This window comes from Triticum urartu, chromosome 7 (assembly GCF_003073215.2).
Source record: "Triticum urartu cultivar G1812 chromosome 7, Tu2.1, whole genome shotgun sequence".
In the NCBI taxonomy this organism is placed as follows: domain Eukaryota; kingdom Viridiplantae; phylum Streptophyta; class Magnoliopsida; order Poales; family Poaceae; genus Triticum; species Triticum urartu.
The window spans coordinates 202,353,821-202,930,536 of NC_053028.1; the positions used below are offsets into that span (position 1 = coordinate 202,353,821).

Here is a 576,716-nt window from a genome sequence, read left to right on the forward strand (position 1 = left end):
TCGGTCCATTTAAACCGAGGGAATTCACGTGGTGATTCTCTTTATAACATTATACTCCTAATATTTAGGGAGCTATTATAAATATTCCATTAATTTGGATTTACCGCAAACACACTTGCAAAATATCCCAATGCCTTTGTCCCATGCATCATCTCCTTCTCTTTTCCTTCTAGTTCCTTTCTTTTGCAAGTGCCACTTTCCCCTTCTCTATTAATGTTCATTCTTTTCCTATAAATTCTCGACCATGCCTTTAACCTCTCTGTCAAATTTCAGATCCTTTGGAGTTGTTTTGGTTAGGTTCAAAAATGCCTCAAGTTTGAATCATATTTAAACTTGTTTTATTTTTCTACCTCTAAAAATATCCAAGGCAATTTTATCAAATAGAGTATAGTTCCAAGAGATTGAGGATATTTTTATATCTGAAAAACTTCTCTTCTAGCTCCCTGACCTTTTTCTTTTATTGAAACTGTTTATTTATATAAACAGAGAGTAATGAAAAAGAAAAAGGTTTTCCCTGGACTGGGCCTCCCTAGGCCAACTTCCGCGCCGGCCCACCTAAGGCCATCCCGCCCCGCAGGCCGGCCCATCCTTCCCCTACAGCCCACCTAACAAGCTCTAAACCCTAGCCTCCCTGTTTCCTTCCCCTCGCTCCCTCCTCATCCCGCAGCGCCGCCAGAGGAGAACAGAACACACGCGCGGCACCCAATCTCTCCCTCGCGGCATCGACCCTCTCCGTCGATGCCCATTCAGCGCCATCTCCCTCGCAGCCCGATCCCCGATCGCCTCTGCTCAGCCTCCCTCCTCCTTCGATCCAGGGATCCAGGCCGGAGCCCTGTCAGCCTCCTCGCCGCCGTCGCACCCACGGTGGCCACCAGCTTGCCCTGCTCGGCCTCCCGCTCTGCTCCCTCAGCCATGATGCTCCGCCGCCCCTTGCCTCGTCCATGCCTGCGAACAGCAGCAGGTTGCTGCTCCGCGCCGCCCCATCTTCTAGGAGCGCCGCCGCCTCTCTTCGTCGCCACCAACAGGAGCTCCATGCTCTCCCTGAGCGCCGTGGTCTTCCCGAGCCCCGCCACGCCGTTCATCGCTTTCACTAGCGGATCCAAGTCCCGCGCTGGCCTCGCTGTTCGGATCGCGCCAAGCTCCAACAACCTCTGCACCCGGGCACTCATCCCCGTCTTCCCGGCCCCCTCTGCGTCCCCTGGATGCCTCTGTCTACATCGAGCAGCAGCAGCTCATCGCTCAGCGCCTCGGCGCCCCTGCAACCCAAGCCCATCGCCACCGCCCCGAGTCTTTTGCCTTGCTTCGTTTTGGATTGAGGACCGAGACGAGACCGCCAAGATGCATCCTGATGTCGCCGAAGACACATGAACATCTACATGACGATCACCGAACCGGAAATAACGCCAAGTACTAGGTCAACGGGAACCGCCAAGTTCGTCTTCCGCCGTCTCCGAAATCGCCAAGTACCACGACGAACCGAGAACAACTACCGTCGACGTGCATTTTTCCAAGTACCACTACCGCCGTCGCAAGAACGGGATCGACAAGTCCGAAGACCCAAGTACCATGACGCCAAGTACCCCTTCGGATCACCAAGGTGGATCGCGAATGTTGACGAGGTTCTGATAAGACCGTTGACGTGTACGACCTACTCCGTGAATGTGTACCACTACCGTCGCCTTGGAGATGTTGGGTTCATCAAGTTCCTCTTCGGAAAAGTACCACTACTTCCCTCGACGACCCGTGAACGACTACTTCCTCTACTTCCCTCGACGAACTCGAACCGTCCCGTTTGCACGCTTCGAAGGTATAACCTTGAGACGACGTCCGTGAACGAATGCTTGCGATGTTTGAGATGCTCATGTTTGCACTGTGTCCATTTTGTCACTCGTTTCCTTGTCGCCAACTCGTGGGACACCCGGTATCCGGGAGCACCCCATCTTCTTGCATGACATGCTCCCGTCGCTTTTCCTTTTGCATCGATATCTCAATCGAGTTACCGAGAACCGATATGTTGCCGTGGCACCATTTTCGGATTCGTTGCCGTGGCACCCCTTTCGTTTCCATCACGATGACTAATGCTTCATAATGCTCTTGTCAACTTTTAATAAAAAATTGCATAAACTTGTTCATGATAACAACAATTAAAATGTTTAATTTGTTGTTTGCATTAATTTGCTAAATGCATATGAGGTTTTACCAGAATTGTTGTTTGTTGTTCCGACCTCATTTTAACTTGCCTAAATGTTTAGTTTACTCATGCCTCACCTCTTGCCATGTTAACCAACATTTATTGGTGAGTACCTAACCGAGAGAGAACTAAATAATTGATGTGGTGTTTCGTCAATATGCAACTTGTTGCATATTGAGCTCCACTTAATTTGTAGGGTTGCTTGTGCTCTTTGCCATGCCATGCCTCTTTAATCCAGACATGCATCATACTTGGTTGTGCATCATGCCATGTTTATGTGTTGGTTGTTTACTATGTTGTGTGCTTCTTTCCGGTGTTTTCTTCTTCGGGTTGGTTCTGGTAACGTCACGTTTGTGAGGACCGTTCATCTACGTCCGTTTGTCTTCTTCATGGACTCGTTCTGCTTCCTTGCGGGATTTCAGGCAAGATGACCATACCCTCGAAATCACTTCTATCTTTGCTTGCTAGTTGCTCGCTCTTTTGCTATGCCTATGCTGCGATACCGACCACTTGCTTATCATGCCTCCCAGATTGTTAAACCAAGCCTCTAACCCACCTTGTCCTAGCAAACCATTGTTTGGCTATGTTACCGCTTTGCTCAGCCCCTCTTATAGCGTTGTTAGTTGCAAGTGAAGATTGAAGCTTGTTTCATGTTTGGAACATGGATATTTTGTTGGGATATCACAATATCTCTTATTTAATTAATGCATCTATATACTTGGTAAAGGGTGGAAGGCTCGGCCTTATGCCTGGTGTTTTGTTCCATTCTTGCCGCCCTAGTTTCCGTCATATCGGTGTTATGTTCCCGGATTTTGCGTTCCTTACGCGGTTGGGTTATAATGGGAACCCCTTGATAGTTCGCTTTGAATAAAACTCCTCCAGCAAGGCCCAACCTTGGTTTTACCATTCGCCTCCTAGCCTCTTTTTCCCTTGGGTTAGGCCAACCCAAGGGTCATCTTTTTTTTAACCCCCCCGGGCCAGTGCTTGTCTAAGTGTTGGTCCGAACTGAGTAGACTGCGGGGCCACCTCGGGGAAACTTGAGGGCTGGTTTTACTCGTAGGATGTCTCATCCGGTGTTGCCCTGAGAACGAGATATGTGCAGCTCCCATCAGGATGTCGGCGCATCGGGCGGCTTTGCTGGAATTGTTTTACCATTGTCAAGGATGTCTTGTAGAACCGGGATACCGAGTCTGATCGAAATGTCTCGGGAGGAGGTCTATTCCTTCGTTGACCGTGAGAGCTTGTCATGGGCTAAGTTGGGACACCCCTGCAGGGATTTGAACTTTCGAAAGCCGTGCCCGCGGTTATGGGCAGATGGGAATTTGTTAACGTCCGGTTGTAGAAAACCTGAAGTCGTCCTTAATTAAAAATGCATCAACCGCGTGTGTAACCGTGATGGTCTCTTTCCGGCGGAGTCCGGGAAGTGAACACGGTTGTTGGAGTTATGTTTGACGTAGGTTGTTTTAGGATCACTTCTTGATCATATTTTATCGACCGTGCTTTGCCTTCTCTTCTCGCTCTCATTTGCGTATGTTAGCCACCATATATGCTAGTCGCTTGCTGCAGCTCCACCTCATACCTTTACCTTTCCCATAAGCTTAAATAGTCTTGATCAAGAGGGTGTGAGATTGCTGAGTCCCCATGACTCACAGATACTTCCAAAACCAGTTTGCAGGTGCCGATGAGACCGTGCAGATGATGCAACCAAGCTCAGGAGGAGCTCGATGAAGATCTTGTACTTTGTGTTGTTTCGTTCTAGTCGATCAGTAGTGGATCCCAGTTGGGGTCGATCGGGGACCTTTGTCGCATTTGGGGTTCTTCTTTTATTTTGGTTCCGTAGTCGGACCTTGATTGTATTTGGTTGATGTAATGCTTTATTCTTGTAATTGTGTGAAGTGGCGATTGTAAGCCAACTATGTATCTCTTTTCTCTTATCTATTACATGGGTTGTGTGAAGATTACCTCACTTGCGACATTGCTTTCAATGCGGTTATTCCTCTAAGTCGTGCTTCGACACGTGGGAGATATAGCCGCATCGAGGGCATTACAAATAAGAAGGTTGTGTAGTAGACATCAAGCTCTTTTCTGGCGTCGTTGCCGGGGAGGTTAGCGCTTGAAGGTATATCTTTAGATCTTGCAATCGCATCTTTTAGTTTATTGTTTTATCACTAGTTTAGTCTATAAAACAAAACTACAAAAAATGGAATTAAGGTTGCCTCATATGCTTCATCTTTTTAATGTCTTTCGTGAAAATAAGGATTCCGATAATTATGCCAAAGTGTTAGAAGAAGAATGTATTAAAATGTTTGGCAGTAAATCTTTGGATGATGAGCATAATTGCAATGTTGTTAGTACGAATTCTTTGAACATCCATGATGCTAATTATATGCAAAGCCACAAGCTTGGGGATACTATGTTTGATGAAGATGATATTTTTTGTCCCCCAAGCTTTGATGAGCAAATTTATTATGATGAAAGCATCCCTCCTATCTATGATGATAATTGTGATGACATGTACGCTATTAAGAATAATGATATCCATGAAACTTGTCATCACGATTTTAACTTTCAATTGGAGTATGCCTCACATGATAGTTATTTTGTTGAGTTTACTCCCACTCTCCGAATGAGAAGAATTTTGCTTATGTGGAGAGTAATAAAAATTCTATGCTTGTGGCTCATGAAAAGAATGCTTTATGTGTTAGTTATATTGTCGAATTCATTCATGATGCTACTGAAAATTATTATGAGAGAGGAACATATGCTTTTACATATTGCAATAATATCAAGTTTCCTCTCTATGTGTTGAAAATCTTGAAGTTTTGCTTGCTTTACCTTCCTATGCAAGTTGATTCTTGTTTCCACAAGTTGTTTGCTCACAAAATCCCTATGCATAGGAAGTGGGTTAGACTTAAATGTGCTAGTCATATTCTTCATGATGCTCTCTTTATGTTTCAATTCTTATCTTTTATGTGAGCATCATTGAAATCATCATGCCTAGCTAGGGGCGTTAAACGATAGCGCTTGTTGGGAGGCAACCCAATTTTATTTTTGTCCTTTACTTTTTTTTCCTGGTTAGTAATAAATAATTCATCTATCTTCTGTTATGATTGTGTTTTTATGTTTTAGTTAGTGTTTGTGCCAATTAAGCCTTTAGGATCTTCTTGGGTGATTGTTGTTTGATCTTGCTGATAAAAACAGAAACTATGCGCTCACGAAGATAATTTTAATTTTTTACCAGAGAGCGATAAAATACCAATTCCAACTACAGTAGGTCAATATACAAATTGTCCTGGTCGTCCTAATTGTTCGGAATTTTTGGAGTTACAGAACCTCCAAATTGCTACAAATTGTTCTGTTTTTGACAGATTCTGTTTTCCATGTGTTGTTTGCTTATTTTGATGAATCTATGAGTAGTATCAGAGGGTATGAACCATAGATAAGTTGAATACAGTAGATACTACACCAATATAAATAAATAATGTGTTCACAACAGTACCAAAAGTGGTGATTTTACTTTCTTATACTAACGGAGCTTACGAGTTTTCTGTTGAGTTTTGTGTTGTGAAGTTTTCAAGTTTTGGGTAAAGATTCGATGGACTATGGAATAAGGAGTGGCGAGAGCCTAAGCTTGGGGATGCCCAAGGCACCCCAAGGTAATATTCAAGGACAGCCAAGAGCCTAAGCTTGGGGATGCCCCAGATGGCATCCCCTCTTTCGTCTTCGTTCATCGGTAACTTTACTTGGAGCTATATTTTTATTCACCACATGATATGTGTTTTGCTTGGAGCGTCAATTTATTTTATTAGGATTTTCTTTCTATTTGAATAAAGTACTTAAGATCTGAAATTTTATTTACGAGAAGGAGTCTTCACATAGTTACATAATTATTCGACTACTCATTGATCTTCACTTATATCTTTTGGAGTAGTTTGTCATTTGCTCTAGTGCTTCACTTATATCTTTTTAGAGCATGGCAGTGGTTTTATTTTGAAGAAATAGATGAGCTCTCATGCTTCACTTATATTATTTTGAGAGTCCTAAACAGCATGGTAATTTGCTTTGGTTATGAAATTAGTCCTAATTAATATGATAGGCATTCAAGATGGGTATAATAAAAACTTTCATATAGAGTGCATTGAATACTATGAGAAGTTTGATACTTGATAATTGTTTTGAGATATGAAGATGGTGATATTAGAGTCATGCTAGTTGAGTAATTGTGAAACTGAGAAATACTTGTGTTGAGGTTTGCAAGTCCCGTAGCATGCACGTGTGGTAACCGTTGTGTGACAAATTTGAAGCATGCGATGTTCTTTGATTGCCTTCCTTATGAGTGGCGGTCGGGGACGAGCGATGGTCTTTTCCTACCAATCTATCCCCCTAGGAGCATGCGCGCAGTGCTTGGTTTTGATGACTTGTAGATTTTTGCAATAAGTATGTGCGTTCTTTATGACTAATGTTGAGTCCATGGATTATACGCACTTTCACCCTTCCATCATTGCTAGCCTCTTCGGTACCGTGCATTGCCCTTTCTCACCTCAAGAGTTGGTGCAAACTTCGCCGGTGCATCCAAACCCCGTGATATGATACACTATTTCACACATAAACCTCCTTATATCTTCCTCAAAACAGCCACCATACCTACCTATTATGGCATTTCCATAGTCATTCCGAGATATATTGCCATGCAACTTTCCACCATTCTGTTTATTATGACACGCTCCATCATTGTCATATTTCCTTGCATGATCATGTAGTTGACATCGTATTTGTGGCAAGGCCACCATTCAATTTTCATACATGTCACTCTTGATTCACTGCATATCCCGGTACACCGCCGGAGGCATTCACATAGAGTCATATTTTGTTCTAAGTATCGAGTTGTAATTCTTGAGTTGTAAGTAAATAAAAGTGTGATGATCTTCATTATTAGAGCATTGTCCCATGTGAGGAAAGGATGATGGAGACTATGATTCCCCCATAAGTCGGGATGAGATTCTGGATGAAAAATAAAAAATAATATAAAAGAGGCCAAAGAACCCCAAATAAAAAAAAGAGGCCATAAAAAAGAGAAAAGGCCCAAATAAAAAAATGAGAGAAAAAGAGAGAAGGGGCAATGTTACTATCCTTTTTCCACACTCGTGCTTCAAAGTAGCTCCATGATCTTCATGATAGAGAGTCTCTTATTTTGTCACTTTCATATACTAGTGGGAATTTTTCATTATTGAACTTGGCTTGTATATTCCAATGATGGGCTTCCTCAAAATGCCCTAGGTCTTCATGAGCAAGCAAGTTGGATGCACACCCACTTAGTTTCTTTAGTTGAGCTTTCATATATTTATAGCTCTAGTGCATCTATTGCATGGCAATCCCTACTCCTTGCATTGACATCAATTGATGGGCATCTCCATAGCCCGTTGATTAGCTGCGTCGATGTGAGACTTTCTCCTTTTTGTCTTCTCCACACAACCTCCATCATCATATTCTATTCCACCCATAGTGCTATGTCCATGGCTCGTGCTCATATATTGCGTGGAAGTTGAAAAGGTTTGAGAATACTAAAGTATGAAACAATTGCTTGGCTTGTCATCAGGGTTGTGCATGGTGGGAGCATTTTGTGTGACAAAAATGAAGCATGGCCAAACTATATGATTTTGTAGGGATGAGCTTTCTTTGGCTATGTTATTTTGAGAGGACATAATTGCTTGGTTAGTGAAGGAAATATGACCTAGAGGCAATAATAAAGTTGTTATTTATATTTCCTTATATCATGATAAATGTTTATTATTCATGCTAGAATTGTATTAACCGGAAACTTAGTACATGTGTGAATACATAGACAAACAGAGTGTCACTAGTTTGCCTCTACTTGACTAGCTCGTTGAATCAATGATGGTTATGTTTCCTAACCATAGACATGAGTTGTCATGTGATTAACGAGATCACATCATTAGAGAATGATGTGATTGACTTGACCCATCCGTTAGCTTAGCACGATGATCGTTTAGTTTGTTGCTATTTCTTTCTCCATAACTTATACATGTTCCTATGACTATGAGATCATGCAATTCCCGAATACCGGAGGAACACTTTGTGTGCTACCAAACGTCATAACATAATTGGGTGATTATAAAGGTGCTCTACAGGTGTCTCCTATGGTGTTTGTTGAGTTGGCCTAGATCGAGATTAGGATTTGTCACTTCGATTGTCTGAGAGGTATCTCTGGGCCCTCTCGGTAATGTACATCACTATAAGCCTTGCAAGCGATGCAGCTAATGAGTTAGTTACATGATGTAGCATTACAGAACGAGTAAAGAGAATTGTCGGTAACGAGATTGAACTAGGTATAGAGATACCGACGATCAAATCTCGGGCAAGTAACATATCGATGACAAAGGGAACAACGTATATCATTATGCGGTTTGACTGATAAAGATGTTCATAGAATATGTAGGAACCAATATGAGCATCCAGGTTCCGCTATTGGTTATTGACCGGAGACGTGTCTCGGTCATGTCTACATAGTTCTCGAACCCATAGGGTCCGCACGCTTAACGTTTGGTGACGATCGTATTATGAGTTTATGTGTTTTGATGTAACGAAGGTAGTTCGAAGTCCCGCATTTGACCACGGACATGACGAGGAGTCTCGAAATGGTCGAGACATAAAGATCGATATATTGGACGACTATATTTGGACATCAGAATGGTTCTGGGTGAGATCGGGCATTTACCGATGTACCGGGAGGTTACTCGAACCCCCGGGAAGTATATGGGCCTTATTGGGCCATAGTGGGAGAGAGGAGAAGGGAGCAAAGGAGGGGGCGCCCACCAAGCCCAATCCGAATTAGGAGGGGGTCCGGCCCCCCTTTCCGTCCTCCTTCCTCCCCCTTCCTTCTCTCCTAATCCAACTAGGGAAAGGGGGGAATCCTACTCCCGGTGGGAGTAGGAATCCCCTTGGGGCGCACCTAGGAGGCCGCCCCTCCCCCTCCTCCACTCCTTTATATACGGGGGAGGGGGGGAACCCCATAGACACACAAGTTGATCATTGATCTTTTAGCCGTGTGCGGTGGCCCCCTCCACCATAATCCATCTCGGTCATATCGTCGTAGTGCTTAGGCGAAGCCCTGCGCCGGTAGCTTCATCATCACCTTCATCACACCGTCGTGATGACAAAGCTCTTCCCTGACACTGTACTGGATCGTGAGTTCGTGGGACATCACCAGCCGAACGTGTGCAGATCGCAGAGGTGTCGTATCTTCGGTACTAGGATTGGTCGATAGTGAAGACGTACAACTACATTAACCGTGTTGTCATAACGCTTCCGCTTATGGTCTACGAGGGTACATGGACAATACTCTCCCCTCTCGTTGCTATGCATCACCATGATCTTGCGTGTGCGTAGGAAATTTTTGAAATTACTGCGTTCCACGACAGTGGAATTCGAGCCAGGTTTATGCATAGATGGTATATGCACGAGTAGAACTCAAAGGAGTTGTGGGCATGGGTATATACATATTGCTTGCCTTCACTAGTTGATTCTTGATTCGCTGGTATTGTTGGATGAAGCGGCCCAGACGGACATTACGCGTACGCTTACGCGAGACCGGTTCTACCGACGTGCTTCACACACAGGTGGCTGGTGGATGTTAGTTTCTCCAACTTTAGTTGAATCGGATTCAATGAACAAGGTTCTTTCTGAAGATCAAAAGGCAATCAATATACGGCGTTGTGGTTTTGGATGCGTTGGTAAGAACGGTTCTTGCTCAGCCCGTAGCAGCCACATAAAACTTGCAACAACAAAGTAGAAGACGTCTAACTTGTTTTTGCAGGGCATGTTGTGATATGATATGGTCAACACATGATGCTAAATTTTATTGTATGAGATGATCATGTTTTGTAACACAGTTATCGGCAACTGGTAGGAGCCATATGGTTGTCGCTTTATTGTATGAAATGCAATCGCCATGTAATTGCTTTACTTTATCACTAAGCGGTAGCGATAGTCGTAGAAGCAATAGTTGGCGAGACGAGAACGATGCTTCGATGGAGATCAAGGTGTCAAGCTGGTGACAATGGTCATCATGACGGTGCTTTGGAGATGGAGATCAAGGCACAAGATGATGATGGCCATATCATATCACTTATATTGATTGCATGTGATGTTTATCCTTTATGCATCTTATTTTGCTTAGTTTGACGGTAGCATTATAAGATGATCTCTCACTAAATTTCAAGGTATAAGTGTTCTCCCTGAGTATGCACCATTGCTATAGTTCGTCGTGCCGAGACACCACGTGATGATCGGGTGTGATAAGCTCTACGTTCACATACACTGGGTGCAAGCCAGTTTTGCACATGCAGAATACTCGGGTTAAACTTGACGAGCCTAGCATATGCAGATACGACCTCAGAACACTGAGACTGAAAGGTCGAGCATGAATCATATAGTAGATATGATCAACATAGTGATGTTCACCATTGAAAACTACTCCATCTCACGTGATGATCGGACATGGTTTAGTTGATATGGATCACGTGATCACTTAGATGATTAGAGAGATGTCTATCTAAGTGGGAATTCTTAAGTAATTTGATTAATTGAACTTTAATTTATCATGAAATTAGTACCTGATAGTATTTTGCATGTCTATGTTGTTGTAGATAGATGGCCCGTGCTGTTGTTCCGTTGAATTTTAATGCGTTCCTAGAGAAAGCTAAGTTGAAAGATGATGGTGGCAACTACACAGACCGGGTCCGTAACTTGAGGATTATCCTCATTGCTTCATAGAAGAATTATGTCCTGGAAGCACCGCTAGGTGACAAACCCGCTGTAGGAGCAACGGCAGATGTTGTGAACATGTGGCAGAGCAAAGCTGATGACTACTCGATAGTTCAGTGTGCCATGCTTTACGGCTTAGAACCGGGACTTCAACGATGTTTTGAACGCCATGGAGCATATGAGATATTTCAGGAGTTGAAGTTAATATTTCAAGCAAATGCCCGGATTGAGAGATATGAAGTCTCCAGTAAGTTCTACAGCTGCAAGATGGAGGAGAATAGTTCTGTCAGTGAATATATACTCAGAATGTCTGGGTACCACAATCACTTGACTCAACTGGGAGTTAATCTTCCTGATGATAGTGTCATTGACAGAGTTCTTCAATCACTGCCACGAAGCTACAAAAGCTTCCTGATGAACTATAATATGCAAGGGGTGGATAAGATGATTCACGAGCTCTTCGCAATGCTAAAGGCTGCGGAGGTAGAAATCAAGAAGGAGCATCAAGTGTTGATGGTCAACAAGACCACCAGTTTCAAGAAAAAGGGTAAAGGGAAGAAGGGGAACTTCAAGAAGAACAACAAGCCAGTTGCTACTCAAGTGAAGAAACCCAAGCCTGGACCTAAGCCTGAGGCTGAGTGCTTCTACTGCAAAGGAACTGGTCACTGGAAGCGGAACTACCCCAAGTATTTGGCGGAGAAGAAGGATGGAAAAGTGAAAGGTATATTTGATATACATGTTATTGATGTGTACCTTACTAATGCTCGAAGTAGTGCCTGGGTATTTGATACCGGTTCAGTTGCTAACATTTGCAACTCGAAACAGGGGCTACGGATTAAGCGAAGATTGGCTAAGGACAAGGTGATGATGCGGATGGGAAATGGTTCCGAAGTCGATGTGATCGCCGTCAGCATGCTACCTCTACATCTACCTTCGAGATTAGTTTTAGACCTAGATAATTGTTATTTGGTGCCAGCGTTAAGCATGAAAATTATATCTGGATCTTGTTTAATGTGAGACGATTATTCATTTAAATCAGAGAATAATGCCTGTTCTATTTATATGAGTAATATCTTTTATGGTCATGCACCCTTGATGAGTGGTGTATTTTTCCTAAATCTTGATAGTAGTGATACACATGTTCATAGTATTGAAGCCAAAAGATGTAGAGGTTATAATGATAGTGCAACTTGTGGCACTGCCGTTTAGGTCATATTGGTGTAAAGTGCATGAAGAAGCTCCATTCTGATGGACTTCTAGAATCATTTGATTATATATCACTTGGTACTTGTGAACCATGCCTCATGGGCAAGATGACTAAAACTCCATTCTCCGGAACAATGGAGCAAGCAACAGAGTTATTGGAAATCATACATACTGATGTATGTGTTCCAATGAACATTGAAGCACGTGGCGGATATCGTTATTTTCTCACCTTCACAGATGATTTGAGCAGATATGGGTATATCTACTTAATGAAACATAAGTCCGAAACATTTGAAAAGTTCAAAGAATTTCGGATGAAGTGGAAAATCATCGTAACAAGAAAATCAAGATTCTATGATCTGATCATGGAGGTGAATATTTGAGTTATGAGTTTGGACTTCATTTGAAATAATGCGGAATAGTTTCGCAACTCACGCCACCTTGAACACCACAATGCAATGGTGTGTCCGAATGTCGTAACCGCACTTTATTAGATATGGTGCAATATATGATGTCTCTCACTGATTTACAGCTATCGTTTTGGGGTTATGCTTTAGAGACGGCTGCATTCACGTTAAATAGGGCGCCATCTAAATCCGTTGAGATGACACCTTATGAACTGTGGTTTGGTAAGAAACCCAAGTTATCATTTCTTAAAGTTTGGGGTTGCGATGCTTATGTGAAAAAGCTTCAAACTGATAAGCTCAAACCCAAATCGAAGAAATGTGTCTTCATAGGATACCCAAAGGAGACTGTTGGGTACACCTTCTATCACAGATCCGGAGGAAAGATATTCGTTGCTAAGAATGGATCCTTTCTAGAGAAGGAGTTTCTCTCAAAAGAAGTGAGTGGGAGGAAAGTAGAACTTGACGAGGTAATTGTACCTTCTCCCTTATTGGAAAGTAGTTCATCACTGAAATCAGTTCCAGTGATTCCTACACCAGTAAGTGAGGAAGCTAATGATGATGATCATAAAACTTCTGATCAAGTTACTACTGAACCTCGTAGGTCAACCAGAGTAAGATCTGCACCAGAGTGGTACAGTAATCTTGTTCTAGAAGTCATGTTACTTGACCATGATGAACCTACGAACTATGATGAAGCGACGATGAGCCCAGATTCCGCAAAATGGCTTGAGGCCATGAAATCTGAGATGGGGTCCATGTATGAGAACAAAGTATGGATTTTGGTTGACTTGCCCGATGATCGGCAGGCCATAGAGAATAAATGGATCTTCAAGAAGAAGACTGACGTTCACGGTAATATTACTGTCTACAAAGCTCGACTTGTTGCAAAAGGTTTTTGACCAGTTCAAGGAGTTGACTACGATGAGACTTTCTCACCCGTAGCGATGCTTAAGTCCATCCGAATCATGTTAACAATTGCCGCATTTTTTATGATTATGAAATTTGGCAAATGGATGTCAAAACTGCATTCCTTAATGGATATCTTAAAGAAGAGTTGTATATGATGCAACCAGAAAGTTTTGTCGATCCAAAAGGTACTAACAAAGTGTGCATGCTCCAGCGATCCATTTATGGACTGGTGCAAGCCTCTCGGAGTTGGAATATACGCTTTGATAGTGTGATCAAATCATATGGTTTTATAAAGACTTTTGGAGAAGCCTGTATCCACAAGAAAGTGAGTGGGAGCTCCGTATTATTTCTGATATTATATGTAGATAACATATTGTTGATCAGAAATGATACTGAATTTCTGAATAGCATAAAAGGATACTTGAATCAGAACTTTTCAAAGAAAGACCTTGGTGAAGCTGCTTATATATTTGGCATCAAGATCTATAGAGATAGACCAAGACGCTTAATTGGACTTTCACAAAGCGCATACCTTGATAAAGTTTTGAAGAAGTTCAAAATGGATCAGGCAAAGAAAGGGTTCTTGCCTGTATTACAAGGTGTGAAGTTGAGTTAGACTCAATGCCCGACCACTGCAGAAGATAGAGAGAAAATGAAAGGTGTTCCCTATGCTTCAGCCATAGGCTCTATCATGTATGCAATGTTGTGTACCAGACCTGATGTGTGCCTTGCTATCAGTTTAGTAGGGAGGTACCAAAGTAATCCATGAGTGGATCACTGGACAAGGGTCAAGAATATCCTGAAATACCTGAGAAGGACTAAGGATATGTGTCAGTGTCAAAACCGGCGGATCTCGGGTAGGGGGTCCCGAACTGTGCGTCAAGGCCGGATGGTAACAGGAGACAAGGGACAAGATGTTTTTTACCCAGGTTCGGGCCCTCTCGATGGAGGTAATACCCTACTCCTGCTTGATTAATATTGATGATATGGGTAGTACAAGAGTAGATCTACCACGAGATCAAGGAGGCTAAACCCTAGAAGCTAGCCTATGGTATGATTGTTGTGTATGGAGTTGATTGCCTACGGACTACAACCCTCCGGTTTATATAGACATCGGATAGGGTTAGTGTTACATAAAGTCGGTTACAATGGTAGGAGATCTTGAATATCCGCATCGCCAAGCTTGCCTTCCACGCCAAGGAAAGTCCCATCCGGACACGGGACGAAGTCTTCAATCGTGTATCTTCATAGTCCAGGAGTCCGGCTGAAGGTATAGTCCGGCTACCCGAACACCCCCTAATCCAGGACTCCCTCAATATGTTTCTCGTATATGGAGGTGACAAAGAGCTCATCGTAAATGGTTACGTCGATGCAAGCTTTGACACTGATCCGGATGATTCTAAGTCACAAACCGGATACGTGTTTTTATTAAATGGTGGAGCTATCAGTTGGTGCAGTTCCAAGCAGAGCGTCGTGGCGGGATGTACGTGTGAAGCGGAATACATAGCTTCTTCGGAAGCAACAAATGAAGGAGTCTAGATGAAGGAGTTCATATCCGATCTAGGTGTCAATACTGGAGCAATTGCCTTGGCAAAGGAATCCAGATTTCATAAGAGAACCAAGCACATCAGAGACGCTTCAATTCCATCTGCGATCAAGTGAAGGAGGGAGACATAGAGATTTGCAAGATACATATGAATCTGAATGTTCCAGACCCATTGACTAAGCCTCTCTCACGAGCAAAACATGATCAGCACCAAGACTCCATGGGTGTTAGAATCATTACATTGTAATCTAGATTATTAACTCTAGTGCAAGTGGGAGACTAAAGGAAATATGCCCTGGAGGCAATAATAAAGTTTTTATTTATATTTCCTTATATCATGATAAATGTTTATTATTCATGCTAGAATTGTGTTAACTGGAAACTTAGTACATGTGTGAATACATAGACAAACAGAGTGTCACTAGTTTGCCTCTACTTGACTAGCTCGTTGAATCAATGATGGTTATGTTTCCTAACCATAGACATGAGTTGTCATTTGATTAAAGGGATCACATCATTAGAGAATGATGTGATTGACTTGACCCATCTGTTATCTTAGCACGATGATCGTTTAGTTTGTTGCTATTGCTTTCTCCATAACTTATACATGTTCCTATGACTATGAGATCATGCAACTCCTGAATACCAGAGGAACACTTTGTGTGCTACCAAACGTCACAATGTAACTGGGTGATTATAAAGGGATGTAGCATTACTGAACGAGTAAAGAGACTTGCCAGTAATGAGATTGAACTAGGTATAGAGATACCGACAATCAAATCTCAGGCAAGTAACATACCGATGACAAAGGGAACAACGTATATCGTTATGTGGTTTGACCGATAAAGATGTTCGTAGAATATGTAGGAACCAATATGAGCATCCAGGTTCCGCTATTGGTTATTGACCGGAGACGTGTCTCGGTCATGTCTAAATAGTTCTCGAACCTGTAGGGTCCACACGCTTAACGTTTGGTGATGATCGTATTATGAGTTTATGTGTTTTGATTTACCAAAGGTAGTTCGGAGTCCCGGATATGATCACGGACATGACGAGGAGTCTCTAAATGGTTGAGACATAAAGATCGATATATTGGACGACTATATTTGGACATCGGAATGGTTCCGGGTGAGATCGGGCATTTACCGATGTACTGGGAGGTTACTGGACCCCCCCGGGAGCTATATGGGCCTTATTGGGCCATAGTGGGAGAGAGGAGAAGGTATCAAAGGAGGGGGCGCCCCCCAAGCCCAATCCGAAGTGGGAGGGGGGCCCCTCTTTCCTTCCTCCTTCCTCCCCCTTCCTTCTCTCCTAATCCAACTAGGGAAAGGGGGGGGATCCTACTCCCGTTGGGAGTAGGACTCCCCTTGGGGCGCACCTAGGACTCCCCCTCCCCCTCCTCCACTCCTTTATATACGGGGGAGGGGGGCACCCCATAGACGCACAAGTTGACCATTGATCTTTTAGCCGTGTGCGGTGCCCCCCTCCACCATAATCCACCTCGGTCATATCGTCGTAGTGCTTAGGCGAAGCCCTACGCCGGTAGCTTCATCATCACCGTCATCACACTGTCATGCTGACAAAGCTCTTCCCCGACACTCTACTTGATCGTGAGTTCGTGGGACGTCACCGAGACGAAGGTGTGTAGATCGCGGACGTGCCGTATCTTTGGTACTAGGATCGGTCGATCGTGAAGACGTACGACTACATCAACCGTGTTGTCATAACACTTCCGCTTATGGTCTATGAGGGTACGTGGACAATACTCTTCCCTCTCGTTGCTATGCATCACCATGATCTTGCGTGTGCGTAGGAAATTTTTGAAATTATTGCGTTCCACAACAGTTAGTATGCTTGAAGTATTATTGTTTTTATGTCAATATTAAACTTTTGTCTTGAATCTTATGGATCTGAATATTCATGCCACAATAAAGAAAATTACATTGAAAAATATGTTAGGTAGCATTCCACATCAAAAATTCTATTTTTATCATTTACCTACTCGAGGACGAGAAAGAATTAAGCTTGGGGATGCTTGATACGTCTCCAATGTATTTATAATTTTTGATTGTTCCATGCTATTATATTATCCATCTAGGATGTTTTATATGCTATTTTATTTGACTTTTGGGACTAACCTATTAACCTAGAGCCCAGTGCCAGTTTCTGTCTTTTTCCTTGTTTTTGAGTATCACACAAAAGCAATATCAAATGGAGTCCAATTGACGTGCCAATTTTTGATGATTTTTTATGGACCAAAAGAAGCCCCCGGAGTAAAAGAGTTGGGCCAGAAGAGTCCCGGGCCGTCCACGAGGGTGGGGGGCGCGCCCTACCCCCCGAGTGCGCCGCCCTATCTCATGGATGATTCGGGGACCCCCTTGACTTGTCCCCGATGCCAAAAATTCCTATAAATACAAAAACCTCTAGAAAATAACTTAGATTGGGAGTTCCGCCGCCGCAAGCCTCCGTAGCCACCGGAAACCAATCTAGACCCGTTCCGGCACCCTGCCGGAGGGGGGAATCCCTCTCTGGTGGACATCTTCATCATCCCGGCGCTCTCCATGACGGGGAGGGAGTAGTTCACCTTTGGGGTTGAGGGTATGTACCAATAGCTATGTGTTTGATCTCTCTCTCTCTCTCTCGTGTTCTTGATTTGGCACGATCTTGATGTATCACGAGCTTTGCTATTATAGTTGGATCTTATGATGTTTCTCCCCCTCTACTCTCTTGTAATGGATTGAGTTTTTCCCTTTGAAGTTATCTTATCGGATTGAGTCTTTAAGGATTTGAGAACACTTGATGTATGTCTTGCATGTGCTTATCTGTGGTGACAATGGGATATTCACGTGATCCACTTGATGTATGTTTTGGTGATCAACTTGCGAGTTCCGTGACCTCGTGAACTTATGCATAGGGGTTAGCACATGTTTTCGTCTTGACTCTCCGGTAGAAACTTAGGGGCACTCTTTGAAGTTCTTTGTGTTGGTTGAATAGATGAATATGAGATTGTGTGATGCATATCGTATAATTATACCCACAGATACTTGAGGTGACATTGGAGTATCTAGGTGACATTAGGGTTTTGGTTGATTGGTGTCTTAAGGTGTTATTCTAGTACGAAATCTAGGATAGATTGAACGGAAAGAATAGCTTCATGATATTTTACTATGGTCTCTTGAATAGATTGATCAGAAAGGATAACTTTGAGGTGGTTTCGTACCCTACAATAATCTCTTTGTTTGTTCTCCGCTATTAGTGACTTTGGAGTGACTCTTTGTTGTATGTTGAGGGATAGTTATATGATCCAACTATGTTATTATTGTTGAGAGAACTTGCACTAGTGAAACTATGAACCCTAGGCCTTGTTTCGAAGCATTGCAATACCATTTTCGCTCACTTTTATCATTAGTTACCTTGCTGTTTTTATATTTTTCAGATTACAAAAACCTATATCTACCATCCATATTGCACTTGTATCACCATCTCTTCACCGAACTAGTGCACCTATACAATTTACCATTGTATTGGGTGTGTTGGGGACACAAGAGACTCTTTGCTATTTGGTTGCAGGGTTGTTTGAGATAGACCATCTTCATCCTACGCCTCCCACGGATTGATAAATCTTAGGCCAGCCACTTGAGGGAAATTTGCTACTGTCCTACAAACCTCTACACTTGGAGGCCCAAAAACGCCTACAAGAAGAAGGTTGTGTAGTAGATATCAACGCCGCGCGGAGCGAGCGGACAGGCATCGGCAGTAGGCACTGGCCATATTGCAGTGCGATATCGTTGAAGCAGGTGGGGAGTCGTTGTTTGAGGATGACGATCCTCGTTGGGAGGACATTTGACTCGATACCTCGGACAACACCAGCGAGGATGATGATGAGGAGGACTACTCGAAGTAGGTTGTAGTTGCACCATAGTTTTTATCTAGTTGCACCGTAGTTTTTATTATGTAGTTGCACTATAGTTTTTTATGTAGTTGCACCGTAGTTTTATCTATCTATGCTATGAACTATGTAAAATATCTATGTATCGTTTTATCTATGCTATGATGAACTATGTATCATTTATTTTATATCTAAACAATATCTATGCAACCTAGTCCAAAGTGTTCGTGCGAGAGCGCGCGCTCTGCATTTTAGCGTGCCTGCTGGAGCTACATGCGCGCTAAATCTACCATGGCCGCTTGAGCCATTGCTCCCCGTCGTGCCAAAGCAGGCGATCGGCGTGCTGCAAACTCATTTTTTGCGTGCTGGGCGGCTGTTGGAGATGCTCTTACATAAATTAAATCAAACCATAATAAAACGTAGAAGATTGGATACATATCTCTATTTCTAATGCAGCAGTTGGTAGTCTTCGTTTCGGGTTTTTTCGTCCAACCTTTCACTTTTGTCTAGTTTTTTATCTCCCCTCCCACCACCCTTTCTTACTGGTTTATTTTCGCTTGACCTCCCACACAATAAAAAAAATCTAAATGGATAAGAACTTTCCATGTGGGCGCAAGTTATTTAGTAATGTATTTATGTGAAACAATTAATCACGGCCAATCTCTAAAGATCAAATATAAATTAATTAACATTACCATAAATCGCTCAATCACATTTCACATTAGTAATAAATAACAAGGGTGTGTCTACAACTCAGTCGGCTAAGACTTAATGATGCCTCAGTCGAGTGACGTTAGCATTTTTTGGTACAAGCGGCACGTCTGGATGCTACAAATGGTGATGAAAAATGTTGCGACGGCATTGCAAGCAACAACAATAAATGCTACAACCGTCAATGAAGGATGTTGCAACCGGTGAGATGACGTGCTACAACCGACGAGGGACGACATGCTACAACCAGCAAGACTGATGTTGCAACCGGTAGAAAAAATGTTATAAACGATGGCATAAAATGTTGCATGGTCGACTGAGACTTGGTTAAATCTCAGTCGACTGATTTTTAGAAGGCCCTTTATGTCTAATCCTTGATATTTATCTTATGACGATGATCATATGTCTTGGATCTATACTTGTACCCTTGCATGTTATCTAAACCTTGTAGGTACTTGGATGAGCCCAAATCTATGAGATTGCAAGTCACTCACATCTTGAGAAATCTCTACATCACCAAGTTCCTACTATATGGTTTTTCTGTTGTCATTTTGAATACAAGGAAGTATGAACCCACTCAACATATCCTTTGACAATTTCTATATATATATAGATTTTAATTTGGTATTAAGTCTCATGATTGTCATTTTGGATACACAAGTGCTTTTCCTTGCAAGACTAACCCATGTAGGAAGATGAACTCAAACTACAAGTGGTGCTCCCAACTCTTGATGGACTACATCAACCTTGAGCATCCAACACAAGTTTGACTACATGATCAAGATCAACACCATAACCCAAGGTATGATAGGCCATCTTAGAGAAGCTTTGCTCCAAGACATGAGACAAAGCAACTCAACAAGATGTGAACACATCAAAATACTTAAACGAAAAATGGTAACCCCATTTTGAGCTTAAACGATGAGTATGACCTACGATCAAGTGCCATCACTTGACTCCTCAGTAAATATACTCTAACATAGGTGACTTTGTCACCAATCCCTTCTAGATGAAGTTCTCTAGTGTTTCTTCGTGTTCTTTCATATATTTCTTGCTATCTTGTAAAAAAATCTTATGTATGTTTTTCACTGTTACTTTAGTGTATAATTCATTGCAAATATTTGAGTTAATTCCTTGAAAATCCTTGTGAGATTTAATTTTCCAAGTGAGCTGAGTTGACAAAACTTTTCCTCTGCATTGAGCTCGGACTCGCCAATCCAAGCCTATCGGCTAGACCGAACTATAAGGATATCTTGTAGACTGTTCATCTGTACAATCGACATGGACTAACCCGGTCTAACCGATATGCATCATCCATGACACGGCCAATTTGGTGTCACCGATGGAAACAGATTAGCATTAATTACCGATTTCATTGATGAGAATTTTTTTACCATTGGATTCTGCATATTTAATTTCTTCTCCAACTCCACTCAATGATTCTTATTCCTCTACTCGCATCATAAACTACATGCTGCTTTGTAGTGTATCTCAAGGACCAAACCTATTTGACTCATCCTCCAGAAGTACCCTTCTTGGAAATTGATGTCAAAGGGGGAGAGAGAGTGATAACCCACAAGTATAGGGGATCGCAACAGTTTTTGAGGGTAGAGTATTCAACCCAAATTTATTGATTCGACACAAGGGGAGCCAAAGAATATTCTCAAGTATTAGCAGCTGAGTTGTCAATTCAACCACACCTGGAAACTTAATATCTGCAGAAAAGTGTTTAGTAGCAAAGTAATATGATAGTGGTGATAACTGTAGCAAAAGGTAACAGTAGTAAAAGTAATTTTTTTGGTATTTTGTAGTGATGATAGCAATAGCAACGGAAAAGTAAATAAGCGAAGAACAATATATGGAAATGTAACACCCTCGATGCGACTATAGCTCCCACGTGTCGAGGCACGACTTAGAGACATAATCGCATTGAAGGCATATGTCGCAAGTTAGGCAATCTTCACAACATCCCAAGTAATATAAATAATAAAGGGGAGATAACATAGTTGGCTTACACTCGCCACGTCAATCAAGTACATAAATAGCATTACATCATCCAAACACTCAAGGCCCAACTACGGCGCCAAAATAAAAGATAACCCAACATGCGACATGGTCCCGATCACCCCAACTGGGCACCACTACTGATCATCAGGAAAAGAAACATAGTATCGTTGAGAGTCCTCGTCGAACTCCCACTTGAGCTCAAGCGCGTCACTGGAGCGGAATCATCAGGCCCTGCATCTGGTGTAATAGTAATCTGTCAGCCACAGGGACTCGGCAATCTCGCACCCTCGCAATCAAGACTATTTAAGCTTATAGGTAAGGCAAGGTAAAAATATATGTGGAGCTGCAGCAAGCGACTAGCATATATGGTGGCGATCCTGTTCGCAAAAGAGAGCGAGAAGAGAAGGCAAAGTGCGGTCGAATAACTAAAGGGCAATCCTGCGGCAAGCATTACTCCAACATCGTGTTCACTTCCCGGACTCCGCCGAGAAGAGACCATCACAGTAACTCACACTGTTGATTCATTTTAATCAAGTTAAGGTTCAAGTTATCTACAACCGGACATTAACAAATTCCCATCTGCCCATAACCGTGGGCACGGCTTTCGAAAGTTCAAATCCCTACAGGGGAGTCCCAACTTAGCCCATGACAAGCTCTCACGGTCAACGAAGGAATAGACCTCCTCCCGAGATGTTTCGATCAGACTCGGTATCTCGGTTCTTCAAGACACTTCGACAGGTTAAAACTAATCCAGCAACACCGCCCGAATGTACCGACTAATCCCGATAGGAGCTGCACATATCTCGTTCTCAGGGCACACTCAGATGAGCTCTCCATATAGCTAAAACCAAACCTCGAGTTTCCCCGAGGGGGCGCTGCACAGGACTCTAGTTCGGACCAACACTCAGAGGAGCACTGGCCTGGGGGGGCTAAAATAAGATGACCCTCGGGCTCCAGAAACCCAAGGGAAAAGAGGCTAGGTGGAAAATGGTAAAACCAAGGTTGGGCATTGCTGGAAAAGCTTTAATCAAGGCGAACTATCAAGGGTTTCCCATTATAACCCAACTGCGTAAGGAACGCAAAAATCCGGGAACATAACACCGATATGACGGAAACTAGGGTGGCAAGAGTGGAACAAAACACTATGGCGAGAGGTCGAGCCTTCCACCCTTTACCAAGTATATAGATGCATTAAGATAACAATATAATATAATGATATCCCAACAAGTAAATAATGTTCCAACAAGGAACGGTCTCCAATCTTCACCTGCAACTAGCAACGCTATAAGAGGGGCTGAGCAAAGCGGTAACATAGCCAATCAACGGTTTGCTAGGACATGGTGGGTTAGAGGTTTGACATGGCAATTTGGGAGGCTTGAAAGTAAGTGGTAGGCATCGTAGCATTGGCATAGAAAAAGAGCGAGCATCTAGCATAGTAAAGATAGTAGTGATTTCGAGGGTATGATCATCTTGCCTGCAAAGTTGTCAGAGTTGCCTGTATCCTCGAAAACAAACTCAACGGGCTCCTCGTTAGCGAACTCGTCTCTCGGCTCTACCCGAACAAGACAAACAAGCAAACAGAACACAATCAACCACGTGCAAAGCTCAAACAATATGATGCAAAGATGGTATGCTATGCGGGATGCGATGCGGGATGCATATGCAAGATGTGACAGGGAATGCATGAACCTGGCCTCAACTTGGAAATCCAAGTGTGCCACTGGAAATATGAGATGAAATCGTTTGAAAATGATATAAAGAACGCCGGAATCGGAGTTACGGTTTGGGAATGTCAAGCAATTCAAATATGACCACGTTCTGCGATTTACACCAAGTAGCCATCTAAATGCAACAAGATGAACATGCTACAGCACCCAAACATGGCATAAAAATACATGGCAGGGATGCATTCATGATGCTTAACAAAAGGCTAGCACTGAGCTACGGCCAATTCATCCATTAACAGGTTCAAACAAGCATGGCAAAAATGCATATGACAAACAGATCTCAGACTTTGTGAAATTAGCACTTGTCTGGAATTTCAGATTAGGTAGCACTCTTCGGAGCAACAAAACTAGCTGCTACAGGACCTGAACATTGCAAAGTAAAGCATGGCATGGAGCTACTCAAAGAGGTTAACAAAAGTCCCTTAGTGACCTTGAGCCAAAAGGGATCATAAAATACATTTGCAAGCATGTGAACATGGGGAAAACATAATCAGATCACAGACTTAGTGAAAACTGGAAAATGCTGAAAACAGATATCAAGTAGGCATGTTTACGAGCTCGATGCACTCACTACGGAGCAAGTCATGGCAAACTAAGCCTACACCCATCAAGAATACACAAAATGCAAGCTAGACATGGCAAGAACAATAGCATAGCATGCACGGATCAACTACAACATCCCCGGCAAAATCACTAACAAGTAGACAATCTGCCCAGATTCACGAAATAGCAAAAGTAGAGCTCGATTGACTCAAGCTAGGGTGCTCCATAATTGCAAACAAAGACATGGATGGATAGAGCACTACAAGATTAACAAAACATCCTTACTGATCAACTCAAAAGAGGCACGGATCACTAGGAAACAACATGAACATATGGCCATATGGGATAAACAGCTCAAGGACTTAGTGGAAATGCTAAGTCCCTGAAATCATCATTACCAAGTGCCTCACTTGGCAAGCTTGTGCTAGTCACCACATACATCACAAAAATACATGGGTTGCACCTATGGAAAGATGGAAAAACCCTTAACAAAACATATGTAGAACTCATGGGCATATCATGCACACAATAATCATGGCAAAAAAGACAAATACCTAAATGGAGCAGCAGATCTGACAATTATCTCAAGTAGCACTCTTCTAACAGAATTTAGGGAATCAAGATGAACTCAAATGAAAATGATGCAATGAGATGAAATGATGTACTCTCTGAGGCGAACATTTTGATATGCTATATGCCCAAAACGGAGCTACGTATGCAAAGATACGGCACGATGAACAGGGCAACATGAGCTAGGGTTTCAGGAGAAAGTCAACCGTGCAAGTTTTAGATCTGGATCCGCACGCGGTTCGAGGTCTCGCTGGAGATCACTGTTTGCCGGAGGGCTCGGGTCGGTGCCGGACTTGCCGGGGCGGCACGGACGCCGAGGAGGGAGGAGGAGGCCGGGGCGGAGACGGCGGTGGTCGGGCGCGGCGAGGGGCGGCGAGGGGCGGCCCTGTGGCGGTGCGGCTACCGGCGGGCGTCGACGGTGACCGGATGCGGTGGCTCGCCGGCGTCGAGGCGGAGGAAGGCGGCGGCGCGGCGTACGATGGCGCGGGGGCCGGCTCGGGTCGCCCGCGGTAGTGGAGAGGCGCGGCCGGGCCGGGGAGGGCCCCACGCGGGCTAAGCGGGCCGGCGGCGGCGATGTGGGCAGGCCCCCACATGGCGCGACAGGAGTGGGCGGCGGCGATGTCCGGCGCGCGGACGGACGTGTCCGGCGCGCAGATGAGGAGCGGGGCTAGGTTTAGGGTGGTTTGGATCCGGAATTTCGGGGAGGGATATTTATAGAGGTAGGAGGAGCTAGGAAGCTCCAAATGAGGTGCGGTTTTCGGCCACGCGATCGTGATCGAACGCTCTAGATGATGGAGCAGGTTTTGGTGGGTTTTGGGCCAAATTGGAGGGGTGTTGGGCTGCAACACACATGAGACCTTTTCGTCCCTCGGTTAACCGTTGGAGTATCAAACGAAGTCCAAATGATACAAAACTTGACAGGCGGTCTACCGGTAGTAAACCAAGGCCACTTGGCAAGTCTCGGTCCAATCCGGAAATGTTTAATCCCCACACATGAAAGAAAGGTAGAAATGACCACCAGAGGAGAACGGAGCGCCGGAATTTAAAACGGACAACGGGGAAAATGCTCGAATGCATGAGATGAACACGTATGCAAATGCAATGCACATGATGACATGATATGAGATGCATGACAACAAAAACAACACACGGAGACAAAAACCCGAACCCGAGAAAATAAGATAACTTAAGGCCGGAAACGGCAAGAGTTGGAGTACAAATTGGGTAAATCATATCCGGGGTGTTACAACACTCCACCACTACGAAAGGATCTCGTCCCGAGATCTAGGACTGAAAGAACGCCGGGTACTCAGAATGGAGGTGATCCTCGTGTTCCCAGGTAGCTTCACGGTCGGAATGGTGTAACCACTTGACTTTGAGGAATTTGATTGACTTGTTGCGAGTCTTATGTTCAGTCTCTTCGAGAATAGCAATGGGGTGCTCACGATAGGAGAGATCTTCTTGGAGCTCAATGTCCTCGAAGTTGACGGTGCGGTCAGGAGTCTTGAAGCACATTCGGAGCTAAGAGACATGGAACACATCATGAACATTTGCAAAGTTTGAAGGAAGCTCGAGTTGATAGGCGAGATCATCTCTCTTGCTGACAATCTTGAAAGGTCCCACGTATCTAGGGGCAAGCTTCCCTTTGATACCGAAGCGACGAGTACCTTTCATAGGAGAGACGCGGAGGTAAACAGGATCTGCGATCTCGAAAGCCAAATCACGGTGCTTACTGTCATAGTAGCTCTTCTGGCGGGATTGGGCTGCTTTGAGGTTATCTCGAATGACTTTGCACATTTCCTCTGCCTCTGTGATTAAGTCATTACCCAAAAGCTGACGTTCACCAGTTTCAGACCAGTTGAGAGGGGTATGGCACTTCCTGCCATACAGAATTTCAAATGGGGCCTTGCCCGAACTTGCTTGAAAACTGTTGTTGTAGGAGAATTTAGCATATGGAAGACAATCCTCCCACTTTATGCCGAAGGAGATCACACAAGCCCTGAGCATATCTTCAAGAATCTGGTTGACACGCTCGACTTGACTGCTAGTTTGAGGATGGAAAGCTGTACTGAAGCGGATGTTGGTGCCCATGGCCTTCTGAAAAGAATCCCAAAACTTGGAGGTAAAGATGCTTCCACGGTCTGAAAAGATCACTTGTGGAATACCGTGCAGGGAGACAATCCGAGAGGTATAGAGTTCCGCCAATTGAGCTGCGGTGATTGACTCTTGATAGGCAGAAAGTGAGCCACTTTAGTGAGTTTGTCGATGACAACGAATATAGCATCATTGCCACGCTTGGACTTTGGAAACCCAGTCACGAAGTCCATCTCAATGTGGTCAAACTTCCATTCTGGAATGGCAAGAGGTTGGAGGAGACCAGCTGGCCTTTGGTGTTCTGCCTTCACTCTTCTGCAGACATCACATTCATTCATGAATTGAGCAATCTCGCGCTTCATTCGAGTCCACCAATAAGCCTGCTTGAGGTCCTGATACATCTTCGTTCTCCCAGGGTGGATGGAGAGGAGAGAACTGTGAGCCTCGTTCATGATCACTTTACGAAGTTCACCTTTGGGCACAACAATACGATCCCCGAAGAAGAGAGTATCCTTGTCATCAAGGCGGTAGCACTTGTACTTGGGTTGGCTCTTGGCAATCCCAATCTTCACCTTTTTCACCATAGCATCAAGAAGCTGAGCTTGGCGAATCTGGTCTTCCAAGGCAGGAGAGACTTGAAGGTTGGCGAGGAAACCTTGGGGAACAACTTGCAGATTAAGTTTGCGGAAAGCTTCACAAAGCTCGGGTTGATAAGGCTTGAGAATCAGACTGTTGCAATAAGCCTTTCTGCTCAATGCGTCAGCAATCACATTGGCCTTGCCTGGAGTATACTCGATACTCGGATTATACTCTTGAATCATTTCGACCCATCGAGTCTGCCTGAGGTTGAGACTAGGCTGAGTGAAGATGTACTTGAGACTCTTGTGGTCAGTGAAGATGTCCACTTTTCTTCCCAATAAGAGATGTCTCCAAGTCAAAAGAGCATGCACAACTGCCGCCAACTCAAGATCATGAGTGGGGTAGTTCTTCTCGTTGGGCTTCAACTGGCGAGAGGTATAAGCAACAACTTTCTTCTCTTGCATCAACACTGCACCAAGACCTTGGAGAGAGGCATCACAAAAGACCTCGTACGACTTGGATTCATCAGGCGGAGTCAGAACTAGAGCAATGATCAATTTCTCTTTCAAAGTGTTGAAAGCAATGTCACACTCCGGAGACCAAACATACTTGACGTGCTTCTGGAGAAGATTTGAGAGAGGCTTCATGATCTTAGAAAAGTTTTCAACGAATCTTCGAGAATAGCTTGCGAGACCGAGGAAGCTACGGAGTTGCTTCGCGTTCTGAGGAGGTTCCCAATTCATAATTGCAGACACCTTCTCAGGATTCACCGCAATGCCCTTGGCAGAGATGATATGACCAAGATAAAGAACCTCATCGAGCCAAAATTCGCACTTGGAGATCTTGGCGTAGAAATGGTGTTGCCTCAGCTTATTGAGTACCAAACGCAAGTGCTTGGCATGATCTTCCTTGTTCTTCGAGAAAACCAGTATGTCATCGAGATAGACCAAAACGAAGTCATTGGTGTAGGCGTTGAAGATGAAGTTCATCATGCGAGAGGAAGTCGGAGGAGCGTTGACGAGGCCAAAAGACATGACGGTGTATTCATATGAACCATAGCTTGTCCTGAAAGCCGTCTTGGGAATATCTTGCTCACGGATTCGAATCTGATGATAACCCATACGGAGATCAAGCTTGGAGAATACTTGGGCACCTTTGAGTTGTTCGAACAGCTCATTGATGTTGGGAAGTGGGTATTTGTTCTTGATGGTCTTCTTGTTCAATGGACGGTAATCAACACAAAGTCGGTCCGTTCCATCCTTCTTCTTCACAAAAAGAACACCACAACCCCACGGAGAAGAACTAGGCCGGATGAGACCCATTCTCTCTTGAATATCGAGTTGCTTCCTCAGCTCCTTCAACTCTTCAGGTCCAAGCTTGTAAGGATGCTTGCACACAGGTTCCGTACCGGGCTCAAGATCAATGACGAATTCAACTGGCCGATGCGGAGGCATTCCTGGAAGCTCTTCTGGAAAGACGTCTTGATATTCGCAAACGACTGGAATTTGCGAGATAGCATCCAGTTGACCCTTCTCATTGAGAGAAAACAGACGATGGTATCATCACGAGCGGCAAAGACAATTACATCCTCAGACGAATGAGTCAATAGAATCTGCCTGGCAGCACAATCAAGATGCGCCTTGTGCTTAGAAAGCCAATCCATCCCGAGATTAAGATCAATATCCGAGTTACCAAGAACCACCGGAGAAGAGAGAAACTTGTAATCGCCCAACGTGATAGTAACATCCGGGGCCATAGCGCTTGCATTCATGAATTTACCCGGAGAAACAACAGATAACTGTCTAGGCAAATCTTGTAAAGTCAACTCATGCTTAGAAACAAATGGTCTCGAGATGAAACAATAGGATGCACCAGTGTCAAACAGAACTTTGGCAGGAATATCGTTAACAGGAAGGTTACCCGTAATGACGTCTGACGAGTCCTCTGCCTGAGCTGCATTTATCAAGTTGACCTTGGCGGACTTGGTGTTATGATTGACGATAGCTGTACTTGCCGATCTGACAGGAGGAGGAGGAAGATCCACTGCCACCTTTGCTCTTCTGCTGATACGGCTGACGGAATGGAGGAGGAGGAAGCCAATACTTCTGCTGCTTGGCCACTTGAGTAGAGGAAGAAGGAGTAGCATCTCTGACTCGCTTCTTGGAAGCATCACACCTCAGTTGAGCGGCCTCTTGCTTCAATGCCATGTTGTAGAACTCATCGTACCTCAAGGGCTCAAAGAGAACAAGAGCTAGCTGAATTTCTTCTCTGAGACCAACTCTGAACTGGTATATCATGCTCTTCTCATCAGGAACGTCCTGCTTGGCAAAGCGGGCGAGCTTCTGAAACAACTTGTTATAGTCATAGACAGACAAAGAGCCTTGCTTCAGGTTGCGGAATTCCTCACGCTTGCTTTCAACCACGCTCTGAGGGATGCGGTAAGCTTTGAAATCTTGATGGAATTCATCCAAAGTAATTGCACGTCCACCTCTGGAGTCCTTGTACTGCTGAAACCATTCTGCAGCTTGATCTTTGAGTTGGAAGGAAGCAAACTTGACGAAGTCCTCAGGCCTGACGTTACTGCACTCGAAATGCTTGCACAGATCCACGAGCCAATCGTCAGCATCGGTTGCCTCAACACAATTGCTGAAAGTCTTTGGCCCGTTAGCAAGGAACTGGTTGAGTGTATCGAAGTGATTCTGATTGTTGCCTTGATTCCCTTGGCTGCCTTGATTGCGCTCTTGGAGAATTTGCATGATCAACTGTGTGTTTGCATTGGTTGGGGCCATCACAGCTTGCCATGCCTCCGGAGGAGGTGGAGGTGGTGGCGGATCTTGATTCTAATTCTGATTGGTGCTCTTAGCGGGAGCCATCCTGAAGAGGTTGACCACCGTTAGCACATAGACAGATAAATTGAAGCTGAATCCAACGGAATGAAAATTGCAACATATAGTCTTCACATCCGAACAAAATGAACGAATGCATTCCTCTTGAAATGGTCACATATCCATAAATTGAGAAGCCACTTAGAATTTAGGTAGAGAAATAAATCAACAAGGTACGGATCAAGAACGAATAATCGGTAAGAAATCCCAATCTCAAACCAACTATCCGTGGAAGAAGAACTAGATCTACTAGAATTCCCACCTATGAAACTCCCGAACCTTTCCGATTATGCAATCAGGTGTTGGGGATACAGGGGAAGCATAATATCTCACCCAAATCTAGCAAATCCTACATCCAGCTGTATCCATCCTTCAACACATAACCGAGAAAAACTTTGGAAACCATCTACCTCAACCTTCGAAAAGCATCCGTTATACAAGTTATGGCGATACTCCCGAACTCCCGCCCCAGTACTGGGTGGCGTCGAGGTTATCTCACCAACGAACTGCATAAAAGAGATTTTTGATGTCGGTGTACTAAACTCAGGTATTCCAGAACTGCAATGATAAAATTATGACAACAACACCTCAGAGCTCAACTCCCCGAGACACTTCCACAAAACCCCTGACAGGAGGCACCAAGACAATGTTCTCGTCATAAAACCATCGGAACGATTCCAAGATACCCGCGTGATCCTAATTTTTTTTTTGTGAAATTTGAGAAGAGAAGAGTCAAAACTCTACATCAGGATGCCTTACCAGAGCGATGAGGAGACTGGGGAGTAAAAAGAATTTCTAAACTCTCCGATATATAATTCCTAAATGACTCAAAACATTTTTCTAGACACAACTCGGCCGCTAAAAACGATCAAGCAATGGGGCTCCTAAGGTCGGGGAAGGCTCTGATTACCAACTTGTAACACCCTCGATGCGACTATAGCTCCCACGTGTCGAGGCACGACTTAGAGACATAATCGCATTGAAGGCATATGTCGCAATTTAGGCAATCTTCACAACATCCCAAGTAATATAAATAATAAAGGGGAGATAACATAGTTGGCTTACACTCGCCACGTCAATCAAGTACATAAATAGAATTACATCATCCAAACACTCAAGGCCCGACTACGGCGCCAAAATAAAAGATAACCCAACATGCGACATGGTCCCGATCACCCCAACTGGGCACCACTACTGATCATCACGAAAAGAAACATAGTATCGTTGAGAGTCCTCATCGAACTCCCACTTGAGCTCAAGCGCGTCACCTGGAGCGGAATCATCAGGCCCTGCATCTGGTGTAATAGTAATCTGTGAGCCATAGGGACTCAGCAATCTGGCACCCTCACGATCAAGACTATTTAAGCTTATAGGTAAGGCACGGTAAAAATATATGTGGAGCTGCAGCAAGCGACTAACATATATGGTGGCTATCCTGTTCGCAAAAGAGAGCGAGAAGAGAAGGCAAAGCACGGTCAAATAACTAAAGGGAAATCCTGCGGCAAGCATTACTCCAACACCGTGTTCACTTCCCGGACTCCGCCGAGAAGAGACCATCATGGTAACTCACACTGTTGATTCATTTTAATTAAGTTAAGGTTCAAGTTATCTACAACCGGACATTAACAAATTCCCATCTGCCCATAACCGCGGGCACGGCTTTCGAAAGTTCAAATCCCTGCAGGGGAGTCCCAACTTAGCCCATGACAAGCTCTCACGGTCAACGAAGGAATAGACCTCCTCCCGAGACGTTCCGATTAGACTCGGTATCTCGGTTCTTCAAGACACTTCGACGGGTTAAAACTAATCCAGCAACACCGCCCGAATGTGCCGACAAATCCCGATATGAGCTGCACATATCTCGTTCTCAGGGCACACTCAGATGAGCTCTCCATACAACTAAAACCAAACCTCGAGTTTCCCCGAGGGGGCGCTGCACAGGACTCTAGTTCGGACCAACACTCAGAGGAGCTCTGGCCCGAGGGGGCTAAAATAAGATGACCCTCGGGCTTCGGAAACCCAAGGGAAAAGAGGCTAGGTGGCAAATGGTAAAACCAAGTTTGGGCATTGCTGGGAAAGCTTTAATCAAGGCGAACTATCAAGGGGTTCCCATTATAACCCAACCGCGTAAGGAACGCAAAAATTCGGGAACATAACACCGATATGACGGAAACTAGGGTTGCAAGAGTGGTACAAATCCCTATGGCGAGAGGCCGAGCCTTCCACCCTTTACCAAGTATATAGATGCATTAAGATAACAAGATAATATAATGATATCCCAACAAGTAAATAATGTTCCAACAAGGAACGGTCTCCAATCTTCACCTGCAACTAGCAACGCTATAAGAGGGGCTGAGCAAAGCGGTAACATAGCCAATCAATAGTTTGCTAGGACATGGTGGGTTAGAGGTTTGACATGGCAATTTGGTAGGCTTGAAAGCAAGTGGTAGGCATCGTAGCATTGGCGTAGCAAAAGAGCGAGCATCTAGCATAGCAAAGATAGTAGTGATTTCGAGGGTATGATCATCTTGCCTGCAAAGTTGTCAGAGTTGCCTGGATCGTCGAAAACAAACTCAACGGGCTCCTCGTTAGTGAACTCGTCTCCCGGCTCTACCCAAACAAGACAAACAAGCAAACGAAACACAATCAACCACGTGCAAAGCTCAAACAATATGATGCAAAGATGGCATTCTATGCGGGATGCATATGCAAGATGTGACAGGGAATGCATGACCCTGGCCTCAACTTGAAAATCCAAGTGTGTCACTGGAAAGATGAGATGAAATTTCTTGAAAATGATATAAAGAACGCCGGAATCGGAGTTACGGTTTGGGAATGGCAAGAAATTCAAATATGACCACGTTCTGCGATTTACAGCAAGTAGCCATCTAAATGTAACAATATGAACATGCTACAGCACCCAAACATGGCATAAAATACATGGCAGGGATGCATTCATGATGCTTAACAAAAGGCTAGCACTGAGCTACGGCCAATTCATCCATTAACAGGTTCAAACAAGCACGGCAAAAATGCATATGACAAACAGATCTCAAACTTTGTGAAATTAACACTTGTCTGGAATTTCAGATCAGGTAGCACTCTTCGAAGCAACAAAACTATCTGCTACAGGACCTGAACATTGCAAAGTAAAGCATGGCATGGAGCTACTAAAGGAGGTTAACAAAAGTCCCTTAGTGACCTTGAGCCAAAAGGGATCAGAAAATACATTTGCAAGCATGTGAACCTGGCAAAAACATAATCAGATCATAGACTTAGTGAAAACTGGAACATGCTGAAAACAAATATCAAGTAGGCATGTTTACGAGCTCGATGCACTCACTATAGAGCAAGTCATGGCAAACTAAGCCTACACCCATCAAGAATACACAAAATGCAAGCTAGACATGGCAAGAACAATAGCATAGCATGCACGGATCAACTACAACATCCCCGGCAAAATCGCTAACAAGTAGACAATCTGCCCAGATTCACGAAATAGCAAAAGTAGAGCTTGATTGACTCAAGCTAGGGTGCTCCATAATTGCAAACAAAGACATGGATGGATAGAGCACTACAAAATTAACAAAATATCCTTAATGATCATCCTCAAAAGAGGCACGGATCACTAGGAAACAACATGAACATATGGCCATATGAGATAAACAGCTCAAGGACTTAGTGGAAATGCTAAGTCCCTGAAATCATCATTACCAAGTTCCTCACTTGGCAAGCTTGTGCTAGTCACCACACACATCACAAAAATACATGGGTTGCACCTCTGGAAAGATGGCAAAAGCCTTAACAAAACATATGTAGAACTCATGGGCATATCATGCACACAATAATCATGGCAAAAAAGACAAATACCTAAATGGAGCAGCAGATCTGACAATTATCTCAAGTAGCACTCTTCTAAAAGCATTTAGGGCATCAAGATGATCTCAAATGAAATTGATGCAATGAGATTAAATGATGTACTCTCTGAGGCGAACATTTTGATATGCTATATGCCCAAAACGGAGCTACGGATGCAAAGATGCGGCACGATGAACAGGGTAACATGAGCTAGGGTTTCGGGAGAAAGTCAACCATGCAAGTTTTAGATCTGGATCCGCACGCGGTTCGAGGTCTCGCCGGAGATCACTGTTCGCCGGAGGGCTCGGGTCGGCGCCGGACTTGCCGGGGCGGCACGGACGCCGAGGAGGGAGGAGGAGGCCGGGGCGGAGACGGCGGTGGTCGGGCGCGGCGAGGGACGGCTCGGTGGTGGTGCGGCGATCGGCGGGCGTCGACGGCGACCGGATGCGGCGGCTCGCCGGCGTCGAGGCGGAGGAAGGCGGTGGCGCGGGGGCCGGCTCGGGTCGCCCGTGGCAGTGGAGAGGCGCGGCCGGGCCGGGGAGGGCCCCGCGCGGGCTAAGCGAGCCGGCGGCGGCGATGTGGGCACGCCCGCCACGTGGTGCGACGGGAGTGGGCGGCGGCGATGTCCGGCGCGCGGACGGACGTGTCCGGTGCGCAGATGAGGAGCGGGGCTAGGTTTAGGGTGGTTTGGATCCGGAATTTCGGGGAGGGGATATTTATAGAGGTAGGAGGAGCTAGGAAGCTCCAAATGGGGTGTGGTTTTTGGCCACGCGATCGTGATCGAACGCTCTAGATGATGGAGAAGGTTTTGGTGGGTTTTGGGCCAAATTGGAGGGGTGTTGGGCTGCAACACACACGAGGCCTTTTCGTCCCTCGGTTAACCGTTGAGTATCAAACGAAGTCCAAATGATACGAAACTTGACAGGCGGTCTACCGGTAGTAAACCAAGGCCGCTTGGCAAGTCTCGGTCCAATCTGGAAATGTTTAATCCCCACACACAAAAGAAAGGTAGAAATGACCACCAGAGGAGAACGGAGCGCCGGAATGCAAAACGGACAACGGGGAAATGCTTGAATGCATGAGATGAACACGTATGCAAATGCAATGCACATGATGACATGATATGAGATGCATGACAACGAAAACAACACACGGAGACAAAAACCCGAACCCGAGAAAATAAGATAACTTAAGGCCGGAAACGGCAAGAGTTGGAGTACAAATTGGGTAAATCATATCCGGGGTGTTACAGGAAAGCTCGTAGGCAATGGATCGGTGATAGAGAATTATGCTGGATGCGGTTCATCATGTAACAGTCATAACCTAGGGTGAAACAGAACTAGCTCCAGTTCATTGATATAATGTAGGCATGTATTCCGAACATAGTCATACGTGCTTATGGAAAAGAACTTGCATGACATCTTTTGTCCTACCCTCCCGTGGCAGCGGGGTCCTTATGGAAACTAAGGGATATTAAGGCCTGCTTTTGATAGAGAACCGGAACAAAGCATTAACACATGGTGAATATGTGAACTCCTAAAACTACGGTCATCACCGGTAAGTATCCCGATTGTTGTCACTTCAGGGTTAACAGATCATAACACATAATAGGTGACTATAGACTTGCAAGATAGGATCAAGAACACTCCTATATTGATGAAAACATAATAGGTTCAGATCTGAAATCATGGCACTCGGGCCCTAGTGACAAGCATTAAGCATAGCAAAGTCATAGCAACATCAATCTCAGAACATAGTGGACACTAGGGATCAAACCCTAACAAAACTAACTCGATTACATGATAGATCCCATCCAACCCATCACCGTCCAGCAAGCCTATGATGGAATTACTAACGCACGGCGGTGAGCATCATGAAATTGGTGATGGAGGATGGTTGATGATGACGATGGCGACGGATTCCCCTCTCCGGAGCCCCGAACGGACTCCAGATCAGCCCCCCCGAGATGTTTTAGGGCTTGGCGGCGGCTCCGTATCGTAAAACGCGATGATTACTTCTCTCTGATTTTTTTCTCATCGAAACTCAATATATGGAGGTGGAGTTGGAGTCGGAGAGGCAACAGGGGGCCCACGAGGTAGGGGGCGTGCCCTAGGGGGGCAGGCGCGCCCCCACCCTCGTGGCAAGGTGGTGGGCTCCCTGGGCTTCATCTTTGGCAGGTATTTTTCTTATTTTCTGAAAAGTGTCTCCGTGAAGTTTCAGGTCATTCCAAGAACGTTTGCTCCTGCACATAAATAACACCATGGTAGTTCTACTGAAAACAACGTCAGTTCGGGTTAGTTCCATTCAAATCATGCAAGTTAGAGTCCAAAACAAGGGCAAAAGTGTTTGGAAAAGTAGATACGTTGGAGACGTATCAACTCCCCCAAGCTTAAACCTTTGCTTGTCCTCAAGCAATTCAGTTGACAAACTGAAAGTGATAAAGAAAAACTTTTACAAACTCTGTTTGCTCTTGTTGTTGTAAATATGTAAAGCCAGCATTCAAGTTTTCAGCAAAGATTATAACTAACCACATTTGCAATAACACATAGGTCTCAAGTTTACTCATATCAATAGCATAATCAACTAGCGAGCCATAATAATAAAACTCGGATGACAACACTTTCTGAAAACAGTCATAATATGATATAACAAGGTGGTATCTCACTAGCCCTTTCTGAGACCGCAAAACATAAATGTAGAGCACCTTTAAAGACCAAGGACTGACTAGACATTGTAATTCATGGTAAAAGAGATCCATCAAATCATACTCAATGCAAAATAACAATAATGAATGCAAATGACAACAGTGCCCTCCAACTGGTGCTTTTTAATAAGAGGATGATGACTCAGCATAAAAGTAAATAGATAGGCCCTTCGCAGAGGGAAGCAGGGATTTGTAGAGGTGCCAGAGCTCGGTTTTGAAATAGAGGTGAATAATATTTTGAGCGGTATACTTTCATTGTCAACATAACAACCAAGAGATGGCGATATCTTCCATGCTACACACATTATAGGCGGTTCCTAAATAGAATGGTAAAGTTTATGCTCCCCCTTCCAGCACAAGCATCAATCCATGGCTTGCTCGAAACAACGAGTGCCTCAAACTAACAAGAGTCCCAGGGGGAGTTTTGTTTGCAATTATTTTGATTTAGTTTGCATAAAGCATGGGACTGGGCATCCCGGTGACCAGCCATTTATCTCGTGAGTGAGGAGCGGAATCCACTCCTCTTGAGAATAACCCGCCTAACATGGAAGATACGGACAGCCCTAGTTGATACATGAGCTATTCGAGCATACAAAACAGGATGTTTATTCGAAGGTTTAGAGTTTGGCACATACAAATTTACTTGGAACGGCAGGTAGATACCGTATATAGGTAGGTATGGTGGACTCATGTGGAATAACTTTGGGGTTTAAGGAGTTTGGATTCACAAGCAGTATTCCCGCTTAGTACAGGTGAAGGCTAGCAAAAGACTGGGAAGCGACCAGCTAGAGAGCGACAACAGTCATGAACATGCATTAAAATTAATCAACATCGAATGCAAGCATGAGTAGGATATAATCCACCATGAACATAAATATCGTGAAGGCTATGTTGATTTTGTTTCAACTACATGCGTGAACATGTGCCAAGTCAAGTCACTTAAATCATTCAGAGGAGGATACCACCCTATCATACCACATCAGAACCATTTTAATAGCGTGTTGGAACGCAAGGTGAACCATTATAACTCATAGCTAATCAAGCATGGCACAAGAAACTATGATCTCTAGTTGTCATTGCAAACATGTTTATTCATAATAGGCCGAATCAAGAACGATGAACTAATCATATTTACAAAAACAAAAGAGGTCAAGTTCATACCGGCTTTTCTCATCTCAGCCAGTCCATCATATATCATCATAATTGCCCTTCACTTGCATGACCGAATGATGTGAATAATAATAATAGTGCACGTGCATTGGACTAAGCTGGAATCTGCAGGCATTCAATAAACAGGAGAAGACAAGGCAATATGGGCTCTTTTGTCAGATCAACAATAATGCATATAAGAGGTTCTTTAACAATTTAATCATGGTCTTCTCCTATCGACCCCCAAAGAAAAGAAAAGAAATAAAATTATTTACATGGGAAAGCTCCCAACAAGCAAAAGAAGAACATGAAATCTTTTTGGGTTTTCTTTTTAATTACTACTACAAGCATGGAAAGTAAACTAATTAAAAGCTACAACTATTTTTTTTGGTTTTTCTTAAGGTTTATTAAACACACAAGAAGAAAGCATAAAAAGGAAAATAAACTAGCATGGATGATACAATGAAAAAGTATGAGCACCGACATCTAGCAATGAGTGTGTGAGCATAAATGTAATGTCGGTGAGAAATACATACTCCCCCATGCTTAGGCTTTTGGCCTAAGTTGGTCTATGGCCACGGCTGGCCTGGCTGATATCCATAATAGTAGCTGGGGTCGTACTGTGATGCAGTAGCTATCGCCTACTGAGCTGCAGCGTGGCGACGAGCAGCCTCCTCTCTCCTCTCGTACTCATCTGCCTCCTCTCTGGTAATAGTATATCCTCCTCTTGCCTGATAATCAAAGAAAGCAGGAGCAGGGAGAGTAATACGGACAGCACGGCGTCTATCAAAGATTAGTCGATACTGGAGAGGCGATTCATTCCTCTCGATAAACTGGTGGTGAACCATAGCATTAAAATCTAGATAGGCAGGAGGTAATTCAATATCATCTTCGCGCACATCTATACCAAGAAAATTCGCTACACGGGTTGCATAAATTCCACCAAAGAAATCTCCATTACGTCTATTAAGATGCAACCTACGTGCAACAATGGCTCCCAAATTATATGATTTGTCTCCTAACACAGCACTCCTAAGAATACTAAGATCGGGGACACACATGTGACATGCCTCATCTTTACCATTTATGCATCTACCTATGAAGAGAGCAAAATAATGTATAGCAGGAAAGTGAATGCTCCCTATGGTAGCTTGTGTAATATCTCTAGATTCTCCCACAGTTATATTAGCAAGAAAATCTCTAAATTCAGATTTACGAGGATCCCTTATACTACCCCATTGTGGAAATTTGCATGCAGTGGTAAAATACTCTAAGTCCATGGTATAAGATTTATCATAAAGATCAAAAAGGACAGTTGGAGAATTATGTGAAGTTGAAAATTCAAACCTCCTCACAAAGGAGCTAGTGAGCTCATGATACTGACTGCACTTCTCTTCCTCGAAGCTCACGAGATCAGCGTTACGCAAATATGCGTTGAATTCTTCTTTTATTCCCGCTTGATCCATAAAATTTTCAGAAGGCCACTCACAAGGACGCACTGGAGCGTCTCTTGGTGGCTCTTCGTCAGCATCACACATTGCAAGCCTGGGTCCTTGCTTCTTTGAAGAACCACCTTGGAACATTTTCCTAAGCATTTTTCTTCCTCTGAAAAATTCTGAATTTTTTTAGTAACTTCAAAATAAAAGTAAACCAAACTCAATAATATTGATAGCAACTACTCCTACAAGTGCCTAGGGCCTATATCATGCATCAAAACTACTTTTGACCGTATAAATTTGACATGCAAGCTCAAGAACAGGGTCACCTAAGCAGCAAAAATTTGGAATGAATAAAGCACTAGAACAAAAACTAATTGGACCAATGGAGGAGTCACATACCAAGGAACAATCTCCCCAAGCAGTTTTGTGACAGGTGCTTTGAGCAAGGAGATCGAAAATGGCAGCAAAAGAGCTTGGACTCGGGTTTGAGCTGGTTTTTCGTGTTTGGGGGATGAAGATGAAGTGTGTTGGTGCAGGAATAAGTGGAGGGGGGCCACCATGGGCCCACGAGGCAGGGGGCGCGCCCTAGAGGGGTGGGCGCACCTTCCACCCTCGTGGCAAGGTGGTTGGCCCCCTGGTGTGTTCTTAGTTCCATAAATCCTCAAATATTCTAGAAAAAATCATATTTAATTTTCAGGGCATTTGGAGAACTTTTATTTTCGAGGTATTTTTATATTGCACGGATAATCAGATAACAGACAGACAAATTTTTATTTTAATTTTATTTAATATAAATAAAAGAAAGTAAAAGTGGGGTACAGAAGGTTGTGCCTTCTAGTTTCATCCATCTCATGATCATCAAAAGGAATCCACTAACAAGGTTGATCAAGTCTTGTTAACGAAATCATTCCGAATAACATGGAACCGGAGAAATTTTGAATAACACTATGTTACCTCAACGGGGATATGCACATCCCCAATAATAAGAATATCATATTTCTTCTTGACAGTAGGAAGAGGAAATTCAAAACCTCCAAATATAATCGATGGAATTTTTCCAATAGAGTTGATACTATGAACTTGAGGTTGTTTCCTCGGAAAGTGTACCATTAACATGAAAAGTGACATTGCCTTTAGTGGAATCAATAACAGCCCCTGCATTATTCAAAAAGGGTCTTCCAAGAATAATAGACATACTATCGTCCTCGGGAATATCAAGAATAACAAAGTCCGTTAAAATAGTAACGTTTGCAACTACGACAGGCACATCCTCACAAATACCGACAGGTATAGCAGTTGATTTATCAGCCATTTGCAAAGATATTTTAGTAGGTTTCAACTTATTCAAATCAAGTCTATGATATAAAGAGAGAGGCATAACACTAACACCGGCTCCAAGATCACATAAAGCAGTTTTAACATAGTTTCTTTTAATGGAGCATGGTATAGTGGGTAGTCCTAGATCTCCAAGTTTATTTGGTATTCCACCCTTAAAAGTATAATTAGCAAGCATGGTTGAAATTTCAGCTTCCTGTATCTTTCTCTTATTTGTAATAATATCTTTCATGTACTTAGCATAAGGATTGGTTTTGAGCATATCAGTTAATCGCATACGTAAAAAGATAGGTCTAATCATTTCAGCAAAGCGCTCAAAATCCTCATCATCCTTTTTCTTGGATGGTTTGGGAGGAAAAGGCATGTGTTTCTGAACCCATGGCTCTCTTTCTTTACCTGTTTCCTAGCAACAAAATCTTTCTTATCATAACGTTGATTCTTTGATTGTGGGTTATCAAGATCAACAACAGGTTCAATTTCTATATCATTATCATTACTAGGTTGAGCATCATTATGAACATTATCATTAACATTATCACTAGTTTCAGGTTCATTACCAGATCGAGTTTCAGCATCAGAAATAGAAATATCATTTGGGTTCTCAGGTGTTTCAACAATAGGATCACTAGAAGCATGCAAAGCCCTATCATTTTTCTTTTTCTTCTTTTTAGAAGAACTAGGTGCATCTAAATTATTTCTCTGAGAATCTTGCTCAATTCTTTTAGGATGGCCTTTAGGATACAAAGGTTCCTGAGTCATTCTACCACCTCTAGTCATAACTCTAACATCATTATCATTATTCTTACTGTTCAATTCATTGAGCAAATCATTCTGAGCTTTAAGTACTTATTCTACTTGAGTGGTAACCATAGAAGCATGTTTACTAATAAGTTTAAGTTCACCTTTAACATTAGCCATATAATCACCCAAGTGTCCAAGCATATTTGAATTGTATTTTAATTGTCTACCAAAATAAGCATTAAAATCTTCTTGCTTAGCCATAAATTTATCAAACTCATCTAAGCATGGGCTAGCAAATTTAGTAAATGGGATTACAACTTTATCATATCTATAGAGAGAATTTACCTTTACTACCTATGTCGGGTTATCAAGACCATGAGTTTCTTCAATAGGTAAAGGATTTGGATTATATGTTTCTTCAAAAGGCGGTAAATTAATACCATGTATTTCTTCAATAGGAGGTAAATTCTTAACATCTTCAGCTTTAATACCTTTTTCTTTCATAGATTTCTTTGCCTCTTGCATATCTTCAGGACTGAGAAATAGAATACCTCTCTTCTTCGGAGTTGGTTTAGGAATAGGCTCAGGAATTGGCTCCGGAGGTGTCCAATTATTTTCATTTGTCAACATATTATTCAATAGAATTTCAGCTTCATCTGGTGTTCTTTCCCTGAAAACAGAACCAGCACAACTATCCAGGTAATCTCTGGAGGCATCGGTTAGTCCATTATAAAAGATATCAAGTATTTCATTTTTCTTAAGAGGATGATCAGGCAAAGCATTAAGTAATTGGAGAAGCCTCCCCCAAGCTTGTGGGAGACTCTCTTCTTCAATTTGCACAAAATTATATATATCCCTTAAAGCAGCTTGTTTCTTATGAGCAGGGAAATATTTAGCAGAGAAGTAATAAATCATATCCTGGGGACTACGCACACAACCAGGATCAAGAGAATTAAACCATATCTTAGCATCACCCTTTAATGAGAACGGAAATATTTCAAGGATGTAAAAGTAGCAAGTTCTCTCATCTTTAGTGAACAAGGTGGCTATATCATTTAATTTAGTAAGATGTGCCACAACAGTTTCAGATTCATAACCATGAAAAGGATCAGATTCAACCAAAGTAATTATATCAGGATCAACAGAGAATTCATAATCCTTATCAGTAACAAAGATAGGTGAAGTAGCAAAAGCAGGGTCAGGTTTCATTCTAGCATTTAAGGATTGCTTACTCCATTTAGCCAATAATCTTTTAAGTTCAGTTCTATTTCTGCAAGCTAAAATAGCTAAAGAAGCATCTTGATCAAAAACATAACCCTTAGGAATGGCAAGTGGTTCTTCATCATCACTTTCATCAGTATCATCAGATTCAATATTTTCAATATCTCTAGCCCTAGCAAGTTGTTCATCAAGAAAAGCACTAAGTGGCAGAGTAGTATCAGGCATAGAGGTAGTTTCATCATAAGTATCATGCATAGCATAAGTGGCATCATCAATAACATGTGACATATCAGAACGAATAGTAGAAGAAGGTGTAGGTGTCGCAAGCTTACTCAAAACAGAATGTGAATCAAGTGCAGAGCTAGATGGCAGTTCCTTACCTCCCCTCGTAGTTGAGGGACAGATGTTGGTTTTTGGATCTCTCAAGTTCTTCATAATGATAAGCAGATATATATATCCCAAGTGACTCAAAGAATAGAGCTATGCTCCCCGGCAACGACGCCAGAAAATGGTCTTGATAACCCACAAGTATAGGGGATCGCAACAGTTTTCGAGGCTAGAGTATTCAACCCAAATTTATTGATTCGCACAAGGGGAGCCAAAGAATATTCTCAAGTATTAGCAGCTGAGTTGTCAATTCAACCACACCTGGAAACTTAATATCTGTAGCAAAGTGTTTAGTAGAAAAGTAATATGATAGTGGTGATAACGGTAGCAAAAGGTAACAATAGTAAAAGTAATGTTTTTGGTATTTTGTAGTGATGATAGCAATAGCAACGGAAAAGTAAATAAGCGAAGAACAATATATGGAAAGCTCGTAGGCAATGGATCGGTGATAGAGAATTATGCCGGATGCGGTTCATCATGTAACAGTCATAACCTAGGGTGACACAGAACTAGCTCCAGTTCATTGATATAATGTAGGCATGTATTCCGAACATAGTCATACGTGCTTATGGAAAAGAACTTGCATGACATCTTTTGTCCTACCCTCCCGTGGCAGCGGGGTCCTTATGGAAACTAAGGGATATTAAGGCCTGCTTTTGATAGAGAACCGGAACAAAGCATTAACACATGGTGAATATGTGAACTCCTAAAACTACGGTCATCACCGGTAAGTATCCTGATTGTTGTCACTTCAGGGTTAACAGATCATAACACATAATAGGTGACTATAGACTTGCAAGATAGGATCAAGAACACTCCTATATTGATGAAAACATAATAGGTTCAGATCTGAAATCATGGCACTCGGGCCCTAGTGACAAGCATTAAGCATAGCAAAGTCATAGCAACATCAATCTCAGAACATAGTGGACACTAGGGATCAAACCCTAACAAAACTAACTCGATTACATGATAGATCCCATCCAACCCATCACCGTCCAGCAAGCCTATGATGGAATTACTAACGCACGGCGGTGAGCATCATGAAATTGGTGATGGAGGATGGTTGATGATGACGATGGCGACGGATTCCCCTCTCCGAAGCCCCAAACGGACTCCAGATCAGCCCTCCCGAGAGGTTTTAGGGCTTGGCGGCAGCTCCGTATCGTAAAACGCGATGATTTCTTCTCTCTGATATTTTTATCATCAAAACTCAATATATGGAGGTGGAGTTGGAGTCGTGGAGGCAACAGGGGGCCCACGAGGTAGGGGGGCGCGCCCCCACCCTCGTGGCAAGGTGGTGGGCCCCCTGGCCTTCATCTTTGGCAGGTATTTTTCTTATTTTCTGAAAAGTGTCTCCGTGAAGTTTCAGGTCATTCCGAGAACGTTTGCTCCTGCACATAAATAACACCATGGTAGTTCTGCTGAAAACAGCATCGGTCCGGGTTAGTTCCATTCCATGCAAGTTAGAGTCCAAAACAAGGGCAAAAGTGTTTGGAAAAGTAGATACGTTGGAGACGTATCAGAGAGCACATCAAAGCTTATCATATGAGCACATCTAAGCTCTTCCAGATGCTAGTAAAACAAATAGGAGAGAAGTCACATGTCTTTTATAGGGAAAATACATGGCAATATGATTAATCTTAGGAATTGTTATGGCATATCCTTATTGATCTACCTTTGGTTCTCTACACCATTTCTTTCTTTGATTTTCTCTTACCGTACCTTCTCCCATTATCCAATATTGGATTCTGGGGGAGAAAGATTCCATATCTAGGGGAAAAAATCTTTTGGAATTCATTGCATATCTTTAAAATCTTTGGGGACATGTCAGTATCTAAATAGAGTACCTAGTACTCACCCATTACATGTCATCCCAGTCTTGGTACTCTTGTGGTTTCCTGAAGTTGCTTTAATTAGAGTGGTCTTGTGTTATCTAACCTTGTTTTCTAGAGTTCACCTCTTCCAAAGCCATCTCAAGACCACAAGGTAAGTATCTGCATCACACTCATGTGCATGATGATCTCTTGTTAATGTACATATTGTTTGTAAGAAGGATTCATGAACATGAAGGTACACTTCCTATACACATCATTTGCTCTGATGCATATAGCCAAGATGCATCTAACTCATTGCTTGCTCTGCCATGCTTATGCATTCACATGTTCTTAATTATATTCTATCTTACATGATTGCATACATGTAGGGGGAGCCTATGCATGTTACATGTCTTTCCAAAGCTTTAAGTGTTACTCTTCATATCTTTATCTAAAGCTTTGGTGTATGTTGTCATCAATTACCAAAAAGGGGGAGATTGAAAGCACAAGTGCTCCCTGGGTGATTTTTGTAATTAATGTTAACATATCTCTTGTTGGACTAATACCTTTACCTAGTGTATTTTAGATAAGTTTAACAATGGCATGACAAGGACAAGAGGATGTGGAACTCCTTCAAAATGCCAAGGACACATATTGGCAAAAGCTCAAGACTCTTCATTTCTATTTTAGTGATCCAAGATCACATTGAGTCCATAGGAAATCCAATACTATTAAAAGGGGATGAGGTGTTGCTTAATGGTCTACTTGCTCAAAGTGCTTAGTGATATTGCTCCAAAAACCCTCAGCCACTTTCTCTTCAAAATATGTCCAAAACTCAAAGTCAAACTCCGCCCCACCGAAAGGACCTATCCGGCGCCACCGAGTTCATTTGACCTAGCCACTTCCAGAAACCCTAGACAAGTCGGCTACATTGATACGGATCTCGGACTCACCGAGATGGCCCTGCAAACTCTCTGTTGCCTGTTGCAGTTATTTCGGTCTCACTGAAATGTGCAATCGGTCCCACCGAATTTGCTTGACCAACTCTCTGTTTGCTCTTCGCTAAAATCGGTCTCACCGAGTTCAAGCAAGTGGGTCTCACCGAGGTGAGGTTTTTCCCTAGCCCTAGCACATCGGTCCCACCGAGTTGTTCTAGTCAGTCCCACCGAGATTCCTAACGTTCACATTTTGAACTGAATCGGTATCACCGAATTTTTCTATTCGGTCTGACCGAGTTGGGTCAAATGTTTATAATGGTTGGATTTTGTGTGGAGGCTATATATACCCCTCCACCCCCTTCTCCATTAGTGAGAGAGCCATTAGAACGTGCCTACACTTCCACTACTCATTTTCTGATAGAGAACCACATACTCGTGTGTTGAGACCAACACATTCCAATCCAACCACAAGAATCTTGATCTCTAGCCTTCCCCAAGTTTCTTTTGTTGGGGAACGTAGTAATTCAAAAAAATTCCTAGGATCACGCAAGATCTATCTAGGATAAGCATATCAATGAGACGTGAGAGTGTATCCATGTACCCTCGTAGACCGAAAGCGGAAGTGTTTAGTAACACGGTTGATGTAGTCGAACGTCTTCACAATCCAACCGATCCAAGTACCGAACGTACGACACCTCCATGTTCAGCACATGTTCAACACGATGATGTCCCTCGAGCTCTTGATCCAGTAGAGGGTCGAGGGAGAGTTCCTTTAGCACAACAGCGTGGCGACAGTGTTGGTGATGTGATACGTGCAGGGCTTCGCCTAAGCACTACAACAATATGACCGAGGTGGTAAACTATGGAGGGGGGCACCGCACACAACTGAGGAATAATTGATGTGCCTCTGGGGTGACCCTACCCCCGTATATAAAGGAGGAGGGGAGGAGGCCACCCCCTAGGGGCGCACCAAGTGTGGGGAGTCCTACTAGAACTCCCAAGTCCTAGTAGGATTCCCCTTTCCTTTTCCGGAGGGGGAAAGAGGGAAAGGGAGAGGGAGTAGGAAAGGGCAAGGGGGGCGCCGTCCCCTCGCCTAGTCCAATTCGGACTCCATGGGGGGGCCTCCTCCCTTGGCCTGCCTCCTCTTCTCCCTTATGGCCCAATAAGGCCCACTTACTTCCCCGAGGGGTTCCGGTGACCCCTCGGTACTCCGGTAAAATACCCGAATCACTCGGAACCATTTCGATGTCCGAATACAACCTTACAATATATGAATCTTTACCTCTCGACCATTTCGAGACTCCTCATCATGTACGTGATCTCATCCGGGAATCCGAACAAACTTCGGTTACCAAAACACATAACTCAATACAAATCGTCTTCGAACGTTAAGCGTGCGGACCCTACGGGTTCGAGAACTATGTATACATGACCGAGACACATCTCTGATCAATAACCAATAGCGGAACCTAGATGCTCATATTGGCTTCTACATATTCTACTAAGATCTTTATTGGTCAAACCGCATAACAACATACGTTATTCCCTTTGTCATCGGTTTTTACTTGCCCGAGATTCGGTCGTCGGTATCATTATACCTAGTTCAATATCGTTACCGGCAAGTCTCTTTACTCGTTCCGTAATGCATCATCCCGTAACTAACTCATTAGTCACATTGCTTGCAAGGCTTATAGTGATGTGCATTATCGAGAGGGCCCAGAGATACCTCTCCGTTACACGGAGTGACAAATCCTAATCTCGATCTATGCCAACTCAACAAACACCATCGGAGACACATGTATAGCATCTTTATAATCACCCAGTTACATTGTGACGTTTGATAGCACACAAGGTGTTCCTCCGGTATTCGGGAGTTGCATAATCTCATAGTCAGAGGAATATGTATAAGTCATGAAGAAAGCAATAGCAATAAATCTAAATGATCATTATGCTAAGCTAATGGACGGGTCTTGTCCATCACATAATTCTCTGATGATGTGATCCCATTCATCAAATGACAACACATGTCTATGGTTAGGAAACTTAACCATCTTTGAATGACGAGCTAGTCAAGTAGAGGCATACTAGGGACACTCTGTTTGTCAATGTATTCACACATGTACTAAGTTTCCGGTTAATACAATTCTAGCATGAATAATAAACATTTTTCATGATATATAACAACTTTATTATTGCCTCTAGGACATATTTCCTTCAGTCTCCCACTTGCACTAGAGTCAATAATCTAGATTACATAGTAATGATTCTAACACCCATGGAGTCTTGGTGCTGATCATGTTTTGCTCGTGAGAGAGGCTTAGTCAACGGGTCTGCAACATTCAGATCCGTATGTATTTTGCAAATCTCTATGTCTCCCTCCTTGACTTGATCGTGAATGGAATTGAAGCGTCTCTTGATGTGATTGGTTCTCTTGTGAAATCTGGATTCCTTCGCCAAGGCTATTGCTCTAGTATTGTCACAAAAGATTTTCATTGGACCCGATGCACTAGGTCTTACTCCTAGATCGGATATGAACACCTTCATTTGCTGCTTCCGAAGCAACTTTGTACTCCGCTTCACACATAGATCCCGCCACGATGCTCTGCTTGGAACTGCACCAACTTACAGCTCCACCATTCAATATAAACATGTATTCGGTTTGTGACTTAGAGTCATCCGGATCAGTGTCAAAGCTTGCATCGACGTAACCATTTACGACAAGCTCTTTGTCACCTCCATAAGCGAGAAACATATCCTTAGTCCTTTCAGGTATTTCAGGATGTTCTTGACCGTTGTCAAGTGATCCACTCTAGGATTACTTTGGTACCTCCCTGCTATACTTATAGCAAGGCACACATCAGGTCTGGTACACAACATTACATACATGATAGAACCTATGGCTGGGGCATAAGAAATGACCTTCATTTTCTCTCTATCTTCTGAAGTGGTCGGGCATTGAGTCTGACTCAACTTCACACCTTGTAATATAGGCAAGAACACTTTCTTTGACTGATCCATTTTGAACTTCTTCAAAACTTTATCAAGGTATGTGCTTTGTGAAAGTCCAATTAAGCGTCTTGATCTATCTGTATAGATCTTGATGCCCAATATATAAGTAGCTTCACCGAGGTCTTTCATTGAAAAATTCTTATTCAAGTAACCTTTTATGCAATCCAGAAATTATGTATTATTTCCAATCAATAATATGTCATCCACATATTATATTAGAAATGCTACAGAGCTCCCACTCACTTTCTTGTAAATACAGGCTTCTCCAAAAGTCTGTATAAAACCATATGCTTTGATCACACTATCAAACTGTATATTCCAACTCCGAGAGGCTTGCACCAGTCCATAAATGGATCACTGGAGCTTGCACACTTTGTTAGCACCTTTAGGATCGAAAAACCTTCTGGTTGCATCATATACAACTCTTCTTTAAGATATCCATTATGGAATGCAGATTTGACATCCATTTGCCAAATTTCATAATCATAAAATGCGGCAATTGATAACATGATTCGGACAGACTTAAGCATCGCTATGGGTGAGAAGGTCTCATCATAGTCAACTCCTTGAACTTGTCGAAAACCTTTCGCAACATGTTGAGCTTTGTAGACAATAACATTACCGCCAGCGTGAGTCTTCTTCTTGAAGATCCATTTATTCTCTATGGCTTGCCGATCATCGGGCAAGTCAACCAAAGTCCACACTTTGTTCTCATACATGGATCTTGAGGGAGTCCTGGATTAGGGGGTTTCTGGACAGCCGGACTTTCTCCATTGGCCGGACTATTAGACTATGAAGATACAAGATTGAAGACTTCGTCTCGTGTCCGGATGGGACTCTACTTGGTGTGGAAGGCAAGCTAGGCAATACGTATATGGATATCTCCTCCTTTGTAACCGACCTTGTGAAACCCTAACCCTCTCCGGTGTCTATATAAACCGAAGGGTTTTAGTCCGTAGGACAACAATCACAACATACAATCATACCATAGGCTAGCTTCTAGGGTTTAGCCTCTCTGATCTCGTGGTAGATCTACTCTTGTAACACCCATATCATCAATATTAATCAAGCAGTATGTAGGGTTTTAGCTCCATCAAGAGGGCCCAAACCTAGGTAAAACTTCGTGTCCCCTGCCTCCTGTTACCATCTGGCCTAGACGCACAGTTCGGGACCACCTACCCGAGATCCGCCAGTTTTGACAACGACATTGGTGCTTTCATTGAGAGTTCCTCTGTGTCGTCGCCGTTAGGCTTGATAGCTCCTATTATCATCGATAGCGATGCGGTCCAGGGTGAGACTTTTCTTCCCGGACAGATCTTCGTATTCGGCGGCTTTGCACTGCGGGCTAATTCCCTTGGCCATCTGGAGCAGATTGAAAGCTACGCCCCTGGCCATCAGGTCAGATATGGAAGTTTGAACTACATGGCTGACATCCGCGAGACTTCATCTTCGACGGATTCGAGCCACAGCCGGGCGCGCTGCACTGTCGCGATGGGTATGACCTAGCTCTGCCCCAAACAGTACCCCGGAAGCCACACCCGCATCAGCTCCGACCCTTAGTTTGGAGCCAACTGCGCCAATTGAGGACGGGTGGTTAGACACCGCCTCAGGGGCTACAGTCTCAACAACGATCGAGCTGAACACCAGCATAATACTCTGCGCAGCCCGTGACTCCAAGGTGCCGGACTCTTTTTCTAACTCCAAACCGCCCGCGCCCCCACCAATCGAATCCAATTGGGCGCCGATCATGGAATTCACCGACGCAGATATCTTTCAGCACTTGCCCTTTGGCGACATTCTGAATTCACTAAGGTCTCTCTCTTTGTCAGGAGAACCCTGGCCGGATTATGGCCAACAGGATTGGGATGCGAACGACGAAGATTCGACGCCCACCCACCACCCACCTAATAGCCACTATCGATGACTCAACCGACATGATCGACTTCGACTCCGCAGACATCGACGGTATGGATGACGATGCGGGAGGCGAAGAGGAACCACCGCCCACAGGGTGCTGGACGTCCACTTCATCACATGACGTATACATGGTGGACACACCAAAAGAAGACGACGACGAGGAACGGAAGGACGCACCGTAGGCTTGTTCCCTCGAGAAGCAGTCAAAGTGGTGGCGCAAGCGCCGCCCCAAATCCTGCCTCGGCAGAAATAACAATCACACAGACCCAACGTTGGAGCAGGGAGAACCACTGCTGGACCACGGCAATCCGGGGAATCAAACCGAACAAACCAATTCTGTCAAAGATAATAGTCCGGACGACATAACACCGGACAGGCAACCAGAGCAACAGAATGCCCGTCAAAGGCTTGTTGCCACTGCGAGGAGTCTGAAAAAGCAGAAGCAAAGGCTCAAGGCTGCGCAAGACACACTCCAAATCAGATGGAGTAAAGTACTCAACATAGCAGCGAGGTACGGCGACAATCGCCCCACCAAGAGCTACCCAAAGCGGAAGTTGCTACCTGAATTCGATGAGGAGGCCTCAGACCCCCCACAACCAAATATCAAAGCAGCCACCTGGCCGGATAGACGACCTCACAGCCAACATCGAGCAGCAAACAATGCCACTCACAAGCCAATATGTGATCCACGCGAGGGCTCGCAACAAAATGACGACGCCACCAGATCCATCTATGGACCACGCAAGCGCGCCCCAGCATACAATGTAACACAACAAATATTCGAACAACGCGGTACACCCAGATACAGGGGTGCCGCACACCCCCTATGTTTCACCGATGAGGTGCTGGACCATGAATTTCCAGAGGGATTCAAACCTGTAAACATAGAGGCATACGACGGAACAACAGACCCTGGGGTCTGGATTGAGGATTATATCCTCCATATCCATATGGCTCGAGGAGATGATCTCCACGCCATCAAGTACTTACCCCTCAAGCTCAAAAGGCCAGCTCGTCACTGGCTTAAAGGCCTCCCCGAAAACTCCATTGGAAGCTGGGAAGAGCTTGAAGACGCTTTTCAGGCAAATTTTCAAGGGACTTATGTCCGACCTTCGGACGCGGACGATTTGAGTCATATAACTCAACAGCCCGGAGAGTCAGCCCGAAAACATTGGAACAGGTTTCTTACTAAAAAGAACCAAATCGTCGATTGTCTGGAAGCCAAAGCCTTGGCAGCTTTTAAGCATAGCGTCCGTGACGAATGGCTCGCCAGACACCTCGGCCAAGAAAAGCCGAGAACGATGGCAGCATTAACAAGCCTCATGACCCACTTTTGCGCGGGTGAGGACAGCTGGCTAGCCAGATGCAGCATCAGCGACCCCAGTACATCTGAAGTTAGAGATAGAAACGGGAAATCACGGCGCAACAGCAGTAACAAACGCCGGAATAAAGAAGACAGCACGAAGAGCACGGCAGTAAACGCCAGATTCAAAAGCTCTCGGCCAGGTCAACAAAAGCCGCCCTCTAAAGGCGCCAGAGACGAACTGTCCAGCCTAAACAAAATTTTGGATCAAATATGTCAGATCCATAGCACCCCTGGTAAACCTGCTAATCATACCCACAGAGAATGTTGGGTCCTCAAGCAGTCCGGTAAGCTCAACGCCGTACACAAGGGGGAGGATACACCAAGTGAAGACGAGGATGAGCCTCTCAAGCAAGACACTGGGGAACAAAAGAAATTTCCACCAGAAGTCAAAACAGTAAACGTGTTACACGTGATCAAGGGAAGAAACAAAACGACACTCCCAGGAAAAAAATGCCCAAGGGCCTATCACCGCGGAGTCCTGCCACTGGTCGTCTCAACCGATCACTTTCAACCATCATGATTACTCAGTAAGTATCTGGCGAGCAGGATGGGCCGCCCTGGTATTAGACCCAATAATTGACGAATATCACTTCACACGAGTTCTGATGGACGGTGGCAGCAGTCTAAACCTGATATATTAGGATACAATCCGCGAAATGGGGATAGACCCAACAAAAATTTGCCATAGCAATACTACCTTTAAAGGAGTAACGCCAGGCCCAGGGGATCATTGCACGGGCTCCCTGCTACTAAAAGTTATATTCGGCTCCCCCGATAACTTCCGTAGCGAACATTTAACCTTCCACATCGCTCCGTTCCAAAGTGGCTATCAAGCACTACTCGGACGCGGAGCTTTCGCTCGCTTTAATGCAATACCGCACTATGCTTCCCTCACACTCAAGATGCCCGGTCCACGTGGCATCATTATAGTAAACGGAAGTATTAAGCGATCTTTGCGCGCCAAAGAGAGTGCGGCTGCCTTGGCAGCCGCACACTAAAAACGGCCTCACCAACTAAAGCATTTAACAGGTCGTCAAGACCTCAGACACGGTTAGACGAGTCCGGCACAGCTATATGTAATTCATACCGGATCAATGGTAACACCCCTATACAAGGGGCTCAACACGCGCAGACAAGTGGCAATTTTTACTCATCTTGAATTATGCTTGGTTCCCTTAAAAACTATCCTTTTGCACGACAACTTTTTCACCTAAGTTCCTCTCTTTTACAGACGATCATCGTGCTACACCCGTCCAGGATACGACACAACGGAGACACAGGCGCAGACGTGCAGCAGGGACCCGCTCCAAGGATTCTTTTTAGATTAAGACCCTGCGTAAACCTTTTTTACTGTCTCTTGTTGATAAATATCCACCGAATTCTCAGCACAATTGAGAAGGATGCTGACGTCTTGGCATGTGGCCACGTCAGAATAATGCACGTACCTGGACACAAGGGGCTTCTTACGAAGGGCACTATGTAGGCCCGGTTTATACCATAAAGTCCGAATACCTTAGGGAGTGTTCGGCGTCGCGAGTTTGGCCTTATATGCATCAGCTCTGAATCATTGTCTTTGGTCAAATGTTGGGTTTGCCCGGCTCCTGTGTTTTGGTGCCTTACGTTCCGCTTTACCGGCTAAGGTAGCACCAGGAGAACTATTGCGATTGTGCCCTGGTTCATCCGGACGAGCACCTCAGTAGAGAAAGCCGAAAACTGATTGTCATGATATAGCGTGAGACTGGTCAACCACTCGGTGACCTATCGGAATGTTAGAATTCCTCTGCCTTAACGAAGGGCCGTTTTCCGGCCAGGCATGTACGCACCCCGCGATCGGGAGAGTGCGGAGCCACCAGGGGCTATCTAGTAGCCCCACCGTCAAACTCCTATGGCTAAGTGAAAGTGTTAAAGCATTATAGTCCAGTTGCCTCGCTCGCTATGCTATCACCTCCTTAATAGGACCAGGACGTTGGGTTAAGTGTGAACACGCGTTTTTTGCAAGCACCTCCGCATTATATGCGTGGGGGTTGAAGCCGACAGCTGCAATCTTTCAGGTTATACACATGTATACATAAACGGCCGCACAGGAGGCATCATACTACTTTCAGGCAAAAGTATGAACATAACCTTATAAAAAATTCTTAGAAGCATTGTGCTTACAATGAGAATACATATCACTCAAACATAATATTTTTCGAGCACTGGGCCTCTATCAAACGAGCACCCTCGAGAACCTCCTCGAAATAGTGCTCGGCAGCCACCCGGCCTATGGCCGAACCCTGCGCCGCAACAGTGGTAGCGTCCATCTCCGCCCAGTATGCTTTAACACGGGCAAGGGCCATCCACGGGCCTTCTATGCACGCCGACCTCTTCATCGCATTAATGCGCGGCACCACATCAAGGAACTGCTGCACTAAGCTGAAATAGCTGTTCGGCTTTGGCCTTTCCGTCCATAGCTGATCCACAACAGACCTCATGGCGAGTCCGGACAACCTATTCAGTTCGGCCCATTCGGCTAGCTGGTCAGTCAATGAAAGCGGACCTTGGAAGTACTTGGCCGCATCCAGAACGTGGAATTGCATCCAGAACAGCTTGTCCACTTCACGATCTGTCTGACCTTGGAAGTACTTGGCCGCATCGGCAGCACTCGCCACCAAATCCATATACGCATCTACCGAACTCCACAGCCGATCCAGAGGGGCATACCGTGGATCCCCGAACTTCCTCCGTAACATGAAGGGTTTCCCAGCCGCAATATCCCTGGCTTCCCACAGCTCCTCCTTCTTCGCTCTTATAGCAGAACGGGTGTCTTTGTCCGCCGCCGGGGCCTTCTCAAGGTCCGTTGCCTTCGCTCGGTTTTCTTTCTCAAGGACCCGGCAACGGTCATCAGTGTCTTTTAATTCTACGGCTATCTTGGCCATATTCTCCCGGCTCTCGCAATGTGCGGCCTTCTCGGCTTTCAACTCTTCGGCCGCCTTCAACGCAGCCGCATTACTAATCCTTGCTTGTTCCTTGGCTCGGGCAAGTTCTGCCCGCAAGGCTTCCACGGTGGCAGCTCCATCTGCAGTCACAACATATTAAAGATACTGGCATTATGCTGCTCTTACTATGTGGCGTTCACCGGATAATAACACTTACCCTGTGCCTCGTCAAGCCTCTTGTTAACAAGCTCGATGTCGGCGTTTACCGCATCCAGTTGCCGTTTTAATCTGGCAAACTCACTAGTCCGGCTAGCCACCGGAGCTTCCACCACCTGCACATCGGGGCAGTCTGGTTATTGCCTGGGAGTATGATCCTCTGTTCGCCGCCGTTCTCGACGAGAACCAGAGTCTCAGGGGCTACTATCTACACAGGGCACACCTAACATGTGCAGTACTATCACATATTATCTCACGTACCTCAACGCCCATTAGTAGACTCATAAAGGCTTCCTATAATCCGCTTTCGGTGGACGAGATTCTCTCCATTACCGTACCCGTCAGCATATGGTGTTCTTCTGAGATGGCCGCTCGCCCCACCAACTCCCTCAGAACGTCCGACCGCACACCGGACGGTGCCGGACTCTTTTGTATGCTCTCTTCAGGAGCCGGACACTGGGGACTTCGGGGATCTACGGGATTATCTTCTGGCCTCACCGGATCCGGAGAGGCCCTCCGTGACGACACTTTGGGGTCGCCCGCTTCTGGAGCGGAGGAGTCCGGGGGAGGCGTTTCGCTCTCCATAATCTCTGGAAGAAGATCCCCCGAAGACGAGCTCATTTGAGAGGGGCTAAGGCCCGAACTGCAAGATATATGCGATGGTTATTTTCTCAGAGGAAAAAGATAGCATACCTTTACTATTAAAGTATTTTGGATCACTTACGACTCGTTGGAGGGCTGACCCCCCGCGGACTTTGTGCGGCAAAAGCACCCCCCGAGGTAGGACCCTCTATGGGAGACTTCTTCTCCCGTTTGGAGGCTTCGGCTTCCGGATCCTCGGAAGCAGTCCTTTTCCTCCCCCGGTCGTCCTCCTTCGTGGAGACGCTCATTCCCTCGGTTGGAACAGGCGGCGATGGGGGCCCGCGTCCGCCTGTATTATCCCCCCCGGTATCTTCCTTCAAGGGCTCTAGGCAAGGTGCGACCTCGAGCATCTTTTCCAATACCGGATTTTCCAAACCCTCAGGGAGAGGGGCCAAATACCGAATCATCTTCGCCTTCATTAGCCAGTCCTAGTCAAAAAGCAAATTCTCAGAAATAACTTCGAATAAGAGAAAGTGTGTTCGGCTAGAGGGTTTCTTACTTGTTCGGCGGCGCAGTTACTACTCAGGCCCGCGTCCTCGGTAGTATCCGGACATTCTGCTTGAGGTCCGAAGAATGACTTGTACATCTCCTCGTGCGTCAAGCCGAGCAAACTTTGAATGGCGCGTGGTCCCTCTGGGTTGAACTCCCACAAGCGAAGGGGCCGGCGTTTGCAAGGCTGGAGTTGACGATCCAGCATAACTTGTGTTACCACAACCAAATTAAAATCTCCCTCGAAGAGATCTCGGATGCGGCTTTGCAGTATAGGCACGTCCTTGGCTGGACCCCAGCTTAGACCCCTACTAATCCATGACATCAGTTGTGGTGGGGGGCCCGAGCGGAAAGCGGGGGCAGCCGCCCACTTGGCACTTCTGGGAGCCGTGACGTAAAACCACTCCCGTTGCCATAATTCGGACACCTCTGGAAAGGAACCTTTCGGCCATGGAGCTCCTGCCATCTTGCCTATTGATGCACCTCCGCATGCTGCATATTGCCCCTCGATCATCTTCGGCTTTACTTTGAAGGTCTTGAGCCACAGGCCGAAGTGAGGGGTAACGCGGAGGAAGGCCTCACACACGACAATAATTGTCATGATGTGGAGAAAGGAGTCCGGAGCTAGATCGTGGAAATCTAGCCCGTAATAGAACATCAAGCCCCTAACGAAAGATCCAGAGTGAGGCCTAGACCTTCGAGGAAGTGGGAGACGAACACAACGTTCTCGTTGGGTTCGGGAGTAGGGACGATCTGCCCTCGAGCAGGCAGCCGATGCGAAACCTCGACGGTCAGATATCTGGCCTCCCTTAGCTTCTTAATGTCCTCCTCCGTAACAGAGGAGGGCGTCCATCGGCCTTGAAGGCTGGATCCGGACATGGTTGAAGATCTGGAGCACCTAACCTGGGCTTTGGGTGTTAGAACTCGAGGTGGGGGAAGGGTTCGTTTGAGCACGAGAGGGAAAAAGCGAAAACCTTGTCCCCTTATAAAGAGGGAGAATATCAAGCGTCCTCTCCGTAGCCGTTTGGGACTTGCCTATAATCTAGGAGTCCTAGACACGGTTGGGTTACCCACGACCGCATTAATGAGGATCCCGTAATTAGGGGAACACGATCTCTGCTTCGGCAAGACATGTCAAGAAACCGCCTTGCATTATGTGTGGAGCTGGTTAAAAGAAACGGTTCAAATAATCACCAGGCCATGACATAACGTCACGCTACCAAAACGATCCAGCAAATTAGATCTACGGAAAAATTATTCTCTCTACGGTGGAATGTGGAACTTATTTTGCAGGGTCGGACACTATCCTCGTATTCAAATTCTTCTGTGATGTATTCGGATAAGGAACCCGCCTGGCAATGCCGAAGACAACTGCGCGCCGGACTCATCGTCATTGAAGCCTGGTTCAGGGGCTACCGAGGGAGTCCTAGATTAGGGGGTCTCTGGACAGCTGGACTATCTCCATTGGCCGGACTATTAGACTATGAAGATACAAGATTGAAGACTTCGTCTCGTGTCCGGATGGGACTCTACTTGGCGTGGAAGGCAAGCTAGGCAATACGTATATGGATATCTCCTCCTTTGTAACCGACCTCGTGTAACCCTAACCCTCTCCGGTGTCTATATAAACCGAAGGGTTTTAGTCCATAGGACAACAATCACAACATACAATCATACCATAGGCTAGCTTCTAGGGTTTAGCCTCTCTGATCTCGTGGTAGATCTACTCTTGTAACACCCATATCATCAATATTAATCAAGCAGGACGTAGGGTTTTACCTCCATCAAGAGGGCTCAAACCTGGGTAAAACTTCGTGTCCCCTGCCTCCTGTTACCATCCGGCCTAGACGCATAGTTCGGGACCCCCTACCCGAGATCCGCCGGTTTTGACACCGACAGATCCCATCTCAGATTTCATGGCCTCAAGCCATTTTGCTGAATCTGGGCTCATCATCGCTTCCTCATAGTTCGTAGGTTCATCATGGTAAAGTAACATGACTTCCAGAATAGTATTATCGTACCACTCTGGTGCAGCTCGTACTCTAGTTGACCTACGAGGTTCGGTAGTAACTTGATCTAAAATTTCATGATCATCATCATTAGCTTCCTCACTAATTGGTGTAGGAATCACTGGAACTAATTTCTGTGATGAACTACTTTCCAATTAGGGAGAAGGTACAATTACCTCATCAAGTTCTATTTTCCTCCCACTCACTTCTTTCGAGAGAAACTCCTTCTCTAGAAAGGATCCATTCTTAGCAACGAATATCTTGCCTTCGGATCTGTGATAGAAGGTGTACCCAACAGTCTCCTTTGGGTATCCTATGAAGACAATTTTCTCCAATTTGGGTTCGAGCTTATCAGGTTGAAGCTTTTTCACATAAGAATCGTAGCCCCAAACTTTAAGAAATGACAACTTAGGTTTCTTGCTAAACCACAGTTCATATGGTGTCGTCTCAACGGATTTAGATTGAGCCCTATTTAACGTGAATGCAGCCGTCTCTAAAGCATAACCCCAAAACGGTAGCGGTAAATCGGTAGGAGACATCATAGATTGCACCATATCGAATAAAGTACGGTTACGACGTTCGGACACACCATTACGCTATGGTGTTCCAGGTGCCGTGAGTTGTGAGACTATCCCACATTGTTTCAAATGAAGACCAAACTCATAACACAAATATGCACCTCCACAATCAGTTCATAGAAACTTTATTTTCTTCTTACGATGATTTTCCACTTCACTCTGAAATTCTTTGAACTTTTCAAATGTTTCGGACTTATGTTTCATTAAGTAGATATACCCATGTTTGCTCAAATCATCTATGAAGGTTAAAAAATAATGATACCCGACGCGAGCCTCAACACTCATCAGACCGCATACATCAGTATGTATTATTTCCAATAAGTCAGTAGCTCGCTCCATTGTTCTAGAGAACAGAGTCTTAGTCATCTTGCCCTTGAGGCATGGTTCGCAAGCATCAAGTGATTCATAATCAAGTGATTTCAAAAGCCCATCAGCATGGAGTTTCTTCATGCGCTTTACACCAATCTGACCTAAACGGCAATGCCACAAATAAGTTGCACTATCATTATTAATTTTGCATCGTTTGGCTTCAATATTATGAATATGCGTATCACTGCAATCGAGATTCAACAAAAATAGACCACTCATCAAGGGTGCATGACCATAAAAGATATTACTCATATAAATAGAACAACCATTATTCTTCGATTTAAATGAATAACCGTCTCGCATCAAACAAGATCCATATATAATGTTCATGCTCAACGCTGGAACCAAATAAAAATTATTTGGGTCTAAAACTAATCCTGACTGTTGGGGATATAACTATTGGGTATGACCCACCCAGGAGGGGCCGGGTCATACCGCTAGCAGATCATAAAATACAAATCCCATGAAGATGCTAAAGATGGCGGTTCACGAAGCAGGCTTACTAAAGGCCCAAAGCCCAAAGGCGACTTAAAGCCCACATGTGTAAACCGCCATATATGTATAACTTGTGTTGTAAGGCATGCATAATTAGTCACCGGGCCGGACATGCTTTGTATGAGCCACCCGAGACTCCGTGACCCGCTGGGCGTCAACATGTGTATATAAAGGGATGACCCGGTGGCGGTTTAGGGCAAGAGACAAAAGATCGAAAGCTAGGTCAAGCGTATTCGCTCCCTAGTAATTGAAACTCAAGCAATACCACCTCGAACTGGAGTAGGACTTTACCTTCACCGCAAGGGGCCGAACCAGTATAAAATCCCTGTGTCCTTTGTCCCATTTAACCCATTTAAGCTAACCTAGTTGCGATGGCTCCACAACTAAGTCCTTCTGCTAGGACATCTGCCGTGACAATTCCACGACAGTTGGCAGTCACCGTGGGGCCTGCGCATGGTGGTTTCGAGTTCTTACAGGGCAACTTTGAAGGGATCAAGGGATATGTTGTGGGCCGGATGACCAAGAGTCATCGCGGCAAGCTCTGCATCGACGATGCAGGATGTGGTCCTGAGGCCGGCTCAATCGAGTACGGGTACCGGGTCCCCTTCGGCGGAATCCACATTTTCATTGGCAAGATCGGCGAATCGGGCCCTGAGCCGGACATCTGCACCGACATCGACGAGATGGCTCAGCGTGCACGACCCGCCCAGGTTCAGCCCACCATGAAATGCGCCTTTGTTGGGTTTATCCATGTGGCAGAATTTGAGGACGGATCTATGTTTGGCGGTGAGACGACCATCTATTATGATGGTGAGTCATCCACGGGCGAGACCAATTCATTGTATCAACTGCAAGACGGCCGACCTGGGGGCTATTCCGACGGTGACAGTATTCCGGACAGGGTTGCAATCTTCATGGCTGGTACACAACCGGCGCTTGGTTCAACAACCGCCGCGGCTATGACCTCCAGTTCGATGGTTGCGGTGGCGAGTGGTGCTAGCGCCTCCGCGCGCCCGCCGGCTCAAGTTCTCACCGAATTCTTGGAGGCTCTGGCGACTCTAATGGGGGTGGAGGTAACCTCAGACAACCAGGAATAGCACAAGGTGGATGTGGCTAAGCTGCGAGATGAGATAGCTCAAGCCAAGGAAGAGCTGGCGGCTGAGAACACTAGGATGGCTGCAGAACGGGCTGTTTTGGATGCTCAGGCACAGCGGATCCAAGAGGATTCCTTCCGGCTCACATTGGATCAGAACGCTTCAAATGAGGTCTTGAGGAGGAGGCACCAGAGTCATCTGCCCCCGGCTTATGAGCCAAGGAACCTCTTCAACACGCCCGGAGCAGGAACCAGTGACCCGCCAGTGGTAAATCAGACGGTTGAAGTGCCTGGGGCAGGAGCACCGGTTCATCCACGCATGATGGGCTCTCCACATGTGAATAATACCCCACCTCAGCATGTTTCAACGCCACCGGGTGATTACTCTAATCCTTTGGACAATATGATCGCTGTGACATCGCGATTGGCGGCTCAACCAGTTGAAGGCGAGTCTCCAACAGCGATCGAGACATGGCGTGCGAGGGAACTCCTTTAGATAGCTGTGGCTCAGCAGGCGGCTTATTCTTATAGTCGCGAGCGGATTCAGTCAACCCCTCGTCCAAGCCGGAGTTATAGCAGGCACATTGAATCACCAGCGGTTTCAAGCAGTGAGCGTCGCCGTAACCAGCCTCGTGGACATGACCCGACGCGCGGTGGTGCTAATGCTCAAACTCTGGTGGATCAGGGCAGAATGCATTGGGAGGCCGAGCTGGCGGCTCAGCAAATGGCTCATCAGTATTCTCTGGCTTATTCAACAGCTTCGGTGGAGGCAGGCGTGACCTCTAGAACCTTGGGCGTGCCATGTTTAGTGCCGGCTCTGTGTAACGAGCGTTTGCCCAAGGATTTCAAGGGTCCTCGTAAGGTGCCTAACTACACGGCGGATCAACCCCCTGAAGCTTGGTTTGAAAGTTATGAGATGGCAATGGAGCTGCTGGATGTTGGAGATGTTGCATGTGCTAAGTACTTCACGATGATGTTGGATGGGACGACCCATACTTGGTTGAAAGGGCTGCCTGCCAACTCCATTGGATCATGGGCCGAGTTAAAAGCTCGGTTTATCCAGAATTTTAAGGACACGTGCAAGCAGCCTATGTCAATTGTGGATTTGGACTCTTGTGTCCAAGAAGAGGGAGAGTCAACAACCCATTGGGTGTGCCGGGTCTCAGCCATCCTTCACTCATCGGATCGTATCAATGCCGGCCCAGCAGTTCTAATGTTGGAGAAAAACTGCCATTTTATGCCTCTTAAGCAGAAGCTGAGGCGGCTCAAACGGGACTGCAGTGACATGGGGGGAACTAATGGAGGCTCTGGTCAAGTATGCCGACTCTGACAGTACCAAGGACCCCGAGTCTGATGAGGAAAGGCCTAGTAAGGGAAAGAAGAGTAGCAACACCAAAGGGCAGCAGCATAACCCGGCGAATCAGGGGGGCAATGGTAAGCGCAAAGCTGATGGTAGTTTGGATTTTGTGGCTAACACCAATACGTAGAGTAATGGTCAGCGTCGTAAGCGAATGCCAAACCCTCGGTTGGAGGACAAAATTTCAATAAGGAAGAGATCATGAATCAGCCCCGCCCGAAGCATGGTACACGGGAAAAGCCGTCCGCTCACCTCTGGAAGGATTGCTTCATTATGAGAGAGTACAGAAATTCAAAATTCTTTCAGAATAATCATGGTCCAGACGGCGTCTCAGGACCTAGCTCTCATGGTCCGGGTTACGGTGGTGGCGGTTCTAGTTCCAGTTTTCAGGGCCAAGGCAATCACGATGGTTTTAATGAACATTCTGGTCAAGGGAATCAGCAACAGTCTGGTTATCAGAGTAATCCGAAGCAGTTGAATAGTGGACAGTACCATGTTTTCACCACAAGTCTGTGTAAGCGGGATCAAAAGCTCCATAAAGGGCAGTAAACGCGGTTGAGCCAGCAATCCCCCGTTACTTGCGATGCTCTGAACACCCAATTCTTTGGAGCCGTGAAGATAACCCGCCCTGGGTGGACAACCCGGGTCACTTGGCTTTGGTGGTGGCGCCTCAGGTTGGAGGATACAAATTCACTAAGGTGCTCATGGATGGAGGCAGTATCATCAATATCCTTTATTATGACACTTTCCGTCGCATGCGATTAACTGATAAAAATCTTAAGCCGTCGAACACTATTTTTCACGGTGTGGTGCCTGGTAAGTCGGCATATCCAGTGGAAAAATATCTTTGGAGGTTGCCTCTAGAGATGAATATGATTCCAGATCGGAGGCATTGACCTTGGAAGTGGTTAAAATCAAGAGCCCTTAGCATGCCCTGTTTGGGCGGTCGGCTTACCCTAAATTCATGGCAAGGCCTTGTTATGTTTACTTACAGCTTAAGATGCCGGGTCACAAGGGAACCATCATAGTGCATGGAAGTCGTGAAGTAGCCTTGAAGTGTGAGGAAGGCGACGCAGCTTACGCTGAGTCTGTTTGTGCAACAGAGGAATTAAATTTTACAAGGATAATGTAGACCCGGCGGATATGACGTCTTTGAAGAGGCCAACCACAGAGCACGACCCCCTGTTGAAATTTAAGTCGGTAGATGACACCAAGCTAGTTGACTTCGTTCCTGGTGATTCATCCAAGTAGTTCAGCATCAGTGCTAATCTGGATCCGAAATAGGAAAGCGCGCTCATCGGATTCATCCGTGAGAACCGGAACATCTTTGCATGGAAGCCTTCAGACATGCCACGTGTATCGAGGGAACTCGCTGAGCACACTCTCAATATTGATCCGAAGTTTAGACCGGTCAAGCAATTCCTTCGCCGTTTCAATGAGGAGAGGCGCAAGGCTATTGGTGAAGAAGTGGCCCGGCTCTTGGAGGCTGGGTTTATCATTGAAGTTTTTCATCCTGAGTGGTTGGCTAACCCGGTGCTGGTGCTTAAGAAGAACGGCACTTGGCAAATGTGTGTGGATTATACGGATTTAACAAGGCTTGTCCGGCTGATCCCTTTGCTCTCCCCCGTATTGATCGGATTGTTGACGCTACGGCGGGTCGTGAGCGTTTGAGCTTTTTGGATGCTTATTCTAGTTATCATCAGATCAAGATGGCAGTTAAGGACTAGGAGAAGACAACTTTTATTACTCCCTTTGGAGCCTTCTGTTACGTGTCTATGCCTTTTGGGCTCAAGACTGCCCAGGCGACTTACCAGCGGTGTGTGCAAAATTGCCTTCATGATTAAATTGGACGCAATGTTCATGCTTATGTGGATGATATTATGGTGAAGTCTAGGAAGAAGGAAACCCTGATAGATGATTTGAAGGAGGCCTTTAACAATCTCTGGGTCTACAGGATGATGCTTAATCCGGCCAAGTGTGTTTTTGGTGTGCCAGCAGGCAAGCTCTTGGGCCTTCTAGTTTCGGAATGGGGTATTGAAGCTAACCCGGAGAAAATAAAGGCTATCACCTCTCTGGCTAAACCGGTGTGTATCAATGATGTTCAGCGTTTGGCGGGTAATATTGTGGCCTTAAGCCAATTCATAAGCCAGTTGGGTGAGAAGGCTATCCCTCTGTACGAGATGATGAAGGAGACATATCACTTTGTCTAGAGTGATGGTGCTGTCCAAGCATTTGAGGCTTTGAAGAAACAATTGGTTGAGCCGCCGGTTCTTGCTGCTCCCATTGATAAAGAGCCTTTGTTGTTATATGTGGCTGCCAATAGCCGAGCTGTTAGTGTAGCCATTGTGGTGGAAAGGAAGGAATCAGGCAAGGAGCATTCGGTTCAGTGGCCGGTTTACTACATCAGTGATGTGCTTATTGAGTCCAAGCAGAGGTATCCGCATTGGCAGAAGCTTGTATATGGGGTGTTCATGGCTAGTAGAAAGCTCAAGCAATATTTTCTGGGTCATCCCATCACTATGGTTAGTTCTGCTCCTTTAGGGGATATTATTCAAAACAGAGAAGCCACAGGTCGGGTAGCCAAGTGGGCCATTGAGCTTGGTCCTCATGGATTAAAGTATATGCCTCAAACAACCATCAAGTCTCAAGAACTTGTGGATTTCATAAATGATTGGACAGAGCTGCAGATACCTGAGGAGAAGCCGGATAACACATATTGGACTATTCACTTTGATGGATCCAGGCAGTTGGAGGGCTCGGGGGCTGGAGTTGTCTTGACTTCCCCACGAGGTGATAAATTTTCTTACGTCCTCCGGTTGATGTTTCCTTGTACTAACAATGCAGATGAGTATGTGGCCTTACTCCATGGTCTTCGAATGGCCAAGGAGATGAAATTAAGCCGGGTGAGGTGTTTCGGCGACTCAGACCTGGTAGCTCAGCAAGTTTCTGGCACTTGGGATTCTAAGGATCCACTCATGGCGGCTTATCGCCGAGAGGTTGACGCTATTGCTGGTCACTTTAAAGGCTATCAAGTTGAACATGTTAACCGCAGAAAAAATGAGGCAGCTGATGCTTTGAGCCGGTTAGGGTCCCAGCATAAGCCGGTGCCACCTAACACTTTCCTAGATATTATGCATAACCCTTCAGTCAAACTGCCTACGAAGGAAGATCTAGCTATTCCTAACCCGGAAGCGCGATTGGTGGCAGCTCTTCATGTTATCCCTAATTGGAAAGTCCCATATTTGGTTTATATGACCTGGGGCAAGTTACCTGAGGATGAAACTTTGGCCAGGCAAATAACCCGGCGGTCTAAGTCAGTGACTATTGTCAATGGAGAGTTGCATCATCGCAGTGCTATAGGGGCGTTTCAACATTGTGTTTCTCCTGAGGAAGGTTAAGAGATTCTACGAGAGATTCATGAAGGAGATTGTGGTCATCATGTTGGCTCTAAGTCTCTTGTAGCCAAGGCTTTTCGTCATGGGTTTTATTGGCTGACGGCTCATGCTGATGCAAAGGATTTGGTCAGTAAATGTGATGATTATCAGAAATTTTCACGGCAAGCTCATGTGCCGGCTCAAGAATTGAGGATGATCCCAATTGCTTGGCCATTTGTAGTATGGGGGCTTGATATGGTTGGGCCTTTCAAAAGGTCCAAGGATAAAAAGACCCACCTTTTGGTGGCAGTTGACAAATTTACAAAGTGGGTTGAAGCGGAGCCAGTTAGTAAGTGTGACGCGAACGGCGGTTCAATTCATCAAAAAGGTGATTCTACGTTTTGGCTTTCCTAGAGCATTATAACTGATAATGGCACTAATTTGTCCAAAGGTGCTATGAAAGAGTTTTGTCAACGAGAGCATATTCGACTTGATGTATCATCAGTGGCTCACCCCAATCCAATGGTCAGGCTGAGAGAGCCAATCAAGAGATTTTGCGAGGCATCAAGCCCCAGCTTATGGTCCCTTTGCAAAGGATGCCGGGTTGTTGGGTGGAGGAGTTACCCTCAGTGTTATGGAGTATCAATAGTACCCCAACAGATCTATGGGTTACACGCCTTTCTTCATGGTTTACGGAGCAGAGGCGGTTCTCCCTAGTTACATCCGTCATGATTCACACCGTGTGGTGTCTTATGTTGAAGTTGATAATAAGCACGTCAGGATGCACTTGACCTGTTGGATGAGGAGCGTGACTGTCGGTGTCAAAACCGGCGGATCTCGGGTAGGGGGTCCCGAACTATGCGTCAAGGCCGGATGGTAACAGGAGACAAGGGACAAGATGTTTTTACCCAGGTTCGGGCCCTCTCGATGGAGGTAATACCCTACTCCTGCTTGATTAATATTGATGATATGGGTAGTACAAGAGTAGATCTACCACGAGATCAAGGAGGCTAAACCCTAGAAGCTAGCCTATGGTATGATTGTTGTGTATGGAGTTGATTGCCTACGGACTACAACCCTCCGGTTTATATAGACACCGCATAGGGTTAGGGTTACATAAAGTCGGATACAATGGTAGGAGATCTTGAATATCCGCATCGCCAAGCTTGCCTTCCACGCCAAGGAAAGTCCCATCCGGACATGGGACGAAGTCTTCAATCTTGTATCTTCATAGTCCAGGAGTCCGGCTGAAGGTGTAGTCCGGCTACCCGAACACCCCCTAATCCAGGACTCCCTCAGTATCCCCTGAACCAGGCTTCAATGACGACGAGTCCGACGTGCAAATTGTCTTCGGCATTGCAAGGCGGGTTCCTCCTCCAAGTCCTTTGTAGAAGATTGTAAACACCAAGAGTAGTGTCCGGCTCTGCAAAATAAGTTTCCACATATTGCCATAGAGAGAATAATATTGACACAAATCAAATCTGCCGATGTATTCCGCAGTGCGTCATCACACTACGGCCAAGTCCGTTACTCGAATCGTTTTTACTTTTCCACCTCAGCATGTTTTGCGAGGCGGTTTCCTTGGCACGTCTTGTCAAACCAGAGATCGTGTACCCCCTTTACGGGATTCTCATCAATACGGACGTGGGTAACCTAACCGCGCCATTTATCATGGCGCTTGGGAGGCAAGCGAGTTTTACTAGGCTGGTGGGGACGCACAACCGCATCCGCCCATATAAGGGGATAAGGATCCACCCTTTTACCTACGCCTTCTTCCTCTTTTGCCTATCCATCTCCTGCGCACTCGAGCTCCAGCGCCCAAGCCCGCACTTCCCACCTCAACCTTCTCCAGCAATGTCCGGAGCGGGAGGCAAGTGGATGGTCTCCTCCGTCACGGAGGGCCATGTCAAAAAGCTAAGGAAGGCCGGATACTTGTCCAAAGACATCGCGCACCGGCTTCCCGAGGAGGGGCAGCTTGTCCCCACCCCAAGGCCCCATGAGAGGGTAGTATTCCTTCCCCACTTCCTCTGCGGACTGGGTTTTCCACTCCACCCATTTGTCCGGGGGCTCATGTTTTACTATGGCCTGGATTTCCATGATCTGGCCCTGAACTTCGTCCTCAACATCTCGGCGTTTATCGTCGTGTGCGAGGCCTTCCTCCGCATCCACCCCCATTTCGGCCTCTGGCTCAAGACCTTCAACGTCAAGCCTAAGGTGGTGCGCGATAGCCAGGCGGAATGCAGAGGCGCCATGGCGGGCAAGATGGCCAACGTCCTAAGGCTCGAGGGCTCCTTCGTGGAGACCCTGAAGGGGTGGCAATCGTGGTGGTTTTACATCACCGAGCCGCACGATCCGAAATGGATCGCAACCCCCGAGTTCCGATCCGGACCCCCCACGCGGCTTATGTCCTGGAAAGAGACGGGCCTGTCGTGGGGCAACGAAAAAGAGGTGACCGGACTGCAAACATGCATCCAGTCCCTGGTGAGCAAGCCGATCAAGCTCGTCAATGTAGTCCAGGTTATGCTCGTCCGCCGGATCCTCCCGTGTCAACAACGGGGCTTTAATCTGTGGGAGTTCAACCCGGCGCAGCACCAAACCCTTAACAGGCTCTTCGACACGACGTTTGAAGATGTCTGGAAGGTTCTAACCAAAGGCGCCGAGGCTCCCACATCCGCTTCCGAGGACCACGGATACAGCTCGTAGCGTCAGCTAGCGAGGTAAGCTATTTTCACCTTTTATAGGATGTTAAGTTTTTTCATAGTTTGACTCTATGCGGGATCTAAGGTCCCTTACCTTTGACAGGCTTGGCGCGTGAAGTCCGGATCGATTAACTGTCTGGCTCCCTTGCTCGAAGACCCAGCCCCCGCTCTACTAGCGAAGCTCCTGGTTCCGGCACCTTATGTGGTGCCGGAGAAGAAGGCCAAGAAGAAGAAGGCCACGGGGACTCGAAAGAGTTCCCGGCATATGGTGGTGTCGGACTCGTCTTCCGACGAGTCCGAGACGCACTCCCCCCGTGAAGACGAGGAGAAGGAAGACGAAACCTCTCCCCCCCAGCGGGGGGAGGAGAGAAGAGGAAGGCCGCCCCAACGGGGGAGGCCGAGGGGTCTAGGAAAAGGAAGACCCCTCCGCCGGACTACGCCCCCAACGCCGAAGAGGGCAAAGAGGAGTGGCCAAACAGGGCCAAGCGTCCGGCGAAATCGTAAGTTCGAATATCAGAATAACTCATGATGTTCCTTTGTTGCACAGCTTTCCCTAATGTCGAACATAATTATGTAGCCTGCCCTGGGCCAAACTCAACGAGTCGTCGAGCGGCTCCCTGGATTCATCGGACGTTGTCGTGGTTCTAACTCTGACAGTGATGTAGGGGGGTATGTATGGAGAGGCTAGATCTCAGCTATTGGGAAGTTGTAAACACACCAAGATGTACGAGTTCAGGCCCTTCGCGGAGGAAGTACCAGCCCTACGTCTCGGTGCCCGGAGGCGGTCGACTGGATTACTGGCGTGTGAATAACAGGGGTGCGAACCCTTCATACCGAGGAGGGGGGTTACTTATATAGAGTTCGCCGGCCCTCTCCTGCCCTCAGTAATGCAGGGTTTAAGGTACATTTAAGGTCGGGCGTTACTGGTAACGCTCCTAATAAAGTGCTATAATGACCATAAAGACTACTTAACAGTTGACCGTTTGCCTGCGGAGTGATTACAGGTCTCCTGGTGGTCGAGTGGTTGGCTTCATGGTCGAGTGATAGCTTTCTGGTCGAGTGTCTTGAATCCGTCGAGTGGGATACCTTCAAGTCGATTGAAAGGCGACTTATCCTAGGGATGTCCTAGGGTAGGGCTCCTTGGACAGGTCCGTGCCCCTACCCTAGGTACATGGCTTCATGAGACGTGAACTCAGTTCCGCCCGCTGTCTCCCCCCGCACTGCGGACGACGCCGAAGTGGCGTCGCAACAAGCTCCGGGGCAGGAGGAGGTGGTCCTGGAGGAGCCGCAGGGTGACCTCCCGGACCCCAAGAGTAAAGGGGACAAGACCCCCCAGGGCTCCAAGTCCGGCTTTGTGCCGGACACCGCGCCGGAATCTTCAACTGTTCCGAACCACGGTAGGCGAACTCCTTCCAAGAGGAGCAAGCCTTCTGAGCCAGCGGCCTCCGTCCAACCGGTGGTGCCGGACAATCTGCTCGAGGTGCTTGACGGCGCCTCCATCGACGAGGAGCACCGTACTATTATGAGTACGGTGATCCAGAAGGTTCAGTCCGCTCTTGGCGGACTGAGTGAAGCTTGCGCTAGCCTCCTAACAGGCTTCGAGGTAAGTAAAAATATGTAAAAATATAACCACATAGATAGTAGCCCCTGATGCTCTGTTTGGCGTTCGGAAAGAAAAGCCGAATAGAGGATCTAGTAAATTTCGCAGGAGTCTAATAATAAAGAGTCAATATGCGTGTGCAGGCTTCGCTGCTATCCACCGCTGCACTGACTGCAGAGGTGGGTGTCCTGAAACAGGACCTCAAGCGGACCGAGCAAGAGCTCGGCCTTGCCAACCGGCAGCTCGAGGAAAAAGAAGGTAGGAAATACCTTACAGAAAAAGTGCCTATAGAGAGGCGTGATTGCAAAAAATAACAGGATTGCACTGCTTATTATAGGGGCCACGACTGAGGTGGCGACCCTCAAGCAGGCGCTGTCCGAGGCCGAAAAGAAAACGGCCACGGAGCGCACCGAGCGAGAGAAACTTGGGGCTCAGGCCGGCGAGGTGCAGCAAGAGCTTCAGGCTCTCATGAAAAAACATGAGAGTTTGGAGCTTGAGTGAAAGACCCAAGCATCCGAGCTCGCGGCGGCCCTTGAGACTGCCAAGTCTGCCAAGGCCAAAGCCCAAAAGGCCCTCCAAGAGTTGGAGGAGATTAAGAAGATAGCAGCGGGTAAGGCATTCTTTATGCAAAGCAGAAATATAAAAGTAAACTACTTGTTACTTACCCGAATCCGGAGTTCTCCAGGGGCATTCGCAGATCTTCCCCGCAGCGTATCTGACGCCGCCGCATTCTACCGAGCTGAAGAGGGCAGCTCGACGGAGAAGGTGTTCTGGTCTCAGTATGCTGAGGCCGGACACCCTGTGCCCTTGAGCGACCAGCTGAAACAGCTGGTCGAGCTCCACAAGGCGGCCGAACAGGCCATGAAGGACTTCATAGTTCGGCTGTGGCCCAGAGAGGGCCCTGCCTGGGAGCTACTTCGGGCTGGTGCGGCGGCTGGTGGAGGCCTGTCCAAGGCTCGAGGTCATCAAGCGCTCCGTCTGCATCGAAGGTGCCCGTCGGGCCCTTGCCCGTGCAAAGGTGCACTGGGGTAAGCTGGACGGTGAGAAGCTTGTGAAGGACGGGCCGCCGCCGGGGAAGGAGCATAGCAAGCCCGAGAACTATTACAAGGATGTTCTTGCTGGTGCCCGCCTTGTGGCAGATGAATGTACCAAGGATGTAATTTTTGAATAAACTCGCTCGTTTTTATCCCGTGCGCTGAAAACTTGTTCATAGGCGCATAAGCAATGCTTGTTGAATTTAGAATATTATTTTCTGTGCGGCCGTTTATCAAAAAATTGAGAGATGGCCAGTCGCCGGCTTCTGCCCCCATGCCACTAGTGCTGGGGTGTTCGGGATAAACCTGAGCGCTCTTTTTCCCATAGTTGGGTCCTTCGAGGGAGGCGCTCAGCACAACGAACCAGGCAATCGGACTATAATGCTTGAACACTCTCACTTAGCCATAGAACTTTATAATTTTAAATTTCGGCGAAGCCCCTAGTTCGGAAGACCGAGTTCGGGGCGCTATCCACGCCTTGGCCGGACAAATCCGGCTCGTCGCTCGAAGCGGCATAAGTCTTTAGGGACTCGAAAAAACCTCTCGAACAGCGACCGGTCTCTCGCCTCATCATGACAGTTAGTTTTAGCTTTCTCCACTGAGGTGCTTAACCCAGCTCAATCGGGGCACAATCGCAGTGGTTCTCCTAGTGCTACCTTAGCCGATATAGCGGAACGTAAGGCACCAAAACATACGAGCCGGGCAAACCCAACTATTGACCCAAATCAGGATTCGGAGCTGATGCATATAGTGCTATAAGTTCGGGGTGCCGCACTTGTGAAAGTGTACGGACTTCTCACACCATATTAAAGGGTACTGAAGCCCCTGGCGTACTTGCCGTACCACAGTGTACGGGTGCAACATGTCATTAATGAACATATATAAAAGAGAGTAATGCAGAAAATAGACAAAAGCTATGCATTGTTTATATAAAGGCTATTTATCAAAGCCGAACGATACAAATAGTGCGGTAAGCAAAAGATATTGAACTATTCAGTATGTCCTGACCGGGGGCAGGCCGCGGAATTGTATTTAAAACATGTATACCGCTCGTAACAGAGACCACCTGGGAGTTCCATAGTGCGGCATGGCTTGTCTGCCTCCCTGGATCTTGCATCGTTTGTGCGGCAGTCGAATTGCCGAACAGGTTGTCCGAAGTATGGAGTCCTGAAGGTAAGAAAAAAAATTAAAAAGAGAATCCGGCAGCCCGTAGTATGTTTTAAGACGTATTCTGGGCGTGCCGTTATTGTGCCCCTTCCCCTGTGCCCATGGTATTTCAAGGGCGTAGTTATGTACGCGAGGTACTGGTTTCGCTATGTCGCGACAGCTGGGGTTGGGGCCGCATTGCTACGCTTGCTCAGAGTGTGCCAGGCGGTCCTGCTGTGGGTTACTCCGGGCGCGCTTGGCAGTGTCTGGCTTTCTAATGGCCGGACTGGAGAATTGCCTGAGAAGGCTACTTCGTACCTCCGCTGCGAGAGCCGCCGTATGCTCCTCCGTACAGAGGGAGCGTTCGGTGTTTCCGTTGACCGTAATTACTCCTCGAGGGCCTGGCATCTTGAGCTTGAGATATGCGTAGTGCGGCACCACACTGAACTTTGCAAATGCGGTTCGTCCGAGCAGGGCGTGATAGCCACTGCGAAACGGGACTATATCGAAGATTAACTCTTCGCTTCGGAAATTGTCCGAGGATCCGAAGACCACGTCAAGTGTTACTGAGCCTGTACAGTTGGCTTCTACACCTGGTATAACGCCTTTAATGGTCGTTCTTGTGGGCTTAATCCTTGAGGGATCTATGCCCATTTTCTGCACTGTATCCTGATAAAGCAGGTTCAGGCTACTGCCGCCGTCCATGAGGACTCTTGTGAGATGAAATCCGTCGATGATTGGGTCGAGAACCAATGCGGCGAAGCCGCCATGACGGATGCTAGTGGGATGGTCCCTTCGATCAAAAGTGATCGGGCAGGAGGACCATGGGTTGAACTTTGGGGCGACTGGCTCTATCGCGTATATGTCCCGTAGCGCACGCTTCCGCTCCCTCTTGGGAATGTGGGTTGCGTATATCATGTTCACCGTCCGCACTTGTGGGGGAAAGCCCTTCTGTCCATTGTTGTTCGGCGGCTTGGGCTCCTCCTCGTTGCTGTGCAGCCCCTTGTCTCTGTTTTCGGCCCTTAACTTGCCTGCCTGCTTGAACACCCAACAATCCCTGTTAGTGTGATTGGCTGGCCTTTCGGGGGTGCCATGTATCTGGCACAAGCGATCGAGTATTCGGTCCAAACTGGACGGGCCCTAAGTATTCTTTTTGAATGGCTTTTTCCGCTGACCAGATTTATAGCCTTTCAATCCGGCATTGACTGCCGTGTCTTCATTGCTGTCGCTGTTAACGCGGCGTTTTTGCTTATTCCGACATGTCCTGCCACTTTTGTCCTTGGTATCCAAATTACCAGGGTTCTTTGATAAGTTGTTACTGCGAGCTAGCCAGCTGTCTTCTCCCGCGCAAAAGCGGGCCATGAGTGTGGTGAGGGCTGCCATGGATTTCGGCTTTTCCTGTCCCAGGTGCCGGGAAAGCCACTCGTCGCGGATGTTATGCTTGCAGGCTGCTAGGGCCTATGCGTCCGGACAGTCGACTATTTGGTTTTTCTTTGTTAGGAACCGTGTCCAGAATTGTCTGGCCGATTCCTCTGGCTGCTGAATTATGTGGCTTAAGTCGTCGGCATCCGGCGGTCGCACGTAAGTTCCCTAGAAGTTGTCGAGGAATGCGGCTTCCAGGTCCTCCCAAGAACCGATTGAGTCCGCTGGCAAGCTGTTAAGCCAATGCCGGGCCGGTCCTTTAAGTTTGAGCGGGAGGTATTTGATGGCGTGTAGATCATCGCCGCGTGCCATGTGGATGTGAAGGAGATAATCCTCGATCCATACCGCCGAGTCTGTTGTGCCATCGTATGATTCTATGTTTACGGGTTTGAAACCCTCTAGGATTTTATGATCCATTACTTCATTCGTGAAGCATAGCGGGTGTGCGGTGCCTCTGTACTGGGCTATATCACGACGTAGCTCGGAAGCGCTATGTCTGTTGTGTTCGGCCCGGCCGGATTTGTTGTATCCGGAGTGAAGATCATTGTCACATGCCGTAGGGCGCCTGCGCAATCCGTAGATCGATCTTGTTTGTCTTTCCTTATCCTCCAGTATGTCTCGCAGGTCGGGCGCATTTTCCCGTGCCTTAGTTGAGCGGCGTCGGGGCATGGCTTGGGTGGAGGGCCGAGAGGCCTCTCTATCGCGGCCGCGAGGTGGCCGGTCTGCCATGTCATGCGCTGGTGATGTAGGTGCTTCCTCCTCTGATCGAGGTAGCGGCCTGCACTTCGGGTAACTCTTGGAGGGGCGTTCGAGTTCATACTCTTCGGCCGTAAGGACTTCAGTCCATCTGTCAGCTAGCAAATCTTGGGCAGCTTTAAGCTGTTGCTGCTTTTTCTTGAGGCTGCTTGCCGTGGCTAAAAGCCTGCGTTTAAAACGCTCTTGTTTGGCGGGGTCTGATGGTATGACGAATTCGTCGTCATCGAGGCTTGCCTCGTCTTTGGAGGGAGGCGTATAGTTATCATCCTCGACCTCTCGGTCTGCCGCTCTCTCATGAGGGTTGGCTTCTCCATCTTCCTGTGCCGAATCTTGCTGAGGTGGGTGTTCTTCGGCGTTATCCGGGGTAGTACTATCTCCCGTGCCGGAATCACCATTTTTGCTTTGGCGGGATTTAGAGCGGCGCCGCTGACGCCGGCGCTTCGGCTGTTTCTTGGGGGCGTCATCCCCCATTGTTCCATCGCCATCTCCATCTTTTGGAGTATCCACCATATATATGTCATATGACGAGGTGGCCTTCCAGTGCCCTACAGGTGCTGGTTCCTGTTCGTCTCCTACATCGTCGTCCATGCCGTCGATGTCTTCGGAGCTGAAGTCAAGCATGTCGGTTAGATCGTCGATAGTGGCTACAAAGTGGGTGGTGGGTGGGCTTTGAATTTCCTTATCGTCCGTATCCCACCCTCGCTGACCGTAGTCCGGCCAGCGCTCTCCTGATAAAGAGAGAGACTTAAGAGAGTTCAGGATGTCGCCAAAAGGCGAATGCTGAAAGATGTCTACGGCGGTGAACTCCATTATCGGCGCCCAATCAGATTCGATTGGCAGGGGCGCGGGGGGTTCGGAGTCCGGGGAGGAGTCCGGATCCTCGGAGTCACGGGCCATGCGGAGTGCGGGGCTGGAGTTCGGCTCGATCGCCTCTGAGATCGCAGCCCCTGAGGCAGTGTCTAACCGCTGATCCTCGATCGGCGCAGTATGCTCCGAATCAATGGTCGAAACCGATGCGTATGCGGCCTCCAAGGCGCTGTTTGGCGGCAGAGCTATATCATGCCCATCGAGACAGTGCGGCGCGCTTGGCTGTGGCTCGAATCCATCGAAGATCAAGTCCCCGTGGATGTCAGCCGTGTAGTTTAGGCTTCCAAACCTGACCTGATGGCCAGGGGCATAGCTTTTGATCTGCTCCAGGTGGCTGAATGAATTGGCCCGCAGAGCGAAGCCGCCCACGACGAAGATCTGTCCAGGGAGAAAAGTTTCACCTTGGACCGTATCATTGTTGATGATCAAAGGAGCCATCGGGCCTAAAGGCGACGACACAAAGGAACTCTCAATGAAAGCACCAATGTCGGTGTCAAAACCGGCGGATCTCGGGTAGGGGGTCCCGAACTGTGCGTCAAGGCCGGATGGTAACAGGAGACAAGGGACAAGATGTTTTTTACCCAGGTTCGGGCCCTCTCGATGGAGGTAATACCCTACTCCTGCTTGATTAATATTGATGATATGGGTAGTACAAGAGTAGATCTACCACGAGATCAAGGAGGCTGAACCCTAGAAGCTAGCCTATGGTATGATTGTTGTGTATGGAGTTGATTGCCTACGGACTACAACCCTCCGGTTTATATAGACATCGGATAGGGTTAGGGTTACATAAAGTCGGTTACAATGGTAGGAGATCTTGAATATCCGCATCGCCAAGATTGCCTTCCACGCCAAGGAAAGTCCCATCCGGACACGGGATGAAGTCTTCAATCTTATATCTTCATAGTCCAGGAGTCCGGCTGAAGGTATAGTCCGGCTACCCGAACACCCCCTAATCCAGGACTCCCTCAGTGACCTTGCGGCGGCTCGTTCGGCGATTTACCAGCAAGATTTACGCCGTTATCACAGCCGCCGGGTTAAAACTAGAACCTTTCAAGAAGGCGACTTGGTGCTCCGGCTTATCGAGAATCAGACTGATATGCATAAACTATCCCCACCTTGGGAAGGGCCCTTTGTGGTCAGCAAAAATCTGAACAATGGGTCATACTACCTTATCGATGTTCGAGACCACAAGGACTCATGTACGTCGGAGGAGGAGACCCGCCGGCCATGGAATATTGCTCATCTTCGGCCTTATTACACCTGAGCCACTGGCTCTTGTGATGTACATATCTTGACAATGTATATATTATGATGAATATAATAAAGCAAGCATCCTTGATAATTCAGGGCCTCTGTCGTTTCACTTTGAGAATGATGAGTCTTTATTGCCACTTCATATGGTCACTTGGGGGCTTCCTGCTCATTGAGCATAGCTATGTGTACCCTTTTGATACGGCTTGTACGCCATGATTACTAAATACTCGGGGGCTTCCTGCTCCTTGAGCATAGCTGTGATTACCCTATTATTCCATCTTATATGCCTGGAATAACATATTACTTGGGGGCTCTTTGTTCAACGAACAAGAGTTTTTATGACCCTTGTAATAGCTTGGAAGCCAGGTGTATTCACCTAAAAACCCGGGTTATCCTGCCTTTTAAGTCTGCCACTCCGCCCAGATTGACTGGAATGACTCGCCGTACTTTTGACAAGTCAATCTTATACATACCCTGAACTTGTCAAATTTGAAACAACGATTGGTCATGTGAGGCCCGACTTATAAGGTTGAGTGAAGGTTTAACTCAGCGGCTGTTCGGCTCTTTGAAAGCACTTGATTTAAAGGTTTGGCAGCCTGTGAAAGCCTTGTTTTTGTCTTTTGATTTATGTTTGATTTGAATATTTTTGAGGTTCATCTTTTGTGACATGTTAATACATGGTTGAATACCAATGAGGCCTATGATGCCTTATGGTTCACATATGGATCTATCTGGAGTTTATTAACCCGACCTGGCTTTGGACTAGAAGTCACCAGTGTATGATGATCTTATGGACTTGTAAGCGCAGTGCTCTAAGTTCTGGGATATTATCCCTTGCTGCATACGGCGTTGTAAGCCGGCGGTATATGTCAATGGAAAAGGGCATTGTGTACTCCATCCTTTGGGTTGTAACCCTTCCTGCACAGGTATGGTAAACCGGCAGTGTGAGCAAATATCATAGGTATGATATTTTGTTATGTCTATATAAGGTTATGATTGAACCGGCCCTGGTTATGGACTGCTTTTAGTCACCAGTGGTTTTTATACAACATTATGACCCGCCCTGGGGTAAACCGCCAGGGTACTTGTGATCTGTTTGTGTGCAGGTAAAATAATAAATATGGTCCGCATAGTTGATGCAATCATGAGCACAAGTGGCAGCTCCTCAATTGGCAGATCAACAGTGTCATGCAAAACAAAATGTGCATGATGGCACAACAAATCAAATGTTTAACTAGCCTATTACAAGGCATATAATGGCCCAAGAAGGATAAGTGTTTTCACGATGCAAGTATTAAAGCTTTATGGTGCATAAGCCGGTTCATGATTCCTGACGGGTTGAAGCTTCCGGGTCATCTTGTGTTTCTTCTTCTTCTTCTTCAGCTCCTTGATTATCCATCATCTGGAAGTCAGGCATAGCCCAGTTGATACCGGTCAACATTCTAAACACAGCTTCGTCATCAATAAGGTTTGATGGATCAATGTCGGGAGCGAAGGTATGCTTACGAATTGGCAGGAGATCTGTCTCTTGATAAATCGGTGCCTTCACCTTCTTATTATCAGCATCATAAGCCACCTGATACTGTGATAGCTTGGTATCTTCAGCCATCCGGGTTGCCAACGGACGCATTAATCTTACTATATCTACAAAATCATCTGCATTGAAGGGTGTCCCATCTTCCTTTACACTTGGGCAACCGTTGGCCAGATCCTCCGGGTCAAGATCTGCTTGCCATGCTTTAGCCCGCCTTAGGGTAGTTAAAGCGCTGGCTCTGGCAGAGGCTCGTTTCAGCTCTTTAATCCTCTTGGGCACTACTGGCAACCTTTCCAATGTCTCCTTGATAAGAGTAGGCGGCCGTTTTTGTGTGCAGAGCGGCATCAATGGTCCATTGAGCACCAGTATATAATTGTTCAACAAGATTGTAGACTGCCTTCAACCGGACACGCATGTCTGAGCCCAAATTAACGCTTCGAGAGCCTGTATCAGTTCATTTATTAATAAGCCGGCACAGTTTATAGAAGATTCATTGGGATGAATGGAATCGGGATTAATTCTTACTAAAGATAGCCAATGACATGTTATTGATTTGCTGCTTTAAGCTGGACAGTTCATGAGTCACCGGCTTAAGCTAGACAGCATGGACAGATATCATGAGTATGATTATTTATTGAAGTCTCAAGCACAATACAAGTATTTTCCTTGGCACTTGGGGGCTAATGTATATTTCTCTTAAGAATTTTTTGAAGTCCCAAGCACAATACAAGTATTATACTTGGCACTTGGGGGCTAATGCATATTTCTCTTTACTAAAGACAGAATAATTGACTGACCCGGACAAATGATCTAATCCGGTTTATAAAGACTACAAAATTGGATTGATGACTTCAAACAGGATGATTAGTCCCGACTTATTCATCACTGATTAAGCCAGCCCTTGGGGACTACTAAGGCAAAGTTGATTTTTGTTATTTTAAGTCTCAGCTCAACATGCTAGTTAAACTGACCCTTGGGGGTTACTAGTGATGATGCGCGATTCTTTATGGCAACTAGAAAATCTACATCATATAATTTTTTATCATATCTTATAGACTTGGTGGCTGATGGACAGATAATTATGAAAGAGAATGGTGATTGAATTACCTCATAGCGTTCCTTCATCAAATTAACCAAGCCCACTTCAAAGTCATGGCTGGTGTACAGATGGTTCAAATAACCAGAGTGGATGTCTTGGGCGTTGAATTGAGCGTAGCTCTTTAAGTCTACCTTCCACTTGCCTTTATCTTCAGCAGAAATTTCATCTTTGGCGCTATGCTTAGACAAGACAGTGGAGTGACCTGGTGCTGTGAAACCAAACCCGGTGATGACTACATCGTCAGTTTTTTCCTCAGAAGGCTTAACTGGGCTTGGCGACTTAGAGATGGCCAACTCAACATCCATAGGGTCTGTGGAGACTTCATGGTCTTGATGTGGCGGATCATCAATAATATCTTCAGCAATTGGGTGAGAGAGTTCTGGTTGTTGTTGCTCCGGCTCAGACGGATTGACATCGTCGACCGACTTATTCAGCTTTGCCTTTTTGCTGGGTTTGGCCCGGCCCCTGAAAATAAGAAGTATAAAGAGGTCAGTGTAATAATCAGGCATAAGGTTTCAATGATTGAATATACTCTTACCCAGGTACAGTCTTGAAAGCTGGGATTTGAGTTCCTGTCAACTCGCCAGAAGAGGAATGATAAGTCCCCTGATAGTTTGAATCAGACGGGTTAAGAGGTTGTCGGAAATAACCCGCCTTGGTATAGAGTATATCAAAAATATGTAAGACCTCCGGGCGGTGTTTGCGAACCGATGTGTTTGGTAAGCCAGAGGAAGTAATCACACCACCACTATGCCGGGTGGTGCGGCGAGCTTCGTGTTGCTGTTTCTTCAAAAGAAAGTTGGGATCCAAGTGAGCTAGTGGGTGAGAAAAGCTTACATTCCGGCTTGCTTGTCGGGTTTTCTGTGTTGGCAGAGGTTTTGAGCCGGAGGAAAGAAATAATTACCTCAGCGTCGCCTGCACGGTTGGCTTCTGCGTCGTCGTGATAACAATCATTGTCAATGAGATGTATAAAATATGAGCCAAGTGAGTCAAGTTCTACCTTTGACTCATCATCATCACCGTCATCTTCAATGTTTAAGCCGGCGGGCTCAGTGGTCTTCTTCTCGGGAGGCCTTTGGGTGACCTTGGTTTTGGTACGAGCCGGTTTGGCCGGCTTATCTTGTGGCTTCTTCTTCCAAAATGGAGAATCGGCCTATGGAGGTCAAAAAGATTATAAGTAGGCATAACCGTTGCAGATATGGTTGAGCGGAAGGTGTGTAATACTTACGGCTGGCGGCTTATTGAAGGTGCAGAAAGGACTAAGTCCTGTTTTACTTCATTCCTTTGCAGGTTCGTTCAACAATTTCTTAGTGGCTTCTGTAATTTCTACGTCAGTCAGTTGAATGTCGCAGTGGCGTTGAGGATCTTTTAAGTCGCCAGTGTATTCACACATTAAGCCAGGGCGACGGCTTAATGGCAAGATGCTCCATGACACCCAGCACCGAACAAAGTCAACGCCGGTTAGGACATTAGCAATAAAGGCTCAAAGCTTTGAAAAGGCGGATGCATATTTGGCCTGCTCCTTTGCGTTCATCCGTGGGGGAAGCGGATGTGTGTTGCTAAGCCGGTGGTCACGGTAACCCGGCAGAGAATTCTCGTCTGATGGAGAAGTGTCTTGATAATAGAACCAAGTTTGGTTCCAATCTTTGGGGTGACTCAGTGGCTTAGCTTAGGGAAAGTTGACTTCTTTCCTCTTCTGAATGGAAATCCCACCAAGTTCCAAGCTGGGCCCGTCAGTGAACTCTGTCTGACGGTTTAGGTAGTAAAATTCTCTAAACACTTCAATTGTGGGCTCTTCTTGAAGATAGGCTTCACAGAAGACTTGAAATTGCAAATATTGGATGTAGAGTTGGGACCAATATCTTGAGGGTGAAGTTGGAAGAAATGAAGCACGTCGTGGAAAAACTTTGAGCCGGGCGGGCTGACCCCCCGGCTCAGGTGGCCAGTGAAGACAATTACTTCTCCGTCCTTTGGTATAGGAGGGTTTTCTTCACCAGGGACCCCCAGTGGATATCTTATTTATTGGCTAGAGCGCCAGTTGCAACAAAATTGTTCAGGTCTTCTTCAGTGACCTAGGGATTGGACCCAGTTGCATGAGGTATATGTCTTAGCCATTTTTTCGATGATCTGAAAGGAAGATTATGCCGGTCTAAGATTATATGGTCAAGCCGGCTGATTGGCTTAAAGGCAAAAAATATTGAAGCATGCATAGATGTTAAACTAGAGGATGGCATTGAAGTTATATAGATAATCCATTGGCGGATTAAGAGGGGACTAATGGTACCTGGCGGGTTACAGTTTCTGAGTTAAGCCGCCCGCACAAATATTGATTTCACAGATATGAGAATGGGAAAATTGCTAAGTGTTGGAAAAACATATTTCACAGATTGATGTTACAATTTTGGATCTATGACACTTCAGAGAATGGAAAATATTTAGACCTAAGTTGCAGTACGTGAGCAGTTCATGTGTCCAGATTGGTTTTCTTATGCAAGGGAGATGATCTAATAACAAAAATGAGTACCACGACTACCGCCGCGCAGGAGAGGTACTAAGTTTGAATCAAAAGTTACAAGCTACAGCGAAGAACGAGGATGAACTCCGACGAACTCGTGGAAACCCTAATGGGATCTAGAGGAAACGGAAGGAGGATAACTCACCAGAGTTGTTGAACAATGGAGGCGCGCGAACGAACTCTGGTCAAATCAGGTTGATGCAGCGGCCGTTGTCGAGGCGGTGGCGAGAGTCAATGGCGGCGGCAGAGCTCGGGTGCTGAAGTAATGCGAGGAAGAAGACGGAGACGAGAAGGCAAGGGAGGAAAGTGAAAGGGACCCCTGGCCCTATTTATAACGACGAAAGGATAAGTGACATGCACGGGAATCGAGGAGGCCAAAAAATGGATATGCAACAGCATAGACGCCTCGATTTTCAAGAACTTATTAAAAAAGAGGATATACATATATTGAGATTTGGGCTTTGCGTAATATTAATGACAGATGACATCACGGCGGGTTATTGCAATCCTAGGAGATGACGTCATGGCAGGTTACAAGATCTTGCAGGAGCAGACGAAGAAGGATGTTTTCTAAGTGTTGAAAGATTGATATGAACAAGTTCACATTAACCTGGGGCCTAATGTTGGGGATATAACTATTGGGTATGACCCGCCGAGGAGGGGCCGGGTCATACCGCTAGTGGATCATAAAATACAAAGCCCATGAAGAGGCTGAAGATGGCTGTTTGTGAAGCAGGCTTACTGAAGGCCCAAAGCCCAAAAGCGACTTAAAGCCCACATGTGTAAACCGCCATATATGTATAACTTGTGTTGTAAGGCATGCGTAGTTAGTCACCGGGCCGGACACGCTTTGTATGAGCCGGCCGGGACTCCGTGAGCCACTGGGCATGAACCTGTGTATATAAAGGGACAACCCGGCGGTGGTTTAGGGCAAGAGACAAGAGATCGAAAGATAGGTCAAGCGTATTCGCTCCCTGGTAATCGAAACCCAAGAAATACCACCTCAAACTGGAGTAGGCCTTTACCTTCACCGCAAGGGGCCGAACTAGTATAAACTCCCTGTGTCCTTTGTCCTGTTTAACCCCTTTAAGCTAACCTAGTTGCGATGGCTCCACGACTAAGTCCTTCTGCTAGGACATCTGCCGTGACAATTCCACGACACCAATGGTAGATGTAGAGGTAGCATGCTGACGGCGATCACATCGACTTTGGAACCATTTCCCACGCGCATCGTCACCTCGTCCTTAGCCAATCTTTGTTTAATCCGTAGCCCCTGTTTCGAGTTGCAAATATGAGCAACAGAACCAGTATCAAATACCAAGCGCTACTACAAGCATTAATAAGGTATGCATCAATAACATGTATATCAAATATACCTTTCACTTTGCCATCCTTCTTATCCGCCAAATACTTGGGGCAGTTCCGCTTCTAGTGACCAGTCCCTTTGCAGTAGAAGCACTTAGTTTCAGGCTTAGGTCCAGACTTGGGCTTCTTCCCTTGAGCAGCAACTAGCTTGTTGTTCTTGTTGAAGTACACCTTCTTCCCTTTGCCCTTTTTCTTGAAACTAGTGGTCTTGCTCACCATCAACACTTGGTGCTCCTTCTTGATTTCTACCTCCACAGCCTTTAGCATTGCGAAGAGCTCGGGAATTGTCTTCTCCATCCCTTGCATATTATAGTTCATTACGAAGCCTTTATGGCTTGGTGGCAGTGATTGAAGAACTCTGTCAATGACACTATCATCAGGAAGATTAACTCCCAGCTGAGTCAAGTTGTTATGGTACCCAGACATTCTGAGTATGTGTTCATTGACAGAACTATTCTCCGCCATTTTGCAGCTATAGAACTTGTTGTAAACTTCACATCTCACAACTCAGGCATTTGCTTGAAATATTAACTTCAACTCTTGGAACATCTCATATGCTCCATGACGTTCAAAACGTCTTTGAAGTCCCGATTCTAAGCCGTAAAGCATGGCACACTGAACTATCGAGTAGTCATTAGCTTTGCTCTGCCAGACGTTCATAACATCTGGAGTTGCTCCTACAGCGGGTCTTGCACCTAGTGGTGCTTCCAAGACGTAATTCTTCTGTGCAGCAATGAGGATAATCCTCAAGTTACGGACCCAGTCCGTGTAGTTGCTACCATCATATTTCAACTTAGCTTTCTCTAGGAACGCATTAAAATTCAAGGGAACAGTAGCACGGGCCATTGATCTACAACAACATAGATATGCAAAAACTATCAGGTACTTAGTTCATGATAAATTTAAAGTTCAATTAATCTTATTACTTAAGAACTCCCACTTAGATAGACATCTCTCTAGTCCTCTAAATGATTACATGATCCATATCAACTAAATCATGTCCGATCATCACGTGAGATGGAGTAGTTTTCAATGGTGAACATCACTATTTTGATCATATCTACTATATGATTCACGTTCGACATTTTGGTCTTAGTGCTCTGAGGCCATATCTGCATATGCTAGGCTCGTCAAGTTTAACCCGAGTATTCTGCGCATGCAAAATTGGCTTGCACCCATTGTATGTGAACGTAGAGCTTATCACACCCGATCATCACGTGGTGTCTCGACACGACGAACTGTAGCAACGGTGCATACTCAGGGAGAACACTTATACCTTAAAATTTAGTGAGGAATCATTGACGGTGTCCTGGACTAGGGGTATTCATCACGTCGTCTCCCGATCAGTTGGATTGGGCCGAGGACCCCCATGGCCGTATACTCATGGGCCAGTTCGGACAGCTGCCGCATACAAGGAAGATTCCACAAGACTTGGCGATCAAGACAAGGACTTCTCCCCACCGGCGTATTCAGCTAGGACTCTTGTTATCCTAGGCCTCTGGTGCATTATATAAGCTGAAGCCAGACTAGTCATACCATAGGCTAGCTTCTAGGGTTTAGCCTCTACGATCTCGTGGTAGATCAACTCTTGTAATACTCATATCATCAATATCAATCAAGCAGGACATAGGGTTTTACCTCCATCAAGAGGGCCCGAACCTGGGTAAAACATCGTGTCCCCTGCCTCCTGTTACCATCCGCCTTAGATGCACAGTTCGGGACCCCCTACCCGAGATCCACCGGTGTTGACACCGACATTGGTGCTTTCATTGAGAGTTCCACTCTGTGTTCGGCAAAAGGTTGATGGCTCGCCTGCAGATCAACTGCGACTTCGGCATCTTCGTCATCAGCTCGACTGGTCACCTTGGTTTGACCAAGGACTGCGCCCTACCTCCGATCGTCATGTTCGGATGAGAGCCTTCATAAACATCAACTCTGATCTCTATCAAGATCATGGAGGAATCATCCAGGGAGCCCGGGGGCTCAACGTCAACATTGCCCTCGGGCGACCGTGCTGTTTTTCTGGACAGCAAACTTGTGTCCACCGCCACTGCCTCCTCAAGTGTCATTTTAACGATCGCTTTGGTGGAATTGTGTGGAATTGAGTCTACAACAACCCTGGAAAATTTCATCGAGTTCCGATGGAGGAATCTCTGGCAATCCACGATATACCGGAGCCTTGTCAAATCTGGACGGGAATCTGGATAAGTTTAGGGCGTGGTGTCCAGCTTCTATCTCGGACGTCCTTTGGAAGATCCAACCGTTGATCGGCTGCGGAATTCCTATATATACCGCCTCTCAAAATTTCAGCTCGATCCGACCGTCCAAACTCCGGGAACCTTCCGATTAGTGCATTAATTTTCGGATATGTTTTCTGTACGAAAACGAATCCGACCCGAGTTCGTCTTTTTTATGAACGGGATTTCAGACATCCCTTTTGAAGGAAGTTTTGTATGGGGTATTGTGTTTTGTTCCCGAACACATCCCATTAACTTTAAGATCTTTTGAACATGATCTTCAACATCATGCTGGTGTCAAACCAGTCCGGCAATATTGCTCCACGGCTGCCGACCTGCGCTATACACGTCGTCACTTTGTTGAGCCGAGCTCAACTTCTTCGGATCATCATCTCGGCAAGCTGAACAAGAGTCCGGCATCGCGAAAGGTAAATCATCACCAACATCACCACCCCACGGATTACACGGAGCGGGCATACCAGCATCGCCACACGGTCGCTTCATCAAGACGACATCGACCACGTCACGACCTGCATCGGCAGGGCCGCACTATTGCTTCTTCAAGCTGGTGTCCATCACGCCGACCTACTTCGACTCATCGGCTGACATCGAGGCTTCGACATCTCGGCTAGACCGCGGGCTTCGCCATCTCTTCATCAACCTACTCCGGACACTTCGGCGTCACTAGCCGACCAGCTCCGTCACGTTAGCTGGACCGAGGCTGTGCCTCGGTGAGCCAACCTTTGCCAGCATTGCCATGCCGTCGTTTTATCGCCCATCAGGCAATGGGTGTGCAGATCGGGTCCCAATTTTGGGAATCACCTTCCTTTGGATTGCTACAAAAGTAAATCAGGTGCTATTAATCCCAATATTTTTTGCTTGTTTGGGTTCATTTTTCCCAAGGAATTATTACTCTGGTTTGTCCATCATATCTACACAGATCTATCAAATGGTGGCCGCATCAACGACAGTCGCATGGTGGTTCGGTCAGTTTCCGTACATAGTCCGGCGAACGCCGCATCCGGAGCTCGGACCGACCTGCGAATTCAGGCTTTGCCACGCCTTTACCGCATCACGCCGACGCCCTGCATCAACATTGACTTCGGCGCCAGGCCATATTTCTTTTATTACTCACTTTGCATAAGTTATTTATTATGCAACGATTTTTTTATTTATCATTATTACTGTTATCTCCGGTTTGCACTATTTTTCGTGCACAGGAAAATGATCCAGGGACTTCGGCGTCACTCTGTCAGTCTGCATTGACCGTGCTATGTCACCACTTCGGCGTGTCGAGCTCTCCGCTCCGCCACCTCGGGACCAGCTTGGGGGATGGAACCTCGCTCCGCATCAAGCTCGGACCGCGTCATCAATATCGAACACATTAACTAGCTAAGTCGCTTTCATGCTCAAAGTTTTAATTTCTAACTTGTGTTCGGTTCGACCAAGCATTATACTTTTTTGGAAAAAGTTGCTTGTAAAAATTTCCTTGTCCAAACTTTGTTTGTGATGCATAAATTCAAATACCCAATTCATTTGGGGGCTTCCTTCATGAAGCTTTTCCTCTTGCATATGATTATACTTGTACGGCTTCGTTCCTTGTTCGTGTATTACGCAACAATATGCACCATATTGACTTAAGCAATTTGCAAGCTGGGTTGCCTCGCTCCTGTGTTTACCCCTATGTTCCTGATTGTTTGGCTAGGTAGTAAAGGGAGCACCTCTGCGATTGTCACGATTGGTCATCCGAGCCGGACCTTAGATTGGGTGAAGCCGAAAGCTAGCGCTCTTATAGTTTTCAATAATGGTCGGCACACAATGGAACTCATGAGTACAAAAAATCTATTGCACAAGTCTCATAATAACAATGAGCACCGAAGAAAGGTATCGGTGGGGGTACTATTTTCTTCGAAGATGCTTCTTACACTTCGCAGTAATATATCATAAGTTCCCTGAGCGCGCTTTGTCTGTTACAGCCTTATGGCTTGATTGCCTGGTTATTGGAAACACCATCGATATTCTGGATAGATGGAGTACATAACACTTTTCGGTCCTTGAACGAAGAGGGAGAAGCTGACGGTCGGTTAAGACACATTTAAAGTTCGGTTGAACATAGATATGATATAAGTACTTCGGTACATGCAATCATTCTTTTACCCAAGTCACTTGGGGGCTCTTAAATTTATATGAGCCATTTTATGATAAGTGTTCTTCTTCTTAGTCGTTGCAAAGTTTTATTATTATTATCATTAATTATCATTCCTTTTTTCGACACAAGTATGTGGTCGCTAGCTGAGGAGCCTAATTTCTCTCTCGAAACCGCTAGAGTTTAGTTTGCTAAACTGGCCTAATGAGAAGTACTCTGCCTTCGGGATAGGAGGTTGAAGCCGTAGGCTGACCCGCTTGAAGTCTTGAGATAGGATGTGTCATGTTAAAGCATGGCAGAAGCACTTTTTTTTCAAGTCCAATTTTTGGATTGGCACCGAACACTTGATCTAGTTCGGACATTAAACTTTTGAATTAGTTTTTTGGCTTTTCGAGCCTATGGCACTTTTAAACTATTTGTGCTTTTCCAGCATTAGTCTCGCAGTGCAACGCTGGACACCTTTAGGGATTCGGCAAAAACATTCTCGGATATTGCTATATATGCATCGGTTTCGAATTGTGTCTTCGGTCAATAGTTGGGTTGCCCGGCTCCTGTGCTTTCCTCCTACGTTCCGCTTTGTTCGGCTAGGTGTGCAAAGGGAGAACCACTGCGATTGTGCTTCCACCTCGCATGGTCAAGCACCTCAGTGGAGAAAGCCGAAAACTGACTGTCACAATAGGCGTAAACTGGTCAGCGATCCGATGACTATGTTAAATGACGGGACGTTCATAACATTGGCCGAAGTGTTTACGGCTTGACCTCGACTGTCGCCGAACACTACCGGGGGATATTAACTGGCCTCCTAAACTAAATCCTCGATATTTTGCTCTTATATTCGAGCTGAAGTTTCATGATCATGCTTAGCATGACAACCCAAAGAAAGGAACCAATAGCGGGACTATTTTCTTTGGAAGACATTTCTTCTGTTAAACAGTAATATAACATATCTCTCTGCGTACCTTTGTTTATAAAATCGTGTGGCCAGATTGCCTTGTTTGTTGTAAATCTTTGCCCTCATAAAGGCTTTATAAAGTAGGACAAACACTCCTCGGCTACTGGCCGAGGAGGTGGAAGCCGATGATCGGTCAACAAAGTTTTGTACAATGCGGATCCGAGCATTAATGACGTCAAGTACTTGGATACATAGAGTCATTACACATAATTTGTGATTTTACTATGGATATCGATCCTTAATTCGGCCACCCGTGCCCGCATTAAGGCTCGGGGGCTACTAGGCTTCGGGCTTATTATTTACAAATATTAAAGGGGCACATCGATCCCCTGATCTGGTGTTGCCACCCGACCAGTGTCTCGGGGGCTACTGCATTGCTTGTCCAATGCGAAAAAAATTAAGTGTAATACAGTTTCCGAGGAGATTTTGATCCTCAGGTTGGTCGGCCGCACCCAACCTGAGTCTCGAGGACTGAGCATGCCGCTTTTTGTGTCCCTAAGTATTCTGTCGAGCTAGGACTTGATCCTCAGACCGATTTTGCAAATCAACCTGAGTCTCAGCAGCTACTAGGATAAGCGGTCTTATGTCATCCTTCATGTGCATCTCGGGTTTTAGACTGATACCCACCTTGAGGGCTACTGGCCATATATCTCGGCAGAGAATAAATTGCACCAATCAAAAATATTGAAAAAAATCGGCCCACATTCGGGGTGGTGCACCACCTCAGAAGCAGTCCAGCATAAAGCTCGGGCGCTAGTGGCTGGCTCCATAGAGGGCATTTCCTGCATTAAGCTCGGCTAAACTCCTTCAAACTTCTTTGAACCAAGGTGATTTACGACACCTCGGATACAATCCGGCATTGGAGCTCGGATATAGTCCGGCGTTGGAGCTCGGAAGCGGTCCGGCATTGGTGCTCGGCTACAAAAGATACCTCGAATGCAGTCCGGCGTTGGAGCTCGGACGCGAGAGGACGCTGCCGCCCAGGAACAACTTCAAACCCGAGGTGTGGCATAAAAATAACAAGGCATTGATAAAGGCCGGAAACTTAAAGGGGCTCCTCGGATACCCGACGTATAAACTCGTCGAATGCATTTCGGCGATCCTCAAGATCAAAGATGAGAAGATTTGTTGAACCAGTTTTCAAGGACGACGACCGAAGATGAAGAACAGTTCGGAAGAATCGAGGAGCGTCCCTAACTTTAAGACCGGTTCAGGGGGCTAATGACGGTGTCCTGGACTAGGGGGTATTCATCACGTCGTCTCCCGATCAGTTGGATTGGGCCGAGGACCCCCATGGCCGTATACTCATGGGCCAGTTCGGACAGTTGCCGCATACAAGGAAGATTCCACAAGACTTGGCGGTCAAGACAAGGACTTCTCCCCACCGGCGTATTCGGCTAGGACTCTTGTTATCCTTGGCCTCTGGTGCATTATATAAACCGAGGCCAGGCTAGTCGATAGAGTATATACATACAATCATACCATAGGCTAGCTAGGGTTTAGCCTCTACGATCTCGTGGTAGATCAACTCTTGTAATACTCATATCATCAATATCAATCAAGCAGGACGTTGGGTTTTACCTCCATCAAGAGGGCCCGAACCTGGGTAAAACATCGTGTCCCCTGCCTCCTGTTACCATCCGCCTTAGATGCACAGTTTGGGACCCCCTACCCGTGATCCGCCGGTTTTGACACCAACAATCATCTTATAATGCTACCACCGTACTAAGCAAAATAAGATGCATAAAAGATAAACATCACATGCAATCAAAATATGTGACATTATATGGCCATCATCATCTTGTGCCTTTGATCTCCATCTCCAAAGCACCGTCATGATCTCCATCTTCACCGGCTTGACACCTTGATCTCCATCTTAGCATCATTGTCGTCTCGCCAACTATTGCTTCTATGACTATCGCTACTTCTTAGTGATAAAGTAAAGCAATTACATGGCGATTGCATTTCATACAATAAAGCGACAACCATAAGGCTCCCGCCAGTTGCCGATAACTTTTACAAAACATGATCATCTCATACAACAATTTATATCTCATCACGTCTTGACCATATCACATCACAACATGCCCTGCAAAAACAAGTTAGACATCCTCTACTTTGTTGTTGCAAGTTTTATCTGGCTGTTACGGGCTTCTAGCAAGAATCGTTCTTACCTACGCATCAAAACCACAACGATTTTTCATCAAGTGTGCTGTTTTAACCTTCAACAAGGACCGGCCGTAGTCAAAATCGATTCAACTAAAGTTGGAGAAACAGACACCTGGTAGCCACCTGTGTGCGAAGCACATCGGTGTAACCAGTCTCATGAACGCGGTCATGTAATGTCAGTCCGGGCTGCTTCATCCAACAATACCGCCGAATCAAAGTAAGATGTTGGTGGTAAGCAGTATGACTATTATTGCCCACAACTCATTGTGTTCTACTCGTGCATATATCATCTACGCATAGACCTAGCTTGGATGCCACTGTTGGGGAACATAGTAATTCAAAAAAATTCCTACGATCATGCAAGATCTATCTAGGAGAATCATAGCAATGATACAGGAGACTGTGTCCATGTACCCTCGTAGACCGAAAGCGGAAGCATTTAGTAACGTGGTTGACATAGTCGAACGTCTTCACGATCCAACCGATCCAAGTACCGGACGTATGACACCTCCATGTTCAGCACACGTTCAGCACGATGACGTCCCGCGAGCTCTTGATCCAGTAGAGGGTCGAGGGAGAGTTCCATCAGCACGACGGCGTGGCAACGGTGTTGGTGATGTGATCCACGCAGGGCTTCGCCTAAGCACTACGAGAATATTACCGAGGTGGTAAACTATGGAGGGGGCACCGAGCACGGCTGAGGAATAATTGATGTGCCTCTGGGGTGCCCCTGCCCTCGTGTATAAATGAGGAGGGGAGGAGGCCGCCCCCCTAGGGGTGCGCCAAGTGTGGGGAGTCCTACTAGGACTCCCAAGTCCTAGTAGGATTCCCCTTTGCTTTTCCGGAGGGGGGAAGAGGGAAAGGGATAGGGAGTAGGAAAGGGAAAGGGGCGCGCCGCCCCCTCCCCTAGTCCAATTCGGACTCCATGGGGGGGAGCCTCCTCCCTTGGCCTGCCTCCTCTTCTCCCTTATGGCCCAATAAGGCCCCATTACTTCCCTGGGGGGTTCCGGTAACCCCTCGGTACTCCGGTAAAATACCCGAATCACTCAAAACCATTCCGATGTCCGAATACAACCTTCCAATATATGAATCTTTACCTCTCGACCATTTAGAGAATCCTCATCACATCCGTGATCTCATCCAGGACTCCGAACAAACTTCGGTTACCAAAACACATAACTTGTAATACAAATCATCATCGAACGCTAAGAGTGCGGACCCTACGGGTTCGAGAACTATGTAGACATGACCGAGACACATCTCTGGTCAATAATAGCAGAACCTGGATGCTCATATTGGGTCCTACATATTCTATGAAGATCTTTATCGGTCAAACCGCATAACAACATACGTCATTCCCTTTGTCATCGGTATGTTACTTGCCCAAGATTTGATCATCGGTATCCTCATACCTAGTTCAATCTCGTTACCGGCAAGTCTCTTTACTTGTTCTGTAATGCATCATCCCGTAACTAACTCATTAGTCACATTGCTTGCAAGGCTTATAGTGATGTGCATTACCGAGAGGGCCGAGAGATACCTCTCCGATACACGGGGTGACAAATCCTAATCTTGATCTATGCCAACTCAACAAGCACCATCGGAGAAACCTGTAGAGCATCTTTATAATCACCCAGTTACGTTGTGACGTTTGATGGCACACAAGGTGTTTCTCCGGTATTCGGGAGTTGCATAATCTCATAGTCAAAGGAATATGTATAAGTCATGAAGAAAGCAATAGCAATAAAACTAAACGATCATTATGCTAAGCTAAAGGATGGGTCTTGTCCATCACATCATTCTCTAATGATGTGATCCCATTCATCAAATGACAACACATGTCTATGGTCAGGAAACTTAACCATCTTTGATTAATGAGCTAGTCAAGTAGAGGCATACTAGGGACACTCTGTTTGTCTTTGTATTCACACATGTACTAAGTTTCCAGTTAATACAATTCTAGCATGAATAATAAACATTTGTCATGATATAAGGAAGTATAAATAACAACTTTATTATTGCCTCTAGGGCATATTGTTGGAGATATGCCCTAGAGGCAATCATGTATGATGATATTTCCTATGTGTTTATGAATAAAGATAGTCCTTGGACATTATCAATGATGTGTATCAGCAAGTACATGACTTGTTTGTGGGACTATGCATTGTATGATGATTGTCCTAAAAGGTCCCTAGTCGTAAGGGCTGTGTGGACGCGCAGCCGACTAGACTAGCATATGACACGGTCGATGGCTTGGTATCACTAGCCATGGAGCATTGGATGCTAACCGGATAATATGGACTCAGAAGGATCTGGCCGGATTCGACATTGTCGGATCCGAGTTGAGATAAGGTCCGAGTCGGACATACCCAACTATGAGACACATCGATATGTCATCTATGAGTCTCTAGTATAACATACGTTCGATGTCCTAAGACCTAAGCTGGCGCATGTACTCGGGATGTTGACAGACTTGCTTTGGGCCAACTAAACGCTACTCCATGACTGGGTAGTTATAAAGGTTGGTTTCGGGCTTGTCTAGACCCATGCTGCGAGACATGGTCGAGCAAGATGGGATTTGCCCCTGCGATCAGGAGAGATATACTTTGGGCCCCTCGTGTGATCCGACCAGGATAAGCATGGCAATGCGACAATGATTATGAGATAATCTGGTTTGTGGTCGGCATCATTGGAACAAGAAAGAGGTCGGGCTAGCACAAGGATGACAGACTCACCTTGAGCCCGACAACATATATCGTGTGGCAAAAGGAATGGAAGTATGATGTACATGTTTGCCTAACCAGCTTCATAGTCTGCTTGGTGTTCGACATGCCTTGCTAGGGGCCGCTACCAACCGTGCAGTTCGGAGGTGATCCGAACTACGACCAAGCCGGCTTGAACCTAAGGGGTCGCACGTTTAAGGGAAGGAACCTACGAGGTCGGATCCGAGGACACTGGTCGGATGTGATCTGAGCTGTGTTCGGATTCTGGCTGAGTAGACTTATGGGCTTTAGGGTCCGTGCGAGGCCCAAGTGTTGAGCCCTCGATAGACGCCTATATAAAGTGGGGGTGGGGCACACTTAGGTGATTGATCGCTTCGGCGCTGTCACTAGGGTTTGCATGTGTTGCGAATAAACATGTCCACTCACCACCGGTTGTGCGATCGGACCTAGCAGTCCACCGCACGACGTTCCTCCTGCACGCGCGGATACCGTTAGAGGCGGTGCACTTGTGCTGCTCTGGAAAATCTGTACGTGGGAACCGACGACCAGCTGTTTGAGGGAGATTGGACATGGAGGATACGATCCACGCGGATGCGCTGCCTCAACTCTTCTTCCGCTGCACGACACTGCGCGTCTAGTGGTAACGATCTGTGATCCATCTCCCATAGCATGTTCTTGGTTGTTTTGCGCGTAGGAAAATTTTAATTTGCAGTTGACGCACCCGTAGAACCCAACACATATTTCCTGTAGCTTTCCACTCAAATAATCTTTCCACGATAGCCAAATCTGTGTGAGAGTTGAGTGTTGGGGAGACTATCATTTGAAGCACAAGAGCAAGGAGTTCATCATCAACACACCATCTATTACCTTTTGGAGAGTGGTGTCTCCTAGATTTGTTAGGTGTCGCCTAGGAGCCTCCAACAAGTTGTGGAGTTGAAACAATAAGTTTGTAAGGGCAAGGAGATCGCCTACTTCATGAAGATCTACCCGAGTGAGGCAAGTCCTTCATGGGCAATGGCCATGGTGGGATAGACAAGGTTGCTTCTTTGTGGACCCTTCGTGGGTGGCGCCCTCTGTGGACTCGCGCAACCGTTACCCTTCGTGGGTTGAAGTCTCCATCAATGTGGACGTATGATAGCACCACCTATCAAAACCACGCCAAATATCTCCGTGTCTTCATTGCGTTTGCACACTCCAATCCCATCCCTTTACTTTCCTGCAACTAGCATGCTTTACTCTTTCCGCTGCTCATACTCTTGCCATAGTTGCTTGAAATGTATTGTGAATGCTTAATCTTGTGCTAAAACTCCACCTCAACTTGAAGAACTTAAAAACTGTCACTTTTGCTTGTAGAGGATCTAATCACCCTCCTCTAGACCCCTCTTATCGATCCTTTCAACATGCTATCTAGTTTACAAGGCCATTGTGATGCTATCTATATTTTTGTAGTGATTGGCATTAGATCACTTGCCATACTTTGACATGTGTGTTTGGTTCTTGTCATAATAACATATACTTGTTATTATTTTGAAGTTCTAGCCATGACTAGCTGGAACAGCCACTACCAGTCCTCGTGCAACTTCGCGTCCTATGATGAAGTTGACAAAGGCGAAATGAGCACCAACCAGGTAAGATTACAAAAACATCCATGAGCATTACAAACACATGCATATATACATATATCATCTAACCATTCATTATTGATGATTTCAAATATTTTACTTGCAGGCGTATGTACGAGACCCATCTCCAGAACCGGTCCAGCAGCAACTACCGGTATGTGACGTGGACATGCTCAACCGTGAGCTTGTCGAGTCAAAGGAGAGTACAATGAAGGCACTTAAGGAGTTGAATGACTCCCTAAATAATGAGAAGGAAGAGATGATCAACGAGAACTCTGATCTCTACGATAATAAATTGAAGCTCATCGACTAGAAGGACAAACTGGTCACCGAGATCGAGTCTAGGAAGAAGGAGATATGACTCCTGAAGTCCGAGAGGGCGGAATTGAAGACCCACAATGTTTATTTTAGAAAGGAGGGACAGAGCAACAGGAACAAGTTGCATGAGATGAGGATCATTCTTCATCGTCGTAGCTAGCTAGCGGATAACAAGTTGTGTGAGATGAGGATAACTTTTGCTTGTAGCTAGCTAGCGGATAACTTTTGCTTGTATGTAGCAAGCTAGTTGATCACTAATGTTTGTGGATTTGAAGTTACCACTAGAAGTTTAAATGGATGCACATATACTAATAGTTGGGTATATATTTTTATTACTAAAAAATACAAATTGCTGGTGTTGTCTCATAATAAACTCCATAGCTAAAACAATATATTGCTGGTGTTAGATAGGTGGCACGCCATTAGTGCTAAAATACTGCCGACGTGTCTGCCAACTCCACCACAAACTTGTTTTCACTGGCGCTATATTGGTGGCGTTGGGTGTCTACACCAGCAAGGCACTTTTTGCCACGCCATAGCTAGGCTTTTTCCACTAGTGCATAGGCATTGCAATGCACATACTCATTGAATTTCTGCAAGGAGTGGTTGCATTTTTTACCAGAGCTTATACAATCGGTTTCTCTCTTGTTAGCCACACCGCGGTTACTTCAAACTTTGAATAACTTGCTATACAGTCTGCTTGACTAAAAGATTTCCTTTTTCCTAACTAAACATAGGTTAATACTCACTATTGTTAAGCAAGTAAATGCTCCTTTGTTGTTATATAATCCTGCACGAGTCATTTAAAGCTCGAACCAATGCAGTCTCTAAATTATTTTGTGCAAATAAAAGAAACATATCTGAATATGCATATATCAAGCCAACTAATCAAAAAATTTACTCAAGAATTGGAAAATACACACATGTAATTCGGGTGGCACAAAAATTATTTTGGTGACCAATCCCATAGTATTTACTAAACAAATTGATAAAGAGGGCATACAATTAGACATGTCCTTAGATAACCCGATTGATTCATTTACTTGCATTTTGTTTATGGCAACACACGAACATATGTCTGAGTTCCTATTTAGTTTGACATTTTTAGTAGAAGGTTTAGTAACAATGTAAAACAAAATCTTATTTGAAACTACTGGTGCTATTGATTTGCTAGGACTAATTAAGTTGTGTGCACACCTAAATCCTCTCTTGATGCTTTTCACTATTGAGAATAGGCTTTTAGAAGACATGTTTTTCACTGGCGAGATTATGCTTTTGGCTTGGGGGGGGTCAAGTGCGGCACATGCCTCCCTCCTTTGATGGTTGTAGTGGATCGGCACGAACATGAGGGGAAGGGATCAGGGCGGTTGACGGGGTACTCCTCCTTGCCGGTTCGTAGGGAAGTATGATATAAACAAGAGAGGGTTCCATGGCAAAGGTGAGGTGGACGTCATTTGGTATTAAAAGAGAGGACTCTAGCGAGAAATGTCCCTCTACGTCGGGAAACCGAGGGGGTGGAGGGGTGGAGGGTCCGACAGGAAAAGGGAAGGGTGTCAGTATCAAAATCTGCCGATCTCGGGTAGGGGGTCCCGAACTGTGCGTCTGAGGATCGAAGGTAACAGGAGACAAAGGGGACACGTTATTTACCCAGGTTCGGGCCCTCTTAATGGAGGTAATACCCTACTGCCTGCTTGATTGATCTTGATGAGTATAGGTGTACAAGAGTTGATCTACCTCGAGATCGTAATGGCTAAACCCTAGATGTCTAGGTTGTATGAATTCTGATAGCCTCTACGGACTAACCCCTCCAATTTGTATAGACACTAGAGGGGCCTACGGTTGTATTGGGTCGGTTTATAGAGAAAGGAAAGTACACACCCGGACGCCAATCGTGCCATCCATGCAAATGAGAGTCCCATCCGGACACAGGGAAGGCCCTCTATACCTTGTATCTTCACGGCCCATCAGTTCGGCCCATGTCGCATAGCACGAACACCCGAGGACCCCATAATCCAGGACTCCCTTAGTAGCCCCTGAATCTGTCTTTCGATGACGATGTGCTCGACACACAGATTGTCTTTGACATTGCAAGGCCGGTTCCTCCTCTAAATACTTCAAAGCGGTCATCTGAATGGGAGATCTGTATCTGGCTCTGTATAACAGCCACAACCCTCAACCATGAAGGCAATATACTTAATCAAAATAAGATCCGTCAACTGACAACTTTTTTGACGAAACGTTACGTCCACCCTCTTTATCATTTCGAATCATTTTTAGCCTCCCGCTTTGCATTTTGAGGCGCATCCTCTATTGACACGTCTTGTCAAACCAGAGATTGTGTCCCCTTATTGCAGGATTCTCATCAATACGGTTTTGGGCAATCCAACCATGCCATTATTACGACCCCTTGGGAACGGGCGAATTTTAAGGCTTGAGGGGGGCGTTTGATATTCACTGCCTATATAAGCGGGTAAAGTCCCCTTCTGTTTGTCTCACACCCTCTTCCTCCCTCTGCCTTCCCAGTGAAGGAAATATGCCCTAGAGGCAATAATAAAGTTGTTATTTATATTTCCTTATATCATGATAAATGTTTATTATTCATGCTAGAATTGTATTAACCGGAAACTTAGTACATGTGTGAATACATAGACAAACAGAGTGTCACTAGTTTGCCTCTAGACTAGCTCGTTGAATCAATGATGGTTATGTTTCCTAACCATAGACATGAGTTGTCATTTGATTAACGGGATCACATCATTAGAGAATGATGTGATTGACTTGACCCCATCCGTTAGCTTAGCACAATGATCGTTTAGTTTGTTGCTATGGATTTCTCCATAACTTATACATGTTCCTATGACTATGAGATCATGCAACTCCCGAATACCAGAGGAACACTTTGTGTAATACCAAGCGTCACAACGTAACTGGGTGATTATAAAGGTGCTCTACAGGTGTCTCCGATGGTGTTTGTTGAGTTGCAATAGATCGAGATTAGGATTTGTCACTCTGATTGTCGGAGAGGTATCTCTGGGCCCTCTCGGTAATGCACATCATTATAAGCCTTGCAAGAAATGTGACTAATGAGTTAGTTGCGGGATGATGCATTACGGAACAAGTAAAGAGACTTTCCGGTAACGAGATTGAACTAGGTATTGAGATACCGACGATCGAATCTCGGGCAAGTAACATACCGATGACAAAGGAAACACGTTATGTTGTTATGCGGTTTGACCGATGAAGATCTTCATAGAATATGTGGGAGCCAATATGAACATCCAGGTTCTGCTATTGGTTATTGACCGGAGACGTGTCTCGGTCATGTCTACATAGTTCTCGAACCCGTAGGGTCCACATTCTTAACGTTCGGTGATGATCGGTATTATGAGTTTATGTGTTTTGATGTACCAAAGGTAGTTCAGAGTCCCGGATATGATCACAAACATGATGAAGAGTCTTGAAATGGTCGAGACATAAAGATTGATATATTGGATGACTATATTTGGATGTCGGAATGGTTCTGGGTGAGTTCGGGCATATACTAGAGCACCGGGAGGATACCGGAACCCCTCGGGAGGTATATGGGCCTTATTGGGCCATAGTGGGAGAGAAGAGAGGGAGGCCTAGGAGGGGGCGCGCCCCCCTCAAGCCCAATCCGAATTGGGTGGGAGGGCAGCCCCCCTTTCCTTCCCCCTCTCTCCCCCTTCCTTCCACTCCTAGTCCAACTAGGGAAGGGGGGGATCCTACTCCCGGTGGGAGTAGGACTCCCCATGGGGTGCGCCATAGGAGGGCCGGCCCTCCCCCTCCTCCACTCCTTTATATACGAGGGAGGGGGCACCCCGTAGACACACAAGTTGATTATTGATCTCTTAGCCGTGTGCGGTGCCCCCCTCCACCATAATCCACCTCGGTCATATCGTAGCAGTGCTTAGGTGAAGCCCTGTTTCGGTAGCATCATCATCACCGTCATCACGTCGTCGTGCTGACGAGGCTCTCCCTCGACACTCTACTGGATCGTGAGTTCATGGGACGTCACCGAGCCGAACGTGTGCAGATCGCGGAGGTGCCGTACCTTCGGTGCTAGCATCGGTCAATCGTGAAGACTGTCAGGGGTTGGGTGCGACATATGCCAAAGGATGGCTTATCATGGTGGGGGCGAGTAGAACGTCGCTGGTGCCTGGAAACGGGATGAGGCGTAGACATGCACGCCGACGAATCTTACCCGGCTTCAGGGCTCTCCGGGGAGATAATACCCCTACTGCTGCTCTACGGGGTCTCCGCATGATCACTAAGGCAAAGTGTTTACACGATAGCTCCTTGAGCTGTTTCCTGGAGGTAGGAGAGGGCGAGGCCAGCTCTCTCCCTCCTATATGATCTGGTCTAGAGCTAATAGATTCCAACCCTTTGCATGGGTGCCCTGGGAGGTTTATATAGGCCTACCCCCCAGGGGTACAATGGTAATCCGGCTGGACGCGGGCCCAGCCGTTAGTGCCTCCGGCCTCTGTCTTCTCCGCCGACTGGTGGGGCCCGCTGACTGGCTAGGTACGGAGCCGACAGGCCGCGTCCGCCGCGGGCGGGTCTTGCCGGCTACTGATTACTGTAGCCGTGCTTCTAATGACGCGGGCTTCGTCATGGAGTCGTGGCAACAGCCCGCCGCCTGGTGGGTGATCACTATTGCCACTCTCCGTCACATCTGGTTAATGGCGCGTGGGCCCCGGGGGAGGAGCTGGCCGACTCCCGAGGGCCGACTCCCAATGAGTCCGACTGGTGGCGCACTTGCCGTCTTCTGGGGTCCCGCTGGCTGATGGGACCCGTTGCCCCAAGGCCGTACGGACAAACCATCATGGGCGCAGGATTCGGTCCACCGGTGCTGATGGCAGGGCTGGCATGGCAACAGTGCCACGCCGCATGGAGATCTCCGCGAGTACGGCGTACTGTAGCCATGCGTGCCTCTGGAAAGGGGTGGGAGCAGTCTTCACTGTAGCCACACCCCTGTCCTGTCCCTCTTGATGAGGACATGGGGTTTTGCTAGAGTCGTGGGCCGACTCCCCAAGGCCGGCTTCTCCGGAAGTCGCCAGTCAGGAGTCGGCTTACCCTGAAGTCGTCCTCGGGACTCAGCCGTGAGTGGGCAGTCGGTCGCCTTTCCGCCGACTTCTCAGAAGGCGGCTCTTCACCCTAGGGTCTTAAGGGGCGCAGCCTGCCCCGATGTCTTGAAAGGTTCTGGGGCTCGGGTTAGCCTACCCGTGGCCCATTACTCCGATAGTAGTCCCCGAAGCTGGTGAGGCGCCGCGGACGATCAGTTGTGAAGCCTCAGCAGTTTCTCTTTCCGGGTACTCGAGACATGGTTCTTGGTTGACTTCTGCCGGGCCGGCTAGAAGGAGTCGGACTCGCCCAACTCTGACTCGCACAATATTTCAAACGTCGCGGCGGGATCCAAGTAGCGTGCTGGCTAAGCCTCCAGGCCGCCGCCCGTTTCAGGCCTGTCATGTGATAACACGTGGCCGGGCCATTCTGCCAGCCTACGCGCGCGACGGGACAGTCTCATAGGCGGGGCCCGCCACTACCATGCCTCGGCGCCCGAGCGGATCCGCTGTGGCCCAGGCGGACGGTTGGGATTCCCGTGGAGTTACTGCACGCAGTAACTTTGTCGTGGAAACATGGGGGCCGTGGGGCCGTGGGCGCAGTAAATCCCACGACCGCCCCCTCGGCTTCGCAGCCCATGAGGCTATAAGTAGGGGGAGGAGGGGGTGCGGCAGAGCACGCGCACCCCTCCTTCCCACTACTCCTTGCTCTCCTCCTCCTTCTTCTTCCTCACCCCGCCATGCGCCCAAGCTCTGACGAACACCGCGGCGATCATCTCACAATGAGTTCTTTTTCTGCCGCCGCGCCTCCCTCGGTGCGTTCCGGCACCTGGGATGGCTCAGAAGTTCACGACGACCATATCGAGTTCCTTCGCAAGACTCGTCGGCTCCCCGGTGAAGACTACGTGCGGGTGCGTCTTGCGCCGAGGGAGGAGATTTCCCCAGCGCCGGAGGAGGGTGAGCGGGTCATCTTCCGCTCGCACTGCCTGCACGGATTGGGGCTGCCAGTGAGCAGCCTCTTCCGCTCTTTCCTGGAGTTCTACGGCCTCCAGCTGCACCACCTCACGCCCAACACGGTGGTGCTGCTGTCCGCCTCCGTGGCCTTGTGCGAAGGCTTCCTCGGAGTCCTCCCCACCCTCGAGCTCTGGGGGGAGTTCTTCTACTACAAGCTCGGCACCCAGGCTACAGGTGTGCCGGCTCAATGCGGCGTGTTCATCGCCGGGTGGAGATCGGGAGCCGACACCCTCTTCCCCACCATCAAGCTGATAAAGTCGGTGAAGATGTGGCAGCGATCGTACTTCTACGTGAAGAGCGTCTTCGCGGGGGGCGATTGGGTCAACCTGTCGGCTTTCGAAGCCGGCCCGCCGGTTGGGAGACTGCCCAACTGGTTGTACCGGGCCAAGTCGCTGACACTTGCGGGAGCCGGCATCGTCACACGACCCCGAGTGCTGAGTTCTCCTGCTCCAAAGCCGCCACCACATGATATGCCAAATGAGTGGGCATCGTGACCCGAGTCAGATGTGCACCAAGGACATGCCTCACGAGGAGGTGGCCTACATGGTGAACTACCTCTCAGACAGCAAGCTGCTGGAGGACTGGCGGTTCGGCAAGGAACCGTACTCCCGCGCCAACCCCCCACCTATAGTGAGTTGCCCTTTCTTTCTTTCTTCGATTTGTCTTCTTTCTTGCCGAGTCTGTTTTGTGCGACCTGGCCAGTCGGCCTTGGTCAGAATCCCCTCCTCCATCCACCAGCCGGCACCTCGAGGCCGGCCCGCGAGTTCCTTGCCGACCGGGCGGAGAGCGACGTCGACGACCCCGATCTGGGGGCGGCGGCTTTGGAAGACGACACCGAGGGAGGAGGCGGCCCGCGGCTCGGGTCCAGTCTAGAGGACTGGCCTGACGATGATGAGGAGGTCGCCCCCGCCCCCGGCCAGGAGCTAGCCATCCCGGCGCGGGCTCTTCTGCCGCGCCGGGTGCTCCAGGCGGCGGGAAGAAGCGCAGGGCCGTGCCGACTTTGTTCGGTAGTCGGCCGAAGAAGCCCAAGGGTTCGGCTACGGAAACCCGGTGGGACAAGGCGGCTGCGAAGGCCATCTGCTTCCGTAAGGAAGTGAAGAAGCCGCCACTGGTCTCCGCGTGAGTATTCCATCTCAACGCTTTATTCTTTCTTTGTGGCTTTGTCTGAGTCTTTTACTTGCTTCCCTCGCTTCAGGGCTCCCCTTACTCTTGAGAGGTTTGCCGCCACCTCCTCATGGGGTCAGCGGAGACGTCCGCCAGCACTCGGCGGATTGACCCCGCTGCTGACCTTCGGGAGGCGACGGAGCGGAATGCGCAGGAGAAGCGCAATGAGGAAGAGGCCGCCCGCCTGGAGAAGGCGGAGGCCGATAAGGCGGAGGCCTCCGCCAAGAAGAAACTGGCGGAGGCCGAAGCCGTCGCCGCGTCGAAGCGGCAGGCTGAGGAGGCCGTGCGCCACCAATCAGCGGTGCTCGTTACCCCGCTGAACTCTGCGTCGCCGCCTCCAGAGTTCATGGGGCAGACTAGGGAAGCCGGTCACGAGAACCCCATCATGGAGAAGGAAGGCGGCGACTCGTCTACGCCGGACGTGATCGTTCTGCCGCTGCCTCCACCACCGTCTGGGAGCGCGCAGGGCAAACATCCAGTGGACCCTCCGGTGCCGCCGACTAAAGATGAGGCCGTGGCGAGACTACTCCTTCAAGTCGGCTCGCCAACGCGCCGCCGTCTTGAGAAGGCGACCTCGGCGCCACGCCCCCTGGAGACCGGCACCGCCAGCTCGGCGATCCCAGATGCCGAAGCGATGAGCGTCGCGCCCGTTGGGTGGGTGCGAGGAGGCGGCACAGGGCCACTGAACCAGGCGCTTCTGGACGTCCAAATGAAGCTTCGAGCTGAGGGCGATGCCCTCCAGAACTACACCAAGGCATACTTGGCATCGCGAGCATCCATCCAGGTATGTTTTCTCTTTGGTCCTTGTTTTCTTGTTCCTTTCTGTGGGGGCACGCCAGCGCACCCACTGGGTGTAGTCCCTGAGTTTCGGGCCGGCTGCTGAGCAGGCGGCCCGGAACTCCAATTAGTGAGCTCCGGGTACTAACTTTTGTCTGAAATATTTGTCACAGGACTACCACAACCTCCGCGTTACTGCCTTCAACCGTAACATTGAAGAGCTGGGCAAGCGGACCGCCGACTTGTCGGAGAGCCGGAGTAAGTCCTTTTTCTTCTTTGCGGGGGCGCGCTGGCGCACCCGCGGGCTGTAGTCCCCGAGATTCGGGCCGACTGCTGAGCAGGCGGGCCGGATCTCCCCGGCGACCTTCTCTACTGATGACTTAACACCTTCTTTCTTCCTTCTCTTCAGAAGCCAACGCTGTTCTTCAACAGCAGCTGAGCGACGCCAACTCCGCGTTGCGCGCCAAAGGGGAGGAGTGCAGCAAGCTCGCCATAGAGCGCGATCTGCTGGCCACTCAATTGGCAGAGCAGAGGGGGCTGCTTGCGAAGACGCAGAATGAGGCGAAAGAGGCAGAAACCACCCTCCTGGCCGACTTCGCGAGCGAGCGCTCCTCCTGGACTGACAAAAAGGTAATGCTGGCCTCCGGCTTCCACGAGATTGAAGACATCTTTGATGGTGAGTTTCTTTACTTTCTTTCTTCGAGCTGCCGATTATAAATCGGGCTGACTCCTGGTTTTTGACTTGTTTCTTCGTTTCTTCCATCTTGGCAGACTTCTTCCCTGGGAACTCGCAGGCCGCCATCCAAGCCATCGAGGCTGACCGTGAAGGTCGGAGGGCGGAAGGCGCAGAGATCGCCGCCGACGCCCCCCGAACCCTTGATGAGCATATCCCGAGCATCGAGGCTCGCCTTCGGCCGACTCACCAGATGTTGCGCCGGCTTCAACGTGTTGGTGCCCAGGCGATTGCGGCCCTGTGGCCGGACATGCAGGCTCCGTGCACCCCCAGCCTGACTGCCGACTGGCTAGAGGTCGCGGCTGGTCGTCTTGAGGCCTGGAAGGGTTCCTCGGCCCGAGCTGGAGCGTGCCGGGCCTTGGAGTTCGTCGAGGCGTGGTATCTAGGGCTGGATCTAGACCGGCTGGCCACACTCCGGTCAGAGGCCCAGCCGGAGCTGGCAGCTGCGGAAGACGCCCTCGTCAAGCATGCTGCGGCGATTGCCGAGTACACCGACACCACCATCTTCATCCCCGAGCGGTCTGAAGACGGTAAGGGAGTACCACCGGAGTGGCTTGGGATGAACCCAGACTACGGCGAGGACTCGGCGGAGGTGATCGGCTCCAGCGTCGAGGAGGAAGGCGAGGCAGAGGACGGAGGCGAGACGGAGGCACCAGAAGACGGAGGAGACGGCCAGCCTCAGCTCAACCACGCCTCTAACAATGAGCCGCGTGCGACCGAGCCGACTGCTGCAGGAGGCGATCAAGCTGAGACTACCCGGCCGGCCGCCCCAACGCCTGACGCTGCCGCCTCCTCCGACCCTCCAAATCCGTCCGCCGCATCTTAGGCTGTCGCCTTATCTTTATTTTATATGCTTTAGTAGTCTCTGAAGAACTTGTTAATTCGCACAATTCCACCCGCGGGGTGTATTTTGAACTTCTGCTCGAAGATTCGGCCAAGGGCCTATGCTATGTAAATATTTATCCGAATTCTACCTTTTCTTGCTCATTGCTCTTTTGGCTTTTTTCCTTTGCCGCTTTCCCTTAGTTGCCTGCCTTGCCAATCGGACAGCCGCTCTGCGGACTGCCGTTGGATCAAATGCTTGGCTACTTTGGGAAGGCAAGTACTTAGCCGTTTTTAAGAGTTTTTGAGCAAGTTGAATAGAAGGCGGCAATCCGACTATTCGAGAGTTGGTTTGCGAAAAAAGGCTAGAAGCCGTCTTGAGCTATGTTTTATGCTTTGAGTCCTTAGCCATTTTTCATGCGAATGCCCATTCTACCTTACTCATGCCCACCGTACAGTCGCTCTGCGAGCCGCGGCTTCTGACAGGAGACGGCTTAGGCGTTACACACTACTTGTCTGGCTGCAGGAAGCATTTCATAGTGCAAGGCGGCAAGTCCCCAGGCCGACTTGTCGAGCCCGGTGCCAAGCGGCATAACAAAGAGTAACATACTTGTAGGCATAATTTTTATCATACAGACAAAACAGGGCAGTCCCCGAGCTCGTCTCAGGGGGCCCGAAGTCTTGGTACTTTAGTACAAAAGGTAGCGTGGTACATACTGCATCAACTGTAAAATCTTCGGAGGAGATTTGCATTCCATGGCCGCTCTGTCTCTTTGCCGAAGTCGTCCCTCTTGCGTGCTTGGGGCTTCTGAGTGTCAATCAGGTAGTATCAGTCGTTGCCCAGCACTTTGCTAATGATGAAAGGGCCTTCCCAAGGTGCCGACAGCTTGTGCTGGCCGGCTGTTCGTTGGATCAGTCGGAGCACAAGGTCGCCTTCTTGGAAAGATCTTGGCTTGACCTTCCTGTTGTAGTATCGGTGCAGGCTCTGCTGGTAGATGCTGGACCGGCTGAGTGCCAACAGCCGGCCCTCTTCCAGTAGATCGACGCCGTCTTGACGTGCTTCTTCTGCTTCCTCCTCGGTGTACATGGTGACTCGTCGGGAGTTGAACTCTATGTCCGTTGAGATGACGGCTTCGGCACCGTAGACGAGGAAGAAAGGCGTGAAGCCGGTTGACTTGTTTGGAGTCGTGCGCAGACTCCAAAGGACGGCTGGCAACTCATCGAGCCAGCAGCCAGCCGAGCGCTCCAGAGGTTCGACCAGCCGAGGCTTGATGCCGGACAGGATGAGGCCGTTTGCTCGCTCCACCTGTCCGTTTGACTATGGATGGGCGACGGACACTAGGTCTAGTCGGATGCCCTGTGTTGCGCAAAAACGGGCCAAGGCGCCTTTGGCAAAATTTGTGCCGTTGTCGGTGATGATGCTGTGTGGTATGCCGTACCGAATTGTGATATCGGAGATGAAAGTCATAGCAGTCGGACCGTTCAGTTTCTTGATTGGCTTCGCTTCTATCCACTTGGTGAACTTGTCCACTGCGACAAGTAAGTGAGTTAAGCCACCTCATGCCGTCTTGAATGGTCCCACCATGTCTAGACCCCAAACTGCGAAAGGCCAGGCAATGGGGATGGTCTTGAGTGCAGAAGTCGGCTGGTGTGGCTTGGAGCTGAACTTCTGGCACCCTTTGCATTTTTGGACCAATTCCTTGGCCTCGTCTAAGGCAGTCGGCCAGAAGAACACCATGTCGAAAGGCTTTGGCGACGAGTGCTCTTGAAGCCACATGGTGGCTGCACTCGCCTTGATGGATGTCTTTGAGAATTGCTTGGCCTTGCTCTGGCTCTATGCAGTGCTAGTAGACACCAGTGACGCTACGCCTGACCAGCTCTCTGTTGACTATGGTGTAGGCTGCTGCTCGGTGTTGTACTGGCCGAGCTGAGGTCTCATTAGTCGGCAGCTCTTTGCTCACCAGGAATTTGAGGATGGGCTGGGACCATGAGGGTGCTGCTATTTCTTCGACTGCCAGAACTACGACTTGGACGAGGGCAGCTGGGCTGGGAAGCGGCAGGTTGGAGTCAACAACCGCTTGCTGGGTTAATGAAGTCCCCAGGCCGACTGGCGCGGCTCTTGGGACGAGTTCTGGAGTCTTCGAATTCGCCGCCGCAGTCCCCGGGCCGGGTACTGCGGTCCCTGGGCTGGCCTCGACCGTGCCGGCTTTGGAGCCATCTGCCAAAATCCCCGTACCGTCTACCGGGGCTCTGGAGTCGGATCCGACTTCTTCGGGAGGAGCCAGCACAAAGATGGAGTCTGATTCTGGTGAAGGCTTGACAGACGGCTTGAGGAGGCGTTGAAGGGCGACGCCGGATGGTATTGCTTGGCGGGTAGAGCCGATTCGTGCCAAGGCGTCTTCTTGGTCGTTGTTGTTTCTTGGCACATGGAGGAACTCGCACCCCTCGAAATACCCGCTGAGTTGCTGCATGAGGATACGGTAACTCGCCATGTTCGCATCTTTGGCGTCCCAGTCGCCAGATGACTGTTGGACCACTAAGTCTGAGTCGCCATAACACAGGATCCGGCGAATGCCAAGTTCTTTGCAAGCCGGAGCCCGTGAATGAGCGCCTCGTACTCGGCGACGTTGTTGGAGGCGGCAAAATGGATTTGCAGTGCGTATTTGAGCTTGTTGCCTTTAGGGGAAGTGAGGACGACGCCGGCTCCCAAGCCGGTGCGCATCTTGGAGCCATCGAAATGCATCTGCCAATGGGTGGAGTCGGGCGCTGGAGGCAGGTACTGGGTCTCGTCCCAGTCGACGAGAAAGTCGGCCAGTGCTTGTGACTTTATGGCGGTGCGGGGCTAGTAGTGGATGGTGTAGGGAGCCAGCTCTATGGCCCACTTGGCCACTCGGCCAGAAGCATCTCAGCTTCCGATGATCTCGGCAAGTGGGGCCGTGCAGACCACAGTGATCGGATGCTCTTGAAAGTAAGGCTTCAATTTCTTGGCGGTAAAGTGTACGCCATAGCACATCTTCTAGTAGTGGGGGTAGTTTTGCTTGGAGGCTGACAGTACTTCGCTCAGGTAATATACCGGTCTCTGGACAGGTAGTGCCTTGCCTTCCTCCTTGCGTTCCACTACAATGACCATGCTGACTACCCGGCTGGTGGCGGCGATGTACAGGAGCATAGGTTCCTTAGGAGTCGGAGCCGCCAGGATGGGTGGAGTAGTCAGCATCTTCTTTAGCTGGAGAAAAGCTTCGTCTGCCTTGTGGTTCCACTCGAAAAAAGTGGTCTTCTTCATGAGTTGATATAAGGGGAGAGCTTTCTCGCCCAGCCGACTAATGAATCGGCTGATGGATGCCAGGCAGCCGGTGAACTTTTGCACGTCCAGCAGTCGGCTAGGTACCTCCATCCTCTCAATGGCCTTGATGTTTACAGGGTTGCATTCTATGCCACGTTCAGAGACCAGGAAGACAAGGAGCTAGCCGACTGGTACTCCGAAGACGCACTTCTTGGGGTTGAGCTTGATCTGGAATCGGCGCAGGTTCTCAATGGTCTCCTTGAGGTCTTCCAGCAGTGTTCCACGCTTTTCCGTCTTCACCACCACATCGTCCACGTAGACGTGGGCGTTTCTCCCGAGTTGCTTGAGGAGGCACTTCTGCATGCAACGCTGAAAGGTGGCGCCGGCATTCCTCAAGCCGAACGTCATGGTGAGGTAGCGGAAGGCTCCAAACGGCGTGATGAAGGCGGTCTTCAGTCTGTCAGCCGGGTTCAGCTTGATCTAGTGATATCCTGAATATGCATCCAAAAAACTCAACAGCTCGCATCCGGCGGTGGAGTCTATCACCTGATCAATTCTTGGCAGAGCAAACGGGTCCCTGGGGCAGGCCTTGTTGAGGCTCGTGTAGTCAATACACATTCGCCACTGCTTGTTCTTCTTCAGTACCAGGACCGGATTTGCTAGCCACTCTGGAAAGAATACTTCCATAATGAAGCCGGCTGCTAGGAGTCGGGCTATTTCTTCTCCGACAACTTTTCTCTTCTCTTCTGATAGGCGACGCAGGGGCTGCCTAACCGGCTTTGCATCAGATCAGACATGTAGCTTGCGCTCGGCGAATTCCGTCGGTACACCTGGCATGTCTTTGGGGGACCATGCGAAGATGTCCTGATTCTCACGGAGGAAATCAACGAGCTCGCCTTCCTATTTGCTATCGAGGTTTGCGCCTACGACAGCGTACCTCTCCGGGCGCTCCGGATCCAAGGGTATCTTCTTTGTCTCTTTGGCCGGCTTGAACGAACCCTCAGCCTCCGACTCCTTCGGGTTGGGCAACACCTCTGGCTGCTTGCCGGCCATCACCACAACCCGCTCAAGGAGCCGCTTCTCAGCTGCGATTACCAGGGACTCGGCTAGTCGACTCCTCTCAGCCGCACAGGTAGACAACTTCCGGTAGTTGCCAGCTACAGTCAGAATTCCCCTGGAACTGGGCATCTTCATTTTGAGGTAGGCGTAGTGGGGGACCGCCATGAACTTGGCCAAGGCGCGTCGGCCGAGTAGCGCATGGTATGGGCTCTCACGGTCCACCACCTCAAACCAAACTGACTCTCGGCGGAAGTGATCTTTGTCTCCAAAGAGGATGTCCATCAGGATCTTGCTGATTGGTGAGCAGGAAAGCCTAGGAACAATGCCGTGGAACACAGTCCGGCTGTTCTGAAGCTGTCTTTGCTTGATTCCTAACTTCTCCATGGTGTCTTTGTACAGGATGTTGATGCTGCTGCCTCCGTCTATCAGAACTCGCGAGAAACGCGTGGCTCGTCTATCCATAGCAAAGGTGGCATCCAAGACCAAGGCATAGGAGCCCGGACTCGGCATCACCTCTGGGTGGTCAGCCCTGCTCCAGCTGATTGGCTTCTCGGACCAGTGCATGAACTCTGGCGTCTCTGATGCTACAACATTCACCTCTTGTCGCTGCAGCCTCCTGCTGCGTCGATCGTTAGCCATACTGGTAAACACCATGTAGGCTCCGTGTTCTTCGAGGTATTCGTCTTGTACTGCGCCGACTGGTCTGACAGCCGGCTGCTGGGGCGGAGGCGGATGCGGCTGCCCAGCAGGCGGGGGAGGTAGGATGCCATCTCCCTTGGCGATCCTGGTGAGCAAGTGGCACTTCCGGGTGGTGTGATTCGACGGCTTCATGCCGCTATGGAACTTGCAAGGTCCATCCAGAGTCTGATCATAGGAGAAGGCCGGCAACCAGTTGGGCTTGCTGCCTTTCTGTCGCTTGGGCAGAGGGTGCCCATCCGGCTGCTGGGCTTCAACTCTCGCGACCTGCCAGCTGCTGGAAGCCGGCTATGGGGCCTTGCGCTTGTGGTCGCTCTGCTGTTGTCGCCGGCTGAGCCTGAGGGGCCACTTTGCCAGTTGCGTTGACTTGAATTTCCGCCTTCATGGAGGAGTCGGCCGTGGCGTACTTGTCTGCTATGATCAGCAGCTCGTCGAGGGTTTCTGGCTCGTCGCAGAGGAGCTTGTGCTTGAGGAGGGTGCCTTCTCTGCACCTGGCTATGAAGTACTCGATAGCATGCACCTCGTGCATGCCCTCGCAGGAGTTCCGAAGCTCGGCCCAATGCGTGAGGTAATCGCGAGTCGACTCGTCGGGACCTTGCATGCACCAGGAGAGCTGACGAGGCTTGGGAGGACGCTTGTACGTGCTAGGGAAGTTGCGGACGAATGCTTCGGTGAAGTCGACCCAGCTGTTGATTCTGCGGGGCTTCAGGCTGTTCAGCCATGTTCGAGCCGTGCCCTGGAGCATGAGCGGAACGTACTTTACGGCGACACGCTTGTTGCCGTTTGCTATGCTGACAGCCGTGGAGTAGTCGACCAGCCAGTCTTCCGGCTTCACTGAGCCGGTATACTTGGGCGTGTCTCTTGGGAGCGTGAACCCTCTGGGAAAGGGCTCGTCTCGAAAGCGGGGCCCGAAACAAGGTGGACCCAACTCGTCTTCTTCTTCTAGCGCCAGGGATCGGTGAAGTCGGTCGATCCGGTGGCGGGCGTCGTTTTCTCCGACTCCCTCTCGGCGGCCAAGGCGGTCACCGAGAATGGGATGATCAACAGGCGGCTGGGAGACTCGCCTCTCCTTGCGAGGAGGAGGAGGCGGTCAGTCGTCCCGTCGTTCCACTGCTCTCGGGCGGCCGTCTCGGTCGCGCTCTATGGTAATGTGAGTCCGACTGTGGCTGACAGTTGGATCCTTGTCTCTTTGTCCTCGGGCACCACCAGTCAGCGTCCGAGACGTCGCGCCTTGATCTCGGCGAAGGTCGTCGTTTTGCCACTGCGGCGCCTCCGTGCGACAGCCGGCCTCGTTTTGCGCGGCAGCCACGTCAAGGAGCCGCTGGACTCGCTCCATCATCAGGCGGCGTTCTTCGCCCTCGAAATTGTCCAGCTCGTCCGCCGCTACCTGGGCGGCTCGAATGTTCTCCGCTGGTGTAGTGTACACAGGGCGGCTTGCCCCGAACAGGTCGGCGATGGCTACGCCGCGCTGCTGGACCGCGCCAAGGCGTCTGGGCCCCGCTGGGGCCGGCGAGCCGCCAACAGCGCGATCCATCTCTCGCTAGTAGGCTTCCGACAAGCATCTCATGCTAGCGAGCTTCTTCGCGCCTTCGACGAGCTGAAGGCGGTGCGCCTCCAAAGTCTCCGCGTCAGCGTCTTCCGGAATGGGCATAGTTAGGTCTTGCAGCGCCGTGCCAAGTGGATCATGCGCTTTTCCGCCGGGGAGCTCGTCATGACTGATGACAAGCACCTCGGTGACAGTGCTTCCGCCGCTTTCCGCACGAGGGAGAGGCTCGTCGTAGACCACCACATTAGTGGGGAACGCGTCGAGCGACGCGGTGTCGGAGTCGATCAGCATCGGGTCGGTCGAACCTACAGACTCCAAATCCACGGCAGGCTCGCCGGAGACGTGGAGTTGATCGAGGAGGCCCGCGAGGAGGCTCTCGAAGCCGCCCGTTCCTGCGTTAGACGCAGGTTCATCGGAGAGGCGGACCTCGCCGACAAGTTCGGCGAGGCGGCTGGCTGCGCAGGCGATCTCAACACCGTGCAGTGCATCGGCGCAAACTCCATCTAGCGTGCCTGGCTGGCTGCGCTCACCAGGGAGGAAAAGGGTTCCCGTCCAGAACAGGTCTCCGGATGACGGTGCACCAGGCCCCACGGTGGGCGCCAAATGTCGGGGGTTGGGTGCGTCATATGCCAAAGGATGGCTTATCATGATGGGGGCGAGTAGAACGTCGCCGGTGCCTGGAAACGGGATGAGGCATAGACATGCACGCCGGCGAATCTTAGCCAGCTTCAGGGCTCTCCGGGGAGATAATACCCCTACTGCTGCTCTACGGGGTCTCCGCATGATCACTAAGGCAAAGTGTTTACACGATAGCTCCTTGAGCTGTTTCCTGGAGGTAGGAGAGGGCGAGGCCAGCTCTCTCCCTCCTATATGATCTGGTCTAGAGCTAATAGATTCCAACCCTTTGCATGGGTGCCCTGGGGGGTTTATATAGGCCTACCCCCAGGGGTACAATGGTAATCCGGCTGGACGCGGGCCTAGCCATCAGTGCCTCCAGCCTCCGTCTTCTCCACCGACCGCTGGGGCCCGCCGACTGGCTAGGTACGGAGCCGACAGGCCACGTCCGCCGCGGGCGGGTCTTGCCGGCTGCTGATTACTGTAGCCGTGCTTCTAATGACGCGAGCTTCGTCATGGTGTCGTGGCAATAGCCCCGCCTCCTGGCGGGCGATCACTATTGCCACTCTCCATCACATCTGGTTAATGGCGCGTGGGCCCTGGGGGAGGAGCTGGCCGACTCTTGGGGGCCGACTCCCAACGAGAGCGACTGGTGGCGCACTTGCCGTCTTCTGGGGTCCCGCTGGCTGGTGGGACCCGTTGCCCCAAGGCCGTACGGACAAACCATCATGGGCGCAGGATGCGGTCCACCGGTGCTGATGGCAGGGCTGGCATGGCAACAGTGCCACGCCGCACGGAGATCTCCGCGAGTACGGCGTATTGTAGCCATGCATGCCTCTGGAAAGGGGTGGGAGCAGTCTTCACTGTAGCCACTCCCCTGTCCTGTCCCTCTTGATGAGGACATGGGGTTTTGCTGGAGTCGTGGGCCGACTCCACAAGGCCGGCTTCTCTGGAAGTCGCCAGTCAGGAGTCGGCTTACCCTGAAGTCGTCCCCGGGACTCGGCCGCGAGTGGGCAGTCGGTCGCCTTGCCGCCGACTTCTCAGAAGGCGGCTCTTTGCCCTGGGGTCTTGAGGGGCGCAGCCTGCCCCGATGTCTTGAAAGGTTCTGGGGCTCGGGTTAGCCTACCCGTGGCCCATTACTCCGACAAAGACATACGACTACATCAACCTTGTTTTCATAACGCTTCTGCTTACGGTCCACGAGGGTAAGTGGACAACACTCTTCCCTCTCGTTTCTATGCATCACCATGATCTTGTGTGTGCGTAGGAAATTTTTGATATTACTGCGTTCCCCAACAGTGGCATCCAAGCTAGGTCTATGCGTAGATGTTATATGCACGAGTAGAGCACAAAGGAGTTGTGGGCGCTGGTATATACATATTGCTTGCCGTCACTAGTTGATTCTTCATTCAGCGGTTTTGTTGGCTGAAGCGGCTCAGACCGACATTACGCGTACGCTTAAGCGAGACTGGTTCTACCGATGTGCTTCGCACACAGGTGGCCGGTGGGTGTCAGTTTCTCCAACTTTAGTTGAATCGGTTTCAATGAACAGGGTTCTTTCTGAAGATCAAAAAGCAATCACTATACCGCATTGTGGTTTTTGATGCGTAGGTAAGAACGGTTCTTGCTCAGCCCGTAGCAGCCATGTAAAACTTGCAACAACAAAGTAGAGGACGTCTAACTTGTTTTTGCAGGGCATGTGGTGATGTGATATGGTAAAGACATGATGCTAAATTTTATTGTATGAAACAATCATGTTTTGTAGCACAGTTATCGGCAACTGGAAGGAGCCATATGGCTGTCGCTTTATTGTATGAATTGCAATCGCCATGTAATTGCTTTACTTTATCAGTAAGCGGAGCGGTAGTCATAGAAGCAATAGTTGGCAAGACGACAATGATGCTTCGATGGAGATCAATGTGTCAAGCCGGTGACAATGGTGATCATGACGGTGCTTTAGAGATGGAGATCAAAGGCACACGATGATGATGGCCATATCATATCACTTATATTGATTGCATGTGATGTTTATCCTTTATGCATCTTATTTTGCTTAGTTCGGAGGTAGCATTATAAGATGATCTCTTACTAAATTTCAAGGTATAAGTGTTCTCCCTGAGTATGCACCGTTGCTACAGTTTGTCGTGCCAAGACACCACGTGATGATCGGGTGTGATAAGCTCTATATTCACATAAAACAGGTGCAAGCCAATTTTGCACGTGCAGAATACTCGGGTTAGACTTGATGAGCCTAGCATATGTAGATATGGCCTCGGAACACTGAGACCGAAAGGTCGAGCGTGAATCATTAGAAGATATGATCAACATAGTGATGTTCACCATTGAAAACTACTCCATCTCACGTGATTATCGGACATGGTTTAGTTGATATGGATCACGTGATCACTTAGATGATTAGAGAGATGTCTATCTAAGTGGGAGTTCTTAAGTAATTTGATTAATTGAACTTTAATTTATCATGAACTTAGTACCTGATAGTATTTTACATGTCTATGTTGTTGTAGATAGATGGCCCGTCCTATTGTTCCGTTGAATTTTAATGCGTTCCTAGAGAAAGCTAAGTTGAAAGATGATGGTGGCATGCAACTACACGAACTGGGTCCATAACTTGAGGATTATCCTCATGGCCGCACAGAAGAATTACATCCTAGAACCACCACTAGGTGACAAACCCGCTGCAGGAGCAACGCCAGATGTTGTGAACACCTGGGAGAGCAAAGCTGATGACTACTCGATAGTTCAGTGTGCCATGCTTTATGGCTTAGAACCGGGACTTCAACGACATTTTGAACGTCATGGAGCATATGAGATGTTCCAGGAGTTGAAGTTAATATTTCAAGCAAATGCCCAGATTGAGAGATATGAAGTCTCCAATAAGTTCTACAGCTGCAAGATGGAGGAGAATAGTTCTGTCAGTGAACATATACTCAGAATGTCTGGGTACCACAACCACTTGACTCAACTGGGAGTTAATCTTCCTGATGATAGTGTCATTGACAGAGTTCTTCAATCACTACCACCAAGCTACAAGAGGTTCATGATGAACTATAATATGCAAGGGATGGATAAGACGATTCCTGAGCTCTTCGCAATGCTAATGGCTGCGGAGGTAGAAATCAAGAAGGAGCATCAAGTGTTGATGGTCAACAATACCACCAGTTTCAAGAAAAAGGGTAAAGGGAAGAAGGGGAACTTCAAGAAGAACAACAAGTCAGTTGCTGCTCAAGTGAAGAAACCCAAGTCTGGACCTAAGCCTGAGACTGAGTGCTTCTACTGCAAAGGAACTGGTCACTGGAAGCGGAACCGCTTCAAGTATTTGGCGGAGAAGAAGGATGGCAAAGTGAAAGGTATATTTGATATACATATTATTGATGTGTACCTTACTAATGCTCCTATTTGCAACTCGAAATAGGGGCTACGGATTGAACAAAGATTGGCTAAGGACGAGATGACGATGCACGTGGGAAATGGTTCCAAAGTCGATGTGATCGCCGTCGGCATGCTACCTCTATATCTACCTTCGGGATTAGTTTTATACCTAAATAATTGTTATGTGGTGCCGGCATTGAGCATGAACATTATATCTGGATCTTGTTTGATGCGAGACGGTTATTCGTTTAAATTAGAGAATAATGGTTGTTCTATTTATATGAGTAATATATTTTATGGTCATGCACCCTTGATGAGTGCTCTATTTTTACTAAATCTTGATAGTAGTGATACACATGTTCATAGAATTGAAGCCAAAAGATGCAGAGTTGATAATGGTAGTGCAACTTATTTGTGACACTACCGTTTAGGTCATATTGGTGTAACGCGCATGGAGAAACTCCATCCTGATGGACTTCTGGAATCACTTGGTACTTGCGAACCATGCCTCGTGGGCAAGATGACTAAAACTCCATTCTCTGGAACAATGGAGTGAGAAACAGAGTTATTGGAAATCATACATACTGATGTATGTGGTCCAATGAACATCGAAGCTCGTGGCGGATATCGTTATTTTCTCAGCTTTACAGATGATTTGAGCAGATATGGGTATATCTACTTAATGAAACATAAGTCTGAAACATTTGGAAAGTTCAAATAATTTCAGAGTGAAGTGGAAAATCATCGTAACAAGAAAATCAAGTTTCTACGTTCTGATCGTGGAGGTGAATATTTGAGTTACGAGTTTGACTTAATTTGAAACAATGCGGAATAGTTTCGCAACTCACACCACCTGGAACACCACAACGTAATGGTGTGTCTGAACGTCGTAACCGCACTTTATTAGATATGGTGCAATCTATGATGTCTCTCACTGATTTACCGCTATCATTTTTGGGGTTATGCTTTAGAGATAGCTGCATTCATGTTAAATAGGGTACCATCTAAATCCGTTGAGACGACACCTTATGAACTGTGGTTTGGTAAGAAACCCAAGTTGTCGTTTCTTAAAGTTTGGGGCTACGATACTTATGTGAAAAAGCTTCAACCTGATAAGCTCGAACCAAATCAGAGAAATGTGTCTTCATAGGATACCCAAAGGAGACTGTTGGGTACACCTTCTATCACAGATCCGAAGGCAAGATATGCGTTGCTAAGAATGGATCCTTTCTAGAGAAGGAATTTCTCTCGAAAGAAGTGAGTGGGAGGAAAGTAGATCTTGAAGAGGTAATTGTACCTTCTCCCTTATTGGAAAGTAGTCCATCACTGAAATCAGTTCCAGTGATTCCGACACCAGTAAGTGAGGAAGCTAATGATGATGATCATGAAACTTCTGATCAAGTTACTACCGAACCTCGTAGGTCAACCAGAGTAAGATCCGCACCAGAGTGGTACGGTAATCCTGTTCAGGAAGTCATGTTACTTGACCATGACGAACCTACGAACTATGAGGAAGCGATGATGAGCCCAGATTCCGCAAAATGGCTTGAGGCCATGAAATCTGAGATGGGATCCATGTATGAGAACAAAGTGTGGACTTTGGTTGACTTGCCCGATGATCTGCAGGCCGTAGAGAATAAATGGATCTTCAATAAGAAGACTGACGCTAACGGTAATGTTACTGTCTGCAAAGCTCGACTTGTTGCAAAAGGTTTTCGACAAGTTCAAGGAGTTGACTACGATGAGACCTTCTCACCCGTAACGATGCTTAAGTCCGTCCGAATCATGTTAGCAATTGCCACATTTTATGATTATGAAATTTGGCAAATGGATGTCAAAACTGCATTCCTTAATGGATATCTTAAAGAAGAATTGTATATGATCAACCAGCAGGTTTTGTCGATCCAAAAGGTGCTAACAAAGTGTGCAAGCTCCACTGATGCATTTATGGACTGGTGCAAGCCTCTTGGAGTTGGAATATACACTTTGATAGTGTGATCAAAGCATGTGGTTTTATACAGACTGAGGGAGTCCTAGATTAGGGGGTATCCGGACAGCCGGACTATATCCTTTGGCCGGATTGTTGGACTATGAAGATACAAGATTGAAGACTTCGTCCCGTGTCCGGATGGGACTCTCCTTGGCGTGGAAGGCAAGCTTGGTAATACGGATATGTAGATCTCCTCCTTTGTAACCGACTCTGTGTAACCCTAGCCCCTCCGATGTCTATATAAACCGGAGGGTTTAGTCCGTAGGACGACAACAATCATACCATAGGCTAGCTTCTAGGGTTTAGCCTCTACGATCTCGTGGTAGATCAACTCTTGTAATACTCATATCATCAAGATCAATCAAGCAGGCAGTAGGGTATTACCTCCATAAAGAGGGCCCGAACCTGGGTAAACATCGTGTCCCCTGCCTCCTGTTACCATCTGCCTTAGACGCACAGTTCGGGACCCCCTACCCGAGATCCACCGGTTTTGACACCGACATTGGTGCTTTCATTGGGAGTTCCACTATGTCGTCATCATAAGGAGGGATGGCTCGTCTCGTTGTCAAGAGCAACATCACCTCTGGGGGAGCCCTGGCTGTAGGCCAAACTCTCCGACTAGGCGGCTTCGTCATGACCGCCCGCTCGACCGTGGCACCGACGATGACTTCTCGGGTCATCGAAAATAGCCTCCACATCGGCTCGAAATTCACCGAGCAGATGGGTCCAATGGAGCTCTCCTCTTTGAACAAGCTCTTGGATCGCATCGCCGCTCTGGGAGTCACTACGGACTATGATCGGATTGGGCTTAAACCCGACCAAAGGGAGATTAACTCTCCGCCGGTCACCCATTAGATAGCGGTGGTGGAGGAGCAATGCGGCGATTCTTCCTCTATCCTGAGGACGAACTATGTCTGGATTTCCGAGCTCTCCGAGCCGGATACCCGTTCACGGGAGGATATCTCCCTAACCCTGAACCTAGAATCAGGCACCATGCCGAACCTGCGGGGCAACACCCCGGAGCCCGAACTTCCAAGATCGGAAACTCCCCTGCCCCTGGGTCTCAGATTGGGTCAAGGTCCGGATTTAAATCCACCCACCCACCCAGATGTAAACGATCTTTCCACATTAGACAAGAGCCCCAAGAGACAATACATCACTATTGGGCCAGATTCCTCCTTGTAATGAACAATGTCAAGGACTGTCGCGAGGAAGACACAATTTCATTCTTTTGCAACAATTGCACGGACAAGGGAATCCTCAATGCCATAAGTCGCCGTGACATAGCACACTTTGCTGACTTGGCAGCCATAGTACGAAAGTACTGTGCGATGGAAAGCTCCTGGAAAACCCAAACAAAATTTTGGGATAATCCGGCTCTGATAAAACCCCCAGTCCGAACTAAAAGGGTACACTCTCACAAGTCTCCAGATTCAATTACAGAGAAGCAAAATCCCACTACAGGGTGTGGAACCGTATTGGAGGGATGGCTTAATGGGCCCTGCAAAATTCATAGTACAGCAGATACCATACCAATACATAGCCTTAGAGCATGTTGGGTACTCCGGCAGGTGGCCAAGAGCGGTGAGGATCTCCTCATTCAAAACACCACAGAGCACCATCCCGTGGATAACAATACAGTATTGATAGTCTTCGAGACCTTCGCCTCAAACAATAGGCGTAAGCGAGCACTCCGCAACCTTGCCGAAGTCTGCCACGTGGCAGCAATAAATCCCTGGAGTGACATGGCTATCACCTTCAATGCCAGTGAAGAACCTAAATTCCGAACAGCCCGAGCACCAGCCGCCTTGGTCCTCAGTCCAATTGTGGACGACTTTCGACTTACTAAAGTTCTCATGGACGGCGGCAGCGGATTAAACCTTATTTATGAGGAGACTCTTCAAAAAATGGAAATAGACAAAAATTGTATTGAGCAAAGCAGCACGACCTTCCGAGGAATCATCCCTAGTCGAGAGGCACGTTGCGCTGGGAAAATCACACCAGATGTGGTATTCGGCACTCCGGAGAATTACATGTCCGAAGAAATTACATTCCAAGTGGCCCCGTTCAGTAGAGGATACCACACCCTTCTAGGGCGGGAGGCATTCACGATCTTCCAAGCCATACCCCATTACGGGTACATGAAGCTCAAAATGACTGGGCCCAATGGAATCATCACTCTAGCTAGTGATCCGGACATAGCACTCCGCGCCAAAAACAAAACGGTCGCACTAGCCCTCGAGGCATTATCCAAAGCCCTTGCGGCGGAGGAATTAACTGCGCTGCGCTCCACTCTGGACAGCGACGATGTGATACTCGACAAAAGATCCAAGTCCACCGCTTTTAAACCAGCGGATGAAATAGTCAAATTCCAAGTCCATCCAACAAACCCTACAAAAACATCATCCATTGGGGAATAGTTAAACCCCGGTGTAGACGTCGCACTACGGGAGTTCCTGCGCGAAAATTGGGACATATTCACCTGGCATCCTTCAGACATGCCAGGAATCCCACGCAGGTTGGCCGAGCATAGCCTTAACATTCTAAAAGGATTCAAGCCGGTCAAGCAGACTCTTCGGCGTTTCTCTGAACCTAAGTGACAAGCGATGGGAGAGGAGCTAGCCAAATTACGGGAGGCCGGATTCATTAGAGAAATAAAACATCCGGACTGGCTAGCAAACCTGGTGATGGTACCAAAGAAGGACAAATCCTAGTGCCTATGCGTCGACTTCAAGGACCTCAATAAGGCTTGCCCAAATGATCCCTTCCCCCTCCCTCGCATCGATCAAATCATCGACGCTACCACAGGACACGAATCATTGTGCTTCCTCGACGCATACTCCGGTTACCACCAGATTAAGATGGCGGAGTCCGATCAAGCCGCAACGGCATTTATCACTCCATATGGCCCCTTTTGTTTTAACACAATGCCCTTCTGGCTCAAAAACGCCGGCTGTCGGTGTCAAAACCGGCGGATCTCGGGTAGGGGGTCCCGAACTGTGCGTCTAGGCCGGATGGTAACAGGAGACAGGGGACACTTTGTTTTACCCAGGTTCAGGCCCTCTCGATGGAGGTAATACCCTACTCCTGCTTGATTAATATTGATGATATGGGTAGTACAAGGGTAGATCTACCACGAGATCCAGGAGGCTAGACCCTAGAAGCTAGCCTATGGTATGATTGTTGTGTATGGAGTTGATTGCCTACGGACTACAACCTTCCGGTTTATATAGACACCGGATAGGGTTAGGGTTACACAGAGTCGGTTACAATGATAGGAGATCTTGCATATCCGCATCGCCAAGCTTGCCTTCCACGCCAAGGAAAGTCCCATCCGGACACGGGACGAAGTCTTCAATCTTGTATCTTCATAGTCCAGGAGTCCGGCTGAAGGTATAGTCCGGCTACCCGAACACCCCCTAATCCAGGACTCCCTCAGTAGCCCCCGAACCAGGCTTCAATGACGTTGAGTCCGACGCGCAGATTTGTTCGGCATTGCAAGGTGGGTTCTTCTCCAAATCTTGTGTACCTGTAGGAATAATGTCCGATTTCTGTAATGTAGTCCTCCTCGGCTTCCATGCCCAATAATGGCCGTCTTCCACGTGTTCAAACAAATGCGAAAAGCCGGGGCGTTTTTACATCCACACCCCTAGCCATATAAACGAGCCGCCTATTTAACGGGATGGGGATTTAGGTCCAAACCACATCTTCTCCTTTCTGCGAGTTGTCATCAAAGCACTTCCAGCAAAGGTCCATTCCAACATGACCAGCCGTCGCAGCTCCTCCCCTCGCCCCTCCGGTCCCAAACCCGGGGACTGGGAGAGTTGCACCATCTCGCATAGCAAGTTAGCATCACTTCAGGCCAAGGGATTCCTCCCTTAGGCATACATGGTCCCGGCCCGAGCCGGCCTCGCCACCTATAATGGCGGAAAACAAGTGGAGAGCACCCGCAATCCTTCTAAAGGAGAGCGGGTGTGCCTTGTCCCCTATCTAATAAGGGGACTGGGATTTCCAATTCACCTGTTTCTCCGCGGGCTTCTGGAGTTCTACGGCCTCCAGCTGCACCATCTCACGCCCTCCTCCGTATTGCACATCGCAGGTTTCGTCGCCCTTTGCGAGCTATTTTTAGGCGTGGAGGCTCATTTTGCGCTGTGGAAGAGGTTATTCTTCCTGGTGCCCCGTTCTGAAAAGGGGTCTATATATCAAGTGGGCGGAGCCGAAGTATGGCGCATCGCCGGGACCGGATACCTATCCGGAACCCCGAAGAAGGCGTCCGAGGACTGGCCTTCGAAATGGTTTTACATAGATGACGTCCCGCTACCGGACCCTATCCGGGTCGGTCTCCCTGAGTTCAACAGTGCTCCATTGAAAAAACGCTTGAGCTGGCGTCCGCGGAGCTCTCAGAGAGAAAGTGACAGAGACGTCCTTTACCTGATGGGTCGGATAATACTGTTGGCTCATTCCGGACTAACCATGATTGGAGTCATGGCCGCATGCATTATGCGGGAGGTGCAACCGCTTCAATATAGAGGCCACCCCATGTGGGATTTCAACGGGGAGGATGACGCCACACGTTACGGTCGTAAGGGGCCGGACTCAGCCACCGCCTTAGTAGAGATCTTATTCTCCTTGTATAAGGGAGAAAAGGAGGAATTCCTCCGCGTCAATCCATAGGCCGGATTTACTATGTACGATCCTCCAAGTTGGGTAAGTGAATAATTGCGCTTGCCTGTTTGTTCTATACTCCCACGGTTAGATATGTAGTCTAACGACTTTAGTGCAGGAACTGCGACAGGAGGTAAAGGATATAAACAACCGCCCTCCACAGCCCGAGGACCCAGAACGGTCCCTCGATCCGGACTCCGAAGAGGATCCGGACATATCGGTGGAGCTTATCGACGGGGTGTTCCATAAGCTAAGCAAGGACAATACCTTGGTAGCCATCACGGCTGATTAGCCAGGGTTAATCCCGACCTCCCAGGTGACAGAAGCCGGAGTCTCATTCCCTCGAGAGAGATTGCACTCTCGCGTATTCCGATGTTTCTGACGACAACCGTGAGTTTTCCAAGGCAGGAGGCCGAACCTGCGGCGGCCGGCCAATGAGGGGCCGCAGGGCCCCGTGGGGCAAAAAGGAATGAAGTCCGGACTGAGATGCCGGCGCAAAGGTATAGCGCACCCTCTGTTTCCCTAGTGTTATTCTGTTAGGGCATATTAACGTTCGTTCTATCTTCAAAACGAAGAGACCTCGCGGGACTACATCCGGAGAGGTTGCCAATCGCGCCTCCACCAGCCAGGCTCCAACGGCTGGCCAGGAAGCGGAGGCGAGCACAAGGCGCGTACCGGACGCTCCTCCGACAGAGGATGAGGATAGGCTGTCTGCCACAAATTCTGAAGTGGAGAGTGCCATGAACCACAGGCGACGCCGGACAGTTCTACGCGATGCTTGTTTCTCCCAAGAGGCTTTAGATGCCTTTAATTCGGGAGATGCGTACCTCCGTGCCGCTCAAAATGGTTTAGCCAGAGCCACGGAGTAGTATGTAAAAGGCATACGGGTAAGAAAATTTTGGTCAAATATATATATACCAGTAGCCCCCGAGACTTGAAATAGTTAGAGCAACTGATTTAAGGATCTTTTAATATGCAGGTTCTTACAGAGAAGAATACTGTACTGTCCCAGGAGCTGGAAAAGTGCAGGGCCCAACTAGAGGCCGCACTAGCCGCAGCAGGGGAGTCCAAAGAGACCCCCTCAGGTAAGATACACTTAGAAAGATTAGTATTGTGCGGTGTGGGTGTAAATCTGACAAATCATATTGCAGATGGCGCCGTACTCGATCCGGACAAACAACAACTCTTATGCCAGCTAAAGGCCGGTGAGAGTATGTTGACAAGGGTGAGGCGAGAGAAGAATGATCTTCAGGATGCCAACACCAAGCTGGACGTCGAACTTAAAGATGTTCGTGGCCAGCTGTCGGACTCCACGAAGGAGAATCAGCGGCTTCGACGCGGCATTTTTAGTAAGTGCTTGAACGAACTTTGAAAAAAGAGTTAGGCGAAGAAGTCGACTAACAGAGTAATGTCTGTAGGTATGCTCACAAGTCGTCCTACAGAGGAGATGCCCGGTTCTACGGGTGACCTTCTTCCCAAACTCATGCAACTGCACGAGCGAATTCGGTAGGCGATGCGAGGTGTTGCCCAAGCCTTATGGCCTGCCCACTCCATGCCCGAGGGCCTTGGAGAGCTTGCGGAGAAGCTGAAGGGAGCTCGGCGGCGCTTCCGTTTGTGGAAGATATTGGCCTGCCGACAAGGCGCTAGGGAAGCCTGGGCCATGGTGAAGACCCGTTTTATGAAGTCTGACCCAAACCACATGGCCGAGGTTGGACCAGTGGGGCCTGACGGGAAGGAGATCCCTGTGAGCTTAGTATACAGCCAAGTAGAGTTGGCCGCGAAGTATTCCCAGCAGGACTGTAAATTAGACAGCCTGTTAGATGGTATAGAAGACGAATACAATCAGTCAGAATGACTATGTAATTTTGAATTGACATGTGTAATGCCTTCTAGCCGGATTGTAGATCGTTTGTCATTGCCGACCTTTTCGCTTCGACCTCGGGACCTGACGGTCCGGAGTGTGTCCGAATACCATAGCGGTTATATAAGAACCATGGTATGCGTGGAGACCAGGCGTAGGGGTCATTAGTGCTTTATCAGACAAGTTCCCAACTAGTTATGTTATATTACATGGTTAGTAAGAAACATCTTCCAGAGAGAATAGTTCCGTTAGGGGTTCCTTTCGCTGGGAGTCATGCCCTAAAGTGCATGTCCGGACTGCGTAAAAAGACGCAGAAAAAAGCATCTGGGGGCACATATATAAAAAAAAGATCATCTTTTATCTCACCGACCGAATATTCCCTTAAGAATGCTAGCTTTCGGCTTCACCCAGTCTGAGGTACACATCCGGCTGACCCGGCAGTAACAATCGCAGAGGTGCTCCCTTTACCACCTAGCCGAACAATCGGGAACGTAGGGGTAAGCATAGGAGCCAGGCAACCCAGCTTGGCCAAAACTTAAGTCATATCGATGCATATAATGGTGAAGAAAAAGGTACATGTGGAAGTTTGACGCATGTGTTGGGAGTGAAGCCCGTATAAATAAGCTTCTGTTAAAGAAGCCCCCAGGTTTAATGAGCGCGAGTGGTGCGTCACTAGATAAGCCTTTAAGGGCTATAAAAGAAAAGAGGGGAAGGAGAGAAATGTAAGACAGAAAAATGCAAAAAGTGGATAGAGGAAGGAGACGAACACAGAGTCCGGCGCTAGGCATAGAATCTTCGGAGACGGGTGGCATTCCACGGGTTCGGCTCGAGTCGGTTATCCGACGAATCTCGCAGGCGGTACGCCCCGCCAGTCAGGACTTGGTCGATTATGAATGGACCTTCCCACTTGGGCTTGAGTTTGTCCTTTTTATTATCCGGCAGGCGTAGAACTAGTTCGCCAACATTGTAGTTTTTGGCCCGTACTTCTCTGCTTTGATATCTTCGGGCCTGCTATTGATAAAATGCGGAATGGGCTTTTGCCACGTCGCGCTCTTCCTCCAGGGCGTCCAAGTTGTCCTGCCGATCGATCTCGGCTTCTCTTTCTTCGTACATGCGCACTCTAGGTGAGTCATGAATTATGTCGCAGGGCAGAACTGCCTCTGCGCCGTACACCATAAAAAATGTTGTGTATCCGGTGGTGCGATTTGGCGTGGTCTGCAGCCCCCATAGCACGGAGTCGAGCTCCTCTACCCAGTGCGTGTTAGATTCCTCGAGGGACCGCACCAGTCTGGGTTTAATGCCGCTCATTATAAGACCGTTTGCACGTTCGACCTGGCCGTTGGTTTGTGGGTGATAGACGGAAGCATAATCGAGCTTGATGCCCATGTTTTTGCACCAGAGTTTTACCTCGTCGGCGGTAAAGTTTGTACCATTATCGGTTATGATGCTGTGGGGGACGCCATAGCGGTGTACCACCCCGGATATGAAGTCTATCACAAGTCCGGATTCGGTCGTTTTAAGAGGCTTGGCTTCTATCCATTTGGTGAATTTGTCTACCATGACCAGTAAGTATTTTTTCCTATCGGTCCCACCTTTAAGGGGTCCGACCATGTCAAGCCCCCAGACCGCAAAAGGCCAGGTGATGGGTATAGTTTGGAGTGCGGTGGGTGGCATATGGCTTTGGTTGGCAAAAAGTTGGCAACCAGCGCATCGTTGGACTAAGTCCTGAGCGTCTGCCCGGGCCGTCGGCCAATAAAAGCCTGTACGGAAAGCCTTGCTAACAAGGGACCGAGCAGCGGCATGGTGACCACCGAGTCCGGCATGAATTTCAGCCAGAAGGTTCCGCCCTTCCTCTTCGGAGATGCACCTTTGAAGGACTCCGGTAGTGCTTTTCTTGTAAAGCTCTCCCTCATGGACTCTATAGGCTTTAGATCGCCACACTATGCAGCGGGCCTCATTTTGGTCCTCTGGGAGTTCCTGCCTAGTAAGGTAGGCTAGGAATGGTTCTGTCCACGGGGCGATGACCGCCATTATTACGTGGGCTGAAGGTGTAATTTCATTGGCAGAGCCTCCAATTGTGTCAGATTGTTCCGCGTCGAGTGGTGCGGCTGGGTCCGGGCTGTTATTTACGGGTTCCCCCTCCCATGTTACGGATGGCTTGAACAATCTTTCCAAAAAGATGTTAGGGGGGACTGCATCACGTTTTGCTCCGATGCGTGCCAGGACATCCGTTGCTTGATTGTTTTCTCGGGCTATATGGTGAAACTCCAGCCCTTCGAGCCGAGCTGACATTTTTAGGACCGCGTTGCGGTAAGCTGCCATTTTTGGGTCCTTGGCGTCAAAGTCTCCATTTATTTGGGATATCACAAGGCTTGAATCCCCGCGTACCTCTAGGCGCTGGATACCCATGGATACTGCTATCCGGGGACCATGTAGGAGGGCCTCATATTCGGCTGCATTGTTGGAATCCATGTACATGATCTGGAGCACATATTGGACTGTGTCTCCTATGGGGGACGTCAGGACGACGCTAGCCCCCAGTCCGGCCAACATTTTGGAGCCTTCGAAATGCATAATCCAGTTTGAATATGTGCCGTACTCTTTAGGGACCTCGGCCTCCGTCCATTCTGCGACGAAGTCGGCCAAAACTTGGGATTTAATAACTCACCGTGGCTTATAGGTTATATCGAACGGGAGAAGCTCGATGGCCCATTTTGCAATCCGGCCCGTTGCGTCGCGGTTGTTGATAATATCGTTGAGTGGTACTTCTGAGGCTACTGTTATGGAACACTCTTGAAAGTAGTGTCGTAGCTTCCGGGATGCCATGAATACCGCGTATGCAATCTTTTTATAATGCGGGTACCGTGATTTGCATGGATTGAGGACAGTAGATACGTAGTAGACCAGCCTTTGATGGGGGAATTTGTGTCCGTCCATTTCCCGCTCGACAACAAGCACTGCGCTGACAACTTGATGTGTTGCTGCAATGTACAATAACATTGGTTCGCCGGTGTTTGGCGTGGCCAGGACTGGGTTTGTTGCCAATATGGCTTTTATTTCATCAAGTACGGCCGTGGCGGCCTCCGTCCACTCGAAGTGTTCGGTGCGCCGAAGGAGGCGATAGAGGGGTAGTGCCTTTTCTCCCAAGCGGGAGATGAAGCGGCTTAAAGCCGCCATGCATCCAGTTAATTTTTGTATTTGTTTGAGGTCCTTTGGGATATCCAATTGTGACAAAGCTCGGATCTTGGCTGGATTAGCTTCAATTCCTCTACCGGATACAATGAAGCCCAAGAGCTTTCCGGCTGGAACGCCGAAGACGCATTTTTCCGGGTTGAGCTTGATATCGTATTTTCGGAGGTTATCGAAAGTAAGCCTCAAGTCGTCTATTAGAGATTCGACATGTCTTGATTTGACGACCACATCATCCACATACACCTCCACTGTTTTGCCGATTTGATTTGCCAGACATGTCTGGATCATGCGCTGATATGTTGCGCCGGTGTTTTTAAGCCCGAAGGGCATTGTGTTGAAGAAGAATGGGCCATATGAATGCTGTTGCAGCTTGGTCTAATTCTGCCATCTTGATTTGATGGTCACCGGAGTATGCGTCGAGGAAACACAACGAGTCGTGTCCTGCGGTGGCATCAATAATTTGATCGATACGGGGGAGGGGGAAGGGATCCTTTGGGCAAGCCTTGTTAAGGTCTTTAAAATCGACACACAGGCGCCAGGATTTGTCCTTCTTTGGTACCATCACCAAGTTTGCTAGCCAGTCCGGATGTTTTATGTCTCTAATGAATCCGGCCTCCAATAGCTTGGCTAGCTCCTCTCCCATAGCCTGTCTCTTGGGTTCGGAAAAACGCCGAAGGGCTTGTTTGACAAGATTGAATCCTTTTAGGATATTTAAGCTGTGTTCGGCCAGCTTGCGTGGGATCCCTGGCATGTCTGAAGGGTGCCAGGCGAAAATGTCCCAGTTCTTTCGTAGGAACTCTCGCAGTGCGGCGCCTACGTCAGGGCTCAGTCGTGCCCGATGGAAGCTGCTTTATTGGGGTCCGTTGGATGGACCTGGAATTTGACTATTTCGTCAGCTGGCTTGAAGGATGTGGATTTGGATCTCTTATCGAGTATCACATCATCCCTGTTAACCGTGGAGCGCAGCGTAGTCAGTTCCTCGGCCGCTAGGGCTTCGGATAGTGCCTCAAGGGCTAATGCGGCCGTCTTGTTTTCGGCGCGGATTGCAACGTCCGGATCACTAGCTAGAGTGATAATTCCGTTCGGCCCGGGCATCTTAAGCTTCATGTACCCGTAATGGGGTATTGCTTGGAAGATTGTGAATGCTTCCCGTCCCAGTAAAGCGTGATGTCTGCTCTTAAGCGGGGCCACTTGAAACGTGACTTCTTCGAACCTGTAATTATCCGGCGTGCCGAACACCACATCTAGAGTGATTTTTCATGTGCAACGCGCTTCCCGACTGGGGATTATTCCTCTAAAGGTTGTGCTGCTTCGCTTGACGCGGCTCCAGTCTATTGTCCATTTTTTGAAGGGTTTCCTCATAAATGAGGTTCAGTCCGCTGCCTCCATCCATGAGCACCTTGGTGAGGCAAAAGCCGTCCACTATGGGACTGAGGACCAATGCGGCTGGTGCTCGGGCTGTTCGGAATTTAGGCTCATCACTTGCGTTGAAGGTAATAGCAGTGTCGCTCCATGGATTTATTGTTGCAACTTGATAGACTTCGACGGGGCTGCGGAGTGTTCTTTTTCGCACATTGTTTGATGCGAAAGTCTCGAAGACTGTGAGAACGGTACTGGTGTCCTCGGGCTGGCTTTCTGTGGCCTCCAGGATTAGGAGGTCCTCGCCGATTTTGGCCACCTGCCGGAGTATCCAACATGCTCTGAGGCTGTGAGTTGGTGTGGCGTCCTCTGTACTGTGAATTCTAGAAGGTCCATCAAGCCACATTTCCAGTATGGTTCCATGCCCTGTAGAGGGTTTTGGCTTTTTGGTGTTTATTCCGGGTGTCCTATGATGATGCACCCTCTTAGTTCGGACGGGATTACTATTCAAGGCCGGATTATCCCAAAATTTTATTTCGGTTTTCCAGGCGCTTTCCATCGCACAATATTTTTGTACTATGGACGCCAAGTCAGCGAAGCATGTAATATCACGGCGACTTACGGCGTTAAGGATTCCCTCGTCCTTTCAATTACTGCAGAAAATTGAGATTGCGTCTTCCTCGCGGCAATCCTTTATCCTGTTCATAACCAGGAGCAATCTGGCCCAGTAATGATGTACTGTTTCCTCGGGCCTCTGCCTGATTTGGGAGAGATCGCTTATGTTCGGGTGGGCGGGTGTCGTTGAATCTGAAACCTCACCCAATCCAAGATTCGGAGGCCGAAGAGTTTCTGAACTCTGAAGTTCGGATTCTTGGATGTTGTCCAACGAATCTAGCCCGTTGCCTGATCCTAAGCTCAGGTCTTGAGTTACATCCTCCCCTCCGTGGGTATCCGGCTTGGAGGAGTTGGGAATTCGGACGTAGCTAGTCCTTAAAATAGATGAAGGGTCGCCGCACTGCGCCTCTACCACGGCAACGTGGTGGGTGACATGGGGAGAGTTAATTTCTCTTAGATCGGGTTTAAGCCCAACCTGGTCGTAATCCGTAGCGACCCCCAGGGCGGCGATGCGATCCAAGAGCTCGTTTGCGGAGGAGAGCTCCATTGGATCTAGCTGCTCAACGAGCTCCGAGCTGACATGTAGGTTGCTTTTGATGACCCGAGAGGTCACCGTCGGCACAACAGCCGAACAGATGGTCATGAGGAAACCACCTAGCCGGAGGGTCTGGCCAACAACCAAGGCTCCCTTAGCAACGGCACCGTCTTTAAAGACGGGGAAGAGGCATCCTTCCTGATTGTGACGGCACAGAGGAACTCTCAATGAAAGCACCAATGTCGGTGTCAAAAACGGCGGATCTCGGGTAGGGGGTCCCGAACTGTGCGTCTAGGCCGGATGGTAACAGGAGACAGGGGACACTTTGTTTTACCCAGGTTCGGGCCCTCTCGATGGAGGTAATACCCTACTCCTGCTTGATTAATATTGATGATATGGGTAGTACAAGAGTAGATCTACCACGAGATCAAGGAGGCTAAACCCTAGAAGCTAGCCTATGGTATGATTGTTGTGTATGGAGTTGATTGCCTACGGACAACAACCTTCCGGTTTATATAGACACCGGATAGGGTTAGGGTTACACAGAGTCGGTTACAATGATAGGAGATCTTGCATATCCGCATCGCCAAGCTTTCCTTCCACGCAAGGAAAGTCCCATCCGGACACGGGACGAAGTCTTCAATCTTGTATCTTCATAGTCCAGGAGTACGGCTGAAGGTATAGTCCGGCTACCCGAACACCCCCTAATCCAGGAGTCCCTCACCGGCGCAACGTATCAGCGCATGATTCAGTCATATCTGGAAAAGCAGATCGGCAAAACAGTGGAGGAATACGTAGACGATGTGGTCATTAAAACCAGACACGTTGACTCCTTAATAGACGACTTGTGGCTCACGTTCGACAATCTCTGAACATACGACATTAAGCTCAATCCGAAAAAATGCATTTTCGACGTACCCGCCGAAAAGCTCCTGGGCTTCATCGTCTCCAGTAGAGGAATTGAAGCAAATCCGGCTAAAATCCGAGCCCTATCGCAGTTGGCTATCCCAACCGACCTCAAGCAAATCCAAAAGTTAGCTGGATGTGCGGCGGCCTTAAGCCGCTTTATCTCCCGATTAGGAGAAAAGGCATTCCCCCTTTATCGCCTTCTTCGGTGCACCGAACACTTCGAGTGGACGGATGCAGCCACGGCTGGATTGGAAGACATAAAAGCCATCTTGGCCACCAACCCAATCTTGGCCGCGCCAAATGTCGATGAACCAATGCTGTTATATATAGCGGCAACTCATCAAGTTGTAAGCGCAGTGCTCGTTGTCGAACGAGAGATGGACGGACATAAATTCCCACTTCAAAAGCCGGTATATTATGTATCCACTGTCCTCACTCCATGCAAATCATGGTACCCACATTATCAAAAGATAGCATACGCAGTATTCATGGCATGCCGGAAATTACGACACTACTTTCAATAGTGTTCAATTACGATGGCCTCAGAAGTACCACTCAACGACATAGTAAACAGCCGTGATGCCACGGGCCGGATTGCCAAATGGGATATCGAGCTCCTCCTGTTCGACATAACATATAGACCACGGCAAGCCATTAAGTCGCAAGTACTGGCCGATTTCATCGCCGAGTGGACAGAAGCCGAACTCCCTAAAGAGTACGACGCATACTCCAATTGGATCATGCACTTTGACGGCTCTAAAATGCTGGCCGGTCTGGGAGCTGGCATCGTCCTGACGTCCCCCACCGGAGATATAGTCCAATACGTACTCCAAATACTATACACAGACTCCAACAATGCAGCCGAATACGAGGCCCTATTACACGGTCTCCAGATGGCAGTTTCCATGGGCATTCAGCGCCTGGAGGTGCGTGGGGACTCGAACCTCGCAATATCTCAAATAAATGGAGACTTCGATGCCAATGATCCGAAAATGGCGGCATATTGCAACGCCTCCTCAAAATGTCAGCTCGGTTGGAGGGGCTTGAATTCCACAATGTGGCTTGGGAAAACCATCAGGCGGCGGATATCCTCGCCCGTATCGGCGCTAAGCATGATCTTGTCCCACCCAACATCTTGTTGGAAAGGCTGTTTAAGCCATCCGTGGTATGGGAAGGGGACACCGGTAACAATATTCCGGACCCGGCCACAACACCAGATACCGAACACTCTGACATAATCAGAGGCTTGACCATCGAAATAACACCTTCAACCCACGTGATAATGGCCGTCATCGCCCCGTGGACAGAACCATTCATGGCCTACCTAACCAGGCAGGAACTACCCGAGGACCAAAATGAGGCACGCTGCATAGTGTGGCGATCTAAGGCCTACAAGGTCCATGAGGGAGAGCTTTACAAGAAAAGCACGACTGGAGTCCTTCAAAGGTGCATCTCCGAAGAGGAAGGGCGGAAGCTTTTGGCATAAATCCATGCTGGACTCGGCGGCCACCACGCCTCAGCCCGGGCCCTCGTAAGCAAGGCCTTCTGTACAGGTTTCTATTGGCCGACGGCCCAAGCAGATGCTCAGTATCTGGTCCAACGTTGCGTCGGTTGCCAGCTTTTTGCAAATGAAAGCCATATGCCGCCTATCGCATTCCAAACAATCCCCATTACCTGGCCCTTTGCAATCTGGTGGCTTGATATGGTCGGACCCCTTAAAGGGGGAACCCATAAGAAAAAAATACTTACTGGTCATGGTGGATAAATTCACCAAATGGATAGAAACCAAACCCGTTAAAAAAGCTGAATCCGGACCGGTGATAGACTTCATATCTGGGGTTGTACACCGTTATGGCATCCCCCACAGCATCGTCACTGACAACGGCACGAACTTTACAGCCGACGAAGTAAAACTTTGGTGCAGCAACATGGGCATCAAGCTCAATTATGCTTCTGTCTATCACCCGCAAACTAAGGGTCAAGTCGAGCGAGTAAATGGTCTTATCATGAGCGGCATCAAACCCAGATTAGTGCGGTCCTTAAAAGAATCAAACACGCACTGGGTAGAGGAGCTCGACTCCTTACTATGGGGGCTGTGGACCACGCCGAATCGCACTACCGGATAAACACCATTTTTCATGGTGTACGGCGCAGAGGCGGTTTTGCCCTGCGACATAATTCATGACTCACCTCGAGTGTGCATGTACGAAGAAAAAGAGGCCGAGCTAGATCGGCAGGACAGTTTGGACGCTCTGGAGGAGGAGCATGACGTGGCAAAAGCCTGTTCCGCATTCCATTAGCAACAGGCTCGAAGGTATCAAAGCAGAGAAGTACGGGCCCAAACCTATAATGTTGGCGAACTAGTTCTACTCCTGCCGAAGAAGAAAAAGAACAAGCTCAAGCCCAAATGGGAAGGTCCCTTTATTATTGACCAGGTTTTGACCGGTGGAGCGTACCGTATGCGGGATGCATCGGACAATCGACTCGAGCCAAACCCATGGAATGCAGCCAGGCTCCGAAGATTCTACGCCTAGTGCCGGACTCTATTTTCGTCTCCTTACCCCCATCCATTGTTTGCATATCCGTTATCTGTCTTTTCTCTCGTCCTTTTCCCTTCTCCTCAAGGCCTTAAAAGGCTAACTTGTGTCTTGATTGCACAATCTTGACGCGCTAACCATGCTCATTACACCTGGGGGATTCTTATATAAAAGCTTAATATAACTATTTTTCTGGGCTATATGCCCCACACATGTGTTATCCTTCCGCATGTACCTTTTTTTGCCATTATATGCATCGATATGACTTAAGTTTTGGCCAAGTTGGGTTGCCTGGCTCTTGTATTTATGCCCTACGTTCCCGTTAATTCGGCTAGGGCGTAAGGGGAGCACCTCTGCGATTGTTACTGCCGGGTTAGCCGGATGTGTACCTCAGACTGGGTGAAGCCGAAAGCTAGCGTTCTTAAGGGAATATTTGGTCGGTGAACAAAAGATGACTTTTATTTATTTTGATACATGCCCCCAGATGTTTATAGTTTGCGTCTCTTTCCGCAGTTCAAACATGGACATTAGGGCATGCGTACCCAGGGAAATGAACCCCTAACGGAACTATTCTCCCTGGAAGATGTTTCTTACGATCCATGTAATATAACATAGTTAGTTGGGTACTTGTCTGTTCAAGCACTTATGACCCCTACGCCTGGTTTCCACGCATACCCTGGTTTTTTTCATAACAGATTGGGTATTCGGATACACTCCGGATTATCGGGTCCAGAGGTTGAAGCGAAAAGGTCCGCCATGACAAATGATTTACAATCCGGCTAGGGACATTATACATGTCAATTCAAGTACACAGTCATTTAGACTGACTAAATTCCTCTTCTATACCATCCAAGAGGCTGTCTAGCCTACAATCCTGTTGGGAATACTTTGCGGCTAATTCTACTTGGTCATACACCAAACTGACGGGGATCTCTTTCCCATCGGGCCCCACAGGTTCGACCTCGGCCATGTGGTTTGGGTCATCTTTGGTATATCGCGTCTTCACCATGGCCCAGGCTTCTCTTGCACCTTGTCGGCAGGTTGATATCTTCCACAATCGGAAGCGCCGCCGCGCTCCCTTGAGCTTCTCTATAAGCTCCCCCATGCCTCCTAGCGGGGAGGCGGATGGCCACAAGGCTTGGGCAATACCCTGCATCACCTGCCGAACTTGCTCATGCAGTCGTGAGAGCTCTAGTAGAAGATCACCCGCAGACCCGGGCATTTCCTCCGCGGGACGACCCGTCAGCATACCTGCAGACATAACTCTGTTAGCCGGCTTCTTCGCCGAACTCTGTCAAAAGTTCGTTCAAGCACTTACTGAAAATGCCACGTCGAAGCCGCTTATTCTCCTTCACGGAGTCCGCAAGCTGGGCTCGGACATCTTTCAGCTCCATGCCCAGCTGGATATTGGCATCATGGAGATTGTTTTTCTCCTGCCTAACCCGTGTAAGCACGCGCTCGCCAGCATTTAGCTGTCGATTAGCATGTTGCACATTCTCCGGCACGGCCTCCAGATTCACTCCGGAGTCATCTGCAACATCTATTGTTAGATTTGCATGCATGCCGCATACTATCTGGTACTTGTCATTTGTTGCAATGGAAACAAGTGTTACCAGAGGGGGCCTTCTCGGACTCCTTCAATGCAGCAGCCGCGGCCCGCAGCTGGACTTTGCATCTTCCAGCTCTTGAGACAATTGAGTATTCTTCTCCGTAAGAACCTGCACAAGTAATGATCCTTAAATCAGCTGCCAACTGTTTCAAGTCTCAGGGGCTACTGATATATATAATCGTCAGATTTTCTTACCCGTATATCCTTTACATACTGGTCCGTGGCTCTGGCAAGACCGTTTTGCATGGCACGAATGTACGCGTCTCCTGAGTTGAAGGCATCGAATGCCTCTTGGGAGAAACAAGCGTCGCGGAGTACGGTCCGACGACGCCTGTGATTCAAGGCGCTCTCCACTTCGGAATTTGTGGCGGATTGTCTATCCGCATCCTCTGTAGGAGGAGCTTCCGTCGTTCGCCCCGTGTTAGCTTCCGCCTCTATGTCCGGCTCTGGTGCCCGACTGGTGGAGTCGTGATCGGCAACCTCTCCAGATATAGTCAGGCGAGCGTTTTTCCTACCAGGAAACATGGACGTCATTACATTTTGAGAAAGACGACAACCACGGAGCGAGGTTCTGTATCATACCTCTGCACTGGCGTCTTAGTCCTGACCGCCTTCCTTTTTAGCCCGGCTTTGGTGCCCCTTGTTGGTGAGTCACTGCTGGTTCGGCATGGCGTCCCGACGGCCTTCCCTGTAAAACACCATATGTGTACGGTAGGTGAAGTGCATGAAAGGGGATCCTTTGTGGAAGTTGGGACTCCGGTTTTTCTTACGTGCGATGCAGGGAGTAGCCCAGGATAGTCGGATATGATGGCCACCATGGCATCATCGCAGCTCAATTGATAGAATGTCCTATCAATCAGCTCCACAAATATGTCCGGATCCTCTTCAAGTCAGGGATCAAGGGCCCGGTCAGGGTCCTCCGGTTGTGGAGGTGGGCTGTTGACCTCCCTTACGGCTTTGCGCAGTTCCTGCCATGAAATGGCAAGGTAAGTATTTATGACAAAGAATGTGGGAAGGTTGAGAGTAAAAAATGACAGCTCACCCAGCTTGGGGGGTTGTACATGGAGAATCCATCCCGTGGCTTAATACGGATGAACTCCTCTTTCTCTCCCTTGAACAAATGAGACAGAATTTTTGCTAGAGCAGCAACCGAGTCCGGTCCCTTACGCCCGCAGCGGGTGGCATCATCTTCCCCGTTAAAGTGCCACAGGGGGTGCCCTCGATATTGAAGCGGTTGCGCCCCCTGCATTATGCATACTGACATAACCTCGATTATTGTCAGTCCTGATTGAGCCGGCGTTTTTATCCGGCCCATCAGGTAAAGGACTTCTTCGTTATCTTCCTCCTGAGGGCTCTGTGGGCGCCAACTTCGGTGTTTCTTCAGAGGGGCATTGTCGAACTCGGGAAGACCCATCCGAATAGGATCTGGAAGGGGAATGTCCTCCATGTAAAACCACTTCGAAGGCCAGTCTTCGGACATCTGCTTCAGGGTACCGGACGGGTATCCATTCTCGGCGATGCGCCATATTTCGGCTCCGCCCACTTGATATATGGACCCCTTCTGTGAACGGGGCACAAGGCAGAATAGCCTCTTCCACAGCTCAAAATGAGCTTCGCAGCCCAGAAACTGCTCGCAAAGGGCAACATAACTAGCGATGTGTAATATGGACGCGGGGGTGAAATTATGCAACTGGAGGCCGTAAAACTCCAGGAGCCCGCGGAGGAATGGATGGATTGGAAATCCAAGTCCCTTTAGTAAATAAGGGACAAGGCATACCCGCTCCCCCTTAGAGGGATTGGGGAAGCTCTCCGCTTTCTCCCCGCCATTATAGGTGGCAAGCCCGGCTCGAACGGGGACCATATACGCTGGAGGGAGGAATCCCTTGGTCTATAACTCTACTAATTGGCTGTGGGGGCCGAAACACTTCTCCCAGTCACCGGGCATAGGGCTACGGGAGCGGGAGCAGGAGCTGCGATGGCCGGCCAGTTGGGATGGATTTTTCCAAGCGCTCTCCAATGGATGCTCTCCGTGGGAGGATGGTGGGGTATGGATCTAAGAATCCCCGTCTCTTTAAGTAGACAATTTACTTACATGGCTGGGGTGGAGAATGTAAAAATGCCCTGGCTCCTCGCATTCGCTCGACACGTGGAAGATAGCCCTTATTGGGCGCAGAAGCCAAGAGGTGCACATTTATGGGGAGCCGGACACTACTCAGCAGATATTTAGAATTTGGAGAAGAACCCACCTTGCAATGCCGAAGACAAATCTGCGTGCCGGACTCATCGTCATTGAAGCCTGGTTCGGGGGCTACTAAGGGAGTCCTGGATTAGGGGGTATCCGGACAACCGGACTATATCCTTTGGCCAGACTGTTGGACTATGAAGATACAAGATTGAAGACTTCGTCCCGTGTCTGGATAGGACTCTCCTTGGCGTGGAAGGCAAGCTTGGCAATATGGATATGTAGATCTCCTCCTTTGTAACCGACTCTGTGTAACCCTAGCCCCCTCCCGTGTCTATATAAACTGGAGGGTTTAGTCCATAGGACGACAATAATCGTACCATAGGCTAGCTTCTAGGGTTTAGCCTCTACGATCTCGTGGTAGATCAACTCTTGTAATACTCATATCATCAAGATCAATCAAGAAGGAAGTAGGGTATTACCTCCATCAAGAGGGCCCGAACCTGGGTAAACATCGTGTCCCCCGCCTCCTATTACCATCCGCCTTAGACGCATAGTTCAGGACCCCCTACCCGAGATCCGCCGGTTTTGACACCGACACAGACTTTTGGAGAAGCCTGTATTTACAAGAAAGTGAGTGGGAGCTCTGTAGCATTTCTGATATTATATGTAGATGACATATTGTTGATTGGAAACGATACTGAATTTGTGAATAGCATAAAAGGATACTTGAATAAGAATTTTTAAATGAAAGACCTCGGTGAAGCTGCTTATATATTGGGCATCAAGATCTATAGAGATAGATCAAGATGCTTAATTCGACTTCCACAAAGCACATCCCTTGATAAAGTTTTGAAGAAGTTCAATATGGATCAGGCAAAGAAAGGGTTCTTGCCTGTATTACAAGGTGTGAAGTTGAGTCAGACTCAATGTCCAACCACTGCAGAAGATAGACAGAAAATGAAAGTTGTTCCCTATGCTTCAGCCATAGGCTCTATCATGTATGCAATGCTGTGTACCAGACCTGATGTGTGCCTTGCTATCAGTTTAGCAGGGAGGTACTAATGTAATCCAGGAGTGGATCACTCGACAATGGTCAAGAACATCCTGAAATACCTGAAAAGGACTAAGGATATGTTTCTCGTATATGGAGGTGACAAAGATCTTGTCGTAAACGGTTACGTCGATGCGAGCTTTGACACTGATCCAGATGACACTAAGTCACAAACCGTATACATGTTTTTATTAAATGGTGGAGCTGTCAATTGGTGCAGTTCCAAGTAGAGCGTCGTGGCGGGATCTACGTGTGAAGCGGAATACGTAGCTGCTTCGGAAGCAGCAAATGAAGGAGTCTGGATGAAGGAGTTCATATCCGGTCTACGTGTCATACCTAGTGCATCGTGTCCAATGAAAATCTTTTGTGGCAATACAGGTGCAATTGCCTTGGCAAAGGAATCCAGATTTCACAAGAGAATGAAGCACGTCAAGAGACGCTTCAATTCCATCCGTGATCAAGTCACGGAGGGAGACATAGAGATTTGCAACATACATACGGATCTGAATGTTGCAGACCCGTTGACTAAGCCTCTCTCATGAGCAAAACATGATCAGCACCAAGACTCTATGGGTGTTAGAATCATTACAATGTAATCTAGATTATTGACTCTAGTGCAAGTGGGAGACTGAAGGAAATATGCCCTAGAGGCAATAATAAATTTGTTATTTATATTTCCTTATATCATGATAAATGTTTATTATTCATGCTAGAATTGTATTAACCGGAAACTTAGTACATGTGTGAATACATAGACAAACAGAGTGTCACTAGTTTGCCTCTACTTGACTAGCTCGTTGAATCAATGATGGTTATGTTTCCTAACCATAGACATGAGTTGTCATTTGATTAACGGGATCACATCATAAGAGAATGATGTGATTGACTTGACCCCATCCGTTAGCTTAGCACGATGATCGTTTAGTTTGTTGCTATGGCTTTCTCCATAACTTATACATGTTCCTATGACTATGAGATCATGCAACTCCCGAATACCAGAGGAACACTTTGTGTAATACCAAACGTCACAACGTAACTGGGTGATTATAAAGGTGCTCTACAGGTGTCTCCGATGGTGTTTGTTGAGTTGGCATAGATGAGATTAGGATTTGTCACTCCGATTGTCGGAGAGGTATCTCTGGGCCCTCTCGGTAATGCACATCATTATAAGCCTTACAAGCAATGTGAGCAATGAGTTAGTTGCGGGATGATGCATTACAGAACGAGTAAAGAGACTTTCTGGTAACGAGATTGAACTAGGTATTGAGATACCGACGATCGAATCTCGGGCAAGTAACATATCGATGACAAAGGGAACAACGTATGTTGTTATGCGGTTTGACCGATAAAGATCTTCGTATAATATTTGGGAGCCAATATGAGCATCTAGGTTACGCTATTGGTTATTGACCGGAGATGAGTCTCGGTCATGTCTACATAGTTCTCTAACCCGTAGGGTACGCACGCTTAACATTCGGTGACGATCGGTATTATGAGTTTATGTGTTTTGATGTACCGAAGGTAGTTCAGAGTATCGGATATGATCACGGACATGACGGGGAGTCTCGAAATGGTTGAGACATAAAGATCGACATATTGTATGACTATATTTGGATGTTGGAATGGTTCCGGGTGAGTTCGGGCATATACCAGAGCACCGGGAGGTTACAGGAACCCCCCGGGAGGTATATGGGCCTTATTGGGCCATAGTGGGAGACAAGAGAGGGAGGCCTAGGAGGTGGTGCGCCCCCCTCAAGCCCAATCCGAATTGGGTGGGGGGCCGGCCACCCCTTTCCTTCCCCCTCTCTCCCCCTTCCTTTCACTCCTAGTCCAACTAGGGAAGGGGGGGAACTACTCCCGGTGGGAGCAGGACTCCCCATGGGGCGCGCCATAGGAGGGCCGGCTCTCCCCCTCCTCTACTCGTTTATATACGAGGGAGGGGGGCACTCCATAGACACAAAAGTTGATCATTGGTCGCTTAGCCGTGTGCTGTGTGATACGTCCATTTTGCATCATGGTTTTATATCGATATTTATTGCATTATGGGCTGTTATTACACATTATGTCACAACACTTATGCCTATTCTCTCTTATTTTGCCAGGTTTACATGAAGAGGGAGAATGCCGGCAGCTGGAATTCTGGGCTGGAAAAGGAGCAAATATTAGAGACCTATTCTGCACGACTCCAAAAGTCCTAAAACTTCACGGAAGTCATTTTTGGAATTCATAAAAAATATTGAGCGAAGAAAATACCAGAGGGGGCCCACACCTTGGCCACGAGGGTGGGGGCGCGCCCTACCCCCCTGAGCGCGCCCCCTGCCTCGTGGGCCTCCTGGCAGGCCTCCGGTGCCCATCTTCGGATATATGAAGTCTTTCGTCCGAGAAAAAATCGGAAGCAAGCTTACGGGACGAAACTCCACCGCCACGAGGTGGAATCTTGGCGGAACCAATCTAGGGCTCCGAAAGAGCTGTTTTGCTGGGGAAACTTCCCTCCACGAGGGGGAAATCATCACCATCGTCATCACCAATGATCCTCTCATTGGGACAGGGTCAATCTCCATCAACATCTTCACCAGCACCATCTCATCTCAAACCCTAGTACATCTCTTGTATCCAATCTTTGTATCCAAACCTCAGATTGGTACCTGTGGGTTGCTAGTAGTGTTGATTACTCCTTGTAGTAGATGCTAGTTGGTTACTTGGTGGAAGATCATATGTTCAGATCCATTATGCAAATAATACCCCTCTGATTATGAACATGAATATGCTTTGTGAGTAGTTACGTTTGTTCCTGAGGACATGGGAGAAGTCTTGCTATAAGTGGTCATGTGAATTTGGTATTCGTTCGATATTTTGATGAGATGTATGTTGTCTTTCCTCTAGTGGTGTCACGTGAACTTCGATACATGAAACTTCACCATTGTTTGGGCATAGAGGAAGTCATTGGGAAGTAATAAGTAGATGATGGGTTGCTAGAGTTACAGAAGCTTAAACTCTAGTTTATGCGTTGCTTCTTAAGGGGCTAATTTGGATCCACATGTTGCTATGGTTAGGTTTCCTTAATACTTCTGTTGTAGTTGCATATGCTTGCAATAGGGGTTAATCATAAGTGGGATGCTAGTCCAAGTAAGGATAGTACCCAAGCACCGGTCCACCCACATATCAAATTATCAAAGTACCGAACGCGAATCATATGAGCGTGATGAAAACTAGCTTGACGATAATTCCCATGTGTCCTCAGGAGCGCTTTCCTTTATATAAGAGTTTGTCCAGGCTTGTCCTTTTCTACAAAAAGGATTGGGCCATCTTGTTGCACCTTATTTACTTCTATTACTTGCTACCCATTACAAATTACCTTATCACAAACTATCTGTTACCGATAATTTTAGTGCTTGCAGAGAATACCTTGCTGAAAACCGCTTATCATTTCCTTCTGCTCCTCGTTGGGTTCAACACTCTTACTTATCGAAAAGGCTACGATAGATCCCTACACTTGTGGGTCATCAAGACTCTTTTGTGGTGCCGTTGGTGGGGAGTGAAGCGCCTTTGGTAGGTGGAATTTGGTAAGGAAAAATTTATATAGTGTGCTGAAATTTACTGTCACTTGTTACTATGGAACATAATCCTTTCAGGGGCTTGTTCGGGGTATCTTCACCCCGACCAGTAGAGCAAAGAGTTGTTCCTCAACCTACTGAACCTACTGAAAATGTTTACTTTGAAATCCCTTCGGGTATGATAGAGAAATTGCTAGCTAATCCTTTCACAAGTGATGGAACATTACACCCTGATTTGCACCTAATCTATGTGGATGAAGTTTGTGGATTATTTAAGCTTGCAGGTAAGCCCAAGGATGTTATCAAGAAGAAGGTCTTCACTTTATCTTTGAAGGGAGAGGCATTGACATGGTTTAGGCTATGTGATTATACGGGATCATGGAACTACAAACGATTGAAATTGGAATTTCATCAGAAGTTTTATCCTATGCATCTTGTTCATCGTGATCGTAATTATATATATAATTTTTGGCCTCGCGAAGGAGAAATCATCGCTCAAGGTTGGGGGATGCTTAAGTCAATGTTATATTCATGCCCCAATCATGAGCTCTCTAAAGAAATGATTATTCAAAAAATTTATGCTCGGCTTTCTCTTAGTAATCGCTCCATGCTCGATACTTCTTGTAATAGTTCTTTTATGATGAAGACTATTGAATTCAAATGGGATTTATTGGAAAGAATTAAACGCAACTCTAAAGATTGGGACCTCGATGAAGGTAAAGAGTCAGGTACAACACCTAAGTTTGATTGTGTTAAATCTTTTATGGATACTGATGCTTTTCGTGAATTTAGCACTAAATATGGACTTGATTATGAGATAGTAGCTTCTTTCTGTGAATCCTTTGCTACTCATGTCGATCTCCCTAAGGAGAAGTGGTTTAAATATAATCCTCCCATTGAAGTAAAAGTAGTTGCACCTATTAAAGTTGAAAAAAAGACTATCACTTATAATGATCCTGTTGTTCCCTACTGCTTATATTGAGAAACCACCTTTCCCTGTTAGAATAAAGGATCATGCTAAATCTTCAACTGTGGTGAACAAAAGGAATATTAAGACACCCAAACCCCCTGAGCAAATTAAAGTTGAACCTAATATTGCTATGGTTAAGGATCTCTTGGCTCATAATATTGATGGGCATGTTATTTACTTCTGTGATGAAGCTGCTAGAATTGCTAGACCTGATACTAAAAATAAACATAGACCTGTTGTAGGCATGTCTGTTATTTCTGTTAAAATAGGAGATCATTTCTATCATGGCTTATGTAATATGGGTGCTAGTGCAAGGGCAATACCTCATTCCTTAGACAAATAAATTATGCATGATATTGCACCTGCGGAGATAGAGAAATTGATGTTACAATTAAGCTTGCCAATAGAGATACTATTTCACCAGTTGGGGTTGTTAGAGATGTTGAAGTCTTGTGTGGGAAAGTTAAATATCCTGCTGATTTTCTTGTTCTTGGTTTCCCACAAGATGACTTTTGTCCCATTATATTTGGTAGACCCTTCTTGAATACCGTTAATGCTAAGATAGACTGCAATAAGGATGTTGTTACTATTGGTCTAGGGGACATGTCTCATGAGTTTAATTTTGCTAAATTTCGTAGACAACCCCATGATAAAGAATTGCCTAGTAAGGATGAAATTATTGGTCCTGCTTCTATTGTCGTGCCTCCTACTGATCCTTTAGAACAATATCTGCTAGACCATGAAAATGATATGTTCATGAATGAAAGAAGGGAAATAGATGAAGTATTCTTTAAACAGGGACCTATTTTCAAGCACAACTTGCCTGTTGAAATCTTAGGGGATCCTCCTCCACCCAAGGGTGATCCCGTGTTTGAGCTTAAACCTTTACCTAATAATCTTAAATATGCTTATCTTGATGAGAAAGAGATATATCCTATTATTATTAACGCTAACCTTTCAGATCATGAAGAAAAGAAATTATTGAAAACTCTGAAGAAGCACCGTGCTGCTATTGGATATACTCTTGATGATCTTAAGGGCATTAGTCCCACTCTATGCCAGCACAAAATAAAACTGGAGAAAGACGCTAAACCAGTTGTTGATCACCAACGACGGTTAAATCCTAAGATAAAAGAAGTGGTAAGAAAAGAAATACTAAAGCTTCTGGAGGCAAGTATAATTTATCCCGTTGCAGATAGACAGTGGGTAAGTCCTGTCCATTGTGTCCCTAAGAAGGGAGGTATTACTGTTATTCCTAATGATAAAGATGAACTGATCCCACAAAGAATTACCCTTTGCCTTTTATTGATCAAATGCTAGAAAGATTATCCAAACATACACATTTTTGCTTTCTAGATGGTTACTCTGGTTTCTCTCAAATACCTGTGTCAGCTGAGGATCAAGAAAAGACCACTTTTACTTGCCCTTTCAGTACTTTTGCTTATAGACGTATGCCTTTTGGTTTATGTAATGCACCTGGTACCTTTCAAAGATGCAAGATGGCTATATTCTCTGACTTTTGTGAAAAGATTTGTGAGGTGTTCATGGATGATTTCTCCGTTTATGGATCCTCTTTTGATGATTGCTTGAGCAACCTTGATCGAGTTTTGCAGAGATATGAAGAAACTAATCTTGTCTTGAATTGGGAGAAATGCCACTTTATGGTTAATGAAGGCATTGTCTTGGGGCATAAAATTTCTGAAAGATGCATTGAAGTTGATAAAGCTAAAGTTGATGCTATTGAAAAGATGTCATGTCCTAAGGACATCAAAGGTATAAGAAGTTTTCTAGGTCATGCCGGTTTTTATAGGAGGTTCATTAAGGACTTTTCTAAAATTTCTCGGGCTCTGACTAAACTATTACAAAAGATATTCCTTTTATCTTTGATGATGATTGTGTAGAGGCATTTGAAATACTTAAGAAAGCTTTGATTTCTGCACCTATTGTTCAGGCACCTGATTGGAATTCACCTTTTGAAATTATGTGTGATGCTAGTCATTATGCTGTAGGTGCTGTTCTAGGGCAAAGAGTTGATAAGAAATTAAATGTTATTCAATATGCTAGTAAAACTCTAGACAATGCCCAGAGAAATTATGCTACTATTGAAAAAGAATTTTTAGCAGTTCTATTTGCTTGTGATAAGTTCAGACCTTATATTGTTGATTCTAAAGTAACTGTTCACACTGATCATGTTGCTATTAAATATCTTATGGAAAATAAAGATGCTAAACCTAGACTCATTAGATGGATCCTCTTGCTACGAGAATTTGATTTGCATATTATTGATAGAAAGGGAGCTGAGAACCCCGTTGCAGACAATTTGTCTAAGTTAGAGAATATTCTTGATGACCCACTACCTATTGACGATAGCTTTCCTGATGAACAATTAGCTGTCATAAATGCTTCTCATACTGCTCCTTCGTATGCTGATTATGCTAATTATATTGTTGCTAAGTTTATACCACCTAGTTTCACATACTAGCAAAAGAAAAAGTTCTTCTATAATCTAAGACATTACTTTTGGGATGACCCACATCTTTATAAAGAAGGAGTAGATGGTGTTATTAGACGTTGTGTACCTGAGCATGAATAGGAACAGATCCTACACAAGTGTCACTCCGAGGCTTATGGAGGACACCATGCTAGAGATAGAACTTCACACAAGGTATTGCAATCCGGTTTTTATTGGCCTACTCTCTTCAAGGTTGCCCGTAAGTTTGTTTTGTCTTGTGATGAATGCCAAAGAATTGGTAATATTAGTAGACGTCAGGAAATGCCTATGAATTATTCACTTATTATTGAACCATTTGATGTTTGGGGCTTTGATTATATGGGACCTTTTTCCTTCCTCTAATGGGTATACACATATTTTAGTTGCTGTTGATTACGTTACTAAGTGGGTAGAATCTATTCCAACTAGTAGTGCTGATCATAACACCTCTATTAAGATGCTTAAAGGAGTTATTTTTCCGAGGTTTGGAGTTCCTAGATACTAAATGACTGATGGTGGTTCACATTTTATTCATGGTGCCTTTTGTAAAATGCTTGCTAAGTATGATGTTAATCATAGAATTGCATCTCCTTATCACCCAAAGTCTAGTGGTCAAGTAGAATTGAGTAATAGAGAGCTTAAATTAATTTTGCAAAAGACTGTTAATAGATCTAGAAAGAATTGGTCCAAGAAACTTGATGATGCATTACGGGCCTATAGAATTGCATATAAAAATCCTATGGGTATGTCTCCGTATAAAATGGTTTATGGTAAAGCATGTCACTTACCTCTTGAACTAGAAAATAAGGCATATTGGGCCATTAAAGAGCTTAATTATTACTTCAAACTTTCCAGTGAGAAGAGGCTTTTTGACATTAGCTCACTTGATGAATGGAGAACCCAGGCCTATGAAAATGCCAAGCTGTTTAAAGAAAAAGTTAAAAGATGGCATGATAAAAGGATACAAAAGCGTGAGTTTAATGTAGGTGATTATGTATTGCTATACAACTCTCGTTTGAGATTTTTTGCAGGCAAACTCCTCTCTAAATGGGAAGGTCCTTACATCATCGAGGAGGTCTATTGTTCCGGTGCCATAAAAATCAACAACTTCAAAGGCACAAATCCGAGAGTGGTGAACGGACAAAGAATCAAACATTATATCTCAGGTAATCCCATAAATATTAATGTTATTGAAACTGTAACCTCGAAGGAATACATAAGGCACACTTTCCAGAATGTTTCAGACTCTGAAAAGGAATAGGTACGTGGTACGGTAAGTAAACCGACTCCAAAATATTTCTAATGGCAATTTTCTCTGTTTTGGAATATTTAAGAAACTAGGAAAATAAGAAGCAGTCCGGAAAGGACACAAGGCTTCCATGAGGGTGGAGGGCGCGCCCCGTGCCTCGTGGGCACCTCGTGTGCCCTCCGGACTCCGTTTTCAGGCATGAAACTAATTTTGGTTGGTAAAAATTCATTATATAATCTCCCGAAGGTTTTGACCACCATATCACGCAAATATCTCCCGTTTTTGTTTCAAGATGTTTTCTGCCAGGGTTGTCAAGGCCAAGCATCATGTCGTCTCCCTCCTCCTCCAACAATGAGGGCAACGATGCTTGGATAATGAAGATGGAGCTGAAGAGAGAAGAGCCCGGAGAGATCAACAAGGATGATGGGATCAAGAAGGCCATGGGGGACCAAGTTCCAGCAGTAGGAGAAGAAGACATCCTTCAACCTCACCACAATCTCTTTACCCCAACGGAAATTGAGGCTTTCAAGATGATTGAGTTAGCTCGTATTCAAAATAAGTAGCTCACAAGTGAAAATATTTTGTTGAAGGAGCATATCATCACACTCACGAGCATTATCCGCAAATTGGAGGATCTCCTACGCTCGATGTGCGACTATCCATCATCACCAACACCTTCTTCACCAACAAAGAAGAACTGAGTATCTGGTATGGGCACTCCCCTTGGCAACTGCCAAGCTTGGGGGAGTGCCCCGGTATTGTATCACCATCACACCTTTTATCTTTACTATTTTTCTTAGTTCGATCCTTTTGGTAATATCTTGATCTAGTAGAATAAAGTTTTAGTATGATCTAGTTTTGAGTTTTGCTCTATGATCCTTCTATGTAATCGAGTCCGTGGGCTATATAATAAAGATTAGTGTTGAGTCAAGGGCCTGATTATTTTTGTATGATCTTGAGGGAATAAAATAAAAGATAAAGAATAAAAATAAAAAAAGATATCATATGGATCTTATGGAGAGTAATGACTTCACATATAAAAGTATGATGAATAAAAGTTGTTTAAAGTTGACAAACATAGTTTTGGTCATCGTTGCAATTAATAGGAAGTAATAAAGAAAGAGAGGTTTTCACATATAAATATACTATCTTAGACACATTTTATGATTGAGAGCACTCACTAAAATATGACATGCTAAAGAGTTGACGTTGGACAAGGAAGACAACGTAATGGATTATGTCTTCTTACATCTAAGATAAATTATATTGTGATGCATCATCCAACATGTTGAGCTTGCCTTTCCCTCTCATGTTAGCCAAGTTCTTTGCACCAAGTAGAAATACTACTTGTGCTTCCAAATATCCTTAAAACCAGTTTTGCCACGAGTCCACCATACCTACCTATGGATTGAGAAAGATCCTCCAAGTAAGTTGTCATTGGTGCATGCAATAAAAATTGTTCTCTAAATATGTATGATCTATTAATGTGGAGAAAATAAGCTTTATACGATCTTGTGATGTGGAAGAAATAAAAGCGATGAACTGCATAATAAAGGTCCATATCACAAGTGGCAATATAAATTGACGTTCTTTTGTGTTAAGATTTTGTGCATCCAACCATAAAAGCGCATGACAACCTCTGCTTCCCTCTGCGAAGGGCCTATCTTTTACTTTTATCTTCTACCTCATATAAGAGTCATGGTGATCTTCACCTTTCCTTTTACATTTTATCCTTTGGCAATCACAATGTGTTGGAAAGATCCAGATACATATAGCTAATTGGATGGGAGTTTTCGTGAACTATTATTGTTGACATTACCCTTGAGGTAAAAAGTTGGGAGGCAAAACTATAAGCCCCTATCTTTCTCTGTGTCCGGCTAAAACTTCATAACCATAAATATCGCGTGAGTGTCAGCAATTGTGGAATACTAAATGATAGTTGAGTATGTGGACTTGCTGAAAAGCTCTTATTGACTCTTTCCGATGTTATGATAAATTGCAATTGCTTCAGTGACTGAGATTGTAGTTTGTTAGTTTTCAATGAAGTTTATGATTCATACTTGAAATTGTAATTGAATTGTTACTTTATCATAAGAGATCTTATGATAATAATTATATATGTTGCTGTTATAATAATGATCATGATGCCCTCATGTCCGTATTTTACTTAATCGACACCTCTATCTCTAAACATGTGGACATATTTTTTTGATTTTGGCTTTCGCTTGAGGACAAGCGAGGTCTAAGCTTGGGGGAGTTGATACGTCCATTTTGCATCATGCTTTTATATCGATATTTATTGTATTATGGGTTGTTATTACACATTATGTCACAACACTTATGCCTATTCTCTCTTATTTTGCAAGGTTTACATGAAGAGGGAGAATGCTGGCAGTTGGAATTCTGGGCTGGAAAAGGAGCAAATATTAGAGACCTATTTTGCACAACTCCAAAAGTCCTGAAACTTCACGGAAGTCATTTTTGGAATTTATAAAAAATATTGAGCGAAGAAAATACCAGAGGGGGCCCACACCCTGGCCACGAGGGTGGGGGCGCGCCCTACCCCCTAGGCACGCCCCCCTGCCTCGTGGGCCCCGTGGCAGGCCTCCGGTGCCCATCTTCTGCTATATGAAGTCTTTCGTCCGAGAAAAAAATCAGGAGCCAGCTTACGGGACGAAACTCCGCCGCCACGAGGCGGAACCTTGGTGGAACCAATATAGGGCTCCAACAGAGCTGTTCTGCCGGGGAAACTTCCCTCTGGGAGGGGGAAATCATCACCAACGATCCTCTCATCGGGAGGGGTTCAATCTCCATCAACATATTCACCAGCACCATCTCATCTCAAACCCTAGTTCATCTCTTGTATCCAATCTTTGTATCCAAACCTCAGATTGGTACCTGTGGGTTGCTAGTAGTGTTGATTACTCCTTGTAGTTGATGCTAGTTGGTTTACTTGGTGGAAGATCATATGTTCAGATGCATTATGCACATTAATACCCCTCTAATTATGAACATGAATATGCTTTGTGAGTAGTTACGTTTGTTCCTAAGGACACGGGAGAAGTCTTGCTATAAATAGTCATGTGAATTTGGTATTCGTTCAATATTTTGATGAGATGTATGTTGTCTTTCCTCTAGTGGTGTCATGTGAACGTCGACTACATGACACTTCACCATTGTTTGGGCCTAGAGGAAGGCATTGGGAAGTAATAAGTAGATGATGGGTTGCTAGAGTGTCAGAAGCTTAAACCCTAGTTTATGCGTTGCTTCGTAAGGTGCTTATTTGGAGCCACATGTTTCATGCTATGGTTAGGTTTACCTTAATACTTCTGTTGTAGTTGCGGATGCTTGCAATACGGGTTAATCATAAGTGGGATGCTTGTCCAAGTAAGGACAGTACCGAAGCACCGATCCACCCACATATCAAATTATCAAAGTACCGAACGTGAATCATATGAGCGTGATGAAAACTAGCTTGACTATAATTCCCATGAGTTCTCGGGAGCACTTAACTTTATATAAGAGTTTGTCCAAGCTTTTCCTTTGATACAAAAAGGATTGGACCATCTTGCTGCACCTTATTTACTTTTATTACTTGCTACCTGTTACAAATTACCTTATCACAAAACTATCTGTTACCGATAATTTCAGTGCTTGCAGAGAATACCTTGCTGAAAACTACTTCTCATTTCCTTCTGCTCCTCGTTGGGTTCGACACTCTTACTTATCGAAAAGGCTAAGATAGATCCCCTACACTTGTGGGTCATCACGGTGCCCCCCTCCACCATAATCCACCTCGGTCATATCGTAGCGGTGCTTAGGAGAAGCCCTGTTCCGATAGCATCATCATCACCGTCCTCATGCCGTCGTGCTGACGAAGTTCTCCCTCAACACTCTGCTAGATCGTGAGTTCGTGGGACGTCACCGAGCCAAACGTGTGCAGATCGCGGAGGTGCGTACCTTCGGTGCTACGATCGGTCGATCGTGAAGACGTATGACTACATCAACCGCGTTGTCATAACGCTTCCGCTTACGGTCTACGAGGGTACGTGGACAACACTCTTCCCTCTCGTTACTATGCATCACCATGATCTTGCGTGTGCGTAGGAAAATTTTGAAATTACTGCGTCCCCCAACACCCAGCCTCGAGCTCCAATGCCCAAGCTTTGATCTTTCCCACCGCCCAACCTCTCCAGCAATGTCCAGATCTGGCTCGCGGGGCAAGTGGATGACCTCCTCCATCACGGAGAAGGACGTCAAGGAACTCCAGGAAGCGGGGTACCTGGCTGCGAGTATCGCACACTGGCTCCCTGCCAAAAACCAGATCATCCCTACTCTGGAGCCCGGCGAGAGAGTGGTGTTTATCCCCCACTTCCTCCATGGACTAGGGTGACCTCTCCACCCTTTTGTGCGTGGCCTCATGTTCTATGATGATCTGGATTTCCATGATCTAGCCCCAAATTCCTTCCTCCACATCTCGGCGTTTATCGTCTTGTGCGAGGCGCTCCTCCGCATCCCCCACTTCGTCCTATGGCTTAAGGTCTTCAATGTGAAGCCGAAGGTGGTCGATGGGCAACACGCGAACTACGGTGGTGCCATGGTGAGATAGCTCCCCAACATCACCTGGCCCAAAGGGGCCTTCGTGGAGACTGTCAGGATATGGCAACAGGAGTGGTTCTACATCACCGAACCCCGCCGCGTGAAATGGGCAGCCACTCCTGAGTTTAAATCCGGACCCCCAATGCGGCTCGCGTCATGGATCAACAAGGGTCTGGATTGGGCGTCGTCCGATGAAGTGATGCTGCTACAAAAGCGCATCAAAAATATGATAGAGAAGAACACCAGTCTCACTGATGTGATTCAGGTGATGCTTTTCCGCCGGATCCTCCCCTGCCAGCGCCGGCCTCTCCACATGTGGGAGTTCAATCTGAAAGGGCCACGGACCCTGCAGCGATTCTTCGGTGCAACGCATGAAGAGATCTGAAGCTGCTCTTCAAGGCCCAGAAGACGTGGCCGGAGACGACCGACGACATCGGCCTAGACAGCACGCATCCGGCCACCCCGATAAGCATTTAGTTTCTGAACATAACTTCAATTCGTAAATCAAAAGGTATGCTAAGCCTTCCATCCTTCAATCAGGGTTGGACAAAGAAGGCGGAGCGGATCAAGTGTCCGGCTCCGCTACCCGAAGACCCAGCCATTCCCGTGCTAACGAGGATGCTGGTCCCAGCGCCGTATCAGGCGCTGGAGAAGAAGGCCAAGAAGAAGATCAAGGAGGCCAAAGGTGGCCTCTGCCATAAAGGTACTTCGCACACTGTTGATGTCTACTACGCAACTTTATTCTTATAGACACGTGTCGGGCCTCCAAGCGCAGAGTTTTGTAGGACAGTAGCAATTTTCCCTCAAGTGGATGACCTAAGGTTTATCAATCCGTGAGAGGTGTAGGATGAAGATGGTCTCTCTCAAAGGACCCTGCAACCAAATACAAGAAATCTCTTGTGTCCCCAACACACCCAATACAATGGCAAATTGTATAGGTGCACTAGTTTGGCGAAGAGATGGTGATAAAAGTGTAATATGGATGGTAGAAATATATTTTTATAATCTGAATAAATAAAACAGCAAGGTAGCAAATAGTAAACGGGCACAAAACGGTATTGCAATGCTTAAAAACAAGGCCTAGGGTCCGTACTTTCACTAGTGCAACCTCTGAACAATGCTAATATAATTGGATCATATAACCGTCCCTCAACGTGCAACGAAGAATCACTCCAAAGTTCCTATCTAGCGGAGAACATAATACGAAATTGTTTGTAGGGTACGAAACCACCTCAAAGCTATTCTTTCCGATCAATATATCCTAGAGTTCGTACTAAAATAACACGAAGCTATTTTGCCGATCGATCTAAGCAAGAGTTCGTACTAAAATAACATGAAAGCAAATTCAGATTCATAATATTCAATACAACACAAAGAACTTCAAAGAGTGCCCCAAGATTTCTACCTGAGAACCAAAGACAAGAACATGCATTAACCCCTATGCATAGATTACCCCAATGTCACCTCGGGAATATGCGAGTTGAGTGCCAAAACATATATCAACTGAATCAATACGATACCCCATTGTCACCATGAGTATTCAATTGCAAGACATATATCAAGTGTTCTCAAATCCATAAAAGTATTCAATCCGATAACAACAAAATCTCAAAGGGAAAACACAATTCATCACAACAAGATAGAGAGGGGTACATCACGCACAAGGATTTAAAGGTAAGATCAATATTCTCTCAAGCCCTATCTGCCACTAATACGACTCTACGTACACTGAACGTTTGCTTCCAACTAGAAACGAGAAATAAAACTATGTTGTGAGTATGAAGGGGATAACTTTGCAAGGTATCGAAGAGATAAAATATAAAAGTAGGGGCTGTTATCATAAAGTTAGAATATATTACTAAATATTATAAATAGCGAGTGTGGAATAATGGTGGATCGGTGTGCGGAATTGTCTTAGGAAATTGTTAACAAGACCGGTGGTCGTCATTCAATTTCATATGAGGGAGAGGCATAAGCTAACATACTTTCTCTTCTAGGATCATATTCACTTATGATTGGAACTCTAGCAAGCATCCTCAACTATTAAAGATCATTATGGTAAAACCCAACCATAGCATTAAAGCATCAAGTCCCCTTTATCCCATACCCAACAACCCCCTAACTCGGGTTTATGCTTCTGTCACTCAAGCAAACCACTATAAGCGAATCATGAACGTATTGCAACACCCTACAGCAGGAATCCCTAATGCTTGCGCGACACGGAGGGCACAATAGGACATCACCAAAATAAAACATACAACTCATACCAATCTAGATCATCAATCAACCCAAAGACAAAGGATATCTACTCAAAACATCATAGGATGGTGATACGTCTCCGCCGTATCTATAATTTTTGATTGTTCCATGCCAATGTTCTACAACTTTCATATACTTTTGGCAACTTTTTATACTACTTTTGGGACTAACATATTGATCCAGTGCCCAGTGCCAGTTCCTGTTTGTTGCATGTTTTTTGTTTCGCAGTATATCCATATCAAACGGAGTCCAAACGGAATAAAAAGTGACAGAGATTTTTTTTGGAATATATATGATTTTTGGGAAGAAAAATCCACGCGAGAAGATGCTCGAGGGGCCCACGAGGTAGGGGGCGCGCCCCTGACCCTCGTGGCCACCCCGTAAGGAGGTTGATGCCCTTCTTTCGCCGCAAGAAAGCTAATATCCAGATAGAGATCGTGTTCAAATTTCATCCCGATCGGAGTTACGGATCTCCGGGAATATAAGAAACGGTGAAAGGGTAGAATCTGAGGACGCAGAAACACAGAGAGACAAAGAGACAGATCCAATCTCGGAGGGGCTCTCACCCCTCCCATGCCATGGAGGCCAAGGACCAGAGGGAAAACCCTTCTCCCAGCTAGGGAGGAGGTCAAGGAAGAAGAAGACGAAGGCCCCGCCTCTCCCCTTCTCTTCCGGTGGCGCCGGAACACCGCCGTGGCCATCATCATCACCGCAATCTTCACCAACAACTTCACCGCCATCATCACCAACTCTTCCCCCCTCTATGCAGCGGTGTAACTGAAGGAAATATGCCCTAGAGGCAATAATAAAGTAATTATTTATTTCCTTATTTCATGATAAATGTTTCTTATTCATGCTAGAATTGTATTAACCGGAAACATAATACATGTGTGAATACATAGACAAACAGAGTGTCACTAGTTTGCCTCTACTTGACTAGCTCGTTGAATCAAAGATGGTTAAGTTTCCTAGCCATAGACATGAGTTTTCATTTGATTAATGGGGTCACATCATTAGAGAATGATGTGATTGACTTGACCCATTCCGTTAGCATAGCACTTGATCGTTTAGTTTGTTGCTATTGCTTTCTTCACGACTTATATATGTTCCTATGACTATGAGATTATGCAACTCCCGTTTACCGGAGGAACACTTTGTGTGCTACCAAACGTCACAACGTAACTGGGTGATTATAAAGGTGCTCTACAGGTGTCTCCAAAGGTACTTGTTGGGTTGGCGTATTTCGAGATTAGGATTTGTCACTCCGATTGTCGAAGAGGTATCTCTGGGCCCACTCAGTAATGCACATCACTATAAGCCTTGCAAGCATTGCAACTAATGAGTTAGTTGCAGGATGATGTGTTACGGAACGAGTAAATAGACTTGGCGGTAACGAGATTGAACTAGTTATTGAGATACCGACGATCGAATCTCGGGCAAGTAACATACCGATGACAAAGGGAACAACGTATGTTGTTATGCGGTTTGACCAATAAAGATCTTCATAGAATATGTAGGAACCAATATGAGCATCCAGGTTCCGCTATTGGTTATTGACCGGAGACATGTCTCGGTCATGTCTACATAGTTCTCGAACCCATAGGGTCCACACGATTAAAGTTTCGGTGACGATTTGTATTATGAGTTATGTGATTTGATGTACCGAAGGTAGTTCGGAGTCCCGGATGAGATTTGGGACATGACGAGGAGTCTCGAAATGGTCGAGACATAAAGATCGATATATTGGACGACTATATACGGACATCGGAAAGGTTCTGCGTGATTCGGGTATTTTTCGGAGTACCGGGGAGTTACGGGAATACGGGGAAGTAGTATTGGGCCTTATTGGGCCTTAGTGGGAAGGAGAGGTAGCAGCCAGGAGGTGGCGCGTGCCCCTCCCAAGCCCAGTCTAAATTGGACAAGGGGTTTGGGGCGCGGCCCCCCTCTCCCTTCCTTCTCCACTCCCCTCCTTTCCCCCCCCTTCTCCTAGTTGGACTAGGAAAGGAGGAAACCTACTCCTACTAGGAGTAGGAATCCTACTCCCTTGGCGCGCCCCTCCTAGGGCCGACCTCCTCCTCCCTTGCTCCTTTATATACGGGGACAGGGGGGCATCCCAAGACACACAAGTTGATCTGTTGATCTCTCGCAGCCGTGTGTGGTGCCCCCCTCCACCATATTCCACCTCGGTCATATCGTAGCGGTGCTTAGGCGAAGCCCTGCGTCGGTAGCAACATCATCACCGTCATCACGCCGTCATGCTGAGGGAACTCTCCCGTGAAGCTATGCTGGATCGGAGTTCGCGGGACATCATCGAGCTGAACGTGTGCTGAACTCGGAGGTGCCGTGCGTTCGGTACTTGGATCAGTCGGATGGTGAAGACATAGGACTACATCAACCGCGTTGTGCTAACGCTTCCGCTTTCGGTCTATGAGGGTACGTAGACAACACTCTCCCCTCTCGTTGCTATGCATCACCATGATCTTGTGTGTGCGTAGGAATTTTTTTGAAATTACTACGTTCCCCAACAGTAACCTCTCTCTTACCCGCTGTAATCTCTACTTAAACATGGTGCTCAATGCTATATATTATTTCCCAATGATGTATGGCTATCCTATGATGTTTGAGTAGACCCGTTTTGTCGTATGGGTTATTTGATGATCGTGATTGGTTTGAGTTGCATGTTTTATTATTGGTGCTGTCCTATGGTGCTCTCCGTGTCACGCAAGCGTGAGGGATTCCCGCCGTAGGGTGTTCCAATACGTTTACGATTCGCTTATATTGGGTTGCGTGAATGACTGAAACACAAACCCGAGTAAGGGGGTTGTTGCGTATGGGATAAAGAGGACTTGATACTTTAATGCTATGGTTGGGTTTTACCTTGATGATCTTTAGTAGTTGCGGATGCTTGCTAGAGTTCCAATCATAAGTGCATATTATCCAAGTAGAGAAAGAATGTTAGTTTATGCCTCTCCCTCATATAAAATTGCAATAATGATTACCGGTCTAGTTATCGATTGCCTAGGGACAAATAAGTTTCTCGTAACAACAAGCTCTTTACTAAACCTAACTTAGTTATGTCTTTATCTAAACAGCCCCTACTTTTTATTTATGCTCTCTTTATTATCTTGCGAACCTATCCAACAACACCTACAAAGTACTTCTAGTTTTATACTTGTTCTAGGTAAAGCGAACGTCAAGCGTGCGTAGAGTTGTATTGGTGGTCGATAGAACTTGAGGGAATATTTGTTCTACCTTTAGCTCCACGTTGGGTTCGACACTCTTACTTATCGAAAACTATTGCGATCCCCTATACTTGTGGGTTATCAAGACCTTTTTCTGGCGCTGTTGCCAGGGAGCAATAGCATGGGGTGAATATTCTCGTGTGTGCTTGTTTGCTTTATCACTAAGTAATTTTTATTTGCTGTTCTTAATTGTTCTTTATCTCTAGTTATGGGTATGGAACACGAAATACCAAAAAAATTAGGTGTACTTTCTACTCATGGAGATGGGGAACCTCCTAAAACCCTTGATGCTGGTTATGTGAAAGATATTATGTACTACTTTAATAATCTTGAGAAAATCCCGTTCAATTATGTAATGGGAGTAACGTTGGATCAACGTGAATACTTTAGGGATTACCGCTTGACACAAAAAGGGAAACTATTATGGGATCAAATTCATATATTGAAGTGGTATGCTAGGCAACTATGCTTGAGATATGATTATACTTGTTGCTCTAGGATGAAGTCTCCACACCTTCCCTTTTCATGCGTATTTAATGATAACAAAACCTTAGCTTCTTATGCTAATGGTATATATGATTACTATGATGTGGAACAAATAGAAGAATTTGTTGCTTTTATGGGTGCTTATGAAATTGAATCTATGTTTAAAGAGTTTGAAGACTTTGATGATTCGGTTTATAGACCTTAAAATTGAACTATCCTTAAATATTGTTATGAGAATTATGAATACAATTATGATATTAATGCACTTATTGAGAAAGTCTCCACTGTCCAAGAAGAGAATAATATTTTGCAGGAGTCTATGGAAGAAGAAATTCATGAAACTGTGAGCTCATTGGATGAAAAAGATGAGAAGGAAAGCGAAGAACAAAAGGAGGAAGAGAAGATTAGCTACCCGTGCCCACCTTCTAATGAGAGTAACTCTTCAACTCATACATTGTTTAATTTCCCTTCGTTCTTACCGAAGGATGATTGCTATGATGACTATTATGATCCCATTGATTCTCTTGAAATATCCCTTTTTGATAATGCTTGCTATGCTTGTGTCCAAGATGCCAATATGAATTATGCTTATGGAGATGAACTTGCTATAGTTCCTTATGTTAAACATGAAATTGTTGCTATTGCACCCACACATGATAGTCCTATTATCTTTTTGAATTCTCCTAATTACACTATGTCGGAGAAGTTTGCTTTTATTAAGGATTACATTGATGGGTTGCCTTTTACCGTTGCACATGATGATTTTGATGAGTATAATATGCATGTGCTTTCTGCTCCTACTTGCAATTATTATGAGAGCGGAACTATATCTCCACCTCTCTATGTTTCCAACACGATAAAATTGCAAGAAACTGTTTATACTATGCATTGGCCTTTATTAGGTGTGCACGAATTGTTCTTTTGTGACATGCCGATGCATAGGAAGAGAGTTAGACTTCGTCATTACATGATATATGTTACCTTGTGCTCACTACTAAATTATAAATCATTATTAATTAAAATTGGCTTTGATATACCTTGGGATCCGGGTGGATCCATTACTTGAGCACTATATGCCTAGCTTAATGGCTTTATAGAAAGTGCTGCCAGGGAGACAACCTGGAAGTTTTAGAGATTCATTTATTTCTGTTGAGTGCTTTCATATAGTTTCAAAACAACAAAAATAAAGAGGGGAACCCAAAACTTTTTCAAAAAGGAAAGTGAAAGTGAGAAAGACAAGCATTGTTGAAGTGGGAGAGCTCCTTGAACTTTGTTCATGCTCACTGAAACTTTGTGAATCTTGATTACAGAAAATTTTCCACAAAAATAATTATCCCCTTGTACAATTCCATTGTGTTATAAAAATAATGTGCCAAGGTTTGCCTTTAGGATGTTTACATTTGCTTGATGGTCTGTATGGTGCAGGACAGAAACTTTGGCTGTAGTGTGCGATTTTAATATTTTAGCTGGAACATCAAATGGTTCTGATTCTTTTTGCACTGTATTTATATACAATTTTTTTATTTTTCCTAATTTTGGCAGAATTTTTCAAGCATCAGAACTATGGTGAATGTTCATATTATTACAGACTGTTCTGTTTTAGACAGATTCTATTTTTGATGCATAGTTTGCTTGTTTTGATGAAACTGTCGATTCATATCAGTGGATTAAGCCATGAAAAAGTTATATTAAAGTATACAAAATTCAAAAACAAAATATGAATTGGTTTGCAACAGTACTTAGAGTAGTGATTTGCTTTATTATACTAACGGATCTTACCGAGTTTTCTGTTGAAGTTTTGTGTGGATGAAGTGTTCGATGATCGAGAAGGTCTCGATGTGAGAAGAAGGAAGAGATGCAAGAGCTCAATCTTGGGGATTCCCAAGGCACCCCAAGTAAATATTCAAGAATACTCAAGTGTCTAGGCTTGGGGATTCCCCGGAAGGCATCCCCTCTTTCTTCAATCTTGGAGCATCTTTTGCATTTAGTTTTCATTTTTATTTTATGCACCATGCTGGTATGAGGTAGTCCTTGGTTTATTTATAGAATTATCTTTGCACTTCACTTATATCTTTTGAGTATGGCTTTATAGAATGCTTCATGTGCTTCACTTATATCATTTGAAGCTTGGATTGCCTGTTTCTCTTTACATATAGAACCGCCATTTGTAGAATGCTCTTTTGCTTCACTTATATTTGTTAGAGCGTGGGCATATCTTTTGTAGAAAGAATTGAACTCTCTTGCTTCACTTATATCTATTTAGAGAGATGACAGGAACTGGTCATTCACATGGTTAGTCATAAAATCCTACATAAGCTTGTAGATCGCTGAATATGATATGTTTGATTCCTTGCAATAGTTTTGCGATATAAAGATGGTGATATTAGAGTCATGCTAGTGGGTAGTTGTGGATTGTAGAAATACTTGTGTTGAAGTTTGTGATTCCCGTAGCATGCACGTATGGTGAACCGTTATGTGATGAAGTCGGAGCATGATTTATTTATTGATTGTCTTCCTTATGAGTGGCGGTCGGGGACGAGCGATGGTCTTTTCCTACCAATCTATCCCCCTAGGAGCATGCGTGTAGTACTTTGTTTCGATAACTAATAGACTTTTTCAATAAGTATGTGAGTTCTTTATGACTAATGTTGAGTCCATGGATTATACGCACTCTCACCCTTCCACCATTGCTAGCCTCTCTAGTACCGCGCAACTTTCGCCGGTACCATAAACCCACCATATACCTTCCTCAAAACAGCCACCATACCTACCTATCATGGCATTTCCATAGCCATTCCGAGATATATTGCCATGCAACTTCCATCATCATCATATACATGACTTGAGCATTCATTGTCATATTGCTTTGCATGATCTTAAGATTGCTAGCATGATGTTTTCATGGTTTGTCCATTTTTTGATGTCATTGCTACGCTAGATCATTGCACATCCCGGTACACCGCCAGAGGGATTCATATAGAGTCATATCTTTGTTCTAGATATCGAGTTGTAATATTGAGTTGTAAGTAAATAAAAGTGTGATGATCATCATTATTAGAGCATTGCCCCAGTGAGGAAAGGATGATGGAGACTATGATTCCCCCACAATTCGGGATGAGACTCCGGACTTTACAAAAAATAAAAGACGCCAAAGAATCCCACCAAAAAAGAGAAAAAATGAGAGAAAAGGAGAGAAGGAGCAATGTTACTATCCTTTTACCACACTTGTGCTTCAGAGTAGCACCATGTTCTTCTTATAGAGAGTCTCTTGAGTTATCACTTTCATATACTAGTGGCAATTTTCATTATAGAACTTGGCTTGTATATTCCAATGATGGGCTTCCTCAAATGCCCGAGGTCTTCATGAGCAAGCAAGTTGGATGCACACTCACTTAGTTTCCAGTTTTAGCTTTCATACACTTATAGCTCTTAGTGCATCCGTTGCATGGCAATCCCTACTCACTCACATTGATATCTATTGAAGGGCGTACTTTTTGTTCCCACTAACTAGTCATGGGGGAGGATGACCGAAGACGTCTACTGTCCTGCTCCCCAGCTAGAGGATCATAATCATGATGAAGATCCTGGCTTTTGCGAGGATCCGGATATATATATATATATATATATATATAGAGAGAGAATTCCACGATGGGGTATTCTATCAGACGAGCTTTGATGGTTCGGAAGTGGCGATCATCGCCAACTACCCTTGCCTTTACCCATTCTGCATCATGAGTATCCAGAGGCTTCCTAAGAAGAGATCCTCATTTGTATCCTTACATGTAGTACTGATCTATATTTTAACAGGATCAGCGCTCCAGGGACCGTATCGCCTCGAGGGCGCCCCCCATGCAAGGCCGTCGTTCAAAACGAAAAGGGACCGGGAGTACTGCGGAGACCTCACAGTCTTACAAGAGGTATGTATACTTAATGCATGCCTAGGCATGAGTCTTTATTGTTAAGAGTCTCCCCTTTTTGTCTTTTAGTTTTAGGAGGAGTACGCGACAAACGGTGGAAAAGTGCCCAATTGGCCAAATGTCCACTAATCCGGTGTCGGACTCGTCAGCTAGGACGCAAGCCAACACCACGTCGTTCCGCCTCCTCAAGAGGATTCGGATGACGTGTCCATCACGAATTCCAAAGTGGAGAGCGTGATGAATCACCGTCGTTTAAAGGAAGCTATGCGTGCTCCGGCCTTGTTCGAACAAGAATTCACCGCAGTGAGTTTGTCAGATGCATATATCCGAGCTGCTTGAGATGGCCTTGTCAGAGTTATTCAGCTGTTCTCAAAGAATATACAGGTTAGACTTGACACAATTTTGCATGGTCGTATGCCAGTAGCCCCCAAGACTTCAAACGGTGATGCAAACCGATTTAAGGATCGATAATTTGTCCAGGCGCTGCAAGAAAAGAACACTATGCTGGCTCAGGAGCTAAACACAAACCAGACGCAGTTGACTGCAGTTACCGCCGAACTTGCGGTTTTGAAAGAAACCACAATGGGTGCGTCTAGGGATAGAAAACTTGAGGAGGAAAAGGACAAACAGTCCAGAGAGATAGAGAGCTTGAAGGCTCAGCTATCAGCCACTCAGAAGGAAAATGAAAAGCTGAAGGGCGGCATGTTCGGTATGTCTTCCCCTCATGTTTAGGACCACCATAGGTACTTCATGTTTAATCCATAATGTGGAATATCATGAATTTGTTGTGGCAGGTCTGTTAACTGGTCGACCAGAGGAGGAAGTGTCCGAGTTTCAAGGTGACGTGCTAAAGGAGTTATCTGTCGTGCATGCTCGGGCCCGGAAGGCCATGAGGGGTATGGTGAAGGCGTTATGGCCATGTGATACCCCTCCAGAAAGTATGGAAGCCCTGGCAAACCTGTTCAAAGGTGCTCGATGCTGGTTCGAGCTACAGAAGATGTCTGCCTGCCGTGAAGGCGCATGAGAAGCCTGGGCCATGGTGAAGACACGCTTCTCGAAACTGGATCCAAATCATATGGCCCGAGTAGGACCACAGGGACCAGATGGGAAGGAAATCCCGTTAAATCTAATCTATGATCAAGTAATGATTGCTACAAAATATTCGCAGGAAGACTGCAGATTAGACACCTTATAGACGGCATAGAGAAGGAATAGGTTTTTAACTTAATGTATCAATGCACATTTATGATCAACCTATGGTTTGATCCGAACATGTGAAATGATTTTGTCATCGCAGACTTTCGGCTTTAACCTCCAAACCAATAAGGGTGAAGTGTTTCCGGATACATAGGACAACAGGAAGTATCCTTCCAGAAACCAGGCAACCCAGTCATAGTGCTCAAACAGACAATAAATTCGAGTTCGGGATATATATTATATTACGTATGTAAGAAACATCTTCCAAGGAAAATAGTTCCCATAAAGGTTCCTTTCCTTGGGCCGGCATATTATGATTACACATGTCGGGCATGTGGTTCGTAGTATGGAAAAACCATCTCGAAATGCTTTAAAGCTGATTGCAATACAACAGCAATCTATCATTTTAGTGCCGACCAATTATTCCCTTAAGAACGCTAGCTTTCGGCTTCACCCATCTGAGGTACATGTCCGGATGACCCGGTTGTAACAATTGTAGAGGTGCTCCCTTTATGCCCTAGCCGAACAATCGGGAATGTAGGGCATAAGCATAGGTGCGAGGCAACCCAGCTTGGCAAAAAACTTAAGTCATAGAGGTGCATATAATGGCAAGAAAGGATGTATATCCGCAAACGACACATGTATTGTGAGCTCTAGGCTTGATATAATAATAAGATTCTATTTACAGAAGCCCCCAGTCGAGGCAGTGTGTATACATTTAAGGATGTGTACCCCTCAAGTCTTCGGCCTATCCGGACACACCATGGGAAATGTATAAAAAAGAAAAAAAGAAAAAATTGAAAAGGAGACAAGAGAATGAACAAGAAGCATGGCCGTACTTATGTGTAGAATCTTCGGAGCCAGGCAGCGTTCCAAGGGTTCGGTTCTAAGCGATTATCCGATGCATTGCGAAGGCGGTAGGCTCCTCCCGTCATAACTTCATCTATAATGAAGGGACCTTCCAATTTTGGTTTGAGCTTGTCCTTTTTCTTCTCTGGGAGGCATAAAACGAGCTCACCGACGTTGTAAGTCTTTGCCCGCACTTCTCTTCTTTGGTGTCTTTGAGCCTGTTGTTGATAAAATGCGCAACGAGCTTTGGCGACATCGCGCTCCTCCTCTAGGCCATCTAAGTCGTCCTGCCGATCGAGATCAGCCTCTCTCTCTTCATACATGCGCACTCGAGGTGAATCATGAATAATGTCGTAAGGCAAGACAACCTCTGCACCGTAAATCATGAAGAATGGTGTGTATCCGGTCATGCGGGTGGGCGTGGTCCGCAGCCCCCAGAGTAAGGTATCGAGTTCCTCGACCCAGTATTTATATGACTCCTTTAGGGATCGCACTAGTCTTGGTTTGATGCCGCTCATTATCAGGCCATTGGCCCGCTTGACTTGACCATTTGTTTGAGGGTGATATACGAAGGCATAATCGAGCTCGATGCCCAGGTTAGCACACCAATTTTTTTACCTCATCGGCTGTGAAAGTAGAAGTGTTGTTAGTGATAGTGCTGTGCAGGACACCATAATGGTGTACGGCGCCAAATATAAAGTCTATCACTGGTCCGGCTTCAGCTATTTTTACTGGTTTGGCCTCTATCCACTTAGTGAATTTATCCACCATGACCAGTAAGTATTTCTTGTTATGGCTTCCCCCTTTAAGGGGTCCGACCATATCTAGCCCCTAGATCGCAAAAGGCCAGGTAATGGGGATAGTTCTTAGGGCAGTGGGCGGCATATGGCTTTGATTGGCGAAGAGCTGGCATCCTACACAACGCTGTACAAGGGCATGTGCATCTGCTCGGGCCGTGGGCCAGAAGAAGCCTATACGAAAGCTTTGCTTACAAGGGCCTGAGCTACGGCGTGATGGATACAAAGGCCAGCATGTATTTCGGCCAAGAGCTGCCGCCCTCGTCTTTGGAGATATATCTTTGAAGAACTCCAGTAGTGCTTTTCCTGTAGAGTTCTCCTTCGTGAACTTTGTAGGGCTTGGAGCGTCGAACTATGCGATGGGCCTCGTTCTGATCATTAGGTAGCTCTTGCCTATTAAGGTAGGCCAAGAAGGGTTCGGTCCATGGAGCAACAATCGCCATGATTACATGAGCGGAAGGCATTGGCTTAGTGCCCGAGCCCCCGATGATATCTGAATCGTGTTCGGCGTCCGGGGGTGTGATCGACGCCGGACTGGTATTTCCACTCTCATCTTGCCATATAACAAATGGCTTGAAAAGCCTTTCCAAAAAGGTGTTAGGTGGGACGGGGTCGCGTTTAGCGCCCATTTGAGCAAGGATGTCTGCTGCTTGATTACTATCTCGAGCCACATGATGAAACTCGAGCCCCTCAAATCGAGCTGATATTCTAAGTACAACGTTGCGGTAGGCCGCCATCTTTGGATCTTTAGTGTCGAATTCACCATTTATTTGAGATATCGCGAGGTTCGAATCCCCACGCACCTCAAGGCATTGTATGCCCATAGAAACGGCAATTCGGAGTCCATGCAGGAACACTTCATATTCAGCCGCTTTATTGGAGTCCGTATACATGATTTTCAATACATAACGGACTATGTCCCCTGTAGGGGATGCTAGGATGACGCCAGCTCCCAATCCGGCTAACATTTTGGAGCCGTCGAAGTACATCACCCAGTTGGGGTATGTGCTGTACTCTTTGGGGAGTTCGGCTTCTTTCCATTCGGCGACAAAGTCGGCCAACACCTGAGATTTAATAGCTCGGTGTGGCTTGTATGTTATTTCAAATGGTAGGAGCTCGATAGCCCATTAGAAATGCGACTGGTGGCATCTCGGTTGTTTATGATGTCATTAAGTGGTACTTCAGAGGCCACCATGATCGAGCACTCTTGAAAGTAGTACCACAGCTTTCGAGATGCTATGAAGACTACATACGCTATCTTTCTATAATGCGAGTATTGGAATTTGCATGTCGTAAGGACCGCCGATACATATTATACTGGTTTTTGGAGTGGGATTTTGTGCCCCTCTTCCTCTTGCTCGACAACGAGCACAACGCTCACTACCTGGTGAGTTGCTGATATGTATAGTAGCATAGGGTCGCTGATGTTTGGTGCGGCCAGGATTGGGTTATTTTCTAGCATAGTTTTTATTTCTTCCAACCCGGCCGTTGCCGTATCCGTCCACTCGAAGTGATCGGTACGTCGGAGCAGGCGATAAAGTGGTAGTGCCTTTTCTCCCAATCTGGAGATAAAGTGGCTCAAGGCTGCCACACACCTAGCTAGTTTTTGGACCTACTTTAGGTCTGTTGGCATTGCCAATTGCGACAAGGCTCAGATTTTGGCTGGATTTACTTCGATTCCTCTATTGAAAACATTGAACCCGAGCAGCTTTCTGGCCGGGACGCCGAAAACACATTTTTCCGGATTGAGTCGTATGTCGTATGTTCAGAGGTTGTCGAATGTGAGGCGCAAGTCATCCACCAATGATTCGACATGTTTAGTTTTGATGACGGCATAATCTACATATGCCTCCATTGTCTAGCCAATTTGTTTTTCCAGGCATGTTTGAATCATGCATTGGTAGGTGGCGCCAGCGTTTTTGAGTCCGAAAGGCATAGTGTTGAAGTAGAAAGGCCCATGTGGGGTGATGAATGCCATTGCGGCTTGATAGGATTCCCTCATCTTAATTTGATGGTATCCGAAGTATGCATCGAGGAAGCACAGTGAATCGTGTCCTGCAATTGCATCAATGATTTGGTCAATGCGGGGCAGTGGGAAGGGGGCCTTAGGGAAAGCCTTGTTCAGGTCTTTGAAATCGACACAAAGGCGCCAGGATTTATCCTTCTTTGGCACCATGACTAGGTTTGCTAGCCAGTCCGGGTGTTTGATCTCTCTGATGAATCCGGCTTCAAGTAGTTTGGCTAGCTCTTCCCTCATGGCTTGTCGGTTGGGTTTGAAAAATCGCCGCAGTGTTTGCTTGACTGGTTTAAAGCCTTTTATTATATTGAGGCTGTGTCCGGCCAGTCTGCATAGGATTCCTGGCATATCCGAGGGGTGCCAGGCAAAGATGTCCCAATTTTTGTGCAAAAACGCTCTTAAGGCGACATCAATCATTGGATCCAGCTCTGCTCCAATGGCTGCAGTTTTATTAGGATCCGTTGGCTGTACCTGAAATTTGACTATTTCGTCTACTGGTTTAAAGGAAGTGGATTTGGGCCTCTTATCAAGGATTACATCGTCCTTGTCCACTGTAGAGCACAGAGTAGTCAGTTCCTTGGCCACCAAGGGCTCGGATAGCGCCTCGAGGGCTAGGGATACGGTTTTGTTTTTGGTGCGGACTGCTATATCCGGATCACTGGTGATAGTGATAACTCCGTTGGGCCCTGTCATTTTGAGCTTCATGTACCCGTAATGGGGTATAGCTTGAAAGCGGATGAATTCTTCTCTCCCTAGCAGGGCGTGATATCCGCTGTGGAAAAGTGCCACGTGGAAGAGCCACTCTTTGGACCTATAGGTTTCCGGCATGCCGAATAGGATGTTGAGTTTGATCCTCCCCGAGCTTATCATTTCTCGACTGGGGATGATGCCTCGAAAAGTGGTGCAACTTTGCTCAATGCGACTTTTGTCCATCTGCATTTTTTGGAGCGTATCTTCATAGATGAGGTTTAATCCACTGCCACCGTCCATGAGTACTTTTGTGAGCCAAAAGCCATCTACTATTGGGTTTAAGACCAAAGCAGCTAGTGCTCGGACTGATTTGGCCCTTGGCTCGTCATTGACGGTGAAGGTTATCACCATGTCATTCCATGGATTTACTGCGGCTACCTGGTTGACTTCGGCAAGGTTGCACGGTGCGCTCCTACGCCGGTTGTTGGAATAAAAGGTCTCGAAGACCGTAAAAACGTTGAGATCGGCATTTTCCACTACAAAAAAGACACATCCGTGACATTTTGGGCCGAACAAAATTTTTTCCTGTCATACTTATGACACTTCTACGATGATAACTGTGACAAAACCCGATATCATTATAGATGTGGTGGGGTCCTACTTCTATGACCAAAAATCATGATAGAAAATGGGCTTTTCATCCTGGGCGGGCCGGAGACGTAGCTGCATGACATTGTTTGGGCCTTCCATGACGGAAAAAACCATGGTAGAAGCGAGGGCGAGGAAAATATCGGGGAGTTCCCGGTTACGGTGGGTGGTCGGGGGCCGAGCGATGTGCATTTCTCTTGTACGTACGCATTTATGTGTGAGGCGTTGGGCTCTACTGAACTCGAGTGAGGCATTGGGCTCTAACTGAACCCGAGTGACGCGTTGGGCTCTAACTGAACCTAAGCGGTTGCACTGCAGGCTACGTGTTACTGAACCCGAGTGATCGATCGAACCCTTGCTGTTAACTAAACCCGAGTGATTCCTTCGCTACTGCTGCTAATTGAAGCCGATTGAACACTGCCGCCTCCTTCCCTTGATGAACAGTGAGCGTTGTTGGGGGGTTTGGATGAACAGTTCCCAATGGGGGTTGGATGAATAGGACCCCGTGGTAGTAGAAGCCGTTGGATGAACAGTACCCCGATCGATCGAGCTGGTGGATGAATAGGACCCCGTGGAGGGCTGGTTGTACAGTAGCCGGTGGAGGGCTAGTTGAACAGTAGCCGGTGGAGGGCTGGATGAAGAGTAGCCCGTGGAGGGGTGGTTTAATAGGACCCCATGGAGAGGGCTGGCTGAACAGTAGCCAGTGGAGGAGCGGTGGAGGCTGGATGAACAGGAGCCCGTGGATGAACAGTCACAGGTGGAGGCTAGAGGAGGTCGACGGTGGATGCACAAGAGCCCGTGGAGGTAGTCGACGGTGGATGAACAGTAGCCCGTGGAGGCAGTCGACGGTGGAGATGAACAATATCCCGTGGAGTACCGTTTTGCGGTACGCTACACCCCTCCCGATGAACAAGTCTATTTCCTCTGTTTTGCGGTATGCCACACCCCTCCCGATCAACAGGACCCGGTTTTGACCGTAGGAGGTCTGTTTCCTCCGTTTTACGGTACGCCAGACCCCTCCTGATGAACAGGATCCCGTTTCGACCATGGCCGGTCGAACACAAGGCCGTTTCCTCCGTTCTGCGATACGCCAGGCCTCATCTCCATCGGCTGTTCCGTCCAAGCCAGTTGGCTCCCGATGAACACGATGATGCATTCCGTTTCGACCCAGCCGGTTGCCTCCCCATGATCACGACGACGGCACAGCTTCTCCGTTCCGACCGAGCCATGTACATGAGCCCGGTCCGTACGTATGCTCGAGTAGGCGTTCAAGACCCCTCCCATATGTACGTACATGGCTGTATTTTCTTTCTTGCACCCTGGCCACTCTACGTACGTATACATGCTACGTGCGCACCTCTACTACGACACATGCGCGCCTCTACATCGACCAGTATGTACATACACATTCGCGACCAGAATAACAACGCTACGTACGCTTCGACCAGGTGGGTCCCGACTGTCAGGCACTTCCTTGCGTGCGAAGATGTAGCTGGTGGATCCCAACAGTCAGGGGGCGAATCATTTTTTGCCCGTAATATGGACGCACTTCCTTATGTGCAAAGATGTAGCTGGTGGGTACTAGCAATCAGGGGGAAAGTTTTTTTCGCGAAATACGGTGGCCCATCCGGTGGGTCCCTGCTGTCAGGTGGAGGAATCATTATTTTTTGCGGAATAAGGAGGCACTTCCTTGTTGTGGCTTGGCCCCAACTGTTAGCCTCTCCACATACAGTACTCTTCCGATGGAAGTCGTTCCTTGACCACGTTGACCATGCCGCGCTGAGAGCACTAGGGCGGTGGAAGACGGCGAGGCCTAGGAAGGGGAAGACGCGGCAGTGGTTTCCCATGCGGAGAGGGGTACGAGGGTTCACTAGTTAGGCTGCGGTGTGAGGCTGCCGTCACCGCAGAATAACATGGGGTGTGGGTGAGTAGAGGAATGGACAGGCTGGTGGTGGGAGTAGTAGGGGGCAGTGAGGCCTCCACGGCATCACAGCCAGCCACGGGAGGTAGGAGCACGCGGCACTACCGGCGCTGCTTTGGGCGGCTGAAGCAAGAAGACTATCGGTTGAAGAAGCACTACGGCTGTTGGATGGACATCGTACGGTCACTGGAGCTAGAATCATTCATATTGACAAAGTTGACAAAGCCCTCCGTCCCTGTCAACTTAGTAGTCCCACAAGTCAGCCTCCCATTATGCTGGGTCCTAGCTAGCAAGGGGAGTATTCATTTTTTATGCATAATAAGGAGGCACTTCCTTCCATGCAAAGATATCGCTGGTGGGTCCGAGCTGTCAGCAGCGGGAACGTTTTTTTCGTGAAATACAGAGGTCCTTATGGTGTGTCCTAGATGTTAGGTGGAGGAATCATTATTTTGCACGTAATAAGGAGGCATTTCCTTGCATGCGGCCGTGGACCCAGCTGTCAGCCTCTCCACGTACAGTCCACTTCAGATGCATGTCGGTCATTGACCACGTTGACCATGCTACGCCGAGAGCACCAGGGCGGTGGACGACGGCGAGGCGAAGGGAATGACACGGAGCCAGGGAAGAATCGGCAGTTGTTTCCCACGTGGAGAGGAGTACGAGGGTTTATTGGTTCGTCTGTCGTTGCCGGAGAATAACAGCAGGTGTGGGTGAGTAGAGGGATGGCTAGGCCAGCGATGGGAGTTCGGTGGGGCGATGAGGTCTGCACGGCAGCACAGCCGGCCGCGGGTGGAGGAAGCAGGCAGTCCCGCCGGCTCTTGTTTGAGCGGCTGGAGCAGGAAGAGCAGAGATTGAAGAAGCACGACGGCCGTTGGATGGACATCCAATAGTCACTGCTTGTGCGTCAACCTTTTTTAAAGAAAGCCTCAAATATGTGGAAAACAACATACATCCCATCTGCCATTATTTCTAATAATTTACAGCCCATTTGCTAATTCTTAAGGGTTTTTTTGAGCCCATACTGTTTTTGTTAGCATTACTTCCTATATTGTGGCCACGGTTAAAAAATTATATGAAATTTTGCATATTTCGGTGCGGTCCGAACTATTTTTAATCCTTCAATTTCGAGTCACATTCAAAATGATTTTAGAAATAAATGTATATCAATATAAAATCCAACAAATTGTCCAAGCATAAAAATCAATGCAATTGAAAATCTCGGAATGAAAAAAAATGAAATTTGAAACTAATTGCCGGTTTGATGTGTTTCAAAAATGTACAACCCATTTCTCATTGCTGATAGGCCATTTTCTCGGCCATCCGAAGGAAGCTCTCCTCGTCTTGAAAGATTTGCAGCCCAATAGGCCTAACAAAGAGACTTACTTGAGAAATCACAAAAAAACTGGGCTAGCCATTTTCAGAAAGAAAGAAAAACTACTGGACTGGTATGTGGTAAACATAAAAGAAAAGGCTGTCTAGACAGGCCAGAGTGCCCCGCACAGCCCAGTTGACACCCTACTTCCATCTCAAAAACAAATTAGATAAATGCCACTCCAATTATGGCGATTCATAAAAATGCCACTACAATTTCCAAACTTTGAAAAATGCCACTGTAATTTTTGCAAACTTTGAAAAATGCCACTGCAATTTTTGCAAACTTTGGAAAACGCCACTCCAGACTTCGAAAAATGCCACTCGAAATGGCATGAAATGGCATTTTCAAAATCTGGAAAGTGCCGGCATTTCTCGGAATCACCAGATTTGGAGTGGCATTTATCAAATTAACCCAAAACAAAAATAACTGGGCGAGCTGCTAGGTCACTGGTGTCAGCCGCTTGTTGTGCAGTTCTCTCGTTTATTGACTATGTTGACAATGGCATGGGACCCAAATCTCAGAAATCCATTAGGCCATTTTTATTGGCTTGAAATAAGGAGGCACTTTCTTGCGTACTGACATGACCTTGGTGGGTCCCTGCTGTCATCCTCTCCACATACAATCATCTCCTGATTGTGTACGTGTCAACCTAGTAGGCCCACAAGTCAACCTCTAAACCCGTGGAGGACAAATACAACCCAGTTAAAAAATAACAGCCCATTCCATATGTTCAAACGAAAAGTTCAACATTCAGAGCAAAGTAATAGGTCTGATCCAGATATAGAGTACTGAACTTCCATGTGGTCCCATTCCAACATGTCAGTGAGACGACGATGGGTCCTTTTGTACAATTTCTGAAAAGACGTCTATGTAGGCCGGGGCGCCTCTTCGTGTACCGTGGCAACCGTCCACCGACTCTTCTCCTTTCCCTCTCGATTTGAAACTACTTTCGCACGCTCTTCCTCCCTCGTCCATTTGCCTTCACACTTCCTTCTGCCATTGTTCAATCGTCTTCTCCATGGGGGGAACAAGCCGGAAATGACCCCGTTATTCTTGCCCCGATCTGAATGATGACGCGGTGGAGGAACTCATTGATCATTGTGACATCATCACCTCGGCTAACATGGCAGGTTCGTTCAAGACCATTCTCGACTTAACTAATAACATCATTACAAGGAACCCAAGGGTCCAGGAGCGGTTTGATCTCCCCTATCTTCTTCACCGTGACCCTGCTCACTAGCGCGGGGACGACGGAAGCTTCACCTTGTGCAAGTTGATGCTGCTTGCTAATGATACGTGTGATGTTAAGATGCCATCTCTTGAGGGAAAGGCTTGGGCAGGCGCAAATGAAGATTTGGTTGTATATATTAGGTATAACTATGAGTGGGAACTTGTGAATGTGTACACTCGTCACTAGGTTCCACTTCCAAAAATCTAAGACTGCCCAGAGGTTGAGCACACAGATGATCTATGTGACTTCAAATACGATCATGGTAACAGTCGTCTATGGAAGATAGAAATTTGTCAAGTTCCCAACCGCTCTTGGGATTACACGAACTATGAAGTAGTTGCTATCTTCGACAAGCTTGTTGCCTTCCTTACTTCCACGCCTCGATGGATATTGCTGAAAAATTAATTTCTGTACATGGATGAGTACTGTGATGCAATTCAATACAAGGGTCTTGTGTTTTCTGCCACCACTTGTGGCACTGATTTTGGATGGAATCATTATGCTTTCGGTATGTTGTCCTCCACCGTAAATATAATTGTTTCATCCACATACATGCAGGTTAGCTAGTTTCCCTTTACTAATTAATCAACCTTCTTGTGTTTCCAAGGTCCAGTGAACATTCCACCACATATACTTGAAAAATTTTATAACCAAGGGGGGGATGACGATTCTGAGTATCACGAGCATGAGGATGAGCAGGACCCATATACTCGAGGACGAGCAGGACCCATATACTCAGTGGCGCCTGGCAACTTATTCCGATGGATCACCTCTTCTTGTCTGTATATAGGGCACTTATGATGTTACTAAGGAAGCAGGTGTTGTCTCGCATGGTCGCACTCTCTGGACCTATTCCAATATCCGTTGCAGGGTATTCGGGATGGATACTAGTGTACTAGCACCAACACCTTCTCCCTGGTTCAGTATTGAATGTCTTGGAGGAAACTCGCTCTTCCTTGGATAGAACTATCCAATCATGGTGAAAGGCGATCCAGCTGCTGTTGACACAACGTTACTACCATTTATGAGAAGCAATTGTATCTATACCTCGGTCATTGTTATGCTTCCCTACCATCGCACTATGGGTCCTGACACAGCCCGCTTCAGCCTGGATGATCAGTCCTGTGTTGGTTTCGAGACTGACAGTGGTTGGCCCTTCCAGAGAATCACTTCTGGTTCAAAGCAAGTGTTTCCAACGCCGAGGATTGGTTGAGCTGAAGTTCAATTCATTCCTTGTTATTTGTTGTGTGATGAGAACTTTAGTATTTACTAGAATGTATCATCATTGTCGTTGTGGGTTCATGACCTGTTGTATGTAATAAAATGATATGCCTGTGGTAGACTTACTAAATTTATGAATGGCGTTCGAGTCGCTTCTCTGAGTGGGTGCTGTGATGAGGCAAAAATATATTTTTTGAATACATAATCGTACGTGCATTGCACCAGGTTATCGGATGAGTCCAATCAACAATAGTACTACTACTATTTGTACTAGCTTCACATGCTTCGTGCGCCGGGCGGGTGTTTTACTGTAGCTGCGAATCCCATCATCATAGGTCCTCGGGTGAGTCCAGTAGATATTGCATTCTGATGTTTGGGTTCAAAGTTTCAAAACTGCTACACTATCTCTATGTCTACCTATACGTAATACAACAAGTTTTAAACTTGAGACTAGCCACCCACCCTCACAAAGAACACTTTTTAACCTAGCACAGACTCCAAGAAATTTGGCCACAGTGTGAGGTGGGCCATATGTTAATGTGAGGTGGAGTAGTACACTAGGGTGGCATGGCCAGAACGAGCTTTCATGTCCAGGAGTACGGCACATGCCACCAGCACGACTTCCATCTGACACCATATTTCTTGGAGTTCGTGCTACAACTATCTCTTCAACCTCGTCATTTCTCTAACTCAGCCATCGCGCGGCGAGCGAGGTGGGGGTTTGCCGATAGTCGGTTTCCTCAACTGCGGTCCCACTTGTAAGGCCAACTCCAACTCACGGCCCCAACCGGACCTCTGGGGATTCGCTCATGTGGGGGACAGAAGCCATTCCGCGCGGGTGCTAGGTCTCACAGGACGGCCTTGTTGTTAGTGTGTGACCTCTGTGGCAACCGTCCGCTCCCCACTAGCATCTTTGTTGACATGTGGTCCCATTCCAACATGTCAGTGAGATGATGGCGAGTCCTTTCGTACAACTTCCGAATGGACATCTATGTAGGCCGGGGCGCCTCTTCGTGTACCATGGCAACCATCCACCGACTCTTCGCCTCTCCCTCTCGATTTGGAACTGTTGTCACACGCTCTTCCTCCCTCCTCCATTTGCCTTCACCCTTCCTTTTGCCATTGTTCAATCGTCTTCTCCATGGAGGGAACAGACCAGAAACGACCCTGTTATTCTTGCCCCTATCTGAATGATGACGTGGTGGAGGAACTCATTGTGCGACATCATCACCTCGGCCAACATGGCAGGTTCGTTCAAGACCATTCTCGACTCAACTAATAACATCATTACAAGGAACCCAAGGGTCCAGGAGCGGTTTCATCTCCCCTATCTTCTTCACTGTGACCCTGCTCACTGGCGCGCGGACGGCGGAGGCCTCGCCTTGTGCAACTTGGTGCCGCTTGATAATGATACGTGTGACGTTAAGATGCCATCGCTTGAGGGTAAGGCTTGGGCAGGCGCAAATGGAGATTGGGTGGTTTATATTGGGTGCAACTGCGATTGAGAACTTGTGAACGTGTACACTCGTCACCGGGTTCCACTTCCAAAAATCTCAGACTGCCCAGAGGATGAGCACACCGGCATTCCGCGTACGTTCAACTATGATCATGGTGACTGTCGTCTACAGAAGATAGAAATTTGTCGAGTTCCCAACCACTCTTGGGGTCATAGGAATGCTTGTGCTGTCTCTATCTTCGACAAGCTTGTTGCCATCCTTCAAGGTTCTACTCGGTGGATATTGCTCAAAAATCAGTTTCTATACATGGATGAGTACTGTGATGCAATTCAATACGAGGGTCTTTCGTTTGCTGCCACCACTCGTGGCACTTTTTTTGCATGGAATCCTGATGCTTTCCGTACATTTGTCTTCCACCGTAATTATAATTGTTTCATCCACATGCATGCGAGTTAGCTAGTTTCCCTTTATTAATTAACCTTCTTGTGTTTCCAAGGTCCTTTGTACATTCCACAACCTATACTTGAATTTTTTTATAACCCAGGGGGATGACGATGCTGATGATCACGAGCATGAGGACCCATATAGGAGTACTCAGTTGCGCCTGGCAACTTATTCTGATGGATCACCTCTTCTTGTCTGTATACAGGGCACCGCTGATGTGACTTAGGAAGCGAGTGTTGTATCCCATGGTCGCACTCTCTGGACCTATTCCAACAACCTTTGCAGGGTATTCGGGATGGATACTACTGCGCTAGCGCCAACACCTTCTCCCTGGTTTAGTATTGATACTCTTGGAGGAAACTCGCTCTTCCTTGGACAAAACTATCCAATCATGGTGAAAGGCGATCCAGCTGCTGTTGACACAACATTACTACCATTTATGAGAAGCAATTGTATCTATACCTCGGGCATTGCTATGCCTCCCTACCATGGCTCTCACAATATGGTTCATGAAATAGGCTGCTTCAGCCTGGAAGATTATTCCTACGCCGGTCTCGAGATTGACAGTAGCTGGCCCTCCCCGGAGAAACTCTTCTGGTTCAAAGCAAGCGTTTTCACTGCCGAGGAGTGGTTGAGTTGAAGTTCATTTCATTGCTTGTTATTTGTTGTGTGATGAAAACTTTAGTATTTACTAGAATTTTTTGTTGGAACTAATCTATAATCCAACATGTATCCTCGTTGTCGTTGTGTGTTGATGACTTGTCGTATGTAATGAATGGTACATTTGCATATGCATGTCATAATCTCAATTTATAAATGGTTTTCGACTCACTTCATGGAGTGTTAGTGCCGTAGTAGTATAGCCAGCATCTATAGTAGTATGAAGTTGCCACATCACATAGAGCCAACCAATAGTTAGTTCTAGTTAGATCAACTACAGCTAGGTGTCGCACGGAGGCCGAGAAATATGGTGATAGTGTGACTGCGTGAGGTGGGCTTGTACGTAGTAGTATGATGTAGGCACATGGCTTGCCGTGTTTCCTACTCCTCCGGTCTAAATGTGGAGAAGATTTGGTCAAGTTCTTCGTCCTTTTGCTGACACGTTGGACATCTAGCATCCAGGTCGTGTGATGTAGGAAAATGTAGTGGTAGTTGAGGCCACATGATGTGCATCTTGGGTTAAACTGTAAATAGAATCTTACTATTCTTGAGTAACTCCAAAAGCGGCCACCGAAGATCTTTATTGGATTTGTTTTTCATCACCAGCACGTCGAGGTGAAAGATGTGCAGGTTCAGTGGGTCCTCTTGCGTTTTCACTAACATGTGGGACCACATGTGAGCAAACAGACGATGGGCTCCACGCGTCTGCTGGCTGGCTGAGAAGAGAGATAGAGGAGGGCTGAGCACGGACTCTAGGAAATTTGTTCTACGTAACCAGCACCTCGATATAGGCTCGATATAGTGGGGTGGCATGGGTCATAACTAGCATTCACGTCTAGCAGTACGGCACACGCCACCCACACGAGTCCCATCCGACACCAATTTTCTTGGAGTCCGTGCTACAACCATCTCTTCTCCCTCCTGTTTTCGCAGCCATCGCGCGGTGGGAGGGGTGGGTGTTTGCTGATAGTCGGTTTGCTCAATTGCAGTCCCACTTGTAAGTAAAAATGCAACACAAGACGCATTCCCCCTTGACCGGCATGTCATACCAATTGTGTGGGGGTGCGACGTATGCGAACACGACAGGCTTTTCCTTTTGAACTTGTAACTTGTAAATTCTGGTTCTGCTCCATGTCGTGACCGATTGGTAGAAATAACGATTTTCCCTAGAGTAATGAGAAGTTTGGTTCTGGAGCGGTTCATGCATGGAGTACGTACGAAAATTATGAAGTTGATGCGAAAGGTAAGATAATTGCTAGTAGTACCATATACTAGTACATGGATTTGACGGAAAGACAAAGATACATACGGATCCATCAACGACATCCTCATGCCCTAGTGTGCCGGGTCACCAACCGATGTGTGAGGAGGAGAGGCATTGGCGGTGAGCTCAACGTGCTTCTGAATAGTGCCGTCCAAGGTTGCCCTACGGGTCAAGAAGGCCAGCGACCTATCGTCCTCCTCTGGCGCGTAGTAGTCCTTGTGGACGATTTGCGCGTAGACGTAGGTGTTTATGTCGACGGTGTCTTGCTATGCTAGGCGCTGTATGGCGAGCGCGACCTCGAGGTGGACATTCTCCGGGGCGACAACGGGTAGTCGCAGGGACACCAGTGCGTTGAAGAGGTTGTCACCCTAGAGGCCGTTGAGGGTGGCGGGCATTGCAGAGCCTAGGCGCGTGGGCTGGAGGCATACGTCAAGGTCGTCCGCGAGCTTCTTGACGACGGTGAACTTATCGAGGAAGCCAACGAGGACCTTGTCGAACAAGGAGATGAAGTTGTCGTCCAAGCAGCCTCTCACCCTGGCGGCCTCAAGCACGACCTGGAGACGTTCCTCGGTGCCGGGCCACAGGCCGGCGTCGTTGACCATCCGGCACAGCCGGCCGATGCTCACGCTCATCGTCTCCATGGGTCTAGCTTCTAGTCAACTGATCCTGCGATTGGAGTGATCACTCTTGCCCTTGGTTAGGGTGCGTGGGATTTCGTAGATTGGAATGGCGGGGAGCCTTTATATGAGAAGTGCAGACTGCGTTGCATTCACGTGTGTATTGGCCATCTACTTCTCGGCCCTCTACTGCACCTGCCTTTGGCTGTATGACAGGTGGGCCAGCCACCTCTTGGGCCCACGAGTCATTCACCCAAACGCAGGTGCAGTAAGTCAATGAAGCTGCGCCCCTCCGTCCCAAAACACTTAGGCACGGTACATTAACTCCTTCCTTGTTTCTTATTTCGTGACATATCAACCAATGAGAGATGTGGGCCATGCATGCTTTCAATGACTTGAGACTACCAAACATGACATGCAGTGGTTAGTTCATTGCATGTAATCCTATTAATTAGCAAAAATATATTAAGTTCTCTCGCTTTCCCCTTCGTCTTGGTCACGATGCACAACCTAAGAGCATGGTTAATACTTAATAGTATAGCCAGCTACTGGCTACATGATGTTGCCATGTCATAGTAGAGCCATCACTTGTAGCCACTCATACAATAAGGTTAGCTATACGACTGGCTATAAGAGTACTACTTTTTCTCATCTTCTCTCTCTCTTTCTCAATATTTATTATATATCGGCCTAGGAATCCGCATATACCTAGGTTCTTGCATGAGAGCCCACTCCTCTTTTTCACTTGCTCTAAGATGACTTAGACTAGCCATAGTGGGAATAACTTCAGCAGTAACATCGAGTCCAACTCAACAATTTTGCTTATGTGGCAATGAGTTAAAGAGGAGAGAGGTAGTTTGAGTAACTTAGCTAGTTATTACTTTAACATCACATGTCCCAATGCAATATGAGTCTATAACCTAATAAATGAGGCTTTGTATGTTACCATACTTATGTTACTACCCACTATGAAAGGTAGTACTAGTGTATGTTAGTCTTGATTGTGGCTAGTCATACACCTAGATGGAGGGAGTAGTCTCGAGTCATTGGATGCATACGCACCCCATGTCTCGTATTTGTATTGGGTGATTTCTTTTTTCGTGGAAAGAAATAGGGAACGATGTGGGTAGTTAATGCACCGCGACTAAAAGTTTTGGGATTACTATTTGGTTTTTGTAACGTGACTAATGCACCAGTACGGATGGAGTACAATAGTAGTCTTTGATTGCAATTTTTTGTTGGTAGCTTCCAAAGTTGAGCGCTCGGTGAGTACAATAGTAGTCTGATTGATGAGACTTCAGATTTGAGCCATCTACCGGAAGGAATAAAACAATACACCATGTATTTATTTATAGAGCGAGTAGTACATTTTTTGTGACATACATTACTAGATATTGCTAGTCAAATACTAAATCCAGAAGGACGTGGTAGTACTACTAAATCCAGACGATGGTGCTAGTACTAGTAGTATTACTACCAATGTAGTAGCACTGTACTACCCGTTTGTCAAATTATTATGTGCTGCTCATCGCAGTGAAGTGACAAGACCCTGCGCCGGAGATGACACCTGAGTATAGGCGCCGTGTTAGGCATAACACATAAGTCAGCCTCACCATCTGCAGTCACTATCATCATGGCTATAGAGCTAGCCTGCTTACAACTAGTCGTGTTCGACATAATTTCCCGTGCGTAGATGCCCGTGCATTGCACAGAACACCAAGATTGGGGTGGACAGCGCCGGCAGCGGCCATCGCGCCAGATTTTTCCATGGCCTTCTAGATGTGGTGGGAGGAGATAAGGCTGATTGTGAGAGACAAGGAGTTGTTTGTAAATAGGGAACTAGTGCGGGCATCTTTTTGCAAAACTAGAGAAGTTTGGTTTGTATGCGTCAAATCTAGATCCGACGGCTATTGGTGAAAGATGACAGGCACAACATTATCACCAACTCAGGACCACTTTGATTCACAGGATTTTGAAAACGGAGGAATAGGGCACGACAATATTACATGTTTCAAACTGATATTACAAATGTTAGGAGTAATGATGCACCTACGAAGAGGGAATCTAGCAAGTTTACGTAGGAACTTTCGCTACTTTAGGTGGATACAGCATTATCGTACAAACTAAAATCCACCGCACTGACAAGTCACTAATGGGCAAATAAATTTTTGAGTCTCTGGCCACTTGATGTTTCAAAAACAAATTCAGCTTCTGCGGAGACTTTGTCATTTAGGCTTAGACGCTTGCAGTGATCAGCACGCCATTCATTGTTGCACCAGAGAACGCCAAACCTCATTACCTTGAGCACACTTGCCTCCAGAACAAAGAACCTGGCCAATTTAATCTCAGATGTGCTGCCTTGGTAGTCGATCAAATCAATTTCTGTAAGATGGAGATCAAGGCATTCGATGAGATTGTTATAGTGCAGCACATTTTTCACTTTCGGGTCTTTTTTTATCTGCAAAAGAAGAGAACATATTAGAGCAGCTGGTTGTATAAGATTGCCGTGTGTCATCAAGAGGTACCAATATCATTCGCTCATACGATAGGGTTGGCTGGCTAGTGAAATTTCTCTCTCTCTCTCTCTCTCTCTCTCTCTCTCTTTCCTCTCATTGACCTAGGAGAACATGAAGAGCTTTGGCATTTGCTGCCTTCCACTATGTGGCCGATGCCATATTTCTCAAAAGTATGCCACATAATACGCATCAATGTCAAATCAAAAGATTTTGCCACCGCTCTCATGATGTGAGAGAGTTGGCACCGCTATGCACAGATACCACATGTATAAACAAATCAATCAAACCAACTACACTAGCCTCTCACTCTCCCCAAAAGTCTTTTTTTATTGCCTCAGTCCTCTCTCTCTCTCCCACACAAGTGTTTTTTCATTGCGTGAGTTAATTTGGCACCGGAGAAAAGTAGGTGATCCAAATTGGGGCACCAAGTGAGCAATGGAGGTGCATCGATGCCAAATGCATCACAAGTAAATTTGGCATGTGTTTTGGCCTACATAGTGGAGGGCCATTACAGCCCACTTTTGTACTACCTCGTATTCAGTTTAAAATTTTCACCATAGATTTACCTAAGTAAATGCAGATGCATGTCACCAAAAATTATACCATTTGAAATTATGTTCAAATACGAATCCAATGATATTATTTTTAGTGACATGCATTAACATTTTGTCAGTTAAATCTATGGTCTAATTTTGATACTACAAAATAGGAAGAGTAAATTAGGACGGAGGTAGTACTTGCTCTTAGGGTAACCATAGAGTTACTAGTGTAAGTTACTCTCCACTATGACTAGCCTAGGCTACTATATTAGTACAACAACAAAACAATGCAGGTGATCACGTGAGAAAAAAATATTAAAATCATTTCTTTCGGTGCAGTGCGTAGATGTAGTTTTGAACACTACACTTGTGATTACCGTTTACTAATAGGAAAGAAGTTTCACCTCGCTGAGTAGCTTCTCCATGCATGGAAAGCATGTAAGGAATCCAACAACTTGATCCAGATTGGGGCCGATAGATTTTATTGCCAAGATATTCACTGTGTGCATAGATTGGGTCAAGCTTGTGGGAATCATTTTCTGGAAGACGGTGTTAAATACATCAAGAAGAAATTTAAAAATGTGAATTTCAAGAAGACGGAGAAGAAGATGAGTGCTGTACCTGAACGATTATGGATCCAATAAAGAGTTTGGAGAATTTGGCAGAGGAGTACACCAAAGATGTCAATTTCGGCGCGTCAATGACCCTGATTTTGTTGGACCTTCTAGATCAGATACTAGCAATCTCTCAAGGAAGGGCACATTCTCAATGACCATAACGTGGAACAGTTGGAGTGATTTCTTCCCAATTGATGTCTTGTTGCGGGGGCAGCAAGAAACATAAATCCATCGGAGATTGGTCGAGGCGATGTGGAGGCTAATGAACCCGTGGATCTGCTCAAGACGAAGGTACTTGAGCGCAGTACAGCTAAGGAGCAGGTGTTCCATAGCCTGCTTCAAGATGCCAACGTTGAAGAGGTCGAGCTGCTTGAGTTCAGGAAGAAGACGGGCGGGCGCGACATTAATCTGGGGAAGATAGCAGGAGCTGAAGCTGGCATGGCGCAGCATTGGCGTGAGGCGGAGCGCGGACGGCGGTAGAGAGCGACATCGTCCAGCTTCAAAGCTGAGCTCATGGAGCTCATCTAGGGCGGGGCATAAGAACCACTCGTCGAACTTGGCTTGGACCTTGCAGTTGGTACTGAACATACGGATGTCAAGGCGTCTGGCTGGCCCAGGGTGTGATGAATGTATCTTGGAGATTGCGGCCATGCGTTTGTAATCCCCGTCGTAGAGATAGGTGTCGACGGTGAGGTTGAGGGGGACACAGCGCTAGAGGGGGCGCCACCGCCAGGAGAGCAGGGCGGTCCGCACGGCATATTTGGTGGGGAGGAGGCTGATGATGACAAGCAGCATGTCATCGGGGAGGCTGCTGATGAAGTCCAGGCTTGCTGGATGCGGTTTTGGCTCGAGCCGCCTCCGCTTGTTGGCTGCCTCGCCGTCCATCTCAACCGGTGGCGACGTCGGTGTACACGTGTGTTCGTGTGTGATGTGTGCTGGCCTGCTGGGTCCGCGCGAGTGCTGAAGGAAATATGCCCTAGAGGCAATAATAAAGTTATTATTTATTTCCTTATATCATGATAAATGTTTATTATTCATGCTAGAATTGTATTAACCGGAAACATAATACATGTGTGAATACATAGACAAACAAAGTGTCACTAGTATGCCTCTACTTGACTGGCTCGTTAATCAAAGATGGTTATGTTTCCTAACCATGAACAAAGTGTTGTTATTTGATTAACGAGGTCACATCATTAGTTGAATGATCTGATTGACATGACCCATTCCATTAGCTTAGCACCCGATCGTTTAGTATGTTGCTGTTGCTTTCTTCATGACTTATACATGTTCCTATAACTATGAGATTATGCAACTCCCGTTTGCCGGAGGAACACTTTGGGTGCTACCAAACGTCACAACGTAACTGGGTGATTATAAAGGAGCATTACAGGTGTCTCCAAAGGTACATGTTGGGTTGGCGTATTTCGAGATTAGGATTTGTCACTCCGATTGTCGGAGAGGTATCTCTGGGCCCTCTCGGTAATGCACATCACATAAGCCTTGCAAGCATTACAACTAATATGTTAGTTGTGAGATGATGTATTACTGAACGAGTAAAGAGACTTGCCGGTAACGAGATTGGACTAGGTATTGGATACCGATGATCGAATCTCGGGCAAGTAACATACCGATGACAAAGGGAACAACGTATGTTGTTATGCGGTCTGACCGATAAAGATCTTCGTAGAATATGTAGGAGCCAATATGGGCATCCAGGTCCCGCTATTGGTTATTGACCGGAGATGTGTCTCAGTCATGTCTGCATTGTTCTCGAACCGTAGGGTCCGCACGCTTAACGTTACGATGACAGTTATTATGAGTTTATGCATTTTGATGTACCGAAGTTAGTTCGGAGTCCCGGATGTGATCACGGACATGACGAGGAGTCTCGAAATGGTCGAGACATAAAGATTGATATATTGGAAGCCTATGTTTGGATATCGGAAGTGTTCCGGGTGAAATCGAGATTTTACCGGAGTACCGGGAGGTTACCGGAACCCCCCGGGAGCTATATGGGCCTTAGTGGGCTTTAGTGGAAAGGAGAAAGGGGCAGCCCAAGGTGGGCCGCGCGCCTCACCCCTCCCCTAGTCCTATTAGGACAAGGAGAGGTGGCCGGCCCCCCTCTCTCTCTTTCCCCCTCGGGGAATCCTATTCCAACTAGGATTGGGGGGGGGAGTCCTACTCCCGGTAGGAGTAGGACTCCTCCTGTGCCCTCCTCCTGGCCGGCCGCCCCCCCCTTGGATCCTTTATATACGGGGGCAGGGGGGCACCTCTAGACACACAAGTTGATCCTTGAGATCGTTCCTTAGCCGTGTGCGGTGCCCCCTGCCACCATATTCCACCTCGATCATATTGTAGCGGTGCTTAGGCGAAGCCCTGCGACTGTAGAACATCAAGATCGTCACCACTCCGTCGTGCTGACGGAACTCCTCCCCGACGCTTTGCTGGATCGGAGCCCGGAGATCGTCATCGAGCTGTACGTGTGCTAAGAACTCGGAGGTGCCGGAGTAACGGTGCTTGGATCGGTCGGATCGGGAAGACGTACGACTACTTCCTCTACGTTGCGTCAATGCTTCCGCAGTCGGTCTGCGTGGGTACGTAGACAACACTCTCCCCTCTCGTTGCTATGCATCACCATGATCTTGCGTGTGCGTAGGAAATTTTTTGAAATTACTGCGTTCCCCAACAGTGGTATCAGATCCTAGGTTTTATGGTTTGATGTTATTTGCACGAGTAGAACACAAGTGAGTTGTGGGCGATACAAGTCATACTACCTACCACCATGTCATACTTTGGTTCGGCGGTATTGTTGGACGAGACGACCCGGACCAACATTACGCGTACGCTTACGCGAGACCGGTTCTCCCGACGTGCTTTGCACATAGGTGGCTTGTGGGCGACTGTCTCTCCAACTTTAGTTGAACCGAGTGTGGCTACGCCCGGTCCTTGCGAAGGTTAAAACAGAGTCTATTTGACAAACTATCGTTGTGATTTTGATGCGTAGGTGAGATTGGTTCTTACTTAAGCCCGTAGCAGCCACGTAAAACTTGCAACAACAAAGTAGAGGACGTCTAACTTGTTTTTGCAGGGCATGTTGTGATGTGATATGGCCAAGACATGATGCTAAATTTTATTGTATGAGATGATCATGTTTTGTAACCGAGTTATCGGCAACTGGCAGGAGCCATATGGTTGTCGCTTTATTGTATGCAATGCAATCGCGATGTAATGCTTTACTTTATTACTAAGCGGTAGTGATAGTCGTAGAAGCATAAGATTGGCGAGACGACAACGATGCTACGATGGAGATCAAGGTGTCGCGCCGGTGACGATGGTGATCATGACGGTGGTTCGGAGATGGATATCACAGGCACAAGATGATGATGGCCATATCATATCACTTATATTGATTGCATGTGATGTTTATCTTTTATGCATCTTATCTTGCTTTGATTGACGGTAGCATTATAAGATGACCTCTCACTAAATTATCAAGAAGTGTTCTCCCTGAGTATGCACCGTTGCGAAAGTTCTTCGTGCTGAGACACCACGTGATGATCGGGTGTGATAGGCTGTATGTTCAAATACAACGGGTGCAAAACAGTTGCACACGCGGAATACTCAGGTTATACTTGACGAGCCAAGCATATACAGATATGGCCTCGGAACACGGAGACCGAAAGGTCGAGCGTGAATCATATAGTAGATATGATCAACATAGTGATGTTCACCAATGAAACTACTCCATCTCACGTGTTGATCGGACATGGTTTAGTTGATTTGGATCACGTGATCACTTAGAGGATTAGAGGGATGTCTATCTAAGTGGGAGTTCTTAAGTAATATGATTAATTGAACTTAAATTTATCATGAACTTAGTCCCTGATAGTATCTTGCTTGTTTATGTTGATTGTAGATAGATGGCTCGTTCTGTTGTTCCGTTGAATTTTAATGCGTTCCTTGAGAAAGCAAAGTTGAAAGATGATGGTAGCAATTACACGGACTGGGTCCGTAACTTCAGGATTATCCTCATTGCTGCACAGAAGAATTATGTCCTGGAAGCACCGCTGGGTGCCAGGCCTGCTACTGGAGCAACACCAGATGTTATGAACGTCTGGCAGAGCAAAGCTGATGACTACTCGATAGTTCAGTGTGCCATGCTTTATGGCTTAGAATCGGGACTTCAACGACGTTTTGAACGTCATGGAGCATATGAGATGTTCCAGGAGTTGAAGTTAATATTTCAAGCAAATGCCCGGATTGAGAGATATGAAGTCTCCAATAAGTTCTATAGCTGCAAGATGGAGGAGAACAGTTCTGTCAGTGAGCATATACTCAAAATGTCTGGGTATAATAATCACTTGATTCAATTGGGAGTTAATCTTCCAGATGATTGCGTCATTGACAGAATTCTCCAATCACTGCCACCAAGCTACAAGAGCTTCGTGATGAACTATAATATGCAAGGGATGAACAAGACTATTCCCGAGCTCTTCGCAATGCTGAAAGCTGCGGAGGTAGAAATCAAGAAGGAGCATCAAGTGTTGATGGTCAATAAGACCACTAGTTTCAAGAAAAAGGGCAAAGGGAATAAGAAGGGAAACTTCAAGAAGAACGGCAAGCAAGTTGCTGCTCAAGAGAAGAAACCCAAGTCTGGACCTAAGCCTGAAACTGAGTGCTTCTACTGCAAGCAGACTGGTCACTGGAAGCGGAACTGCCCCAAGTATTTGGAGGATAAGAAGGATGGCAAGGTGAACAAAGGTATATGTGATATACATGTTATTGATGTGTACCTTACCAATGCTCGCAGTAGCACCTGGGTATTTGATACTGGTTCTGTTGCTAATATTTGCAACTCGAAACAGGGACTACGGATTAAGCGAAGATTGGCTAAGGATGAGGTGACGATGCGCGTGGGAAACGGTTCCAAAGTCGATGTGATCGCGGTCGGCAAGCTACCTCTACATCTACCTTCGGGATTAGTATTAGACCTAAATAATTGTTATTTGGTGCCAGCGTTGAGCATGAACATTATATCTGGATCTTGTTTAATCCGAGACGGTTATTCATTTAAATCAGAGAATAATTGTTGTTCTATTTATATGAGTAATATCTTTTATGGTCATGCACCCTTGAAGAGTGGTCTATTCTTATTGAATCTCGATAGTAGTAATACACATATTCATAATGTTGAAGCCAAAAGATGCAGAGTTGATAATGATAGTGCAACTTATTTGTGGCACTACCGTTTAGGTCATATCGGTGTAAAGCGCATGAAGAAACTCCATACTGATGGTCTTTTGGAACCACTTGATTATGAATCACTTGGTTCTTGTGAACCGTGCCTCATGGGCAAGATGACTAAAACACCGTTCTCCGGTACTATGGAGAGAGCAACAAATTTGTTGGAAATCATACATACAGATGTATGTGGTCCGATGAATATTGAGGCTCGTGGCGGATATCGTTATTTTCTCACCTTCACAGATGACTTTAGCAGATATGGGTATATCTACTTAATGAAACACAAGTCTGAAACATTTGAAAAGTTCAAAGAATTTCAGAGTGAAGTTGAAAATCATCGTAACAAGAAAATAAAGTTTCTACGATCTTATCGTGGAGGAGAATATTTGAGTTACGAGTTTGGTGTACATTTGAAAAATTGTGGAATAGTTTCGCAACTCACGCCACCCGGAACACCACAGCGTAATGGTGTGTCCGAATGTCGTAATCGTACTTTACTAGATATGGTGCGATCTATGATGTCTCTTACTGATTTACCGCTATCATTTTGGGGATATGCTCTAGAGACGGCCGCATTCACGTTAAATAGGGCACCATCAAAATCCGTTGAGACGATGCCTTATGAATTGTGGTTTGGCAAGAAACCAAAGTTGTCGTTTCTGAAAGTTTGGGGCTGCGATGCTTATGTGAAAAAGCTTCAACCTGATAAGCTCGAACCCAAATCGGAGAAATGTGTCTTCATAGGATATCCAAAGGAAACTATTGGATACACCTTCTATCACAGATCCGAAGGCAAGACTTTTGTTGCTAAATTCGGAAACTTTCTAGAGAAGGAGTTTCTCTCGAAAGAAGTGAGTGGGAGGAAAGTAGAACTTGACGAGGTAACTGTACCTGCTCCCTTACTGGAAAGTAGTACATCACAGAAAACTGTTTCAGTGACACCTACACCAGTTAGTGAGGAAGCTAATGATCATGAAACTTCAGATCAAGATACTACTGAACCTCGTAGATCAACCAGAGTGAGATCCGCGCCAGAGTGGTACGGTAATCCTGTTCTGGAAATCATGCTACTAGATCATGATGAACCTATGAACTATGAAGAAGCGATGGTAAGCCCAGATTCCGCAAAATGGCTTGAAGCCATGAAATCTGAGATGGGATCCATGTATGAGAACAAAGTATGGACTTTGGTTGACTTGCCCGATGATCGGCAAGCGATTGAGAATAAATGGATCTTCAAGAAGAAGACTGACACTGACGGTAATGTTACTGTCTACAAAGCTCGACTTGTCGCAAAAGGTTTTCGACAAGTTCAAGGGGTTGACTATGATGAGACCTTCTCACCCGTAGCGATGCTTAAGTCTGTCCGAATCATGTTAGCAATTGCCGCATTTTATGATTATGAAATTTGGCAAATGGATGTCAAAACTGCATTCCTGAATGGATTTCTGGAAGAAGAGTTGTATATGATGCAACCAGAAGGTTTTGTCGATCCAAAGGGAGCTAACAAAGTGTGCAAGCTCCAGCGATCCATTTATGGGCTGGTGCAAGCCTCTCGGAGTTGGAATAAACGCTTTGATAGTGTGATCAAAGCATTTGGTTTTATACAGACTTTCGGAGAAGCCTGTATTTACAAGAAAGTGAGTGGGAGCTCTGTAGCATTTCTGATATTATATGTGGATGACATATTACTAATTGGAAATGATATAGAATTTCTGGATAGCATAAAGGGATACTTGAATAAGAGTTTTTCAATGAAAGACCTCGGTGAAGCTGCTTACATATTAGGCATAAAGATCTATAGAGATAGATCAAGACGCTTAATTGGACTTTCACAAAGCACATACCTTGACAAGATTTTGAAGAAGTTCAAAATGGATCAAGCAAAGAAAGGGTTCTTGCCTGTGTTACAAGGTGTGAAGTTGAGTCAGACTCAATGCCCGACCACTGCAGAAGATAGAGAGAAAATGAAAGATGTTCCCTATGCATCAGCCATAGGCTCCATCATGTATGCAATGCTGTGTACCAGACCTGATGTGTGCCTTGCTATAAGTTTAGGAGGGAGGTACCAAAGTAATCCAGGAGTGGATCACTGGACAGCGGTCCAGAACATCCTGAAATACCTGAAAAGGACTAAGGATATGTTTCTCGTATATGGAGGTGACAAAGAGCTCATCGTAAAATGTTACGTTGATGCGAGCTTTGACACTGATCCGGACGATTCTAAATCGCAAACCGGATACGTTTTTACATTAAACGGTGGACCTGTCAGTTGAGGCAGTTCTAAACAAAGCATCGTAGCGGGATCTACATGTGAAGCGGAGTACATAGCTGCTTCGGAAGCAGCGAACGAAGGAGTCTGGATGAAGGAGTTCATATCCGATCTAGGTGTCATACCTAGTGCATCGGGTCCAATGAAAATCTTTTGTGACAATACTGGTGCAATTGCCTTGGCAAAGGAATCCAGATTTCACAAGAGAACCAAGCACATCAAGAGACGCTTCAATTCCATCCGGGATCTAGTCTAGGTGGGAGACATAGAGATTTGCAAGATACATACGGATCTGAATGTTGCAGATCCATTGACTAAGCCTCTTCCACAAGCAAAACATGATCAGCACCAAGGCTCCATGGGTGTTAGAATCATTACTATGTAATCTAGATTATTGACTCTAGTGCAAGTGGGAGACTGAAGGAAATATGCCCTAGAGGCAATAATAAAGTTATTATTTATTTCCTTATATCATGATAAATGTTTAGTATTCATGCTAGAATTGTATTAACCGGAAACATAATACATGTGTGAATACATAGACAAACAAAGTGTCACTAGTATGCCTCTACTTGACTAGCTCGTTAATCAAAGATGGTTATGTTTCCTAACCATGAACAAAGTGTTGTTATTTGATTAACGAGGTCACATCATTAGTTGAATGATCTGATTGACATGACCCATTCCATTAGCTTAGCACCCGATCGTTTAGTATGTTGCTATTGCTTTCTTCATGACTTATACATGTCCCTATAACTATGAGATTATGCAACTCCCGTTTGCCGGAGGAACACTTTGGGTGCTACCAAACGTCACAACGTAACTGGGTGATTATAAAGGAGCATTACAGGTGTCTCCAAAGGTACATGTTGGGTTGGCGTATTTCGAGATTAGGATTTGTCACTCCGATTGTCGGAGAGGTATCTCTGGGCCCTCTCGGTAATGCACATCACATAAGCCTTGCAAGCATTACAACTAATATGTTAGTTGTGAGATGATGTATTACGGAACGAGTAAAGAGACTTGCCGGTAACGAGATTGAACTAGGTATTGGATACCGACGATCGAATCTCGGGCAAGTAACATACCGATGACAAAGGGAACAACGTATGTTGTTATGCGGTCTGACCGATAGAGATCTTCGTAGAATATGTAGGAGCCAATATGGGCATCCAGGTCCCACTATTGGTTATTGACCGGAGATGTGTCTCAGTCATGTCTGCATTGTTCTCGAACCGTAGGGTCCGCACGCTTAACGTTACGATGACAGTTATTATGAGTTTATGCATTTTGATGTACCGAAGTTAGTTTGGAGTCCCGGATGTGATCACGGACATGACGAGGAGTCTCGAAATGGTCGAGACATAAAGATTGATATATTGGAAGCCTATGTTTGGATATCGGAAGTGTTCCGGGTGAAATCGAGATTTTACCGGAGTACCGGGAGGTTACCGGAACCCCCCGGGAGCTATATGGGCCTTAGTGGGCTTTAGTGGAAAGGAGAAAGGGGCAGCCCAAGGTGGGCCGCGTGCCTCCCCCTCCCCTAGTCCTATTAGGACAAGGAGAGGTGGCCAACCCCCATCTCTCTCTTTCCCCCTCGGGGAATCCTATTCCAACTAGGATTGGGGGGGAGTCCTACTCCCGGTAGGAGTAGGACTCCTCCTGCGCCCTCCTCCTGGCCGGCCGCCCCCTCCCCCTTGGATCCTTTATATACGGGGGCAGGGGGGCACCTCTAGACACACAAGTTGATCCTTGAGATCCTTCCTTAGCCGTGTGCGGTGCCCCCTGCCACCATATTCCACCTCGATCATATTGTAGCGGTGCTTAGGCGAAGCCCTGCGACTGTAGAACATCAAGATCGTCACCATGCCGTCGTGCTGACGGAACTCCTCCCCGACGCTTTGCTGGATCGGAGCCCGGGGATCGTCATCGAGCTGTACGTGTGCTAAGAACTCGGAGGTGCTGGAGTAACGATGCTTGGATCGGTCGGATCGGGAAGACGTATGACTACTTCCTCTACGTTGCGTCAACGCTTCCGCAGTCGGTCTGCGTGGGTACGTAGACAACACTCTCCCCTCTCGTTGCTATGCATCACCATGATCTTGCGTGTGCGTAGGAAATTTTTTGAAATTACTGCGTTCCCCAGCAAGTGCGTCCTTCTGTGCATGCCACCACGCAGTGGTGAATTGCGGGTGAGTGCGTCCTTCATGCGAAAGAAGTGTGTCCTCAATGTGCCCTCAATTTACTAGCGTGCGGGGTGCTACCCTGAGTGGTTTCAACTTTGTTTACTTCAACGCGTGTCAGATGGGCCTCTAGTTTACTTATTTTCACCCAGTGCCACATGGACCAGCACACGAAGATAGAGAACACGAGCTGACAAGGCATCATGTGGACTGGTTGACCGGTCAACTAAACAACATACGAAGCTTTACGCTGACATAATGAGTGTATAATCGGTCAGTATAGAGAGTTCGAGTGAGAGGGGAGGCCCATGAGAGATAGAAGAGAGAGAGAAAGAGCTACTCCCTCCGTTCGATAATGTAGTGCCAACATTTTTTCAAAGTCAAAATTTTGAAACTTTGACCAAGTTTATAAACAAATTACTTATATCTACAATTCCAAAGATAAATGATAGTATGAAGTAAGTACATATTGTGATGAATCTGATGATTGTTCTAGATGTAAATGTTTTTCTCCACATATACCTGGTCAAACTTTTATGAGGTTTGACTTTTCAAAACATCCATATGCTTGTGGACGTGAGAGAGTCCCTAACTAGAGAGAGAGAGAGTGAAATAGAAAGAGTGAGTGAAAAAAGTGTGTGTGCGTGTGTGAAAGAGACATGGACAACACACGATAAAAGTAGAGAAAAGGCGTGTGTGTCTTATGCAAACATATCACACATGCATCTTCGATAATGGAAGCAAGGTGAGCATATAGTGTGTGGTTGTGTGCAACCGAGAGAGAAAGACCCCTAGCACGTGGCCAAGAGGGGTCTGACAAACAAGGGGGAGAGGTCGAGAGAGACGTACTGAGAAAATGTAGACATGGGGAGGAGAGAGTGTATGTTTGTCATAGAGAGATCCCCTGGAGATCATGATGGGACTACATGGGTGGGAGATTGAGTGACAAGGTGCGTGCGCGATAGAAGATACCCCGAGACATATTGAGATAGACGTATGGATGGAAGGAGACAATACATGTGTTCCAGATGGCTAGTGAGAGATAATCATACTTAGGGGGGAGTGCGTGCGCCTATGATGGAGTAAGGGATTATGGTACTTAGGGGAGGGTGTCACATAGAGAGAGAACAAGGGCAGAGAGTGTTGGATGGGTCTATATGTAGCGCGGGCGAGACATGTGTATGTGTGAACTAGGGAGATATAAAGTTTGAGAGAGATAGAGGAGCCTCGATAAGGCTGAGTGGTGTGTCAGATAGCTGAGAGGGGGAAAGAGATATTCCAACTGCTCGATAATGCAGTGCATGTAAATGTTTTAGAAGTCAAACTTTGGAAACTTTGATGAGGTTTACGCAAATGTTATTTATATCTACAATACCAAAGATACATCATACAGAACTACATCTCATGATGAATCTAATGGTATATGTTTGCCGTTCTAGATGTAAATGTTTTTCTCCACGTACATGGTCCAACTTTGTGATGTTTGACTTTTCAATAAATCTATATGCTATGGACCGAAGAGAGTGCCTAATTCGAGAGTGATCAAGTGCGTGTGAAGGAGAATGAGTGAGTGTGCAAAAAGAGTATGTGTGTGAAAGAGAAAGGGACAACAAACGATAAATTAGAGAGAGTGTGTGTTTTTTCGTTTCTTATGCAAACATATCACACATGCATCTCCGAGATAGAAAAGTGAGGTGAGGAGATACACGAAGATAGCTAGTGCATGATTGTTTGCAACGGAGAGAGACACCCCTATAGCACATGTCCAATAGAGGTCTGGCCAACAAGGAACAAAGGTCGAGAGGGACACATGGAGAACATGGACGCATGGGGAGGGAGAGATGGTGTGTTTCTGATAGAGAGATCCCCTCGAGATCGTGAGGGGACTATATGGGTGGGAGATCGAGGGAGGTGCGTGCGCTATAGAAAGATGCCCCGAGAGAAATCGAGATAGACCATGCACATGTTTGTGATAGAGACTAATATTATCTAGTCATACACATATAGGGGGGGACTGCGTGTGCCTACATTTGAGTGAGAGACCATCATACTTGGCTAGGCATGAGATTGCGTGTGTGTGCGTGTGACATGGAGAGAGAACGAGGGAGAGAGATAGAGTTTTAGATGGGTCTATTGAGTGCGAGTGAGATATGCATGTGTATGTGTGACCCAAGTAGATGGAGAGTTTGAGAGAGAGAGAGGGAAGAGCTCTGAGACGATAGAGTGGTGCGTGAGAGAGTTACGGGCAACGAGCCAAGGAATTTGTATGCGTACGATGAGTGCACCGAAGATATTTAGCTTGGACTATACAATCATACATAGTGTGCGAGAGAGACCTATAGATGGAGTATATATGCATGCGAATTAGAAAGATCCCCCCCCCACACACACAAAGAGATAGAGAGAGAGAGACGGGGAGAGAGGGATAGGGACCAAAAAGGTTTGTGTGTTGGATGCGTGCAACATAACTGAAGATTTTCGGCGAGAGAGAGAGAGAGAGAGAGCAGGAGTCCGGAAGAGGGGGAGGTCGCGTTTTATGCATCAAAGACTGATATAAACCATGTTTCGATATATACTTGCATTCAAATATTTAAATAGGAGAACATGTTGACTGCAATCCAGACATGAATGGAGATATGGATATATCAAACAAGTTCATTAATTTGACTTTCAACATGTTCATGAAGTACTATAATACTGTACAACATGCTACTCGATGGAGGTGTTCAATTTTGGATTTTGTTCACTATTTTTGACCTGGTGAACGAGCTATTTCTTTGAATCGAGATATTTCATTTTGGGTTTGATTCCCGTTTTTTGAGTGGGTCAACTATTTGTCATATAGTTAATCACTAGCAACGAGCATGTAAAAACACATTACTCCCGAGCATCATCTCTCCATCTAAAAAATAAGTGGCAAGCTAATATTTCAAAATTTGATTTGAATCGACTTGGTAAGGTAGACGTGGATGCTCGTTCTCCCAAAATTTCAACGAACCGTTAAACACCCTCTGCTCGATGGAATTCGCCCGAGCAAATAAATGGGAGACGCGAAATTACCGGCCTATGTGGGACACGCATCAATTGGCCCGTTGTAACTTCATCCAAGCATGCCTTCTCCTCGGCTGAAATGACATGTGCCGAATAGTTCATAAACCATGGTCGGCAAAACACCCTCTCCTCGCCCGAAATAGCGCGTGCCCACTATTTCAAAACACACTCTCCTTGCCCGAAATCGCTCGCGCCCACTATATTTCAAAACACGCCCTCCTCACCTGAAATCGCTCGCGCCCACTATATTTCAAAACACGCCCTCCTCGCCCGAAAACGCTCGCGCCCACCATTTGGGAGAAGCAAAGTTACTCTACTATCCCCGACCCTCAGTACACAGACCCAAGCCGAGAAGCCTAAAGGCAGGGGTAGAACTGTAACTCCCCCCTGTCGGTGTCAAAACCGGTGGATCTCAGGTAGGGGGTCCCGAACTATGCGTCTAGGATCGATGGTAACAAGAGACGGGGGACACGATGTTTACCCAGGTTCGGGCCCCCTCTATGGAGGTAATACCCTACTTCTTGCTTGATTGATCTTGATGAATATGAGTGTTACAAGAGTTGATCTACCACGAGATCATAATGCCTAAACCCTAGAAGTCTAGCCTATGTGGATATGGTAATGAGTATATGTGTTGTCCTTTCCGGACTATCCCCTATGGTTTATATAGACACCGAGGGGATCTAGGGTTTACATGGAGTTGGTTACATAAGAAGGAATCTTCGGTCACCAAGCCTGCCTTCCACGCCACATAGAGTCCAATCCGGACACGGTGCAGTCTTCGGCCTTCATGTCTTCACAGCCCATCAGTCCGACCCATGGATAACAGGCCGGACGCCCGAGGACCCCTTAGTCCAGGACTACCTCAGTAGCCCCCGAACCAGTCTTCAATAGCGAGGTGCTCGACACACATGTTGTCTTCGGCATTGCAAGGCGGGTTCACCCTTCAATGATCTCCAAGTAATGTATTCGGCCATTGGTCCAATGTCGCCTCCTTGGCTTCTGTGCATTAAATAATCTTTGTCCTCCACGTGTCGAGTGAATGTGGAAAGTCAGGTTTTTTTGCGAATCACACCCCATCCACGCAAGGAAGAGTGCCTATTTAAAGAGATTGGATGCCAGATTCATTCAACGCAACGCAAAAGAACTCCCTAGTGACTGCTTAGGAGAAACCATTCCAGCATGGCTAGTGTTCCCAGCTCCTCCGCTCATCCCGGCCCAGAGAAAGGCAAGTGGGAGAGGTGTTCCGTGTCTCATGGCCGATTTACGAAGTTGCAAACGCAGGGATTCCTTCCCCATGCAGATCTAGTCCCTATTCGAACGGGGCTAGCTTCCTTCAATGAGGGGACTCAGGCAGAGGACTTCCCCAATCCATCCGGGGGAGAGGGAGTGTGTTTTGTCCCCTACCTGCTAAGAGGCATTGGATTTCCTATCCATCCGTTCCTCCGAGGGCTTCTGGAGTACTACGGCCTCCAGCTGCACAGCTTTACTCCGGCCTCTATTCTGCACATTGCGGGTTACGTCGCTTTATGCGAACTTTTCCTGGGCGTTGAGGCTCATTTCCAGTTGTGGAGGAAGTTGTTCTGTCTCATCCCGCGCAATCGCGAAGGATCAATATTTTAAGTGGGCGGAGCCAAAGTATGGCGCGTAGCCGATACCGGATATCCATCCGGCATACCAAGGAAGGCACCTGATGAATGGCCCTTCGAATGGTTTTATATAGAGGACGTTGCGCTTCCTAACCCGGTTCGAAAGGGTCTTCCTGAATTTGCGAGTGTCCCGCTGAATAAACGCCACAGTTAGCATCCCCGGAGTCTTGAAGAGGAAGATGGCACGGAGGTTCGTCAGCTGAAGAGCAGGATGAAAGAGCTCACTCAGTCCGGACTCACAATAATCGAGGTTATGGCGATTTCCATAGCGCGAGGGGTTCAGCCGCTCCAATACAGAATGCTTCTAATGTGGCACTACAATGGGGAGGACGACGCCTCTCGCTGCGGCCGGAAACGTCCGGACACCCCTGCCGCTTTGGCTAAAATATTAGCCGAACTGTTCAAAGGGGAGGAAAAGGAATTTCTCCGCATCAAATTTAGAGACGGGTACTCTATGTATAACCCTCCCAGCTGGGTAAGGCCCGACCCCTCTGTTTTTACTTCTTCTATCTCTGGATTGCCTTTGATAAGCTTTTTAACTTGTCTGCTTATGACAGCACTGGCGAAAGGTCACCGAGGGATTTTATAGTCCCGCCCCACAGCCGGAGGATCAGAACCGGGAGATCGATCCCGGGTTCGAAGAGTATCCGGATATATTTGTGGTGCTTGCGGAGGGGGTGTTTTACCAGATGATCTACGACGGCACAGAAGTGGCCATCATCGCCGACTACCCCGGTCTTCTTCCAGCTTCACACGTAAGTGATCCGAACACATCTTATTCAAAAAGAGATCTCTCCTTCCTTCTTACCCACCACACTGTCTTGTGCTCCAAAGGGGAAGGGTTCGGCGTGCCGTACTACTCCAAGGGTACCTTCGAAGAGAGCGTCCCCCACTCCGGGCGAGCCTTCCAAGAGGAAAGCAAACAAGATACGGCCGTGCCTTCATGGAAGAGGTATGAATCCGCCAACCTACACCTGAGCAGTCACGTCCAACCGTGACCTTCTTGTTATCCATGTGTCAGGAGAAAGATGCACCGGACCATATCCGGAGGTTCGAGCAGCCGTACTTCCCGCAGCCAGGATCCAAATCCTGTCATGAAGACTGGGGTTGATACGGAGGCAAAGCTGTACTGTCCTCCAGCCGTGGACTCGGATGATGTATCCGTCACCAACTCGGAAGTGGAGAGTGCGATGAATCATCGGCGTTGCCGGGCCATTTTACAAGACCCGGGCTTTTTAGAAGAGTCGTTTAACGCCTTCAACTCGACCGATGCATACATTCGAGCTACTCGAGATGGGATTAATAGGGCCACAAAGCAACATTTGAAAGACGTGCGGGTAAATTTGTTTGGTCTGACTATGATAACCATATGCCAGTAGCCCCCGAGACTTAAAGGAGTTGGAACAACTGATTTAAGGATCAATGTATGACCAGGTGCTTACAGAGAAGAACACCCAGCTAGCTCAGGAGCTGGAAAAGTTTCAGCGCTAGCTTCTTGCTGCCAACGCCAAACTGGAGAAATACACGGCATCTCCCGGTAATGTTTCCTTCTATCCAAAATTCATAATGATACACCGATAGTGCGAATCTGGGTGCTAATCGTTGTATTCGGCCATTGGACCAAGTACGGGAGCAGCTAGACGCCGCTCGAAGCAAAGAACGCGGAGCCAAAAAGCTACTAGTAGCGGGAGAGTGTGTATTGACAAAAGTCGTCCTAGAGAAGAAGAAACTCTAGGATTCGAACTCGAAACTGGGCGAAGAACTGAAAGATGTGCGAGCTCAGCTAGCCGACTCTGTGAAGGAGAACAAGAAGCTACGAGGCGGCATATTCAGTATGTGGCCACTTTTGTTTATAACAGTTTTGGAAGTAACGGTAGCTGATATAGCTGTAATTGCAGGTGTTTTGACGAACTGCCCCGAAGAGGAGGTGTCCGGATCATCGAGTGATCTTCTGCAAGGGTTGTCACAGTTGCACGAGCAAGCTCGGCAGGCGATGCGGAATGTAGCCAAGGCTTTATGGCCATCTGACCCCCCTCCAGGAAGCATGGAGGAGCTGATAGAGCTGTTCAAGGGGCGCGGCGGCGTATCCGGCTGTGGAAGATATCGGCATGCCGAGAGGGTGCGCGAGAGGCCCGGGCCATGGTGAAGACATGATACACCAAGCTGGATCCTAATCACATGGCTCGTGTTGGACCGCTAGGGTCGAATAGGGAAGAAATTCCCGTCAGTTTAGTATATGACCAAGTAGAGGTGGCCGCCAAATATTCCCAACAGGAATGTAAATTAGATTGCCTGTTGGAAGGTGTAGAAGAGGAGGTGTTTGAGTCCAAATGACTGTGTACTTTCCTCATCTAGCTGAATTGTATATCATTTGTCATGGCAGACCTTTTCGCTTCAACCTCCGGTCCCGAAGGTGCAGAGTGTTTCCGAATACCGTTGCAGCTGAATAGGCCGGGGTATGCCTGGAAAACTAGGCGTAGGGTCATAGTTTCTTGAACAGACAAGTTATATCCGGCTAGCTATGTTATATTACATTGATATCATAAGAAACATCTTCTAGAGAGAATAGTTCCATTGAGGGTTCATTTCCCTGGGTGTGCATGCATTTAATGCGCATGTCTGAATTGTTGTGTGAGCACCACGGTTTGTATAGCTTCTGGGGGGTGCACAATGGAGTGAGTTTAAAAAACATCTTTAATTGACCGACCGAATATTCCATTAAGAATGCTAGCTTTTGGCTTCACCCAGTCTGAGGTACACATCCGGATGACCTGGCGGTAACAATCGCAGAGGTGCTCCCTTTATGCCCTAGTCGAACTAACGGGAACGTAGGGCATAAGCACAGGAGCCAGGCAACCTAGCTTGGCCAAAACTTAAGTCATATCGATGCATATAATGGCAAAGAAAAGGTACATATGGAAAAACTCATGTGTGAGGATCTTGATGCTCAAGGAATGACAAGAACTTCTGTCCGAGAAGCCCCAAGGTACAAGTGGCGTACATGTTGAAAGATGTATGTGCCAATGGTGTGCGGTCTAGCCGCACCAAAGCTTTAAAGCGAGAGATAAGAAAGTAATCAGAAAAGAGAGAAAAAATAATGGAAACTATAGGGGAGTAGGAGACGAACAAGGGGTGTAGCGCTAGGCGTAGAATCTTCGGAGTCTGGCCGCGTTCCAGGGGTTCGGCTCGAGGCGATTGTCTGATGCATTGCGAAGACGGTATGCTCCTCGAGTGAGAACTTCATCAATTATGAAGGGACCCTCCCATTTGGGCTTGAGTTTGTACTTTTTCTTCTCCGGGAGGCATAGAACGAGTTCACCAACGTTGTAAGTCTTGGCCCGTACTTCTCTGCTTTGATATCTTCGAGCCTGCTGTTGGTAAACTGCTGAACAGGCTTTTGCGACATCGCATTCCTCCTCCAGTGCGTCTAGGCTGTCCTGCCGATCGAGCTCGGCTTCTCTCTCTTCGTACATACACACTCTAGGTGAGTCGTGAATAATATCGCAGGGCAATACAACCTCTGCACCATACACCATGAAGAAGGGTGTGTATTCAGTAGTACTGTTTGGCGTGGTCCGTAGCCCCCAGAGTATGGAGTCGAGCTCCTCAACCCAGTGCTTGTCTGATTCTTTCAAAGACCGCACTAGTCTGGGCTTGATGCCGCTCATAATAAGACCGTTGGCGCGTTCAACTTGACCGTTGGTTTGTGGGTGGTAGACGGAGGCGTAATCTAGTTTAATACCCAGATTAGTACACCAGGTTTTGACCTCGTCGGCTGTGAAATTGGAGCCATTGTCAGTGATGATGTTGTGTGGGACACCATAACGGTGCACAACATCGGATATGAAGTCTATCACCGGGCCGGACTCAGCAGTTTTGACCGGTTTAGCCTCTATCCACTTAGTGAATTTGTCCACCATAACCAGCAAATATTTTTTCTTATGGCTTCCTCCTTTAAGGGGTCCAACCATGTCGAGTCCCCAGACCGTGAAAGGCCAAGTGATGGGGATTTTTTTTAAGGTAGTGGGGGCATATGGCTTTGATTGGCAAAGAGTTGGCATCCACGGAACGTTGGACAAGGTCCCGTGTGTCCGCCCTGGCCGTCGGCCAATAAAACCCTATACAGAAGGCCTTGCTAACAAGGGCCCGAGCTGCGGTGTAGTGACCACCGAGTCCTGCATGAATCTCAGCCAAGAGCTGCCGCCCCTCTTCCTCGGATATACATCGTTGAAGGACTCCGATGGCGCTTTTCTTGTAGAGCTCTCCATCATGAACCTTGTAGGCCTTTGAGCGCTGGACAATGCAGCGGGCCTCATTCTGGTCCTTAGGAAGGTCCTTCCTATTAAGGTAGGCCAGGAAGGGTTCGGTCCATGGGGCAATGACTGCCATGATGAGATGCGCCGATGATGTTATGTCGGTGTTTCCGGGATCTGGGGCTATGTTTGGGTCCGGGCTAGTATTGTCGTTTTCCCCTGCCACACCACGGATGGCTTAAAGAGCCTTTCCAGGAAGATATTAGGTGGGACGGGGTCACGCTTAGCGCCAATACGAGCAAGAACATCCGCCGCTTGATTAGTTTATCAAGCCACATGATGGAACTCAAGCCCCTCGAACCGGGCCGACATTTTTATGACTGCGTTACGATACGCTGCCATCTTCGGATCCTTAGCGTCGAAATCTCCATTTATTTGAGATATTGCAAGGTTTGAGTCCCCACGCACTTCTAGGCGTTGTATGCCCATGGAGACAGCCATCCGGAGACCATGCAATAAGGCCTCGTATTCGGCTACGTTATTGGAGTCTGTGTATAGTATTTGGAGAATGTACTGGACAACGTCTCCAGTAGGGGATGTTAAAACGACACCCGCTCCTAACCGTGCCAGCATTTTGGAGCCGTCAAAGTACATGACCCAATTCGAGTATGTGTCGTACTCTTTTGGGAGTTCGGCCTCTGTCCATTCGGCAATGAAGTCGGCCAATACTTGGGATTTGATAGCTCGACGTGGTTTATATGTAATGTCAAATGGCAGGAGCTCAATGGCCCATTTGGCAATTCGTCCCATAGCATCGCGGTTGTTTATAATGTCATTGAGTGGTGAGGGAGTCCTAGATTAGGGGGTCCTCGGACAGCCGGACAATATACTTTGGCCGGACTGTTGAACTATGAAGATACAAGATTGAAGACTTCGTCCCGTGTCCGGATGGGACTCTCCTTAGCGTGGAAGGCAAGCTTGGTGATTCGGATATGTAGATCTCCTCCCTTGTAACTGACTCTGTGTAACCCTAGCCCCTCCGGTGTCTATATAAACCAGAGGGGTTTAGTCCGTAGGACAACAACAATCATACCATGGGCTAGCTTCTAGGGTTTAGCCTCTCCGGTCTCGTGGTAGATCAACTCTTGTAATACTCATATCATCAAGATCAACCAAGAAGGAAGTAGGGTATTACCTCCATCAAGAGGGCTCGAACCTGGGTAAACATTGTGTCCCCCGCCTCCTGTTACCATCCGCCTTAGACGCACAGTTCGGGACCTCCTACCCGAGATCCGCCGATTTTGCAACCGACATTGGTGCTTCCATTGAGAGTTCCACTTTGTCGTCGCCATAAGGCTTGATGGCTCCTTCGATCATCGGCAACGATGCAATCTAGGGTGAGGTTTTCCTCCCTGGACAAATCTTCGTATTCGGCGGCTTCGTACTGTGGGCCAACTCGCTTGGCCATCTGGAGCAGATCGAGAGCTACGCCCCTGGCCATCAGGTCAGGTTTGGAAGCTTGAAATATATAGCCAACATCCGTGGAGACTTGATCTTCGACGGATTCGAACCCATGCCAGGTGCGCCGCACAGTCACGATGGGCACGATTTAGCTCTGCCGTCGGACAGTGTTTGGGAGATCCCACCCGTAACTACTCCGGCCCTCAATCCATAACAGATCACACCGTCCGAGGACGGGTGGATGGACCCCGCCACAGAGGCCGCACACCCAGCGGCGATAGAGCCGAATGCTGACTTCACCTCCTATGAGACCTGTGTTGCCAGACACTCGGATTCGTCCCCGGCCACAGACTCCGAACCGCTCTCGTCCGTGCCTATCGAATCCGATTTGGCACCGATCATGGAGTTTACCTCCGTGGATATCTTTTAGCACTCGCACTTGGGCGACGTGCTAAACTCTTTATGGTCTCTCTCCTTGTCAGGAGACCCTTGGTCGAACTATGTCCGGCTCGAGTGGGAAGCGGACGACGAAGAAATTCGTTGCCCACCCACCACCCACTTAGTAGACACTGTCAACGACTTCACCAACATGCTTGATGGTATGGACAACGATGCGGGAGACGAACAGGAACCACCGTCCGTAGGGAGCTGGACTGTCACTTCATCACATGATATATACATGGTGGATACTCCCAAGGAAAACAACGATGGGGAGCGGGAGGATGCAGCAAAGGATCATTCCCTCGAGAAGCAACCAAAGCGACGGCGTAGACGCCGCGCCAAACCCCGCCCCGGCAAAAACAGCGATAACAGTACAAGAAAGAATAATACCCATGTTGACTCCCATGGAAACGACAACCACATGGACCCAACGATAGAGCATGATGAACCAGCGGATGGCAAACATAGTACGGAGACACCGTCCGATCACGGAGGCATCGAGGGAAAAGATAATCAACCTTTCTCCGGAGAGGAGAACAGTCCGGACGACGACGCACATATCATCCCGGAAAGGCACGGGGAGCAAGAGAACCTCCAAAGAAGGCTTATTGCCACCGTGAGGAGTTTAAAGAAGCAGAAGCAAAGGCTTAAGGCCGCGCAAAATACACTCAACAGTAGATGGAATAAAGTGCTCGACACAGAAGAAAAGTACGGTGGCAGTCGCCACACAAAGAGCTATCCAAAGCGCAAACTGCTGCCTGAATTCGATGACGAGGCCTCATAGCCTACACAGCCGAACAATAAAACGGCCGATCAGCCGGATCGACCACCCCGTGGCTGCGATAGGGCGGCTAACGATGCCGAACATAAGTCAGTACACGATTTACGTGAGGACTTGCACCAAAAAGCCAGTCCGACCAGGTCCATCTACAGATCTAGGAAGCGCGCTCTCGCACAGAATCAAAACCGAACACTACAACCGTCAGAACGCCACGACACATCCACATATAGGGGTGCCGCCCACCCCCTATGCTTCACCGATAGGTGCTGGATCATGAATTTCCTGAGGGATTTAAACCTGTGAACATAGAGACATACGACGGAACGACAGACCCTGGGGTCTGGATCGAGGACTTTATCCTCCATATCCACATGGCTCGGGAGATGATCTCCACGCCATCAAATACTTGCCCCTCAAGCTGAAACGACCAGCTCGGCACTGGTTAAAGAGCCTCCCCGAAAACTCAATTGGAAGTTGGGAAGAGCTTGAGGATGCTTTTAGGGCCAATTTTCAAGAGACCTATGTCCGACCTCTGGATGCAGACGATTTAAGTCACATAATTCAATAGCCCGGAGAGTTAGCCTGAAAGCTTTGGAATAGATTCCTCACTAAGAAGAATCAAATTGTCGATTGCCTAGACGCTGAAGCTTTAGCGGCTTTTAAACATAGCATCCGGGACGAATGGCTTGCCAGACCCCTCGGCCAAGACAAACCAAGGACAATGGCAGCCTTAACAAGCCTTATGACCCACTTTTTCACGGGCAAGGATAGTTGGCTGGCCCATAGAGGCACCAGCAACCCAGGCACATCCGAACTCAGGGATGGCAATGGAAAACCATGACGCAATAAAAGCAAGCGTCGGAAAAATGAAGACATCCCAGACAACACGGCGGTAAACGCCGGATTCAGGGGCTCTCGACCCGATCAGCGGAAAAAGACATTCAAAGGCAGCAGAGATGGACCGTCTAGCCTAAACAAGATTCTGGACAGATTATGTCAGATTCATGGCACCTCCGACAAACCTGCAAATCACACCAATAGAGAATGTTGGGTCTTCAAGCAGGCCGGCAAGCTAAACGCCGAACACAAGGGGAGGGAGACAACAAGTGAAGACGAGGATGATCCTCACCAGTAAAACACTGGGGGACAAAAGAATTCCCACCAGAGGTCAAAACAGTGAACATGATTCACACGACGAGGAGCAAATGCGCACTCCGAGACATATGCGCCTTAGAGCCTGTCACCCCAAAGTTCAACCCTTGGTCGGCCTGCCCAATCACTTTTGATCACAGGGATCACCCGACTAGTATCCGGCACGGAGGATCGGCCACCTTGGTACTAGATCCAATAATTGATGGATACCATCTCACCCGAGTCCTTATGGACGGCGGCAGTAGTCTTAATCTGATATATCAGGACACAGTCCGCAAAATGGGGATAGTCCCAATAAGAATCAACCAAAGATATACTACCTTCAAAGGAGTAATACCAGGCCCAGAGGCCCACTGCACGGGCTCGCTAGCACTAGAGGTTGTATTCGGTTCTCCTGACAACTTCCGAAGTGAAATTTTAACCTTAGACATCGCTCCATTCCGAAGCGGATATCAAGCACTACTCGGAAGAACGACCTTTGCTCGTTTTAATGCGGTGCCGCATTACACTTATCTCAAGCTTAAGATGCTCAGTCCACGTGGCGCCATCATAGTTAGCGGAAGCACAAAGCGTTACTTACATGCTGAAGAGTGTACGGTGGCTTGGGCAGCCGAACACTGAACGACCTCTCCAACCAGAACAAAGGACCGGTCGTCAAGACTACGGACACGGCTGGACGAGTCCGGCGCACCCCTAGCCGTAGCAGCTCAGATAAACTTGAGATTGGGTCGATGGATATTCCTCCATAGGTGGTGCTAGGGGCTTCCCGCTTGTAAAAAGGACTACAGTTCGTCTTGACCTTCTTTAGATTGAATTTTAATAGTTCATTAAGAATAACCAATTTTTTGCACGAAGATTTTGACCTGAGATTTTTCTTATACAGATGATAATCGTGCTACACCCTTCCAGGATACGGCAGAGCGGACACACAGGCGCAGACGTGCAGCAGGGCCCTGCTCAAAGGTTTCTTTTTAGATTAAGACCCTGTGTAAACCTTTCTTACTGTCTCTTGTTGCTTCACACCCTCGGGATACTCAACACAACTGAGAGGGATGCTGGCGATTTTGGCATTTCGCCATGTCAGACCGATGCATGTACCTGGAAATTGAGGGTTCATTATCAAGGGCGTTACTCAGCCTGGGATATGCTGCAAAGTCCGAATACCTTAGGGAGTGTTCGGTGTCGCAAGTTTGGCCTTATACGCATCAGCTCCGAATCATGTCTTTGGTCAATAGTTGGGTTTGCCCGGCTCCCGTGTTTTGCTACCTTACGTTCCGTTCTATCGGCTAAGATGGCACTGGGAGAACTACTGCGATTGTGCCCTAGTTCATATGGATGAGCACCTCAGTAGAGAAAGCTGAAAACTGACTGTCATGATAAAGCGCGAGACTAGTCAACCACTCGAGGACTCATCGGAATCCTCGCGATTCCTCCACATTAACGAAGGACCGGTTTCCCGGTCATGTATGTACGCACACCGTATTCGGATAAGCGTGGAAGTACCAGGGGCTATATAGTAGCCCCACTGTCAAACTCCTATGGCTAAGTGAAAGTGTTAAAGCAATATAGTCTGATTTCCTTGTTCGCCGCGCTATCACCTCCTTAATGGACCAAGACGTTGGATCAAGTGTGAATACGCGCTTTTCCGAACACCCTCGCATTATGTGCGTGGGGGCTCAAGCCGATGACTGCAAACTTTCAGGATATATACATACATAAACGGCCGCACAGGAGGCACCATAATACTTTCAGGAAAAAGTATAAACACAGCCTTTATAACTCAAAAAAATATTGTCTTCACAATTGGGATACATGTCACTCGAACATGATACTCTTCGAGCACTACGCCTCTATTAAACGAGCGCTTTCTAGGACTTCTTCTAAATAGTTCTCAGCCGAGACATGGCCCACAGCCGGACCCTGGGTTGCAATAGCGGTGGCATCCATCTCTACCCAGTATGTCTTAACACGGGCAAGAGCCATCCGTGCGCCCTCTATGCATGCCGACCTCTTTACGGCATCGATATGCTGCATAGCACCAAGGAATTGTTGCACTAAACCAAAATAACTATTTAGCCTTGGCCCTTCCGGCCAAAGATGATCCATGACAGACCTCATGGCAAGCCCGGACAACCTATGGAGCTCAGCCCACTCGGGCATTTGTTCATTTAATAGTAGCGGACGCGTTGGAGTACTGAATTGCGACCAGAACAACTTTTCCACTTTGTAACCCTTTTGATCTTTGAAAAAATTAGTCGCATCAGCAGCACTCGTTGCCAAGTCCAAGTACGCGTCTACAGAACTCCATAGCTGATCCAGAGGGGCATACTTTGGATCTCCGAACTTCGTCCGCAACAAAAAGGGCTTCCCAGTCATGATATCTCCGGCTTGGTGGAGCTCCTCCTTCGCCGCTCTAATTTTCGAGCGGGTTTCCTTGGCCGCTACCGTGGCTCTCTTCAGGTCCGCCGCTTTCGCCTGGCTTTCCTTTTAAAGAAGCTCATACCGGTCGGTGGCATCCTTTAGCTCAATAGCCATCTTGGCTATTTTATCTTCGTAGTTGCCATGAGCAGCCTGTTCGGCTCTAAAGTTTTCGGCCACCTTTAGGGCGGCCACATCACTTGTCCTGGCTTGTTCCTTGGCTCGGGCAAGTTCCGCGCGAAGGGTCTCCACGACGGCAGCTCCGTCTGCAGTCACATCATATATTAGATACTAGCATCATGCTCCTCTTAATACTTTTTGACCACCCGAAAATACATACCATGTGCCTCATCAAGACGCTTGCTCACAAGCGCAATGTCGGCATCTGCCGCGTCCAGTTGCCGGCTCAGTCCGGCCAACTCAGCAGTCCGGCCAGCCACTGGACCGTCCGCTGCCTGCACATGAAAGGAGCACGATCATTACTTGGGACTATGATCCTCTGTTTGCCGCCTAGGGACAGCAACCAGAGTCTCAAGGGCTACTATCTGTATAGAGCACACCTAGCGTGTGCGGTACCGTCATTTTTTTTATTACTTTGCGTACCTCAAAGCCTTTTAGCAGGCTCGTAAAAGCTTCATGCAACCCACTTTTGGCGGATGAGATCCTCTCAACCACCATACCCATTAAAGTACGATGCTCCTCCGAGATAGCCGCTTGCTCCAAAAGACCCGTCAGTACGTCCGGTTGCGCACCGGACAATCCCGGACTCTTTCTGTTGCTCCCCTTAGGAGCCAAATACTCCAGACTTCGGGTGGCTGAAGGGTTACCTTCTGGCCTTGGCGGATCAGGAGAAATCCTTCGTGATGACACCTCAGCGTCATCCGCCCCAGGAGGCGGGAAGACAAGGGGAGGCATTTCGCTCTCCATCATCTCCGGAAGAAGATCCCCCGAAGATGAACTCTGTCGGGAAGGGCTACGATCCGGACTGCAAGACATGTGTCTCAGTTATTGTCCGTGGAGATAAAGCAAAATATATTTTCCAAAAGTACTTCTGTTCACTTACAGCTCGGTAGAGGGCTGACCCCCTTGCGGGCACTGTGCGGTAAGGATGACCTCCGGGTCAGGGCCCCCTGGCGAGGCTTTCTTCTCTCGTTTGGAAACCCTTGTTTCCAAGTCTTCAGGAGCGGTTCTTTTCCTTCTTGGGGGAGAGGGAATTTCAAATTCTTCTCCTCGATTATCCTCCTTCGTGGAGGCACTAATTCCCCCGGTTTGGATGAGTAATGCGTGAGCCTCGCTTTCGGCTTTTTTGTCTCTCCCTTTATCTTCCCCCGAGGGTACTTGATAAGGTGCGTACTCCAGCATCCTGGCTAGTACAGGATCCGGCGAGCCTTCGGGAAGGGGGGCCGAACACCTGATCATCTTCGCCTTTTTATCCAGTCCTAGTCAAGAGCGATTTTTTCAGAATGATGTTGTGACAAATAAAAAGACAGCATGTTCGGCCGCAGAATTACTTACCTGGGTATCTGGACGATTACAGTTGGGACCCGTATCCTCGGTGGTGACCGGACACTTTATTCGTGATCCGAAGAACAATCCATACATCTCTTCGAATGTCACGCCGAAGAACTACAGAATAGTTCGCGGTCCTTCCGGGTTGGACTCCCACATACAGAGAGATCGGCGTTGGCATGGCAGGACTCGACGAACCAGCATAACTTGCATTACCTTGACTAGACTGACATCCCTCTTGAGGAGATCTCGAATGCGACTTTGTAATGTCGGCCGTCATTGACTGGCCCCCAGTCCAGCCCCTTGTTGACCCATAACGCCAGTTGTGGCGGGGGGCCTAGGCGGAAGGCAGGGACAGCTGCCCACTTCGTACTTCGGGGAGCTGTGATATAAAACAACTCCCGCTGCCATAAGTTGGACACCTCCGGGAAGGAACCCTTTGGCCATGGAGCATCGATGCCTTTGCTTATTATGGCACCTCCGCATTCTGTGTGTTGCCCATCGATTATCTTCGGCTTCACATTGAAGGTCTTGAGCCATAATCCAAAGTGTGGGGTGATGCGGAGGAAGGCCTCACACACGACGATAAACGACAAGATGTGAAGGATGGAATCTGGAGCTAGATCGTGGAAATCAAGCCCGTAATAGAACATAAGCCCTCTAACAAAGGGATCAAGACTAAAGCCTAGCCCTCGGAGGAATTGGGAAACAAATACGACGCTCTCGTTGGGTTTGGGAGTGGGGATGACCTGCCCTTGAGCAGGCAGCATGTGTGCGATTTCGGCGGTCAAATACCTGGCCTCCCTTAGCTTCTTGATGTCCTCCTCTATGGCAGAGGAAGCCATCCATCGGCCTTGAAAGTTTGATCTGGACATGGTTGAAAGCCTAAAGCGCTTAGGTAAGCCTTGGGTGTTGGAACTCGGGGTGGGGGAAGGGAAGGATTGAGTGCGAGAAGAAAAGGACAGGCCTTGGCCCCTTTATAAAGAGGGCGAATATCAAGCGTCCTCCACGTGGCCGTTTGGAACTTGCCTAAAATTGAGGAGTCATACAAACGAGCACGATTGGGTTACCCACACCCGTATTGATGAGGATCCCGTGATAAGGGGACACGATCTATGCTTCGACAAGACATGCCAAGAAAACCGCCTCGCAATATGTGCAGTAGCTGGTTGAGAAAAATGGTTCAAATAATGACCGGGGCCGTGGTGTGATGTCACGTTATGAAAAGTTGTCAGCAGATTAGATTTCTGGAAATATTATACTCTTTACGGTGGTATGTGGAATTTGTTTTGCAGAGCCAGACACTATCCTTGTGTTCAAAATCTTCTATGGAGTATTCGAAGGAGGAACCCGGCTTGCAATGCCGAAGACAATCTGCGGGGTAGACTCATCGTCATTGAAGCCTGGTTCAGGGGCTACTGAGGGAGTCCTGGATTAGGGGGTCCTCGGACAGCCGGACTATATACTTTAGCCGGACTGTTGGACTATGAAGATACAAAATTGAAGACTTCGTCCCGTGTCCGGATGGGACTCTCTTTTGCGTGGAAGGCAAGCTTGGCGATTCGGATATGTAGATCTCCTCCCTTGTAACCGACTCTGTGTAACTCTAGCCCCTCCGGTGTCTATATAAACCGGAGGGGTTTAGTCCGTAGGACAACAACAATCATACCATAGGCTAGCTTCTAGGGTTTAGCCTCTCCGATCTCGTGGTAGATCAACTCTTGTAATACTCATATCATCAAGAGCAATCAAGCAGGAAGTAGGGTATTACCTCCATCAAGAGGGCCCGAGCCTAGGTAAACATTGTGTCTCCCGCCTCCTGTTACCATCCCCCTTAGACGCATAGTTCGGGACCCCCTACCCAAGATCCGTCGGTTTTGACACCGACAAGTGGTACTACGGAGGCCACCGTGATCGAACACTCCTGGAAGTAGTGTCGGAGCTTTCGGGATGCCATGAAGACTGTGTATGCTATTTTTGGTAATGAGGGTACTGGGATTTGCATGGTGTAAGGACAGTAGATACGTAGTATACATGCTTCTGAAGCGGGAATTTATGTCCTCCTGTTCTCGTTTGACGATGAGTACGGCGCTCACCACCTGATGTGTTGCCAATATGTATAATAACATTGGTTTGCCGGCGTTTGGTGCGGCCAGGATTGGATTCCCCGCAAGAAGGGTTTTTATTTCTTCCAGTCTAGCTGTTGCTGCTTCCATCCACTCGAAGTGGTCGGTTCACTGTAGAAGGCGATAGAGTGGCAGTGCCTTTTCTCCTAATCGGGAGATAAAGCGTCTTAGACCTGCCACGCAACCAGCAAGTTTTTGAACTTGTTTAAGGTCTGTTGGCTTAGCCAATTGTGACAAAGCTCGGATTTTGGCTGGGTTTGCTTCGATTCCTCTAGTGGAAACGATGAAGCTGAGCAGTTTTCCAACGGGGACGCCGAAGACACACTTTTCCGGGTTGAGCTTAATGCCATACGCCCTGAGGTTGTGGAATGTAAGACGTAAGTTGTCTATTAGTGTTTCCACGTGCCTGGTTTTGATGACGACATCATCAACGTAAGCTTCTACTGTTTTGCCAATCTGTTTCTCTAGGCATGTTTGAATCATGCGTTGATATGTGGCGCCGGCGCTCTTGAGCCCAAAGGGCATGGTGTTGAAGCAGAATGGCCCATATGGAGTGATAAATGTTGTTGCGGCTTGATCGGACTCCTTCATTTTGATTTGATGGTATCCGGAATATGCATCGAGGAAACATAGTGAGTCGTGTCCTGCAGTGGCGTCGGTGATTTGATCAATTCGGTGGAAGGGGAAGGGATCCTTAGGGCAGGCCTTATTGAGGTCTTTGAAATCGACGCACAGGCACCAGGATTTGTCCTTCTTTGGTACCATCACTAGGTTTGCCAGCCAGTCCAGGTGTTTGATTTCTCTAATGAATCCGGCCTCGATGAGTTTGGCCAGCTCTTCCCCCATGGCGTGTCACTTGGGTTCGGAAAAGTGCTGCAGTGTTTGCTTAACCGGTTTAAACCCCTTTAATATATTGAGGCTATGTTCGGCCAGATCACGTGGGATCCCTGGCATATCTGAAGGGAGCCAGGCGAATATGTCCCAGTTTTCGCGCAGGAATTCTCATAGTGCAGCGTCAACTTTTGGATCCAGTTGAGCTCCGATAGATGCTGTCTTCTTGGGGTCCGTTGGGTGGACCTGGAATTTGACTATTTGTTCTGCTGGTTTGAAGGTGGTGAATTTAGGGCGTTTGTCGAGGATCATGTCATCCATGTCCACCGTGGAGCGGAGTGCGGTTAATTCTTCGGCCGCGAGGGCTTCGGATAGCGCCTCCAAGGCCTGGGATGCGGTTTTGTTTTCAGCACGGAGTGCTATGTCCGGGTCACTGGCGAGAGTGATTATACCGTTTGGTCCGGGCATTTTGAGCTTCATATATCCGTAGTGAGGTATAGCTTGGAAGCGTGTAAAAGCATCCCGCCCCAACAGGGCGTGATATCCGCTGCTGAACGGGGCCACTTGGAAGGTTATTTCTTCGGACTGATAGTTCTCCGGCAATCCGAATACCACGTCAAGTGTGATTTTTCCCGTGCACCGCGCCTCCCGACTAGGAATAATTCCCCGGATGGTTGTGTTACTTTGTTTGATGCGGCTCCTGTCTATTTCCATTTTATGGAGTGTGTCCTCATAAATGATGTGTTGTCCGCTGCCCCCGTCCATGAGGACCTTGGTAAGTCAAAACCCGTCCACGATGGGACTGCGTACTAACACGGCAGGCGCTTGTACTGTTCTGCACTTTGGTTCATCACGGGCATTGAATGTTATGTGACACCCCAAAATTTTGGCCTTGTTTTATTAAATTAAAATTTTTGCCAGGAATTAAAACTTTGATTTTTTTGGACTCCCTTTTGATTTTTTTGAAACATTTCCTTTCTAATTATCATGGAGTTGTTCCCTAAAGTGTAAACCTTTCAAATATGTTATTGGACTTGTTTAACCTCTCAAGAAAAACTTTTCTTTTATCAGTATAACTAATTACATAATTAATTTGCTTGATCTTTATTTTCTTGAAAAATGGTTTTTCAAGGTCATATGGACATATTTGAACTATAACCATTTGATAAATTCACTTAAAATTCCAACCAAAAATTTGGAGATGTCATGTGATGTTTTTAAATCACTTTTATACAAAAATATCTTTTATTCATGAAATATTTTGAGCTCTACACTCAATTTTTCTTCTCTGATCTAGAGTGCAATTTTGCACTACAACCCATCTAAATATTTCTTTCTAGCCTCCACCAAAATTATGGGATGTTGGTAGTAGCATATGATTCAACATTATGCAAAAACCTAGTGCTGTTCTTTGAAAATTTTGAGTGAATCAACCTCTTTTCCATTCTGGTCCAGCCTTGTGATTTCTACTGCAACCCTATTTATTTTTGCTCCAGTAACCTTGTGCCTTCTCCTACTTGTAGACAGCCCTACCAAACCCCTAAGTCCAGGAGCATGCACCCATTGGCATATTTTTGGTTCATGAAATAATGCCATTCACATCCTGTCCAGATTTGAAGTTCTGCAAAACTTGCACTATCAAGTTTGTGCTTTCCACCAACTAACCTCATCACCCTCTTGTGCATCCAAAGAGACCCCACTTTGGAAGTTTTGGCCACTCCAAGTACTGCCTAGATGCCTCTGGCATTTTGTTAAACACCCTGTGGGCATGAACAGATTTGGCACGATTGTAAGTTTGTGTTATGAACTTGACCACCTGACCAAACCACCTTGTCCCTTGTTACCCTTACTAAACCTAGCCTAGTCCTGTTGCTTGCCAACCTCACCTGTGACCTGTAGCATGCCACGGCATTGTATCGAACACCTTCCGTGCATGCACTGGACGCGCCCAGAGCGCGCGTATTGCACGAACCGCGCCTGAGCCGACACGCTGGCCCCCCTGGTTTTGGCCCGCTTTGCAGCACCACGCCACGCACTTCCCCGCCTCACAGCAATGCGCCAAGCCGCCCTGGCAGCCTACAGCGACGCCGACAGAGCTTTTGGCGGCACACCGGCGTCCGCAGCGCGCCTCTGCCACGGTCGGCACCGCCAAAGCCACCCCGGCTCGCCACCTGCCCCTGGGAACAGCGCAAGCTTATCCCCTCGCTCGTCGGCTAGCTCTCGTCGCCTCCACGTCGCCCTGCAACACAGTAAGGCGGTCTGCCGACGAGCTCATCCACGGCAGCCGCGAACCAACTTGGAGACGCTATATAAAGGAGCCCCGAGCTCGTCTCCGCACACAGGCAACCCCAAGCCATCTCCCTAGGACCCCCTTTGGCGGCCAGTCGACCCGGGGAGGTCTCCTTCCCCATCTCCGGCAACCGCAGCCGCCGCCACTGCCCCGGCCATTCCGGCACCACCAGGGCCTCCCCCTCTCCATTCTCTTCACCAAGAACCTTCTCATCCTCCTGTAAACTCATTCCCCTGCTCGATTTTGATCGGGAACCACCGCAGCCCCAAACTCACTTCGCCCACGAAGCCATCTCCGCCGCGAAGCTCGTCGCCGGCAACTCCGTCCACGTCGGCGACCATGGCGGGTACCACCGAGTTCGTCTCGACCTCCTGAGCACGCCCATGCGCTCAGATCACCGAGGGACGCCGCCATTCGCCGGCGAGCCTCGCCGGAGCTCCGCCTCTATTCGGTCAGGAGGAGACGACGCACGCGTGGACCAGTCAAACCTGACCAGTGGGCCAGGCGGGCCCACTATCGGTGACCCACGCGTAGTCCACGCTGGATAAGTGGAGGCGTATTTCCAGAGTACGCCTTCGACGTGTACAAATATTCGAAACGTTTTTCTTTTTCTGTTTTAATTTTAAACAACAGATTTTGACCAAAACTTTGACTGAGCTTAACTTTTTAAATATAACTCCAAATGAATTGATTCTTTTTCCTACATCTCTCAAATTCTGTCTAGTTTATTTTAAGATTTATTTGAAAAAATTTCCAAACAACTTTTTTGTACTGTTTTTGAAATATGTGTTATTTGCATATTTTTGAAAATAGGATTTTGGAAGAGAAGAAAGCTTTCAAAAGTTTTGGAGTGCACCCTGCCTTTCCACACCATTGAAGGCAAGCATTCTGAACACCGAAATAATATTTTTTTGGTGTGTTAGTTGACACGTTTATAACACCACCTTATATCGGAGAACTTGTAATTTCATGTGATATGATCATTTGCATGAATGCATATACTGATTTCCTTGCTGTTGGAAATGAATATACTTGTGATGGTAATCATCCTCATGTGCCTTGCATGCATGCCGGAAAGGAATCCGGGAAAGCCTCTGCCTTGGGTAGGAGTGAGCTTGTCGCCGGTCCCCATCGGGACGGTTGTGTCCGGTATGGCATAGTAAGGTATAATGGGTGGTGATTTCGTCGGTTGAAATATATTTGATATACATGTCATGCAGGGAACTTATAAACCTCCTGAGTCGACCGTAGACCGAGTCTTGTTCCACTAACCCCCATACTTGCCTCGTACTACCACTTGTCCCTGCCGCAGGTAGGGTACGGTTCAGTAAGTCGTCAACCCCTTTCTAGCACACACCGTACAGAGAGGCCATGGTGGAAGATGTCGGTTGTAGCCGGTAGGCATGCCACCTGGTCAGGGGGCATGGGTGTTTCCGGTTGGGACCGAGAGGGGAGGCCACCCCTTAGAGCGTGCGATATAAATTTGATCCCATGCTACGCGAGGTTGTAGCCTCCCCACTTAGAGTTTTGCTTAACAAGTGTCGTGGATGATTCCAGACACCGATGAGTTAAGCTGGTGTGTGCAAGTTAGGCGTGTTTTCAACTAAAAGGCCGGAGACGGAATTAGTCCCGATGGACTAAAGGAATCCGTTACTCGTGGGTAAAGAGTACACCCTCTGCAGAGATTAAACCTATTCGAATAGCCGTGTCCATGGTTAAGGATTACAGTCTGGGATGGGTCAAGTGTTGGTCTTAGTGTCGGTCTTCGGAGGAGAGATTGTTAAACCAAACTTGGATACCGACTAGTTACTTGTGAGGACCATGATTATTATTTTGTGATGGACTAACCCGTTGCATTATCTGTATTATTGAGTATCCCTGGGACGGTTCTATCTCCTGGATATTCATTGTGATTATTTATTTTATAAGCCCTTTATGTGGTGTCGCTGAGACGCCCGACTGTGGCATTTCTCTTATAAGCCCTTTATGTGGTGTCGCCCAGACGCCCGACTGTGGCATTTCTCTTATAAGCCCTTTATGTGGTGTCGCCCAGACGCCCGACTGTGGCATTTCTTTTAAAGCCCTTTATGTGGTGTCGCTCAGACGCCCGACTGTGGCATTTCTTTTAAAGCCCTTTATGTGGTGTCGCTCAGACGCCCGACTGTGGCATTTCTTTTAAAGCCCTTTATGTGGTGTCGCCCAGACGCCCGACTGTGGCATTTCTTTTAAAGCCCTTTATGTGGTGTCGCTCAGACGCCCGACTGTGGCATTTCTTTTAAAGCTCTTTATGTGGTGTCGCTCAGACGCCCGACTGTGGCATTTCTTTTAAAGCCCTTTATGTGGTGTTGCTCAGACGCCCGACTGCGGCATTTTATTCCCACTCTATTACTGCTTATTCATGTTGCATGAAAATAACCTGCTTGCATGCATAAAAGATGTTTTATTTATGACTGGCGATGTGATCATGGAATTTTTCAGTGCATGATTATCAATTATATTATACCTGTGTTCTTAGTGTTTGCGAGTACATTCAAAGTACTCACTGGCTTGTCCCTGGCTATTGTCTTGGCCAGATTGCTTGCTTGGAGAGGAGCGTGGCGATGACAGCCCCGGAAACTAAGCAACGGTGATAGCAGCCTCGCGAAGATAGGAGTTGACCTGGTCAGCTGTTCCTGTGGGAAATGGAGTCCCATGGACACTGACGACTCACAAACCGCTTCCGCCATCGACCACTAGAAACCCAATTGTTGTACTCACAGGCCAGAATGGTCTTGTACTACATATTTTGTATTTTTGCTTGGAATTTCTGTATCAAGTTGGTGCCTCATCAGCTAACAGTAATCCTGGGGCTGGTGAGCACGACGGCCATTTTTCTGGAAATCAATGTCTAGAAAAATCGGGTCGTGACATGTTATGGCCATGTCGTTCCATTGGTTTATTACAGCGATTTGGCAGACTTCGTTGAGCTCGCGAAGTGCCCTTTTGCGCTTGTTATTTGAAGCGAATGTCCGAAGACTGTCAATACTCTTTGGTGGTCGTCTTCTGGGGGGCATCGTTCCGGGGCATCCTTGATAAGGATGTCCTCGCCGCTCTTGGCTACCTGTCATAGTATCCAACATGCTCTAAGGCTATGGGTTGACACGGTATCTGTTGCTGTATGTATTTTGCATGGGCCATCAAGCCACCCCTCCAGAACGGTGCCGTGCCGCATAGCGGTTTTGTGTTTCTTGACTGTCGGGATGGCCGTGCCACGAGGGTGCGCCCTTTTCGCTTGTAGGGGGAGTTGAGCTGGGACCAGCGGTTCCCAACGAGCTGCCTCAGTTTCCCAGACGCTCTCCATCACGCTGTATTTTTGTACAATGGTTGCTAAATCAGCGAATTTTAGTATGCGGCGGCGATTGATGGTGGTGAGGATTCCTTCGTCCACATAGTTTTTGCAGAACGCTGATATTGCGTCCTTGTCACGACAATCTTTTACCTTGTCCTTGACAAGGAGGAATCTGGCCCAAAAGTGGTGGACCTTCTCCTGAGATTGTTGTTTTATGCTCATGAGAGCATCTATGTCCGGGTGGGTGGGTGGAATTAGATCTGAACCCCGAGCTAACCGGTTGTCCGGAGTCCGACGACCTTCCGGACTAGACAGTCCGGGTTCCGGACTATCTTCTGATTGTTTGGAACCGCCGTCCGATGCTATGTTCGGAGGGCTAGTTGCGTCCCTTCACGGGTGAATATCCGGCTCTTCATGAACGGCGATCCGAAGATAGTCCGTCTTCAATATAGAAGAAGACTCCCCATCCTGCTCCACAACTGTCGCGATCTAGTGGGTGACCGGTGGAGTTTCAGTATCTCCCTGATCGGTTTTAGGCCCGATCTGATTGTAATCTGTGACGATTCCCAAAGCGGCAATGTGATATAGGAGCTCGTTTAAGGACGAGAGCTCGACCGGATCCATCTGCTTCGAGTGCTCGGAGTTGATGCGAAGGGGATTTTCGATGGCCCGAGAGGTCATCGTCGGCTCTGCGGCCGAACGGGAGATCATAGTAAAGTCACCCAGCCGGAGGGTTTGGCCCGGGGCCAAAACTACCCCTGCGGTAATGTTTTCTCTAACGACAAGGAGAGCCATCGAGCCTTTCATCGACAGCACAGTGGAACTCTCAATGAAAGCACCAATGTCGGTGTCAAAACCGACGAATCTCGGGTAGGGGGTCCCGAACTGTGCGTCTAGGATCGATGGTAACAGGAGACGGGGGACACGATGTTTTACCCAGGTTCAGGCCCTCTCTATGGAGGTAATACCCTACTTCCTGCTTGATTGATCTTGATGAATATGAGTATTAGAAGAGTTGATCTTGTTGGAAATATGCCCTAGAGGCAATAATAAATTGGTTATTATTATATTTCCTTGTTCATGATAATCGTTTATTATCCATGCTATAATTGTATTGATAGGAAACTCAGATACATGTGTGGATACATAGACAACACCATGTCCCTAGTAAGCCTCTAGTTGACTAGCTCGTTGATCAATAGATGGTTACGGTTTCCTGACCATGGACATTGGATGTCGTTGATAACGGGATCACATCATTAGGAGAATGATGTGATGGACAAGACCCAATCCTAAGCCTAGCACAAAGATCGTGTAGTTCGTATGCTAAAGCTTTTCTAATGTCAAGTATCATTTCCTTAGACCATGAGATTGTGCAACTCCCGGATACCGTAGGAATGCTTTGGGTGTATCAAACGTCACAACGTAACTGGGTGGCTATAAAGGTGCATTACAGGTATCTCCGAAAGTGTCTGTTGGGTTGGCACGAATCGAGACTGGGATTTGTCACTCCGTGTAAACGGAGAGGTATCTCTGGGCCCACTCGGTAGGACATCATCATATGCGCAATGTGACCAAGGAGTTGATCACGGGATGATGTGTTACGGAACGAGTAAAGAGACTTTCCGGTAATGAGATTGAACTAGGTATTGGATACCGACGATCGAATCTCGGGCAAGTAACATAGCGATAGACAAAGGGAATTGTATACGGGATTGATTAAGTCCTTGACATCGTGGTTCATCCGATGAGATCATCGTGGAACATGTGGGAGCCATCATGGGTATCCAGATCCCGCTGTTGGTTATTGGCAGGAGAACGTCTCGGTCATGTCTGCATGTCTCCCGAACCCGTAGGGTCTACACACTTAAGGTTCGGTGACGCTAGGGTTATGAAGATATGTGTATGCAGTAACCCGAATATTGTTCGGAGTCCCGGATGAGATCCCGGACGTCACGAGGAGTTCCGGAATGGTCCGGAGGTAAAGAATTATATATAGGAAGTGCTGTTTCGGCCATCGGGACAAGTTTCAGGGTCATCGGTATTGTACCGGGACCACCGGAAGGGTCCCGGGGGCCCACCGGGTGGGGCCACCTGTCCCGGGGGGCCACATGGGCTGTAAGGGGTGCTCCTTGGCCTATATGGGCCAAGGGCACCAGCCTCTATAGGCCCATGTGCCTAGGGTTTCCATATGGGAGGAGTCCCACTAGTGGAAGGCACCTCTAGGTGCCTTGGGGGGGAGGGAAACCTCCTTTGGGCCACCGCACCTAGGAGATTGGATCTCCTAGGCTGGCGCACCACCCCCCCTTGGCCCTCCTATATATAGTGGGGGAGAGGAGGAACTTCATACACCAGCCCCTGGCACCTCCCTCTCTCCCCGTTACGTCTCTCTCTCGTAGTATAGGCGAAGCCCTGCTACTGTGACGCCCTGCATCCACCACCACGCCGTCGTGCTGCTGAATCTTCATCAACCTCTCCCTCTCCCCTTGCTGGATCAAGGCGTGGGAGACGTCATCGGGCTGTACGTGTGTTGAACGCGGAGGTGCCGTCCGTTCGGCACTTGATCATCGGTGATTTGAATCACGACGAGTACGACTTCATCAACCCCGTTCACTTGAACGCTTCCGCTTAGCGATCTACAAGGGTATGTAGATGCACTCTCCTTCCCCTCGTTGCTGGTTTCTCCATAGATAGATCTTGGTGATACGTAGGAAAATTTTGAATCTCTGCTACGTTCCCCAACAGATCTACCACGAGATCGTAATGGCTAAACCCTAGAAGTCTAGCCTATGTGGGTATGGTAATGAGTATATGTGTTGTCCATTTCAGACTATCCCCTATGGTTTATATAGACACCAAGGGGATCTAGGGTTTACATGGAGTCGGTTACATAAGAAGGAATCTTTGGTCGCCAGGCTTGCCTTCCACGCCAAGTAGAGTTCAATTCGGACACGGTGCAGTCTTCGGCCTTCATGTCTTCACAGCCCATCAGTCCGGCCCATGGATAACAGGATGGATGCCTGAGGACCCCTTAGTCCAGGACTCCCTCACCCCCCACATTTCAGAGAAATGCGTCTGTAAGACATGGTTCTCCCTCCCAATTCCCCATTCATACATCGTGGGCGCCAAATCACCTTCTCCCCGGAAGCTCCCTTCTCCCGAGCCGCGAAACCTCAGCCCCTCCTCCATGGCGCCCCCTGTCCGTGTGAAAACCGGCGGATCTCGGGTAGGGGGTCCCGAACTGTGCGTCTAAGGTTGATGGTAACAGGAGACAGGGGACACGATGTATACCCAGGTTCGGGCCCTCTCTATGGAGGTAAATACCCTACTTCCTGCTTGATTGATCTTGCTGAATATGAGTATTACAAGAGTTGATCTACCACGAGATCGTAATGGCTAAACCCTACAAGTCTAGCGTGTATGACTACGGTATTGAGTATATCCTATCTAGACTAAGTCCTCCAGTTTATATAGACACCGGGAGGATCTAGGGTTACACAAGGTCGATTACAAAGAAGGGAATCTACATATTCCGTCGCCAAGCTTGCCTTCCACGCCAAGGAGATTCCCATCCGGACACAGGTGCAGTCTTCGGTCTTCGTATCTTCACAGCCCATCAGTCCGGCCCATGGCAACAGGTCGTTCGCCCGAGGACCCCTTTGTCCAGGACTCCCTCAGTAGCCCCTGAACCTGGCTTCAATGACAAGGTATCTGGCGCGTAGTGCTGTCTTCGGCATTCCAAGGCGGGTTCTTCCTTCTGAACTCCAAAATAGTCTACGAACGAATTGATCGTGTCCAGACCTGTAACACATAGCCGTAGAGAATATAGCACTTTCATGAATCCGACCCGCTGACAACTTTAGTAATGTGATGTCACACCCTCCCGGCCTTTATTTCGAACCCTTTCCCGACCCGCCGTTCCATGTTTCGGGGCGTGGTTTTTATTGGCACGTCTTGTCAAAGCAGGGATCGTGCCCCCTTATTGTGGGATTTTCATCAATACGAGCGTGGGTAACCCAACTGTCCTACGAGAAAGATTCTTTAGGAATAGGCAGGTTCGTAGGCTTAGGAGGAGGTGTCCAATACACGGGGCCTTTATAAAGGAACCAAGGGACGTCTTTTTTATGCGAAACTCCTCCTCAGCCTCCCCAACCCCGAGTTCCAGCACCCAGGGTTCGACTTCATTGCTTCGAGCCTTCCCATCATGTCCGGATCCAGCTCCCAAGGCCGATGGGTGGCTTCCTCTGTTACAGAGGAGGATATCGCAAAGCTTCGCGTGGCCAGATACCTGACCGCAGAAGGTCATCACCGGCTTCCTGCTCAAGCACAGGTTATTCCGACCCCTAGATCCAGCGAGAGGGTTGTATTCATCTCCCACCTCCTCCGAGGGTTAGGGTTCACTCTTCACCCCTTCGTCCGAGGGCTAATGTTTTATTATGGACTAGATTTTCACGATCTTGCCCCGGACTCTATCCTCCACATCTCGGCGTTTATCGTTACATGCGAGGCCTTCCTTCGAATCCCCCCACACTTCGGCTTATGGCTTAAGACCTTCAGTGTGAAGCCGAAGGTAGTTGATGGGGAACAGGCGGAGTGCGGCGGTGCTATGATCAGCCAACTCGCCAACACTCCCTGGCCGAAAGGTTCTTTTACCGAGGCTTCCAATTACTGGCAGCGGGAGTTGTTTTATATTACAGAGCCCCGTAGTACTAAGTGGGTAGCTGCACCCACCTTTCGTCCTGGCCCATCGTTACAGCTTGCATCATGGGTCAACAAGGGGCTAGACTGGGGATCAGTTGATGAAGTGCAGACCTTACAAAGCCGCATCCGAACCCTCCTCGAGAGAGATATCGATCTTGTCAGCGTGATCCAAGTGATGTTAATTCGCCGAATCCTGCCCTGCCAGCGCAGGTCTCGCCGCATGTGGGAGTTTAATCCAGAAGGACCACGAACCCTCCAACACTTCTTCGGCGCCACACACGAAGGGATGTGGAAGTTATTTTTCGGGAAGCGGAAACATTGGCCGGATACTGCTGAGGATGATGTCCTTAACTGCAATCGTCCGGATACCCTGGTAAGAACTTGGCTTTCGAATACTTTGTAGTCATGCATACAGTAATATGGTATTGAGCAAACTATCTTTTTCCAGGGCTGGATAAAGAAGGCGGAACTTATTATGTGTTCGACCCCTCAGCCCATGGGTCTAGTGAATCCTGTTCTAACAAGGATGCTGGCCCTAGCCCCATACTAGATTCCTGTGAAGGAGGATGAGGCGGAGGGAGAGAGGACCAAAGATGGCCTCTATTCCCAGGGAAAATCGGACTTTGAGTCCGGAGGAATAAAAATCCCCTCACCCGAAGACAAAAGTGAAGGGGGGCCACTATCTCTTTCCCTCCTAAGAAGAAGAGGGCCGCCTTCGAAGATTGGGAGAAGCAGGCTCTTAAGAGAGGAAAGATGCCTCTGGGGGGCGGCCCGGGCCTGGAGGACGTCGAGGTGCAGTCTCATGATGAGGACAAGCCTCCGGCCAAATCGTAAATGAGCAAGGCTGTTTTAGACATGTCCCGTTCCTTTCTTATAATGCATGGAATATATATCTTTTTGTAGTTCAGCGTGCAGTCCCCTTCAACAATCCTCTTCCTCGGGGGATATTCTCCCAGAGATGATGGAAAGCGAGAAGCCCCCACCGACCCCTCCGTCCAACAAGGCAGACGACTTCGAGGTGTTGTCGCGGACGGTCTCCCCCGACCAACAAGTGGTGCAAGGGATGCCGAAGACATTGAACAAAGGTGATACTTCGGTGGCCCAGCAGGGGCCGGGAAACAACAACGAAGTCCCCTAACAATCCGGAATACAGTCGGATACAAATAAACGGATCCCTTCGAAGGGTGGCCGTACTCCTGCGGCAGCCTCCGGAGACCCAGAGGCGCCGGATATCCTAACGAACATGCTGCAGCGGGCATCCGTTTCAGAGGAACATCGTACCTTGATGGGTACAGTGGTTGAAAAGGTCTTATCCGCGAAGAGCGGATTGAATGAGGCCTTTGCGATCCTACTAAGAGGCTTCGAGGTTTGTCCTGTAATGTGTGCAATTGTGCTTTATTCAAAAAATATCCCTGTGTATAGACAGTAGCCCCCGAGACTCGGATTGGCTTCCCATGGGAGGCGAACGGAGGATCAAAAAAGGAATATTCGAGGACTAATTTGATTAACTTTGAACACAGGTTGCTTTCCCCCTGGCTACTTCCCAGACTGCGTATATAGACGAGCTGCACCGGAAGCTTGATGTGGCCGGGGATGACATTATGTTAATCAATATGCGTCTTGACGAGTCGCAAGGTATGTATTCGGAGCAGTCGCAACACATACATTTTGGTGATATAAGCATGATGCTGAAACTTGTGCATGGCTGCAGATGGTGCTGCCGCCGTTGAAATTCTTCGAGCGGAGCTAGCCCGGGCCAGGGAACAAGCCCGGTGTAGTAGTGCGGCTGCCGAAGAGGAATCGGTTGAGTTGAAAGCCGTATGAGCTACTCGGCATCAAAATGAGGAGAAAATATCCACGATGGCGCTTGAGCTAAAAAATGCTGCTAGCCGCTGTGAACTCCTTGAGAAGGAAAATGAAGCCAAAACGGCTGAAATTGACAAGTCCTTACGAGAAGCAAGATAAGAGCGGTTTGAATCTAGAGCAGCCCGTGAGGAGATCCGGCAAGTTGCGGAGATTGCGGCCGGTAAGCCATTTTTGCTACAGACCAAGTTCGGTGATCCGAACTATGCTCAGCTTAACCAATTGTGGTGTTCTCCAGACGAGTTTTTAGACTTGCCGAAGAGTTCTTCCGATGCGGCGCAGTTTTACCAGGCGCGATAGGGGTATGCAATGGAGAAGCTTTTCTGGTCACAGTTCGGCGCCTCGAAGCGCCCCCTGTTGCTGAATGAGCAGATGTCCCAGTAGGCCGAGCTTCATATGATATCCGGTGCTGCCATGAAGAATGTCATAATCCGGCTATGGCCAACTGAGCCTGTTCCGATTTGTTACTTCGGCTTCGTGCAGCGGCATGTTGACGCGGTGCCGCGTATCGACGCTATGAAGCGATCGGTGTGCATTGAGGGTGCACGGGTGGCTTTTGCCCGAGTCAAGACATTCTGGGGGAATATGAAGGACATCGACGTTGCGGTGAAGAGTCCACCCAAGGGCAAGGAACGCCACGAACCGGAGCATTATTTTGAAGACGTCCTAGTAGCCGCCCACTTGATAGAGGGTCAATGCTCGAAAGATGTAATGTTCGAGTGAGGTGTGTAAGAATTGTACGAGACAATTTTATGGTTAATCTATTTGTATATTTTGCTCAAAAGCTTGTGTTCCTCCTGTGCGGCCGTTTTAATATAATCTAAAAGTTTTCCAATCGTCGGCTTCAGCCCCCTTGTAGGAAGTACAGGGGTGTTTGAAAAAGCATATGGTCACTCTTGACCCAACGTCTTGGTCCATGAAGGAGGTGTCAATGCGGTGAACTAGGCAACTAGACTATACGGCGTTAACACTTTCACTTAGCCATAGGAGTTTTATGGTGGATCTACGACATAGCCCCTGGTATGTATGCGGCTTATTCATATGATGTGTTCACATATTTGACCAAGAAGAGGTCCTTCGTGTGACACGAAGGAATCGTGACAGATTTTGATAAGTCATCGAGTGGTTGACCAGCTCTCGCCACATCATGACATTCAGTTTTCGGCTCTCTCAAATGAGGTGCGTAACCAGGTGAACTGATAGCACAATCGCAGTAGTTCTCCCTTTACTATCCTAGCCGATAGAGCGGAACATAAGATAGCAAGCACAGGAGCCAGGCAACCCAACTATTGACCTAAGACATGATTCGGAGCTGATGCATATAAGGCCAAACTCGCGACGCCGATGTATGCTGTAAAAGCTGTTCGGACTTTGTTGGCAACTCATTTGTTCCCGTACCGAGCCCCTGGCAAATTAAGCCAGTGTATATCTGTGAAACAACCATAGGAGGCGTATTCATTTGCGGAAAGATGCGGGTGATTAATTCGGATAATATGAACTGCGACCTGAGCGATATGGCAATGATTACTTGATGTACATAAAGGCCACGACCCCGGCTATTTGATATGCCCTGGGTCGAAGGCAGCGGAAAAAGCCATGTTACAAGCTCGAAAAGAGAGTGTGGTCTACAAAAAGTTATTTTGGACCTCCTGTCGCACGTCTGCGTCGCCTGTCCTCGGCGAGGGGTATCCTTGAAGGAAGTAGCCCCGTAGGTGCGTGTACGGATCCGAACTCCTATGGAGTCAGTCGTAGGTGTTTCCCCTTTGCGCCACCTGCTTTTAAGAGATAATGAAACAAATGAAAAAGGAAAGTGGTTAAAAATGTTATCGGAGTGCCTACAGACTTGTCCGTATTGTGCTTCCGCCAATGCACATGTTATCTTAAGTGCATAATTATGTATGCGCGGTATAGTTTTAACGGGTATATGAAGTGGGCAGCGGAAGCCGAACTGCTATTTTTGTTCCAGATTTGATCGATCTTCGGGGGGGAAATTGCTTCTGGCCCCCGGCATTTAGCTGGTGAACCACTCCGTTGTCCCTATTGCTTGGTGGCCCCTTTCCCTTATGTCTGGCGTTGAGCTTGCCGGCCTGCTTGAGGACCCAACAGCTTCTGTTGATATGATTAGCTGGTTTATTGGGGTGGCCATGAATCTGGCAGGGTCGGTCCAGTATCATGTCTAGGTTGGATGGTCTATCTCTGTTTGCCTTGAATGGCTTTTTCCGTTGATCGGGTTTGGGATTGCTAAATCCGGCGTTGACCGTTGTGTCGTGTGATCTTTCATTATCATTGTGACTATTGTGTTTGCTTCGTCGTGGCTTGCCGTTGCCGTCTCGGACTTCAGAAGTGCTCGAGTCGCTGGTGTTATTGCTTCTGTGAGCGAGCCAACTGTCTTCTCTCGCGCAAAAGCGGATCATTAAAGCAGTAAGGGCTGTCATGGATCTAGGTCCTTCTTGACCGAGGTGGCGTGCAAGCCATTCATCCTGGACCCTGTGTTTAAAGGCCGCAAGGGCTTCCGCGTCCGGACAGTCATCAATTTGGTTCTTTTTAACTAAGAACCTAGTCCAGACCTGCCTGGCGGACTCTCCGGGCTGCTGGACAATGTTATTTAAGTCCTTGGCGTCCAATGGCCGGACATATATTCCTTGGAAGTTGTCACGAAAGGCATCCTCCAAATCCTCTCAGCTACCAATAGAATTCTCCGGCAAACTGTTTAACCAGCACCGAGCTGGTCCTTTGAGTTTTAGTGGTAGGTATTTGATGGCATGGACGTCGTCTCCGCGGGCCATGTGGATATGGAGGAGGAAGTCCTCGATCCATACCGTGGGATCCGTTGTTCCATCGTATGATTCGATATTCATGGGTTTAAACCCGTATCGGAATTCATGCTCCTTTACTTCATGTGTGAAGCAAAGTGGGTGTGCGGTGCCTCTATGTTGGGCCACACTACAGCGTACCTCTGATGGAGTCCATTTTCGGTTTTCAATCCGGGCGTGGCTAGGTTTGTCATGTCCGAATAGGTGGTCGTCGTCGCGTGTCGAGGTATGTCCTCGCGATCCGTGGATCGGTCTTGAGTGTCCTGCTCTACTACCCAAGTCCTGTTGAAGGTTGTATGTACAACCCCGAGCTGTTTTGTTCTTGTCCTTACCGCGAAGTGGGGCGGTCTAGTGTTTGGCTTGAGATGCCGCTTTACCTAGACCAAGTTGTGGTTGACCTGTCGTATTGTGCGATGATGGTACGGGCTCCAGCGCCTTAGCATTGCCCTGGGGTAGCGATCCATGCTTCGGGTAGCTTTTGGCTGGTCCACTAAGGTCGTATTCTTCGACGGCTAGGACTTCGGTCCATCTATCATTGAGCAGATCTTGGTCAGCTTGAAGCTGCTGCTACTTCTTTTGCAGGCTCCTTGTAGTGGCTATTAGTTGGCGCTTAAAGCGCTCCTTCTCGAGAGGTTCCTCAAGCATGATGAAATCCTTGTTGCCGAGGCTCACCTCATGCTCAGAGAGCGGAAGGTAATTGTCGTCCTCTGAATCTTCATGTGTGGCCTGTTTATCAGGGCTAACCTGCCCATCTTCCCGTTCATCTTATTCATTAGATGTATCGATGGGGTCTTGTTGTCTTCGGCATCGTCGTCCATACCGTCAATGTTCTTGGAGTCATAATCAAGTGTATCGGTCGAATCCTCAACCGTGGCTATGAAGTGGGTGGTGGGTGGGAAACAAAATTCTCCACCGTCATCTCCTGGTTCGAGCTGGATATAATTCGGCTGTGAGTCCTCTGTCCAGGACAGGTTCTTTAATGAGTTTAGCACATCGCCCAAAGGTGAGTGTTGGAAGATGCCTGCAGCGTTGAATTCGAAGATCGATAAATGATCAAGTTCGCGTCTGCAGGCTCACGTGGTTCGGAACTTACGACCGAAGACGAGTCCGGAGTTCCAGTGACAAGGACGTCGTGAGACGTTAAGTCTATGTGCGGCTCCAACGCCCTGGAATCTGTGGCCTCCGTTGTGGGGTTGATCCTCCCGTCCTTGGATGGCGCCGCTTGCTCCAGAACTAAGGCCACAGCGTTTACAGGAGCAATCTCCTGGATGCTGCCTGATGACAGATTTAGGTCATGATCATCGGGGTGACCGGGAGCGGCTACTGTGGTCTCGAATCCGGCGAAGATCAAGTCTTCATGGATGTCCGCGACGTAGTTCAAGCTCCCAAATCTGACCTGACGGCCAGGGGCGTAGCTTTCGATCTGCTCCAGATGGCAAAACGAGTTGGCCCGCAGTGTGAAGCCGCCGAGCACGAAGATCTATCCGGGGAGAAAAGTCTTTCTTTGGACAGCGTCATTATGGACGATTGGAGGGGCCATCAAACCTTTCAGCATTAGCATAGATGAAATCTCAATTAAAGCACCAATGTTGGTGTCAAAACTGACGGATCTTGGGTAGGGGGTCCCGAACTGTGCGTCTAAGGTCGATGGTAACAGGAGACAGGGGATAGGGGACACGATGTTTACCCAGGTTTGGGCCCTCTCTATGGAGGTAATACCCTACTTCCTGCTTGATTGATCTTGATGAATATGAGTATTACAAGAGTTGATCTACCACGAGATCGTAATGGCTAAACCCTAGAAGTCTAGCATGTATGACTACGGTATTGAGTATATCTGTCACGACCGGTTTTCCAATAAAAATATTTATTGAGAAACCAATCTTTTGTGTCCAGTATGGAAAAAAAATTCTCCTTACCGATGGACAATCTCTTGATACAATAAGCCAGTAACATAAAATATATTACAGGGTCAAGCTACGGTTGCTCAACCAAATTATTACAAGCACGCCAATAATTATACATAAAGGCGGACATGACACAGTGGTGTGGAGGCATACTACTGACTCGAGGATAGGGCAGTGGTGGAAAAACACAGCGGGGAGTGAGATACATGACTCTAAAACTGGCCTCTCATCGAGCGTCAAGGTGAGGCTCAATGAATTTATTTGGTAGTGGAAGCGGATATATATAGTGACCAAATCCAGGGTCGCACGAGACTGACTGGGATTCCTCTAGGCGTCGGACTCGCTATCGAACTCTTCATCCATGAGATCGCCTTCGTCAGCATCTGGCCAAATCAACAAGCCAGTGAGTACTTTGAAAGTACTCGCAAGACAGTTCGGACGTAAGATATAACAAATGCATGCATGAATGCGTCACGATTAATTCACCAATGTAAATTCAAAAATTGGCATAACGAAGTAAGTAAAAAGGGAAACGGCGGTAATCCGCCTGAAATCCCAACAAAACATAAATGAAAACCGATCGGGTGTCTGAAGCGACGCCTCGAAAGGTGAACAAATAAATAGAAGGAACTTTAAAAGAAATGCCACAGTCGGACGTCTAAGCGACATCACGGAAAGGGCTTTAAAAGAAATGCCACAGTCGGACGTCTAAGCGACATCACGGAAAGGGCTTTAAAAGAAATGCCACAGTCGGACGTCTGAGCGACATCACATAAAGGGCTTTAAAAGAAATGCCACAGTCGGACGTCTGAGCGACATCACATAAAGGGCTTTAAAAGAAATGCCACAGTCGGACGTCTAAGCGACATCACGGAAAGGGCTTTAAAAGAAATGCCACAGTCGGACGTCTAAGCGACATCACAGAAAGGGCTTTTAAAGAAATGCCACAGTCGGACGTCTGAGCGACATCACATAAAGGGCTTTAAAAGAAATGCCACAGTCGGACGTCTGAGCGACATCACATAAAGGGCTTTAAAAGAAATGCCACAGTCGGACGTCTAAGCGACATCACGGAAAGGGCTTTAAAAGAAATGCCACAGTCGGACGTCTAAGCGAAATCACAGAAAGGGCTTTTAAAGGAAATGCCACAGTCGGACGTCTGAGCGACATCACAGAAAGGGCTTTTATTCACAAGTAAATAATACTCATAATCAACATTCAATTCATGAAATTAAACAGGTTAGTCCATCCACAGGAATAATCATTTAGCCGAAATTAGCACTCATACGATTCACTGGAGTCTCTGTCATCAAAATGGCACTTGTCAGGATAAGATGATACTGATCTTGGACATAGAATAGATGATTCAAGGAATATATGACTCTGCAGATTTTGTACAAAAATTTCCCACAGCCAACGGATTTCCGTAGTCACGAAGGACTAGTTCCGTTTACGGTATTTCGGAAGAAACACAGCTAACCAGTACACACCCATCCTACCTCTCGATACTAGGAATCACCCTAGACATCGTCCAAGAAAAACTTTTGAGACGGGGAGATCACAATCTCAAATGGCATGGGATCAAATTTATATACGCGCGCTCTAAGGGGTGCCCCCCTCTCGGTCCCAACCGGAAACACCCATGCCCCCTGACCGGATGACTGGCTTTAATCCAGGGCCATGGAACCATCATCCCGGCCTCTCCTTTTGGTGTGTACCAGGAAAGCGGTTCGCAACTTACTAAACCATATTCCTTGCGGAAAACATGTGGTAGTACAGGGAAGGAAATGGGAGGAACTGGACCGATACGGCTTGACACTGCAGTCACTTAGCCTGGCATAAGACTGGCATGCTACAACACTGCCATCTTACCCATCCTCATGCCAACACATGGCCATTCATATTCGCATCCATCCACTTATGGTTCATCGAACTCACTTACCTCGACAATGCATGGAAATAACGTTCATCGGTATGCTCATCAACATGCCATGAGACTAACTAAAATACAAAACATGCCAAGACACTCATCATATCAAAAGTTCAAACATGCTTGCCTGGTTCGGAGTAGTCGGAGCCTAGCTCGGTGAAGTTCGCGGCTCCGTTTCCTCCTTTGGTATCTACGGTATAAAGAAATACATGCGCTATCGTAAATACCAAGAGGTGCACAGAAAGTTATACCAAATATTTTTCAAATAAATATGATAAAAAACTAGACAAAATTTTGAAGAGGATAGAAAAAGAATCAATCAAAAATACTATTCTCTTTAAAAGTTATAAAGGTTTTTGTCCAGGGACTTATCTATAATGAAACAGAAAGTTTCCAGGGGCTAGCTTATAAAAACAGAAAACGCTTCGGCAGAAACTACGCCAGCCCAGAGGGAAAGCGCATTTGGCAGAAGGCGTTTCAGAAAACGCTTCGTTTAGAAAGGACAGAGAGGCTGACAACGGGTCCCACTTGTCATGTTTAAACTTTCAAATGGGAGGGACGAGGCTCGTCGGCGCCCGAGGGCTGCGGTGGTCGCCGGCGGCGATCCACGGCGAGGTAAGGGGATCGGAGGTTATCAACGTGCTCACCGTGTCCTTCCGCAACGGTGGGTGGTGGTGTTGGTCGCCGGGGAGCACCACGTCGACGGCGGTCTCAACTCCGGCGGACGGTGGTTCGGGCGTGGATGGAGCTCGTCGGAGAGGACTGCAAAGGCCAAATTGATGAGGGGGTTAGAGTACTGGGTGTGAGAGAAGGCTACGGACGAGGTTTGGGCGCCGGAGGTGGCCTCACCGGAGTGAATCGAGCTGAAGGCCGAGGCGGAGCGAGGCGGCCGGAGTCGAGGAAGAAGGGCCCCTCGAGGCTCTTCTAGTTGCTGGTCGGGGTCTAGTGAGGTGCTGGAGGTGTGCAGGGGCGAGAGGGAGCTTGGGGGCGTTATATATAGCCGGCCCGAGGCGGTTGCCGTGAACGGGATAAGTCCGGCGAGCAATTACGGTGGCGCTGCGGTTGGGCAGTGGAATTAGGAGTTTGGGCATCGCCTAGGTGGAGTAGTGGTGCCATTCCAGGGTCCAGCTCAGCACGGGAGGGGGTTTTACGGCCTGTCCCAATGGAACGGCCGTGCGGCACGTCGGTGGCAGGGAGCGCGCCCTGCGCGTGCCAGGCCACGGCGGCGGTGCTGCACGCGTGCGCTGGCAAGGGAGACGGCCACGCGGAGCTACCAGATGGCTTGGGCGGCGCTGAACGGCGTTCTGCCGTGGTGTGCCTTCTGTCAGCCGCCACGGGAGGTCCCGACGCTGCAGAAGACGCCGGCGAGGGCGGGCCAGCGCGCCACCGACGCCAGGAAGGCTCCACGCACGCGTGTGAAGCTCCGGACAAGAGGGAGGGGCTGCGAGCATCGAGCCAAGCGTACTGTGAGCTTGTGACTGAACTGTGAAGAAAACGACACTGTAAAACTCAATTTTACTGAACTTTACTGAAAATGCAAAGAACAGTGCAGCTCAGGTGTTCGACAGAATGCTTTTGGCATCTAGGGATTTTTCCTTGAGCTGAAATTTGGTGGAGTGGCTTCTCATTGCTCTAGTAGGCTGCATGATTTTTGGTGGAATTTTTGGAGGAGTGTAGATATGAATTTCACCAAATTTGGTAAATCTGGTCCAAACTTGCAGTGAGTGAAATTTGAAATTTTTGAAAAGAAGAAGAGTGGATCAAGATGGTTCTAGGTTGTGGGTACTAAAGACAATCCAGGGAAGTTGGTTTGGGACAAAACTCAAAGGAAAAATGGCACTTGCTTTGAAAGTCACTTAGGCTCAAAATAATTGGCAGAAATGTTTTGGGAGATAAAATAATTGAAATAAAATCCAAAAACTTGTTTGGACTTGATGAGACAGAGGATTTAAATTGCTCAAAGATGGAGAGAGGTTTTGAGAAGATTTACTATAGGAGACATGGTAAAACCATGGGTGGTTTCAAAAAGAAAGAAGTCCCAAAACTCCTAGGGTTTCTTTATTTTAAAAGAATATGAAAAAGTTTGAGAGGGTAACAACCAGAAGGAAAAGCTCCCAAAACTTCAACACCAAATTTGAAAGGGAAAAGAAAATCCTTGCCAATGTAAAGGAAGTTTTTAAGAGGAAGGATTTTTGGAAAAGAAATTTTTTTTAAAAGCCCTCTTTTAAAAATCCAACAAAGTTTTTGATGAAAACCAAATTAAAATTTTGGAGTGTCACAACACCTACCCCCTTAGGAAAAATCTCATCCCCGAGATTTCAGCTGATCCTTAAATAAGTGTGGATGCTCTGTCCGAAGAAAATCCTCTCTCTCCCAAGTTTCTTCACTGTCGGTGTGATTGCTCCATTGGACTTTGAAAAAGTTGATGGTCTTCTGTCGGGTCCTCCTTTCAGACTCCTCTAATATTCTTACGGGGCGTTCCCGATAAGTGAGGTCTGGCTGCACGTCAATGTTTTCATGGGATACTTGTTTCTCTGGGTTGCTTACGCACTTCCTCAATTGCGAGACGTGGAACACGTCGTGAATGTCGGACAAGTTTTCGGGTAAGTCTAGCTGGTAGGCTACAGTGCCTCTTCGTGCCACTATGCAGAATGGTCCAATGAATCTGGGTGCTAACTTTCCTTTAATATAAAACCGTTGCAGTCCCCTCATGGGTGATACTCGTAGGTACACAAATTCACCGGGTTCAAAATTGACCCCACGATGTTTCTGATCGTAATAACTCTTCTGTCGGCTTTGAGCGGTCTTGAGTCGGTCCCTGATTAGCTTGACTTTTTCCTCGGCTTCTTTGAGCATGTCCGGGCCGAAGATACGGCTGTCTCCGGTCTCTGACCAATTTAGTGGGTTACGACACCTCCGTCCGTATAGGGCTTCAAAAGGTGCCATTCGCAGGCTGGCCTGGTAGCTATTGTTGTATGCGAACTCGGCATATGGCAAACTTTCCTCCCAATTGGTTCCATAGGTGAGGACACATGCTCTCAGCATGTCTTCTAAAATTTGGTTTACACGTTCAGTCTGTCCATCAGTCTGAGGATGGTAGGCAGTACTGAAGGCTAATTGAGTTCCCAGAGCCTGTTGCAAATGATCCCAGAATTTCGAGACAAATTGAGTGCCTCGGTCAGATATTATAGTCTTTGGGACTCCATGCAGACAAACTATACGGGAAAGATAAATCCTGGCAAGCTTCTGAGTGTTGAAGGTTGTCTTCACTGGAATAAAATGTGCCACCTTGGTTAATCTATCGGTGATGACCCATATGGCATCATTCCCGTGTCGTGACCGAGGTAGTCCGACAATAAAATCCATCCCGATTTCATCCCATTTCCACTCAGGTATTTTGTTTGGTTGCAGTAGTCCGGCTGGTCTCTGATGCTCAGCTTTTATGCGTTGACAGGAATCGCAACATGCAACGAATGTGGCTATGTCCCTCTTCATACCGTGCCACCAAAAATTTTCCTGAATATCCTTATACATTTTGGTTCCTCCAGGGTGGATTGAATATGGAGTGGTGTGTGCTTCAGCTAGGATCTGCTGTTTGAGGTCTTCTATGTTTGGCACACAGAGTCTGTTTTCGTACCGTAATATTCCATCATCGCCTATGATGAACTCCGAGGCCTTGCCCATACTCACCTTTCTTTTAATTCCTTCAATACTGGGGTGACTAGGCTGAGCTTCTTTAATCCTCTCCACAAGGTCGGGCTTTATTTCCAAGTTTGATATGGTGCCTTCTGCTACCATCATCAAGTTGAGCTTGGCAAATTCTTGTTGGAATTCGGGCCTCAAGCTGTGCGGTTTGTTTTTGTCGGAGTTGGGATTCCGACTAAGAGCATCGGCCACTACATTTGCCTTCCCTGGATGGTAATGGATACCAACATCATAATCCTTTACCAATTCCAACCAACGTCGTTGCCGTAAGTTTAGTTCTGGCTGTGTGAAAATATATTTGAGACTCTTGTGATCCGTATATATTTCACATCGATTCCCAAGTAAGAAATGCCTCCATTCCTTGAGTGCATGAATAACTGCTGCCATTTCTAAGTCATGAGTGGGGTAATTTTCCTCATGCTTGCGAAGTTGCCGTGAAGCGTATGCGACAACCTTGCCTTCCTGGATCAACACGCATCCGAGACCCTTTCTGGACGCGTCACAATATACTTCAAAATTCTTGTGTATGTCGGGTACAATTAATACCGGTGCTGTCGTTAATTTCCGTTTTAGCTCTTGGAAACTTTTCTCGCAGGCTTCTGTCCATTCAAACTTCTTGTCTTTCTTGAGTAACTGCGTCATTGGCTTGGCTAGGGTGGAGAATCCTTCAATAAATCTGCGGTAATACCCTGCCATTCCCAAGAAACTTCGTACGTCAGTTACGCTGGCTGGTGCCTTCCAGTCAAGTATGGCCCTGACTTTTTCCGGGTCCACTGCGATACCGTCTTGGGTCAGCACGTCGCCCAGAAAGCCTACTTGTCTTAGCCAAAATTCGCACTTGCTGAACTTGGCATACAATTGGTGTTTTCTGAGTTCTCCTAGCACAATCCTGAGATGTTCCGCGTGCTCTTCTGGTGTCTTGGAGTATACTAGAATATCGTCGATGAATACCACAACGAACTTGTCCATAAACTTCATAAATACTCTGTTCATGAGGTGAACAAAATATGCAGGGGCATTAGTTAGTCCAAAAGGCATAACTGTGAACTCATATAGCCCATATCTGGAGGTGAAGGCAGTTTTGGGGATATCTTCTGTTCGTACTTTTAATTGATGGTATCCTGACCTTAAGTCAATCTTTGAGAATACCTTGGCCTGAGCGAGCTGATCAAATAAATCATTTATTCGTGGCATCGGGTATTTGTTCTTGACTGTGACCATGTTAAGTGCTCGGTAGTCTATGCACAATCTCAGTGTTCCATCTTTCTTTTTGGCAAATAAAATTGGTGATCCCCAAGGTGAGGAGCTGGCTCGAATATATCCCTTGTCCAGTAATTCCTTTATTTGTTTCTTCAATTCAATCAACTCGGATGGTGCCATTCTGTATGGTTTCTTGTATATGGGGGTGGTTCCTGGTGCTAGCTCAATGCTGAATTCTATTTCTCGATCTGGTGGCATGCCGGGTAGCTCTTCAGGGAATACGTCTGGAAATTCACACACTACTGGAACCTTGTTCAGCTCAGAAATGTCCACCTTATTCAATCTTGGTTGCCGGGGTATTTTTCCTTCCTTGGCTGATACTCTTATTGTCTTCCCTTGGTGGTGTGTGAGAATTACGGTCCTATTGAAACTGTCGATAAAACCCTTGTTGGTGGTTAGCCAGTCCATCCCTAGGATGACATCCAGTCCTTTATTTTCCAACACAATAAGATTTGCGTGAAACTCCAATCCTTCGAACTCAATGACCACATTCTGACAGTAATTTTGAGTAACTTGCTGAATCCCAGGGGACTTGATGATCATGGATTTCTCCAAAGGAAGCATCGAAAAATTATTTTGCAAAGCAAAACTTTTCGAAATGAAAGAGTGAGAAGCTCCAGAATCAAACAAAACCGTTGCAGGTATTGTTTTGACAGGAAACGTACCGAGTACGATATCCGGAGCATCTTGTGCTTCTTCTTTGGTCACGTGGTTTAGATGACCCTTCCTGTGGTTGTTGTTGGGGTTGAAATTGTTGCGCTTGGGCGCTGAATTATTTCCACCATTGTTTGGCTTCGGGGTCGAGTTCCTTGGCTTGGGGCACTGTTTGGCGTAGTGCTCTTCTTCTCCACAAGCGTAGCAAGTAACGCCTGGGCGATATGTGAACTCTTTGTCCCTTGCATGGAAATTCTTGGTTGAGCGTGAGATGTTTGTCGTAGGCTTGTGTGTCCCACCTTTCTGAAAATCTGTCCTGCTTCGGTGGTTGCGAGCATGGTTAGTTTGGTCCCTTTTCCTCTTGTGGATATCCTCCAGGCTGCGTCTCTCATTTTCCAGAGTGATGGCTTTGTCCACCAGTGTTTTAAAATCAGGAAAAGTGTGCACGACCAGTTGGCATTTAAGCGCGGGTGCTAGACCGTCAAGGAATTTCTCCATCTTCTTGCTTTCAGTCATACGCTCTTCATTGGCGTAGCGGGACAATAGAGTAAATTGATTGTTGTAATCTGACACTGTCATGTTCCTTTGCTTGAGGTCCTCGAACTCTCTCTTCTTGATTTTCATAATACTCTTAGGAATGTGTGCACCATGGAAACCTTCCTTGAAATCATCCCAGGTTAGGTCATTTTCGTTGGGATGCATGTGCAGAAAATTCTCCCACCATGATGCGGCTGCTCCTGTGAGATAGTGCGGAGCATAAAGCACCTTTTTGGGGTTTGAACATTTTGCAATAATTAATTTTCTCTCCATATCTCGAAGCCAGTCCTCTTCTTCAAGAGGTTTGTCTGTATGAGAAAATGTTTGGGGGCGTGTCTTCTGAAGCTCAGATAACTTGGATTGCTGCTGATACTGTCCATGGTGACTCCCCATGTTGATGACTTGGTTCATCATTTCACGATGTTGTTGCTGACTCTGTTCATAAAGGCGGCACATTTGGGAGAGTGCCGTTTCACTGTCCTGCTGACTTGACTGCCCTTGTGTGAAATTGTTGCTTGGTTGAGTGTCATAATCTCCCTCTGGCAGAGTAGGCATGGAGCGAGTCCAAGGACGAGACATTTTTCACTGTGGGGATATATTTTGCAAAACTCATAAGAAAAACGAAAATGGTCGCAAAACAAATCCAAGAAAATCGCACAAGGATGGCAAATAATTTAAATGACCAAGGTCGCTTAAGAAAACAAATTGATTTGCGCACGGAGAAGGACTGCTCATTACATATCTTACACGAGGGCGATAATTATACAATACATCACTCAGGATATGTGTACATAATCCTGACATGTTATTTAGGCTAGTGCACTTCTCCAGTTCCTACATGATGCGCAAACAAGCTACTCCTCACAACCTATGTACATATCTTACAAGCGGTACATCGCATGACGGGCAAACGCACTCAGCCGGAAATGTTGACGATCTCCTTGGCCCTGCCAAGGGTGAGGCGTAGTGAGGCTGGGGACTCGACCTCCTCCTCACTAATAGGCTCCAGACGTGAAGAGCTGCGTCGGGTAGATGGAGCGGGTGCCAGGGGCGGAGCAACACGAATAGGAGTAGGCACAGCGGGTGGTGCAGTGCGCGCTGGAGTGGGCGCAATGGCCTGGTTGAACTCTTCGGTGGTAGGCAGGCGACGAGTAGGTGCATAAGATGCTGATGAAGAGACAAAAGTCAGTGGCGGTGCGGCGGGCAGGAGCTCCCTCCTGTTGGCGGCACAGCCATGGATTGAGTCCATGCGGGCAGCTACGAAGTCGTCCACCAGGTTGTCGAAGGCTGCCTCCAGAGCCCGGAGATACTCAATAAGCATCTCAAAAGCCTCATCTCGTTCTCCTCTGGGGCAGGAGAATGCGTAGTGACAAGTATAAGGCACATGGCATGGAAGATAGCGGTAGCGACGAGTCTTCATCGCGGGAAGGACATCCCTAAGGCGAGCTATCGCCTCACGGGCTGCCATCTGCATAGCATGCCTCTCCGTAGGCATGGCTCTTCCCACGAACCGGAAGCGGCGTAACTCACCACGCCCTCCCCTGAACTGCACTGTGGCCTGGTGCATGGTCAGACTGTCGTTGACCTTGTGCTGGTAGAGTGTGAAGACTGGGCGCACAGACGGCCCCATCGCGACCTGAATGATGAAGGAGAGAAGCTTGACGAACCCATCGGGCACGTTGGCGAAGGTCTGAGACTCGTAGCTGTTGTCGGCCATCTACAAAGGTAAGCAAAAATTCTGAATGGTCAGATCATAAATTTATGCTGACAGTCAGAAAATGACTACAATAGCAAAAATATAAATTAGCTCTATCATGCTAATAACCAATTAGCGATCGCACCTAGTGGCTTCCTACAGTCAGCCTGGCTCTAGTACCAAGCCTGTCACGACCGGTTTTCCAATAAAAATATTTATTGAGAAACCAATATTTTGTGTCCAGTATGAAAAAAAAATTCTCCTTACCGGTGGACAATCTCTTGATACAATAAGCCAGTAACATAAAATATATTACAGGGTCGAGCTACGGTTGCTCAACCAAATTATTACAAGCACGCCAATAATTATACATAAAGGCGGACATGACACAGTGGTGTGGAGGCATACTACTGACTCGAGGATAGGGCGGTGGTGGAAAAACACAGCGGGGAGTGAGATACATGACTCTAAAACTGGCCTCTCATCGAGCGTCAAGGTGAGGCTCAATGAATTTATTTGGTAGCGGAAGCGGATATAATATAGTGACCAAATCCAGGGTCGCACGAGACTGACTGGGATTCCTCTAGGCGTCGGACTCGCTATCGAACTCTTCATCCATGAGATCGCCTTCGTCAGCATCTGGCCAAATCAACAAGCCAGTGAGTACTTTGAAAGTACTCGCAAGACAGTTCGGACGTAAGATATAACAAATGCATGCATGAATGCGTCACGATTAATTCACCAATGTAAATTCAAAAATTGGCATAACGAAGTAAGTAAAAAGGGAAACGGCGGTAATCCGCCTGAAATCCCAACAAAACATAAATGAAAACCGATCGGGTGTCTGAAGCGACGCCTCGAAAGGTGAACAAATAAATAGAAGGAACTTTAAAAGAAATGCCACAGTCGGACGTCTAAGCGACATCACGGAAAGGGCTTTAAAAGAAATGGCCACAGTCGGACGTCTAAGCGACATCACAGAAAGGGCTTTAAAAGAAATGCCACAGTCGGACGTCTAAGCGACATCACGAAAGGGCTTTAAGAAATGCCACAGTCGGACGTCTGAGCGACATCACAGAAAGGGCTTTTATTCACAAGTAAATAATACTCATAATCAACATTCAATTCATGAAATTAAACGGGTTAGTCCATCCACAGGAATAATCATTTAGCCGGAATTAGCACTCATACGATTCACCGGAGTCTCTGTCATCAAAAATGGCACTTGTCAGGATAAGATGATACTGATCTTGGACATAGAATAGATGATTCAAGGAATATATGACTCTGCAGAGTTTGTACAAAAATTTCCCACAGCCAACGGATTTCCGTAGTCACGAAGGACTAGTTCCGTTTACGGTATTTCGGAAGAAAACACAGCTAACCAGTACACACCCATCCTACCTCTCGATGCTAGGAATCACCCTAGACATCGTCCAAGAAAAACTTTTGAGACGGGGAGATCACAATCTCGAATAGCATGGGATCAAATTTATATACGCGCGCTCTAAGGGGTGCCCCCCTCTCGGTCCCAACCGGAAACACCCATGCCCCCTGACCGGATGACTGGCTTTAATCCAGGGCCATGGAACCATCATCCCGGCCTCTCCTTTTGGTGTGTACCAGGAAAGCGGTTTGCAACTTACTAAGCCATATTCCTTGCGGAAAACATGTGGTAGTACAGGGAAGGAAATGGGAGGAACTGGACCGATACGGTTTGACACTGCAGTCACATAGTCTGGCATAAGACTGGCATGCTACAACACTGCCATCTTACCCATCCTCATGCCAACACATGGCCATTATTCGCATCCATCCACTTATGGTTCATCGAACTCACTTACCTCGACAATGCATGGAAATAACGTTCATCGGTATGCTCATCAACATGCCATGAGACTAACTAAATGCAAAACATGCCAAGACACTCATCATATCAAAAGTTCAAACATGCTTGCCTGGTTCGGAGTAGTCGGAGCCTAGCTCGGTGAAGTTCGCGGCTCCGTTCCTCCTTCGGTATCTACGGTATAAAGAAATACATGCGCTATCGTAAATACCAAGAGGTGCACAGAAAGTTATACCAAATATTTTTCAAATAAATATGATAAAAAACTAGACAAAATTTTGAAGAGGACAGAAAAAGAATCAATCAAAAATATCTGTTTAAAAGTTATAAAGGTTTTTGTCCAGGGACTTATCTGTAATGAAACAGAAAGTTTCCAGGGGCTAGCTTATAAAAACAGAAAACGCTTCGGCAGAAACTACGCCAGCCCAGAGGGAAAGCGCATTTGGCAGAAGGCATTTTCAGAAAACGCTTCATTTAGAAAGGACAGAGAGGCTGACAACGGGTCCCACTTGTCATGTTTAAACTTTCAAATGGGAGGGACGAGGCTCGTCGGCGCCCGAGGGCTGCGGTGGTCGCCGGTGGCGATCCACGGCGAGGTAAGGGGATCGGAGGTTAACAAAGTGCTCACCATGTCCTTCCGCAACGGTGGGTGGTGGTGTTGGTCGCCAGGGAGCACCACGTCGACGGCGGTCTCAACTCCGGCGGACGGTGGTTCGGGCGTGGATGGAGCTCGTTGGAGAGGACTGCAAAGGCCAAATTGATGAGGGGGTTAGAGTACTGGGTGTGAGAGAAGGCTACAGACGAGGTTTGGGCGCCGGAGGTGGCCTCACCGGAGTGAATCGAGCTGAAGGCCGAGGCAGAGCGAGGCGGCCGGAGTCGAGGAAGAAGGGCCCCTCGAGGCTCTTCTAGTTGCTGGTCGGGGTCCAGTGAGGTGCTGGAGGTGTGCTGGGGCGTGAGGGAGCTTGGGGGCGTTATATATAGCTGGCCCGAGGCGGTTGCCGTGAACGGGATAAGTCTGGCGAGCGATTACGGTGGCGCTGCGGTTGGGCAGTGGAATTAGGAGTTTAGGCATCGCCTAGGTGGAGTAGTGGTGCCATTCCAGGGTCCAGCTCAGCACGGGAGGGGGTTTTACGGCCTGTCCCAACGGAACGGCCGTGCGGCACGTCGGCGGCAGGGAGCGCGCCCTGCGCGTGCCAGGCCACGGCGGCGGTGCTGCACGCGTGCGCTGGCAAGGGAGACGGCACGCGGAGCTACCAGATGGCTTGGGCGGCGCTGAACGGCGTTCTGCCGTGGTGTGCCTTCTGTCGGCCGCCACGGGGGGTCCCGGCACCGCTCAACACCAGGAAGGCTCCACGCATGCGTGTGAAGCTCCGGACAAGAGGGAGGGGCTGCGAGCATCGAGCCAAGCGTACTGTGAGCTTGTGACTGAACTGTGAAGAAAACGACACTGTAAAACTCAATTTTACTGAACTTTACTGAAAATGCAAAGAACAGTGCAGCTCAGGTGTTCGACAGAATGCTTTTGGCATCTAGGGATTTTTCCTTGAGCTGAAATTTGGTGGAGTGGCTTCTCATTGCTCTAGTAGGCTGCATGATTTTTGGTGGAATTTTTGGAGGAGTGTAGATATGAATTTCACCAAATTTGGCAAATCTGGTCCAAACTAGCAGTGAGTGAAATTTGAAATTTTTGAAAAGAAGAAGAGTGGATCAAGATGGTTCTAGGTTGTGGGTACTAAAGACAATCCAGGGAAGTTGGTTTGGGACAAAAACTCAAAGGCAAAATGGCACTTGCTTTGAAAATCACTTAGGCTCAAAATAATTGGCAGAAATGTTTTGGGAGATAAAATAATTGAAATAAACTCCAAAAACTTGTTTGGACTTGATGAGACAGAGGATTTAAATTGCTCAAAGGTGGAGAGAGGTTTTGAGAAGATTTACTATAGGAGACATGGTAAAACCATGGGTGGTTTCAAAAAGAAAGAAGTCCCAAAACTCCTAGGGTTTCTTTATTTTAAAAGAAAATGAAGAAGTTTGAGAGGGTAACAACCAGAAGGAAAAGCTCCCAAAACTTCAACACCAAATTTGAAAGGGAAAAGAAAATCCTTGCCAATGGAAAGGAAGTTTTTAAGAGGAAGGATTTCTGGAAAAGAATTTTTTTTAAAAGCCCTCTTTTAAAAATCCAACAAAGTTTTTGATGAAAACCAAATTAAAATTTTGGAGTGTCACAATATCCTATCCAGACTAAGTCCTCTGGTTTATATAGACACCGGGAGGATCTAGGGTTACACAAGGTCGGTTACAAAGAAGGGAATCTACATATTCCATCGCCAAGCTTGCCTTCCACGCCAAGGAGAGTCCCATCCGGACACAGGTGCAGTCTTCGGTCTTCGTATCTTCACAGCCCATCAGTCAGGCCCATGGCAATAGGCTGGACGCCCGAGGACCCCTTAGTCCAGGACTCCCTCACCCTCACCGCAACAAATTCATAGCCGCCCTCCTCTCTAATCCCGGAGACGCTACCCATTTGTCGTCATGCACTGGGCCATGTGCCTCTTACTCCGTGATGCCGGAGCTGCCTCGACGACGGTCGTGTGAACCGTACCGGAGCCGATTCACCCCCGCCGTTGTTCACGGCGCCGGAGCGGCCACAACTTTGGACCCGTCCAGAGCCCCGGCGCTCCTTCCCGGTAGCCTTCGACCAATCGCGACATCTCTTCTTCCCTGCCGCCGATAGCCACCGCAACTGTGCCGACCTCACCGACTAGGCAGCTGGAGCTGCCTACTTCACCGGGCCGCCAGATAGGTCACACCCTCATCTCAAATCACTTTATTTAGGCGTCAGTTGTCCGAATATTTATTCTGGGCCAATCAATTCCCAATGGGAAGCAGCACCCCTCGAGCCGACGGAGCTCCTAGGGTGCCGGGTTGGCTGGTGTCTAACATAAGGGTGTGGGGGCGCAAGTTCGCTGCGGAAGCAGCGCTTAGATGGCTATCTTAGAGTTGCGTGGGTTGAAGGTACTGCCGCTGCCGGATCTGGATGATGGCGAGTCTTTGTGGATTCGCCCGGGGGCGGCGCAACCACGGCAGTGCGGTGGGTCGGGAAGCGGGGTTTTGGTCGGGGCCACGGACGGTGGAGGCAGGCTGCTCTACCGATGGTCGCTGGCACTTCGGGGAAGATTCCGAACAGTGTCAGCCAGGACGCACAAGACGGCCATCAAGCCATCCGGTGTAGATCGGACAGTACCAAAATAAAATAAAATCGTGTAACCCCAATTTAGTCTTCAGTCAACAGACGTGTGACCACTCTCGTACCTTGCTGTTGATCTCTTAGGGTAGTTCTTTAGATCAGAGAGATGTGTCGTTCTTAACATTATGTGTTTTCTGCATCTTCAGCCACACCGTCTTCCAACTCACCGCAGCTGCTCCAACAAGGGAAGCATACACCAGAAGGGAGCTATAGTCCCCACTCAATAGTTCCCTGCATCGAATGCGCGTGCCCGACATGGACAACCACAACAACTGCAGGACCATCGACAAGTCAGCACATGATGCTCACTCCTATGGATGGTGGCCAGATAGGTTGTACCATCATCTTACTTGTGTGCAATATTTATGGCTTTGTTATTCATCTAAGCATGGAAAATAGATTATCACAATTCACTGTATATTCATGCTGATCTCTTACGGGTCTTGTTCAGGAGTTAATGTTGTTCCATAGTTTAGCTAAGAGACTTGTTCTTTAGGTAACGTTGTTGCATAGTTATCATCCATCAGCCAATGCTATCCCACAGGCTAGTGATTATAGTATTATACCACTCCTAGTATAACCTATGTTGTTCCTTAATACTTTTGTGTGCCATCTAGTTAATCTCGAGTACAAACGATACATATTTTGTATCTTTCATATGTGTTCTCCCTTTAGTTTTTGAGACCTGTTGCTGCTAGTTAACCCAGTCCTACTATTTATGTCGTCTCCTATAGGCACTCATTACATAAATCTAACTACTAGTTGTCTTCCATGTATGTCAGATATAGTTGCACACACTGATTTATCCACAAGAACCTCACGGAGCAATGTAACGGCCAACAAACTTGACGTCAATGACACCCAATATGATGGAACATGTAAAGGCAGTTCTTCACAAGAATTGTAGAAAGATGATGAATCCTATTCACCCCATAAGGTCCTTGCTCTAACTTGGCCCTTGATATGGGTACAGCATGCGTATAATGTCCTGGAGTGCATCTACTCTGTTGCAATGCCTTGTGCTTAGCCTTCTGATCATGCATGTAAATATGGCATGCCTTCCTGTTTTTTAGTACCTATTCCATTCATGATAACATGTTTTCAAATTCAAGTAATGTCATTCTACTCTATCGCAATGCCATCTGCTTAGTTTGGACATCATGCTTCTCAATATCTTATGCATTGTTATTCATCAGTATGTACTTCATTTGTCTACCATACCATGTTTTTTACATTGAAGTGTTGTTCTAGTGGTCTCTTGCAAAGCCATCTTAGTTTCCCAATCATACACGCATATGTTGCCTTAGTGTTTTTCTGTATGTATTCCGCTAGCATACAGTTTTACATTCAAGTAGTGTTTTTTACACTGTTGTCCTATTGTATCCCTAGCTCTTACATCATACTCCCTCTGTCTGGATTACATGTCGTAGAAATGGATAAAACTGGATGTATCTAGAACTGAAATACACCTAGACCCATCCATTTATTTCCAGATGGAGGGAATACATGTCAATATGTCATGCCTTTGTATTCTTCTGTACCTATTCCATCTCTGTTGTATCATGTTTTATAATTGAAGCACCATTCTTCTATATAAGGCATGCAAGGGGAAGACGTCTATGTTAGAATCTGAAGGGTTAAAAGCAGGTCTTTGCAAAAGATCCAAACGCCAGGAGATAATAAACCAACTCCAGTTTTCATAGATACTGCTCCAGCACAGAGAAACCCAACTCCCACTGATAATAAGCAGATTCCAGTGGCCAAAGAACTAGTCCGCTCCAGTCCAGCAAAAATATGTCAACTCCATTCTAAGAAGCGTGTGTGTATCCTCACATCATGAAATTTTATAGCATTCTGATCATATTTTTTACATGTTTCTTACACATCTCTCTTTTAGAAAATAAGGTTAAACGATAGAAGACTTCCTCCATTGGGATCATACTCGAGGAAAATATCTTGCGGGAATTCTCTGTGCTCCAATGCTGATGTAAGTACTTGTTGTATATCACTATATTTTTACATCAGCATGTATTTTGTTAATCTGCATGAATCCAACCTTTATCTGATCTAAAATTAGTTGTAGCAAAATGTTAAAGGTGCCAATGTTGATTTTTGTAAGGAAAACTGCCTAGTAGTTTTGCATATTGAGCTGCATGAGTGTACTATCTCATATCATGCAGATTACTGAATTGTATTGCTACTCTGGTTGCCCATTCATTCATTTTGTCAATGTTGCTTTCGTATGACCTTACCTGGCTGATGATAGCTGTGCCATATTGTGTTAATTTGGTCTAGGATAGTTGCCCAAACGTTCGTTGTGTCAATGTTGCTTTCCTATTATCTGACCTAGCCAATGATAGCAATGCTAGTGTGTTAATTTGGTGCAGGCTGTTGAAGATAAGAAGACAAACTCTGAAAACAGCAAGGCAACCCCATTGTTTCTTTCCAATAAATGTAGGCCAGGTAATATGTCAATAACAAATGATCAATCTGTTTGGTTCCCCTCCCAATTTATGTTAAGATGAAGTGGTCGAGACACTCTCCACTATCAATAAAAGAAGCCTGCCAAAATCGCCATCCGAATCGGTTCAGTTTCCTCTGTCTCAAATGCAACGGAAAAATGTATGTTTGTGAACCAATTAATGGCTGATGCAATGATGGAAATGGTGGAGGAATCAGAGGTGCATATTCGTGCGCAACAACAACTAATCAATGTTTTCACAGACAGTGTAGCAAAGCAGCAAGAACTTCCCCACATGCTTATGGGTGTCATCCGCGTTGAGTTGCAGATTATGACGTTCTAGATCGTTATGTTCTGTTCATTTATTTGCACTGGCATCAATCTTTGATTGCCTAGTGGATGTAATTTCATGTAATATATGCTGGATGTGCAACATTTTTTCCTGTATGCCGTACCTTTGCTTGATCAGTTCTGGTCCTGTGAATAATTGCTCGTCATAATGGGCTAAAATTATCTAATTGGGCCTAAAGACATGTACGAACTTTAGTGTGCCCATTAAGTTAATGGGCCGCTACCAGTCCGAAAGTTAATGGTCGGCCCTCTTACCTCCCGGGTCGTTAACAGACCGACTTCGAAGAGGGCGACAGGTGGGCCCATTTGATTTCACGGGCCGTTAACAGGCTGTTACTAAGGTCGAGCTACATATGGCCCAACTATACTGTGGGACTTTAGCAGGCTGAAAGAGACAGCAGGCTCGTACTGGACCATGAAGAGCATGGGCCTCTAAGAGGCCGAAAGTCAAGGCGTACAGTAAATGGCCCAACTGTGTTGTGGGCCTTTAGCAGGTCGAAAGAGAAACCAGGCTGGTATTGGACCATGAAGAGCATGGGCCGTTAAAAGGCCAAAACTCAGGTCCGACTACAAATGGCCCAACTCATTTATGGGTTGTCAATAGGCTGAAAGACACACCGGGCCGGGAATTGGCCCAACACTTAAATGGGTCGCTAAAAGGCCGAAACTAAGGTCCGACTACAAATGGCCCAACTCATTTATGGGCCGTCAACAGGCTGAAAGACACATCGGGCCAGAAATTGGCCCAACACTTAAATGGGTCACTAAAAGGCTGAAAGATGTACATCCTGAAAATTGGCCCATCCCTTGAATGGGCCATTAACAGGACGAAATCACATCGGGCCGATATTGAGCCCAAATATATAGTGGGCTATTAACGGGCTCAAACTGACGATGTGCTGCAATGGTGTCAAATCTTTAACGGCCCGTTGAAGGGCCGAATTGGCACATCTCGTATGGGCCGTGGGCTTAAATGGACCTGACACAACTAGGCCTTATATGGGCCGGCCTGCTAATTTTTACTGGGGCGGCCTTTTTCATCGGAATGGGCCATTGTTGGGCTGTGCCACGTGTCGACCTATCATAGGCACCTCCTGTCCAATGAGTGGATGACATCTGTCCCAACAGTGAGCCAACACATGTTTCCTCCAACCAATGAGAATTTTACACGTGGAAAATCCCCATTGGTCCGGACTGTTGACGGGTTATCGGATCCGAAACCGGACTCGATAGCTTAACAGTGATCCATTACGGTGGATGCCACGTGTCGGTCACCCTTGATGAAAGTACTTTCATGACGCGGCATTTATCATCATGGAAGTGGACACTTGCGTGATGATAATTTTGGTAATGTCATGGAACACTTCTAAGACAGCACAGGTATGACTATCTTGACTCTGTCATAAAATTGTCATGGATGTACATGCATGACAGAAAATGTGGCCTACTGTGACAAACACGTATCATCATGAAAGTTTCTTTTTTTGTAGTGTTCCGAAGAGTGCCTCTCTGGAGGAATGCTGGTGAGGATGGCCTCACCGCTCTTAGCCACCTGCCGGGGTACCGAACATGCCTAAAGGCTATGTGTTGGTTCGGTATTCGGTGTTGTATGTATCTGACAAGGTTTATCGAGCAGGTCGTCAAGGACAGTTCTGTGCAGAATTGTTTTGGACTCTAACTTTCATGATTTGAATGGAACTAACCTGGACTGACGTTGTTTTCAGCAGAATTGGCATGGTGTTATTTTCGTGTAGAAATAAAAGTTCTCGGAATGACCTAAAAATTCAGAGACATGTTTTGGAATTTATAAAAACTACTGACTGAAGAATCAGCGTAAGGGGGCCCACACCCTATCCACGAGGGTGCAACCCCCCCCCCCCGGCATGCCCCCTGCCTCATGGGCCCCCTGAGGCTCCACCAACGTCAACTCCAACTCTATATATTCAAGTTCGGGGAGAAAAAATCAGAGGGAAGGATTCATCGTGTTTTACGATACGGAGCCACCGCTAAGCCCTAATCTTCATCGGGTGGGCTGATCTGGAGTCCGTTTGGGGCTCTAGAGAGGGGAATCCATCATCATCAACAACCTTCCTCCATCACCAATTTCATGATGCTCACCGCCGTGCGTGAGTAACTCCATCATAGGCTTGTTGGACGGTGATGGGTTGGATGGGATTTATCATGTAATCGAGTTAGTTTTGTTAGGGTTTGATCCCTAGTATCCATTATGTTCTGAGATTGATGTTGCTATGACTTTGCTATGCTTAATGATTGTCACTAGGGCCCGAGTGCCATGATTTCAGATCTGAACCTATTATGTTTTCATGAATATATGTGAGTTCTTGATCCGATTTTGCAAGTCAATAGTCACCTATTATGTGTTATGATCCGGTAACCCCGAAGTGACAATAATCGGGACCACTCCAGGTGATGACCGTAGTTTGAGGAGTTCATGTATTCACTAAGTGTTAATGCTTTGGTCCCGTAATCTATTAAAAGGAGGCATTGATATCCCTTAGTTTTCAATAGGACCCCGCTGCCACGGGAGGGCAGGACAAAAGATGTCATGCAAGTTCTTTTTCATAAGCACGTATGACTATATTCGGAATACATGCCTACATTACATTGATGAACTGGAGCTAGTTCTGTGTCACCCTATGTTATAATTGTTGCATGAGGAATCCCATACGACATAATTATCCATCATTGATCCATTGCCTACGAGCTTTTCACATATTGATCTCTGCTTAGTTACTTTTCCGTTGCCACTGTTACAATTGCTACAGAAACTACTACTGTTACTTTTGCCACCATTACTGTTACTTCCATATAACTTTGCTACTAAATACTTTGCAGCAGATATTAAGTCTTTCAGGTGTGGTTGAATAGACAACTCAACTGCAAATACTCGAGAATATTCTTCGGCCCCCTTTGTGTCGAATCAATAAATTTGGGTTGAATACTCTACCCTCGAAAACTGTTGCGATCCCCTATACTTGTGGGTTATCAAGACTATTTTCTGGCACCGTTGCTGGGGAGCATAGCTCTATTCCTTGAGTCACTTGGGATTTATATCTGTTGATCACTATGAGGAACTTGAATGATGAAAGAACCAAGATTTTTCCCTCAACTATGAGGGGAGGTAAGGAACTGCCATCTAGCTCTGCACTTGATTCACCTTCTGTTTTGAGTAAACTTGCGACACCTACACCTGCTATTTATTCTGATATGTCGCATGTTATTGATGATGCCACTTCTGCTATGCATGATGCTTATGATGAAACTACTTCTATGCTTGATAATACGGTGCCATTAGGTGAATTTCTTGATGAACAACTTGCAAGGGTTAGAGAGAATGAAATTATTGAAAGTGATGATGAAGATTCTCCCCCTAGATATGAATTGCCTGATGTGCTTGAGGGTTATGTTACAGATGAAGAAACTGCTAGAGATCTTTTAGCTTGCAAAGATAGATATGATCTTAAGAAACTGTTAGCTAAGCTGAAAGAAAAGTCCTTCAATGCTAGAATGAAATATGACCCTGCTTTTGCTACTTCACCTATCTGCATTTCTGATAAGGATTATGATTTCTCTGTCGATCCTGAGTTAATTACTTTGGTTGAATCTGATCCTTTTTATGGCTATGAATCTGAAACTGTTCTGGCACATCTTACTAAATTGAATGATATAGCCACCCTATTCACTCATGAGGAAAAAATCGTTACTACTATATCCTTAAGTTATTTCTGTTCTCATTAAAGGGTGATGCTAAAACATGGTTTAATTCTCTTGATCCTGGTTGTGTGCGTAGTCCCCAGGATATGATTTATTACTTCTCTACTAAATATTTCCCCGCTCATAAGAAACAAGCTGCCTTAAGGAAAATATATAATTTTGTGCAAATTGAAGAAGAGAGTCTCCCACAAGCTTGGGGGAGGCTTCCCCTATTACTTAATGCTTTGCCTGATCATCCTCTCAAGAAAAATGAAATACTTGATATCTTTTATAATGGACTAACTGATGCTTCCAGAGACCACTTGGATAGCTGTGCTGGTTGTGTTTTCAGGGAAAGGACTGTTGAGCAAGATGAATTGCTATTAAATAATATGTTGAGTAATGATAATGATTGGACACTTCCTGAACCAACTCCTAAGCCAACTCCGAAGAAATGGGGTATTCTATTTCTCAGTCCTGAAGATATGCAAGAGGAAAGAAATCTATGAAAGAAAAGGGTATTATAGCTGAAGATTTTAAGAAATTACCACCTATTGAAGAAATACATGGTCTTAATAATCCGACATAGGTAGTAAAGGTAAATCCTCTCTATAGAATTGATGAAGGTGATATTCCTCATAATAAGTCTGCTAGCCAATGCTTGGATGAGTTTGATAACTTTATTGTTAAACAAGAAAACATCAATGCTTATGTTGGTAGACAATTGAAACGTAATGCTTATATGATTGAACACTTGAGTGATTATATATCTAGGGTTAAAGGTGACCTTAAACTTATTAGTAAACATGCTTCTATGGTTACCACTCAAGTATAACAAGTGCTTAAAGCACTGGATGATTTGCTCAATGAATTAAATAATAAGAAAAATGATAATGTTGTTAGAGCTGTGACTAGAGGTGGTAAAATGACTCAGGAACCTTTGTATCTTGAGGGCCACCCTAAGAGAGTTTAGCAAGATTCTCATAGAACTAATGTTGATGCACCTAGTCCTTCTAAAAAGAAGAAAAAGAAAAATGATAGGACTTTGCATGCTTCTAGTGAACCTGTTGTTAAAACACCTGAGAATCCCAATGATATTTCTATTTTTGAAGCTGAAACACAATCTGGTAATGAACAGGAACCTAGTGATAATGTTAATGATGATTTTCATGTTGATGCTCAACCTAGCAATAACAATGATGTAGAGATTGAACTTGTTGATCTTGATAACCCACAATCAAAGAATCAACGTTATGATAAGAGAGACTTCGTTGCTAGGAAGCACGGTAAAGAAAGAGAACCATGGGTTCAGAAACCCATGCCTTTTCCTCCTAAACCATCCAAGAAAAAGGATGATGAGGATTTTGAGCGCTTTGCTGAAATGATTAGACCTATCTTTTTGCGTATGCGTTTAACTGATATGCTTAAAATGAATCCTTATGCTAAGTATATGAAAGATATTGTTGCAAATAAAAGGAAGATACCGGAAGCTGAAATTTCCACCATGCTTGCCAATTATACTTTTAAAGGTGGAATACCAAAGAAACTAGGAGATCCTGAACTACCAACTATACCATGCTCCATTAAAAGAAACTATGTTAAGACTGTTTTATGTGATCTTGGAGCCGGTGTTAGTGTTATGCCTATCTCTTTATATCATAGACTTGATTTGAATAAGTTGACACCCACTGAAATATCTTTGCAAATGGCTGATAAATCAACAGCCATTCCTGTCCGTATCTATGAGGATGTGCCCCTTGTGGTTGCAAATGTTACTATTTTAACGGACCTTGTTATTCTTGATATTCCCGAGGACGATAGTATGTCGATTATCCTTGGTAGATCCTTTTTGAATACTGCAGGGGCTATTATTGATTGCAACAAAGGCAATGTCACTTTTCATGTTAATGGTAATGAGCATATGGTACACTTTCCGAGGAAACAGCCTCAAGTCCACAGTATCAATTCTATTGGAAAGATTTCAATGATAACAATTGGAGGTTTTGAATTCCCTCTTCCTACTGTCAAGAAGAAATATGATATTCTTATTGTTGGGGACATGCATATCCCCGTTGAGGTAACTTAGTGTTATTCGAAAATTCTCCAGTTTCATGTTATTCAGAAAGACTTCATTAACAAGACTTGATCAACCTTGTTAATGGATTCCTTTTGATGAGCATGAGATGGATGAAGTTAGAAAGCACAACTATCTGTACCCTCTTTTTACTTTATGTTCTTTAGATTAAATAAAGCAAAAATTGTATTTTCTGTCTGTTTTCTAAATTATCCTTGCAATAAAAATACCTAGAAAATAAAAGTTCTCCAAATGTCCTAAAAATGAAATATGATTTTTTGTAGAATTACTGGCACTCAGAACACCAGGGGCCCCCACCACTTGGCCACGAGGGTGCAGGGCGCCCCCCTGGGGCGCCCCCCTGCCTCGTGGACCCCCTCCACTTATTCCAGCACCCACTCACTTTGTTTTCCTCCAGAAAAAATCCTCCCATAGCTCAACACTAGTAGAAAAAGGGCCATTTGTCCCGGTTCGTAAGGGCCTTCTGTCCCGGTTTTGGAACCGGGACTAAAAGGTCGTTACTAATGCCCTTGGCCTTTAGTCCCGGTTCTTACACGAACCGGGACAGATGGGCCTCCATGTGGCCACTGCGGCTAGCCCAGGCAGGGGGCCTTTGGTCCCGGCTAGTGACACCAACCGGGACCAAAAGGCATCCACGCATTAGCAGCTGGCTGGAGCTGAGGTTTTTTTAAAGGGGCTGGTTCAGGGGTTTTGGGGGTTAATTTAGGTTGTTATTAGCTATCTAATAGAGAGAAGTGTCACTACTAGGGAAAAGCCTAGCAGCAGCGCGGGTTTTGGGCCTATTAGTAGCGCGGGGACCGGCGCTACTAATAAGGCGCTACAGCTAACGTATAGCAGTAGCGCCTGTTGTCCCACGCTACTGCTATACATGAATAGATGTAGCGCTCTTTAGAAAAGGGCGCTACTTATATTATCTGCAGCGCTGTTTACTTAGAAGCGCTACTGGTAAGGCGGCGCTACTGCTAAATTTCCCCCCCTCGCTACTACTAGTTTTATTAGTTTTTTCCCTGCATATTTGTTTTGTATTTGTTTTGTATTTGAATAGGGTTTATACAATAATCTTTAAAATATCATACACATACAAATGGATCATAGCATATACATACAATTAGTCTCATCAAATCATGTCATCATCATAATCATCATCCAACACAAAGTGGTCTCTCGTCATCATCTCGAAAATAGTGATACAAGTCTTGATTACTTGCAAATACATCATCATCCATCTAAACAATGATATATGCAAGAAGAGCTATCACTTTGAGTACATGAGTTCGTATCCTCTCTCGCATTAGCGTGAACCTAAACTAACTACTGCCTGTCGCTCGGAAACCGGAAACCGGTACACCTGGGCCTGACACTCCGGCCACTTGTCTTATATATACTCTTGGCGTAGCACTTCTTCACCATCTATGATCTATGCACCTGCATCGTCACATGAGTCAATGATATGCAACATATATAGTTGAGCAACAGAAAGAGACAGACTTGGCAAAAATAGAAACAACATATCATAAGCATAAATAACAAAGTTCATCGTACCCCAAAATGCCCTAACTAGAGTGATTTTCGCTAGTTGAGGAGGAGGACGGTTTAATTACATCACAAATAAAGTTTCACCATGCATAACTCAAAGTTTTTTCATACAGAATGTATGGACTAAACGGACACATTGTCATATATCGACAATCACTCCAACATGTCGTTCCATCCATCCAAGTCAAGGAGATAGTCCTTGAGCTTAGTGAAAGGCTTCATGTCGAGATGCTGAGAGGCTATCCATGTTCGGACGTCTTCCCGTGGCATTTGTCCTTCTCCATAGAACATCCCTGTTTTTCCGACGACCTCCTTCATGCTGATTTGGGCAAGTTCCCGCTGGATGTTATAGAACTCAGCTCGAAGTCGATGATCCTCGATATCTCCTTTGTCCTTTGCCCTTTGCAGAATATGGGCATCGCCAGATCTAGGTGACATGTGAAGGTTCTGGTGATCCCGTCTGTACTCCAGCATGTGGTGTAGGACATAGAATCCATCATTAAGAGAATCGTTCGGTTGCTGGATGCAGCAGAAGTCGGTCTTATGGCCAAAGGCGGCCCTGCCGCCCCTTGTCTTATTGTCCCTGACCTCTCCACCCCTTGCTTGGTAGGAAAACATAGCACTGTCGAGAATATCCTTGATGTGGGTGTAATCCTTTTTGTGAATGTTCTTCGACGAGTCCAAGTAAAGAGCGTTGGAGAATCGGGGGTAGAGGATGATGAGGATGGCGCGCCCGCCGCTGCGCAAAATAAGTACACCTCAAATTAATTAGCCTCCACCGTGCAAATGAATGATTGGAATCGAAGGAAGGATAGCAGTGCGGATGACTTACACGGGATGATAAGGCACGAGAATCGCCTCCTTGTCCTTATTGGCGAGCATGAAATTGATGATGTAATCCCTCGCGTATTCACGGTGCTTTGCACGGACTCCCAAGAAGCCCTCGTGCATGTAGTACGGGTCAGCGACACAGATATGAGATATCTGCTCAACCCCAATGATATAGTTCATGTGCAAGGCATAAAGGCGAACAAACTAAAATCCAGCTTCTTCACGTGAAACATGTCGAATATGTAATCGAATCGGAGGAAGAACTTATCCGTGGGGAAGCTATCGACGTACGACATTTGCCGTGGAATGTTAACCACGTAGAGTGGGTATCATGGATCATTCGAGGTGATGAGGCCTTTCTCTACCCGCAACACATCGTCATGAAGTCTCCTTAGATCGCCGAATCTGGCCCGTAGCGCTGTTGCAGGTAGGATTGGTTGACCGGGGATATGCCATTTATCCACATTGGGGATATCTATACGGTCCAGAAGCCGAGGCTGCTGAGGCGGCTGGATCATGGAATCAGCTTTTTTGCCTTTCCTCGCTCTCTTCCTAGACTTCTTTACTACCGGAAGGTCGTCCATAATACGTTGAGACGGCAATTCGGGCACCGACTCATGACGCTCAAACCCTGAGGAGGCGCTAGTATAGACATGTTGTTCAGCGCCATCGTTGTCCTCATCCTCATCCATGGCGACATCATTAGCGACTAATGGAGCCTCCTCCTTACCCCATCTGCTATCACCCAACCCGACATCCGACGCTAATTGGGTAGGTGGGGTGTTGATGTTCATACCATGCTAAGGCTGCGTGCTCGTGGGTGTGCTCCCGGCCGCCTCCAGACGAAGCAGACTCTTTGGCCTCAACAGGACCCACCCAGCATTGCAACAATCACCAAGCTGTTGTGGTGTCTCGTCATCATCCCCCACTAGTACTGGAGGAGGCAAATTCTCGTGGCCCGGTTTGACACTGGCCACGGAAACCTTGAAGACGTTCGTGGGGATCGGCCGACTGTGGAACAATGGTTCCTTCGGCTCCATTATCGTCGCCTTCCCCACGTCCACCTTCTGGTCGCCGATGGTGTACAATATGGTGCACGGGGTTTCGTCGGCCTGCAAAGAAAAGTCTGTGACGTGAGACATCCGAAAGGCAACGAAAACGGGAGATTATACATTTATATTGAAGGGGGCCGGTGTGACAGATACCGTGAGGGCGTTGAGCTCAGCCAAAGACGAAGCACCGCCGAGCACGTCCGGTGCGGGAGCAGGTGCAGCTGCAGGTGCTGGTGCAACGCTAGTCGAGCTGCTCCCCGCCAAGAAGTCAGCAAGGGGAAAGTCCGCTGCATTTTTTTCTGGATTTTGCCTGGTCCAATTGAAAACGGCTAGAACCAAGGAAGTAGAAATTTCTACAGCCACCTGTTTTGCGGCAGCTACCGCTGTTGCGACTGTCTGAGTTGATTTCTTCTCAACCGCAATCTCAACCTTCTTGTCGATGTTTTCTTCATTTAACCTCCGTCTTTCCTTTCTCTCCTCCATGGTCTCACGGTAGTACTTCTTCCACGTGGCACCGTCTCCGACACTGTGCACGCGTCCATACGACGGTCGAGTATCCACCAGTTGTCGTTTCAATTTGTTCAACGCCCGGTTGAATGGAGTGTCCCACTTGGGCCTCGCCAATGCCTCAGGCGGTGAGTCGCTTTCGGCCGCAATCCTGTGTTGCTCTCTCTACAAAAGGCACAAGGATCGTTTACAAATATGACTAACATGTGCAGTCGAATTGATCAGAAACTAAAATTACCAGCAGTCTCATGAACTCCGTAATGACAGGTTTTGTCTCGTAAACCTTCTTCACTAGGCCCCAACGGTGCCGGGCCCTGAGGACGCCACGCTCCTGCGGGACGGTGAACTCCGCCAAGGGGTTTGGGATGCCCAGACTCGCGGCTTCCGCGTCCTCCTTCGCCCATTTGGACCTCTTTCCGCCATAACCACGGCTTCCGAGGTGGTGGCTCCCAATGTTCCTCTATTGAAGCCCCTTCATGTACTTAGACTTTTTTTGGCAGCTTCGGCCTCGCAAGCCTCCTTGAATATTTGAAACTGCTTTTCCGTGATTGTCGGATTATCCTTTACAATCTCGGAGTATGGTTCCTTCTTGTTGATGATCATTGCTTTCACTCGATTTTTACAGGTGGCCAACGCGTCATTGATCGTCATCAAGGCTAAAAAATTCATCTGTCACCCGGTAGACGTCGTCGCAATCACCAGAACCCTGTCATTCATCGTTGCTAGCCATGTTTCCTATGATTAAATCCAGTCAATTAATTCTAGACCTAATAAAATGAATAATGACATAAAAAGGCATATTGTTTTGCAGGAACGTTGACTCCTTCCTGGTGCGGCAAATCCCGGGCACTCGATAAGTCCTAGTTTGTAGCACAAGTCATGCCGAAATTCACGGAAAATTTCAGCATCACCTTTGCTAAAAAGTGGAAAAATCGAGAACCTGAAATTTGCTAGAACGGAAATGAATCAACATTCCGGCAAAACATATATAGGCCACTCAACTTCATTGAAACAACAAAGCCACTTGGGCACAAACAACATGACCACTTCAATGAAAATATATAATCAACAATAAAAGTCTAGGAAGGGATCATCTTTAAAATAAAACTTGCCTAAATAACCTAGACAATTAACCTAATTAAACTAGTTAACCTGACTAGTTCTCTGTCAAAGCCCAAACTAAATTTTTGCACTAACCTAGGTGATTAACCTAATTAAACTAGTTAACCTAACTACTTCTCTGTCAAAGCCCTAACTAAATTTTTGCCCTAACCTAGATAATTAACATAATTAAACTAGCTAACCTATGCATGAGAGAGAGAGAGGAGGGGTGGGGGCTTACAGAGGATGGCTCCGGTGGTGGCGAGGGAGGCAGTAGTGGCAAGGGAGGCAGGGGCGTCTCCAGTGACGTCGAGGGAGGCAGTTGTGGCGAGGGAGGATCCGGTGGCATCGACGGCAGCTCCGGTGGCATTGATGAGGTTGCGCGGCTCTGTGGCGCTGGGGGCGGCTCCGGTTGCGTTGATGAGGTTGCGCGGCTCTGTGGCGCTGGGGGCGGCTCCGGTGGCGTCAACGGCGCACGGCTCTGGTTGCTCCGGGGGCGTCGATGTCGGCAGGAGACGGCGGCGAAGTGGGGCGACGGCAAATCGGGGAGACGGAGGCGTGGGGTGGGTCGAGAGATTTGGGGGCAAGTGGTGGCTGGGGGGAAACGGTTTTTCGGTTAAGTCAAAACTAGCGGTAGCGTGTTTCGCAGAACGCGCTATAGCTAAGGTAGCTATAGCGCTTTTTACAAAACGCGCTACTGCTATACCTATGTAATTTTCTCCCTTTTTTATTCCCTTTTCTGTTTCTACAGCAAGGGTCCCGGAAACGCGCTGCAGCTATGTTAGCTATAGCGCCTCTTGCTAACACACGCTACAGCTATGCCTTTCTCTGTTTTTTCGCTTTTTCATTTATTTTGCTTTACATTTTATTTTTTTTCTTTCTCCTTTTTATGTTTCTTTCATTTTCATTTACTTTTCTATTTGTTTTTCATTTTTTTTTTTTTCCATTAGCAGTAGCACTCTTACTGGGAAACGTGCTGCTACTCATGCCCTAGCGGTAGCGCGCTTCCTGCAAGCCCGCTACGGCTATGCGTAGCCCACCGTTCAACCAATGGGAATATTAGTAGTAGCGCTTTTAAAGCAACACGTGCTACTGCTACAATCGTATCTGCAGCACGGTTTATCCTGAACCGCTACTGTTATCTAGCACTAGCGCCCTTTTTTGACCCGCGCTGTTGCTAAATTTCTGTGTATAAGGTTTTCCCTAGTAGTGCGTCCTCTCTCTTATATCTCCGTGCTTGGTTTACCAATGCTACTGCTATGCCTAAACATGTCTTAGATTGAAGTGAAGGCAACATGTGGTGCATGTCGAAAGTAATACTAATCCAAACTTGATCAAGTTCGTATTGTACTACTTTCGACATGCACCACATGCATGTTGCCTTCACTTAAATCCAATCCATGTTCATTTCACCCGCTGATATTTAATAACTCTTCATGCTCGCATCATGCATCATCATATATAATAACAAGTCCTACTAATCATCATCATACAACTTCTACTTGTTATTAATAACAAGTCATACGATCATCATCCTCATAGTCATCGAACCAACCCTACTTAATTGTTCTTAGCACATGGTCATCAGTATTAGGTAGGACCTAAATACCCTCTTTAAGGTAAAATAGCATAAAACAATATAGACCCTGACTCTCCATTATGGAGAATGGAGATCATCATGTCTCCAATTCTTGCGCTTCGCTTCCTTTTTCTTCCAAGAACCTCCTTACGACTGTCCATACATTTTTCCATCCTTTGATTAGCATGTCTCCACTTCTTTGAGAAATCCGGTATGGACAGTTGATATTCCTTGGATGACCTGGATGTATGTTCAAAACACGAAGGCTGCCATTCTGATACATCAAATGAGGCACACAATCCGTCGGGATTCTCTGTTGAAAAACATAGTAATAACTTCATAGTTAGCAATGATGTACTAGTTTTAGAAGTATGCAAAAGATGCACGGATGTCGTAATAGTAAAAAAATCTTAGCAGGGTATCTCCATGGTAGTTACCGTAGTTCAACACGTGCACTAGTGGCACGTATTGACCATAATGTTGAGGAGTTTGATTGTAGATATTGTAATTCTCAATATCAGTACAAAATCAGACCAGATGATTTTTCTCCTGGTAAGTTAATTCGGAGCCATCGGTGTAGTGGGTTTTGTCTACCATCTTCTGCACATTCTTTGAAGAATGAAAATAAGCCGTCAATGGAAATAAGTTGTCAACTATTTTGAAATAAATAATATAAATTAGTTAATAACTATGTTTGAGAAACTCACATAGCGGTAGAACTGGAAGCGTATCAACAAGGACCCAAATGTCCATATTGTCTTGGTCGATGTCAGGATCACCAAGATCCATGGTGATAAGCATACCCTCATTACATCTTGCAAAGTGCTTCCCAATTTTTGCAACCAAAATGGGTTACGCTTTTAGAATTATACAGATTTACTTCAAAATCCACATCATGATAAGTCCTTAGGTGAATTTTCTTTGTTTCATAATTTTCATGGTCTTCAAAATCCATCCTCTCCAAGACATGGCGTCTTTCATGGCATGGGATAAGCTACATGAATTGTAAAAGATGAAAATTACACGTTGAAATAGTTGAAGTCATGCTTAATTATGAAAAAAACACTTGTCGTCATTGCGTACTGTTTCAACATCGAAGGTCTCCTCGAGCTTAATGCTGAAGCGTCGATCATCGTCCAGAGGCCTGTCGCAGAAACCTCAATCATCGTGGCACCAACTACACTCCCCTGGGAGACTTTCGTCATCTGATGACGACAAATCCTACGTTCATAATTCAAATATTAAACTTGTACAATTAAATATATGTACTACAAAAACTAAATTAGATCATTATTATTCATCATAGGTTGACTATCGGTATGTCGAGTCTTTTCTTGAAACTCTCATCTCATGTGGTGTATATATTTGACTCTCGGTGATGGTCGCTCCTCCCTTCGTCCCCGAGTGCATTACACCAAAATGTCTAGCACACGGGAACGAAGGAGAAGCGACCCCCACGACAACAGTCGGGATTTTTCGTCCTCTCATATATATATGGTGGAACTCTCCCTCACTGATTCCTCTCTGACATTTGCGACCATCGGTGATGGTAGCTCCTCCTTTCGTTCCTGAGTGCATTACACCAAATTGTCTAGCACACGGGAACGAAGGAGAAGCTACCCCCACGACAACAGTCGGGATTCTTTGTCCTCTCATATATGTTGGAGACTCAACAGACTTAAAGTCAACCCGAAATATCGTTTAATTATCTTTCTAAAAATGGATTTGGCTGGTCTCACCTCGAGGTCGGAGGGTGTCGGTGACGGGGACGACGGCAGGGATGATGGAGGGGGCTCCTAGATTTCTGCGAAAACAAAAACTCTATAAGCTATCAACTAATCATATGCATACGCCTTGCATAGTGCTCTCTAATTTTAGCATTCAAAGTAGGAGTTATTTTCCAATTTGAGCATTCAATAAGCAAAATCAAATCGCAAAATAAAGTAGTATTCAAATTAGGATGCATTCAATTATAAGCAAAACTACATCATCTCTTGCGTTCGTACATCGTCGAATATTATCACTAATACACCTCGAATACTATCATACAAATAACATCGCTAGTACAGCTAGAACCATAGCACCCGACGGGTATCGGCATGGGCGGTGGACACCCAAAGAGAAGGAACCATCAAAGGATCATAGCTCTAGTGAGATCCCTGAAGAACCTGCCAGGTATTGTCGAACCTGCCCTCCAACGCAACCATGTAGCGACGGACGTGCTCGTCCTCCTCGCTGACATGGTGACGTACCACCTCCGTGGTGTCCGGAAGCCGCGGCACCATCACGGGCCCATGCGACCGCCACCAAACAAGGATCGGTCAACGACAGGCTGGCTCCTCACCAACCTATGCCCCCCGGAAGGTAGCACCTCCCAATACCAGCCCGGCGGAGCCTAGTCCCGGACATGGCCCCTCTGATCAAGCCGCCCTCCTCCGCCGAGTCGACGACGAGGATGCGGGATAGGCATCATCGACGTCGATGCAGGAATAATTGCTTTAACTAAAAAATAAACTAGTTCTATTAATTTTCTTGCTAAAAATAAACTACTTCTATAGTAAAATAAACTAGTTTTATTAAATCAACTAGTTCAACTACTAATTAAGCACTTACTATAAATAAAATAAAGTAGTACTTACTAAAAATAAACTTCTTCTATATATAGTAAAATAAAGTAGTTTTATTAAATCAACTAGTTCAACTACTAAGAACTTACTATAAATAAAATAAAGTAGTAGTTACTAAAAATAAACTACTTCTATATATAGTAAAATAAAGTAGTTTTATTAAATCAACTAGTTCAACTAAAAATAAACTAACCTTAAATGCACTAACAGTAGAACTAATAACATAAAATGCACTAAATCAACTAACCTTAAATGTAACTTTTGCAACACAATTTTTTCCTCTCCTCTTCTAACCATAAACATTGAACAAAAATAAAACTATACAGCCTAAAAATGCTATGAACAAAAAACTATGAACAAAAAAACTATGAACACATACACATACATCCATCCATATACATGCATATCCATCCATCCATCCATACATCCATATACATACATACATACAAAAAACAGGGGCGGCGGCGCGGCGCAGGGGGTGGCGGCAGCGCACAGGGGCGGCGGCAGCGCATGGATCGGGATGGGAAGGGGCTCACTGGGGGCTCGAGGCAGGACGGCGACGATGACGGCGACGAGGACGGCGGGCTCGTGGGGGAGGGGTTACACGCGTAGCGAGGGCTCGAGGAGGAGCGGCTCGGGGGTGGTGACGGTGACGGCGACGGCGAGGACGACGTCAACGGCGGGTCAGGGGTGCGGCGACGGCATCGGGGCAAGGGCTCGGGGCGGCGACGGCAACGACAACGACGACGAGGAACGGCCTGGTGGCATCTGGGGGAATGGGCGCAATTGGCGAAATTTTCACAAGTGCTACCTTATATAGAAAAACCAATGCTATCGGTTCGTGGCACCAACTGGTACCATTGCCCACTTATGGTCCCGGTTCGTGCCACCAACCGGGTCCAAAGGTCTCTTTTTGGCAGCCCAAAGAGCGGGAAACAAAGGCCTATGGTCCCGGTTGGTGGAACGAACCGGGACCATAGGTGGGCATTGGTACCGGTTGGTGCCACGAACCGGTACGAATGCCCGCCTATGGTCCCGGTTGGTCGCACGAACCGGGACCATAGGCCTTGTGCTGGCACGGTGCGGTGGGAAGTTTAGTCCCACCTCGCTAGTTCAGAGTGGCTCGGGTGGTTTATAAGCTTTCCTGCCGCCACCCTCTCGAGCTCCTCTCTATTGTAGGCTTACGGGCCTAATCTCTACTTTGCCATGCCTGTTGGGCCTATTGGGCCTTCTGCGGGCCTAAATCCTGGCCCATTGTAGGGTTTCTAGTCGTATTCAGGTCGTGGAGGTCTAGTAGGTGGCATTTTTTTCCTTTTTTCTTTTTCTTTTTTTATTTCTACTTAAAACTAAATATTTATAGTTTTTTAGTGATTTATTTTTGCTTTTAGGTCACAAAAATTATAAACTTTTTGTTAGTGCCATTAGTTTTAAAATTTGAATTTTTTTAAATGTATGTGAATCACTAGTTTTATGAATAAATTTACTATAAAAATAGATTTTTGAGTGATTCTTTTTCCTTTGTCAAGCACAGCATTCTCTGCCTTCCACTGCAGCAATTCCAGTATGGTATCGAGCTTTGTGTTGCCATCTTCACAATTGGGGTACAACCCTTTTTTGTGATCCTCTAACATGCGATCGAACTTCAGCTTCTGCTTTTGACTTTCGCATTGTGTCCTTGCATCGACAATAACCCGACGGAGATCATCATCATCGGGCACATCGTCTAGTTCCTCTTGATATTCAGCAGCTTCCCCCATTGCAGCATCATCGGGCACATCGTCTGGTTCCTCTTGATCTTCAGCAGCTCCCCCCGTTGGAGCATCACCGTATTCAGGGGGCACATAGTTGTCATCGTCCTCTTCTTCTTCGCCGCCTTCCATCATAACCCCTATTTCTCCGTGCCTTGTCCAAACATTATAGTGTGGCATGAAACCCTTGTAAAGCAAGTGAGTGTGCAGGATTTTCCGGTTAGAGTAAGACATCGTATTCCCACATTTAGGGCATGGACAACACATAAAACCATTCTGCTTGTTTGCCTCAGCCACTTCGAGAAATTCATGCACGCCCTTAATGTACTCGGAGGTGTGTCTGTCACCGTAGATCCATTGTCGGTTCATCTACGTGCATTATATATAATTATGTGTGTCAAAAGTAAGAAAATCAGACAAGTATCTATCTAAAGTAAGAAAATTAGAAAGAAAATAAGAACAAGAGGCTCACCATGATGGTGCCGGTGACGAGATCGGCGCGGGCGATCGACGGCTATGGAAATGGGGACGGGGCGTGACGGACCGCTAAATCTAGACAAATCTCGGGAAAAATGGAACTCCAAGGTCGAGCTTCGAGAGGAGAAAGCTTAACTAGTGTCGCTCGGGCATTTCATCTAACACCTCATGTGCATAGGAGGTGAGCTAGAGCACCCAAATGCCCTCCCCTCGCCAGCCATAAAAAACAGAGCACTATGGAGTGCTCTGCTGCGGCGATCTAGTACAGCATTCTCTGCCTTCCACTGCAGCAATTCCAGTATGGTATATATAGGCAACTTATTTGTCCTGGTTCGTCGCATGAACCAGTACTAATGCCCCCCCCCTTCTGTCCCGGTTCTAGGCACAAACCGGTACCAATGGTTGTGGGCCAGGAGCGCAGCCCATTGGTCCTAGTTCATGCCTAGAACCGGTACAAATGGATCCAGACGAACCAGGACCAATGCCCACTAGGCCCCGGCCGGCCCCCTGGGCTCATGAACCGGGACTAATGCCCCCCATGGGTCCCGGTTTGTGAAGAACCGGGACTAATGGGCTGGCCAGGCCCGAACCAAAGCCTTGTTTTCTACTAGTGCAAACCCGCGTTCTAGCTCATCTTTCTGCCATTTTCGATCTCCTTGCTCAAAGCTCTACTCACAAAACTGCTTTGGGGGATTGTTCTTCGGTATGTGACTCCTCCAATGGTCCAATTAGTTTTTGTTCTAGTGCTTTATTTATTGCAAATGTTTGCTGCTACGGTGACCCTATTCTTGAGCTTGCATGTCAAATTTATATGGCCCAAAGTAGTTTTAATGCATGATATGGCCTCTAGGCACTTGTGGGAGTAGTTGCTATCAATCTTGTTGAGTTTAATTCACTTTTATTTTGAGTCACTAAAAATTTCAGAAATTTTTCAGAGAGAGAAAATGTTTTGGAAAATGTACCAAGGTGGCTCCTCAAGGAAGCAAGGACCAAGGCTCGCGATACGTGAGCCAGACGATGAACCACCGAGGGAAGCTCAAGTGCGGCCGTGTGAATGGCCGTCGGAGGAGTTTATGCTCCAGGCAGGCATCAAGGATGAATTTGACGCGTATATGTGTAATGCTGATCTTGAGGACTTCGTGTCAGATAAGTGCCCGCAGTACCATTACCTAACTGATTCCTTTGTGAGGATGTTTAAATTTACATCTTCGCGCAATTCTCACACTGTTTTATTTGATCTTTATGATAAATCATATACCATGGACCTAGAAGATTTTAATACTGCTTGTAAACTTCCGCACTGGGGCAATGTTAGTGAACCTCGCAAATCTGAATATAAAAACTTTCTTGCTAGTATCACTGTGGGGGAATCTAGGGAAATCACACAAGCTACCATAGGGAGCATTCATATCCCTTCCATACATTATTTTGCTCTCTTCATTGGTAGATGCATTAACGGTAAGTACGAGGCTTGTCACATGTGCATTCCAGATCTAAGTGTCCTCAAAAGTGCGGTATTATGTGATAAACAATATAACTTGGGGGCCATTGTTGCACGAAGGTTGCATCATAAAAGTATAAGTGGAGATTTGTTTGGTGGAATTTATGCAACTCGTGTAGCTAATTATCTTAATGTGCCTATACATGGAATGATATAGAGTTACCTCCTGCTTACCTAGATTATAATGCTATGGTTCTCCATCAGTTTCTTGAGAGGAATGAACAGTTCCTCCAGTATCGATTAATCTTAAACAGACAGTGCATTGTCCATGTTGCCCTCCCTTCTCCTACTTTCTTTAACTTTCAGGCAAAAAGGAGATATGTTATAACCAGGGAGGAGGCAAACGAGTACGAAAGGAGTACGGAGGGAGCTCGCCTCCAAGCTGCAGCTTTACAAGCAGTAGTTGTTGCATCTCAGTACGACCCCAGCTACAACTTTGGATATCCACCAGGCCATCCGTGGGCATATACCAACTTAGGCCAAAAGCCTAAGCTTGGGGGAGTATGTATTTCTCACCGACATTACATTCATGTTCACACACTCATTCTAGTTGTCGGTGCTCATACTTTTTCATTGTACTATCCATGCTAGTTTATTTTCTTCTCTAAGCCTTCTTCTTGTGTGTTTGAAAAACCTCAAGAAAAACCAAAAAAATTAGTTGTATCTAGTTTACGTTCCATGCCCGTAGTAGTAGTAAATAAAAGAAAACCCAAAAAGATTTCTCGTTCTTCTTTTGCTTGTTGGGTGCTTTCTCGTGTAATTAGTTTTATTTCTTTTATTGTTCTTTGGGGGTCGATAGGAGAATACCATGTTAAAAATGTTCAGTGGCTCTCATATGCATTATTGTTGATTTAACCAAGAGCCCATATTACCTTGTATTCTCCCTTGAATTAAATGCTTGTGGATTCCAGCTTAGTCCAATGCACGTGCACTATTATTATTATCCACACCATTCAGTCGTGCAAGTGAAAGGCAATACTGACGATATATGATGGACTGATTGAGATAAGACAAGCTGGTATGAACTCGACCTATCTTTGTTTTTGTAAATATGATTAGTTCATCGTTCCTAATTCATCCTATTATGAATGAAACGTGTTTGCAATGACAATTAGAGATTATAGTTGACCATGCCATGCTTAATTAGCTAGGAGTTTATAATGGCTTACCTTGTGTGCCAACATTCTATTAAAATGGTTGCGATGTGGTATGATAGGGTGGTATCCTCCTTTGAATGATTCGAGTGGCTTGACTTGGCACATGTTCGCGCATGTAGTTGAAACAAAATAAACATAGCCTCCATGATGTTTACGTTAATGGTGATTTATATCCTACTCATGCTTGCACTCATTGTTGATTAATCTTAATGCATGTTCATGACTGTTGTCGCTCTCTAGTTGGTCGCTTCCCAGTCTCTTTCTAGCCTTCACTTGTACTAAGCGGGAATACTGCTTGTTCATCCATTTCCATAAACCCCCAAAGTTATTCCATGTGAGTCCACCATACCTTCCTATAAGCGGTATGTACCTGCCGTTCCAAGTAAATTTGTATGTGCCAAACTCTAAACCTTCAAATGCAATTCTGTTTTGTATGCTCGAATAGCTCATGTATCAACTAGGGTTGTCTATATCTTCCATGCTAGGTGGGTTATTCTCAAGATGAGTGGACTCCTCTCATCATTCACGAGAAAATGGCTGGTAACCGGGATGCCCAGTCCCATGCTCAAATCAAAATAATTGCAAAGAAAACTCCCCCGGGATTGTTGTTAGTTGGAGGCACCCGTTGTTTCGGACAAGCCTTGGATTGATGTTTGCTGGTGGTGGGGGAGTATAAACTTTACCATTCTGCTTGGGAACCGCCTATAATGTGTGTAGCATGGAAGATGTCGAGATCTCTTGGTTGTTATGTTGACAATGTAAGTATACCACTCGAAATATTATTTATCTCTGTTTCAAAACTCGAGCTCTGGCACCTCTGCAAATCCCTGCTTCCCTCTGTGAAGGGCCTATCTGTTTACTTTTATATTGAGTCATCATGCTCTTATTAAAAAGCACCAGTTAGAGAGCACCGCTGTCATTCGCATGCATTGCTATTAATTTACATTGAGTATGACTCGATCTCTTTTACCATGAATTACAATTTCCAATCAGTCCTTGATCTTCAGGGGTGATCTGCATTTATGTTTTGCGGTCTCATAAAGGGATAACGAGATACCATCTTGTTATATCATATTATGATTGTTTTGAGAAAGTGTTGTCATCCGAGATTTATTATTATTCCTCGCTAGTTGATTATGCCATTTATATGAGTAAACATGAGACCTAAATGTTATTGTGAATATGGTTAGATCGTAATCTTTGCTGAAAACTTGAATGCTGGCTTTACATATTTGCAACAATAAGATCAAACAAAGTTTGTAAAAGTTTTTCTTTATCACTTTTAGTTTGTCAACTGAATTGCTTGAGGACAAGCAAAGGTTTAAGCTTGGGGGAGTTGATACGTCTCCAACGTATCTACTTTTCCAAACACTTTTGACCTTGTTTTGGACTCTAACTTGCATGATTTGAATGGAACTAACCCGGACTGACGTTGTTTTCAGCAGAATTGCCATGGTGTTATTTTTGCACAGAAATATAAGTTCTCAGAATGACCTGAAAATTCATGGAGACACGTTTTGGAATTTGTACAAAATACTGACCAAAGAATCAGCGTAAGGGGCCCACACCCTGTCTACGAGGGTGCATGGCGCCCCCTGCATTGTGGCCCCCTTGAGGCTCCACCGACGTCAACTCTAACTCTATATATTCACGTTCGGGGAGAGAAAAATCAGAGGGAAGGATTCATCGCGTTTTACGATACGGAGCCGCCGCCAAGCCCTAATCTTCATCGAGAGGGCTGATCTGGAGTCCGTTCGGGGCTCCAGAGAGGGGAATCCGTGGCCATCATCATCATCAACCTTCCTCCATCACCAATTTCATGATGCTCACCGCCGTGCATGAGTAATTCATCATAGGCTTGCTGGATGGTTATGGGTTGGATCGGATTTATCATGTAATCGAGTTAGTTTTGTTAGGGTTTGATCCCTAGTATCCATTATATTCTGAGATTGATGTTGCTATGACTTTGCTATGCTTAATGCTTTTCACTAGGGCCCGAGTGCCATGATTTCAGATCTGAACCTATTATGTTTTCATGAATATATGTGAGTTCTTGATCGTATTTTGCAAGTCAATAGTCACCTATTATGTGTTATGATCCGGTAACCCTGAAGTGGCAATAATCGGGACCATTCCCGATGATGACCGTAGTTTGAGGAGTGCATGTATTCACTAAGTGTTAATGCTTTGGTCTGGTACTCTATTAGAAGGGGCTTAATATCCCTTAGTTTCCAATAGGAACCCGCTGCTACGGGAGGGTAGGACAAAAGATGTCATGCAAGTTCTTTTCCATAAGCACGTATGACTATATTCGGAATACATGCCTACATTACATTGATTAACTGGATCTAGTTCTGTGTCACCCTAAGTTAAAACTGTTGCATGAGGAATCGCATCCGACAAAATTATATCATTGATCCATTGCCTGCGAGCTTTTCACATATTGATCTTTGCTTAGTTACTTTTCCGTTGCCACTGTTACAATTGCTAGCAAAACTACTACTGTAATTTTTGCCACCGTTACTGTTACTTCCATATTACTTTGCTACTAAATACTTTGCTGCAGATATTAAGTCTTTCAGGTGTGGTTGAATTGACAACTCAAGTGCTAATACTCAAGAATATTTTTTGGCTCCCTTTGTGCCAAATCAATAAATTTGGGTTGAATAATCTACCCTCACAAACTGTTGCGATCCCCTATACTTGTGGGTTATCATAGGGGTGCATCCTTTTTGTCCGTCTGGTGAGCTGCTTGAAGGCCGGAGGTTCCCACCGAGCTGTTTGTGCCTTCCAGGTGCTTACCATTGCATTGTACTTCTGCATGATGTGTGCCAGATCTGCAAAGTGCAGTATGCCGTGGTGGTTGAAGGCATTAAGGATTCCCTCATCCGTGCAATTGCTGTGAAATATTGAAACGACGTCATCGTCACGGCAGTCCTTGATCTTGTTTTTGACAAGGAGGAACCTGGCCCAAAAGTGGTGGACTGTTTCCTCAGGTTGTTGCACGTACATTAGGTCGCATACGTCTGGAGGACCTGAATTGTTTGGGGAATATTGCATGTGGTGGGTGGGCGGGCTAAAATCCGAATCCTGACCCATTATTGCATCCAGAATTTGAAGAATTTGCGAAGTCACCGATCCAGGGTCTGGAGCGTCCTTGCAGTCTTCGGGCTCAATGCCCGGTTCTATGTTCGGAGGACATGAGGTCTCTTCCTGAAGATGGGTATCCGACTTGTATGACTCGGAAATCCGAACATAGCATGTTCTTGACTTAGGGGGAGAAGTATCTTGTTCCTCCATGACTGCTACCAGATGGGTGATCGGCGGGGACCTAATTTCCCTCTGATCCGGTTTAAGCCCAATCCGATCATAGTCTGTTACTACTCCCTGGGCGGCAATGTGATCAAGTAGTTCGTTTAAAGACGAAAAATCTGCTGGATCCATCTTTTCGGGGTGTTCGAGGCCGACGCGAAGACGATGTTTATCGATCTCGAGTGCTGCCCTTGGCTTAAAGGTCGTACGGGCGCCCATGGTGAAACCGCCGAGCTGGATGAGTTGTCCCGAAGCTAGGTGTCTCTAGAGATAATGTTGTCGTTAATGACAAGGAGAGCCATCGAGCCCACCGTCGACGACACAGTGGAACTCTCAATGAAAGCACCAATGTCGGTGTCAAAACCGACTGATCTCGGGTAGGGGGTACCGAACTGTGCGTCTGAGGATCGAAGGTAACATGAGACAAGGGAGACACAATGTTTACCCAGGTCCGGGCCCTCTTAATAGAGGTAAAACCATACGTCCTGCTTGATTGTATTCGATGAGTATAGGGGTTACAAGAGTTGATCTACCTCGAGATCGTAATGGGTAAACCCTAGACGTCTAGCCTATATGAATTCTGATAGCCTCTACGGACTAAACCCTCCAGTTTATATAGACATTGGAGGGGCCTAGGGTTGTACAGAGTCGGTTTACAGAGAAAGGAAAATACACATCCGGACATTAAGCTTGCCATCCACGCATAAGAGAGTCCTACCGGGACACGGGGGAAGGTCTTCTACCTTGTATCTTCACAACCATCAGTCTGGCCCACGCTATACACCTCAGACACCCGAGGACCCCATAATTCAGGACTCCCTCAGAGGGCTCCTCCAAAGTATTAGTGTGCTCTAGTGGGAGCCATCTAATAACCCACAAGAGTAGGGATCATAATAGCCTCCAAGGGAAGTATTACAACCCAAATTTATCGATTTGACACAAGGAGGACAAAAATATTTGTAAGCCTTAGAAATTGAGTTGTTGAATCAACCACACCTGGGAACTAATACTTGCTTGAGAGAATTTATTAGTAGCAAAAGCGATGTAGTGATTGTAGTTGGATTGAAGAATAGTAACAAAAGCAGTACAGTTCTGAGCAGTTGCCAAGAACAAATGTAACTTACAGAGAGTAACAATTGTGAAAAGCACATGCATGGGAGTGGATAATGTACGTTGCATGGATAGAATCAGTTATGTAATAGTCGTAATATAGGGTGACAACAAACTAGATTCAATTCATCAATCATATGTAGACATATATTCCCTGTGTAATTATAATAAAAACTTGTGCAATATCTTTTGTTCTACCCCCACCCCCAACCCCCCATTTCAGCAGGATCCTAATGGAAGTGAAACGTCATTAAGTCACTACTTGGACATAGCATCGAATCAAAGCATTAACGATTATGGAACAAATGTAATACTCAAAACATAGCGATCCCTTTTGATACCCTGATTGATGTCACTTCAAGGTCTCTGGTTCAGAGGAGTTATAGGTGCATACAACTTGCTAATATGATCCAAAACATATACATATTGATGAAAATATAAATGGTTCAGATCTGAAATCATGGCACTCGATCGGGCCCTGGTGTCAAGAATTAAGTATAGCAAAGTCCTAACAACATCAATCTCATAACATACAATATACTAGGCAACCCTATCAAATTTGGCATCTATTACAAAAGAGATCTCATACAATTCCAATCCACCCCATGTGCCTACAGAGAAAATACTCACACATGAGTTCGGAGATCACGCCAGTGATGATGGAGAAGATGTTGGTGATGATTGATATGTCTCCAACGTATCTATAATTTTTGATTATTCCATGCTATTATATTATCTATCTTGGATGTTTTATATGCATTTATATGCTATTTTATATGATTTTTGCGACTAACCTATTAACCTAGAGCCCAGTGTCAGTTTTTTGTTTTTTCCTTGTTTTTGAATTTTACTGAAAAGGAATATCAAACGGAGTCCAAATGACCTAAAAATTTACGATGATTTTTTATGGACCAGAAGAAGCCCCTGAAGCAACAGAGTTGGGCCATAAGAGCAACGAGGCCTCCACAAGGGTGGAGGGCACGCCCACCCCCTAGGCCGTGCCCTCTAACCTTGTGGTTGACTCATGGACCCCCCCTGACATGAAACCAACGCCAAAAATTCCTATAAATACAGAAACCCCTGAAACGAAACCTAGATCGGGAGTTCTGCCGCCGCAAGCCTCTGTAGCCACCAAAAACTAATCAGGACCCTGTTCTGGCACCTTGCCGGAGGGGGAAATCACACCGGTGGCCATCTTCATCATCCCGGCGCTCTCCATGACAAGGAGGGAGTAGTTCACCCTCGGGGCTAAGGGTATGTACCAGTAGCTATGTGTTTGATCTCTCTCTCTCGTGTTCTTGATTTGGCACAATCTTGATGTACCGCGAGCTTTGCTATTATAGTTGGATCTTATGATGTTTCTCCCCCTCTACCTTCTTGTAATGGATTGAGTTTTCCCTTTGAAGTTATCTTATCGGATTTAGTCTTTCGGGATTTGAGAACACTTGATGTATGTCTTGCATGTGTTTATCTGTGGTGACAATGGGATATTCATGCGATCTACTTGATGTATGTTTCGGTGATCAACTTGCAGGTTCTGTGACCTTGTGAACTTATGCATAGGGGTTGGCACACTTTTTCGTCTTGACTCTCAATTAGAAACTTCGGGGCACTCTTTTAAGTTCTTTGTGTTGGTTTGAATAGATGAATCTGAGATTGTGTGATGAATATCGTATAATCAAACTCGTGGATACTTGTGGTGACGTTGGAGTATCTAGGTGGCATTAGGGTTTTGGTTGATGTGTGTCTTAAGGTGTTATTTTAGTACGAAATCTAGTGTTGTTTGTGACACTTATAGGAATAGCCCAATAGATCGATTAGAAAGAATAACTTTGAGGTCGTTTCGTACCCTACAATAATCTCTTTGTTTGTTCTCTGCTATTAGCGACTTTGGAATGACTCTTTGTTGCACATTGAGGGATTCTTATATGATCTAATTATGTTATTATTGTTCAGAGAACTTGCACTGGTGAAAGTATGAAACCTAGGCCTTGTTTCGAAGCATTGCAATACCGTTTTCGCTCACTTTTGTTACTTGTTACCTTTCTGTTTTTATATTTTCATATTACAAAAATCTATATCTACCATCCATATTTTACTTGTATCACCATCTCTTCGCATAACTAGTGCACCTATACAATTTACCATTGTATTGGGTGTGTTGGGGACACAAGAGACTCCTTGTTATTTGGTTGCAGGGTTGTTTGAGAGAGACCATCTTCATCCTACGCCTCCCACAGATTGATTAACCTTAGGTCATCCACTTGAGGGAAATTTTCTAGTGTCCTACAAACCTCTGCACTTGGAGGCCCAACAACGTCTACAAGAAGAAGGTTGCGTAGTAGACATCAAGATCTTTTCTGGTGCTATTGCCGGGGAGGTTAGTGCTTGAAGGTATATCTTTAGATCTTGCAACTGAATCTTTTAGTTTCTTGTTTTATCACTAGTTTAGTCTATAAAATAAAAATAAAAAATGGAATTGAGGTTGCCTCATATGCTTCATCTTTTTAATATCTTTCATGAAAATAAGGATTACGATAATTGTGCTCAATTGCTAGAGGAAGAATGCAATTAAATATTTGACATACAATCTTTGAATGATGAGCATGATTGCAATGTTGTTAGTATGAATTCTATGAATATCCATAGTACTAATGATGATTGCACTAGTCATGATAAAAATGTTTCTTATAAGCATGTCAATTTTTGTGGAGTGCATAGAGTTTGCAGTTACATACCAAAAAAGGAAAATAGATTTTGCAAGAGGCATAAGCATTTAGAAACTAAATGGTTGCAAGAGAGGCTAGATGTTTGTGCTAAACAGTTCAATATCTTTAGCCATCCTTGTGGACTTTGCAATGAATGTGGTCATTTAAATCTCCAATGCAAATTGTTTCATGACCGAATCGTGTCCAAAAATTGTGATGACTTGATTTCCCTTGCGCATCATAATGAACTTAGTTTGCTTCTGGGATGTGAAGAAATGAAACGTATAACTAAGGGTATTTGCAGAATATAACCTTGAGAACTTTCTTGATTTTGATCTAGAGGAAATTTATATGTATTGTGTGGTAAATTGCATTGAGAATCCTTATATTACCAATTACTTAAAGACAAGAAAACAAAGAGAAGATGAAGAGAATACTAATGAAGGGGAAGAGGTTTCCCAATATCCTCCTATTTTTTCTTATGATGAATGAGGCAACGAGGAGGAGCTTTTTATTCAACGAATCGCATCAATAAGGGAGCTCCGAAAGGGTGATTAAACTCACACATGATGTGAAGAAGAAAAAGAAAAGACGGAGAAGCAAAGGTAAAAAGGTCTCACTCCCAAATGATGTTGCTCCTATTATTGTTATGCCTCATGAGAGTGAATCAAAAATAAATGTGGATAATGATATACTTCATGATGATATTTATTCCTTACCTTATGATACTATGTCCGAAGAAATTATTGAGGATGATTTTGTTATGCTTATTATTCCTTGTGATGATTATGATTGGGAAAGTAATGATACTTGTTATAATCTTGAAAATCTTTTTGTCACCAACTTAGAAAGTTGTGATGATAATAATTGCTATACTATTTTTGCTATCCATACTATTTACGATGACAGTGATTATGCTTATGATATGCAAAGGCCCAAGCATGGGGATGCGATGTGTCGGGGGACTGATCCACGAACACCTATGGGACCGGCGGACCAGGTCCCTTTCGGTTCGGCGGGGGCGGAGGTCGTGCAAAGAGCGGATCGAGGCGAGGCATGCGAGCAGTTTACCCAGGTTCGGGCCGCACGGATGCGTAAAACCCTACTCCTGCTTTGTGGTTTGTATTGAGTTCTTGCTCGGGAGCGCGGAGTGCTACAGTACACACCAGCGACTAACGAGACCGAGTGTGAGTGTTCTCTCCCCCTCTACGTTGCACACGGGCCTCCTTTTATATGCTCAAGGGGTCACCGACAGGTGGCAACGGAGGCAAAGGGTAAAAATGGAAAGGTACTGCGGTAGGTACAGCTACCTGCTATAGTGTATCATACCTAACCCTGACGGCAGGGGACAAGGGTATTAAATGCCCGTCTGTGTCGCTTAAATAGTGCAAAAAGGGGTCATCAGGGGCGCTACCGCTCGCCACGATGGCGATCTTGTCAGCGCCGCTTGCCACCGCACACCGCAAGCTGCATAGCCTCCCGCCACGTATGCCTGGAAGGGTCCCAGAGCGACATGTTGGTGGATGTGCTGGAGCGCGGGCACAGTGGTGGCTTGTCGCGGCAAGCGCCTTGCCGCGGTCGTTGTCTTGTCGCGTCCGGGAGCTTGTCGCTCACCGGGCCTTGCCGGGACGCATGGTGCGTCGCGGCAAGTTTCTTGAAGTGCCTTGGGTGGCCTTCCCGGCAAGCTCCTCTTGCCGGGGTCTTGAGGTGCCTTGGTTGCCCTTCCCGGCAAGCTCCTCTTGCCGGGGTCTTGTCTCCTTGACTCGGATACTTTGTTCTTGAATGGCTCCAAAGGAACCACGGAGGACCTTGGCGGTCACCCGGCAAGCCTTGCCGCGGGACGCTGCGACTGCCCGTGCACAAGTTCGGTATACTACGGTACCCCTACTCTAGTACACCGACAGGAGCCCCCGGGCCTGGGCCATACACGGTGCCGAGCGCTGTTGGGCCAGGCCCAAAACAGGGCACGGGCACGCGCGGCCTAGGTTATGCCGTATCTCTCTCCGGATCCACCGCGCCCTCCCCGAACGGCACGTGTTGAATGCGGCGGCGTGGGAGAGATCGTGGGTGGTTTCTTTATTCGGAAATGCAGAACGTCCGCCTCCTCCCTCTTTATAAGCAGGGGAAACAGGGGCAGTTCACCCATTTGCCCGTTGCTGTTCCAATCTCAGAAATCTCCGCCGCTCCCTCGTCTTCCCCAAGCCGAAAGAGAGCAGCGCTCCGCCCCCCATCGCCACCAGCTCCACCAACGCTGTCGACCTCCTCCACTACTTCCGCCATGGCTCCAAAAGCCGACAAGGGGAAGGTCATGAAGTCGACCGAGGCGCAGCGGCTTGCGGCGCTGCGAAAGGAGCGGGCAGTCTTCCCCCCCAAGCTTGCCGCGAAGGAGCTGAGGGAGAACTACTATCTCTTCTGGTCGACGGAGACGTGAGCGCACCCGCGCACGAAGGTACTCCCCGCCGCCGCTTGGAAGAAGGCCCCAAATGGATACCCTTTCTTCGCATTGTTCTTCTACTGCGGGCTCTGCCCGCCTTTCTCTGAATTCTTCTGCGACATCATGAATACCTACGGATTCCAGCTCCTTGACTTCACCCCAACACCGTTCTGACCATGGCAGTTTTCGCACATCTCTGCGAAAACTTTGTCGGAGTCCATACCAACGTAGCCCTCTTTCGCCACTTCTTCATCCCCCGAGTAGAGAGAGGAGAGCCTCTATCCGGCGGAATCGCCTGGATCTCAAGGTCCGGCAAGAAGGAAACTTATCTAGAGGGAGAATTCCGCGGCAAGTGGGAGGAGTGGAGGGCAGACTGGTGCTGGATTGACGAGGAGAACCCGCAGCCATTCACCACCCGGCGCCAAACCCCAGTAGCACGTGGCAGCGATTGGAGTGACGTGGCCCCGGAAGACGACAGGCTGAAGATTGTTGTCACCCGGATCCTGCGCCTCAGGCTTGCCGGGCTTACTGTAGGCGCTGTTGGCACAGATTTTCTTCGTTGCTGCATCGCCCCCCTGCAGGAATGGGGGAGGCCCACTTGGGAGTTCAAGAACGCGGCAGACGTCATGAGGCTGCGGCCGGGCCTCAACTTCAACTTCACAGTTTTGGAGCTCAACGCGATGCTCCGGGAGCTCTTCAAGTATGACCCCCAACATCCCGAAGTCTTCAGGTTGCCGGGGGGTGTTGTCCCGTTGTGCAACAATTCCGCGCTCGACCGCATCCATGCAATGATGCCGCTGTGCGACTCGCATGGAATTGAGCCAACTTGGCAGGAGCCTGCAGACGACATCGTGCAGCAGTTCTTTGATGACTTGGTAGAAGTGCCAATCCGCTCCGACGAGAAGGACAGCCTCACCCGCGACACCATCGATGCGGAGATAGCACTCATTGCCACTAGGCTAGAAGAGGCGGCGGCAGCCGCAGCCGCGGACGAGTTTGGATTCACCGTGGAGGAGGCAGAGGCAGCAGAGGCGGCAAGCCGTGCCGAGCGAGGGGAGCCTGCCGGCGGAAAAGATCTTGCCGGGCAGGGCGCTGGGTCGAGCGAGCCCGCCAAGGACACGAGCGGCTCGTTGGAGATCAACTCGTCTTCCACCTCGTCTTCAGACAGCTCGCCGCAAGCAGAGCCTCCATCTCCACCAAGAAGGCGTCTCCGCAAGGCCGGGGACGTGGCGGAGCGGCAAGCGAGTCCACAGCCGCCGCGGCGCGCGACACGCTCCACCGCGGCAAGCACTGTTGCCGCCGGAGCGCCTCACGCTGATGCGGCAACTGGAGCGGGGTCCTCCCGGACCACCACTTCTGCTCCTGCCGCTTCTCACGCTGCGGCGACAGCCGGAGCGGGGTCGTCTCAAACCGCAGCCACTGCTCCCGCCAAGCGGCCAAGGGAAGCTACTCCTCCGCCTCCTCGCGCCGGACGTGAGCCAGACTTCGACTTCTCTGCGTTCAGCTCCGGCGAGGAAGAAGAAGAAGAGTAAGACTCCCTTGTTGTACTTGTAGTTCTTCAATCCTTGCTGTTTTATCTTGTATCTAATTTGCTTTTCTCTGAACTTGTTCCTCTTTAGGACTCTGGCCCAGAGAGCAGCAAAGAGAGCCAAGGTCCCGGTGATCATCATCGAGGATGAACCCACTACGACAGCAGGGGGCGCGCCCGAGACGACCTTGCCAGACCAGGCAACTTTTCTCCAGAGCAGCCCCCAGCGTAAGTATATGGTTTGCATTCCGCTTGTGAGGTGCACATGGATACTCTGTCCTTGCTGATATTTGATTGCTGATTTGTGTAGGAGCAGAGCAGCTCCACCAGGAGCCAAGGGAGAATCCCCCGACAAGGGAGAACTCTCCGGCAAGGGAGGGCTTCCCGGTAAGGGAGAGGTCTCCGGTGAGGGGAAGTTCTCCGGCGAGGGACAGCACCAGCGGCCCCCCGACGGCGGAGACCACAACCGCAGGACTCGGAACAGGTACTCCTCTTGCTTCAAAACTTCCCTTGGGTTCTTCTTCTCTTGATCTTCTTTTTATTGGATTTTTGCTTGACTCTTCTCCCCTTTTCCGGTCGTCAGACCCACCTGCTGTGGAGCAGATGGAGACCGAGGTTGCCGCCGAAGAAGCGGCCAGTGCTGACGATCCTGCCGGCGTAGAGGCCGCCAAGGCTGCTGCCGCGGCAACTGGCGAGGTGTCTGGCGATCACACTAACGGCCCAGAGGCCGCAGGAGCGCCAGGCGCTACACCGACCGCCGACCCGTCCGCCGCTGCCGCAGCGCCAGGCTCCGAAGAGCCTCAGCCAGGCGTCTATTTGAAGGCCGGCGACGACGTCTTCATCAACCTTCCCTGGGCATCAAGCTCCAGGGCACCGGTCGAGGGGGAGATCTTCGACGGGGAGGTGCTCGCCTCCGCGGGACTGACACTGGTCGACGCGCCGAGCAGCAGCAGCAATGAGCCTGAGGAGGAGCGGCTGCTGCGGAAGTTGCTGCCACTCTACCGCGCGCGGCAAGCCAAGCTGGAATCCCGCGAGGCGCTTGTCGCGAAGGCAGGAGCAGACATCGAAAAGCGCGCGGAAGAGCTCGGGGGTTTCCACCGGGAAGCCCTCCGGTCCCTGGCGGAGGAGCGGGAGCATCTCGCTGAAGCGCAGAAGGCCTTCCTCCTCGAGAAGGCCGAAGTCGAAGAGCGGCAGCGACTTGCCGCTGTGAAGCTAGCCGCGGAGGAGGGCGAGCTGGCGCAGCGGAAGGTCAATCTCGACGCCCATGAGGAGGAGCTTGCCGCGTGCGAGGAAAAACTCGGCGGAGCCCTCAAACAAGCAGAGGACGCCGCCGCCGCCGCTGAGGCCGCCAAGGAGGAGTTGAAGACGAAGGTGGCGCGGCTGGAGGCCGATCTCTCCGAGAAGGGCAAGGAGCTCAGCGCCGCCAAGAACTATAATGCAGATCTTGTGTTGAAGCTGTCCTCTTTGACCAAGACGCTGGACGGTGCCAAGAAGCAGGAGACGGCCTTGAAGGAGGAAATCAAGGCCAACAAGGCGCTGCTAGAGAGTGTTGCCGCCACCCAAAACGCCTTCAGGGAGACTGTGGAGCATTGGACGGAAAGTCTGGTGAATGCCGCCACAGACATTGACAGGGAGTTGGCGCAGCTAGGGATGGAAGATCTCGGGTATCCCTCCGACGACAACCTCCAACCCAGCGCCAAGCTCGTCCTGTTCTTCAAGGGCGTGGCGACAGCCCTTCAGCGGCTCCGGGAGAGGGTCCCAAAGCAGCTGGCCGACGAGTCGCGCAAGATCTGCGCGAGAGCTCTTCAGAAAGTGTTGGTGAAGGTGGCCTTCCGCAATCCGGGCCTCAAGCTCACCAACGTCCTCAAGACCCTGCCGCTGGACACTGATCTGGAGGCGCTCAAGGCCCTTGTCGCACCCATTATGGACAAGGTGAGCGGGATCAAGAGGATCGAGGGCGATCGCGTAGATTAGGCCGCCCATTTCTTCTTTTCTTGTCGCTGTTTGTCATGTTTATGAAAACAATCTATTAGAGCTGCGACAAGCTATCTTTGTAATATAACTCTATTCTGGGTAATGATTGCAATGTTATTCCCTTTACTTGATTCCTCCCTTTGTATGTTTTTATCCTACGCTTTTAGGGAACTTGCCGGTGTGGGCACCTTAGCCGCGAGCGCTGAGTGCGGAACGTCAGCAGCCTGCTGGTGGTGCCGCTACCAACAAGAAACCTTGCCGCAACTAGTTGCAGCTCACTTAAGTTGTTGAGCGGACTCGAAACAAAGTAAGGGCGCAACTAGCTACGAGTTGGTTCCTCCGCGCACAGGTTTTCCATACAAAGTGTGGTCGTTCAAGGGAGATAACTTAAAATTTAAAAAATCTGATTGCTCAAACTTTGGCAACTTAGCTTTTCTGTTGTTTGCTTCCTGGCAAGGCGAAACTTTCTTGAACGACGCCTGGTCCACACCATTATCTTCTCCTTTCCCCTCGGCAAACTTGTGGGCGAGGGAACCTTCCTTTCCTTGAGAAAAAAGAAAGAAGAGAAAATAAAGATATGGAGCCTTATGGCTCGTTATTGCTTACCGTGGAGTAGGTGCTGCACAAAGTGTCAGATCATATATGCCAAAAAATAGAAAGCATGAAATCGACAAAATGTGCGGAGCACATGAGCTTTACTTATGCACGGGGTCTGCGCCCGGCTTTGTACAAAGGATTACATGCAACAGCGGCAAGACTTCTACAAAAGGTGGTTGCCGGAATAGGTTCCAGCAACCGCGCCTTACGGGTAAAACTTACGAAGATGCTCAATGTTCCAGGAGTTGCTCACCGGAATGCCATCTTCGGTCTCAAGGCGGACAGCGCCAGGCCTAGTGACTCGTTTCACCCGATAAGGGCCTTCCCACTTCGGCGTCAACTTGTTGGAATTCTTGGTGGACTGAACACGCCGAAGAACAAGGTCGCCTTCCTCGAGACTTCTGGCATTAACTTTGCGGCTATGGTAGCGGCGCAAAGCTTGCTGGTAGCGAGCAGCTCGCACAGCAGCCTGAAGACGGTCTTCCTCAAGGAGCAGCGCGTCATCTTGTCGCAGCTGCTCTTGCTCGAGCTCATCATAAGCGAGCACTCGAGGTGACCCGTATACGAGTTCCGTGGGGAGAACTGCCTCTGCTCCATAGACTAGAGCGAAAGGTGTCTGGCCAGTGGCTCGATTTGGCATTGTTCTGATCGACCAAAGAACCACCGGCAGCTCCTCGATCCAGTTTCTTCCGCACTTGTGCAGCCTGTCAAAAGTCCTGGTCTTGAGCCCGCGCAGCACTTCGGCATTTGCCCTCTCCGCTTGACCGTTGCTTCTCGGGTGAGCAACAGAAGCGAAGCAGACCTTGGCGCCAAGATCTTGGACGTACTGCATGAAGGTGCGGCTCGTGAATTGCGTACCGTTGTCGGTGATTATCCTGTTAGGGATCCCGAAGCGGCAAACAATCGACCTGAAGAACTTGACTGCTGACTGTGCGGTCACCTTCCTCACTGGTTCCACTTCTGGCCACTTTGTGAACTTGTCGATTGCAATGTACAAGTACTAAAAGCCCCCGACTGCTCGGGGAAAGGGGCCGAGGATGTCGAGCCCCCAGACCGAGAATGGCCAGGATAAAGGGATCGTCTGGAGAGCTTGAGCTGGTTGGTGTATCTGCTTGGAATGGAACTGGCACGCTTCACACTTGGTTACTTGTGCAGTTGCATCCTGGAGGGCTGTCGGCCAAAAGAAACCTTGCCGGAATGCTTTGCCGACAAGTGCTCTCGCGCCAATGTGGTGACCACATATGCCTCCGTGTATCTCTGCCAACAGCTTTTGTCCGTCTTCCCGGTGAATACATTTCAATTTCACACCATTGAGTCTTCTTCTGTACAGTGTCTTGTCGACAAACTGGTACATACTTGACTGCCGGGCTACTCTTTCCGCTTCTTCTTGCTCTTCGGGAAGTTCTCCTGTCTGAAGGAAATGGACAATCTGCTGTGCCCATGCTGGAGCTTGTGGCTCGACAACAAGGACTAAAGGCAAATCTGCGGCTACGGGAACGTCCGCTTCTACGGCGAGAACCTGAGCCTCTGCCGGAGCTTGACATTCCCCGGCAAGCTTGCCGGAGCTTGACATTCCCCGGCAAGCTTGCCGGAGCAAAACTTGTCGGGAGCTTCTGCTACAACGGAACAAACCCTAGGGCTTGCCGGAGCAGACTGCTCCTCAGCACTCTTGGCGTTGATCTTGGGGACCTTCTTGGCGACGGCCTCGGGGAGCTCTGCCGGCAAATAGTCACCAGAAATCAACTTCCTCTTCTTGCTCTGTCCAGTTGATGGCGTTACGGACGGTTGAGTCAGCTTGAGTACAAAGATCCCTGGTTCCACAGGTACTTAAGTGTGGCGCACTTTGATAGGCCATCGGCAATGGCGTTCTGAGCTCTTGGAACATGCTCCATCTATAGGCCTTCAAAGTGCTCTTCTAGCTTTCTCACTTCGTCGACGTAAGCTTCCATCAACGGACTCTGATAGCTCTTGTTTACTTGGCGGACGACAAGCTGTGAGTCACCCCTGACAATGAGCTTCTTGATCCCAAGGTCTGCCGTGATCCTGAGACCGGCAAGCAAGCCTTCATACTCTGCAGTATTGTTTGTTGCTTGCTCCTTTGGAAAGTGCATCTGGACTACGTACTTGAGGTGCTCTCCGGCGGGTGCGACAAGCAGCACTCCAGCGCCGGCGCCTTACAGCGAAAAGGCACCATCAAAGTACATCAGCCACTCTTTGCTTGCTTCATCGACGGGGATGCTCGTTTCTGGAATTTCTTCATCCGGTGTTGACGTCCATTCTGCTATGAATTCTGCCAATGCTCTGCTCTAGATAGTTGAAGTGCTCTCAAACTTGAGGCCAAAGCTTGATAGTTCCAGTGCCCACTCAACAATCCTGCCTGTCGCTTCTGGATTCTGTAGTATCCTCTTCAGCGGAAAGCGAGTGACAACTGTGATCTCATGTGCTTGGAAGTAATGGCGCAGCTTTCTCGAGGCCATGAGAAGGCCGAAAAGCAATTTCTGCACGCCAGAGTACCTTGACCTAGCCCCCTGCAGAAGGGAACTGACAAAGTAAACTGGGCGCTGCACCATCTTCTTCTGTGTCTCCTCGTGCATCTGCGCAGATCCATCTTTGTCGGGACCAGAGCTTGCCGGGGAAGCCCCTTGCTTGTCGCTGGATGCGCTTGCCGTGGTTGCTGGCTCGTCATCTGCCTCCCTCTCCGCCACCAACGCAGCACTAACCACTTGATTGGTTGCCGCTATATACAGCAGCAACTTCTCTTGTGGCTTAGGTGCGACAAGTATTGGGGGGAGGACAGGTATTTCTTCAAGTCTTGCAGCACAGCCTCCGCTTCCGGAGTCCATTTCATTGGACCTGCCTTTTTCAATAATTTGAAAAACGGCAGGGCGTGCTCAGCAGACCTAGAGATAAACCTGTTGAGAGCAGCCACGCAACCGGCAAGCCTTTGCACATCCTTGACGCGCTTTGGTGCTTCAATCTGCTCATTGGCCTTGATCTTGTCGGGATTGGCTTCAATTCCCCGCTGAGAAACGAAGAACCCGAGAAGCTTGCCGGAGGGTACTCCAAACACACACTTCTCTGGGTTGAGCTTGAGGCTGATCTTGCGCAGATTTGCAAAGGTCTCGTCTAGATCTTGGATCAGAGTTGCCTTGTCCTTGCTCTTGACCACTATGTCATCCATGTATGCTTCCACATTTCTGTGTATTTGTGGCTCAAGAGCGATATGGACTACTCTTGCAAATGTTGAACCAGCATTTTTTAATCCGAAAGGCATCCGTATGAAACAGTACGTACCACATGGAGTAATAAATGCGGTTTTCTCCTCATCCTCTTCTGCCATGAAGATCTGATGATATCCTGAATATGCGTCAAGAAATGAAAGCAAATCGCATCCAGCTGTGGAGTCAACAATCTGGTCAATGCGCGGCAAAGGAAATGGGTCTTTGGGACAAGCTTTGTTAACATCGGTAAAATCGATACAAAGTCTCCATTTCCCATTCGCCTTGCGCACGACTACAGGATTGGCCAACCATGTAGGATGGAGCACTCCTCTGACAAGGCCTGCTGCTTCCAACTTCTTGATCTCTTCTGCAATGAATTCTTGGCGCTCCACTGCCTGCTTCCTGACCTTCTGCTTGACGGGCCGCGCATGAGGACAAACAGCAAGGTGGTGCTCAATTACTTTCCTGGGAACACCGGGGATGTCAGACGGTTGCCACGCAAATACGTCGACATTCGCCCGCAGGAAAGCAATGAGCGCGCTTTCCTATTTAGGGTCGAGAGTGGCACTGATGGTGAAGGTACCACCAGTGCCGTCATCCTTGGCGGACACCTTCTTCGTCTCTGGCGGAGCTGCCATTGTCTTCTTACACTTGCCGGTGGAGCTCGATGGTGCGTCCTCGATGGCAGCGCAGCACTCCGAAGAGGTGCACTTGCCAGAGTGGGCATCAGAACTCTTGCCGGACTTGGTCATCTTCTTCCCTCCGGGAGCTTCAACGGTAAGTGACTTGCAATCTGTTGCGGCTGCCGCATCCCGGTAGATCTTGTCGGCGCAGATAAGAGCATCCTTCTTGTCGCCGGGGACAGAGATGACGCTTATCGGGCCTGGCATCTTCAGCATGTTATATGCGTAGTGAGAGGCTGCCATGAACTTGGCGAGTGCTGGACGGCCAAGTATCCCATTGTAAGGCAATGGAATATCGGCAACGTCAAAAGTGACCCTCTCAGTCCTGAAGTTCAGCTCGCTGCCAAACGTTACTGGCAACGTGACCTTCCCCTTTGGTTTGCTCCTTCTCGGGTGGATTCCTTGGAATGTGCCGGTCTCTTCGAGCTCGCTGTCAGGGATCTGGAGTTTCTGGAGTACAGCGGAGGAGATCAGGTTCAAGCCGGCCCCGCCGTCAACTAACATCTTAGTGACCTTGAGGTTGCGGATAGTTGGTGAAACCAACATCGGCAAGCACCCGACCGTAGTTGTGCGATCAGGGTGGTCCTCAATGTCAAAGATGATAGGCGTGCTGGACCATTTCAGTAGCTTGCGTGACTCGACAGGTGGTTCCGCTGCATTGACTTCCCGCACCCACTGCTTGAGTTGGCGGTGTGAAGTATGCAGAGAAGCACCACCGTCAACGCACAAGACCTCTGTGGCTTTCTGGAACTCCTGCTCACTGGTCTCAACATCATCCATGTCTTCGTCGTCGTCGTCATCTTCATCCTTGTCGCGGACGTGGGGAGGTCTATCTCCTTGCCGCTGCTTGGCCTTGCCGCGACGTCCTCCCCGGCCGGCGCGCTTCTTGCTAGATTCTCCAGCGCCTCCTTGTGCCCTCTCCTTGTCTCGTCGCTCGTACTCAGCCTTTTGCTGCTGGACAAGCTGCTCGACCTTCTTGCAGCTCTGGAGGTCATGGCCCTTGGTGCGGTGAATCTTGCAGTACTGCTTGTCAGTGCCGTCCTGCTTGTCGGCGACCGCCACAGCCTGGCAGTTGGTGCATGCGGCAATCTCCTTGCCGGAGCAACCAACTTTGGCTTTCTTGGCGCCACCTTCGTTGCCGGACTGCTCAACGACTAGCACATCTTTGCCTTTCTTCTTCCTGTTCCGCCGCCGGTTTTTCTTTGTCGGGGCAGCATCCTCGCTGTCAGATCCTCCTGCTCCTGCATTCTCTCCAGGGAGTTTCCTTCCTTCCTCAGCACGTGCACACTTGTCGGCCAGGGCATACAACTCACTGACGTCTCTGATCTTGCACATCGCCATCTCCTCCCGCATCCTGCGGTTACGCACGTTCTGATGAAACGCGCTGATGACCGCGGCAGGGTGGACATCTGGGATGTTGTGCTGTACACGGCTGAATCTCTGAATGTACTTGCGCAGGGGCTCTCCTTCCTTCTGGGCGAGCAGATGAAGGTCACTCTCTTGGCCATGAGGTTTGTGGCCGCCTGTAAAGGCGCCGACAAACTAATGGCATAGATCCGCCCAGGAGGATATGGAGTTGTCCGGCAAGTGCATGAGCCAGGACCTGACGTTGGGCTTGAGCACCAGCGGGAAGTAGTTGGCAAGGATCTTGTCGTCCCGCCCCCCAGCAGCCTGCACCGCGATGGTGTAGATGCTGAGGAACTCGGACGGATGCGACTTGCCATCGTACTTCTCTGGTACATCCGGCTTGAAATTCTTCATGCTAGGCCACTGGACTTGCCACAGCTCATGAGTGAACGCGGGGCAACCTACCGCGTACGGCAAGTCGCCTGGTTCCCCTGGCGCATGCATGTCAACAGAGGGCCCAGCGCGCTGGTCTGATTAACATCGCGCTTCTCTTCGGCGCTCGATGCGAGTACGAGTGTCTTCTTGCTGTCGTTCGTGAAGAACTTGGCGCTGATCGCGGCGAGCTCGTGGATCTGATGACGCAGTGGAGTCGCTGTCAAGGTGGATCTGGCGAGTCGGCGATCTTGGCATTCGGGGCGGAGAGTGCACAGTAGTTGCACCCCCAGCGGTCTTGTCGTCACCGGCTCGTGCCTGGCTGACTTGCCGCGGCTGCGACGTGCTCGGCTGCCGTTGAGTGCCGCCGTTGGCGAAGCCGATGAGACTCTGGATGGTTGCCCTCCATTCGTCGATCTTGTCCGCCGTTGGAGGGTAGTCTAGGAGCAGTTGGGCTCGCGCCAAAGCTTCTACTGCAGTGGCGGGTGGTGGTGGCGAACGGTGCGAGGAGCGGGATATGCTCGGACTTCTAATTATGTTAGAAGGAGCAGTATCCCGTCCAGGCGACTGTGCCTCGCTCGTGCCAGCATGTTGGCGTGCATGGTGGTCTTGAGCGCTCCGAGATCCACCAGCTCTCTCTTGGTCCAGCAAGCGCATGGTACCGTGAGCACCATGGCGCTGCCGGTTCCGCGCCTCATGAGATGGGCGCGGTGCATGTACAGATGCCGAGGTCTTGGAGTGCGCCCGGTCGTTGTGGGAGCCGGCTACGCCGCCGATGGGCAGCGCAGCCTTGTCCTTGGACCTGGCAGCACCGTGAGCTCCCTCGTCGACGCCCATTCTTCCGCCGGCGCCCGCCCCATCAGCCGTTTGCTCCGGCGGTGGTGGGTAAGGCGCGGACGGAGCAGCCGCTTCCGAAACCTTCTTCTTCGGCGGCATGTCGATGAAGTTGATGAAGATCTAGCTCGCGTGAACGCCGGATCTGGTTCACACAACTTCGACGCCCCCTACCTGGCGCGCCAAAGATGTCGGGGGACTGATCCACGAACACCTATGGGACCGGCGGACCGGGTCCCTTTCGGTTCGGCGGGGGCGGAGGTCGTGCAAAGAGCGGATCGAGGCGAGGCACGAGAGCAGTTTACCCAGGTTCGGGCCGCACGGATGCGTAAAACCCTACTCCTGCTTTGTGGTTTGTATTGAGTTCTTGCTCGGGAGCGCGGAGTGCTACAGTACACACCAGCGACTAACGAGACCGAGCGTGAGTGTTCTCTCCCCCTCTATGTTGCACACGGGCCTCCTTTTATATGCTCAAGGGGTCACCGACAGGTGGCAACGGAGGCAAAGGGTAAAAATGGAAAGGTACTGCAGTAGGTACAGCTACCTGCTACAGTGTATCATACCTAACCCTGACGGCAGGGGACAAGGGTATTAAATGCCCGTCTGTGTCGCTTAAATAGTGCAAAAAGGGGCCGTCAGGGGCGCTACCGCTCGCCACGATGGCGATCTTGTCAGCGCCGCTTGCCACCGCACACCGCAAGCTGCACAGCCTCCCGCCACGTACGCCTGGAAGGGTCCCAGAGCGACATGTTGGTGGATGTGCTGGAGCGCGGGCACAGTGGTGGCTTGTCGCGGCAAGCGCCTTGCCGCGGTCGTTGTCTTGTCGCGTCCGGGAGCTTGTCGCTCACCGGGCCTTGCCGGGACGCATGGTGCGTCGCGGCAAGTTTCTTGAAGTGCCTTGGGTGGCCTTCCCGGCAAGCTCCTCTTGCCGGGGTCTTGAGGTGCCTTGGTTGCCCTTCCCGGCAAGCTCCTCTTGCCGGGGTCTTGTCTCCTTGACTCGGATACTTTGTTCTTGAATGGCTCCAAAGGAACCACGGAGGACCTTGGCGGTCACCCGGCAAGCCTTGCCGCGGGACGCTGCGACTGCCCTTGCACAAGTTCGGGATACTAGGGTACCCCTACTCTAGTACACCGACACTATGCTTGATGATAATGACATGTTTGAGAATTTATTTGCTGCAATTAATGTTTTTCCCAAGCTTGGGGATGCTATGTTTAATGGAGATGATATTTTTATTCCCCCAAGTCTTGATGTGCAAATTTATTATAAAGATAGCACACCCCCTATTTATGATGATTGCAATATTTATGAAAGTAGGTTTGGAAGAGTGTCAACTTTAGGAAGTAGTGATCCCACTATTTTGGAGGGTGTTGAATCTTATTATAATGATAAAATTGGATTGGGAGAGGTCATGACTTTAATTAGTAATAATTCCACTATCTTGGAAGAGGTTTCAATCGATTATGATGAGAACAAAGTTGCTACTTATGATGATTATTGTGATGACACTTATGTTATAAAAAGTAGTGGCGATTATGTTTATAAAGCTTGTCATAATTATGATTACCCTTTTTCTGAACATTATTCTTTTAATATGGAAACAATTTATAGTATTCGAGTTTCTTGTGATACTCCCACCATTCCGAATGAGAATAAATTTTCTTATGTGGAGAGTAATAAAATTTCTACGATTATAGGTCATGAAAAGAATGCTTTATGTGATGGTTATATTGTTGAATTCATTCATGATGCTACTGAAAATTATTATGAGGGAGGAATATACGCTAGTAGTAACTGCAACAATATCAAGTGTCCTCTCTATATGTTGAAAATCTTCAAGTTATGCTTGGTTTGCCTTCCTATGCTAGTTGATTGTTGCTCCAATAAGTTATTTGCTCACAAAATCCCTATGCATAGGAAGTGGGTTAGACTTACATGTGCTAGTCATATGCTTTATGATGCTTCCATTATGTTTCAATTCTTATCTTTTATGTGAGCATCATTGAAATCATTATGCCTAGCTATAAAGGCATTAAAGAAAAGCGCTTGTTGGGAGACAACCCAACAGTTATACCTACTTTTTTGTGTGTTCACATGATTAAGCTACTGTAGTAATCATGTTTTATATCTTTTATTTCAATGAAGTGCCAAGTAAGACCTTTGGGATTATCTATGGTGATAGTTGATTTGATCTTGCTGAAAAACAGAAACTTTTTCCCTCAGGAAAACAATTCTCATTTCTAACGGAAGCATGATAAAATATGGATTCTTTTTGCAGAAGATTAGTAAACAAATTGCCTAGGACTTCCTAATTTCTCAGGAGTTTTGGAGTAACATAAGTATTCGAGAGTTACAGATTACTACAGATTGTTCTATTTTTGAAAGATTCTATTTTCTATGTGTTGTTTGCTTATTTTGATGAATCTATGAGTAGTATCAGAGGGTATGAACCATGGAAGTTGGAATACATTAGATATTACACCAATATAAATAAAGAATCAGTTCACGCTACTGCAGGATGCTGCTAACGCGACACTACGATCAGAGACTCTTCGACGAAACTGTGTGCGATGCAATAATTGCAAACGGTTCTGTAAAAAACCCATCAAAAAAGGTGCCAAACATTTGCGATGTAGGATGCATCAAACACGGTTCAGATTTTAGTTGCATTTGCGATGCAGGGCACACGGTTCAGATCAATTAACTGTTTGCGATGAGCAGGAACAAAAGAAACGGGCATCCAAATGAAGGTGTGTGCGATATACGACATACGGACCACTCGAATGAACTGTTTGTGATTAGGCAACACAAAAGAAATGGTTAGCCAGATCAAGGTGTGTGTGATATACGGCATGCGGTTTCACTCGGATGAACTGTTTGCGTTGAGACAAGAGAACAGAAAGGTTCAATATATCAAGATGTGTGTGATACGCGGCAAACAGGTCTGTAATCAGAAATGTGTGCAAAGACTGATAATAACACAGACGATTGCTTCTAATAAGATGTATGTGATATGCTCTATCTACACAACATCTATTGGCCATTGGGGGACGGGCGGTCATCAGGATACGCCATAAGGATGCGAAGAGGCATCCTATATCAGCAAGGACTAGATGTTCCACCAGTAGATCATGTAAGAGAACTCTCAAGTTAAGTGTGCTCAAGCTGGAGCAGCCATCAGATGGGTGACTGGATGGGAAGTTGTGTTGATGGAGCAGCCGTGAGTTATTTAACCTCGAGGTCCTTGTTTTTTATTTTTTTTATTTTTTAACACATATTAAAGAAGGCCTACTGCATTACTTTTTGACAATGTGTGATACGTGGCATACAGTTGATCCATCTGACATGTTTGTGATGGAATAAGCCGTGTGTGTTGTGGGCAAACACTTGCTAGTATTCAACCGTTTGCGGTTGATGAATTCATCACCGATGGGTTCCCTAGTGTGGTCCGTGTTCAAATGATCATCATCTACTTCTAGTGATAGCTCGATGTTCCTTCTATGCTAAGTTTCCATCAAATTTATGGAGTTTTATGAACATGCCACCGTTTCCGGCCATTTCCTCACATGTTTCCCGCCACCCAGCGATATTGCGCATAAACCTAGGCGACGCGCGACGCACGGAGGCGACAAGCGCAGCCTGTAGCACATCCACCTTTTCCAAGCATGCCAATGAAGGAAATATGCCCTAGAGGCAATAATAAAGTTGTTATTTATATTTCCTTATATCATGATAAATGTTTATTATTCATGCTAGAATTGTATTAACCGGAAACTTAGTACATCTGTGAATACATAGACAAACAGAGTGTCACTAGTATGCCTCTACTTAACTGGCTCGTTAATCAAAGATGGTTAAGTTTCCTAGCCATAGACATGGGTTGTCATTTGATGAACGGGATCACATCATTAGAGAATGATTTGATTGACTTGACCCATCTGTTAGCTTAGCACTATGATCGTTTAGTTTATTGCTATTGCTTTCCTCAAAACTTATACATGTTCCTATGACTATGAGATTATGAAACTCCCGAATACCGGAGGAACACTTAGTGTGCTATCAAACATCACAACGTAACTAGGTGATTATAAAGATGCTCTGCACGTCTCTGATGGTGTTTGTTGAGTTGGCACAGATCGAGATTAGGATTTGTCACTCCGATAGTCCGAGAGGTATCTCTGGGCCCTCTCGGTAATGCACATCACTATAGGCCTTGCGAGCAATGTGACTAATAAGTTTGTTGCGGGATGTTGCATTATGGAACGAGTAAAGAGACTTGCCAGTAACGAGATTGAACTAGGTATGATGATACCGACGATCGACTCTCGGGCAAGTAACATACCGATGACAAAGGGAACAACATATGTTGTTATGCAGTTCAACCGATAAAGATCTTCGTAGAATATGTAGGAGCCCATATGGGCCCCAGGTTCCACTATTGGTTATTGACAAGAGCGATGTCTCGGTCATGTCTACATAGTTCTCGAACTCGTAGGGTCCACACGGTTAACGTTCGTTGATGATATAGTATTATATGAGTTATGTATGTTGGTGACCAAATGTTGTTTGGAGTCCCGGATGAGATCACGGACATGACGAGGAGCTTCGGAATGGTCCGGATATAAAGATTGATATATGGGATAATAGTGTTTGGTCTCTGGAAGGGTTTCGGAATTCACCGGAAGGGGTTCCGGATGTTTCCCGAAATGTTTGGGTACGAGAACACTTTATTTGGGCCAAAAGGGAAAGCCCACAAGGTTTTTGGAAAGCGCAAAAGGAAGTTTTGCGGTGTCCATGGGCCAGACGCCAGGGTCCCCGGCATCTGGGTCCAGATGCCGGGAAGCCTGGCGTCTGGTCCTGGAGTCCGAGAAGGACTCTTGCCTTTTGGGTGAAACCGACTTTGTGTAGGATTTTACTCCAAGTTTCGACCCCAAGGCTCAACGTACAAATAGAGGGGTAGGGCTAGCACCCAAGACACATCAAGAAACACCAAGCCGTATGCCGGCAACCCCGCCCCCTCTAGTTTATCCTCCGTCATAGTTTTCGTAGTGCTTAGGCGAAGCCCTGCGGAGATTATTCTTCACCAACACCGTCACCACGCCGTCGTGCTACCTGAACTCATCTACTACTTTGCCCCTCTTACTAGATCAAGAAGGCGAGGACGTCATCAAGCTGAACGTGTGCTGAACGTGGAGGTGCCATACATTCGGTACTTGATCGGGACGGATCGTTAAGGTGTACGAATACATCAACTGTGTTGATATACCTAGACACACTCTCCCCTCTCATTGCTATGCATCTCCTAGATAGATCTTGTGTGATCGTAGGAATTTTTTTTGAAATACTGCATTCCCCAACAGTAGCATCCGAACCAGGTCTATGCGTTGATGTTATACGCACAAGTAGAACACAAATAAGTTGTGGGCGTGGGTATATACATATTGCTTGCGGTCACTAGTTGTTTCTTGATTCGGCAGTATTTTTGGATGAAGCGGCCCGGACTGACATTACATGACCGCGTTCATGAGACTGGTTCTACCGACGTGCTTTGCACATAGGTGGCTGGAGGGTGTTAGTTTCTCCAACTTTAGTTGAATCGGATTCAATGAACAGGGTTCTTTCTGAAGATCAAAAAGCAATCTCTATACTGCGTTGTGGTTTTTGATGCGTAGGTAAGAACGGTTCTTGCTAAGCCCATAACAGCCACGTAAAACTTGCAACAACAAAGTAGAGGACGTCTAACTTGTTTTTGCAGGGCATGTTGTGATGTGATATGGTCAAGACGTGATTATATAAATTGTTGTATGAGATGATCATGTTTTGTAACATGGTTATCGACAACTTGCAGGAGCCATATGGTTGTCGCTTTATTGTATGAAATGCAATCACCATGTAATTGCTTTACTTTATCACTAAGTGGTAGCGATAGTCGTGGAAGCAATAGTTGGCGAGACGACAACGATGCTACAATGAACATCAAGGTGTCAAGCTGGTGACGATGGTGATCATGATGGTTCTTTGGAGATGGAGATCAAAGGCACAAGATGATGATGGCCATATCATATCACTTATATTGATTGCATGTGATGTTTATCCTTTATGCATATTAATTATTTTGCTTAGTATGGCGGTAGCATTATAAGATGATCTCTCACTAAATTTCACGGTATAAGTGTTCTCCCTGAGTATGCAACGTTGCTACAGTTCGTCGTGCCGAGACACCACGTGACGATCGGGTGTGATAAGCTCTACGTTCACATACAATGGGTGCAAGCCAGTTTTGCACAAGCAGAATACTCGGGTTAAAGTTGACGAGCCTAGCATATGTAGATATGGCCTCGGAACACTGAGACTGAAAGGTCGAGCGTGAATCATATAGTAGATATGATCAACATAGTGATGTTCACCATTGAAAAATACTCCATCTCACGTGATGATCGGACATGGTTTAGTTGATATGGATCACGTGATCACTTAGATGATTAGAGGGATGTCTATCTAAGTGGGAGTTCTTAAGTAATATGATTAATTGAACTTTAATTTATCATAAACTTAGTACCTGATACTATTTTGCATGTCTATGTTGTTGTAGATAAATGGCATGTGTTGTTGTTACGTTGAATTTTAATGTGTTCCTAGAGAAAGCTAAGTTGAAAGATGATGGTAGCAACTACATGGACTGGGTCCGTAACTTGAGGATTATCCTCATTGCTGCACAGAAGAATTATGTCCTAGAAGCACCGCTAGGTGCCAAACCCGCTACAGGAGCAACTCCAGATGTTATGAACACCTGGCAGAGCAAAGCTGATGACTACTTGATAGTTTAGTGTGCCATGCTTTACGGCTTAGAACCGGGACTTCAACGATGTTTTGAACGTAATGGAGCATATGAGATGTTGCAGGAGTTGAAGTTAATATTTCAAGAAAATGCCCGAATTGAGAGATATGAAGTCTCCAATAAGTTCTACAGCTGCAAAATGGAGGAGAATAGTTTCGCCAGTGAGCACATACTCAGAATGTCTGGGTACCACAATCACTTGACTCAGCTGGGAGTTAATCTTCCAGTTGATAGTGTCATTGACAGAGTTCTTCAATCACTGCCACCAAGCTACAAAAGTTTCGTGATGAACTATAATATGCAAGGGATGGATAAGACAATTCCCGAGCTCTTCGCGATGTTAAAGGCTGCGGAGGTAGAAATCAAGAAAGAGCATAAGTGTTGATGTTCAACAAGACCACCAGTTTCAAGAAGAAGGGCAAAGGGAAGAAGGGAAACTTCAAGAAGAACAGCAAGCAAGTTGCTACCCAAGTGAAGAAACTCAAGTCTGGACCTAAGCCTGAGACTGAGTGCTTCTACCGCAAAGGGACTGATCACTGGAAGCAGAACTGCCCCAAGTATTTGGCGGATAAGAAGGATGGCAAAGTGAAAGGTATATTTGATATACATGTTATTGATGTGTACCTTACTAATGCTTGCAGTAGCGCCTGGGTATTTCATACTGGTTCTGTTGCTAATATTTACAACTTGAAATAGGGGCTATGGATTAAGCTAAGATTGGCTAAGGACGAGGTGACGATGCGCGTGGGAAATGGTTCCAAAGTCGATGTGATCGCGGTCGGCACGCTACCTCTACATCTACCTTCGGGATTAGTTTTAGACCTAAATAATTGTTATTTGGTGCCAGCGTTAAGCATGAACATTATATCTGGATCTTGTTTGATGTGAGACGGTTATTCATTTAAATTAGAGAATAATGGTTGTTCTATTTATATGAGTAATATCTTTCATGGTCATGCACCCTTGATGAGTGGTCTATCTTTACTAAATCTTGATAGTAGTGATACAGATATTCATAGTATTGAAGCCAAAAGATATAAGTTTAATAATGATAGTGCAACTTATTTGTGGCACTGCCGTTTAGGTCATATTGGTGTAAAACGCATGAAGAAACTCCATGATGATGGGCTTTTGGAATCAATTGATTATGAATCACTTGATGCTTGCGAACCATGCCTCATGGGCAAGATGACTAAGACACCATTCTCCGGAAGAATGGAACGAGCAACAGACTTATTGGAAATAATACATACTGATGTATGCGGACCGATGAGTGTTGATGCTCATGGCGGGTATCGCTATTTTCTGACCTTCATAGATGATTTGAGCAGATATGCGTATGTCTACATGATGAAACATAAGTTTGAAACATTTGAAAAGTTCAAAGAATTTCAGAGTGAAGTGGAAAATCATCATAACAAGAAAATTAAGTTTCTACGATCTGATCATGGAGGTGAATATTTGAGTCATGAGTTTGGTCTTCATTTGAAACAATGCGGAATAGTCTCGCAAATCACGCCACCTGGAACACCACAACGTAATGCTATGTTCGAACATTGTAACCGCACTTTATTAGATATGGTGCGATCTATGATGTCTCTTACTAATTTACCGCTATCATTTTGGGGTTATGCTTTAGAGACGGCTGCATTCACGTTGAATAGGGCACCATCGAAATCTGTTGAGATGACACCTTATGAACTGTGGTTTGGCAAGAAACCCAAGTTGTCGTTTCTTAAAGTTTGGGGTTGCGATGCTTATGTGAAAAAGCTTCAACCTGATAATCTTGAACCCAAATTGGAGAAATGTGTCTTCATATGATACCCAAAGGAGACTGTTGGGTACACCTTCTATCACAGATCTGAAGGCAAGATATTCGTTGCTAAGAATGGATCCTTTCTAGAGAAGGAGTTTCTCTCGAAAGAAGTGAGTGGGAGGAAAGTAGAACTTGATAAGGTAATTGTACTTGCTCCCTTATTGGAAAGTGGTTCATCACAGAAATCAGTTCCAGTGATTCCTACACCAATTAGTGAGGAAGCTAATGATGATGATCATGAAACTTCTGATCAAGTTAGTACCGAACCTCGTAGGTTAACGAGAGTAAGATCCGCACCTAAGTGGTACGGTAATCCTGTTCTGGAGGTCATCTTACTTGACCATGACGAACCTACGAACTATGAGGAAGTGATTATGAGCCCAGATTCCACAAAATGGCTTGAGGCCATGAAATCTGAGATGGGATCCATGTATGAGAACAAAGTGTGGACTTTGGTTGACTTACCCGATGATCAGCAAGCCATAGAGAATAAATGGAACTTCAAGAAGAAGACTCACGCCGACGGTAATGTTACTATCTACAAAGCTCGACTTGTTGCAAAAGGTTTTCGACAAGTTCAAGGAGTTGACTACGATGAGACCTTCTCACCCGTAGCGATGCTTAAGTCCGTCCGAATTATGTTAGCAATTGTTGCATTTTATGATTATGAAATTTAGCAAATGGATGTCAAAACCGCATTCCTTAATGGATATCTTAAAGAAGAGTTGTATATGATGCAACCAAAAGGTTTTATCGATCCAAAAGGTTCTAACAAAGTGTGTAATCTCCAGCGATCCATGTATGGACTAGTGCAAGCATCTCAGAGTTGGAATATATGCTTTGATTGTGTGATCAAAGCATATGGTTTTATACAGACTTTTGGAGAAGCCTGTATTTACAACAAAGTGAGTGGGAGCTCTATAGCATTTCTGATATTATATCTGGATGACATATTGTTGATCGAAAATGATACTGAATTTATGAATAGCATATAAGGATACTTGAATAAGAATTTTTCAATGAAAGACCTCGGTGAAGCTGCTTATATATTGGGCTTCAAGATCTATAGAGATAAATCAAGATGCTTAATTGGACTTTCACAAAGCACATACCTTGATAATGTTTTGAAGAAGTTCAAAATGGATCAAGCAAAGAAAGGGTTCTTGCCTGTGTTACAAGGTGAGAAGTTGAGTCAGACTCAATGCCTAACCACTCCAGAAGATAGAGAGAAAATGAAAGTCATTCCCTATGCTTCGGCCATAGGTTCTATCATGTATGCAATGTTGTGTACCAGACCTAATGTGTGCCTTGCTATAAGTTTAGCAGGGAGGTACCAAAGTAATCCAGGAGTGGATCACTGGACGGCGGTCAAGAACATCCTGAAATACCTGAAAAGGACTAAGGATATGTTTCTCGTTTATGGAGGTGACAAAGAGATCGTCGTAAACGGTTGCGTCGATGCAAGCTTTGACACTGATCTAGATGACTCTAAGTCACAAACGGGATACGCATTTTTATTGAATGGTGGAGCTGTCAGTTGGTGCAGTTCTAAGCAAAGCGCCGTGGCGGGATCTACGTGCGAAGCGGAATACATAGCTGCTTCGGAAGCAGCAAATGAAGGAGTCTGGACAAAGGAGTTCATATCCGATCTAGGTGTCATACCTAGTGCATTGGGTCCAATGAAAATCTTTTGTGACAATACTGGTGCAATTGCCTTGGCAAAGGAATCCAAATTTCACAAGAGAACCAAGCACATCAAGAGACGCTTCAATTCCATCCACGATCAAGTCAATGAGGGAGACATGGAGATTTGCAAGATACATACGGATCTGAATGTTGTAGACCCATTGACTAAGACTCTCTCACAAGCAAAACATGATCAGCACCAAGACTCCATGGGTGTTAGAATCATTACAAAATCTAGATTATTGACTCTATTAAAAGTGGGAGATTGAAGGAAATATGCCCTAGAGGCAATAATAAAGTTGTTATTTATATTTCCTTATATCATGATAAATGTTTATCATTCATGCTAGAATTGTATTAACCGGAAACTTAGTACATGTGTGAATACATAGACAAACAGAGTGTCACTAGTATGCCTCTACTTGACTGGCTCATTAATCAAAGATGGTTAAGTTTCCGAGCCATAGACATGAGTTGTCATTTGATGAACGGGATCACATCATTAGAGAATGATGTGATTGACTTGACCCATCAGTTAGCTTAGCACTATGATCGTTTAGTTTATTGCTATTGCTTTCTTCATAACTTATACATGTTCCTATGACTATGAGATTATGCAACTCCAGAATACCGGAGGAACACTTAGTGTGCTATCAAACGTCACAACGTAACTTGGTGATTATAAAGATGCTCTACAGGTGTCTCCGATGGTGTTTGTTGAGTTGGCATAGATCGAGATTAGGATTTGTCACTCCGATAGTCGGAGAGGTATCTCTGGGCCCTCTCGGTAATCCACATCACTATAAGCCTTGCAAGCAATGTGACTAATAAGTTAGTTGTGGGATGTTGCATTATGGAACGAGTAAAGAGACTTGCCGGTAACAAGATCGAACTAGGTATGATGATATCGGCGATCGAATCTCGGGCAAGTAACATACCGATGACAAAGGGAACAACGTATGTTGTTATGCGGTTCGACTGATAAAGATTTCGTAGAATATGTAGGAGCCAATATGGGCATGCAGGTTCTGCTATTGGTTATTGACCAGAGAGATGTCTCGGTCATGTCTACATAGTTCTCGAACCCGTAGGGCCCACACGCTTAACGTTCATTGACGATATAGTATTATATGAGTTATGTATGTTGGTGACCGAATGTTGTTCGGAGTCCCGGATGAGATCACGGACATGACGAGGAACTCCAGAATGGTCTGGATATAAAGACTGATATATGGGATAATAGTGTTTGGTCTCCAGAAGGGTTCCGGAATTCACCGGAAGGGGTTTCGGATGTTTCCCGAAATGTTTGGGTACGAGAACACTTTATTTGGGCCAAAACGGAAAGCCCACAAGGTTTTTGGAAAGTGCAAAAGGAAGTTTTGCAGAGTCCATGGGCCAGACACCATGGTCCTGGCGTCTGGTCCTGGAGTCCGAGAAGGACTCTTGCCTTTCGGGTGAAATCGATTTTGTGTAGGCTTTTACTCCAAGTTTCGACCCCAAGGCTCAACATATAAATAGAGGGGTAGGGCTAGCACCCAAGACACATAAAGCAACACCAAGCCGTGTGCCGGCAACCCCGTCTCCTCTAGTTTATCATCCGTCATAGTTTTCGTAGTGCTTAGGCGAAGCCCTGCGGAGATTGTTCTTCACCAACACCGTCACCAGGGCGTCGTGCTGCCGGAAATCATCTACTACTTCACCCCTCTTGTTGGATCAAGAAGGCGAGGATGTCATCGAGCTGAAGGTGTGCTGAATGCGGAGGTGCCGTACGTTCGGTACTTGATTGGGATGGAACGTGAAGGTGCATGACTACATCAACCGCGTTGATAAACGCTTCCGATTTCGGTCTACGAGAGTACGTAGACACATTCTCCCCTCTCATTGCTAAGCATCTCCTAGATGGATCTTGCGTGATCGTAGGAATTTTTTGAAATACTGCGTTCCCCAACAGCCAACCCACCAAATCGCCGCCTCTGCCATCAACCTCGTCGACGCGGAAAACGAGCAGGCGCCACGGCCCGTCGAGTCCGAGGCGCTCCCCGCCAACACGATGGACGACGCCGTGATGTGCATCATCGCCAGGGTTGAGCAAACCTTTGGTACATGTCTCTTGAGCGCCATGGATCAAGATAGCCATGTCAGCGTCGACAGGCTTCAGCTCGCCGCACAACATGATCGATGGCAGGCCGTAGAGCAAGCCAGGCGCGTCCGCGCCGATTGGCTGTGGCTCGCCGCACGGCGAGACCATTGGAGCGCCGCAGAGCGAGAGGTGCGGCATGCCGCACAGCAAGAGCGGATCCATCGGCGCTTGCCTGCTGTCGACATGGTGTCGCGGCTGGGTACATGTCCCATCAGTACCCCCATTCCTTGCCAGGAGTGGGCAGAGGCCCTCAATGACGTACTTACACCAGGGGTTGGCCGCGTCGTACTTGCACTGGACGCCCGCCGCGTCATTCCCATGGGTAGCGCAGTTCGCCTTGTCCGCAGCCTGCTGGATACCAACGCGCTGGTCCGTAGGCTCGACTGCCTCCTTGGCCCAGGTATCCACCTGGGCGCAGCAGAGGAACATGGTTGTCGCATCCTCGAGTTGGTGATCTCTGATGAAATAGCCAACTTGGAGCTCGAGATCGCGCTCTAGATGTACCGCGAGCGTGTCGACCGCTTGGACGAACGCCTGCATGAGTTCAGGTAGAGCCAAGAGCTACCGTAGGCAAGGGCTGCTGGTCATGGTCTCATGGACGCCTTTTATTTTGTTGAGTCATTTCGACGTGGGTAGCTATCTATTCACAACAATCATGGTATTGCTTCATTTATTCCTCTGTTTCAATGTGTGTACTCTGTTTTTCATTCTTATATGTTCTATTTCAATGTGTGTATATATGCTTTTCATTCTGTATATGTGGATGATAACAGCTAGATTCAAATTAGTATACAAAAACAGATAGAAAATGAAATTCATAATATATATATTAATTGTTCATTAGTTCATCACAGAATATATATATAATATCATCACATATATGTGATGATACTTAACTACTATGTACAATGCATAAAATTAAAAACGAACAACACTAAAACTAATAATCCCTCCTCGGGCCAGTATTTCGGCAGCCCCTCACGAGCAGCTCCTTGGTGCGCGACGTCTTCTCAGTGCGGAGGCAGTACTCTGCCTCCTCCGCCTCATAGTGCTTGACGTAATGATCTGCCTCTTGCTGGCGGACGCGCATGAACGATCTTGCCATTTCGTTGGTCGCCCACCGGAGCTCCTCGTCGGTGACATGCTAGAGCTTATCATCCCACCTTCATGAAGCGACGAGGCACCCGGCATATATGACCTTCCTCGCGAACTACCCATCTTCGTACACCTCCCCGGCATGACGATGCGCCCGCCCTCAAAGCTCTGCCGCCTCCTTTTTACAGGCGGCATCATGGGCTTCACAGGCCACCTGGTACCTGGCTTCCTCCTCCGCCATCTCCTTCTTGAACGCCACTTGCAAGGCTTTCTCACCTGGCGGCAACGACTTCCACAGACAAAGATTGTACAGGCCCCAAAACCAATCCAAAGTTGGGGGGTCTGTGATACGTCTCCGTCGTATCTATAATTTTTTATTGTTCCATGCCAATATTCTACAACTTTCATATACTTTTGGCAACTTTTTATACTTTTTTTGGGACTAACATATTGATCAAGTGCCCAGTGCCAGTTCCTATTTGTTGCATGTTTTTTGTTTCACAGAATATCCATAACAAACGGAGTCCAAACAGAATAAAAACTGACGGAGATTTTTTTTGGAATATATATGATTTTTGGGAAGAAAAATCCATGCGAGACGATGCTCGAGGGGGCCACGAGGCAGGGGGCGCCCCAAGGGGCAGGCGCGCCCCTGACCCTCGTGGCCACCCCATAAGGCGGTTGATTCCTTTCTTTTGCCGCAAAAAGCTAATATCCGGATAGAGATCGTGTCCAAAATTCAGCCCAATCGGAGTTACGGATCTCCGGGAATATAAGAAACGGTGAAAGGGTAGAATCTGAGAACGCAGAAACAGAGAGAGACAGAGAGACAGATCCAATCTCAGAGGGATTCTTGCCCCTCCCATGCCATGGAGGCCAGGGACCAGAGGGGAAACCCTTCTCCCATCTAGGGAGGAGGTCAAGGAAGAAGAAGACGAAGGGGCCCCCTCTCCCCTTCTCTTCCGGTGGCGCCATAACGCTGCTGTGGCCATCATCATCATCATCACCGCGATCTACTCCAACACCTCTGCCATCTTCACCAACATCTCCATCACCTTCCTCCCTCTATCTACAGCGGTCCACTCTCCCACAACCCGTTGTACCCTCTACTTGAACATGGTGCTTTATGCTTCATATTATTATCCAATGATGTGATGCCATCCTATGATGTCTGAGTAGATTTTCGTTGTCCTATTAGTGGTTGGTGAATTGCTATGATTAATTTAATTTGCTTGTGGTTATCTTTTTGTCCTTTGGTGCCCATCATATGAGAGCGCGCGTGGATCACACCATAGGGTTAGTTGTATGTTGATAGGACTATGTATTGGAGGGCAAGAGTGATAGAAGCTTCAACCTAGCATAGAAATTGATGCATACGGGATTGAAGGGGGACCAATATATCTTAATGCTATGGTTGGTTTTTACCTTAATGAACGTTAGTAGTTGCGGATGCTTGCTAATAGTTCCAATCATAAGAGCATAGAATTCCAAGTCAGGGATGACATGCTAGCAATGGCCTCTCCCACATAATACTTGCTATCGGTCTAGTAAAGTAGTCAATTGCTTAGGGACAATTTCGCAACTCCTACCACCACTTTTCCACACTTGCTATATTTACTTTACTGTTTCTTTATCTAAACAACCCCTATTTTTTATTTACTTGCTCTTTATTATCTTGCAAACCTATCCAACAACGCCTACAAAGTACTTCTAGTTTCATACTTGTTCTAGGTAAAGCGAACGTGAAGCGTGCGTAGAGTTGCATCGTGGTCGATAGAACTTGAGGGAATATTTGTTCTACCTTTAGATCCTCGTTGGGTTCGACACTCTTACTTATCGAAAACTGTTGTGATCCCCTATACTTGTGGGTTGTCAAGACCTTTTTCTGGCGCCGTTGCCGGGGAGTTATAGCGTGGGGTGAATATTCTCGTGTGTGCTTGTTTTCTTTATCACTAAGTAATTTTTATTTTCTATTCTTAGTTGTTCTTTATCTTTAGTTATGGATATGGAACATGAAATACCAAAAAATTTAGGTGTATTTGCTACTCATGGAGATGAGCAACCTCCTAAACCCTCGATGCTCAATATGTGAAAAATATTATGTACCACTTTGATAATCCTGAGAAAACCTCATTCAATTTGGTAATGGGAGTAACATTGGATCAACGCGAATACTTTAGGGATTATTGCTTGACACAAAAAGGGAAACTATTATGGGATCAAATTTTATATATTGAAGTGGTATGCTCGGCAAGTATGCTTGAGTTATGATTATACTTGTTGCTCTAGGATGAAGGCTCCACACGTTCCCTTTTTATGCAAATTTAATGATAATAAAACCTTAACTTCTTATGCTAGAGGTATATATGATTACTATGATGTGGAACAAATAGAAGAATTTGTTGCTTTTAAGGGTGCTTATGAAATTGAATCTTTGTTTGAAAAGAATGAAGCTTTTGATGATGATGTTTATAGGCCTGAAAAATTTAGCTATCCTAAAATATTGCTATGATAATTATGAATATAATTCCTATATTAATGCGCTTATTGAGAAAGTCTCCGCTGTCCAAGAAGAGACTAATATATTGCAGGAGTCTATGGAAGAAGAAATTGATGAAACTGTGACCTCATTGGATGAAAAAGATGAGGAAGAGAGCGAAGAACAAAAGGAGAAAGAGCGGATTGATCACCAGTGCCCACCTTCTAATGAGAGTAACTCTTAAACTCATACATTGTTTAATTTCCCTTCGTTCTTACCGAAGGATGATTGCTATGATGACTACTATGATCCCGTTGATTCTCTTGAAATATCCCTTTTTGATGATGCTTGCTATGCTTGTGGCCGAGATGCCAATATGAATAATGCTTATGGAGATGAACTTGCTATAGTTCCTTATGTTAAACATGAAATTGTTGCTATTGCACCCACACATGATAGCCCTATTATCTTTTCGAATTCTCCCAATTACATTATATCGGAGAAGTTTGCCCTTGTTAAGGATTACATTGATGGGTTGCGTTTTACTACTACACAGGATGATTTTGATAGATATAATATGCATGTGCTTGCTGCTCCTACTTGCAATTATTATGAGAGAGGAACTATATCTCCACCTCTCTATGTTTCCAATACAACAAAATTGCAAGAAACTGTTTATACTATGCATTGGCCTTTACTATGTGTGCATGAATTGTTCTTTTATGACATGCCGATGCATAGGAAGAGAGTTAGACTTCGTTGTTACATGATATATGTTACTTTGTGCCGACTACTAAATTATAAATCTTTATTAATTAAAATTGGCTTTGATATACCTTGGGATCCGGGTGGATTCACTACTTGAGCACTATATGCCTAGCTTAATGGCTTTAAAGAAAGCGCTTCTAGGGAGACAACCCTTAAGTTTTAGAGAGTCATTTATTTATGTTGAGTGCTTTTATATAGTTTAAAAACAACAAAAATGAAGAGGGGAACCCAAAACTTTTTCAAAAAGGAAAGTGAAAGTGAGAAAGACAAGCATTGTTGAAGTGGGAGAGCTCCTTGAACTTTGTTGATTCTCACTGAAACTTTGTGAATCTTGATTACATAAACTTTTCAATAAAAATAATTATCCCCTTGTACAATTCCATTGTATTATAAAAATAATGTGCCAAGGTTTGCCTTTAGGATGTTTACATTTGCTTGATGGTTTGTACGGTGCAGGAAAGAAACTTTGGCTGTAGTGCGTGATTTTACATTTTTAGTTGGAATGTCAAATGGTTCTGATTCTTTTTTCACTGTCTTTCTATAAATTTTTTTATTTTTCCTAATTTGGTAGAATTTTCATGTATCAGAAGTATGGTGAATGTTCAGATTATTACAGACTGTCCTGTTTTAGACAGATTCTGTTTTTGATGCATAGTTTGCTTGTTTTAATGAAACTATCGATTCATATCAGTGGATTAAGCCATGAAAAAGTTATATTACAGTAGACACAATGCAAAAACAAAATATGAATTGGTTTGCAATAGTACTTAGAGTAGTGATTTGCTTTATTATACTAACGGATCTTACCGAGTTTTCTGTTGAAGTTTTGTGTGGATGAAGTGTTCGATGATCGAGAAGGTCTCGATGTGAGAAGAAGGAAGAGAGGCAAGAGCTCAAGCTTGGGTATGACCGAGGCACCCCAAGTAAATATTCAAGGAGACTCAAGCGTCTAATCTTGGGGATGCCCCGGAAGGCATCCCCTCTTTCTTCAACAAGTATCGGTATGTTTTCGGATTCGTTTCGTTCATGTGATATGTGCAATCTTGGAGCGTCTTTTTCTTTTAGTTTTCATTTTTGTTTTATGCACCATGCTGGTATGAGATAGTCCTTGGTTGATTTATAGAATGCTCTTTGCACTTCACTTATATCTTTTGAGTATGGCTTTATAGAATGCTTCATGTGCTTCACTTATATCATTTGAAGTTTGGATTGCCTGTTTCTCTTTACATAGAAAACCGCCATTTGTAGAATGCTCTTTTGCTTCACTTATATTTGTTAGAGAGTGGGCATATCTTTTGTAGAAAGAATTGAACTCTCTTTCTTCACTTATATCTATTTAGAGAGATGACAGGAACTGGTCATTCACATGGTTAGTCATAAAATCCTACATAAACTTGTAGATCGCTGAATATGATATGTTTGATTCCTTGCAATAGTTTTGTGATATAAAGATGGTGATATTAGAGTCATGCTAGTGGGTAGTTGTGGATTGTAGAAATACTTGTGTTGAAGTTTGTGATTCCCGTAGCATGCACGTATGGTGAACCGTTATGTGATGAAGTCGGAGCATGCTTTATTTATTGATTGTCTTCCTTATGAGTGGCGGTCGGGGACGAGCGATGGTCTTTTCCTACCAATCTATCCCCCTAGGAGTATGCGCGTAGTACTTTGTTTCGATAACTTATAGACTTTTGCAATAAGTATGTGAGTTCTTTATGACTAATGTCGAGTCCATGGATTATACGCACTCTCACCCTTCCACCATTGCTAGCCTCTCTAGTACCGCGCAACTTTCGCCGGTACCATAAACCCACCATATACCTTCCTCAAAACAGCCACCATACCTAACTATCATGGAATTTCCATAGCCATTCCGAGATATATTGCCATGCAACTTCCATCATCATCATATACATGACTTGAGCATTCATTGTCATATTGCTTAGCATGATCGTAAGATAGCTAGCATGATGTTTTCATGGATTGTCCGTTTTTTGATGTCATTGCTACGCTAGATCATTGCATATCCCGGTACACCGCCGGAGGCATTCATATAGAGTCATATGTTTGTTCTAATATCGAGTTGTAATATCGAGTTGTAAGTAAATAAAAGTGTGATGATCATCATTATTAGAGCATTGCCCCAGTGACGAAAGGATGATAGAGACTATGATTCCCCCACAACTCGGGATGAGACTCCGGAACTTAAAAATAAATAAAAGAGGCCAAAGAAGCCCAAATAAAAAAAAAGAGGCCAAAGAAGCCCACCAAAAAAGAGAAAATAAAAAAATAAAAAATGAGACAAAAAGAGAGAAGGGGCAATGTTACTATCCTTTTACCACACTTGTGCTTCAAAGTAGCACCATGTTCTTCATATAGAGAGTCTCTTGAGTTATCACTTTCATATACTAGTGGGAATTTTCATTACAGAACTTGGCTTGTATATTCCGATGATGGGCTTCCTCAAATGCCCGAGGTCTTCATGACCAAGCAAGTTGGATGCACACCCACTTAGTTTCAGTTGGAGCTTTCATACACTTATAGCTCTAGTGCATCCGTTGCATGGCAATCCCTACTCACTCACATTGATATCTATTGATGGGCATCTCCTCCTTTTTGTCTTCTCCACCACCATATTCTATTCCACCTATAGTGCTATGTCCATGGCTCATGCTCATGTATTGCGTGAAAGTTGAAAAGGTTTGAGAACGTCAAAAGTATGAAACAATTGCTTGGCTTTTCATCGGGGTTGTGCATGATGTGAATATTTTGTGTGGTGAAGATGGAGCATAGCCAGACTATATGATTTTGCAGGAATAACTTTCTTTGGCCATGTTATTTTGAAAAGACATGACTGCTTTATTAGTAGACTTGAAGTATTATTTCTTTTATGTCAAATGATAGACTATTTCTCTGAATCACTCATATCTTAATATTCATGCCATGATTAGATATGTGATCAAGATTATGCTAGGTAGCATTCCACATCAAAAATTATCTTTTTTATCATTTACCTACTCGAGGACGAGCAGGAATTAAGCTTGGGGATGCTGATACGCCTCCATCGTATCCATAATTTTTGATTGTTCCATGCCAATATTCTACAACTTTCATATACTTTTGGCAACTTTTTATACTATTTTTGGGACTAACATATTGATCCAGTGCCCAGTACCAGTTCCTGTTTATTGCATGTTTTTTGTTTCGCGGAATATCCATATCAAACGGAGTCCAAACGGAATAAAAACTGACGGAGATTTTTTTTTTGGAATATATATGATTTTTGGGAAGAAAAATCCACGCGAGACGATGCTCGAGGGGCCCACAAGGCAGGGGGCGCGCCCCTGACCCTCGTGGCCACCCCGTAAGGCGGTTGATGCCCTTATTTTGCCACAAGAAAGCTAATATCTGGATAGAGATCGTGTCCAAAATTCAGCCCAATCAGAGTTACGGATCTCCGGGAATATAAGAAACGGTGAAAGGGTAGAATCTGAGAAAGCAGAAACAGAGAGAGACAGAGAGACAGATCCAATCTCGGAGGGGATCTTGCCCCTCCCATGCCATGGAGGCCCAGGACCAAAGGGTAAACCCTTCTCCCATCTAGGGAGGACTTCAAGGAAGAAGAAGACGAAGGGGCCCCCTCTCCCCTTCTCTTCTGGTGGCGCCGAAACGCTGTCGTGGCCATCATCATCATCACCGCGATCTACTCCAACACCTCCGCCATCTTCACCAACATCTCCATCACCTTCCTCCCTCTATCTACAGCGGTCCACTCTCCCGCAACCCGCTGTACCCTCTACTTGAACATGGTGCTTTATGCTTCATATTATTATCCAATGATGTGTTGCCATCCTATGATGTCTGAGTAGATTTTCGTTGTCCTATCAGTGGTTGGTGAATTGCTATGATTGATTTAATTTGCTTGTGGTTATGTTGCTGTCATTTGGTGCCCATCATATGAGAGCGCACGTGGATCACACCATAGGGTTAGTTGTATGTTGATAGGACTATGTATTGGAGGGCAAGAGTGATAGAAGCTTCAACCTAGCATAGAAATTGATGCATACGGGATTGAAGGGGGACCAATATATCTTAATGCTATGGTTGGGTTTTACCTTAATGAACGTTAGTAGTTGTGGATGCTTGCTAATAGTTCCAATCATAAGAGCATAGAATTCCAAGTCAGGGATGACATGCTAGCAGTGGCCTCTCCCACATAATACTTGCTATCGGTCTAGTAAAGTAGTCAATTGCTTAGGGACAATTTCGCAACTCCTACCACCACTTTTCCACACTCGCTATATTTACTTTACTGTTTCTTTATCTAAACAGCCCCTACTTTTTATTTACTTGCTCTTTATTATCTTGCAAACCTATCCAACAACACCTACAAAGTACTTCTAGTTTCATACTTGTTCTAGGTAAAGTGAACGTCAAGCGTGTGTAGAGTTGTATCTGTGGCCGGTAGAACTTGAGGGAATATTTGTTATACCTTTAGCTCCTCGTTGGGTTCGACACTCTTACTTATCAAAAACTGTTGCGATCCCCTATACTTGTGGGTTATCAAGATGGCGCAACCTCGTCCGGCGGCACGTAGGGTTCCTTGTTGCTGCTATTTGAGTGAGCGTCCTCGGGGGGCGGCGACTCCTCGTCAGCGCATGGACAGACCGGCGGCGCCATGGCACAGATTTGAGAGAGAGAGAGAGAGGGCGAGCAAGGGGAAGATGTAGATGAGAATGCAGGCAGGACGACGTGAGCAAGGTAGTATTTATTGGCGGCTGGAATCTAGATCGACGGGGACGGTACACATGCCGGTCGCCGGAATTTACGAGTACTGTAGTTTGAATTTCACACGATTCCCGCAGCAAAATCCGTGTGTGAACATAATAGCCAAAATCCGTGTGTGAACATAATAGGTGACAGTTCGTAATGCAGAACTGTCTCTGATTAATGATCCCCGCCACTCACCTACCAAACCTCGAGTCACGCGATAGAGTGCCAATCGTGTGGGGACCGGTTGTCTTGCTACATCTTTATATTTTCTTTTTTGAACACCAGATATTTACATCGTCTGATGATTTTTTAACTCGCACACAAGTACACAAAAGTATGATTTTTCAAACCGTTATGGTTATGCATTGCATGTAGATGTAGTTCAAATTTGAATTACGGTAATATGTGAAAAATTTAATCCATGAATGGCTCTCCCATCACCCACCCCGTCTCTGACCTCATCACCGGCGATCTCCAACATCATCCACTAATCAGTGGATCCCTTCCAATCATCCTCTCCGGCATCTCTTCGGGATCAGGGTAATACCCATCTTCAATGGGTTCGTCTGGTGGATCTACTCTTGGCTTGGATTTCTCCAAGGGTATGGCTTTTTCTGAGGAGGTTTTCAAATCCACTGGTCAAACAATTCATCCAATGGGACGAAGGAGGGCTTTCACATTGATTGTGTCCTTTAGCCGTCACACTTTCCGTTTGTCGGAGGAGTCTGTGGTGGCAGCTTTGGAGTCTGCAATTAGTGGATCGGCAATAGATCTACGAGTTCTCCACGTCAAAGACAAGGTTTTCTCTTTCCAAGTCTCATGCAAGCAAGTTGGTTTTCTTATTGTTGATCTGCGTTCATTTGCTTGTGATCTGTTCAAATGCTATTTCAATCTTTGGGGCAATGGAGGACCTAATTGGGTTCGGGAGCTTAAGATTTGGCGTAAGGAATGTGATGCTGAGTGGATTTTGATTAGTCCTACTAAACGTAGATCTTCTTTGGGTCTTTTGGCCATGCACAAACATCCAGTTAGATCCCCTCTCAAGTCAGCTACCACAGTTCGCAAGAGATTGTCTTTTTCCATGTTTGAACAGTATTCTGCCTGCAAGGTTTATAGATATCCTGCTTCTCAAAATTGCATTGATACTATTATGGATGGGGGTTATAATCTTTCGGCTCATGAGCGTGTTGTTATTAGACAAGCGCCACCGCCTGAATTGCACTGGACGGTGGCACGACCACCTATTGTGTTTGGTTCTGTTCAACCATTGCCGGAGTTGCACCGGTTGGCCATGTCATCCACACCGGATCTAGTAACTGTGGATCCGCGGCCCGTGGTTTCTGGTAATCTTTCTGCACAATTTGCGGAAGCGGGAATTTCTCCAGTTCAAAATGATAGATTGGGGTCTAGCCCATCTTCTTTGGATGCGCATCGTGCCGGCCCAGTATCTCATGAGTTATTGGTTGGGCCAATCCCTGGTCTTTTGGCTAATGGGCCTGCCTTGTCGCACAATACCCCAATTTCTGAAATGTTGGGAACATCTATTGTCCCGAGCCCACCATCCCCCCACAGGAAATACCCACCTCTCAAGAAGCAGCACAACAGTTTGATGCCATGGTCAATGACATGGTCGACCGGGTTTTAACTTGTACCCTCTGTAATCTCAGGGGCCACCTAGCAGCCTCTTGTGGAATGTGAGCGGTCTGCTCGGCTTGCTCATGCTCAGGTCACTTTAGCAGAGATTGTAATGATTTTGCGCGCACCAATGGATTGGCTTGGAGACCAATTTCTCTGCAACAAAGCGCGAGTATATCGGAAAACCCTGCCGGTCAGGGGAACGGTGCCGGAGTTATTGGGATAGCTTGCCCAGTCCCATCATCGATGCCCACATTGCACCAATCCCCCCTCCTCTTCTCAGCGAAAACCCCATCCCATCCCAGCAGCACCCAGCTATGGCGAACTATGAGCTCGACCCGCAGCGTTTTGTGCCGGCAGGCCACCACATCATCGACGATGGAGAAAGGCGGCTTCCACGCACCTTCATCACACCTGCAACTCGCCCTCCTCGCCGCCATGAGGATTACATGGTCGCCGAGGTCATGCCTACTCCGGAGGGACCGCTGGGACCTGTCAGGGAAGAGATTGTTCAGTTTCTTCAGCACAGAGGTACTCTAGTCCGCTCCGCTCAGCCTTGGTTTCATGGGGTAGGATTATTTCAAGTGAGGGATCCATCTATTAGATATACATTGATTCAGCATGCTCCTTTCCCTCTGGGAAATGACCGCTTTGTTAGATTTATGAAGCATGATGAGGGAGATAACTTTAAGGGAAATCATGGGTTTCGCAAGGGTTGGATCATGTTCATTGGTATTCCTCTAGATTACCGCAATACAGAGTTCATATCACACGCGGTGGGCACTTTTGGGAAATTTCATTCATGGGATAGTGAGGATCCATATCTGGTTCGGACCCTGGTGGAGGCAAGTTTTCCTGACGCACCATTGGTGCCACGTGATGTGGTCTTCGGAGATTATGCAGAATGGGGAGGAGCCCAGGTCTCATGGACAGCTGCTTGCTATGTGATGGGTGCTTATTTTGCCGATCAGATGCCAAACGATGAAGATCCAATGCCGCTAGATGGAAATCCACACCCTCTGCCTGGAAACCTACTACAGGACAATTTGATGTTTGTTCTTCCGCCATATCCAATGTTGGGGTGGAATGATGCGCCCATAGCACCTCCATTGCCTCAGGAAAATAACTTAGGAGGTGCTGGATGGGGGAATGCAGTCTGGGGTGACAATGAGGATGAACACCCACAGCCGCCACAGCCTGATGGGTGGGGAAATGTTGCGCCTGTGCAAGATCAGGTTTCTATTGTCATTGATCAACCGGAGGGCTCTGAGTCTGTGGAACAACAAGTGGAGGTTCAGTATGAGGAGCAAAATCAGCTGCAGCCGGTTCAGCAGATGCAGAACAACGTGCAGCAGATTGTGGAGGAAAATCCTTTAGCAATTGTTCCTTATCAACCTCATGTCGTTCAGCAACACCAGATATTCATTGGCATGGCAAGGATTGTGGCTGGGCCACCCCTTCCTCTAGGGATGATACGGAAGAGATCTTTTGAAAATTTGTTACCTGAATTTACTGTCAAGGAGGTGCCTCGCCCTATCTTCTTCAAGCCACTTGGGACTGTGACATACTCCAAGCGCACATGGACAATTGCTTTCGATGATTCACAGAGAATGTCTTCTTTGGTGCCCTGATTGCCCACTAATCTTACGCTCAGGAAGCCTATGGTGGCCAAGCGGCCAGTTGCCAGAGCTCTTTTTGGAAGTTCTTCTGATGAGTTTCTCAGTGCTAGTGTTAATGCAGTGTCTGATTCTGTTGGGTCTGGTGAGATGCGCTCTCAAGATGTTGTGGCTGGTAGCATGGAGGAGAACTCCGTTGGAAATATGCCCTAGAGGCAATAATAAATTGGTTATTATTATATTTCCTTGTTCATGATAATCGTTTATTATCCATGCTAGAATTGTATTGATAGGAAACTCAGATACATGTGTGGATACATAGACAACACCATGTCCCTAGTAAGCCTCTAGTTGACTAGCTCATTGATCAATAAGATGGTTACGATTTCCTGACCATGGACATTGGATGTCGTTGATAACGGGATCACATCATTAGGAGAATGATGTGATGGACAAGACCCAATCCTAAGCCTAGCACAAGATCGTGTAGTTCGTTTGCTAAAGCTTTTCTAATGTCAAGTATCATTTCCTTAGACCATGAGATTGTGCAACTCCCGGATACCATAGGAGTGCTTTGGGTCTGCAAAATGTCACAACATAACTGGGTGGCTATAAAGGTACACTATAGGTATCTCCGAAAGTGTCTGTTGGGTTGGCACGAATCGAGACTGGGATTTGTCACTCCGTGTAAATGGAGAGGTATCTCTGGGCCCACTCGGTAGGACATCATCATAATGTGCACAATGTGACCAAGGAGTTGATCACGGGATGATGTGTTATAGAACGAGTAAAGAGACTTGCCGGTAATGAGATTGAACAAGGTATCGGATACCGACGATCGAATCTCGGGCAAGTACAATACCGCTGGACAAAGGGAATTGTATACGGGATTGATTGAATCCTCGACATCGTGGTTCATCCGATGAGATCATCGTGGAACATGTGGGAGCCAACATGGGTATCCAGATCCCGCTGTTGGTTATTGGCCAGAGAGTTGTCTCGGCCATGTCTGCATGGTTCCCGAACCCGTAGGGTCTACGCACTTAAGGTTCGGTGACGCTAGAGTTGTTATGGGAAATAGTATGTGGTTACCGAAGGTTGTTCGGAGTCCCGGATGAGATCCCGGACATGACGAGGAGCTCCGGAATGGTCCGGAGGTGAAGATCGGTATATTGGACGAAGGGTATTAGAGTCCGGAATTGTTCCGGGGGTACCAGGTGATGACCAGCGTGTCCGAAAGGGGTTTCGGAGGCCCCGGCAAGTGTTAGGGGGCCTTATGGGCCAAGGGAAGAGGGCACATCAGCCCACTAAGGGGCTGAGCGCCCCTCCCACCCCATCTCACGTAACCAGGAGAGGTGGGGGCGCCACCCCTAGGGCAGCCGCCCCTCCCGGCTTGGGGGGCAAGTTTCCTAGGGGGTGGGGGCGCCCAAACCCATCTAGGGTTTCCCCTGTGGCCGCTGCCCCTCCCCTAGGGAACCCTAGGGCGCCTCCCCCTCCTCCCTTTCCCCTATATATAGTGAGGGAGAGAGAGGGAAGCCGCACCCTTCACCTGGCGCAGCCCTCTTCCTCCTCCAACACCTCATCATCCTCCGTAGTGCTTGGCGAAGCCCTGCCGGAGAACCACGAGCTCCATCACCACCATGCCGTCGTGTTGTCGGAGTTTTCCCTCAACTTCTCCTCTCACCTTGCTGGATCAAGAAGGAGGAGACGTCTCCCAACCGTACGTGTGTTGAACGCGGAGGTGTCGTCCGTTCGGCGCTAGGATCATCGGTGATTTGGATCACGACGAGTACGACTCCATCAACCCCGTTCACTTGAACGCTTCCGCTTAGCAATCAACAAGGGTATGTAGATGCACTCTCCTTCCCCTCGTTGCTAGATTACTCCATAGATTGATCTTGGTGATGCGTAGAAAATTTTAAATTTCTGCTACGATCCCCAACAGTGGTATCAGAGCTAGGTCTATGTGTAGTTTCTATGCACGAGTAGAACACAAAGCAGTTGTGGGCGTCGATATTGTCAATTTACTTGCCGTTACTAGTCTTATCTTGATTCGGCGGCATCGTGGGATGACGCGGCCCGGACCGACCTTACACTACTAGGAAAAGGGCTATAGATGATATGGTCACTAATGGCTCACCAGACATGTGGTGCGCCATTAGTATATACTAATGGCGCACCATGTGTTGGTGCGCCATTAGTGTCCAAATACTAATGGCGCACCACATCCACGATGCGCCACTAGTAAAAAAATTATTTTTTTTCAAAAATACTAATGGCGCATCAGGGGATAGTGCGCCATTACTAGTTTTAACTAGTAATGGCGCACCAGTAAGAGATGCGCCATTGCTATCTATACGTATGGCGCACCCCTACCAATGCGCCATTGCTATCACCCCTTATCCCCTCCCTCTAGTCACGTTCTCTCCCCTCCCCTTCCTCCTGACACACCCACCCACCTCCCTCGACTTCGATCTAGATCGGGAAGCCCCGGCCGCCCGCCTCTTCCTCTCCCTCCCGACCACGGCGAGCCACCTTCCATGACGAGCAATCCGAGGAGCTCTGCCTCACTCTTCTTATCCCCCACCCCCACTGGCGAAAGATGCGAGGTGAAAATTCCCCGCCAACCGGAGCGCTTGCCTGCCGATGGAGGTCTCAGCCAGGCTCCGCCCGCCGTCTCCCGCCTCGACAGTGCCGCCCCGCCACAGCGGAGGGTCCCTACGGCGGCTGCTCCCTTCGGCCTGGCCCGCCTCCCGAGCGGTCTCCGCCAAGGTGCTTCGCAGTGCGGAGCCTCACCACTCTCCAGCCGTCGCGCCCCTCTCTCCCCTCTCCTCGCAATGGCGGCCGCGCCTCCCCAGCCCACCGCGCCCGCCCCCGCCCCCGCGAGCGGTGGTGACGCGTTCCGCCTGGGCTTCGTCGGTGCGGGGAACCTAGCCGAGAGCATCGCGCGGAGCGTCACGGCGTCGGGCGTCCTCCCGGCCTCCGCCGTCCGCACCGCGCCCCACCACCGCCCCGAGCGCGGTGCCGCCTTCGCCTCCCTCGGCGCCACCATCCTTGCATCCAATGCCCAGGTCGGTCCGCCGGCCTCCTGCTCATCCCCACATCTGATTCACCCCGCCTTCCCTCACTCCGCTCGAAGCAGCCAAGCATCTCTGTCTCTGTCACGTGTTCATGCTTGACAGCCACTCTGTATCTCATGTGATGTTTTTTCCTTCTCGTCGTAGGTTGTCGACGACAGCGATGTGATCGTCATCTCCGTCAAGCACCAGATTGGTAAGTGTACAAACTCGTATCATTAGCCCCTCAAGGCAATCAATCACTGATGCGTTTCTTCTCCAGATAGTATTTTCTTAGTCCCTGAAAGCAATCACTGACGCCTCAGATTTAACGATTTGGGCTTTTGTTTTGCACGCTTATGAGATTATCCACATATGAAATTGCAGTGAAGCGGGTTCTGGTTGAGCTCAAGCCCTTGTCTGAAGAAAAGCTTCTGATCTCCATTGCCGTTGGCATCAAAATGGAAGATTTGCAGGTCAGTCAGTGTGCATTCATGGTCTATTCCCTTTAATGATAGAATCTTATGCACATATGCAGTACTATGAAATATCAGAGCTATCCTGGTAAGATTGATAAGTAGGTTGTAGCATTGAAAACATGACAATGCCGGTAGTATTATTAATGGTTCAGTTAGCGCCTCAACAGCGTCTGCACTACTTCTGATATTGTTTTTCAGTAGCTTTTTTCTGCACCTTTTTCTTTCAGTTCTTAGTGCTGCTGCCCCATGAACACATTTTTTTAATTTGACTGTACATTCAAATGAAGACTTTGTTAAGTATACACTCCAAAATTAAGTTAACAGTAGCCTATCTGAATTTTCTGTTTCTGAATTTATAAACTCACTTTATATTCAGTTTATAAATTAACAGTAGCTTCAAAATTAAGTATCATTCGCATGGATCAACTGTTATTTTATTTTGTGGAGGATAAAGTTCAGATCATGAATAATGGCATTACAAGTGAACTTGGCACAATTACACATGTCCTGAACCTCATAGAATCTGACACTAGCAAGTCTTCATTGGCATGCAAGTACTACTTTTACATTGTCATGACAGGAACAATTAATTTGACATGTATCATTGGTACTGCTAAAACATTTCGTTCATGTTTCAACAAATTTGGTGAAGACCACTTCATATGTATTTTGCATATATGAATTATCTCCTGTTGCTTTCTAAGATGTTAGTTCTTTCAGTTCTAGCCCTCCTATCTTTAATTCCTGGCTGCTGGACTACCTGCAGGACAACGAGTTCATCTGCGGCAGCTATCGCTGTGAGCAGTCCATCCATGACGCGCTCCGCAGCATCTTCGCCGGGCACAACGAGATCCTCAACTTCTAGAAGTAAGTCACCGGCCATCTGTTTCCTGATGAATTTTCTTTCTAGCTCAATATGATCGGATCTGACTAGTACATTCAGATTGACTCTTGTTTTCTTTTCAAATAGTACTAGTAGTCTATATTCCAGCTGTGCGACTACCTGTAGCCACTTGAACCGATGAGAATTCTTCAAGCCTAGCTATAGCCACTTGAACAAATGTCTATCTCAGATCTGCTCATCTAAAAAATCCAAGTGGAGTAGTATACTGGTAGTATAGTATAATAATATTATCAAAAGGTAAATGCCCTGATTATTTAGCTCTTTCAGATAAATACTCGTTGAAAGTGGGCCCCTATCAAAATTCATTTCCATTATAATCTTACTCATACAATATTCACACCATGTAATTCTGGAAATATATGCTCATATCTAGTTTTGCATAAAAAATGACAGTATTGACATGTTATAAATAGTTTGTTTGTGTTTCTGTTTATTTTGTTACATTTTGCAGGGATAAAGTGAAGAAAAATAAGAAAAAATTACTAGAAGATTAGTTTTAGGATTTTCTTTTATTTCCTTGCAATTTTCCTTTTATTGGAAACTTGTAAAGACATTGTAATATTCTTACTATAATAAATTATTTTTCCTTTTATTGGAAACTTGTTTTTAAATTATTTTTCCTTATAGGTTGTTTTCTGTAAATTTAGAATTTTTTTTCCAAATACATTACTAGTGGCGCATTTAAGCCCTTATTAGTGGCGCACCTTCCTTTATTACTAGTGGCGCACCTATAAGGTTATTAGTGGCGCACCTGGAGGGAATACCAGTGGAGCACCTCTAGGCATACTAATGGCGCACCACATGGTGCGCCATTAGTATCTGGTATACTAATGGCGCACCAGTGGTGCGCCATTAGTAAAAAATACTAGTGGCGTGATACTAATGGCGCACCAGTAGTGCGCCATTAGTAGGCAAAACTGGTGCGCCATTAGTAGGCCTTTTCCTAGTAGTGTTACACGTACTCTTACGTGAGACTGGTTCCACCGACTGACATGCACTAGTTGCATAAGATGGCTAGCGGGTGTCTGTCTCTCCCACTTTAATCGGATCAGATTCGATGAAAAGGGTCCTTATGAAGGGTAAATAGAAATTGGCATATCACGTTGTGGTTTTGGCGTAGGTAAGAAACGTTCTTGCTAGAAACCTATAGCAGCCACGTAAAAACTTGCAACAACAATTAGAGGACGTCTAACTTGTTTTTGCAGCATATGCCTTGTGATGTGATATGGCCAAAAGGATGTGATGAATGTTATATGTGATGTATGAGATTGATCATGTTCTTGTAATAGGAATCACGACTTGCATGTCGATGAGTATGACAACCGGCAGGATCCATAGGAGTTGTCTTAATTTATTTATGACCTGTGTGTCAACATAAACGTCATGTAATTACTTTGCTTTATTGCTAAAGCGTTAGCCATAGTAGTAGAAGTAATAGATGACAAGACAACTTCAAGAAGACACGATGATGGAGATCATGGTGTCATGCCGGTGACAACGATGATCATGGAGCCCCGAAGATGGAGATCAAAAGGAGCAAATGATATTGGCCATATCATGTCACTATTTGATTGCATGTGATGTTTATCATGTTTTACATCTTATTTGCTTAGAACGACGGTAGCTTAAATATGATGATCCCTCACTAAAATTTCAAGAAAAGTGTTCCCCCTAACTATGCACCATTGCGAAGGTTCGTCATTTCAAAGCACCACATGATGATCGGGTGTGATAGATTCTAACATTCGAATACAACGGGTGTAAGCCAGATTTACACACGCAATACACTTAGGTTGACTTGACGAGCCTAGCATGTATAGACATGGGCTCAGAACACGGAAGACCGAAAGGTCGAGCATGAGTCGTATAGAAGATACGATCAACATGAAGATGTTCACCGATGTTGACTAGTCCGTCTCACGTGATGATCGAACACGGCCTAGTTGACTCGGATCATGTTTCACTTAGATGACTAGAGGGATGTCTATCTGAGTGGGAGTTCATTAAATAATTTGATTAGATGAACTTAATTATCATGAACATAGTCTAAATTGTCTTTGCAAATATGTTGTAGATAAATAGCTCACGTTGTAGCTCCCTGTTTCAATACGTTCCTAGAGAAAGATTAAGTTGAAAGATATTGTAAGCAATGATGCGGACTAGGTCCATAATCCGAGGAGTGTCCTCACTGCTACACAGAAGGCTTACGTCTTTGATGCACCACTCGATGTGCAAACCCCTACAACGTCGTTTGTGGATGTTGTGAACACCTGACAGACACATTCTGATGACTACCTGATAGTTTAGTGCACCATACTTTACGGCTTAGAATCGGGATTCCAATGACGTTTTGAATGCCATAGAACATATGAGATGTTCCAAGAGCTGAAATTGGGATTTCAGGCTCATGCCCGTGTTGAGAGGTGTGAGACCTCTGACAAGTTCTTTTGCCAACAAGATGGAGGAGAATAGCTCAGCTAGTGAGCATGTGCTCAGAATGTCTCGGTGCTACAATCACTTAAATCAAGTGGGAGTTAAACTTCCAGATAAGATAGTGATTGATAGAGTTCTCTAGCCACTATCACTAAGCTACTAGATCTTCGTGATGAACTATGACATGCAAGGGATGGAGTTGATCCCGGAGCTGTTCGCGGTGCTTAAGACCGTAAAAGATAGAAATCAAGAAGGAGCATCAAGTGTTGATGGTTTGACAAGACCACTGGTTTCAAGAAGGGCAAGGGTTAGAAGGGAAACTTCATGGATGGAAAACCAGTTGCCGCTCCAGTGAAGGAACCCAAGGTTGAACCCAAACCCAAGACTAAGTGCTTCTATTGTAAGGGGAACGGTCACTGGTAGCAGAATTACCCCAAATGCATGGTAGATAAGAAGGCTGGCAACTTCAACAAAGTATATACGTGTTATTAATGTGTACCTCACTAGTACTCCTGGTAGCACCTGGGTATTGGAGACCGGTTCAGTTGCTATTATTGGTGACTTGAAGCAAAAGCTACGGACTAAACGGAGACTGGCTAAGGGCGAGGTGACGATGTGTGTTGGAAGTGTTTCCAAAGTTGATGAGATCACCATCGCACGCTCCATCTGCCTTCGGGATTAGTATTGAACCTAGATAAATGTTATAAGGTGTCTACGTTGAGCATGAATATGATTAGATCACGTTCATTGCAATACAGTTATTCATTTAAGTTAGATAATAATGGTTATTCTGTTTACATGAATAATACCTTTCACGGTCATGCACACTATGTGAATGGTTCATTGAATCTCGGTCGTAGTAATACACATGTTCACACCAAAATATGTAGAGTTAATAATGATAGTACCACTTTCTTGTGGCACTGCCGCTTAGGTCATATTGGCGTAAGATGCATGAAGAAACTCCATGTCGATGGATGTTTGGAGTCACTTGATTTTGAATTGCTTGACACATGCGAGCCATGCCTCATGGGCAGGATGACTAAGACCCCGTTTTCAGGTACAATGAAACGGGCAAGTGACTTGTTGGAAATCATGCATGCTGATGCGTGTGATCCAATGAGAATTGAAGCGTGCGATGGATATCGCTATTTTCTCATCTTCACTGATGATTTGGGTAGATATAGGTATATATACTTAATGAAGCACAAGTCTGAAACGTTTGAAAAGTTCAAGCGATTTCAGAGTGAAGTTAAGAATCATCATAACAATAAGATCATGTTCCTACGATCTGATCAAAAGGGGATTTTCTGAGTTATGAGTTTGGCAATCACTTAAGACATTGTGGAATTGTTTCACAGTTGAAGCCACCTGGAACACCACAAGGTAATGTTGTGTCCGGACATCGTAATCGAACCCTATGAGATATGGTGCGATCTATGATGTCTCTTACCAATCTACCGTTTTCATTTTGAGGTTATGCGTTAGAGACAGCTGCATTCACTTTAGATAGGACACCATCTAAGTCCGTTGAGACGACGTCATATGAACATTGGTTTGGCAAGAAACCAAAGTTGTCGTTTCTTAATGTTTGGGGATGCGATGCTTAGGGCTTCAGCCGAAGAAGCTCGAACCCAAAGCGGACAAACACATCTTCATAGGATACCCAAGGGTGACAGTTGGGTATACCTTCTATCTCAAATCCGAGGGCAAATTGTTTGTCGCTAAGAACGAGTCCTTTCTCAAGAAGGAGTTTCTCTCGAAAGAATTGAGTGGGAGGAAGATAGAACTTGATGAGGTTGTCGAACCTTTACTTCAACCAGAGAGTGATGCAACACAGAAAGATGTTTTATGTGGCGCCTACGTCTGTTGAATAGGAAGTTAATGATAGTAATCATGAAGCTTCGGATCAAGTTGCTATCGAACCTCGTAGGTCGACAAGGATATGTACTACTGCTGAGTGGTACGGTAATCCTGTCTTACATATCATGTTGTTAGACAACAATGAACCTACGAGCTATGGAGAAGCGATGGTGGGCCCGTATTCTGAAAAATGGTTAGAAGCCATGAAACCCAAGATAGGATCCATGTATCAGAACAAAGTATGGACTTTGGTGGACTTGCCCGTTGATCGGCAAGCCACTGAGATAAATGGATCTTTAAGAAGAAGACGGACGTGGGAGGTAATGTTACTGTCAATGAAGCTCTACTTGTGGGAAAGAGTCTTTTCACAAGTTCAAGGAGTTGACTACGATGAGAATTTCTCACCCGTAGCGATGCTTAAGTTCGTCGGAATCATGTTAGCATTAGCTGTATTTTTTGATTATGAAATCTGACAGATGGATGTCAAAACAAGTTTTCTTACCAGTTTTCATAAGAAAAGTTGTATGTGATACAATAAAAGGTTTTGTCGATCCTAAGGATGCTAAAAGGTATGCTGGCTCTAGCAATCCTTCTATGGACTAGAGCAAGCATCTCGGAATCGGAATATATGTTTTGATGGAGTGATCAAAGCTTTTAGGTTTATACAATGTTTGTTAGAAACTTGTATTGACAAGAAAGTGAGTGGGAGCACTACAACATTTCTGACAAGTATATGTGGATGACATATTGTTGATCCGAAATAATGTAGAATTTCTGGAAAGCATAAACGGTTGTTTGAAGAGTGTTTTTCAAAGGAAGACCTGGATAAAGCTGCTTACATATTTGGGCATCAAGATCTATAGAGATAGATCAAGACGCCTGATGGTGCTTTCAAAGAACGCACACCTTGACATGTTTTTGAAGGAGTTCAAAATAGATCAGTCAAAGAAGGGGTTCTTACCTGAGTTGTAAGGTGTGAAGTTGAGTAAGACTCAAAGCTTGACCACGGCAGAAGAAAGAGGAAGGACGAAGGTCATCCCCTATGCTTTTGTCATAGGCTCTATACAGTATGCCATGCTGAGTACCGCACCTGATGTGTGCCTTGCCACATGTCTGGCAAGAGGGTACAAAGGTGATCTAGGACTGGATCACCAGATAGCGGTCAAAATTATCCTTAGAAGAATAAGGAAATGTTTCTCGGTTATGGAGGTGATAAAGAGTTCGACGTAAAGAGTTACGTCGATGCAAGCTTAACACCTATCCGGATAGCTCTGAGTAGAGATACCGGATACGTATAATGGAGCAACAATTTGGAATAGCTCCAAGTGGAACATGGTAGCAGCATCTACGATATGAAGTTTTGCGAAATACATAGGGATCTGAATATGGCAAGACCTGTTGACTACAACCTCTCTCACAAGCATAACATGATCAAACCCAGAACTCTTGGAGTGTTTATCACATGATGATGTGAACTAGACCATTGAGTCTAGTAGACTCTTGGATGTTGGTCACATGGCGATGTGACCTGTGAGTGTTAATCACATGGCGATGTGAACTAGATTATTGACTCTAGTGCAAGTGGGAGACTGTTGGAAATATGCCCTAGAGGCAATAATAAATTGGTTATTATTATATTTCCTTGTTCATGATAATCGTTTATTATCCATGCTAGAATTGTATTGATAGGAAACTCAGATACATGTGTGGATACATAGACAACACCATGTCCCTAGTAAGCCTCTAGTTGACTAGCTCGTTGATCAATAACATGGTTATGGTTTCCTGACCATGGACATTGGATGTCGTTGATAACGGGATCACATCATTAGGAGAATGATGTGATGGACAAGACCCAATCCTAAGCCTAGCACAAGATCGTGTAGTTCGTTTGCTAAAGCTTTTCTAATGTCAAGTATCATTTCCTTAGACCATGAGATTGTGCAACTCCCGGATACCGTAGGAGTGCTTTGGGTGTGCCAAACGTCACAACGTAACTGGGTGGATATAAAGGTACACTACAGGTATCTCCGAAAGTGTCTGTTGGGTTGGCACGAATCGAGACTGGGATTTGTCACTCCGTGTAAACGGAGAGGTATCACTGGGCCCACTCGGTAGGACATCATCATAATGTGCACAATGTGACCAAGGAGTTGATCACGGGATGATGTGTTATGGAACGAGTAAAGAGACTTGCCGGTAACGAGATTGAACAAGGTATCCGATACCGACGATCGAATCTCGGCCAAGTACAGTACCGCTGGACAAAGGGAATTCTATACGGGATTGATTGAATCCTTGACATCGTGGTTCATCCGATGAGATCATCGTGTTACATGTGGGAGCCAACATGGGTATCCAGATCCCGCTGTTGGTTATTGGCCAGAGAGTTGTCTCGGTCATGTCTACATGGTTCCCGAACCCGTAGGGTCTACACACTTAAGGTTCGGTGACGCTAGAGTTGTTATGGGAAATAGTATGTGGTTACCAAAGGTTGTTCGGAGTCCCGAATGAGATCCTGGACATGATGAGGAGCTCCGAAATGGTCCGGAGGTGAAGATCGGTATATTGGACGAAGGGTATTGGAGTCCGAAATTGTTCCGAGGGTACCAGGTGATGACCAGCGTGTCCGAAAGGGGTTTCGGAGGCCCCGGCAAGCCTTGGGGGGAGCTTATGGGCCAAGTGAAGAGGGCACATCAGCCCACTAAGGGGCTGAGCGCCCCTCCCACCCCATCTCACGTAACCAGGAGAGGTGGGGGCGCCACCCCTAGGGCAGCCGCCCCTCCCGGCTTGGGGGGCAAGTTTCCTAGGGGGTGGGGGCGCCCAAACCCATCTAGGGTTTCCCCTATGGCCGCCGCCCCTCCCCTAGGGAACCCTAGGGCGCCTCCCCCTCCTCCCTTCCCCCTATATATAGTGAGGGAGAGAGAGGGCAGCCGCACCCTTCCCCTGGCGCAGCCCTCTTCCTCCTCCAACACCTCATCCTCCTCCGTAGTGTTTGGCGAAGCCCTGCCGGAGAACCACGAGCTCCATCACCACCATGCTGTCGTGCTTTCGGAGTTTTCCCTCAACTTCTCCTCTCACCTTGCTGGATCAAGAAGGAGGAGACGTCTCCCAACCGTACGTGTGTTGAACGCGGAGGTGCCGTCCGTTCGGCGCTAGGATCATCGGTGATTTGGATCACGACGAGTACGACTCCATCAACCCCGTTCACTTGAACGCTTCCGCTTAGCGATCTACAAGGGTATGTAGATGCACTCTCCTTCCCCTCGTTGCTAGATTACTCCATAGATTGATCTTGGTGATACGTAGAAAATTTTAAATTTCTGCTACGATCCCCAACAAACTCCTCTTCTTCTGTGGTTTTTTCTTCCTCTGTGCAGGCCAAGGACATGAAATAGACAAGAAGATGGAAGGCTGTGGCCCCTTTAGTGGATACTTCTGTACGATGATGTACAAGAAGCGCGGCAAAGCTGGATGGGTTCAAATCAATGACTTTTGAGCAGCTTTCCCTCCAGCCCACCAAAAGGCGTCCTCGGTCCAACCCCATACATGTGATGGCTCAGCCAACACCTGAAGACGCAGATGACGCTGGCAAGTCTGCAGATGCCCCTCCACCAACGCATATCAACGTACTACAAGAAATTGGAGCAGAGCTGGAGATTGACCCCAACCTGCTATCCAAGGAGAAGCTTACGTTAATCCCAAGGACGACTCCTCCTCCAGTGGTGTTTAAATGTTGCAGTTTAAAACTTTAGCTAGGTGTAGCGAGCCTTTTAACTTCGTTATCGTCTGTGTCATTCTAAAACTTTATGCTGCGTGGTCTGAACTGGATGCATTTTGTTTTTTATGGTGTGGGATGTATGACATTGTGTGTCATGCAGTTGCTGAGACTTCGCTTTTGGTTATCTCATGAATCAAAGGTCTATGCGTAATTGGAAGGTGCTTTGTTGGAATGTCCGTGGTTTAAATTCTGAAACACGACAATGCTCTGTTAGAGAGAAAATTTCTGACAGTCAGTGTGCGGTTTCTTGTTTGCAAGAAACTAAGTTGTCAGATTGCCATCGTTCTTTAATTAAGAGCATTTGTCCTAGGGGTTTTGATCAGTTCATTGAAACACCCTCTAGAGGAGCCTCGGGTGGTATTCTGACAGTATGGCGTTCAGATGTTTTTAGAGGTACATTAGTGGAAGTAAAGCCTTTTGGTATGATCATCAGTTTCAATTCTGTGCATAATAACGATCAGTGGTTTTTAGTCAATGTATATGGACCTTGTCAGGGTGTATTGAGGGATGAATTTGTTAACTAGTTGTATAACCTTCAAGTGGAGCTGGAACAAAAATGGCTGCTACTAGGAGATTTTAATTTTATCAGGTCCATGGACAATCGTAATCTTCCGGGAGGGGATGTTAATGATATTTTTATCTTCAATGAGATCATTGGCCATTTAGGTTTGCTGGAACTTCCTCTAAAGGGTAGAAGGTTTACCTGGTCAAACATGCAGGATGTCCCACTCCTCGAGCAATTGGACTGGTTTTTTACTTCTGCAAGTTGGATAACCCATTATCCTATGACACAAGTTACACCACTTGCTAGAACTGCGTCTGATCATGTTCCTTGTGCAATTTCCATCAGCACCACAATTCCTAAAGCACATATCTTCAGGTTTGAAAACTATTGGGTACATCAACCTGGCTTCATGGACTGTGTAAGGGAAGTTTGGAACAAACCTTCACATAAGTCTCATATATCTGCAGTTATTATGGACAAATTGAAATCCTTGAGGTTTGCACTCAAGAAATGGCAGAAGGGGCTCTCACACATTAAATCTTTAATTGAAAAGTGCAATTGGGTAATTCTATGGCTGGATGATTTGGAGGACTAGAGGCCCCTATCCATACCTGAACACAACTTCAGGAAGATATGTAAGTTACACCATGAGCACCTTCTACATTTGCAGTTTTTATATTGGAAGAAAAGGTGTACTATTAGATATATAAAGGTGGGAGAGGAAAATTCTAAATTCTTCCAGGCCATGGCAACAGAGAGGTATAGGAAGAATTCTACTGCTAGTCTTCAACTGTCTGATGGAACAGTTTCTTCAGATCATGGGGAAATAGCTAAGGAGTTTTTGATTGCTTTCAAGGGTAGAATGGGAACTGTTAAACCAATATTGATGGGTAATGAAATAATCTCACTTATCCCAAGAGTGCAAGGTCTTGAGGGACTCACGCAACCCTTTCAAGTGCAAGAGATTGAAAAGGTCATAAAGGAAATGCCCATTGATAAAGCCCCATGGCCAGATGATTTTAATGGTATGTTCATGAAAAGATGTTGGTCAATCATTTCCAATGATTTTATTCGTTTGGTAAATGAGTTTCATGCTGGAACTGCTCGTTTGGAAAACCTCAATGAAGCTTTCATTACTTTGATCCCAAAAAAGCAAACACCTGAGGGTGTTGGAGATTTTATGCCAATCTCTTTGACTAGTGTGGGACTGAAGTTTCTGACTAAACTGGCAGCTAATAGGTTTCAAGAGGAAATCACCAAGTGTGTTAATAAAAATCAGTATGGCTTCATTAAATCAAAAACAATTCTGGACTGTATTGCTTGGACGTTTGAGTATATTCATCAATGCAATCATTCCAAGAAGCCAATTATATTGCTCAAGCTTGACTTTGAAAAAGCATTTGACTCTATTCAGCATGAGGCAATTTTGAAAATCCTTGTAGCAAAAGGTTTTGATAGCAAATGGATTAAATGCATTCAGCAGCTCCTATCTTCTGCAACATCCTCTATCCTGCTAAATGGTGTGCCTGGAAATCATTTCAAGTGCAAATGTGGTGTCAAGCAAGGAGACCCTATCTCTCCTTTGCTTTTTGTCATTCCTGCTGATCTTCTACAAACTATGATCAATGATCTATTATGTAGGGGTCTGCTTACCTTGCCATTGCCAACACATGATCTTGATTACCCAGTTGTACAATATGCAGATGATACCTTATTGTTTGTAAATGCTGACTCAACTCAGCTGGAGGTCCTCAAGTCAGTGCTCAACTCCTTTTCCTTGGCAACTGGACTGCAAATCAACTTCCATAAGTCTTCAATGTACCCAATCAATGTGGAAGCCTCTGTTGCCTCTGCCCTTGCTGTTCAGTTTGGGTGCCAGCTTGGTTCTATGCCCTTCACTTATTTGGGACTTCCTGTTGGAACCACGTGACCCAAAATTGTTGATTTGCTACCTTTGGTGGACTGCATGGAAAGAAGGCTAACTGCTAGTTCCTGGTTTTTACCACAGGTCAGTAGGTTGCATCTGGTAAATTCAGTGATTTCCTCTCTCCCTATATTCTTCCTTTGCAGTCTATCCCTCCCACAAGGTATTCTAAAACAGTTAGAAAGGATTCAAAGACAGTGCCTTTTGAGTAAATATGGTCAGGAGAAGGGACACTCTTTGGCTGCATGGCCCCTGGTCTGCAGGCCTAAGATGAAAGGGGGACTTGGAATTCTGAATTTGGGACTGCAGAATGATGCACTACTCCTTAAATACCTCAATAAATTTTATAACAAGGCAGATGTGCCATGGGTTAATTTGGTGTGGGACTCATATTATTTTTAGAGAATTCCTCATGACACTATTCTTTGTGGCTCATTCTGGTGGAGGGACATTTGCAAATTAATGGACAAGTTTCGGACTGTTACTTCTGTCACTGTGGGAAAAGGGGATTCTGTTCTGTTTTGGTCTGATCGGGAGATTGGCCAGTCTTGCATTCCTCTACAAGAACGGTTTGCAAGGCTTTTTTCTTTTTGCCTGCAGAAGAACCTTTTTGTCAGGGAAGTGGTACAGGCAGGAGATTTGCAACAAATGTTTTCTTTACCTTTGTCTCAACTGGCTTTTAGGGAGTTCAATCAGTTATCAAGTTTGTTATTTGAGACTTCATTCAACATTGATTGTAATGATAACTGGGCTTGGAGGCACGGGAAGATGGCAGAGTACTCAGCCAAAAAATACTATGACTTTGTCCACCAGCCAGTTTTGGCCAATCCTATTCTTAGCTGGGTTTGGAAAAGTTGTTGTACCATGACAATAAAAATGTTTGCCTGGCTGGTAATTATGGACAGAGTTAAAACCAAGGATATGATCCAACAACGCAATTGGAGGATTGATGATGGACCTGATTGTGTCCTATGCCCGACTGGAGTACTTGAGGATAGGAATCATCTATTCTTCCAATGTAACTTCAGTATGAGAATCTGGAACTATCTGCAAGTCCCCTGGATGGATAGCAATGATATGGTGCAAATTACATTACATGCAAGGAAGGAGTTTCAAAAGCCCTTTTTCTCAGAGGTGGTTTTTCTTGCATGGTGGAATATTTGGAAAGTTAGGAATGACAGGGCTTTTAGGCATGTCAAACCAACTTTAAGGCAGTGGAGGAATGGATTCATTCATGACATTACTCTTCTTTCATACCGAATCAAAAGCAAGTACAAGGAGGCTCTGCTAAAATGGATTGATTTTCTGCCTCCTTGAAGGACATCTTTTAACTCATCTTCCTCTCCTAGTTGTACATTGTAATGTTTTTTTTCTTTTCTTTTGTGTCTCTTCTTTAGCCTTTCTAGTTTAGCTTTTCCTTTTCTTTGTTCCTCCCCTTGAGGAATTTTGTAATTGTTATCTCTCTTCTTTCCATAAAATGTTGTGGGGTGTAAGCCCTGCAGTCTTCCAGGTTAATTTCTTTTGAATTACGGTCATTAAATGTCTAGAAAATCACTTAAATGTCTTTAAAAGGTCAACTGACCCATGAAATTTTCCAAATTTGCACATGATAATTGTATTAGTGCACGCTAAACGTAGAAAACAATTTGAAGGCCATAAGAGGAAGCTATCTCCCTTTCGTCATCAAATATGCATTGTTCCCTCTCGAAACCACGAACCTTCTAGTGAGTTGCTCCGGTTTGTGAGGGGTGTGTGTCCAAAATTTCGTCAAACAGACCAATTTTTTTACCACATCATCTTGGTGGCATGACATTACATCAAGCAAGGTTTCAGGTTTTTCTGATCATTTTTTAATTTTTTGGAATTAAAATGCCATGGCACTCCATGCATGTGCCTATGTCGTGAGACCAATATGTTTGAAAATTCCTTCTAATTTACTGCACATGGAATTAACTCGCACACAAGTACACAAATATGATTTTTCAAGCCGTTTTGGTTAGGCGTTGCATGTAGATGTATTTAAAATTTAAATTGCGGTCATTAAATGGCTAGAAAATCACTTAAATGTCTTTAAAAGGTCAAATGACCCCTAGAATTTTCCAATATTTCACATTACAGTTGTAGTAGTGCATGTTAGACGTAGGAAAAAATTAAGGTCGTAAGAGGAAGCTATCTCCCGTTCGTCATCAAACATGCATTGTTCCCTCTCGGAACCACGAGCCTTCTAGTGAGTTGCTCTGCTTTGTGAAGGGTGTGTGTCCAAACTTTCGTCAAACAGGCCAATTTTTTACCACATCATCTTTGTGGCATGACATTACATCAAGCAAGGTTTCATGTGTTTCTAATATTTTTTAAATTTTTGGAATTAAAATGCCATGTCACTCCATGCATCATATGCATGTGTCCATGTCATGAGACAAATATGTTTGGAAATTCCTTCTAATTTACTGCACATGGAATTAACTCGCACACAAGTACACAAACATGATTTTTCAAACCGTTCTGGTTAGGAGTTGCATGTAGATGTAGTTCAAATTTGAATTACGGTCATTAAATGGCTAGAAAATCACTTAAATGTCTTTAAAAGGTCAAATGACCCCTAGAATTTTCCAAAATTTTACATCACATTTGTAGTAGTGCATGTTAGACGTAGAAAAAAATTGAAGGCCATAAGAGGAAGCTATCTCCCGTTCATCATCAAACATGCATTGTTCCCTCTCGGAACCACGAGCCTTATAGTGAGTTGCTCCGGTTTGTGAGGGGTGTGTGTCCAAACTTTCGTCAAACATGCCAATTTTTTACCACATCATCTTGGTGGCATGACATTACATCAAGCAAGGTTTCATGTGTTTCTGATATTTTTTAAAAAATTTGGAATTAAAATGCCATGTCACTCCATGCATACATATGCATCTGTCCATGTTGTGAGACAACTATGTTTGAAAATCCTTCTAATTTACTACACATGGAATTAACTCGCAGACAAGTAAAAAAATATGATTTTTCAAACCGTTTTGGTTAGGCATTGCATGTAGATGTAGTTCAAATTTGAATTACGATCATTAAATGGCTGGAAAATCACTTAAATGTCTTTAAAAGGTCAACTGACCCCTAGAATTTTCCAAAATTTCACATTACAGTTGTAGTAGTGCATGTTATACGTAGAAAAAAATTGAAGGCCGTAAGAGGAAGCTATCTCTCGTTCGTTATCAAACATGCATTGTTCACTCTCGGAACCACGAGCCTTCCAGTGAGTTGCTCCGGTTTGTGATGGGTGTGTGTCCAAACTTTCGTCAAACACGCCAAATTTTTTACCACATCATCTTGGTGGCATGACATTACATTAAGCAAGGTTTCATGTGTTTCTAATTTTTTTTATTTTTTCAAATTAAAATGCCATGTCACTCCATGCATACATATGCATGTGTCCATGTCGTGAGACAATATGTTTGAAAATTCCTTCTAATTTACTGCACATGGAATTAACTAGCACACCAGTACACAAATATGATTTTTTTGAACGGTTATGGTTAGCCGTTGCATGTAGATGTAGTTCAAATTTGAATTACGGTCATTAATGGCTAGAAAATCACTCAAATGTCTTGAAAAGGTCAAATGACCCCTAGAATTTTCTAAAATTTCATATTACAGTTTTAGTAGTGCATATTAAACGTAGAAAAAAAATTGAAGGTCATAAAAGGAAGCTATCTCCCATTTGTCATCAAACATGCATTGTTCCCTCTCGGAACCACGAGCTTTCTAGTGAGTTGCTCCGGTTTGTGAGGGGTGTGTGTCCAAACTTTCATCAAACATGCCAATTTTTTACCACATCATCTTGGTGGCATGACATTACATCAACCAAGGTTTCTTGTGTTTCTGATTTTTTTTATTTTTTGGAATTAAAATGCCATGGCACTCCATGCTTAATTGTGGCATAGCCGTTAGACCAATATGTTTGACAATTCCTTCCAATTTACTGCACATGGAATTAAATCACACACAAGTACACAAAATATGAGTTTTCAAACCGTTATGGTTAGCTGTTGCATGTACATGTAGTTCAAATTTCAATTACGGTCATTAAATGTCTAGAAAATTACTTAAATGTCTTAAAAGGTCAAATGACCCCTGAAATTTTCCAAAATTTGACATGACAGTTGTATTAGTACTACAAAATTTCTCGTACATTTAAAACACCATCCGTTGCCACTTTACTCCAAATTCATCTTTCACAGCTAATAAAAAGTATCTACAACATCACACACAGTTGTTTTCTAGGAACCATTTGCGATGAAAATATATGGGTCTATTTGAGTCTCCCTCCTTAAGCTTCGCCAGCTCGTCTGCTCCAGTGCCGGCAACCCCCGAATCCACGAATCCCGATCCCCTTCCCCGCACCCCCTTCTTGCAAAGATGACGCCGTGGAAATGCTTCGTGAAGGCCCATACGATGGTCGCGTCTCCCCCGAGTGCCGCCGCCTGCGCCGAGAGCGCGGCCGCCTACGCCGAGAGTGATGCCGCATCCGCATTGAGAGCAGTCGCTTCCGTCGAGAGGGCGTCTGCGGCAGCCGATAGGGCAGCTGCAGTAGCTGAGACGGCTGCAGCTGCTGCTGTGACAGCGACTACAAACGCCAAGAGTGCTCTAGCTACCGTTTGTGCCGCTGATGTCGCCCTGGCCCAGGTCGAGGCCATCCACGCCAAGATCGAGGATGCACACGCCAAGATATTTCAGGCCACCTCGGACTCCAGCATGCAACCCACGTCTGAAAAGGTGGCGGTGTCCATGGAGCACCGTCATCCTCATTAGGTCGCCGAGCGGGAGCTGGAGATTCAGGAGGCGGCGGAGATCGAGGAGCGCCAGGAGGAGGAGTTGCCCGTGGCCGAGGTCGAGGTAGAGAAGAGTCTGTCCGTCGAGGAATCGGCGGAGGAGTACCAACGCGAGCTCTGGCGCAGCCACTACTACGAGTACTACAACCTTGAGGGCGGCGCCGAGGAAGAGGACGAGGACGCGGTCGACTTCAGCAGGGGGGCGCGGAGCCCACCAATGGCGGCATGTCGCCAGGACAAGTCATCAACGTCTCATCTCACACCGGCGATGCATAGGCCGGCGCGGTGGCGGATTTGTTAAAATTATGCATACTTAGGCTTTGTTTTTAATGCTGGTCTTTTGTTAGAGCAATGTTTAGGTCAACTGGCTCTGTTTAATTACTAAAATTGTTTGATTCAGTTAGTGTGGTATGTCTGCTGTACGCTCTTTTGTGTGCCCAAATTAGTAAGCGATGTTAAATTATGCAATGACGTACCGGGGGGAATTTCCACCAAAATTTGAATTATCAAACTCATGCCATGCGCGTAAAGCAGAAGAATCGTTTGCGATGCACACAGTCGTTCAAAGTGAATGGTCCGGCGGCACCGCGCGCAAAGTTTCCCTCCACATTTCCAAAATGTTGGCCTACCGCCAAAATATCTACCCCCGCCCCTCCCCCCTTCCCCACCCCCTTTTCTCCCCGACCACAAGTCACATTTCCCCTATTTCCTCCTTCCTTCCTTCCTTCCTAAGCTTGCATGCCTGCAGGTCGACTCTAGAGGATCCCCGGGTACCGAGCTCGAATTCGCCCTATAGTGAGTCGTATTACAATTCACTGGCCGTCGTTTTACAACGTCGTGACTGGGAAAACCCTGGCGTTACCCAACTTCTCTCTCTCGGGCTATGACTTGGAATGAAGGATTTTTACCCGTTGGTCGATTTGAGTCATTTCTACCTCTTGTAGCTCCCTAGGACCATCAGTGGCAATGAATGGAGCGGGGTGGCTGAAGATCTACCTGCTCGTTGTCACCATCAATCTCCATGTGTGAAGCTAGTTGCATTTGAATCTATGGACAGTGGAAGGAAGTTTCTGGCATGTGCAGAGAAGGTTAGAGCCTCTTTCGTTGTTACAAATCATTTGTTAGATGTGATTCAGACACTGTCACGGTCCCAAGCCATTCATACCACACCTTCAACCAATGCATTCTAAGACAGTGTCACAGTTTGTACCTAGTATCTTAAATTGTCGTCATCTCATCAGCGGTGCCATTAGAAAATTAGTTGGCACCGCTTCAGCAGTTTGTGCAGCCAACTTTGGTCCACACATCTGAGCAGCCAAGTAGTAAAATACTACATATTTATGGCACGAAGGAACTGGGCATCGGAGCAACTACGTGCTCCGGAGTCCGGGTCCCTAATTTTTTCCGCTGCATCGGCTCGCCACTGCAGGGCACCGGTGCGAGATGTAGCAAAATTTGTCTTTACCCCAGTTTTTGCATACATAGTGGATGGCCTTAGTGCTATTTGTTCTATGTTACTAAATTTGTGCATGTGCACACCTGTTAGTATCAATTTGTTGTCATCCAAACACTGTCGCTATGTTGTTGCAGTTATATTTACCTTCCTCATAAAATGTTCAATTTGTTATTTATTATACATGAGTAAGAACTTGTAGCATTGTTGTAGTTAATTATAGCTTTTGATGTTCCAGAATTTGGTTGTTGACTCAGTAGCAATTAATTCATTTGCACATTGATCTTTTTGAGAAGATATGTCATAATTAACATGTTTCTTCAGTTTTTCAAAATAAGCATTGGTGATTTTCTATGTTGCTATAAACCCATTTCCCCTACAATTGTTACTGATCTAGTTTTAAATATTATAGGATGAACGGAAGTCTTCTTACCCGGAGTGGGTTGATCAAGAGTGGCCACAGCCTTTGAAGATGTGCCTAGCGAAGCCCTAGAGCATGTATGAGGAAGAGAACAGACATAGGCTTAGAGAAACTATTGTCAACGCTGAAGAATATTTGCAGATGCGGGATAAAAAGTTGAAGGTGGAGAATGATCTCAAATTTTCTAAATTAGACTTTGCTAAGATGGTGTTGGCGAAGGAGGAGGCACTTTCCCAGTTGGACCGTGCAAAACAGGTTCTTACTGAACTGAAAGCAGATGTGGATAAGACGAGTCTGGATGATCTCGGATAGGAAAATGAATATATTGTTCTTATGAAGTTGAACTAGCTATATGTTGTACTGTGTTGTTTTCATGTAGTTGTCTTACTGTGATGTAATAACATATTTATGTGCCTGATATGAAATTGACAAACAATTGTTCGATATGAAATGTGAATTTGCATAATACTGGAATTATTAATTGTAAACTAATAAACCTGCTAAATGTGTCATGGACCTTTGCAAAAGGTTCTAGTAGTAAAAGCACTTGCGATGGATAGCCCAATGCCACACGGTTTTCTTCATCAAATCGTGTGTGATCTAGTTGATAAAAGCAAACAATTAACCAAGGCAGACCGTGTGTGATAGTTACACCTTTCACACACGAGCCTACACATAAAACTGTGTGGGATGTACATACGAACGGAAACATTTTCCTTGGATTGACTGTGTGTGATATACATACCTATGGAAATGTTTTTGGGATTCACCGTGTTGGATGTACATGCCTACGGAAATGTTTTTCTGGGATTCACCGTGTGGATGCACATACCTACGGAAATGCTTTTCTGGGATTCACCATGTGGGATGTACATACCTACGGAAATGTTTTTCTGGGATTCACCGTGTGGGATGTACATACCTACGGAAATGATTGGGTTTCGATGCCTCACCTGATCGCACACGGCCCCAACCTGTGTCCCAGGAGGGCCTATACTCAATGATTTCTGGGTCGTGTGGGAAGGACCCCCCTATCGCCCACATTCACTTAGAGACGGTTCCAAATGCCGTCACAGAAAGGGGTTAAAAACCGTTTGTATAGCACCGACGCATACCAGTGTCACAACAGCACCAAAAGTGGTGATTTATTTTCTTATACTAACAGAGCTTATGATATTTTCTATTGAGTTTTGTGTTGTGAAGTTCTCAAGTTTTGGGTAAAGATTTGCTGGACTACGGAATAAGGAGTGGCAAGAGCCTAATCTTGGGGATGCCCAAGGCACCCCAAGGTAATATTCAACGACAACCAAGAGCCTAAGCTTGGGGATGCCTCGGATGCCATCCCCTCTTTCGTCTTCATTCATCGCTAACCATACTTGGAGCTATATTTTTATTCACCACATAATATGTGTTTTTATTGGAGCGTCATTTTATTTTATTAGGATTTGCTTGTTGTTTGATTAATATCCCAAGATTTGAAATTCTTAAATGTTAGAGAGTCTCTACATAGTTACATAATTATTCGACTACTCATTGATCTTCATTTATATCTTTTGGAGTAGTTTGTCTTTTGCTCTAGTGCTTCACTTATATATTTTTAGAGCACAACGGTGGTTTTATTTTAAAAAATTGATGAACTCTCATGCTTCACTTATATTATTTTGAGGGTCTTTAAAAACATGGTAATTTTCTTTGAATACTATGGGAAGTTTGATTCCTTATGATTGTTTTGAGATATGAAGATGGTGGTATTAGAGTCATGCTAGTTAGTAGTTGTGAATTTGAGAAATACTTGTGTTGAGGTTTGTGAGTCCCGTAGCATGCACGTATGGTGAATCGTTATGTAACGAAGTTGGAGCATGAGATATTTTTTGATTGTCTTCCTTATGAGTGGCGGTCGGGGACGAGCGATGGTCTTTTCCTACCAATCTATCCCCCTAGTAGCATGCGCGTAGTACTTTTCTTCGATGACTAATAGATTTTTGCAATAAGTATGTGAGTTCTTTATGACTAATGTTGAGTCCATGGATTATATGCACTCTCACCTTTCCGCCATTGCTAGCCTATCTAGTACCGCGCAACTTTCGTCGGTACCATAAACCCATCATATACCTTCCTCAAAACAGCCACCATACCTACCTATTATGGCATTTCCATAGCCATTTAGAGATATATTGTCATGCAACTTTTGACCGTTCCGTTTATTATGACACGCTTCATCATTGTCATATTGCTTTGCATGATCATGTAGTTGACATTGTATTTGTGGCAAAGCCACCGATCATAATTCTTTCATACATGTCACTCTTGATTCATTGCACATCCCGGTACACCGCCGGAGGCATTCATTTAGAGTCATATTTTGTTCTAAGTATCGAGTTGTAATTCTTGAGTTGTAAGTAAATAAAAGTGTGATGATCTTCATTATTAGAGCATTGTCCCATGTGAGGAAAGGATGATGGAGACTATGATTCCCCCACAAGTCGGGATGAGACTCCGGACGAAAAAAAAAAAAATATATATATATATATATAGAAGAGGCCAAAGAAAAGGGAAGGCCCAAAAAATAACAAAAAATGAGAGAAAAGGAGAGAAGGGGCAATGCTACTATCCTTTTACCACACTTGTGCTTCAAAGTAGCACCATAATCTTCATGATAGAGAGTCTCCTAAATTGTCACTTTCATATACTAGTGAGAATTTTTCATTATAGAACTTGGCTTGTACTCCCTCTGTAAACTAATATAAGAGCGTTTAGATCACTACTTTAGTATTCTAAACGCTCTTATATTAGTTTACGGAGGGAGTATATTCCAACGATGGGCTTCCTCAAATTGCCCTAGGTCTTCATGAGCAAGCAAGTTGGATGCACACCCACTTAGTTTCTTTTCAAGATTTCATAAACTTATAGCTCTAGTGCATCCGTTGCATGGCAATCCCTACTCACTCACATTGATATCTATTGATGGGCATCTCCATAGCCCGTTGATACGCCTAGTTGATGTGAGACTATCTCCTTATTTTTTTCTTCTCCACAACCACCATATTTTGTTCCATCTATAGTGCTATGTCCATGGCTCACGCTCATGTATTGCGTGAAAGTTGAAAAGGTTTAAGAACATCAAAAGTATGAAACAATTGTTTGGCTTGTCATCGGGGTTGTGCATGATTTGAATATTTTGTGTGATGAAGATGGAGCATAGCCAGACTATATGATTTTGAAAATTAAGCTTTCTTCGGCCATGTTATTTTGAGAAGACATAATTATCTTGTTAGTATGCTTGAAGTATTATTGTTTTTATGTCAATATTAAACTTTTGTTTTGAATCATACGGATATGAACATTCATGCCACAATAAAGAAATTACATGGATAAAAAATTTAGGTAGCATTCCACATCAAAAATTATGTTTTTATCGTTTACCTACTTGAGGACGAGCAGGAATTAAGCTTGGGGATGCTTGATACGTCTCCAACGTATCTATAATTTTTTATTGTTCCATGCTATTATATTATCTATCTTGGATGTTTTATATGCATTTATATGCTATTTTATATGATTTTTGGGACTAACCTATTAACCTAGAGCCTAGTGCCAGTTTCTGTTTTTCCTTGTTTTTGAGTTTTACAGAAAAGAAATATCAAACGGAGTCCAAATAACTTGAAAATTTACGGTGATTTTTTATGGACCAAAAGAAGCCCCCAAAGCAAAAGAGTTGGACTAGAAGAACCACGAGGCCTCCACAAGGGTGGAGGGCGCGCCCTCCGACCTTCTGGTTAACTCATGGACCCACCTGACGTGAAACCGACGACAAAAATTCCTACAAATACAGAAACCCCCGAAAAGAAACCTAGATCGGGAGTTCCGCCACCGCAAGCCTCTATAGCCAGCAAAAACCAATCGGGACCCTATTCCGACACCCTGCCAGAAGGGTAAATCATCACCGGTGGCCATCTTCATCATCCGGGCGCTCTCCATGACAAGGAGGGAGTAGTTCACCCTCGGGGCTGAGGGTATGTACCATTAGCTCTGTTTTTTATCTCTCTCTCTCTCTCTCTCTCGTGTGTTCTTGATTTGGCACGATCTTGATGTACCGCGAGCTTTGCCATTATAGTTGGATCTTACGATGTCTGTAGCGACCCGACCCGAATGGATCAAGTCTCTGTGCTTAAGTGTCATCCCTGGATCGGTATGCTGACACACACAGTACTCGAGGAATTATAACAGAGGTAAATCACATGTAAAAGTAACGTAAATACTATTACCTCAATCCAAATAGCGGAAGTAACAACAAGGTTGTGGATTCCCATCAACACCAATGGCAAAGTTGAGTGTAGAAATCGAAACCCTAACATATCACTTACTCGTCGTAAGAAATCCTGCAACATGAGACGTTGCAGCCACAAAGGGTCAGTACATTGAATGTACTGGAAAATTCACACCATAGAGAGAAATGATGAACAATGGCTATCTCTACATGCATATTTGGCTGGTGGAAAAGCTCTATGGTTATAATGTTTTTGCCAAAAGCCAATTTTTCCCTACTACAAAGGAATAAATTTTATTTAACTATCTTGGTGGTTGTTAAACATTGAGAATGGTTGACAGCATTCTCAATCCCAATTAAGTAACATCATTAAAACCCAACAAATTATTTAAGTAACGTAATGAGATCAACGGGATAATCCAATAACTAGATACTCAAGACGTCCATAACCAGGGACACGGCTAATCATGATTACTTTATACACTCTGCAGAGGTTTGTGCACTTTCCCCACAAGACTCGATCTCCTCCGTTTGGATTCTCGCACTACATGGTGTTTGAGAAACGGATGACCGAGACATAGTCTTTCAGAAGCGCTAGCACCTTACGATCGGGTAGACCATTACACCTACTTTCCCCTACATCTGCTAGTCTACCACTGTAAGAGTTCGCACAACTTACTCAACTATGCTAGAGCCCATAGTAGCTTGTGGCTGCACACGGAAGTTTCTAGCATGAATAATCTCATGATCCCTTTGAGCCTGGGTGGCGGTCCATAAAAAACAAGCAATCCTGAAATACCCAGGTGCCTAGACAGATAATCGCTGGAATACCCAGGTGCCTCAGTCCACCCAAATGTGTGTTAAAGTTGCCACCTTAAGTAAACCATTAATTAACAATCTCACATCTGTCATGAAATACTCTCAAACCCAATCCATGTCTACGAGCATAGCATGGCAATATAAGCATAACGTAATAGTAACTCCCAAGGGTTGAATGCAAGGCAATAGGTTCCTACCTCATCAACTACTTCCCAATACCCACATGTTATCAATCCTACTCATGCAATGTTTGAGGGTGAAACTAATGCATAAAAACTAGGTATAAAAGGGATATGATCAAAGTGTGAACTTTCCTACAATGTTGATGAAGATGATTCGCACTCAAAACTCTTGATAGTTCTACTCGTCACACTCCGTTCAATCTATCGTGAGCAAGCAATAGTAACCACACATAAGCAATCACTCAGAAGATCGGGAAAAACGAAGAAGACAGTTCGGAAAACATCAAAACCAAGCAAATAACTCTTGCAGCATAAAACAATTTCTAACAGTACCAAAATTATGTGAATTTGGCCTTATCAGAAAGTTCAGGTCAAGAGCTTCGATTTCCAAAAAGAATCAACTCAAACGGAGCTACGAAACTCAAGTTATGATCAAACGAAGTTTGAATTCAAATCTGGTCTAATTCAAATTTTAAATTTTCAAAAACATGTTTGGGTTGGATTATTGGATAGAGGGGATCATAACGAAGATGTGACCGTTGGTTTCGTTGGATTTTGACAAACGAGTAAAAAGTAGTGGTTGTTTGAAAAACATGGACTAACCTATAAGAAAGATATTTTCGTATAGGTCCCTGACGTAAATAAATAGAAAACGAAAAGACTAAATAATGAACGTTCGCTTATAAGGTCTAAACAGTGGATGTTCGCTGTTTAATAAAACCTAAAAAAACAGTTCTAGTCTAGGGTTTTAAAGAAAAAACCGAACCTAAAAAAAGACCGGGGTCGGTTTATACCGGTTCGCGGCGCTTCAAAGAAAACCGGCGGTTCGCGGAGCGGATCGGACCGGCGAGCTCCGGCGAGGCGGCACGGGCCTCCGGTGGGCGGCTCTGGTCATCGGAGGAGACGGCGAGGCGCACGGGGAGAGGCGGCGCGGGCGGCGGGTGCGCTGGGGGCGCCAGCGGCGGTCGGAGGCGGCGGTGGGGTCAACGGCATCGTGGGCGGCGCGATGCAGAGCAGCGGCGTCGGCGGTTGTCAGCGCGGTGCGGCGGCGCGATGCGAGAGGAGGAGAGGAGAGGCGGCGGGGCTGCGGGATTTATAGGGGGAGGGCGAGGCGATGGCGTGGGCGAGGGGGCAAAGCAAGGCGGCGCGGAGGTGGCCGGGTCAGGCACGGCGGCGGCGATGCGTGCAGGTGGCGGAGTCCGGGCGGAGTCCCGCGGGAGCTCGGGGAAAGGCGCGGAGGTGGGCTGGGCCACGGCCTGGCTGGGTTGGCTAGGCCGGCCCAGTCGGGAAAATTTTTTAGAAAAAGATTTTCTACAAGTTGAACATTTTCCTAGCATTAAATAAAATTCACACAAATTCAGGTAATTCAAAGAGTGCTACTGGTCTAATAAAATCCAATAAAAACATTATAAAAATACCAAGATTAATTCAAATTTATTTCTCTCCAATTTTCTGATGTAGGGAATCATGTTGCCCTATTTTCCATATATTTTATTTTTGGAGAAAAATAATTTGAATAAAACCCAAATAACTCCAATTGGAAATAAATTCAAAGGGGCTTTGAATTTAATTCTTTGAAACTTCCACTCATATTTCATATGTTTTGAAGAAGTCATTTTATCTTCGCTCTTGAAAATCATTGAGTTGCATGAAGTTTATTAATTTGAAATATTTCCAGATGAAATTCAAATATTTTCAACACCCCTTTTCATTTAAATAAATGGAAGAAGTCATGTCATCTTCTCTCCAGGGTTTTGTGATGAAAAGAATTTGAATTCACGGGGATCAAAATGCAAAATGTGAAAGTTTGGGAAAGTCCTTTTATTGCCTCTCATTTAACTTTCAAAAAGTTTCAATTTTCACTCAATCAATCACACAACAATCAAACAATCAATCAATCTATCTATTTATTATAACATTCCAAAATTTAGAATTTTGGGGATGTTACAAACCTACCACCCTTAAAATGAATCTCGTCCTCGAGATTCGGAGAGGCTAGCAAGGGATAGGTTAGGGTTTGGGGGTCTCCTTAAAATCCATCGATCATCACACGGGGGGTCTGGGGTGCTACCACCCTTAGAAGTATGGTTACGATTCCATCAAAACTCATATACTCCATTCTTATTTTTAACAGTGTCAGTCTTCTTAGATCTTTAGGATAATTCCTTATCCGGGCTCTTCCGGTAGTGGCATACACTAGTGCAGAACCGGGCAATAGCACCGGTTCGTAAGGCCCTTTAGTGCCGGTTTGGTAACCGGCGCTAAAATGTAGGCACTAAAGCCCCCCCCCCTTTAGTACCGGTTCAGCACGAACCGGTGCTAAAGGGCAACCACGTGGCACGAGCCAGCTTCGGGGGCAGGGAGCCCTTTAGTACCGGTTGGTGTCACCAACCGGTATTAAAATGTTGGGGGGTTTTGGGTTTATGATTTCTTTTTCATTTAATTTTGTGTTTTCCATTTAATTCTTTTTCGTTTGTATTTTACGATACTACATATTGTACACGTTATGCATATATATAAATAGAATTTCTAGTAGAACCGATCATAATATATATATATATCATCGAATGTCTCACAACCACCATTAATTAATTCACACATATATACACACATGTATATATATATACAATTTCTCCTAATTGGTGCCTTCGGAGCCAGTGGCATTAGCCTAGCTAATTGGTGCCTTCGGAGCACGATAACAATTGGAAGTGGTTCATGGGGGCGGTAGCGGGTAATAGTATTCTCCTTTGGGATCTATGACCTGGTCGAGCAAAAATCCCGCTATTTCCTCTTGAATTGCTTCTATGCGGTCCTGTGCTAGGAGCTTGTCCCGCACCTCTTTGAACTGTTAAGAAGGAGATCAATATGCATGTGTATTAGTTGTGTGACTAGATATCGATAATGGTGTAAAAATTGTGAATAGTGTTCTGACAATCGATATCGTACCCACTCCTGTCTTTGAGATTTGCTCCTTTCGGACGCCATCATGCGAATGTTCTCGCAAACGTAGTATGCACATAGATCATTCCCCGGCGCCTGCTTCAGGGCCTTTACGAGAATGGAATTTTGATCAGATAATAATTAATCAAGCATGATAATTAAAGAGATGGCAGCTAGCTAGTACTACTTAATTACTTACCTTGGGTCGATACCATTTCAGATTTTGTTTCCATGGGCCTGGAGTGGCCCTGATGAACTTTGCCCAAGCCCTGCCCGCCGACAAAGAAAATGAATAAATGGGTTATTAAATAGTTGTTATCAGGAAATGACGAACTAATTAAATAGGCCAAGATATAGTTAATAATGATTGAAATTACCTGTTGACTATCCCCTTCACGATGCCGTAGTCACTTGCTTTCTTAAGTAGCTAGTACTTCAACTATTCCTTGATCAACTTTAATGATTAACAAGATCCAGTGAAATCTGCATGCACACACGTTTGCATGTCTTAATTAAGCGGGCATATGTAAGCAAAAACATGTAGCTATAGCTAGTAGGGAAAAACATAATTTGTAGTACAAGACAGTGTGACTCACTGGAAGTTGTAAGGAAGTAGTATATCTTCATTGTATTTGAGTTCCTTGAAGAACTGTAGCATGCTTTCCTCTACACATTTTGCGTGATATGGATCTATTTTCCATGTGTATTCATTAATGGTATTTGGATCAACGAACCCAATGCCATAGCGTCCACCTTTTTTCATTTCATAAATCTTCATCCTGCATAATACCACAGAAAAGAATATAGTGAGGATAATTACAGGTAATGATTGATCAAAATGATCAGCTAGCTTGAGACTTAAATTACAGAAAGAAATCACATGCAGACAATAGCAACTGACGATAGATTTGTCGAGTGCGTCTTTATTGTATAGCTGAAAAAGTTCTGAATAGTCAACGGTCACAGCTTTCTTATGGTAGTAATGCTCCTCGTTGACATTCACCATGAGGGACTCTCGATTGGAAATCTTGGTAATGTCCATGTACCATTGATGCAATGCATACATTCTCGTTGGGAGCTTATTGACCTCCTCTGGCTCGACCAAAGGTTGGCCCCGGGCATATTTCTGTTTTATTTCCTCCTCTCTAGTCGGAGACATGGGCTCGATATCGAGGAGTTGTCCAACAGTGATCATTATTGATTCAGCCTGCGCAATATGCTCCTCGGTTATTATGACATCGCCCAGCCCGGGAACGTTAACGGTTTGCCCACTATAATATTGGGCGCGCCTACTCTCATGTGTTGTTGGCACAACAAGCGGGGGGATTGATTGCGCCGCCTGTTCTCCCAGCTGGGGAACGGTTTTACCGCTCCTTTTGCCAGCTGATTTGCTCGAGCTCGAGCTCGCCTCTTTCTGTAGACGTGCTCGATTTAACTTCTTGATGTGGTGCTCATAGTCTGAGTCAACAGGCTTGGGAGCTGGTGGTCTAGCCATACGAATGAAGTGGTCAATATTTTCCACAGGCACTTTCTCCCTTGGCGGCGGTGGCGGTTTCGGTGCAAAATGGGCTTCCACCTCGGCCTTCGATATGGCTACGTTTTCCTCCTCGAACTTATCGTAAGGCCTCTGCAGAAGAGGCGCGAGGCTTCTTGGACCATGTTGAAATCGCTTGCCTCCGCCTATACCTGCAGTACTACCTCGACTTGTACCACTACGCACCATAGCTGAGGCGTCTCCCTTCCGTGATTGCTGAGGCGGCAAAGATGGCTGACGTGGCTGAGTTGGAGGAGGAGGAGTGGCCTGAAGCTGTGCCGGACTTGGAGGAGGAGTTGCCTAAAGCTGTGCCGGACTTGGAGGAGGAGTGGCATGACTCTTTGCCGGACTTGGAGGAGGAGTGGCCTGAAGCTGTGCCGGACTTGGAGGAGGAGTGGCCTGACGCGTTGGTGGACTTGGAGGAGCGGGAGTATGCTGACTCGGTGGTGGACTGCGACGAGGAGTCGGATGACGCGGTGTCGGTGGCCTTGGAAAGATGATGCAATCCTTTCTCCATAGGATGATACGATGGTTGGCCTCTCCTAGTGTGTGCTCATCGTCACCACCAGGAATGTCAAGCTCTAGCCCCGAATATTGGTCCACCACCTCATCAACCAAGACACGAGCATATCCCGCTGGAATCGGGTTGCAATGGAAGGTTGTCTCGGGGGGATTTGTAAAAGCAAGGGCGTCCGCCACCTTCATGGATATGTTCTTCATTTTGAAGTGTAGCTCGCAGTTAGTGTTCTCGATGATGTCATCCACTGGGTAGCTATCCAGCAATGCGTCGCCCGGGGCGGAACCCACGCTGCTTCTCGGCATGGATGGGACGGTGCTATCCATTGGTGGATCATCCGCTAGCTGCTGAGACCCCCTTTGCTGGCTAAGTGAGTCGATCTGCTCCTGCTGCCGCTGGAATTTGATTGCCAAGTCCACGTGCGCTGATTCTAGGCCTTGAAGGTGTTCATAGTCTAGCTTCCTCTGCTCCTCCTCCATCTTCCTCTTCTTCTCCTCCGCAATCTTCTTTCTCGCACGGGTTCTGTAGTCGGTGTTCTAGTCCGAAAACCCCTCATACCACGGAATAGCGCCCATGCCTCGTGTTCTTCCCGGGTGTTCAGGATTTCCCAAGGCACGCGTAAGCTCGTCGTTCTCTCTGTTGGGCTCGAACAACCCGGATCGAGCCTCTTCTATTGCAACAAGTAGCTTATCTTCGGCTCCGTCCAGACATACCTTCTTGGAAACTTTGCCTGTCTTCGGGTCCAACTCCCCCCCATGCGCATAGAACCAAGTCCTGCACCTGGGGGGCCAGCTCAATGTTTCTGGAGTGACACCTGCATCCAGCATCTCTTTCTCAGACTTATCCCACTTAGGCAATCCCACCGCATAGCCACCTGGCCCCAGCTTATGGAACTTATCCTTTTTTGCGGCATTGGCCTTGTTTATTCTCGACCGTTCCTTAGATAATTCCGAATCCTTGAATTTCATGAAATCGTCCCAATGAGCACTTTGCTTCTCTAGTACTCCCTCGAATACTGGAGTCTTCCTGCCTCCATTGACGTACTTTGCCCATTCACGAATCTTGTGGTTCTTGAATGCAACCGCCATCTTCCTAAGAGCATGGTCCTTGACTTTTTCCACATCTGCTTTTGTGAAATGATCTGGTAGGGTGAAATGTTCCATGAGCGTTTCCCAAAGCATATGTTTTTGTCTGTCATCGACAAAAGTAACTCATGGACGTGGCTTTGATGGCTCTCTCCATTCTTGAAGGGAGATCGGGAGTAGGTCCTTCACAAGAACTCCGCACTGACGAACGAACTTGTCCGCAATCTTCTTAGGCGCGAATGGTTCGCCATTAGGTTTGATTGCCTCGATATTGTACTTTACGCCCTCCTTCAACTTTTTGTTTGGGCCTCGTTTCGTCCCGTTGCCTGAAGATTTGCTCGATCCGGATGGCTGAAAGAAGAAAGATCGATTCGTTAATATATCTTCAAGTCATTTAAAACATGTGATGATCACCAGATGCCTGCTTATATAAATATATATACCTCGCCGGTCTTTGTTGTTTCAAGATCAACATTTTCTTTGTCATATTCATAGTTCACGACTTCATCAATTCGGTCGTCGCGATCGAATATCATATCACCCTCCCCGGTGTTGTTTAGATATTAGGAGCCGTCATAATCTTCTTCATTTTGATCATCATCTGGCCCGCGAGGATTGCGTACGATATTGAACAGGGCCTCTTCTCCCTCTCTGCCGGTATTGTCCGCCATAAGTTTTGTTTAACTAATCAAAAGAAATATATTCAAATTACAATGCATGGATGCAATCAATTAATAAGGAAAAACTGAATCAATCATAGTACATAATAAGCATCATCGAATATAATCTCGAATACGTCGTCTCGAGTAATAGAAATAATCTCGAATACATCGTCTCGAATAATAGATATAATCTCGAATACATCATCTCGAGTAATAGATATAATCTCGAATACATCGTCTCGAATAATATATAATCTCGAATACATCGTCTCGAATATTATATATCGAGTACATCACTGGCTAGGTAGCTAATAAAGATCGAATACTACAGAAGAATCTAGGACACTCGCGGTTCCTTCGGCGCGGGCGGTGGACACCCAAACAGAAGGAACCCTCGCAGGATCATAGCTAAAGTGAGATCCCTGAAGAAACTGCCAGGTATTGGAGAACCTGCCGCCCTCTAACGCAACCATGTAGCGATGGACGTGCTCGTCCTCCTCCCTGACACGGCGACATACCTCCTCCGGCGGGGCCGGCTCCCTCCGCACCGAAACTGGCCCACGCGAACGCCACCAAATGAGATCAGGGTCGACGACGGGACCCGGGGCCGGGTTCCTCATCAAGCGGCGCGCCCCTCCAGGAAGCACCTCCCAGTGCCAGCCCAGTGGAGCCCAGTCCCGGACATGGGTCAGCCGGACATCGTCGCGGACGCGTCGACGGCGAGGATGCGGGCCAGGCATCGTCCAGAACAAATACTAGCTATACGCCCGCAAAAAGTAACATTTTTTTAATGATTGGATTTTGATAACTAAAATTTCTAACATTTCTATATAACTAACATTCCTATAACATTTCTAACAATGCTATATAACTAACATTTCTATAACATTTCTAATATTTCTATAACTAAAAACACAAAAAAAAATTATAACATTTCTATATATATAACTAACATTTGTATAACATTTCTAATATTTCTATAACTAAAAAACAGAAAAATTTCTAACTTTTTTATAACTATTTCTATAACTAAAAAATAGAAAAATTTCTAACAATTCTAACTATTTTATAACTATTTCTATAACTAAAAAACAGAAAAAATTTCTAACTATTGTAACTATTTTATAACTATTTCTATAACTAAAAAACAGAAAAATTTCTAACAATTCTAACATTTCTATAACATTTCTAACATTTCTATAACTAACTATGTGTGTGTGTGCTCACCGGCGAGGCGAGAGGCGATGGGCGGCGGCGACGGGGATGTCGACGGGCGCGGCGACGACGGGGATGGCGACGACAGGGACAGGGACGGGGCGGCGACGACGGGGACGGGCCGGGGCGGCGACGACGGGGATGGGGCGGCGATGACGGGGACGGGGACGACGCGGGACGGGCCGGGACGGCACGGCAGTGACGACGGGGACGACGGGGACGGGGACGACGGGGCAGCGACGAGGGTTATGGAGACGGGGGCGGCGGGCGACGGGGCAGAGGAGAAGAAGCAGAGGAGAAACTGAAATTTTTGAAGTGTTTAGTTATATAGGATGGACCTTTAGTACCGGTTGGAGCCACCAACCGGTACTAAAGGCCTGTTTTGGCCAGGCCAAGCGGCGGGAACCGCACCCCCTTTAGTGCCGGGTGGTGGCTCCAACCGGTACTAAAGGCCCCCCCTTTAGTACCGGTTGGTGCCACCACCCGGCACTAAAGGGGGTGCGCTGGCGCAGGTGCGGTGCGAAATGTTTAGTCCCACCTCGCTAGCCGAGGGGCGTCCGCACTGGTTTATAAGCCCCAGTGCGGTAGCTCCCTCGAGCTCCTCTCCAAAGCAGGCCTACTGGGCCTAAATTTTCTGTGCTTCCTTGTGGGCCTACTGGGCCTTTGCGGGCCTGCATCTTGGCCCAACAACAGGTTGGGTTTCTAGTCGTATGCAGGCTGCTGTGGCGTAGTAGGTGGGCTTTTTTTGCTTTATTTATTTTTGTTTGAGTTGTTTTTTTGCTTTATTTAGAGTTTCTTTGTGAATACTTTTGCTTTAGGTACAAAAAATTACAAACTTTCTATTAGTACCGGTAGTTTACAAATTTGAATAGTTTAAATTTTGATTTATTTGAAATTTGTGTGAATCACTAGTTTGTGAATAACTTAACTTTGAGAATAGATTTTTCAGTGATTCTTTTTTCTTATGTTTAATATTAGTGTGTTTTATCATTATATTCAATTTGGTAATGCTTAGGTTATTTAAAAAAATGAAATGCCTTTTGTAACGGATGAGTTTTCGTCCGAAACCCTGATACTTCGAAAGAGATTGTCCATTTAGTACACGAAGTGCATCCAGTTTTTGTGGTAACCCTCTCTACTTTTTTGCACATGCTATGTGGGTGAAATTATGATACCATGCCAACTTTCAACCTTTTTTGAGTTCATTTGAAATGCTTTTCAATTTCAGGGTCATTTAGCTTAAAAAAATCAGTAAAGGCATGAAAGAATTTGTTTGCACATAAAATTTCTTCGCGTTTCAAATGCCAAAACACATAACTACCCTAACTATTACAGAGATTCCCTCCAGGGTGTGAAACACAGAAGAATGTGATTATAGTGAAGCCGATCACATCCCAGATCTTTGGGTGTGAAACTTTTTCTTCTTGTGTGTCCCTTTGCGCCGTAACCATGGAAAATCTTCATCATTTAACGGGATGCTCGGGTCAATATTCACTGTGAATGGAGCAATTTCATCAAACTTTTCATAATCTTCTGACATGTCTGTCTTGTCATCCACTCCCACGATGTTTCTCTTCCCAGAAAGAACTATGTGCCGCTTTGGCTCATCGTACGATGCATTCCCTTCCTTATCTTTTCTTTTTCTTGGCTTAGTAGACATGTCCTTCACATAGAAAACCTGTGCCACATCATTGGCTAGAACGAATGGTTCGTCTGCATACGCAAGATTGTTGAGATCCACTGTTGTCATTCCGTACTGCGGGTCTTCCGTTACCCCGCCTCGTGTCATATTGACCCATTTGCACAGAAACAAAGGGACCTTCAAACCACGTCGATAGTCAAGTTCCCATATGTCCTGTATATAACCATAATATGTTTCCTTTCCTGTCTTGGTTTCTGCATCAAAGCGGACACCACTGTTTTGGTTGGTGCTCTTCTTATCTTGGGCGATCGTGTAAAATGTATTACCATTTATCTCGTACCCTTTGAAAGTCATTATATTCGAAGATGGTAACTGGGACAGCAAGTACAGGTCATCTTCAATAGAGGTGTCATGCATGGTACGTGTCTGCAACCAGCTGGCGAAACTCCTGGTTTGTTCACGTGTAATCCAGTCATCAGACCGCTCTGGGTGTTTGGAGCGTAGAAAATTCTTGTGTTCATCCATATACGGAGCCACCAAGGCGGAATTCTGTAGAACTGTGTAGTGTGCTTCAGTGAGAGAATGTCTGTCCATACATATTATTTGTTCCCCTCCTAGTGTGCCTTTTCCATCTAGTCTGCCCTTATGCCACGATTCAGGAACACCAATCGGCTTAAGGTCAGGAATAAAGTCAATACAAAACTCAATGACCTCCTCATTTTCATGGCCCTTGGAGATGCTTCCTTCTGGCCTAGCACGGTTATGAACATATTTATTTAAGACTCCCATGAACCACTCAAAAGGGAACATATTGTGTAGAAATACAGGACCCAAAATGTTAATCTCTTCGCATAGGTGAACTAGGACGTGCGTCATGATGTTGAAGAAGGATGGTGGGAACACCAACTCGAAACTGACAAGACATTGCACCAAATCATTCTCTAACCTTGGTATGATTTCTGGATCGATTACCTTCTGAGAGATTGCATTGAGAAATGCACATAGCTTCACAATGGCTAATCGAACGTTTTCCGGTAGAAGCCCCCTCAATGCAACCGGAAGCAGTTGCATCATAATCACGTGGCAGTCATGAGACTTTAGGTTCTGGAACTTTTTCTCTGCCATGTTTATTATTCCCTTTATATTCGACGAGAAGCGAGACGGTACCTTAATACTAAGCAGGCATTCAAAGAAGATTTCCTTCTCTTCTTTGGTAAGAGCGTAGCTTGTATGACCCTGATGTATGCCGTCTTTTCCGTGCATACGTTGCTGGTCCTCCCGTGCCTCAGGTGTATCTTTTGTCTTCCCATACACGCCCAAGAAGCCAAGCAGGGTCACACAAAGATTCTTCGTCACGTGCATCACGTCGATTGCGGAGCAGACCTCTAGGTCTTTCCAATAGGGCAGGTCCCAAAATATAGATTTCTTCTTCAACATGGGTGCGCGTCCGTCAGCGTCATTCGGAACAGGTTGTCCACCAGGACCCTTTCCAAAGACCACCTTCAAATCCTTGACCATATCATGTACATCAGCACCAGTATGGTGGCGAGGCTTCGTCCGGTGATCCGCCTCACCTTTGAAATGCTTGCCTTTCTTTCTTACGGGATGCCTACTCGGAAGAAATCGACGATGTCCCAGGTACACATTCTTCTTACAATTAGCCAAATATATACTGTCGGTATCGTCCAAACAGTGCGTGCATGCGCGGTATCCCTTATTTGTCTGTCCTGAAAGGTTACTGAGAGCGGGCCAATCATTGATGGTCACGAACAGCAACGCCTTTAGGTCAAATTCTTCCCCCATGTGCTCATCCCACGCACATAAACCGGTTCCATTCCATAGTTGTAAGAGTTCTTCAACTAATGGCCTTAGGTACACATCAATGTCGTTGCCGGGTTGCTTAGGGCCTTGGATGAGCACTGGCATCATAATGAACTTCCGCTTCATGCACAACCAAGGAGGAAGGTTACACAAACATAGACTCACAGGCCAGGTGCTATGGTTGCTGCTCTACTCCCCAAAAGGATTAATGCCATCTACGCTTAGACCAAACCATACGTTCCTTGCATCATCTGCAAACTCCTTCCCATACTTTCTTTCGATTTTTCTCCACTGCGACCCGTCAGCGGGTACTCTCAACTTTCCGTCTTTCTTACGGTCTTCTCCGTGCCATCGCATCGCCTTGGCATGCTCTTTGTTTTGGAACAAATGTTTCAACCGTGGTATTATAGGAGCATACCACATCACCTTGGCAGGAATCTTCTTCCTGGGGCGCTCGCCCTCGACATCACCAGGGTCAACGCGGCTGATCTTATAGCGCAATGCACCGCATACCGGGCAAGCGTTCAAATCCTCGTACTCACGGCGGTAGAGGATGCAATCATTAGGGCATGCATGTATCTTCTGCACCTCTAACCCTAGAGGGCAGACAACCTTCTTTGCTTGGTACGTACTCTCGGGCAATTCGTTGTCCTTTGGAAGCATATCCTTTATTATTACTAGCAACTTTCCAAATCCCTTGTCAGATACACCATTCTATGCCTTCCATTGCAGCAATTCCAGTGTGGTGCCCAGCTTTTTCTTGTCACCTTCGCAATTCGGGTACAACAATTTTTTGTGATCCTCTAACATGCGCTGCAACTTCTTCTTCTCCAAATCACTTGCGCAGTTTCTCTTTGCATCGGCAATGGCCCGACCTAGATCATCAACGGGTTCATCCGATGCCTCTTCTTCAGCTTCTTCCTGCATTGCCGGCTCAGCTTCTTCCTGCATTACCGGCTCAGCTTCTTCCCTCATTGTTGTATCATCATATTCAGGGAACCCATGGCCAGGATAGCTGTCGTCGTCCTCTTCTTCTTCATTGTCTTCCATCATAACCCCTCTTTCTCCATGCTTGGTCCAAACATTATAGTGGGGCATGAAACCGGACTCGAATGGGTGGACGTGAATGGTTCTTGACGTAGAGTAATTGCGACCATTCTTACAGTTAGCACATGGACAATGCATAAAACCATCCGCTCGCTTGTTTGCCTCAGCCGCAAGCAGAAAAGTACGCATGCCATTAATGAACTCAGGAGAGCATCGGTCATCGTACATCCATTGCCGGCTCATCTTCAGTACACAGCACCGAAAACATCAAATTAATACAATACATAAAGTTCATACATAAAGTTCATACATAAAGAGCATACAAACAAATAACTCTCTAGCTAAAGAATTTAAATGCAACAACAAATGCGATCAAGATCGCAATTAAGGTAACAATTGATCCAATAGCATAATGATACCAAGCCTCACTATGAATGGCATATTTTCTAATCTTTCTAATCTTCAAGCGCATTTTTTCCATCTTAAACTTGTGATCAGCGACGACATCGACAACATGCAACTCTAATTCCATCTTCTCCCCCTCAATTCTTTTCAATTTTTTCTTCAAATCCTTGTTTTCTCTTTCAACTAAATATAACCTCTCGACAATAGGGTCGGTTGGAATTTCGGGTTCAACTACCTCCTACATAGAAATATCTATGTCAACTTGATGGGCATAATTTGTCATAAACACGAAATGCAATGAATAGTTTTAAAAGAGAATATACCACATCCGAATCATAACCCGGACGAGGGCCGACGGGGACGGATATCAAAACCATGGCACTATGCATAACAAACAACGTATGGGTAAGATAATTATACGAGTAACTATATATCCAAATCACACAAACATCATTTTTTTATATAAAACTCCATGAACAAGAGGCTCACCACAAGGTGGTGCCGGCAACGGGACGTTGCGAGCGATCGACGGTGGTTACGACGGAGATTTAGAAGGTACTAAGTAAACCACACCTACATATGCAAAACTAAGTGTTATTTTTGACCTCAAATTGCATATAAATCAAATACTAGCACATATATATAATTCCTCCCAAATTACTAAACTCAAAAATCAATCACTATATAAAGCATTGCATGAGCTAATCTAGCAATGAGAGATGAAAGGAAAGAGTTGCTAACCTTTGTGATCATTTGAATGGATGGGGGCCTTCAAATCTTGGGCAAAATGTGTGATGAGCTTGAGAGGAAGAGGGAAAAGAGCAGAGAGGAGAGGGGAAAGGGGAAGAACAGAGCGAGCTCGGGTGGACGAAGGGTCTATGTAGGATGACCTTTAGTACCGGTTCGTGATACGACCCGGTACTAAAGGTGTTGGAGGGGCCCTGGACTGACAACATCCTGCCACCACTCACTTTAGTACCGGTTCATGGCACGAACCGGTGCTAAAGGTTCGCCATGAACCGGTACTAATGAGAGCGGCCCGGCTAGCCGTTGGAACCGGCACTAATGTACACATTAGTGCCGGCTCAAATTCAAACCGGCACTAATGTGCTTCACGTTTGACCCTTTTTCTACTAGTGATAACGTTTACCACAATTCTTCCGTCCTTTCATCTTGGTAAGGTTCTTCCATGACTGGATCTTCTTAGCTGACGGGTCTGGTGCCAATACTAAACAACTATCGATATCTCATGGTGGTCAACAATTTAGGGTTTCTCCTGCAGGAAATGGGTCTGGTTGATCCTCACCGTATAACCTACGGTTGACAAAGCTGCCTTGTACAAGGGAAAATTGCTATACCATTCTAAGGTTCAAACAAGGTTTTGATCGTTGTCTCTCTACTATAGGTAAGTCACTCAGATTTACCATCCCATATAGCAAAGCGAATAATAAGAGTAAGTCGGTATGGTGATCAATCCATCCCGCACCCAAATCATTACCATGTATACAGTTTAGCGAATCTCGCATACTAACACTTGGTCATCCTCACAAGCATTGCAGAATTTCTCTTGTCGATGAACCAAGTTCGGATAAATCCATAGATTCTGCAAGCCAAACAAACATCTAATGTTACTTCACAACTCTCAGGTTTTGCGTAAACTCCTATAAAATCATCGGTTGTTAAAGTCGCAACTCCTTCCAGGGTTTTTCATTCAGCAAGAGGGTGTTTACCTCTTGGCAGGTCCTAGGGCCTGTGGGTTATGGCCCATCTCATCATTTGAAATCCTTGAACTCATCCCCGGGGCAACTAGTCATTATTCCAACATCCAGCTTCCAGCTTCCTAGCATACTTAAAATCCATCCAATTGTATTGTCTCCCTTCCTTCTATTTGTACAAGACTAAGACGTGATTACTCAAACTCATCATGGAGTTATAATCGTTCCATAATACCAACATCATACCTCCTTTATATCCAATAGTAATTCATCTCTTCATCCTCGTGGGTTATCCCACATACCGAGATAAAAACTTATACTTATGAAGTCCATATTCCACTTCGTGGAACATCATTATCCTTTTCAGGGTCAAGCGTCCTTACAGGGGAATATTGGCCATCTCTGCATGGCACTTCTTCAACTAGGAAACGTGAAACACATCATGAACTCCTGACAGTCCTTCGGGTGACTCCAACTTGTTGGCCACTTCTCCCATACGCTCCAAAACTCGGTATGGTCCTACAAATCTCGGGGCTAACTTTCCCTTAACTACAAATCGTTTAACTCCTCGCAGAGGGGACACACGAAGACATGTTCTATCTCCAATTTCATAGACTACCTCCTTGCGTTTTTGAGTCTGCATAACTCTTCTGCCTGGACTGAGCTACCTTCAGTCTATCTCGAATCAACTTAACATTCTCTTCTGACTCCTTGATCACATTTGGTCCAACAACTGACGGTCTCCAACTTCATCCCACATACTCTTGGGGCATCACACATATCGAGACAAAACTTGTATTCATTTTGTCCGAAATCCACTCAGTGGAGTATCCTTATCTTTTCCAGGGGTCAAGAGTTCTTACAGGGTACTACCACCCTTAAAATGCATAAATCTTCCATAGACCATATTTCTCATATCCTCAAAAATGGCCAAAATCCTTCTTCATAGAGTAACAACTCATAAAATCCATATCAGTACCAACGATGCTAACTTTATTCACTCTCAATTGATTATAATCTCTCGCTTTTCCATTAAATGTCTCAACTCAACACCTCAATATAAAAGAAAATGTTCTCACTTCTACTACTCCATTTATTTTGTTGCAAACTCACTATCTAGCATAAGTCTCCTTCTCCTTGGGGCATCCTCTGGCAAAGTGCTCTGCTCCATTACAACATATTACTTCTGACAAGTCTCGAGTTTTCCTTTTTGGGCAACTGTTGAGGTAGTGCCCTGACTCCTTGCACCTGTAACAGGTGATATGACTCAGGTCCCTCCTGGGCTCCAATCGGTTTCTCTTCCTGGACTTCTCCATTCCAATCAGGGCTTCTATTTCCTGTGGGTCATATTCTACTTCCTCTGTCGGGAATTCTACTAGATCCCCATTCAAACAATTCTGGGAGATGTGTCCTTCTTCTCCACATGAATAGCATGACTTGGTGCAGGATTTAATTGGTTCTTCTTTGAGTGTGTCCTCCACCTCTTCCTTCATCAAAGTTTCTTCTAAAATTTCCATGAGGGCTCCTTTCATTATTTCTTTCTCCTGCTGGATGGGTCGTTGTACCACGGGGTAAATGTGACACTGAGCAGGATAGTGGGTAGTCCCTTCACACAAGAGACAAGTAATCTGCCTAGTTGGGCATTCTTCAACTAGGTGAATTCCTTCACAATTAGGGCATTCATCCTTGTGTTCTTTATGGGTGTGTCCTATTTCTCCACAAATCTTGCATGCACAAGGTTTCTTCATATCCTTTCCATAAGGCTTCAACTTCTGGGACACAACCTGAGACTTTGGCAGAGTCAACTTAAATTCTTTCCAAGTGGTTACTCCTTGCCATCCATTGATGGTTTGGTACGTCCTCCACCAAGTAGCAGCACCTCTTTCAAAGCACTGAAGAGCATGCTGGGTCATATCCTTTTCGACTATAAGGTTATTCTTCATGTGATCCTCCATGTTCTGAATCCATTAGTCCGTCTCCAAGTGACTCATCGGTCCAGAAAATATAAGCTCATCTTCATTCATCCTCTATTGGGTCCATGGGTTTGGGGTGAGATAAGAGAGATAGAGAGGGATACACACAATACAAACAAAAGTTTTGAAAAGACAGATTTTGTTTGTGGCTGTCGGGAAAAACATCAAACAAATGACAGCTCACAAACGTCGCATCTAACGTAGGTATATAACTGGGGTTTGGTCTTCTAAAGGTCAATAAATCTTCAACGTCATCTAACTCTTAAAGTCTTGTTCATGCCTCCAATGGCTTTCTTCTGATCATGCTTGTCTTTCTCAAGTCCTTTTGCCAGCTCATCTCTGTTGTAGCAAAGTCTCTCGTGACATCCTTGAATATTCTGGAGTTGCATTCCAAACTTCTGGGTTTCAACATCCTTGGCATGAGCCATGGTCATACTGTCCTTCAGTTCCTGACGAATCTCCTGTATCTCATGGTTTTACTCCTCTAGCTTGGCTGCTTTCAACTTCTGGGTCCTGAGTTCTTCACGAAACGCTTCCTTATCAAATACTGCTTCCTGCAGGTCCATCGTAACTTCTTGATGTAACACTCCAGATCCTGGCGATGAACCAGTTAAGGTTAAAACTTCATCTTGCTGATAGATGCTCCATCAGTCTTCTACCATCCAATCCTTCCCTGCATATGCATGCTTAACTCAGCATGGTGACAAATAGCATAAGCGGGCGATAACATCATGGATAGCCGTGTTTCTGCTCTTGTCATTTCCATGATCTATCATTCCATAGTTGATATCTCCTGCCTTAGGGTTTTCAAAACTTCGAGTTCTCATGCTCCTTGTTTTAGTCTTTCTCCGATACACCTTGATCTCAGGTATTGACGGCTTCCTTAGTCTGCCAAGTTCCTTAAGGGTAGCCTTCATACAAATCTAGGAGTTCTTTGGATCCTCCAATTCTCCTAGTCTTCGTAGCCTTCAACTGTTGTAGTTTCCATTATTATAATGCACGGTAAAATTTGCTCTTCATTCCGAAGTGGTCTTACTTGTCCGATATCTTGTACCTCTTGGAGTGGTCTCATCAGTCGAATCTTCGTGGTCAAAAGGGAAAAGGGGTATGGTCTCACTAAAAGGGAATATTTGAATAAGCTCAGAAGAGAAGAGAGGTAAAAGATCTTTTGAAAATGAAGTTGTAGAGAAAATCTTTCCTATGGGCTTGCCAATCTCTAGGGTCACGTCCTACAGTCAACATGTGCTCTAATACCATCTTGTAGCGACCTGACCCGAATGGATCAAGTCTTTGTGCTTAAGTGTCATCCCTGGATCGGTATGCTGACACACACAGTACTCGAGGAATTATAACAGAGGTAAATCACATGTAAAAGTAACGTAAATACTATTACCTCAATCCAAATAGCGGAAGTAACAACAAGGTTGTGGATTCCCATCAACACCAACGGCAAAGTTGAGTGTAGAAATCGTAACCCTAACATATCACTTACTCGTCGTAAGAAATCCTGCAACATGAGACGTTGCAGCCACAAAGGGTCAGTACATTGAATGTACTGGCAAATTCACACCATAGAGACAAATGATGAACAATGGCTATCTCTACATGCATATTTGGCTGGTGGAAAAGCTCTATGGTTATAATGTTTTTGCCAAAAGCCAATTTTTCCCTACTACAAAGGAATAAATTTTATTTAACTATCTTGGTGGTTGTTAAACATTGAGAATGGTTGACAGCATTCTCAATCCCAATTAAGTAACATCATTAAAACCCAACAAATTATTTAAGTAACGTGATGAGATCAATGGGATGATCCAAGAACTAGATACTCAAGACGTCCATAACCGGGGACACGGCTAATCATGATTAGTTTATACACTCTGTAGAGGTTTGCGCACTTTTCCCCACAAGACTCGACCTCCTCCATTTGGATTCTCGCACTACATGGTGTTTGAGAAACGGATGACCGAGACATAGTCTTTCAGAAGCACTAGCACCTTACGATCGGGTAGAACATTACACCTACTTTCCCCTACATCTGCTAGTCTACCACTGTAAGAGTTCGCACGACTTACTCAACTATGCTAGAGCCCATAGTAGCTTGTGGCTGCACACGGAAGTTTCTAGCATGAATAATCTCATGATCCCTTTGAGCCTGGGTGGCGGTCCATAAAAAACAAGCAATCCTGGAATACCCAGGTTCCTAAAAAGACAATCGCTGGAATACCCAGGTGCCTCAATCCACTCAGATGTGTGTTAAAGTTTCCACCTTAAGTAAACCATTAATTAACAATCTCACATCTGTCATGAAATACTCTCAAACCCAATCCACGTCTATGAGCATAGCATGGCAATATAAGCATAATGTAATAGTAACTCCCAAGGGTTGAATGCAGGGCAATAGGTTCCTACCTCATCAACTACTTCCCAATACCCACATGTTATCAATCCTACTCATGCAATGTTTGAGGGTGAAACTAATGCATAAAAACTGGGTATAAAAGGGATATGATCAAAGTGTGAACTTGCCTGCAATGTTGATGAAGATGATTCGCACTCAAAACCCTTGATAGTTCTACTCGTCACACTCTGTTCAATCTATCGTGAGCAAGCAATAGTAACCACACATAAGCAATCACTCAGAAGATCGGGAAAAATGAAGAAGACAGTTCGGAAAACATCAAAATCAAGCAAATAACTCTTGCAGCATAAAACAATTTCTAACAGTACCAAAATTATGTGAATTTGGCCTTATCCGAAAGTTCAGGTCAAGAGCTTCGATTTGCAAAAAGAATCAACTCAAACGGAGCTACGGAACTCAAGTTATGATCAAACGAAGTTTGAATTCAAATCTGGTCTAATTCAAATTTTAAACTTTCAAAAACATGTTTGGGTTGGATTATTGGATAGAGGGGATCATAACAAAGATGTGAGCGTTGGCTTCGTTGGATTTGGACAAACGAGTAAAAAGTAGTGGTTGTTGAAAAACAGGGACTAACCTGTAAGAAAGATATTTGCGTATAGGTCCCTGACGTAAATATACAGAAAACGAAAAGACTAAATAATGAAAGTTCGCTTATAAGTTCTAAACAGTGGACGTTCTCTGTTTAATAAAACCTAAAAAAGCAGTTCTAGTCTAGGGTTTTAAAGAGAGAAAAACCGAACCTAAAAAAGACTGGGGTCGGTTTATACCGGTTCGCGGCGGTTCGAAGAAAACCGGTGGTTCGCGGAGCGGATCGGACCGGCGAGCTCCGGTGAGGCGGCGCGGGGCTCCGATGGGCGGCGCGGGGCTCCGGTGGGCGGCTCCGGCCGTCGGAGGAGACGGCGAGGCGCACGGGGAGAGCCGGCGCGGCGGCGGGTGCGCTGGGGGCGCTAGCGGCGGTCGGAGGCGGCGGTGGGTTCAACGGCGTCGCGGGCGGCGCGATGCGGAGCAGCGACGGCTGCGGTTGTCGGCGTGGTGCGGCGGCGCGATGCTAGAGGAGGAGAGGAGAGGCGGCGGGGCTGCGGGATTTATAGGGGGAGGGCGAGGCAATGGCGTGGGCGAGGGGGCAAAGCAAGGCGGCGCGGAGGTGGCCGGGTCAGGCACGGCGGCGGCGATGCGTGCAGGCGGCGGAGTCCGGGCGAAGTCCCGCGGGAGCTCGGGGACGGGCGCGGAGGTGGGCTAGGCCGCGGCCTGGCTGGGTTGGCTGGGTCGGCCTAGTCGGGAAAAGGTTTTTTTTTTAATAAAAGTTTTCGAGTCAGACAAAAAAAACTAAATAAGCAAAAATAAGATATAAGCATATAATATATCAAAATTTTCAGAAAAAGATTTTCTACAAGCTGAACATTTTCCTAGCATTAAATAAAATTCACACAAATTTAGATAATTCAAAGAGTGCTACTGGTCTAATAAAATCCAATAGAAACTTTATAAAAATACCAAGATTAATTCAAATTTATTTCTCTCCAATTTTCTAATGTAGGGAATCATGTTACCCTATTTTCCATATATTTTATTTTTGGAGAAAAATAATTTGAATAAAACCCAAATAACTCCAATTGGAAATAAATTCAAAGGGGCTTTGAATTCAATTCTTTGAAACTTCCACTCATATTTCATATGTTTTGAAGAAGTCATTTTATCTTCGCTCTTAAAAATCATTGAGTTGCATGAAGTTTATTAATTTGAAATATTTCCAGATGAAATTCAAATATTTTCAACACCCCTTTTCATTTAAATAAATGGAAGAAGTCATGTCATCTTCTCTCCAGGGTTTTGTGATGAAAAGAATTTGAATTCACGGGGATCAAAATGCAAAATGTGAAAGTTTGGGAAAGTCCTTTTATTGCCTCTCATTTAACTTTCAAAAAGTTTCAATTTTCACTCAATCAATCACACAACAATCAAACAATCAATCAATCTATCTATTTATTATAACATTCCAAAATTTAGAATTTTGAGATGTTACAATGTCCCCCCTCTACCTTCTCGTAATGGATTGAGTTTTCCCTTTGAAGTTATCTTGTCGGATTGAGTCTTTAAGGATTTGAGAACACTTGATGTATGTCTTGCATGTGTTTATCTGTGGTGACAATGGGATATTCACGTAATCTACTTGATCTATGTTTTGGAGATCAACTTGCGGGTTATGTGACCTTGTGAACTTACGCATTGGGTTTGGCACACGTTTTCGTCTTGACTCTCCGGTAGAAATATTGGGGCACTCTTTGAAGTTCTTTGTGTTGGTTTGAATAGATGAATCTAAGATTGTGTGATGCATATCGTATAATCAAACCCGCGGATACTTATGGTGACACTGGAGTATCTAGGTGACATTAGGGTTTTGGTTGATGTGTGTCTTAAGGTGTTATTTTAGTACGAACTCTAGGGTGTTTGTGACACTTATAGGAATAGCCCAATAGATCGATAAGAAAGAATAACTTTGAGGTGGTTTCGTACCCTACAATAATCTCTTTCTGTGTTCTCCGCTATTAGTGACTTTGGAGTGACTCTTTGTTGCATGTTGAGGGGTTTTTATATGATCTAATTATGTTATCATTGTTGAGAGAACTTGCACTAGTGAAAGTATGAACCCTAGGCCTTGTTTCAAAGCATTGCAATACCGTTTTCGCTCACTTTTGTTACTTGTTACCTTGTTGTTTTTATATTTTCAGATTATATCTACCATCCATATTGCACTTGTATCACCATCTCTTCACCGAACTAGTGCACCTATACAATTTACCATTGTATTGGGTGTGTTGGGGACACAAGAGACTCTTTGTTATTTGGTTGCAGGGTTGTTTGAGAAAGACCATCTTCATCCTACGCCTCCCACGGATTGATAAACCTTAGGTCATCCACATGAGGGAAATTTGCTACTGTCCTACAAACCTTTGCACTTAGAGGCCTAACAACGTCTACAAGAAGAAGGTTGCGTAGTAGACATCAATGATGACGACAAAGAATCCTCCTCTCCGGAGGCCAGATCAGCCTCGAGTCAGCCCTCTAGGAAGGCGAACTATGATGACGGCAGCTCAGTGTAAAAAAATCTGGAAAAATTATATCGAGGGTTTTCGAGGCGAAGGAAAAATATAAGCGCCAAAAGGCAGTGCTGCGGAGCCCTATGGGCCCCATGCAGGCTCACCACGCGACCTGGGGGTGGCCGCGTGGCCATGCTGCACGGGCCCCACAAGTACCCCATGGTACCATCTTTTGGCTCCGTTGCTCTTTTCTTATGAAAGAATTTTCTATATTGTTCACAATTTATTAGGCACCTTTTCTACACAAAAGATAACACTATGGAAAACTTGCTGGAAACAGCGTCAGTCTAGATTAGTTTCATTCAAATTATACAAGTTAGAGGGCAAAAAATAGCAAAAGAGCTCGATAAAGTTGATATGTTTGAGACGTATCAGCTCCCCCAAGCTTAGCTTATTGCTTATCTTCAGCAATCCAGTTGACGAACTGACAAAGAAAACTTCTACAAACACTTTTGTTAGGTATATGCAAAAAAAATTAGTCCATGATCACTTAACAACTATCTTATGAGAAAGACCGCATGAATAACAAAAGCTTAAAAACTATTTTCTCTCATGATAATATATCAATCAACCAGCAAGTCATAATAAATCATCTCAAACACCAACATGATCAAAATGAACGTGATGCAATATGACAACATGGTATCCTGCTAGTCTTTTTTGTGAAGCAAAACATAAATGCAAGACACCATAGAAGTCCAAGCAGTGACTAAATATCATGAATTAGTATGAAGCATCACATTAATGCGGCACCTAATGTTACTTAGACAACATGCATGTTAAACTAAGAATGAGAACTTTTATCTCAGAGTTGGTGCTATAGGAAAGTGATGACACAACATAAAGTAAATAGATAGACCCTTCAAAGAGGGAAGCAGGACTTGCCATGTGCTATTTTTTATAAGACTGGCAAACTTATGATGCCTTATTTTTATCTCATAGAACTTGTGATTTCCCACAAATCTAAAAAACAATCATATAGTAGTGTAAATTTAATAATAATTGTGATTCAAGAAGATCAATTCCGAAAATAAATTCCATTTAGCTTTCTAACACAAAATTAAGTTAGTGTCACGCTTTCACATACACAAATATAAGAGAAACCCGAGAGGCCGAAATATAGGAAAATACTCAGAGGCCCAAAAAATAATTAAGAATAAATAACTAATGTAAAAACAAAATAAGTATGCAAAAACCATTTATGAACAAATATATTATTCTAAGGTAGATTGAATTAAGAGAATTGGTATTACCCTAAAGAAGAAAGAAACTTAAAATAAATGATGAAAAAACTTACACACATATTGCATAGAACTTGCACTTTTTCACAATATAAGGACAAACATTTAATAGTGTAGCTTCTAGACACTAATACGACTTGCACATAAATTACACAAAACATACATGTTAAACAAAACAAGAATATTAGAGATTAACTTTCCATCAACACTTCGAAAATGAAGCGCATCCTATATAGGTGGTGGATCCTCCATCATCTCTCTCGCACACAGAGACGCACACACACCCACAAGATGCATGCACACATGGAAAAAAATAGTGACTCACAAAGAGAGAGAAAAGACTAGTGCACACAGGAATAGACATGAATCACTCGGAATCTCGTGCGCACACTCAAGAAAAACAATACTAACACATAAATAAAAAAGTAGCACACTAAAAAACATGAATCACCTAGACAACCATAAAACAAATCAAAACAAGCACGAAACCTTAATATCACCATCACATTTGCTAGTAAAATGAAATAGGAATTTCTACAAAAAATGGAGAGGGAGAGCGATCGAAGCTACAACAAGCATTCTACTTTTTTTGAGGGAAAACAAGCATTCTACTAAACAAAAAAAGGACTACTACTGAGGCATGGCTCACTAGTTTAAAACTAACGGGCTGAAGCCCATCCCATATCGACTAAAAACAAAAATCGTAGGAATATCCTATATGACGCATGCTGCGTCAACCAACGACTAGACTCACAGTGTAGCCATGATTGGGCCAGCCCATTTTAGCATAGACGGTAGTGAATGACACTGCATCGACTGCACTGTGGCACCGTTTTTTACCCCTTCAAAAAATGTAGCACCGTTTTACAGTTGTTTTTTTAGTTCTGAACTTTTTTGTCATTGGGATTTTTTTAAAATTCCGAACATTCTCTGGAAAAGTGAATTTTTTTGAATTTGGACAAGAACATTTTTTTTGAAAAATACAAACATTTTTGAAAAAACGTGAACAAGTTTTGAAATTACAAATATTCTCTGAAAATGTGATTAATTTTGAAATCCGAGCAATTTTTCAAATTCGCAAACATTCTCTGAAGTTGCGAACATTTTTTAAGAAATTTAGAATGTTAAATTTTAGAACATCTTAAAATATGATTCTTCTGAAAAATGCGTGTAAAATTAATATTTTTGAAAAAATGAAGAAAAATTAGAAAAATTGAATTTTTAAATAAAATTAAAAATAAACCAGCAAAAGAAACCAACATGTAAAAGCCGGTTCCTTCTAGAAGGTTCACAAAACTGGTAAAAGAACTGTATACAAAAACACTACGCTAGCTAATGGGCTAGCCCACTCCGTCGCTCCCTCGGGCATCCTCTGTGCGTTTCAGCGACATTACGTCGCATCGAGCGTAGTATAGGGAAACCTATATATCTAGGAAAGTCATCCCACTAATTTATTTTAAGATGCAAGCATACCACCTCACCATATAATAATGAACGGGATAAGGTCCACCTCAACATGCAATCATGCATGGATAAAATCCACCACAACATTCACCCACACAAAAAAAAATCCACCACAACATTGAACCATGCATGGAAAAATATTTTTCATTCGATTATCCTACATATTTAAATAAATATTTTACAACTATACATAACCAAATATAATAAGTCTTACCTATCTTTTTGGTTCACATGTTATCAAATCAAATTTTCATCAATCAATTCATGCAGTAACGTGTTGGGTATCCTCTTGTTCTAGTAATAGACGGTTGCAGATTGTCTGAAGGATAGAATTTTTTTCAGGTGGCTGCTATATAGCAAAACCGTGATGGTTTACGTAGAGCTACTTCTATCTTTGGGACTGTCATGATAACAGAGAGCGGAGCGTGCGGGTCCCAAATAAAAAATGTCAAGACAGAAGTCGACTTTCATAAGATGGCCCGTCCACTAGGCCATAATCTTTGTTAGTAAAATGCCCGCCCGCATACGGCCACAAGTCGGGACGTCTATAAAGAAGACATGATTTTCACAAAATTGTAGCCTCAACATTACTATCGAAGGCAGGAGATAATGCCCCGCTCACACGCAGCTACCTAACTTTTTATTCGAGAAACAACTTTTTTTAGTACGTGCGTCGCGTGGATCGCTCCACGCTCACCACAGCGAGCGTGCGTGGGCTACGGAGGGGTTGGCTGACCCAGACACACCCGGTTTGCACGCCCTCCTCGCAATGACAGGTGGGCCGTTGCTTATGCCGGCCCTGCTCGCCCTCCTCGCTGGCTGGAATGGACTACTCTATTTGTTACTCTCTTTGTAAAGAAACATATTTTCATATCAAAGCATGTATTTTGTTATTCATATCATTATACACAACATTCCGTGTTTCCTATTAGAGAGGATTAAACAATGGGTTTTTTTTTCATCGCGAACATAGTTTTAGTGTGCCTCTGCTTCATTTGGCGCAACGGGTCCACTAGTAGATTGATACTTCTCCGTCGTATCTACTTTTTCAAACACTTTTGCCCTTGTTTTGGACTCTATCTTGTATGATTTGAATGGAACTAACCCGGACTGACGCTGTTTTCAGCAAAATTACCATGATGTTGTTTTATGTGCAGAAAACAAATATTCTCGGAATGACCTGAAACTCCACGGGAGGTCTTAGAAAAAACAATAAAAAATCCTCGCCAAATATGAAGACCAGGGGGCCCACACCCTTTCCACGAGGGTGGGGGGCGCCCCTCCCTAGGGCGCCCCCCTACCTCGTGGGCCCCCTGTTGACCCTCCGACGCCAACTCCAACTCTATATATTTGCTTTTGGAGAGAAAAAACGAGAGAGAAGAAATCATCGCGTTTTACGATACGGAGCCGCCGCCAAGCCATAAAACCTCTCGGGAGGGCTGATCTAGAGTCCGTTCGGGGCTCCAGAGAGGGGGATTCGTCGCCGTCATCATCATCAACCATCCTCCATCACCAATTTCATGATGCTCACCGTCGTGCGTGAGTAATTTCATCGTAGGCTTGCTGAACGGTGATGGGTTGGATGAGATTTATCATGTAATCGAGTTAGTTTTGTTAGGGTTTGATCCCTAGTATCCATTATGTTCTGAGATTGATGTTGCTATGACTTTGCTATGCTTAATGCTTGTCACTAGGGCCCGAGTGCCATGATTTCAGATCTGAACCTATTATGTTTTCATGAATATATGTGAGTTCTTGATCCTATCTTGCAAGTCTATAGTCACCTACTATGTGTTATGATCCGGCAACCCCGAAGTGACAATAATCGGGACCACTCCCGGTGATGACCATAATTTGAGGAGTTCATGTATTCACTATGTGCTAATGCTTTGTTCCCGTTCTCTATTAAAAGGAGGTCTTAATATCTCTTAGTTTCCAATAGGACCCCGCTGCCACGGGAGGGTAGGACAAAAGATGCCATGCAAGTTCTTTTCCATAAGCACGTATGACTATATACGGAATACATGCCTACATTACAATGACGAACTGGAGCTAGTTCTGTGTCACCCTATGTTATGACTGTTACATGATGAACCGCATCCGGCATAATTATCCATCACTGATCCGGTGCCTACGAGTTTTTCATATACTGGTTTACGCTTATTTACTTTCCCGCTTTTACTGTTACAATCACTACAAAATACCAAAAACATTACTTTTGTTATCTTTACTTTTGTTGCCGCTACCACCACTATCATATTACTGTGCTACTAAACACTTTGCTGCAGATACTAAAGTTTCCAGGTGTGGTTGAATTGACAACTCAGCTGCTAATACTTGAGAATATTCTTTGGCTCCCCTTGTGTCGAATCAATAAATTTGGGTTAAATACTCTACCCTCGAAAACTGTTGCGATCCCCTATACTTGTGGGTTATCAAGACCTTTTTCCGGCGCCGTTGCCGGGGAGCATAGCTCTATTCTTTGAGTCACTTGGGATTTATATCTGCTGGACACTATGAAGAACTTGAGAGATCCAAAAACCAAGATCTATCCCTCAGCTATGAGGGGAGGTAAGGAACTGCCATCTAGCTCTGCACTTGATTCACCTTCTGTTATGAGTAAGTTAGCGACACCTACACCTGCTTCTGCTATTCGTTCTGATATGTCGCATGTTATTGATGATTCCACTTCTACTATGCATGATACTTATGATGAAACTGCTTCTATGCTTGATACTACTGTGCCCCTTAGTGAATTTCTTGAAGAACAAATTGCTAGGGCTAGAGAAAGAGAAATTGATGAAACTAAATACGATGATGATAGTGATGATGAAAATATGCCTGTTATTCCTAAAGGTTATCTTTTTGATAAAGATTCTTCTTTAGCTATTTTAGCCTGCAAAGATAGATATGAGCTTAAAAGGTTATTAATTAAATGGAACAAAGAATCACTTAGAGATAAAATGAAACCCGATCCTGCTTTTGCTACTTCACCTATATGTGTTCCTGATAAAGATTATGAATTCTCTATTGATCCTGATATAATTACTTTGGTTGAATCTGATCCGTTTTATGGCTATGAATCCGAAACTGTTGTGGCACATCTTACTAAGTTAAATGATATAGCTGCCCTATTCACTAATAATGAGAGATCACGTTACGTCTATTTACTCAAAATATTTCTGTTCTCATTAAAGGGCGATGCTAAGATATGGTTTAATTCTCTTGATCCTGGTTGTGTGCGTAGTCCCCAGGATATGATTTATTACTTCTCTACTAAATATTTCCCTGCTCATAAGAAACAAGCTGCTTTGAGGGAAATATACAATTTCGTGCAAATTAAAGAAGAGAGTCTCCCACAAGCTTGGGGGAGGCTTCTCAAGTTACTTAATGCTTTGCCTGATCATCCTCTTAAGAAACCTGAAATACTTGATATGTTTCATAATGGACTAACCGATGCTTCCAGAGATTACCTGGATAGTTGTGTTGGTTCTCTTTTCAGGGAAAGAACACCGGATGAAGCTGAAATTCTATTGAATAATATGTTGACAAATGAAAATAATTGGGCAGCTCCTGAGCCAGCTCCCGCTCCAATTAATGGTCCTATTCCTAAACCAACTCCGAAGAAGAGAGGTGTTCTATTTCTCAGTCTCGAAGATATGCAAGAGGCAAAGAAATCTATGAAAGAAAAAGGTATTAAAACTGAAGATGTTAAGAATTTACCTCCCATTGAAGAAATATATGGTCTTAATATACCGCCTGTTGACGAAGTATATGATCTTAATCCTTTATTCATTGAATAACCTCCCGATATCCCGACACAGGTAGTAAAGGTAAATTCTCTCTATAGATTTGATGAAGGTGATATCCCTCACTATAAGTCTGCTAGGCAATGCTTTGATGAGTTTGATAATTTTATTGTCAAACAAGAAAATTTCAATGCTTATTTTGGTAGACAATTGAAATATGATTCCTATATAATTAAATACTTGGGTGATTATATGGCTAATATTAGAGGTGAACTTAAACTTGTTAGCAAACATGCTTCTATGGTTACCACTCAAGTAGAACAAGTACTTAAGGCTCAAAAAGAATTGCTCAATGAAATGAATAGTAAGAAAAATGATTATGCTGTTAGAGTGGCTACTAGAACTGGTAGAATGACTTAGGAACCTTTGTATCCTGAAGGCCACCCTAAGAGAATCGAGCAAGATTCTCAGAGAAATAATATTGATGCACCTAGTTCTTCTAAAAAGAAGAAAAAGAAAAATGATAGAACTGTGCAAACTTCTAGTGAACCTATTGCTGAACCACCTGATAATCCAAATGATATTTCTATGTCTGATGCTGAAACACAATCTGGTAATGAACATGAACCTAGTAAAAATATTAATGATGATGTTCATGATGATGCTCAACCTAGTAATGATAATGATGTAGAAACTGAACCTGCTGTTGATCTTGATAACCCACAATCAAAGAATCAACGTTATGATAAAAGAGACTTTGTTGCTAAGAAACATGGGAAAGAAAGAGAACCTTGGGTTCAGAAACCCATGCCTTTTCCTCCGAAACCATCCAAGAAGAAGGATGATGAGGATTTTGAGCGCTTTGCTGAAATGATTAGGCCTATCTTTTTACGTATGCGATTGACTGATGTGCTCAAAACAAATCCTTATGCTAAATATATGAAGGATATCATTACTAATAAAAGAAAGATACTGGAAGCTGAAATTTCCACCATGCTTGCTAATTATACTTTTAAGGGTGGAATACCAAAGAAACTTGGAGATCCCGGAGTACCTACTATACCTTGCTCCATTAAAAGAAATTATATTAAAACTACTTTATGTGATCTTGGAGCCGGTGTTAGTGTTATGCCTCTCTCTTTATATCGTAGACTTGACTTGAATAAGTTGACACCTACTGAAATATCTTTGCAAATGGCTAATAACTCAACTGCTATACCTATCGGTATTTGTGAGGATGTGCCTGTTGTGGTTGCAAACGTTACTATTTTAACGGACTTTGTTATACTTGATATTCCCGAGGATGATAGTATGTCTATTATTCTTGGAAGACCTTTTCTTAATACTGTAGGGGCTGTTATTGATTGCAACAAAGGCAATGTCACTTTTCATGTTAATGGTAATGAGCATACGGTACACTTTCCGAGGAAACAACCTCAAGTTCATAGTATCAACTCCATTGGAAAAATTCCATCGATTATAATTGGAGGTTTTGAATTTCCTCTTCCTACGGTCAAAAAGAAATATGATATACTTATTATAGGGGATGTGCATATCCCCGTTGAGGTAACTTAGTGTTACTCGAAATTTCTCCGGTTTCATGATTATCGGAATGAGTTTGTTAACAAGACTTGATCAACCTTGTTAGTGAATTCTTTTTGATAAGCATGAGATGGATGAAACTAGAAGCACAAACTTTTGTACCCTCTTTATATTTTCTGTAATTTAGTAGAAATAAAGTAAAAATAGTATTTTTCTGTCTGTTTCCTGAATTATTCGTGCAATATAAAAATATTCCGAAAATAAAAGTCCTCAGAAAGCCATGCCAATTTAATATGATTTTTTCGGGAATATTTGAGGATTTACTGTGCAAAAATTACCGCGGGAGGAGCTGCCACCTGGCCACGAGGGTGGTGGGCGCGCCCCCTCCCTAGGGCGCGCCCCCTGCCTCGTGGGCCCACGGTGGCCCCCCTCCACTTATCCCTATTGGGGAACGTAGCATAAATTCAAAATTTTCCTACGTGTCACCAAGATCTATCTATGGAGTCATCTAGCAACGAGGGAGGAGTGGATCTACATACCCTTGTAGATCGCGCGCAGAAGCGTTCAAGAGAACGGGGTTGATGGAGTCGTACTCGTCGTGATCCAAATCACCGATGATCCTAGCGCCGAACGGACGGCACCTCCGCGTTCAACACACATACGGAGCAGCGACGTCTCCTCCTTCTTGATCCAGCAAGGGGGGAGGAGAGGTTGATGGAGATCCAGCAGCACGACGGCGTGGTGGTGGAAGTAGCGGGATTCCAACAGGGCTTTGCCAAGCGCTGCGGGAGGAGGGAGATGTGTCATGGGAGGGAGAGGGAGGCGCCAGGGCTTAGGTGTTGCTGCCCTCCCTTCCCCACTATATATAGGGCCAAGGGAGAAGGGGGGGCGCAGCCTTGGCCCTTCCTCCAAGGAAGGGTGCGGCCAAGGGAGGAGTCCCTCCTCCCCAAGGCACCTCGGAGGTGCCTTCCCCCTTTAGGACTCTTCCTTTCCCTCATCTCTTGGCGCATGGGCCTCTTGGGGCTGGTGCCCTTGGCCCATATAGGCCAAGGCGCACCCCCTACAGCCCATGTGGCCCCCCAGGGCAGGTGGCCCCACCCGGTGGACCCCCGGGACCCTTCCGGTGGTCCCGGTACAATACCGGTGACCCCAAAACTTGTCCCGATGGCCGAAATAGCACTTCCTATATATAATTCTTTACCTCCGGACCATTCCGGAACTCCTCGTGACGTCCGGGATCTCATCCGGGACTCCGAACAACTTTCGGGTTACCGCATACTAATATCTCTATAACCCTAGCGTCACCGAACCTTAAGTGTGTAGACCCTACAGGTTCGGGAGACATGCAGACATGACCGAGAAAGACTCTCCGGTCAATAACCAACAGCGGGATCTGGATACCCATGTTGGCTCCCACATGTTCCATGATGATCTCATCGGATGAACCACGATGTCAAGGACTTAATCAATCCCGTATACAATTCCCTTTGTCTATCGGTACAATACTTGCCCGAGATTCGATCGTCGGTATCCCGATACCTTGTTCAATCTCGTTACCGGCAAGTCTCTTTACTCGTTCCGTAACACATCATCCCGTGATCAACTCCTTGATCACATTGTGCACATTATGATGATGTCCTACCGAGTGGGCCCAGAGATACCTCTCCGTTTACACGGAGTGACAAATCCCAGTCTTGATTCGTGCCAACCCAACAGACACTTTCGAAGATACCTATAGTGTACCTTTATAGCCACCCAGTTACGTTGTGACGTTTGGCACACCCAAAGCACTCCTACGGTATCCGGGAGTTGCACAATCTCATGGTCTAAGGAAATGATACTTGACATTAGAAAAGCTTTAGCATACGAACTACATGATCTTGTGCTAGGCTTAGGATTGGGTCTTTGTCCATCACATCATTCTCCTAATGATGTGATCCCGTTATCAATGACATCCAATGTCCATGGTCAGGAAACCGTAACCATCTATTGATCAACGAGCTAGTCAACTAGAGGCTTACTAGGGACATGGTGTTGTCTATGTATCCACACATGTATCTGAGTTTCCTATCAATACAATTCTAGCATGGATAATAAACGATTATCATGAACAAGGAAATATAATAATAACTAATTTATTATTGCCTCTAGGGCATATTTCCAACAGTCTCCCACTTGCACTAGAGTCAATAATCCAGTTCACATCGATATGTGATTAACACTCAAGGTCACATCCCCATGTGACTAACACCCAAAGAGTTTTGGGTTTGATCATGTTATGCTTTTGAGAGATGTTATAGTCAACGGGTCTGAACCTTTCAGATCCGTGTGTGCTTTACAAATCTCTATGTCATCTCCTAGATGCAGCTACCACGTTCTATTTGGAGCTATTCCAAATAACTGTTCTACTATACGAATCCAGTTTACTACTCAGAATAATCTGGATTAGTGTCAAAGTTTGCATCGGCGTAACCCTTTACGACGAACTCTTTTACCACCTCCATAATCGAGAAAATTCCTTAGTCCACTAGTTACTAAGGATAACTTTGACCGCTGTCTTATGATCCATTCTTGGATCACTCTTGTACCCCTTGACTGACTCATGGCAAGGCACATTTCAGGTGCGGTACATAGCATGGCATACCGTATAGAGCCTATGACAAAAGCATAGGGGACGACCTTCGTCCTTCCTCTTTCTTCTGCCGTGGTCGAGCTTTAAGTATTAACTTCATACCTTACAACTCAGGCAAGAACTCCTTCTTTGACTGGTCCATCTTGAACACCTTCAAGATCATGTCAAGGTATGTGCTCATTTGAAAGTACCATTAAGAATTTTGATCTATCCTTATAGATCTTGATGCTCAATGTTCAAGTAGCTTAATCCAGGCTTTCCATTGAAAAATACTTTCCAAATAACCCTATATGCTTTCCAGAAATTCTACGTCATTTCTGATCAACAATATGTCAACAACATATATTCATCAGAAATTCTATAGTGCTCCCACTCACTTCTTTGGAAATACAAGTTTCTCATAAACTTTGTATACACCCAAAATCTTTGATCATCTCATCAAAGCATACATTCCAACTCCGAGATGCTTACTCCAGTCCTTAGAAGGATTGCTGGAGCTTTGCATACTTATTAGCATCTTTCAGGATTGACAAAACCTTCCGGTTGTATCACATACAACCTTTCCTCAAGAAAATCGTCGAGGAAACAATGTTTTGACATCCTATCTGCAAGATTTCATAAATAATGCAGTAATCGCTAATATAATTCCAACAGACTCTTAGCATCGCTACGAGTGAGAAAGTCTCATCGCAGTCAACTCCTTGAACTTGTCAGAAAACATCTTAACGACAAGTCGAGCTTTCTTAATGGTGATACCTACCATCATTGTCCGTCTTCCTTTTAAAATCCATATGTACTTAACAGCCTTACGACCATCAAGTAGTTCTCCCAAAGTCTACACTTTGTTTTCATATATGGATCCTCTCTCGGATTATATGGCCTCGAGCCATTTTGGAATCCAGGCCCACCATCGCTTCTCCATAGCTCGTAGGTTCATTGTTGTCTAGCAACATGACTTCCAAGACAGGATTACGTACCACTCTGAAGTAGTACGCATCCTTGTCATCCCACGAGGTTTGGTAGTGACTTGATCTGAAGTTTCATGATCACTATCATAAGCTTCCACTTCAATTGGTGTAGGTGCCACAGGAACAACTCCTGTGCCCTGCCACACACTAGTTGAAGAGACGGTTCAATAACCTCATCAAGTCTCCACCATCCTCCCACTCAATTCTTTCGAGAGAAACTTTTCCTCGAGAAAGGACCCGATTGCTTTCGGATCTGAGACAAGAGGTATACACAACTGTTTTGGGTGTCCTATGAAGATGCATTTATCCGCTTTGGGTTCGAGCTTATCAGCCTGAAACTTTTTCACATAAGCGTCGCAGCCCCAAACTTTTAAGAAATGACAGCTTAGGTTTCTCTAAACCATAGTTCATACGGTGTCATCTCATCGGAATTACGTGGTGCCCTATTTAAAGTGAATGTGGTTGTCTTTAATGCCTAACCCATAAACTATCGTGGTAATTCGATAAGAGACATCATGGTATGCATCATATCCAATAGGGTGCAGTTATGATGTTCGGACACACCATCACTCTATGGTGTTCCAGGCTGTATTAGTTGTGAAACAATTTCCACAATGTCTTAATTCTGTGCCAAACTCGTAATTCAGATATTCATCTCTATGATCATATCATAGATCTTTTATCCTCTTGTCACGACGATCTTTCAACTTCACCCTGAAATTACTTGAACCCTTCAATAATTCAGACTCATGATTCATCAAGTAAATATACTCAACATCTACTCAAATCATCTGTGAAGCAAGAACATAACGATATCTACTACATGCCTCAGCACTCATTGGACTGCACACATCAAAATGTATTACTTCCAATAAGTTGCTTTCTAGTTCCATTTTACTGAAAACGAGGCTTTCAGTCATCTTGCCCATGTGGTATGATTTGCATGTCTCAAGTGATTCAAAATCAAGTGAGTCCAAATGATCCATTTGTATAGAGTTTCTTCATGCATATCTACCAACAAACATGGTTCGCATGTCTCAATCCTTTCAAAAATGAGTGAGTCCAAAGATCCATCAACATGGAGCCTCTTCATGCGTTTTATACCGATATGACTTAAGTGGCAGTGCCACAAGTAGGTGGTACTATCATTACTATCTTATATCTTTTGGCATGAACATGTGTATCACTATGATCGAGATTCAATGTACCATTCATTTTAGGTGCAAGACCATTGAAGGTATTATTCAAATAAACAGAGTAACCGTTATTCTCCTTAAATGAGTAACCGTATTGCGATAGACATAATCCAATCATGTCTATGCTCAACGCAAACACCAATCTCGATGGTAGAGGGAGCGTGCCATGCTTGATCATATCAACATTGGAAACACTTCCAACACATATCGTCAGCTCACCTTTAGCTAGTCTCCATTTATTCCGTAGCTTTTATTTCGAGTTACTAACACTTAGAAACCGAACCGGTATCTAATACCCTGGTGCTACTAGGAGTACTAGTAAAGTACACATCAACATAATGTATATCCAATATACTTCTATCGACCTTGCCAGCCTTCTCATCTACCAAGTATCTAGGGTAATTCTGCTCCAGTGGATGTTCCTCTTATTACAGAAGCACTTAGTCTCCAGTTTGGGTTCAACCTTGGGTTTCTTCACTAGAGCAGCAGCTGATTTGCCGTTTCATGAAGTATCCCTTCTTGCCCTTGCCCTTCTTGAAACTAGTGGTTTCACCAACCATCAACAATTGATGCTCCTTCTTGATTTCTACTTTTGTGGTGTCAAACATCGCGAATATCTCAAGGATCATCATATATGTCCCTGATATATAATAGTTCATCACGAAGCTCTAGCAGCTTGGTGGTAATGACTTCGGAGAACTACCACTATTTCATTTGGAAGATCAACTCCCACTTGATTCAAGCGATTGTTGTACTCAGATAATCTGAGCACAAGCTCAACAACTGAGCTTTTCTCCCTTAGTTTGCAGGCTAAGAAAATCGTCGGAGGTCTTATACCTCTTGACGTGGGCACGAGCCTGAAATCCCAATTTCAGCCCTCGAAACATCTCATATGTTTCTCGACGTTTCAAAACGTCTTCGGTGCCTCAACTCTAAACCGTTTAACTGAACTATCACATAGTTATCAAAATGTGTATGTCAGATGTTCGCAACATCCACAGACAACGTTCGAGGTTCAGCACACTGAGCGGTGCATTAAGGACATAAGTCTTGTATGAAGCAATGAGGACAATCCTCAGTTTAAGGACCTAGTCCGCATAATTTCTACTAACAACTTTCAACTAAATTTTCTCTAGGAACATATCTAAACAGTAGAACTGAAGCACGAGCTACGACATAATTTGCGAAGACCTTTTGACTATGTTCAGGATAATTAAGTTCATCTTATGAACTCCCACTCAGATTGACATCCCTCTAGTCATCTAAGTGATTACATGATCCGAGTCAACTAGGCCGTGTCCGATCATCACGTGAGACGGACTAGTCAACATCGGTGAACATCTTCATGTTGATCGTATCTACCATACGACTCATGCTCGACCTTTCGGTCTCTTGTGTTCCGAGGCCATGTCTGTACATGCTAGGCTCGTCAAGTTAACCTATGTGTTTCGCATGTGTTCCGAGGCCATGTCTGTACATGCTAGGCTCGTCAACACCCGTTGTGTTCGAACGTAAGAATCTATCACACCCGATCATCACATGGTGCTTCGAAACAACGAACTGTCGCAACGGTGCACAGTTAGGGGGAACACTTTCTTGAAATTATTATGAGGGATCATCTTATTTACTACCGTCGTTCTAAGTAAACAAGATGCATAAACATGATAAACATCACATGCAATCAAATAATAGTGACATGATATGGACAATATCATATAGCTCCTTTGATCTCCATCTTGGGGCTCCATGATCATCTTGTCACCGGTATGTCACCATGATCTCCATCATCATGATCTCCATCATCGTGTCTTCTTGAAGTTGCCTCGTCATCTATTACTTCTACTACTATGGCTAACGCTTTAGCAATAAAGTAAAGTAATTACATGACGTTTAAGTTGACACGCAGGTCATAAATAAATAAAGACAACTCCTATGGCTTCTGCCGGTTGTCATACTCATCGACATGCAAGTCGTGATTCCTATTACAAGAACATGATCAATCTCATACATCACATATAATTCATCACATTCTTCTTGGCCATATCACATCACATAGCATACCCTGCAAAAACAAGTTAGACGTCCTCTAATTGTTGTTTGCATGTTTTACGTGGCTGCTATGGGTTTCTAGCAAGAACGTTTCTTACCTACGCAAAAACCACAACGTGATATGCCAATTGCTATTTACCCTTCATAAGGACCCTTTTCATGAAATCCGTTCCGACTAAAGTGGGAGAGACTGGCACCCGCTAGCCACCTTATGCAACTAGTGCATGTCAGTCGGTGGAACCTGTCTCACGTAAGAGTACGTGTAAGGTCGGTCCGGGCCGCTTCATCCCACAATACCGTCGAAACAAGATTGGACTAGTAACGGTAAGCATATTGAACAAAATCAACGCCCACAACTACGTTGTGTTCTACTCGTGCATAGAAACTACGCATAGACCTAGCTCATGATGCCACTGTTGGGGAACGTAGCATAAATTCAAAATTTTCCTACGTGTCACCAAGATCTATCTATGGAGTCATCTAGCAACGAGGGAGGAGTGGATCTACATACCCTTGTAGATCGCGCGCGGAAGCGTTCAAGAGAACGGGGTTGATGGAGTCGTACTCGTCGTGATCCAAATCACCGATGATCCTAGCGCTGAACGGACGGCACCTCCGCGTTCAACACACGTACGGAGCAGCGATGTCTCCTCCCTCTTGATCCAGCAAGGGGGGAGGAGAGGTTGATGGAGATCCAGCAGCACGACGGCGTGGTGGTGGAAGTAGCGGGATTCCAACAGGGCTTCGCCAAGCGCTGCGGGAGGAGGGAGATGTGTCATGGGAGGGAGAGGGAGGTGCCAGGGCTTAGGTGTTGCTGCCCTCCCTTCCCCACTATATATAGGGCCAAGGGAGAAGGGGGGGGGTGCAGCCTTGGCCCTTCCTCCAAGGAAGGGTGCGGCCAAGGGAGGAGTCCCTCCTCCCCAAGGCACCTCGGAGGTGCCTTCCCCCTTTAGGACTCTTCCTTTCCCTCATCTCTTGGCGCATGGGCCTCTTGGGGCTGGTGCCCTTGGCCCATATAGGCCAAGGCGCACCCCCTACAGCCCATGTGGCCCCCCAGGGCAGGTGGCCCCACCCGGTGGACCCCTGGGACCCTTCCGGTGGTCCCGGTACAATACCGGTGACCCCGAAACTTGTCCCGATGGCCGAAATAGCACTTCCTATATATAATTCTTTACCTCCGGACCATTCCGGAACTCCTCGTGACGTCCGGGATCTCATCCGGGACTCCGAACAACTTTCGGGTTACCGCATACTAATATCTCTATAACCCTAGCGTCACCGAACCTTAAGTGTGTAGACCCTACGGGTTCGGGAGACATGCAGACATGACCGAGATGACTCTCCGGTCAATAACCAACAGCGGGATCTGGATACCCATGTTGGCTCCCACATGTTCCATGATGATCTCATCGGATGAACCATGATGTCAAGGACTTAATCAATCCCGTATACAATTCCCTTTGTCTATCGGTACAATACTTGCCCGAGATTCGATCGTCGGTATCCCGATACCTTGTTCAATCTCATTACCGGCAAGTCTCTTTACTCGTTCCATAACACATCATCCCGTGATCAACTCCTTGGTCACATTGTGCACATTATGATGATGTCCTACCAAGTGGGCCCAGAGATACCTCTCCGTTTACACGGAGTGACAAATCCCAGTCTTGATTCGTGCCAACCCAACAGACACTTTCGGAGATACCTGTAGTGTACCTTTATAGACACCCAGTTATGTTGTGACGTTTGGCACACCCAAAGCACTCCTACGGTATCCAGGAGTTGCACAATCTCATGGTCTAAGGAAATGATACTTGACATTAGAAAAGCTTTAGCATACGAACTACATGATCTTGTGCTAGGCTTAGGATTGGGTCTTTGTCCATCACATCATTCTCCTAATGATGTGATCCCGTTATCAATGACATCCAATGTCCATGGTCAGGAAACCGTAACCATCTATTGATCAACGAGCTAGTCAACTAGAGGCTTACTAGGGACATGGTGTTGTCTATGTATCCACACATGTATCTGAGTTTCCTATCAATACAATTCTAGCATGGATAATAAACGATTATCATGAACAAGGAAATATAATAATAACTAATTTATTATTGCCTCTAGGGAATATTTCCAACAATCCCAGCACCCATCTTCTTCCTCTGTCTCACACAAACCCGAAAAACCAACTCAATCACGAGTTCCAGCCACTTTTGCTGTGATTTTCGATCTCCTTGCTCAAAGCACCTCTCGCAAAACTGCTTGGGGAGATTGTTCCTTGGTATGTGACTCCTCCATTGGTCTAATTAGTTTTTGTTCTAGTGCTTTATTCATTTCAAATTTATGCTGCATAGGTGACCATGTTCTTGAGCTTGCATGTCAAATTTATATGGTTCCAAGTAGTTTTGATGCATGATATAGGCTCTAGGCACTTGTGGGAGTAGTTGCTATCAGTTTTATTAAGTTTGGTTTACTTTTATTTTGAAGTTACTAAAAATTTCAGCATTTTTCAGAGAAAAACAATATGCTTAGGAAGATGTTCCAAGGTGGTTCCTCTAAGAAGCAAGGACCCAGGATTGCTATGCGCGATGCTGACGAGGATCCACCAAGAGACGCTCCAGTACGGCCTTGCGAATGGCCGTCGGAAAATTTTATGGACCATGTAGGAATTAAAGAAGAATTCAAAGCATATTTGCGCAATGCCGGTCTTGAGGAATTTGAGGCCAACAAATGCCCCCAGTATCATGATCTCACAAGTTCATTTGTGAGGAGGTTTGAGTATCCATCTTCGCATAATTCTCCTTCAGTCATGTTTGATCTTTATGATAAATCTTATAGAATGGACTTAGAGGATTTCACTCTTGCGTGCAAACTTCCATCGTGGGGCAGTATTAGGGATCCTCCTAAATCTGAATTTAGAAACTTTCTTGCTAGTATAACTGTGGGGGAATCCAGAGGCATAACGCAGGCTACCATAGGGAGCATTCACCTTCCTGCTATACATTATTTTGCTCTCTTTATCGGTAGATGCATAAATGCTAAGGATGAAGCATGTCACATGTGTGTCCCTGATCTTAGCATTCTTAGGAGTGCTGTGTTAGGAGACCAATCTTATCATATGGGAGCCATTGTAGCTCGTAGGTTGCATCATAATAGACATAATGGAGATTTCTTTGGAGGAATTTACGCAACCCGCTTAGCTCATTTTCTTGAAATAGACATTCGTGAGGGTGATATGGAGTTGCCTCCTACATATTTAGATTATAAATCTATGACTTCGCACCAGTTTGTCGAGAGGCCTGAATCACCTCTCTTATATCGCTTAATTTTTGATAAACGACGTGTTTTCCGTATTACTCTCCCTGCTCCTGCCTTCTTTGATTCACAGACAAAAGGAAGATATGTTATTACCAGAGAGGAGGCAGAAGAGTACGAGAGGAGAGCGAAGGCAGCTCGAATCCACGCTGCAGCTCAGCAGGCGATAACCGCTGCACAACAATATGATCCCAACTATCCTTCTTCATCACAGTACGACCCCAACAACTATTATTATGGATATCCACCAGGCCAGTCGTGGCCATAGACCAACTTAGGCCAAAATCCTAAGCTTGGGGGAGTACGTATTTCTCACCGACATTACATTTATGTTCACACACACTCGTTGCTAGATGTCGGTGCTCATACTTTTTCACTGTAATATCCATGCTAGTTTATTTTCCTTTTCCTGCTTTCTTCTTGTGTGTTTGTTAAACCTTAAGAAAAACAAAAAAAATTAGTAGTAGTTTATTTATCTGCTGTAGTAGTAATAATTAAAAAGAAAACCCAAAAATATTTCCCGTTCTTCTTTCGCTTGTTGGGAGCTTTCCCGTGTAAATAGTTTTATTTCTTTTCTTTTCTTTGGGGGTCCGTAGGAGAAGACCATAATTAAATTGTTGAAGTGGCTCTTATATGCATTATTGTTGATTTAACCCAGAGCCCATATTGCCTTGTCTTCTCCTGTTTCTTGAATGCTCGCAGATTCCAGCTTAGTCCAATGCACGTGCACTCTTATTATTATTCACATCGTTCGGTCGTGCAAGTGAAAGGCAATTATGATGATATATAATGGACTGACTGAGATGAGAAAAGCTGGTATGAACTCGACCTCTTTTGTTTTTGTAAATATGATGAGCCCGTCGTTCTTGATTCAGCTTATTATGAATAAACATGTTTGCAATGACAATTAGAGATCATAGTTGCTTGTGCCATGCTTGATTAGCTATGAGTTATAATGATTTACCTTGTGTGCCAACATGCTATTGAGATGACTATGATGTGGTATGATGGGGTGGTATCCTCCTTTGAATGATTTAAGTGACTTGACTCGGCACATGTTCACGCATGTAGTTGAAACAAAATCAACATAGCCTTCATGATATTTATGTTCATGGTGGATTATATCCTACTCATGCTTGCATCCAATGTTTATTAATTTTAATGCATGTACATGGCTGTTGTCGCTCTCTAGTTGGTCGCTTCCCAGTCTTTTTCTAGCCTTCACCTGTACTAAGCGGGAATACTGCTTGTGCATCCAATCCCTTAAACCCCAAAGTTATTCCAGATGAGTCCACTATACCTTCCTATATGCGGTATTTACCTGCCGTTCCAAGTAAATTTATATGTGCCAAACTCTAAACCTTCAAATAAACATTCTGTTTTGTATGCTCGAATAGCTCATGTATCAACAAAGGCTGTCCTTATCTTCCGTGTTAGGCGGGTTATTCTCAAGAGGAGTGGACTCCGCTCCTCACTCACGAGAAAATGGCTGGTCACCGGGATGCCCAGTCCCATGCTTTATGCAAACTAAATCAAAATTAATTGCAAACAAAACTCCCCCTGGGACCTGATGTATGTTGGAGGCACTCGTTGTTTCGAGCAAGCCATGGATTGATGCTTGTTGGTGGAGGGGGGGTATAAACTTTACCATTCTGTTTGGGAACCGCCTATAATGTGTTTAGCATGGAAGATATCGCCATCTCTTAGTTGCTACGTTGACAATGAAAGTATACCGCTCAAAATACAATTTATCTCTATTTCAAAACCGAGCTCTGGCACCTCTACAAATCCCTGCTTCCCTCTGCGAAGGGCCTATCCATTTACTTTTATGTTGAGTCATCACCCTCTTATTAAAGAGCACTAGCTGGAGAGCACAGCTGTCATTTGCATTCATCACTATTAATCTATGTTGGGTATGACTATGATTGGATCTCTTTTACCATGAATTAAAATGTCTAGTCAGTCCTTGATCTTTAAAGGTGCTCTGCATTTATGTTTTGTGGTCTCAGAAAGGGCTAATGAGATACCATCTTGTTATATCATATTATGATTGTTTTGAGAAAGTGTTGTCATCCGAGATTTATCATTATGACTTGCTAGTTTATTATGCTACTGATACGAGTAATTGTGAGACCTGAGAATTATTGCAAATGTGGTTAGTTATGATCTATGCTGAAAACTTGAATGCTGGCTTGACATAGTTACAACAACAAGAGCAAACAGAGTTTGTAAAAGTTTTTCTTTCTTTCTTTCAGTTTGTCAACTGAATTGCTTGAGGACAAGCAAGGGTTTAAGCTTGGGGGAGTTGATATGTCTCCATCGTATCTACTTTTCCAAACACTTTTGCCCTTGTTTTGGACTCTATCTTGTATGATTTGAATGGAACTAACCCGGACTGACGCTGTTTTCAGCAGAATTACCATGATGTTGTTTTATGTGCAGAAAACATATATTCTCGGAATGACCTGAAACTCCACAGGAGGTCTTAGAAAAAACAATAAAAAATCCTCGCCAAATATGAAGACCAGGGGGCCCACACCCTTTCCACGAGGGTGTATTGACCCTTCGACGCCAACTCCAACTCTATATATTTGCTTTCGGAGAGAAAAAACGGGAGAGAAGAAATCATCGCATTTTACGATACGGAGCCACCGCCAAGCCCTAAAACCTCTCGGGAGGGCTGATCTGGAGTCTGTTCGGGGCTCCGGAGAGGGGGATTCGTTGCCGTCGTTATCATCAACCATCCTCCATCACCAATTTCATGATGCTCACCGCCGTGCGTGAGTAATTCCATCGTAGGCTTGCTGGACGGTGATGGGTTGGATGAGATTTATCATGTAATCGAGTTAGTTTTGTTAGGGTTTGATCCCTAGTATCCATTATGTTCTGAGATTGATGTTGCTATGACTTTGCTATGCTTAATGCTTGTCACTAGGGCCCGAGTGCCATGATTTCAGATCTGAACCTATTATGTTTTCATGAATATATGTGAGTTCTTGATCCTATCTTGCAAGTCTATAGTCACCTACTATGTGTTATGACCCGGCAACCCCGAAGTGACAATAATCGGGACCACTCCCGGTGATGACCATAGTTTGAGGAGTTCATGTATTCATTATGTGCTAATGCTTTGTTCCGGTTCTCTATTAAAAGGAGGCCTTAATATCCCTTAGTTTCTAATAGGACCCCGCTGCCACGGGAGGGTAGGACAAAAGATGTCATGCAAGTTCTTTTCCATAAGCACGTATGACTATATACGGAATACATGCCTACATTACATTGATGAACTGGAGCTAGTTCTGTGTCGCCCTATGTTATGACTGTTACATGATGAACCGCATCCAGCATAATTATCCATCATTGATACGGTGCCTACGAGTTTCCATATACTGGTTTACGCTTATTTACTTTCCCGCTTTTACTGTTACAATCACTACAAAATACCAAAAACATTACTTTTGTCGTCTTTACTTTTGTTGCTGCTACCACCACTATCATATTACTGTGCTACTAAACACTTTGCTGCAGATACTAAGTTTCCAGGTGTGGTTGAATTGACAAGTCAGCTGCTAATACTTGAGAATATTCTTTGGCCCCCTTGTGTCGAATCAATAAATTTGGGTTAAATACTCTACCCTCGAAAACTGTTATGATCCCCTATACATGTGGGTTATCATAGATCGAGTAACCAAACGCTCCTTGGCCTCCATCGGAGTGAGTAACGACCACATACGGATCAACGCAGTAACTCAGAAGATAACCTGCAAAAAGTGAGTATTTGTTGTTCTGTTAAAAACTAAATCATTTCTGCAATTTCAGATAGCCCATAATAAAGCACACACTCCTACACGAATGTGTCTTGCTCTTTGGGACTCAATCCCATCCAACCACGTCCCAAATAACGTGCTAATATTATTCGGTGGAGTAATATTGAAGGCTATGTTAACTGATTGCCAAAGAATCTTTGCCAAAGGACAATCAAGAAAGAGGTGTTTGACTATTTCATCCGTGTCACAAAAACTACATCGAGAGGATCCACTCCAGTTGCGTTTAATCAAGTTATCCTTAGTTAAAATGACTTGTTTCTGTATAAACCACATAAACACTTTAACTCTCAAGGGAATTTTGACGTGCCAAACATGTTTCGAGGTAGGAATAGAACTTGAATTAATGACATCCAAGTACATGGATTTAACCGTAAATTCCCCATTCCTAGTAATCTTCCAACACAACTGGTCCGGACGTTCAGAGAGTTGAACATCCATCAATCTTCTCACAAGATGGAGCCAAGCTTCCCAACGGTTACCGGCTAACGCTCTCCTGAAGCTGATATTTAGAGGCGTGGACTGACATACTGACTCAACGGTTGCATCTCTTTGTTGAACAATACTATAGAGAGAAGGATACTGAAGCGCGAGAGGCGTGTCCCCTAGCCAAGTATCCTCCCAGAATCTCGTAGAAGTACCGTTACCGACGAAAAACTTGGTCTGATTAAGAAAGACCGATTTAACTCCCATCAATCCTTTCCAGAAAGGAGAATCCATCGGCCTCACTATCACTTGGGATAAAGTTTTGGATTGGAGGTACTTATTACGCAGAATCTGTGCCCATGTTGCCTCAGTCTCTCGAGAAAGTTTATACAACCATTTGCTAAGGAGACATTTGTTCTTCACCTCTAGATTTTTGATACCTAGACCCCCTTGGTCCTTTGGTCGACAAATAATGTCCCACTTAGCTAGTATGTACTTCCTCTTCAGGTCATCACTTTGCCAGAAAAAACAGGATCGATAGAAATCAAGTCTTTTCCGAACTCCGACTGATACCTTGAAAAAAGACAATAGGAACATGGGCATACTTGTGAGCACCGAATTAATAAGAATTAAACAGCCTCCATACGACATCGGTTTGCCCTTCCAGCATCCCAATTTCTTCTCAAATCGATCCTCAATGCACTTCCATTCTCTATTTGTTAGCTTACGATGATGAATGGGTATACCTAAATACGTGAAAGGTAAAGCCCCCAATTCACACCCGAACAATTGCTTATACGCCTCTTGTTCCTCACTGGCTCTACAAAAACAAAACAATTCGCTTTTGTGGAAATTGATTTTTAGTCTGGTTAATTGTTCAAATAAGTATAACACCAGCTTCATGTTTCTCGCTTTTACCAAGTCATGCTTCATAAAGATAATTGTATCATCTGCGTACTGTAGGACAGATACACCTCCATCAACTAGATGAGGTACCAAACTACCTACTTGGCCAACATCCTTAGCCCTCCCTACTAGAATTGTCAACATGTCGACTACAATGTTGAACACAATAGGGGACGTTGGATCTCCTTGTCTCAACCCCTTATGCGTTTGGAAATAGCGACCTACATCATCATTCACTCTAATTCCAACACTTCCTTTTTGCATGAAAGATTCTACCTATTTTCTCCAGGCTGGAACAAAACCTTTCATTCTCAATGCTTGTTGGAGGAATGGCCATTTGACTTTGTCGTACGATTTCTCAAAATCCACTTTGAAAACAACCCCATCTAGTTTTTTGTATGGATTTCATGGAGCGTTTCATGGAGGACCACCACCCCTTCAAGGATGTTTCGGTCTGGCATGAAAGCAGTTTGGGATGGCTGCACCACAGAATGCGCAATCTGCGTGAGTCTATTTGTCCCAACCTTGGCGGAAATTTTGAAACTTACATTCAGAAGATAGATAGGCCTGAACTGCTCAATTCGCATTGCCTCCGTTTTCTTAGGAAGCAAGGTAATGGTTCCAAAATTCAGATGAAACAAGTGAAGTTGTCTAGCGAATAAATCCTGGAACATCGAAAGCAAATCCCCTTTAATGATATGCCAGCACCTCTTATAAAACTCCGCTGGAAATCCATCCGTCCCCGGAGCTTTATTATTCTTCATTTGAGAAATAGCTTCAAACACCTCTTTCTCCGAGAACGGAGCAGTTAAAATATCGTTCTCATCAGAAGCAAGCTGAGGGACATCTTCAATCCGCGACTCATCCAGAGATACGAAATTATCCTCCGTAGGCCCAAAAAGCTGCTTATAATAATTAGTGATGTATAATTTAAGATTCTCCTGTCCTACAATCGTCCCCTCGTCTTGCTCAAGATGAAAGATCCTTTTCTTTCTATGCTTGCCGTTGGCGATCATATGAAAGAATTGAGTGTTGGCATCCCCCTGGATCACCTTGCGAACCTTCGCCCGCAATGCCCACTTCAATTCCTCTTCTCGCAGGAGCTCTTTCAATCTCATCTCCGCATCTAATTTAACATGAAGTTTCGTTACATCTAGGATCATGGACTTGGCTTTGACATCTAAGGCCTGAATAAGGGTAAGGAGCCTTTCCTTTTCAACCTTATAAATCCCACTGAGATTCTTAGCCCACCCACGCAAGAAACTTCGCACGTGTCGTATGTTATTCTGCCATCTCTCAATTGGAGTCCTTCCTCCTGAATCTTTAGCCCACTCCCTGGCTATAAGATCAAAAAATCCTTCTCTCCTAAACCACACTAATTAGAAAGAGAAGGTATTCTTATTCCCCACGTGCGTTGCCTCACCCAAGTCAACCAGTAAGGGGGTGTAGTCCGAGATTCCGCGCGATAATGCCTGGACGGTAACCAGAGGAAACTTCTGTTCCCAGTCAATGCTCGCGAGGACACGGTCTAGCTTCTCAAAAGTGGGGGTTGGCAGAGTATTAGCCCATGTGAATTTTCTTCCCGAAAGCTCTATCTCTCTCAGATCCAAGCTTTCAATAATGGTGTTAAACATGAACGACCATTTGCCATCAAAATTATCATTGTTCTTTTCGTCTCTCCTTCTAATAATATTGAAATCACCCCCATTAAGATTGGAATCTGCTCAGACCTGCAAATACGGACTAAATCCGCCAAAAAAAATATGTTTTGAGTTCTGGTTGTGCGGCCCCATACACTGCCACCAGGTCCCAATTAAACCCGTCGACCTTCGACCTAACCCGAACTTGACGGCAAAATCTCCCATGACCACAGCTCGGACTTCCAACTTCTCACATTTAACCCCAAGTAAGATCCCACCTGATCTTCCTCTCGGGGAAGACAGTGCCAGTCATAATCGACACCTCCCGACAACGTATATAGGAATTGAGGGGAAAAGTTGCCTCTTCCTGTTTCAGAAAGGGCAATAAAGTCCAACCTATGGTCGATAGAAGCCTCTGCTAGAAATCTTCTTTTAGTGAAGTCCCTCAGACCTCTGTTATTCCAAAAAATTCCTCTCAGAACTCATCATGAAATTTTTTGGTCATTCGGTTCCTAGCACTTCTACGCACCGCTGAGACTGGGTAAATTTTGCGTTGCCACTTGCGTTTAGCCTTAGCTACTTCCTCCACCCGGTCCTCACAACCGTGTTCGGTGGGTCTACCGCAAGGATCCTCTATAGGTTCACTCCCCCCAAGTGGTAAAGAACCTCCCTCCTCCTCAATCTCAGGAGGGGAAGGGGCAATATCTGCACAAAGCGTATCTAACACCTTGACTCCCAACTGAGCAATATCGAAATCGTTCATAGGTTTAATGGCTGCTAAATTGTGAATCATGTCTAAAGCACGATTCGCTTCAAGATCCAAGATGTCATTAACCGAATGCGAGATCTCATTATCATTACTACCTAGTGAAACTCCCAGCTAATTTGCATTATGAATAATCTCAACATCAGGAAAGTGCAAAATAGAATTGGAGGTGTTGACCGACATACCAGTAGTGACCTCAATATCACGAAGCTTGGCCGCCCGCCTGGCGCACCTCAGCTGCATGTCATCAACGTCCGGCTGGTCCTGAAGATGACAGCTCATCCGCCACCCCTCAGACATCGGATCCAGGATACCTCCAAAAGCTATGACCTCCTCCCTAGTGGCCTTGATTGGGGTAAGGCCTCCCGCCCCACCCCCACCGCGCGGATGTAGAGAGTCCCCAGGGCCTGCTGCTGGCACCGGCCCCGGCGAACGTAGGGGGGTGAAAACGCTGGCCATCTGCCCACGCTCCCCATTAGTCGCGGACAACTCAATCGTCGGCTCACCCATAGGCTGGCGGTGGGAGATAAGAACAGGGGTCGCCTGCCCTCGCTCCTCTCGAATAGCAGCTGTCACGCTGGCGGGAGAGGCATCCACAATAATCGACGATGGCAGGAGCAACCCCTGCGGCGGAACAGGTGGCTGCTGGCCCACAGAGCCAACAGACGCCGTAGGCGTGGTCGCCCTGACTACCACAGGAGAAGAAGGAACTGAGGCCTCCTGCCCTGGTCTCCCTCTCAACCTCGGCACATCGCCGATCGGCAAAGAAAGCACCTCGTCCTCGGTCCTCAACCGTGGCACAGCAGCTGAAAGAGAAGGGGGAGAAGGGGCCACCTTCCCACGATCCTCCACCCCCTCGGTAAAGACCTCACCCACAGCAAAGTCTAAGGGGGGAAGCGTGCCGTCCAGCACGTCATCATACTCCACCCGATCGCTCCAAAGCCTAGGAGGAGCAATAGCAGGCTCAAAAGAACCGAATCGCAGCGTGTTCATAGGTACCGTAGCAGAAGGAGCAACCCCAGACCCAGGCGCCTGCAAGGTGGGGCTCGGCCCGTTCGCCGACTCAGGCCCAACTTCATCCCCTTGCGTCTCCGTGTTCCCCGAACCATCATTGTTATCATGCATATCCACATCCGTCCCTGCCATAGCCTCAGAAAAAAGATCTGTATCCTCAAACTCAATGTCAAGATCAAAGACCATGCCCCTGTAAGTCCACTTGACCACATCATGCACAAACTCAATATCGAGGACACTCACCAACAAGCGTGCCACTCTATTAGCTCTGGTGAAAGCCATATCGACCTTCTCGGTCTTTCCGACCAGAAACCCCAAGCTAGCAACAACCTGAGCATCCTGAAGCGGCTTGTACGGAGCCCCTGAGAAACGCAACCAGACCTGGGTGAGATGTTTGCCTTGCGGCTCAACTCGCTTCCACTCATGGAACTCGAGGATGCACTCAGTGCTAGGTACTATGCATAACCCAAAACTCAACATATGCTCCAAGTCCTCCGAAGTAGGAAAATCAACCTTATTAGAGTTGGCCTCGAGACGAGTGAGCTCCCACTCAAAGTTACCTGGAACTAACTCAGTGAGCCTGTGCATAATTTGCGCCTCAGACACATCACTCTTAGTAACTTTGACAATCCCTGTAGTTGTGCTCTGGGTTCGTCGGGTATCTCCCTCTCACTAGGAGACTCAAAAAACATCAGCTCAGCATAATACACTCCGTAGATGGTGATACTCGGCATCTGATCCCGCAGAATAGGGCACTCCCCCGTGTCATGCGCTGGCTTGAGGCAGGTATCACAAAGTTCAATTACACATTCCGCAATAAAGTGGCCCCTCTCACCACAGCGATAGCACAACATCTTCCCCTTCTTACGGGCCCACTTGGAGGCTCTATCCGCATATGTCTTATCGGCAGTACCAACAGCATCCGACACTAAGGTCTCAGTCTCAGGTACCACAGCAGTGGTCAGTGCCATAACCACCTCCATAGCCTGCCAAGACACATCCGGCATTTGACCGGTAGCAACCACCTCAGCCGTCGGCTCCGCGACCACAGGTGGAGGAGGTTGGCGGTAACGGTTCCTACCACCGCGACCACCACGATGTCCTTGGTAGCCACCTCGCTGCCAGTAATTTGGGCCAGATCCCCCCTCAACAAAACCACCCGTAGGGCCGTACAACGGTCTCTCAGCTGAGCCATCACTTTGCCATGCATATCCGCGCCCGCCGCCGATGAGCCACAATGATGGCCATCCCCATAGGCATTGTAGCCATCGTCACCCCATTGTCCCCGGGGTTGTTCAAAACCACCTCGGTTCACCGGTATACGATCAACATCTGCACCATCTTGAGGCGATACATGAGTTTGAACCGGCAAGGCCCGATGCTGGGCGGCCGAGCCACGTAGTGGGGCGGCGGTGCTGCTCGCGGCTGCTGCCCAGGTGCCGCCCATGGCTGCTGCCCATTGCGAGGAGCAGCAGCGACCACACCGGGCTGTGGAGGCCGAAGACCACTGCCGCGCCCCGCCACAGCACTAGCGGGTGCCAGTGCGACCGGTCCGGGCGCCAGCGGCCTAGGACCGGAACCACCACCACGCCCCGCCGAGCCGGTACCTTGCGCCGTCCCAGTGCCACCTTGGGCCTCTGAACCGGTGGAGCAGCACCACCATGCCTAGCCGGCGCAATCCCTGCGACCACCGGTGCCTTCTGCCCTAACACCTGCTCGATGTGTTGAGCCACAGGAGCAGCACCACCCCGACCACGCCCGGATGGCGCCGCCCCGGCGATGACCGACCCCTTCTGACCAGCAGGAGGAGCACTCCCCCGACCCGCCATGGCTTCAAGAGGAAAGATGTGGCGCGCTCGTCCAGGGTCCGCACGCAACGAAGCCAGGAACTCCACGGCGATGCCGAACCCTAGGAGGCGGCGATAGGATGATGTGGGACCGATCCTCGATCAAAACCATGCATGGGCCACCGTCCAGTACCGATGTGGCATCCGAGATAGCCTGGGCCTCATACCCAGCTATCCCCAGCCCACACTGGTTCGGTCTAGATTGGGCCGAAAGCACCTCCGCAGACCGGGCCGAAGTCACATCCTCGGGCCCAGCTGCACCAACCAAAAATTCCAAACGCTCGATCCGCGCGTTCTGGATCTCAGCCAGCCGGCCGGTCACCGGCGCCGGCATCTCCGCCGCCGCCGCCCGTTTCTTTTTCTTTCTCTGAACAAGTTTTCACGCACCCGCTTCAAAAAAATCGGAAAGGGTGGGCTTCGGGAGACTCACCTTTGGAAGAGGACCTCGCCATGGCCGGATTGCTGAAGCCGCCGTAGGATGATGAACGATGCAGCGCACAATCTCGAAGATGTCCTCCTCCTTCAATCCCGATCTCGCCGGATCATCGCGCGAGACCTTCAGATCGACGAGTAGCGCGACCTCGTGCTCGTCATAGCCCACTCTGAACGCTTCACATACCGCGTCTGACGGCGTCGGGGAGCCCGCCGGCGGCTCCTCCCCGTCCGAGTCACCGGCCTCGCCTTCCGAGTCTTCGATGCCGTCCGATAGCGCCCAAAATCTTCCCCCAACGCGCCGATCCATGGCGGATGAGGCCGCCCGAGGCGGCGTCGCCTGCAGGGTCGCCTTCACGGGCATGCACAATTTCTTAAAAATGGGAGAGAATTTCACTTCCCGGCCTCTGCACCAACTAGGGATGCATACGACCATTTTAGTATGAGTACCAAGATAAACATGGTCCTCAGAATTTTTTTAAAATGAGTATCAAGATATCTTGATACGTGGTTCCACCACACATCAAACTTGATCCTCAATAAACGAGGGAAACTCGTGTGCATCACATGTCAATTCTAGGAATTGAACTCGGGTCGTTAGGCTGCACAACCGCAAACCAACCATTGAGTCAAGGCTCTCTTTGCAAGGCTCAATCAGACATAAAAACAAAAAGGTTAAATTAAAAATACTCACATAAATCTTCACGTAGAATCAATGACATTGGACTTAAATATGCAATACCTAAGGCACATCTAGATCTGTTTTAGCAAAACAGATAAATAATCCGTAGACCGGAATTTCCATTAGGCAATATATGTTAGGTAACAGATTCGACAGGGAGACAGACCACTACATCAAGATACACCGTCGCGTCCGAGATAACCTCCGGCGGTACCAGCGCTACACCCATATAGCTGGGGACAGGGCTCGTGGTGGGTCATATACACGTAGGCACAATTGGGTACAAGATATACGAAAGATACAACTCCGATGCGGGGCTTGATTACGTCCCGGACTTTTTTTCTCGTCGTCGTCGCCATCATCATCGGAGAGGAAGCGCTAGCCATAGCAACTTTAGGTACATGACCGGATCATCATCACCATGGGGTCATGTGTATCTGTAGTGTAGTACTGGTGGTTTCATGCTGGAAAGGGAGGAGGCTAGCTGTGCTCGAGGGCTGTTTCGGCCCTTCTTGCACCAGACCAGCCATCACTGGGTCTTGAGGTACCATGGCCTGGAAAAAGGGGAGAATAAACTGAGGGTTAGTCTAGGTTCATAGGCATGGATTTAATGACTGAAACTGAAATCCACAAACGAAATAGAAATGCTTGGCTCACAGTATAACAAGTCTGAATGTTCCCTGTAAAGGCAGGGGGAGAGAGAGATGCCGACAGAAACAAAGGTCTTTTCCAGTCAAGAACATTAATTTGGAAATAACATATAGAGCGGATCTATTCTAGTCTAGCTAGTGGGGCAAGAGGAGGAAACCTAAGATTGGAATTTGTCCGGGTACGTTCATATGCGAAAGGAGAGAACAAAACGTCAACTGTTAAAAGGAGGGACAGCACTTTATGCCCGTCGAAAGGACAACAAGCTTTATGTGCAAATCTTGAGCAAAAGCATTCTCTAGCTACCTGCTTACTACACTTTTCTGGTATCCCGGACAAATTAGCATCCCGTTTGCGCTTTTTTTTTTGCCAATTAAGGGTGTGCTGTGGTTAAAACATAAAGCCTAGAACCCTAACAAAGACGCGCTGCTTTTGAGGTTAGTTATCAGATGGAGTGTAGGATATATTCTAATGCTGTCCTTCTTCACCGTTTTTATAGGTTTTACTGGTAAATCCATAAAATCAACTCTGTGTTTACCTGAGGAGCCGACTGAAATTAACTGCGATAAACCTGACAGCAGTTAACTATAGTACAGCTGCGCCTGTGTATATGACCAATAACATACATGGAACATCATGAGCAACACCATTTTGATTTTTTTTTCCTCGGCGGCACAAAGTGCGATCAGGTCATCGGCGAACAAAAATTATCTTGTTAATATTTAAGGTACATGACTGAATCATTGTTGGATAAACCTCAGAGATATCACAAAACAAAAGATGATAAAACGTCAAAAAAATCTAAGACCTAGGTATTCTGCATGTTGATTTCAGAAACCAATGATTTCGTTTATGACCAGTTTGACTGAATTTCAATTAAAATTGATGATCCAAGCAAGTTACTCTCACTAAAGGTTTAACCAGATTGGCTAATATTTATCGGAGAGGGCTCCTAGAAATACACCTCAAGGTTTGAATGAGCAGTTCATGCTTAGCTTAGACAAAACAAGCTCCAAGGACGATAACACAATGATATCGCGAAAAGAAGATCATACTGTTCAGACAAAGCAAATGCTAGCACGTACGAGCATGTACTATATGATTTTAATCAGGTAGTTCATCCTATAAGTAAAATGGAACATGGAGATCTGTTTAGCTTGCAATTAATTAAGCAGGCATGCCATGTTTTGCTGTAGTAATTAGCTTACAACTAGGATTACTATAAAACTTGATCTCCTGAACATAGAAGTGTTGAAGTGTAAGTGACATCACCGCAATGATACGTAAGTGAAAAAGCAAAGCGCATGGTTGGCTATGCTCAGTGAAATGAATGAACAAAAATATGTTCATGCATGGATTAGTCATGCTAAAATTTGCCTCTCAAGAATGGAAAAGAAGCCAATGCTACTACATTTGCAAGACCACATAAATTACAAACAAAATTCAGTCAAGATTCAAGAGATAACCAAATAGTATAGCATTTGCAAGACATGCAGAGTAAGAAGGGAACAGAGAAGTCCATGCCCAAGGGAGCAGCAAGAAACCATGCATATTAGTAGAGGGAAATCCATGTATGGAAGGAATATAAAGCATCCAGTGCAAGTGACTGCACAGAGAAAGCTAGCCAGGCCGGCCGAAAGGAACACCGCCCTTTCCCTTTGCACACACCACATGAGTAGTAGAGGCTGGCCACTTATGTGATGATGCATGTGCATGGATGGAACAGTCCGGAACTAGTATGAGTTTCGGACAGACTACTTACTACCTCTGCCCGTCGCTGCTGCCACCGCGGCTGGAACCGCCTTGGTTGTTGTTGCTGCTGCCGCCGGCACCGTTTGTATGAATCTCGTCCACGTCTTTTACCAGCTCTGCAAGGTGCTTCTTCACATCCTCCACCGACTTGCCGTCGCCAACTTCCCGCGCCACGTTCTGGAAGAAGTCCGGCGCGTCCCTGTCGTACTTGTTTAGCGCCACCTCGAACACCTTGTTCTGCTTGAATGTCCACGATGAACTCATGCTTGACTGGGCTGTGGCTTCTCAACAGGAAAGAAAACTAAGGTGGATTGCAATGACTACTGTTACTGCTGCTACTACTAGTGCTACTACGGTTGCTAGATCACCGGGCTTGGCTTGGCTTGTGTTTGTATGCAACAAGAGTGGTGGCAATGGTGCAACTTATATAGTGGGAGGAGAGGCTAGCTGGAGAATAATGCTTGGGAATGGTGGGGGTGGATTGGAGGTGTTAGCAGCAGTACCAATGGGCAAATCAACGACAAGCTTGCATAGGAGCCACAAGAAGAAAGAAAGAAAGAAGAAAGGAGAGGAGAGATTTCATTTCATATTTTCATTGTACAAAATGAAATGCCGGGGAGAATCAGCATCGTCTCCTCGGGTCTGCCGGAGGAGGGGGAGGCCCCTTTCATCTCTTTTTGTCCCCCTATCTTCACTGAGACTATTTGTACTTTAACCAGGCTAATGACTACTATGATTAGTAATTAGCGTAGGCTAAATATACCTAAGAGCATCTTCAACAGTCGCCGAACGCGCCGCGCGCTAAAATCTACTTTACCGCGCGCCCATCTTCTGGTTTGGCGTGACGGGCAGCGCTGACTCCAACAGCCGCGTTAAAATGCAGCGCGCGCGCAGCTCCAGCAGCACGCAAAAAATGCAGCGCGCGCGACTCGCACAAACAATATATGCATTTCAAATAGAAGCAAAAATTATCAAACTATAACAAAATAAATCAACAATAAATAGTTCAATTTCGTTATTACAACCCAAACAAATAGTTTATCGTTCAGTACAACAAATAGTGCAATAAACACAACAAATAGTTCATGAACAATGCAATGTCGAACGCACAAATCATGCTCTCTGTCGTCCATGCCATTCCCACCACTCCTTAATGAGATCCTTCTGAAGATCATTGTGCACTACAGGACGCCGAATGTCATGATAGGAGGCAACAAAACGGGCCACCCTTTCAGCCCTCCGTGGCACTCGCACGGGATGTCCCAAGAGCTCATACTGTGAGTAGTCTAAATCTTGGCCATGCTCATTCTCGATGATCATATTGTGCATGATCACACAAGCGTGCATGATGTACCAAAGCATTTTTTGATCCTAAAATCTAGCCGGTCCTCTCACAATAGCAAATTGGGCTTGCAAAATCTCAAAAGCTCTCTCCATATCTTTTCTAGCCACCGCCTGAGCATTGTGGAAATCAAGATTTTTCTTACCTTCAGGCTTTTTCAACGGCTTCACGAAGGTTTGACACTTTGGATAGATGCCATCCACTAGATAATAGCCATAGTTGTATGTACGGCCATTTGCTACAAACTGCACCGGTGGCAACTCACCATTTGCAATCTTATTCATCAGTGGAGACTGGTTGAAAACATTGATGTCATTCAAAGATCCAGCCATTCCAAAGAATGCATGTCAAATCCAAGTCTCTTGATTGGCCACCGCTTCAAGGATTATAGTGGAACCTTTTTTTTGTCCGTGGAATTGCCCATGCCATGCCTTTGGACAATTCTTCCAACTCCAATGCATGCAATATATTGAGCCAAGCATGCCAGGAAAGCCGCGAGCTTTGTTCATCGCCAATAGCCTTGCGGTGTCTTCAGCATTGGGAGATCTCAAATACTCCTCGCCAAATACTTGCACAATTCCGACTGCGAAGAGCTTGACACACATGATGGCTTGACTCTCACCCATAGCCAAGTGATAATCAACTAGATTAGCTGGGATACCGTATGCCAACATACGCAAAGCAGCTGTCACCTTCTGAAAGGTGCTATGCCCGAGCTCTCCGGCGGCATTCCTCCTTTGCTGAAAAAACCGGTCATGGCTCACTAGTTTCTCTGCAATGCGCCTGAACAACTCGGTGCTCATCCTAAACCAGCGACGAATGTATGAATTTGAGTATGTGGGATTCTCCACGAAATAGTGCCTCATCAATTTGTTATGGGCATCGATCCTATCCCTCCAAATTTTCTGCCGACCCATAACCGAACCACCGTGGTTCGGTTTTTTATTGATATGCATAGCTAGGATCATTGCAAGGTCCTCCTCCTTTTCCATATCAAATTCTTCTTCGGAAGAATCATACGACGAACTCATCTACAATGTTCAATACTATGCTATAAAAACTAGAATCAACATGCACCAAATTCATGACGTTTGAGCAATACATACCTTGCAGGCGTTTTGTCGAACACCTTGCAAGCGCCGAGCGGTAGCGAGCGCTCGGGCGTTGTTCGTCGGACGACGGACGCGCGCGAGGGGCGGCGGGACTAGAGGGGGGGGGGGGGGGGGGGGGGGGGGGGGGGGGGGGGGGGGGGGGGGGGGGGGGAGTTGCGAGCGAGCGCACGGGAGCGGGCGCAACAAATAAGCGGCGCGTGATCCCGTTTCAGCCCGCGCGCTGAACTAGATATGCCGCGCGTGCTATTTTTACGAGCCCGCTGGAGCCACTATACCGGTTGCGCGCGCGCTAAAACGGGCAATTTTGTGGCGCGACGCTAGTTTGGCGCGGCTGTTGGAGATGCTCTAAAGCACATGCTGACCATGCAAAAATGGCAAGGTGATTCTTCTTTGGACCGTTGAAGCTTTAAGGGGGACATAAAATTATCATATATATATATATATATATATATATATATATATTATCACTACCTATCACTGGAAAAATATGCTGACCATGCAAAAATGGGTTGGTACCTCTTGCCTGGACTCTTAAACTTCCAAGTGAAAAGTGCTAAGTACTCATCATAGATCAAACGTTCACACATGTATACTTGATACAGTATTTGAAAAATTCGCACAGATCCTTACTGAGTGGTATACCATACAACTTCCACTTCAAGAATATTTAGTACTGCAAAAAGCTGCAGAGCTGGGAATTTCATCGTACATTGATGTCCTTCTTTCTTAGAAAGCAAACGTACATTGATTGAATGCCTGTTGTAGACATTAGGAACAAACAATGTGCACCATCAGTTGTAGACTATTGCCATGAATTATCTGTACCTCTACAAAGATTTTGAAAAGAAAGAACTATTAGCATTGTTCCGTTGTCACCCAACCCTATGAGGCAGAGATTTTCAAAGATTTGTATTTATCATTTTTTTAACATAATATAGACGGACGCGCTCATATACACGTGCATACACTCACTCCTACGAATGCACGGTCGCACGCACACACACCCTATCTCTATGAGCACCTTCGAAAGACTGAGCCGGCATATCATTTTAAAATTTACGGAGTCACCGTAGACACCTCGTCGTCGACAAGAACGTCTCCTCTCACTGAATGCGGATCGCCGGAAATCCTAAAATAAATTCATCAATAAATGCGAGCACCAGGACTTAAACCCTGGTGGGTTGGGATTTGTATTTATCATAATCTACCAATGATGGAACGCTGGGCTTATATTATACCACTATTGTAGTATAATACACTATATTAGGTGTTAATGCAGGTGTTAATACAGTGTATGCACGCTGTATACCACTATTTACATGTATTCCTCGAACTACTACCAAGGACAAGATACATGCAGATTCTCGTATGCAACACAGCGTAGATGGAACAAAATTGCCTTTCTTGCAAATTTTCTTTATCGTATTTAACCAGGGGTACCTCTCTTGGAAAAGGGTGAAAACCCACCCAGCTTATTAGGAGGAGCTAGGGGAGATATATTTTGTCCAAATATAAGGTAGTAGTGGAGATATGTTTTCTCTGGTTCAGGAGGATTAAAAAGGAACAGAACATGCGCCCTTTTGGTCAGAAATGATAGCAGAGTAGGTCCATCTCCCCTTCCATAAGTTTGTTGGTCTCATGGCTCAGATTCCAGGTGATGGATAAGTGATGTATAAAATCCATATCCACCGTGGAAACTTGTCTGTTCCTTTTGGAATGGCACACATATCGGATGCAGAGCTAACCTAGTTCCGTTTGTAGAAACTATACGATGGACAGATCTAACATGGTACTATTATGGTGCAAGGTTTGCTTCCTATCACGGAGTGATCCAAACGCTCTTATTAGGGTCAGCCTGTGCTCAAGTGGGGCGACTAGATCTGATCCAAATTTTGAACCTACACGACAAAAGTGAAGGGGCTCTGTATCGGACAATGCTATATAACTGATAACTATAAAAACAATATCTACTCCTAAATGAATTATGTGCACATTTCCACTGTATCTTGATTTTCATATACATGTTTCAGTGGCTTCTCTTCAATATTAATTAGTTTTGCCAAAATAATTTGATTTTCACTGTAAGTTCTATGAAGTATAAAAAAATGCAGAACATATGTATGGACCTAGACATATCTTCCTCTAGCTACGAGTTGCATTCGGCTGCTGTTAACCTGAGATGAAAGTAAATAAAAAACTGAAGTAAGTAAAACTAATTCGATTACGGGTTAGCATGGAATTGCTTTGATTTGTGATAATATCGTCACATAAAGCTGTGGAAAAGCGAGCCTAACGCACTTCTGCTAGATGTTTTACACATTTGACAAGTAGGCATAGATCACACAAAAATTTAGACACCTTTTTTAGTATATACCGTAAGCCCAAAATATTCTGGTGATATATATACTGTGGTAAATTTGATTAAGCTTTTTACAGGCCAAAACGACCATATAATTTAGGGAAACTGTTCATGATTCTACTCAATAATAAGGATGACATGCTGACATCAACAAAAAAGAAGATGATATATGACATGGGAGAAGCTACAGGCCTGCGCACTACCTTTGCAAAATCATCGGTCTCCACCATCTGCTGCAATGGGATCGACCTCCAGGAGCTTCTTCAAGACTTGGGCTGCCCCGTCAAGGATTTCCCTTGCACCTACCTGGGCATGCCGCCGGCGGACAAGAAACTGAGGAAAAATGATCTACAGCCGATCTGCGACAAGCTCATTGCTAGGATGAAGGGCTGGAAGCTCGCCCTTCTATCCCTTGATGGACAGCTGGTCTTGTCAGAACCGTGCTCTCGGCGATGCCGATCTTCCAAATGCTCGCCTTGATATTGCCGGCTTGGCTGGCTAAGCTGATTGACAAGGTTCGACGTGGGTTCCTCTGGGGGGTGGGGGCGGGGGCGGGGGTAGCGAGGTAGCGGCCGGAGGAAAATGCCTTGTCAATTGGGGTACAGTATGTCGGCCAAAGGATTAAGGTGGGCTTGGCATCATCAACCTGACAGCCCAAAGTCGCGCCCTACGGATGAGGTGGCTGTGGCTTTCCTTGACCGACATCAACAAGGCATGGCTGGGGCTGGAGCTGCCTATCGATCCTGCGGTTAGATCGCTCTTCAATGCCTCTGTTGACTTCCAGCTGGGCAAGGGTGACCGCATTCTTTTTTGGAAGGAGCCATGGTTTAAGGGCATCAACCTCCAGGATGCATTCCCAGCGCTGTTTCAACATTGCACCAGGAAAAGCCTCATTGTTGCGCAAGCCATGGAGAACAACAGATGGATCAGACACCTCAAAGCAAACCTATCTGCACACGCAACAAGGGAATTCCTGACGCTGTGGGAAGGAGTCCAAAATTTACACCTAACAGAAGAGCCTGATCGGGTTCGCTGGAAGTGGACAGCAAATGGCATGTACACGGCAAGAACGGCTTACACAATTCAATTTGAGGGCTGCACTCGAGCTGCTTGGGCTGCGCTCATATGGAAATCCGATGCACCGGGCAAATGCAAGCTATTTGCATGGTTGGCACTGCTTGGCCACTGCAACACGGTCGACGTTCTTGCAAAGAAAGGCTGGCCTCACAACCTGACTTGCTCCTTATGCAATGGACCAATGGAGGACGTCGTGCACCTGCTAGCCTCCTGCCCCGTCTCCATCCAGATTTGGCAAGACATCATTGCTCACGGCAGCCTACATCCAGGAATCGCTCCCTCAACCGGCACAACAACCCTGGTGCGTTGGGTCGAGCAGACCAATGTCATTGTTCCTACATCATCGAAGAAGCAATGGAGCTCCCTGGTACAGCTGGTATGGTGGTCAATATGGAACGAACGCAACGCAAGAATCTTCAGGAACCAACCATCGCCGCAGCGGATAGTGGTGGAACAAATGATCGAGGAGGCAGCAGTTTGGCAAAGAGCGGGACGGGGCAAGGCCAACTCACTCCTCAACAGACCAAGGGAACCTGACTAAGAAAGACACATTAGAGGCAATGGCGAAGGCATGTCCACCAGGTTGTGGACTGGACATGTAAATCTGTTGTAATATAACTCCCTAAACCCCCCAAGTTTCAATGAAAAGCTGCTCCATCAGCATTTTCGTTAAAAAAAATGTTGTGAACATACACATCAACACGTACGCAGTTTTATCCTCTTAAGTTTTTGTAGGTCAGCTACCTCTCAGGTGCTTCATATCGTTTGCTTCTCCCTCCTTGTACCATACTTCGTAATTTGAATTTATTTTAAAAAAATCACTCTGGAGAAATCCCGTCCGATTCGCTCAAAAAAACTATGTAGTGTTATAGTATACATGTAATGTGAAATTACCTTGTAAGCTCGAGATGCATCAACTAGATTAAGTAGAACTGATTGGCGTCTGAGTGAGCTCTCTCTCTCTCTCTGGGGACCGGAGGATGACCGCGTGTAAGGGAGACGAAGAGGGGGCAGTGATAAACCCCAAGTGCAGGGAATCATCGTAGCAATTTTCAAAGGTGGAAATGATAAGTATGGTGTGTCGAATCCACAAGGAGCTAAATGTAAGATCAATATTCTCTCAAGCCCTATCTGCCACTGATATGACTCTACGTACACCAAACGTTTGCTTCCAACTAGCAACGAGAAATAAAACTATGTTGTGGGTATGAAGTGGATAACTTTGCATGATATCGGAGAGCTAAATATGAAAGTAGGTGCTGTTATCATAAAGTTAGAATATATTACTAAATATTATAAATAGCGAGTGTGGAATAATGGTGGATCGGTGTGCGGAATTGTCCTAGGAAATTGTTAACAAGACCGGTAATCACTATTGCAATTTCATATGAGGGAGAGGCATAAGCTAACATACTTTCTCTACTTGGATCATATGCACTTACGATTGGAACTCTAGCAAGAATCCGCAACTACTAAAGATCATTAAGGTAAAACCCAACCATAGCATTAATGCATCAAGTCCTCTTTATTCCCATACGCAACAACCCCCTTACTCGGGATTGTGTTTCAGTCACTCACCAACCCACTATAAGCGAATCATGAACGTATTGCAACACCCTACAGCGGGAACCCCTCACGCTTCGCGACACGGAGAGCACCATAGGACAGCATCAAAGTAAAACATACAACTCATACCAATCTAGATCATCAATCAACCCAAAGACAAAAGATATCTACTCAAAACGTCATAGGATGGCAACACATCATTGGATCATAATATGTGGCATAAAGCACCATGTTCAAGTAGGGATTACAGCGGGGTGCGGGAGAGCGGACCGCGTAAAAGAGATGAGGATGGTGATGATGATGGTGATGTTGATGAATACGATCACCGCGGCGATGATTCCCCTCCCGATGGCACTCCGGTGCCACCAAGAGAGAGGAGGAGAGGTTCTCCCCCTTGTGCTTCCTCCTCCATGGCCTCCTCTTGGATGGGGAGAGGTTCTCCCTCTGGTCCTTGGCCTTCATGACGATGATGGCCCCCTCCGGCAGGGTGCCAGAGAGGGCCTAGATTGGTTTTCGGTGGCTACGGAGGCTTCTGGCGGCGGAACTCCCGATCTAGGTTTCTTTCTGGAAGTTTTGAGTTATATAAGAGGTGTTGGAGTCGGGAACAAGGCAGGGGGGTCTCCGGGCTATCCACGAGGCAGGGGGGCGCGCCCAGGGGGGTGGGCGCGCCCTCACCCTCGTAGGCAGCCCGAGACTCTTCTGGCCCAGTTCTTTTACTTCCCAGCCTTCTTCTGGTCCAAAAATAAGCTCTGTCAAGTTTCAGGTCAATTGGACTCCGTTTGGTTTTCCTTTTCTGCGATACTAAAAAACAACGAAAAAACAGAATCTGGCACTGGGCTCTAGGTTAATAGGTTAGTCCCAAAAATCATATAAAATAGCATATAAATGCATATAAAACATCCTAGATGGATAATATAATAGTATGAATACTTCATAAATTATAGATATGCTGGAGACGTATTAGCATCCCCAAGCTTAATTCCTGCTCGTCCTCGAGTAGGTAAATGATAAAAGAAATAATTTATGAAGTGTGAATGCTAGCAAGTGCATAAGTTTCATCAATGATAGTTCCAATCACTTTTTCTAGCATCATTATATATCATAACAGTAGCTCATCTTCATAAAACTTTTCATGATCAAGTAACAAGCTATTCACATGTTAAAGTATAGATCATAAACTTTCTTGAAACTAACAAACTATATTCTCAGTCATCAAACAATTGCAATTCATCTTATTTTAAGGAAGGGTCTATGTCAGAGCTTTGATTTAGCACACTCCACATACTCAACTATCATTTAATCTTTCACAATTGCTAACACTCACGTGATATTTATGGGTTCAAAGTTTTAATCGGACACAGAGAAAGATAGGGGCTTATAGATTCGCCTCCCAACCTTTTACCTCAAGGGTAATTTCAACAATAATAGTTCATGAGAACTTACAGCCAATTGGATATATATATCAGGATCTTTCCAACACAATGTGCTTGCCAACGGATAAAATGTAAAAAGGAAAGGTGAAGATCACCATGACTCTTGCATAAGGTAGAAGATAAAAGTAAAAGATAGGCCCTTCGTAGAGGGAAGCAGAGGTTGTCATGCACTTTTATGGTTGGATGCACAAAATCTTAATGCAAAAGAACGTCACTTTATATTGCCACTTGTGATATGGACCTTTATTATGCAGTCTGTCACTTTTATTTCTTCCACATCACAAGATCGTATAAAGCTTATTTTCTCCACATTAATAGATCATACATATTTAGAGGGCAATTTTTATTGCATGCACTAATGACAACTTACTTGAAGGATCTTACTCAATCCATAGGTAGGTATGGTGGACTCTCATGGCAAAACTGGTTTAAGGAATGTTTGGAAGCACAAGTAGTATTTCTACTTGGTGCAAAGAATTTGGCTAGCATGAGGGTGAAAAGCAAGCTCAACATGTTGGATGATCCAAGACAATATACTTTATTTCCGATATAAGAAAACATAACCCATTACGTTGTCTTCCTTGTCCGACATCAACCTTTTAGCATGTCATATTTTAATGAGTGCTCACAATTACAAAAGATGTCCAAGATAGTATATTTATATATGAAATCTCTCTTCCTTCAATATACTTTCATGAATTGTTCAAGTGACCAATTCTACGTTTGCTAACTTTCAATAAGTTTATTACCTATACTTATTCGGTGTGAAGTCATTACCCCCCATGGTATAAGCATATCAAACATATACAAATTCAGACTTATGATATTCAATTGATTCAACCATTACTCATAGGATATATGTGAAGCACGTGAGTAAATGGCAAACTACTCCAAAAAGATATAAGTGAAGGACACTGAGTAGTCAAATAATTAACTAGCCATGGGAGGATTCTTTTTTTATTCAAGATTTCAGATCCAATGATTTTATTCAAACAGCAAGTAAAATTGAAAATATGCTCCAAGCAAAACACATATCATGTGACGAATAAAAATATAGCTCCGAGTAAGGTATACTGATAATTTGAAGACGAAAGAGGGGATGCCTTCCGGGGCATCCCCAAGCTTAGGCGCTTGAGTCCTCCTTGAGTATTACCTTGGGGTGCCTTGGGCATCCCCAAGTTTAGGGTCTTTCCACTCCTTATTCTCCTCATATCGATATCTCACCCAAAGCTTGAAAACTTCAATCACACAAAACTTAATGGAACTTCGTGAGATAGGTTAGTATGATAAAGAGTAAACCATTCACTTTGGTACTGCCAAAGACAAGGTTCATAATTGTTCTCACACAATGCCTACTGTACCATATCATTTCCACAATTTATATTGAGAAATATAAGTCATAGAAACTAGAAACAAGCAAACTATGCAATAAAAACAGAATCTGTCAGAAACAGAACAGTCTGTAATGATCTTAACACTAACCATACTTCTGCTACTCAAACAATTATGAAATAAATTGGTGTACGTGAGGAATTTGTCTATTAATCTTCTGCAAAAAGAATCAGCACCAAAGCACTCTTCTGTAAAAAAAATGGCAGCTAATCTCGTGAGCGCAAAGTTTCTGTAGCAAGATCACATTAACTTTCACCCAAGATTTCCCAAAGGTCTTACTTGGTACTTTATTGAAACAAAAGCTATAAAACATGATTACTACAGTAGCTTAATCATGTAAACACACAAAAACAATAAGGGTAAATATTGGGTTGTCTCCCAACAAGCGCTTTTCTTTAATGCCTTTTAGCTAGGCATGATGATTTCAATGATGCTCATATAAAAGATAAGAATTGAAACACAAAAAGAGCATCATGAAGAATATGACTAGCACATTTAAACCTATCCCACTTCCTATGCCTAGGTATTTTGTGAGCACACAATTTATGGGAACAAGAATCAACTAGCATAGGAAGGCAAAACAAGTATAACTTCAAAACTTTAAGCACATAGAGAGGAAACTTGATATTATTGCAACTCCTACAATCATGTATTCCTCCCTCGTAATAATTTTCAGTAGCGTCATGAATGAGTTCAACAATATTACCATCACATAAAGCATTCTTTTCATAATCTACGAGCATATAAATTTTACTATTCTCTACATAAGCAAAATTCTTCTCGTTCGAAATAGCGGGATCACTAGTTCCTAAAGTTGACACTCTTCCAAACCTGCTTTAGATGATAGTATTATTCATACTCCAAAAGATATAAGTGAAGTTCATGGAGTGTTCTTAAATTAATATAGACTAACCAATATCCAAGCTCAAAATGTATAAGTGAAGCACACGAAGCATTCTATAAAGCCATACTCAAAAGATTTAAGTGAAGCTTAAAGAGCAATTCTATAAGATCATACTTAGAAGATATAAGTGAAGCACATGAAGTATTATATAAATTGATGAATGGACATCTCATACTAGCATGGTTCTTAAAGAAAAATAAAAACACAAAGGACACAAATCATGTGAACAAGACAAAAACCGAGGTATACCGATAATTGTTGAAGAAGAAAGATGGGATGCCTACCGGGGCATCCCCAAGCTTAGATGCTTGAGTATCCTTAGAATATTTACTTGGGGTTCCTTGGGAATCCCCAAGCTTGAGCTCTTGCCTCTCTTTATTCTTCTCACATCGGTAACTCCTCGTTCTTCGAACACTTCATCCACACAAAACTTTAACAAAAACTTTGTGAGATCCGTTAGTATAATAAAGCAAATCACTACCTTTAGGTATTGTTTCAAACTTATTCCAATTTCATATTGGAACTATATCTACTGTATTCCAACTTCTCTATGGTTCATACCCTCTGATACTAGCCATAGATGCATAAAAATAAGCAAACAACACACGAAAAACAGAATCTGTCTAAAACAGGACAGTCTGTAGTAATCTGGGAGGTTTAGTAAACTTATGTAACTCCAAAAATTATGAAATAAATTTGAAAATTTGAAAAATTTATACAGAAGTAATGTGCAAAAAGTTTCAGACCCATTTGACTTTCCAGTAAAAAATGTAAAATCACACGCTACAGCCAAAGTTTCTGTTTTTGTTCTGCGCATAGTAAACAAGCAATCTAATCATCCTAAAACCAAAGCTTGGCCCATTATTTTTATAATACAATGGATATATATAAGGGGATAATTATTTACAGAGAAACTTCCATGAAAAATTCTACATTGTTTCCGTGAGCATGAACACGAGTGCTCAAGGTCGACCCTCACTTCTTCAATGCATAACTTTCCAATCACTTCTCTTTTTGAAAAACTTTTTAGGTATGAGAGGCAAGTAAAAATTTTGTATTTTCATTCTTTAAAAAAATTGCATGTTTCACCCACAACTAAACAGAAACAAAAAAGGGAAAAAATCTACTTAGTGAAGAAAGCAAACAAGCACACATGAGAATATCAACCCCACGCTATTGCTCCCCGGCAACGGCGCCAGAAAAGAGCTTGATAATCCCCAAGTGCAGGGAATCATCGTAGCAATTTCCAAAGGTGGAAGTGATAAGTATGGAGTGTCGAATCCACAAGGAGCTAAAGGTAAGATCAATATTCTCTCAAGCCCTATCTGCCACTGATACGACTCTACGTACACCGAACGTTTGCTTCCAACTAGCAACGAGAAATAAAACTATGTTGTGGGTATGAAGTGGATAACTTTGCATGATATCGAAGAGCTAAAATATGAAAGTAGGTTCTGTTATCATAAAGTTAGAATATATTACTAAATATTATAAATAGCGAGTGTGGAATAATGGTGGATCGCTGTGCGGAATTGTCCTAGGCAATTGTTAACAAGACCGGTAATCACTATTGCAGTTTCATATGAGGGAGAGGCATAAGCTAACATACTTTCTCTACTTGGATCATATGAACTTATGATTGGAACTCTAGCAAGCATCCGGAACTACTAAAGATCATTAAGGTAAAACCCAACCATAGCATTAAAGCACCAAGTCCTCTTTATTCCCATATGCAACAACCCCCTTACTCGGGTTTGTGTTTCAGTCACTCACCAACCCACTATAAGCGAATCATGAACGTATTGCAACACCCTACAGCGGGAACCCCTCACGCTTGTGCGACACGGAGGGCACCATAGGACAGCATCAAAGTAAAATATACAACTCATACCAATCTAGATCATCAATCAACCCAAAGACAAAAGATATCTACTCAAAACATCATAGGATGGCAACACATCATTGGATCATAATATGTGGATAAATCAACATGTTCAAGTAGGGATTACAGTGGGGTGCGGGAGAGTGGACCGCGTAAAAGAGATGTGGATGGTGATGATGATGGTGATGTTGATGAAGACGATCACCGCGCTGGTGATTCCCCTCCCGATGGCACTCCGGTGCCACCAAGAGAGAGGAGGAGAGGTTCTCCCCCTTGTGCTTTCTCCTCCATAGCCTCCCCTCTGGATGGGGAGAGGTTCTCCCTCTGGTCCTTGGCCTTCATGATGATAATGGCCCCTCCGGGTTCCTCCTCCATGCCCTCCAGTGATGATGGCCCCCTCCGGCAGGGTGGCAGAGAGGGCCTAGATTGGTTTTAGGTGGTTACGGAGGCTTCTGGCGGCGGAACTCCCGATCTAGGTTTCTTTCTGGAAGTTTTGGGCTATATAAGAGGTGTTGGAGTCGGGAACAAGGCAGGGGGGTCTCCGGGTTGTCCATGAGGCAGGGGGCGCACACAGGGGGGTGGGTGCGCCCCCCACCCTCGTGGGCAGCCCGAGACTCTTCTGGCCCAGTTCTTTTACTTCCTGGCCTCCTTCTGGTCCAAAAATAAGCTCCGTCAAGTTTCAGGTCAATCGGACTCCGTTTGGTTTTCCTTTTCTGCGATACTCAAAAACAACAAAAAAACAGAAACTGGCACTGGGCTCTAGGTTAATGGGTTAGTCCAAAAAATCATATAAAAGAGCATATAAATGCATATAAAACATCCTAGATGGATAATATAATAGCATGAATACTTCATAAATTATTGATATGTTGGAGACGTATCAGGCGGTGATCTTGCCGCCTCCACCGGAGCCACCGCTATTGACGGTGCCAACGGCCACGGCGGTGGATCAGGCATCGTCACCATGCATATCTCGCGGATCTGATTCCGATTCCGACGCGGATCAGGATCGGACCGTGGGGCATCTAGATCCGGTGAGATGGCGAATTCGCTTCGAGGACAGCCGGATGGCCGGGGAATGGAGGGATGGATTTCTGTACAAACACTCGCCGTCGAGATGGACGACGGTGCGAGATCAGGATCATGATATTCTAGCCGGACGGTACTTGGATGAGGACGAGCGGATTCACGCAGGTACACATTTAAATATTGATGATTTCGAGGTCCTTGTTTTGGATTGCATGCAGGTTCCATTTGACGAGGCGGATCAGGTAGAGGTCGTTGATCTATCTTCGGAACCTGGAAGCCCAATACCGAAGCCGAAGATCGGAGGAAGGTTTTGGGTCTTGGCCAATGATGAAGATGAAGAAGATGACACTGAAGACCGAAGATCACCTCGTGCCACGGGGTCGACATCGCCCGTGAGGCTTTCGAAGTGTATGACACCAGTAGCTGATTCCTTCATGCGGATCGTACCTGGCGAGGGTCGCAAGGACAGGAAGATCGCGGATCCATGACAGACGGCTCTCTGCAATCCACGGCGATGGGAATCAAGCCTTGAAAGGCCCCCCTTCCGAAGGTAAGCCGGTAGCAAGTCACGTTATCGGATTATTTTCCATCAGATGGTTGGACGATGATCACTAGAAAGAAGAAGAAGAAGAAGGGGTCTCCGGCAATGTTTCATCCGCCGCCGCCGGCCGTCAGACCAGGCGAGATCCGTGCGGCGCGTCGTGCTCATTTGAATCTGCTGCTAGGCCTTAGTGGGCCGGAGGTAGACCTATCCGTCCGGGGCCCGAGTCGCACTGGGTATGAGGCCCAGTGCATAGCCCAGAGTCTGGACATGAGTGCTTTGGCCAAGGGCCTTTTGCATGAGAGCCCGATGGATTGTGTGATGGTGCATGCACGAACAGAGATAGTTGGGTATGAGGCCCAGGCTATTCCGGCACCCACCATTTTTGTGTGTGCCGACACATGCAACGATTTGGTCGATCTCTGTATGTCTGCTTCATCGTTGATTGCTAGGGTTCGTCGACGCAGGAGGCCTAGCTTTCCTTCTTGCGGTTCTGGACGAGCAAAACGAATCCTGCCTCTTCTTGCGATGGCTGGCCGTGGCTCAGGGGGGCCTCCATGGAAGAAAACTCCTCCGGCTGTGTCCGCTGTTGGCCGCGGCGGAGTGGCGCCGCTGCCGACTAGTACTGGACGTGGTGTCGCGGATTGTTCGATGGCCGTCGGGGCTGCGCCTGTGGGCCGCGGAGGTGGCAACCCCGGGACCCGGCCGACGGTGCTAGTTGCGGGTCGGGGCGGTCCGCCTCGTGGTACCCTGCCCACGGCGACTAGGCCGCCAGTGCCAGCACCGGGTCGGGGCGGGCCTCCTCTTGGTCCCCAGCCGATGGCACCCGACACGGTTGGGATTGCTTCTGCAGGGCGGGGCGGAGCACAAGGTCTGAGGCCGGCCACGCCCGCCAACCACATCGGCACGACCGATACTCATCCTCGGGCTGCGTCGTCGCCTCACTACGTTGTGAGGCCGGTGCAAAAACGGCCTGGTCCGGCGTAGTCGCATGCACCGTAGAACGCGGCTATTGGAGGGACTAATGAACCGCCCCGGGGATAGTGGGGGGACGATGGTCACAATGTGTATGGGGAAGACCAACACCGTGGTTCTTCATCGATGGGAGGTGGCCGCGGACATGCTTGGCAGAGTGATGGTTCTGCTAAGAGACCTTTTCTCGGTCCTCCGGGTGGTTTTGTTGAGGGGGCGTCTGGCCTTGACTACCGACAGCGTGGTGGATACCGGGGTCCTCGTGGTGGTCAAGGTCGGTACCGTAACTGGCAGCCTCCTCCACCTGTTGTCGTTGAGCAGACGACCTATGATGTGACAGCCGATCCTGGTCAGACGCCAGACTTGTCTAATCAGGCTATGGATGTCGTAACGGCGCTGGCCAATGCTGAGGTACCTGGGACTATGGCTACAGCTTAGGCGGAAGACTCAGAGAGAGCGTCCACAGAAGATTTTGTGTTATCGATGTGGTGAGAACGGTCACTTTATTGCTGAGTGCGTGCTGGAGCTTTGTGATTCATGCGGTAAGCCAGCACATGTTACGGGGGATTGCCCGTTTTTGCGTGATCAGGTACCGACTCTTACAATGTATGGAGTATATTGTGCTGAGTTGATGTTCTTTGAGTCTCCGGCTGCGAGAGAGATTCCTGAGGTGACCCAGAGTTTGATCACGGGGGTTGTGAAAGTTACCCAAGGAGATGTCTCTGAGGCTCAGATTGTGTAGAGGCTTCAGGAGTTAGCTCCATGTGACTTTCAGTGCGAGCTTGCCAGTATCGAGGCCAACATGTTTAAGGTTGATTTCCCCTCTGTGGAGGATTTGCAGAGATTGCTGAGTTTTGGGATGTGCAAAGTACCTGGCACAAAATGCATTCTGGAGTTCCACGAGTGGAAGAAGGCTGAGCCATAGGGCAAGCCCCTTACTCAGGTTTGGTTGCGATTTTATGGGGCTCCCTTCGAGCCGATGCAGGATGCTCGGGTTGTGGCTAGCTTGGGTATCATGGTTGGGAAAACCGAGAGAGTGGATATGGCCTTTACCCGCGCTCATGGGGTGGCCCGACTGCTGGTGAGTGTGCTGGACATTGAGTTCGTCCCTGATATGGTCAAGTGGACATATAGGGGACATGTTTTCAACCTCGAGATTGAGTTTGAGGATACAGATCTCTTTGTTGAGGCTATCAATGGGACTGATGTAGATATGCACGAGGGAGATGATAACCCGGGAGCCAAGGAGGCACCGGTTGATGATGCTGGACGAGAGTTGCCCAACGGATCGGGCCCCGTTACTCACATGCCTGGGGATGGGAAATCACCAGCCTCCTCGGTACCTATGACTTCTCTGAGTTTTGGGTCGTTTGAGCCAGCCTTTGCCCCTCCCAGATTCTGGAGTGACCGGGTGGAGTCCGATGACGTGTTTGAGTGCATGTTACCTACCTTGGAGGTGGATACTGCTGCTAGCCCCGTGCTTGGAGGCTTGGTGAGGAGTCTCTCGGTGACGACTTTGGTTGGGGGAGGTGAGGTGGAGTTTGAGCAGGTGGCTCCTCTATCTCCCTTCTCCCTGCGGCTTCACTCCGGGAGCCTGCTCGACTTTGGAAACTGTTCCTAGGGGAGGGAGTCCGGGGCAGGTGGCCTCGACTCTTTCTCCTCCTCTGGTGGCGCCGGAGATGCAGACAGCGGTTGGGCGCTGGGGAGGCGGGCCGGGGCAGGTGGCCTCAAACCCCTCTTCCCCTTTGGCGGCTAGGGAGGACGCATCCCTTGTGGCGCTGGGGACCCCCTCTAGCCAGAGGGCTGGGGCGAGAGGAGTGCTCGGGCAGGCGGCCCTTGCGCTTCCATCTCCCGGCGTACCGCTTCCCCCGGCAGCCACGACCGACTGTGCTGGGGTTGAGGCTGGTGGCTTCACTCCGAGTGGGGTCACTCGGGAGGAGGTCATTGCCTTTGGAGGGATTCCGGATCCGGTCTCTGCAGGGCGACGGATGAGCTGCCGTCTCCAGGACCACCCAGAGGTTGACGACATACAGCAGCGGTGCGCCATGAGGGCGGCCAAGCTTCGTGACATTGAGGTCACTACTGGTATGTCGGTCAACACTTCTAATTCTATTCTGCATTTTTCTAATAATGAGATTATTAATAATGCACATCAATTAGGTGTTTCACTAGGTAGTAACGATGGTGAAATCTCCAACTCTGTTAATGATCTCCTAGATTTGGAAGGAGAACGCGCTTTAGAAACGATTCGAAACTTAGCAGCTTTGAAACCCATGAATGATGTAGATATTGATGCGTTGGGGGTCAGGGTGCTCGATAATTTTTGTGCGGATCTTGCACCATCCATTCCTGAGTTGGAGGAAGAGGATGACTCTTTTGAGGTTGCAGTTGTTCGATCCACTAAGCCCGGTTGTGAGGCCCGGGTGGAGGATCAAAGCAAACCCAAACGCAAGTGGAAGCGGAAGATCTATCCTGCTTCTGTGGTGCGTAGGAGTGCTAGGATCCATACTACTAAAAAAATTTCATGATGAAATATGAAAGGAATCTTTTGGAATAGCAGAGGTCTGAAAGACAGGTTTCTCGCAGATGCGCCTATCGAGCATAGATTGGATTTTATTGCTCTATCGGAAACTGGTAGAGATAATTTTGCACTCCATTTTCTCAATACTTTATCGGGAGGTGTCGATTTCGATTGACACTACCTGTCTCCGAGAGGAAGATCGGGTGGGATCTTACTTGGAGTGAGATGCGATTCGCTGGAAGTCCAAAGTGTAGTGATGGGAGAGTTCACGGTTAAGTTTGAGGTTAGGACGAAAGCTGATGGGTTTAATTGGGCTCTAGTGGCGGTTTATGGTGCCGCACATCCCGAACTTAAACCAGAGTTCTTGGCGGATCTTGTTCAGATTTGCGGCTCTGAACAGCTCCCAATTCTGGTTGGGGGTGATTTCAATATCATTAGGAGGAGAGAGGAGAAGAATAATGATAATTTTGATGGCAGGTGGTCATTTATGTTTAATACCATCATTGAAAGCTTGGATCTGAGAGAGATAGAGCTTTCGGGTAGAAAGTTTACTTGGGCTAATGCTTTTCCAAACCCAACATTTGAGAAGCTGGATCGAGTCCTAGCGAGCGTCGAGTGGGAACAGAAATTCCCTTTGGTAACGGTACAGGCTCTTTCATGTGGAATTTCTGATCACACGCCTTTATTTGTGGACTCAGGTGAGCCAACCCACATGGGGAACAAAAATTCCTTCTCATTCGAGTTGGCATGATTTGAACGTGAAGGCTTCTTGGATCTGATAGCCAGGGAGTGGGCTAAGGATGCAGGAGGTAGGACTTCGGTTGAGCGCTGGCAGAATAAGATCAGGCATTTGAGAAGTTTCTTGTGTGGGTGGGCTAAGCATCTTAGTGGGATTTATAACATCGAAAAGGAAAGGCTCCTTACACTTATTCAGTCCCTAGATTTAAAAGTTGAGAGCACAATTTTGCAAGCCACAGAGCTTCATGCTAAACTGGAAGTGGAGATGAGGTTGAAAGAGCTTCTCCGTGAAGAGGAATTAAAGTGGGTGGTGCAGGCTAAGGTTCACAAAGTTGTCCAAGGGGAAGCAAACACTCAATTCTTTCACTTGATCGCTAATGGCAAGCACAGAAAGAAGAGAATCTTTCAGCTTAAACAAGATGAAGGAACGATTTTAGGTCAGGATAACCTAAAATTATACATAACCGAGTACTACAAGCAGTTGTTTGGACCTCCGGAGGATAATTGTGTGTCCCTGGATGAGTCCAGGATTGAGGATGTGCCTCAACTTACTGTTGATCAGAATGATATTTTGATTGCTCTGTTTTCGGAGAAAGAGGTGTTTGAAGCTATTGCGCAGATGAAAAACAATAAGGCTCCAGGGCCGGATGGATTTCCGGCGGAGTTCTATAAAAAAGTGTTGGCATATTATTAAGGGGGATTTGCTACTAATGTTCCATGATTTATTCTCTGGACAACTTCAGTTATTTCACTTGAATTTTGGAACTATAACATTGCTTCCTAAGAAAACGGAGGCTATGAGGATTGAGCAGTTCAGGCCGATCTGCCTCCTCAATGTTATTTTCAAATTTTTCACCAAGGTTGGGACTAATAGGCTCACGCAGATTGCGCATTCTGTGGTGCAGCATTCCCAAACTGCTTTCATGCCGGACAGAAACATCCTAGAAGGGGTTGTGGTCCTTCATGAAACGCTCCACGAAATTCACTCGAAAAAACTAGATGGAGTCATTTTTAAGGTGGATTTCGAGAAAGTGTACGATAAAGTCAAATGGCCTTTCCTTCAATAGGCCTTGCCTATGAAAGGTTTTGATGAAGCCTGGCGACGTCAGGTAGAATCATTCATGCAAAAAGGGAGTGTTGGAATTAAAGTGAATGACGACATAGGTCATTATTTCCAGACACATAAGGGCCTGAGACAAGGAGATCCGATGTCTCCTATTCTGTTCAACATTGTAGTTGATATGTTGGCAATTCTAATAGGAAGTGCTAAGGAGGCTGGACAGGTGGGTGGACTGGTACCTCATCTAGTTGATGGTGGTGTGTCTATCCTACAGTACGCCGATGATACGATCATCTTTATGGAGCATGACTTGGCAAAAGCGAGAAATATGAAGCTGGTGTTGTGCTTATTTGAACAATTGACCGGGTTAAAGATTAACTTTCACAAAAGCAAATTGTTCTGCTTTGGTAGAGCCAATGACAAACAAGAGGCTTATAGGCAATTGTTTGGGTGTGATTTGGGGACTTTACCTTCTACATACTTAGGTATACCAATCCACCATCGAAAGCTGACAAACAGAGAATGGAAGTGTATCGAGGACCGCTTTGAAAAGAAACTGAGTTGCTGGAAGGGCAAGCTCATGTCATACGGAGGCCTATTAATTCTGATAAATTCATTCCTCACGAGTATGCCTATGTTTCTCTTGTCATTCTTCGAAGTCCCAGTTGGAGTAAGGAAAAGACTGGACTTCTATCGATCACGTTTCTTTTGGCAGAGCGATGAACTAAAAACAATATACAGACTCGCCAAGTGGGATATTATCTGTCGACCGAAAGACCAAGGGGGTCTTGGCATTGAGAATCTTGAGGTCAAGAACAGATGTCTTCTCAGCAAGTGACTGTCGAAGTTATCTGTCGAGACTGATGCCACTTGGGCGCAGATTCTCCGTAGCAAGTATCTTCACTCCAAAACTTTGTCCCAGGTGACCGCGAGGCCGACTGACTCACCTTTTTGTAAAGGTCTTATGAGAGTCAAATTATCCTTTTTAATAGGACAAAGTTTATTATCGGTAACGGTGCTAGCACACGATTCTGTGAGGATACTTGACTAGGAGAGACCCCCCTTGCGATTCAATATCTGTCTCTGTATAGTATTGTTCAACGACGTGATGCTTTCGTTGCAATGGTACTTCAATCCATTCCCCTTAATATTCAATTCAGGAGGACGCTAGCTGGTAATCGCTAGGAAGAATGGCTTCATCTAGTGAGTAGACTGATGGAGGTTCAGCTATCTCAACAACCCGATAAATTACGCTGGAAGCTTACTAGGTCTGGAGAGTTTACTGTTAAATCAATATATCTTGATGTTATCAATTCAAGCTCTATTCCTAGATCCAAATATGTTTGGACTGTTAAAGTTCCTTTGAAAATTAAAGTGTTTATGTGGTTTGTACATAAACAAGTAATATTAACCAAGGACAACTTGGCAAAGCATAATTGGATAGGACCTACTAGGTGTAGCTTCTGTGATCGGGAAGAAACTATCAAACACCTTTTTCTTGATTGCCCGTTGGCCAAAGTTTTATGGCGGATGGTCCACATTGCATTTAATATTACTGCTCCGAGTTCTGTCAGCATGTTATTTGGAACGTGGCTTAACAAGATAGAGTCTGAAATAGCGAGACACATTCGCATAGGAGTATGTGCTTTATTGTGGGCAGTCTGGAACTGCAGAAATGATTTGGTTTTTAACAGAACAACAAATATTCATTTTTTGCAGGTTATCTTCCTAGCCACTGCGTTGATCCGTATGTGGTCGCTACTCACTCCGACGGAGGCCAGGGAGCATTTAGTTATTGGATCTATCCGCTGGGAGATGGTAGCACGGGATATATTCAACCGGTTTGGATGGCGGTCATGTAATAGGATAGGCAATTAGTTTACCTTTCTTTCTTATACCAGCCGGTTGTGGCTTTTTGTGGCTAGTTTGTTTCTGGCCCATTGGCTCTTTGTGAGCTTTCCTTTATTTTCGCTTGAGACTTTAAGACCTTGTTGAACCTATTTGCTTATTTATTAAAGTTGGTCGTATGCATCCTTCCGATGCCGAGGCCGGGGAGTCCCCCCTTTTCGAAAAAACTAGATTAAGTAGAACTTCCTCAATAGTATGCGCCATTCAGAAAGTTCCATACTTTTCTTTCATAGACTCTCCTCTTACAACTCTTTTCAAGTGGCTCCAGCTTTAGTCATATTCCAAGTATAGAAAGAAGCATGATAGCAACTCCTGTGGTATTCGAGATTCAAGGTTAGAACATAAACTATTGACCAGCAATTTTCGGGTGTTTGATATAAAGCAGGTTGCAAAGGAAAACTATAACACAAGGAAGGTATGATGGCTATTAATATTAGCCAGATAAATAACTCATGTTTAAACTAATAAATTCATAAATTCCAGCTGATGTACTTTGAGTCGATGTGCGGACTGAAGATCGATTATGCAAAGATCGAAGTGGTAGTCATTGGGTGTGATTTTGAGGAACAGCTCTGGTCAGTTCACATGACGAAATGTAGGCTTCATTTGCTTCCCATCATGTATTTGGGCATCCTGACTCTAAGAAGCTCTGAATTGTCGATTTGAAGTTCCTCATGGATAGAGTGTCCAATAAAGTTGACTTGCAAAGATAACTGACTCTTTTTTCCTTATTCGCCGAAAGTAAAACTTAGTGAGGATGTAATTATTGGGCAGTCCTACGCATAACTCTTGGCTTTCGGATCACAAATTTCTGTGTAAAAATCTTGAAATATGCTTCTCTAAAAATACTTCTAAGAGTGAAGATATTCCTCTGGTTTCTAAGCAGAGGGGTCATCTTCATTAGAGATAACCTGGCATGACGCAACTGACAAGGTAGCAATACAGTTCTTTTGCCAACATAACAAGTCTATTAAACACTTATTTCTTAGTGTAAGTTTGATGGTACATCGTCGGCATAGTTAAAGTAGCTTCAAATCTATATTCTCCATGTAATGCATGGAACATATTCTGCAATTGGTTGAGGGGTATTGATAAACAATTTTCTGCATATATTCTTGTGGAGGCGACTGCATATGTTGGGCATTCTGGCTTATCAAGAATTATGTGGTTTTTAACAATAAATGTGTTTCATCTCCTGTGTGGATTATTCATGCATGTACATGATGGCTTTGTACTTGGTATATCCTACAGAGGCCGGAGGACAGATACCTTTTAATGATGGCGTCGGCCCGGCTAGAGCGTATGGCCAGGGAGGTTTTTCCCTTCCATGGATGGCGGTGTAATCTCTGAATTGGACCTGCCCCACCCTAAGCTGGATTGATTTCTTATTGAAATGACGTTTACTTTTTGGGTCATTTGGACTTGTTGGCTGTGTGCATCGTGCTATGCAGAGTCTATGTAAGAGCTTTCGATTTAGCAAACTTCACATGCTTAACTATCATATAGTCTTCTAATAATTGTTGGCACTCAAAGCATATTTTTAGAGCAAACAATTTTCATTGAACACAAAGGAAGATGGACATTTAATACATCACCTCCAACTTACTTACCACAGGGATAATTGTCAACAATAATAACTCATGATCATATATATTCAACTGGATATGTGTCTGGATATTTCCTCACCACATGATGCTTGCCAAGTGGAGAATAATTAATGCTGGAATTAGAAGAAAATATTCTGACTCTTGCATGAAAGTAAAGTTTCAAGAATAAAAGATAGGACATTCGTAGAGGGAAGCAGAGGTTGCCATGTGTTTTTGAGTTGGATGTCTGATTTTGTAAATGTAAAGTAACATCACTTAAATATTTCCCCTTATGATAGTGGCCTTTATTGAGCATGCTGTCACTTTTATTACTCCACCATCACAAGTTCGTACCAAGCTTTTTTTTTCTTACAATAAAAGATCACACATATTTAGAGATAAATTTTTATTGTGTGCACCGATGACAACTTACTTGATGGATATTACTTAATCCATAGGTAGATGTGGTGGACTCTCATAAAACAGAAACTGGGTTTAAAGATTTTGGATGCAGTATCTCTACTTAGTATGGAAGTTTTGGCCAGAAATTCTTTGGATGCGGTTGTATCACCTCGATATATCAATTCAATGAAATGTCCTTTATAAGGAAAAAGCTATATTCTAGCCTATGTGTCACATTCATCCTCATGCCAATATATGTCATACAGATGAACTACTTGTTTCTAATGAACAACACAGAACTATCTTTGCACATGCCGCGGTCCCAATCCACCCTATGAACGTTGACATCAATTGGTAGTAGTATTTTATAAGAGATACTTGCAAGAAGAAACAAGCTTATGTAGCTATTACATGAACAACAGACATAAGTAGATATTTGCACCTGAGATACGGTATGCACATCAGGAAAAGGTACATATGTCCGTGCTCATGAGAATCTCCCATGTGACACGCTTCAAAGTGATCACTATTCTGAGGTGCTTAGATTTGAAAAGGTGCAAACATTTGCTCAAGTTGCTTAAATTTTGCATCCCATTTGGACTTCATACATCACGATTGGTGGATAAAGATTCAACTTTGATGGTAACATGTGTCTTGTTGACTATCACCAAAAGAAGTAATTTTATTCGCAATGTTGATCTTTTCAGTAGAGCTCTTGCTAAACCATTGATCGCAAAATATGTTTGGAGGACGCACCTCTATAGAGATAACACATGTATGTGTACATTAATTGCAAAATAGTTTTTTTTAAATTATTTATTTTACAAACCGTTAATCCAATTAGTAATATGTCTTCACCAATGGCGAGGACTTCAAAACAAGATCCCATGTTTATCATGTTTGATGAATTTTTCTTGTTGTCGCTAGTTGCCAAATTATAGTACCGTAACTTTCATATCAATAATGAACAGTTGGCATGATAATGATGTATGGTCATTGCACAAGAATTTACATGTCTTAGGCGTTACAATGTTATGTGGAGCTAGAAACTGAGTTTTTGAGTTTTATCAACAAGCAAATGATGGTACCATATCACAAAAAGAAAACAATCATGCAAGTCTTATATCGGTGGAGAATGTTGTTCAGTAATATGGTAACCAAGTTATTATAATTTGACAAATAAGTGACTAGCTATAACTAGCCACAACATCCTCTAGAGCAACCTAGGAGGGAGTTGGAGTGGTGGAGGTGGAGGTGGCTAGGTTAGAGGAAAGGTGTGGAGGGGGCTCATAGGAATTAAAGATAATTGCACTACCGTTGACATCGTCAAAGAATACTTTTATAGGAAGTGTGTCATGCTAGCACACCTACGGTTCACCCTTTGTTACTCAACTAGAGCATCTCCAGCAGTTTCTCTAACGAGTCATCCCCTAAAAGCTCCTTTTGCACCTCTCCAAACTCACCTCCCCCTCCAGACCCCTACCTCGCCAAACATTAGAACTCATATTTGACATGATAATAATTCAAATATTCCATCGCATACAATTGCACGATGTTTGAAATCATCGATTTTTGGAATTTAATTCAAATTTAAATAAAATGTAAGGTCCAAATCAACCAAATAATATTCACACAGATAAAAAGAATACTCCACTAGACAATTCATCTACACAAAAGACATGAAACATGTCAATTTGCAGCTCACATTGATCGTAAAGAATCATAAGAAACACTTGTTGGCAATGTTGTCAAACAGCTTGCTAGACAGCAAGTCGGCAAGGAGGAGGAGGCGCCATGGTGGAGTTAATGGATAGAGAGGAGGTGGTGGCATGCGAGGTGAGGAGGGGTGTTGCGTATGGTGAGGCTGGGACACAGACGGTCATGACAACCGGATCCGGTGTTGAGGCGGCAACGAGGACGAGGAGACTGGTGGTGACCCCACCCATAGCTTCAGAACGAGTGATGGGGCCTGGAAAGGGCCAGTGACACAACGAGGGGAGGTCGCATGGCATTGCGAGGGGCGTGGAGGAGGCGCCGGTCATGAGTGATGGTGGTAAGAGTAGGCGTATGCTGTTGAAACTTGAGCCTGCGAAAAATAACTTTGGATATGGGACCCCCTCGAGGAACCCCCTCCATGTACAATGTGTGTGGGGTTGTTTCTTGGTGTCCCCCCTTTTTGTATTGGGGATGGTTTAGGGGAACCATTGGAGTAGACAAATGGTTTTTGACCTTTTGAATTTATTTTAAGTGGAGTGGTCGTTTTGGGGAATCCGTTGAAAGATGCTCTCACACAGCTTTTTCAGCAAAGGTTGGATTTTATTAACTCAATATGGACCATCAAGAGGATACAAAGACAATGAGTACACACTAAAAGGTTGTTTTGAACATAAGTTTGGGTAATTGTTATATCATAAACATGATGTTAAATAAAAGTTGTTCCCTTGGAATCTATACATCCGAATGATTGTGTGGCTACGAGAGTGTGGTGGTAGACATGTGGTTGAACCTCTCTTGCATCCAGGATCCCGTCCCTAGCATTGGTTAAAAGGCCCATCCGAAAAAGAATTTTATCTAAATAGAACTTCAATGATATGTGATAGCGCAGGAAAAGCCTACAGAAAGTAAAACACTATTCTCCTATGTATGAACAGTCTACTGGTTTTTTTATTGAGTGAAACTTCCACAATGACACCAATTAGCACGCTATAAGACGTCACTAACTTTTAGAATCTATGCCCATATGCCTGACGAACATTTCAAAAAGTAGTTATGTTGGATTCCTCTTTGTGGAGAATGGTTACTAGATGCCGATTTCCGCAATATTCCGATGCCTTCTTCGCCTCTCCCTCTAGCTTCTGTACCCTCCCTCTCCCCTAAGTATCTTATGTCATAATTCATGAGTTTCAGATCATATGTATGATGTCAATAACACAATAGAATCATCTAAGTCATGATAGAATGATCGGTGCGAAGAGATGGGTGTCGACTTGGTGAAAAAGTAGGGAACCACAGGACAGATGGCTGATGATGAATATGTGGCTTAAGAGCAGAAGCATGGATGCTTTGGACGGTTCGAAATAAGCTTGTGATCTAGCATGTGCCTCTTCGACGTGCTACTAATGTAGTGTTCAAAATGTGTGGCTATTTGCTGCTTTTGCGGTCGCTTAGTCGTCTCCAGGATCGGGACGCCATCAACATCATCATTGCTGACCTCGCGCAATGGCTCTTCGCTTGATGCCGCAGCTTCTTCCTCCACCACCAGATCTGGATTAGCTTCTTCACTCGCGGTGCTACCGCCTTTGTTTTTTAGGGCTTGTTGAGTTGTGCCCCCAGCAAAACCCTCTCGTACTTTATGTACTACCTTGTGTGTGGGTGCGTGCGGTGTGGACTCTTGTTGGACCTTGTGGTTGTGGTGGTTTGCTTTATATATAAAGCGTTGCGAAATATTTTTTTCGTTAGAGCAGAAGCATAATGATTGTGGATAGGGTAGGATAAACCCACTACTTACAGTGCTTCTATGGATTGAAATGTAGCATGTATAGCTCGATAATAGTGTTAGCTGTCCAAATGTGATACGGGGGCTCAACTCAAATAGAAGTTCTCTTGTTTCCATAGTTGCTTTTTGACAAGGTCACACACTCTTCTATAGCTTCTATGGGACTGAAGGTACCTACTAATCACAATGCTTAGGGTGTCTGTTTGACTGGACATCATATTAGCGGAGTGAAGGTATTTCCTCTAACCGAAAAAGTGTCGCAACCACTATTGTAGGATGCTGCTAACATGACACTACAATCAGAGACCCTTCGATGAAACTGTGTGTGACGCAATAATCGCAAACGGTGATGTAAAAGAACCATCAAAAAAGATGCAAAATCTTTGCGATGTTGGAGCCATCAAACACAGTTCAGATTTTAGTTGCATGTGTGATGTAAGGCATACGGTTCAGTTCAATGAACTATTTGCGATGAGGAGGAACAAAAGAAACGGGCAGCCAGATGAAGGCGTGTGCAATATACAACATACGGTTCACTCGGATGAACTATTTTTGATGAGGAGGAACAATAGAAACGGACAGCTAGATAAAGGTGTGTGCGATTGAGGGCATACGCTTCAGAAGGATTAACCGTTTGCGATTAGGAAACAGAATGGAAATGGGTCAGCCAGATCAAAGTGTCTGTGATTATTAGCAAAAAAAGTGTCTGCGATTGATGGCATACACTTCACACGAATGAACTGTTTGCGATTAGCCACAACAAACAAGAACACTTAGATAGATCAACGTGTGTGCGCTAGACGGGCACACACATTCTAATTAAAAGAAGCATGCACAATGGTAATAACGAGCACGCACGGTTGTTGGAACAAGACGTGTGCGGACGTTGCCTATTGCAGTGCATCCTATGGTGCAAACGCCACGTACACGGCCGAGAAGGTGTACGTGCCCACGTTAAGCCTTCTGGGAATAGTGCCGCACTTATAACCATCAGTAAATTTTGAGCCTGCATCCTATCACATTCCAAATTGCAAACCTGTTCACACCGATCAAAACCTAAACGGTTTCCCACTAAGGAGCATATTAGTACTCAGTTATAAATACTACTACTCCAAGATGACTGCACATTCCTCCTCAACTCCCCATCCAAAAAACAAACAAGTCATTCATCGTCGTTCCCTTGCGGCTGCCATGGCTAGCGTGAGTTCTGGGCCGAGAGATTGCTACCAGGGAGATGCAAGCATGGAAGTGGAAGCACGTGAGATGTCCCTCCTCGCCGCAAACACAGCCGGCATGACCCGTCGCGTGGCCGTAGCAGCACGGAGGTCCCGCCGCACCGCCGAAGCAGCAGGGAGGTCCCGCCGCACCATCGATGCAGCAGAGTGGTCCGGTCACGCCACGGAAGCAGAAGAGATGTCCCACCACGCCGCGAATGCAGTGGAGATGTCCTCCCGCGCCGCGGCGGCCTGGGAAAATGTCTCGCGGGCAGACGAGGACTCTTACAGGCGCATGCATATGCGATTGTCCATAGCCAGATGGATCAAATCTCCGGTTGGGCGAGGTTGCAGGACGACATGAAAGCCTCTTTTGAACAGGCTACGACGTCATCCGGAAACTAAATGAGAGCAATGTGAAGCTCCAGGTCGAGCGCGACCTGCTGAGGGCGAAGATCGTCAGAAGTGCGGAGCAGCAGGAGGAGACCACCGCCTTATTGAAGAGGACATGCGTCATCGTCGAGAACCTTATGTACGAGAATGCCATGCTACACATCGAGCGCAGAAGGCTGGTGGAGGAATTCGTGGATGCTCTCAAGCAGCATCTTGAGGACAAGAAAGAGCTCATTGCCACTCGCCGTGGAGACGTTCCCGCGGCTTGCAGCAATGCATCAAGAAAGTAGAGATCAGCGAGCCAGATCGTTGTCTTCCTTCTTATTTTGCCCTTGTGTATTTCGGGTGTTTCCGCATGTGGCTTTTTTTAATTATGTTCCTAAATATGTAAGACAATTATTATCCACTGTCGTCGTCCTTATATTCATCATGCTTGCTATAAGTCGTAGTCAACGCTATATAGGCCCGTCGAATCTTACATTAAGATCCATGCAAAACTTTCATTTTAGATTTTCATTTTTCTCTCTTAAATCTCAATCCAGTGAGACATATAACCACACCGTAGAACAGGGGCTCGAGCGCCATTAATGGAGACGTTGGGAGGGAGGTGCGCGGCGGGTAGCGGTCAAAGGGCTCTCCTCCCGATGAGAATGCGTAGGGGTCTGATCGCACGCCTGCCGTACTCAAATAACTACCCCGCATGGCACCTCCTAGACAATAAAAAAGGGGACACATGGTGGCACGTAATTGGTAAGTAGAATACCCACGGTTTCAATAATACTTATGTTTCCGATTTGTAACGTGACATCACTTGTTCCAAAATGACTTTGTTGATTGTTAATGTGTGTGCCTTCGCAAATCGGATAGAAAATTTACCATGGCATGTTGGTGCCATGTCATGACACCATGCCAAGTTTCACGATTTTCAGGCGTGTTTTGGATTTACAGGAATGCAAAAACCAAGTTTCTCAATCTTTCCGGCCGAGCCACGACGCCCAGATGTTTGAATTTCATTCCCATTTCTTGCATGGGACCTAGAAATTCACCCAAGGATACACATGTGATTTTTCAACCAACTTTCATACACTAGAGCATGTGCTTGTAGTTCAAATTTGAATTATGCACATTAAATGCCCAGAAACCCAATTAATGTATAAAAAAGGCCAAACAAACCCCCCAAAATTCCAAAATTAAACACAACACTCCTGTTCTTCTATGTTGACACTAGAAATTTTTTGAAAGCAATAAGAGGCAACGGATATCGTTCCGTCCCTAAAGGTGGCACGTTCCCTACCGAAACCATCACGCTTGTTGTGAGAAGATCTGATTTGGGAGAAGCTTATACCCAAACCTGCCCCAATGGGACAAATTTTTACCACGACATGTTGATGCTGCTCCATGCATGCCAAGTTTCATGAATTTCAGACGAGTTTTGGATTTACTAGAATTTAAAAACCAGGCATCTCAACGTTTTGCCGGCAACCAACAGTGCCCTAGTGTTTTAATTTCATTCCCATTTCTTGCATGGGACCTAGAAATTCACCCAAGAACACACATATGATTTTTCAACCAACTTTGGTGCACTGGAGCATGTGCTTGTAGTTCAAATTTGAATTATGCACATTAAATGCCCAGAAACTCAATTAATGTATAAAAAAGGCCAAACGAACCCCGAAAAATTCCAAAATTAAACACAACACTCCTATTGTTCTATGTTGACACTAGAATTTTTTTGAAAGCAATAAGAGGCAACAGATATCGTTCCGTCCCCAAAGGTGGCACGTTCCCTAGGGAAACCATCACGCTTGTTGTGAGAAGCTTATACCCAAACCTGCCCCAAATGGGACAAATTCTTTACCATGGCATGTTAATGTCGCTCCATGATAGCATGCCAAGTTTCAGAATTTTAGAATAGTTTCGTATTTACTAGAATTTAAAAACCAGGCATCTCAACGTTTTACCGGCAATCAACAGTGCCCTGGTGTTTGAATTTCATTCCCATTTCTTGCATGGGACCTAGAAATTCACCCAAGGACACTGATTCCTCCCTGACTATAGTGCCAGAAAGCTCCTGTCTGCTAGGACTACGTCGGTATTTCCCCAAAGAGAAAGGGATGATGTAGCACAGCGAAGGTAGGTGTTTCCCTCAGTGATGAAACCAAGGTTATCGAACCAGTAGGAGAACCAAGCAACACAACGTAAACAACACCTGCACACAAATAATAACACCTCGCAAACCGACATGTTAAAGGGGTTGTCAATCCCTTTCGGGTAATGATGCCAGAATTTTGCAATAGATTGAAATAATAGATCGTAAATAAAATAAAGTGCAGCAAAGTATTTTTGTATTTTTGGTTTAATAGATCTGAATAAAAATGCAAAGGAAAAGTAGATCGCAAGCAAATATATGAGAAAGAAGACCCGGGGCCGTAGGTTTCACTAGTGCCTTCTCTCGAGAAAGGTAGCAAACGGTGAATAAACAAATTACTATTGGGCAATTGATAGAACCTCAAATAATTATGAAGATATCCAGGCAATGATCATTACATAGGCATCACGTCCAAGATTAGTAGACCGACTCCTGCCTGCATCTACTACTATTACTCCACACATCGACCGCTATCCAGCATGCATCTAGTGTATTAAGTTCATGGAAAAACAGAGTAATGCAATAAGAATGATGACATGATGTAGACAAGATCTATGTATGTAGAGATAGACCCCATCGTTTTATCCTTAGTAGCAACGATACATATGTGTCGGTTCCTTTTCTGTCACTGGGATCAAGCGCTGTAATATCGAACCCACTACCGGGCACCTCTTCCCATTGCAAGATAAATAGATCATGTTGGCCAAACAAAACCCAAATATCGGAGAAGAAATACGAGGCTATAAAAGATCAAAGAAACTCAAACAACTTTCATGGATGTAAAAAGATAGATCTGATCATAAACTCAAAGTACACCGGATCCCAACAAACACACCGCAAAAGAGTTACATCATATGGATCTCCAAGAGACAATTGTATTGAGAATTCAGTGAGAGAGAGAAAGCTATCTAGCTACTAACTACGGACCCGAAGGCCTACAAAGAACTACTCACGCATCATCGGAGAGGCACCAATGGAGGTGGTGAACCCCATCTGAGATGGTGTCTAGATTGGATCTGGTTGTTGTGGACTCTGCGGTGGTTGGATGAATATTTCGTCGACTCTCCTAGGGTTTCTGGAATATTGGGGTATTTATAGAGCAAAGAGGCCGTCTGGGGGCACCCAAGGAGGGCACAACCCACCAGGGCGTGCCTGGGCCTCCTGGCTCGCCCTGGTGGGTTGTCCCCTCCTCGGGACTCCATCCAGGTGCAACCAGGGCCCAAAATGTTCCTTCTGGTCCATAAAAAATTTCCGTAAAGTTTCGTGGCATTTGGACTCCGTCTGATATTGATTTTCTGCGATGTAAAAATATGGAAAAACAGGAACTGGCACTTGGCACTATGTTAATAGTTTAGTACCAAAAAATGATTCAAAATGACTATAAAATGATTATAAAACATCCAAGATTGATAATATAACAGCATGGAAAAATAAAAAATTATAGATACGTTGGAGACGTATCAGCATCCCCAAGCTTAATTCCTTCCCGTCCTCGAGTAGGTAAGTGATAAAAATAGAATTTTTGATGTGGAGTGCTGCCTATCATGTCATATCATATTTTATTCTTTATAGCATGGACAATTGGACTTTTAGTTGTTCAAAGCAATAATCTAGTTTTGACATGATAATTTGGATACTCAAGCATATCAAAAAGCAACCATATCTTTCAAAATATCAACGCTAAAATAAGCTATCCCTAGCCCATCATGCTCAAACATTGATCCATCCATGAAACACACTTGAATATTAGCTACACCCAATACTTAAGTATATTCATATTGCCTCCTAGTTGGTGCTTTTATAAGAGAAGATGGAGACTCAAATTCAAAAAAAATTGCATTAAGTAAAAGAAAGGCCCTTCGTAGAGGGAACTAGGGATTTGTAGAGGTGCCAGAGCTCAAAGCGAAAAACTTAGAGATAAAAAACATTTTGAGAGGTGTATCCATCCCACCAACGAAAGCGACTTAGAGTTCCCAATACTTTCCATGCATAGAGATATCATAGGCGGTTCCCAAAAAAAAATAATGTTTATTCCTTTTTCCACCATAACTTTCACTTTCCATGGCTAGCCGTATCCACGGTTGCCCTCCATATATACCAACACTTTCCAAGGAATTTATTATTTGCCAACATAAAGTAAAAAAATTGCATTTCGGGACTGGGCATCCCTAATACCTTTACCTTACTCTCGTGCAATGACAAGTGAACAAACACTCATCTTGAGGATAACACATCTAGCATGGAAAATATTAGCAACCCCTCACCGCTCCACGAGCGAAACAAACACACAAAAGAGAAGTTTATTTTGAAAATTAGAGATGGCACATACAAACTTTCTTAGAACGGCAAAAGATTACCGCATATAGGTAGATATAGTGGACTCATGTGGAAAATCTGGGTTAAAGGTTTTTGGATGGACAAGTAGTGATCATAGTTAGTGCAAAATGAAGGCTAGCAAAAGATTGGGGAACGACCAACGAAGAAACAAATAATCTCATAAGCAAGCATTAAGCATAAATAACACCGAATAATGCACCATAAGTAGGATATAATTTCATTGCATGACTATTGACTTTCGTACTTGCATAGGGAATCACAAACCTTAACACCAATATTCTTACTAAAGCATAATTACTCATCAAGATGACTCACATATCACATCATCATATCTCAAACATATTACTAAGAATCAAGTTTATTTGTCCAATGATCTTCATGACATTTTTTTCTTTATCCTTCTTGGATATCTATCACTTTGGGACTAATTTTCACATGTTGCTTGTAGCGACCAGACCTCAAATGGTGCAATCTCTGTGCTCCAGTGTCATCCCTGGATCAGTAATGCTGACACCGCACAGTACTTGAAGGATTTATAACAGAGTAGCAATCACACACTTATTACAATGAGTGTCTCAAAAGAGAACTTATTACAATTAATATGGCTTAAGGCCATCTAATAACGATAACAGCGGAAGGCTTGGAGAATAAGTGAGTCCATCAACTCCAATGGCATCACTGAGTATAGAACCACGACCTAAAAGGCTCCTTACTCGTCATCTGAAAAGTATGCAACATGAACGTTGCAGCCCAAAACGGGTCAGCACATGGAACACTACAAAAAAGACACATCCGTGACATTTTGGGCCGAACGAAATTTTTTCTGTCATACATATGACACTTCTATGACGATAATTGTGACAAAACCCGGTATCATCATAGATGTGGTGGGATCCTACTTCTATGACAAAAACTCATGACAGAAAATGGGCTTTTCGTCCTGGGCGGGCCGGAGACACAACTGCATGACATTCTTTGTGCCGTCCATGATGGAAAAAACTGTGGTAGAAGCAAGGGGGAGGAAAATTTCGGGGAGTTCCGGTTATGGTGGGAGGTCGGGGGCCGAGCGATGCGCGTTTCTCTCGTACACGTATGCGCGTGTGTGCGAGGCGTTGGCTCTAACTGAACCCGAGCGAGGTGTTGGGCTCTAACTGAACCCGAGCGATTGCACTGCAGGCTACGCGTTACTGAACCCGAGCGATCGATCGATGGCTGTTAACTGAACTCGATCGAGCGATTCCTTCGCTACTGCTACTAACTGAAGCCGATCGATGGGATGAACAGTGAGCGTTGCGGGGGGGGGGGGGGGGGGGGGGGGTTGGATGAACAGTGAGCGGTGGCGTTGCCTCTAGATGAACAGGACCCCGTGGTCTGGTGGAGGACTGGATGAACAGTAGACGGTGGAGGGGTGCCCGTGGAGGGGTGGATGAACAGGACCCCGTCGTGTGGAGGGCTGGATGAACAGTAGACGGTGGAGGGGTGGATGAACAGGACCCCGTGGTGTGGTGGAGGGCTGGATGAATAGTAGACGATGGAGGGGTGCCCGTGGAGGGGTGGTTGAACAGGACCCCGTGGTGTGGAGGGCTGGATGAACAGTAGACGGTGGAGGGGTGGTTGAACAGTAGCTGGTGGAGTAGCGCGCAGTGGAGGCTGGATGAACAGGAGCCCGTGGATGAACAGTCGCAGGTGGAGGCTGGAGGAGGTCGACAGTGGATGAACAGTAGCTCGTGGAGGCTGGAGGGGGTCGACGGTGGAGATGAACAGTATCCCGTGGAGTCCCGTTTTGTGGTACACCACACCCCTCCCGATGAACAGGACCCCCGTTTCGACCGTAGCGCTCCAACACAAGTCCGTTTCGTCCGTTTTGTGGTACGCCATACCCCTCCAGATCAACAGGACCCCCGATTCGACCGTAGGAGGTCCGTTTCCTCCATTTTACGGTACGCCAGACCCCTCCCGATCAACAGGATCCCGTTTCGAACGTGGCTGGTCGAACACAAGGACGTTTCCTCCGTTCTGCGGTACGCCAGGCCTCGTTTCCATCGCATGTTCCGTCCAAGCCCTCCCAATGAACACGACGCATTCCGTTGCCTCCCTATGAACACGACGCATTCCGTTTCCTCCCCATGAACACGACGATGACGCTGTTTCTCCGGTCTAACCCAGCCATGTACACAAGCCCTGGCCGTACGTATGCGCGAGTAGGCGTTCGAGACCCCGCCCGTATGTACACATACGTGGCCGTATTTTCTTTCTTGCACCCTGGCCGCTGTACGTATGTGTACATGCTATGTGCGCGCCTCTACTACGACATGTGCGCTCCTCTACGACGACATGTGCGTGCCTCTACATCGACCAGTATGTACGTACACATTCGCGACCAGAATGACAACGCTATGTACGCTTCGACCAGGTGGGTCCCGACTGTCAGGCACTTCCTTGCGTGCGAAGATGTAGCTGGTGGGTCCCAGCAGTCAGGGGGAAACGTTTTTTCACGAAATGCGGTTGCCCGTCCGGTGGGTCCCACTGTCAGGTGGAGGAATAATTATTTTGCACGTAATAAGGAGGCACTTCCTTGCTGCGGCCGTGGACCCAGCTGCCAGCCTCTCCATGTACAGTCCACGTCCGATGGAAGCTGTTCCTTGACCACGTTGACCATGCCGCGCCGAGAGCACCAGGGCGGTGGACGACGGCGAGGCCTAGGAAGGGGACGATGCGGAGCCAGGGAAGACGCGGCAGTGGATGCCCACGCGTAGAGGAGTACGAGGGTTCACTGGTTCGTTGCGGTGTGAGGCTGCCGTCACTACAGAATAACAGGGGGTGTGGGTGAGTAGAGGGATGTCCTGGCCAGCGGTGGGAGTAGTAGGGGGCGGTGAGGCATCCGCCGCATCGCAGCCGGCCACGGGAGGCAGGAGCACGAGGCACGACCGGCGTTGGTTTGGGCGGCTGGAGCAAGAAGACTAGAGGTTGAAGAAGCACTACGGCCGTTGGATGGACATCGTACGGTCACTGGAGCTAGAATCGTGCATATTGACTAAGTTGACAAAGCCCTCCGTCCCCGTCAACTTAGTAGGCCCACAAGTCAGCCTGCCACTATACTGGGTCCCAGCTAACAGGGGGAGTATTCATTTTTTTGTGCGTAATAAGGAGGCACTTCCTTGCGTGCGAAGATATAGCTGGTGGGTCCGAGCTGTCAGCGGCGGTAATGTTTTTTTCGTGAAATACAGAGGCCCTTTCGGTGGGTCCCTGATGTCAGGTGGAGGAATCATTATTTTGCGAGTAATAAGGAGCCATTTCCTTGTGTGCGGCCGTGGACCCAGCTGTCGGCCTCTCCACGTAAAGTCCACTTCAGATGCATGTCGGTCGCTGACCACATTGACCAGGCTGCGCCGAGAGCACCAGGGCGGTGGACGACGGCGAGGCCTAGGAAGGGAACGACACGGAGGCAGGGAAGACTCAGTAGTTGTTTCCCACGCGGAGGGGAGTACGACTATACGAGGGTTTACTGGTTTGTCTGCCGTCGCCAGAGAATAACAACAGGTGTGGGTAAGTAGAGGGATGGCTAGGCCAGCGATGGGAGTACAGTGGGGCGGTGAGGCCTGCGCGGCAGCAGAGCTGGCCGCGGGGAGGAGGGAGCAGGCAGTCCCGCCAGCGCCTGTTTGAGCGGCTGGAGCAGGAAGAGCAGAGATTGAAGAAGCACGATGGCCGTTGGATGGCCATCCAATAGTCACTGCTTGTGCATCAACCTTTTTTTAGGAAAGCCTCAAATCTGTGGAAAACAGCATACAGCCCATTTGCTAATTCTTAAGGTTTTTTTGGAGCCCATATTCTTTTTGTTAGCATTACAGCCCATATTGTGGCAACGGTTAAAAAATTATACGAAATTTTGCATATTTTGGTGCGGTCTGAACTGTTTTTAGTCCCGAAATTTCGACTCACATTCAAACTAATTTTAAAAATAAATGTATATCAATATAAAATCCAACAAATTCTCCACGCATAAAAATTAATGTAATTTAAAATCTTGAAATGAAAAAAAGATATTTGAAACTAATTGCTGGTTTGATGTGTTTTAAAAATGTACAACCCATTTCTCATTACTAATGGGCCATTTTCTCGGCCAGCCGAATGAAAGCTCTCCTCATCTTGAAAGATTTGCAGCCCAACAGGCCTGACAAAGCGACTTACTTGGCAAATCAGAAAAAAACTGGGTTGTGGCCGTGGACCCAGCTGTCAGCCTCTCCACGTACGGTACTCTTCCGATGGAAGTCGTTCCTTGACCACGTTGACCACGCCGCGTGGAGAGCACCACGGTGGTGGACGACGGCGAGGCCTGGGAAGGGGACGACGCGGCAGTGGAAGCCCGTGCGGAGAGGACTACGAGGGTTCACTGGTTCGGCTGCGGTGTGAGGTTGCTGTCGCTGCAGGGCCTGGCCAGCTTTGGGAATAGTAGGGGGCGGTGAGGCCTCTGCGGAAGCATAGCCGGCCACGGGAGGCAGGAGCATGCGGCATGACCGGCGTTGCTTTGGGCAGCTGGAGCAAGAAGACCAGAGGTTGAAGAAGCACTACGGCCGTTGGATGGACATCGTACGGTCACTTGAGCTAGAATCGTTCATATTGACTAAGTTGACAAAGCCCTTCGTCCCCGTCAACTTAGTAGGCCCACAAGTCAGTCTCCCAACAAGGTGGGTCCGAGCTGACAGCGGGGGGAACATTTTTTTCACGAAATACGGTGGCCCGTCAGATGGGTCCCAGCAGTCAGGGGAAACGATTTTTTCGCAAAATACTGGTGGCCCGTCCGGTGGGTCCCCGCTGTCAGGTGGAGGAGTAATTATTTTCCGCGTAATAAGGAGGCACTTCCTTGCAGCTGTCGTGGACCCAGTTGCCAGCCTCTCCACGTACAGTACTCTTCCGATGGAAGTCGGTCGTTGACCACGTTGACCACGCCGCGCCGAGAGCACCAGGGCGGTGGACGATGGCGAGGACTAGGAAGGGGACGACTCGGAGCCGGGGAAGACGCAGCAGTGGATGCCCACGCGAAGAGGAGTACGAGGGTTCACTGGTTCGGCTGCAGTGTGAGGCTGCTGTCGCCGCAGAATAACAGGTGTCGCCGTAGAATAACAGGGGGTGTGGGTGAGTAGAGGGATGGCCTGGCCAGCGGTGGGAGTAGTAGGGGGCGGAGAGGCCTCCGCGGCATCTCAGCCGGCCACGGGAGGCAGGAGCACGCGGCACGACCGACGCTGGTTTGGGCGGCTGGAGCAAGAAGACCAGAGGTTGAAGAAGCACTACGGCCATTGGATGAATATCGTACGGTAACAGGAGCTAGAATCGTTCATATTAACTAAGTTGACAAAGCCCTCCGTCCCTATCAACTTGGTAGGCCCACAAGTCAGCCTCCCACTATGCTGGGTTCCAGCTGGCAGGGGGAATATTCATTTTTATGTGCGTAATAAGGAGGCACTTCCTTGCGTGTGAAGATAGCTGGTGGGTCCGACATGTCAGCGGGGGGCACTTTATTTTGCGAAATACAAAGGCCCTTCCGGTGTGTCCCAGATGTCAGGTGGAGGAATCATTATTTTGCGCATAATAAGGAGGCATTTCCTTGTGTGCGGCCATGGACCCAGTTGTCAGCCTTTCCACGCACAATCTACTTCCGATGGTGTCGTTCGTTGACCACGTTGACCACGCCGCGCCGAGCGCATCCAAGGTGGTGGACGACGGCGAGGCCCCAGACAGCAACGAGCCGGAGATGGGAAGACGCGGGAGTAGAGTCGCAGATAGAGAGGTGTACGAGGGTTAACTGGTTCTAGTGCGGTGTGGTTCGGCAGTCGGTGGAGAAGAATAGGAGGTGTGGAGGGATGGCCTGGCCAACGGTGGAGTAGCACTTCATAGCGAAGCGTGCTAAGCAGAGCTGCTAGCAGCAGGAGGCGGGAGGTGGTCCCGGCGGCGCTGGAGGAAGAAGACGAGATATTGAAGATGGATGCCAGTCGTTGGATGTAAATCCAACGGCTAACATGCCAGAATCATTTGTTGAGTAAATTGACAACGACTTGAATTGGCTTCGACCTATTGGCCCACATTTCAGCCTCCAAAAATGTGGCACGTATTCAACCCATGTTTTCAGAATTTATAGTCTTTTTTTGCGCGGTAGAATTTACAGTTAATTTGATCTTTTTTTGAATTACAGCCATTAGCTGGGCTGGGTGAACAAATAATGTAGCGTCCATGCGGCCCGTTTATTTTATTTCCTAAAAAACTACAGCCCATTTGCACTTTCTCGAAATACACGATTTTGCTGGGTTGATTCTAATTATAATGTTGGGTTGGGCCAGCAATGTTATCAAAAAATAAAAAGGGGCTGAGCGTTTTGTTATAAATATATTGAAATAATAAGTGATATTATTACATTCGTCCTTAAATTTACAGTCTTACCAAGCTTTATATAATAACATATAAAATAAATTTTTTTAGAAAAACAGGGAGCATCTCCCCGGTTCCATTGCTGAGAACGAAACCACAACATATTCTGATACAATAGCTCAAAGAGCAGTTCGAAAGCAAAGGTAGAAAAGCTACAAACTAGGGGGTGGATGAACAAGTTCTCTGAATAACACAAATCACCCAAGCGGTGCCAAAGGCAGAGAGGATAGAGCACTCAAATGACACAAGGAGGGTCCAGCAAAGCCTTCATGGTCTTCAGCCGAGGGGCCGTGTCAGCCTGCGGCGACCTGTAAGCAAGCGGAGACACCGGGCTGGAAGGCGTAGCATGGTGTATGTCCCTCTTTGTCGGCGCCAGGTGCCCATCATCTTCATCAGAGATCTTGAGACGAGCCCACGGGTCCAGCCCCAGAGCAGGTCGAGCCTTGTTCAGCCACAAGTGATCGCCAACGGTTTCTGGAGGGATCTTGTTAGGGTTTCCATGAAGCTCATCAACTTGTCCTTGTCCGATCCGGAGGAGAGAATCGCCCATTTCCTCACCATGTTCCTGATCAACCTCAAGACCCGCGGAATGGAAATCCAGGAGGTGTTACTGAAAATCATAGCATTTCTATATTTCCAGAGGCACCAAATGACAGCTGAGCTAACAGTGTTTAAAACTGAGCACTTTTTGGTAGCAATCCAGAATCTGGCGACAGATTCGAAGGATGAGCCAATCTGACTAGAGAAATATTCCTCAATGTGGGCCCAGAGATGTCTAGCAACTATACATTCAAAAAATAGGTGAGAACAAGACTCTTGTTTCAAGCAGTAAACACAATCAAGGGGTTTGATGATGTGTCTCTTCCTAAGGTTATCCCTAGTCGTCAATTTGTTTTTGGAGAGAAGACAGAGAAATACATGAATTTTAGGGGGAACTCTCAATTTCCAGACAGCAGGGATAAACACGGGTTGAACCCCTCTAAAGTTGATAACATGATAGAGGGAGCTGGAGGAATACTTCCCCTTATTGTCCAACTGCCAAATCAAGGCATTCGGCTCGGCAGTAAAGGTAATGCTTTTGGCAATTTCCTCCAACTGGAACCATTGTTCCATGAGACTATCACTAAAGTTCCTTCTAAAAGAGAGTTTTAGGCATTGACCGTCGCAAACTTCATTGACACTTTTGTTAAGCTCATTGCGGACAGAGTAAATAGGCCAAAATTGGACTGCTAGGGGGATGTGCCAAACCAAGTATCTTCCTAGAACCTGGTTCTGCTCCCATCCCCTATGTTCCATCTGTAGCCAAATTTCACAGCATGCATAATAGATTTTAATACTTTCCAGAATCTAGAGGTCTTAGGGTTGGAGGAAGGGACAAAAATATTAGGTTTATTTCCTAGGTATTTATGGGCAATAAGAAGCTTCCAGGGTTTCAGGTCTTCCTCATAGAATCTTTTAATCCAAGACCCTAGAAGACAGATGTTAATTTCTTGGAGGTTAGGTATGCCTTGGCCTCCAAAATCTTTTTTCATAGAGACTAGGGCCCAATTAGCAAGGTGTAGCTTCCTATTTCCCTCAAAATCATTCCACGAGCAATGAGACATCTGAGAATTGATGAGGTTCACTGCTCATTTAGGGACCTTGAAGAAGGAGAGGAGATACACTGGAATGCTAGCCAAACAAGCTTGTATGAGGATCAATCTACCTCTGTAAGAGAGAAGTTTGCCCCTCCACCCAGCAATCCTTTTACTGATTTTATCCAGAAGGGGTTGGATATCCTCTCTCCTCGGTTTTTCATAGTGGAGAGGGATACCTATGTACTTAATGGGGAAGTTACCTTTATTACAGACTAGAATAGAGAGGAAGTCAGCTAACTCCTGATCATCCATGTTGATAGGGATAAGTTCACTTTTAGAGTAGTTGATTCTCATGCCTGAAACTTGTTCAAACCAGGTTAGAACAGTTTTCAGATTGCTAGCATGTGTGGAGTCATTGTCTAAGAAAAGGATGGTATCATCTGCATATTGAAGGCAGATGATGCCACCAGGGCAGACCTCAGGACAGAGCCCTGCCATCAGACTATGATCAGCAGCTTTGCTCAGCATTTTAGTAAGAACGTCCACTACTAAATTAAACAAAAGCGGGGAGATGGGGTGTAACGCCCCGAGACCGATGTGCCAGTTGTCGCCCATTTATTCACCATCGTTGCCATGTCATTCGCTTGCGTGTTGCATCTTGTCATGTCATCATGTGCATTGCATCATCATGTTTTCAAAACTTGCATCCGTCCGGGTTTCCCCAGTTCCGTCTGTTGTCCGTTCTGAGCCCAACCACACTCGCACGCGCCCGCGGCATGTCCGAAATAGTATTTTATAAGTGGCTGGAAAATGTTCTCGGATTGGGTTGAAAGTTGGCGTGTGGCCTTATTATAGTGTAGATAGACCGCCTGTCAAGGTTCATCGCATTCGGAGTTCATTTGATAGTCCAACCGTTAAACTATAGCGGTAGTATAGCCGGTCTATCGTCGGACGTTTTCGGTCTCCGAAAACTGTTACCGGGTCTCTCTCTCTCTATTCTCTCCTGCAGCCCTCGACCTTCTACACAGTCACAACCATCCCACCTAGGCCTACCTATCCCCCCTCTCGATCGGACCCATCGGTTGCGATCCGAGGGTCCGGAAACCCCCCAAAACCCCTCCTAATCCCCCCTAACCCTAAACATTCCTTATATATAGACCCCCTCTTACCATTTTGGGCAACCTAGACCCAATCCACCTACCCCTAGCCTCCCCTAACCCTCAGCCGCCATCACCTCTCCCCTCTACCTCGTTTTCCGTGCCCGACCACATCGCCTCCGCCACTTGGCGCCGCCGTAGCCGCCGCCCTCCACCATCAGGAAGCCGCCACGTCACCCAACCATCCACCCACCTCCCCACGGCCCTCCCGGCCCGTAGCAGTCCCGCTCGGGCCCGAAGCGTCGCGCCGCCGTCCTCCTTGTGCCTGATCTAGATCGAAGGAAGGAGTCCCTCGATCCAGCGCCGCCGTCCCGTGTACTAGCCAGCGCCATTGCTCCGCCTCCCGTTGGCGAGATCCATCCGAAGCACCCACCAGGAGAGCCCCGCCGCTGCAGATGTGCTCCGCCGCCGCCAACCCCAGGTCACACCTTCCCTTCTCCTCTTTTCTCCCGTGCTCTCCCTCTGCTCTAAGTGCCGCCGCCATTTTTGGGCAGGAGCGAATGCCAAGGTCATCACCGGCCTCCTCGGCCTCATTTGTCGACGGATCCGAGCTCTCCATGCTCGGATCTACTCATTCAGGGTTTTCCCCGCCTTGCCATGTCATCATCCCTGTCAGATCTCCTTCGCCGGTGCCGTCGTCCCGTCGTGAGCCGCCACCGACCTCGCCCGGCCTCCTACTTGGGGGAGACGACTGAGTCGCTGCCTCCCTGGGCCGGCTTCGCGCCTAGGCCCAACGGTGCCCTAGGCCAGCAGCCTAGCTCCTCCTGAGCCGGCCCATTTCCACGTCGCCCTGCAGCCTGGGCCTCTCCGGCCGCAGCGCCCTAAGGCCTAGCGCTCCTCAACCGGCCTGCTACCTCCTCCACCGAGCCGGGATTTGGCCCATGTGAGCAGTTTCCCCAACCCTGTAGTGTTTTTTTTCATGTCTGCGATTTTATCTATTTACCCCGAATTGCCAGTTTTGCAAAAAAGCCCTTGTGGATCATGCATATAATAACTCACAATTGGTGCATCGGATTAAAATGAATTATATATGAAAGTTGCTTAGAATTTTGTCTAGTTTAATAATATGCAACTTTCATCCATGTTTAAAATGTTTAAAATTTTGTTTGTTTAAATTTGTTTAAATAACTTGCTAAAATGCTTTATTTCATAACTAAATGACCGTAGCTCCGAATGAAATAATCTTTATATGTAAATGGGGTAGAAAAATGCCTAGTTTAACATGGTGGCCTTACTTTGCATGTTTAATAACTCTAAAATTTTGATTAGGGCAGAACAGTACCAAACCAATTTATGCATATGGGGATTTACCGGAATTGTTGTTCGTTGCTTCCGGCCTCATTTAAACTTGACTAGATAGGTAGTTTTATTTTGCTTCACCCTCTTGCCATGTTAATCAACATTTAATCTTGTTGGGTACATAAACGAGAGAGAATTAAATAATTCATGTGGTGTTTTCTTCAATATGCAACTCCGTTGCATAATGAGCTCCACTTAATTTGTAGGATTGTTTGTGCACTTTGCCATGCCATGCATATTTAAACCGGACATGCATCATACTTGGTTGTGCATCATGCCATGATTATGTGATGGTTGTTTACTATGTTGTGCTTCTTTCCGGTGTTGCTTCTTCGGGTTGGTTCCGATAACGTCGCGTTTATGAGGACCCGTTCGTCTACGTCCGTTTATCTTCTTCATGGACTCGTTCTTCTTCCTTGCGGGATTTCAGGCAAGATGATCATACCCTCGAAATCACTTCTATCTTTGCTTGCTAGTTGCTCGCTCTTTTTCTATGCCTATGCTACGATACCTACCACTTGCTTATCATGCCTCCTATATTGTTGAACCAAGCCTCTAACCCACCTTGTCCTAGCAAACCGTTGTTTGGCTATGTTACCGCTTTGCTCAGCCCCTCTTATAGCGTTGTTAGTTGCAGGTGAAGATTGAAGTATGTTCCTTGTTGGAACATGGAGTTGTTGTTCCTTGTTGGAACATGTTTACTTGTTGGGATATCACTACATATCTTATTTAATTAATGCATCTATATACTTGGTAAAGGGTGGAAGGCTCGGCCTTATGCCTGGTGTTTTGTTCCACTCTTGCCGCCCTAGTTTCCGTCATATCGGTGTTATGTTCTCGGATTTTGCGTTCCTTACGCGGTTGGGTAATAATGGGAACCCCTTGACAGTTCGGCTTGAATAAAACTCTTCCAGCAATGCCCAACATTGGTTTTACCATTTGCCGCCTAGCCTTTTCTTTTCCCTTGGGGGTCGCGCGCCCAAGGGTCATCATTATTTTAAACCCCCGGGCCAGTGCTCCTCTGAGTGTTGGTCCAACCTGTCAGCTGCCGGTGGACACCAGGGGCAACTCTGGGCTGGCCTACCCGTACCTAAGACAATCTGAGTGTGCCCTGAGAAAGAGATATGTGCAGCTCCTATCGGGATTTGTCGGCACATTCGGGCGGTGTTGCTGGATTTTTTTAACTTGTCGAAGTGTCTTGTTGTACCGGGATACCGAGTCTGATCGGAACGTCTCAGGAGGAGGTCTATTCCTTTGTTGACCGTGAGAGCTTGTCATGGGCTAAGTTGGAACACCCCTGCAGGCATTTGAACTTTCGAAAGTCGTGCCCGCGGTTATGGGAAGATGGGAATTTGTTAATGTCCGGTTGTAGAAAACCTGAAGTTGACCTTAATTAAAATACATCAACCGCGTGTGTAACCATGATGGTCTCTTCTCGGCAGGGTCCGGGAAGTGAACACGGTGTTGGAGTTATGCTTGACGTAGGTTGTTCTAGGATCACTTCTTGATCATACTTTTATCGACCATGCTTTGCCTTCTCTTCTCGCTCTCATTTGCGTATGTTAGCCACCATATATGCTAGTTGCTTGCTGTAGGTCCACCTCATACCTTTTTCCTCACCCATAAGATTAAATAGTCTTGATCGCGAGGGTGCGAGATTGCTGAGTCCCCGTGACTCACAGATACTTCCAAACCAGTTTGCAGGTGCCGATGAGTCCTTGCAGATGACGCAACCAAGCTCAGGAGGAGCTCGATGAAGATCTTGTCCTTTGTGTTGCTTCGTTCTAGTTGATCAGTAGTGGAGCCCAGTTGGGGTCGATCGGGGACCTTTGTCGCATTTGGGGTTCTTCTTTTATTTTGGTCCCGTAGTCGGACCTTGATTGTATTTGGATGATGTAATGTTTTATTCATGTATTGTGTGAAGTGGCGATTGTAAGCCAACTATGTATCTTTCCCCCTATTGTATTACATTGGTTGTGTGAAGATTACCTCATTTGCGACATTGCTTTCAATGCGGTTATGCCTCTAAGTCGTGCTTCGACACGTGGGAGATATAGCCGCATCGAGGGCGTTACAAGTTGGTATCAGAGCCTTCCCCGACCTTAGGAGCCCCCACTGATTGATCGTTTTTAGCAACCGAGTTGTGTTTAGAAAAATGTTTTGAGTCATTTAGAAATTATATATCGGAGAGTCTAGGAATTCTTTTACTTCCCAGTCTCCTCATCGCTCTGGTAAGGCATCCTGACATAGAGTTTTGACTCTTCTCTTCTCAAATTTCACTAACTTTTTTTAGGATCACGCGGGTATCTTGGAATCGTTTCGATGGTTTTATGATGAGAACATTGTCTTGGTGCCTCCTGTCAGGGGTTTTGTGGAAGTGTCCCGGGGAGTTGAGCTCTGAGGTGTTGTCGTCATAATTTTATCGTTGCAGTTCTGGAATACCTGAGTTTAGTAAGCCAAAATCGAAAATCTCTTTTATGCAGTTCGTTGGTGAGATAACCTCGACGCCACCCAGTACTGGGGCGGGAGTTCGGGAGTATTTCCATAACTCATATAACGGATGCTTTTCGAAGGTTGAGGTAGATGATTTCCGAAGGTTTCTTGGTTATGTGTTGAAGGATGGATACAGCTAGATGTAGGATTTGTTAGTTTTGGGTGAGATATTATGCTTCCCCTGTATCCCCAACACCTGATTGCATAACCGGAAATTTTCGGGAGTTTATAAGTGGGAATTCAAGTAGCTCTTAGGATATCTTTCCGACAGATGTATGATATGAAATTGGGGTTCGACGTCTAGTGGTCCGCCTATTCACGGTCGGTTTTACAGTGGTCTTGTTGTGTCTTAAAGAGTCCTTGGCTATGCCGACTCGGGGACGCTTCGTATGTCATGTGCACTGCCTTGTACATGATGGTGCTGTACGATCGAGCCCGTGTAGGCCCCACCACGAAAACTTCGGACGAAATCTCTATCATATGTTTGTTCCGGCTTATTCCGCAAGCCAATCCTTTGTTTTTGTTCTTTTGAGTTGTGGTATTCAAGTTTCTTCGAAGTCAAATGTTGATTCCATCCCTTTCCTAAGTGGTGTTCTCATACTCCTATGCGAATACTAATCCTCCTTGATAATCGATATTGTCATGTCAATCCTTTTCAACCGGTGTGCTTCTCTTCAAGCGGATCCGTCCATTTTCAACTTCCGCAAGATCAATGATCAGTTCTTCTCAACGGTGTTCGTTTCACCCATTCCAAATTGTCTTTGTTTTTCCCACCCTCTATCCCTTTGTTTTTTCTCCTAGGACTCGGATTTCTTTATCAAGTATCCATTTTATTATGGAAGTCTCTCCATTCTTCTTCCTTCATGTTCGTACCCGGTGATGCTCATGAAGATTTTAATGAAGTTTCTAGTTCACCATTACCCATTCTTTTTCTTCTCCGGTGGATTTAATTCAAGCTTTGGTATTGAGCATACTCCTTTTCATTTTGCCCAATGCTTTTCTCATACCGGTGCACCCCAAAATAATTCACTTCTCACTATTCATTTGTTCCGGAGTGCTGAAGATATCTCAGAAGGTTCACGTTTCAATTATCAATCCGTTCAAGATATCTCGAAGATTCGTGTTTTCCACTCTGCATTCGTTCAAGATCTTTCTAGGTTGTTAGCTCATTCAAGTCATTTAATTCAACCGGTGCATTCTCTCTTTTAAATCATTTCAACGATGCTTCTTTTCAGTGGGCCCTAACCCACAGGTCTTTTCCCAGGATCTTACCTGACTCTTCTTATTTTCCTGGAGCTATCCTCAAATTTCATTTTGAAGTTTGACGTAAGAATGATTTATCATCAGTCAAATGCTTTTTCTCCAAGATCTTTCAAATTCTTTTCATCGTTGGTTCAACCTTTCCATTCTTCATTCCGGAGTGTCTAAATAATTCTTGGTGGTGTTTCTCGTCGTCATTCTCGGATTTTGAAGACGAAGAAGATTTTCTCTCTCAATCTTGCTCCATTCTCTTCAAGATTCGTGGCTCTAGTTCGAGACCATCCTCTCATAATCGTTTTTCGATTGTCAAAATTCTTTTCACCATTCCGGAGCAATTCAGGAGTCGTTTCAGTTTGATTATCCGGAGCCCATCATCTCAGAGTTATTTATTCTCAGCTTTCAGCTCTCGTTCCCCAAATATCACCGGTGCATCATTCGATATTCTCTAATGAGCTCATGATCTTTTGTTCTCGTGGATCTAATTTCCATCAAGTATTTTCATTCGTTCTCTAATTCCTTTCCGGTGATTCGTTATCTTTTATTCGTTCATTTGCAATTCCTATGGTGGTTCGTTCAACATTCTTCTTCCTTCGTGTATCATATCAATTTATTGGTTGTTTCAATTCTACCAGTGGTTCGTTGAAGACCTTCCCAAGTTTGACGCTATATCTCTCTTAATCTTTTTTACGAGAATAAGTAATATGTCGAATCCGTTGATTGTCATCAATTTAATTGGTGAAGGATAAGCATAATGTAATTCTTATTCTTGCTTCATCGAGTTTATTCAATTCCTGTTTTCCGGAGTGGCTCATTATACTTATTCTTGGTTTCTAGTGCTCATCTTTCTTTCCCGGAGTTCCAAGCCCTAATTATCACGGAGATCCATCTAAATCATCACAAGGTTTCACCCTGTGTTGTCAACTTCTCTCTCTTTTCGTTATCTTTTGTTTACCGGAGTTCTTCATGAAGGCTCTACATGATGGTTCATCAAGGATTTACATTCCTTCTCGAAGTGTTCGTCAAGATTCTTTTCAGCGGAACTCAAGTTTTCTTCTTCTTGCTATCCGGAGTGCAATTCTTCCTTCCGTATCAATAGAGGTGGTATTATGTCATTCTTGATAATTTGAGTTCATGTTTCATGATTCACATGTTGTCAAGGATGAGATATTTTAAATCCATCAATCTCGTCAATTGAGTTATCTTGGGTTATAGTTCACCTAAAGTTTTCCCTAAGGATTGTTGCTATTATGGTGCTTATAAATGACCCAAGTTCTTCTTTTATCCTCCCGGTGATATAGCTTTCTCGTCTCCTTGTTCTTATCAATCCAATTATTTTCCCGTGAGTGGCAGGGTGTCACCTCATAATTTGAGATGTATTCCATAAGACCATATCAAGCTTATTATTTTCGTTGTTGGTTTTCCAACAACTCCGTTCTAGATTTTGTTGTGAGCGTGCTCTCTCAAGACCTTGTTTCCCTTCGTTCACTCCATTCCATTCTTACTTTTGTTCCGGAGGCATTGTGATGTTCATCTTTTCAACCCATCATCTCGTTTTGTCAAAGATCATGTTCTTTTCATGCCTATCCTTTTAACCGGAGTGTTGTGTCCTCTTTTCAAGTATCCTCTCATCTTGTCAAGTTCAATTTCTTCCATTTATAGGCGGAGTGCTGTCCAAATTATATCACTCTTATTCCTTCCATATCTTGTTTAACCGGAGTATTGTGCCCCTTTGTTCAAGTTCTTTTTGCCTTATCAAGCCTTGCATCTCTTTTCAACCGGAGTGCTGCCCGAATTTGGTCTTCCTTGATCCCCTTCCTTAACCGGAGTGTGTTCAATATATATCTTCCCTTCAACCTCAAGGTTTTCGCAATGTTCTTTGTCCCTCTTTTCTAACAGAGTGTTTTCGACTTTGTTCACCTTCGTTGTATTCTTTTCTCGAATTTGTTCAACCTCTCAAGGTTCTTTGGTTTCACTCGTTCGCCAAAGAAGCAACTTAGCCTTACCTCTTCTCTTTCTCTTCCGTTTTTCCCTCCGGTGCCATTCTCGATCTCGGGACAAGATCCTCTCATAGTGGTGGAGTGTTGTAACGCCCCGAGACCGATGTGCCAGTTGTCGCCTAGTTATTCGCCGTCGTTGCCATGTCATTCGCTTGCACGTTGCATCTTGTCATGTCATCATGTGCATTGCATCATCATGTTTTCAAAACTTGCATCCGTCCGGGTTTCCCCAGTTCCGTCTGTTGTCCATTCTGTGCCCAACCACACGCACGCGCCCGCGGCATGTCCGAAATAGTATTTTATAAGTGGCCGGAAAATGTTCTCGGATTGGGTTGAAAGTTGGCGTCTGGCCTTATTATAGTGTAGATAGACCGCCTGTCAAGTTTCATCACATTCGGAGTTCGTTTGATAGTCCAACCGTTAAACTATAGCGGCAGTATAGCCGGTCTATCGTCGGACGTTTTCAGTCTCTGAAAACTGTTGCCGGGTCTCTCTCTCTCTTCTCTCCTACAGCCCTCGACCTTCTACACAGTCACAACCATCCCACCTAGGCCTACCTATCCCCCCCTCTCGATCGGACCCATCGGTTGCGATCCGAGGGTCCGGAAACCCCCCAAACCCCCTCCTAATCCCCCCTAACCCTAAACATTCCTTATATATAGACCCCCTCTTACCATTTTAGGCAACCTAGACCCAATCCACCTACCCCTAGCCTCCCCTAACCCTCAGCCGCCATCACCTCTCCCCTCTGCCTCGTTTTCCGCGCCCGACCACATCGCCTCCGTCACTTGGCGCTCCCTGTGCGGCCAGCGCCGCCGTAGCCGCCGCCCTCCACCATCAGGAAGCCGCCACGTCACCCAACCATCCACCCACCTCCCCACGGCCCTCCCAGCCCGTAGCAGGCCCCCTTGGGCCCGAAGCATCGCGCCGCCATCCTCCTTGCGCCCGATCTAGATCGAAGGAAGGAGTCCCTCGATCCAGCGCCGCCGTCCCGTGTACTAGCCAGCACCATTGCTCCGCCTCCTGTTGGAGAGATCCATCCGGAGCACCCACCAGGAGAGCCCCGCCGCTGTAGATGAGCTCCGCCGCCGCCAACCCCAGGTCGCACCTTCCCTTCTCCTCTTTTCTCCCGTTGTAACGTCCTCGATGCGGCTATATCTAGTAGGTGGGTTACAGTAAGACTATATCGTCCCTCCGATTGTAATTGGACGGTCGAGAAAAAAATAGCTAGGGATACCAAATAAGAAAACGGTGACATTTTGTAGATGTTTGGGGATGATCCGGACACGACGGTGACGACTGCTCGGGTCGGGTCCGGAACAATTTTTGGACGCGCGTGCGAGGGGGCTGCGGGCTGACGAGAGAGGTTAGGTTGGGCCTGGCAGTAGGTAGTGAGCTATGTAGGCGGTCTCGAGCTGAGAGAAGAGAAGAGAGGGGAAGGCCCGGCGACTGTTTTCGGAGACCGAAAACGTCCGACGTTAGACCGGCTATATTGCCGCTATAGTTTAACGGTTGGGCTATTAAACGAGCTCCGAATGCGATGAAACTTGGCAGGTGACCTACTAACAACATAACAACACCGCACGCCAACTTTCATCCCATTCCGAGAACATTTTCTAGCCACTTATAAAATACTATTTCAGACATGCCGCGGGCGCGTGCAAGTGTGGTTGGGCTCAGAACGGACAACGGAAGGGACGGGGAGACCCGGACGGATGCAAGTTTTGAAAACATGATGATGCAATGCACATGATGACATGATAAGATGCAACATGCAAGCGAATGACAAGGCAACGACGGCGAATAACTGGCGGACACCTGGCGCAACGGTCTCGGGGCGTTACAACACTCCACCACTACGAGAGGATCTCGTCCCGAGATCTAGAATGGCACCGGAGGGAAAACGGAAGAGAAAGAGAAGAGGTAAAACTAAGTTGCTTCTTTGACAAACGAGTGAAACCAAAGAACCTTCAGAAGTTGAACAACTTGAAAGTAAGAATGCAACGAAGTAGAACAAAGTTGAAAGCACTCCGGTAGGGAAGAGGAACATGGAAGAACAGATTCATATGACACTCCGGTTAAAACAAGATAGAGGGGAAAAGAATGGTATAATTTGGGCAGCACTCTGATTGACAATAAAAGGAATTAAATAAGAACTTGATAAGGTGATAGATCTTGAAAAGAGGGCATGGCACTCCGGTTAAATGGGCAATCATGAAAAGAACATAATCTTTGATGAAACGAGATGATGTTGAAGAAAGCAACATCACAATGCCTCCGGAACAAAAGTAAGAATGAAATGGAATGAACGAAGGGAAACACGATCTTGAGGGAGCACACTTACAACAAATGCTAGGACGGAGTTGTTGGAAAACCAACAACGAAAAGAATAAGCTTGATAAGGTCTTATGGAGTACATCTCAAATTATGAGGTGACAACCTGCCACTAACGGAAAAAGAATTGGATTGATAAGAACAAGGAGACGAGAAACTATTTCACCGGGAGGATAAATGAAAATCTTGGATCATATAATATCACCATTAATAGCATTACTCCTTAGGGAAAGCTTTAGGTGAAATATAACCCAAGATAATTCCAATGACGAGATTGATGGATTTAAAATATCTCATTCATGACAACATGTGAATCATGAAGCATGAATTCCAAATTATCAGGAATGACATAATACCACCTCCAATGATACGGAAGAAAGATTGAACTCGGATTGCAAGTTGAGAATGCTTGAGCTCCTTAGAAATGAATGTTGATGAACACTTCGAGAAGGAATTTAAAGCCTTGATGAACCACCATGTAGAATCTCCATGAAGAACTCCGATACAAAAGAATAAGGAAAAGAAAGAGAAGTTGAAAACACAAGGTGAAACCTTGTAATGATTAGATGAAGCTTTGCGATGAGATAGAGTGGAAACTTGGAACTCCGGAAAAGAAAGATGGACAACTTGAATCGAGAATTTGATGAACCTCCGGAATAAGAAATTAAATCAATTGGATGAAACAAGAATAAGAATTACATTATGCTTATCCTTCACCAATTTAATTGATGACAAGCAACGGATTTGGCACACTACTTATTCTCGTAGAGAGGATTAAGCAAGATATAGCGCAAACTTGAGATGGTCTTCAACAAGCCATCGGTAGGATTTGGAAAACAACGAATGAGTTGATATGATAACCATGGAATAGAATCTTGAGCAAACCACCGTAAGAATTGAAAATGAACGAAGAAGAAAAATAAAGAAGCACCGGGAAGAATTAGAGAGCAAATGAAGATACTTGAGGGGAATTTACATAAAAGAGAAAGAAGAGATCACGAGCCGATTAAAGATCACTTGAGCGAAACACCGGTAAAATTGGAGAATGATAGCTGAAAGCTGAGAATGAATAATCCCGAAATTATGGCCTCCGAATAATCAACCTGAAGACTCCTGAATTGCTCCGGATAGGTGAAAAGAATTCTCATGATCAAAACAAATTACGAGAGGATGGCAACAAGCTAGAATCACGAATCTTGAAGAGAATGGATCAAGATTAAAGAGAAACTCTTCTTCGGTCTTCAAATGTTGAGAATGACGATGAGAAACACCACCAAGAATTATTTACACACTCCGGAAGAATCCAAACGAAGAGGTTGAGCCAACGATGAAGAGAATTTGAAAGATCTTGGAGAAAACATTTGACTGATGATAAATCATTCCTATGTCAAACTTCGAAAAGAATTTAGGATAGCTACGGAAAAAATAAGAAGAGTCAGGTAAGATCATGGGAAAAGACCTATGGGTTAGGGCTCACTCAAAAGAAACACCGTTGAACAATTTAAAAGAGAGGTTGCACCTGCATAAGAAAACATTTAAAATGAGAAAAGGATATGATCAACAAAGCTTGACTTGAAACCACCGGAGATGAAAAGAATGAAGAATGACGAACTAGTAGAACATCTTCTTGAGAATCATCGGGTAAGAATATTGACGGAAAAGAATGGAGAGACTTCACATGAATAAAAGGATACTTGAATAAGAAATATGGTTCCTCGAAGAAACAAGGGTGGGAGGGAGGGAAAAACAAAGGCAACTTGGAGACGGATGAAACAAACACCATTGAGAAGAACTGATACTTGATCTAGCGGATGTTGCAATGACCGGATCCACTAGAAGAGAAGCACACCGGTTGAAAAGGATTGACATGACAATCTCGAATATCATGAAGGATTGGTACTCACATCGGAGTATGAAAACACCATTTGGGGAAGGTATGGAATCAACATTTGACTTCGAAGCAACTCGAATACCACAACTCAAAAACAAAACAAAGGATTGGCTTGCAGAATAAGCCGGAACAAACATATGATAGAGATTTCATCCAAAGATTTCATGGTGGGGCCTACACGGGCTCGATCGTACAGCACCATCATGTACAAGGCAGTGCACATGACATACAAAGCGTCCCCGAGTCGGCATAGCCAAGGACTCTTTAAGACACAATGAGACCACTGTAAAACCGACCGTGAATAGGTGGACCACTAGATGTCGAACCCCAATTTCATATCATACATCTGTCGGAAAGATATCCTAAGAGCTACTTGAATTCCCACTTATAAACTCCCGAAATTTTCCGGTTATGCAATCAGGTGTTGGGGATACAGGGGAAGCATAATATCTCACCCAAAACTAGCAAATCCTACATCCAGCTGTATCCATCCTTCAACACATAACCAAGAAACCTTCGGAAATCATCTACCTCAACCTTCGAAAAGCATCCGTTATACAAGTTATGGCGATACTCTCGAACTCCCGCCCCAGTACTGGGTGGCGTCGAGGTTATCTCACCAACGAACTGCATAAAAGAGATTTTCGATGTCAGCGTACTAAACTCAGGTATTCCAGAAATGCAACGATAAAATTATGACGACAACACCTCGGAGCTCAACTCCCCGGGACACTTCCACAAAACTCCTGACAGGAGGCACCAAGACAATGTTCTCATCATAAAACCATCGGAACGATTCCAAGATACCCGCGTGATCCTAAATTTTTTTTTGTGAAATTTGAGAAGAGAAGAGTCAAAACTCTACGTCAGGATGCCTTACCAGAGCGATGAGGAGACCGGGAAGTAAAAAGAATTCCTAACTCTCCGATATATAATTCCTAAATGACTCAAAACATTTTTTTTCTAGACTCAACAACGGCTGCTAGTTCGATCAAGCAATGGGGCTCCTAAGGTCGGGGAAGGCTCTGATACCAACTTGTAACGCCCTCGATGCGGCTATATCTAGTAGGTGGGTTAGGGTAAGACTATATCGTCCCTCCGATTGTAATTGGACGGTCGAGAAAAAAATAGCTAGGGATACCAAATAAGAAAACGGTGACATTTTGTAGATGTTTGGGGATTATCCGGACACGACGGTGATGACTGCTCGGGTCGGGCCCGGAACAATTTTCGGACGCGCGCGCGAGGGGGCTGCGGGCTAACGAGAGAGGTTAGGTTGGGCCTGGCGGTAGGTAGTGAGCTGTGTAGGCGGTCTCGAGCTGAGAGAAGAGAAGAGAGGGGAAGGCCCGGCGACTGTTTTCGGAGACCAAAAACGTCCGACGTTAGACCGGCTATATTGCCGCTCTAGTTTAACGGTTGGGGTATTAAACGAGCTCCGAATGCGATGAAACTTGGCAGGAGACCTACTAACAACATAACAACACCGCACGCCAACTTTCATCCCATTCCGAGAACATTTTCTGGCCACTTATAAAATACTATTTCGGACATGCCGCGGGCGCGTGCAAGTGTGGTTGGGCTCAGAACGGACAACGGAAGGGACGGGGAGACCCGGACGGATGCAAATTTTGAAAACATGATGATGCAATGCACATGATGGCATGATAAGATGCAACATGCAAGCGAATGACAAGGCAACGACGACGAATAACTGGCGGACACCTGGTGCAACGGTCTCGGGGCGTTACACCCGTGCTCTCCCTCTGCTCTAAGTGCCGCCGCCATTTTTGGGCAGGAGCGAACGCCAAGGTCATCGCCGGCCTCCTCGGCCTCATTTGTCGCCGGATCCGAGCTCTCCATGCCCGGATCTACTCATTCAGGGTTTTCCCCGCCTTGCCATGTCGTCATCCCTGTCGGATCTCCTTCGCCAGTGCCGTCGTCCCGTCGTGAGCCGCCACCGACCTCGCCCGGCCTCCTGCTCGGGGGAGACGACCGAGTCGCTGCCTCCCTGGGCCGGCCTCGCGCCTAGGCCCAACGGTGCCTTAGGCCAGTAGCCTAGCTCCTCCTGAGCCGGCCCATTTCCACGTCACCCTGCAGCCTGGGCCTCTCCGGCCGCAGCGCCCTAAAGCCTAGCGCTCCTCAACCGGCCTGCTACCTCCTCCACCGAGCCGGGCTTTGGCCCATGTGAGCAGTTTCCCCAGCCCTGTAGTGTTTTTTTTCATGTCTGCGATTTTATCTATTTATCCCGAATTGCCAGTTTTGCAGAAAAGCCCTTGTGGATCATGCATATAATAACTCACAATTGGTGCATCGGATTAAAATGAATTATATATGAAAGTTGCTTAGAATTTTGTCTAGTTTAATAATATGCAACTTTCATCCATGTTTAAAATGTTTAAAATGCTGTTTGTTTAAATTTGTTTAAATAACTTGCTAAAATGCTTTATTTCATAACTAAATAACCGTAGCTCCGAATTAAATAATCTTTATATGTAAATGGGGTAGAAAAATGCCTAGTTTAACATGGTGGCCTCAGTTTGCATGTTTAATAACTCTAAAATTATGATGAGGGCAGAACAGTACCAAACCAATTTATGCATATGGGGATTTACCGGAATTGTTGTTCATTGCTTCCGGCCTCATTTAAACTTGACTAGATAGGTAGTTTTATTTTGCTTCACCCTCTTGCCATGTTAATCAACATTTAATCTTGTTGGGTACATAAACGAGAGAGAACTAAATAAGTCATGTGGTGTTTTCTTCAATATGCAACTCCGTTGCATAATGAGCTCCACTTAATTTGTAGGATTGTTTGTGCACTTTGCCATGCCATGCATATTTAAACCAGACATGCATCATACTTGGTTGTGCATCATGCCATGATTATGTGATGGTTGTTTACTATGTTGTGCTTCTTTCCGGTGTTGCTTCTTCGGGTTGGTTCCGATTCCGATAACGTCGTTTGTGAGGACCTCTCGTCGACGTCCGTTTATCTTCTTCATGGACTCGTTCTCTTCCTTGCGGATTTTCAGGCAAGATGATCATACCCTCTGAAATCAACTTCTATCTTTGGCTGCTAGTTGCTCGCTTCTTTTGGCTATGCCTATGGCTGCGGATACCTTACACTTGCTATCCATTGCCTCATATTGTTGAACCAAGCCTCTAACCCACCTTGTCCTAGCAAACCGTTGTTTGGCTATGTTACCGCTTTGCTCAGCCCCTCTTATAGCGTTGTTAGTTGCAGGTGAAGATTGAAGTATGTTCCTTGTTGGAACATGGAGTTGTTGTTCCTTGTTGGAACATGTTTACTTGTTGGGATATCACTACATATCTTATTTAATTAATGCATCTATATACTTGGTAAAGGGTGGAAGGCTCGGCCTTATGCCTGGTGTTTTGTTCCACTCTTGCCGCCCTAGTTTCCGTCATATCGGTGTTATGTTCTCGGATTTTGCGTTCCTTACGCGGTTGGGTAATAATGGGAACCCCTTGACAGTTCGCCTTGAATAAAACTCTTCCAGCAATGCCCAACATTGGTTTTACCATTCGCCGCCTAGCCTTTTCTTTTCCCTTGGGGGTCGCGCACCCAAGGGTCATCATTATTTTAAACCCCCGGGCCAGTGCTCCTCTGAGTGTTGGTCCAACCTGTCAGCTGCCGGTGGCCACCAGGGGCAACTCTGGGCTGGCCTACCCGTACCTAAGACAATCTGAGTGTGCCCTGAGAAAGAGATATGTGCAGCTCCTATCGGGATTTGTCGGCACATTCGGGCGGTGTTGCTAGATTTTTTTTAACTTGTCGAAGTGTCTTGTTGTACCAGGATACCGAGTCTGATCGGAACGTCTCAGTAGGAGGTCTATTCCTTCGTTGACCGTGAGAGCTTGTCATGGGCTAAGTTGGGACACCCCTGCAGGGATTTGAACTTTCGAAAGTCGTGCCCGCGGTTATGGGCAGATGGGAATTTGTTAATGTCCGGTTGTAGAAAACCTGAAGTTGACCTTAATTAAAATACATCAACCGCGTGTGCAACCATGATGGTCTCTTCTCGGCAGGGTCCGGGAAGTGAACACGGTGTTGGAGTTATGCTTGACGTAGGTTGTTCTAGGATCACTTCTTGATCATACTTTTATCGACCGTGCTTTGCCTTCTCTTCTCGCTCTCATTTGCGTATGTTAGCCACCATATATGCTAGTCGCTTGCTGCAGCTCCACCTCATACCTTTTTCCTCACCCATAAGCTTAAATAGTCTTGATCGCGAGGGTGCGAGATTGCTGATTCCCCGTGACTCACAGATACTTCCAAACCAGTTTGCAGGTGCCGATGAGTCCTTGCAGATGACGCAACCAAGCTCAGGAGGAGCTCGATGAAGATCTTGTCCTTTGTGTTGCTTCGTTCTAGTTGATCAGTAGTGGAGCCCAGTTGGGGTCGATCGGGGACCTTTGTCGCATTTGGGGTTCTTCTTTTATTTTGGTCCCGTAGTCGGACCTTGATTGTATTTGGATGATGTAATGTTTTATTCATGTATTGTGTGAAGTGGCGATTGTAAGCCAACTATGTATCTTTTCCCCTATTGTATTACATGGGTTGTGTGAAGATTACCTCATTTGCGACATTGCTTTCAATGCGGTTATGCGTCTAAGTCGTGCTTCGACACGTGGGAGATATAGCCGCATCGAGGGCGTTACATGGGGTCACCTTGCCTAAGGCCTTTACCAGCAAGGAAAAAAATCACTTTCACAGTTATTTAACATGACCCCAACAGACCCCCCATGAGTAAGTTGCTGGATCCAACTCTCCTCTATGAAAGGCTTGGAAAAGATCTAAGAGATTATTTTTCACCAAGTCCCAAAAATGCTGGTAAAACAAGAAGGGAATCCCATCAGGACCAGGAGGCCCATTAGGATAAGAGCTAAAAATGGCTTCCTTCACCTCTGTCTCTGAAAAAGGGGCTTCTAGCAGCTCATTTTCAGCAGGAGAGACTTTTTCAGAAGCAGAGAAAAAATTGTTTTGTAGAGAGAAACTAGAAGGGTTTTCTTTCTTAAACAGGTCTTTCTAGAAGTCACTAGCCACTTTCAGCATCTCATCTACCTCAGTAACAGGGCCATTAGGGCCATCAAGGGAGTGAATGAGGGTTTTCCTCCTCCTCTGGTTAGCTACTGCACGGAAGTAAGCAGTATTTCTATCACCCTCCTTAATGTTACTATCTCTAGACCTTTGTTTGGCTTTGATTTCTTCTTGAAGCCAAATTTTCTTGGGCTCCCCATGGACAAAGTTTAATCTATTAGTCTTAGCCTCAGAGAGGTCAGTGGTTTCTGCCTTAATATCTAGAGAATCAAACTCAAGGAGGAGAAGCCTTTTGTATCTTCTAAGATTAGCTTCCTCATTGGAGTTCCACCCTTTGGTAGTTCTTCTAAATCTCCTGATTTTGATCTGCCAATTTTCTAGGGGGCAACTGCTCCCAGTAGGCTCATTCAAGATTTTCCTGACTAGCTCAGTAAAATCTTCTCTAAGCAACCACCACTTTTCAAATTTAAAACTATTGCTCTTTGGAGTTTGGTTATGACCAGAGTCCCAGAGCAAAGGAGTGTGGTCACTACCACATCTGGGCAGAGCTCTACAACTAGAAAGGGGAAAATACTATCTAATTCTGTGGCACAGAAAATTCTGTCAATGGTGGACATAATCCTAGAGTAGCACTTCCAACAAATCTAGCAGAACTATGGGTTTTCCTTCTGATAGGGCAATTCTCAACTTTATGGTTAACCATTTTGCAGATAAAACAACTCTTGGGCTTGACACATTTATCCAAATGATGCCCTCGTTCCCCAAAGTTGTAGCAGATCACCTCAAAGTATGCCATAAGGCCCGAAGCAGGGGCAGGAGCTGTTTTCTGGATGTCGTATCTCTTCTTTTGCTGATTCTTGCCTTGAGATTTCCCACTGATCTGAGAGTCAGAACCACCAGCAGATTGATCTTGGGCAATTACAGGAGCCTGCCCAGATTGTGCCCCCATTTGGGGCGGAGGTGGGCCGTACCACTGCCCAACCGGCGCCCCCCATTGTGATAGGGGAAATTCATCGGAGTTCCTGGTTCCTTCTCATCGTCCAGCCCGATGTTGTCTCTCAGGAAGCAGAAATAACCACCAGACAGCTCAATTGAAGCAGATTGCAAGCCTAATTTCAATCTTCTGCAGGTTTGGGGGAGAGGTAAGGTAGGGTATCCACCTGCTCCAGCTCCGGTGGTGTGCTGGTGGGCAGGAGTCCAGTCAAGCATTCCCATCTCACAGCACGGCGTGGATCTCCTGAATTCACTTCTTCTTTCACCCATCAAACGAACGCAATCGGCGGCTCACTGGGGTGGGGCATCCTGTGCTTCTCCAAGAAATCTCCTTCGAAGTAGATCCGCAGGGCTAGATTCGGCAGCTCCCAATCCACATGATCCTTGCACATCCGAGCATACTTGCGCGAGTGAGAGAACGGATTCGGTCCCTCCTTGGCTTCCTCCCTCGCAGCTTCCTCCTCTGCTTCCCTCCATTCACGCGTGCACTGGGTCCAGGAGAGAGCATCGTCGCGGATCCGCATCGCCCACTCCCTCCATCTCCTCCCTCGAGTCTCCCACAGCACCGCCGGCGCGACGGAGTCGAGCGGCTGGAGCATCCGCGGGAAGGCTTTGTAGACATGTGGGAGATGCATCTTGTACATCTGCCTGTCTTCCATCCATTCCCCCGTGGATATGGCCGGCGACTCCATGGGGCGCGTGAGCGGACTTGCTGAGGGGGGCAGGCGCGCCCGGAGTCTGGAGGCGGGGGGTGGCGGCGAGATCTATGGCGGCGGTGAGGGTGGAGGTAGTGGCGGGGGCGGCGGCGAGGGTGGAGGTAGTGGCGGGGGCGGCAGCGAGGGTGGAGGTGGTGGCGGGGGCGAAGGGGATCGCGAGAGCGGTCATCTATTTGCCAATTATGTGAACTAAACAGTCAACATATAAAATAATTTAAATATATACAATATAGTTAGAAGGGAAACATAAGTTGGACCTGGCGTTCCTATTCTTATATAAAATAGAACAAACCTCTGTGTTTTCTTCAAAAAAACACATAAATTGGGCTGCCAAAAATAAAACCTCGGATGGGAGGTCCATAGGCCGGTCGATACATGACGGCCCTAAGAAAATACAAACAGGCCTATGGACCTCCCATCCGAGGACGTGGGCTACGCATGTTAAAAATGAAAGCCTAGACGGGGCAGCCCAAAACCACGTCCAACACTTGCCAAAACTTCGTCCATCGTTTTCTCTGTGTTTCGCACACTCGACATTGTGTGGGCATTTTGACTGTGCATCATATGAAGATGTGCTATGCATGAATGTTGATCAGCATGATGTTAACTGGCTGGTAGTTCCATTTTCGACCATGAATAAATCTTCCAACATGATGTTAACCCTGTTTGAAAAGGCCGTGTTAATATAAATGCTTTGCCTCTGAAAGTTGCAGTTTCTTATCTGAAACTAAACTTGCAGTTTCTTATCTGAAACTAAAACTTGCAGTTTCTTCTCTGAGAATCACATTGTCTGCACTTTTATACTCCTATGAAACTACATTTTTAAGTGCTAAAAATAGATATCTAGAATTCATAAAATATTTCATGTGCTCAATACTGCAAATCTGAAATTCAAAAGACATTCATATCTGAAAGTACTCTCAAAATACACAACACAAAACACAATTCACAACCTGCAAATACTGACAACCCTAAGCTCCTCCTGACAATTCACAACCTGCTCGACTATTGGGCTGGGGGGGGCAGCCCCGTGAGACGATGTGAACAGCGAGGGAGACGATGGCGGGGAAGCGTCGTCGGGCCAACTGCTTTTCTCCTCTTGCAGTTGGGTTCGGTCGACGAAGACTCCACCGGCTCGCTCTGGCAGGACACCCTCACAAACGGAATCCTTTAGATGCTCGATCCTTCAATCTCTGGTGGATGCTCCATCTGGGATCGATACTCCCACCACCGCTCCCTCATGATCGGATTTGGTGAATCATTTTGCTCCATGGCCCAGAGGAGCAGCTCTATGTACTCCGGCATGACTCCCTCCGGGAGTATCGCCGCCTTTTCACTCTGTTGCAGATATTTGGCCATGGATGTCGCCGTCGCCGCTAGTTGGTCCTTGTTGTCAAACCAAGACTGTATCTCCAACATCCTAGCTAGCTTCAAAGGGTCGCCGTCTGCGATCCTCGCGTATCGGTTGTACTCCTCCATCGATCTACTTCTCCACAGCACCTTCACTCACCGGCGGTGGTTTTTGAATGGAAGAGGAGAGGAGCAGCGCTGGTTTTGGATTAGAACGGGAAAGGAGCGATGCTGGTTTCGGACTGGAACAGGAGAGGAGGGGCGGTGGTTTTGAAATGGAAGAGGAGAGGAGCGGTGCTACATTTAGATTGGAACAGGAGAGGAGCGGCGGTGGTTTAAGAGGAGAAGAGCGGAAGAGCGCCGCTGGTCTTGGAAGTATTTTTTTGTTGTTTCGCGTATTTTGGGTCAAAGTTCGACCATGTACTGTATTTGACAAGCAAAATGTGAATGCATGTCACCAAATTGATTTTGATCCAGTCAGAGCGCGCCGGCCCTCTCGTCCAATCCTAAATCGCTGCCACACGCTCCTCTCCCTCTTCTCCATTGCAAAACCACATCCTCTCCTCTCCGTCATCTCCATTCCAAAACCACCGTCTCGCCTCTCCCTCTTCTCTATTGCAAGACCACCGTCTCTCCTCCGTTTTCTAGACGCTTTGCTCCATGGCGCGGGCGCAATCCATGGATACAAAATTAGTATACTGTATACTATTTAAAAGTCGAGGGCGAGGCTTTTCCTACGCGGTAGGCGGCGAGGCAGTTCCGCTTAGTCGGTTCGACAGAGACGGGAGAAGACGAGGGAGTAGGCTGCTGCAAACGTAGGGCTGTGTGATTTGACAGCGAGTTACTGCTGGACAGGTGGGGCCCCGTGATTTGACATGCCATTACCATTTTAACTACGGCGCTATGACCGGCATGAGTCTCCCAGATTCCTGACCACCTCCATACAGGTGCCTCTCCCAATGCTCCACCATGTAGTAGAGGCTGGCTCTTGCATGACAGCCCACTTCTCCACTTTTTCCTTGCCTCTCTTTCCTCCACATATGCAAAAATGCCATGTAAAGCGCACTATTGTACTTACTTTTACTTGCTCCTACAGGTGCTTAAGCTTGCCACATAAGCATAAAGTCTGATGTGGCAAGTTAATCAAGAAGAGAGGGACTAGTTTGGTGACCCAAGGAAGAAACGGTGCTAAGCGCATGTACCTAGGTGAAAAGACAATTTTGAGTCTATAGCTAATTAAATGAAGCAAACTTAGAGGGTGCTTGGATACGTTTTAGTCCCATGACTAAAAGTAGTGGGACTAAAACATGCTAGCCTCACCCATGCTTGGATCCAAATACTAAAAAGGCTAAGGGCTCCTTTGATTCAAAGGATTTGCATAGGAATTTTAGAGGATTAAAATCTTTAGAAAATTTTCCTATGTTGGTTGTTTGATTCATAGGTTTGAATCCTATAGGAAACTTTCCTAAGGAATTTTTTGTACTACTTCCCATAGGATTTCTAGCATCCACTCAAACCTCTTTGAAAGAATCCTTTGTTTTTCCTATGATGCAATCAAACAATCGAAAATCCTATAGGATTGGGATGAGCATGACATTCCAATCCTATGTTTTTCCTATTCCCATGTTTGTACAATCCCGCGAATCAAAGAGGCCCTAAAATCAAGTTAATGAGCATTTATTATCCTCCAAACCCTCCAATCCAGAACTCGCCTGTGTTAAAGGAGAGGAGTTAAATGAGTAGAGACAGGACTAATCCACATTTTAGTAGGGGTACCCCTGACTAAAAAATTTTAGTCTCAAGACTAGTTTTAGCCCCTCATTAGTCAGGGGTGCTTGGAACTTTAGCCTCTTAAAGAGACTATTTTTAGTCAGACTAAAATAAGTCCCTTGGATCCAAGCACCCTCTTAGCAACACCATTTCATTGGAAGAGGTCACTCCTTGGCAAATGCAATAAATACACGCGCTTAGCACTGTTTCTTCCTTGAGTATGAAGAAAGAGATAGAGAGGAGTAAAAAAATACACTTATAGCCAACCTTGTTGTAGTATGAGTGACTAAGTGATGACTATGTATGACATGCCAACATTAGATAGCCTAACGCACCATGTTAAATCTCCAAGGGCGCGACCGCGCGAGCGACGCAATGGTCGTGGTAGGCACGACCATGATACGGGCTGCTGGCAGCCCTTGGATCTGAGATCAAACAGTCGCATGCTAAGTTGCTGAAAATTTACAGAATAACCCTCCAGGATAGGATATTCACCCATAGGTCTAGAATCACGCCATGCAACCGTTCGATCTCAGATCCAAGGGCTCTCGGAAGCCCGTATCATGGGAGAATGGAAAGCCACTACCCTGTCGTTCGCACGCTGGTAGTTCGCTCCTACTCGTCCCCGCACGTCCTTCAATACTACGGCGGTTCGCTCCTAGTCGTCCCGTCCATTCACATTACGGAAGTTCCACTAATCCTAACCCTCCTCCCAAATCCATGGCGTCCCAAATCTCCACGATCGACGGTGAGTACAAGGTTAGAACCATCACCGGCGATTAGTTCGACGTCATCTACACCCGTTCTTCCGCGACGGTGAAAGGATGCCTTTCTCGCTTCAGATGCATGTTCGAAGACTCAGATGATGAGTGGGTCGCTGGGCTAGATGTTGAGTACACCACAGTCCTGGGACGAGAGAAGGATCTAAAGGACGAAGAGAGGAAGAAGCCCATCGTGATCCAGATTTGCGTGCATGACTTATGCTTGGTCTACCACATATACCATGCCGACGTTGAGTGCCAGGATTTTAAGGACTTCCTCGAGAGAAACCTAGTCAAATTCGTTACTGTAGACTTTGGTAACGACAAAGAAGTCCTGCATCGGATAGGCCTCGTTGTAGGCAACACCTTCGACCTCCAGAAGAATCGGCTGGTGTCCGCTCGTCAGCCTTCAATGCTGACCCTGGCAGGAGCCATGGTTCATGCTTCGTATGGTAAACTGGAGAAACCTCCATACACGTTTCATCATCATGCATGGCAGCGGAATGTACTAGATATAGACCACATCCACTATGCTGCAATGGATGGATACCTTTGCTTCAATATCCACAAGGGTTGGATGAAGAGCAACAGCCAAGTGTGCGGTTCAAGCAAAGAAGTATCGGCCAAGAGGAAGAGGGACAAGGACGAAGTCGAGGACATGGATGAGGACTCCGAGTAAGGTGGCAGTGTCGTTGCTCATGGTGGTTCTAATGCAGTGTCTACCGGAATAGTTGCAAAGTTTAATTTCAGGTGTGCTTAATTTAATTTGAGGGGTGTGTTGTGCTGAGCCCCCAGCCAAACTATGTTATGTTTCTTCTCGTTATATTTCGTACATTTCATCTTTTAGTTGGTACAGTACTACCACTTGTTTCTTCACATTATATACGTACAATATATATGACCAACATCATATAGCCATCAGTTTAGTTTTGTCAAAGAATTTCAGGGTGCTTAGTTTTGAGGGGTGGGTTGTGCTGGACACCATTATTGTGACTAGCCTTTTTAATAGTACTATATGCATAATTTGGCGACGAGCGCTCTCTATATGTACCACCTTTTTTTAATTTCAAGTTTTGCTTCATGGCGCAATCCATCGATACTACTGTTGTACAAAAGTATACATTTTTTAAAAGGCTAGAGGGCGGGGCAGTCTAGCTTGGTGGGTTTCACGAGAGGCGACGACCTTTCTGATTTGACGGCTCATTACTGCTGGAAGGCGGGGCCTTGTGATTTGACTGCTCGTATAAATGCGCGGATGACCTGATCAAGGAGGAGCAAAGAACCGTGCGGTATACTCAAGTTTTCCACTGGAGTAGTACTGCAACGGAGGAGCACGAAACACGGCAGCCCAGTGCCATATGGCGATAAAAAATGATCTAATTTGCTAGTCATCTCATTGTTAGCATTGTTCTATTCATTCCCTAAAAAAACATTATTCTATTCATGCCTCGCAGAGAACGTGACACGTGCGGCGAAACACCCAAAGAAAAAGATGAAACACATGAGCAAAAGAAGAAGGAAGATTATCACCCAAAATGATCTAATTCGCCGCGGAGTCGTAACTGCTTCTTCATCGCCTCCACGACCTCCATCTCCTTGCGCGTCTCCTCCGCCATCTTCATCATTGTGTCCATGACGTGGCATTTCTCGACGCGAGCCTTCATCATCTGTTCCACGGCCATATTACGTACCTTGACAGCAGCCGGGTGCTCGATGCGGAGCTTCGCCAACTCTTCCTTCTGTTCCATGGTGAGGGCCTACAGCATCTTCATCGAGGAACTACTATTCTCATGCAGCTTCTTCCAGCTGACGTTCTTCTCCTTCAACAGGTCGATCTCGTGGCAGAGCTTCACATTGTCCTCCCGAAGTCACAGGATTTCGCCGGTCGCCTTCTTCTCCGAGGCAATGCTCTTCTTCAACAGCATCACCAAGCCGGCGGTCAACTCGCCCTATTGATTGAGCTCAGCGGGCATGTCATCAAGGCTCTCCTTCAGAAACTCCATCAAGCCTTGGATGAACTCCATCTGCTTATTGAGCTGATCGGGCATGCCGTCGAGGGATAACGACTCTAGCTCCGCCGGCTCGGCATGTTCGCCTCCGCAGCTAGGGCGCTCCTGGGAGCCATCGCCTTCCCGTGAGAGATCTTTCGAGGTCTCTGCGTGGCGGCGAGCCCTATTTTTTTCCATAGCCTTGGTTTCCGCTCCCTTGTTACAAGTATTTCTCGACCTAGAGCTCTGCTCACCGGCCATGGCAACGACGGATGAAGAAGAAGCACTTATGAGGAGGAAAGGTAGACTGATTTTTGGTTAGGTAGTTCCCCTTTTTATAACCTAAGTACTAGCACTAGTACTAATACCTGCATAGTGGGAACACGTTCAGGTTTGGTACGTACTACTAGTAGGTGTGAGCAGGCTTTCGAATGTGATGGGAACAAGGTAAAGATTAATTGATGGCTTTGGTTTCGAGGCCTGAAACGGCTCCCGATGAGTTTAGCGGAACATAAATTTCAAGTACTACTACACTGCACAAATGCGTAAATATTATGTTACTGTCAAAAATTGGCACACAATACGAAGGAGACCAATGGAAGTACTACTAGCAACCCATGATTTAACTACTCGCATGCGCGCAGTGGAGTAATAATGTCTTTCTTCCGCCCTCACGTCCACTCAATTTGCATGCGCTGTATTAATTGACCATCAATGAAGTGAACGACTTTACACGTGTCAAATTATCACATGGGGTGGATCTTGGTACAAAATTGTGTCCGCCCGTGTACCCGCGTGTGCGTGCGAGGAATGAGTGCGTGCATGGCGTGCGTGCACATCTTCGCTTCGTGCATGTACCGCCAGTATGGCTCAGGGAGGACGAGTACTTTCTTATGGAACCAGCAGCACGTCACTGTGATCAATCCATGCAAGGAGGTCGCGACAACGCCTACACATGTGCCACGTGGCTTCATGAACTGTAAGAGAGACACTGTGTAGCGTGCCATTAGTATTCTAATTTACGTGTTTTGCACATACACGAAGTACTAGTAAGGTACACGTGCATTGCACGCATCATATTTTGCAACCAAATTATGAATAAATACCACACTATAGCATGTAAGCTCTGAGTCATATATGCCTGGTGTAGCCCTTCGTCTAATTCTTATAGTTCATCTCATTCAAAATCAATTAGTTTTTATAAAAAAGCTAAGAACGCGGGAATAGGAAAAACATGGGATTATAGTGGAATGTCGTCTTGAATCCTACAGGATTGTATGAGTGTTTGATTGTGCATAGAAAAAACACAGAATTCTTTCAAAGAGGTTTGAGTGGATGGGATGTTTCCTATGAGATCTAGTGCAAATGAATCATATGGAAAAATTCCTATGGTTTACAATCCTACGAATCAAACAACCAAGATAGGAAAAATTCCTAATGATTAGAATCCTCCAAAATTCCTTTGAGAATCCTTTGAATCAAAGAAGCCCTTAATCTATTTTATGATTCATGGAATTGTGCATTGTAAAGCATAAAGTAAAAACAAATAATGGCAATTCAACTAGAAAAAAGTTTGGGTAGTTATGATACGGAAGATTCTAGAACAAAAGAGAACCACTGTTGTTTTGAGGTTTGTGCATTATGCTTAAGTTCAACCATGGAGTCTGCTAGATTGTACATGTGGCAAAATCCGGTGGGGGGCTAGAAGATGGTGCGAGGGGCCGAGTGGAGGGAGACTATGAAGGAATGCACAAGTGCGAGATCGATATTTAGAGAGAGAGGGCGGACACGTGCGCTGATGCGCGCAATGGCGGAGCCATGAAAAATAAATGAGGTAGGGGCCAAGCATTGCTAATCCTTTACGAGGAGGGTCAATTCATGAACTTAAACCATTTTTAGGAGCAATTGTCTAATGATCACATTCATATTAGCCTTGATATATAGTGATGTTAGGGGGGAGGGGGGCAGGGCCCTTACTGCCCCTGTCTTCGCCATTGTGCACACGTCTGAGAGATGAAGCGGAAGGCATGGATGATGAGAGGGGGACGTTGGATACATAATTAATGTGGGTGTATTAGCTATATATGCTAATCCTATATAGAGAGGTATAGATTGATCGATGTGGACGTGGGAAAGAGGGTGAGACCTCACTGGATATATCGATTGATCGGTTTGTGTGGAAAACTATGAAAGACCTAGCTATATACACACATACATAGAGGAACATCGATCGTTGCGCATGCATGCGTGAGAGATAAAGAATGCCCGATATGATGGAGAGGGGGATGTGTGTTGGTGTGTGACTTCATGGGAGACCGACCTGAATAAAAAGATTGCATGCGTGCGCTGGATAATGCCAACTGGTAGTGTGTGTGCATGCATGCATGAGAGAAGGTTAGTGGTACAATTATAAAGAGAAGACTACTATGTGGGTGTAAAAGAATAGCTGAATAGGTGAGGTCACAATCAATGTAAAGTTGAATTCAAATATTTGAATAAGAGATCCTGATGTTTGAAACCCATGCATGCATGAATATAACGGAGATCTGCGCGGTGTGGTTTGGAAACGAGCATGTTGTAATGTATACACATTGAACAAGGTCAGACTGATTTGAATTTGAGATACCGATGGCAGACATCATTTGGCCACGTCGCATCCGTGCATGGACACACTATTCTAATTGGAGATGATGGGCGGCTTTTGCATCACATATCTATATCTATACCCCTATATATATATTATATTTTATATATTTTTTATATTGTGTGCGGGTAACTTTAACTTTGAAAGATGGTCATTGGATGAGAGGCGAATCTGATGGTCCAAAGATGGCAAATTAGAGCACTACTGGCCGTTGGATATCATCTAGATTCCACCAGATTTCGCCACATGTATAATCTATAAGACTCCATGGTTGAACTTAAGCATAATGCACAAATATCAAAACACAAGCACTTCTTATTTTTTCTAGAATCTTCCGTATCAGAATTGCCCAAATGTTTTTCTACATGATTTGCCATTATTTGTTTTTACTTTATGTCTTATGATGCACAATTCCATGAATCTTAAAATAGATTAGCTTTCTTATAAAAACTAGATGATTTTGAATGAAATGAACTATAAGAATTAAACGAACATCTACATCATGCATATATGACTCAAATCTTGCATGCTACAATGTGGTTTTCATTCATAATTTGGTTGCCAAATCTCATGCGTGCAATGCACGTGTACCTTACTCTAGTCTAAATGGTGTTTGTGTGTGTGTGTTGTGCGTGTTGAGGTGCAAATTGTCTTTTTTTTGGGTACACGTTAAGCTTGTTCTTCCGAAATTTCAAGCCGCACCTTGTTATGCCGAAAATTCAAGCTAGCGTCTCTGTCTATCGTGCTGGGAAACTCCCGCCTCTTCAACCCATGCCTTGTTAGCCCTAAATATTTAAGATATACCTTTGTCACGTTGTGCTCCGACAACTCCCTCCGTCTCAACCCGCGCCTTGCTATTCCGAAATTACAACGCGCGCGAAAACTCCCACATCCTGTGAAATCCCGACACGCGAAATGCCCGTGGTACCCCTGAACCGAAAGAACCGCCTCAAATCGGTGGGGGTACTTTCGTAACTTACCCCACATTTCGGACAAGCGCGTCTCTAAGCCATGGTACCCCACTGCCATCCCATCCGCCCACCCATTCGTACACCGAGGCCGCGAAAACCTGCGATGAAACCCCACACCCTGCTCCATCCGCCACCCAGCCGGAGCCTCTTCCCCGACGATGTCGTCCATAGCAACACCTCGACGTCCCTCATCCACCGTACCGGATGAGGATCCATCGTCAATCTCATCGTCCCGCCGGTTCAGCCACACCGTCCTCCACCTCCAAGGAGCTGCCCCGACGTTCCCCTCGTCTTTTGCGCCACCTCCATTCCCACACCACCGTCTTCACCTGCACCACCGGAAGAGCATCATCATCACCGGTTCCTCGGATGAAGCTGCGGCCTAATCAGCGCCACCAAAGAGGTTGTACACTAATCGCCGCATTTTCTTCTTGATTCGATCTCATGGTGCTGTCGGCGCTCGGTCCCGACCTGACACGGCGCGGCTCCATCCACGGCGACGTCGCCGGCCACTTCCTCCATGGCGCCGCTCCCTCGGTGGCAACGTCCACATCAATAGGACCTGCTGCTTCTTTAGCTCTCGCTCGCGCTGCTGCTCTGCTCTTGCTCTCGGTCCCCTACCTGGTCTGCTCTTGCTATTGCTCTTGCTTGTGCTGCTGCTCTCGCTCTTGCTCTTGCTTGCGATGCTACTCCGATTTAGCTACACTTCACTTCGATGCCACCGGGGTGAAGGAAGAACCAGCCGCAGCGGGGAGGGGGGCTCGCCGGAGAGGTAACCCACTATCTATCTTAGGGTTCAGGATGGGGGCGGTGGTCGCCGGCGGTGGCGGGGCGTTGGCGCGGCGGTGGCGTGGGGATCGCCAGAGAAAAAGCTCGGCACGGGGTGGGGGGCTAGAGGGATGGCTGGGGCGGCGGCGGACCGGCAGTGGGGAGTGTTTTCGGGGCGGGCGGGGCGGCGCACCGCCGGCTGCGGGCGGCGAGGGGCTGCTGTTTGGCCGGCTCTGGGGGGTGGAGGTTGAAGATTAACCGTAGGCCCTTGATTTCCTATCCAAGGCTGCAAAATCGACTGACCAAAGATGAAAAAGTCAGTCGACCGACGTGTAGCCTCACCTTGCTAGTGCATTCAGTTTCGACAGCAAAATTCAGTTACAACAGCAAAATTTAGTTTTGACAGTTAAGTTCAGTTTCGACAGTTAAATTCAGTTTCGACAGTTAAGTTCAGAGATGAGCGGCTGATGTATTTTACATCTAGCACTTTGTGTTTATGTATTTTACGTCATGTATTGGAGATGCTATTAGAATTCCACTCAGGTTAACGTTATTCATTGTCTCTCTTGTCCTGCTTCAGCCTCGGCGTCGTACAACTCACTGGAGCTGCTCCAACGACAAAACCCTCCATCAAAGCGGAGCAGTACCTCGGGCTCCATCTCCAGACGCCTAAGATCTTCTTCCCCTCCTCCGACAGCCAAGTCAGCCGGAGCATCCTCACCGGCCAACCCAATCACGCTGAGATCGACATGGCTTCGTCAAAGAGGTTGTACACTTGTTGCATCTCTTTTTTAATCTACATGTTATATATATAGTCCACTAAGCACTCGTAGTAACGGGAAATACGATTATTTTATCCTACTATATGACAAGCAGTGAGGTACCAGACAACTTAGCTATCCAGGATGGACTCTCTTGAATGCCATCATTATTTATCTCTGCGCGTTTGAGCTGTGCATTTGTCGATGGGCCTGGGAGTTGAGCTAGTATGGCAGTGGCCTGGGTCCAAAGTAATAGAAGTAGCACAAAAACATTTTTTTAGTGTAGGATTTTCCTTGCTCAAGCCTGCCTACTAGAATCGCCAGTGCTTGAAAGGAAACGTGAATGAAAACATCGGAATTGGAAAGTTTCCTATGGTACTACTTTTCATGAATTTGGTGCAAAGGAATGGAGCAAAGGAAAATTGTAGGATTTGTTCCTTTAGTGTCTCCTTGAAAGAAAAACCGTAGGAATTCTAATTTCCACTTCTCCTCCTTTTCATATTCCTATTCATCAAGCACAAGACTAAGAGATAGTAGCATAATAGCATTATAACCATACATTTTCTTGTGGTTTGACTTAATCTTACCATGCTTTTTTGCATCCTGTGATCTTCCAATTATTATGAATCAAACACCCAGATTGGCAGAAATCCTGTGTTTTTAAATTATCTATTTTCCACGTGCATTCCTATCCTATTCATGTCTATTTCCTATCCCTGCATTGTTAGAATCCTCAAATTCAAACAAGCCCTTACTCAATTACTTTTGTTACAGATATGTGTCAAAGAAAACCTTGTGTGGTTTGTCCTGCTCCTGCGGCGCTGTGTTCCACCCCAGCTCAGCTACTCCAACGACGGAAGGGTTCACCACAGCAGGGATCCGCTCTCCAGACTGTCTTTCGCCGCCTTAGATCTTCTTCCCCGCCGCCGGTAGCCACGACAACTGCATTACCATCATCTACTGGGCAGATGACCTTGAGGACTACACGGGTCCGCAAGAGAGGTCGCACTCTTCCATGTCTTCTTACGTTATGCGTCGCTTAATATGATAACATGCTACATTATCGTCGTGTTCACCTATTAGACTCCGAGTCAGGTCCAAACTAATGCTGAAACTTGAGTTTTTTAAATGGTTGTGGGGTACATATTGGGGCAGAAATCAGTACTATCTGTCTACTATCTGGTTAATCTCCAGTGTCTACTATGAGTTTCATGTTGGGTGCAAACAAACATTAAAGGAGCCATTATTTGTATTTTTTAACTAAAGCTATTATCTGCCTGCTATCATTGGTTTTGGATCTATCCACAGTTTGCTACCATCACTCTAGATTTGTGCATGCACTCCTTACATAATCTCACTATGTTTTATTCCTATGCATGCCAGTTATTATACACAATGGAACTGATCATGTAGAGCAAAAGAGACGAGCCTTGTGTGGCAATAAAATTTCGTGTATACGTCGTTCCATGGTGGGCGCAAAGGCAGCCCCCCTCCACCCATTTCGGATCGTAATCAAGAGGAAGATAACTGTTATGAGGGGGATTCAGAAGGAGAAGACCACTCCTATTTACCCCATGAGGTCTTCGCTCTAACTTGGCATGCTGATGTTGGTAATATCATGCATATGGTGCCTTGCATTGCTTATTGTATACATTAAAGATGTCATCTGCTTAGTTTAGACATGCTTTGTGTCAATGCCATCTGTTTAGTTTCTTTATCGTATATGTGAATCATGCAATGCCATCTTGTCTAGCCAGGCATCATATATGTGAATTTTGCAATGCCACCCTGGTTAGCCAGTCATCTTATATGTGAATTATATCATGCCATCATTTTTTTATTACGTGTTAAATTTGTCAACAATTTTAGTACATTCAATTACTCTTCCTGTGCATCAGCCATTTGGCACAGTCATGGAAAAATCTGGAGTGGAAACAAGGTCTTCAGAGCAGACAATGCTATCTGACGAAGCGCATGTCTTGCTGGTTACCGATAGCTCCTCAGAGGAGGATTCAGAGACAGATGACCAGTCATATTTCCCCCCCAAGGTGCATGCCCTAACTTGGCAGGGTTATGTTGCTCATATCGTGCGTATGATATCTTGCATTGCTATGTCATTTGCTTAGTTTAGACATGCTTTGTGTGAATGCCACATGTTTAGTGTCTAATTACCATATATGTGAATTATGCAATGCCATCTTGTTGCAAGACATTATATATGTGAATTATGCAATGTTATCTTGTTGCAAGGCATTGTGTATGATGCCATGCTGTTTAGGCAAGCGTCATATATGTGAATTATATCATGCCATCCTTTTTTTGTATTTCTCATTGCTTTTGTCGACAATGTTTGTATATTCAACTGCTCTTCCTGTGCATCAGCCATTTGAATTGGTGATGGAGAAATCTGGAGTGAAAACAAGGTCTTCAGAGCAGACAATGCTACCTGCTGAAGCAGATGTCTTGTTGGTTACAGATAGCTCTTCAGAGGAGGATTCAGAGGCAGATGACCAGTCCTATTATCCCCCTGAGGTGTATGCACAAACTTGGCAGGGTTATATTGCTCATATAATGCATATGTTGTATTGCAATGCTTAGTTTTTACATCATATACACAATATTGAATGCCATCTCCTTAGTTGACACATCATATATGTGATTGCCCTCTGCTCACTTCCTTAGTATATAAATCATATATTTGAATTATGTCATGCCATGATGTTTACATAGACAGCATGTATCTGAATTATGGCATGCCAACCCATTTTCTAAAGACATAATATAGTTATATCATCTCATCCTGTTTACATAGTCATCATATTTAAATTATGTCATTCTATCCGTGAATTATATCATGCCATCATGTTTCCATCGACGGCATGTTTGTGATTTATGGCATGCCAACCACTTTAATAGACACATCATATAGTTATATCATGTCATCCTGTTTACATAGTCATCATATTTTGAAGTATGTCATTCTATCCTGTTTAGTTAGCCATCATACATGTGAAATTGTGTCATGCTATCCTGTTTAATTAGCTATCATATATGTGAAATTATGTCCTGCTATTCTGTTTGCTTAGACAACATAAATGTGAATTATTTCATGCCCTGTTTTCTTCCCTACTATCCATTGCACCTGTCTATCTTACAATGTCTATACATTCAATTACTTTGCTTGTTTATCAGCCATTTCAATTGGAGGGAGTGATGGCAGTATCTGTGGGAGTAAAAACACGGTCTTCAGAAAAGATCGTGCTACAGTTGATGCAGATAGAACCACGGTTGTGCTTGCCCAAGAACCAGCCCCACCACACATAACCCACACTCATGCAGATTGTACCCCTACCCAGTTGGACAGAGAACCAGCTACTCCCCTTCTAACCCCAACCCCAGCAGATAGACACCCAGTTCCCATTGACACATCACCATCTCCACCACAGAGCACCCAAACACGAGCAGTTAGTAAGGCAACTGCAGTGCCCAAATCACGAGGACCACCACTCCGAACCCGAAGTCAATGCTTAAAGCAGAAGAAGAATTGTTCTCAGGTCAGGTTCCGTAGCTATGGTTCATACTACTTTGCTCTTGCATTACTGTATTTACTGATACCAACTAATTTCAAATTTGAAGGATGCAATTGAAACTCCAATGGCGCAACAGGTATGTTTTAAACCTATTTATTCAACGTGTTTGGATGTTTGCTGTTGTAACTTGCTCTATGTTGATTTCAGTTTCAATTGAATAAACAGTTATGTTCTCATGCCATGCACATTACAAGTGTTGTTATTGCTGTGTAGTTTCCCACACTTATATTCTGTCTATGCTGCTTTGTCTTAAATAGATATTATTCGAAGTGTATCTATCTTGATTTGGCAACATAAACTAGAATGATATAGACCATACAGTGACCATACTACATAGATATATGTTTGTTTCATGCTGTTATCCTGTCCACCTTACTACTGAACTGGTTTACCAAAATGAGTTTCATATACTACATTGTAAACCTGAGATGTGTTTGTTTGTTTCTCTTTTAGAACGCAGATAAAATATTGGAGAAGAGTACCCTGTTATGCAATGGTAAAGGAAGTAATGCAGATAAGGTTCAAGATAGTGAGACATCCCTGTTGGTCTCCAAGAAAGCTGATAAAAACTATATTGAGGACACTGAGACAACCCAAAGTCCTGTCTTGATGTAGTGTTCGAGTTACTGGCTACCACTGCTGGCACCAGCTCTTCGAACTCATTGCCTGAATCAGTTCGGCTTCTTGAGTCTCAACTTCAAGTTGAAAGACATCGATCAGATGTTATCTGATAGGAAGCCGAAGGACTGTGGAAGTCCCTGCAGAATTCAAATGCATACTTTCTGGTGCAACAGCAAGCGCTGCAGGACTTAAGCGCCAAACAAGAGAAACTTAATAAGCTTGCTAAGCATCTTGCCAGCATTATGGGTACCCAGGATATTGTTTCTTGAGCTCTTCTGAAGTGGTTTCAGTTCTGGACTTGTTTTGCTGCGGCGTTTATATGCTGCCGTGTTCCCTATATTTGCACTGGTGGCGAACTTTGATGCCCAGTGGATGTAATATGTGTAATAGCCGTGGTAGCCTAGTGTAAGTTGCTTGCTTATTTATTTCCTTGTTGTCTTATTTATTTCTTTGCTTGTAGTCAGTGCAGTTCTTTTTCTGTGGTTTGCTAGTGGCTGCAATAACCTATTTTTTAAAACTAGGCCACAATAACCATGGGCTAATATTTACTGTAGTGACACTGGGCCTCCTACGGGCCGTAGAAATAGTGGGACTTCTACGGGCCGTAGAAACAGTGGGCCTTCTACGGGCCGTAGAAACAGTGGGCCTTCTACGGGCCGTAGAAACAATGGGCCTTCTACGGGCCGTATCATCAATGGGCCTTCTACGGGCCGTATCATCAATGGGCCTTATACGGGCCGTATGATCGATTGGCCAAACATGGGCCAAACATACCGCATTCTGGCCATAAACGGGCTAGAGTTGGAATCGTCCATTCATGGGCCGACCATAACGGGCCATCGTTAATAGGTCGTTGAGGGATTCCTGGATTAGGGGGTGTCCGGATAGCCGGACTATACCTTCGGCCGGACTCCTGGACTAAGAAGATACAAGATTGAAGACTTTGTCCCGTGTCCGGAAGGGACTTTCCTTGGCGTGGAAGGCAAGCTTGGCGATACGGATATGTAGATCTCCTACCATTGTAACCGACTCTCTGTAACACTAGCCCTCTCCGGTGTCTATATAAACCGGAGAGTTTTAGTCCGTAGGACAGACAACAATCATACCATAGGCTAGCTTCTAGGGTTTAGCCTCCTTGATCTCGTGGTAGATCTACTCTTGTACTACCCATATCATCAATATTAATCAAGCAGGATTTAGGGTTTTACCTCCATCAAGAGGGCCCGAACCTGGGTAAAACATCGTGTCCCCTGCCTCCTGGTACCATCCGCCTTAGACGCACAGTTCGGGACCCCCTACCCGAGATCCGCCGGTTTTGACACCGACAGCCGTATTTGATGATGCTATGAGAACGGCCCAACGTATTAACGGACCACAAACGGGCCGACTGTAACCACTGGCTGAATTTGGCCCACAAGCAGAAAATGACAGTAACGGGCCGTAATTAAACGAATGCTGGATATGAGCCCAAGAATAAATGGGCTCTGAGAAGGCCGAAAGATAACATGGGCTGGAGACGGCCCAACGGAATAACGGGCCATTAATGGGTATGAAGTGATACACTGTTCATTACGGGCCAGTTTCACCACGGGCCGTTAATGGGTGTAAAGTGATACACTGTTCATTACGGGCCAGTTTCAGCATGGGCCGCTAATGGGCCAAGAGTTACAAAGGGCTTCATATGGGCCGAAAGACGTCATGGGCTATACATGGGCCAGATGTGAAAACGGGCTGGAATCTATTGGACGGCCCAGATGACGCTACTGGGCCTAATTCAGATAGGGCATAACGGGCCTTGGGCTAGCGGGCTGTAAATGGGCTATATGCGAACAGATCGTTAACAGGCTTTCCATGGGCCGGCCCGCCAGCTTTTGACCAAGTCAAATGGGCCGGCCTTTTCATAGGAATGGGCCACTGTTGGGCCGTGCCATGTGTCGATGTATCATAGGCGCCTTCTGTCCAGTGAGTGGATGACATCTGTCCCAACAATGAGCCGACACGTGTTTCCTCTAGCTAATGATGATTTTACACGTGGAAAATCCCCATTGGTCGGGGCTGTTAACGGGTTATCGGATCCAAAACCCGACCCGATAGCTTAATGGCGTTCCGTTATGGTGGGTGCCACGTGTTGTCACCCTTGATGAAAGAACTTCTGTGATGCGCGATTTATTGTCTTGGAAGTGGACACTTCCGTGATGATAATTTTGGTAATGTCATGGAACACTTCTACGACAGCACAGGTATGACTATCTTGATTCTGTCATAAATTTGTCATGGATGTACATGCATGACAAAAAAAGCGACCTACTGTGACAAACACGTATCATCACGGAAGTGTATTTTTTGTAGTGGAATATGCTGGCAAAGTAACACATAGAGAGCAATGAAAAAAAAATAAGGCTATACTACATGCATATTTGGCTGGTGGAAAGCTCTATGGTTACAGTTTTGCGTAAAGCCAATTTTTCCCTACTACAAAGGAATACATTTTATTTAACTATCATGGTAGTTGTTAAACATTGAGAGTGTAGACACCCTCTCAATCCCAATTAAGCATCATCATTAAAACCCAACAAAATTAATTAGAGTAACATGATGAGATTCACATGATAATCCAAGTACTAGATACTCAAATTGTCCATAACCGGGGACATGGCTAACCATGATTAGTTTATACACTCTGCAGAGGTTTGCGCACTTTTCCCCACAAGACTCGATCTCCTCCGCTGGGATTCTCGCACTACATGGTGTTTGAGAAACGGATGACCGAGACATAGTCTTTCAGAAGCGCTTGCACCTTACGAACGAGTAGACCGTACCAACCTACATCCCCTACATCTGCTAGTCTACCACTGTAAGAGTTCGCACGACTTAGTCAACTAGGCTAGAGCCCATAGTAGCTTGTGGCTGCACACGGAAGTTTCTAGTATGAATAATCTCATGATCCCTTTGAGCCTGGGTGGCGGTCCAAAAGAAAAACAAGCAATCGCTGGAATACCCAGGTGCCTCAATCCACCCAGATGTGTGTTTAAGTTGCCACCTTAGATAAACCATTAATTTAACAATCTCACATCTGTCATGGATACACTCACCCAATCCACGTCTACTAGCATAGCATGGCAATAAGCAAACGTAGAAATAACTCCCAAGGGTTTGATAATAAAACAGGTAATAGGTACTACCTCATCTACTTCCCAAAACCCACAATTTAATTAGATCCTAATCATGCATTGTTTGAGGATTGATCTAATGCAATAAAAACTTGGTAGTAGGAGGTATGATCAAAGTGTTACTTTCCTTGCTCATGATCCGCAAAACCTAGCGATTCGAAGTAGCAAGCGGCACACTCCGGGTACTCTATCGCAAACAAACAAACAAGCATACAATAAGTACTCATCTAATGCACGAGTAAAACTCAAATAAGAGATCTAACCAGAAAGTTCAACTTAAGAACTCCGGTTTGCAAAAAGAATCAAATCAAACGAAGCAACGAAAAACAAGCGGCAAAAGAAACAAGCTTCGTTTACTAATCTGGATCTAGGTCAAATTTTACAGAGGCAAAAACTTGTTTGAGTTGGTAAAATGGAAAGAGGGTTTCGAGACGAAACTCCAGGCGCTTGATTCTCCTGATTCCGACAAACGAGCGAAAAGTTATACTAGAACGAAAATCGGATTGGAAATCGCGATCAGAAAAATCGCGGGAAAATCCGAGAAAAAGAAAAACGACGAACAAATTAACGAACGAACGTTCGTTATCTGGATCTAAACGATGAACGTATTCGTTAAAATGAACGAACGAGAGAACGCTCGCTAATTAACCTAAACCAAAAAACCGATCTAATAAAAAATGGATCTAAAAAAACCGACGAAAAACCGGCGGAAAAACCGAACGGTTTTTCTAAAAAAACGTCGGCGGGATCAACCTCGGCGGGCGGGTCCGGCGTCGGCGGCGCGGGGCGGCGGCGGGCGGCGCGGCGCGGCGGCGGCTTCTTGGGGCCCCTGCTAGGGTTTCCTGGGGCGGCGGCTTGGGCTAAAGCGGCCCGGGGTGGCGCTATTTAAAGGGCCCCGGCCAGAGGAGTCCTGGCCGATCCCGGCCCGTAGTCGGTTCGTTTTTTTTAAATAATTATGCGCAGAAAAACAGATAAAAGAAATACTAAATAGACTCCAAAAATCCCGAAATAAAATTTCCCCAGCTTCTAAAATCAAGCCGCACAGGATGAACATTTATTTGGGGCCTAAATGCAATTTTTAAAAACGCACATTTTTCCTAAATTCAAATAAAATAGGAAATAAAACCAAAATAAAATCTTATTTGATTTTATTATTAAATCCTCAATATTTCTTTATTTTTGGGAAAGTCATTTTATTCCCTCTCTCATATTTTTATGATAGAAATAAATGAAGATAAAATAAATAAAATCAAATGATCCTATTTTCAAAATTTGAGGAAACTCAAATATGAAAATAACGAAATCCCCAATTCTCTTTGAGGGTCCTTGAGTTGCGTAGAATTTCTAGGATCAACCAAAATGCAATAAAATATGATATGCAATGATGATCTAATGTATAACATTCCAAATTGAAAATTTGGGATGTTACAAACCTACCCCCCTTAAGATGAATCTTGCCCTCGAGATTCGGGTTGGCTAGAAAATAGGTGAGGGTGGTCCTTCAGCAGATGTTCCTCTCGCTCCCAGGTGGCTTCATCCTCCGTGTGGTGGCTCCACTGGACTTTGCAAAACTTGATGACCTTGCTGCGGGTGACTCGGCTGGCATACTCAAGAATCTTGACTGGTTTCTCCTCATAGGTCAAATCACTGTCCAACTGAATCGCTTCCAGCGGCACTGTTTCTTTCAGCGGTATATCAACCATCTCTACGTGGCACTTCTTCAACTGGGAAACGTGGAATACATCGTGAACTCCTGACAATCCTTCGGGCAATTCCAACTTGTAGGCTACTTCTCCCATATGCTCCAAAACCTTGGTCCTACAAAACGTGGCGCTAACTTTCCCTTAACTCCAAAGCGTTTAACTCCTCGAAGTGGAGATACTCGAAGATAAACTCGGTCTCCGACCTCGTAAACTGTCTCCTTGCGTTTAGAATCTGCGTAGCTCTTCTGCCTAGACTGAGCTACCTTGAGCCTATCGCTAATCAATTTCACCTTCTGTTCAGACTCCTTAATCAGGTCCGGTCCAAACAACTGGCAGTCTCCAACTTCATCCCACGAAATGGGGTCCTGCACCTCCTTCTGTACAAGGCTTCGAAAGGGGCCATCTTCAAACTGGATTGATAGCTATGGTTGTAAGAGAACTCTGCGTACGACAAATTGTTGTCCCAACTAGATCCATAATCTAGCGCACAATCTCTTAGCATATCCTCCAAAATCTGATTGACTCTCTTGGTCTGTCCATCTATCTACGGATGGAAAGCTGTACTGAACTCTAGCCTGGTACCCAAAGTTTCGTGCAACTGATTCCAGAACTTTGACGTAAACTAGGTTCCTCTGTCTGATACAATGCTCCTTGGAACTCCATGTAGACATACGATCCTGGTCATGTATATTTTTGCCAACTTAGCACTGGTGTAAGTAGTCTTCACTGGGATGAAATGCGCTACCTTTGTCAAATGATGGACTACTACCCAAATCGAATCATAGCCTGAACGTGTTCTGGGAAATCCCGTAAGAAAATACATGCCTAGCTTATCCCACTTCCATTCGGGTATTGGCAATGGCTGTAGCAATCCTGCTGGCTTCTGATGCTCTGCTTTTACTCTCTGACATACATCACAAACTCCTACATACTCCACAATATCCTTCTTCATTCCGGTCCACCAGAAAGTATCTTTCAAATCCAAATACATCTTGGTATTTCTTGGGTGTATCGAATATGGTGAATCATGGGCCTCTTGCAGAATTAACTTCCTGATCCCCGGGTTATTAGGCACATAAACACGGTCTTCAAACCATAAGGTATCGTGCTCATCCTCACGAAATCCTTTAGCTTTTCCTTTGCTCATTTTCTCCTTTATAGAAACAATCTCCTTGTCAGTCCTTTGAGCTTCTCTGATCTTATCCATCAAAGTAGACTGAATCTCCAGTGCTGCTACATAGCCTCTCGGAACTATCTCCAAACATAGCTCACGAAGGTCCTCGGATAACTCCCTTGGTAAATCTCCAGTCATTAGGGTGTTGACATGGCTTTTACGGCTCAATGCGTCGGCTACTACGTTAGCCTTCCCGGGATGATAATGCAATCTCATATCATAATCCTTGATGAGCTCCAACCATCTCCTTTGCCTGAAATTCAACTCCTTCTGCGTGAAAATGTACTTCAAACTCTTGTGATCTGTGTACACCTCGCAGTGGTTTCCAATGAGAAAATGTCTCCAAGTTTTCAATGCATGCACTATGGCTGCTAACTCCAAATCATGCGTGGCATAATTCAACTCATGAGGCTTAAGCTGTCGTGAGGCATATGAAACAACTCTTCCCTCCTGCATAAGCACTGCTCCAAGTCCTCGACGTGAAGCGTCGCAATACACCTCATAATCTTTGTTCTAATCCGACAAAATCAACACAGGTGATGTAACCAAATGTTTCTTCAACTCCTGGAAACTGGCCTCACATTCCTCAGTCCATTTTAACTTGGTATCCTTCTTCAACAACTACGTCATAGGTTTTGCAATCTTCGAGAAATTTTCAATGAATCTCCGGTAGTATCCTGCGAGTCCAAGAAAACTCCGGATCTCTCCAATTGTTGTTGGGGCTTCCCAATTCAACACAGTGTCAACCTTGCTGGGATCTACTTCTATACCTTCTCCGGATATAACGTGTCCTAGGAATCCAACTTCCTTCAACCAAAATTCACATTTGCTAAACTTGGCATATAACTGATGTTTTCTGAGCTTCTCAAGTACCAAACACAAATGCTCCTTATGCTCCTCTTCATTCTTCGAGTAAACCAGAATATCATCAATGAACACTACGACGAATTTATCCAAAAACTCCATAAACACTTTGTTCATCATGTTCATAAAATAGGCAGGGGCGTTAGTCAGACCAAATGACATAACAGTATACTTGTACAGCCCATACCTGGTGGTAAAAGCCGTCTTAGGTATATCCTGTTCTTGAATTTTCAACTGATGGTATCCTGATCGCAGATCGATCTTGGAAAATACCTTAGCTCCTTGCAATCGATCAAACAGATCATTGATCATCGGTAGTGGGTACTTGTTCTTGATGGTTACTTCATTCAATCCTCGATAATCAACAACCATCCTTAACGATCCATCCTTTTTCTCCACTAGAAGTACTGGAAATCCCCAAGGCGAAGATCTTGGGCGAATATAAACTTTATCCAATAACTCTTTAATCCGCTTCTTAATCTCCTCCAAATCCTTTGCGGGCATCCTGTATGGTCTCTTAGATATTGACCCTGTGCCTGGCAAAATCTCAATCAAAAACTCAATATCTCTATCCGGTGGCATGCCTAGCAGCTCCTCTGGAAACACGTCAGGGAAATCCTTCACTACTAGTACTTCCTCCTGCACAACTCCTGTTAAGGAATTTACCTGAGTCCTTTTCGGCACATGCCGGGATACATACTTGATCCTTCTTCCTTCTGGCGTTGTAAGCAAAATTGACTTACTGGTGCATTCAATGTTCCCTTCATACTTCGATAAACAATCCATGCCTAATATCACATCCAATCCTTGAGATTCCAATACTATTAGGTCCGAGGGAAATACATAGTTACCGATTCTTAGTGGTAACTAATCACACCATAGACTAGCCATATACTCTGCTCCAGGTGAGGTTACTAACATGGGTGACCTAAGGGCTTGGGTTGGCAGTTTATCCTTATCCAAAAATCCCCTTGATATGTATGAATGCGATGCACCAGTATCAAAAAGAACGAGTGCAGTAAATGTCTTAACCAAAAACTTACCTATTACTGCATCTGGCTAAGCTTCAACCTCCTCCACGTTAACGTGGTTCACCTGTCCTCTGTTGAAAGGGTTCGGCTTCTTCCGAGAGCTTCCATTGCCACTTCCATTCTGGGCTTTAGGACATTCATTGGCATAATGTCCGGTCTTCTGGCACTTAAAGCAAGTGACTTGGCTCAGGTCTCTCTTGGCTGGGGTTAATGGGTTGGTACGGTTCTGGCCATTGCTTCCTCCATTCCCATTACCATTCTTGGAGCCATTATGATTGTGCAGGCTACCTCCCCCATGGGTATGCTGAAAAGGCCCTCCCGGTCTAGGGGTAAAACGCGGCTTCTGCTGAGCTCTAGAATTGTACTTCCCTTGTCCATACTTCCTCTTACGATTCTCAATTTGCTGCTGCTTCCCTTCAATCATAAGAGCACGATCTACCAACTCCTGGTAGTTGTTGAAGTTTGCTACCATCAATTGCATGCTCAACTCATCATTCAGTCCTTCCAGAAACTTCTCTTGCTTAGCTGCATCCGTAGCAATGTCATCTGGGGCATAACGGGCTAGCTTACTAAAGTCATCCACATACTGGCCAACTGTCCGTCCTCCTTGGCGCAAGTTGTGAAACTCACGCTTCTTCATGGCCATAGCTCCTACTGAAACATGGGCAGTACGGAAAGCCTACTGAAACTGGTCCCATGTGACAGTGTCGATAGGGAAAGTAGCCGTGAAATTCTCCTACCATGATGCTGCGGGTCCGTCAAGCTGATGTGCGGCAAACTTCACCTTTTCCGCATCTGTGCATCCTGCCGTGGTCAACTCCCTTGCTGTCTTGCGGAGCCAATCATCTTCTACTATAGGCTCGGTGCTACTGGAAAACACCGGCGGATTCAACCTAAGAAAACGGGCTAAGTGATCAACAGGTGGTGGTGGTGGGTTGTTGTTGTTGTTCCCTGATTCTGATTCTGGACTAGCAACTTCATCAACGTATTCTGCTGCTGGATCAGCTGAGTGAGCTCCGGTGGGAAGGTAAATCCGGGGTCACGTCTCGGAGGCATCTGATGGGCTTAGAAAAGATGAGATTTAAGAATAGAGAGGGGTCTAAAGAGAAAACACTACCCATATGCACATGAGGCAAAAGAAAACAATTCACTTCATTCAATCAAACAAGGGCATACAATCGGTCTAACTATCGCAAAAGTGCTCGGACTACTATATTTACATGGTGGACTACTACTACTGATGGGGTGGTCTACTAGAAATATTCTTCGGTTGCAGACTCCATGATATCTGCTCCAGCTTCATCAACATAGTCATCATCGCTATCATCTGGATTTGAGTCGGTGTCGTCGATGATGATGTAGTCTTCTGGGCGAATCTCCTTGGGTTCTTCGTCTTCTTCTATTGGTGTAGGGCCTCCCATAAATATTCCGATCTTCATTGTTAGTTCGGCATTCTTATCCACTAGTACTTCGATTTCCTCGTCATAATCTTCATGTGTAGCCTTGAGTTCTTCCTCCAGTTCCGTGATTCTTGTCCTCGCCTTCTTCAGATCTATCATGTCTGCGCACATCTGGTTCTCCTGACGTCGAATGTGCTGGTTTAACTCCTGGATAAAAGCTGCGATTGATCTATCCTTCTTGGTGCTGATCATTTCCCAATGCTCATCTCGGCGCCCACAAATCTAGTAGATTGTATCCTTAAGATCATTGTGGTAAACTTCTCCAATACGTCCCATGGTGATGTGAGCTGCCATGCTCTTTCCTAGACTCCAGGTTCGTGCATCAAAGGAAAACTCTATGGGCTCAGTGACTGGCATGAACATCCTTCCCAGAACTTGAACTTGAATCATCCAGCGCTCCTCTTCAGGTAAAGTGGCGTTGTAGGTTCTGGTGAAGCTTGGTACTCCGATGTTCAGATATCTAGTGACTTCCTTCAAGTGACGTCCAAAGGGTGTATCTTCATCCGGTTGTGTAAACTTGTTCCTTGCATCTGCCATCCTAAAAGAGTAGAAAAGATGAGGAGTCAGAATGAGAAGAGTGAGTAGTGATCTAGGGCTTTAGCTTAGTGGTCGTGTCCTACAGTCAGCGTGTGCTCTGATACATCTTGTAGCGACCAGACCTCAAACGGTCCAATCTCTGTGCTCCAGTGTCATCCCTGGATCAGTAATGCTGACACCGCACAGTACTTGAAGGATTTATAACAGAGTAGCAATCACACACTTATTACAACGAGTGTCTCAAAAGAGAACTTATTACAATTAATATGGCTTAAGGCCATCTAATAACGATAACAGCGGAAGGCTAGGAAGATAGGTGAGTCCATCAACTCCAACAGCATCACTGAGTATAGAACCACGACCTAAAAGGCTCCTTACTCATCATCTGAAAAGTCTGCAACATGAATGTTGCAGCCCGAAACGGGTCAGCACATGGAATATGCTGGCAAAGTAACACATAGAGAGCAATGAAAAAATAAGGGTATACTACATGCATATTTGGCTGGTGGAAAGCTCTATGGTTACAGTTTTGCGTAAAGCCAATTTTTCCCTACTACAAAGGAATAAATTTTATTTAACTATCATGGTAGTTGTTAAACATTGAGAGTGTAGACACCCTCTCAATCCCAATTAAGCATCATCATTAAAACCCAACAAAATTAATTAGAGTAACATGATGAGATTCACATGATAATCCAAGTACTAGATACTCAAATTGTCCATAACCGGGGACACGGCTAACCATGATTAGTTTATACACTCTGTAGAGGTTTGCGCACTTTTCCCCACAAGACTCGATCTCCTCCGTTGGGATTCTCGCACTACATGGTGTTTGAGAAACGGATGGCTGAGACATAGTCTTTCAGAAGCGCTTGCACCTTACGAACGAGTAGACCGTACCAACCTACATCCCCTACATCTGCTAGTCTACCACTGTAAGAGTTCGCACGACTTAGTCAACTAGGCTAGAGCCCATAGTAGCTTGTGGCTGCACACGGAAGTTTCTAGTATGAATAATCTCATGATCCCTTTGAGCTTGGGTGGCGGTCCAAAAGAAAAACAGGCAATCGCTGGAATACCCAGGTTGCTCAGTCCACCTAGATGTGTGTTTAAGTTGCCACCTTAGATAAACCATTAATTTAACAATCTCACATCTGTCATGGATACACTCACCCAATCCACGTCTACTAGCATAGCATGGCAATAAGCAAACATAGAAATAACTCCCAAGGGTTTGATAATAAAACAGGTAATGGGTACTACCTCATCTACTTCCCAAAACCCACAATTTAATTAGATCCTAATCATGCATTGTTTGAGGATTGATCTAATGCAATAAAAACTGGGTAGTAGGAGGTATGATCAAAGTGTTACTTGCCTTGCCGATGATCCGCAAAACCTAGCGATTCGAAGTAGCAAGCGGCGCACTCCGGGTACTCTACCGCAAACAAAGAAGCATACAATAAGTACTCATCTAATGCACAGGTAAAACTCAAAAAAGAGATCTAACTAGAAAGTTCAACTTAAGAACTCCGGTTTGCAAAAAGAATCAAATTGAACGAAGCAATGAAAAACAAGCGGCAAAAGAAACAAGCTTCGTTTACTAATCTGGATCTAGGTCAAATTTTACAGAGGCAAAAACTTGTTTGAGTTGGTTAAACGGAAAGAGGGTTTTGAGACGAAACTCTAGGCGCTTGAATCGCCTGATTCCGACAAACGAGTGAAAAGTTATACTAGAATGAAAATCGGATCAGAAATCACGATCAGAAAAATCACGGAAAAATCCGAGAAAACGATGAACAGATTAACGAGCGAACGTTTTTTATATGGATCTAATTGATGAACACATTCGTTAAAATGAACGAACGAGCGAACGCTCGCTAATTAACCTAAACCGGAAAAAACCGATCTAATAAAAAAGCAGATCTAAAAAAACCGACGAAAAACCGGCGGAAAAACCGAACGGTTTTTCTAAAAAAAAAACGGCGGCGGGGTCAACCTCGGTGGGCGGGTCCAGCGTCGGGGCGGCGGTGAGCGGTGGCGGCGGCTTGGGGCGCGGGCTAGGGTTTCCTGGGGCGGCGGCTTGGGCTAAAGCGGCCCGGGGTGGCTCTATTTAAAGGGCCCCGGCCAGAGGAGTCCTGGCCGATCCCGGCCCGTAGTCGGTTCGTTTTTTTAATAATTACGCACAGAAAAACAAATAAAAGAAATACTAAACGGACTCCGAAAATCCCGAAATAAGTTTTGCCCGGCTTCTAAAATCAAGCCGCACAGGATGAACATTTATTTGAGGCCTAAATGCAATTTTGAAAAACACAATTTTTTTCCTAAATTCAAATAAAATAGCAAATAAAACAAAAATAAAATCTTATTTGATTTTATTATTAAATCCTCAATATTTCTTTATTTTTGGGAAAGTCATTTTATTCCCTCTCTCATATTTTTATGATGGAAATAAATGAAGATAAAATAAATAAAATCAAATGATCCTATTTTCAAAATTTGAGGAAACTCAAATATGAAAATAACGAAATCCCCAACTCTCTCCGAGGGTCCTTGAGTTGCGTAGAATTTCTAGGATCAACCAAAATGCAATAAAATATGATATGCAATGATGATCTAATGTATAACATTCCAAATTGAAAATTTGGGATGTTACATTGCTTTTCATAAGCTCAAACAAATATAAGTGAAGATCATGAGCATAGCAAATTTTCTTTCTCTCAAAATAATTTAAGTGAAGCAAGAGAGAATTTCTTCAAAATTTTACTAACTCTCAAATAAATCTAAGTGAAGCAAGAGAGCATTTCTTCAAAAATACTAAGCACACCGTGCTCAAAAAGATATAAGTGAAGCACTAGAGCAAGTCCTAGCTCATAAAAGATTTAAGTGAAGCATAGAGAGCAATTCTAATAAGTCATGATATAATTTTGGCCCTCCCAAATAGGTGTGTCCAGAAAGGGATCAAGACTAAAAGCACAAAATAAAACAAGCAAAGACTCATATCATACAAGATGCCCCAAGCAAAACACATATCATGTGACGAATAAAAATATAGTTTCGAGTAAAATACCGACGATCGTTGGAAGAAAGCGGGGATGCCACTTGGGGGCATCCCCAAGCTCAGTTGGTCGATCATTTTTGGATAATAGCTTGGGATGCCGGGTCATCCCCAAGCTTAGGCTCTTCCATCCTTGCTTCATCCATCGTAAGATAACCCAAAACTTGAAAACTTCAATCACACAAAACTCAACAAAACCTTCGTGAGATCCATTAGTATAGGAATAATAAACCACTACTATAAGTACTGTATCAAACCAATTCATATTTTGTTTTTGTATTATATCTACTGTATTCTAACTTTTCTATGGCAAAAAATCATCAAATAAAACCATAGAGCCATCAAAATAAGCACACAACACAAAGAAAACAGAATCTATCAAAACAGAACAGTCTGTAGCAATCTGACTATTTCGAATACTTCTGTAACCCCAAAAATCCTGAAAAATTAGGAAGACCTGAGAAATTTGTATATTGATCCACTGCAAGCAAAATGGATATTTTATCGCTCTCTGGTAACAAAATGAAAATTAATTTCGTGAGCATAAAAGTTTCTGTTTTTGTCAGCAAGATCAAACAACTATCACCCAAGAAGATCCTAAAGGCTTTACTTGGCACAAACACTAATTAAAACATAAAAAACACAATCATAAGAGTAGCATAATTGTGTAAAAACTCAAGAACAGAAAGAAAAAAGCAAAAATAAAATTTATTTATTGGGTTGCCTCCCAACAAGCGCTATAGTTTTATGCCCTTAGCTAGGCATAAATTAAGGATCTAAGTTTTGTCATCTTTGGTTCGAGATCCATAAGATGCCATCATGATTGATTCATAAGGTGGCTTAATTCTAGTTCTAGGAAAGTGTTCCATACCCTTCCTCAATGGAAATTGGTACTTAATATTGCCTTCTTTCATATCAATCACGGCACCGATAGTGCGTAAAAACGGTCTACCAAGAATATTTGGACAAGACGGATTGCAATCAATATCAAGAACAATAAAATCTATGGGCACATAATTCCTATTTGCAAGAATAAGAACATCATTAATTCTTCCCATAGGCTTTTTAATAGTAGATTCCGCCAAGTGCAAATTCAAAGGACATTCTTCAAGGTTAGCGAGACCAAGCACATCACATAAAGATGTCGGAATTGTAGAAACACTAGCACCCAAGTCAGGCAATGCAAAACACTCATAATTTTTAATCTTGACTTTTATAGTAGGTTCCCACTCATCATGCAATTTTCTAGGGATTGAAACTTCTAATTCCAATTTTTCTTCAAGAGCTTTCATCATAGCATCAACAATATGTTTAGTAAAAGCTTTATTTTATTCAGAAGCATGGGGTGAATTTATCATGGATTGCAATAAAGAAATACAATCAAAAAGAGAAACTATCATAATTAAAGTCTTTGTAATCCAAAAGAGTGGGCACATCACTAGTTAAAGTTTTGACCTCTCCAAACCCACTTTCATCAATTTTCTCAACAAGATTTTCACCCTCCGAAATATTGGGACGCCTTCTACCTAAAGTTGACTCTTCTCCATTCCCTTTTTCATCAATCTTAACTTTACTAAGCAAGGAATCAATAGAAGAAACACCAATCATTTTAAGATCTTCATCACTTTTATCCTCTAATGAGATTGGTTTGGCAGCCATTTGATTTAATAGAGTAGCTTGTGCATCGGATATTTTTCCTAGCAAACTGTCAGCAAAAGCATACTTAGATTGAAGATTGCAAACTTCTCTACTAATATCATCAAGCTGTTTTGTGATAACATCCAGCACAAGAGAGTGCTCCTTAAGTTCTTCAGTAAAATACTTATTGTGCTCAAATTGTGTAGTCATATATTCCTTAGTATTTTTCTCAATTTCAAGCAAAATATATGTGTAAGGAACATCATAATATTTTCTTTGAGGCATCATGACTATGCAAACAAGAAAACACACAAAAACAGATCCGGCAAGAAAACGACGAAAGAAAAAGAGAGGCGAATAAAACAGCAAACTTTGTGAAGTCGGGGAGAGGAAAACGAGAGGCAAATGGAAAATAATGTAAATTGCTAGGAGATTAGATTTGTGATTAGGAACCTGGTTATATTGAAGATCCTCCCCAGCAACAGCGCCAAAAATTCCTTTTGATTGCTCCCTGACTATAGCGCCAGACAACTCCTATCTGCTAGGACAACATCGGTATTTCCCCAAAGAGGAAGGGATGATGTAGCACAGCGAAGGTAGGTATTTCCCTCAGTGGTGAAACCAAGGTTATCGAACTAGTAGGAGAACCAAGAAACACAACGTAAACAACACCTGCACACAAATAACAACACCTCACAACCCGACGTGTTAAAGGGGTTATCAATCCCTTTCGGGTAATGATGTCAGAAATTTGTAATAGATTGAAATAATAGATCGTAAATAAAATAAAGTGCAGCAAAGTATTTTTGTATTTTTGGTTTAATAGATGCAAAGGAAAAGTAGATCACAAGCAAATATATGAGAAAGAAGACCCGGGGGCCGTAGGTTTCACTAGTGGCTTCTCTCGAGAAAGATAGCAAACCGTGGGTAAACAAATTACTGTTGGGAAATTGATAGAACCTCGAATAATTATGATGATGTCCAGGCAATGATCATTACATAGGCATCACGTCCAAGATTAGTAGACCGACTCCTGCCTACATCTACTACTATTACTCCACACATCGACTGCTATCCAGCATGCATCTAGTGTATTAAGTTCATGGAAAAATGGAATAATGCAATAAGAACGATGACATGATGTAGACAAGATCTATCTATGTAGAGATAGACCCCATCGTTTTATCCTTAGTAGCAACGATACATACGTGTCGGTTCCCTTTCTGTTACAGGGATCAAGCACCGTAAGATCGAACCCACTACCGGGCACCTCTTCCCATTGCAAGATAAATAGATCAAGTTGGCCAAACAAAACCCAAATATCGGAGAAGAAATACGAGGCTATAAGAGATCATGCATATAAGAGACCAGAGGAACGCAAATAACTTTCATGGATATAAAAAGATAGATCTGATCATAAACTCAAAGTTCATCGGATCCCAACACACACACCGCAAAAGAGTTACATCATATGGATCTCCAGGAGACCATTGTATTGAGAATTCAGTGAGAGAGAGAAAGCCATCTAGCTACTAACTATGGACCGGAAGGTCTACAAAGAACTACTCACGGATCATCGGAGAGGCACCAATGGAGGTGGTGAACCCCATCCGAGATGGTGTCTAGATTGGATCTGGTGGTTGTGGACTCTGCGGCGGCTGGATGAATATGTCGTCGACTACCCTAGGGTTTCTGGAATATTGGGGTATTTCATAGAGCAAAGAGGCGGTCCGGGGACTCCTCCTAGGACTCCCCCCAGGTGCAACCAGGGCCCAACATGTTCCTTCTAGTCCATAAAAAATCTCCGTAAAGTTTCGTGGCATTTGGACTATGTCTGATATTGATTTTCTGCGATGTAGAAAACATGGAATAAACAGGAACTGGCACTTGGCACTATGTCAATAGCTTAGTACCAAAAAATGATATAAAATGACTATAAAATGATTATAAAACATCCAAGATTGATAATATAACAACATGGAACAATCAAAAATTATCGATACGTTAGAGACGTATCAGAGACACATGTGATTTTTCAACCAACTTTGGTGCACTCCAGCATGTGCATGTATTTCAAATTTGAATTATGCACATTAAATGCCCAGAAACCCAATTAATGTGTAAAAATGGCCAAACGAACCCCAAAAAATTCCAAAATTAAACACAACACTCATGTTGTTCTATATTGCACTAGAAAATTTTTGAAAGCAATAAGAGGCAACGGATATCGTTCCATCCACAAAGGTGGCACGTTCCCTACCGAAACCATCACACTTGTTGTGATAAGCTCTGGTTAGTGAGAACCTTGTCGGTGTCAAAACTGGCGGATCTTGGGTAGGGGGTCCCGAAATGTGCATCTAAGGTCGATGGTAACAGGAGACAGGGGACACGATGTATTACCCAGGTTCGCGCCCTCTTGATGGAGGTAAAACCCTACGTCCTGCTTGATTGATCTTGATGAGTATGAGGATTACAAGAGTTGATATACCACGAGATCGTTGTGGCTAAACCCTAGAAGTCTAGCATGTATGATTGTGATTGTTCTCTATGGACTAAACCCTCTGGTTTATATAGACACCAAAGGGGCCTAGGGTTATACAAAGTCGGTTACAGAGAAAGGAAAGAATACATCCGAACGCCTAGCTTGCCTTCCATGCAAAGGAGTGTCCCATCCGGACATGGGAGGAAGTCTTCTATCTTATATATTCATGGACCAACAGTCCGGCCCATGTCACACAGGCCGGTCGCCCGAGGACCCCTTAATCCAGGACTCCCTCAGTAGCCCCTGAACCAGGCTTCAATGATGAGGTGTTCGACGCGCAGATTGTCTTCGGCAATGCAAGGCGGGTTCCTCCTCCGAATATTTCAAAATAGTCCTCGAACACAGAGAACATGTCAGGCTCTGCAAAACAGGCTCCATAAAGAGTATAATATTTAACAAGTCCCATCTACTGACATTTTTGTAGTGAGATGCCACGTCTCCGCCTGGTCATTATTTTTGAACCATTTTTTAGACTCTGTTCCACGTTTCGAGATGCGGTTTTCATTGGCACGTCTTATCAAAGCAGAGATCGTGTCCCCTTATTTCAGGATTCTCATCAATACGGGTGTGGGTAATCCAACCGCGCCGCCTGCACGGCCCTTGGGGAATAGGCGAGTTTTAAGGCGAGTGGGGAGGCGCTTGATATTCGCTGCCTTTATAAAGAGATAATGATTCACCTCTTTCACCCACGCATTCCTTCTCTCTGCCCATCCATTCTCAAGCTCTAGCGCCCAAGCTCCCATCTTTTCCACCTCAAAAAAGCACTCCAGCCATGTCCGGATCCGGAGCGCAGGGCAAGTGGATGGCCTCCTCCGTCACGGAGAAGGACATTACGAAGCTCCGGGAGGCGGGGTACTTGGCCCCGGAAATCATCCACCAGCTTCCGGCCAAAGGGCGGATCGTCCCCACCCCAGAGCCTCATGAGAGGGTGGTATTCATCCCCCGCTTCATCCGCGGGTTGGGATTTCCTCTCCACCCATTTGTCCGCGGACTCATGTTTTACTACGGGCTAGATTTCCATGATCTGGCTCCAAATTCTTTCCTCAACATCTTGGCATTCATTGTCGTGTGTGAGGCCTTCCTCCGCATCCCAGCTCACTTCGGCCTGTGGCTGAAGATCTTCAATGTGAAGCCGAAGGTGGTGGGCGGTCAACACGCAGAGTGCAGAGGCACCATGGTGAGCAAGATGTCCAACGTCCCATGGCCCAAAGGCACCTTTGTGGAGACTGTCAAGGGGTGGCAGAAGCAGTGATTCTATGTCACAAAGCCCCGCAACAACACCTGGGCCGCTTCTCCCGAATTCAAATCTGGGGCCCCGATGCGGCTTACCTCCTGGCAAGAGAAGGGCCTAGACTGGGCATCGTCGGACGAGCTGGTTGCGCTGCCAATGCGCATCAAGAGCATGGTGGACAAGAATATCAAGCTCGTCAATGTGATCCAGGTGATGCTTTTTCGTTGGATACTTCCTTGCCAGAGGCGGACTTGCAATTTATGGGAGTTCGATCTGGCCAAGCACCAGACCTTTCAACAGTTCTTCGGCGCTACTCACGAAGACATCTGGAGGGTGCTTTTTAAGGCTAATGAAACATGGCCGAAGACGACCGAGGACCGTGGGTACAACCTGGCCCATCTTGCCCGTCCGGTAAATTTTCTGTATTTTGAGATGTATCCTTCACCTGTATATTCAAGGAAGACGTCTAAGCTTCCCTATCTATCTTTCCAGGTATGGACAAAGAAGGTAGAGCGGATCTAGTGTCTAGCTCCGCTGCCCGAAGACCCAGCAATCCCACTTCTAACGAGGATGCTAGTTCTGGTGCCTTACCAGGCGCGGGAGAAGAGGGGCAAGAACGAGGCCAAGGAGACCTGAAATGGCCTCCTCTTCAAAGGCACTTCGGACGTGACGTTCGAAGACGCCGAAACCCATTCCTCCCCTGTTGCCGTAGACGACGAGGAGGAGGAGGAAGAAAAGGAGGAAAGCAACTTTCCCCCCGAGGGGGAAGGAAGAAAAGGCTGACCTCCACGGATCTGGAGGCCGAGGCGCCCAAGAAGGGGAGGGTCCCCCTCGCGGACAACTCCCCGTTGGATACGGACATTAGCTCCAAGTGGCGCCCCAGGGAGAAGCCCCTGGTCGAATCGTAAGAACTCAAAAGCACCTATGAACACATATATCCAACTTCTTTATTTTCTGGTTTTAATGTGTCGAATCATGCGCTGCAGTCCGGCTCACGCGCGTCCCCAGCGATCCTCATTTTCGGGGAACTCGCTGGATCCAAAGGTGATGGATAGCGGGTCACTTCCGGAGGCCTCCTCTCCCAGGGCCACAGACGACGCCGAGGTGTTGTCCCGAAGGACCTTCCCAGGCCAGGGAGAGGAACAGGAGGCCGTCAGGGCGGCGCCAGAAGGTGAGACCTCGGTCGCCGGACACATTGGGGAGCAAATCCCCTTGGAGACTGGCAATGGGGGCCATATCCAATTCGGCCCCCAGCCAAACACTATTCCGGTGGTCCATACGGCTCCGGAATCAGGCAAGCAGCCTCCTTCGGGAGAAGGAGGTGCACCTATTCCGCTGGTGACCTCTGTCCATCTAGAGGCGCCGGATACTTTACTGGAAGCACTGCAAAGTGGTTCCATTGTTGAAGAACACCGTACCCTCATGGGTACAGTGATTGAGAGGGTTCGATCCGCTAAGAGCGGACTGACCGAAGCCTGCACCAGCCTTCTAACTGGCTTTGAGGTATGCGACATAATTTATGCAAAAAAGAATATCATAGTATAGACAGTAGCCCCCGAGACACTGTCCGGTGCTCGAAAAGAGAAGCTGGACAGAGGATCAAATAATTTTCGCAGGAGACTAACCAATATATGTCTATATGAATAAGCAGGCCTCGATGCTGGCTGCGACCTCTCATTCTGCCGAAGTCTCTAAACTGAAGCAGAGTTTGGAGCGGGCCAAGGAAGAGCTCGGCCATGTTAAAAAGAACTAGAGGACCAGCAAGGTATGCAATGGTCTATTTGGATGTAGGAAGATATGAATTGTGTAACATGCAACCACATATAATAGTGCCAAGTTAGAGCAAGCACCTGTGATGGTGGAGTAGGGGAGATGTGCTCATCATCTACACAACTACGTTGACTGCCCAGCCTTGTGTTGTCTTGCGAATCTTGTTGGGAGGATGGCGGAGTAGAATCTATAGAGACCCCCTCTTTGAGTTGCTCCGAAGGACCACTATCATCCACTGCCGGACTAATTTCCTTCAGCTGTAATGATTTTGCATTGTGAAGTCAAACTGATAAGAAAAAGGAATAAAATTCGCTCTTCAGAACTCATTCATGCATGATACTGACGAACACTACTCTGATGAAAGTCAAACACATGATGCGAGGATGGAATATGTATGAAAAACAGGATGGCGTGACATATTCACACCTATGATGTGGTAACTAAGCAGAGGGCATTTCAACAAATTAGAAGCACTGCAAGCTAGACACCATATGAAAGATGCAACCAATATCACTCTGCCAAGTTCAAACTGTATGGCATTTCAACAAATTAGAAGTAGTACATGCTAGAAATCATATGCAAGACACAACCAATATCACAGTGGCGACTTAAAGGTGCCTTATCATAAGTGACCGATGCGGGATATGTAAGAACAATAGTCTGATGTAAGAACATCATGTGATCAGATATAGTATGTTCTAGAAACAGGAACATATGTCATATTCACAGGCATTATGTGTAAAGTAATCAGATGCAATTCAACAAAGTTAGAAGACATACTCCCTCCGTTTCTTTTTACTCCGCATAGAAGATTTGGTCAAAGTCAAACTGCACAAAGTTTGACCAAATTTATATAAAAAATATGAACATCTACAATACTAAAACTATATAGTATGAACATACGTTTCATGGTGCATCTCATAATATTGATTTCATATTGTGAATGTTTATATTTTTTAATATAAAGTTAGTTAAACTCTACAAAGCTTGACTTTGACCAAACCTTATATGCAGACTAAAAAGAAATGGAGGGAGTACAAGCTAGACATCATGCGCAACATGCAGCCACATATAATAGTGCCAAGTTAGAGCAAGCACCTGTGATGGTGGAGTAGGGGAGATGTGCTCATCATCTACACAACTACGTTGATTGTCTAGCCTTGCGTTGTCTTGCGAATCTTGTTGGGAGGATGGCGGAGTAGAATCTGTAGAGAACCTCTGTTTCAGTTGCTCGGAAGGACCACCATCATCCAATGCCTTGCCAATTTCCTTCAGCTTTATTGATTTTGCATTGTGAGGTTAAACCGACAAGAAAAAGGAATATAATTCGCTCTTCAGAACTCATTCATGCATGATACTGACGAACACTACTCTGATGAAAGGCGAAGTCATGATACGAGGATGTAATATGTACGAAAAAATGGATGGCTTGACATATTCATACCTATGATGTGGTAACTAAGCAGAAGGCACTTCAACAAATTAGAAGCACTGCAATCTAGACACCATATGAAAGGTGCAATCAATATCACTCTGCCAAGTTAAAACTGTCTCATCATAGGTGGCGTTCATCAAACTAGAAGCAATACATGCTAGAAATCATATTCAAGACGCAAACCAATATCACACTGCCAACTTAAAGGTGTCCCATCATAAGTGACTGATCCAGGATACACAAGAAGAGTAGTTTCATGTAAGAACATGGTGTGATAGACAGATATAGTATGTACCAAAAACAGGAAAGCATGTCATATTCACACATATCATGTCTAAGCTAAGAAGATGCAGTTTACACTAATTAGGAGCAATACAATCTAGACACCATATGCAACATGTAACCAGATATCACACTGCCAACTTAGAGCAAGCACCTTGGATGGTGGAGTAGGGGAGCAGAGACTTGGACGTTGTAATGCACTATCAGTACAAGGAGAATCGGTATAGATGCTCCGTTTACGTTGTTGTAGAGGACCACCATCATCGCCTTCCATACTCTTTTCCTTCCTCTTTCTTGATTTTGCCTTGTCAAGTCAAACCCACAAGAAAAAGGAATAAAATTTGCTCTTCAGAACTCGTCGATGCATGATACTGACGAACACTACTTTCATGTAAGCCAGCCGCATGATAGGAGGATGAAATATGTATGAAAAACAGGACGGCGTGACATATTGACATGTATGATGTATAAAGTGTAAACTAAGCACAAGGTGCTTGAACTTGTTAGAATCAATGCAAGCTAGAAACCATATGAAAGATGAAACCAATATCACTCTGCCAAATTAAAAGGGTGCCTAACAAATGTATTTGACCAAATTAGAAGCAATACATGGCAACATGCTAGAAACAATATGCAATATGCAACGAATAAAGGTGACTCATCGTAAGTGATTGATGCAGGATACAGAAGAGAGGTAGTTTCATGTAAGAACAAGGTTAACACATAGATGTAGTGTGTACCAAAAATAGGAAGGCATGTCATATTCACAGGTATAATGTGTAAACTAAGAAAATGCAATTTACCCTAATTAGAAGCATTACAAGCTAGACACTGTATGTAACATGCAACCACATATCACACTGTGAAGTTAGATAAAGCACCTGTGATGGTGGTGTGGGGGAATTGCGGTCATCAACTAGAGAGCTACGTTGACTATCTTCATTTAGCCTTGCTGTTTCTTGAGAATCATGTGGGGAGGATGACACTACACTCTTTAAACGAGTATGGCGTCTCACAGTAACCCACTGGCGTGACTGAATCATCATAAGTGATTGACGAGGGATACAAAAGAGCATTGGTTTGATAGACGAACATGGTTAATACACATATGTAGTATGCATCAAAAATAGGAATGCACGTCATTATTGTAACACCCCGGATGTAACTTTCCCTATTTGTACTCCAACTCTTGCCGTTTCCAGCGTTAAGTTATATTTATTTCTCGGGTTCGGGTATTTGTCTCCGTGTGTTGTTTTCGTTGTCATGCATCTCATATCATGTCATCATGTGCATTGCATTTGCATACGTGTTTGTCTCATGCATTCGAGCATTTTCCCCGTTGTCCGTTTTGCATTCCGGCGCTTCGTTCTCCTCCGGTGGCCACTTCTAGCTTTCTTTCGTGTGTGGGGATTAATCATTTCCGGATTGGACTGAGACTTGCCAAGCGGCCTTGGTTTACTACCGGTAGACCGCTTGTCAAGTTTCGTACCATTTGGACTTCGTTTGATACTCCAACGGTTAACCGAGGGATCGAAAAGGCCTCGTGTGTGTTGCAGCCCAACACCCCTCCAATTTGGCCCAAAAACCCACCAAACTCTGCTCCATGTCCTACAGCGTTCGATCACGATCGCATGGCCAAAAACCGCACCTCATTTGGACTCTCTTAGCTCCCTCTACCTATATATATGTGATCCCCTCCGAAACATTCGCGGTACAAACCCTAGTCCTCTTCCACCTCGCGCCCGAACGTTTCTTCCACCGACGGACACGTCCGCCCTCCACCTCGCTCCGGCCAGTGGCGTCGCGCCACGTCATCCCCGCTGCCGCTCCAAGCCAATAGGCGCCCACCACCTCACCCGACAGCTCTCTCTCTCCGCGCGGCCCAGATCCGGCCCGCGCGGGCCCGGTCGCCGCCGCCGCCCGAGGCTCCCGCCTCCCCGCGCCTGGACGCCCAGGCCGCCGCCCGAGCCGCCACTCCAGCCGCCTCCCCACCGCTGCCGCTTCGCCGCCGCCCGCCGTAGCTCGCCGCGCGCCGCCCGGTCGCCGCCACCGGCCGCGCCGGCCTCTCCGTCGCCCGGATCCGCCCCGGCCGTGGCCTCCCTCCGGCGGCCGCCCGTCTTCCTCCGGCCAAGGCACCATTTCCGGCGAGGAGCTACAGTGCAGATCCGGCTGCGCCTCGGGTTGCGTGCCCGGAACCCTAGATCTGATCCGGGGTAGTTTTTTTTACTAAGTCCCAGAATTTTTACTTCACATGCTCATGTTCGCGGCTCCGTAACTTTGCATCAGTAGCTCCTATTTGGGCATATCGCATATCAAAATGTTCATCTCAGAGAGTAAATCATTTCATTCCATTGCATCATTTTCATTTGAGTTCATCTTGGTGTCCGAAATGCTGTTAGAAGGAGGCTTCGTGAGTTAATTGTCAGATCTGCTAGTTCATCTTAGACTTTTGTCATTTTTGCCATGATTGTTGTGCGCATGCTATGCCTGTGAGTCCTTCATATGTTATGTTAAGGATTTTTTCATCTATCCAGAGGTGCAACCCATGCATTTTGAGGATTTGTGTGGTGACTTGTGCAAGCTTGCAAAGTGAGGCACCCGGTAAATCTGTTTTCAGGGACATAGTAGTTTTCACTAAGTCTGGGATTATTTAGTTCATGATGCCACATATTCAGCTTGTTTCCTAGTGATCCGTGCCTCTTTTGAGGATAATCAGTAAATGAGTTTTGTTAATCATGTTATGCTCTATTCAGCCATCTCTTTGTTTTCAATTATGGAGAAACCTAGCTTGAGTCAATCGAGCTCTACTTTTGCTTCATTGTGAATCTGGGCAGATCGTCAACTTGTTTCCGATTTTGCCGATGTTATTGTAGCTGATCCGTGCATGCTATGCCATTGTTCTTGCCATGTCTAGCTTGTATTTTGTGCCTTCTTTATGGCTGTATGCTTTTCTTGCCATGAATTGCACCGTGGTGAGTGCATCGAGCTCGTTTACATGCCTACGTGAGTTATGTTTCAGCATGTCTCAGTTTTCACTAAGTCTGAAAACTGATTGTGTTTTAGCTATGTTCGTGGGCTTGTTAATATATTTTGTGAACCCTTTTGGCCCCAGGTCACTTTGGGTATTTTGTTAAGCTTGTTGAGTAGCTCCATGCCATGTTCTTACTTGTCTTAATAAGGTCCTGTATCATGTTGTTTTGCTGCTTCGAAGAGGGCTTCGTGATCTGAGATTTTAGACTAGTGTTAATTTCACTAAGTCTGGAATCTGTTTTGCATTTGCGTTTTTGCCATGCTTGTTTGAACCTCTTATTGGATGAATTGGCCGTGGCTCAGTGCTAGTATTTTGTTAAGAATCTTGTGTGCATCCCTGCCATGTATTTTGTTGTCATGTTTGGGTGTTGTAGCATGTTTGTTTCATTGCATTTAGATGCCTACTTGCTGTAAATCGCAGACCGGTGTCATTCTTAAATCGCTTGCCATTTCCAAACTGTAACTCCGATTCTGGCATTCTTTATATCGTTTTCAAGCGATTTCATCTCATCTTTCCAGTGGCACCCTTGGAATTTCAAGTTGAGGCCAGGTTCATGCATTTCCTGTCATATCTTGCATTTTGCATCCCGCATCGCATCCCGCATAGCATATCATCATTTCATCATATTGCTTGGTCTTGCACGTGGTTGATTGTATCCTTGTTGCTTGTTTGTCTTGTTTGGGTAGATCCGGGAGATGAGTTCTCTACCGAGGAGCCCGTTGAGTTTGCTTGTGAGGATCCAGTCAACTCTGACAACTGTGCATGCAAGATGATCATACCCTCGAAATCACTACTATCTTTGCTATGCTAGTTTGCTCGCTCTTTGCTATGCCAGTGCTACGATGCCTACCATTTTCTTGTCAGCCTCCCAATTGCCATGTCAAACCTCTAACCCACCATGTCCTAGCAAACCGTTGATTGGCTATGTTACCGCTTTGCTCAGCCCCTCTTATAGCGTTGCTAGTTGCAGGTGAAGATTGGAGGCCGTTCCTTGTTGGAACACCTTTTATTTATTTGTTGGGATATCATTATATTGCCATGTTATCTTAATGCATCTATATACTTGGTAAAGGGTGGAAGGCTCGGCCCTCTCGCCTAGTGTTTTGTTCCACTCTTGCCGCCCTAGTTTCCGTCATATCGGTGTTATGTTCCCGGATTTTGCGTTCCTTACGCGGTTGGGTTATAATGGGAACCCCTTGATATTTCGCCTTGATTAAAGCTTTTCCAGCAATGCCCAACATTGGTTTTACCATTCGCCACCTAGCCCTTTTCTTTCCCTTGGGTTCTGCAGACTCAAGGGTCATCTTATTTTAGCCCCCCACGGGACAGTGCTCCTCTGAGTGTTGGTCCAAACTAGAGCCCCTGGCAGCGCCACCTCGGGGAAACTCGAGGGCTGGTTGTAGTTGCTCATCTGAGTGTGCCCTGAGAAGAGATATGTGCAGCTCCTATCGGGATTTGTCGGCACATTCGGGCGGTGTTGCTGGTCTTGTTTTAACCTGTCGAAGTGTATTGAGTTACCGAGATACCGAGTCTGATCGGAACGTCTTGGGAGGAGGTCTATTCCTTCGTTGACCCGTGAGAGCTTGTCATGGGCTAAGTTGAGGACTCCCCTGCAGGGATTGAACTTTCGAAAGCCGTGCCCGCGGTTATGGGCAGATGGGAATTTGTTAATGTCCGGTTGTAGATAACTTGAACCTTAATTAATTAAAACGAATCAACTGAGTGTGTTACCGTGATGGCCTCTTCTCGGCGGAGTCCGGGAAGTGGACACGGTGTTGGAGTAATGTTTGCGCAGGTTGTTCTCTAGCTTCTCGCTCGTGGTTTGCCTCCTCTTCCCGCTCTCTTTTGCGTATAAGTTAGCCACCATATATGCTAGTCGCTTGCTGCAGCTCCACATATATTTGCCTATCCTTCCTATAAGCTTAAATAGTCTTGATCGCGAGGGTGCGAGATTGCTGAGTCCCTGTGGCTCACAGATTACTATTACACCAGATGCAGGTCCAGGTGATTCCGCTCCAGGTGACGAGTACGAGCTCAAGTGGGAGTTCGACGAGGACTCTCAGTGTTATTATGTTTCCTTTCCCGATGATCAGTAGTGGTGCACAGTTGGGGGTGATTGGGACTGTGTCGCATGTTGGGTTCTCTTCTATTTTGGCACCGTAGTCAGGCCATGAGTGTTTTGGATGATGTAATGTTATTTATGTTCTTGATTGACGTGGTGAGTGTAAGCCAACTATGTTCTCCCCTTTATTATTCATATTACATGGGATGTTGTGAAGATTGCCTAACTTGCGACATATGCCTTCAATGCGATTATGTCTCTAAGTCGTGCCTTGACACGTGGGAGCTATAGTCGCATCGAGGGTGTTACAAGTTGGTAATCAGAGCCTTCCCCGACCTTAGGAGCCCCATTGCTTGATCATTTTTTTAGCAGCTGAGTTGTGTCTAGAAAAATGTTTTGAGTCATTTAGGAATTATATATCGGAGTGCTTAGGAATTATTTTTACTTCCCAGTCTCCTCATCGCTCTGGTAAGGCATCCTGACGTAGAGTTTTGACTCTTCTCTTCTCAAATTTCACTAAAAAAAATTTTAGGATCACGCGAGTATCTTGGAATCGTTCCAATGGCTTATGATGAGAATACTGTCTTGGTGCCTCCTGTCAGGGGTTTAGTGGAAGTGTCCCGGGGAGTTGAGCTCTGAGGTGTTGTCATCATAATTTTATCGTTGCAATTCTGGAATACTTGAGATATGTTCGCCAACATCGAAAATCTCTTTTATGCAGTTCGTTGGTGAGATAACCTCGACGCCACCCAGTACTGGGGCGGGAGTTCGGGAGTATCGCCATAACTTGTATAACAGATGCTTTTCGAAGGTTGAGGTAGATGGTTTCCGAAGTTTTCTTGGTTATGTTTTGAAGGATGGATACGGCTGGACGTAGGATTTGCTAGTTTGGGTGAGATATTATGCTTCCCCTGTATCCCCAACACCTGATTGCATAACCAGAAAGGTTCGGGAGTTTCATAGGTGGGAATTCTAGTAGCTCTAGTTCTTATTCCACGGATATTGATTTGAGATTGGGATTTCTTACCGATTATTCGTTCTTGATCCGTACCTTGTTGATTTATTTCTCTACCTTAATTCTACGTGGCTTCTCAATTTATGGATATGTGACCATTTGAAGAGGAATGCATTCGTTCATTTTGTTCGGATGTGAAGACTATATGTTGCAATTTTCATTCCGCTGGATTCAGCTTCTATATTATCTGTCAATGTGCTAATGGCTGTCAATGTGCTAATGGTGGTCAACCTCTTCAGGATGGCTCCTCCAACGCGCACGACTCCGAATCCTGATCCACCACCACCTCCACCTCCTCCAGAGGCATGGCAAGCTGTGATGGCCGCAACCAATGCAAACACACAGCTGATCATGCAAATTCTCCAAGAGCGCAATCAAGGCAGTCAAGGGAATCAAGGCAGCAATCAGAGTCACTTTGCTACACTCAACCAGTTCCTTGCCAACGGGCCAAAGACTTTCAGCAATTGTGTTGAGGCAACCGATGCTGACGATTGGCTTGTGGATCTGTGTAAGCATTTCGAGTGTAGTAATGTCAGGCCCGAGGACTTTGTTAAGTTCGCTTCCTTCCAACTCAAAGATCAAGCTGCAGAATGGTTCCAGCAGTACAAGGACTCCAGAGGTGGACGTGTTATCACTTGGGATGATTTCCGTCGAGATTTCCGAGTTCATCATATTCCGCAGAGCGTGGATGAAAGCAAGCGTGAGGAATTCCGCAATCTGAAGCAAGGCTCTTTGTCTGTCTATGACTACAACAAGTTGTTCCAGAAGCTTGCCCGCTTTGCCAAGCAGGACGTGCCTGATTAGAAGAGCATGATATATCAGTTCAGGGGTGGTCTCAGAGAAGATATTCAGCTCGCTCTTGTTCTCTTTGAGCCCTTGAGGTACGATGAGTTCTACAACATGGCACTGAAGCAAGAGGCTGCTCAGTTGAGGTGTGATGCTTCCAAGAAGCGAGTTAGAGATGTTACTCCTTCTTCCTCTACTCAAGTGGCCAAGCAGCAGAAGTTTTGGCTTCCTCCTCCTCCGTTCCGTCAGCCGTATCAGCAGAAGAGCAAAGGTGGCAGTGGTTCTCCCCACCCACCCAACCCTGGCTTTCAGAACAAGACTTCGTCTCAAGCTCCAAGATCGAGTGCTCCGTATCACCGTCCGCTTTCAGAGGTCACGTGCAACAAGTGCCAACAGAAGGGTCACTATGCCAACAAGTGTCTCAACCAGAGGCGTCTTCCTCCTCCTCCTTATGTCAGATCGGCAAGTACAGCTGTGGTCAAGCATAACCCCAAGTCCGCCAAGGTCAATTTGATGAATGCAGCTCAGGCAGAGGACTCGTCAGATGTGATCATGGGTAACCTTCCTGTTAATGATATTCCTGCTAAAGTTCTTTTTGACACGGGTGCATCGCATTGTTTCATCTCGAGGCCATTTGTTTCTAAGCATGAGTTGCCTTTGCAAGATTTGCCTAGACAGTTATCTGTTGTTTCTCCGGGTAAATTTATGAATGCAAGCGCTATTGCCCCAGATGTTTCTATCACATTGGGCGATTACAAGTTTCTCTCTTCTCCGGTGGTTCTTGGTAACTCGGATATTGATCTTATTCTCAGAATGGATTGGCTTTCTAAGCACAAGGCTCAGCTTGATTGTGCAGCCAGGCAGATTCAATTGACTCATTCGTCTGAGGATGTAATTGTCTTTGCCGCTCGTGATGATACTATCCGTCTGTTTTCTCTCAATGAGAAGGGTGAATTGGATGCTATCTCTCAAATTCCAGTCGTTTGCGAATATCAAGACGTCTTTCCAGAAGAGCTCCCAGGAATGCCTACGCACCGGCCAGTTGAATTCGTTATTGAACTTGAGCCTGGCACGGAACCTGTGTGCAAACGTCCTTACAAGCTCGGACCTGAAGAGTTGAAGGAGCTGAAGAAGCAACTCAATGAGCAAGAACGAATGGGTCTCATCCGGCCTAGTTCTTCTCCGTGGGGTTATGGTGTTCTTTTTGTGAAGAAGAAGGATGGAATGGACCGACTTTGTGTTGATTACCGTCCAGTGAACAAGAAGACCATCAAGAACAAATACCCACTTCCCAACATCAATGAGCTGTTCGAACAACTCAAAGGTGCCCAATTATTCTCCAAGCTTGATCTCCGTATGGGTTATCACCAGATTCGCATTCGTGAAGAAGATATTCCCAAGACAGCATTCAGAACAAGCTTTGGTTCATATGAATACACTGTCATGTCTTTTGGTCTCGCCAACGCTCCTCCGACATTCTATCGCATGATGAACTTCGTCTTCAACGCCTACACCAATGACTTCGTTTTGGTCTATCTCGACGACATTCTGGTTTTCTCCAAGAACAAGGAAGATCATGCCAAGCATTTGCGTTTGGTTCTTGATAAGCTCAGAGAACATCAGTTCTACGCCAAGTTCTCCAAGTGTGAATTTTGGCTTGATGAGGTTCTTTATCTTGGTCATATCATCTCTGCCAAGGGCATTGCCGTGAATCCTGAGAAGGTGTCTGCAATTGTGAATTGGGAACCTCCTCAGAACGTGAAGCAACTCCGCAGTTTTCTCGGTCTCGCAAGCTATTGCCGAAGATTCGTTGAAAACTTTTCTAAGATCGCGAAGCCTCTCTCTAATCTTCTTCAGAAGCACATCAAGTACGTTTGGTCTCCGGAGTGTGATATTGCTTTCAACACTTTGAAAGAGAAGTTGATCACTGCTCCAGTTCTGACTCCGCCTGATGAATCCAAGCCGTACGAGGTCTTTTGTGATGCCTCCCTCCAAGGTCTTGGTGCAGTATTGATGCAAGGGAAGAAAGTTGTTGCTTATACATCTCACCAGTTGAAGCCTAATGAGAAGAACTACCCCACTCATGATCTCGAGTTGGCGGCAGTTGTGCATGCTCTGTTGACTTGGAGACATCTTCTATTGGGAAGAAAAGTGGACATTTTCACTGATCACAAGAGTCTCAAGTACATCTTCACTAAGACTAATCTCAACCTCAGGCAAACTCGATGGGTCGAAATGATTCAAGAGTATAATCCGAGTATTGAGTATACTCCAGGCAAGGCCAATGTGATTGCTGACACTTTGAGAAGAAAGGCCTACTGCAACAGTCTGATTCTTAAGCCTTATCAACCCGAGCTTTGTGAAGCTTTCCGCAAACTTAATCTGCAAGTTGTTCTCAAGGTTTCCTCGCCAACCTTCAAGTCTCTCCTACCCTAGAAGACCAGATTCGCCAAGCCCAGCTTGTTGATGCTATGGTGAAAAAGGTGAAGATTGGGATTGCCAAGAGTCAGTCCAAGTACAAGTGCTACCGCCTTGATGACAAGGACACTCTCTTCTTCGAGGATCGAATTGTTGTACCCAAAGGTGACCTTCGTAAAGTGATCATGAACGAGGCTCACAATTCTCTCCTCTCCATCCACCCTGGGAGTACGAAGATGTATCAGGACCTTAAGCAAGCTTATTGGTGGACTCGAATGAAGCGCGAGATCGCTCAATTCGTGAATGAATGTGATGTCTGCAGAAGAGTGAAGGCAGAACACCAAAGGCCAGCTGGTCTCCTCCAACCTCTTGCCATTCCAGAATGGAAGTTTGACCACATTGAAATGGACTTGTGACTGGATTTCCTAAGTCCAAGCATGGCAATGATGCTATATTCGTTGTCATCGACAAACTCACCAAAGTGGCTCACTTTCTGCCTATCAAAGAGTCGATCACTGCAGCTCAATTGGCGGAACTCTATACCTCTCGAATTGTCTCTCTGCATGGTATTCCTCAAGTGATATCTTCAGACCATGGCAGCATCTTTACCTCGAAGTTTTGGGATTCTTTTCAGAAGGCCATGGGCACGAACATCCGCTTCAGCACTGCTTTCCATCCTCAAACAAGCGGTCAAGTCGAGTGTGTCAACCAGATTCTTGAAGATATGCTCAGGGCTTGTGTGATCTCCTTCGGCATGAAATGGGAGGATTGTCTTCCTTATGCTGAATTCTCCTATAACAACAGTTTTCAAGCAAGTTCGGGCAAGGCCCCATTTGAAATTCTGTATGGCAGGAAGTGCCGTATCCCTCTCAACTGGTCTGAAACCGGTGAACGTCAGCTTTTGGGTAATGACTTAATCACAGAAGCAGACGAAATGTGCAAAGTCATTCGAGATAACCTCATAGCAGCCCAATCCCGCCAGAAGAGCTACTATGATAGTAAGCACCATGATTTGGCTTTCGAGATCGGAGATCATGTTTACCTCCGTGTCTCTCCTATGAAAGGTACTCGTCGCTTCGGTATCAGAGGGAAGCTTGCCCCTAGATACGTGGGACCTTTCAAGATTGTCAGCAAGAGAGGCGACCTCGCCTATCAACTCGAGCTTCCTTCAAACTTTGCAAATGTTCATGACGTGTTCCATGTCTCTCAGCTTCGAAAGTGCTTCAAGACTCCTGACCGCACCGTCAACTTCGAGGACATTGAGCTCCAAGAAGATCTCTCTTATCGTGAGCACCCAGTTGTTATTCTTGAAGAGACTGAACGCAAGACTCGCAACAAGTCAATCAGATTTCTCAAAGTCAAGTGGTCACACCATTCCGACCGTGAAGCTACCTGGGAACACGAGGATCACCTCCGTTCTGAGTACCCCGCATTCTTTCAGTCCTAGATCTCGGGATGAGATCTTTTCGTAGTGGTGGAGTGTTGTAACACCCCGGATGTAACTTTCCCTATTTGTACTCCAACTCTTGCCGTTTCCGGCGTTAAGTTATATTTATTTCTTGGGTTCGGGTCTTTGTCTCCGTGTGTTGTTTTCGTTGTCATGCATATCATATCATGTCATCATGTGCATTGCATTTGCATAGGTGTTCATCTCATGCATTCGAGCATTTTCCCCGTTGTCCGTTTTGCATTCCGGCGCTTCGTTCTCCTCCGGTGGCCACTTCTAGCTTTCTTTCGTGTGTGGGGATTAATCATTTCCGGATTGGACCGAGACTTGCCAAGCGGCCTTGGTTTACTACCGGTAGACCGCCTGTCAAGTTTCGTACCATTTGGACTTCGTTTGATACTCCAACGGTTAACCGAGGGACCGAAAAGGCCTCGTGTGTGTTGCAGCCCAACACCCCTCCAATTTGGCCCAAAAACCCACCAAACTCTGCTCCATGTCCTAGAGCGTTCGATCACGATCGCGTGGCCAAAAACCGCACCTCATTTGGACTCTCCTAGCTCCCTCTACCTATATATATGTGATCCCCTCCGAAACATTCGCGGTACAAACCCTAGTCCTCTTCCACCTCGCGCCCGAACGTTTCTTCCACCGACGGACACGTCCGCCCTCCACCTCGCTCCCGGCCAGTGGCGTCGCGCCACGTCAACCCCGCCGCCGCTCCAAACCAATAGGCGCCCGCCACCTCACCCGGCAGCTCTCTCTCTCCGCGCGGCCCGCGGGGCCCAGATCCGGCCCGCGCTGGCCCGGTCGCCGCCGCCGCCCGAGGCTCCCGCCTCTCCGCGCCTGGGCGCCCGAGCCGCCACTCCGGCTGCCGCCCCGCCGCTGCCGCTTTGCTGCTGCCGGCCGTAGCTCGCCGCGCCGCCCGCCGTTGCCGCCCGCCGCCCGGTCGCCGCCATCGCCGCCACCGGCCGCGGCCTCCCTCCGGCGGCCGCCCGTCTTCCTCCGGCCAAGGCGCCATTTCCGGCGAGGAGCTACAGTGCAGATCCGGCCGCGCGGGTTGCGTGCCCGGAACCCTAGATCTGATCCGGGGTAGTTTTTTTACCAAGTCCCAGAATCTTTACTTCACATGCTCATGTTCGCGGCTCCATAACTTTCATCAGTAGCTCCGATTTGGGCATATAGCATATCAAAATGTTCATCTCAGAGAGTACATCATTTCATTCCATTGCATCATTTTCATTTGAGTTCATCTTGATACCCGAAATGCTGTTAGAAGGAGGCTTCGTGAGTTAATTGTCAGATCTGCTAGTTCATCTTAGACTTTTGTCATTTTTGCCATGATTGTTGTGTGCATGCTATGCCTGTGACTCCTTCATATGTTTTGTTAAGGATTTTGTCAGCTATCCAGAGGTGCAACCCATGAATTTTTAGAATGTGTGTGGTGACTTGTGCATGCTTGCAAAGTGAGGCACCCGGTAAATCTGTTTTCAGGGACTTAGTAGTTTTCACCAAGTCTGGGATTATTTAGTTCATGATGCCACATATTAGCTTGTTTCCTAGTGATCCGTGCCTCTTTTGAGGATGATCAGTAAAGGAGTTTTGTTAATCATGTTATGCTCTATCCATCCATGTCTTTTTTTGCAATTATGGAGAAACCTAGCTTGAGTCAATCGAGCTCTACTTTTGCTTCATTGTGAATCTGGGCAGATCGTCAACTTGTTTGCGATTTTGCCGATGTTATTGTAGTTGATCCGTGCATGCTATGCCATTGTTCTTGCCATTTCTAGCTTGTATTTTGTGCCTTATTTATGGGTGTATGCTTGTATTTCCATGACTTGCACCGTGGTGAGTGCATCGAGCTCGTTTACATGCCTTCGTGAGTTATGTTTCAGCATGTCTCAGTTTTCACTAAGTCTGAAAACTGATTGTGTTTTAGCTATGTTCGTGGGCTTGTTAGTATATTTTGTGAACCCTTTTGGCCCCAGGTCACTTTGGGTATTTTGTTAAGCTTGTTGAGTATCTCCATGCCATGTTCTTACTTGTCTTAATCAGGTCCTGTATCATGTTGTTTTGCTACTCCGAAGAGGGCTTCGTGATCTGAGATTTCAGACTAGTGTTAATTTCACTAAGTCTGCAATCTGTTTTGCATTTGCGTTTTTGCCATGCTTGTTTGAACCTCTTATTGGATGAATTGGCCGTGGCTCAGTGCTAGTATTTTGTTAAGAATCTTGTGTGCATCCCTGCCATGTATTTTGTTGTCATGTTTGGGTGCTGTAGCATGTTCGTTTCATTGCATTTAGATGCCTACTTGCTGTAAATCGCAGACCGGTGTCATTCTTAAATCGCTTGCCATTTCCAAACTGTAACTCCGATTCCGGCGTTCTTTATATCGTTTTCAAGCGATTTCATCTCATATTTCAAGTGGCACCCTTGGAATTGCAAGTTGAGGCCAGGTTCATGCATTTCCTGTCATATCTTGCATTTTGCATCCCGCATCGCATCCCGCATAGCATATCATCATTTCATCATATTGCTTGGTCTTGCACGTGGTTGATTGTATCCTTGTTGCTTGTTTGTCTTGTTTGGGTAGAGCCGGGAGACGAGTTCGCTATCGAGGAGCCCGCTGAGTTTGCTTGTGAGGATCCAGTCAACTCTGACAACTGTGCATGCAAGATGATCATACCCTCGAAATCACTACTATCTTTGCTATGCTAGTTTGCTCGCTCTTTGCTATGCCAATGCTACGATGCCTACCATTTGCTTGTCAGCCTCCCAATTGCCATGTCCAACCTCTAACCCACCATGTCCTAGCAAACCGTTGATTGGCTATGTTACCGCTTTGCTCAGCCCCTCTTATAGCGTTGCTAGTTGCAGGTGAAGATTGGAGGCCGTTCCTTGTTGGAACACCTTTTATTTATTTGTTGGGATATCATTATATTGCCATGTTATCTTAATGCATCTATATACTTGGTAAAGGGTGGAAGGCTCGGCCTCTCGCCTAGTGTTTTGTTCCACTCTTGCCGCCCTAGTTTCCGTCATATCGGTGTTATGTTCCCGGATTTTGCGTTCCTTACGCGGTTGGGTTATAATGGGAACCCCTTGATATTTCGCCTTGATTAAAGCTTTTCCAGCAATGCCCAACATTGGTTTTACCATTCGCCACCTAGCCCCTTTTCTTTCCCTTGGGTTCTGCAGACTCAAGGGTCATCTTATTTTAACCCCCCCGGGCCAGTGCTCCTCTGAGTGTTGGTCCCACCGAGCGATGTCCGAGGCTACCAGGGGCAACTCTGGGCTGGCTTACCCGATGTCTGGCTCATCTGAGTGTGCCCTGAGAAAGAGATATGTGCAGCTCCTATCGGGATTTGTCAGCACATTCGGGCGGTGTTGCTGGTCTTGTTTTAACCTGTCGAAGTGTCTTGAGTTACCGAGATACCGAGTCTGATCGGAACGTCTTGGGAGGAGGTCTATTCCTTCGTTGACCGTGAGAGCTTGTCATGGGCTAAGTTGGGACTCCCCTGCAGGGATTGAACTTTCGAAAGCCGTGCCCGCGGTTATGGGCAGATGGGAATTTGTTAATGTCCGGTTGTAGATAACTTGAACCTTAATTAATTAAAACGAATCAACTGAGTGTGTTACCGTGATGGCCTCTTCTCGGCGGAGTCCGGGAAGTGGACACGGTGTTGGAGTAATGTTTGCGCAGGTTGTTCTCTAGCTTCTTGCTCGTGCTTTGCCTCCTCTTCCCGCTCTCTTTTGTGTATAAGTTAGCCACCATATATACTAGTCGCTTGCTGCAGCTCCACATATATTTGCCTATCCTTCCTATAAGCTTAAATAGTCTTGGTCGCGAGGGTGCGAGATTGTTGAGTCCCTGTGGCTCACAGATTACTATTACACCAGATGCAGGTCCAGGTGATTCTGCTCCAGGTGACGAGTACGAGCTCAAGTGGGAGTTCGGCGAGGACTCTCAGGGTTATTATGTTTCCTTTCCCGATGATCAGTAGTGGTGCCCAGTTGGGGGTGATTGGGACTGTGTCGCATGTTGGGTTCTCTTCTATTTTGGCACCGTAGTCGGGCCATGAGTGTTTTGGATGATGTAATGTTATTTATGTTCTTGATTGACGTGGCGAGTGTAAGCCAACTATGTTCTCCCCTTTATTATTCATATTACATGGGATGTTGTGAAGATTGCCTAACTTGCGACATATGCCTTCAATGCGATTATGTCTCTAAGTCGTGCCTGGACACGTGGGAGCTATAGTCGCATCGAGGGTGTTACAATTATCAAAGGTATAGTGTGTAAAGTAAGCAGATGGAATTTAACCAAATTGGAAGCAATACAAGCTAGACACCATATGCAACATGCAACCACATTTGACAGCGCGAAGTTAAAGCAAGCACCTGGGATGGTTGTGTGTGGCAATTGAGATCATCAACTGCAGAGCTACGTTTACTGTCTCCAACTGCTGACACTGCCCCCTTTAGAGCGCTGAAACGCTTAGTGTTTATCTTCAAATTACACTGGAACGACTTTTGTCTTTTCTTTTCTGCATTCATCAACACTACGTCAGAGCCTGAAATACCCATGCATAAAAAAACAATAGTGTGAGTATGGGTGAAGTGTGTGCACAATTAGTATAGTGTAAAGGTAGCAGATATCAGGTCGGTGAGAGATAAATGACGGGAGACATATGATAGCTCTACAACATGCATGGCACACTAAATTACTACAGGATTCTATGAAAATAACAATCGACTAAAAAAATAGGCCAGTCCATTTTTTCTGCACCGTCCGATGTACAAAGAACGGGCAGATCGCTTTCATATACCTCCAGCCAGTCAGTGTTGACGATCTTCCTCGAAACGCCAATGACCACCGGCCCAGTCCCCTGCCTGCGCCCTCCCCTCGGCTGAGGGAGTCCTGGACTAAGGGGTCCTCGGGCATCCGGCTTGTTAGTCATGGGCCGGACTGATGGGCTGTGAATATACTAAGACCGAAGACTACACCCGTGTACGGATGGGACTCTCCTTGGCATGGAAGGCAAGCTTGGCAACTAAATATGTAGATTCCTTTCTTTGTAACCAACCTTCTATAGTCCTAGATCCTCCCGATGTCTATATAAACCAGAGGACTTAGTCCGGAAGATATACATTACCATAGCCATACAAGCTAGACCTCTAGGGTTTAGCCATTACGATCTCGTGGTAGATTGATGTCTACTACACAACCTTCTTCTTGTAGACGTTGTTGGGCCTCCAAGTGCAGAGGTTTGTAGGACAATAGCAAATTTCCCTCAAGTGGATGACCTAAGGTTTATCAATCAGTGGGAGGCGTAGGATGAAGATGGTCTCTCTCAAACAACCTTGCAACCAAATAACAAAGAGTCTCTTGTGTCCCCAACACACCCAATACAATGGTATATTGTATAGGTGCACTAGTTCGGCGAAGAGATGGTGATACAAGTGCAATATGGATAGTAGATATAGGGTGTGTTTGGTTTGTGCCCCAACTAGCCCCACCAAAATATTGGCATGACCAAAGCGAGGGCATGACAAAAAAATTGGTAAGATGGTGTCGTTTGGTTTATAGCCATTGTACATGCCAAAATTTTGGTAAAGTTGCTGGACTTCGTTTGGTTTGGAGCCAACTGAGTTTGCGTTGGGTTAGTGTTTGGTTTGATTCTACTCGTAGTTTTGTTGAGCTGCTAAAAGAGTGAGACAAGGACTATAGGACCTTTTCACAACAAAAGGAAAAATTAACCAAGGGATTATAAGGTTAGCCGGACTAAAATCCACGGCAATGAAAACACAATTAGGAAACAAATCGCTGCAACTAATAATAGGTGAGGACTGCTTTGGACTACGGAGGCACCACCGGCATATGCATGGCGCGCGTGGAGCGAGTCTCACGCAGAAAAAGGCTGCAGTTAATTAGGGAGGCAAACAACCAATTTAATCAGTAGCTGTGCGACAGCGCGTGGAGCTTTAGATTCAGTTAGCATTAATTTGGCCGGATAATCCGCATGCCATTCGTTATAATACAGCATATTCACGTACGGAAGAGCGGGCGTCGAACTCGCCAATTTTTTGACGAACGTTTTCCGCGCCGACGTTGCGCCAACAGATTGGCGAAAATAACATGGGAAGGTCCTGGGCGTGCTGAGCGAGCCAAAATTTTGGCCCAATCCAAACGATAGCCAAATCATACGGGCACGCCAAATTTTTGGTGCGGTCATCGTTGGTTGTAAACCAAACGCACCCATAGGTTTTTGTAATCTCAAATTATAAAAACAGCAAGGTAACAAGTAATAAAAGTGAGCACAAAAGGTATTGCAATGCGTTGAAACAAGGCCTAGGGTTCATACTTTCACTAGTGCAAGTTCTCTCAACAATAATAACATAATTGGATCATATAACCATCCCTCAACATGCAACAAAGAGTCACTCCAAAGTCACTAATAGCGGAGAACAAACAAAGAGATTATGGTAGGGTACGAAACTACCTCAAAGTTATCCTTTCTGATCGATCTATTCAAGAGTCTGTAGTAAAATAACACGAAGCTACTCTTTCCGTTCAATCTATCATAGAGTTCGTACTAGAATAACAACTTAAGACACAAATCAACCAAAACCCTAATGTCACCTCAAGTATCAGTGGGTATCATTATACGATATGCATCACACAATCTCAAATAAATCTATTCAAACCAACACAAAGAACTTCAAAGAGTGCCCCAAAGTTTCTACCGGAGAGTCAAGACGAAAACGTGTGCCAACCCCTTTGCATAGGTTCATGGGCGGAACCCGCAAGTTAATCACCAAAATATACATCAAGTGGATCAATAGAATACCCCATTGTCACCACGGGTATCCCACACAAGACATACATCAAGTGCTCTCAAATCCTTAAAGACTCAATCCGATAAGATAACTTCAAAGGGAAAACTCAATCCATTACAAGAGAGTAGAGGGGGAGAAACATCATAAGATCCATCTATAATAGCAAAGCTCGTGATACATCAAGATTGTACCACCTCAAGAACACGAGAGAGAGAGAGAGATCAAACACATAGCTACTGGTACATACCCTTAGCCCCGAGGGTGAACTACTCCCTCCTCATCATGGAGAGCACCGGGATGATGAAGATGGCCACCGGTGAGGGGTTCCCCCTCCGGTAGGGTGCCAGAATGGGTCTAGATTGGGTTTTGGTGGCTACGGAGGCTTCTGGCGGTGGAACTCCCGATCTATTCTGCTCCTCGAAGTTTTTAGGGTATATGGGTATATATGGGAGGAAGAAGTACGTCGGTGGACCTCCGGGTTGTCCATGAGGTAGGGGGCGCGCCCAGGAGGGTGGGCGCGCCCCCCACCCTCGTGGGCAGCCCGAGACTCTCCTGGTCCAACTCTGATACTCCGTGTGCTTCTTCTGGTCCAAAAATAAGTTTCGTGAAGTTTCAGGTCAATTGGACTCCCTTTGATTTTCCTTTTCTGCGATACCCTAAAACAAGGAAAAAACAGAAACTGGCACTGGGCACTAGGTTAATAGGTTAGTCCCAAAAATCATATAAAAATAGCATATAAACACATATAAAACATCCAAGGTCGATAGTATAATAGCATGGAACAATAAAAAATTATAGATACGTTGGAGACGTCTCAGCTTCCCCAAGCTTAATTCCTGCTCGTCCTCGAGTAGGTAAATGATAAAAACAGAATTTTTGATGTGGAATGCTACCTAACATATTTATCCATGTAGTTCTCTTTATTGTGGCAAGAATATTCAGATCCATCAGATTCAAGACAAAAGTTTAATATTGACATAAAAATAATAATACTTCAAGCATACTAACAAAGTAATCATGTCTTCACAAAATAACATGGCCAAAAAAGCTATCCCTGCAAAATCATATAGTCTCGCTATGCTCCATCTTCACCACACAATGTATTTAAATCATGCACAACCCCGATGACAAGCCAAGCAATTGTTTCATACTTTTGATGTTCTCAAACTTTTTCAATCTTCACGCAATATATGAGCAGGAATAGTAGCATTGTCCCTTTTAATGATGATCATAGGAGACTCTCTATCATGAAGATCATGGTGCTACTTTGAATCACAAGTGTGGTAAAAGGATAGTAGCATTGTCCCTTTTATTTTTTATTTTTTATTTGGCCTTTGTTTTTTGTATTTCTTTTTTATTTGGCCTTTCTCTTTTTTTGGCCTTTTTTGGACAATGCTCTATTAATGATGATCATCACACTTCTATTTATTTACAACTCAAAGATTACAACTCGATACTAGAACAAAGTATGACTCTATATGAATGCCTCTGGTGGTGTACCGGGATGTGCAATGACTCATGAGTGACATGTATGAAAGAATTATGAACGGTGGCTTTGCCACAAATACGATGTCAACTATGTGATCATGCAAAGCAATATGGCAATGATGAAGCGTGTCATAATAACGGAACGGTGGAAAGTTGCATGGAAATATATCTCGGAATGGCTATGGAAATGCCATAATAGGTAGGTATGGTGGTTGTTTTGAGGAAGATATATGGTGGGTTTATGGTACCGGCGAAAGTTGCGCGGTACTAGAGAGGCTAGCAATGGTGGAAGGGTGAGAGTGCATATAATCCATGGAATCAACATTAGTCATAATGAACTCACATACTTATTGCAAAAATCTATTAGTTATCGAAACAAAGTACTACGCGCATGCTCCTAGGGGGATAGATTGGTAGGAAAATACCATCGCTCGTCCCCGACCGCCACTCATAAGGAGGACAATCAATAAAGACATCATGCTCCGACTTCTTAACATAACGGTTCACCATACGTGCATGCTACGGGAATCACAAACTTCAACACAAGTATTTCTCAAATTCACAACTACTCAACTAGCATGACTCTAATATCACCATCTTCATATCTCAAAACAATCATCAAGTATCAAACTTCTCATAGTATTCAATGCACTTTATATGAAAGTTTTTATTATATCCCTCTTGTATGCCCATCATATTAGGACTAAATTCATAACGAAAGAAAACTACCATGCTGTTTAGAGACTCTCAAAATGATATAAGTGAAGCATGAGAGTTCATCTATTTCTATAAAATAAAACCACCACCGTGCTCTAAAAGATATTAGTGAAGCGCTAGAGCAAATGACAAACTACTCCAAAAGATATAAGTGAAGATCAATGAGTAGTCGAATAATTATGCAACTATGTGAAGACTCTCTAACATTTAAGAATTTCAGATCTTGGTATTTTATTCAAACAGCAAGCAAAGCAAAATAAAATAAAATGACGCTCCAAGCAAAACACATATCATGTGGTAAATAAAAATATAGCTCCAAGTAAAGTTACCGATGAACGAAGACGAAAGAGGGGATGCCTTCCGGGGCATCCCCAAGCTTAGGCTCTTGGTTGTCCTTGAATATTTCCTTGGGGTTCCTTGGGAATCCCCAAGCTTAGGCTCTTGCCACTCCTTATTCCATAATCCATCGACTCTTTACCCAAAACTTGAAAACTTCACAACACAAAACTCAAAATAGAAAATCTCGTGAGCTCCGTTAGCGAAAGAAAACAAAACACCACTTCAAGGTACTGTAATGAATTCATTCTTGATTTATATTGTTGTTAAACCTATTGTATTCCAACTTCTCTATGGTTTATAAACTCTTTTACTAGCCATAGATTCATCAAAATAAGTAAACAACACATAGAAAACAGAATCTGTCAAAAACAGAACAGTCTGTAGTAATATGGATCAAACGTATACTTATGGAACCCCAAAATTCTAAAATAAATTGATGGACCTGAGGAATTTATCTATTAATCATATTAAAAAATAATTAACTAAATATAACTTTTAAAATAAAAATGGCAGCAATTCTCGTGAGCGCTAAAGTTTCTGTTTTTTACAGCAAGATCAACAAGACTTTCCCCAAGTCTTCCCAACGGTTCTACTTGGAACAAACACTAATTAAAACATAAAAACTCAATCATAAAAGAGGCTAGATAAATTATTTATTACTAAGAAGGAGCAAAAATCAAGGTACAAAAATGAAATTGGGTTGCCTCCCAACAAGCGCTATCGTTTAACGCCCCTAGCTAGGCATGATGATTTCAATGATGCTCACATAAAATATAAGAATTGTAACATAAAGAGAGAATCATGAAGAATATTACTAGCATATTTAAGTCTAACCCTCTTCCTATGCATAGGGATTTTGTGGGCAAACAATTTATGGGAGCAATAATCAACTAGCATAGGGAGGCAAAACAAGCATAACTTTAAAACTTTAAGCACATAGAGAGGAAACTTGGTATTATTGCAATTCCTACAAGCATATACTCCTCCCTCATAATAATTTTCAGTAGCATCATGAATTAATTCAACAATATAACCATCACATAAGGCATTCTTTTCATGATCTACAAGCATAGAAAATTTAGTACTCTCCACATAGGCAAATTTCTTCTCATGAATAATAGTGGGAGCAAACTCAACAAAAATAATTACCATGTGAAGCATAATCCAATTGAAAACTAAAATAATGATGACAAGTTTCATGGTTATCATTATTCTTAATAGCATACAAGACATCACAATAATCATCATAGATAGCAACTTTGTTCTCATAATCAATTGGAACCTCTTCCGAAATAGTGGAATCATTACTAAATAAAGTCATGTCCTCTCCAAATCCACTTTCATCAATATAATCATAATAAATAGGAGGCATGCTTTCATCATAATAAATTTTCTCATCAAAACTTGGGGGAAAAAAATACCATCTTCATCAAACATAGCTTCCCCAAGCTTGTGGCTTTGCATATCATTAGCATCATAGATATTCAAGGAATTCATACTAACAACATTGCAATCATGCTCATCATACAAATATTTAGTGCCAAACATTCTAATGCATTCTTCTTCTAGCACTTTGGCACAATTTTCCTTTCCATCATACTCATGAAAGATATTAAAAATATGAAGCGTATGAGGCAAACTCAATTCCATATTTTTTTGTAGTTTTCTTTTATAAATTAAACTAGTGATAAAACAAGAAACAAAAAGATTCGATTGCAAGATCTAAAGATATAACTTCAAGCGATAACCTCCCCGGCAACGGTGCCAGAAAAGAGCTTGGTGTCTACTACACAACCTTCTTCTTGTAGACGTTGTTGGGCCTCCAAGTGCAGAGGTTTGTAGGACAGTAGCAAATTTCCCTCAAGTGGATGACCTAAGGTTTATCAATCCGTGAGAGGCATGGGATGAAGATGGTCTCTCTCGAACAACCCTACAACCAAATAACAAAGAGTCTCTTTTGTCCCCAACACACCCAATACAATGGTAAATTGTATAGGTGCACTAGTTCGGCGAAGAGATGGTGATACAAGTGCAATATGGATAGTAGATATAGGTTTTTGTAATCTGAAATTATAAAGACAGCAAGGTAACAAGTAATAAAAGTGAGCACAAACGGTATTGCAATGCGTTGAAACAAGGCCTAGGGTTCATACTTTCACTAGTGCAAGTTCTCTCAACAATAATAACATAATTGGATCATATAACTATCCCTCAACATGCAACAAAGAGTCACTCCAAAGTCACTAATAGCGGAGAACAAACGAAGAGATTATGGTAGGGTACGAAACCACCTGAAAGTTATCCTTTCTGATCGATCTATTCAAGAGTCCGTAGTAAAATAACACGAAGCTATTCTTTCCGTTCAATCTATCATAGAGTTCGTACTAGAATAACACCTTAAGACACAAATCAAACCAAACCCTAATGTCACCTAGATACTCCAATGTCATCTCAAGTATCTGTGGGTATAATTATACGATATGCATCACACAATCTCAGATTCATCTATTCAAACCAACACAAAGAACTTCAAAGAGTGCCCCAAAGTTTCTACCGGAGAGTCAAGACGAAAACATGGGCCAACCCCTATGCATAGGTTCATGGGCGGAACCCGCAACTTGATCACCAGAAAATACATCAAGTGGATCAATAGAATACCCCATTGTCACCACGGGTATCCCACACAAGACATACATCAAGTGTTCTCAAATCCTTAAAGACTCAATCCGATAAGATAACTTCAAAGGGAAAACTCAATCCATTACAAGAGAGTAGAGGGGGAGAAACATTATAAGATCCAACTATAATAGAAAAGCTCGTGATACATCAAGATCGTACCACCTCAAGAACACGAGAGAGAGAGAGAGATCAAACACATAGCTACTGGTACATACCCTCAGCCCCGAGGGTGAACTACTCCCTCCTCGTCATGGAGAGCACCAGGATGATGAAGATGGCCACCAGTGAGGGGTCACCCTCCGGCAGGGTGCCGGACCGGGTCTAGATTGGTTTTCGGTGGCTACGGAGGCTTCTGGTGGCGGAACTCCCGTTCTATTCTGCTCCTCGAAGTATTTAGGGTATATGGGTATATATGGGAGGAAGAAGTACGTCGGTGGACCTCCGGGCTGTCCATGAGGTAGGCCCCCCCCACCCTCATGGGCAGCCCGGGACTCTCCTGGTCCAACTCCGATACTCCGTGGGCTTCTTCTGGTCCAAAAATAAGTTCCGTGAAGTTTCAGGTCAATTGGACTCGGTTTGATTTTCCTTTTCTGCGATACTCTAAAACAAGGAAAAAACAGAAACTGGCGCTGGGCTCTAGGTTAATAGTTTACTCCCAAAAATCATATAAAATAGCATATAAATGCATATAAAACATCCAAGGTTGATAATATAATAGCATGGAACAATCAAAAATTATAGATACGTTGGAGACGTCTCATAGATCAACTCTTGTAATACTCATATTCATCAAGATCAATCAAGAAGCACGTAGGGTATTACCTCCATAGAGAGGGCCCGAACCTGGGTAAAACATTGTGTCCATTGTTCTGCAACCTTCAGATGATTCAGTTAACAATGTTGACAATGCTGCTGAGGTGGCTCTCTTCCAGCCCCCAATGGGACCACAACAACCTCCTCTTATTATTGGGCAAGTTCTCACCATCTATGGACCAGTTTTGCCACCTGTGATGCAGTGGCAGCGTTCTTTTGAGAAGATGTTGCCGTTTATATGGTCTTCAAACATTCCCCAGTTTGTTTTCAAGTCTGACATAGGTGCTATACTCCACAAGCATTCCTGCAAAGCTCTCTGCAGTGGCCCAGTTTCCACTCTTAAGCTCCTGCCTGCACTTGACTCCTCGATCAGCTTTGCTCCGGATGTGCCAAATGCTACTGTTAAAAGGCCAGTTGCTCGAGTTCTCTACTTTGATGATCTGGATGACCCAGTTTCTGAAACCTTTGAATTTTCTGCTGTGCCTGAGGTATCTCTGAAGCGAGCAAGGAAGTCTCAAGCCTCAATAATTATTGTTGATACTGAGGTTCGACGCAGTGCACGTCTGAGCGCTCTCCGTGATGGCTACCGCAAAGTTTCTCCCAAGAAGTCTCATACTTTGAAGAAGCGCAAGGCCAGCAACTCCCAGTCTGAAAATAGTTCTTCTATGCCACCACCAACTGCTATTGCAGATCTCCAACGCATTGGCGCCCGTCTCCGCATTGCACCTGAGAAGATCTCTACGGATAAGCTTGTTGCTGATCCGGCCAAGTCTAGCAGCAGCCGGGGTTCTGATGATTAGTTACTTCCTGCAGGGTTCTGGTCTATGGCGTACCGTAATCGCCATTTATCTTTCTTTTCTTGTTGAGAACTATGTTATGCTTGTCTGCTGTGTGGGTCGGTGTAGGTCATTGCGTGGCCTATTTACTGTGCTTTTACTTTTGGTTTGTAATGAATCAGACAAGATTTAAGGAGTGGAAGGTGCTATGTTGGAATGTACGTGGCCTCAATACTGAAGCACGTCAGCTTGCAGTTAGGCAGAAGATCGATGAAAGTGGTTGTTCTGTTGTCTGTCTTCAGGAAACTAAATGCATGTAAATGGATCAGTGATTCATTAGGAAGTTTTGCCCGAGGCGTTTTGATAATTTTGTTTACGTACCTTCGGCTGGTGCGTCGGCTAGGATGCTGGTCGTTTGGAATTCATCCTTTTTCATAGGTTCTTTAATCGAGTCCAAATCCTATGGGATAATTGTGGAGTTTAAATCCAAACATACCTCAGAAACTTGGTCTCTAGTCTCTGTTTATGGCCCGTGTCAAAGCCCTGCCCGTGATGAATTTGTTCAATGGTTATATAATCTTGATATTCGGTTCAGTCAGAACTGGCTGCTTTTGGGTGATTTCAACTTCATGAGATTGTTGGAGAACCGCAATCTTCCGGGAGGTGATGTTAACGATATCTTCTTGTTTAATGAGATAATTGGTCATTTGGGACTTGTTGAGTTTCCAATCAAGGGGCGTCAATATACTTGGTCGAATATGCAAACCTCACCTCTTCTAGAACAGATAGATTGGTTTTTCACTTCGGTTACTTGGACATCAGACCACCCCAACACAATGGTTTTTCCACTTGCACGCACTGCCTCCGACCATGTGTTGTGCGTGGTCTCGGTTGCCACTTGTATCCCCAAGGCAAAGGTTTTCCGCTTTGAGAATTATTGGGTGGATTTGCCCGGGTTTGCTGACTGTGTTGCTGAAGTTTGGAATAGGCCAGTGGTAAAATCATCGATTGCATTAACAATTTCAGCTAAGTTTAAGTACCTCAGATATGCTCTCAAGAAATGGCATTTAAACCTGTCCACAGTCAAAGCTTTAATTGCTGATTGTAATAAAGTGATTATTTTCCTAGATAATCTAGAGGAAATTAGGCCTTTGAGTTGGCTGGAGTTCAATTTTCGTAGATTTGTTAAATTGCATCTTGAGGATATCTTACATTGGCAATTTATCTATTGGAAGCAGCGTTGCACGATCAGAAACATAAAAGTTGGAGAAGAGAATTCCAAATTTTTTCATGCCATGGCTACGGAAAGATTCCGTAGGAATACTATCTCCTCGATCAAGTCTGTGGAGGGGGATGTGGTCACGGACCATCAACAGTTGGCGGGAATGTTCTGGGCTGATTTTAATCAGCAAATGGGCCAATCAAAAGGCATTCAGATGGGTTTTGATCTAGACACATTAATTACCCGAATTGATGGGCTAGAGGAGTTGTCTTTACCATTCACTGATTCTGAGTTGGATACGGTAATTAAGAATATGCCTACTGATCGTGCTCCCGGACCAGACGGCTTTACTGGGCTTTTCTTAAAGAAATGCTGGCCTATTTGAAGGAGGACTTTATGAAACTTGTGCAAGAATTCTATGAGGGAAAATGTAATTTGGAGTGTCTCAACACATCACTTATCACCCTCATTCCGAAGAAGCTAAGCCCTGAATATGTTGGCGATTTTAGGCCCATATCTTTGACTAATACTTGTTTAAAGTTCTTAACCAAGCTTTTGGCAAATCGTCTTCAGGGTGTGATCCTGAAATGTATCCACCGCAACCAATATGGGTTTCTACCGTGTCGATCCATATAGGACTGTCTGGCGTGGTGTTTTGAATACATTCAGTAATGCAAAGCTTCCAAGAGGCCTATCATTCTTCTTAAACTCAACTTCACAAAGGCGTTTGACACCATTGAGCATGAGCTGATTCTTAGGATTTTGAAATGTAAGGGATTTGATGATCGTTGGAAAAGTTGGATTGACAGCATTCTGTCCACAAGGTCCTCTTCGGTTCTTTTGAATGGAGTGCCTGGTAACCACTTTGTTTGTTGATCAGGTGTTCGCCAAGGTGATCCGCTATCTCCCTTACTCTTTGTGATCGCGGTGGACTTACTTCAATCGGTTGTAAATGAGATGTGCTCCATGAATATTCTCACCTTGCCAATCCCAACTACATCGATGGACTATCCGATCATACAGTATGCTGACGATACACTCATCGTTCTTCCTGCTATTGATAGCCAGCTCATTGCATTCAAAGAAATGCTTGAAGTCTTTGCCAAATCAACCGGACTAAGGGTGAATTTCAGTAAGTCCTCTTTGATACCCATCAATATGACTAATGACGAGGGCACACGTGTTGCTGCCTTGCTTGGATGTGATGTTGGTTCCATGCCATTCACTTACCTGGGCCTGCCAATGGGTACTTCCCGGCCAACAATTTATGATTTGTTGCCTTTGGTGGATCATATTGAGAGACGATTATCTGCATCCTCTTGTCTCTTGAATCAAGGAAGCCGGCTCCAACTTTTACAGTCTGTCCTTAGTTCTATGCCAATATATTTCTTGTGCACCCTTTCTCTACCGCAGGGTATCTTGAAGCATATTGAGCGGATTATGCGGCAATGCTTGTGGAGAGGGAACAGGATACGCCCCGACAATCTTTGGCGGCTTGGGACTTGGTATGTCGTCCAAAATCTTTTGGTGGTCTGGGAGTTATGGACTTGAGTGTTCAAAACGATGCATTGCTCATCCAACATCTTTTTAAGTTCTTCAATAAGATGGACGTACCATGGGTATCTCTTATTTGGGACACTTATTACACCTCTGCGCCCCCAAGTCATGCAAAGCTGCGGTTCTTTCTGGTGGAGAGATGTTTTCAAGATGTATGATAAGTATTGCAAGTTGGAAGTTCCACTAGTTCGATCGGGGGATACGGTGATCTTCTGGCTTGACCGTTGGCAACTTGGCAACAATACGGTTAGCATGCAACATCAGTTTCCGAGGCTCCACTCCTTTGTGATCGATGACACTCTAACAGTCAAGGATATTCTGGAGCTACTAGACCCAACTGACAATCTCCATCTGCCACTGTCTGCTCAGGCCTTTGAGGAGTTTAATCAACTTCAGGCGTTGCTTACTATGGTTAATCTTCAAGATGGGCAAAATGATGTCTCGAAATGGCCTTCCAAGTCTGGGGACCACCAGTCCAGGATTTATTACTTGTCATGCTTTTCCGACACAGTGGTTGATCCCATATTCAGGTGGATTTGGAAATGTTCTTGTACTCTAAAGTTTAAGGTTTTTGGGTGGCTCCTTTTGATGGATCGCCTAAACATAAGAGACATGATGCAGCGGCGGCATTGGATTATCCAGGATGACACTTGTGTTCTATGTCACTTGGCATCACATGATGACAAAACCCATCTCTTCTTCGCTTGCAATTTTAGCTAGCGTATCTGGAACTACCTGGGTATTTCATGGAATCCTCAACCAAACCAGACCACTTATGACATGGCTTCTGATGCTAGGAGGGATTTTGGACATCCTTTTTTCTCTGAGATAGTGTTCACTGCCACTTGGAATATTTGGACACAAAGAAATGGGAAGATCTTCAGGAATGAATCACCTTCTTTCAAGGCATGGAGGAGGAATTTTTTGCATGACATTTCTCTTTTAGCACATAGAATCAAATGTAAATATAGGAATAGTCTAATCTCTTGGATAGATTCCTTACCCTAATCATTTCTTTTGTAAGTATTACTCTCTCCTCCTCTCTCTTAACTTTGTAACTTTGTACACTTTGGCTCTATGGTTTAATAAAAGACTGTGAGGCTGTTGCCTTGCAGTACGTAGTCAAAAAAAACATTGTGTCCCCTGTCTCCTGTTACCATCGACCTTAGATGCACAGCTCGAGACCCCCTACCCAAGATCCGCCGGTTTTGACACCGCCATAGGTGCTTTCATTGAGAGTTCCACTGTGCCGTCATCAAGAGGTTCGATGACTCCTTCAACCATCTACAATGATGCTGCCTAAGGGGGAGTTTTACTCCCTGGACAGATCTTCGTGTTCGGCGGTTTCACTCTACAGGCCAACTCGTTTGGCCATCTGGAGCAGATCGAAAGCTAAGCCCCTGGCCATCAGGTCAGATTTGGGAGCTTGAACTATGTCGCGGACATCCATGGGGACTTGTTCTTCGCCGGATTCGAGACCGCGGCTACCACTCCTAGCCACCTCGAGGGACATGACCTAAATCTGTCATCGGACTGCCTCCAGGAGACAGCTCCCATAACTGCTCTGGCCTTAGATCCGGAGTAGGCTACGCCATCCAAGGACGAGAAGCTCAACCCCACCACGGATGCCACAGATTCCCCTGCGCTAGAGCTTCACATAGACTTGATCTCACACGATACCTGTGCCACCGGAACTCCGGACTCGTTTCTAGCCGTAAGTTCTGAATCATGTGAGCTCGCGGATGCCGAACTTGATCGTTTATCGTTCTTCGAATTCAGCGCCACAGACATCTTCCAGCACTCGCCTTTGGGCGACATGCTAAACTCATTAAAAAATCTGTCCTTGGCGGAGGAGTCATAGCCGAACTATATCCGGTTCGAACTAGGGGCTGACGATGGAGAATTTTGCTCCCCACCCGCCACCCACTTTATAGCCACGGTCGAAGATTTAACCGACACACTTGATTACCACTCCGAGGACATCGATGGTATGGACGATGATGCCGGAGAAGAAGGGGCCCAGAACCCACCGTTCACCGGACGCTGGACGGCCACTTCGTCGTATGATGTATACATGGTGGATGCACCAAAGGAGAACTGCAGCGATGACAAGGAAGACCCAGCTGAGGATAAACCTTCCGAAATACAATCCAAGCGCCAGCGTCAGTGGCGCCGCTCTAAGTCACGCCGCAGTAAAGACAGCAACACCAGCGTAGGAGAAGATAATACTCCAGAAGGTGCCGAAGACAATGAAGACCCCATTGAAACAACTAATGAAAAAGATGAACAGGAAGATGGACAGGTTAGCCTTAGTAAACAGGCCATCCACGAAGACTCAGAGGACGGAAGTTATCTTCCGCTCTCCGAGGATGAGGTGAGCCTCGGCACCGACGATTTCATCGTGCCTGGGGAACCTCTTGAGCAGGAGCGCTTCAAGCACCAGCTCATAGCCACTGCAAGGAGCCTGAAAAAGAAGCAGCAGGTTCAACCTGATCATGATCTGCTCAATGATAAATGGACCGATGTCCTAGCAGCCGAAGAATATGGCCTCAAGCACCCAACCAAAAGTTACCCAAAGTGCAAATTGCTACCTCAGTTTGACGAGGAGGCGCCGGAATACATACCACCATCGTACAATGCGGCTGACCGACCACCACGTGGTCGGGACAAAATGGCAACTCACGCCGAACACCAGCCCGCCCCGCCTTATCACACAGGTAGGGGTAAATTAGCCCACGTCCATACATATGACCTCTGGCAAAACCTGAACAATAAAGCAGGACATACCAGATCAATCTATGGATCTCGAGGATGTGCCTCGACACGCGATGATGGCCACCTATTCAGACGTGACAAACTTAGTCATGCGCGGGCTGAAAACCGTAGACGGACTCCATTAGAGCTACGTCGCGATACAGCTCGATATAGAGGCGTCACACACCCTCATTGCTTCACTGATGAGGTCATGAATCATGAATTCCTAGAAGGGTTCAAACCCGTGAATATAGAATCATACGATGGAACCACGGACCCTGCGGTGTGGATCGAAGACTTCATTCTCCACATTCATATGGTCCGCGGCGATGACCTCCACGCCATCAAATACCCCCCTTTAAAACTCAAGGGGCCAGCTCGGCACTGGTTAAACAACCTGCCTGAAAATTCTATCGGCAGCTGGGAGGACCTAGAAGAAGCATTCCTCAACAACTTCCAAGGTACATATGTCCGGCCACCAGACGCCGATGAGTTAAGCCACATAGTTCAACAACCTGGAGAGTCCGCCGGGAAATTCTGGACTAGGTTCTTAACTAAAAAGAACCAGATCGTCGATTGTCCGGATGCCGAAGCCCTAGAAGCCTTCAAACACAGCATCTGCGACGAATGGCTCGCTCGCCACCTCGGCCAAGAAAAGCCAAAATCCATGGCAGCCCTCACGGCACTCATGACCCGCTTTTGTGTGGGCGAAGACAGTTGGTTGGCCCGTAGCAAAAACAATGCAAGCGACACCAACACCCCTGAAGTTAAAAATAACAAGGACAAGTCTCGACGCAATAGATACAGGCGTCGAAGCAACAGTGATAACACCGAGGATACAACGATCAATGCAGGATTGAGTGGCTCCAAGTCTGGTCAGTGGAAGAAGCCATTCCAAAAGAACAATTCAGGCCCATCCAGCTTGGACCGCATACTTTATCATCCATGCCAGATTCACGGCACCCCGGACAAACTACCCAATCATACAAATAGAGATTGCTGGGTTTTTAAATAGGCCGGAAAATTAAACGCCGAGAATAGGGAAAAGGGATCGCAAAGTGAGGACGATGACGAAGAGCCCCGGCAACCGAACACGGGGGTACAGAAGAAGTTTTCCCCTCAGGTCAAAACGGTGAACATGATATATGCTACCCACATCCCCAAGAGGGAGCGCAAGCGTGCGCTCAGGGACGTCTACGCGATAGAGCTAGTCGCCCCAAAATTCAATCCATGGTCGTCATGCCCGATCACTTTTGATCACCGGATCATCCGACCAGTATCCTTCACGGTGGCTCAGCCGCACTGGTCCTAGACCCAATAATTGATATTTAGTTAATTCTTTTTGTAGATGATTAATAGATAAATTCCTCACGTCCAGAAATTTATTTTAGAATTTTTGGGGTTCCAGATCTTGCGCTAGCTACATATTACTACAGACTGTTCTGTTTTTGACAGATTCTGTTTTTCGTGTGGTGTTTGCTTATTTTGATGAATCTATGGCTAGTAAAATAGTTTATAATCCATAGAGAAGTTGGAATACAGTAGGTTTAACACCAATATTAATAAAGAATGAGTTCATTACAGTACCTTGAAGTGGTCTTTTGTTTTCTTTCGCTAACAGAGCTCACGAGTTTTCTATTTTGAGTTTTGTGTTGTGAAGTTTTTAAGTTTTGGGTGAATTCTTTTGATGGATCATGGAACAAGGAGTGGCAAGAGCCTAAGCTTGGGGATGCCCATGGCACCCCCAAGATAATCCAAGGACACCAAAAAGTCAAAGCTTGGGGATGCCCCCGGAAGGCATCCCCTCTTTCGTCCACTTCCATCGGTAATTTACTTGGAGCTATATTTTTATTCACCAACATGATATGTGTTTTGCTTGGAGCGTCTTGTATTATTTGTGTCTTTGTTTGTTAGTATGCCACAATCATCCTTGCTGTACACACCTTTTGAGAGAGCCATACTTGAATTAAAATTTGATAGAATGCTCTATGTGCTTCACTTATATCTTTTGAGCTAAGTAGTTTTGCTCTATGTGCTTCACTTATATCTATTGAGCTAAGTAGTTTTGCTCTATGTGCTTCACTTATATCCTTTGAGCTAGATAATTTTACTCTATGTGCTTCACTTATATCTTTTAAGTGTTATAATTTTTCTCTATGTGCTTCACTTAGATCTTTTAGATCACGGTGGTGGATATGTTTTAAAGAAACTATTGATCTCTCATGCTTCACTTAAATTAATTTGAGAGTCTCTTAATAGCATGGTAATTTTCCTAATAATAATATGCTTGGTATTCAAGATTTGTGAAACTCTCTTTTGAGTGTGTTGAATACTAAGAAAAGATTGAAGCATGATAATTGTTTTGAGTTATGGAGGTGATAATATTAAAGTCATGCTAGTTGAGTAGTTGTGAATTTAAAGAATACTTGTGTTGAAGTTTGTGATTCCCGTAGCATGCACGTATGGTGAACCGTTATGTGATGAAGTCGGAGCATGATTTATTTATTGATTATCTTCCTTATGAGTGGCGGTCGGGGACGAGCGATGGTCTTTTCCTACCAATCTATCCCCCTAGGAGCATGCGCGTAATACTTTGCTTTGATAACTTCTAGATTTTTGCAATAAGTATATGAGTTCTTTATGACTAATGTTGAGTCCATGGATTATACGCACTCTCACCCTTCCACCTTTGCTAGCCTCTCCAATACCGCGCAACTTTCGCTGGTATCATACACCTACCATATACCTTCCTCAAAACAGCCACCATACCTACCTATTATGGCATTTCCATAGCCATTCCGAGATATATTGCCATGCAACTTTCCACCATCTAGTTCATCATGACACACTTCATCATTGTCATATTGCATATCCCGGTACACCGCCGGATGCATTCACATAGAGTCATATTTTGTTCTAAGTATCAAGTTGTAATTGTTGAGTTATAAGAAAAATAAAAGTGTGATGATCATCATTATTAAAGCATTGTCCCAGTGAGGAAAGAATGATGGAGACTATGATTCCCCCATAAGTCGGGATGAGACTCCGAACGAAAAAAAGGAGGCCATAAAAAAAGAGAAAAGGCCCAAACAAAAAAAACAAAATGATGAGAGAAAAAGAGAGAAGGGACAATGTTACTATCCTTTTACCACACTTGTGCTTCAAAGTAGCACCATGATATTCATAGTGGAGATTCTCTCATGTTATCACTTTCATATACTAGTGGGAATTTTTCATTATAGAACTTGGCTTGTATATTCCAATGATGGGCTTCCTCAAATTTCCCTAGGACTTCATGAGCAAGCAAGTTGGATGCACACCCACTTAGTTTCTTTTTTGAGCTTTCATATACTTATAGCTCTAGTGCATCCGTTGCATGGCAATCCCTACTCACTCACATTGATATCTATTGATGGGCATCTCCATAGCCCATTGATACGCCTAGTGGATGTGAGACTATCTTCTCCTTTTTGTCTTCTCCATAACCACCATTCTATTCCACCTATAGTGATATATCCATGGCTCACGCTCATGTATTGCGTGAAGATTGAAAAAGTTTTGAAAAAGTTAGAGTATGAAACAATTGCTTGGCTTGTCATCGGGGTTGTGCATGATTTAAATACTTTGTGTGGGGAAGATGGAGCATAGCCAGACTATATGATTTTGTAGGGATAACTTTCTTTGGCCATGTTATTTTGAGAAGATATAATTTCTTTGTTAGTATGCTTGAAGTATTATTATTTTCTATGTCAATATAAACTTTTATCTTGAATCTTTCTAATCTGAATATTCATACCACAATTAAGAAGATTTGCATTGAAATTATGCCAAGTAGCACTCCGCATCAAAAATTCTCTTTTTATCATTTACCTACTCGAGGACGAGCAAGAATTAAGCTTGGGGATGCCTGATACGTCTCCAACGTATCGATAATTTTTGATTGCTCCATGCTATATTATCTACTTTTTTGGACTATATTGGGTTTATTTTCCACTTTTATATTATTTTTGGGACTAACCTATTAACCGGAGGCCCAGCCCAAAATTGCTGTTTTTTGCCTATTTCAGTGTTTCGGATAAACGGAATATCAAACGGAGTCCAAATGGAATAAAATCTTCGGAAACGTGATTTTCTCACCGAACGTGATCCAGGAGACTTGGACCCTACTGCAAGGGATCAAAGAGGTGGTCACGAGGGTGGGGGGTGCACTCCCCCCTAGGGCGCGCCCCTGCCTCGAGGGGCCCCTCGGTGCTCCACCAACGTACTCCTTCCTCCTATATATACACATGTACCCCCAAACGATCAGATCATGAGCCAAAAACCTAATTCCACCGCCACAAATTTCTGTATCCACGAGATCCCATCTTGGGGCCTTTTTCGGAGCTCCGCCGGAGGTGGCATTGATCACGGAGGCCTCTACATCAACTCCGTGGCCCCTCCGATGATGTGTGAGTAGTTTACCTCAGACCTTCGGGTCCATAGCTAGTAGCTAGATGGCTTCTTCTCTCTCTTTGGATCTCAATACAAAGTTCTCCTCAATTCTCTTGGAGATCTATTCGATGTAATCTTCTTTTGCGGTGTGTTTGTCGAGATCCGATGAATTGTGGGTTTATGATCAAGTTTATCTATGAACAATATTTGAATCTTCTCTGAATTCTTTTATGTATGATTGGTTATATTTGCAAGTCTCTTCGAATTATCTGTTTGGTTTGGCCAACTAGATTGGTAGTTCTTGCCATGGGAGAAGTGCTTAGCTTTGGGTTCGATCTTGCGGTGTCCTTACCCAGTGACAGAAGGGGCAGCAAGGCACGTATTGTATCGTTTCCATCGAGGATAACAAGATGGGGTTTATTTCATATTGCATGAATTTATCTCTCTACATCATGTCATCTTGCTTAAGGCGTTACTCTGTTTTTAACTTAATACTCTAGATGCATGCTGGATAGCGGTCGATGAGTGGAGTAATAGTAGTAGATGCGGAATCGTTTCGATCTACTTGTCACGGACGCGATGCCTATATACATGATCATGCCTAGATATTCTCATAATTATGCTCAATTCTATCAATTGCTCAACAGTAATTTGTTCACCCACCGTAGAATACTTATGCTCTTGAGAGAAGCCACTAGTGAAACCTATGGCCCCCGGGTCTATTCTCATCATATCAATCTCCATCACTTTTATATTGTTTTGCTATTTACTTTGCTTTTACTTTTTACTTTGCATCTTTATATCAAAAATACCAAAAATATTCTATCTATCAGATCTCACTCTCGTAAGTGACCGGGAAGGGCTTGACAACCCCTAATCGCGTTGGTTGCGAGTAGCTATCGCTTTGTGCAGGTACGAGGGACTTGAGCGTGGGCTCCTACTGGATTGATACCTTGGTTCTCAAAAACTCAGGGAAATACTTACGCTACTCTGATGCATCATCCCTTCCTCTTCGGGAAAAACCAACGCAAGCTCAAGACATAGCACTGCTTCACAAGTCCGAAGTAACTGCTGGGTATTGGCGCGGCAGGCCATAGTCGGACTATCAGGTCCTTCATGGCTAGCTCGGCCGCCTTGTGCAGCTCGACCAGCTGTTTCAGCTGGTCACTGAAGGGTACCGGATGATCTGGTCCAAGATATTGAGACCAGAATAGCATCTCCGTAGAACTCCCTTCTTCGGCTCGATAGAACTCAAGCAGCCTCTGATATGCTGCACGGCAAATCCGTAAACGCCCCTGGAGAGATCCAAATTCAGGTAAGTAAAAGGATCGTTTCCTTCACAGACTTGCTTTGAATAATGACTACCTTACCCACCGTGATATTCTTGGCGGCCTGGATTTCTTGAAGGGCGCTTTGGGCCTCGGCTCGATCCTCTTGTGCGCTCTGGCGGGCCTTCGCAACTTCGGACGCTTGCGTCTTCGAATCACGCTCCAAGGACTCATACTTCTTGGAGGCGTCCTGGAGCTCTTGCTGGACCTTGCTGACCTGGGCCTCGTGTTTTTCGCACACGGCACGCTCCTTGGTCGCTTTGTCCTCGGCCTTGGCTAACGTCTTCTTGAGGGCCGCCACCTCGGTCGTGGCCCCTAATAAAACTCATGACACTTTAGTCTGCACGAACGTTCATCCTTCCTCAATTCACACGCAGGTCACCGCATACCTTGGCTGTCCTCCAACTGCTTCTTTATGAGCCCGAGCTCTTCTTCGGCCCGCTCCAGGCTCGGCTTTAAGCCGGAGACCTCCGCAGTATGAGCGGTAGCAGCCAGCAGCGACGCCTTCTTATTCACATAGACATCTTATGTTAGACTCCTACGAAAATTATTTTGATCCTCTGTTCGGCTTTTTCTTTCCGAACACCGAACAGAGCATCAAGGGCTACTGTCTACACTGTGATATCCTTTCTACAATTACACTACTTACCTCAAAGCCTGTTAAAAGGCTAGCGCAGGCTTCGGTCATTCCGCTTTTGGCGGGCTGAACCTTCTCGATTACCATGCCCATAAGGACACGGTGCTCATCCACAATGGAAGCGCCTCGCAGCGCTTCCAGTAGATTATCCGGTGCCTCGGGTTGGACAGGGGTCACCGGCGGAATATGCATACCCCCTTCTTTTCAAGGAGGTTGCGTGCTGGATTCGGGAGCCGCATCCGTCTCCGAAATCGAGTCCGGCTGAGGGCCGGACCGAACACGGCCCCCCTCACCACCAGTCTCCCCGGGGATTGGTTCCCGCTGGTGTCCGGCGATGGAGGCATCGCCTTCTGGCGCCTCCTGAGCCTCTCCCCGGCCCAGGAAAGTCCTTCGGGACAACACGTCCGCGTCGTCCTTGGCCTTGGGGGAGTCAGCGGGCGGCGGTGACACGTTGGCCATCTCCTTTGAATCTAGCGAACCCTCTGTCGAGGATCCCAGGGAGCTGTAGCAAGCTGGACTATGATGGCATAATTTAAACATATTAATATTACAAAAAGGAAAGGCCAAGCATTTGGGCGTCCATAAGGTTTTTGGTACTTATGAGGCAGCCCGAGGCTTGGTCCGGGGCATCCGCTTCGGACTGTTATCGACATCCCACGCAGAGTCATCGGCAAGGGAGCCCTTCCCCCTCTTGGGTGCCTTCGCCTCCAAATTTGGGGAGGCCCCCCTTTTCTTCCTTCCCCCTCTAGGGGGGAGTCGCTTTCTTCCTCCTCATCGTCGTCATCTTCGGCGGCCGAAGATCGAGTCCCGTCTTCGGACGTCGCGTCCGAAGCGCCTTTTTGGCGAAGGCCACTCCGGCCCCCATGGCCGTTTGCTTGGCCTTCTTCTCCGGCACGTCATAAGGCACCGAAAACATCATTGTTAGAAGAAGGGTCTCTTGGTCTTCGGGCAGCGGAGCCGGACAGTTAATCTGCCCCACTATGTCGATCCAGGCCTAAAAAATTGATAGGAAGGCTTAGACTCCTTCTCAGAATATGTCAGTAAAGGCCATACCTTGAAAACATGAAAGAACTTACCGAATTAGCCTGGCGTTTTAAGCTGAGCCCATGATCCTCGGTCATAGGTGGTGGTGTCTCGCTGGCCTTGAAGAGCACTTTCCAGATGTCTTCGTGTGTCATGCCGAAGAGCTCTAGCAACGTCTGGTGCTTGGCCGGATCGAACTCCCACAAATAGCAAGTCCGGTGTTGGCACGGAAGGATCCGGCGAATGAGCATAACCTGAATCACGTTGACAAGTTTTAATCTCTTGGTTATCATGTTCTGGACACATGTTTGGAGCCTAGTCAGCTCGCTCGAAGAACCCCAGGTTAGGCCCTTCTCTTGCTAGGAGATGAGCCGTAGCGGAGCTCCGGGTCGAAATTCGGGGGCCGCTGCCCAGTTGGTGTCGCGCGGCTCGGTGATGTAGAACCACCCCGACTGCCACCCCTTCACCGTCTCCACAAAGGAGCCTTCGGGCCATGTGACGTTGGGCATCTTGCCCACCATGGCACCTCCGCACTCTGCTTGTTGGCCTCTCACCACCTTCGGCTTTACATTGAAGGTCTTCAGCCATAGGCCGAAGTGAGGTGAGATACGGAGAAAGGCCTCGCAAACGACTATAAATGTTGAGATGTTGAGGATAAAGTTGGGGGCTAGATCATGAAAGTCCAGCCCGTAGTAAAACATCAGTCCGCAGACAAACGGGTGGAGAGGGAATCCTAGCCCGCGGACGAAATGTGTGAGAAACACAACCCTCTCATGGAGCTCTGGGGTAGGGACGATTTGTCCCTCGCCCAGGAGACGGTGTGCGATCTCCTTGGCCAGGTATCCGGCCTCTCTGAGCTCCTTGATGTCTTTCTTCTTAACAGAGGAGGTCATCCACTTGCCACCAGCTCCGGATCTAGACATGGTTGGAGTGCTTTCTCCGGCGGGGGAAGCTAGGGCTTGGGTGCTGGAGCTCATGAATGGATGGGCAGAGGAAGGAAAAGGCAGGGGTTAGTGAGGGCGAATCCTTATCCCCTTATAAAGGTCACGAATGTCAAATGCCTTCCTGCTCTCCTTAAAACTCACCTATTCCCAAGGTCTGTATAAACGACACGGTTGGGTTGCCCACGCCTGTATTGATGAGAATCCTGTAATAAGGGGACACGATCTTTGCTTTGACAAGACATGCCAATGGCAACCGCGTCTCGAAACATGGAGCAGCAGATGGAAAATGGTTCGAAATTATGATCGGATAGATGTGATGTCATGTTACGAAAAGTTGTCAGCAGATTGGACTCGTGTAAAATTATATTCTCTCTGCGATTGTGTATGGTGTGTGTTACAGGTCCGGACACATTGATACGTCTAAAGACTATTTTGGAATTCGAAAGGAGGAACCCGCCTTGCAATGCCGAAGATAGGCCTACGCACCGGACACCTTGTCATTGAAGCCAGGTTCAGGGGCTACTGAGGGAGTCCCGGACTAAGGGGTCCTCGGGCCTCCGGCCTGTTAGTCATGGGCCAGACTGATGGGCTGTGAAGATACGAAGACCGAAGACTACACACGTGTCCAGATGGGAATCTCCTTGGCGTGGAAGGCAAGCTTGCATGCCTGCAGGTCGACTCTAGAGGATCCCCGGGTACCGAGCTCGAATTCGCCCTATAGTGAGTCGTATTACAATTCACTGGCCGTCGTTTAAGCTCATCACAGTCACCACATACATTTTGTCATGCTAACCAACATGTGGTTGGGTGGTTAGGAGGACAGTGGTTTCTCGAGCCCACCAGGGTTAAAGTCCCGGTGCTCGCATTTATCCTGGGATGTGCGTTCAGTGGGAGGAGACATTCCACTCGACTACGAGGCACCTATGGTGACTTCGTAAAATCTCAAGATTATATGCTGGCTCACTCTCTCGAAGGTTCTCATAGGGGTAGGGTCTGTATGTGTGCGCTTATAGCGGTGAGTGCTTCGCGTATATATGAGCCCTTGCATCTGTATCGTGTTAAAAAAATAAAAGTCATGATTATACGGTCACTGGCTCACCCGTACAACTCCGTATTTTGTTGATGACACAATCAATTGACCAGTCAAACGTTCCACGTGGCGCAACGAGTGTTGCACCATCGGGGCGCGTAACCGTGGGGCCCACCTATCAGCTGTATATGAAAGAAAGAAATGGTAGTTTGAGTCTGTACTGTGTTAATAAAATACATTTTAGGGTGATCATACGGTCACTGGCTCGTCATATAGCTCAGTAATTTGTTGATGACACGATCAATTGACCAGTCAAAATGTCCACATTCAGCAGCGCACATTACCATAGGGCCCACCCGTCAGCGCGTATATGAAGGACATAAATGGTAATAAATTAGTGGTCGGTGGGTACTCGAAGTTGTGAGACATCTGGTTGGCAGTCGCCAGCGGTGGGGGCGCGTCGATTGGGCGGTGGGGTGGGGATCGCCGGAGAAAAAGCTCGGCGCGGGGGGGGGGGGCTAGAGGGATGGCCGGTGCGGCGGTGGGGAGTGGTTTCGGGGCGTGGCGACGCGGGCCGGCCGTGGGGGGCGTGGGCCGGCGGTTCGGCCGGTGGTGGCTGGCGGCTCAGGGGGGTGGAGTTGGATAATAAATTGCAGGCCCTTGATTTCATATCCAATGGCTGGAAAATCTAATGACCAGAGATGAAAAAGTCAGTCGACTGACGTGTAGCCTCACCCCGCACGTACACATGCATGCACGCAAGACACGCACGCATGCAGGCGTGCAACACTGACACATACACATAACGAACACACGCACGCATGCAGGCGTGCAACACTGACACGTACACATGCGCTCACGAACACACGCATGTACGCACACATGCATGCAACACTGAAACGTACCCTTGCACGCACGCAACACTCGCATGCCTGCATGCACACATCACACGACGCAAGACACACGCTCAACCTGTACGTGCATGCACCCTTTGTTAAGGAGATGGATTGTTATGGGTATTAATATTTAGTTAGTCAAATGGATGACCTAGAACTACGTGCACGCCCTATAAACTGAGATGCCTAAAAATGAGACGGAGAGGGTAGTTCAGTACGTATCTTTTTAGATCAATATAGTCGGGATTCACCAAGGAGCAAAACCAAGTGGTATGCTGCACCTGTCATGTTGGCGTAGCAACTCAAGCAGGATCAGTCCGCACACGAAATGGCGACACACTTAACAGGACCCCTTTGGCCGACATGTGGCTCATCCGCCGTCTTGTTCCACGCGCGATGCACCAAATTACAGTTCGGAGTAGTGGTTGGAATTGGAGGCACCCCGGTCGTAGCGTCGCAGTAGTAGAAAATGAGCGATGAGGGGTCAAATCACAAAGCCCCACCTTTCCCGCATTAAGCTGGACGGACGAAGCAACCATCATTTCACTCTAGGGCGCAAGAGCATAAAGAAAAGAGAAAACCAATGATGCGTGCGGCAGCTACCTAGGGCACCCTAGGGTAGGGGTCGCCACTATGGATCATTTTTTAAAGCGCCTCCACTACTAATCGGCTTCTCCCTCGTCCTCTTGAAGAAAACCGATGATGCGTGCGGCGGTAGGGTTTGTAGGAGTACTACTACGGCGTGCAGGGCCACGTTGTAGTAAACGGGAGAGGGATTGAGTTCGAGTCGACGCCTTTAATATGTGTGGGCTGCTTGGTTTTAGGGGAACGAGGCAGCATTTTGGGTTCGGGGACCAGTGGAGATATAGTACGTACAAAAAATTGTGGACGTAGGTTCAACCGAAAGGCAATGATGCATGGGCCCTGCATTTTGATATACCTGGGTCCGCCTGTGTTGGATGTGGGGTTCTGGCAAACCCTTAAGGTTCGAACAGTGGGGTGCGTGTGAAGTCTTTCCTTCCCACCAATCTACGCCCTAGCTCGCTAAGATCTCGCGGACAAACTCGATGAACTCGCAACACAGAAAGACACAAGATTTATACTGGTTCGGGCCACTGTTGTGGTGTAATACCCTATCTAGTGTGGTGGTGGTGGATTGCCTCTAGGGCTGATGATGAACAATACAAGGGAAGAACAACCTCTTGAGGTTGAGGTGTTCTTGAGCTCGGTGAGCTTGTGTGTGTGAGGATGGTCTAAATGATCCCTCCCTTACTAAGGTGGTGGCTAGTCCTATTTATATTGGCCCTAGAACTCTTCCCAAATATCGAGCGGGAAGGGAGCCAACAATGGCGGGCTAATTCGAAGGGGGACAGCTAGTACAAGCTATCCTGACAAAAGTTGTCTTCGCCTGCCAAAGGCTCTGGTGGTGACGCCGTCTTGGGCTCCATGATGACCTCCGTATTGCCGTCCTCCTGGTCTTTGTCTCATTGCACCAATGTAGCAACCTTTGCCTGATGCCTCGGTACTCTTCGCCTGCGCTGGCCTCCTTTGCACGAAAGAGGAAACAAGGACGCTGGCGCCCGCCTGGCGCCCGCCTAGTGTCGTGCGCCACGGCTCACGTCATGAGGGCCTTGTGAGGTTTGTCCCGCCTTGATATCTCTGCTCCTCGTGAGGTTGCCTGGCTAGGCTACTCCAGAGAAGGTCGTGCGTCGTCCGCCTCGTGAGGCTTGGACCCTCGTGAGGGTCTTAGATGCATCGTTGGTGAAGATGGGTCGTACGGCCTGCAGGCTCAGCCACGCCGCGGGCCGCAGGCAGGCAAATCTGGGGACCCCCATTTCCAGGACGCCGACAGTAGCCCCTGGTCCCAAGGTGTGCTCGGGCTTGGCTTCGCGGCGAAGCCAAGGGCCAAGTTCGGATCACCGCGGGCCCCAAAAGCCTGCGGCCTCGATTGACGCGTGGTGCATGATTGGACGTGGGCGTCCCCGCTTCCCCATTCTGCCTCGGCAACTGCACGACTTGACAACACTTCAAAAAAAAAGACACATCCGTGACATTTTGGGCCGAACGAATTTTTTTTCTGTCATACATATGACACTTCTATGACGATAATTGTGACAAAATCCGGTATCATCATAGATGTGGTGGGCTCCTACTTCTATGACAAAAAATCATGACAGAAAATGGCTGGCAGGTTCTTGCTCTTGTGAGCTGGCAGGTTCTTCTTTAGTAGTTGCACTAAAATTGAGGAACATTAAGGTTGGCTGTCCGGCTCATGTAAGGTGCAACTATAATTTTCTTATCCTTTTGTGCAGTTCCACTAAAATAAAGTGCCATTGTGGTGACAGTGACGGCTCCATCTTGCAAAGGCTAATAAAATGTTGCACGAGATTACCAGCAGAACTTGACGGAGATTTTGGAAACTCCAATCACCATTTTGTGCAGTTCCACCAAAATTGAGAGATGTTGCCCACGTGACATTTTAGTTGAACTGCACAAGACACTCATTCCAAAAAAGTGTTTTCTGCAGTTCACCAAAAGGTCACAATAGCAACAAGGTGAAATGGATATCCCTATCTGCACAAAAAGATAGAAAGTAAACAGTTGCTGGTCAATAAGAATATACGAAACATATACAAAATGAAAAGAAGCATCTTAATTATGTTCATGGCAATCACGCAAGGACAATAGAAATTTTAAAACGTCAGCGATGCTTCATGTTACTAGAAGCATTATGATCAACAATGAGATTCCTCAAATATGGGATTACTTTAATGGTGGCATTGCTTGTTTACCAGACACAGTAAATCAACAATAGCTAAAGAGTTGGTTTAAGGGCATGGGACCGTGGGGACACCAGGACACTCAACAACGTAAAGGAGCAACTTACTTATCATACTGGGGAAAATAGCAGGAGTGCCATTGTACTGTGTGAGGAAAGCAAATCTAATCCTGGAGACCTTTTACTATGTGAGGGCAGCAAATCTAATCCTGGAGACCTTTTACTATGTGAGGGCAGCAAATCTAATCCTGAGACCTTTTACTATGTGAGGGCAGCAAATCTAATCCTGGAGACCTTTTAATATGTGATGGCAGCAAATCTAATCATGGACATACTTTGTTGACTTGTCCACCAGCCGCCACTTTCTATCCTTTTTTCAACCAATAATAGATCTGTTCCTTATCCAGTTTGTACTACATTTTCCCATTATTTCCCTTTTCAACCAAGAGACCGGTTGGGTATCCGGTCTCTACTACTTTCACCATATTATTTCCTCTTTGAATCAAGTCCTAGATTCATGCTACAACCTTCCCCCCTTTCTTCGTTGTTTGAACAAAGCCCTAGATTCGAATGCATGAAGTAGCTTTACCTCTAATAATACTAAAAATTTAGGTGGCTTTGGAAGAGCTGATGGGAGTAGAAAAAGATGCACATGCAGACACGTGGGGAGCTGGGGCAGTAGAGCAAGGCCTCTTTCGAAGAACTTATACCTGAGGGTCGCCGGGATGTCGGCGGCGGCAGGTCGGATCTGCGGACAATACGACAGGTAGGAAGAAGGGTCGGAGGACCTCCTAAGCCGGCCATGTGTTAGAGGGAACGACATGGGTAGAGGATCGGGCACCTCCGGCAGCTGTGGGTTTCCTCCCTCGACGGTGATGCCCGCGTGAATGATACACCTTTTAGTCCTCTACACACTGACCGAAGGGATCCGACCGGATCTGTGACCAGCGGTGAGCAGAGAGAAAATGTCGCTACCGTTGTCTTGTTTATATCTGGAGAGGATGAGAGAATGAAGAGAGCAACCCTAGTAAAGCAAGCACTCAGGCCCCTGCGTCCATATATAGTGGAGTGATAATCTTTTTTCTCTCCACAACAAGCGTTTCAATTTGAGTACGTGGCATTAAAGAAATGAAACTCTCTATTTAAGGTGACTACTGTACGACTCCTACTTACTACTAGTAGTACTACAGTATTGTTCACTTGTGCTCCCCGCCCCTCCATTCATTGAACAACCCCACAGGTGAATAGACATACAGTAAGTACTGTATTTATATAGAACGAACAAGCTCGAACTGTTTTCTCGTAGTTAAAAGTTGAGGGCGGGGATTTTCCCGGGTAGTACGCACGGCAGTTTTCGGGTAGGGCCAGAAGACTATTTTAATTTTTTTTAAACTTCGAGACGGCCACATAGCATGGAGCCGACCCCAACAATTTTAAGCTTACAGGCACGGTACACGCTATCCTATACTACTATACACATGAAACTGCCACACGAGCGTCCGGGCTGCGCTTGGCTCTTCGCCTCTTCGGGAAGTTGAACAATGATGGAATACTACTGCACTGGAGGAGTACTACAGTACGCTTCTGGCCATCTGACACCGATTGAACTGCTGCATGTCCACCGGGAGAGTGTGTAGCGAAAGCTTCTCCTAGTCTTGCCAGCAACCACGCTCACGGGCGAGGGAGGGACGCTCCTGCCTTTGCGTGTATGACAGGTGGGCCCTACAGGTGTGTGGCCAACCTGTCATATAGCCAAAGGCATGTGCAGTTAAGTCCGCGAGGGAGAGGATAATCAAACTTCTCGTTGATGTACGAGTTGACGCGACACATCAAAGCACTTCACTCGATATATTTCAATAATTTGCGTGTGTGACTCCCAGATGCAGAGGCCGGGGGTCATCATCCTCCTTTTCAAGAAAAAATAGACGCGCGTGTGAGAGGACGAGTGCGTGCGTGCACCTCTTCTCTTCCTGTATAACGTACTACTAAACTCAGAGTACAAGTTTTTGTGGGTGGCACGATGGTGCGTGCGAGAAGTCCCGAGAGATAGGTTTAATGCATTAATTGCAATGCATGCATGCATAAAGGACATGCATTGGTCAATTTTCTCTTCATATTTGCATACAATGATTTAATGCACCTTGGAATCTGAACATGTGTTGGGGAAAACCAAATTGAGCCTTATAAAATGGAAAAACTAAAATTTTGAGATAAGCCCTATAAAACTGGAAAGGAGGGAGTAGAAAAAGGAGTACTCCATCCGGGAATAGTGCCGCACTTCGAAACTAGAACCGTCAATAAATTTTGAGCTTGCGTCTCGTCACATTCCAAATTACTCCACGCTATATTGAATTGCAAACCTGTTCACACCGATCACAACCTAAACGGTTTCCCACTTAGGAGCGTATTAGTACTCGGTTCTAAATACTAGTATGCCAAGATGACTGCACATTCCTCCTCAACTCCTCATCCACAAAAACAAACAAGTCATTCAGCATCCTTCCCTTGCGTCTGCCGTGGCCAACGTGAGTTCTGGGTCGAGAGATTACCACCAGGGAGAGGTGAGCATGGAAGCGGAAGCATGAGAGATGTCCCGCCTCGCTGCGAGAGCAGCCGACATGTCCCGCCATGCGAAAGTAGCAGCACAGAGGTCTCGCCGTGCCGCTGAAGCAACACGGAGGTCCCGCCGCACCGTCGATGCAGTAGACTAGTCCAGCCGCGCCCCGGAAGCAGCAGAGATGTCCCGCCGCACCACGAATGCAGTAGAGATGTCCCGCCGCGCCGCGGCGGCCTGGGAAAATTTCTCGCGGGCACACGACGACTGTTACAGGCGCATGCATGCGATCGTCCATAGCCAGACGGATCAGATCCCCCGCTCGGTGAGGTTGCAGGACGACTTGATAGCCTCGTTCGAACAGGCTACCGGCGTCATCAGACAACTAAGGGAGGGCAATGAGAGGCTCCGGGCCGAGCGCGGCCTGCTGAGGGAGAAGATCGTCCGAAGTGCATACCTGTAGGAGGAGACTAGTGCCTTGTTGAAGAAACTTATGGACGAGAATGACATGCTCCGCAACGAGCGCCAAAGGCTGTTGGAGGAATCCGTGGATGTTCTCAAGCAGCGTCTTGAGGACACGAAAGAGCTTATTGCCGCTCGCCGCGGAGACTAGTTTCCTGGTTTCTTTTGATGTAATAACCGGTTTAGGATGTGGATTGTGTCGTCGGTTGTGAAATGTTGGGTTCTAGCACGGATGTTTGGCCTTTGTTGGCCTCTTGGGATGTTGCGATTTCAATCTGGTAGCTTTTAGTCCTTTGTGTTAGGCTGGAGTTGTGTTGAACTTCTTGTGAATTGTGGTGGTTTTCAGTAATGAAAATCGGAAGGGGCAAGCCCTTCTTTGATCAAAAAAAATTAATCGTCCTTATATATTCATCAGTCTTGCTATAAGTCGCAGTAGATGCTATATAGGTCCGTTGGATCTTACATCAAGATCCGTGCTTTCAGATTTTCTTTTTTCTCTCTTAAATCTCAGTCGAGTGAGACATAGCCACGCCATTAAACAGAGGCTCAGGCGCCATTAATGGAGACCTTGGGAGAGAGGTGGACGGCAGATGGAGGTCAAAGGGCTCTCCTCCCGATAAGCACGCGCAGGGGTCTGATCGCACGCCTCTCGTACTCAAATAGCTACCCTGCACGTCGCCTCCTAGCTAATAAAAAAGGGGACGCGTGGCGGCACGTAAATGGTACTAGTAAGTAGAACGCCCACGGTTTCAATAATACTTGTGTTTCTGATTGTAACGTGAAAGCACTTCTTCCAAAATGACTTTGTTGATTGTTGATGTGTGCGCCTTCGCAAATCGGACTGCAAATTTACCACAGCATGTTGGTGCCATGTCATGGCACCAAGCCAAGTTTCATTATTTTCATGCATGTTTTTGATTTACAGGAATTAAAAAACTAAGTTTCTCAATGTTTCCAACCCAGCCACGACGCCCAGAATTTTGAATTTCATTCCCATTTCTTGCATGGAACCTAGAAATTTACCCGAGGACACACGTGTGATTTTTCAACCAACTTTGGTGCACTGGAACATGTGCTTGTATTTCAAATTTGAATTATGCACACAAAGGTGACATGTTCCCTCCCAGAACCACGAGCCTTCTTGAGAGAAGCTCCAATTTGCAAGAAGCTTATACCAAAATTTGTTCCTATTCGACCAATTTTTTTACCACGGCATGGTACTACCATGACATGACACCATGCCAAGTTTCATGATTTTAAAACCAAGTTTCTCAATGTTATCGACCAAGCCATGATGCCTAGATGTTTGAATTTTATTCTCATTTTTTGCATGGGACCTACTCCTTCCTTCCATCTATATTGGGCCTAATGTGTTTTTCAAGACAGCCTTTGACTATTGACAAGATTAATAGCACATGAGATGTATACTATGCAAATTATATTATTGGAATCTCCTTTGACATACAAAATTGAAGGTATGCTTTGTGTAATTTGCATGTAATATATTATTGCTCTAATGTTTGGTCAAAGTTAGCCTCGAAAAACGCATTAGGACCTATATGCATGAGAGGAGTCGACTTCGAGAGAACGTGTTTGTTCGAGAGACACCAAGGAAGACTACTATATATCGATGGTGCATGTAGGCAGGAATTAAACTAAGGGATGGTCTTATTGGTTTCGGGGATATAGGGGAAGAGTGAGAGGCGGGGGGGTAGCTAGAAGGAGATTGTTATGTGTGAGTGTGTGTTTTACCCACCTAGGCGGAAGTTATGTGCAGAAAAGAGGAGAACGATTCGATGTGGCGTTTGGATTGAGGGTAATTAACTACGTATGGAGACATAGAGACCTTGAACGTGCATGTGTGAGAGGTATACATGTATACGTGGGATGTGTGTGTGTGCGCGCGCATGATCGAGATAAAAGAAAGAAGACATAAGTCATAAGATCAACGACATGGGAGAGACGGATCGGTATGACAATATGCATGCATGTGAGAATGCATGGAAGAAGTCCCAACAATTGAGCATGTGAGAATGCATGGAAGAAGTCCCAACATAAGACCAACCTATAAATGCATATGTATGGACAGACATATATAGTGTGGGTGATAGGAAGCAAGACTCCGTGCGAGAAAGAAATGTTGACAGAGAAACTACAGATAGATATAGAGATGGAGATGCTAGCTAGAGGGACATCCGCTAGTTTGGGTGTTGGAGATGACCGTCGGGTGGTTCAAAGGGTGAAGTTATATATGTGTGTGAGAGGGCACTTGACTGCATGTAGAGAGAAACATATGTAGTGTGCGTGATAGGAATCAAGAGTGAGGGCAAGAAAGAAGGTTGATGGAGAAACAAATAAATAGAAAGATAAAGATGCTAGCTAGTGTGCGTTAGAGGTAGGAGTCGAGTGGATCAGAAGGCTAGGTTATGTGTGTGGGTGTGAGAGAGATAGAGAGAGGGTGCGTGTGAGTCACATACAAACAGATATCAATGAGACCCAGAGAGACGGAGTTTTGTGTCTGCGAGAGAGAAAGATATTTCACAATGAGAGTGATAGCTATAGAGACATACGAGGGAACGCAAGATATCTCTAGCGAGAGAGGGTGTGTGTGAGCGACATACAAGAGAACAATGGAGAAATATGAGACCCTGGGAGACAGAGTTTGTGTTTGTGTGTGAGAAAGAGACATTGATGAGGAAGAGTTGTAGGTTCTCATATCTAAGGAGCGAAAGACATCTCTGTATGAGGGGTGTGCGAGTGGCAGGCATGGGAATAGTAGAGAGAAATGAGACCCCGGGAGACAAAGTTTTGTGTTTGTGTGAGAGAAAGAGATTCCACATGGAGAATCATAGTTAGAGACACATAGCAGGGAGCGAGATATACTTAGGGGGAGATAGACTAATGAAGGTCGAGGGAGAGAGTTCCGTCAGTGTGTTACGAAGATAAAAGATCATTGTCGACATACAGGTAGCACGAGAGATACCTGAGGGACGATGAACGCGTATAGGTCCAGAGAGATAGTCCTATATAAACATGAGTGATAGCTATATGAGACGAATATCTGGATTAAAGGGGATTCAAATATTTAAACTGGAGATCACGACATCGATAATATCATAACACAAATTGGTGTATCAAACATGCATATTCATTTGAATTTGGGCACATGTGTAATGTTATATAGTTTATCAATATCGGTGATCCATAGATTCTTCAATTACAAACAATGCATGGTTTATATGCAATTAATGTCTAAACAGGATTACACTATATGTTGCGTGTGTGAAACACATTATACATGTTTGAGAAGTAAAAAAACCCGCATGAAACACACATTAATTGGAGACAGTTAGTGAGGAATGCATACATTGGATTTCAACATAAAGTGGTTTCAAATATTTGAAAATCCAAATTGATGGATACAACCTTATGAATCTGAGATCATGCCATTTGTAAACCATATTTATGTATAAATGGTGTTGTGCTTTTGAAAGTATATATAAAAAATGATGTATATAGAATGTAATTCCAATTGAAAATGGATCCCGCCCGAAAAAATAGAATACAAACGGGATTCGAATTGAGTTGGCACAGTAAACGTGCACTCTGCAAAATTTGGACGAAGCGGGGAAAGTCGCAGTAACCGTCCGGAACCAAAATCTGCGAGATGGAAATCACTACTGCCTATCCCTGCCACACAAAGCCTATATGCTGGATTTCTATAGGTTTCGATAGGAGTAGGTTTGTAATTTCACCCAAACGTGACGTAACCGCCTCTCACCTGGATTCATACACGGTGGGCGCCAAAAAATAGTGTGTCCTCGGATGAAATCGACTCCCTCCCTGATTCATATTCATACACGGTGGGCGCCAAAAACAAACTCTCGTCGGCAAATATTTGGTGTATGCGAGATTACCGTCCTATCCCCAACCGACTAGTGTTGCTGTGATGTAGTATAAATTTGAAACGGGGGCTAAGTTTGTAAATTTCCTCGCATTTGAGACAAGCGCGCCCTGAATACATGGTTCCCCCTTCCTCTCTACCACCCTTTTCCCCATTCGTACTCTGTGGGCGCCAAAACACCCTCTCCACCCCACCCTCCTCCGTCCGCCGCTGTCTGCCACCCCATCCACTGCCGTCCTCCTCCACCATGCCGGAGCTGATACCCCGACGCCGCCGTCCATTACAAGAGATCGACCTCTCTCATCCACGGCTTCGGACCGGGATCCTTGCATCCCGTCCTCTCGCTTCATCCCCGCCGTCGTCCACCTTGCCGGCACCGTTCTACGACCGTCTCGTCCACCGCGCCCCGCCGCCACCGTCCACCCTCCTAGATCTACTTCCACGCTGCCGACAGCCATCGCTACCGCAGCACCGTCAAATTCTCAGCAGATGCGTACACGGCACCGCACCAGAGGCGGTACTCTTTCGTATCTGCTCAACTTATTTATCGCAGCAAGAAAATAGACCGCCACTGCTTTACTCTCATTTCTTGTCTTGGTTGCGAAGTTGCCTTTGTCTGGTTTGCACCTTCAGATCCGCCATGGCACGCTCAACACCATACTCGCAATGCTTATGGTTTTCCCCTTTTATATTCCACACTAGTTAAATCACAGTAGACTAAATTTCAAAATTGGGTCAGTCGACTTTTCAGAGCTCGCCGGAGTTCACCGGTGCGATCGAAGGGGCTCGGGTGGTTGTGGGGCCTCGCCGAACGAAGAAAACTCGACGCGGGTGGGGGTTGGGGTGGGGGTGGGGGTGGCGGAGGAACATAGGTGGTGGGGGCCGGTGGTCCGGCCGGCGGCTCGTGCGGTGTTTTGTATGGGAAGAATCAGAGATGAGGAAGAAGAAGGGTTAGGACACGTAGGATCTTCATCCAACCGCCCGAAATGGTCGAGAGACAGCTAGGAGTTGCATTCTTAATGCGCTCTGGTTCATCATGCGTGGGCACTGCGCAACCAACATTTTACTATCCAAAATCTGCTTGCTCTTCTTTACCATGTTCCTCTTCCATTCTTCTTTAATATGTACTCTCTTCGTTCCGAAATACATGTCTTTGTATAGATTACACCATGGACTACATATGGAGCAAAATGAGTGAATCTACACTATAAAATGTACCTGGATACATCTGTATGTTATCCATAGTGGAAATCTCTACCAAGACTTATATTTTGGAACGGAGGGAGTATGATAGTAGTACAATATGTTCCTTGTACTGAAGATGAGCAGGGACATTTGCAGTGTAGAGGTCTATACGGTTGGTTGTGATGGACACTTTGAGCCTCTTTGATTCGTAGGATCTTGTAAACATAGGAATAGGATTTGTAGTGGCCTGCCCACTTGAATCCTATAAGAATAGCAAGGAAATGCAGGGAGCTATGTCGCCTTTGAGAGTTACATTGATATTAACAGTACCGGACCTTCACTTGAAGAGAGCTGGTATCCGAAGCCTTTCTAGCCGTACCGGGAATACTAGCACATATATTCCTGCAAGTTCCACTTTGCTGATTTTACTCTGATGCTTAAGGTTTTCCCGTTATATCTACACTATGATCTGTGTAGCTGCTTTGTGTCGCACTAGCAGCAGTCCACTCTTGAAGCTAAACACTGCAATGACTTACAAAATTGGCACCAAGGCATTGAGTGCCATTCTGGATGCAATGAAACTCATACTCTCCCCACTTGTTGATTCTTGTTCAGAATATTATCCTAATGACTATTCTAACCTCGAGGAGTCAAAGGCAGATGGCCTGTCCTGTTCACCCATCAAGGTGCCTGTTCTAATTTGGCAATGTTTTATTGATTGCGGGTATCTTGCATATGTTGTCTTGCATTTCTTCTACTTTGTTGCACCGCCATCTTCTTAGTTTACTTATCATATATGTCGAGATGCCATTCCCATCCATTATCAATACATATTCCATCTGTCATCATACCATGTTTTTCCACTCAAATGCTATTCTTGTGCATCAGACATCAAAAAGGAAGAGGGTGATTGCCGAACCTGAAGGAGCACCAGCAAAGTCCTTGAAAAACATGGTGGTGCCGGAGAAATCAGATAGCACCCCACTTATATTGGCTGTACAATCAGTGACACAAAACGCAGGACCGACTCCAGCAGACTGTACCCATACTTCACTGGCCACACCACTAGCCCCACAACACAGGACCTGCACTCCAGCAAAAGGTATACCGATTTCATTTGCCATAGCACTAGCTGAACCATAGAAAAATCCCACTCCAGCAAAAAGTACAACAAGTCCACTGGCCGAAGACCTATCCCAACTGCAGAGACGGCCAATTCCTGCAGATTGGAACCCCATTCCATTTATTCCCAGTTTAAAAGATAATGCGTTCAATGTTGTTAGGGACTACATGCATATATTCCCATCATGGGAAGATTATTGTGAAGACAAACACCATTTTCACATCTTCCTATCCAACTTACGTGTAAGTGCTATTATTCATGGTTATTATTTTCCTATTTTCTGCTAATTGAACACATGAATGATTTACATTACATTGTTGTAACTAGGCGAGGGTCAATCTGGATAGTCATGACGGGCAAAGCTTGCTTGTCCTTTTCAAGGAAGCATTGCAGCAGTATCGGTGTTACCTGAGGAAATCACACTTTGATGGGAAGTCTATAAACGAATTCCTGGTGAAGTCTCCTATGCTAAATTTAGAAGACATTGAATGGAAAAACCTTGTTATGCACTGGTCTCATTCCCAGGATGAGGTACTGGCTATGAAATCACATGACAATTTGAACTTCTACTTTTCCGCATGTGCCTTACAGATCTTTTTTGCAGGAAATCTGCTCGAAGAAGAATTCTGGTTTGATAAGAACGAAAGGATATCTCAAATATGTTGCCGCTGCTTTGCTCTTGTTAGTACCTGTTGTCCTGTATCACTGTACTTGCATACATACCTGGTTCATTATGTGACAGCAATATGCATGATAGCTTGCTTATCAATTGTTCGCTCCAAATTATCTGATCTGTATGAATGGTTACATTAGTGTAGAATATATCCAATGCCAATGTTTTTTTAGCTTTGCATTGTTCTTGTAAGTACATGCTGTCCTTTATCAGTGTACTTATAATGACAGGTAGTGGTTTATGTACCATCACTCTGCAGCTTATTTTTCTTTGCCCTCCATTTTCTACACATCAAATCTACATTTTCTCTTACCATAAGATTGGTACTGAAGAAGTTTAGCTGTGCATTGCTCTTGGCCGTACCTTTTGCCTGTATTGCTGCACTTACATCACTCTTCATCTTATCTTAAATATTCTCCATTTTTTCGTATATTATCACATCTATATTTACTCTTAACAAAATGTAGAATGAAGGCAATGCTTTTGAAGAAGATTCTGTGGTAAACTTCTTAAATTGCCCCCCCCATCAGCATGGACAAGGCCTTTATAGAGCCTGTCTTCACCAATAATGTAAGTCTGTCCATCTCCAGCCTTCAAACTTTGTTGTATATATTTGGTTAGGCATGACTGCAACAGATGTTTATTTTGGTGTTTGCAACAAATTGCTTTTTTAAAGTTTATTATATGTAGTTCATAAACAAAAGTTCGTCCTTTCTCAATTTAAATTTTCAGTTGTACAACCAAGTTCCTTCTTCATACCATGTAAATTAAACTATACAGAGCAAGTGATCTTCTTTTGCACTACATGTATGCTTCTGTTCTTCATCTGTAATCCAGTGGTGTGGTGAACCTACCCACTACAGCACAATGTCATATTCTGCAATGTCTTAACTATGAAAAATGTCATATCATTCTACTATTATTTAAACCGTCTCTTTATTTGCCAATCTGAAATGGTATAAATTGACATCACACTAACCATTGATACTTATGAGTTCTTGTTCTGTAATCCAGTGGTGTCGTGAAGCTGCCAACTCCTTCACAATGTCATTTCCTGCCATGTCTTCACCTGACTGCAACAGATGTTTATTTTGGTGTTTGCATCAAATTGCTTGTTTAAAGTTTATTATATGTAGTTCATAAACAAAAGTTTGTCCTTTCTCAATTTAAATTTTCAGTTGTACAACCAAGTTCCTTCTTCATACCATGTAAATTAAACTATACGGAGCAAGTGATCTTCTTTTGCACTACATGTATGCTTCTGTTCTTCATCTGTAATCCAGTGGTGTGGTGAACCTACCCACTACAGCACAATGTCATATTCTGCAATGTCTTAAGTATGAAAAATGTCATATCATTCTACTATTATTTAAACCGTCTCTTTATTTGCCAATCTGAAATGGTATAAATTGACATCACACTAACCATTGATACTTATGAGTTCTTGATCTGTAATCCAGTGGTGTCGTGAAGCTGCCAACTCCTTCACAATGTCATTTCCTGCCATGTCTTCACCTGAACAATACCATATTGTGTTAATGCAAATTTAAACTGTGTCACTTTATTCGTCAGTAAGAAATGTGATGAATTGCCAGCACCGATACTTTTATGTGCAAAACCTGGCATCTGTCTGCTTGTTTATCTTTCAGAGTGAGGAAGATATAAGTGTTGAACAAGCACAGTCTCATCATCTTGCTCAGCTGCTTGCGCTACAGCTCCCCAGTAGGGCTAACCTTTCTTGAACTCTATTGAAGTGTTGTCGGTTTTGTATATTATTTTGTCGGTGTTTTTATTTGCACTGGTGGCGATCTTTGATGCCCATTGTATGTAATCTGCTGTCTGCTTGTGCTTTATTATCATAATGGCGAACTTTCATGCCCAGTGGATGTAATATGCCGTAATTTCTTTATTGTATAGTATAGGTTTTTTCTTATTCACGATGTTGCAGTTATTTTACTGTATATATATCCTGTCTTCGTAGTAAACCGGCCAAACCGTAAAATTACGGTACATAATTGGGTCGTCATGCAATCATGATGTAGGTTGGGCCTGAAACGTGCCGATCAGCTCACGGGCCGGCAGCAGCCCGAAATGAACCCCGGCCCATGATTGTGCGAATCAAATCACGGGCTTTCAACAGGCCGAAAAATTGTCTCGGTCCTTGTTTGGCCCAATCAGATATCAGCTGCGAGCAGGCCGAATGCAAACCGGGCCATAGTTAGGCACAACTATATGACGGGCTTTTAACAGGCTGAAATTAATATAGGGCCGAAATGTTAAACGGGCCCTTAACAGGCCAAAACTAATATCAGGCCGAATTACTAAGTGGGCCTTTAGCAAGTGGGCCCAAAAGCATAGTGTCCAGTTGACGGGCCGAATCTGATATGGGCCATAATTAGGCCCAAAACCTCTTAAAGGGCCGGACTTGATCTGGGCCGTAATTTGGCCCAGAATGTGGTAGGCTTTTAACGGGCCGGATCTCATATGGGCCACTATTAGGCCCGGAGCGTGGCAGGCCATTAATAGACCGTATCAAATATGGGCCGGCATTTGGCCCAAAACATGGCAGCCAGTTAATGGGCCGGCCTACTAGGGTCCTCAAAATCTTGTGGGCCTATAGCTGGGCCGGCCCATTAATGTCGGCGAAATCTCGTGGGCCTTTAGCTGGGCCGGCCCATTATGATCCGCAAGAATTTTGTGGGCCTTTACCTGGGCCGGCCTATTATGGCACACAAAAATCTTGCGGGCATGTACCTGGGCCGACCCATTATGGCCCGCGAAATCTTGTGGGCCTTTAGCTGGGCCAGCCCATTATGGTCCGCAAAATCTCATGGGCCTTTAGTTGGGCCGGCCCATTATGGTCCGCAAAATCTTGTGGGCCTTTACTTGGGCCGGCCCATTTAAACTTGTTGGGCCGTGCCACATATCGACGTATCATAGGCGCCTTCTGTCCAGTGAGTGGATGACATCTGTCCCGACAATAACCCGACACGTGTTTCCTCTAGCCAATGATGATTTTACACATGGAAAATCCCCATTGGTCGGGGCTGTTAACGGGTTATCGGATCTAAAACCCAACCCGATAGCTTAACGGCGTTACGTTACAGTGGATGCCACGTGTCGGTCACCCTTGACGAAAGCACTTCTGTGACGCGCGATTTATCGTCATGGAAGTGGACACTTCCATGATGATAATTTTGGTAATGTCATGGAACACTTCTACGATAGCACAGGTATGACTATCTTGATTTTGTCATAAATTTGTCATGGATGTACATGCATGACAAAAAAAGCGACCTACTGTGACAAACACGTATCATCATAGAAGTGTATTTTTTGTAGTGCAAGTCCCTGCGACGTGCAAGGAAAACCATCATTACCTGCGATCGTGGGAGACGTCGGTTGGCCTTCTCTTGCTATAAATCGGGAGGGGGCGGAGCCCCCGTTGCCCATCTCTTCCTCGCTTGCTTGCTTCTTCCTCCTTGCTCTACTGCTGACAACAATGGCGCCCATCAGAAAGTTCTCTACTGAAGAGAAAGGAAAGGCTCCCCGCAATGATCCGGGGCCTCTTCCGCCGAAGAAGAGGTCGATCCATCGCCACGATGAAGCGGCGATGCAGGTGGTGTCGAGGCCTTGGCGCGAGCGGCCTCCTTCAGGGTACCCGCTGCCCTTGTACGCCCAAGCCATGGGCTCGGGAGGACGGAGTGACGAGCAGCGCCGCTCACGCCGCATCCAGGGCTGCCGCGCCACGGCGACGCGCGCCGTCGCCCCTGGGGTTCACGCCGCGGACTCCTTGCGCGAGTTGGTGCTGTGGGTGCCGATGCCTCTGAGCTCCTGGATCCGCTTCCCTCGGTTCTTCTCTGGCGTGATGCCGCCAAGGGGGCCTCTCGAGCTCTGGCTGCAGCACGCTGACTACAGCGCTCCGGCGACCAGAGCGGAGATCGAAGCGGTCCCCACCGACAAGATCTTGATGATGCGTGGGTCTGCCGTGTGAGGGGTGCCCTCACGATCCACTTTGAGTACGACGGCGTCTCCACGCTCTTCTTCAAGGTCTTCGATGCCGAGGGCCACCGCCTGGAGTGCTGCTTCAGAGAGGAGCGCGAGGCTGATGCCCGCCCTGCTCGCGACCACTCCAGTAGCAGCAGCCCTTGGGAGTCCAGCAGCTCTCTTGAGCTCTATGAGACACCGGAGATGAGTGACGACAGCTACGTGCCCCCGAGCTCTCGCCGCGCTCGGAGCAGGGATGCGGCGTCCGGCCGTCGCCGCCTCTAATCTAGATGGGGTTGGCGCCGCCCTCCCGTGGCCCACTGTTGATGATGGCGTCCACCATGGGAGGATGTAGACATGATTCCCCTTAATATCGGCTTTTTGTTTCCTGCGAAGAATCATGAATTGCCCCGTGGGGGGGTGTAAGGGTCCGTAATGTCTTTTGTGCTTATCTTCCCTGTTATGAGAATTTGGTGAACGCATGTCCCGTAAAGGCTCGGTCCCCCCTTTCTTTCCTCGCGATAGCTTGTTTCTCTACGCCGACAGGTCCCGGTCCCAGTTAGGCTACAGCTGTCGCTGGTATGCCAGGTCGCGTGCCGTGGTCAAGGCCAGGAGGTGTGTGGCCCGAGGTCCAGTAAGAGCCCCTGAGGCGCGATGCTCAAGAGGTCCCCCTTAGTGCTTAAGCAGCCATGGTAAGGCGAGAAAGGGAGTTGACGTGGCTGCAACGGGGCTGCGGTAAGGCGTGAGTGACCATTAGGCCCAAACATTTAGCCAATCTGAGTGCGGGACTTATCTTGTTGATCTCATGGCGACTCCTGACGTTGCGCTAGGGCTGCGCGCCTACTCGTGCGGCATAACTAGGCTGGCCCATACGGGTTTCCCTCCCCTCATGCTCTCCTTAGTGCTCTACGTCCTCAGGTCCTGGCCCTCGAGCGAGCTCAGCCGCTGCTGGTATGCCAGGTCACGATGCCGTGGTCAAGGCCAGGGGGTGAGGGCTGGAGAGCCAGTGAGATCTCCTGAGTCACGATGCTCAGTAGCCGCCCTTTTAATGCGCAAGCGAATTGCACGAGAGAAAAGGGGACTTGCGGTGCCGCCTGCTATCCTTCCCACGGGGTACCTGTGAACGGGCACGAGAAGAAACACGGTTTGCCGTTACAGCTGCCAGCCTGCCACTGGTTGCTCTGGATGAGGAGAAGGCACTAAGGGCCTGGTAAGGTGACATGTGCGGGGCATGCCGCGAGCCAGAGCTCGACCGCTCAGATTTGTCGGCGGAGCAGGGACGGACTGTAACACCCCGAGAATCATGCTACAGTAAACTCCCCCTAATGGTGGCCATGTCATCATGAGTACTATGCAAATTTCCACTTGTCCAAAATCAAAGTAAAATTCATAGTTAAATTGCAAGTGAAATTATTATTTCTTCAAACAGTAAAGCAAAAATTTTCACAATATTCTATAAGTTCCCTTGAGCATAGTCATGAATGATTCAACCTCATTTGACTCATTTAATTTCCCCCAGAAATTAAAACAGTTCCAAATTGTGACACCCCAAATTTTTGGCCTTGTTTTATTATATTAAAATTTTGCCAGGAATTAAAACTTTGATTTTTTTTGGACTCCCTTTTAATTTTTTTTAAAACATTTCCTTTCTTATTATCATGGAGTTGTTCCCTAAAGTGAAAAAAAACTTTCAAATATGTTATTGGACTTGTTTAACCTCTCAAGAAAAACTTCCCTTTTATCAGTATAACTAATTACCTAATTAAATTGCTTGATCTTTATTTTCTTGAAAAATGGTTTTTCAAGGTTATATGGCCATAATTGAACTACAACCATTTGATAAATTCACCTAAAATTCTAACCAAAATTTGGAGAAGTCATGTGATGTTTTTAAATCACTTTTGTACAAAAATATCTCTTATTCATGAAATATTTTGAGCTCTACACAAACTTTTTCTTCTCTGGTCCATAGTGCAATTTGCACTATAACCCATTTAAATAATTCTTTCTAGCCTCCACCAAAATTATGGGATATTGGTAGTAACATATGATTCAACTTTATGCAAAAACCTTGTGTTGTTATTTGAAAAATTTGAGTGAATCAACCTCATTTTCATTCTGGTCCAGCCTTGTGATTTCTACTGCAACCCTATTTAATTTTTCTCCAATGATCTTGTGCTTTCTCCCACTTGTATATAGCCCTACAAAACCCCTAAATCCAGGAGCATGTACCCATTGGATTAATTTTGGTTCGTGAAATAATGTCATTTATTTCCTGTCCAGAATTGAAGTTTTGCAAAACTTGCACTAACAAGTTTCTGCTTTTGGCCAACTAACCTCACCACTCTCTCTTGCATCTAAAGAGACCCCAATCTGGAAGTTTTGGCCACCCCAAGAGATGCCTAGGTGCATGTGGCATTCTATCGAGCACCCTGTAGGCATGACCAGTTTTGACATGAGTTTTGGCATTGCACTATGAGCTTGCACCTTTGATCAAACTAACATGTCCACTAGGCTCCCAGTTGCCCCTAGCCTGGGTCTGTTAATTTCCAGCCTCACCCAAGCTCTGTAGTAGGCTCTGGCAATTCGTCGAGCACGTTTCGTGCGTGCTCTGGGCGTGCCAAGAGCGTGCGTTTAGCACGCACGTGCGCCCGAGCCGCCGCGTCTCGCCCCGCACTTACTCCAGTCCGTGACCGACCGTAGCCAGCACGCCGTGTCCCCTTCTGCACCCCACAAACCCCGCAGCCCTCGCCATGTCTCCGGCAAGCCAACAGCTAGCCGCCACCGCCGCCCGACAGCTCCTGCGCTGGCCAGCGCCGCCCAAGCCACCTCCGCTCGCCAGCTCGCCCTTGGAGCAGTAGCCGCTCGTCCGCTACCTCCTGCCGCCATCCCTAGACTCGCCATGATGCCCTGCAGCTACAGAATGGCGGTCGCCGGAGAGCTTATCCACGGCCGCCGCGGAACCGCCTTGCCACGCCTATAAAAGGAGCCCCGAGCTCATCTCCGCACGCAGGCAGTCCCAAGCCACCTCCTGAGGACCCCCATTGGCAGCCAATCGACCCGGGGAGGCCTCCTTCCTCATCTCCGGCAACCGCGGCCGCCGCCACTGCCCCGGCCATTCCGGCACCACCAGGGCCTCCCCCTCTCCATTCTCTTCGCCAAGAACCTCCTCATCCTCCCATGAACACATCCCCCTACTCGATTTTGATCGGGAACCACCGTAGCCCCAAAACCACTCTGCTCCCGAAGCTCCCCTCCGCCGCGAAGCTCACCGCCGACGACTCTTTCCACCCCCGTCTACCCAACGACCACCGAAAGGACCGCCTCAGTCTCGCGGATCCATCCAGACCCTCTGGAACCCACAGGGAGCCGCCGTTCGCCGGCGACGATCGCCGTTGCCTCGCCTCCGTTTGGGCAGAGGAAGAGGAGGGAGGGATAGACTGGTCAAACCTAACCAGTGGGCCCTCTGGACCCACTGTCAGCGACCCCGTGCCTGTCCACGTGGGATTAAGTGAAGGCGTAATCCCCCCAGTACGTTTCCCCCACTCCGAAAGCGTATTCCCCTCCGAAACGTTTTCTTTTCTGTTTTATTTTAAATAACAGATTTTGACCACAGCTTTGACTGTCTATAACTTTTTAAGTATAACTCCAAATGAATTGATTCTTTTTCCCACCTCTCTCAAATATTGTCTAGTTTATTTTAAGATTTATTTGAAAATTTTCCAAACAACTTTTTTGTACTGTTTTTGAAATATGTGTTATTTGCATATTTTTGGAAATAGGATTTTTGGGAGAGAAGGAAGCTTTCAAAAATTTTGGAGAGCACCCCCACCTCTCTACACCATTAAAGGCAAGCATTCTGAACCCTGGCATAATGTTTTTGGTGTGTTATTTGACATGTTTATAACACCACCTTATTTTAGAGGACTTGTTATTTCATGTGACATGATCATTTGCATGGAAGCATATTAGTGATTTCCTTGCTGTTGGAAATGAATATAATGGTGATGGTAATCATCCTCATGTGCCTTGCATGCATGCCGGAAAGGAATCCGGGAAAGCCTCGGCCTTGGGTAGGCGTGAGCTTGTCGCCGGTCCCCGTCGGGACGGTTATGTCCGTATGGCATGGTAAGGTATATTGAGTGGTGATTTTGTTGATTGAAATATATTTGTTTACATGTCATGCAGGGAACTTATAAACCTCCTGAGTCGACCGTAAACCGAGTCTTGTTTCTAGTAACCCCCATACTTGCTATGTACTACCACTTGTCCCTGCCGCAGGTAGGGTATGGTTCAGTAAGTCGTCAACCCCTTTCAAGCACACACCGTACAGAGAGGCCATGGTGGAAGATATCGGTTGTAGCCGGTAGGCATGCCACCTGGTCCGGGGGCATGGGTGTTTCCGGTTGGAACCGAGAGGGGAGGCCACCCCTTAGAGCGCGCGATATAAATTTGATCCCATGCTACGCGAGGATGTAGCCTCCCCACTTAGAGTTTTGCTTAACAAGTGTCGTGGGTGATTCCAGACACCGATGAGTTAAGCTGGTGTGTGCAAGTTAGGCGTGTTTTCAACTAAAAGGCCGTAGACGGAATTAGTCCCGATGGACTAAAGGAATCCGTTACTCGTGGGTAAAGAGTACACCCTCTACAGAGATTAAATCTATTCGAATAGCCGTGTCCTTGGTTAAGGATTACAGTCTGGGATGGGTCAAGTGTTGGTCTTAGTGTCGGTCTTCGGAGGAGAAATTGTTAAACCAAACTTGGATACCGACTGGTTACTTGTGAGGCCCATGATTATTATTTTGTGATGGACTAACCCGTTGCATTATCTGTATTATCGAGTATCCCTGGGACGGCTCTACCCCCTGGATACTCATTGCGATTATTTATTTTATAAGCCCTTTATGTGGTGTCACTCAGACGGCATTTCGTTGAAAGCCCTTTATGTGGTGTCGCTCAGACGCCCGACTGTGGCATTTCTTTTAAAGCCCTTTATGTGGTGTCGCTCAGACGCCCGACTGTGGCATTTCTTTTAAAGCCCTTTATGTGGTGTCGCTCAGACGCCCGATTGTGGCATCTCTTTTAAAGCCCTTTATGTGGTGTCGCTCAGACGCCCGACTGTGGCATTTCTTTTAAAGCCCTTTATGTGGTGTCGCTCAGACGCCCGACTGTGGCATTTTGTTTAAAGCCCTTTATGTGGTGTCGCTCAGACGCCCGACTGCGGCATTTTATTCCCACTCTATTACTGCTTATTCATGTTGCATGAAAATAATCTGCTTGCATGCATAAAAGATGTTTTATTTATGACTGACGATGTGATCATGGAATTTTTCAGTGCATGATTATCAATTATATTATACCTGTGTTCTTAATCTTTGCAAGTACATTCAAAGTACTCACTGGCTTGTCCCTGGCTATTGTCTTGGCCAGATTACTTGCTTGGAGAAGAGCGTGGCGATGACAGCCTCGGGACCTAAGCAATGGTGATAGCAGCCTCGCGAAGATAGGAGTTAACCTGGTCAGCTATTCCCGTGGGAAATGGAGTCCCATAGACAATGATGTCTCACAAACCGCTTCCGCCCTCGACCACTAGAAACCCAATTGTTGTACTCACAGGCCAGAATGGTCTTGTACTACATATGTTGTTTTTTTTGCTTGGAATTTCTGTATCAAGTTGGAGCCTCATCAGCTAACAGTAATCCTGGGGCTGATGAGCACGATGGTCTTTTTCTGGAATTTAAAACCCGGAAAACCCAGTCGTGACAGACTTGGTATCAGAGCCAGGCTGACCATTGGCTAATCCTATCTTAGCCGGGCCTATAAACTTAGGCAAACCGACCCACCAAACCATAACCAAACCCCAGCCAAGCTTCCCGTGCAAGATAGCCACACAGTGACCCAACACTTTTGGCAGTCGGTGCCCAACCTAACAACCTAACCTGTCGCTCATGCGCCAGTGATCGAATCTTAAATAGTCCTTTCTCGCAAGCGTGCAAAGGAAGACTCTGTCCCCTTTTTCCTAAAAAAAGGGGCACGCTAGCCCCAACACAACACAACACAGCCTCTACCCCAAACCAAGCTACAATGCCTGGCCCTGTCGTGCACAATGAGACCACAGCAACCAACCTTGGAGGCTTTGTGACCATACTCGCAAACCTCACCCGTCGTGCCTATGCGTTAGAAGAGCCCCCAGAATATGTTGTATACCAAGGACCCATGAGCGGTGAGAACCGTCAATTCTGGGCCACTGTACACATCTACGGTAGGGGTCTAGAGCCCGAGCGCCCCTACAGGTTCACCGGAAGAACAACTTCCTTTGAGCTTCAAGCCATCCAACTAGCTGCTCGAGAGGCTATAGTTCATCTCCGGCACTTGTCGCCCAGAGTTAACTGTCGCTCGTTCCACTACTACCCCAGACGTGAAGGGTATGGTAGATCACCCCAAGTTGCCAACGGAGATCACGAGACAGATCCTGCATTGTTGCACCTAGTGCGCTATGTAAGTGCACTAGAGGAACTGTGCGATCAAATCACTATTGATCTAATCGCAGCTCGTGGAGAGCTGGTTCGTCGAGCCCCGGCGAGAGAAGAAAACGAGCCCAACACCGACAACCCAGTCGTGCTGTTTGGACACCCGATCGAGTCCCTGAGGCCTACCCCAGCCATCGGCCAAGGTGCTGCGATAACCCCAGAGGTGCTTCGTCGCATATTGGGAGCACACTCCAACGGGATTGTGGCCAACAATCCCTGAGATGGTCCTCATCGCTACCCCGAACCTGCAGCCCCTCAACCCACTCCAGCTAATTCTGACGATGAGACCCGTGGAGGAGCCTCAAGGCACGCCCGCTTGGATGTAAACGAGGTAGACTAAGTCACCCGAGTCGTATCGAGTCCCAGTGTACCCTCGCGTTGTAATCATGTGGTCTTGTAATTAAATGCCGCCTGTTGTCGTGCCTCTGTTTTAATGGTAGCCTTGCCTGGATACGCCAGTATGTAGTATAAGATTTCTATCCCGGACGCAGTTACCAAAAATCACCCCGTCAACCCCACAGTAACACATCACTGTAGTGAGATGTGTGAATCTGTGGCTTGACCCCGACCCTTGGAGCAGGGCTGAAAAATTTTCTTTACCATTCACCTCGGTAAAACTGACCCAGCTCCGGTGATATAAAAAGGCCACCGCGTGACCTTGCCAAGCATCTCTCACCTTGTGCACCACCCTCACAACCATTTCCTAGCCATGCCGAGCCCTAGCATTTATCTGAGAACCCCAGATGCAACCCCGGGTAGTTTTGTCAAGATATTGCGGGATTTTACCTGCAGTACCATGGGTGCTACCCAGCCACCCCAGTACGAGCTGTTCAAATCAAGAATTACCCCTTCCACCTCAAGATATTGGGCAGCAGTACACATCCCTCCCGTAAACTCAAACCAAGATCCAACAGAAGTCTCCTTCGTGGGGAAATCTATGCCAACCCCACATATGGCCATAGAAGCTGTTGCATACGAAGCGCTTGCTCGCCTTCGATTCACGGTACCCTATGCCAGCGAACGAGGGTATTATTACTTCCCGAGCCGTGCAGCACCCGGAGGAGTGACATCTTTTCCCGGTGGACGCATTGAGAGAGACCCAGTCCTGGCCAACCTTGTTCAGTACGTCATCGCTCAAGAGCATTTATCCCAACGTGTGATGGGTTATCTTCAGAGCCTCGCAGATTTAAATCCTCAGATCGCCATCGGCAGAGCACTAAGGCCCGACCAGGAGAGACACGTACATCGACTGGTCAATCCACTTCCCCCGATAGAAGAGGAGTGTATCCCAGTACCAGAAACGTTTTCTAGGGACCCCGTCCAGTTACCGTTTCCATTTTAGACGTCGCTGCGGTGTTCATTATTGCAACATTTATTTATGTGTGTGACTTATGTGTGATACCCTAAGTTTGTACGATGAGTCAATTATTTGGTTTCTACTAATGTGTGTAGTTTTTGTTGTGGTTTATACTCCTTTAAATTAACTGTTTTTCCCTCGCAAAATTCTGGAGTGAGATTTCTTTTCCCTGAGTTGCTACATCTACACTTTCTCACGGCATGGATTTATTAACTTCACACAGCACCAGGCAGCAGACTCACAACCATAATCATTCGGACACATACACTGTTTGCAAAACTTTGCAACAGTGTTGCATCCAGCTAATCACCCCCTAACAATGGTTAGCACCCGGCACACCCCACCTACTCCTCGTGATCACCACCACCGCAGAGAGCCAACACCCGAGCAGCAGTGTCGCGACGATCGTCGAGGATCATCGCGCACAAAAGCACGGAGAGCCCCAGCAGTGTCGCCAGCCCTCCGCATATCAGGATCGCAAACCAGTCCGGCATCGCCTCCGCCATTAGAGCCTAACCCAAGCTTTTGTAAGCAGTAATGGAGGAAGGAGGAGGAGGAGAAGTGAGGCCAGGTGTGAGGAAGAGAGAGAGGCACCCCGGCCGTTTTATAGCTCGAGCTCGGTGTACGGTGGGCGAAGTCCACCAACGCCGCTCGTCGCCGATCGCCGGTGTTTGGAGTCGAATCCGCGAGCAGTGCCAACAGCACGCTGGCCCGCGAGGTGAGTGCACGCTGCACCAGCAGCTAGCACGCCGCACACTACCGCGGTACGGCCTAGATGCCCTACGCGCTAGGCGTCGCCGGTGGAGAAAGCGCGGGGGAGAGAGGAAGAAGAGAGAACCAGAGGGAGAAGAAGAGACTGACAGTGGACCCCGGGTCCACCTGTCAGCCAGAGGGAGCACTGTGCTCTCGGGTACGACCAGCGTATATTTAAATTTAGAAGTTATTCTAAATTTATATCCAGCGTAGAAATCTCACGTTTTTGTCCCGAACCGTAGACTTTTCCACGCGGCACCAGTTTTCACACTGTGGTTTTTTCACCACTTATTGTCCTCTCACTGTAGCCACATTTTTACTGCTTTTTGTTCTTCTTAAAACAGCTTTTAACAAATCTCGAGGACGAGATTTTTCTTAAGGGGGGTAGTGTTGTGACACCCCAAATTTTTGGCCTTGTTTTATTATATTAAAATTTCGCCAGGAATTAAAACTTTGATTTTTTTGGACTCCCTTTTAATTTTTTTTTAAAACATTTCCTTTCTTATTATCATGGAGTTGTTCCCTAAAGTGAAAAAGAAACTTTCAAATATGTTATTGGACTTGTTTAACCTCTCAAAAAAAACTTCCCTTTTATCAGTATAACTAATTACCTAATTAAATTTCTTGATCTTTATTTTCTTGAAAAATGGTTTTTCAAGGTTATATGGCCATAATTGAACTACAACCATTTGATAAATTCACCTAAAATTCTAACCAAAATTTGGAGATGTCATGTGATGTTTTTAAATCACTTTTGTACAAAAATATCTCTTATTCATGAAATATTTTGAGCTCTACACAAAATTTTACTTCTCTGGTCCATAGTGCAATTTGCACTATAACCCATTTAAATAATTCTTTCTAGCCTCCACCAAAATTATGGGATATTGGTAGTAACATATGATTCAACTTTATGCAAAAACCCTGTGTTGTTATTTGACAATTTTGAGTGAATCAACCTCATTTTCATTCTGGTCCAGCCTTGTGATTTCTACTGCAACCCTATTTAATTTTGCTCCAATGATCTTGTGCTTTCTCCCACTTGTATATAGCCCTACAAAACCCCTAAATCCAGGAGCATGTACCCATTGGATTAATTTTGGTTCATGAAATAATGTCATTTATTTCCTGTCCAGAATTGAAGTTTTGCAAAACTTGCACTAACAAGTTTCTGCTTTTGGCCAACTAACCTCACCACTCTCTCTTGCATCTAAAGAGACCCCAATCTGGAAGTTTTGGCCACCCCAAGAGATGCCTAGGTGCATGTGGCATTCTATCGAAGCACCCTATAGGCATGACCAGTTTTGACATGAGTTTTGGCATTGCACTGTGAGCTTGCACTTGATCAAAAAGCATGTCCACTAGGCTCCCAGTTGCCCCTAGCCTGGGTCTGTTAATTTCCAGCCTCACCCAAGCTCTGTAGCAGGCTCTGCAATTCGTCGAGCACGTTTCGTGCGTGCTCTGGGCGCGCCCAGAGCGTGCGTTTAGCACGCACGTGCGCCCGAGCCGCCGCGTCCCGCCCCGCACTTACTCCAGTCCGTGACCGACCGTAGCCAGCGCGCCGTGTCCCCTTCTGCACCCCACGAACCCCGCAGCCCTCGCCACGTCTCCGGCAAGCCAACAGCTAGCCGCCACCGCCGCCCGACAGCTCCTGCGCTGGCCAGCGCCGCCCAAGCCACCTCCGCTCGCCAGCTCGCCCTTGGAGCAGTAGCCGCTCGTCCGCTAGCTCCTGCCGCCATCCCCAGCCTCGCCACGATGCCCTGCAGCTACAGAATGGCGGTCGCCGGAGAGCTTATCCACGGCCGCCGCGGAACCGCCTTGCCACGCCTATAAAAGGAGCCCCGAGCTCATCTCCGCACGCAGGCAGTCCCAAGCCACCTCCCGAGGACCCCCATTGGCAGCCAATCGACCCGGGGAGGCCTCCTTCCTCATCTCCGGCAACCGCCGCCGCCACTGCCCCGGCCATTCCGGCACCACCAGGGCCTCCCCCTCTCCGTTCTCTTCCAGGAACCCTCTCATCCTCCCGTGAACCCATCCCCCTACTCGATTTTGATCGGGAACCACCGTAGCCCCAAAACCACTCTGCTCCCGAAGCTCCCCTCCGCCGCGAAGCTCACCGCCGACGACTCTTTCCACCCCCGTCTACCCAGCGACCACCGGAAGGACCGCCTCGGTCTCGCGGATCCATCCAGACCCTCTGGAACCCGCGGGGAGCCGCCGTTCGCCGGCGACGATCGCCGTTGCCTCGCCTCCGTTCGGGCAGAGGAAGAGGAGGGAGGGATAGACTGGTCAAACCTGACCAGTGGGCCCTCTGGACCCACTGTCAGCGACCCCGTGCCTGTCCACGTGGGATTAAGTGAAGGCGTAATCCCCCCAGTACGTTTCCCCCGCTCCGAAAGCGTATTCCCCTCCGAAACGTTTTCTTTTCTGTTTTATTTTAAATAACAGATTTTGACCACAGCTTTGACTGTCTATAACTTTTTAAGTATAACTCCAAATGAATTGATTCTTTTTCCCACCTCTCTCAAATATTGTCTAGTTTATTTTAAGATTTATTTGAAAATTTTCCAAACAACTTTTTTGTACTGTTTTTGAAATATGTGTTATTTGCATATTTTTGGAAATAGGATTTTTGGGAGAGAAGGAAGCTTTCAAAAATTTTGGAGAGCACCCCCACCTCTCTACACCATTAAAGGCAAGCATTCTGAACCCTGGCATAATGTTTTTGGTGTGTTATTTGACATGTTTATAACACCACCTTATTTTAGAGGACTTGTTATTTCATGTGACATGATCATTTGCATGGAAGCATATTAGTGATTTCCTTGCTGTTGGAAATGAATATAATGGTGATGGTAATCATCCTCATGTGCCTTGCATGCATGCCGGAAAGGAATCCGGGAAAGCCTCGGCCTTGGGTAGGCGTGAGCTTGTCGCCGGTCCCCGTCGGGACGGTTATGTCCGTATGGCATGGTAAGGTATATTGAGTGGTGATTTTGTTGATTGAAATATATTTGTTTACATGTCATGCAGGGAACTTATAAACCTCCTGAGTCGACCGTAAACCGAGTCTTGTTTCTAGTAACCCCCATACTTGCTATGTACTACCACTTGTCCCTGCCGCAGGTAGGGTATGGTTCAGTAAGTCGTCAACCCCTTTCAAGCACACACCGTACAGAGAGGCCATGGTGGAAGATATCGGTTGTAGCCGGTAGGCATGCCACCTGGTCCGGGGGCATGGGTGTTTCCGGTTGGAACCGAGAGGGGAGGCCACCCCTTAGAGCGCGCGATATAAATTTGATCCCATGCTACGCGAGGATGTAGCCTCCCCACTTAGAGTTTTGCTTAACAAGTGTCGTGGGTGATTCCAGACACCGATGAGTTAAGCTGGTGTGTGCAAGTTAGGCGTGTTTTCAACTAAAAGGCCGTAGACGGAATTAGTCCCGATGGACTAAAGGAATCCGTTACTCGTGGGTAAAGAGTACACCCTCTACAGAGATTAAATCTATTCGAATAGCCGTGTCCTTGGTTAAGGATTACAGTCTGGGATGGGTCAAGTGTTGGTCTTAGTGTCGGTCTTCGGAGGAGAAATTGTTAAACCAAACTTGGATACCGACTGGTTACTTGTGAGGCCCATGATTATTATTTTGTGATGGACTAACCCGTTGCATTATCTGTATTATCGAGTATCCCTGGGACGGCTCTACCCCCTGGATATTCATTGTGATTATTTATTTTATAAGCCCTTTATGTGGTGTCGCTCAGACGCCCGACTGTGGCATTTCGTTTAAAGCCCTTTATGTGGTGTCGCTCAGACGCCCGACTGTGGCATTTCTTTTAAAGCCCTTTATGTGGTGTCGCTCAGACGCCCGACTGTGGCATTTCTTTTAAAGCCCTTTATGTGGTGTCGCTCAGACGCCCGACTGTGGCATTTTGTTTAAAGCCCTTTATGTGGTGTCGCTCAGACGCCCGACTGCGGCATTTTATTCCCACTCTATTACTGCTTATTCATGTTGCATGAAAATAATCTGCTTGCATGCATAAAAGATGTTTTATTTATGACTGACGATGTGATCATGGAATTTTTCAGTGCATGATTATCAATTATATTACTTGCTTGGAGAAGAGCGTGGCGATGACAGCCTCGGGACCTAAGCAACGGTGATAGCAGCCTCGCGAAGATAGGAGTTAACCTGGTCAGCTGTTCCTGTGGGAAATGGAGTCCCATAGACAATGATGTCTCACAAACCGCTTCTGCCATCGACCACTAGAAACCCAATTGTTGTACTCACAGGCCAGAATGGTCTTGTACTACATATGTTGTTTTTTTTCTTGGAATTTCTGTATCAAGTTGGAGCCTCATCAGCTAACAGTAATCCTGGGGCTGATGAGCACGACGGTCTTTTTCTGGAATTTAAAACCCGGAAAACCCGGTCGTGACACAAATCAGCATTTTTTAATGCTTTTCTATTTGTGAACAATCCAAATCCATTTAAACTCCTCCCAACTTTTGTGGCTGTGCCAAATATCGTAATTTATTTATGTGGCCAAGTCCCACATTTTACAAAGAAAAATTGGCACCTCAAAATATTGCAAACAGATTCTGTAAAAGAAAAACTAAGAAAAGGAAAAAGGAAAAGCAGAGAAGGAGAAAAGCCCCCCCTCAACTAGGCCGACTGGCCCAGCTGGCCACCACGCCCCCTTGGGCCTTAACCCACCAGGCCACACACCAGGCCGGCCCATCCCCTGCCTACACCACTCTGTCGGCATTCTGGGAACGGGGGTCCCCAGACTGGCCTGCCTGCGGCCCGCGGCGTGGCTCAAAAGGGGGCCCAGCACGGCCCATCTTCATCAACACAGACCCAAGACCCTCGCGAGGGGCCAAGCCTTGCGGGGCGGGCAACACGGAGATTCCTCAGGCACGGCCGCATTAGGCTGGCTCATGAGGAGGTGGAGAGATTAAGGCGGGGTACCTCACGAGGTGCCCGTGACGCAAGCCATGACGACCAAATGAGCCAGGCGGGCGCCAGCCACGCAGTGTCCTCCTTTCCCCTTTGGTGCAAAGGGGCAAGCGCAGCCGCGGAGTACCGAGGCATCAGGCAAAGGTTGCCATTCAGGTGCAACAAGACTGAGACTAGGAGGACTACAAGACGGAGGTCATCGTGGAGCCCAAGACGGCGTCACCACCAGAGCTTTGTGTGCAGGCGAAGACTACTTTTGTCAGGATAGCTGGTGCTAGTTGTCCCCCTTTGAATTAGCCTGCCATTGTTGGCTCCCTTCCCGCTCGATATTTGGGAAGAGGACCAGGGCCTCTACAAATAGGACTAGCCACCACAGTAGGCAAGGGGGGAGGATAAAATCAGAGAAGGAGAGAGAGAGAGAGAAGGGTGATTGAACTCCTCCTAGCAGTTCATCGCCCCAGCCAAGAACAGACCCTCGCGAGGCTGTTCTTCCTTGTATTGTTCATCATCATCAGCCCAAGAGGCAATCCACCACACCACACACTGGAGTAGGGTATTACACCACAACGGTGGCCCGAACCAATATAAACCTTGTGTCTCTTGTGTTGTTCTTTCCATAGCTTAGATCTTAGCGAGGCGGAGGGGTGCAGGTAGGTAGGAGGCGAAATCTCCGCGCGCACCCCAGTGTTCGAACCTCAAGGGTCTGCTGGAACCCGAAATCCGACATTTGGCGCGCCAGGTAGGGGGTGCACCGGAGTTTTCCCTTCCGCCGCCACGACCTGCCTCGCGATGAGAAGCGTGTCGCCCGCTCCGGCCGCCGGCGCCAGCACGGGGGCCAGGGGCTCCGAGCCCTGGCCCCAGCCCTGCAACGGGTACGGTGGCCGGACCAGTTCAAGCCAACAACGCCGTCGCACTACGGCGGCGCGACTGATCCGCTGGCCTTCTTGCTGGCGTGCGAGGAGGCCATCCTCGAAGCTGGAGGTGACGATAGGGTCATGGCCAACTGGCTCCCCATGGCCCTCACCGGCGCTCCGCGCGCATGGCTGCTCCACCTGTTGGCAGCCTCCGTGGCCTCTTGGGAAGAGCTCCGCGGCCTCTTCCCCGCCCACCAAGCTACACTAGCACCCCCAGTCATCGCGGCCCTCCTGGGCGGCTCGCAAGGGCCACCTACAAGTCACCACGTCAAGCCGTTCATCCGCCGGGTCAGCACCGCTTCCACGCGTCAGGGGGCTCTCCCGGACCGGGCGGCGCCCAAGGCCGGCCTGACCTTCAGCTTGGAGGACCACCCCTCCAACTCGGCCTGCTCGGGTGCGCTCCCCATGCTGTGCAACCCCACCATCTGCCAGGTGGCTGTCACCAGAACTCTCATCGATGGCGGTGCGGGCCTCAGCGTGCTCTCGGTTGAGGCCTTCAACCTCCTCTGCATAACCCTGGAACGGCTGCAACCCAGCCGGCCCTTCTCAGGCGTTGGGGGCGGATCGTCCAGCTCCTTGGGATAGATCCGGCTCCCAGTAACCTTTGGCACCTACAACAACTTCCACACGGAGCTGGTCGACTTCGACATCGCCCCCATCGGCCTCCCCTACAACGCCATCCTCGGCTACCCAGCGCTGGCCCAGTTCATGGCCGCGGCGCACCCGGCGTACAACCTCATGAAGATGCCCGGGAGCAGCGGTGTCCTCACCGTGCACGGAGACGCCGGAGACGCGTTGCGAGTGCTCAAGCTCGCCTTCAAAACGGCGGCGTCGGCACAGCCCGCCGACTCGGAGACCCCCGAGCCCAAGGGGGCTGCACCCGCCAAGAAGAAACAGTTGTTCACCCAAGACAAGACAGAAACCAAGCAGATACCCGTCGATGAGGACGGGTCCACCAACGCCACTTTCACCATAGGCGCCAACCTCGAACCCGAGCAGGAGGAGGCCCTGGTCGGGTTCCTGCGTGCAAACAAGAAGGTATTCGCTTGGGAGCCTGACCAGTTGGTGGGGATTCCTAGGAGCGTAATCGAGCATCACCTCAACGTGTGCCCCAACGTGCGCCCTGTGAAGCAGAAGGCAAGGCGGCAGTCCACAGAAAAGCAGGCCTTCATCGTCCAAGAGACCCGCAAACTAGAAGCTGCTGGGGTCATTCGCGAGGCCCGATACCCGGATTGGTTGGCCAACCCTGCCGTTGTGCCAAAGAAGGGAGGGAAGGAGCGCATGTGTGTCGACTTCACCAACCTCAACAAGGCATGCCCGCAAGATCCGTTCCCGCTCCCCGCATCGACCAGATCGTCGATTCCACCGCGGAATGCGACCTGCTATGCTTCTTGGATGCCTTCTCTGGGTATCACCAGATCAAGATGGCGGTAGAAGACGTCGAAAAGATAGCCTTCCTAACCCCGTGTGGAGTGTACTGCTACACATGCATGCCCTTCGGGCTGCGTAACGCAGGGGCGACCTTTCAGCGGCTGATGCACATCACCTTAGGCCTGCAGCTCGGGAAGAATGTTGAGGCTTATGTCGATGACATTGTGGTGAAGTCTCGGGAGGCCAGGACCCTGATACAAGACCTGGAGGAAACCTTTGCGAGCCTCAACGCAGTGAACATGCGGCTCAACCCAGAGAAGTGTGTGTTCGGAGTCCCCTCGGGCAAGCTCTTGGGTTTCCTCGTGTCCCACCGAGGCATCGAGGCTAACCCGGAAAAGGTCAAGGCGGTCGAGGACATGAGCCCGCCAAAGACCCTCAGAGAAATGCAGAAGCTCACTGGGCGCGTGACCGCGCTAGGGCGCTTCATCTCTAAGTTGGGGGAGCGAGCGCTGCCCTTCTTCCAGCTAATGAAGAATAAGGGGCCCTTTGAGTGGACCGAAGAGGCCGACAAGGCGTTCCAGGATCTCAAGAGATACCTGACCAGCCCTCCGGTCATGGTGGCTCCACGCCCTCAAGAGCCCCTGGTGCTTGACCTTGACGCCACTCCCTACTCCGCCAGCCCAGCCCTGGTGGCGGTTAGTGAGGAGCGTCGAATCAAAACCACAGCAGCAGCCCGGGACAAGGCAAAACAGGAACAAGGAAGGCCCACAGAAATCGCCACCATGGTAGAGGAGGATCAACCGCCGCAGAGGAGTGCACCGGAGGCGGAAGAGGCCCCTCTCCCGGATGGCCAGCCTCAGGAGGCCTCATCGCCTCAGGAGGCGCCATGGTCTCCGAAGGGCACCACCAGCACTGACGAACCCAACCTCGTTGAGCACCCAGTGTACTTCGTCAGCACGGTGTTACGGGACGCGAGGGCATGGTACCCCATGCCTCAGAAGCTCCTCCTCGCGCTACTGGTGGCCTCACGCAAGCTGTGACACTATTTTCAGGGTCACCCCATCAAGGTCGTCTCATCATACCCCCTAGAGAGAGTGCTCAGGAGCCCAAACTCAGCTGGAAGGGTCGCTGAGTGGAACATAGAACTACAAGTGTTTCAGCTTGAATTCAGCACGACCAGAGTCATCAAGGGAGCAGCATTGGCGGATTTTGTGGCAGAATGGACGGAGGCACCAGGCCTCAAGGCCGACGAGGATCGGTCCCTCTCCCCGAGAAGCGAGGCGCCAGAAGGCTGGGTCATGTACTTCGATGGGGCGTTCTCCAGGCATGGCGCTGGGGCTGGGGCGGTGCTTATATCGCCCACTCAGGACAAGCTCTACTACGCTATACAGCTCTGTTTCCAGCAAGGTGAAAAGGTCTCCAACAACATAGCGGAGTATGAAGGTTTAATAGCGGGCTTGAAGGCCGCAGCTGCCCTGGGGGTGAAACGCCTCACCATCAAGGGCGATTCGCAGCTCCTTGTCAATATCTCCAACAAGGTGTACGAGCCAAAAGATGAGCACATGGAAGCCTACCTTGCGGAGGTCCGCAGGATGGATAAGCAGTTCTGGGGGTTGGAGTTGCAGCATGTGCCCCATGGCACCAATCAGGAGGCTGACGACATCGCCAAACGGGCATCCAGGCGGTTGCCTCAGGAGCCTGGCGTTTTCGAGGGGCGGCTCTTCAAGCCCTCAGCCCTGCCGTCATTATCAAACACGGCTCAACCTCGGGAGGAGCTCCCTCAGCCACCTGCCTCAGGAGCCCCGGTCTGTGGCCCGGCCTCAGGAGCACGCCTGCTCCTGACGATGGAACCTTAGGAGGGGTGCTGGATCACGGAGCTCCAGAGTTACTTAACACGAGGGACCCTGCCGGAGAAGGAGGAGGAAGCGGAACATGTGGCACGGCAGGCCACGGCGTACTGCATCAAGGATGGAGAGCTCTACCGGAAGCGACCAAACGATGTGTCCCTGCGCTGCATCTCTAGGGAGCAAGGAAAGGAACTGCTGGAAGATATACACGGCGGAGACTGTGGACATCATTCATCATCACGGACCCTCGTCGGCAAGGCGTTCCGCAGTGGGTTTTATTGGCCCACCACACTCAATGACGCCGTCGAACTAGTGAAAGCTTGTGAGGCCTGCCAGTTCCACGCCAAGCAGATCCATCAGCCGGTAGGAGGCCTGCGGACTATACCCCTTTCGTGGCCATTCGCAGTCTGGGGGCTGGACATCCTGGGCCCGTTTCCTCGGGCGCCAGGGGGCTACCGCTACCTCTACGTCGCCGTGGACAAGTTCACCAAGTGGGCTGAAGTAGAGGCCGTCCGCACCATCCCCGCGGGTTCCGCGGTCAAGTTCATCAGGGGCATCGTGAGCCGGTTCGGGGTGCCGAACCGCATCATCAAGGACAACGGTTCGCAGTTCACTACTAACCTCTTCAAAACATACTGTGCTAACCTTGGAACGCAGATATGCTACGCTTCGGTGGCGCACCCCCGAAGCAACGGCCAGGCCGAGCGAGCCAACGTAGAGGTCCTAAGGGGCCTCAAGACCAGGACGTTCAAGAAGAAGCTGGAGGCCTGCGGCAGAGGTTGGTACGACAAGCTTCAGTCTGTGTTGTGGTCCATCCGCACAACCGCGACCAAGCCAACTGGAGAGACCCCGTTCTTCCTGGTCTACGGAGCCGAAGCTGTCCTCCCTCACGAGGTCAGACGTCGCTCCGCGCGGGTCCTGGCGTTTGACGAAGCGCAGTAGGACGCCATGCGGGGGATGTACCTCGTGCTGGGGGAGGAACGTCGCCGAGAAGCCGCGCTGCGAGCGGCAAGGTACCAACAAGCACTACGGCGATATCACTGCCGCAACATCTGCCCTAGAACTCTCAAGGTAGGAGACCTCGTGCTCGGGCGGGTTCTCTCCAGGGAGGGACTGCACAAGCTCTCTCCCATGTGGGAGGGCCCGTTCAAGGTTGTTCATGTTTCCAGGCCCGGCTCCGCACGCTTGGAGACTCAGGAGGGGGTGCCGGTCCAAAACATATGGAACATCCAGCACCTCCGGAGGTTCTACCACTAAAAAGGCCCAGAGCCTGTGAAGAAGGCGAATGCCTGTGAAGCTGTCGCGTTTTGGAAAAGGCCCGGAGCCTGTGAAGAAGGCGAATGCCTGTGAAGCTGTCGCGGTTTGGAAAAGGCCCGGAGCCTGTGAAGAAGGCGAATGCCTGTGAAGCTGTCGCATTTTGGAAAAGGCCCGGAGCCTGTGAAGAAGGCGAATGCCTGTGAAGCTGTCGCGTTTTGGAAAAGGCCCGGAGCCTGTGAAGAAGGCGAATTCCTGTGAAGCTGTCGCGTTTTGGAAAAGGCCCGAAGCCTGTGAAGAAGGCGAATGCCTGTGAAGCTATCGCGTTTTGGAAAAGGCCCGGAGCCTGTGAAGAAGGCGAATGCCTGTGAAGCTATCACGTTTTGGAAAAGGCCTGGAGCCTGTGAAGAAGGCCAACGCCTGTGAAGCTCGCAGCCCGTGACACTCTCACGTAATAATGAGTTGGGGCTGTACACGCCCCGGAGTCTCAGGAGCACCGGCCTCAGGCCCTGGGGCTCCCTCCCACGCGCAGTGGCAGCACTTAGCTCCGCGCTGGCGAGAAGACATCGAAGACTAGATTAGGTGCCGGACGCGGCTTTTTTCATTTGCTTTTCGCAGTTGGCTTGTTCGTTCTCATTCAAAGTTTTATTGAAGTTGTTGCCGTCTTTGGCTTGTGGTTCTTCGACTTTTCACTCTCCTGCCTCGATTTCTCTTATGCAAGGCCTCGCGAGGGGGGGGGGCAGCCGAGCGCCCTCGCGAGTGTTCCTGTCCTAGTCGTTCAAAGGTTTTGCGATCTAGGTCCATTACAGGAGCACCCCTCCAGTCCGTGCCCCACGGGCACCGCGACACAAACACAGGGCCTGGGTCGGTCGCCCCCCATGGTTGGGGCCAGGAACTACCCATGCGCGGGCACATAGCCGGAAGGCACGATAACGGAAGCAAAGCGACGATTAACAGCAATAAACCAAACACGCCCCCGCGGGGCTCCACACTACTGTCTTGTTACGCAGGAAAAAGGAAAAGAAAGAACAAATCAGGCGCAGCTCGCCTCACACCGGCCTGCAGGGAAGACCTGAGCTGCCTCCGGCGCTCAGGCAGACTCCCTCTCGCGCTTCACCGATGCGCGACGGCGGGCAGACACGCTGCCACCTCCCAAGCAGATACGACGGCATGGAGGCTGACCGCGGCCAATCACGCGAGCACTGTCCTCTCCATCATCGTCGGGGCTGGGTTCCCGGCCACGGTCGTCGTCCTCAGGGCAGCACCCTGCGTGGCGACCATCTTCCCCAAACACCCTCACGTAGAGGGTGGTGTCGCCGTCAAACTTGAAGTGCAGGGTGCACCGACGGCTCAGGCCACGCGCGCGGGCGAACGTCTGCCAACCGCGGGCCAAGGCCAGGCTCCCGGCTGCGGAGACCTCCAGTGAAGCCATGAGGCCCGGCTGCAGCAGCCGTCTGCCTGGAGCCAGAGGCCGCCCGGGGCGCCGCCCGGGAGCTCGCCAAGGAGGAAGCGAGGAAGCGGAAGCCGGGTGCTAGTCGGCTCCGCCGACCACACAACGAACTCCGGCAGCACCTCTGCCACGCGAAAGCGCGGCCTAGGGGGACGCGCGACCGAAACGCGTCCCCCGGCCGCAGCAGTCCGCCCGTCACCATGCTGGAAATCATCTCCGCGGCCGCGGGGAGCTGCCGTGGTGCCCACAGGATGTTTGCGAGGGCGCCCTCGGCCGCGCTTGGGTGGGGGAGAGGCAGGCTCAACCTGGCGAGCCTTCCCCTTCTCTGCGGCTGAGAACCTCCTCGATAGGGCCATGAAGAAGAAGGAGAAGCAAGGGGGGATGAACTGGAAGGGCGCGCGCCGATTCGTACTTATAGCCGGCGAGGGCCAACCGTCGCCCCCCCACCCCACGATCGCAGGTAATTTTGCATGCAGGGACTTGTCCAATCCGCGCAGCTGCGGAGGCGCCGTGGGGAAGTGGAGACGCCCACGTCCAATCAACCGCCACGCGGCGCCCAAGGCCGCAGGCTGTTAGGGCCCGCGGCGCTTCACCCTTGCCCTTTCGCCTCCCTCCACAGCCAAGTCCGGGCGCGCCTTGGGCCCAGGGGCTACTGTCGGCGTTCTGGGAAAGGGGGTCCCCAGACTTGCCTGCCTGCGGCCCGCGGCGTGGCTCAAAAGGGGGCCCAGCACGGCCCATCTTCATCGACACAGACCCAAGACCCTCGCGAGGGGCCAAGCCTTGCGGGGCGGGCAACACGGAGCTTCCTCAGGCACGACCGCATCAGGATGGCTCACGAGGAGGCGGAGAGATTAAGGCGGGGTACCTCACGAGGTGCCCATGACGCAAGCCATGACGACCAAAGGCGCCAGGTTGGCACCAGCCGCGCAGTGTCCTCCTTTCCCCTTTGGTGCAAAGGGGGCAAGCGCAGCCGCGGAGTACCGAGGCATCAGGAAAAGGTTGCCATTCAGATGCAACAAGACCGAGACCAGGAGGACTGCAAGACGGAGGTCATCGTGGAGCCCAAGACGGCGTCACCACCAGAGCTTTGTGCAGGCGAAGACTACGTTTGTCAGGATAGCTGGTGCTAGCTGTCCCCCTTTGAATTAGCCCGCCATTGTTGGCTCCCTTCCCGCTCGATATTTGGGAAGAGGACCAAGGCCTCTACAAATAGGACTAGCCACCACAGTAGGCAAGGGGGGAGGATAAAATCAGAGAAGGAGAGAGAGAAGGGTGATTGAACTCCTCCCAGCAGTTCATCGCCCCAGCCAAGAATAGACCCTCGCGAGGCTGTTCTTCCTTGTATTGTTCATCATCATCATCAGCCCAAGAGGCAATCCACCACAACACACACTGGAGTAGGGTATTACACCACAACGGTGGCCTGAACCAGTATAAACCCTGTGTCTCTTGTGTTGTTCTTTCCATAGCTTAGATCTTAGCGAGGCGGAGGGGTGCAGGTAGGTAGGAGGCGAAATCTCCGTGCGCACCCCAGTGTTCGAACCTCAAGGGTCTGCCGGAACCTGAAATCCGACACAGTCCCTCCCCGTAACCCTATCCCCGCACGAATCCCACTCCTCCTCGTTCCCCCCTCCCCCCCCCCTCTCTCTCTCCCGATCCCATCTGGGTCGGGGACCCCGAGCCCGCCGCCGTCGTTCGACCCGCGGCACTGCCTGTCGCTGCCGCCCGGGGCCACCTCGCCGGACCGCCACACCACCGCCCCCTGCCTCCTCCCAGGCGCCCGCCTACTCGACTGGATCGGGGAGGGGCCAGATCCCGCGCCGCCCTGAGCCTGCGAAGCCGGCGCCCATCCCCGGCGCCGCCTCATCGCCGCCGTGCTCCGCCACCTCGTCGTCGCCGCTCCATCGCCTCTCCCTCGCCGACGCCAACGCGCCCCGTCGCCCCCCCTTCCCTGCTCGCAAGTGAGCGCCGCCATCCCCCTTCGCCCCCTCTCTCCCTGGGTCGCCACGGTCACCGCCCTCCCCGCCCGCGGTTGACACACTCCGGCGCCACCCGTTGCGCGCTCACCGCGCACCTCTCCCCGTCGCTCCCGCGCACGGCCTCGCTGGCCCACGCCCGCGGCCACGGCTCTCGACCGCGCTGCTCGCGACCCGTGGTCGCGCCACCATCGCCTCCTCCTCCTGCGGCTCCCTCCCGCGCCGGAGCCCCAGTGGTTGCTGCTGGTCGCGCCCGGGGCACGGCTCGCCCGCGGCATGATATACATTTGAGTTTTGTTATTGCTACCTCGAAGCATGACTATGGTACTCTGTATATCCACAAGAACATTGGAAGCGCAATGCTAATGTTTCTTGATTGATTATTCAAACACCATGGTGTGGGTAATATCATGATTCTTCCCTCTCCCCTTTGTCTAAATACTTTTGAACTTGCTGTCCTATCATGTACATCATGCCGCGCCTTTCCTTCAGAAGGATATACCCTAAATTCTTGTGTTCAATCACATTTGTTTTCCTTTCCTTTGATCTGATTAATCCTGATAATCACATTTTCCTTTCCATTGGTTTGTTAGTCTTTCTTTTTGATCTATATGATAAAAGAAGAAATAATTCCCTACTTATAAAAACACCTTAAGGTATAATTCGGTCAGTACGACCCTGTTACTAATGTTGATGACATTCCAGTAACCACCGATGGACGAGAACTTTGAATACTAGTCCGCCTCGTTTCAACGAGCAGGAAAATGGTTCTCTTCATCCATTGCCCTTGGTACCAACATTGTTGCCACCATAACTGATAGGTTTACCTCTGACATGCCTCACTATCGTAACCGTGCAAGATGACAGCTTCCTTCCTACTTTCTACCACATGGTGGGCCCATAACCCACAGTTCCATAAGATCGAAACCTGACTCTCATGTACACCCTTGTTTCTAAGGTTATTTCTCATGCTTGGCCTCATAAGAAAATCCCGAGCCGCCTTCTGAGAGGCGATCAATTCTGGTATCAGATAAAAAACTTATTCTCGTCGCTGTGAAACCCTTTCACACTCTGTTTCAGGCAACGAACGATTGCCTACCCGATTGAAGCTTCTTATTGCACCTTCTTTCCTAGCTCTCGATGACTTTCTTGAATTTCAACTCGATAGATACCTCTTTGCCACGTTCACTGAGATAGTCCGCAGGTAACTATCTTGTGTTGAGCTCCGTCCTTCCCGAGTCTTTCCTCCTTACTCCACCTCTTAAATCTCGGGATGAGATTTCTTGTAGTGGAGGAGATTTGTTACACCCCGAGAATCATGCTACAGTAAACTCCCCCTAATGGTGGCCATGTCATCATGAGTACTATGCAAATTTCCACTTGTCCAAAATCAAAGTAAAATTCATAGTTAAATTGCAAGTGAAATTATTATTTCTTCGAACCGTAAAGCAAAAATGTTCACAATATTCTATAAATTCCCTTGAGCATAGTCATGAATGATTCAACCTCATTTGACTCATTTAATTTCCCAGGAAATTAAAACAGTTCCAAATCAGCATTTTTTAATGCTTTTCTATTTGTGAACAATCCAAATCCATTAAAACTCCTCCCAAATTTTTTACATGTATTTATGTGGCCAAGTCCCACATTTTACAAAGACAAATTGGCACCTCAAAATATTGCAAACAGATTCTGTAAAAGAAAAACAAAGAAAAGGAAAAAGGAAAGCAGAGAATGAGAAAAGCCCCCCCCCTTCAACTGGGCCGACTGGCCCAGCTGGCCACTGCCCCCCCTTGGGCCTTAACCCACCAGGCCGGCCCACCACCTGCCTACACCACTCCCTCCCCGTAACCCTATCCCTGCACTAATCCCACTCCTCCTCGTTTCCCACTCCCCCTCTCTCCCGATCCCATCTGGGTCGGGGACCCCGAGCCCGCCACCGTCGTTCGACCCGCGGCGAAGCCCGTCGCTGCCGCCCGGGGCCACCTCGCTGGACTGCCACACCACCGTCCCCTGCCACCTCCTAGGCGCCCCCTACTCGACTAGATCGGGGAGGGTCCAGATCCCGCGCCGCCCTAAGCCTGCGCCGCCGGCGCCCATCCCCGGCGCCACCTCGTCGCCACCGTGCTCCGCCACCTCATCGCCGCCGCTCCATCACCTCTCCCTCACCGACGCCAACACGCCCCGTCGCCCCCCGCTTCCCTGCTCGCAAGTGAGCGCCGCCATCCCTCTTCACCCCCTCTCTCCCTGGGTCGCCACGGTCACCGCCCTCCCCGCCCGCGGTCGACACGCTCCGGCGCCACCCATTGCGCGCTCACCGCGCACCTCTCCCCGTCGCTCCCGCGCATGGCCTCGCTAGCCCATGCCCGCGGCCACGGCGCTCGACCGCGCCGCTCTCGACCCGTGGTCGCGCCACCATCGCCTCCTCCTCCTGCGGCTCCCTCGCGCGCCGGAGCCCCAGTGGTTGCCGTTGGTCACGCCCGGGGCACGGCTCGCCCGCGCCTCGCCCCCACTGCGTCGCGGCCTTCACCTGGACGCCGCCCCTCGCTGCCGGTTCCCGGTGCCCGCATGCGCGCCGGCCGCCCCGGTCGCGCTTGGTGGCCTCGCCCCCACACTGCCACCCCGCAACGCCCGGTCGGTCGCGCCCCTGTTCGGGCTGTGCCCCGACGCCCGTGCCCGATAGGCCCCTCTGGGCCACAGACACATGGGGCCCGCCCCTGTGAGAAGTTTTTTAAAAAAGAAATAAATAAATATATGACAAAAATATTAATTAATTATGTTTAACTAAACTAATTAAAATTAGTTAATCTAATCTTTTAGTTAACTAATTAATCATGATTAGTTAGTCTAGCCAATGACAAACAGGACCCACACGTCTGTTGACCCAGTCAACAGGCGGTTGACTGCTGACATCATGCTGACATCATGCTGACGTCATAATTACTTTTCCTAATTAAATTAATTCTGTTATTTCTAAACATGAAATAAAACTTTAAAAATTAATATAAAATAAACCGTAACTCCGACGAAAATACTTTGTACATGAAAGTTGCTCAGAACGACGAGACGAATCTGGATATGCAGCCCGTTTGTCTGCCACACATCCCTAGCATAGAAATCTCACAACTTTTGCCCGCCGGTTCATCTGTCCAAAAACACGAAACACCGGGAATACTTTCCCGGATGTTTCCCCCCTTCGTCGGTACCACCTCCTACCGCGTTAGGGCACACCTAGCACCGCGCATTGTCATGTCTTCCATCGTCATGCTTATGTTTGCATTATATTTATTGTTTCTTCTCCCTCTTCTCTCCGGTAGACTACAAGACCGACGCTGCTACTGTCCAATTCGACTACGGAGTTGACGACCCCCTCCTTGCCAGACAACCAGGCAAGCCCCCCCCCCCCTTTGATCATCCCGATATTGCCCATTCCATTCTCTCATGCTTGCATTAGATTTTGCTACTGTTATTGATTGCTCCTATTCTGATGCATAGCCTGCTTTTGTATCTGCTATTGTACCTTACCTGCTTATCCTAAACAGCTTAGTATAGGTTGGGTAGTAATCCACCAGTGACCCACACCTTGTCCCCGTTGCCCCTGCTTCATCATCGAAGACCCGATCAATGGGATTGAAGACCAGGCCCTGACACCGCACATCACTTTCCCCTTAGTTGCTCGACACTACTGGGTTACTATCGAGTGCCGAGGGTGAGAACTCTTCAGCACTTCTGTTGTTAACATGTAGTGTAGCTATTCAGTCGTGGTCATCGAGGGTGATTTCCTCCTTAACCACTTCCGATACGGCTCTGTCGTGCAACCCCTCAAGTGTGAACCTCGAGGGTGGATCCTCTTACGTTCACCTTGATGATTACATCGAGTGGAATTCACCGGGGGTGATTCCTCGGGTTTTCCCCTTGATGTTTGGACACACGGATACTTGGACTTTACCCCCTGTTACTTGGAAAGACGGGTCGACCCTAAGGGGTACCCGCGCGAGCTTAATTGCGAGTGATGTGGAGACGGGTTGACCTGGAGGGTGCCCCCGAGATAATTACGAGGCGTGGCCGGGCATTCCTAGCCCTTGCCGCAAGTCCTCGAGACGGGGCAATGAGGTCACATCTTTCATGAGACTCTGCTTGTTACCGCGCGTTCCTAACCCACTACTATTTGGATATTTGATCTGAGGGGCCTCTGGCCTGATAGCACTAACCATCACGTGGGCATAGTATGGGCGTTTTGTGTCGTATACATCAGCCGAAGCTTAATAGACATCAGCGACTGAGCGGCGCGCGCCGGGTTGGACTGCGTAAGCACCTGCCTTGTTGAAGGAGGTAGCTAGGTCTGCTCACCGGCCGCCCACGCAACGTGCAAGAGTTCCCGGGGAGATGGCCCATGAACCCTGGGGGCATAGGTTTAGTCCGGCGTGCTGGCCTCTCTATTAAGCCTAGGTCGGGTTGCGGCGTATTGTTTGGCCGAGGCCGGGCATGACCTAGGAAAGTGTGTCCGGCCGGAGTTAATCGAGAGTGGTGGGTAAGTTGGTGCACCCCTGCAAGGAAGAAAACATCTATCGATAGCCTGTCCTATGGTAACAGACACTTGGAGTTGTATCCCGATCGATACAACTAGAACTGGATACTTGTGATGAGAACTAGTTGGTGATGGGAATTGGATTGTGATGATAACTGGATAGTATGGCTCTGGGATTGCTTTCTCGCAGGGAGTCGAGAAAGGATCTCTGGCCGAGGTTGATACTGCAAGATGGTGGTTTCCAGAAGATGCTAGTCTTCGATAGGACTAGGCCTTCTCTCTATTCTGGCATTTCTGCAGCCAAGTCCACATATACAACCTTCCTTTGATAATGTTGCATATGTAGTGTAGATCCTTGCTTGCGAGTACTTTGGATGAGTACTCATGGTTGCTTTGCTCCCCCTTTTCCCCCTTTCTTCTTCTTTCCGGTTGATGCAACCAGATGTCGGAGCCCAGGAGCCAGATGCCACTGCTAATGCCTGCTACTACGTGGAGACCGCCGACGACCAGGAGTAGTTAGGAGGCTCCCAGGCAGGAGGCCTTGCCTTTTCGATCGATGTTGCTTTTGTGCTAGCCTTCTTAAGGCAAACTTGTCTAACTCATGTCTGTACTCAGATATTGTTGCTTCCGCTGACTCTTGTGTATTCGAGCTTATGTATTTGAGCCCTCGAGGCCCCTGTCTTGTAATATAAAGCTTGTATTATTTTAATTTGTGTCTAGAGTTGTGTTGTGATATCTTCCTGTGAGTCCTTGATCTTGATCGTACATATTTGCATGTATGATTAGTGTATGATCGAATCGAGGGCGTCACACGGACCCATGCACTAGTGCAGTGCCGTGCCTGTGTTGGTGAAGATGGGCCGTATGGCCTATAGGCTCAACCACGCCGCGGGCCGCAGGCAGGCAAGTCTGGGGACCCACGTTCCCAGGATGCCGACAGTGTGAAATTTGCTACTCTACTCAAAACTAGTAACGTACACATGCATTGAACGCATGATATTTCGAAACCAAATTATGAATAAATACACACTATAGCATGTAAAGCTTTGAGTCATATATGCATGATGTAGATGTTTGTTTAGTTCTTGTAGTTCATCTCATTCAAAATCAATTAGTTTTATAAAAATGTTAAGATTCATGGGGTTGTGCATTGTAAAGAATAAAGTAAAAAACAAATAATGGCAATTCATTTAGAAAAAAAATTCAATTATGATATGGAAGACTCTAGAACAAAGGAGAAGTGCTTGTGTTTTGAGGTTTGGGCATTATGCTTAAGTTCAACCATGGAGTCTTCTAAATTGTACATGTGGCAGATCCGGTGGAATATTCATGATATCCAACGGCCAGTAGTGCTCGGAATTGCCATCTCTGCACTGTCGGATTAGCTTCATCCAGCGACCATCTTTCAAAGTTATTCGCACACTATATAGTTCTTGTTCCATAGTTGCATGTCTTGGAAAAAAAGCTACTAGTGGGTTGTACTAGCTATTTAGGAATAGAAGATGTATACATGGAAGTTGTAGGGAAAGAGATGACATGGAGTATCTCAATTCCTATGAGTAGGGATTGGAAAAGAGATGTCATTTGGTTCACATCATAGGAACTTTTCTATTGAATCTAGAGATGACATGTATCTCAATTCCTATGAGAAGGGATTAGAAAAGAGATGTAATTTGGTTCATATCATAGGAACTTTTCTATTGAATATACGCTAATGTTTATTTTCCTTTGAAATTATGGGAGTATAGGAATCCATTCATATGAACCAAGTGGCTCTAAAGCTATAGAAATGATATCATGTTTGTTTCCTTTGAAATGTGGAGTATATGAATCTATTCCTATGAACCAATTGGCTCTAAAGGAAAAAATCCTATAAAAATCATATCATATAGAGTTCCTATGATATTCCTCCACACTAAAGGATGGTTGAAATTATTGCAGGTGATACGATGGTCTTTCTTTGTAGACTCCTCCCCCATCTTTATAGTTACCTCTCGAAGATGAATGAAATGATATATACAGGGTATTCTACATGTGCAATTTGGTACATGAAAACTCAGTAAAAGTTTGCGAGGTTCGAATTTTCAATAAAGCTATATGCACTGCATTTTCGAACAGAGGGAGCATACGGCAGTTGCTAACACTCACGTGGAAGATTTGTGTGTAGGAGGAGTGGCTTTTCTGTTAAATGACATGGCAAAACTAACACTGTCAGACGCCGATCTAACGGTTCTTACGGCGTTCGTCAGGAAAAGGCTTGTGGAGAACGTTTGTCGGATAATGATTTATGGACACATGCATTGCATTGATACGTGCCCCCCTCTCCCACGCACACGCACCCTCACGAGTCATTACTCTCCCGAGTCCTCTCGCACCCACCATCTATCTGCAGGTAGACGTCACACACATATGTGCTCTTCACACCCTACCCTCAGAACTTATAAAAAACAAAAGACGTCATGCACATTTTATTTTATCTCACACATCACACACTTATACTATTACTCTTGTGGCGAACGTTCTTTGGGCATAGTATATTGTACTCTCACGAAGAGAAGCGGTGCATGCACGCACTAGTTCTCTCGCACCCACTCGCGGGTACACATAGGAGCGCATTTCTTTGAAGTGGTACAACAAAATCACTCCACTATATATAAGCAGGAGCCTTAGCGCTTGCTTTACTAAGCTTCCTCTCATTAACTCTCTCATGCTCTCCAGATCTAAGCAAGACATAGCTGGCCACACTCTCTCTCAACTCACGGCTGGTCATAAATCCGGCCGGACAACCTCGACCGGGACAGGGGTGTAGGTGCATCATTCACGCTATTGTAGACGGCGAGGGAGGAGACCAAGGGCTGCCCACGCGTCCCGATCGGCGGCCGTGCCGTTCTCTCCGAGAGAGCGCCGGCTCGGGAGGGCCTCTGACCCCTTCTTCGTCCCTGTGGTATTGTGGCCAAGATGCGGCCTCCCGACACCGTCTTTGCCACATGCCGATGACCGTCAGGTATATATTCCTTTGAAACTTGCCTTGCTCTACTGCCCCAGCTCCCCAGTTGGCTTCGTGTGGATCTTTTTCTACTTCCGTCCGCTGTTCCAAAGCCACCTAAACTTTTACTATTATTATAGGTAAAGCTAGTTCATACAGTCAACTCTAAGAGTTGGTTCAAATAGGGAAGAAAGTGGGAAAGTTGTAGCATGAATATAGGACTTGGTTCTAAGAGGAAACGGGGGAAAGTAGTCGATACTAGCTACCCAACCGGTCTCTTGGTTGAAAAGACGAAGAAAGCATGGTGGATGGATAAGGTTGGGGGAAGTGGACTGATTTCTTGAATGAAAAAGGAAAGAAAGTGACGGGTAAATGTCGCCGAGGAGATAAAAAATGGGACAAATGCAGACATGCTAGCTGAGTGTTTGCTGCTCTCGGCAACCACATTTGCCTCACCACTTTATGCCCCTGCTGTCCCTACGCCCATATCGCTACTGTTAATGTAAAATCACATGAAGCATTAAGCAATGCCACCTAATGTCACTATAAGTAATGGTCTAGTGCCGTCGATAAATTGAAGCAATGCCACCACCATTTTATGAAGTGCTTCCGTCTTGCTTTATTTCCCATGAATTGTGTTTTTGCAGTTACACTTAAATCTCACACAGCTAACATTGCTTCATACCAGTGGAACTGCACAAATTTGATTGCACATTTACTGACCATGTGCTACTCTCATGACGGTAATACTAATGCTATTGTTCTGCATGTTAATCTAGTGGCAGTGTTGATGTGATGTGATGCTACTTACTTAAGGACACTTTCATAATGTCAATCTAGTGCCAATTATAACACAATAGATGCTGATGTTAATCATATGCCACTTCAAATATCTGTCACTGTTTAAATAACCGTCTTTCGTATTTGCGCAAACAGGGATGTCTGTCTTTATATCGTTTCGGGATGTCTGTCTCCGTATCGTTTCTATCCGCGCAATCAAAAGCACACACCTCAGTTTTAGTAGAACTATGCAAAATGAGATGGCTATCCCTCATTGTCGTCGTCTAACCACCCATCTTCTAGGTATTCCTACATTGGTAGTTACTAGGTAGAATGACCAACACAATATAAAAGAAGTTGAATCGTACGTTTTACTTCCTGATTGCAATGTAGGGATGAGCGAAAACAGCTGCATCCTAGTCCGGAATGCACTTTCTACCAGTTCATCCATGGACCGAGGACTAGCTAGCACGGCTGCACGACGGTTTTTTGGATAGGTGCGCGGACAAGAGGTATTGTGGTCTGCTTATTTCTTCAAATAGCGGTCCTTAAATTTAGTGGAATGCACAAGACTTTTAGCTGGTCTGTACACTACATGGTTCAGTTCAGCATTGCAGCTAAGAACACAATTATAATTGGTTATTCTAGAATGAGAGAACCTAACCCTGGATGGTGGCAACAAGAAAAAATCAAAGTGAACTCCAGGAAATTTAAGCCTACCGGGAGGCCCTTTGCTCAGAGAAGCCTTGCTTGTTTTTTCCTGATTTGTAAACCTTCTCACAACTTTGTCTTTTGCTATGAATCATTGAGATGTATAAAATTGCTTAACTTATGATTTTCAAGTTTTTTATGAAGCCGAGTTTAATGTTAGTGTTCCACATGAACGCTGGACTAGCGTGTGAACGTTTGGAATTTACGTTGTAGCCTCAGTTAACT

The 576,716-nt window shown here is 46.2% G+C and overlaps 1 protein-coding gene across 1 annotated transcript; it reads right to left on the reverse strand.

Moving 5' to 3' along the window:
- Nucleotides 1-388,117: 388,117 nt before the first annotated feature.
- Nucleotides 388,118-390,857, reverse strand: LOC125525003 (protein RADIALIS-like 4). Its single transcript, XM_048690030.1, has 2 exons — nt 390,459-390,857; nt 388,118-388,599 (listed from the first exon to the last, which is right to left on the reverse strand). Exons 1-2 carry the CDS (start codon nt 390,707-390,709, stop codon nt 388,575-388,577), a joined length of 276 nt encoding a protein of 91 aa, XP_048545987.1. The 5' UTR covers nt 390,710-390,857; the 3' UTR covers nt 388,118-388,574.
- Between the last annotated feature and the right edge of the window lie 185,859 nt (nt 390,858-576,716).

What these genes read in the sequence shown, in the direction of transcription:
- LOC125525003 (XM_048690030.1), bottom strand. Translation starts at nt 390,709, where the DNA reads ATGAGTTCATCGTGGACATTCAAGCAGAACAAGGTGTTCGAGGTGGCG. An exon ending in GGCAGCAGCGACGGGCAGAG is followed by an intron (nt 388,600 to 390,458) that starts GTAGTAAGTAGT and finishes CCCTTTTTCCAG; the next exon opens with GCCATGGTACCTCAAGACCC.